The following is a 489155-nucleotide window of genomic DNA, read 5'->3' as shown; positions in this document are numbered from 1 at the left end:
TGTAGTGCCAGATTCAGGCCCTGAGGAATAGAGAGCTTGCAACTAAATATCAATATTGAAAGTGAGTTGCCCTTTTTGACCAAATGCATACAAGCATACATAACAGTTCTGGTAGAAAATAATACATGTACTGTGAATTTGGGCAAGCAGACATAAATTTCATTCTATACTACAATGCTGAGAATCTACCTAATATTGGGCCCAAAATACTCTTCGCAAGCACACTTTCATGGTTATGGTATACCAAAATGAAAAACATTTTGCATGACAATCAAGTTTGTTGCATTCAGAACAACTTTAAACTCTGGTACAGTGTGATTCTCAGTTGTTTAGAATATGATGCTCAGTTTTTTCCCCTCTGTAACTATTCACAAAGTCAATAAGTCTTTGGTGCCTAGTATTAAATTTGTTCAGTTGTGTAGCGTATTCCGGCCATTAGAGTCAACATGTTTAAAGCAAGTGGAATGATAACAACACTATGTCTTTATGATTATGTCATTGGAATGACAAAACATACAACATTTAAAACTGGATTGAATTCAGCGAGAGCCACTGGACCATCATAACCGACTGAAAGCATCAGTCTAAAGGAAAACCCTCTGACACTGTCGCCATGCATGAGGTAAGTTACACGTCACGAGGACAGCACAAACGTGATCATAAAGATCCTAGTACCCTCGCACCCACACACACAGACATACACAAACCTCTGGAATCGCTCTCCTCACCTCAAACAAATACCAACCCAGGGTCAGAGCCAGCGCGACAGAGCGGCGTTTACCCACTCTCAGCGTCATGGTAACCGCGCGAGAACGTTCCGCTACAGAGCGCGCTTGACTGTTTGCTTTTTCGCGGTCTCAGTTTCCCGCCCACTCGCGAGGCAATCCCCCTCAGCAACGATCAAGCGTCAATGGCACAGCTACGCCCACACTACAACTGAACGCAGCGAGATTCTCCGACACGCAACACAGTGGGCTGAACAGTGAACTTGACACAGACACACTGGTCACCTCAGTCTTTACAATAGAGCTGACCATCGCTGCGTCTGATTCACGCAATGCTCAATGTTCCCTAGACACTGAGTAGTGGATAGCCTATGTGTGACCCTGGACCACAAAACCAGTCCTAAGTAGCACAGGTAGCCTATATTATTTGTATAACAATACATTAAATGTTGTCAAAATGTTATGCCAAAAATCATTAGGATATGTAAAGATCATGTTTCATTAAGATATTTTGTAAATTTCCTACTTTAAATAGCCAAACTTAATTTTTGATTAGTGATATGCATTGAACTTCATTTGGACAAATTTAAAGGTAATTTTCTCAATATTTTGATTTTGATTTTGATTTTTTTTTTGAACCCTCAGATTCCAGATTTTCCAACAGTTGTATCTCGGCCAAATATTGTCCTATCCTAACAAGCCATTGGCTATCAATGGAAAGTTATTTATTCCGCTTTAGATGATGTATAAATCTCAGTGTCAAATTATGACTGGTTTTGTGGTCCAGGGTCACATATATTCACTTCAAACATTCGTCATATCAGAATAAACTATAAACTTGTGCAGACTAGGGGTGTCAAATATGATATAATGTATTGAAATATATAGACATTTAATATAAATTAGCTACCACATGTTCACATATAAAAAGGTATGCAGCTGTGATGTCAAAACCCGGAAGAATTCCCTGAGGAATGTTTTTTTTTTTTTTATGTATATGGGGTCTGTGGTAAATATAAATGGACGATACTTGGATACTTGGATACTTATTTTGCTCTACAATGTAAATTTCACACACCCATTGTGAAAACATGAATTTTTGAAAGCAGTTTATTTTTACAAGTGTATGTTTGTAATAAGGATGTTTGGGTGGGAGTGTTTTGTAGTTTATGTTGTAGCCTACAACAGAACGTCAAGTATAGTCAATTTATGTTTACCATAGACCTTGTTTTACTAATGAATTAAAAACCCATTATAAAAACCTTGAGGAGAATGTTATTCATGAGGGAACCCATGGTGAAATAGTCTTCTGGGTTTTGCCATGATGGCTGCAGTACTCTATATCCATCCCTTTTGAAAATAAAACTAAATGAAAAAAATAAAGCCAATTTATCACTCTTGTTATTTGAGAGATGGTTATTGTAACTGCATTAAACAGTTGCATTTAATGGAATTTATACCAACTGTGATATACATCGTGCAACAAAACATCCAAGTGTTGTCAAGTTATCTTTACCACAGACCTTTTTTTATTAATGAACTGAAAAAGCCCATAGGAAATTTTCAAAAGGACCCATGAATTAGTCTTCTGGGTTTTGAAATGATGGCTGCAGCACATCCATGTACATTAAAATAAAAATGAATGAGTACAGACAATTTATGACACTTGCTATTTGACCCATGGTTAGAGTAACTGCATTGAACAATTGCATTTCATATGATTTCAGGTAAAACATTGTTTAAAACTATGCAAACACACAGAGTTCCCTTAAAATCACATAGGAAAAAATATGCTTGTCAGATAATGGGTGAATGACGACAGTTGCTAAGGTAAGAATGAAGGTAAAGTTTTCAAACTGGGGCTAAAAATCCATTAAAGCGTATGAGCAATTGATTAAAGTGTGAATGCATGCATGTGATTACATATGCATCTGAGCATACGTGATGTGCACCTATAGAATATACATATTTGTCTATGGAGAATGCATATTTATGTGTATGTGTCTGTGCAGCTGTAAATAGCTACTGTTATCTCTGCAAGTTTCACTAAACATGCACGACATCAATAATCCTCAAGGAGGGCTGTTGCTATGGTAACCACTCTAGGTTTTGTTCTGTTTTATTGTCAGGGTTACAGTGAGAGTTCAACCTTAGTCTGTTATCACAGTTCAGTCAGCTGTGCCATTAACATGCTGATTAAAGCTCATCTACTACCAATGTGGCAAATCAAAGGAGCTACTTGGCTGAATTGGAGGGCTGAGGCCCATGTGCCAATGAAAACCTAAATGTCCCAGTCATTACAGTGCTCTCTGGTGCAATTTGCATAATTGTCAGTAGTATGACTTTCTGATATAACACTGCAATTAGCCAGGCACCATGGTTCTGCTAGATGCATTTATACGCTGAGATTTTAATAGGATTTAAATGTACAGCTTATCAATAATTTGTCTCTTTGAGCATGTGGAACCCTATTGTACTCCAGAGCAGCTAGATGAATCCTATAAGACCCTTGGGGTAAGGAAGCGTGGAGAGTGGAAGGGGGTGTCATACACCCTCCTATTCCATCTTAAAGCCTGACACACACACAATCAGCCACCTCTCATGAGACCTGCAGTGATGAGGTCAGCAGGCCCGCTCTGATGTCATCACTGCATGTGTGATTGTGTTTGAGTGTTGTTTTATTGTTTGCCTGCAGTGAGTATGACTCACACCTGAGGACACTTGTACTCACAAATGTAAATTTACACAGTAAAATAACAAAAGAATACAGATGAGTTGAAACAAGAGACCCTATGAAGTCCACACAAAAGTGGTGCGCAGTCAATTTTATATAAGATATTTGACAATAACAACAACAGCAACAAAAATGTAGGGTGGGACTTGGGACAGAAAATGGTTGCACAATAAAGCCATGTGGTTGAAGGGGAGGGGCTTACAATTAAGGCTTTGGTGATGTCAACAGAAATGTCAATTTGTTTCAGGGGTGTAGCAAGTTTCGTGGGAACAGAAATCACTTTCAAAGGGGTCATATGATGCTGCTAAAAAGAACATTATTTGGTGTATTTGGTATAATGAAATGTGTTCATGTGGTTTAAGGTTAATAAAAAACACATTATTTTTCACATACTGTACATTATTGTTTCTCCTCTATGCCCCGCCTTCTGAAACGCATCGATTTTTACAAAGCTTATTGCTCTGAAAAGCGAGGTGTTCTCTGATTGGCCAGTTATCCAGTGCGTTGTGATTGGCCAAATACAGTACCTCAAGTGTGTGAGGGAAATGTTACTTCCCTTAACATATTGTGATGCCTTGTCCGGCTGGAGCGACAGGACATAAACATAAAACCCATTATAAACATGATATAAACATGATTTCTAGTCATGTCCTCTTTCGGAAGGTCAAACAATGTAGTTTCTCTTTCTCAACGAAACAGCTCCACACACCGTGGCCTTGAGTGAGCGGAGGCCGGAGGCTTAGAGTGAGCGGAGGCCAGCTTGAGTGAGCAGAGGCAGGCAGCTTGAGAACGGCTCGGCCGGTGGATTCTACAGAGTGTCCGTTGGGCTTGTGGCAACCACATGTGACGACCCCGGACTGGACTCCGCTTCGTCCACCGTGAAAGCCTATTCGGCGATCCACAGTGCAAAGTTGATGTATTTCCTCAGCGACCAGCACGGATCAGCCCACGGCATGATGGAGCAGATATCATCCTCTTTAGCTGCAGTATGTACATAGAAACAGACTGCTGTGCGTTTTTCAAAGGTCATAAATAGGTCATAAAGCACTTCAATTATGGCAGAAAACGCATAATGTTATCTTTGTGTTATGGTATTAAAATTGCCTGAAGAATCTAATCCCTTAAAAAGTATGACTAAAGTGAGCTACTAGTTCACAGGAAGCCATTTCTGCATCATTATGATATAAATATGCAAATGTTAGTCAAATTGAAATGATCACTCAGATGAATTTCAAACATGGGGAAAATAATTGCACATTAAGGCAATACTTCAAAGATAAACTTCATTAATTCCTATGGTGAGTGACGGCCCAAACTGCTCTCTCTCACTGAATCATCACCAACTGCACTCTGAAAAGACGTCACTGAGGGGCAGAAATGTTTCCAATTTAAAGTTCCCAGTTAGCAATAATATAAGTGTGAATCATCAATGATACTGTTCTGCTGAATGCACCTGCTGTGATAAACTGAGTTTACTAATATTGCTGTTACATAGGTCTGAATGATATTTTCCACTCTGATAAATCGCTCTGAAGGAAACAGCCTGGTAGATTAAAAAAAAAAAAAAAAGAAAAGTTGTTTAACTCAGCCAGTAACCTGAACTTTGCTTGGAGGGAAAAAGTGAAAAAATAGAGGGAACAGATGGACGGAAGGAGGGCTGCACTTTCTCTATTAGCCTAAAACCATTATGAGTTGGCAGGTGGTGGGAAAGAGTGAGGGAAAATAACAATTAGAAAGAAAGTGAAAATTACCAGTTAGCCTGCAAGGCAAATACAAGAGATTATCTGTCTGAGTAAATGTCGAAATTTGGCCTCTTTCGCTGCACTTAGCAACCGGTGATAAAAACCTTTAAATTTAAAAGTGCTGCAAACATTCCAGTTGTCAAGTGTTTAGATACACACTGTAGATATAGGACACTGGGTCAGTGGGTTTGTACTGTGAAAACAGGTGCCTGTTTTAGTAAGGCCTATAATTAATTAGTTCCAAAATCAAATACAAAACCTGTGCTACCTGAAGGAAAACAAGTTGATAAAAAGATTGAGTCCAATATTTGGTAAACAACAACAACAACAACAACAGAATAACGAGAAATTTATAATCTTTTATTTATTTATTTATTTATTTATTTATTTATTTATTTATTTATTTATTTATTTATTTTTTTTTGATAGGCTGGTCATTTCAAGGTGGGAAAAAACCTTAAAATGTACAAACATGATCAAAAATATTTTGTGAGATAAAAATAGAGAGAGAAATTGTTTGAGCAGCAAATTTTAGTCCAGAGCTTATGGGTTACATAAACAAATAATAAGGGATGTTTTATTAAAATCATCCAGTTAATTAGCAAATTTCATGAGATTTCATGCACTGAATATGCAGCACTGATAAAATACAAGAAAAATCAGTAAAGTTGAATCTCTCCGTCCTAAATGGAAATTCCCTTTACAATTCTAATGAGTAATGTTGAGACTTTAAAAAGAGTTTTCCAAGATAAAGAAAAGCCCCTGAGCACTGCACAGAATGGGTGTTTTTTTTGTCATCAGGTTCTTTGATGTGTAAGACTGAAAATTCTACGACTCTCAGTTTTTTGAAGGCTGTGATATTCTGTCTCAGCGATGCATTCAGATTTACTCTTGATATGAGATGTTTCAATTGACCGGGCCTCCAAGTTCCTGTAATAATAAAAATGTCATCTCTGATGTTGTGTCAGTGAATGTCAGGGAAAAACAAGGTGCTTAACCAAACCTAACTTCAGTAGCAGGAACCACAGATTAGGCAAACTGAGAACAATTCAGCGTGATTCAAATATTTTAAAGCCATTTCTGGTTTGAATAAGACCTGCATTCTTTCAACAGCATCTGTAGCATGCTGTCACTTACCACAGAAAACAACTATGACTTGCACTGCAGTGCACTTACATTAAAGTCAATGGGTCAAGATGTTCCTGAGGGTGTAAAAGCAATACTGAGGTGTTTGTTTTTTGTGTTTGTATGAAAGCAGTTACATGAATTATTCATTAAAATGTTCTTTGAATTTTCTGTTTGATGTGGAACTACATTTCTAGGCTGAATAATTTCGGTTATGCATTACTGTAATTTATATAAAAAATAATAATAATTATAATTATGCATCTCAATTTTAAAACTGCAATTGTGAGATTAAAAAGTGCAATTATTGCAATTAAATAAAGATTATTTAATTATTAAAAACTGAATTGTGATCTCACATTTTTGATCTTTTTCTTGTACTTTATATCTGACAATGTGACATAATTTCTCCTTTTAAACTCTGGTTTTTATTTTTTACCCTAAGGAAATGGGCATTCATGCAGTTTTCATGACATTGCGTCAAAAGACTGTATACTTTGCAACTAATGCTAACAAAGACTTCATGCCATATATATATTTATATACATTAAAAATCTGTGTGACTGTTTCATATTTTAATATTTACTTTCCAGTGCTCTATATCTGCTGTACACAAATAAAAATCCAGATGTCAAACTGGCCGTCACAGTGTTCTTGTTTATCAGAAACGGAGGGCAATAAGTGAGTGAAAGTGAGAGAAGGGGGAGAGGAGGGGGCTGGTGGTTTTGCAGCATCCTGTACCCGTGTGGGTGCAGAGAAGAGGGCTTTGAATGCAGGGTTTGTGCATGCTAGCGGTGTCGTGTAAGTGTGTCACTCCTGCTGGTGGAGTGAAATCATGGCTGAGTCACCATGGAGACCGCAGCTATGGAGATAAGTGTACAAGCAGATCGGTGAATTGATTCACCTCGCTACTGTACACATACAACCCGCCCACTGACGCCCCTGCTCATACTCACAAACACACGTCTGCCCACACACACACTCTCTCTCTCTCTCTCTCTCTCTCTCTCTCTCTCTCTCTCTCTCTCTCTCTCTCTCAGGGTCTGACCTGTTCTGCAGGTTCAATGCAGTTGAGGTTCACAGTGGAAGAGAACATGCAGTTGAGACAGTGATAAACAAGAAATCAATCATGATAAAATGTCATGTGGTGTAACCATCAAGTCTAAGCATGCCTTTACATGACAACGAGTGTATTAAAAAATAAAATGTTTTTTTCTTTGCATTTTTGAAAAGTTTTTGCATACAGAGGACAATGTTGTCAAAACAATAAATAAAATATATTATGCATGCCAGACCAGTAGTTGGCGATGTCACTTTGTACAGAAAAAAAGTTGTGCCTGCGCACAAACTCATAGCTATAGATTGTGCACAAATTCACATCATTAGGCTATTGTTTCTCAAAAACGTGCGTTTTGAAAATGCTGCTGTTGTGTAAATGAACTGGCAAAATGTATTAAAACGTTTATGTTTTTAGTGTTGTGTAAACGCCCCCTGAAAAGTAATTCTGCAGACCTGTTATTACAGCTTATAAAGTCAAATTATATTATATTTTAAGAGACGTATTGATACAGTGCCCTTTATGATATATATATATATATATATATATATATATATATATATATATATATATATATATGCTTGTTTTTCCTCTGGCACTAATGTTGTAAACAAAACTTAAAATATATATATAAAAATAATAATAATAAAAACAATAATAATTAAATTAAATTAAAAAAAGGTTACGTAAACATACTTTTCTAGGAAATAAAAAAAAAAAAATGATTTAGCCAAACTACTTAATTTTCTTTTCAAGATTTTTAAAATCTATTTTAATAACATATACTGTTTTTGTAACTGTTTCTTTTTTTTTTTGTAAAATTAATCATATTCCATAGAAGACGAATTAATTGCACTTCAATTTATTTTGACCAAAACTTTTGTTTGTTTGTTTTCAAAATTAAAGTCAAGTTCACTAAAAAATTAAAATTCAATCAAATTTAAACTCAATTGATTTATACATCATGTAATTCCAAATTATTTTTTTTTATTTTTTATTATTATTATTATTATTATTTTTTTTACGTAATGGAAGTCAGTGGTCTTCAAAACTGTTTGATTACCAACATTCTTCAAAACATATAATTACGTGATTCATAGTAGCAAAAAACGGCCGGATTGGGTGAGTTTTAATTTTTGGGGTGAACTATCCATCTAATTTAAAAATTCAAAAATAAAGTAATGTCATTATCACATGAGAAATAGTAGTAAAGCTTCTTCCTGAATTGTCCTCCTCAGCTGGCCAGTCAGTTCCCAGGGGCTCCTGATTAAAGGAACTGGCTCCCAGCATCAGACGTTTATTTGAGTGTCATTAGAGCAGATCTCGACCTCTCGCCCCCCTCCGGTCACTCAGCTGCAGGAGTGTGAAGTCTCCTCTAAAACCCGCATTCACACCTCTCCTCTCCCCCAGCAGAAAAACATTTCAAGAACCCCTGCCAAATCATTATCTGACCACAGGAATGTGGAATTGTATTGTAGCAGGAATTGTATTACTACCTATCCAAATTCATTATGTTTTGTATGCAATTAAACATTATTTTCCTGCATTTTTCTCAGTATGATTCTTTCAAATAAAATCTTTCATACATGATTATCAATTTATTCATTATAAATGTTTATTTATTTATTTGGGCTCCAAAACTGTTTGGTTACCAACATTCTTCAAAATATCTTTTCTGAAGAGTTGATTTATGTTGTAGCAGGTTTGTATTTTTTCTCATCTCAGTTCATTATATTTTGTGTATATATAATGAGCATTTTGTGTAATAATAATGCTAAATTGTATTATTGCCCATTGTTACGAACAGACTTTTTCCTACATAAAAATTATCATAATTTTAGCGGTATGAGAATGCTACAGTAAAAACCTGTTAATTGGTTTATATACAGTGAAAAACTAATAAATGTAATGGAACATTTCATAAAATTTTACAATAAAACACTAAAGCATTCCCAAAATTCCTTATGTGGCACTTCACATTTGATGGGTTTTCATTTCATTTTTTTCTAATTAGTTATGTACATTAGGCTTTTATGTTGCATCTTATGTTGTTAAAATAATGTTTATTGCATTGTTTTGTGTTTACGTGCAAGACTTTTTTGCACATTCTACTTCAGTTTGTGGAAAAGCTACTTTTAATTCTCTTTTTGGTTGTTATCAGTGTATTATAAATGTACAAAACAGATTTTAATACTTCAATACGCTAGTGTAGTAACATTATGCCAGTTAATAAAATTACTGCAAATTTTAATTCATTATTTAAATGCAAAATGCTGCAACAATCATTTTCTTTACAGATCTGACAACCACAGTGGCCATACATTTCACAGTTAACATGAATGAGTTAGTTAGTTAGTTAGTTAGTTAGTTAAGATTAATTAATTTATTTGGTAAGTAGCCATGTAAAATGCAGGATGTTTAGTCTTATTGCCAATGAATCTGCATCAAGGTCCTGATAACCCTGTCGAGTGGGATTCAGTGCATTCTGTATCACACTAAATGTGTTGTCAAATTCTGTTTCTTCCCTTTAAGATCCACATGAGGAAAGGAAGAAGGAAATATACTGTTAGCATCTTATTAGAGTGATCAAAACATGAAATACTCACACCTCTAAACTGCATTGATAAAGACTTCAGTCATTGTGATTCCAGGTGAGCTGTCAGTAAAATAATCAGCGGCTTTGCTGTGAATGCTCTCACCTCTGACTCCTGCAAAAGAGAGCCGTCTCTCTCACTTCTTGCATTAAGAGATTAACTGAGAAGGTCAGATGGTGTATATTTCAACACAGCTACACATAGACTGTGGCACATGACACGTCTGCCCATTAAAATTTGCCTCTAGGATGAAATATTGCTCTGAGACACCTGGAATCCACCTGTCAGGGCTGTTCATTTAGTCTCTAAGTGCACGATCTTAAATTTCACTCTACTTGGTTTTTGAATTGTTTAATGTGTGGACTAATGATCAGAGGGTGGCTGGACAGATAAAGAGCATCCAAGTTGTTATGTATGTATATTTTCCATTAAACAGTGTTGAGGAAGAGGTTCTGTTTGCTCTGCGAGAACTGTAAAGCCTTTTTATTACTGTGCTGGTAAAATGCATGTTCAAACTTTCATTTTAGGAAGAATGCATTTGATAAGATAACATTACCATTTAAACCTTTGGAGTTGGTCCGATTTCTTGTTCATCAGAATGCCTAGCAACTGCATAGCAGCACAGTTAAAATCAATCACAACACCCTAAGGTCCTGACCACTGGAAAGCACCACGCTTTCTTTAGAAAATGTAAAATTCTGGTTTACTCTTGGCTCCCAGACAAGAGCTTCGCATTCACTGGGATTGTTCACAAGCCATGCAAATGAGTTTATGTAAGTGTATCCTTATCTAAAAGTTATGCAGCCAAATGTGGGCATTTGAGCTGTTCTGCAACATGTTCCAGTCACTGACCATCTTTGAAATGCTGCACGTCGCCTCAATGAAAAAAAATATTTTTGGTGACTGACTGGAGGAACTCAAGCGGATTTGTAGCAGCTAAGCTAAGGTTAAGAATTCATGTATTCTGGTTTCGTAAACATTTCGCATGTCTGTTTTTGCACTCAGGACACGTCCCTGCAGAAATGTGTGCATGTGTGAGTTACTGGAAGGGGAGATATGTGAAACACACTGTCATTTTGAAACTTGTGCAAGCAGCAACTAAATGATTTCATTCTTGAATAAAACAATGTGAAACTGCAGACACCATTCAAACTGGCCAAATCGTAAGTCATATTAGTAATGTTAGTAAATATACCATAAGTTACTATCATAGATAGAGATGAACTAATAGAGCTGTTCTTTTGTATTAAAAAAAAGATATGGTTTAGGTAAAAGTTCACCTCAAAATAAAAGTGTTTACCAAGGTTATTATAGTTAAAACTAAAACTGAAACTAAAATTAAGAAAAATCTGTTACTTAAATATTAAGTTAAATTACTGTTAAATAAATATTAACGGAAATAAAATAAACATGCAGTATTATATAATATAATATTATAAATGTTATTTTTCAGCTTACTGCCAACTTAACTCGAGGTACTAAAATAACTGAAACTGAAATAAAACTTAATAAAAACTACACATATAAGACATTTTTTAAAAGACTACAAAAACACCAAAATTACTAAAACATTAACTAAAATTAAAACAGATACACTGTTATTTACTCACCTTTATCTCATTCCAAATTCTTGTGCCATTTTTAAAGAGTCGCCACATACTGTACACATTTCTTTCATACAGTGACCTCAGTTAAGCTTCAAAAGTGACAAAAAGCATAAAAGTGGTCCAAAAACTCAGTGTACTATAGTCTTTGTGTTCTAATAGAGAAACTGGTAGGCCTAGTAGTCTTACATATAATTATATAACTTAAATTTCCTAAATTGATATTTAAAAACTTGTACTTCATGGCCAGAAAATGCTCATAGATAACAAAAATAAATTCTAACAAAGTTCCCATTAGGTTTTTAAAAAATTCAGAATGTTCTCTGGACATTCAAAGCTTCCAGTTTTTAATTGTTTTAACATTAAGGAAACATTCCATTGTGTAAATTTGGAAGCGCTACTTTTGAATATTCTCTGAACGTTCTAAAACAAGTAGCAACGTTTAAAAAATTTTCAGAAATAAAAAATCTTATTTGGTGCTAAGGATTTGAGAACATTATTAAAAGCATTATTAAGACTTTTTGCTTAAAGAGCAAATAAGAATGCAATCTGAACGATCTTAACATTAAGTGGGAAGTAGTAGGCTATATGTTTTGTTTCGTTATCTCTCTCCACAGGGATTCTCATCGTTAAGAGGGAGGCTTCAAGTCATTATGGAGTTCGCACCTCAGCTAGCGTGTCTTGTCACTCTTACTGCCAGCCAGGCATCAGATGAAGTGTATTGGTGGGAGCGTGTGTGGAAGGGTGTGAGATCTATCAGTCTGTCTGAGGGGGAAGAAGCCTCCTCACTGGGGGTCCAGATCCTGAGGTGTTGACACCTCCGCTGCAGGTCATGGGAGAGTCTCTGAGAGTTTGATTAATGAAGGTACAAGAGATGTGGACTGAGAAAGTTTCAGTTTCAACTGTTTCTTTCAAAGACAAATCCATTTTTATAACTAGCCCAGCTTTCCACAGAATAGCTCTAAGTTTTGTCAATTATTTTAAATGATTGTTTTAATGTCAATTTTATTAATTAAATTTATTGCTTATTGTTATCACTTTGAATAATATTTTATAGTATTTAAAAATATATATATATTTAAAATATATATTTTAAGGAATGGTTCTCCCAAAAATGAAAATTTGCTAACTTTTTACTCACTCTCAGGCCATCCAAGATGGAGATGAGTTTGTTTCTTCATTGGAACAGATTTGTAGATTTGTAGCATTGCATCACTTGCTCACCAATGGATGCTCAGCTGTGAATGGGTGCCATTATGAGAGTCCAAACAGATGATAAAAACATCACAATAATCCACACAACTCCAGTCAGTCAGTTAATGTCTTGTAAAGCCAAAAGCTGCATGTTTGTAAGAAACAAATCCATCATTAAGAAATTTTAACTTTGAAATGTTGCTGTCGACTCAAATAGGAGTCCTCTATCCATTATATTGCTTTCTCCTGTGATAAAGTCGTCTCATCTGAAACAGGAGAGAAATCTGCACAGATCAAGCATTATGTTTACAAGCGAAAACAGCTCCGAAACAGTTCTAAAAAAATATGTCTGGATTTTGATGTGAGAGACAACAGGGGATGGACGTTTCCACTGGAGGAAGCATTATTATTTATTTTGGGTTTGCATTTTGATCAGAAGCGACACTATAACGTTAAAATGTCTTAATAATAGATTTGCGTATTACAAACATATTACAAACATTCAGCATTCATTTCACAAGACATTAATTGATGGACTGGAGTGGTGTGGGTTACTTGTGGATTATTATGATGCTTTTATCAGCTGTTTGAACTCTCATTCTGACGGCACCCATTCACCGCAGAGGATCCATTGGTGAGCAAGTGATGCAATGCTACATTTTCTAAATCTGTTCCAATGAAGAAACAAACTCATCTACATCTTGGATGGCCTGACAGCCTGATAGTACATTTTTGGCAATATTTAGCTAAATTTCAGGAAAATGTTTACAGACAAAAAAGGTCTGTTTTCTATTGTTGAAACAAAAGTAATAAATCTTTAAAATATATTTAAATAGTATTACTTTAGTGAAGTTTTTTGAGTACTTTTTGATGTTGTGTCAGTATTATACAAAAAAAAAAAAAAAATTCATAGCCATAAAGTACTGAGTAACTGAAACTGAGAGACAGCGGGAGGAAGAGGTTGAGAGTTTGTAGAGGTCACAGAGGCTCAGTGAGAAGTGTGGGAATGTTTGCCCTGACTGTGGCCTGAGAACACACACAGCTGAAACACACTGAGTTTATGAGGCTCTTTCTGCTGTCTGTGATGACCAAACCAGAGCCAGTGACCCGAAGACACCAAATGAGCTTTCTCTGAAAAGAACAAGCGAGAAGCTGGATGGAGGCCTGGGAATTTGTTCTGTTTAGATTTACATATGATTTACATGCCTGCTGTGATGAGATAGAGGAGGCGGAAAATTCTACTAGTCATGACACATATCATTGTTAGTCACTGCAAAGTTTGCAACGGAGTAATATTTTGCAAAACATGAGTTAAACTGACCAATGCTTTAGCTGCCCAAAAGTTTCCACATGACCACTGTATACAAGATACATTTAATCTTTACAAGTGTTTTACCAGTATTTTGAATTTTACACTTCATTGCATTGTGTTTTAGAGGTAAGAGAAATGTCCGTAAAATAATTGATAATATTGTGTGTAATAATGAGCTGGCAGTGCTTTTTCTGTTATTGTACAGATTTAGTTTTTTACAGTGTTGTTAATTAATATTGCTCAGTACGTAAGCATAAAATTATGCATATCTTCTATTGTCAATATAATTTATGAAAAGATCTTTTGTGAAATACACAGAAGGTTTAATGGCATGATGCTACTTTGTCCGGATCCAAAATATTTCAAAATATACTTTATGCCAAAATACAAATAGTTATTCATTTCTTAATTAAAAAAATAAAAAATAAATTAAAAAATAATAATAACAATAATAAATAAATAAATAAATAAATAAATTCGTTTATTCTTTTCTTTATTTGGTGCTTAAATGATAAAAATATATTAATTTACATTTTTATGTCAAATGACTCTGACACAGTCATGGAGGTCTGCAGTAGTATTCAAAATGACATAATTCCCTGTGTTTTATTATTTATTTTCTTTTGAATGTGTCTGATTGTACCACATTACATTATTTTCTAATTCCTGTTCTCTTCACAAATGACATTCACTACTTTTTGTATTAATATAAAATAAGGGTACTTTGTTTGCAATAAAAATAAGCCTACAAATAGACATTAAAAAAAATTATAATAATCATTTTGTTTTTATGCAACAATGCAGAATCCTTCACATCAGCACTGTGCCTTAAACAATATCAATAATATACTGAAACTGAAACTTTTTCACTGGTTATTAATTAAGTTTTCTGCAAAATCATGTGGTACAAACTCATGTGGTCAAATAAACTTGGAGGAAAAAAATGGAAAGTATATCAAGATCAAGACCATATCAAGTTCAGTTGAATTTTTAGAGAAACTATTTTTGAATTATAAATAACTATAGTAGCTGAGATCTGATCCAGTATCAGTTCCAAGTCAACACAAACATTCTTGACTTTTTTATTTCCTTGTTTCTGCTTGTGTCATCATTCACGGGAAGCAGCATTTTTTATGAGAAACAGGAAGGACCGAAGGGTGGACAACCAGATCCAAGCCCAGCCTTTTTTGGTTAGAGTAACTGCGGGGACAGACACACACAAACACAAGGGCAGATGTGAGCGGATCCCACCCAGTGTGCGTGCATGATTGTACAGACAATGTGTCTCAGCAATGTGTCGCTCCCTGTTCTGCTGCTTCATCAGATTGTTACATTCCCAGTCTAGACTGAAATCTTTGCAAAGCCTCTCTGACCCCGATCCTAAAAATGCCAATCTCTCCTAAATTCTATTCATCAAATTTCCAACATTCAGGCCCTGAAACGTGTTGTTCATTCTTTCCATGAATATTTCGCCCAAATATTCTCCTGCTTTCTCTACATTCCTCACATTTCTTTTCAGGGAGGATGCAGCTGCATTCCCAAAATATTAGTCTACATTTTCAAAGCGAACAATAACCAAATATGTCCGCCGGAGGGGGAGAGCAGAGCATAACATGTCGGGAGGTGGGACGGTTTTAGGGAGTGGATAGATCAGAGTGTTCTGTAACTGAAATGTATTATGATGTGGAATGTAATGTGCCTGTACCTTCCTGAGCTGTTGTTTTACATACGCCTCCCTGAATGGACAATATGACATGTCATATGAAGTATGCAAAGCAGCTTCCTGAAACAGATTCACATGTTTGAGAATGAGCTGGACATTACTGGTTGTGCTTGCAAAATGTCTATTAATATACACTACTGCTGGAAAGTTTGAGCTAAGTAAGATTTAAAAAGTGCAATAACAGTACTTTTATTTGGCAAGGATGCATTAAATTGATCAAAAGCAACAGTGAAGGAAGGCATTTATGCTGTTACTATAGATTTCAGTTTCAAATAAATGCTGTTCTTTTGAACTTTTGATTCACCAGAGAACCCTGAAAAATAAAATGTATTACAGTTTTTTACTGAAAATATTAAGCACCACAACAGTTTTCAACACCCTGAGCAGCAAACCAGCATATTAGAATGATTTCTGATGAATCATGTGACATTGAAGACTGGAGTAATTATGCTGAAAATTCAGCTTTGTATCACAGGAATAAATTACATTTTAAAATATATTACAATAGAAAACTATTATTTTAAACTGTAATAATATTTCACAATATTGCTGTTTTACTTGATCAAATAAATACAACCTTGGTGAGCAGAAGATACTTCTGTCAAAAACATTTACACTAAAGAAAGAATTTGAGACAATCTTTAATAATGCATTTGGCAGATATAATGTAATATTCAAAAATTTCAGTGCTCTTTTTTTTTTTTTTTTTTTTTTTTTTTTTTTTTTTTGGAAGCAGAATTTATTGTGCCAATAATTGCACAACTCTGGATTATGATTCTGGCTCTTATTCTAGAGATGCTTATATGACATTTTCATTCTGTTTTCTTGTGATAGTGACCTCATGATAAATATGACTTCTGCAATATAATTTTTATAAGTAAGGGGCGAGATGAAGCAGTCCAAATCCAGCAGATCAGAGCAACTCTAGAGTAACTTATCAAGATGATGATTCACGTGCTGTCAGTAGTGAAAGGTCAAACGAGTAATCTCCCTTTCTTTCCTCACAGAAGCAGAGACCTCACTAAAGGTTAGGCCGCAAAACATCCATCAAACACACACACACACACACGCACGTGGGTCGCAGCGTAGGAGGGGGAGCACATGGGTACGAGACACTGTGATGCAGACGTGAAAATGAAAGTGCGAGGACAGATCACTCCTCCTTCAGATGAGAAAGATGACAAGAAAACTTGCAAAATGAAAAGCACTGTTTCAAGTTAACATGAAATCAAAACGGACAGTTTAGTTTCTTAATACACTTTCTAGGTCTTATTGCGCACAAGTCATCAGAAACCAGAGAATGCAGCATTTAATGCAACAGTTTTTTTTGTCTATTAATTTATTACAAAATACATACATTATTTGTTTTAATTCATTCATTGTTAAATTGTTACTAAAATTTCTTCTGATCTCTTCTGTGATGAGCATGTTTTTCATTTCTACTTATTAAAAATGCTTATGAAAAGTGAAAGTGAAAGTGACGTGACATACAGCCAAGTATGTAACCCATACTCAGAATTTGTGCTCTGTATTTAACCCATCCAAAGTGCACACACACAGCAGTGAACACACACCGTGAACACACACCCGGAGCAGTGGGCAGCCATTTAAAAATGTCATGATGGTACAACTGTCCTGATATCTAAATGAAACCATGTGCCCTAACAAACATGCACAAATAAAACTGAATAAAAATAAAATAATAAAATAAAATAAAATGTAAAATAAAATAGGAAATTATATCACAGCGAAGGGCCCATGTAGACCCCCAAGACTGTGTGTCAAGGTCAGTAAGTCTTTTAAATGATAATATCATTTGATCTTTTCATGACATGGCAAGGATAGTTCCAAAAATGCAATAAAATTAATCAGTTAACATTTTTACTGTGAAAATATTATTTTAATTTTTTTGTGCAAATAATGATAAATATATAAGGAAAATATATTTGCTTTTTGCTGGATGGGTACGCCACATGACATTTTAGAGTAAAATTTTCTTTCCCAAAACATTATATGAATACATTGAATACATTTCTTAGAACTTGGAACTTGTTTTAAACTATATTTTTGGTGTATTTTTTCTTTTCTTCATTATGGTCTCTCTCACATGTCTTTGACCTTAATGTGACAGTTCACCCAAAAATGAAAATTCTGTCATCATTTTCTCACTCTCAGGTTGTTCCAAACCTCTATGATTTTTTTTTCTTCTGGAACATAAAAAAGAATGTGGGTAACCATACAATTGATTGTCCCCATAGACTTTCATAGTTTTTTTCATACTATGGAAGTCAATGGGGACCATCAGTTGTTTGGTTACCAACATTTTTCAACAGAAGAAAGAAACTGAACAATCTTGACTGAGTTGATCCGCAGACTTCATGTCCTCAAAAATGTGTGATATTCACAAGGTACCCAGTTTTCTCCACCAAAAACGTGGAGAAATGTTATCAAATGTCCAGTAGTTTCCCACACACAAATGCAACGCACATTCTACCCTTCATATTTTTCTCCTTGAACATCCTGTTTCAGTAGGAAATGTCACAACAGGCCAGTAAAATACCAACCTCATTCTGGCTTTTTTGACATGTTTGTGTCCTGCTCAGTATTGTGGGAAGGATGCCTACAAAATCATACATATTCAAGCTGCTGTTTATTGTGGCTTGTGGTCTCTGGTCTGGCTGAACTAGAGCAATACACTGCTCTGAGCAGGTGACAGGTGACAGATTGTGAGTTTTTGTGGGGGAAAGCACCACATGAGGCAACCATTCTGCAATCCTCCATGTGCACAGAAAAACATCCCCAACAAAAGATCCCTGGTATTTCTCCAAATTTCATCCCCCCAAACCCAACCCTCCTCTTCTGCCGCCTCCCGACGCCTTACTTTTTATATATCAGAAGCCCACACGTGATGGGGTGGGAGGGGTCTCTCCGTTTGCCCGCTAAAAACAGGAACGACTTCCCAGCTCAGCTGCAACTACATCAAAACAAGTTCAACAGGATCAAAACACGATCTCATTTTGCGTTGCCTTTCGGAGAAGGGGCGAGGGGCGGCAGTGGGGTAACTTGGTTGTTGTTTTAGAGTGTGTTTTTGTCCTTGCACTGTTTCTCAACATGGGCTAGAAAATGCAATGCAGTCCCTGCCTAAGTAAAATTAAACAAGGAATGCTGAGTCACGGAGAAACAGGAGAAACAATGACAATGCAAGAACTCGCTCTCTTCCAGTGTGGAACTAAATGGCTGGAACAGTTTAACATGGCAATCAATGGCTGCAAGTCAAAAATCAACACAGAGTTCAGTGACATATAGGAGTCCTGTTGAATAAAATCTGTTAGATGTTTTTCTTTCGGCATGTGTATTGAATGAGTTAGGTCTACTTGTATGTTTTAATTGCATTTTAGATTTTAAATGCATTTTTGCAATATTTAGGTGATACAGTACAATATCCCATTCAGTCTATATGCAAGTTTGCTCTGCACTGTGACCAAAACAGCCACAGTTGCTTAAACAAACGAGGTCTGTCCCCAGTTATTGTCTGTCTGTAATAAAAATAGCCTCCTGCTAAAACTCATCTACTAACAGTAATGTTTTATCAGATTTGGGGATAGCCAGATACATCAGTATGCTGGGAATCTAGACAGTAGTCAGCTGTCTGGCCGTCCAGGCCCGCCGGTTTCCTGCAGATGCTCCTAGACCAGACCCTGAAAATCTCAGACCGCTTTAATGAGTCAAAGTCTACTGGCGAACTGATGTAACAGCAGAAGAATTTACCTCAGCCACCCCTGGCCGTCTGCCCTGCACAGCAGACTAAACAACAGAGAGAGGACAAAACCTGGTCTTGTATCACCGCCTGCTGTTCGGTAACGGTAATGAATTGTGTAGCTGCATCATCTAGGACAGTGGTTCTCAACCACATTCCTGGAGGACCCCCATCCCTGCACATTTTGCATGTCTCCTTAATCAAACACACCTGATTCAGGTGACCTGCTCATTAATAGAGACTCACAGACTTGAAATGGGTGTGTCAGACAAAGGACACATGCAAAATGTGCAGTGTTGAGGGTCCTCCAGGAATGTGTTTGAGAACCACTGATGTAGGACACATAAGGACTTTTACTCGAGGTGCTCCATCAGGAAATTGTCTAATAAACCAGTTTGTGTAAAAAGAATGTCAAAACATCTTCATTTGATACGACTTAGATCACATTTTAATTTTTTTTAAACAGTTTTTCTGTTTAAACATGCGTAAATTTGTGCTCGCATCTTCCGCATGACACAGCATTCTAAAAAAGCGCCCAAGTTAAAATAAGTTCAAGCCACGGCATTCTAAAATTTAAATTACAAAACAAATAGTTCCAGCCCTTGATTCTGATTGGTTGAGCCGCGTTCGAAGCTGTTGTTAATTTTCTATACAAACATAGCACCTCTTTGTGTTGCTCAGCAACTACTCTTGCAACCACAACGTTTCTGTGGAACTACATTGTTTGGCGGAAGAATAATGTTTTCAGTAATATCATTACATTTTATTTGCTTTATTTTGTGAAACTTTGCAATGTATATGGAATAACTGTTTTATAAAAGCAATAAGCCCTGTGAAAACCGTGGTTTACAGTCAATTTATAACAGCTAAAGGGGTTTTAGGCACAACATGGAACACCCCCTTAGTTGTTATAAATTGTCTGTAAACCTTGGCTTCTTGGGGCTTTTTGATTTATTTCATTTAAATCTTGGCTTCTTGGGGCTTTTTGATTTATTTCATTTAAATCATTATTTTTATATACAACACTGAATTATTGAACACACACATTTTTGAATGATTACAAGTTGTTTTTTATTATCGTAAACTAGTAAAACTACACATTCTGAACAATTATAGTTTTAAGCAGTGTATTAGTCAGTATGCTACACTCTAAGAAAAAAATTAATAGGTTTTTACCCGCATTTTAAATTGCATACTGTATTTTGTGTTTATAGGGTTACAGGGTTAAACGGATAATGGTTAATGTCCTGGAAAATTACCCTTTCCATTTTTCTAGATATTTTTCTTACAGTGTACTAACTGATCAACAATCGCAGGTGCACGCTACTAACAAGGTGTATCATAAATGAACAATTATTAAATCATTATTATTATCACATTGAACAACTGTAAATAGCAATAATTTAATTCACGTGATGTTGTGTACTGCTAGGCATCTTTGGTTACCTCTTTTTTTTTGTGAAATTTAGATGGAAAATGTGTGCTTTTTTATTGTTTGAGTAACTTATCAAAAGTTGCTAAAAGTAGCCAAATAAAATTTAAAAGTAGCTTAATTTGTTGCTAGGTGCTTGTGGTCTGAAAAGTTGCTTAATTTAGCAACAAAATTGCTAAGTTGGCAACACTGCACACTGCAGAGAAAGCTGAGCTGGTGTAGACTGGTACACAGAGTCTTTACAGTAATTCCTGTTTTTTTCTATCCTAAAAACAGTCCGGGAACATGTTTCAGTAACAAAGTGTGGGAGGTGGTACAGAGTACAAACTGTAGGTACACTGTCATTCTGGAACTCTCCTGAGCTTCCCGGCACTCTCGGACAAACACTACAGACCATAAGCAGATCTCTGTGTCTCAGCCAATCACAGTGCCAGAGCAACTGCACACAGCCAATCAGAGGATTTATCTCTCACAGCCAATCCGTTTACTTGACCCCTGATTAGAAGACATGTGTTCTGGAAAAATTTCCAAGGGATGTGAACGCTGTTGTGCTGTACACAGTGTGCTGCTGCATGGTATGTGAATGCAACATAGATCAATTTTAAGTGTGTGTGTGTATGGTTGTGTGTTTATGCAGTGACAGAGATGTCCCTGGATCAAGGCCAAACTTGTGTGCGCAGCTATTTACATCTCAGAGGACAGCTTTTGTTTACATATGTTTGGGACACTTTTTTGGGCCAGTATTTGAGTTTCATGATGCTCTCCCATTTTCAAATAGTACGGCTCGCTAGTTATATACATCATAAAACTAGATTTATACATCTTAAATAAGCTTTCCATTGATGTATGCTTTGTTAGGACAGGACAATATTTGGCTGAGATACAACTATTTGAAAATCTGGAATCTGAGGGTGCAACAACAACAACAACAACAAAAAATTAAAAATCAAAATACTGAGAAAATCACCTTTAAAGTTGTCCAAATGAAGTTCTTAGAAATGCATATTACTAATCAAAAATTAAGTTTTTAAATATTTATGGTAGGAAATTTATAAAATATCTTCATGGAACATGATCTTTTCGTAATATCCCTAAAGATTTTTGGCATAAAAGAAAAATGACCCATACAGTGTATTGTTGGCTATTGCTACAAATATACTCCTGCTACTTATGACCTGTTTTGTGGTCCAGGGTCACATATGTCCTTACTCTGCTCATGTATTTCATGAAAGAGCACAGTTTTATAGAGTATTTACTTTAATTTCTCAGGTAATATCAATGGTATGCCCTATTTTCAGATGCGGCCGAAATTACAACAACAGTGGTTACATGCACATATATTTAATTGTTTGATCAAAATTATTGCTAGGGACAATCTAGAAAGTCACTGGCTATTGGTGGGGACATGTCCCCAGCGCACCTACTAAATTCTACGACCTTGGCTACAGGGAATGTTCTAATATGTTCTATTAAATTTTCAATGCCACTGGAAGCTTTTGCAGTGTCGCATTAATTTTACATGTAAAGGCACTCATTTCTGGAGTGAAATGAGTCAGTGGAATCAGGCTAGTTGCAAAAGCGCTTATTTCCAGGTGGGACTCCCCTGTGGTCACAGCATCTGATGATTGTTTGGCCCCAATCAGTACATGTCTGAGAGGTAGGGAGCACACAGCAGGCACAGAGGGGTTTCCTGCATCCAGACAAGGTTATTGTTGTGTGGAAAAAGAATGGAAGTTCAAAAGATTTTCCAGGCTGGGCTGAACTTTCCAGATTGATTTTTGAGTGCATCGTCAGTTGGACGCAGTCATGTGGCTCTTGTTGTCTGGCCCCTTAGTGAAAACAATTCCGATAATACACAGCTGTTATTGGAAACAGAAGATACAACTGAGACAGAAAAAAAAGCAGCAAAAAATAAAATAAAAACTAAACTAAAATAATAATAATAATAATAAAATAAAATAAAAATAAAACAATGGGACACTACAAAGAACCAAAAAAAACCTCAAATTATTTATGTGCTGTTTATTAATCATGCCATTCTCAGATTCCTGCCAGTGTGACGTCACATAGGCCCAAGCCCCTCCCACAATAGTTGATTGACAATGACGTTTTACCTTAGACCCACCCTGAGTGAGCTGTCATCAGACCGCCATTGTTTGATGCCAGAGCAGATGTAGACAAGACTGTCTCCTAAGCAATTGAGCAGCAACATAGCAGTCGTCATTTACTCCTGACATCTGAGCCGCTGAAGGGAATGTGCCCACGATCTACCTAAATGTGTCTCACTTCACACAAATCATTCGTGATCCAGCTACACCTACAGAAGAAGTGAGTATAACGTTTTTTTATGAATTTTTGCAAATCGCCTTTCCTAATAGCATGCTAATTAACAAGTTCCACAGCTAAAGTAAGCATTCTCAAGAGAACGGCTTGTCATCCCGCAGAAGAGAGGGGCGGGGTCAGCAGAGCTCATTATCATTCAACAAAACGGCTTGCTCTGAAAAGAGCTGTTTTTGGCAAAGTAAAAAGGGTGTTGTTTTACACTACCATTGAGTAATTTTATCCAAAGTATGTTATATACTTTTCATTTAAACCCTAGAGAATCATATCAGCTTTTGGAAAATGGCAATCCGCAGACTCTTTTAATGGTTAAAAAACATTAAATTTGAATTAGATTATCAGTACATCAGTATCTTTTAACAGACAAAGTATTCATTTTAATCAGAAACGTGTGTACTTTAAATGAGTTTACAATTCTATAAAATATTGCTTAATTACATGCATCAGACTTTAATTTTGAACATATATAAACATCAAACAACTTGCATAATCCAGCCCATAAAACATGTTAATTAGCACATGATGCTCTCAGATCGTTCAGACCGTACTGCTGCAAGTTTTTTCAGTGTTATAATAAACCTAACAGAATAATAAAAAAACAAAAACAAGCTTGACTCACATGTACAGTAGGATCATAAAACTGCACATGTTCCTTAACATGTTCTGCACCAGATGCCAAGCATCGCTTGAATACATTTTCCATAGTAAGACTTCACAGGTTGGAAACAGCTATAAATGTATGCAATATCAGCGTGTCTTGTGAGATTTAAATGTGTCAGTAAAAACATGGTTTGTGCTACATGGGCCAAAAGCTATCACTTACTCAAGACAGGAAGTGAAGTTTTATCAGCCGCTCCTGTGACGTCCACAAGCATCTCCAGGGAAAAGGAAAAGCACATGACGAATGACTAGCGGTCAATGCTGCAGACACGTTCCAGTGATACCTTACCCTCTGCAGAACTGATTAAATGGTGTGAAAATATTAGATGGGATGGGTGTTTAAGAGAGTGATTATGGCCTAAATGTGTATTTCACATCAGGATCAGTTATAAAATGCTCAGACAGCGGAGGCACGTTGTGTCTTGATAATCATGTGATCGTATAGGCCTTCATCCCCATGAGAATAGGCCACGGGATTACAGACACATTCTGAACAAACAGGCCACATACGCAGCCAGTGCAACAGTGTTTAAACTGAAAACACTAGACTGTACAAAACCAAGAATGAGGCTATGTTTTGAATGAAAGCCACTACTAGAGCAACAGCATTTACAGGCAACATTAATAAAACATCTGTTTTGCATTGAGCTCTATTTGCACAAATAATTAATAGCTGAAACTTCCACACGCATCACTTTCAAATGCATTTTTTAATAAGAAGGCAAAATATTGTTTGAGATTCAATGTGTAAGTCCACATTATAACTTCATGTCTCTTCATGTAACATTGCACATAGCATCATTAAATGTTTTTATTAAGTGTTTTACTCTCTTTACTTAGCCCCCAAGCCTATAGCCTTGCTCACATGACGTGGTCATTGCGTCAAGGATTGGATCAGCATTGGCTAAACAGACAAGCTGCTGCTCAGTCTTTGGTTTGTCAGCGTCATGCATCTGGACAGCATGTTCTCCAGCCAATGAGTGCAAACAACTTCTTTCCAGATGTTTCCTTATAATCAGTACTGACATGCAAAGTAGTCATGAAACACAGTCCGTTAACTGCTATGTGTAAGTAAACTTTAGAAGGAACAAAGAACGAGCAGTGAGAAGTGAGAATGAAAAACTACAGCTACATTAAAAAGCCATAAAAAAGAGCCAATAGACAACAAAAAATAATAATAAAAAAAATTCAAAAATGCAAAAAGGTAAAATTATAAATATTAATATTATACTTTAAAAATGAAAATCCTTTCATCCTTTACTCACCCTCATTTCATTCTCATAAGACTCATAAGAAAAAAGAACACATTGCACACATTTGAAATAAGTTAAAATGATTTGAATCACTAGTGAAAAAAAAATGACTGTTTTCAAATAAGTTTCCACTCTCATCTGCAACTGGTCAGACAAACAGGCAGCCCCGCCCACAAACTCACACCATTGGTGTTGCTGTGCTGAGCTGGCCAGGCAAACAATACATTTATTCAGGGGAATCATCCTACAAATGGCTTATTTATTGTAGACACCATAAACTGGATTAGAAGAAAGTAATTTAAACCTGAGAAAAAAAAAAAACACATTTAAGCAGAAAAGTGCTGAAAAAATCATTCTTGCCTGCATGAACTTATGTTAAACTTCTATACCAAGATAAACTACTATGTGCTCCAAACTGAGTCATAGAGACCTATTACATAAGTCAGTACAAAGAGGGGAATGTCCTGACTAACCACAACTCTGGTTTACAAAGTGGGTTTAGTCAATAAAACTGTGCAGAGAATAATGGAGTAGGTGGCATCGTGATCATCCAAGGCTGCATGGAGAAAAAAAATGCAATGAGTGTCAGCTGTGTGTGTTTTAGGGGCCTGAAAATGCAAACTTTTGAAAACAAGTTTCAAAGTGCAAGTTTTTGAAAACAAATACCATTATCATCTCTGTGCGAACAACAAAAACTTGACTTTGTGAAAACAGTGACATCATGTGCATGCACATTACATGTTCAGTCTATAGGTAAGTGCACAGGCGTGCAGTGTTTCTTTACACCACCAACTACTGGCCTGGCATGCATAATACAGCATTTTTTTGTTTTTGAGAATCCATGTGAATGGGGATTTTGACAACATTTTTATGTTTATGCAAACCTTTTCAATAATGCAAAGGAAAAACTTTTCCCTTTTCGTCTAAACTTTTTTTTTCCAATTTTTTTTTTTTTTTTTTCAAAATGTAAAAAATAAATAAATAATAATAATAAAAAAAATGTTATAAATAAAATACACAGCTCTCTGGAATTCTTCATTTTATTCAGTCAACAATGGCATTCAGTGGCTGGATATTTCTAAAAGTCATCCATGGCAGTACTGTAGAATAACTGAAACTGGCTCTCTCTCTGTCACCTTATGGACAAGCTCTTATTTCAAACAATCACAGTTGGTGCCATCTTGTGTCTCAATTATCAACTGCAGTAAAAAAGTCCTCAGAGTACTTGTAGTTGCATTGAAAAAAAAAATATATATATATAATATTTTGTTTACTGATCAATTTCAAATTAAATATTTAAGATTTTGGAATGTAACATGCATTACTTGGTTAAAACCAATCCCTGCTGGATGATGGTGTAAACACATCAGTCTGAGGCCAAAAGGTCTGCTTCTGATTCTGCTATTATAAATGAATTTGCTTTTTGATTATTTTTTGAGGGCTCCAAAAAAAAAGGACAAAGTTGCTAGTGATGGGCTTTGTGGACTGTGCACGTTCATCAGCTAGAATCACACTAACCAGCATAAGCCAGACCTGTGCAGCACATGTGTTGAGTGCTGAGCCTGAGGCTGCTCATTCAGACCTGGAGTGAACCGGAGATTTAATCTATTTACAGGCTCAGAGATCTGCTGTGTCACGCTGACACGTAGTCTGTGCACAAGGGATTAAACATGTACATAAACAAGCATTTTCTTCTTGTGTTCCTGTTAGGACGCATGCTACATTGTCACGTCGTCGTCTATAAAATTTTGCCACAGGGTTGACACTGACTCGAGGTCCCTAGAGGCTGTGACACAAAACAACAATCCATACCGTGCACTAATAAGTGTTCTGAAGCTCTTTGATAGCTTTGTATAAGACTGAAAAGAAAGACTGAAAATCAAGTTTTATGTGAGACTTTTTTTTATTCAAGTTGCAAAGTGACTTTAAGTCTTGTTTTCTGAAAACCGTTCAAAATGAATCATTCATAATGAATTGATGCTTTAAAAAAATCTGTTTAAACTCAACTTTATTCAAAGGAAAGAAAACAAGTATATTTTTCTTACCCCACTTTATTTATTTATTTATTTTTGTAGTGACGGTGTTGCAAGGCCTCCCTCACAATGCAGACAGAATAACAGGCTTTAAATCAAGGTCTGGCACCTTTGAACTTTTGTGCAACATGCATTTAAAGAGGTGGAATGACAGGGGCTCATTTAAAAAACAGTCAAACACTGACAGCTTCAGACACAAACACCATCCGTCCTTATCATGAGTGTGTTAAAACACTGTTTTTTGTGAATCAGCATTACTGATAGATATTATTTTTGAGTAAATATTGTTCAGAATAGAGGAACATGTTCTTGATGTTTTAAAGAAAAACGATGTGTAAGCAAAATAAAAGGTTTATTGAACAGCAGCTTGAGTCTATTTCTTCATACATACTCTACAGAAGGCAGCAGTTAGACTTCAACCAATCAGAGGCTTCGTTTACATGTTGATCAGTTGAACATGTATAAAATCATGTTAATTATTTTGCTAAAGATTCACCACAAGTTAATCAAACTTGAAGTGGAGGCCCAACTTCTTAAATGCTTCCAACTGAGTCCTGGCAGTGCAAAGATTTTCTTATTCATTTATCTATTACTTTTGTGACCTTGAGAGAATTGTGAATTATAATATCTTGGTTTGTTCCGATCAGGTACAGGAAGTCATATTCAGGTAAACACTATCTCAAAAAAAAAAAAAAAATTTAGTGCACCGTTACCAAGTGCTCATAAGGTAAATGTGAGTTCAGTCTAAACACAAGCTTGATTATTTTAGAGGAAAGCATGCCATCTTGTGGCGACTGCGAGAATAAACAACTCGAAATGACTACTGTATACTGTATACTTAGATTTTATTTTAAATTAGTCTAAACTAGCTAGATAGTTTTATAAATGATTTAGAGCGAACTATTAAATAAATTCAATCAGTATTATGTTTCATGTCAATAACTAGATCAGATATCCCACATTTATGCCCATTTTTCATCTATGAGTTTACCTAAGCCTATTCAAGTTTGGTTGCATTGAGTTGCAGAGAGAAAAGAAATATTCTTAGTAAAAATCATTTTAAATCTAACCAGAACTTGTAATATGTTATAGTTCTTTGAACAATGAAGGGAGGTTTTAAAAGCTATTCACTCTGGTGGACATTTCATTTGAGTCTAAAATCAGACATGAACAAATATCACAGCATACAAAACTCAACAATGGTTCAACTCAATCTTAGTTTAACATATAATAGATAACCACTGAAAACTATAACACCTCTAAACAAATAACTTAAAGTGACGATAGAGACAACTAGATAGAAGATAAACATTTGATGACAATCAATGATGTTGGGGCTTGACAAAGTCTGACCTGAAAGTATAAAATAGTCTAAAAGCTTGAGGTTTGGAGGTTATATTGTCAGATAGCCAGAAAGACCCTATCAAACCAACTCAGTCCACATTAAACGTAAACCTTTTCAGACCCAGTTAGACCTTACAAGATCAGTAAAAACACACCATGTTTCTATGCATTGCAAGCATGTTTCTAATAAGTCAGTATTTTGTAACATTGGAAGCATATTTTACTTTGCTTGAGCATGATTTAGCATGTTTACTAGATGTCACCAGCATACTGTATTTGAGCATGTTTTCGTTCAAAATATGTTCCTGTTTTAGTACTAGCACTTTTTAGTTCGTCAGCACACTGCAGTCATGTTCCTGATGGTTTTTAGCATGTTGCTACCATGTTTTATCATGTCCCTAACATAGCATGACATCAAACATCTACACTATAGAAAATAGTATATTGCAAATATATGCAAACTATCTTATCACCCAGCTCTAAACAGCAAAATGTGGACAGGCATTGGGTATTATAAACATTATCATCATAAATGTATGTTAAGCTGCTTTAAAATAATGTGTACTGTATGTGCTATACAAATAAAATTAACGTGACTTGACTATACTGTAATAATGACAGTATGGTCACATCCAGGAAAATTCTGTAAATGCAAACATTACCTTGTGTAAATAGCAAGCAGGACTGTTAGCAGATGCAATATTATATTTGATATTTGCAGTATGAAGCTGTCACGATATTTTTCTGACGTAATGGTGGGTTTATATTACCAGTGCAAACAATTCTGAAAGAATAGAGCAATTATTCATTCTGACGTTCGACTGAAACCACTCCTTCTGCCACACGTCCACATCCTGCTGTTCAGGATCTGCTCTGTGTTTGTGCTGGGAGCTCAGCTGTGCTTTAGACCTGTATGCTTTATTTTTATATCATAGCAACACTAAAATGATATTCTCTCTTATTCTTCTACTTATTTGTGTCGCAGCATCACAAGGTAAGACAAAATGCTTGTAATTTTCAAAATTGTGACTTGGAAGCAATAAAATTTATTTTATTTTTTTAAACAATTAAAAATAAAATGTAAGTAGTTTTTTTATTATACAAATGCAATGTTTTGATATGTAAATGTAAGGTTTGTGCAATATTCACATGAATCCTGCATTTGTTTATTATCATATTATCAAAAATCCATTTACTTTTCAAGTCAACCAAAGAATATATACACTGTTCACTCAAAAAATAATGGCATGGTTTAAGAACTTACATCTAGTTTATATTTTTATATTTATATAATATTTTCAATATGTATTTATTAGAAATGTTTAGAGTCAGAATAAATCTTTTACTTGTGAAAAGAATTGCATTTATTCAGTAAACAAATATAAACATGGTTTAAATATGGCTAGCTGTAGAACAAGAAGGACTGGCTTATAAATAATAAATCAAATATATTATAAATATATAAAACATATACAAACCTTGGTTGTGTATTTAAAACACATGCACTTTTTTAGTAATATTACATAAATCTCATTTTTGTTTCATGTATGACTGACAAATATACATCACATTAAGTTAATTAGTTGTGATTATTAATGTCAAAACTGTATAGTATTTATATGCAATTAAAATAAATCCTTATTATGGGCCAACATTTTTTTTTAAATAAGGTCAAGATATAATTATACTGCAAGTCAGTTTTAACTGTGTTATTTACAGAAGTATTTACACAGTTCTCTGCAATACTTGATTCTGATTGGTCAATAGTAGCATTTTGTCAAATATTTTATATTAATGAGGCACTAAAAAAGTGTATTACGGACCATTGTCTGATTTCCATTAGGTGTGCTAGTTTCATTTCTCTCATACATCACTCAGTCCCTTCCTTCTCATATAATAAAAAAAATCATTTTAACTCAAATCAGCGTAATTATTTAATAAGCAGCTGTGTAATAATGTACAGTCAGCTGGTCAAAATGGCAAAACAAGCCCACTTCAGGGTTATACACACACTAGACCTACTGTATATAAGGAATAGTTCACAAAATCATTATATTATACTGACTATTAAAATAACTACATATGACTGGAACGTTACAATTCCGAAGCCAAATGATATCTTTGTGTTACAAACAAACCAAAATTTTACATCCAGATTACAAATTGGCACATTTATAGAGCTTGATAGACATGGTCACTATGAACTGTCACTGTATGTCATTTTATGGATAATAATAATAAAAATAATAATAATAATAATAAAAATCCCCAGTGATCAACATGAGGGTTGTCATTAATTTAGAGTCAACTATTCCTTTCACTGCTCTGAATCTGGCTAATTGATTCATTTATTTACCTGTCTGCAGATGCTTCAGGAAATATATCAGAGACACAACCGCCCAGCGGTTTAACAGTCCAGCCCACTGGCACCACAGACCCTGGAGATGCTTCTGAGTCACAGACTACAACACAGCTAATAACAATCCAACAAACAACACAAATGGATGTCACAAACAACACTGAGACAACCACTTCACAATCTACCTGGCTGCCCCAGACGTCTGAACTGACAGCGTCCGAACTGAAATTCACCTCTGTCGACTCTAGTGAAACATTTCCAGCAGAAGAAAACAACAAAGCCTATGGCACAGGTACAAGATGAAATATATCCTTAGACTGTCACAACTGAAGACCATAATTTACCTGCACAGTTTTAACAGCTGTGATGGATTAGTCTATCAAATCTGTTGATACCAAGGTAGATAGGAAGCTATTTATCAAGCTAGGTCTACGGCTGTCAAAAATAAAGTGAAATTAATAAAAATTGTTGATTGCTGCATTATATAGGCTATATTCCTACAACAGTTCTGCACACATTACATCTGATTTCTTTTTATGCGTGTTTAGTAGTGTTGAGCTTTATAACCAATCACATGCCTTTCTGTTGAGAATGCAACTGAATTGTGAATCTGCATTCGAGAATTCTCTCATTATGATGATAGACAACAGCATGTAGAAAAGATGTAACATACTGTAGCTTAAGTAAGAGAGGTTTTCCAGTTAATTTAATGGGAGTTTTAGCAAAAGTGAACTCACATTAGACGGAAGTCATGGACCACGTCAGTGTTTACTCATTGTCTTTATAGCCTGTTAATTTGGTTCACTTCTGAAGTCTTGATTTTCTAATTTGTAATAATAAATAAATAAATTCATAAACGGTTTTCAGCTTTTTCGACAATGATATTATTAGTTAATGATATTATTAGTTAAAGTGCCCCTATTATGCATTTTTAAAAGTTACCATAACAGACACAGCTCAATTGAATAAAAACATCCTGCAAAATATTTAAATCTGAAAGTGCACCATGTATAAAGTTATTTATTTATTGTCTCTCAAAAGAGTCATTGAAACGAGGTGTTTTTAAAACGAATCCCAAGCCATTTCAAGTTGACGTCAACATGAAATATTAGCATATTGCCCTCCCACTTTTTGGTCTTTTATTGTGGTCTGAATGAAAACGCAAAATCATTCTTTGCCACTAGGTGCCACTTCTGGAGCGGTAAAAATAGCTATTTGTTTACACAAAGCAGCACTGTGCTCACAAACACTGCTTTATTAGGCATTGCAGGCATGAGGAAAAAAAATTAGACCAATTGGAATAATCATCACAGATTAGCATCACGCAAAGGCGGAGTTTGGAAAAATTCATTGTTGAGTGAATCGTTTGTGAGTCCTTGAGCAAGTAAGGTAAAAAAGCATATTATAAGACAATGAAAGTGTTTTTTGACTTTACATGCTTGTCAACCTGTTGTTAGGGACTCCCAAAACCAAAATATGAACATTTCATTACCCATAACAGGGGCACTTTAATGCCATGTCAGATACAGCTTCTGTTCCAAGTGTAAAGATGGCTTTTGTTGATATTGAGAAAACAAACATTGCCCCTTAATTTTTGCCCCTAGTTTGTAAACCTCTGTATTTGTTGATTCATACATTTATGTGAGTGATTTGTCTCTGTCTTGTACAGATCTGGGAGACAGAGGAGGACAAGATGTGGCAACAAATCCAGGGCTGGTTGCAGTAGTGTGTATTTTCAGCATTGTGGTGGCTGTAGTTGTTGTGGTTGTGATAGTGAAGACTGTTCGCTCCAGGAGGCCACAGTTTGAGAGGCTTGATGATGTACCAATGGTGAGTCTTAAATTTACATTAGTGGTTCTGCACTGTAATCATAATTATAGGGCAAGCAGCAAAGTTTACTGCATTTACTTCCAGCTGTGAGTTCTTGGCAACCCATAGAACGTATATGTATATATATATATATATATATATATATATATATATATATATATATATATATATATATATATATATATATATATATATATATATATATATATATATATATATATAATTTATATTGTATAATCATAATCTGGAGTCAGTAAGGTTTTGTAAGAAGTCTCTTATGCTTATCAAGTATGAAATACAAAATTGACATTTCTTATTTGTACTTATGTAATTTTTTTTCTTTTTTTAGGGCAAGGTGAATGAGGATGCACCGTTTGCCCGCTACCCTCCGAAATAAATTCCAGTTTCTTAAACTTGCAGTCTCAGTAAACTACATAGCTATGCCTCTTTTTAACCCCTTAACTGTCACCGGGGGGACGCTTGGCACTCTTTTTTTTGTTGTCCTTTTTCTCTATAAAATCTTAGAAATCATCATAAATTATATATCATTTGAAAGCTTAGAAGCCCAATATTCATCCTGTGAAAACCATTTTGAAATCGGACATTGTGTTACTATGGAAATGGTACTTTAAAATATTATGGCGGTCTCCTCCCCCTTAGTGGGCAGTGTCAAGTGTCATATTATAAAATGCATTACCGTCTTTTAGAATCAAAACTTTTTATAATCTTGGCAACAAACATATCATTGGAAAGGTCTGAGTCTCAGGATTCCATATTTGGTGTTTCTTTTGAGATAAAATTGACAGAGATATCTAGAGAAAAATTCATTAAACAAAATTCAAAGGAGTTTTGATGGCTCCCAGTGGCTGTTTGTGGTACGACGCCCTAAATAAAATCTCACAAGAACCTACATTTTTTTCATATCAACTTCAAATTTGGAACATAACTTATTTAGACACAAGTCTTTAATTTTATACAAATTTTAGAGTAAAACCTGTTATGTAAAATATTTATAATAAATAAAATATAATAAAATTAATATAGCGCATTTTATTTACAGTACATTTAAACTTCTATAACTTTTTGATACTTTATTTTTTTTTTATCCACTTTTGCCAAAATCTGCTAATTTTCTTCTTTAATAAGATACCAACCTTAGGTCTATGTTCCACAGTGTTCATAAATTACAACAATTTAAGTTTGAATAGTGCACTTTAATGCCTATTTTAAAAAATGGGGGGTGACAGTTAAAGGGTTAAATGAAATGTGCCTTTTTAGCATATACTGTAGACTTGATGTGTAATACCTAGTATATTAGTTAGAAAATATGGTTTTCCCACAATAGCACAAACAGTGACAAATCTATAGTCAAATGAGGAATGTAAATGTACATATGGATAAATGAACTGGTGGCCACCTATGTCATGATTTGTACTGTCAATATATGTGAGAGACTATGAAGGGGTGTAGCATTGTCAGCTTGTCCTCCAGATGGCGGCAAAATTATTCACAAGCAGTTCTACTGTATCTATAATGTGGTCATAAAGACCTGCTCTTTTAATTTTGAGAATTTGTATTTGTTTTTGCTCACAATACCAAATACCTTTCAGTGTAAGTATTGGTGAGGGAACTTAAAACAATAACTATAAAACAATTCTACAAATGCACTGTAAACAAACCTAATTACTGTAAAATAGTAATATATTCATTCATTTCTAAATTTTTGTTTTAGGTAAGTTAATTTTATTTTTATTTTTTCACCTTTTGTAATTTTACAAATCATTTATGGTGTTAAAATTGAAAGTATAGTATGTGACACAGCTTGGCATCTCATTTGAAGTAGCCTGCTGTTTAGGACAGCGTGCTCTCATTGTTTACATCAAGACTTTGCTACCATGTGACTGGATCAGTGCGTGCGGTTCAGAGTTTGAAGTCTAAAACCTTTCACCTCAAATATAAGCTGAAGTATGTGAGCACGACTGCAGAACAGACACACCTGTACAACACTCCCCTACTACTCCACAGGATTTCACACGTAAGGCCTTTTCTTCTTTCTTTACGTCTTCTATTTGTACATTTACAGATGTTGTATTCCCAGAAGTTTTCAGTCTATATTTAACATATTATTACCAAGCTCAGGGTCTTAGTGAAATATTTCACCTCAATGGTTCAAGGACACTTTCAGTTTATGATACTATTCAAAACTATTTGTCTAAATTAAGACTCAAGGGTCCACTTGTAAAACAATTTATATGTTTCCCAGGAACTTTTTTTTTACTTTTTTTAGCTCATAATTTAACAAAAAGTGCTTACCTATGGTCTTTGATCTGTGAAGAGTGGTTTAGTCTTTTGAATTAGTACTGTATTCAGAAAACCAAGGTACTGTAAATGGAAAATAATTTTTAAAAATGACATACAATATATATGAAGTTAAAACTTTTAAAAAAATAGTTTTTTTAAAATCGTTTTAAAAACTTTTAGTTTCAGTTCAGTTCTCTTTCAAGAGTCACCGTGTGCAAACACTGATCTAAGTCTAATAAACTCAGAGCGGTCAAACTATGAATTTTTATTGGCCAGTGTTTGTCACCATTGCACTTCTCAGGAGAATTTAATGTTTGGCATGGAAGTTTACTACTTGTTTAGTGAATACTGTGTAGCATACTATCTATACTATTGAAACAGGAGGCTTGACTCCTTGATGAATGTTTCAGTATGATACATTGTTATGGCATGACCTCATCATGTTCCTTCAAGGAGGCCTATAATACCTGGCAACCTGCATTCCCATTCATCTTAATAACAAATGCCATTGCTTTTTCATCCTCATAATAGTAAGTTGGCCAGGGCCCCTGCAAGATGCTCACAGGACCACAAAACATTTTGAGCAACTGATTACACTTTAAAATGAGCCATTATGACTTTGAGTCAAATAGCAACATACAAATGATATATCATATGTTTAACAGTAATTTTCCTTTGCCTCCAAGCCAGTGACACAAAAACTATTTTATTGATTAGCAGGTATTCACATATGAATGGCATACTGTACATAAACAGTAAAAATGGTTTGCACATAAATTATTGTGAATGAAACAAAGATTATTGTATTATGTTTTATTAGAAAATATTATTTCAGTCTTTTTCAAAATGTCACGTCTTTGTAATTATTTGTGAAATTTAATAGCAATTTCTGTGTAAAAAAAAATTAAATCCTACTGTACACTAATTGATTTCAGTGTGTACTGGTAACACTTTAAGATATGGTCCCATTAGCTCTAACATTAATTAATGCATTACCTAACATTAACTTACTATGTGCAATACATTTGTTATATTATTTATTAATAGTAATATTTATACTAACACGCCTTTTCATTGTTAGTTCATCTTCAGCACTAAAATGTTAAGAAGTTATCTTGTAATATCTGTGTTTAATAATAATTTCTATAATTGACTAATGTTAATATCTTAATAATGAAACAATAATCTGAAAATAAAAATGACATATTATACAATTTTAAAGTAAATTTCACAAAAATATTACAAAGAAACCACAAGTAATCCATTTAGCAGAACCTGGTTTTACTAAGTGCGACATGTTCCTGGATCAACATCTTTGATTAACCAATCAGATTTGAAGAACCAGTATATAGTTTTTTTGTGGACAGGAGAGGTGTCAGTGAATAAATGGGAAAACAAAGTAACTTGCGTTACTTATTTGAAAAAAGGAACTTAAATGTTTTCTAAATTTAAAGTAAAGTGTTACTTTACTAGTTCATTGAAAAAGTAATCTGATGACGTAACTTGCGTTAACTGTAATGTGTTACCCCCAACACTGCTTAAAACTCTGTTTTTTCACAGTGCAGTTTCAGGCAGATATATTTTAATAACTATATAATGTCACTACATAATTCATTTGCATAACCACTGTTGCTTGTTGTAGTGTGGTTTTGTCGATTTATTACTCAAATTACGCAATTAATTCCCGTTTGTCATTTAGTAATTAATGCATCAATGACCAGAGTTGGTTGGTGTCAAACTAATGAGGAGGTGATTAAAGACTGAATTATTCACAACAACAACAACAACAATAAAAAAGTTATTATTACTCAAATAAAATAATTTGCAGTAAAGTGAAGATATAATAAAAGTTCAAAATCACTTGCAGTGTATAAACCATGTAATTGTGCTTTGCAGTCCACAATAACACTGTGAAGAGAATCTGCTGGGGGGAACGGTATAATCACTCAGAATGATTGTATTCAGGCAGGAGTGATTTGAAAACAGCACTGAAGAGTCTGACTTTAAATGAAGGTTCAGACACAGCAGGTGCACTTGGGTGCATGTTATAAACAGGCACAAAGTGCATAGAAATATGAGTCATAAGCTTTTGCCAGTGAGAAAGAGTGTATGTTAATGATCAATCAGCAGCAAAATCAGCATGTGCAGAGCAAAATGTTACAATCATCATGACAACTACTATAAGTGCATATATGCTATCCCTCAATAGCATGCTAGCTCAACCTCAAGTCTGTATGATATTCTGCTAGACATGTGTGAGGTTTTATCGACTTGTCATCCCTCCATTTTTGTCAACCATAGCTCTATGTAATACGATCAGCGGCACAATTCATCCTCTCTCATAAGCAAACAGCATCTCCCGCTGTTTGATAACATTTATGGCCCTGCATTATGATCTACTACTACTACTACTAATACATAACTTTGGATTATGATAAATGCTGTATATTATTTGCAATTCATCATTTAATTAAATTTTGGGATATTTGGCTTTTCAGAAAGTATTGTTTCAAAGTATTAGAACAAAAATATCCAAAATACACTTTTAAGCGTAGCTTTTATTACACTTTATCTATTTGCGTCTGTAGATGTCAATCACAACACTTATCTTTAAAGGCTGTTTATTTTGTCCTGCAGAAATCTGAAAACTTCATACACCAAACTTAGTTTTATTCCTATTCTGAAGACTTTTACAAAAGGGTTTTCTTAAAAACTGTATTTTCTGATTCATGGAGTGATAAATCTCCTCTGTAAAAACCTTTGACTCTAATATGTTAACAAAATGAAACTAAAATGTTAAACCTGGCTTAATCCAATGTTCAGATTTCTGTTCTGGAAATGTATGCAAATTAGTGAATGTTTAATTAGATTATGACTGTAAAATATTCCGGAAACCTTGTAATACAAAAAAAATGTTTGTCATTTTTAATGTAATCAATCGGAAGCATGGTGATATCTATTAGATTTATTATTTTATATTTTTTTATTTTTTGGTGTGTCTTGCCTTGAGTAATTGAATATTCAATAGTTAAAATCAGCTGACAGAAAAACAATTAGAAAAAGTTGAAAGAAATTAACAATTTGAAGAGTGTTCAATAGATTTTTTATGGTTTATTCATCCAAAATCCTAAACTTCATCATTCAATTCATCAATCCATTCATGATTTATCACTTGTTGCAAAAACTTTGCAAACCTGAAATGAAAATGACTTCAAATAACGTTATGTACCTGTTTGTACCTGTAACAGATCAGATATGAATTGTGCAAAATTGTCTAAACAGACGTCAGTGAGACGTAAATCTGACTGTGGTCTGCGCACAGGTGCTGATTAAAAAGTGTTGATGTGTCTTGTAAGACCGCTTTTATTATCAATCTGGCTCTAAAACTATTTTATTGCCCTTTGTTCAAAGAAGGGAAGAAAATCATAAAACGTCATGAGGGTGAGTAAATGATGACACAATTTTCATATTCGTAACCGCATGCTCTAACAGCTCAGATCACCTCCCAGTCTCATAAAGTAAAGATATGAATAAGACGTGACTAACATGATGTGACATGAGACGTTTTAGTTGCTTTGCGTGGATGAATGTGACGAATGTTTGATGCTCTCTGTCTTACTCATTTCTCACTTTCAGAGGACCCTTGAAATGTTAGCGCAAGACTAGACAGAGATTTACTGTTTAATGAAAGTGTTTCTTTAATTAAAGTGCTTTATAGTGATCTGCCACAGTACTTATCAAACGTTTTTGTCAGTGCATCCAGCTATGAAGAAACTCATTGCTCAGATGTGATGAAACAGCAGATATGTTTGTCATCTGTCATATTTTAGCAACTGTCTCTCTGAGGCATTCTGCCATTTGAGCGGCTCTCAAAAGCCTCCTGTTGTGCTTGTACACATCTCTCATTGCATTAGCATGCCATTGATTTAGACTAATTCAGATAATCTTCAGCCCTTAAAACAATAAATTTGATCTGGAATTTTGAGCTGCTGTTGAACCTGAGATACTCATTTAACTTCAAGGTGAGAACTGTTACGACCCAACAACTTTTTAATCAGGATGTGTTTTAGTCTGTCTCACTCTGCTTCAAAGGATTTTTTTTACAGTAATTTATGATAGCACAGGCCTGAATGTAGTGAAAAAAATCAAGGTTTAACAATTTAGTTTAAGCAGAATTTAGTTTTTATTCAAGGAGTAATAATGCACATAGGTTGTAGATAACTGACTAAGCTCATCATTACAATTGCACCGACTAATCGACTAGTCGACTTCAATGCTCTGCCATGCTGGTCCTATAGAGGGCGTAACAGGATAAGAAATCTTTGAAGGACTTCCACATTTACGCTCCATTTCCAAACAGTTAAAATGACAAATAAATGCATACTCTGAAAGCGCTCCATAAGACGTGTGATTATATTCCTGGATGCTCAATATTGAATGGGAGAATGCACATTTTAAACAGTTTATTGTACGGTTAAGTTAATCGCTGTTCTATTCTAATGCGCTGTTGCGCTGTAACGCAAACAGGCTACAGACAGTAGCTCATACATCGCGAATTACAGAATTATTCAGCGCGGAAATTTATTGTTTTGAGATTTCTCAATAAAATAGCTTAGAAACTGAAAAGTTCAGGCATATATTTCTTAATAACTAAATCCCACAGCTTCACTACTAGTAGAGAGATGCTGCCATGTAGAATTGGTCGATCAGACACGCAATCGCTTTCACTAATGCATTCATATGAATGTAATCTTTACTGTGCTACTTCATCTGTATCTGATTTAGAACGAGCAGAAATCTGTGAGAACTAATGACTCAAAGAAAAAAGAACTGATAAAAATTAGCTGTTATAGGAGCAATAGCCATGTGGGCAGCGCAGTGTCATATACCATATCTGTGCACAAGGTGTTTGTCAGTTCCGGACTTATTTGTTCATTAATCATCAGTGACTAGTCAACTTCGACTCGACTTTCATCAAATAAAAGTCGACTTTAAAAAATCAGAAGTTGTTCAACCCATATTGTGAAGCAAGAACCAACATAAAGCATCGTCACAGTCCTGCTCATCTGTTTCAGTGAAAATTGAAGGCTTTTTTTTATTACTTTACATATAGTTTCACTTTTGAAAAACAAAGTCCCTTCAGGCTCCTTGCACAGACAAGCTAAACTGAAAAAGAAAAAAATGCTTAATTTATTACATCATCTATTTTAATATTAAGTGTAGATAATTAAGTCTATATAAAAAACAAAAACAAAAGAATCATCCGACGTTTCAACTGTCATTGTGTGTTTAATGTTTTAGTGTCTGTACTGAAAGTGGGTGATCTAAAGCAGGAACACATTCATACATGCTAAATTAGCACAAAAAAAATCACACTGTTTCTAGAGGTGTAAAAAAGAGGATCTGTCGCTGAATAATCACAGAGGTGAGAAACATCAGCTGTTTCGTGTAGATTTTCACAAAACAGAATTATAGGGGAGTGTAAGATGTGTTTTTTTCATATGGTTATTTGTACTCATGCACTCATGCAGTGCAACAGCATGGCTTTACAATTCTGTATTTCATTTATGATTAGTCTTTATTTTTAGGTTTTTATGACAGGAATTAATCATATTTCATCTCAGAAATACAGTAATTTACTATAGTTTGCTTTGCCCCAGTATTGATACATTTCAAACAGATAATAATGTAAGAAGATTTTACTTATAAAAGTATATATTCTCATTAATTGGCCATGCAGGGAAAATAACTCTAAATAAATAACCATTTAAAATACTTGGTAAAACCTATTTGGTATAAACAAACGAGCATTATCAGCTACTATGGGGTTATTGAGGGTATGAGCTAATGAAGAAGAAAGAAAACAAAACTGTGACTTAATTAAGAGTTTGATTTAATGCACAGATATTTTACACTGTCATACTGCTGACTGAACTAATGAATCTACACCTCGTGTGTATTTCTTTGTGATGTGATTCATACAGTCGTGATGCTGTATGGCATTTCATAAAAAGAATTAATGCTAATGACCCTAGGGCATAATACACACATCACACAAACACACAGAATTGACATTTATCTATTCTTCTCTACTAGGACAAAACAAAACAAAACAAAACAAAATAAAATAAAATAAAATAAAATAAAATAAAATAAAATAAAATAAAATAAAATAAAATAAAATAAAAATGAATGATTGACTATTTACAGTATCAGGAAATATCCATCCACTTTTCGCCAGTCATATATACTAGCATCAAGATATCTGATCTGTTCGGCATGTCCAGAGGTGTTTACATCTGCTGATAAAAGTGTCAACACATACTGTATGTCAACACTGTCAGATACAAAAACATGTACTCACTTACATATATGTATTTTTTGTATAAATATTAATATAAATATTGATGAGTCTAGCATTCACTTCAATGAATGAATGAATGTTTCGAATTATTTTCCACTTCAGTGAATTTCCACCACAGTCAGATGGTGTCAAATCATATTTGCGCATCAGACAAGTATTAAATGCAAAAGCTATGTTCATTTTATAGAGCAGGAAAGAGTTTAATATTGCCTTATTTTGTAAATATTTAAAAACTTACATTTTCTAGTTTAATAGATTTTAAAATATAATGTATTCCTCTGATGCAGAGCTAAATTTTCAACATAATTACTCCAGTCTTCAGTGTCACATGATCCTTCAGAAGTCATTCTTATATCCTGTAATAATATTTCACATCACATAAATTCAGCCTTGGTGAACATAAGAGACATTTTTCAAAGCATTAAAAATTCTTAATCATTTCAAACTTTTAGGAGTGCTAATGCAACATATTTTCAGTGCTATATTTCTGTTATCAAGTCAAAATGGTGCTATTGTCAGAATCTAATGGCATGTAAAACGACATCAGAATCTAATGGCACATAAAATTGTGGGACATTTGGCTCCCATTGGATTTAGATTTAGCATGTTAACACACTGAAGCATCTCATGTTCTATGTGTTCTATAAATCATCTCTGTCTGTGGTGTATTTTTGGGCAGATGGGCAGAAGTAGTTGGATGTATGCGTGAGCTGAGAGGGGCAGGATGCTGTAGGGAGGCCAAGCAGCTGACACAAGCGCTCAATACAAACAGCCATCAATCTACATTCACTCTACTGTACATGTTAGCAATCACAGCAGACAGAAATCTGACTGACAGTGAAATAATGACACTATTCTTCAATCGTTGGCTGTGATAAATCAGTGTTGTTAATCAGCTGACCCAGAACCATTCATCACAAAGCCAATCTTTAGATATTGCAGTGTCTGTTTGAGAGATTCCCTACAGTTCAGAGACTGAGTCATTGTAGCTATCACAGATTCACAGCTTACATCAAGCAATTAACACACAAAGCCCACAGTTTGTCAGCCGACGTCCTACGGCGTCCTGCTCTTCATATTAGTCACCACTCCGGTTCCTGACTGTTTGTCCGATTCAAGGAAAAAAATGATTCCAGCTCAACTGGAGCATTAGAGGTCGATATGAGGACCTGTTTGTACTCTTCACAGAGGACTGATCGATGACACCTTGATTCTTGTTAATAGGACGATCCTGATGTCATCTCAGAGAAGATATGGGATGTCATGTTGTTTAACAATGAAAACTGAGCTGTGAGATCAAGTTGGTTTTCACGCTTTTGAAACGTTTTCACATCACACAGTGTGTTATGACTTCATTTATTGGCTCTCTTCTCTTAAATGGATCAACGTATACTTCAGCGAATGTGTATGCGTGTACAGCCTTTGAAAGTATCCACTTTAATTTGTAACATGAAAGCAAACTAGTGTGTTTATGATTATGCTAATAAATGAAAAGAATATGATACCGGTTTGCAATATCAAGCAACATACCAGACATTTCTGTACTTGTAAAATAAATGGAAATGAATGACACAGGAAGCTGATGGTGCATTTAAGTTAATTTTTGTGAGAGCAGAATAGCGATGCACCTTTTCTACATAAAATTCAGCAAGCTTTTTTACTCTACTTCTGAAACAGTTTTTTTTTTAAGAAATACAAGAAGATTCTGTTAATACATTTTTCAGCACGCACACAGAGAGAACGGACACCTGGCAAATCTTCACAAAATAGTTTGGTGTCGAATTCAGTTTTAAACACTGTTTCTCAGAAATCACTTTACTATACCTTTAATTGCCTCACGGAAGCACTCGTCCACGCTGCTGTGGTTGCCTTTTCTTGTAGTTTGTTGTTCCATCTCATCATCGGTGTCTTGTTCGACTGTGAAACTATTGGCCTTGGTGACAAACTAAGGCCCATTTGCACGGATTCTGCATAAAATACAAATTTGAGTGAGTAACTAGGCAGATGGTGAAATTGACTAATATTGACAGCTAGCAGCTGAAAATGGTACTACAGTCCAAATTCAAAATATCAGAGAAAGTTGTCTCAACTTTCTCCTGCCCCCATCTCCTCACGTGGGTTGCCAGATTGAGGACAAGCCTTACACTTTAAGTTGATGAGTTGATTTATCCACTGCAATCTCTGATCCAGGTTGTTTGCTGGCTTCTATGACTGTAAATTGTCAGTGGGCGAAATCACACAGAACAAAACAAAAACAGACATTCTGACACGGAATGCACTTTTCAAATAAGAATAACTGGCTATACAAGGGGGCTGTTTCATAAAACAAGTTTACCAAACAAGCCAGGCTTATTTCAGTTATTCTGACTTATTCTGAACCAAATCAACTGAAAATACTGTAAGTCAGACTAACTGAAATAAACCTGGCTTGTTTGGTAAACTTGTTTTATGAAACAGGCCCCTGCTGACCTTAGCATGTTTCCTAAATATTTGCAAACACATTCATGTATTTTAATGCATTAGTACAATCAAAAAAAAAAAAAAAAAAATTAATAAATAAATACACCTTGGGCTTTAGTTAAACATGATTTTGTGTCATACAGCTAGGTAGTTATATTTCTTTGTATTTTATACTTAATGCGGAACATAAGTGCTTTTTGTTTGTTTGTTTGTTTTGCAGTTCTCTTATGGATAATTAAAATTATCATCAAGATGGTTCTGAAGTAATCACACCGTGAGAGTTGAAGACATGGAAAATATGGTATGTGATTTTATCTTAATGCACTATTTAAAGTCTATAAATTATGACTATTTAAAGTCTAAAAATTCATTTAAAGTTTATAAAATATAAACAGTCTATAAGAAATGAATGAGTGTTATTTGTAGTAGATAAATGACATACATATCCTAGAACATCCTCGAACAGCTTTATTTTTGCACTTTAATCCAGTATTTTGCTTAGCTGACCCTCAGCTATTTTCTTCTACTCAGAGACGAAGGAACTCTCTTGTCTCCAACACACTGGAGCTTCAGCCCAAAACCAGCAGTGCCATTCGCCGCAGGTTCTCTGGGCCACTCCTGCTTCCACCTTTGGCCCGCAGACACCCCATCTTGGATGCCAAGAAGTTAAAAGACCTAGAAGCACTGTATAAATCGGCCCTGGCCTGTGCAGATGCCCAAAAAGAAACAGAGTGAGTCATCTTACACACCATAACGTTCTCTGCCAAGTAGCTTTAGTTGTACAAAATCCCAACTGATGTGGTCAAAGCTATTCTTCAATAGACCTCTGCTGATTGAAGCACATCCTTAGAAATCAAAGACGGACTGCTGCTGTCACGTGCCGAGTGGTTTACAAAATGAACACTGAGTGTGCAGTTACTGACACTGTGAGCAAAATGTGACTCGGTTCAATCATGATGCTTATTGTTTTTATATAAGCTGGCATAGTGTGCATCACAGTGTTGAATGTCACTGAAAAGGTACAACGATCTGATCTGACAGGGCATGAAGAGAGCTAGACACAGTATAGACAGATTTTTTTGGAGTGGAAGTGTTACTTCTGATACCCTTTCCTCATATGTATCTAATAAATTTTAATCACTTGCTAGTTCAAATGACCTGGGAAGCAAATGAAAGAAAGGTCATGGAGATTTGAGCAAAGGGTGGGAACAACTCCCGGGTGCTTCTACTCTATTTACTGTTCTGGTAAAAGGGCACAATGACTCGGAATGAGATCATATGAATACTAAGACAGAAATTCAATACATCCCATATGAACACACTAACGTGCTATATTTAACTTTTTAGTGAGCATAACATTTTTTATTTATTTATTTATTTATTTTGCTAAACGTGCATTGGTGCAACACCTTATAAAAGTTTTGTGCTGCCACAGCTTTTCTTATTAGCTCTGTTCCTGCTGAGGGAAAAAAACATGTCGTATCAGCTTATAAAATGGTCAAGCTTGTTTTCAGAACATAGCAGCTGGTTTGTTACTTGAAGGTGGTCTACCAGCTCTAACCAGATTTATCAAGGTTTGTCAGGTTTGTCACAGTCCCACCAGCTGGTAGTCAATTTTCTAAATCAGACTGAAGCAGTTAATGACCGGAAATGGCCAGCATGGTCCAGCTAAAAGCCATAAAACACCTACTAGGTTACAACATAAAATAAAAAGGCTACCATAAGAGACCCTAATAAATAAATGCAATCACATTATTAGTCTACTTAATTATATACTTTTTTTGTTATTGACCTAACACGTCCTACGGATGAGACGTTAAACCAAGAAAAGCTTTATATAAATGTAACAAATTGTTATCATGATTAAAAAGCAACCGTAAATGTTTTGTGTAGGTGATTTGTATTCTTTATAGAGTCTTATCTCTAAATATTTTATTTATATCCTGATCTACAATCTAATAAATTATTTATTTTTATTCAATTTTAATTTAATTCATTACTCATGATTAGCCTTTGGATTGAAAACAGTTCATTTTTATTCTTATTTGCATTCTATTCAGTGATTGTATTTATGTGTAAACATACAGTTACATTAGTAGCAGCCTACTAGTCTGTAGTAAATACTACTAGGCCTACTACTAATAATAATAATCATATTAATCATAATTTTTATTATTATTGTCAACTTGTATAATCTGTTCTAGCGATGCTTTTCAGGCACTTAAAGCATAGGTATGTAGTTTTTTGTATCTTTACAGCTTTAGAGCCCCCAACAGTTAAAGGTGCACTAAGCGATTTTTGAAAAACGCTTTTGACCACAGAGTCCCAAAACACACTTGTAGCCAATCAGCAGTGAGGTCTTGCAATGATAGAAAAAAGAGAGCGCTCAATTTGAGTGCACAGGATGGATATTAGCAGATTGACTAGATAGAAAGAGATGGCAGAAAAAAGAGGAAGATATCAGAGAAACAAAACATTAAAAAGAAGGGTTGCGATCAGGCAAGAGGTAGGACCCATGTAAAAATAGGAGCAGCTTTCCAGCGGTGGAGAGAACTCAAGGAGTGGGAAGGGCTTGAATTAGATGCTGAGGTTGCATTGTTTCTTCATGATAAGTGACTAACGTTGATTTTGCTTAATTTCACACAACGTATCCATGTTTGAATATGCTTGTGTGTCATCTTCATTTGTTTCTGTGATCATCTTTGCCATGGTTGCGTATGTACGTGTGGGGTGGAGACTTCAAAACAGAGCCGAGGTCCTGTTGGGGTATGGGTGTGTTTGCTTTGGTGCTTTCAAATATCAGCATAGTTTGGCAAAAATCACTTGGTGTACCTTTAAGTGAGTGGAATTCACTGTCGTAAATATCCCTGTCATAACTGAACCTTTGTAGGGAGTTTGATTGGCAGGCAATCTGACAAATCATAAAGCATAATCTGCCATTTTTGTCCAACAAACAAACCAGACAGTAGAGTAGATTAACGTTGATGGACTTGAACTTGAAAAACAGTGTCTATTGACGTCTTTCCGCGGTTGAAACAAGATACCTTCTGATGTTCACTCATGTTTATTTCATCCTATATCTAATGGGCTAAAGAGGAAAAGATCGGTTCAAGTGCCACTTGAACTCAGGCGCTACAGCGATCTGTCACACATTAAAGAGCCACAAAATGATATTTATTGTTTGAATTTCTTACAAAATGAAAAATTTTTAAATATGAGATTTTGTTTCATGCTTAAGTAACATGCTATGTGTTGACAGTTTTCTCTGTGCAGCGCGATGTATTTTTCACTGATGTGTAGTGTGAGGGCGTCATGGTTTGTCAAACATAGCAACAGTAACGAAGGGATTCGCTGCTGCCGTAAAGCAGTCCTGGCTTTTCGAGAAATTCCCTACCTTCTCCCTAAACCAACAGCTTCCATGAAGATAACCTTTCCATGAAACAAAAGTTAAAAGTGTTCAGAGAAGTTATCATAGTTTTAGGTACAATGACATAAATCATAAACTAAGTATGAAAAATGTCCCGAGATTTTTAACAAAAATTTAATTTGTGGGGTACCATGGGTGGGGTAAACTGCAATACCCATGTTGTACTGTACAAAGCAATTTGCTTTATATATTAACAGCAAAATCAGAGTATAGGCAGTATTAGCTTAAAATTAAAAAGAATATAATCAATAATTATGAGTTTGAGTATGAGTGGCGTTTTACCCCACAGATGATGTTTGGCAAAACAAATAATGTCATTATGAAAATATAATTGTATTTTTATTAAAAAAACATGTACTCCCTATCTACAGTTATCTACCTACTGTTGTCATATCACATATAACTTTGATGTTCTACAAAACAACTAGCTTTAAAACACTTTTTTTCTTACTGCTGAAAATTAGATAATTTACTGTGAAATTTATGACCAGTACATAACCAGTGTACGCTTCATAGTGAATACTTCTACAACACTCTAGCCAACGTAGTCCATAGTTCAAATAAAAAATGATCTTGGCTTTATCTTGTGGCTATTTTGGGAAAAACAGTGGGGGGACGGGGGCGTTTCCCCCCACTCTACCCTCCATCATAATGGTTCTGAAACTTATATTTCAAGGCAATATATATATATATATATATATATATATATATATATATATATATATATATATATATATATATATATATATATAAAACACAACTTATAGATGCTTTAAGCCTGTCTGTATCAGTGTTTGGGGGTGTGTAAAGCACCTGGTGATGTAATGCACACTGGGCGTCAATATATAGCAGCGCTCTGCTGGATCTTTATATCCGCCTCGCGCTCTCTCTCTCACTTCAGCCGGATTCAAGCAGCATACTGTATGTGGACGTTTCGCCTTTTTGTTTGCTGTGAGACGGCCATATGTCTCAGACAGTGCTTGAATTCACCCCGTCTCCGTCTGCTCCACCTGAACGATGCGGAGAGTGACTGAGCGAGTGTAACTTTGCTTCTGCAAACACGCCGGTTTTCTGTCTCTCGCCGTGTGTACTTGCGCTGTTTTGTGTTCAGCACCACTGAAGGCTGAACAGCTCTCCTGTCATTATTATACAGGAATTATACGCGTCCGCGAACTTCGACTATTAAATTCTCCAGACTTTGGAAAGCAGACACGGAGCTGAACTTGTGCAGTGATGGAGTGCTCGGCGCTGAGCAGGGAAGGCGCTGGTTTGGCCAAACCGCCCAAGCATCTCTGGAGGCAACCCCGAACCCACATCCGAATCAAGCAGCGGTACCACTCCGACACCGAGCGGTACCTGTGCTGTAACCGAGGCACGGAGAAGTGCCGCCCAGGTCTGAAAAAAACACGAATGTCCTGGCCGTCTTCTTTTAATAAACGGTAAATTGTATGAATCGCTTCTTTTGAAATGCAATAGAGTAGAACTTCCTCATGTGAAAAGACAACTTCCCCATGTGATAGTTGTTTGTATCTCAGTAACTGTGAGGTTTTCTGTGAAACGTCCAATTGTGCAAATGCTTGTTTTGAAAGAGTGGTTTGGTGTTTTGGTGTCAAACATCTAGTTCACAGCCTACTTAAATTGAATATTTTATGTGCGTTATGTCCTCTAAATTGAAATTCTTATATCATCGTATTTTGTAAAAGCTGTTTCAACAGTATAATGGAGGTATATTTCAATTTAATAATAAATAAGGTCAGTCTACCAGTTACCAGTTTAAAATGTCAGGTCGGGGCACAAATTGTCACAAACGTGTTGTATGGTATAATTTTATAAAAAATTATTAACTGAGCTTTTATGAACCAAAACTATATATATATATATATATATATATATATATATATATATATTTGTACAAAAATGTTTTATGATTGTTTTAAATTTAGCTACAAATCTATTAAACATATGCATTACACCTACAGACACAGCTGTGTTTTCTTTTCTTTTCTTTTTTTTTACTTTTTTTTCCAAGTCAAACCCCCCCCCATACAGTGTGACAACATGCCCCGGCAGAACGGTTAGTGTGTTTCTCATGAACTTTTTCATCAACAAAGTAACATTATGAATGTTCTAGAGTGTTTGTTTCTTTATAGACATTGATTTTATAAAATAAACCCACCCTGAGAAATATTTACTGGAGTATGAAAGCAGGATAATAGGCCCCGGTCTTCCCTAAAGAGCAAAGTGAAGTCAGCATGTTATATGCGTTCCTTTCACCTGTTATTATGTTTCCTTCAGTCGAATCTCAGACTCTTTCCTGCTCATTAAATATTGCTACAAAAAATAGCAGGACATTTCATTTAAACCCCTTTTGATTAAGCAACAGATTCATCAGTCACCCACACACTGCTTTCTTAAAATGAAAGCACAAGTTATGCACAACGTGGCAATGAGATGATGTATTAAAAATAGCTGACGGTAAGGCAGCGTATGGTCCATGAACGCTGATTGTTTTGCATTGAGTTTTGAACAGCACTGAATCACAGAGAGTCAGAAGTAGGTGTACTAAAGTGACTCATAGCTGTGTTTTTACTTGTTTATTGAAGCTTTTACTTTTTCTGAATATTAATACTATCAAGCTTTTAAGAGTTCTGCTGCATTCATTTTCTTTCACATTACACTTTCCTGACCGTGTGGATCTGCTTTTTTTGTACATCCCTTTGTCTTACCCAGAGACTCCGATTCTGCATATCCAGACTCCAGTATCAGCTTTTTTATGCTTGTGATAATTCTCTTATAAATGGAATTGTTTAGACTGAAGACTGATAATGCATCATGGTCTTTTAGGCTATTCCCTGGACACTAAAAAGCAATACCCAGGGGAGGTCCATTGAATTATCTTTAGACTTTGCATATACCCAGCGGTACTCTGGGTTAATGCACACACAGCCTTTGAAATGTGCAAGGGCTGTAGCTTCTGGGAATTTGAAGTGAACGAAACAGATTGACCCAAAATTGAAATTTGGTCTGATTTTGTTTTTGCTTAAAAACCATGTGAAAGAAAACATGCTTAGGTTAAACAGCATTGAGCAGAATATCTCAATAGAGATTGTTAAACTCCATCTTACCTGTGCGTGTTTTCAGCTCATCAGTGCTTATTTCTTAATGCAAAGAGAGTGTGTGCTCATGGTTGCCAGGTTGGGAAGAGGAAGTAAACCACTGGGACAAAAACTATGTAGATTTGAAAAAAAAAAAGCTTTGATTGTTGGATTTAAATCCGGCCATTAGCTTGTAGAGGCTTGTTATCAATGCAAGATAATGCAAATTCAAATGTTTTCAGGCTAAATAACCAGACGATTATGCTTTATAAATCAAGAGAAGCACAAATTGTGATCCAGATTAAAATATGATTCATTGTGCAGCCGTAGTTATCATCTTTGGAGTAAACAGGCCTTAATAGTCTTTAAATTTAGCTTTCTGTGGAATCTCTTGTTTGAGTAAGTTGAGTGGGCAAGGTTTATGTGAGTTTATCATTCTCCATCTGTTCTTCCATCATTAGTTATCAACATTCATTAGGTTAAAGGTTCTGTAAACACTTGTCAACACTTTTTTGGCAGGATTTATATCCATAATTCAAACAAAGATGAATAAAATGAAGCAAGCAAACAGCAATTACGGGACCAATTACACCTATATTTTAATGTAAGGATCAGTAGATAAATATGTGAAAATAGTTCAAAGGCTCTGAGTGAGTTAAATTAGACATCTAAAAATTAACCATACTGTTCTGCAAAATGAATGCATGAATAAGCATGACTTAAGACAAGTTATTCCAAAATGCTGATCTGTTTGCACTTTGGAGAATAGGAGGTGCATATGGTTGAAAAGTCATAGCCTAAAATGTACAAGGAAAGTGGTTTGAGTGATAAAATACATAACAGTAGTAGTAGAACATAGTTTTTTATTTTTATTTATTTATTTATTTATTTATTTTTTACTTCCTGATAAGAAACCCATTGTAGCATTAAGAGTTTAGAAAAGTTCACGCAAAAGTGAAAAGTATATTTGATATCCATGATTTTTTTCAAAACTAAAAGTACCCAATAAATCCACCTTTATGTAGAATAAAACAGCCTTTTAAGGGGCCCCAGTATAAACAATATCATATTGTATACAGTATGTGAGTGTTCACAATTGTAAACATTTTTCAAGCTATGTTTTTAAAAAGCTGCATATTATAGTGCATCTTTCAGAACAAGTAGTATTCAGGTTCCCCATGTGCTGAATGAAGTGGCTCCATTTTTACCAGCTGATGGATTTCCTGCACCTCTTGTATCAGAGGTATCACTTTCTGCAGCACAGATGTGCTGGATTATCTGGGGAAAGCACTGCTGTTCTCTAGACATCTTGGCAAACAGCAGTCATTTACACATTTAAAATGACATTATACTGGTGTCAGGGTGGCTATATTGCTGGCTTAAAATGAGTTGGAATTTAGAAATCACACACAGAATTACTAGAGGCAACAGTAATAATCAATTAAAGTGCAGTTTTTAAAGTGCAGATTTTGGAAGAGATATGTTATTGATTTAACTGTGGATTTGTCTGGATCTGGAATCCAAAAGCAAAGGCAAAGAACAGGCTTCTTTAGTTTCTCTAGTTGCCTGTCAAGCTCCATATTTTAATATCTTATCATCATAAAATGAATCCAGCTCCTGACTGCTGCACCCAGTAATCATTATTCTGTTATAATTGACTTATTATATTCCTTTTTCTTGGTGGCTTCATTTCTCTGTGACTGGGCATTTTTATCGCTAAAGGGCTGATGATACTGTAATTGCATTGTATGCAATTATATTAAGCCATACTTAATTTCTGTTCCACCAATATTCCTGTTAATGCTCATCACACTGATGGCTTATTAATGAAGCACTGCATGCAATATCCAAGTCTGCATTATGACATTTGGTAAGGAAATATAATCTCAATTCTGGTCAAAATATTAGACATCCATTTTGCGGTAAAGTCCTTTCCAATTTGTGGTCAGTGCATGCTGAGGTTGCCCTCAGGGGCACAGTGTGGAATATAGGTCAGAGCAGAAAAAATTATACCTCCTGTTCAGGATCAGTCCAGGACATGGTTCATCATGCCATCACGCACTGAATAACTCTATAAAGCCTGTTCTTCACCTTTTGACTTTAGTAGGAATATAGTAGATAAGACAAGCCTAACTGAGAGCTGTTTCTGGACAGAGAGGAACTGAATGTTTCCTTCCACGTCAAAAGAAGGCCACTTTGTTCCCTTAACTGAAGATTTTCAGTGGGATCCTATTTTTTTTATCATTTATAAAAGAACTTTCATTTCGGAGTGTAATCTTTACATACAGTGTTGGAATCACTGGAGATCACTGTCGTTTGCAACTTTTACTAGCTGTGCTTTTTCTGAATGCTTAATTTTCTCTGCTCTGTTCAGCTTGAAGTGTAACTGCAGATATGCACTTATCTGTCAGCGCCTGACCATCAGAAAGAGGATCATTATCTGTCTGGCTGCGAGGACCCATAAGAACCGACCTGACCATGTTCAGTGTGCTTTATTTCTGTCTTGCTGCAGAAAGTGAGAAGCTTTAGATTTCACAGTTTGCTGTGTGATATTTCTCAGACATCCCCCTGAGGATTTAATTTTTTTGTGGTACTTACTAGGACAAGCTTTTACTGTTGTTCATTCTTAGGGCTATAGAATTCTTATTATTATTATTATTATTATTATTTTTTTTTAACAAATCAATTTCAGCACAATCCACTCTCACCGACTCTCACCAACTATTTAATGGAATAACTTTTATGCTGATTATTGAAAAATAACAGGCTATGCATGTAGGCATAACACTCCCTTGTGTACATACTGTACTACCATTCCAAAGTTTGGGGGTCTTTTAATGTTTTTGAAAGTCTCTTATGCTTACCAAGGCTGCATTTATTTGATTTTAAATGAAGTAAGAACAGTAAAAATTTCTATTTGAATATATTTTAGAATGTAATTTATTCCTGTGATTTAAAATGTATTTTATGTCTGTGATGAAAATGTACTATTTATATATTAATATTTTGGTGGAAATGATTTAAAAGTTAGAGATAAGAAAAATATATATATACTTTTATTCAGCAAGGATGCATTAACCTGTTAACTGTCACCGTCCCGTATACGGGACACCTAAATTTACTTCACTATATGACAATTAAATCCTAATCTAATCATGATAAACTATATATCGTTGGAGAGGTCTAAGACTCCTAAATCTATATTTTACCAATGGTTTTTGTTAAAAATTATGTAGGAAAAGTAATAGTTTAATTTATGACAAGAGTGCACCCTCAAAAATCTACACCATAACAGGAGTTCTGACCTTTGTCAAAAAAGTCTTTTTCTTTGCCTTTTTCTCTGTCACACTTTAGAAATAGTCAGAAATTATCAACTGGAAACTTAAAATCTCAAAATTCATCCTTTGAAACCCATTTTTAAAATCAGACATTGCATTACCATGAAAATGGTAAATCAATATCATGTTACAAAATGTTTTCATTCATGAATTATTAAAAATGTAAATTTGGATCGTGCACTTTACAAGTCTATGTTTAAAAATGTGAGTGACAGCTTGGTCAAAAGTGATAGCAAAGACATTTATAATGTTTCAAATAAATTCTGGTCTTTTGAACTGTCTATTCAGCAAAGAATCCCTAAAATAATTGTCATTGTTTCCACAAAGATATAAATCACAAAACTGTTTTCAACATTAATAATAATAAGAACCATTATTAATAATCGATAATCAATAATAACTGAGCAGCAAATCAGCTTATAGAATGATTTCTGAAGGATCGTGTGACACTGAAGACTGGAGTAATGATGCTGAAAATTCAGCTTTGATCACAGAAATAAATTATAAACTTTTCATTTTTAATGTCTTTATATTTTGAAATATATTAAAACAAAAACAGTCACTTAAAATTGTAATACTTTAAACTCTCTCTCTCTCTCTCTCTCTTTATATATATATATATATATATATATATATATATATATATATATATATATATATATATATATATATATATATATATATATATATATGCCCACACTTTGGTGGATGGCTACTTCATAGGTGGCAAATGTACCTTGCAATCACACCACATCCAGTGCAGCCATGAAACTTTAAGCAGCAGAACTGGATCAGGATCATTTTCTTGCATCTCATAAATATTCTATATTGGTCTTCAGACAGCGCTTTCCACTTCTCCATGAGCTCATTTTATTTCTAGGAATCATGGAGGGGAAGGAACATTTAGATTTATTTGGAGTTATAAGCCATGTAAAATCACACACTGCATGTCATGCATCCAGCCTGATTTAAAATAACAGCCTGGTCTTAAACTGAATGAGTGATTTACATGAGTGGAATATGATTGCTGGATTTTGTCAAGAGGGCAGATAATGCCATTGGGTGAAATCCATAATACTCAAATACAAATTACAGTCATTTCAGTTGTTTCAAAGGGTGTTCTAATCGATAACAGATGCTTCCGCTGAGCGTTTGCCTGCCGGCTCTGGAACCCAAACACAGCTTTGGTCTCTGATCTCCCCCTCTGCCCACCACATGGTGCTTCATCTGTGAAATTAAACTCATTTCTCATTTGGGGGAGGTGGAGGGGTTAGAATGGGGAGCTGTTGCCAGACACCTCTCTCCACAGGCCACGAGGAAAATAATGGCCAACTCATGTCACGACTGAATCTCCAAGCAACGTCTGCTCGCTGAGGTTCACCTGAACCGACACCAGCGCAACCGAATCATCGTTATTAGATCATTAATACTGTCCGTATTATTTCCTTCCTCTCTTTGCAGACTCTCACTAGCAGTCTCTCTCCCATCGGTGTCCAGCTGTCTATGTCATTTTTCTCCCTGTGGATTTCTTCAAAGCTTTGATGTTCGTCTCTGCTCCATCTTTTCATAGCGTGTCTGGTGTCATACTGCATTCTAGACGTACATTACCAGTGAAAAGATTGGAAGAATTACAGATTTTTTATAATCTCTCATGCTTACCAAGGCTGCATTTATTTGTTCAAAAATACAGTAAAACCTATAATATTATTACACTTTAATAGAACTGTTGTGTATTTTAAAATATTTTGAAAAGTTTTTTTTTTTATTTCTGTGATGCAAAGCTACATTTTCAGCATCATTACTGCAGTCTTCAGTGTCACATGATCATTCAGAATCATTCTAATATGCTGATTTGCTGCTCAAGATTCAATGTTTAAAACAGTCATCATGCTCCTTAATAATACTGAAATAGTACTAAATACTAATACTTAATAATAAGGATTTTTTAACTAGGACACTTTAAATTTATCAAAAGTGACAATAAAGACATTTCTATCATGACAACACTCGGAAGATTTTAGTATGGTAATGGATTTGACAATGTTAATGTATTTGGTCTTGGCGAAATAGATCTGCTGCACTGCTGCTGCTTTTGTTTATTGCTGATGTTGTAAATTATGGCTGCTGCTGCTGCTGCAAGAAAGTACAGGAATTTGCTACTGCCAATGCATACAGAGATACAGTGTTGTGAGTATTTAAGACATACTGCTGCTGCACAAATAGCATATAAAATAACCCGTAGCAGCAAGCTCATTGGCTGCGTATGCAACATGAACCAGTCAGCTTGTGCCAAGTTGTTTAACACTGTGAATATCATCAGTTACATTAAAAACCCATCAGCCTGCGTCATCTAGAGTTTCATGAAACAACTAAGCATTTATAATGTTATAAAAACATTTCATTTTCAATAAATGCTGTTCTTTTGAACTTTCTGATCATCAATCAATCCTAAAAAATAAAATGCATCACGATTTCCACATAAATATGAAACATCAAAAACTGTTTGCGTCACTAATAATAATAAGAACCATCATTAATAACTGAACACCAGTAATAACTGATAACAGCTGAGAAGCAAATCAGCATATTACAGTAATGATTGGAGTAGTGATACTGAAAATGCAGTTTTGCATGACAGTAATAAATAAAATTTTAAAATACATTCAAAAAGAAAACAGTTCATTTAAATTTCAATATTTCACAATATTACTATTTTTGCTGTATTTTTGATCAAATAAATGCAGACTTGGTGAGCATAAGAGAATTTAAATGCATTAAAAAAATTCAAACTTTCATGTTTCTATTTTCAAGGTTGTCTCATAGTAATATTTTGGTTAATGAACTGTTATTTTTGATTTCGTCTCAAATTCTCTCCTTGAACGAGCGCTTGGCGCCACAGACCACATAATGCCATAATGCTCATTCTGAACGCAACGGTGATGTTTGCTAATGCAGCGTGTGCTCTTGAAGGTCTCGATGGTGTTGTGAGTGTAAGCACAGACTTTGTTTGCCTTAATAATGATTAATGCTCAGTCTTGGGTAAAAGTTGCTGTTGCCAGAGTTTGTGTTTGTTAAGTAAGCCATCATGCCAGATGCCAAACAGACACTTTATCAGTTATTTGTGGTGTTTGATAAGGCAAGCAGTGCCATTACTATTGTTCATGTTTAGGTTTAGTGATTTAAACTTCTTAAACAACTTTGGTGCATAACTTGGCTGATTGTCCTATAAATTTAAATGATACCAAAAATCAAGTGGTAAAAGAATGAATGAATGAATGAATGAATGAATGAATGAATGAATGAATGAATGAACGAACGAACATTGATTAGGGGCTCAAATTATGTCTCGGTCAATCTCACAAAACCTATCTATGTTCAAATCATATTTCACTAAAAACAATCATGCAAATAAACAAATAAAATATTAAATCTGAAAAATATAACATTTTATATATGACAATTATGTTTTAGTAATTTTATAATGTGCATTTTTATTAGTTTTTGCTTTTTAAAATATTGCTATGTGGCTTCCATTTTTTTCAGTTTTAGTCATTTTACTTCTTTAACTTAACATTTTTCAGTTAGTATTTTTTCTATTTTTCCCGTTTTTTTTTTTTTTTTTTTTTTTTTTTATTGATTTAAGACATGCTTTTTTGGGGCGTTAAATAATGGCACAAATACCAGTAATTTGTTAGTAAATCACATTGTGTGATTCATTTTAATACTTTACTCCCATAAATTTTGCATCTGAAAGGGAAACTCCTACAAATACATATTCAGCCTTTTCAGGGCTAATTCTTTACTGAGCGTCTTTAGTAAAACCTGACAGTACTATTTAAATACCAAAAGACTGTTTGCGCTGGCGCAAGCTGTTAGTAAATCTGGCCACAAGTGTACAGAAAATGCCCTGCGGGACAGATTTATGACTGACTTTGGTCCTTCGGGCCACATACAGAACTCAATTAATCAGCCTCCAACATGTGAAACATAATTGCCATATGGTCTGAAGAGTGTGTTTTGCTACTAGAATCATCAAAATTATATTTCTACAGAAACACATTTATATGCCCAGATATATATAGAATGTGCATACAGAAGCCGATCTGTCAAAACATATGAACATGCAATTATACAACTGTATGTAAATATGATTAGTGACAACTGATTTTCCCTATTTACAGTACTCAGTGATTGATCAGAAACCGGTTTCTGGATCACTCATAATAGCAGATGAATCCGCAGTCATTGCATTAGCAGCTCAGATCAAATACATTTCCAAAAATTTAAAATTACAAAAATTATAACTGTAATCAATTTTAATTAGTTCTTTTTAAGGAAATAAACATAGCAGTAATCTATAAAACAGAAAATAAAACCAGATTTATGTGTTTCTCAGTATCCACAGCCGTCTGCTCCCAGAGACGTCAGGAGAGAGAGACAGGTTTTAGGTTAACAATACAGAGAGACAGGTTTTTATCTTTTTCTTTCCTGTCCCAATTATAGAATACGGTCATGTTGTCTGTCTAATGAGTGCACTTTCTATGTATCAGTCCAATGTGCCATATGCTGTGTGGATCTCAGACATGGTGATTTCCGACAGCGTTCTTCTCATTTACACACACATATGGCTCTCATCTTTTTGAACAGAGCTCAGGTGTGCACGTAATGCTAAACCTGCTGTGAAGGTGATTATTTTCCAAATCAATGCCATCAAGAATTGGTACTCATCCTACCTGTCAAAGTCCTGAAAGTCCTGTCACCTAAAAATTACAACTGAAAAATTTTAATTATTTACTCACTGTCATGTTATTTCAAACGTGTATGCTATTTTTCTTTAGAAAATAAAAGGAGAAGTTCTGTTCAGCACAATTCTATGCAGCTATTTTCCATTCAAAGACAGTTTTATAATTTATTATATAAAAAAACTATGTTCTAAAACCATATTATACTGTAACTTTTATGATGGATAGACATTAAAGGGATAGTTCACCCAAAAATGAAAATTTGTTTATCTGCTTACCCCCAGGGCATCCAACATGTAAGTGACTTTGTTTCTTCAGTAGAACACAGAGATTTTTAACTCACACCATTGCAGTTTGTCAGTTGTATAATGTAACTGGATGAGAATCACGGCTTTGAGAGTCATAAAACATACACAAACAAAACCAAACTAAACCCTGCGGCTTTTGACGATACATTGATGTTTAAAGACACAAAACAACCTGTCTGTGCAAAAACTGAACAGAATTTATTTTGTTTTTTACCTCTGATTTTCACCGCAGTGTCTGAACTGTCCTGAGTGTGTACACGTCTTCTTCTTCAGCCTCCGCATGAGGCATTTTCTTCTTGCTTGCTTTACGACGGATCGCAGTCTTAAAAGTGCATTACCGCCACCAATCTCTCAAGTGGACCATTGACACTCAACAATCTCAATTAGGAGTGTCAATGGTACATTTGAGAGATAGGTGGCGGTAATGCGTGTAATTAATCCATATCAAGTAAAAATGTCCAGCGCTTACCATCGTTATGGACATAAATTCTATCGTAATCTCGATAGGATATTGTTTATCGCCCAACCCTATGTCACACTAAATTAAAATTATAGTAAAGACATTTACAATGTTACTAATGACTTTTTTTATCACATTTCAGACATCATTAATTCATTCATGTTTACTAGCCAGTGTATTTTGTCCATTCTGCCCTCTGCTTTGAAAGGCCAAGAGTATCCCAGAGTCTCCTCTTTGCTGAGCCCAATGAGACTGCCATTTCTCAAACTAGAGACTCTGATGTACTTTTGTCCTTTTATTGTTGTGCATCTGAGCTGACCACCTCTCTCTCTTTCATGGTTAGATCCAGTTTGCTTTCTTCTTCAAGACAGTAGTGCACTGAATAGGCTTCATCTCTCAGAAGAAGAACAGAACAATGATTTTCTCCAGATATGTGTTTCTGATTGCCTGAGAAGAATTTACTCAATTACTCAATACTTCATTCACTGAAGAAATAGTATATATTCATGCCTTCAAACTCAATACCTGCAAATTGTTTTGGAAAATCGTGATTTTAAAATAAAACTAGGCCTACATGTTTATTAGGTAGCAGTGTTGTATTGAAACAACACTAATGTTTATTGTAACATTCTATATTGTAAATTAGTGTAAAAAATATATGATTTGAACAACTCAAATAATAAAATTTTTGACTAAATTAAATCCGGTAACACTTAAGCCTAGGGACCAAGTCTTGCTATTAATCAGTTGCTTATTAGCATGCATACTGGCTGTTTAATAGTACTTAATAAGAACATTGTAATTGAGGGAGTCGTGACAATGAAGTGGGGATCCAATTGCAGGCTTTATTTAAAAGAGCGTGGTCAAAACAGGCACAGTCGAAAACACCAGCAAACAACAATGGCAGAGTCAAGGCAAAAGAGTAATCCACAAAGGCAGGCAGCAAACAATCAAAAAACTAGGAAACGGTCCAAGGATCAAAACATCTAGAAAGGCAAAACTAGGAACACTGAAACTAGGAAACACAGAAGGCTAAACATTCAATCACCAGCGAAGACAGAATGTGTGTGCTATTCTTATAGTCCTACTAATATGAGGCAGCAAAATCCCGGGCAAAGGATTATGGGAAATGGAGTCCTGAGTGAATGGCAAGGAACAGGATGGAGTGCCCACTAGAGGAGCTCATGGGCACTTCAGCTGGTGATCGTGACGCACATATTAATGCCTTATTCTGCGTGACTGTATTTTAGATCCCTTAATCCTATACCTCATACCTACTAACTATTAATGAGCAACAAATTAGGAGCTTGAGGCAAAAGTCATTGTTAATAGCACGGTTGGGGAGTAACTAGTTATATGTAATGGAATTACATAAATTAATTACAAAATAAATGTAACTGTAAATAAATGTATCTGTTACAGTTGCTGAGAAGAACTGTATAATTAAATTACAGTTATGAAAATGTTAATGATTACAAAGGGGGTTACATCTGAATAGGACACTTGCTTAACTGTTTTACTTCCTATTTGGGTTTGTGTAAATGCTTTTTTTTAATATTAACAGTTTTTTTCCAAAGCATTGCTAGATGCCAGTGTTTTCTGTCATAGCTATGCAAAGTTTTGATTTTACAAAAAGCATCATAGCTATTGAACGGTTTCTTGGACAGTTTCTCTGTATTTAACCTCTGAGTTAAATCAGTGTTAATCAGTTAAATTGAGTTGGGTACTACTGTAAGGTTAACCCTGCCTGCTTTAAATGTTTCAAAATGATTAACAGTTGAAAATGTTTGTTAGAAATCAAGAAAAGTAATCAAAAATTAATCAAATGTAATCAGTTACATTACTTTAATAAAGTAATTGTAATAGTTACATTACTTATTACATTTTAAAAAGGGTAACTCGTAATCTGTAACTTATTACATTTCCAAAGTAACCTTCCCAACACTGGTTAATGGTTAATAACTGTAATAGCGAGAATTGGTTCCCAAACTAAAGTGTGACTGATAATCCTTACATTTTAGCCAAATAAATGATTATGTATGCTATATTTGCTATGCCATGCCATGCCATTCAAAACAACAAAGCCTCCTTTATCTGTGCTCTGTCACAAATTTGGCAAACACTTCTATTTTTGCATAACTTACCCTATAATAGAGGTCTACACAGAGGACCCGAGACCCGAGGACCTGAGACCCAACCGGGATCCATATGGGTTTGGGCTATATTTTAAATGGTCAGCTGGGTCAGGTCCCAATCTATTACTTCGGGTCCCGGGTCTGTTTAACATTGTGTGTAATACCCGAGTCGATCAGACTCAGAGAACACCCGGCCGTTATCAGAGTCAGTCAGCGCTGTGCGTGTGTTGTTTTGTAACTTTCAACTTGTAAAATTAGGATGAGAAAAGTGTGAGTCGGTAATTTGAAATAAGGTGGGGAAAAGAACATGCATGCAATGACTTTACCTTTGACAATTGGCTTTTTTATTTAAAAGGCGGGACCTATGCCGCCGTACCGCGCTTTGCAGTTTTTCCAATTTTTATAATAATATTATAAATGAACCGCCTTGTTGTTATATCTAAAATTTTTGCTCAGACTCAGCTCAGAGAGCACAGAGATGATAGCAAATAAGTAAAGCTAATGTCAGCAGCCATGGCACTGGATGAGCAATCGTTATTAGACTCCAAATGGGCAAACAGTCAAAATTATTATGCAAGTTGACTCGAGATACAAAAAATGCAAAACTGCAAAGTCACATTTGTCATCCGTCACCGTGACAGCAACTGGACTTTTGAAGCTAATGAGTGGATTAAGCATTTCAGCTGGCAAGAGAAGAATAACATGGATGGAACTTTCTTGGCAAATTACAGTCAGGTACAAGTGAGAATGCTTCTTACATTAGGTAAGACAAAAAGTTTATTTTTTGCAACTTGTTTATCAACTTTTTAATAGCAATTTGCTGTGGAATATGTGCCGATCAGTCCAGTTGGGTCTGTGTCTTCCCGGCTGGGTTTGGGTCCAGCTTTCAAATAACTGACAGTCCGCGCTGGTACCAGGTAGTACATTTTTGACATTTCTCAGTTCTGCATGGGCCGGTGTCCAACTTTCAAAATAATAGACGGGTCCGGGTCAGTTCAGTGCAACATTTATAGGTCTCTTCAGGTTCGGTACAAATTTTACCCTATAATCAGTCTCTCTGCTGTCATTATTGTCCCATATCACAAGAGGGCAGTGTTTTTAAATATCATTTCACATACACTGGCTCTAGGGGGTAAATGGATGGAGCACAATTTCGATTTAATTATTACCAGTCTTCCCTCTTTTAATCTGGTTCTGTGTTATTTTCTTCATTAGAGTTTGGCAGATAAGTTTTTGGCCAGAAACGATTAATAGTAAGTATGTGATGTAATAACGGTAATGCAAGTTGTCACATGACACACATAAACAAGGCCTACACCGGTGCTGGAGATGTGGCTTTTCTTCTCATATCTGGCTACTAATTGAAATGCTGTTGAAAGCTTTTACAGCATTTGCTTGGTTAGGGTCACCATGTCATCAGAACCACACTGGGCCAAAATCCAGATTTATCTGAAGGGGGATGGGAAAAACACAGTGTCTCACGACGATAGCAGATGGCTTGACGGTACAAAACAAATGGTACAGCCGGAGTTCTCCATGACAGAAGCAATGTACACCTGTTCCTCAAAGCACAAATCATCAGCTACTCTTTCCCAACTGAAAATACAGCAGAGTGAGAAAAGTATAAATATCTACACATAAATGTTTACAGGTCTCTTTAGCAGAGGTGAGGCAAGTATGTCTGTGCATGTTTATGTTAGACTGTCTGAATCGAATGCTGGGCAAAACGAGTTTCTCTGGTGATGGCCTTGAACAGAACATTTTCAGGTGCGGTATGATGGGAAAAGTCCTTTGTTTCGTCCTGCCAAGGACTCAGGAGGCTTGTCTGTGACCTAAAGCAGGATTGCAAACTAGAATTTTACATTTTCTGAACCATACGTCACTGCCACAATGCCGAGGTGTTGTGGGTGGTTTCTAGGGGCGTGGCAATGTGGCTGTTAAGTTTTTGCTTAAAAAAGACTGCCCTCAGAGTTTATAGATTTGGCGCTGGCCCTTCAGTTTTAAGGTACATATATTGGGCATGAAATAGGTCCATATATGTATGCAAAGAAAAGGGTGATACAACTTATTATTGGGGGTAAGGCATTACAAGTAACACGATTAACATAAACAGATTACTTTTTCTAACTAAGTAACTAGTAAAGTAATTGTTTTACTTTTACAGTTGCAAGAAAATACAGTTGCAAGACACCTCTCCTGCCCCCATGTTCAGAGAAAGTGGGAGTGAGGTGCAGGGGCACTTACTTCAGCCGGAGGCTTATTCATTTCACTTTTGATATGAAATTCGTTCCTTTTGATATGAAATTCGTTCAAATTTGATATGAAATTAGTTCCTGTGGCTCAGTGGTAGAGCATTGCGTTAGCAGTGCAAAAGGTTGTGGGTTCAATTCCCAGGGAACACACATACTGGTAAAATAAATAAAAAATATAGCCTGAATGCACTGTAAGTTGCTTTGGATAAAAGCGTCTGCTAAATGCATAAATGTAAATTAAATTCAGTTGCCAAAAAGAAAGTCCAGCCCAGGTGACAAAAAGTAACACAATGCATTACTTTCCAATAAAAATTAAAGCAATTAGTTACTTTTTCATGAAGTAATGAAATATTGTAATGCATTACTTTTAAAAGTAACTGTTCCCAACACTGCCTCTTATTTGATATTCTATTCAATGTCAGTATTTTCAAAGGTCAGTATCAGCAATACTGACACCTCTAAACTGAAATGTTTGATTATTTCCAATATTAAAATGGGTAATTTGATACCCACTTAAAGGGATAGTTCCTTAAAATAAAACAAAGATTACTGGAGTACTTTTTACAAGAACATGCTATTTCAGTGTTTCTACTTCAAAAGTTCATGTTTAATTCTTTGTAATTGTTTGTGAAATTTACAAGCAATTTCCTAGTGAAAATTGCTTCATATAATTTGTTTTAGTGTAGTTAAAATATATATTTCCTGTGACTGGCTCTCCTATAATGCACTGCAGTGTAAACAATCACAGGACATACCGTTAATCACTTACTTATCCATCATATTATGATCATTATAAAAGCATTAAAAGTATAAATGCTTATCAATGTTATCATATCTTTATTATATGATATGCTTATTAAACATTTTTTAAACAAAATTTAATAAACTATTATATATATTTATCATAGATTATTATAGATATTTTGCCATCTAGTGAAAAAGTTATTGTGTAAAATGTAAAACAATTATTTTAAAATTGTCCAGTTTTAACATTGCTTTATTGCAAATTATTAGATTCTTTTTGTTTACATATTGTTAAAATATGGTTACTGTAGTGATAACCATGGTAATTTAGTGGTAAGTGCTACAAATACTATAGTAGAACTACAGTCACTGTAATAAAACCATGATTTATTTTCATAAATGACTGCCAGTGACAAGCTGTTGCATCCAAGTGCAAGCTTTATGAAGTGTATGACTTATATTAACAACGATTACAGAACAGAACATAATAAATTTGAACTTTTAACCTTCAATTTTAAAACATTAAGGAAGGAAAGGAAAGGACATGGCGTGTGGCCAAGGAATTTGTGCTCTGTATTTAACCCATCCAAGTCCACACATACAGCAGTGAGTAGTGAACAAACACATACACACACACACACACACCATAAACACAGCATGTGGGGGAAAATTAAATTTTTGTTTGTTTATGGTGAAAAAAAGTCTCGGGTTATGCATGTAACCATGGTTCTCCGAGAGGAAGCGAGACGCTGCCCTAGGGGGCACATTGGGGAATGCCGCCAGCATCACCGGTGTCAGAAGCACGTGTGAAACAACGCCAATCCTATTGGTCCACATGGCCCATGACGTAAAAACAGTCAGGCCGAAGGCATGGCGAAGGGGAGCAGCGTCTCATTCCCTCTTGGAGAACCATGGTTACATGAGAAACCCAAGATGTTCCCCTTCTAGGGAACTCCATGCTGTGCCCCCTAGGGCTATGAATGGAATCCAACCATTCCATGCCGAAGCATGTGCCTGTCCACCTGGTGGGAAAACACCAAGAATGCAACAGACATACGCCAAACCATTCCTCAGAAAGCGGCCAGGCCACTGACACCACGGGCTGCTCAAATAACCTGGCAGAAATGGGGAGACCCGATTAGATCAAGGGGAACACCCCACCCAAGTTAAGAGCAAGTTAAGAGCACAGCTATCCTCAGATAGCTATGCTTTGTGAGCAATACTAGCCTGGATACACAAGACCACTGAAGAGGCTAAACTAGAAAGCCTCTACACTGTAAAAATACATAAATAAAAATGTAAAGTAGTAAACAAAACAAAGATTATTTTACAAGTTAGTTTTACAAGAACATATCATTTTAGTTTTTCTACTTCAAAATTTCACATTTAATTCAATGTGTTATTTCCCATTTCTTTGTACATATTCGTTAAATTTACTATCAATATCTAAGTGAAAATTGTTTAACTAACTGATTTAAATGGCTGATGCTATTTTGTCTAAATTAAAAAGATTTAAAATGCATGATTTGCTAAAGTTTACAATAAACAATGTTAACTGAGTAACAATTGTCACCTTTAGCAAATAGTGCAGTTATAATTATTTGAATTTATTATATTATTTTTTGTATTATATTTTTTTTAAATTATTATTTATATTAACTTCAAATAAGCATTAGATGAGCGTGTACAATTGAATATTCTGTATTGGCAGCTATATATCCAAAATCAATCAATATCAGTGAATAATAATAATAAAACACTCTAAACAAAAATGCTAAAATCATTCAATAACTTATAGTAATCCAGAGTTTCCTGAAACTTTCTCATTCAGTGCTAACTATCATATTTAGCATCTTAACATCTTCTAACATCTTTAATTAACACTTTACTCACCAGAGACTCAGCCGTCTCTGTTGCAGGTATGATATTTTTGTATGCTGATTGTTTGTTTTGATATGCCTCATCCACCTCTGCAGATCATGCGGAGTCCTCCAGACTAAAGAGTTGACTGTTTTCTGTGGGTTAACCAGGGTTTAAATGATAAAATGCCAGAAGAGAAGTTTTGAAGAGAGCAGCTGCACGGAGGCTTTGAAAGGAGGCTTTTGTTGGTTTCAGGTTTAGATCTTCTCTGCCCCCAGGTGCTGTGTCTCGCACCCTATTACTCCTGGCCAGAGCGCTTCTCTGAGGCTCTTTTTTTTTTTTTTTGAAAGACAACATACCAATCTCGTTCTTCTAGCATTTATTTGTTCTGTTTCATTCTTTGTGTTTTTCTTTTACTGGGATCCATATGTGAGACATCCACTGAAAAAGAATTCTGATTATTTCATTAAGCAAATCATGCATGGAAAGAGTCACACACAGTAAAACAACTGTTAGAGTGAGTGAGCTGCGCAAATGTTAGTGACTCTGACTTTCATGTAAACATTTCCGTTGCCCCAGTCCGCTGAAACAGAGTGCACAAATTCTTTCTGGATTCTGACGTCAAGCTATTTTCCACTTAAAGGTCATAACCAGCTGAAGAAAATTTACTTTCAAATTGTGAATGGTGGTTAAAAGGGAGATACGGTAGGCATGTGCATTTCCATGCAACTCCTTCTCTTTCATTGCTTGCATTTTTCGATATGCTGTTCATTCTTAACCACCATTTGGAGGAATGGAAAATTGTTATTTTAGGGCACAGAAGCCAGGTAATTAGCTGATATCAGGACTGAATGAGATTGGTTCACTGAACTAGTTAGGATGTTTTCATGCCAACAATCAGAGAGCCAAAAGGCTCCTGCATCTTCACTGTATGGTTCACCGTATGAAATCCAGGTCAAAGTTATCTTATAGCTTCATTTCAAACCATTCAAAACAATCTGTACATTCCGGTCTCTGTGACAAGGGGGGAAATCTGAAACTTCCAGATCAGAGAAGTAGGCAGATGTAGGCCAGACTGTTAGATGGCTCTGATCCAGGCGGTGGAGTCATGTTCCTACAGGAATCACTGCGTGCTTGATGATACATAACTGTGGTGATAACAAAACTGATTGTAACTGATGAGAAGTGGAGACAAACCAGGCAAAGTAGTGATGGAACATAATACTGGACTGGTTTTGATAGGATACAGTAATAATATAAAGTTCTGATCACTTTGACGCAGTACTAGAATAAGGGTTAGCCACTGAATATTGAATACTGTTCAAACCACTCAATGCACAGCTAGTTTTTGTTGGTTTGATTCTTGTTCTATATTTTTTATATTAATGAAAAGTGAAATTTTCTTACCTTGTTCCTTACCTTGGCTAATGAATACAAACTGTGTTAAAATCAAATGTGAGGAGAGATGAAGACTTTAAAACACAAGGCATTTCTGATGCTTACAAACACATGACACATCCAGTAAAATTTGCTAATAAATGCTTATATAGCCAGAAACAATACAAATACAAATTGACGGGCTCACGCACATCTCTTTCAGCAATTTTTTCCAGTTTAGTTTATAAACTTTTATTTGTTTTGTAGACAAAGCTTTGTGCTCAACACAGACACAAGACTGAACTGAAATTCAGACAAGAGTGCAGCAGACACAATGCCCAAAAAATTCTAATTGAATGCATTTCCGAACTGTAGTTCTGATTAGACACAAACAGAGTTTCAATTTTAAACTGACTTCTGATCAGGTAACTAGGCTCACATTGTGCAAATTTAAATGCATAGTCCACCCAAAAATGAATATTACCCCATGATTTACTCACCCTCAAGCCATCCTAGGTCTATATGACTTTATTCTTTCTGACAAATACAATCAGAGTTATATTAAAAAATGTCCTGGCTCTTCCAAGCTTTATAATGGCAGGGAATGGCTGTTGATATTTAATAGTCCAATAAAGTGTGTCCATCCATCATAAAAAAGTGCTCCACACAGCTCTGGGGAGTTAATAAAGGCCTCCTGAAGCGAATTGATTCATTTTTGTAAGAAAAAATATCTATATCCAGTCAAAAATATCAGAGGATTTTAATATAAGCCAAAGGGAAAATGGTTTTCCTTTGCTGTAAACAAAACTTGGTTCTTGCAAGACAAGCATATTCTCACTGGACCATAAGTTACGCTTACATCCTACGTCATCTGCTGGAACGCCACTCTTTCGTGTATGCACATACAATAGTAAGCGTAAGTTAGAGATTACACTTTATTAAGTTTAAAATATGGATATTTTTCTTACAAAAATACATTCATTCGCTTCAGAAGGCCTTTATTAACCCTCTGGAGCCACGTGGAACACTTTTTATAATGGATGGATGCACTTTATTGGACTACTGAATATCAACACCCATTCACTGCCATTATAAAATTTGGAAGAGCCAGGACATTTTTTCGTCTGAACAAACATATACACCTTGAGACAATTTTTTTATTTTTGAATGAACCATTTCTTTAAGTTCTGGTTGGGCATTTTGACATAGTAATGAAAAAAGTTCAGACATAAGTTCCACAGTAAAAGTTTAGATGGAAGTCATTCTCTTGCCCAATGGAAGAAATAAGTGTGCAAAGAAAATCAAGTATGCAGATAATAACATATGCATGTCAGAATATGCCCGCTGTGAGTGCGTGTGTGTGTGTGTGTGTGTGTGTGTGTGTGTGTGTGTGTGTGTTCACGTCTTACTCTGATGGTGTTGGCAGGCAAACAGGAGCCACCCATGGCAGACTATTCACAACACACATGTATATGAAACGCTGCAGCGTGTGACCGCACACCACCCTCCAGGCTCAGTGCGCTGTACCTCCCCCTCTCTCTTTCTTTTCTCTTCTCTTGCTTCTTCCCGCCTATCCAACATTTACCCACTAATATGGAAACTTAGTGGGACCTTGAACCTCTAAACTGCATCCCTAGGGAGTCCAGTAATAAGTTTACAGGCTGGTGCGGCGATGTTTACTTTTCTTTTTACTGCTCACAGGAGAGAGACATAATAGATTTGTGAGTTTTGTATCTAAAAGGATGAAAGCAAGCTTTGGGAAGTAGATGGAGTTTCGGAAGATACTTATCTGACATGTTGAAGAGGAAACATCAGCTGTGGAGGATAGTCTACACGAGACAGCCTTCACGTTCTTCTTCAGCAGACCCTAAGGATGAGGTCCTAGAAATGTAGCTGAGACATCTTGGAGTAAGGTGTCCGACTTTCGTTCAGGCTCTTGAGGTCTTCGCCTGTCTGCTCACTTGGAATTTTAGAACAGACTGAAAAGCTGAAGATGTTTCATTTTGCAAAGCGCTGGTAAAAGACTTAAAGTTGTTTCCACAGCTTTTTGAAATGACGCACAAGGATTCTCGAATCCACAGGAGGAATTCACTCTTTAATTGTGGTTCAACTCGGAGACGACACTCATGCATTGGGTATGTTTGGTCATCTACTGTGCATTATGACAGAAAACACTGGTTACACTTTAGTTGACGTACTTGCAAAGTAGAATGTCTGTTGAGGGAGCATCAAAATAAAGCATTATTAAGCAATCTACTAATACTTTAATGACTGCTTGTTGAAGTTGAAAGTTACTTATAGTCTAATGTCAACATGTGTTACCATTTTTACTGGCACAAATAAAGTTACGTAGAGGCTGCTTTGTCAAAGTGTGTTATTTTGAAGTCAGACCAGGCAGGTCAACTACACTTGAACTGAATAACTAAGAGTCGTCTGTTGCTGCAGGGCTGCAAAAACTGAGTTCTTCTGTTGTGTGCAGTTCAGATTTATTACTTTGGCACTCTTCACAGGAGATGGACAGTCTCAGCAGCACCTCAAACAGCTGTATAGACTTTCCGCTTTGGATGTCTCTTGTTCAGATCAAACTGTATGTCACCCAAGTTCAGCCAAAACTTACAATTCTGTCACCATTTGCTCACCTTCGAGATGTTCCAAACCTGTATGAGTTTCTGCTGAACACAAAAGAAGATATTTGTGAAGACTGTTGTTGGTAGCCAAACAGTTTCTGTTTCCTGATTGACCTCCATAGTATTTTTTCCATGCTATGGTACTGAATGTGGACCAGCAGCTGTATGGTTACCAACGTTTTTCAAAATATGTTCAATGGAAAAAATCATACAAATTTGGAACCACTTGAGGGTGAATAAATGATGAAAGAATCTTCATTTTTGGGTGATCTCTTTAAGATAATAAAAACAAATAAAATGATATTATTAGGCACGATATTGATGAGGATATAAATTGAATAATGTAAGTATATATTATATTATGTATTGTATATACTATACTATTTGTTCAATTACTGTAATAAATATTATTTTGTGTATTATTACAAAAAAAGAAAAAAGTATATATATTAAATTTGATAAAAGAGGCATTTGAGTTTTACTCAGTTAACTTGGTTCTAAAGCTGTATGTGCAATATAACATGACAATAAATATCAATTTTATTAAAATATTTCTGAAAAGGCTATGCAATAACTTTTTTGCTGGTTATCTCCAACACTGGTCAAAACATGTCACCTGATGTTATTTGCATGTTTTTGAGTAATGTATACCTTGATAAGTGTTTGTGCATGGTTTGGAGTTGGTGATGATGTAAGAACAATTGCATCTTGCTCTTGAGTCGAGTCTGCTGTGCAGTGCAATGCAAAACCAATGCAAATTTGGGCTGCATGTTTCATGTGTGATAGACACATGTAAGCAAAAGCATTAACATTAGCTACTTACTGTAAATATTCTTTATTGTAGTCTTTGTTGATCACATTAACACTCTTTAGCCCAGGCTATTTACATCTGTAATTACATCTGTAAAGCTGTGTAATAGGAGTCAGTATCATGTGACTTTGGCCAGTTAAACTACAGCAGAACACTGAGCTATTTTTAGGCTCGGTGTGATTCTAAACTCCTCTGTGAACTTCAATTTTTTCCAGATGTGCAGTGAACTCAGCCTATGTTTGAGGACACCATGTTTTAATAATGCTGTTGGAACGCTGCTGGTTTAATGAATATTGGAAAGAATTCGGTGAAAGTTATTTGGGGGTTTTCACTCGGTCGGTGAGCTCGCGCTGCGGCTGAACTGATTTGATTATAAAGGATCCAGTCTTTGCTTGGTTTCTTTATATAACCTGTTCATAATTTGAATACAAGTTTTATGTTTCATGCTGCTATGTACACACTGGAGTTTCAGGAGTGACAGTCATATTAAAATGCGAGAGTGAATCTGAAATTGTGATGACCATAGCAAAGGAAAAATACAGTGTGTGCAGAACTATTAGGCACGTTGATATTCTGGTCTTTGCTTGGGTAAAAAATCCTAAAAAATTATCCTGATTGAAGATTGATTTTTCTATCGGCTTTATGGACAGATAAGTTTTGAGTGACCCTTGAAGGAACAGCACCACCTCCTCTTGTACCACTGCTTGAACATGCTAATGTTTTAATGATTTACTTATAATTATTAATAGTAATAATAATTAACTAATTCTATTCTAATTTATTTCAAATAGTTACAATAGTTTTTGGTGTTGTACTGAAATTGGTACCGAGAACTGTGAAATTTTACTGGTATTGGCACCAACTACTGAAATGTTGGTCTTTCAGGTCACGTTTTATGTCATATCTGACGTAATCCATGTTTATTACTTTGAAATGGACAGAAATTCTTCTAATTCTTCTTCTTAAGTCCTTAATCTACTTTTTTTTGTTCTGTTTCCTGTGAAGTTTTGGAACAACAATGCTTTGCAGTTATTTTAATGTATTTTATCCAGCTGTTCTATTTTTTGAGTGAACTAAAAAAATGGGTTTCTCAGTCAGTGAGCTCCTTCCTGTCTAAGAGGGTGGTTCTTGGCCAAAATCGGTTGCAAAAGTGGGCCAGACTTTATACTGCAGTCAGAGGTCTGGCCATGTGAGACTTGTGTTTGAGGAAAACTGTTTTAGTTCTATTTGTGGTGCAGGAATTTGCATACTGCACCAAAAATATTTAATAAGAATACAGTAAGGCAACTGTATGTTGCTTTGGATAATGAGTGTATAAGTATCAAATGATGTGAAGGTGCTGTAACGACTGAACTTGGGTCACTTTGCTAACTTCAACAAAGACTGTGTCTGAAACCTTGGTGCCTCACTGGCTAGTCAGTCACAACTGTATTTTGTTGATGATGGAATTTGTTAGGGAAATGGGTTTTAGACAGGTTGTTGAGTTGCAAAAAATGTTTAGAGACAATGCTTATTTCTAGGGATGTGATGATTCACTCAGCTCACGATGTGTTTATGATACTGATTTCACAAAATTATTTTCTCAATTCTTTTTTAACAAAATAAGATTTAAGATTATTAACGAAAAGCAGTCATTTTATTATTTCTCAAACAAAATCTTGCAGAATATCTCTATAGAGATCGCTAAACTCCATGTTTGCTAGTGTCTTCAGCTCATCAGTGCTTTTTCTATAGAGAGTGCATGTGCATGGTTGCCAGGTTGGGAAGATTAAGTAAACCACTGGACAGAAAATGTATTTATTTATTTAAAAAAAATGTTTGAAAGCTGGAAATTTGGCAGCTGCAACCATGAAAGCTTGTGGAGGCTTGTTACCAATACAAGATAATGCAAATGCCACATAAAAAAAAAAATAATAATAATAATAAAAAAAAAAAAAAATTATATGGAAATGTTACGCCCCTTGTCATACTGTGATGCGTGTTCCGGTCAGAACACTGGCGAGACAAGACAAAAACAATAAAACCCATTACAAACAAGCCATGGACATAATTACTGATTATAATGACTTATACTGTGTTTTGACGCGTTGCGTATACATAAAACCATGTCTGTATTTGGGAATGGAGAAACGACAAACAACAAGCTCTACTCTACACCAGCGGTTCTCAATTCCAGTCCTCGCGCCCCCCTGCTCTGCATATTTTTGAACGTCTCTCCTTGTTAACACACCTGATTCAGATAATCAGCTCATTAGAAGTGCTCCGTGCATTAACTGTGTTCCCACTGACATGGTCCCTACACAGTGTTCATTGCTCCCTACTCCCTGAGCAGGGGAAATCTGTTGAAGTTTACCTCACTTCAGAACATTCATTCACGGAATTGCGCAACGTCTTCACACACGGACAAGTGTTACAGCATATACCTCTGTAAATAAATACAACTTAAATTCATCTCTCGCACACTTCAATGCACTTACATTCAAATAGAACAAATGATTGAAGCCATAAGAGAAACATACAAAATGTGCAGAGCAGGGGGGCGCGAGGACTGTAATTGAGAACCACTGCTCAAAACTTGCGTTTGAATCATTTCAGTGGCAAATCCTTTACATATGTAACCGTACTTACAGACTGTGAGTCAGAACAGCCGGCATTGAAGTCTTCTCTCCCAGGATCAGGAAACAGTCCTCCATAAAATGTGCTGCACACATCTGAATATTTGGGTTGAACAGTTCTGGAACAGTGTTGTAAATACAGCTTAGCCACTGATTTCTAGTTGTGTCCTCTTTTGGAAGACCAAATGAAATATTTTCACTTTCACAACAAAACAGCGACTGGCACCGCTGTGACACAACATGGCACCGGCGGCAACAGCGAAAATCAAAAGTTACGCCTTCTTTCTTTTTTGTGAACATTTGGACGGCGTTATGCAAATCTTCCCACATAGTAACGTAGACATGTAGGGAAAATCTCAAAAGATTCGTTTCAGGGGGGCGTGGACGAGTCTTAACTTTTATAAAGAATATCTCTTTGGGTTTGAGACTTTAGTCTTTGCAACTTTACAGATCTTCTTTATGCACCAAGAGCTTGTAACACTCCAAAGAGAAAGAAAAAAATTGAAATCGCATCATCTGACCCATTTAATGGTTAATAACCAGAGGGCAAATATTACACTTAATAAATTGAGAGCAGAAGAAATTGTGATCCCAAATCGAAATACAACTTATTTGAATACTAAAGACTTCCTTTCAGTGTCTATTATGCCAAAAAAAGCAGGTTTTCTTCTTTCTTTTCATCTTGATTTATTGTCTAACATGCCAGTGAACATATCATTCTTCCTAAAGCTCTGTGTGCAGGTTTCTCAGGTGAACTGGTGGAAATAATTCTCCTAGCAGTTCTCAATGTGTGGCTGCCCCCTTCTGGCTGAATGCTGATTATTTGCTTTGTGTGAATTGTCTGGACATGGTCGTTTGGTTTGAGAGTTTCAGCTATCATTAGTCAATAAATAATAGCAAGCAAAGACTGTAATACACACAGAGAGAGAGAGAGAGAGAGAGAGAGGAGAAAGTGCAGTCTTTTGGGAATTTATTGCATGTGGAAAGATAAACTTTTGTAGGTGTGTGTGTGTGTGTGTGTGTGTGTGTGTGTGTGTGTGTGTGTGTGTGTGTGTGTGTGTGTGTGTGTGTGTGTGTGTTTACATAGCTCTGTGTCTCATAGTAGAGAATACTGTTGATCCTATTCACAGTTTCACACTATTCATACATGAGAATCTCTTGTTCTCAAGATTTGCTTTCCTGGCATCATAAATGTAAGTGTCTGTCTGATCCATTAGGGCTTGATTATTAGATGATTATTAAATTGTGAGGAGAGGTGAGCTATAATTTTTTTATAAGCAAATTTACTTCTTCTTTTTTTAACCCTTGCAATAAATAGGCCTAGTTGATCATTTTAATTAAATAAATAAATAAATAAATAAATTATGCATGTTAAAATGAAATAAAAAATAAGATGAAATTCTTAAACATAAAAACTTAAAATGTAAAATAAAATAAGATGAAATACTAACATTACTAAACATAAACATTAAATATAAATATAAGGCAAAAATCTTGAAATCAAAATAAAAAACTGAAATAAGTCATTTGAAGTACTGAAATTACAAAAACTAGAACTATAAAATTTTTTGTTGAAATTTGTTTTGAAATGAGGCTAAAATAACATAAAATATAAATATAATACAAAGTACTTTAAATTAACAGTTAAAATGTTGACTTGGCAACTATCTGAAATAAAATAAGCTGAAGTACTAAAACAACTAAAATTAACATATAAAATTAAAAGGTAGATAGGTATATCTAAAGAAAACAAAAATTAATAGAAATCATTAATTAATTAATTATTGTAAAATGAAAACTCAAAATAAAATATAAAAAAATGAAAATAAATTATTAATAAATACTATAATTTAAAAAATAATAATATTAAGATAATACTGCTAACAACCAGAATGCGCTAGAAATGTACATAAAACCTAGTAAGAGCACCTTAGCAACCACATACAAAATGCAGAAACCACCCTACAACACCATATCAACTGTCTATCAGTGCCCTAGAAAATACTCAGCAACTGCAAAGCAACGTGTCATATTTTTAATAAACAACAATAAAACTCTAAACAACTCATTCCCACATTAATATTTTAAGTCAGCATCCACTTTATTGTGGCAGACTGGAAGCAATTCTTGTAATAGATTTGGTGACGGTGCAGACAGTGTGTGTGTGTGTGTGTGTATGCATGTGACATTGGCTCTATGTGAAGGGCCTGTGAGAGAGCCGCTCCTCAAACCCCCATGAGCAAATATTTACCCTGATTTGAGCAGAGATCAGATTCAGTCCTGTGGGAAGTCAAATCAGGGAGATGAGGGTCCTCACACTGCCACAGACGACTGAGCTATGAACAAAATTTTCCAGTATAAATACTACAGCAAAATAAACATACATTAGGCTCCAAAAATATGTGGACACTGCAGTAATGCTTAAAATGAATGTAAATACATTACAAACCAAATTTTGTCAAATGTAATCTCCACCTTCTGATGCCTTTTTGCCATTTGAAATGACAAAGGTGCTAAGGAAAAAAAAAATTACATGTCAAAGTTTTATTTTTATTTTTTTTTCTACAAAAGCTGTTGATTGAGCTTAACTTAACCTGGAATATTGCTCTTGTTACTCTAACTTGAAAATCCTTATCACATTTTGTCTTAATAAACTTAATAAACATTTTATCCCATGAGTAAAAGTGTATTTTAAAAAAAAAGTATAATAATAATAAAAAAATAAACATTGAAGCACATGTATAGTATCTGATTTTAATTTTAACTGTTAAAAAAAATAAAACTGTGTTATTCGATTACATTTAAAGTTCATATAATTTAAATGTACTAATCTAGAATTTCATTATTACAAATATATAATTACAGATATTACCGATATATCAAATACATGACGTAATTTCAATAGAAATGTAATATTTCAGTTTATTTATTGTCAGCACATTCAGTAGTGTTTCAAAGACAACAGAATTATGAAATTACATTAATATGACAAGAAATCCTACTTAAGTGGGTCACATAGCATTCAAAAATTCAGCTAATTTCATTTAATATAAATTTAAACTATATAACTTTTTATTTAATTGCAATTAACATGCAGTTAAGTGTCTGAAAGCATTAGATTCAGTTTGCACTGAAGTATATTCTTTCCATAATAAGTACTCTTTTTTTTTTTTAAGTGTCCAAAAGTGTACTTCTTTTTCACAAAAAATGAGTATGTGCTTTTTATGTCACTTTGATATTTTGTAATCTAATGCAGTGGCATTCATACTGTTAGAGTTTGAGACATGTACACAGGGATGTACTGTAAATGCACTTGGCTTATGGCTCGCTCGATCAAATAGTTAATACACATTCACCAATCTGGTGGTTCCGCCTTCTCCATGGGCTGTGACTCACTGTTCAGCTGCCAGTCCCACACACACACACACACACACACCCATATGAGGCCAGCATGCTGGTGTAAACTTATGTATACGAGTTCATCTGTCTGAGCTGCCGGAGGGGAGCGAGAGAGAGAGAGAGAGAGAGACTGGCTCTTGGTGACTTTGGAAGTTTGTTTGTTTGTGAATTATCCTTGTATTTTACAGCAGATTTACAGACTATAAAAAATACATTTTATGAGGACTAAAAGGAGTCAGTGTGATTCTAAACTGAAGGATGACGACTAGGCAAATGCGAGATGTCTGGGGGAACTCGGTCATGTCAGCATGGCTCCATGTGTTCATCGCTCAGTAACTCAGTGGTGGGGAGCATGTGTTTCAGACTACATGAGAGGAACAGCTGATTTCTGGAGGGAAACTGCAAAGGAGCGAGAGACACGAAGGAAATATGAGTTTGCCAACAGGCTGTGTCTTTCTTCCACCCAGCGACCGCACTTTTAAAGTTCGGAATGTCAGTCTTTGCGGCTCGCCGTGTGCTGTCAACTGTCCAATTGACATTGTGCAGAAACGCAGGCGGTAATTGATTTTTTTTATGTTATTTTTTGCTTGTGTTGTGTATAGAAACAGTTATGCAGGGAATGCATTTTGGTATTTAAAAGTTTTTTTCTTTAAAAGTGTTAAAATTAGTTTTTACCAGTTCAACAGGAGCCAAGTAAGCCAATCGTAGGTTGATTTCCACAAAAAGGGCGACATTGAGACTCTGCGGTGCTGTCAAAATATTTGTTTGAGTGGTCTGACATCAACTGCTGGCTCAACCAATAGAACGCAACCTTGAAAACTACACTCATTTTCTCCATAGGGAAATTGATTTTTTAGCAATAACTGATAAACCTTTTAAAGACAGACCTGTTGTGAGGTCAGAGGTTCTTTACTGATTGTTTATGCTTTTGTTGAACCCATCTGTTTGCCTTAATTCAGCATTTTCAAAATAACTGGAGTTTGTAGTAAAAAAAAAAAAAACTCAATTACCCATGATGCTGTACAGAAATTTCTGACGAATATAGAGTCAAAGTGAACAAAGCATGGCAAAAAATCTTTAGCTCCACCCATTCCCTGTAATGACATCATCAAGCCAGTCTCCCTACGTTCTCAAAATACTTAAATAATTGTGTGATATATATATATATATATATATATATATATATATATATATATATATATATATATATATATATATATATATATATATATATGACACACATACATATATATATGTATGTGTGTGTGTGTGTGCATATTTTTGCAGTGCTTCATGGGATTGTAGTTTCTTCCCTTGTTAAATCTGTAAAGTACGCAGTCTTGTACCTTTGTCTTTTTGACTGATTTTCATATACTTTTTGCTTCAAATCATAGTTGGTTGGTTTGGTTCATGGCTTATGACACTTTAAAAAAGTTTTTTTTTTTTTTCCCTATAAAAAAATTAATGGAAAAAATACTTCTGCTGAAAAAGTGGGCGGGCACTAATGCACTCTATAGCAAATGTTAGGGGTGGAGCTACTTGTTTGTCTGACCAATAGCAAATGGGGGCAGGGTTGAAGGGGAGATAGTAATGTTTGGGGAGAAAAGTTTAAAATTGTTTTTGATGATCATAAAATGAAACACTGTCAAGTCTGATTTTTGTTATGATGGCATTTTTGGGTGATACTGTTATGCTTAATAGTGGCACTTATAAGTTGAGGATGTCAACATAGCCTGCATTAGAAAGAAATGGCAACATTTAAATTAACTGGGTTTATTGAAATAAAAAACATTGTTTAATGCCCCTGAATCACCTAAATATATTAATTTATACCCACAAAACTAGTTTTTATTCTGTAGGTTAAATCAGGTAGAAATAGCTCTTACAGTTGGTTACAGTTGCATGATTTCCACTATTTACAGTGTATATAATGCTTCATTCAGTAAGCAGTTTGTTATGCAAATGACAGCACAGTTTTGTTTCTTGCTGCCAATATATGCCAATATATTTCTTATGCTTGCTGCCGGCACCATCATGACATAGAGTAAAAGTTATGTTTAGCATTCAGTTGCTAGTTTGTAGTTAACAGAAGCAGATTCATTTGAGGTCATTTGACATGTCTAATTATGTTGTGATTAACTCAGTTGTTTTAGTAGCATTTTAGTAGATATTTTATGCATATAGATTTTATATATTTTTTTTACCCTGTTTCAAAGATGTTTGAAAAAGCTTTTTCTGCCAAAGACTTACTTTTTAGTTTAGTCCTTCATGGGAACTTGGAATGTGTAATTAGATAAATGTTGTTTACAGCAGTGCCACAACTTGGTGCATTAAATATAAAAACGCATACAGCAATAAAAAGGCCAAACAACACACACAACCAGTGTAGCCTGATTCACGAATAAATTAATCTTATGAAGTTGGTTCTTTTAATGAATTCAAAGTAACAAGTTACCAGTTTAAGGATTAGCTATATAAATCAGTCTTATTTGCATTTGGACATTTGTTCTGTCAGTCTGTGTAGTGCGACTCAAATAAGAGCTAAAAAGTATATCCTTCATTCCCCAGTGAGCCACACATGCTGGATACATCAGAGAAATGAACTTTCACTGGTGTTCATTCAGGATGTTTGTGTTTGTCATTAGCAGGTCCTGAGAGTTTCCTTCATGACAGTGATGGAGTGAACCTCATAAAACCACATACTGGTTCAACCTGAAATCAAATCATAAAATAATCAGTAATAAAAGTAATACACTACACAGAAAATATATTTAAAATTCTAAATTCTCATTTATGTCTAGATATTTCTCTCTCTCTCTCTCTCTCTCTCTCTCTCTCTCTCTCTCTCTCTCTCTCTCTTTCTTCTTCTTCTTCTTCTTATTTTATTTTTTAATTAATTAATTTTTTATTTATTTTAATTTTACCCATTATGGTGTTTAGGGGGAGGAATGTGCTTACCACTTCATCCATTGAATTATTTTATTTGAAATTTTATTATTCTATTGATTTTGGTCTGAAATGACCTGACAAGGTATTATAGGTTTACAATGATGTGTACATATATATATATATATATATATATATATATAAAATTATCTACACTATCATGAATGAACTGTATTCTTTGAAGTTCCTTGGATTGTGTAAATACCATCACTGAGGACAATATATGACATATGATCTCCCAGGGCCCCTGTCACTGCCAAATGCTTTTGTTTGGAAATAGTAGTTATAACCTACACTGATACTGTATGTCATTCTGATATGAGGTCTTTATCGCAAACACATCAAGCACGCTGTCTTTTATCTCCGAGCAAATTCACGTCACTTTCAGGACTGTGCACAGCAACGCAGTCTGCCATGTTCGGTCTCTGTTAGTGACCTGGAAAGAAGTGTGTGTGTGCAGATGGAATATTTCTGAATCTACAATAATAAGTCTTGATTCAACATTACTTTAAAGAGATAGTTCACCCCAAAAAATGTCAGCCTTTTCTCCTCGAAACCCGTTCAAGCTGATTGTCCATACATTGAAAGCATTCAATGACCGCCTCTTATCAGATTGCATTGTCACCATAACCCAACAACTCCAGAGTTCAGTTATCATTAGGTTGAGACCACCTCATTTAGGCCATCTTGAACCAATTATTAAGTATATGCCTAAACAAAACCGAACATAGGATAAAACATGCCAGGTTCCCGAAACAAATGCTCCAAATGAGCCAGGTGTGAAAACTCGCTTAAATTTAGTATTTTAGAGATACTTTTATAGTTTTTATTAACATTGTGAATCAGTTTTAAATTTTATATATTCTGTTTTCATTAAAATAATTTTTGTGATTTTTGGTCGTTTTTGTTTTAATTTACATTTACATTTAGTCATTTAGCAGACACTTTTATCCAAAGCGACTTACAAATGAGGACAATGGAAGCAATCAAAAACAACAAAAGAGCAATGATATATAAGTGCTATAACAAGTCTCAGTTAGCTTAAACGCAATACACGTAGCAAGGGCTTTTAAATAATATAATAAATAAAAAGAAAACAGGGAGAATAGAAAAAGAATAGAGAAAGTTGTTAATTGTATAATAAATGAAGATAAAATAGATAGAATACAAAAAGATAAGAAAGGTAGTAAGAGTTTTTTTTATTTTTTAAGAATAGAATTAGAATAGTGAGTGCTAAAGTTAGAGGGTCAAATAAAAATGGAAGAGATGTGTTTTAAGACGATTCTTGAAGATGGCTAAGGACTCAGCTGCTCGGATTGAGTTGGGCAGGTCATTCCACCAGGAGGGAACATTTAATTTAAAAGATGGCACAATCAAGCGACGTTCACTTGCAGAACGCAAGCTTCTAGAGGGCACATAAGTCTGAAGTAATGAATTTAGCTAAAGGGGTGCAGAGCCAGTGGTGGTTTTGTAGGCAAACATCAATGCCTTGAATTTTATGCGAGCAGCTATTGGTAGCCCGTGCAAATTGATAAACAGAGGTGTGACGTGTATTCTTTATGGCTCATTAAAAATTAATCTTGCTGCCGTGTTCTGGATTAATTGTAAAGGTTTGATAGAACTGGCTGGTAGACCTGCCAAGAAAGCATTGCAATAGTCTAGCCTCGACAGAACAAGAGCTTGAACAAGGAGTTGTGAAGCATGTTCTGAAAGAAAGGGCCGGATCTTCTTGATGTTGAATAAAGCAAATATGCAGGTCTGGACAGTTTTAGCAATGTGGTCTGAGAAAGTTAGCTGATCATCAATCATAACTCCAAGGTTCCTGGCTGTTTTTGAAGGAGTAATTACTGTTAAACAACCTAACTTGATGGTGAAATTGTGATGAAACAATGGGTTTGCTGGAACCACAAGCAGTTCTGTCTTGGCAAGGTTGAGTTGAAGGTGATGGTCCTTCATCCAGAAAGAAATGTCTGTTAGACAAGCTGAGATGCGAGCAGCTACCGTTGGATCATCAGGATGGAATGAGAGGTATAGTTGAGTGTCATCAGCATAGCAATGGTATGAAAAGCCATGTTTCTGAATGACAGAACCTAATGATGCCATGTAGACAGAGAAGAGAAGTGGTCCAAGAACTGAGCCCTGAGGCACCCCATATTTATATTTTTATTTCAATTTATATATGACAAGCATAATCGTCTGTAATATTTGCCTGCTGGTAATTTATTTTGAAAGTTTTTATTTTTAGTTCGTTATTTTTGTGATCTTGCATTGGTAACAAGCTGCCACAAGCTTTCATGGCTCCGGTTGCCAGATTTCAGAGTGTAAATTCCCCAATCAGAGCCTCTTCATAAATTGATACATTTCTGCCAAACCTGGCAACCTGCACATTTCGAAAAAGCACTGATGAGTTGAAAACCTGTAAGTTTTAGCATTTAGCGTTCTCTATTGAGGTATTCTGCTCAAATAAATGTGTAATGAAGCCAGTCTGTTTTCGTTTGCTTGCTAAATCTGCGAGCCAACCATGCGAGTGTTATGTGAAAGTGCAATAATTCCAATAAAAAGTGAAAATTATAAAATGACAATCATTGTGATTGTATTTGTTGCGCAAAATAATCATGATTAACAATTTAACAATCGTCTAATTTTTTAATTACCATTTGTTCATGGTTTTAATTTTGATTAACTATAAAAACCCAGGTTTATATGGGTTTAGAACTACATTCGGGTGAGAAAATTTGGGTGAAATGTTCCTTTATCTGCTTTTGTGGCCCACTTGATACACACATGACAAGTGGCTGCAGTTTTTATGTTATTTTGGGGTGATTATTACCTAATTTGAGCAGGAAGTTGCAGTGGTCATCCTTGAATTATTCATTTATTGGAACATTTAGATTTAAGCCACATCTGCTCCTCTGATCGGGGTTCGTCCATCTCCGCAGAGCTGCTCTAGGCCCATCATGCACTGAGTCTTTATGACTAGCCACTGTGCACTTTAATTGGCTCTGCTCAGTAAGCGATGTGTCCTGTCCTGTCACGATCGAAGCAATGTTCCAAATAAAGACTGATTCCTAATCAGAGACACTAGAGTCAGAGCTCTGGAATACAGCTGATGTTCAGGTGAACGAGGGAGAAGAACTGTCCTTTATTACTGCAGACCTCTCATCGTGCTCTTCACACCAAGAGGTTATTGATCCCACCATCCCAGATCTCTCTCATAACATGAGCTCCTGGTGGGACTGGCTGTCTCCAGTGCCTCGTGTTTGCCTGCTCAGAGTCACACATAAGCAGGCAGAAACACAGTAATGACTTTGAAAGTGTTTAAAATCATCAGCTTGAGAATCATCAGCTTCTTTGTTACTACATTTTACAATGTGCAATGGCATTTATAATGTAGTCTTGAAATTTAGAATCAACTTTGAATATTTATAAAATCATAATTTATAAAATTAGACACATTTCTATAATGTAAATATTCAAAACAATATTTTCATGCACACTCAATGTTAAGCACATAGTTTTTCATACACACATACACACTAATGTAATACAGGCATGAAAAATAATATGAAAATTATTCTCAATTGATCTTATAATTATGGTTCTTATTGTCTGTTGAAAACAATGAATTTTTCAGAATCCATTTTAGAATGAACTTTGAATATTTATAAAATATTTCAAATGTAAATATTCAATACATCATATTTTTATGCAGACACACAAAATGTTAAGCATGTAGTATATAATTAAATTACAAAAAAAAATTTGTTTGAATTTCATTCAGTTAAAAATTAAAATTTGAACTACAATTCCACATTCTGCTTGCTAACTTCAAATTCCCTAAATCTGTTGAACTAAATTAGTTTCTCCCCTGCATTAAGATTCACATTTAATGACATTAACAATGAGTGTTGAATTATGAAACATGTACAGATGGTAGACAACCAAAATGAGTAATACCGCCGCGCGTACCGCCGCCGCAGGGCCGCGGCGTTAACTTCAAGTCAGTCAAGTGTTAAAATCCTTCGCGAAACTACCACCAGGTGGCGCAAAGGGACGGATTGCGAACTGAATGTAATTGTAAAATGAGATAAAAGGAGGAGGTAAAAACAACAATAACATTATGATATAACATTGTACCATCTTTAAAAAACCATTAAAAAATGTACAGTGAGTTAATTTCAAAATGTAGGATAGTCTTAGGCTACAGTCTACTCATCAAAAATTAAAAGAAGACCTTTACACAAAGGATCTTATGCTTGCTATTGTTATTAAACAGTCATTAAATATAAGGCCTATATATACGGATAAAAAGCTAAATGTTTTCATTTCGGTTCATTCTTGGTTTAAAAAAAAAAATCCTTCAGGTTCCATTTGCAGATAGAAATGAGAACGGTCCAGCATTTAGCAATAATTATGATTCATTCTGTTATTATTCTTGATTTTTCAAACTGCTAACACTTTGCATTTTTGAATTATACCTTTACTGTGTGTGACCAAAAATTTTGAATTTTCTGTTTCAGATGTTTGATCGCGCTGGTGCCTCGCGCACATTCATTGGAAACAGTAGCCGTTCACCCGTGCCATTTGGCGCAAGCAGCGGTCCACTTTGGCATATTTTTTGTTAATTATGATTTTTATTTTTTTCCCCGTCGATACTGAAACATGCGTGAACTACAAAGCCTATTTTTCCTAATGAATAATAGTTAAGCTTGAAATAGGCAACATCACGAATATGGAAACGTTTGGATTTCTCCCGAATGAGAGCCCAACCTTACCTTATGGTTCGCTTTATATTATTATTCATTTATATATTTTTTTTGTTTGTTTATAGCTAAGCCTATATTATTATATACTGCAATTTTATTTATCCATTAGAATTATATATTTATAATTATTGTTCTGTTCTGATAAATTTGTTTAAATTTAAAGGATTTGGTTGTAAAGTGAAGAGAACTAAAAATATCCTGTTGGCACATTATAACATTATTAGGCCAGCCGTTATTATTTCTGAATGTAATAAAATGCAACTTATACATGACTTATATATTCTTATATATATACTTATATATTTTTTCCTCTCACAAACTTAATTTATTTTTTAGCCTGTTTTAAAAAATAAATAAATAAATAAATAAATAAAATAACATGCAGCAAACGAAAGTAGGTGATTAATCGGTTAAAATTTGTTACTGTGGGGTAATTATAATTATTATATACTTAGGAACAGAGTCTGGGCCTAATCTAGGCTATCCAGGGTTTTTAATTAAAATTTTTTTTTTTCATTGCATCTGAAAATGACTTTGTGCAGCACATTCACGCTCAACCTGCCTCGCGCGTTGCTCAGCGGACGATTTAAAAATGTTTGATATAAAGGTTGCTGTCCCATTTTATACAGGAATTGTTCATTTAAAAAAAAAAATCGAATTATATTGTTAGTTCTAATTATATTGTTAACACAAGTTAATTTAGGCTATTTAACATGCACTGTGACATTTTACCCTTTATAACTTATAAACTCATTGAGATTTTAAAGTCAGTTTAATAGTATTGAAGTTCAAGTTTTTAAAAAAAGGTTTTAAATGCTTAAATTATTTCTATGAATTAATAATATGTTATCAGGTTTTAATTGCTTAAATTATTTCTATGAATTAATAATATGTTATCATGTTTATTCTTGTAGAAAATAAGTGAAAAAATAAGGGACGATCCAAATATTTGTCTTATTTGTTTTGCTTCACCTATTTATTTAAGCTACAATTATTCTAAAAAAAAAAAAAAAAAAAAAAAAAACAAAAAAAAAACATAATGTAATTAAAAGTGCCATCGGCCTGAGTAAATTTGACCATTATAGAATTGTGACTTTAAAGGTTAGTGATTTAGGAGGTGAAAATACTGTGAAATTACAAATGTTATGGGATCTTAAAGCATAACAACTGAAGGGCTATGAAACGTTAGCCCAGTGGTTCTCAACCTTTTTTTCCAACGGGCCGCACTATGGTGCTAATGCAAGTCTCGCGGCCGCACGCATATCATTTACATATTACGTTATCAATACAAACCAACCTGATTTATAATATTATAGCCTAAATATTATGATATTTAATCGATTACATTCATTGAAATAAATTAATAATTCTACTCCCCATAAATAAAACACCTGATGCTGTCGGGAGCTGACCAATTTTGTGAAATTCGGCTCGAAAGGAGTAACAGCACAATGAAGTTGCGATTGTAAGTTGCAGTCTGTAAGACGCGCACGGGAGCATGACTTGACGCGCGACATTGCAGAAAATGTGCGTTCACAAATGTAGCCTATGTTGATCCAAATATGGAAAGCACTTTCGAATTTAATAATATGAGGTTCTCTCCAGAGATGTTTTGCCACATTTCTGCAATTAAGGATGATTGCTGCGTAGTATGGGTGTTTTCTATTTGCCTGAACTTCTTCAAGTGAGTTACGGCGCAAACCGAAAATCCAGCACTCTCCTTCACTGCTGATACTGTGACTATTCTTGTTTGTATGTGTTCATTTGCTGGCATTTCTACACTTCTTTTTACTCCCTTAAAAACAAATTTGTCAATTCTGATGCTCAATTTTACCGAACTAATGGCTGTTGATGACTATTTGAATTGAATTCTGCCAAAGTGCGCGCTTGTATGTGTTCATAAAATGCGGAACGTAGGTCTGCTCATGTCTGAAAATAATATATGAAAAACAAAAGAATTTTACATATAAACATTAGGCTATAAGCTTATATTTTTTTAGTACATTTTTAAATGAATGTAAAAACTAAAATGAATTGTAAAACTGAAAGTTATTTTTTTAAATTGTGTTCAGCATGGTGGGCCTCATTTGAATTCGTGGCAGGCCGCATGCGGCCCGTGGGCCGCAGGTTGAGAAACCGCTGCGTTAGCCAGTAAAGCATTTTTTTAAACAATGGCACTTAAAGTTTTGAACTAAAAATTATTTCAACCATATAGCCTGTGAATAAATAAAATGCATCCTTTTCAATGAAAGAACACTGAGAGTTTGCTTCTGGTGTTTGGATTTGTACTTCAATAATTAGCTCCAAGTTTAGGAATAGCCAACACGGTTTTTTTCTTTTTTATTTTTCTCTCTCTCTCTCTCTCTCTCTCTCTCTCTCTCTCTCTTTCTTTAACTCTCCATTTAATTAACAGCATTAACTTACAATGAAATACATCTTCCTTCAGGTAGACTGAATGTTTTTCTGTCTTGCTAAATGTTGGGCTCATGATCAGTAAGTTGTATTCGCTCAAACTGATTTAGTTAAATCAAAATTTGCGGACTTTGAAGCTGGGCGCAGTTAGCGCGAGTCACGTGCGCTGTGAAGCGGGAGCAGCTGATGGAGGACTCCGCTTGGTCTTAAAGCCTTCCGCAAACGCTACGTTCACAAATAACAATGATTTTCGTAAAATAATGATTAATTATCAATTGATAATTTGTTATTATTATGGTCTTGTGAAAACAACAATATGGGCTGCGGGAAAATAATGAATAAAAAAAGAGTAAGGCTGCTGTGAGTGCAGGCATGTTTCAGCCCAGTAACATGAGAACACACTGTTCCTCACAGACAAAAAACAGACCGAATTCAGTTCAGCTGGAGGGGGCTGGGGGTAGCTCTGTATAGCTTGTGGGGGTCGAGATAAAAGTGTGAATCTCTTGGTCTTTCATATGCACAGTGTCTTATGAGGGTATCAAACTTGCAGAACAGGTTTAGATAGGACTTGTCATATTGGTTTTAGGGCAACTTTGAAGAAAGGTTTTGATCCACTTCAAATGTTGACTAATGTATAGCAATATAGTTTATTAGTTATTATAACTTCAGAGGAAGTTGCCTTAACTCAATAAAAATAAATAAATAAATTCGCAAAAGACATCCAGACCAGTCCAGACATCAGTATGATCCGTCTATGATGTTTTATAGGCTTTTTTAGATTTGGGAATACACATGCGTTACAGATATGACAAAAAAACCACTTTTTGGAGACATTATTATTATTATTAATTAAATAATTTTTTTTTTTTTTTAGCCTATTTACAATGCACAAACCAGAAGCAACAATATCTGCAGAGAAATTCTCAAAAAAAACAAAAAAAAAAATCAATTTTATTTAAATTTTCGTTTTTGTGTTTCAGAGGAAAAATCAGTGTTAAGGCATCTCTCCATTACAGACCGTTCTGAAAGAAGAATTTATGCAAACGCGTATAAAATGCTTTAAAAACTTTAACAGAGATGTCTAGAGGCTATTTAATAGGTCTGCCTCCCATGTAAGATTTTTCTAGTTACTAGCCGTTCATTTGTCATTATTCAACTAATCGCAGGATTATATTACATTTACATATATAATCCATAATGAGCCTTAATATATTTCGCGCTCAAGCACATGCATTAAGTTTGCCCCAAAGCACAGGCAGAAGTAGCCCAATAATTGTAAAAAAAGGAGACATTTTAATTATTTATTAATAAACAAATGTTTTCTTGTCGGCTGCAAGATGAAATTCACAGTGCTGCCTCTCTCCACATGAACGGCGCCTTTAAAGAGACATACAACCTTCACAGATTACACAATGCTTTCGTTCTGAATTGATTCGTTTAAAAGACATTTCAAGCTTTCTGTAGATATATTTCTCATGTATGTGAGACACCACAATTTTAAGTTAATTCATTATCAGGAAAAAATTCAAGTGATCTTGAGGGCGCCTCCCTGTCCTGCATGCGCATTAATAATTTTCGCACAAACACTTAAATATGAATAGTTATTCACATTTTTGCATATGCATTACAACGTAAATTATTTTTTTACATGCAATTATCCAAAATAAAACCAAACAAGATTTGTAGTGAAGATAAAACAAATAAGAATAAATGCTGCGCATGCACTCAGCATCACTCGCGCCGCGCAAATCTTGCACGCAGACATTTTACACACCTGCATTTAAATGCGGCTGCAATTTTTTTTTTTTTTTTTACTTAAATTCTATGTAAGCAAGTAACGGCGGCTCCCTTTAAAATCACTGAAAGTTGTCTATTAATGAAGCTCTTTTTTTTTTTTTTTTTACATCATTTGCAGTTTGGTGATTATAATGAGAGAACTTGAGTTTAATCGTGAGGACGTTTTTATTAATCCGTCCATTCTTTAGAATTTCAATGATTTAGCTAAATCGTGCAGGTTTAATTTATTCGTTTCTTGTTTTAGTCAGGCCTAAATAATGGGAACGAAATTATACAGTGCCTCACTTTTTACTAAAAGAAAATAATTTATAAAACAAGCAACAATTTCTTACAGACAAATATATTTTCCCAAGAAGTTGTCTGTCAAAATAAAGGACAGTTGACGAATAACAAAAATCCATGTTGTTTTATTAAAGGAATTTTAAAATATAAATTAAAATATAGGCCTAATATATGAGAATATTGACATTTTGCATATAAATCCATGTAGCCTAGCTCACTAAAATAGGCTACCACTTTTAATGCTCTGATGCAAAGTAAACCACAATTTATTTTGAATAATATAACACATAATTCATATTATATAAATAATACTGCACACCTATTAAATGTGTCAAATCTAAAATATGGTGTAATACTGTGTAGCTTAGAGAAAATATAAGCACAGGCTCAGGCACAGGCTTGACATTTATCCTGCTTGAATTCGTTCTAAGAAATGCACATAACTTCATCATAATTACCAACAAATCATCTGTGAATATTAAATATTTTTAACTATAGTGTTTTTCTTTCATTTTCCCTGACTGCAGCCGTCAAATGTAACACATCAGCGAGGCAAAACTGACGTCTATTTGCGAAAATGTGCTTTGATGCGCTTGTTTGAAAACTTGTGATTAAAGCGCCACTCAGCGGTCAAAAGCTGCAAATGCACTTTGCAGACGCCGCGGCGGCGGTACGAGCGGCGGTAGAAGTGACGTTTTGGATGTCTACCTACTGTACTTCACTGGAATAACTTACATTGATGACGACTTGGATAACTGAGAATCATCTCTACATATTGCTTCATTTTCCTTACGTCCACGTACAGTATTTGTACAAGCAGTTTGTTTTATACCTTGAGTAAACAGTGTGTACTAACATTTTACTTGTGACTGTGTACTAATCACCCTCACTAAGCTAATCTAACTCTTTACCCTGGATGATACTCATAATGTATTACCTGTGAATCTGCCTGTTCTTTAAAACCAAAATAAATAATACTAAAAATTAAAACGTGCACCATTTTGCAAAAATGAAGATTCTGTTTTAGAAATATGGCAGTTTATATTATAATTTGTGTGTAATTTTTTTAATGTATAGTTATATTTAGGGAATTTGCATGAAAAATGTGTATGCAATTGTAGTGAAAATAATGTTACAATGAAAAAAAATGTAATACTTTTAAAAATAGGATTTATTTTCTTTTTGCAAAGTGCAGTTTCTTATTTTTTCTGTACTGTAAAGCATGTCTGATCATGAAGCTATCTGACGTGCGTTTCTGAGGTATTCTACAAATCTGTCAGCTTTAGCATGCTGCGACTTGTCTGTTGTGTGTGTGTGTGTGTGTGTGTGTGTGTGTGTGTGTGTGTGTGTGTGTGTGTGTGTGTGTGTGTGTGTGTGTGTGCGGTCAGAATATGAGAGAAAGAGAAAGGACTGGATGTGTTTATGGTAAAAACACTATATTAAGCTAATGCATTTAGTTTTTAGTCTCTGGATTTAAATAATTCAAGGTCTTTAAAAGAAACTGGTTAATCAAATGTAAGAAATACATCTTTTTATTCTTTGGGAAATATTTATATGGTAAGGTTGTTATTGGATTTGTGTCCAGGCTTTTACAAAGTCTTGAGAGTTAGAATGACAGTCTGCTTGCGAACTCAACCAAGATCTGCTGAAAAGCACGTACTTTGGTAAGTTCATTGTTGACATTTGCCACATTATACAAACTCAGGCATTTTGTCAGACTGCTCTTCAGAACTCGTATTTTGTACTTTGCTCTTCCCTCTCTGTGGAAATATATGGATCTTGGTACACAATACTGAATTCTGAGGTAAAAAAAAAAAAGGTTCCGTAATTGTACTATATTCTGACATTGTTCTCTGTATTTTATGCGTTATTATAAATATTCTTTCCCCAAAACCACATAAATAATTTACCTGCTTGACATGAGACTGGCTGTTACTCTGATGATATATGCATGTTGACAAGACATATTTTTGATATCTGTGTGCTTTAGTCTGGAAAACAGAGCATTGACTACATGTCTGAAACATTTCCTTTGATTATTAGCTAATATAAACAAACATTTCAATATATTTATTAGATGTTTATACACAATAATAAATACTATATTATTTCCAGACATCTTGAATTTATCTTGTGCTCAGAGTTTAACAGTTTACCAAGATTTGCACAGTTCTACTGAGTAATGGGTCTAATGAGTCTAATGTAATATCATAAAATAATTGAATTATGGCTTCAGCATATGCAGCATAGAATGCACATGATGATTTTGCTGGTGATAAAATGAAGCAATGACTTCAATATCAAAATTATTTGATGTGAGATAATTTAAATAGCATGGTTTAAACTTATTGAATACAAAAAAATCCAGAATTCCAGAATCAGCTCAAATTGCCACATTCAGTTAATAGATTCATACAGAGTTTGCATCTGATTCAGAGTTTGCATCATATTTATGATTCAAGGGTTTGCATTCAGAGTTTGTGTCATATTTCTGATTCAAGGGTTTGCATCTGATTCAGAGTTGCGTCATATTTCCAATTCAAGGGTTTGCATCTGATTCAGAGTTGCGTCATATTTCCAATTCTAGGGTTTGCGTCTGATTCAGAGATTGCGTCATAATTCTGAATCAAGACTTTGCATATGATTTAGAGATTATAGAGAGTAAGTGTTTCCTTTCTGAAGGGTCATCTGTACAGGCACCACCCAAGCCAGCACTTTATGACTCTTTGTTTTTGTTTTGTTTTTTCCTGTGGCACATTTTTTTCATCTTGGTTCCAGTCTCTAAAGTGCCTAAGTCAGGCTGTGGGATCCACCAGGGCAAAAAAAAAAAAAAAAAAAAAAAAAAACATAAAAGAAAGAATGAGGTCGTGTTTGGCCTTTATTGTCAAAGAAGCTGCCTGTTGTTTCAGGGACAGTGTTCTTTCATGATAACATCTGTGTCTCAGTGACAGTTCACCACTTCTCATAAATGCCTTTGTGAAGCCCAGCTGCATAGAGTCCATCCAAAACATCAAGAGGAACGTTAACTTGAAGAGATAAAATGGATGTTTTTCCTAGAATAATATTCAAACTTTACTTTAAATCTTTTGAAAAAAATGTGTAATTCTGTAAAGACGTGAAGTAAACTAAAAAAGAGAAAGACAAAATTGCACGAACAGTGTGTGAGATACAGCTCATTCATCAATACAGATGCACATGCTTTAAAGTCAATGTGGATTCAGAATTATTAACTCTATCAAAATATAATAAGTCATTCTGCTTTTTCACATCCCAGTCACGTTATGATTTCTGAATGGAGAGAAGCAACATTTTACCTGAGAAACTAAAAATAGACCCTCAACCGCTTAGCCTTCACCACAGATATAAATAAACCAAAAGCAGTCCTGGCTCACTTTCTCTTCAAGTCAGTCCTAATCAGAGCAGAGAGTTCTTGAATTCAGACCTACATACAGTCCTACAAATGAAGGCCTGTTTCTCTTCTTTTTGTGTTAACAGCTTGTGGGCCAGAGGTCTTCATTTACTGGCAATCATGAATGAAACTATGGCTGCACAATGATACAATTTTATTATAAAGATGACGATTTCTGCTCTACTTGATTTATTATGCATTATCATATGCAATATTTGCCCACTGCTTATTTATGTTGAAAAAGTTTCATTTTAATTTTGCATTTACATTATCTTGCATTGGTAACAAGCTTTTTGCAGTTGCCAGATTTATGAATTTAAATCCCCCAGTTTTCTGGTTTACTTAATCATCCCAAGCTGGCAACCACACACATCTATATTAAGGAAAAAGCAATAATGAGCTGAAAACACAGACAAACATTGAAGTTGAACTTCAGCGATTTTACGTTGACATATTCTTTTGAAATAAGTGTAATACAGCAAGTCTGTTTTCTTTCACATGGTCGTCTACACTTTTTGCTGCAACTCAATCGTTGAGGTAACCATGCGAGTTGTGAAAATTCAGTAATTCTGATGACACGTTAAAAACAAATTAAAATGACAATAATCGTGATTAATACTTTTAAAAAGATTAAAACGTTTTTTTTTTTTGTTTTTTTTTTTTGAGTAAAATAATCATGATTACTTTTTTAGCCATTATTGTGGAGTCCTGTATTCATTTAGAATATATTACAAATTAACATAATTCTGTCTTTTTCTCTTGGCAGAATGGCTATGCTTCAATTGTATGTTGCCATTTTCAGTATTCCTTTAATCAAATGTCTGGTATTTTCTTCTTTTTCCCTCACATAATTAACTTCCTGTCACCTCTTTCTGTTGCAGTTTCGATGTGGAAAATGGGTTGTCAATCGGGCGCAGTCCATTGGACCCCAGTCCGAGCTCAGGACTGGTTCTCCAGGCCAACAGCCAGAGACGAGAGTCTTTCCTTTACCGCTCAGACTCGGATTTCGACCTGTCGCCCAAGACGATGTCCAGAAACTCCTCGACAGCCAGCGAGCTGTGAGCTTTCAACATGCACTAAAGCAAAATATGTCATAGTACTTAGTCACTGGACTGTCTCAATGGATTTTCTGGTTTCCCACTTAATTATTATTTTCATCTTTCAGCATGTCACTCTTGAGAGCAGTACATTTATTTATACCTTTATGAAAACTAAAGCGTCACATTTTAATTCATAAGTGATTAATTGACGGAAATTATTTATTCTGTGATTGGAAGAAAGGGGTTAAAAAGTAAGAGGGATTTGGCCACCAAAGTGAAAAGTTGTTTCAGCATAAGAGAGAAATATTACATATGTACCAGTCAATCATTTACAAAAAAAAAATAAAAATTAAATTGCTTTAAGAAAATAAATTCAATATTGCTATCTTGTTAAATTAGTAATTTGATCATGATTGTTGACTTCTCTTTTGCAGTCATGGGGAGGACATGATTGTAACGCCATTTGCTCAGGTCAGTTAGTTATTAATTTGGTAATCTTAAATATTACCCCTTAAATGATAAAGTCATTATTGTGTTAAATGAGCAAATCATTGAATAGACATCTGCATTGCTATTAGAATGGCATATATAATGTTATGAGGTTAATGGGTTTTAAATGGGAATGAATGGGTTGTAATATATATATATATATATATATATATATATATATATATATATATATATATATATAATAAATTGACATATGATATATTGAATTTGTTCAAACTGCTGATTGATTCAGAAACATCTTTATGAATAATATACTGAATCATTGACTTACTTTATTTGATCAAAAATGTGGATTCATACAGAAAAAAAATTAAACCAAATTAAAGCTTTTATATTTGCACTTTCTAAGAGTTCACATAATTGTGCAAGGTACTGTGCACATTGAATTATAATAAGATCTGTGTAAGAAAGTGTTCTGTAGTTCTGTGGCCATTGTATTGTGTAGATACTTGAGTGTGTAATATGTTTGCTTGTTTGTTTGTGTGTGTCTGTGGCTATGTGTGTGTGTGTCTGTGTGTGTATACTGTAGGTTCTTGCCAGTCTGCGAACAGTGAGGGGTAACGTTGCAGCTTTAACCCACGTGCAAGATAGAAGCAACAAGTGAGTCTGTATCCGAAACACCTTCAGACAAGCAGTGAATGGAAGGATTAATAAGAGAAAGATTTATTACAGTTGTCACATGAACTCTCTTTAATATTTTTCCTTCATAATAGGAGACTGTCAGCCTCTAACCCTCAGTCTGCCTGTAAAACAAGCCTGTCCGGTGAGTGTAAGAACATGAGCTGGTCTAGCCAATGATGATGACTTTTCCTTACTGTAGACCTCAGCCACATTTCTAGATGTAAATGTTTGAACATCCGAATACTTAACATTAACGTATTATCGATGTTCTGACATCTGAGGTTATTTGTTTCAGATGAGACATATCAGAAACTCGCTGTCGAGACACTTGAAGAGCTGGATTGGTGTTTGGACCAGCTGGAGACCCTACAAACACGCCACTCTGTCAGCGAAATGGCCTCCAATAAGGTATTTAAAGAAATATTTAAGTCAAAAGTGACATTTTGAATCATTTACTCTTACAAGAAAAAGAGATGATGTATGAGCTGTTCTTATATTTATGCATTTAAAATATAGTTATAATGACAAAAAGCAACATAAACTGGCAGCCTTTACACTATATCTGTGGAGCAGATTTTATGTCATAAAGTCTGTAGTTCATAGTTCAACTTTTCATTGGCTCATTTAAAAGCAATTTGTTAATTATAACTATTAAAAATAATTTTAGTTCATTGAAATAAAATCTGAAATAAAATAAAATAAAAATATAAAATGAAAAACCTAAGTTATAATTAGAAATATTGCATTGGCAGCAAACTGAAACAATAGAGGTTGAAGTATTAAAATTACTAAAAAATAATAGAAATAGAATTAATAATAGAAATTAAAATGACTAAATTTGTAAAACCTGAACTAAAATTAGAATATTAATCAAATAATATATATATATATATATATATATATATATATATACACTGTATAATTCTTAAATTATTATACTGTATATACAGTAAAATTCCTGTTTGATGTTGTGCATGTTCCACACCCAGAGCCATGCATAAAGATAGCAACAATACAAAACAATGGCAGCATATTTCAGTACAATGCTAAAGAGGAACTTAGACGTAAGCAATGTTGGCAGAGTGGTTTCAGTTATTGCAGTGCACAAGGCATACTGTAGTACAGTATGTTTACTACTAGTCAAAGGTGTGGTGTTCCAATGCAGCGCTCCATATTCATTTTTATATCTGTGTTAATCAGGGTTGAAGGTCATTTTGCTGATGCATGATTACATAACCCTGACATGCATTATAGTGTCTGAATGAGTGTTTCCGCACACAGCTTTTGGTATGGACTCAGTTACCATGGTAACCAGTAAAAAGTGTGATGAAAGTGAATATTGTGCTGCAGGGCTGATTACTGGCAGTGTGATACACACTCATTTTCTTCATCTGCTGTTCACAGTTCTATTCATTGTATCAGTTGTTGTTGTTATTATTGCACTGGAATCCATAAGTCCCATAAGTACAATAAATGGAGTATAATAGAGTGCATTGGTGTCCGCCCACTTTCTCTGGTTTCGGAAAGTATTTTTCCCATAGGGATTTTGGCCATGAAGCCATGAACCAAACTAACCAGCTCCAAGGAAAATCACAATCTTACAAACTTTGATTTGAAGCAAAAAAGTATATGAAGATCAGACAAAAATACAGTAATATGAGACTGTGTACTTAACAGCTTTAGTGAGGGAAGAAACTACAATCCCATGAAGCATTGCAAATGACATTGAGCAAATTAAAAGTGACAGAGAAATTTTAAACTATACATTTATCTATGGTTGTATTTATAGAAAATATATATTTTATGTTCATTGCATAAAATGCATGTCTATACAAATATTAAAGTATTTTGAGAGTGTAGGGAGACTTGATAACGTTATTCGCAGTGCTTCATGGGAGTGAGCGGAGCCAAAGATCTCATTTGGTGCTCTTTGCTCACTGCTCTCTGACTGGTGGAATTTTTGGTTACACTTTATTTTAAGGTGTCCTTGTTACAGTGTAATTATACATTTAAGTACTGAGGAATATTAATTAAGTACATGTACTTACTGTATGGTAAGGCTTAGGGTTACTTGCATGTAATTATGCATAATTAATTGTTATTATATAATAGTAAGCACATGTAACGTGTAACAAGGACACCTTAAAATAAAGTGGTATTGAATTTTTGCACAGCATCATGGGTAATGTAGTTCCCTTTCTGTTGTTCACTCTAACGTTGTGTCGAGTGTACGACACTAGGGGTCACTCTTGGGAGCCCAAACTCCTCTTTGACATCTTTGAGAAAAGGCTAATGAAATTGGGGTGCAGAATTTGCATAGCTGGCCACGCCCCGAACATCCAGGTATAAATAGGCCAGCGTGGCATCTGCTCACTCATTCTGTTTTTCGGAGCTGAATGCAGTGTCTCTCACAGAGAAGCTGCAATCATTCAATTCTCGATTCCTTGTTGTTGGATCTAAGGCACAATCAGTGGTCTCTCCCTACCCATACACAGATAAGAGTTATGAGAGTACCCCTGGGTGCTTCAACGGCGATCTCCAGAAGAGCAAATTTCCTCTAAAAGACTACAATTTCTCTGAAAGAGCTACACTGGTGGAATTGTGTGTTTCATCATGCCTTTCTGTCTGACGCTGAGATGGCAGCCGTGCTTGCCCGTGCAGCCAAGGGCATCGGGCTGGAGTGGTCTTCACTGGTAGTGGTCTACCTGGACACTAAGCCACTCTCGGCCCCAGTGACCTTCTTCCCGGAAGTGCACGAGGAGCTGACAAAATCATGGAAGGCCCCTTTTTTGGCCAGAACATGGTACACCGGCTCCTCTGCCTTCACCATCCTCGATGGGGGTCTAGCGAGGGGGTATATGGAGGTTCCCCAGGTGGAGAGAGCAATTGCGGTGCATCTTTGCCCACAAAATGCCACCATCTGGCGAGGCCACCCGAGACTCCCGTCCATGGCCTGTAAGTTCTCTTCGTTCCTAGTGGCAAGGGCTTATGCGGCCCCTGGACAAGCTGCATCTTCTCTGCATGCTAAGGCCATCCTGCAGGTCTACCAGGCCAAAGCGTTGCAAGAGATGCATGAGGGTGGTCCCAACCCAAAGGTACTGCAGGAACTGAAGCAGACTTCAAGCCTGACCAGCGGCCCACCACTCGCAGGATTGTAGCACCGCCAGCTCATCATCAGGGCACCAGGAACCCTCGCAAGGCTTTAAAGCGTTCATGAGATGGGCGACCCAGAGAGGAGGGACCATCTGGCCAGAGTTCTAGAGTTCTGAATGTCAATTCTTTGTGTAGAGCTTGCTACCAGTGCTACTCCCCCCAGGGTAATTATGCGCTTATTTAGTCCAGCTCAGGTTCCTTTCATGAACTCTAGCTTCAAGATTCAAGATTTTTATTCATCGCATATACGATTATATAGAGCATATATAACCAGCAGTGAAATGTGAGTCAGGTCCGCTCCATGGACAGTGCAACACTTAGGGTAGTCCTAGACTACCCTTCCATCACATAAGGACTTTTTCTTAGCAAAGTTCGATGGAAGAACTTGCTATTAGAAGAACTCATTATGAGGTAGGTCCCCCCGAGTGAACTCTTGTATTGGGTTAGTACTCCACATGTAGTGGCTCCTCTTGAGGCCCCATGTGTGTATTCTCCACTGTACTGCCCCTGAGGCCCAGTGTTCCCCAAGACAGACATTCTGTCAATAGGTTCTGGGTCTTGGTAGATCTCCCCTTACGCGGAGCCCATCCCAGTACCTTCCCTATGTGGTACTTCCTCTGTAAGTCCATAGGTGGATCTTCATATTACCTCCCCATTGGGTAGGACATGATCTCTGTAGTGCCTTTTTCCCTAGGGGGAATAGTCACTGTCCCAACGTTACTACCAGGACTTTTCAGATGTTATATTATGGTGAGTATTACTATGGGAAAAGGCTCCTGCTGAGGGGACCTCTGCCTCTATGGCTGCTCTCCCGGATGTTGGAGAATGAGGTCTTAAGTCTTGGGTGCTGGAAGGTTATGAGGAGGAGAGGTGCATTTGGTTGTGACACATTGGTTTCTCAACATATGTGCTCCCATGGACCCATGACGCAGTTCGGCAGTTGTATAGGGACCCCTACTGTCGTATACTCAACACAACCTTGGAGTGGAAGAAAGGGAACGTCTCGGTTATGTGTGATAACCCTCATTCCCTGATGGAGGGAATGAAGACGTTGTGTCTTTCTTGCCACAACTCTGAATTGCCTCTGAGTAGGTTAAGATGCTTCTCGACTCTTCAGAACAGAATGAGTGAGCAGATACAGCTATGCAAATTCTGCAGACTCAATTTCATTGGCCTTTTCTCAAATATGTCATGTTTGGGCTCCCAAGAGCGACCCCTAGTGTTGTACACTCGACAAAACATCTCCGTTCCCACCATCAGGGAACGAGGCTTACCATATGTAACCGAGACGTTTTTCACCACAAATTCAAATTCCTATTCCACATAATTCTTTTAAAAATAAATTGAATTAATGCAAACAGATGGGTCCAACAAAAGCTCATACAATCAATAAACAACCTCGAAGCTGGTCTGTCTTTAAAGTTTTATCAGTTGTTGTTGTTAAAAATAAATTTCCCTATGAAGGTTTTATTTTCCAAACTCAAGAGAATATAGAATATAATAAGTGTGAATATATATGAATATAATTGAAAATATAATTTTTTATTAATTTTATTTTTAGTTTAAAAGAATGCTCAACAGGGAACTTACTCAGCTGTCAGAGACCAGCCGGTCAGGAAACCAAGTGTCGGAGTTCATAGCAAGCACAATTTTACGTGAGTGACTTTGTCATTTAAATGTAATTACAAATTTAGGAACTGGATTTATGATAACATGGTGTATCCAGCATTAATTCAGAGGAATATATGTAGTATTTTTCTTCTGTTTTCCCAAATTCTGTCTTTCCTTTCAATCTGAATTTAGCTCAGGGCTTTTCATGTACTCTGTGTTTGTGTTGCAGAAAAACAGCATGACGTGGAGATTTTGTCAGCAGCATGTAAGGAGGAGAAAAAACGCCGTCCGATGTCTCAGATAAGTGGAGTGAGAAAACTGAGCCCCAGTCCGAGTCTCCCTCCAACATGCATCCCTCGATTTGGTGTCAACACACAACATGAGAGCCTCCTGGCCGAGGTGTCCCTTCATTTCACTCTTTGTCAGTTCTACTGTAGATCAGAATTGCAAGAAATAAACTAAGAATTGCGATCGCCTTTTACCAAATCACAATTTTTTGAATCTCCTTTTAATTTTGGATTCCATGGTGAAAAAAAAAACAGAATTGCAAGAAAACTTCAGAGGGGAAAAGTCAGAATTGCGAGAAAAAAAAAATCTGAATTTTTTGCTCATATCTTACAGGTCTGACTTTTTTTCTCAGAACTGCAAGAAACAAAGTCTAAATTTTTTTTTTTGTTTTTTGTTTTTTTTTAATTCTGTAGCGGAAACAGGCTTCCATAAAAAATACACCAGTGGGTCTCACCCTTTTTGACTCTTAATTGTCCACAGCAATATAAACATATATTAATATATGTATGTATTTGTTCTTTTATTTTATTTTTTTTACTCACAGTTTCTACCTGATAAAATAATATAGAGCTTGTAATAACTAGAAACATGCATAATTATTATAAAAATGCCCATTGAGTTTTAAGTTTTAATTCATTTACACACCTTTCACAAGTCACACTTTTTAAAATTGTGTTCTTTTAAATTTAAGTGCACTTTTAATATTAATCAAAAATCATGGAAATCATGGTTCCTGGTTTGTTCAGTAAACAAGCAAATAACAATTCTCACTGAAAACATATAAATAAAAATGAAAGAAACATATATAATATATATATATATATATATATATATATATATATATATATATATATATATATATATATATATATATATAATTTAGTTATTAAAATTATTTTAAATATTTTTATTAAATATATTTATTGTCAAACATTTTGTGAAATATTTCGATAATGTATTTGTGATATCTTTCTTTAAATTACTCCAATACAGAGATTTATAGTGCTATATTATTATTGTTGTTGTTATTATTATTAGTGCTCTTCAATGGAGTAAAATGACTGTCTTTTTCACTCTAGGAGCTTGACGACATCAATCGATGGGGTATAGATATTTTTAAGATAGCAGAGTATTCTGGGAAGCGTCCTCTGACAGTCATAATGTACACCATTTTTCAGGTAAGATCTTTGTCTAGAAATATCTCTTGACATAAATGTTCCACTGCTTCGCTATTGTATTTCCTACTATTTATAAATACCCTTGAATACTACACAACAGATACATAATAGAACTGCCAGAAGAAAAAGCTCATAATTTTATCATTGTTATGTAGCATTAACTGAAAAAAGATTACTGTACTTATTTATTTTTATGCTGACTTTTACTGTAGATTTACCTGATATTTGATTACTGCATGTTTCTATACTCTGTAATTCTCAGGAACGAGATTTGCTCAAGACCTTTAAGATCCCATCAGACACCTTCTTAACTTTCCTCATGACTTTGGAGGATCACTACCACGCGGACGTGGCCTACCATAACAATATCCACGCAGCAGATGTTGTGCAGTCCACACACGTTCTTCTCTCCACTCCTGCCCTAGAGGTCTGCATGGTTGATCACACACACACATAGTGCTCATGGGAAGTGACCTATAAACAAACCAGCATATATTTGTTTGTTTTGTTTTGTTTTGTTTTGTTATGACTTTCAGGATGTGTTCACAGACCTTGAGATCATGGCTGCTCTGTTTGCGAGTGCTATTCATGATGTTGACCATCCAGGATTCACTAACCAGTTCCTCATTAACACAAGTATGACTCTTTAATGACAAACCATTAAAATAACTCCCAAATCCATTCACTTAGGCTCTGTCCCCATCACAAACAGAGTTATTTAAAACTAGTGATACACCAAAATGAAAATTCTGGAAACACAAGTGAAGCAAATCTTACTGCGCTTTTTGGGTAGTAGGCACGCTACAGATAATGTTTAGTGAAGAGTCCATATCAGTATCGATTCAAAACATGAAATCCATATTGTTAATCCAGGACTAGCATCCACACAACTGACATGTTAACCTGTTGTTTAACCACAGTGACAATGTCAAAACACACCATCAGAGAAACACTAATTAAACGTCACTGATTCAGTCAATAATTTTGGCCCTCCAGAATTGTTAAAAACCCCCTGTTGTCAGTACTAAAAACCCAGCGGGATCTTAGCAGGTTGTTTTTCTCTTCACTCTTTCAGACTCTGAGCTCGCTCTCATGTACAATGACGCATCAGTGTTGGAGAACCATCACTTGGCTGTGGGCTTCAAGCTTCTCCAAGAGGAGAACTGTGATATCTTCTGCAATCTCAGCAAGAAACAACGACAGTCCCTACGACAGATGACCATAGATATGGTGAAGCTTTATTACGCAGCTCTCTGAAATACTTGATTCTGATTGGTCAGCCACAACGTTCCGGGGTGTGCTATTCACCAACAGCTCGGAGTGTTGTGGCAGACCAGGAAAGACATGCTCATCTGGGTATTTCAGACTGTCAGTTCTTTCACATCATATCACATCTCATATCACTCTTATCACATCGCTGCACTCTTGTTCGTTTCATTTAAACACAACTACCATCATCTTGTGCCTCAGTTATTGATTGTATTTACTGTAAAACAAAACCGGACGACTTCAGTATTAACAGTAGGCCTACATTGTAGTGTTAATCTTGTTCAAGTGTTCAACGATTGTTTTGTATACTGTAATGGATTTAAGATAATAAACAGGTAGGAAACAACTTGAGGGCAAGTAAATAATGACAGAATTTTTGGGTAAACTGTGCCTTTAACAGTTAATGGTTTATTTTATAACCATGACCAGATGTCTGGTAGTAATGATGTATGAGCAAATGACTGTTTCTAAATGATTCATTGAGTTAATGAGTGATCTGTGACTCATTTGTGAATCAGAATACTGCGGTGTGTCTTTGTTGTTTTATTTCAAAAGACTGAATGACATGCGGAAAAAAGCCACAAAGTTTTAACCCTGATAAAAACATATGAAATCTCCCATTTCGAAAACTGTTTTTAATGCTTTCCTGTCGTCTCTCTAGGTATTAGCCACTGATATGTCCAAACACATGAACTTCCTGGCTGACCTGAAGACAATGGTGGAAACTAAAAAAGTGACCAGTCTGGGAGTCTTGCTGCTGGACAACTACTCCGACCGGATACAGGTACTGCAGTCTCACTCTAACACATACACTACAGTTCCTTACTAAACAACTCTATTTAGGTCTACTTTTGGATGGCTAGTCAACTATTCATTGGCTTTTCAGCCCTATTTGAACAGCTAAATTGTAAAAAAAAAAAAAAAAAAAAATTCTTTCTTTTCTTGGAAAGGTGCTTCAGAATATGGTTCACTGCGCAGACCTCAGCAATCCCACAAAACCCCTGGAGCTCTACAGACAGTGGACAGATCGCATCAGGGTGGAGCTCTTCAGACAAGGGGACCGTGAGCGTGACAAGGGCATAGAAATCAGCCCCATGTGTGACAAACACACAGCTTCTGTGGAAAAATCTCAGGTATGATTATGTCTATTTTAGGGTTTTGCAAGCTGGGCTTTGGGAAGGTCACAAGGGGGTGATGGGGGTGGGTCTGCAAAAAATTTTGAGAAAAAAATATTTTTTTAAGGCTGTCAAAAGTAATGTGTAATCTCATTGTAATATTATTAAAATATGTTTTAATAAATAAGTAAATATATATGTAAATAAAAATTATTTTCTGATAACTTTTTTAATCATTTGAGAAATTACAAGTCTTTGTAATATCACATTTAATATTTTCTCACACTGTATAAATTCAATTCAAGTTTATTTGTATAGTGCTTTTTACAATACAAATCGTTGCAAAGCAACTTTACAGAAAATGAAGTTTCTACAATATTTAGTAGTAGCTTATCAGTGATGACTCAGTTTATGTGCATATGGCAGAAATGTATGGAAAAATTAATTAAAGACATAATCAAACAGATGACAAACACTATTAACAGCAATTATTATATGATGCAATCAAACTTATAGCAAAATTTGGTAGTTCTGTATGTCGTTTCAGGGTTGGGGTTTTAACTGTAAGAAAAAATGCATTTAGTTTAAAAAAATTAATTAAACAGTAGAATGTATATAAAAATAAGTTGAGATACTGTTTTTAACTAAAAAAATTCACTTAATGTTTTTTCTCACACTGTATGAATATCATTACATGAAAAAAATATGGCTGTATAAAATTGAGAGAGAAAAATTTGAAATATAACAAAATAAATTTTTTTACAATTATCAAAGTTAATATGTACATTTAAGATGTTATTAAAAGATGTTTAATATAATGACTCAACATTCACTAAATTTCATGAAATAATGGCATGAATAGTCCATATTATATTCTATTATTATCAGTAGATTTTATTTGAAAGAAAATTCTGAATTTAGTTTTGTTAATAATTAAATAATCAGTAGACATTAGATGTAACTAAAACAGAATCTATTTTAATAATTCACAAAATGCCAGTATAAAATCCAGTTATTTAAAAAATCTTCACAGTATTACTATTTTTCTTAAACTGTATATAGGTGTTTATAGATTAAAAATATCTAGTTGTAAACTGAAAGAAAAAAGTAAAATTTTACAAAAAATAAATATTTTTCAGGACTGTCAGAGATAATGCATTTAAGATATTAATAAAAGATGTTATGATATTGACATTTAATTAATTTCTTAAATACTAAAATCAAAATTATAAGTTTTTAATTGTTAAAAAATCTTCCTTTGCTATACTGTACTAATGAAGATTGTGTTAATCATTGTCTCTTAAGGTGGGATTCATCGATTACATTGTCCATCCTCTATGGGAGACATGGGCTGATCTGGTCCATCCCGATGCTCAGGACATTCTAGATACATTGGAAGACAATCGTGAATGGTACCAGAGCATGATCCCACGCAGCCCGTCACCCACCCCTGAAGAGCAGGACTCACGGGTCACGCTGGGCATCGCAGGCTCGGCCGGGGAAAAGTTCCAGTTTGAGCTGACTCTGGAGGAAGAGGACGGAGAGCTAGAGGCTGAAGAAGAGCTCACAGATAAAGACCTATCAAGGACTATGATGGACCCCAGGCATGCGCAGACGTCCCCTCATGGAGTCGCTCCTGTTTTAGACAGCAGCGAAAGAGAAACGACCAGCGTATCCATTCTGCAGTTGGAAACTTAACAAGGCCCAGGACTAACAGTGCTGCTTCACTTGTGTTTCTTTAGTTGCACTTAGAAATATTTTGGGGTTGAGTAAAACAACCATACACTAAAAACTAAAAAGACATTGGTTTACCTGACCAAATAGGCCTGTATTTTAAAGCTATATTGTGTCCCAGACACAAACTTTTGCATAAGGAACGAGGCCGAAGGTGTAGATGAATGTTTTCGTGTGAGAGTCGCATAGAGAAACATGAGTCTTCCCTTGAGTGACTGTCCATGCCAACTGCAGAGGAAAGCTGATTTACTCATTATGTGAACTTTTTCACTCGACTCTAGGATATTTATTATCTTGAACCTTTTTAATAACGGATAACTTAATGCTTTTGCTTTTTTTGCCACTGAGAAAGAACTTAGTCGAATGAAACGGTACAGGTGCGAGAAATATTAAGGCAAGACACCACAAGTGAATGGAGGAAAACATATTAACTAATAGATCACCATACTTCTCCAGCTGATTAATCACAGTGCATTAGTAATAATAATAATAATAATAATTTTGTATTACAAGTTTTTAATGTTATGTTAGAAAATGTAAATTAAGCATTATATAATTAAATTATGCACTAATTTGCTTATATTTCCAGAACAGAAATCAGAACATTGATTCAAAGTTCTTAATTCGTTGTAAAAACATTTCTCTGTAAAGACTTAACAGAGTTTTTACAGATGAGATTTTGGTTTTCTCTTTTCATCACTCCATAAATCAGAAAATTCTGTCAACAGACAGAAAAAAATAAATAAAAATAAAAATAAGCTCAACATGTTTTTAGAATTATTTATAAATATAAATAAGGCGATTACAGACTGTAAAGCTTAGTGTTTATAAGTGATACTAAAGTGAACATTTCTGGCTCAGTGTTTAAAAATATCCTTTGTAATGGAAATCTACAGACATAAAAAGATAAAATGTTATAAATAAACACTTAAATCTGTATTTTGGATGTTTTCTTTCCACTAGTCTGAAAAAAATGCATGTTATATAAAAGCAAATTGTAAAAAAAAAAAAAAAAAAAAAAAAAAAAAGTTGCTTGTAGTGTCTTGCCTTAACGGGTTAGCGACAAGATTGTTATGGTTAACAACCTCAGGATAATGTTGATTTCTTTTTAATGTAGCAAGACTCCAAAGTGCAGTCACTAAACTATCTGTTTATAATCTTGTTTTGAACAAAGAAGAAAAAATGTAATCTAAAAGCCAAAACATTGGGCTCATTAGACGACCGTACGGAGAATCCCTTTACAAGCGTCTTTGTACTGAAATACCTTTATACCTCTTGACACATTAGCACTCTGTAGACATAATGATCATATTAATAGAAACAGGGTTGATATTTAAACTGATTTATGAATAAATTTGAATGATGACAGATGTAAGCCCCCTAAACTCGACACTCGTGAGTGAAACAGTGTTTTATAGCTGTGCCCGTGATTGTAAAATTGGAGACTGCCTCCACTGGGTGCTATCAAAAGCTGAAGTGGATCCCACATCTTCCCCAATTTTATTGTTTGATGGATTTAAATGGGAAGTTCTGGTCTAGATCAGCACAAACAACCCTTACTCTGAACCAGACGCATGTCCACCTCACATAAAGGGCTGTGGCTAACTGATCCGTATCTCATAAGATCCTGTTCTCATACTGTCATCATTTTCAGAGATCTTTGCCTCAGTATATTCCATAAATATGAACCTGTTTATATACAGTCAGAAGCATGCTTACATAGGAGGAGAAGTGTGCAATTTAATTATTTTAATTTGAATATAGTGTACTAAACTGGGGTCAGAGAAAATTGGGTACCAAATTGACCAAATTTTAAATGACTATTTCATTATAAATTCTTCTGATGGTTGGAAATTATGAGATTAATCACAATTATTGTTTGGGTAGAGCATATGTAATCATTCTGCTATATATAAAGAATATTTTATTTATTGGGGTTTGACTACCTCTATTTCTGACCAATCACAGATTGGGATGTGTTTGGGAAACCTGTTTGAAAATGATTATTTTTATATACAGTAGCCCAGAAATGAGACACTTCATCTTTTGTTTGTTAAGAATATGGAACCATGATTATTTTATAATGAAAAATATTCCCTACTTAAGAGTAGTCAGCAGTGCTGAAGAGATTCTGTAGCCAGATTGATGCTAAAAGTGCCATTTCATCCAGTAGCCCTGGCCACACTCGTTCTCAGAGATCAGAAAAGCCAGTGTAGAGCCTTAAAGCACATCCCTTTAGCTTCAGTGCCATTAAAGCAGTGACTGTGAAACATTCATGGTGTCTGAAATTAATTTTGCTGTATGATATAAAAAAAAAAAAATATGTCTTCTTCTCTGTACTTATGTGTAGTAAAATTATATGTGTCCTCTGTGTGTTATATTAATGATATTGTTAAAGATATTTGTTCAGTTTGTTTACAGGTCGAGGTCACATGTTTCAGATAAAGTTGGTTTATCACAGTGTTTCTTGTTCTCCACTGTCACAACCAAAAATACTCAATTTTTAATTCAGATTGTTCTGAATTGCCAATAAAAGTAATTAAATAAATAATATGGGGTTTTAAGCAATCATTCATAAAGACCAGAGATGGGTACAAATTTAACCACGTCTCTCCAGTTATTACAGGCCTTTTTGGTGGTAAGAAGATTCTCATTCTAGAAAGCATTTGATTGGCTTAAAAAATTGTCCCATGATGAGTATATTTTTGGTCCATTTTTCTGGAAAAAAAAAATGTAGGTCATTTTAAATACATATCAATTAGGTCAGTTTTGTCGATCTTCAGCGTCACATTAATATAGATACAACCTACAAACTAACAGGTATGAAATAAACGCCACAAAACATTAATTTTTAATTTTTAGGGACGTGTAACAGTGATTAAATTATTGTAATTTGCGTTAATATTAATTTAAACACTAGATTGTTGCATTGTTTTTCACTGAATAATTTATTTAGTTGCAGTATAATAATAATAATAACTTTTATTAGCTTAAATATAATAAATATATGTAATTTAATAGTAAATACAATTTTGAGGATATATGCGTTTGTTAAGATATTAAATTACTGCGTTGTACACTTTTTCAGGCAACTGAGGAAAATTCAATTAATTCTACATATATATATATATATATATATATATATATATATATATATATATATATACTATACTGCATTTGCGTTAATCATTGATGCCCTGGGGATCTGTTATAAGAAACATGACCAACAAAAAAAAGTCAAACATTGGTTACATATCAGTGTGGCGAAAAGGACACTGACCTGCGCCGTTAATGTAAACAAACCCCTGTGTTAGTTGCTCATTTTCTGCGACCATTTTAATTGATTAATTATGGAGAGAGCGAAGCCACGCTTCTAAATAATGAATGAGTCTTGAATATTTTACGCTATGTGGGAGGGACTGCATTGTTAGCGTTAGTTCTCCGAGCCGTCAATCAAAACTCTGACCCCGCCCCCTCTTGGCGTCACACGTCTTTCAAGTGACGTCAAAGTGTCTGCAGGTGTTGGAAGAGGCGCAGTATTGGCGTAAGCGACGCTTAAAACGGCTTTTACGGTAAGTCAAGAGCAGTAATGTGTGTTTGAAATATTTCACGCTAAATAATTAGCCTTCCTTAACGCATGTGTGTGTTTTTCGCTGGGAAAGCGGCGAAAAATGAGCGGAATATAAGAAGAATAACCTTCATTTGACATGGACATCGCGCATCCTATGCTTCTATTTATACTCCCCATGAAACACACATCTGCCACATAGCCTTTGAAGCCTTGGCGGAATCGAAACATTGTTTGACTCTTCGTTTTTTTAAATCTAAATGAGAATAAAAAAAATCGTTGTGTTCTTTAGCATCGTCTCAGAAGATGGAGAATCAGGTGAAAATATCCTCCGCAGCAGCAGCAGCGTTGCATGTACATGTGCTGTTTCCTATTATGTAAGGATGCTCTGCTCTTTTACTGGTTATAATTTTACTTGCATTGTATATAATATGCTAGTATAACAGGTAAGGTCACATAGAACCATTCATAATATTGCACATGCATTTTTTTTTCCGCTAGTCTATGATATTTTCCACCAACATTCAACAAAACTGCTGTTATTAGTCATTATGTCCTGGATGCTTTGGACCATTTTCTCACGTTTGCTACTGTATATATTGGTTTCTTCGTTTAAAAACGCTTGGTAGTCTTCCAAGCTGATCTTTTGGCTTATTTCAAAGTGGTTTTGGGCACTTTCCAGCTTGGCCAGGCTGTGAGACCAGTTAAACCTGCTTAAACCAGCAAACCATCTTAGACTGGTTTAAGGGGTTTTCTTTGATCTGGGTTATCTGACTGGTATTTTGAAGCAAATCAGCTTGACGGTTCTTGGACAGCACAGCTCTAGCCACACAGTGTCCAGTGCTGTAGGTCTTGATTACCCGGACTTTTGCATTATTGAGGATTTGAGTCTAAAGGAAGAGAAAGGTGCTCACTGGAGCAGAGTGTAATTGCTGCTGAAACCAGCTATTTTACAACAATATTTAGCCATAAAGATGTGCTCCGTCCCCCTCCCCAAGTCGTTCCGGCAGTCTGTTTTTGTTAGGCTGAAAGAGCAGCTGGTCTAAAAGTTAGCCTCTATTTTTAGTCTGCTGGAGCCCTCTCTTATCAGGAGAGATGCTGACTTTAGGATGCTTTGGTGCTCTGCGATTCTTTCCGACACACCAGACGCGGTGTGCTGAATCACAGATCAGCTTCCAGGGTCTCCTGAGGAGAAGCCTTTTTGTTGAATTTGTGCCACGTCTGGTGGAAGTCGCTTTGATTGTGATGAACACACATAGAACCAGGCCATAGTGGAAGGGAATAATTAAACATGTTAAAATCTCTAATACAAGTTAGAACAGGCACATTCTGTTTTCGCTTCGAACATCTATGAGTTCTTTCTATCTAAAGATCTTGTTGCCCTTAAACCAGAATTTAAAGCCAATCTCTAATCCAATGAGCCTTTTGCTAGATCCAAATGTCTGTGTTCAGAATGAATTCTGGTTGCTTTATTGAATACTGTGCAGTATATGTGGCCTCCAGTTATCCTGGGGAATCTTTTTTGTAAAAATATTAAAATTTACTCATCGTCATGTTTATACAAACTTATATACACGTTATTGTGTGGATCACTCCAATTTTATTGAAATTGCATGGAGATGAGCAACCTCCACATTCTTCAGAAATTTTCCTTTTGTGTTTTACAGAATTGAAGGAATTTTCGTATTTCATAACATTATGTGGTCCGTCAAAATTATGATTGAAGACATGTTAAATATCACAACTGACTCTGCAGTTGTTACTCTCTAGAAATATAAGGTCAAGCACATTGCATTGTGGGACACGGTATTGAACAGTCTGTTGTGTACTGTGCACAGTATGCATGCTAAATAAAGTAAAAATAGCAAGCATATGGTAGTGTGAACAGACTCCCTATAGAAGTGTGAATACAGACTCATGTGATAGAAGTCTGTCATGCTGTGATGAACAGGAATGTTTAAGGTGAAAGGTCAGCTTTGAATCTCTCTTTCTCTTTAATATTTGTGTATTTGTGTTTGAGTTAGAGAGATTACTAAATACTTTGTGTATGTAAATGTATACTGTACTGTATTAAAAAAAACAGAATGCATTATCTGATAAAGTATTATCTGTATTTTATGATATAGGCCTATTATAGTACAGTATATATACTTGTATAATAAAAATTAGAATTTATTTGTATAGCACTTTTCATACATGGAATGCAACTCGAAGTGCTTCATTTGCAGAAAACAAATATTAAGAATACAACATCAATATAAGATATTTCAATTCAACAAGTATAAACAAATATACATAAAGAGTGTGTTGTGTGGTGTGTGTGTATAATTATTCAAGGATGCATTAATTGATTAAAGGTGACAGGAAAGACATTTATAATGTTACAACAGATTTCTATTTCAAATAAATTATGTTCTTTTGACCTAAACTAATATATCAAAAAATCCTGGTGAAAAAAAAAACAATCATTGTTTCCACAAAAATATTAATCAGCCCAACGTGTCTTGTGCAGCAAAACAGCACATTAGCATGATTTCTGAAGGATCATGTAACACTAAAGACTGGAGTAATGATGTTGAAAATTCAGCTTTGCATCAGAGGAATACATTTAGTTTAAAATGTATAAATATTAGGGTTGGGCAATGTCTACAAAATTGAAGCATCATGATGCAGGCTCAGCATCGTGATGTGTATCAGCCATCGGCGATAGATGATGCCCCCACCCTAATGAATATATATTTTTGCTGTATTTTTTTTGCTGAGTTTGAACTGTAGTATTTGTCTTTGGCGGTCTGATAAAATAATGAATCAAAGTTGAAGGCATAAAATTGAATCTAATATTATCTGTGGTTAATGACACTGAAAATGAAAAGTCAAGTTGAGTGCATTGTATTATGGGATACACATTATATTTCACTGAGTACTGCACATGTTGGTATATATAGAAGGTCATACAAGTATTTCTGTGCATTTAGACAGCAGCGAATTCTATGCAGGCTCAGGCATATGCGTTATGCATACTGCAGAAATAGTATAATAGCATGCTGTTCCTCCATGTATGTTCCAGCAGGGCTCCAGACTGTGACTAAAATGATCGCATTTGAGACAAAAAAATATTTATTTGTGAGTTAAATTTTTTTCTGAGGTCGCCACTAAGGCGCAGGGCCCTATTGATCCCCTAAGGATTTTTTTTCTTTACTATCCAAGATTTTTTGAGGTCCTTAACGTGCTCAAAAACTCGCATGAATTCACACCAAACTTTGTCAACATGATTGCAAAACATTGAGGAAGTTAAATTGTGTGAAATTGTACATACCAGTGTTGCCATGGCAATTTATTAAAATAACAGTAAAAAAGGAAACAGTAATTTTTTTATATGAACTTACATGAAGAAAAGTCGTTTTGAGGAAACATCTAAAGATACATACACATGGACTTAATCTCATTCATGTGAAGAAAGTAACAGTAAAAAAAAGATAGCAGTGCATTATCCAAACTCTTCAGAACTTTTTATATATGGAGAACAAGTCATTCTTAGGAAACATATTAGTTTCATAAATTTAAAATCCTCAGAGGAGTTACAAACATTAACATTACACATTAGACAGAAATTATAAATTAACTATAAATTTTATTTAATAATGTAGTAGTTAATTTTGAACAATATTAACTAAGATTGATAAATGCTATATAAATATTGTTCATGTTAACTAACATAGTTAACAACTAAAACCTTATTGTAAAGAGTTACAAAAGTTGTATATATTGTTCTGTGTGTGTGTGTGTGTGAGAGAGAGAGAGTGAGTCTATTTTACACCCTTGGTTTAAAAGTCTCTTCATTTATATCTGTGATTTTGTCTGTAATACTAAGCTGTAATGCAGGCAAAAAAATTTCACATGCTTATAGATCCTTAAAATCGTAAAAAATAAAAAAAATAAAAATGCTTAGATAATAAAAGGTTTTGGTAACACTTTTCAATAAGGTCTCATTTGTTAACATTAGTTAATGCAGTAACTGACATGGACTAACAATGAAAAATATATTTTAACAAATTTTTTATTTCTTTTTAATATGTGTGTGTTTGTTTTGCAGTCTTTAAGTTATAGAGTAACCCTTTCATTGCTGTATCCCTTAAAACCAGACTGACAGAGGGTTACTGTAAATGCATGTGCCCGCTGTGCACAGTTTTCCTAATGTTTTCCTAATGCCACCGGGGAGGCTTTTGCACTTATGGCTTGGGCCCACCATATATATATATTTTTATTTTTTTTAGGGCACAAGGCACTAAGGCGCAGGGCCCTATTGATCCCCTAAGGATTTTCTTTCAGCCTTCCGGGGGTTTTGAGGGGCCTTAACATATTCAAAAACTCTTAAATTGCCACACACGTTGTAATCTGCGCCATTAGGACACTGCAGAGGGACCCAGGCATGGCACAGGGGCTCTACGGCGCCCCCTGGAACACAGTCAGAAATCTTGATGTATATCTCACATTCTTGCAGGTATTCATATGAAACTCGGTACATATATAGATCTCATTGAGCCGAACAACTTTTGCACTGCATGTCATAGGCCCTGCCCAACAGGAAGTTGGCTTTGAGTCACTTGTCACATTCTGATGGAGGTGTTAAAAAGACAATGTCAGATTAATGCCGTGGCCTGGCAGCTGCTCAGACATTTCAATTTGTTCCGAGTTCCTTGCCTGACTGATTTTCAGTAGCAGGTGACTCTACCGCTGCTGTTTGGTCACAGGTCTCAAGGGATGAGTGATAGATAGTGAAAGGACGAAGATTCACTCAGCCAAAGTCAATCCAAATAAACACTCATTTTGAAGTATAGAGCTTTTGCTTGGTGTGCCATCCTCAGCATGCGCCTAAATGTAGCCTAATAAATCACAGTGGCTGTGTTACAAAACCTAGTTACCTGCCCTGCTTTCTGCTTACTACATAGGCAGCTATGTAAAGCGCTATTCACAGGCAGCAGCTGCATGCGTCATATAAATATAATATGATTTTGGTGCTTTACAGTGCTACAGTACATGCATTTTACTCTCAGCTCTCAGTGTTTGTTATTTTCTGACAGTGTTTATGGTACATTTGGGAACATAACATCTGTGTTAATGGCTATAAACTGATTCCGCTGTATGGCCTAAATGCCCCAAGATGTTAATAAGCAAACATGTACAAACATTCTCTTTTTTTCTGCATCCTCCAGATGGCTTCAGCTACAGATAACCGTTATGGACAAAAGGAGTCTTCCGACCAGAACTTTGATTACATGTTCAAAATCCTGATCATCGGGAACAGCAGCGTTGGAAAGACCAGCTTTCTGTTTCGTTATGCAGACGACTCCTTCACGCCAGCATTTGTGAGCACGGTGGGCATCGACTTCAAGGTGAAGACCATCTACAGGAACGACAAGAGGATAAAGCTGCAGATCTGGGTGAGATCATGGAACACATCTGTGCCAGTTTAAGGGCTTGTTGTGGTCATTGTTTAATGAAGACAAGAAGAAGTTAAAGGTGTTTTTTCAATTTTTGGAATTTGCTTTTGCTTGAATTTTTGGAGCTTATTGCATTCTATCTATTTTCTTACTGGAAGGTCCAGAGTAGGTGACTCCTTGAGAATGATTATACTGGTGTTTAAGTTAAGTCACTGATATTGATTATTGATATTGACTGTCTCGTTTAAGACTTATAAATCTCATTGAGATCTCAGAAACAGAGATTTGGCTTAATGGACAGGAACCATCTGCTGAGTTTAATGTGTAAAATTGCAGAAAATATTTACAATTGTGATAGAAATGCCATAAATCTAAATATTTTAAATCAACTAATGGAGAAAATCAACCAATTAAGCCATTATGGTTTAATGGAGAAATGTTGTGGTCACTCAAAAAAAAGGCCTAAATTTAAGATTTATGTTATTTGAATTGCATATTAAATTTTACATCCATTTAGATTCCAAAGGTTAACATAATCAAACTAATAAACTTAATATAATGCATATTTGTCAATTTAACAAAAATGAAATCTGTAACATTTCTGTAATAGTACTAAAATACTGAATGTGTTTGAAACAAACAATAACCAGGTGTATATATTTGTCATCAATCCAATTTTTCAATCACATACATTTTATAACTGAATAATGCTTGTTTTACATCTAGCCATATTTTAAACAAAATTTGTCATTTTCACAAAGAACATTTCAATGCGGATTCTCAGCTATTTGAATTAATGCATTAAAAAAATCATTCAAATAAAATCAAATAGTCAGTAATAAAATATATTTTTGAGTGCAGAAATCTTACTGGTTTCATTTATGTATGACTGACAAATATGCATAACATTCAGTTTATTATTTTATGTTAACTGTGTGTGTAATTCAAATAATTGGACATGTTATAGGCAATTGAAATACATGCATTTTAAATCCAGGCCTAAATATTTTTTGAGTGTACAGAGATATGGAGAGAAAGAGCAAGATGGTCAGTAACCAATAGGGTTGGGGAGGTTTGTTGATGCACTAGATGAGTAATCAGAATTGTTTGTGATGTATCAGGCAGTGCCTCAAATTTTTCCTCTGGTGGAAGACGACCCTCCCCCACCCCACAGACCCAAGCAGATCCACACACACACACACACACACACACACACTCCCACCATCTTTACCATGGACAAAAAAAATACTGTTGTGCATCATGCAGTGTAGGCCCATTTACTGAATGCTGCAGAAAATGTACTATATATTCCCTACTATATTTCTAAAAATAGTATTAAATGTGTCAGACCTCAAGAGTGATTCATAGAGTGCCGTCCAGTTGTCATCTTGGAAATATAAGAGATTATTTTGCATTTTAACCCTGTAAAGCCTGACATTTTAAATAATAATATTTTTTTTTTTTTTTTTTTTTTTTTTGGAAACTGCTTATTGAGCGTTTAGACAAAATACATTTAAAAATCTAAAATTACAAAGTGTTTTTTGTTCACTATCATATTTGATACATAAGGGCCTTTATGGCTTATACTGTACAGTATGATATATGGAGCTCATACTAGAGGAGGAAAAACATTTAAGTTTTTTTTATGAGAGTTTTTATGGAATTTGGTGTAGTTGCTGATATTTATATGACAAAAAAAGGTAAGATGAAATACTGATAGCTTGTAATGTAACTCAATAAGATCTTTATATATAGTATAACTTACATAAAATGTATATAAATCTTAGTTGACTGTTTCCTAATTATATGTCTTAATAAGATTAATATTTGAATGTTTAGTTTTAATTATAAAAGCTCTAGTTTCAAAACATATAATACAATGCTATAAAATGCAAATTGATAATTTATCAAAAGCTTTATGATCGTATTTGATACTCACATTTTGAGTGATTTTTCTAATAAAGTAAGCCTAAGTTGGTTCAGTCTGCTAAGTGTTCATCTTGAAATATTACTAACAATATAAAAGATATTCTATTTACTTAATAAAAATCATTAAAGATTTCAAAAGACATATGTATCTCAACCTGAACTTGCCCATTTTTAGACACTAAAAGGCCCTCTACTTGCTAAATAAGTATTAGTCAGGTTTTTCATCAAAGTTTTGATCATGTTGATGATTTAGAGGCCTTGCATTTTAAATATGATACATATTAAAGTACATTTTATATGGTTGATCCAATTTTGTTCAAAAATGTCAGATCAAGTGATGTCCCAAGAGATGTTAGGAACTGCAGTTACTATTGCTTACAGTTCATTTGTCACACTAGAAATGGAAAGTCTAGTCAAGCGCATGCAGTGTGCTCTTTTGAAGTCTGCATAGTGCATACTATTTGATTTTTACTTAGCATGGAACCAAAATTAAATTTGAACATAACAGTCATTGTTTCACATAATGCTCTGTATGATTCAGAGACAGTGTAACAGAAAACAGAAACTCTACGCTGGATTGCAGCATTCTTGTGAAAAGATGATTATGTATTACTGTGGTATCAGAGTCAAGAGCCAAACAGGGTTTGCAGTCTCACAGATCTTGGTATATTAATAGAACCATCAGTGCTGCTCAGGAGACATTTTGCTCTTGTGAAGTCTCTATAGGAATTATAGGTTACGTCTGTGAGGATTTCTGTTGATTTATTACAGTAGTACATAGTGGATATGTTATGTATCAGTTCTTCTCTAGACAAACTCATAGTTCTGTCATACTAATGTTTCTCTCAGAAAGTCTTTTGTGGTTGAATCAAGCTGGAGTTGCTCATATGACTTAAATATAACCAAGTAGTGAAAAAGTGCAGGGGAAAAAAAATATACCAAAGGTCAGCAAGATGAGGAGCTTGCACATGTAAAGGTATAAAATTTTTTACAAAAATACTTTATTTAGAGGCCAAAATGTGTGAAGTGCTCATAGTGCAAACTAAAAACGGTTTGTTTTTTCTTTGTTCTTGCAGGATTTGTGAAATAAAGATTATTGAATTTCTTGCTCCTTTTTTTAAAAAGCTGTAGTTTGTTGTCAGTCCCTAGACATGCTTGTTTGGCCTCCTGCATAAGTCTGGCCTGTAATAACTGAATGGGGTGTGTGTTCATATAATTAACAGGCTCATTTCTCTGGTGCAGTGAAGCAGAGATCAGTACCTTAATAGTGGATGCTTATTGTTAGACTTGCTCTCAAGTTTCTTGATAGGAGGAGCTGCATGTAAAAACCGAAACCACATATAAATCCTGTTTTCCTGGTTATGAGAAAAAAAGAGAGAGACTCAATGAAGGAATCTTCAAGGGTTTCGTACAACTTGTAAAGTCGACAGTATGCTGGTGTTTTCCCCTCAGTTTGTAATTTTATTTGAGGTTTTTAAGTCACTGATTTTCGCCAATGCTGCATTTATTTTGTTCAAAAATCAGTAAAAACAACTTTAAAGCACCATCTATTTAATATATTTTACAATGTAATTTATTCCTGTGATGCAAAGCTGAATTTTCAGTCTTCTACTGTAATGCTTCAGTCTTCAGTGTCACATGATCCTTCAGAAATCAATTCTAATATGCTTATTTGCCGCTCAAGAAACATTTCTTATTATTATCTGAAAACAGTTGTGCTGTTTTATATCATTGTGGAAACTGTGATACTCTACCATTTAAAGGTTTGAAGTAAAAAAAGAAGACAGCAATACTTACATTCAGCAAAGCTGCTTTAAATTGATAAAAAGTGTAAAAGAAAAAAAAATCATGGTTACTAAAGATTCTGTTTCAGATAAATGTTATTTTTCAACATAGATAATAAGAAACATTTTAAATAATTGAATACCAATAATAAAAGGTGATGAATGAGTATCAAATCAGCATGTTAGAATGATTTCTGAAGGATCATGTGACACTAAAGACTGGAGTAATGATGCTGAAAATTCAGCTTTGCATCACAGGAATAAATTACATTCTAAAATATATTGAACAGACGTATACTGTATTTTGTAAAACACTGGTTTGCATTTGTTCCTATTTCATCTTGTGCATTACTGGTTTGTTCCTTCACAGGACACAGCAGGACAGGAACGCTACAGAACCATCACCACCGCCTACTACCGTGGAGCAATGGGCTTCATCCTCATGTACGACATCACCAACGAGGAGTCTTTTGCCGCAGTGCAGGACTGGTGAGTTAACTAAACATGCAAAAGAGCATGTTCTGCGTGTGTGGAAGAGTGGCGTAGTTTCGTCTACTACACAAACCTAAAACACATGACACTTGCTGTGTTTTCAGCATCTGCTGTTTCAATATGTGAGAAATAAACACATGAACTTCATCTCCAGAGCTGCCCTAAGACTCACTTCAGCAGCTTTTCACTGTTTTATTCGAGAAAAACTATCGTCAAACACACACTGGATCTCAAAGTTCTTTTACAACAAACTGCCAAAATAAAAAATTATCACATAAATGTATTACTATTGTAAAATTAATAATAATAGTATTATTTTTTAAGGTTTATTATCAAACAAGCTATACATTTTTCCATCCATGTTTTCATTTTTTGTTAGCAGCATATTATATTTGACAAAAAAAATGCAATGTTTTGTTATAAATGGTTCATGTGATTACATTTTAAATCGTTAACAATGTATTAATTCATTTCATGAGACATGAGATAAATTCATATTAAATCAAAAATAAAATGGAACAGAATTTAGAAAATAAGAAAAGAAATGGGGCTTCTAAATTACTACTCTGTGCTACTCCGTTGAGTATAATTGTCAAGTCAAATCACCTTTATTTATATAGCGCTTTACAAATAGTGTCTGTGCAATCAAGCTCACAATATTGCCAGAAATTAAGTGTCCCCAACTAAGCAAGCCAAAGGCATCAGTGCCAAGGAACCAAAATTCCATCAGTATCAACTATGCATTATGCATGTTAGTTTTGTGAACTGGTATGTTTCGTCATGCCATGAAGAAATATAGGGCTGAGTATCTTTAGCATAACAGTGAAAACTATGTTTCCTGATGATATCCCCTAAGGGTAACATGTAAAGCATGAAAAGCAACGGTCCTAGTACTGAGCCTTGTGTTACCCCATACTACACTTGTCATCGATATGATACCTCTTCTTTCACTGCTACGAATTGATGATGTTCAGAGAAGTATGATTTGAACCATGCCAAAGCGATTCCGCTAATGCCAATTTTCTAGTCTATTCAAAAGAATGTTGTGGTCGATAGTGTCAAATGCAATGCTACGATGCAGCAACACTAATAGAGAGATACAACCATGATTGGATGATAACAGCAGGTCATTTGTAACTCTAATGAGAGCAGTCTCAGTATTAGGATACAGTTTAAATCCTGACTGGAAATCCTCACAGATACCATTTTTCTCTAAAAAGAAACATAGTTGTGAGGATACTGCATTTCCAAGTATCTTTGACAGAAAAGATAGATTTGAGATTGTTGAAAATTATGAACAATCAAGTTGTGTATACATTTATTATTAAGTTCTAACAAACATGTGGAAAGCATTTTCTTTCCCATTAATGGTAAATTAATATTGTGATGAATATAGATATCACATGATGTGGAAGAAAAACATTGTGATAAAGTTCAGCCCTAGAAGAAAGTTTAACAAGCAAACATTTAAACAAATCTGACTGTCTCTGGCAGGTCCACACAGATTAAGACGTACTCATGGGATAATGCCCAGGTGCTGCTAGTGGGCAACAAGTGTGACATGGAGGATGAGAGGGTGGTGGCTTCCGAGAGGGGACGACAGCTCTCCGAGCATCTCGGTAAGTCGTGTTTGCCGGTTGGCACAATATAAATGGATATTCACAACAATGGTTTCAAATATACTTTCAAATATGAGCCTCATTTTTAAGGAAATATCCATTTGCTGATAGATACCATATTTTCCAAAATATATGACATTTTTCATCATCTGAAAAGTCCTGGAAATTTTTCTTACACCGTATGGAAAAGTTGGGAATTTGACTTTAATCATTTCTATAGGTCTGGATAAGTATGGAAAGAAGAAAACGAGTATGGAAAACTGTTTGTGTTTCTGGACAGTTGGCCCTATTATTTTTTTTCTAAAATGTGAAATTGAGAAATTCTACAAATAAATTCACCATATAAGCAGAGTGTTTTGTATGCCATTTGGAGCATGCAGCCAAATGTTTAGTGATAGTTTAACATGACTGAATAAATTCAAAACGTATATTATCATAACGCAAAACTGTCTTTATCATAAGCAAGTCTCTTCGCTAAAGCACAACCATTTAAATCAGACTGCACTTTGCTGTTTGGTGATCATGCAACAACAAACCACAATTACAGTATCAAACCGCTATGTCAGAGGTAAATATATTCAGGTTCTAAAGCGTTTTAGGTTTCTTCTCATCATGATATAGCTTTGAGAAAATCAGTGCATATGGTGAACATGTGAGATTGAATCTGCGATGTGCATGAGAAAATGAATATTTATTCAGAGAGAATTTATGTTCTCTATTCTTTTTTTCTATGTATATATTTATTATAAAAATAATAACTTATTTATTTTCTGTCCACTTTTTATTCTTCTAATTACAAAAAAACACCTTGCTATGTGTACTGCGTTAGACATTTGTAAGTTGCTTTGGATAAAAGCATCTGCTAAATTATTAAATGTTAATGGCATAATAGCATGCATAGTCACAAAGTGACATACATGTTAAAAGGTGGATAAAAGATTTTAAATATGGTCTGAAAATTTTTACAAATAAGTTTGACTCTGGAAAAGTATGGACTTTTTTATTAAATTTTGAAATGATAAAATGTGTGAACATGCTGCTATTGTAGGCAGCTCACTGGGTTTTAGAGCCTTGGTCTTGACTTGGTTTCTTCTTTAATCTCCAGGTTTTGAGTTTTTTGAGGCCAGTGCCAAGGACAACATTAATGTTAAGCAAACCTTCGAGCGACTGGTTGACATAATTTGCGAGAAGATGTCAGAGAGCCTGGATGCCGCCGATCCTGCAGTGACGGGAGCCAAACAGGGGCCGCAGCTCACGGAGCAGCCCACCGCTCCGCACCAGGACTGCGCCTGCTGAAAATCCCACGGCTCTAGCTGCACTGCCTTGCACCAACACACAAAAACCACCCATTTAGGTTTTTGAAAAAAAATAGAAACATAAAACCCTCAGTTCCCATACCGCCGTCTCTGGCCACACCCTCTAGCCCCTCCCCCTCCTCTCCAAATAATCATTTTGACATCTCAAACTTTAATGATATTTTTTAACCATTCTGTTTTTAAAGGAAAGCCTTAGCGCATTTTAAAGGGATAGTTTACCTAAAAATTAAAATTCTGTGATTATTTGATCACCTTCATGTTGTTCCAAACCTGTATGAGGATTGAACACAAAGGACATTTGAAAAAATGTGTTTAACCGAACAGTTGCTGGTCCACTTTTACTCACATAGTATGGAAAAAAACAACTGTTTGGTGACCAACATTCTTTAAAATATCTTCTTTTGTGTTGAGCAGACAAAAGAAACTCATAGGGGTTTGGAACAACTTGAGGGACCATAAGTAATGACAGAATTCTCATTTTTAGGTGAACTATCCCTTTAAGGGTTTGATTAGGCCTGAAATTATAATTAAGCCCACATTATGTTTTAAAGACTTTATAATTAAGCCTAAATTGAAATTTTAGGAGTGTGTTATTAGGCCTTAGTTCGGCATAGCACAGAAAATCGGTTATCTGAAATAAGTTTTCGATGCCTTCATTTTACATTATATTTTAACATTTTTCTTCTTCTACTCTTCCATATCCTTAAATTATTTATGAACAAATATAAAAAAGCAAAATGGACAGAGATTTCTGTATATTTATTCCAAAAAGTGTACATAATAAATACAGTTCAGTATTTAAATAATACAGTTAGAAATATATATCTAAAACGTTTTTGTTATTTTTTTGAAATTCTGACAAATATAAAGAAAGTTAGAGAAGTCAATGCTGTTCTCATGGTAAATCTTTGCAGTGCTCGTCACAAACCTTTCTTGCTTATTTGTATCTGTGACATTGTATCTTGTTCACTGCCTTGCCTCATGTAATTTCAGTCCCGGGACTGGAAGCCAGATATCATACACAAACATTCCTTAATGTAAATTTGCATGGAAGGAAATAAAGCCATTTAGGCAAATAGTGGTAGCATTCCTTTCTCAATGCTTCGTTAGGTCTAGTCAAGTGTATTTCTAGTCAAAATCAGAGTTTGATTTGCGGTCATGCTGTTGCTTATTTCATTATAACAGCAGACCTACTTACTATCAACAATGCTCTTATACGCTCTCAAAAATTAGCAAAAGTTACTGAGATTGTGACTGGCATTTCCCATGATGACTTTTTGGACTGGCGTGTCCTGTGAAAGATTTTACGTGGCTACCAGGCCTGCAACAATAATGCAAAAATCAGTTTGAAAAAAAAAAAAAAAAAGAAAAAAAGCCCATGGTAAGTATTAATGTTTACATGTGCAAGATCCTCCCTGATTATTCCTGCATCTTTCCTTTGCTATTCTGTCTTCCTTTAGTGAAAACATACTGTAAATTACATTTGAGTCTTTGGTTTTATGTGTGGACTGTGTTGTATCGATTATGGGCTTTTAAAAAAATCTAAGTGATATTAACAAAAAATATATAAAAAGAGGATTTAAAGGATGTTCTTTACCTGCTGTTGTGTATGCCTGCTTGTGAATGAATGTGTCACTTTATTACAGAGCAATATAGAAGAATATATCTTTTCATGTGTTGCAGATTATTTATCGTTCTGTTCACAGTACGTTTTTGTAGGATGGAATGGAAATGTGATTGTTTGAGTAAGTGGTTTAAATCCTAGTCGCAAAGTACTGTTGTAAACCAAAGCAGGCAGATAGACTGACTGTGACGTCTACTGTGGAGCAGGTTTGCTGAAATTCAAAGGCCTGACTGTATTTGTGGCGAATGCTGTTCGTTATTTCAAACTGGGGAAAAAATAAATAAAATTATATATATATGTATATGTTGATGTCAGCAGAACCATTGCTACATCCATGAGGCCTGGGACGAGTTGTTTGAAGGTGGGTCCCATTTTGGCCTAATAAGCAGAAGATATACAGTAGATAGAGGAGCTTAGTGAGCCCCATGCATATCAGAAATGAGAATATAATGAGTTTGAATCTTTATTAACATCACAGCTCACCATGTAAGGTATCCACTCCACGTTCAGATGTGTTTGTGTGTTTGTTCTCCATTTCCTACATTTTTATCTAGAATTATTTTTATTCATGCTTTCCATTGTGATTTTTATTCTTCTTCTGATAATCGAGTGTAATGTACAAGGAAAAAACACTAATATGCAGTAGTAAATGTACTGTACTTACAAAGTGTCCAGTGGTGAACTTTACCAAATCAACTGTCTATGTTGTGAAAATGACTGAACTTATACAAAAATAAAAGTTTGTGCCGTTTACTTGAGGCTGTTGCATTTTTTGCCTGTTTTTCTGAATTTGTTTAGATGTCATATTGAATTTCATGTGGATGGAAATGAGGCCTTGAGGAAAGGTCCTTGAATACATCATATTAACAACTCACAACTTTTACAACTATTTTATGGAGTTTTTGTTTAGTGTTTTTATTTTTTTATTTCCCGTAATAAGGGCACTAATATCTGGTGCTACCCTGTCTTAGGTCTATTGGTTTATCGAAAATGAATAACTCTCTGTGCAGTTTCATTGACAAAACAACCACAAGAGAACTAAAGACAAACTATTGGCGTTGACCTAAAAATAGCAGCACTCCACTGCTATTTTCCATCATGTTAGGATTAAGGCTGAATCAGCTGTTGTCATGGTAACAGTCAGCGTAAGGTCCATGGAAGAAAATGCCACTGATTGGCTGGAAGAAAAAATGCTGAGGGTAATCATATTTCTGAAGTTATGCTTTATTGGGTTCGAGCCACAGTTAAAATATATATCAAATTGCAGAGAAAAAGAGTTTATAAAACAATTGACGTCTCTTAGAACTTATTTTTTTATCCAGTTTTGCAATTCCACACAATTTTGGAACAACTTGAAGGTGACTAAGGGATGACAATTTTCAGTTCTGAATGAATGAACTATAATGCAGAGATGACTCTCGGCAAGCCATTTTTATGTTGACGTCCCAAAGATAGTTTAAATTTACTTTCAAGACCTTAGTTTTGGAGATCTGTAGATGGGTAAAGACTGCAGTTACCTAAGACTTCACTGAATGTCAATACATGCAACTTGTTTCCATTTCTTTAGATGTAAAAGAGCACTCACACAGAGATTCTCAGCAATTGCAATATTTAACAAAAATGATTTATTCACAAGTGCATTATACACAAGTCAAGTTACACCATGGTTGTATTTTAAAGCACAAAAACAAAAAAACTTAAAACAGCAATGTGAAAACATGCACCAAAATGTGAGACAACAGAAAATAAAAACTATTTGGAGAAAATGGAAGAGCATCTTTACATCAACTTGTCCAAATTAAAATCTTCAAAGAAATTCAGGACGCCCATTTCAAATTAAGCTCACTCTTTCTGGCTGATGATCAAACTGAGAAAGTAGATGAGAAAAAGTATGAGACAGATTGTAAAAATTCACATGTGTTTTTCCATTAAGGGCTTTAACAACAAACTCAGTGCAAAAAGTTGTTGAGTACAGTTTGATACACTAACTGAGGCTTGTAAACGAGTCTCTAAAAGAAAATACTCAACCTTATGATGTTAATGTGTGAATGTCAAGAGACCTGAAAAGGTGCTCGTGTCTAAAGGGAGTAAGTAAGACATGAGGAGATGGTGTGTTTTATATCTAGTGTTGGTTTTTGACACCTTGTGGTTTTCCAGGCTTTTTGTCTTGTTGCTGTCCACGGCCAGTTCCCGTCATGCCTCTGCCACGGCCACCGAAAACACCTCAAAAGAAAAAGAAAGAAGTCTGTCAACTGTGTGTATGCATTTCAAAAACTGTGCCTGCAGCATTTAATATGTTAAACGAAATTATATAGTAAAAGTTATTTATTTACAAAAGCATGACTTTTATTATGAAATCAATATAAATGTGCGATCATGTGAAAAATTGGTAAACCATGATTATTTTTCATGCAAAGTGTTCAAAAGGCAACATTCATTTTTTTTTTTGCTGATTTTACTGAAATGTTGAAAGTATGACTTACAAAGCAACATGTCTCCAACATAAACTTAAAACGTTTGCATGTAACAGTTTATTTAGTTTTTTAGAGGTTAAATTTAAATAAAGTACTGCTCATACTACTTCTAAATTGTGTGAAAATATGAAAAAACTTTGTTCTAGTCCTTATATGGATCACCGATTGACGTTGGCAGACATTTAGTGAAAAAGTTTGGTACTGCGCCCAAACAAAATATTACTAAAAGCTCTTTTTTTTTTTTTTTTTTTTAAAGATATCAACTTCAAATTCGGAACACAGCTTGTGTAGTTTTATAGCTTTGATTTTCTAGAAGTTTTAGAGTCCAGCATATTTTAAAAGATATATTTTATATTAAATATAAAATTTCTGTAACTTTTTTGAAGACTATCGTCAGCTTTCAAACGAGACCATACTTGTCTGCGCTCCAAAGCATTCAAGAGTTACAACTTCCAAGTTGGGAATGTCATTCTGGGGTCTATGCTCCAAAAGTGGGATTGATACTTGACGGTAGCCATTGACTTCTATAGTATTTTCTTCCATACTATGCAAGCCAATGGCTACCGTCAGCTGTTTGGTTACAAACGTCCTTCAAAGTATCTTCTTTTGTGCTCAACAAAAAAAAAGACACTCTTCCAGGTTTAGAACAACTTGAGGGTGAATACAATGAAAATATATGAAACTTCTGTCACACTCTTTCTTTAGCAAGGGCTCTGAAATGTGTCTAACCTCTGCCGGCTCCACCACCTCTTCCAGGTCCGCCTCCTCTGCCCTTTCCCTGTGGTTTGTTCTGCTGCATGCCCCCCCGGCCACGTCCCTTCGACATTACGTCCTCTTTCACCATATCTATGATCTCATCAGGGATTCGTAAGTATTTAATGGTGCTTCCTCTGACGTAGCACTCCGGCATCCTCCAAAATTTATCTCCATCCTGCAAATCAGAGCAGGCAGGCATTACATTCCAGCAAAGACGCAAATTCCATCATGGCTCAAACATGTTTATGCGATCAAAAATGTTTCAGATATTCCAAAGAACACTGCATCTCGAGTAAAAAGGTTTTATTTACCCGTGAAGTGCAAATGACTTCTCTCAAGTTGATGTTCATCCAGTTGTCACAGCTGACCAGATGGCCGTTGTACGTCTCACCATTCTTTAACTCCACCAGCTGAAAACAAAAGCAGACTAACTTACTTGTTATTCTACTTGTGGATTATTGTGATATTTGTATCAGCTGTTTGGACTCTCATTCTGACGGCACCCATTCACTACAGAGGATCCATTGGTGATCCAGTGATAATGCTAAATTTCTCCAGATCTGTTCTGCAAACTATTCCTGCGCGCAGGTGACGTTAGCTGCCTCGTACTCACCATCGGGTGGTTCTGAGCTGTCTTCAGTAAAGATAACGGGAGCTAGGAGAGAAGAAGAAATCAAATGAACCAGTAAAGCTGGTAATGCTTACAGTATTTGACATACAAGCGCATGAAAACTTTCTTCAGTGCTTTGAATGAAGAGTACTCGGTATTACTGAATAAAGATTTTAAAAACACTTACAAAGATTGCACTCAGGAAACACAAGAACAGCAATTAGACTATAATTAACCACATATTATAATAGAATCGTTTTCATTAAATTCTCAAAAAAAAAAAAAAAAAAGTGATGCGAGTAAATATTGTTTAAAATAAAAGTGTTATATTTAGTCCAGAGACTAAGTGCTTCTGTTTGGCTGACAATAAAGTGCACTTTGTTGGTACTGGCCAATGAAAGCCCAAAATCTGTTTACTACATGTGCATGTGTTCGTAGTGATTTGTAACGGGTTTTATGTTTAAATCAAGTAATAATTGGTTTATTTTTAATGCAAAATTCCAAGTCTATGTGCAAAACGCGTTCGTTTTAATACGAAACGTTTACAGAGCTTAAGTAACGTTATATTGTTAAAAATATATTAAATATATTAAAAAGATAGGCAGCACAAACCGAGACATGCTAACGTTACCTAGTAATCTAGTATCAGATTGTGCAACCAAAAATATATTTGCATTGTTTTAAAGGTAAGTTTAGGTTTAGGGTAGGGGTAGGTATGGACATAAAAAAAAAGCTTCAAACCTAATGAAAAAGATGTTGAGTAGCACAATCTGACAGAGCGTGTTTCGGTATCGAATGCTAACGTTAGCCACCGGTAACCCGAGCTACAACTTCTCTACTCGACAGAGCCACTGAGCTTCAGTTTAACTAGCCCGCGAGTTTATAGACTTCGCTTACCATGTCAGCTGAGCGACTGATCAGTCCTTTTAAATCCCTAATAAAGATTTAATCGACTAAATTCTTAAATCACGAAGGTTTCTTCTGGGTCTTCTTCGCAACACAAGGTAGTCTACAAAACGTTTACTGTCGTACTTCCCGGTGAAAGCGGAAGCTATCAAAATAAAAGTCCTACTGTTAAACATTTTCTGCCGTTTCTGCATCGTGATATACATACATAGAGTTTCAGTCTTAAAGAGTTTGAGATTTTTTTAATCTACGCACTAAAATATTCTGTTTAGCATTTTACAAATGCATTCAAGAATGGTTAAATTATACAGTTTTGTATGGGTCTTGGCACACACAGAAATATGGGGAAATGAAAAAGTGGATAAATTAGCAAAACAAGCTTTACAGAGAGAGACAATTTTTGAATATGGGTTTTAATTGAGGTTTTAATATGGAGTAAAGTGATTGAAGAATGGGGAAAAGGGTAGATTTATTTACAGCCTAATTAACAAAGTATATAAAAAATATAAATTTCATAGGTAAATCAAGGAAAGAAGAGGTTATGACAACAATGTTAGGACATTTCTATTTAAATAGCACACTTAAAATAATAGGGAGACATCCAAATGTTAACAATGTCATGTTAAAGATACCTCGTGCATTTTTTGAATATAGAAAGTACGAAATAGAAAAGAGGGGAACAAAATGAAAGAAGAAATAAGGAAAAATGGAATTCAAGAATTAAGGTTTTAATAAAATGGTCTTCTTTGATTTTATTAGAGAGACGGGACTGATAACTAGAATTAGAGCTGTCAAATGATTAATCACGATTAATCGCATCCAAAATAAAAGTTTTTGTTTACATAATATCAGTGTGTGTACTGTGTATATTTGTTATTTATATATAAATATACACACGTGCATGTATATATTTAAGAAACATGTTATTTTTATATATTAAATATATTTATATATAATATATATTATATGAATATAAATATATACATGTAAATATATATTGTATATTTGGAGAGTCCCTGAACCACTAGACAATCCCAAAGGTGAATACATTGGGATACAGGAGGTTAATGCTATTTTAAATAATACATTTTATTCAACATTACAAATATTTACGGATGGATCTAAGGAACCTGTTAGTCAAAAGGTTGGAATAGGTGTATATATTCCAAAATATAAAGTATGAATTAGTTTGAAATTGCCAGATGATTTATCAGTATACACTGCAGAATTAACAGCTATAATAATAGGACTACAGTGGGTTGAAGAAGTCAGACCAAATAAAGTGGTAATATGTTCTGATTCTTCCTCAGCTTTAATCATTATAGCACATGCGAGATCAGACAGAGAGGATTTATTAATGGAAGTGTATCTATCCTTATACAGATTGAAAGAGGCTGGAATGCACATGTTGGGGTATCTGGTAATGAAGTTGCTGATAAACTAGCAAAAAAAGCACTTGATAAGATGGAGGTGGATGTTAAAGTGCCTACAGGGAAAAGGGAGGCAGAGTCTATTTTAAAGAAAAAGTTAATGAATAAATGGCACGGGATAGTAGCAGCACAGGGAGATGGTGTTATAATATCATTCAGACAGTAGGGAGGATAAATTGTCAGGGAAGAAATAGGAAAGAAGAGGTGTGGCTCTCTAGATTAAGACTGGGACATACAGGGTCGAAATCAACACTAGCACTTATGGGCTTAAATGAAAATGGGTTATGCGATGTATCTGAAAATGTATATCATGTACTTTTTGGGTGTGATAAATATAGTGCATATCATGACACATTATTTAGTCAATTTGGGGAGGAAAGAATGACACATGAAGATATTTTAGGAAAGGTTTAATGGATAGACAGGTATAGAGAGCACTAATTATATATATATATATGACTCAGGTTTAGGATCTAGATTATGATATATATGGATGGGAGTATTCTAACTAATCTGGGGCATGACGAGTTAATTGTGAGCATGAACATGTGATCTGAGTGTGCCATAGATTGGGGAGAATATGAACAGTCACCAAATCTTTTATTTATTTATAAAAATAAATACATGTCAGACTCATCACCTAAGTTTACTTGACATTCCGTACAGTAGGTGGCGATAATGCTCCTAAGGAGTTAATCGCCATTAAGCAACAACAACAAGAAGAAGACTGGTGTGCTCGTGAGCGCGCAGCAGCAACCGCGGGGTCGCGCAGAGGGTGAGAGGCGCGCGCAGGTAAGCTCGAGCTGAACTCAGACAGCAGCACCTGGACTGTCCTCGACTACAGGCCGTACAATATTAATGGTCTAGAAATGATCACTTTCCATTCAAATGCTCTCACTGTCTCGTAGCAGTCTATGCACTCGAAACCGTAAGCCTGATGTGGGTTGTTTGTTTATTTGTCACTGCCGCGTCTTGTATTTCGTATTTTATTAAGATTGAGCATGATTAGCGGTAATTTGGGCTTCTACACATGATGACCTTCCTCATCCTCATCCTCGCTGAGCATGGCGGAGTCAGATGGTGTGGAGTTCAGTGCGAGTCGAGCTCAAAGCAGGTAGGAATGCATGTAGCATCAGATTTTGCATGCAGTGCGTTTGATGCATGCATCATAGAGTTGTCAAAATGCAACAGGGTTACGAGATAAAAATAAGAAAGAAAACAAAAAATATTTGTTTAATTCTGCAGTCTTGCTGTCTACTGTATTTCTTTCTATCTATCATGGCCGGCTGTGTAACAATGCCCTTTTATCTGTACCATATTAGAGATTTTTTGCATTTATTGAAAATGGTAACTGTTGGATATGTAGTTGTGCATACTACTTTGCCCTATAATAACACTCATTTAAAATGAATCTTTGAAAAACTAATAATTTATTAACACTGTTTAATGTAGTAGGCTATCTATTATTCATGCTGTACAGCATGATATTGTGAGGTCAAAAATTCATATTAAGTTTATTGATTTCTGTTACAGGGCCGGATTTAACCGTGCAAACCCTCTTTTGGTGTTAAAAACTATACTGCCCGGATTCACTAAAGACACACGGTGAAAAATTAAGCCATGGACAGTGGAAAGCCAGTTATTTTTGCAGCTGTACTTTCCATTTCAGACACAGAACCTATGGGAGGAAAGTATTTAAATAAATTAGATTTACTAAGGTTTACGTTAGTCAGTTTACTAGCATTTGCAGCATTATTTTACCCTACAAAAAGCATTTCTTAATCCATTTTGTCCTTGACATGGCAGAGATAGTTGCACATTTTCACTTCTCTTAGTAGATTTTCTTCATCTTTATGGAAGTGAGAACTTTCCACTCCCATCACAGCTTTATGGGCTCGTAGTCTCATGCTAATTTGCCCTGTTTACTACTTTGTTTTTAATTTTTGACAAAATTATATAGAACTTTAATTATAGCGTTATTGGTCATTATATAGGACCTATATAAGCTGTAGCATAGTCTACAGTGATGGTGTATGCTCACACAGTCGAAACAGAATATGTATGAGGTAAATTAAATAAATGAAATGTTAAAACAAGCAATCCCTCATGGAGCAATGCAACAAACTGCAATGATTGTTCCACGGGTCGAGGATAAATCTAGCACAGAGCAGGAACATACAACAGTCAGTTAGTATAAGCGTCAGCTAAATGTACACAGAAACATACTGACTGCACCTTTCAAAATGTTTATAATAACAACCTTTTTACACTTACATACTTTCTGGTGTCTGGTAGAATTCAGGGCCCCAAAAGCATACTTAACATGAGGGCTTGATGCTTGCTTTTTTCCCAAGGAGGACATGTTCTCCTAGATTGAAAAAATAAGAAGTGCATAAACAAAACTTTAGAGGTGCAATGAGAATTGATGAAATAATATGACATTACACTGTTTGTGAAATGTGTATGCTTTACTATTGCCAGCTGCTCATTCAGAAGGATAAGGGCGATAAAATAAGCACTCTTACGACCATCTACAGTCTATTACAATATAAACACCATAAAGTAAACATTGCTTAGGATCTACTGATGTTTATTTATGACAGTCTGTTTGCATAAATGCTCTGAAACTGTGAGCCCACTGAATGCGCAACAGCACTGCGTTTGGACATTGCTCACTCACATTTATTTATTGAAATTATTGCCTTTTAAAGTTTAATAATCACATTAGGCTGTACTCTGTTTTTTCATCCTGAATTTAAGACCTCTTTAAGAATTAATTTAAGGTTTTTATGACCCCAGATTTAATAGAACTGATGCTCTCGTAAGGACACATCAAAATTTGAAAACATTGTTTAAATGATTTTTAAATAAAAACTGTGTCCCAAATAAGAAACATGAATACATGCAGTAATTTGTGACATGCTAGCAATTTGATTATACTGTATATTTATTTACAAATATACAGTTTTTCTGGGGCCACATTGATCCAAAACAGAAAAAATTGTACTACGATTAGTCACATTTCTGAAAAGTACATGCCTACTTGTTTTTACAAGGTTGAAAATTCTTCATCTACATTAAAGCAGATAATTAATTTGGCTATAAAAGTACCAGAATTTATGTGTGTGTGTGTGTGTATATATATATATATAATGTGTGTATATATATATATATATATATATATATATGTATGTATGTGTGTGTATATAAAAAAGTATATGTGTGTGTGTATATGTGTATAGATAGATAGATAGATTTGGAACACATAGGAACTAGGGCTGCACGATTATGACAAAAATCATAATTGTCGATTATTCCCTTGAAATTGTAATTGCGATTATTAATAACAATTATCACAATTTACATTGATGTTTATACCATTGTTTGATGCAACTGCATGCCATATTTTTATATGACAATAAACATGCTGAAACACTCTAACTGAAAAACGTTTAGTGCTTTTCTATAGTATTAAGGCTCAAATGTCAACTATACATCGGATTGGTTTCTTCTTTAAATTATAAAAAAAGTAAAAATATGAATGGTATTATAATGTTATACTAAAACTAAAACAATGGGGAAAAAAACCCTTAAGATAACATGTAGAAAGAAAAAAACATCTTAAGTGTGCAAAATAACATAAGTGGACTTTGAACGATTAATTGCCATTTTGTACGATTGCGTAATTGTGGCATCCATAATTGTAATCGCGATTAGAAATTCGATTAATTGTGCAGCCCTAATAGGAACCCAAACACTGAAGTATGCAGAGTTTGTCTCAACAGAACATGAAGGTTAGGATCAATGACAAATAAACTTTTTTTGTTTTTTTTTGTTTTTTTTTTGTTTAACTTGTGTTTAACATATATGCACTGTCATCACAAGAACCATTTGACGTTGGTAATTGTTTGGGTCACTTGTTGCTTGATATTTGTGAGGATAAGGTGTTCTGTATCCAAATAGGCTCTTTATCCATTCTGTTTAATAATTTAAAGGTAGGTGCCATTACAGGGATCGAGTTGATGCACCAGTATAGAAACGTAGATCTATTGGTGAAGCGTCAGGATACAGCAGATTCATCAAGCTTCTTGTGAAGTTCCGTTGACTCTGTAGCCAGAGACAATGATCAGGGAGTGGTGAGAGATACAGTTCCTCGTAAACTGATTCTCTCTTTCTTCCAGCATGGCTAACAACAAGAATAGTACGCTCCGTTGTACTTTCTCGGCCCCCAGCCACAGCAACACTCTCCTGAGGGGACTGTCTGCGCTGCGCGATCAAGGTCAGTTGTTGGATGTGGTTCTGGCCATTGACAACGAGCGGTTTGAGGTTCACAAAGCGGTTTTGGCCTCCTGCAGTGACTACTTCAGGTGAGACATTGCACTGTTTGTTAGCACCAGCCAACTGAGCTGCAAACGGCGAGATTATTAAAAATAAGTTACAAGGTTAATGACTAGTCCTAAGTCCTAATGACTAGTTGACTTGACTAATGTGTGTATAGATAGTTCATCCAAAAATGAAAATTTTGACATCTACTTACCCTCCAAACCTGTATGAATATTTCTGTTGAACATAAAAGAGGATATTATAAAGAATTTGGTTTTTAGAGAGGTTAGTTTAGTTTTATTTGAACATGTAAATAAAAAAAATATATATACAGACATGCATACATATATAAAATTAAAATTAAAATAGCAGCTGAATTAAATCATATACTTCTCAGCACAATCTTCCAAAATTATTATAGAAATTCCCATGTTCAAAAAGGAGTAGGAAGAAGTTCATAACAAACTTATCAGGTCCTACCCCATTTCTCTATTTTTATCCTTTAGTTAAATACAAAACAATTTGATGCTTCTCTTATACATACATCTTTACATACACCGTATATCTACCTACCTTATAATCACATAAACCCATGCATTCACATGGATACAGATGCATACATGCATACACACACATTCCCTTTTTTTTTCCTTTTCTTCTTCATTTCCATCTATCTATAGCAAATCAAGTAATAACACCTCCATACTAGACTTAACATGTAAACCAATGAACCTGTATACACTACTATCACCTCGAGTCCTTTTCATATTCATTTAATATATTCAATTTAAATAATCTTTTAAAATTACTCATAGTTGTACATGATTTTATCTCTTCACTGCAGCTGTTCCATACAATAACTCCTTTGGTTGTGATGGAGTGATATTTAGAATTTGTTCTTATAAATTTCTTTTTAAAATACAAATGTTCCTCTTAAGTGATGTTTGCTCTCTCTCATTTGAAACAACCCTTGAATACTATTCGATAGCTGTTGATTATTTATTTTATACATAATTTGTGCAGTTTTGAAGTCAACAATATCTCTAAATTTTAGTGCTTTTAATTTAATAAACAGTGGAGTAGCGGAGTAGTTGGTGCTCTATAGGTGGTTTTATTTACAATTCTTAAGGGTTCTTCACAATATCTTGTTTAAAAAAAAAAAAAAAAAAAAAGTAATTTACAAAGTCTCAAAATGAAAATTAATTCCTCTACAATTAAAATGAATGAATGCTAACATTGTCTTCTCAACATTCATGTACAACACAAACATATTAGGTACTTTAAGCAAGAGCTGCTGATGCATTTTATTAAATAATATGAAATAATTTTCTAAGACTTAATAATAATACTGAATTAAAAAAATACAAGCCAATAAAATAACCACACTTTAATTGAAAGTCAAACAATAAAATTGGACAGAAAATGTATTAATATTGGTATAAAATATCAATATAATATTATTATTGCGCACTGAATACTGCTGAAAGTTGTGGCATGCCATATATTTTCAGCCCCTTTTGAAAAGAAAATGCCATTTTCGGCCAATAATTTCCGTGCATCCCTACCTTCTAGTTTTTTCTTAAATGGTCTTTTTTTGAAACTTTGATAAAAGTTAATAGTTTACTTCCGTTCATCGGCAGCTCTTGCTTAAAGTCCCTATTTCTTAATATCTCAGAAAATGTATCACTTATTAAAAAACAATAAGCACTTAAACAGCCAGAGATTGTAAACACAAATGGACGAACGCATCTTCTGTGAACTCTGACTCCTCTGTGATCTTATTAGTCAAGCTTGTAATGTTGTTTTGGTTCAAGACTCTTTAATAAAGATTTTTTTTAAAATCCCTGTATAGAAAATGAATGGGAAAAATTTCCAGAACCAAGGGTGCTAAAAAGTCAGGGGCCACTGTTTCACTTAAGCTTAAAAGTATGGAGATCCCCTCTTTTTGCCACACATTTGAACAAAGGTGTGAAATCTTTTCTTCTTGATCCATTCAGAGCCATGTTTACTGGAGGAATGAAGGAGTCAAACCAGAACACCATCGAGCTAAAAGGTCTTTCAGCCAGAGGACTGAAGCACATTATTGATTTTGCCTACAGTTCTGAGGTCACTCTGGACTTGGACTGCATTCAGGATGTTCTTGGTGCAGCCGTCTTCCTGCAGATGGTGCCTGTGGTGGAGCTTTGTGAGGAGTTCCTGAAATCGGCCATGAGCGTTGAGACTTGTCTAAACATTGGCCAGATGGCCACTACTTTTAGCCTCTCTTCCCTTAAGCAGTCAGTCGATGCGTTCACGTTTCGTCACTTCCTGCAGATAGCTCAGGAGGACGACTTCCTTCACATTCCAAAGGAACGACTGGTTTTCTTCCTTCAGAGCAACAAGTTGAAGAACTGTAGCGAGATCGACTTGTTCCACGCGGCAATCCGCTGGCTGCAGCAGGACGCGTCCAGACGAGCGGCGGCCAGCGAAGTGCTCTGTCACGTGCGCTTCCCGCTAATGCGTTCGTCTGAACTTGTGGACAGCGTCCAAACTATTGACATCATGGTGGAGGATGTGCAATGTCGACACTTTCTCCTAGAGGCCTTCAATTATCAGATCCTTCCATTCCGACAGCACGAAATGCAATCGCCGCGAACTTCCATTCGCTCGGACGTAACTTCGCTGATTACGTTCGGTGGAACGCCCTACACCGACAACGATCGGACCGTCAGTGGCAAAGTCTACTATTTGCCCGACGTCACGGTGCGACAGTTCAAAGAGTTGACTGAAATGGAGATGGGATGCAGCCATGCGTGTGTGTCGGTTCTTGACAATTTTGTGTACGTCGTGGGTGGGCAGCATTTGCAGTATCGCAGTGGAGAGGGTGCAGTCGACGTCTGCTTCCGCTACGATCCCCATCTGAACCAGTGGCTTCGAATCCAATCCATGCAGGAGAGCCGCATTCAGTTCCAACTCAACGTATTGCATGGACAGCTTTACGCTACCGGAGGACGCAACAGGTCTGGCAGCTTGTCCTCTGTAGAGTGCTATTGTCCGAGGAAAAACGAGTGGACTTATGTGGATTCCCTCAAGAGGCGGATATGGGGTCACGCTGGAGTGACGTGCGGCGAGAAACTCTACGTCTCAGGAGGTTACGGGGTATCTGTGGAGGATAAGAAGACTCTCCATTGCTATGATCCGACCCCGGATCAGTGGGACTTCAAGTGTCCCATGAATGAGCCAAGAGTTTTGCATGCTATGATCAGTGTGAACAACCGTATTTATGCTCTCGGTGGCAGAATGGACCATGTTGACCGCTGCTTTGATGTGCTAGCTGTAGAGTATTATGTTCCAGAGACCGATCAATGGACAACAGTCAGTCCAATGCGAGCTGGTCAATCAGAGGCTGGCTGCTGTCTGCTGGATAAAAAGATCTATATTGTCGGAGGATACAACTGGCACCTGAATAACGTCACTAGTATTGTGCAAGTTTATAATACAGAGACAGATGAGTGGGAAAGAGATCTTCATTTTCCAGAATCTTTTGCGGGAATAGCTTGTACACCTATTGTACTTCCTCAAACAACCACCCAGCGCTAAGCACTTATTGCATTTGCTGTTCATTTAGGCTAAAGTTTCCAGTCCACCCAGACTGAAGTGAAAGTAATGGTATAATTGGCTTTGTCTTACTGAAAAGCCATAAGGTTATGTCTTTATTGTTGAAGCATGCATGATTGAAGGTTTGTTCACACACATGAAAGCACACTTTTTGAGAATGTAAAGCATCTTTCTATACACTTCTCAAGCAGTATTGTCGTCTATGGCCCTTCTTGTAGATTGCCACGTTTCATACTAATGAGGGTTTGTACAAGTCCCTATGGGATTTGCACTGATGGCAGACTTGAATGGACCCACAACATTGGAGCAATGTCATCACGTCTTCATCTTTTTGAATATCTTACACGTATTCACAACACACCATAAACTTCCAGAAGTATAATGCAAGTTTATAACGCAGAGACGGATGAGTGGGAAAGAGATCTTCATTTTTAAGAATCTTTTGAGGGAATAGTTTGTTACACTTATTGTACCTCCCCAAACAACCACCCAGCACTAAGCACATTGTCTTTATATTTGATTTTTGAGAATGTGAAGCATCTTTCTGCACACTTCTCATGCAGTAATGTTGTATTTGGCCCGTCTTGTAGATTGCCCCGTTTCATACTAATGAGGGTTTCGTACAAGTGCCTGTGGGATTTGCATTGATGACAGACTTGAATGGGCCAGCAACACTGGGGCAATGTCATCATGACTTCATGAAGGATTTATGGCCTGTTCTCATGGTGTGACTAAATAAACGAAACTTTATTCCAATTTGTGTCATTTTCTGAAATTTTGGATAGCTCAATGAACTGGTTGACATCTAAACAATTAAAAACAATGAGTTGGCAGAACTTTATACTTGCAGTATGATACTTTGAATTTGGTCCGCCATCTACAATTTGGACAAAATTGTCCGCTTTGCCAGCACTTAATGAAGACGCTCTATGTTTAAAATATTGAACTTTAGCACGCTCTTCTCAAGATGTAAAGCTGGCTCTGGTTCTTCTTGTAGATTACCAGTGTGTGAATCTCTTGTGTACAGATCAGATCTCTGTATAACAGCTTTGGATGCAGATGGTCCCAAGCACAGCATAAGCCCATATTCCTCTAAATTAGACATGATCTTGAGAGTTAATGCAAAACAGTAGACCTGATCTATATGTTGCACTTTTCAGGCAAATTCACGTTTGTTTTGTGATCATTTGTAGAAACACCACTAGCAAGATGTAGTGGCAGGTGTGTTGATATATTTTGTGATGCTTTATTAACCTATTTTGTGACAAGTTCCTGATATCAGTTCTCTTTCATCATAATCCTCATTTTTTAAAAGGTTTTGTATTAAATACTGGCAAATTATTTCAGAGATCTTTGCTACCATGAAGAAGCAGAGCAGCAGTGGAGGTAAAATTCTCATGACTCAGTTTTGTCATTGTTTTAATTTCTAACAATTTAGGGGACATTTAAAATATTAATACCTCATTGTAATATTTTTTACTCTATTCAGTTATTTTTTACTGGATAAAAATGTACCTACCTACCTACAGTTTTTTTTTTTTCCTTTTTTTCTCTCACAAACTAAATGAGCACATTTCATTACGCACTTTAATATTCAACGTGGTAAATCAGTGATTTGAATACTGAACAATTAAGGTGCATTGTTTTCTCTGAACATGTAATTTACACTGTATATACAGTATTACACAGTAGGGACTGGATCAATCACATGGAACTATGGCACAAACTTTTTGTAATGATATTGTGTTGGCATGTTTTCAGAGTATGAATATGTATAAAAAACAAACTACATGCTAGAAAAAACCTAGTGTTTTTTTATGCATTTAATAGTATGATTTGTTCGATTATTATTACATTTATTTGTTAATGTTTTTTAAGGTGTTAAAAACATTTGTTCTTTCCAACAACACAATTACATTTTGTGTATGTATATAGATAGGTAATTTACCATGATTACAGCAGTAAATGACGGTCACCCTTAGCTCAGGACTCATTTACATGCTGATTTAAAATGGCAACATAAATATGGACAATATCTGGTAAGACTTTTGAGTAATCTAGCTGGGTCTTATGAACAAATGGCCTTTAATCTTGTACTTGCGTCACAGATCAGCCTTAATCAACCTGATAAAAGCACCTGCATAATGGCAGGGTGCTGTTTGGTTCTATGTAAACAACAATTTCCTTAATTCTGGAATTTCAACAAGCTTTTACAATTTATTTTTTTCATTGTTGTCAATTTTCAATTTCAAGAAAATTGTTTGTGTAAGTGCATTTATGAACATCTGAAATTTATAGCATGTGGTTACATCCCAAAAATGTATTTTTTTTTTTTGTCCTGTTCTAATTTTGATGTACAAAGTTACGTGTTAAACTTTCAAGTGTGTGGTATAATTAATAAATAACACTGAATGTATTTGTATTGGTAGCATTTTTTGCATTTATCCTTTTACACATTTGTCTTCCATGTGTGAAATTACATTTGTGTTCTTGTTTTATCCATCATGTTGTGTCTGTTACAGTGTGGTCTAAATAAAAATACCCAAAAATGTCATTCTCATTTATTTCATTGATGTACGAAAATTGTTTTTCCTTGCAGCAACATTGTCTTACTAACTATGATGGACTGTTGTTTTTGCTGTGTGCAAACCAGAACTTCATAGATTCAAACTGTATTTTTTACTGTAAGAAATGGAGAGATTAAAAAAAAAAAACATTTTGAGAGACCTATCATTTACAATAGCCATGTATCTCTTGTATATTAATTTATAAACTCTCATATCCCATTGGCAGATAATTGTTATTTTTTTAATCATAAAATAACTTCAGTTTTGCAGAAAACAGGACTTCATAATTCTAAAATAAATGTAGTTTGAAACATTTGCAATTGAAAACAAGACAAAAATACTGATGAAGAGCATCGCTTTTTTTGCAGTGTTAATCGTCGGGCAAAAGCGACAACCTTCCCGCTCTTTCTTGTGAAACCAATATGGAAGTGACTAAAACTGAATTCATCAACTGGCCTCTAGAGGCTGGCTCCAAAAGGGTGTCAGTCCCATAGACTCCCCATGTTAAATTGTCCAGTTTTACAGAAGAAAAAAAAAGTTCACAGCCTGGTACAAAAAGTGGTTTTGGTCTATATACAGTAGCTAATTTTGCCCTTCATGACAACTGTGAGGGGGGTGAATTTTTTTACAACTCATCCGTTTAAATTATATTAAGCCTTAAAGTTCTGCATAATTAAGGGCATGGCCATTTGAGTGACAGGTGGATTGCTGCTGCTGTCACCACCGTTGAGCTCCCGCCTCTTCACCCATTTTCGATTATCCGGGAGAACTTTGCGCTTCAAAAAACGCTCTTCAGAAACCTACGAGTGACGTCACGGACACTACGTCCATGTTTTAATGCAGTCTATGGTTGGGCCCTTAGAATCGTCCTAATTTTACGACCCCTTACGGCACACCTGGTTACACATGCATAACTCATGCAGTGCAATACAACATGACATGATTTGCAGACGCACATTTCATATTATGTCATAGCTTTTTATTTTAAAAATGGATCGGTTCTTTGTGCCGAGTAGGCCAGACCCCGATTAAAGATAGGATCTTCAAATAAATGGTTACATTTTTTTTTTTTTTTTTATCTACTAAAATCTTTACCCCTTTCTCAGATCTAGCCGATATCAGATGCCTGTATTTGTGACATCACACTGGCAGGCCCCTCCCACAATAGTTTGAGTGACAGTAGCGTTTCAGCTAGACTTGTGCCGGTATTCGGTAATGCGATATATCGCGGTAATGAATATGCACGATATTGTTATCGTGGGCACTTCCAAATACCGAGAATAATTATATATTACAAATTATTCAGAATTTGAAATACATTTTAAGAATACTTTTCCCATCAACTGGTCAAAATGCACAACACCGTTGTATGCTGCTTTAAAAACGCATGTGAACCCTGACGTAAACAAGCACGCAAGGGAAGCACATGGAGGAACACGTGAGAGATGCCCTGAATGAAAGCACATTCACTCTCTGCCAGCAGATGGCGCTAAACTGCAGAAAATGCAGCCCTTACCCTGGAAACCCCATAAATAAAAGCAGCTGCTACTTTCTAAACATTTAAATAATATAAAATAATATTTATATATTTCCATATATTTTTTTTTCCATTTTAATCTGGACTACAACATGTCCTAGATATTGTTTGAAAGTGTTTTGATTCTTTATTGTTCATTAACACTTTACATTAGGGCTTCATTAGTTAACAAAATGCCAATGAAAAATTCTTCTGAACATTCATTAATCTTAGGTATTCCAATTTTTAATAACACATTGTTAAAATCGAAAGTTGCAATTTTGTTATTTAATGAGCTAACATGAGCTAAGACTTGTATTTTTTTTTAACAAAGATTAGTAACTTCTGTAGCAAATGTAGCTATTGCTCATTGTGAATGTTAATGCATTAACTAAGGCTAACTAATGAGGTCTTATTGTAAAGTGATACCTATGGGTCTTTAAAGTTCTTTTGCACTTTAATCGGTGTAAAATTTGTAACTTTAAATATATTTTTTGTATTGTTTTATTGTATTTAACTGTTCAGTTATTTTTGTTATAAGAAAAAAGTTATTTAACCTGTTATACTGTATTATGACCACTTTTTTAAAACTTAATTTCAATACCGTGATAATACCGCATACCGTGACAAAACATTATCAATTAATCGCAACAGGAAAATTTGATTCCGGCATATCCCTAGTTTCAGCACAGACTGGACTGGCGTCTTACCTCAGACCCGCCCTGAGTGACTGTCATCAGTCCACCATTGTTTCACCGCCGGATCAGATGTAGACAAGAATGACTCCTAAGTGATTGAGGTGTTCTGTTGTTGGATGTAATAATGAACACAGCAGTCTACATTTAAGCAAATCATTTGAGACGCAGCATACACAGTAGAACACATCAGACATGAAGGGAATGCACCCCCGATCTGCCTAAATGCATCTATGTTCGCGCAAATCATTCCTGATCCAGCTTCACCAACAGAAGAAGTGAGTATAAGGTTTTCAAGTTTCACGGTGAATGCGGCTAAAGTAAACAGTCCCTCAGAGAGCAGCTCGGAAGAGAGGGGCGGGGTCAGCAGAGCTCATTAACATTTAAAGGAAAATGCTACAAAACTGCCTGCTCTGAAAAGAGCTGTTTTTGACAGGGTAAAAAAAAAATTTTCACTACTATTGAGAAATTTTAACCAAACTTTACAGACTTTTCATTAAGACCCTAAAGAATCATTTCAACTTGTGGAAAATGGGCATCCGATGACCCCTTTAATATTTTTTTTTTGTTTTATTTTTTTATTTAAACTGTGCTAATGTGGAACGCTGTCTTATATTAAGTGGTAAATTATTCCAGTTATTAACAATCCTTACAGAAAAAGCTGAACGACCAAAATTAGTAACTCTAAACTTCGCTGCACAGTCACCTCTTGACGAAGCTCTGGTCTTATATTTTTAGTACAAGAGAAAACAAATTCCCTCAAGGGTGAAGGTGCAAGATTGTTAACAATTTTGTACATTAAACAACAATTGTAAAACACAACAAAATTGTCAAAAGTAAAAAAAAAAAAAAAACTTATTGATAATCAAACAATGAAATGACGATATCTGTTAGGTTTCTTGTCAAATACTTTTATACAAGGCACGTTTAGTATAAAGTATAAAGGTCTAGTAGATTTTCTGCTTGTGACCATGAAGTAATTAAAGAAAAATGAGAAAAGATCGAAGAATTCAAAACGTCTCTTGAAGCTTCTAATGAAGGCTGACTCCATACAAATGTTACATTTCTAAATTGAGGTGTCACTGCACAAACAATTTTTCTAACATGCTTTTCAAACGTTAGATGAGAATCAAAGATAACTCCAAGATATTTAAAATCTGGTACAATTTGTCAGTTTTCACCATTAACTAGGCTATATCTGGTTGGACGTCCTCCTTCTATTATTAATATAACAACCTACTAAACCATCTTTTAATGTGCATTTAGGCGTAGGCTATAATAGCCTATATTCCGCACGCATGAAGCTAAGGCAAAAGTAGCCTAATGATTATGAAAGTGTCGGGAAAAAAAGAAATAAGACATGTTAATTATTTGTTACTAAACTAGTGCTTTCTCAGTCAGTGTCGGCTGCAAACACAGGCGCCGTCTCTCCATCTCCACAGTAATGGATGTGCCTTTCATAGATAAATGCACCTTTTCATACGGACTACTGCATAATTAAAGATTTGTTTTTGTTTTTTGAATTGCTTCGTAGTAGACGTTTCAAGCTTTCTATACATTTATTTCTTCTGTGAGCCGGTTGTGACACGCTCCATTCACGGAGACTGAGAGAAGGCACATCCAAAAATGACGGAGAAGGTTATGTTAAGGAAAAAAAAGATTGCGAAGTGTGTGTGTGCGTGCGTGCGTGCGCTTTATCAATGAGGTGGACTCCAATGCCCACAACTCTTCCCGTGATGACGCCGCGCCGCGCACAACGCGTCTCACGCAACGCTCTGTGTTTTGGAGAAGAACGGAAGATGGCGACCTCAAACAATCCTCGAAAATTCAGCGAGAAAATCGCCCTGCACAACCAGAAGCAGGCGGAGGAGACGGCGGCGTTTGAGGAGGTCATGAAAGACCTGAGCATCACGCGAGCAGCGCGGGTACGTGTGTCAGAAACGGCGGCTTAACGCGCGCATAGCGCAGCTGCTATGTAGGATGTAGCCTGTGTTTGATTTAAGAGCTCTCTTGTCGCCTGAGATCCGTGACAAATCGGTGAAGCACGATTGTTATGTTCCCGTGGTTGAGCGTAACGGGAGATGCTGAGGATGCTGCTGCTGCTGGAGAGAGATGCTGGACAGATGTCATGCACATCTGCGCGGAGACCTGCTCCGGCCTTAAATGCATTGTGGTCGCTTTTCGCTCTTTTATTTCTCGTTGTGTGTATCAGAAGCTACTTATTTAATGACAAAATTTCATCGCCCGGGGCAAGTTGTCACACGATATATATCCTAGTAACTATTTTAAATTTAAAGACTAAAGGTTTTATATTTTGATAAAGTCTGTCCAACTAGGATTTTCATGTTTTTGTGAAAGCTGTTGGGTAAAACAAATACATACAAAAACTAAATCCTTTGAAAGCATGTAAAATATATAGTCTATATAGTTGCCAATACTGAAATTTAGAAAATGCTTGTAAATTTCATAAACAATTACAAAAAAACAGAAACACTGAATTATACGTGGAATTTTAACATTTTTAAAAATATATATTTAGTATTTTCTTGAAAAACATACTTGAATACTCGAATTTTGTCTTGAATTTACTTGAATACTTGAATTTTTAAAAGGCAATATTTATTTATTTATTTATTTATTTTTTATTTGAAGTACTATATAAACTAAAAATTAAATGAATTAAAAACATTAAAAATAATAAAAACTTTCATTTAATTAAAATGAAAGTGAACACAAAAAATCTAAAAATAAAATCTAATTCAATATATTAACAAAATCTATAAAAGCATATCAGTGATACAAAAATAAGTCTGGATCCATTTCAAAGTCAGGTCAGGGCAAATTGTCGCATTCATTATAATTTATCCAAAAAATTTAAATTCTGCTTTTACATTATTATTTGGTTTATGTTATTTATTAACTTACACATTTTGTTGAATGTGCTATTTTACTTTCAAGAGTATTGCATGCAGAAAAAAAAAATCTTCTCAAGTCAGTGTCAATAAACATTGGTCAACATATGTTAAGTGAGCTGTATCTTTTTCCTGGGGAAAAATTAACCAATAATCATAAAAATAATAAAATATAGAATAATGAAAAAATCAACTAACCCTTACAAATATTAATTTGAGGACAATGCTTGGGCAGTTTGCTCCAGTCTCTATTTTCACTTTTTTACTACAAGGCTATTAGTCTGTTCGTTGGTGTTGAACATATTATATATGTTAGTGTGCGTCGATACCCATGTTTTGCTACTTTTTATTAACTCTCACTGGTCTGCTTTTCTCATTCTTCACATGATGAAGTGTTTTACGCCAGGGTATCTGGTTTACGTTTCATTCATGCGTTCATTACGTCATTCACTGCTGCTTTTCACGCACTGTTATTTTGCACAGCTGCAGTTACAGAAGACCCAGTATTTGCAACTAGGCCAGAATCGAGCTCAGTGCTATGGAGGGTCACTGCCCAATGTCAATCAGATTGGAAATAGCAACACTGACCTCCCTTTTCAGGTGAGACCTTAGAAACTTCATAAGTTCTGTCGTACACACTATGCTGTCACTTTATGAATGAATTTCCCTTCAGCTGATCTAATCACAGTTTCATAAACATCCTAACTGGATAACACTCAGTGCATTCGATGGGTCATTCCTCATAAGGTGCGGGCACGTTTACCATTGCTCGGTGAATTTTTGCAGGCAAATTCAAAAGGCGAAATAGTTCTCTATGCAGATTTTGCTTATGTTCAAGTTGGTCAAAAATGGTCTATTTACAAAGTGGCCACACTTTTATACAATACCTTTTCAACTTTGTAACTTAATAGAGTTGACTGAAATTGAAAACTGAATTGAAAAGACACTTTAACTCTAAATTATAACTAGTTATTATAACTATATACACAATTGGCAATTACCCATACTGAGCCTAACAGAGTGGACATAAAAGCTAAAGTTCGCTTACGAGAGGGTATGTTTTATGTTTTTTTTCTCTATATTGTCAAGCGAGTTCTGTAATTGGAAAAAAACAGCTTTTAGAGTGGGGCTAATAGTTTTAGTCTGTGCTGTTGTTTCGCCATCAAAATCTTGTCAACTAAAAATTCTTGCAAGATGATTTCGTTAAGACTTTTGTTAATTAAAGGGATGTTACAAAAGTCTAACTGGATGGAAAATTATGTTAAGGACAGAAAAATATGGTATTAGCGATATTATCAAAGCCAAAGGCATGTTTAAAAAAAACAAAAGAACATTTCGATTAGAGAAAGAAAACCTATGAACACACATCTGTAATGTTTCTTAAGAAATTGGCAGTTTAGCATTTTAAAAGTTAGTTCATAGGGACACTCATATTAGTCCAGTATTAGGACCCAAAATGTAATTGACACTTCCGCACTTAAAAATGTCTCAGTGCCATTGCATTAGATACAAAATATCAAATAAGTAATTCTGAAAAACTTCTAAAAACATATTTTTGTGAGTTTTGTTTAAGAAATGTTCTTCTTGATGCTTGCTTTGATATTCTGTTATTCAGTCCAAAAACGTCCAGACATCTTTAAGTGTGGATTAAAGGTCCAAATTATTTTTACACTGTGTAGTAGGAATGGCCCGGATCATCTTTTAAAGCAAAGTTATTAGCCAAAGATTTACATTTTTATGAATTAGTTAAATGTAACAAAGTTGATGGAAACATGCGTCATTTCCTTCTCTATCATTGCTCTTCATTTATGACATAAGGACGTACGGGATGTTCTCATCGCTCTAAGCTTTCATACTGCTAGTCCATCTTCTGCGTGGAGCCGGTTTTGTGCTTTTATTTGCCCAACACTGCAGCAAAAGTCCCGATGCCTTGTGAAAACACATCTGAAGATCACTTAAACAAATCCGATTCTTTTACAGACGACGGTTTTAGACACCAGTCGGACGTCCCGACATCACGGCCTGGTGGACCGCGTGTATCGTGACTGGAATCGCATCGCTTCTCCACATCGTAGACCTCTCTCTGTGGACAAGCATGGACGTCAGATATCCTTCAGCTTTATTAGACACAGCCAAGTTTTACTCAACTTTACACGTGTGTGTGAGACATTGTCCTTAACCCTGATTACATTGACAGCTGTCCCTATGGCTCAGTATATCTGTCACCACCTCCCGACACAAGTTGGAGAAGGTAAAGCAGCTTTTCTCATAACCTAATCAACAAAACATGCTCAGAGGTCATAAATCAGAGTGTTTTTACATGTTCCCACCTCTGCTGGTCTGCTGCAGAACCAACTCTGACTCAGCTCTACACCAGAGCGCTGTGAATCCAGCTCCACAGGACACTTTTGTCGGTGGATCTCAGGAACTGCAGTCGAAAGGAGTAAAAACATGTAAGAATTTGGGATTTATTTCCCCATTTTTGTTTGCTGTTGCTGTGCTGCATGAAATTAAAATTCATTTTCATTTCAAATACATCTTCAGGCCTTTAAGGTGTAGATGAGTTTGTTTCTTCATTAAAACAGTTTTTGAGAAATGCCGCATTGCATCACTTGCTCACCAGAGGATCCTTCTGACGGCACCCATCCAAACAACTGATAAAATTATCCAAAATTATCCGAACAACTGATAAAAACACCACAATAATCCACAAGTAACCCAGACCACTCCAGTTCATCAGTCAAAGTCTTGTGAAACAAAAAGCTCTGTGTTTGTAAGAAGCAAATCTATTAATACGTTTTTAACCAAATCATTTCCGACTAAAATACAAACCCTCTATACACAATATTGCTTTCTCCAGTAAAAAAAAGTAGTCTCACCTGAATCAAGAGAGAAATATGCACAGATCATGCACTTTTTACAAGTAAAAACAGTTCTAAACAAATATGTTGGTGGATTTTGATGTTAGAGAACAATAGTGGACGGATGTTTTTCACTGGAAGGAGTGTTATTAAGGATTTTGGCCAGAAGCGACAGCTTAAAAGTTGAATGACGCCTTAATGGTGAAGCTGTTTCTTACAAACACGAAACTTTTGGCTTCACAAGACATTAATCGATGGACTGGAGTGGTGTGAATTACTTGTTATGTTTTAATGACTCTCATTCCGACGGCACCCATTCACTGCAGAGGATCTACTGGTGAACAAGTGACGGAATGCTACATTTTCCAAAACTGTTACCATGAAGAAACAAACTGGCCTGAGGATAAGAACATTTTCATTTTGGGGGTGAATGGTTCCTTTAACAAAAGCATTTCTCTGCTTATTAATGTTTTAAAAACTTTTGTCCGCCAAAAGTCATGATGTGGTTCAACTAACATGCAGAAACATGCACAAAAAAAAAAGAAAAGGACCCCTAGATCCTCCTCACTGACTGTCGAGGTCATTAAGTCTCTTAAAATATCAGATAATTTGACATTTTTATGTTGTAAAATGTCATATTGGTGCCTCCTCATAAGTACTCTATGAATTAATATTGAAATTATGGTGTAACTTTAATTATTTAATTTAATTATTTAATTTAATTATGGTGTAACTGTACACTTTATTTGTCACTTGTATTTGTGACATGTTTTTTCTCATGTACAGTGACCTGGTAGGAGTTCATCCATATCTCCCTCTCTTTCTGCAGTGCTGTTGCTCACCCCTCCAGATACAGAGGACACTGAATCAGAGATGGAGAAAGATGAGCCCAAAGCATCTCTGCATACAGAGTCATGTGACGTTCCTGGGATTAAGTGAGTTTATCATGAGTAAAAAAAAATTCCGCATGTGCTGGAAATCATGCAACACTTAACCTTTGAATTAGCATGAGTAGAGACAACGAAGAGTGGCTGCAACTTTAGATCCTTTAGATCCTAAATTGACACTCACCATGTGCCAAATTGAGGTAAAAATGTTCTGAAGGAAAATGAAATGATAAAATATAGTTTGGGTAAATAATTGGCCAATGGAACTGCAACATTACACAGCTTTATTTGAACTGTATGAATGAAACTCTGACTTATAACTCTGACAGATTCAGACATACTGTACTGTACATACTGTTTTATTTTGGATTATTCCTCCATAATGAAAAAATAAAAGTTTTAATGCAGTTTCGCAGAGAGGAAAAAAATGTTTCGGAAAACTTTACAATGAGGCTCCATTTGTTAATATTAGTTATTATTTTAATCACATTAGTGAACACAAATTAACAATCAAGAGTTACTTTTCAGAAATTGACTTTTCAACATTTACTAATACATAATAAAAATCTAAAGCTGCATCTGTTGATATCGTTTAATGGACTTGAGTTAACATGAACTAAAAATGTACAGTTGTATTTTTACTAACTAACATTAAAAAAGATTATTAAAAAAGTGTAACACATGCATTGCTCATCGTTATTTAATGGATTTACCAACATTAACTAATAGGACTTTATTATAAATTGCTACTAAAATGTTAATGGCTGGTATTATGACAGAATATAGAAAGTGAATATAGAAATTAAATTTTAATGACTTTTTTTTTTTGCATTGTGAGATGAATTCCAAATTCTTATTACTTAAATATGAAATAAAATTAATAATTTTAGTTCTGAAAGTATATATATATTTTATACTGTCTTAAAGCTAATTTAAATACAATTTTTGAGTTGAAATGATATTCGATTTAAATTTAATTAACATTGTATGTTAAAAAAATGTTTTTATATATTGTTCAAATATTATCATATTATTGTTTTTCAATTTAGTTATATTTGGGTGGGACATTATTGTGTTTTATTGTTATATATCTTAATTTCAAAACAACTATGTTATATTAAGCTAACTTAAACCTTAACCTCTGAATGATAAATATATTACTGAGATTTACTCATTTGCATGTGTCTCTCTCAGAAGTGTTGCATCATATAGCATCTCCCTGCATATTCTGTTTGATATTTCCAGCATATTTCCATCTCCTGATGAAGAAATGAATAGCTCTTTGATGCCAGCTGCTCACAGCACCGGCGGCTCCTTACCTGATCTGACAAACATCCAGTTCCCTCCTCCTCTCCCCACCCCGCTGGACCCAGATGACCCCATTACCTTCCCTACATCCAGCTCCAGCAGCGCCAACAACCTGACCACCAACCTGACACACCTGGGCATCAGTGCTGCCAGTCACATCCCTCCCTCCCCTCCCTCCCCCTCGCCCAATATCAGCCCACAGCCGCCCACTCCCACGCTGCCACCTGCCGTCTCCCCCCAGATACCCATCGCACAGGTAAGCCAGACTCCAGCCTGCCCAGACAGCATGGCTTGTGTTTGAATTCAGAATATGTGTGATTAAAGCATCATCATTTCATTTCTAGCAATCAATGAGGTCCCAAGAACGTCTGCTTCTAATATTTAAATTAGGGATGCACCAATGTATTGGCCAATAATCAGTATGGCTTATAAAAGCAATTATCTTCCCTATCAGCCCTTGTTTAAAAACAAATAATGAGAGTAGATTCTATTCTGTCCAGAACACTGTAGAACCTCAGTTCAAGCAGCAGCTACCACTTATAAGGTATAGCACAAAATATATATGAATGAACATCAGTTCATAGTTGGTTAGTAAGCAATAAAAAAAACACTAAAAAGGAGCCTAATTACTGATAATTATATGTATGTTTGAATAAATCTGTCATGAAGACAAGTAAAGAAAACCTGTACTAATATCTAATTGAATTGTACAAAGATTTCAGTTTCGTTTGAGTGTGATTATTATATCTGAAAATACATATCAGTAGTAGTTTGGGCTGTGTTGTTAATTTTAACCTCTAATATTATAGCAGTGTACCAAATGACAGGCTTCCCTGTATAGTTTACAGCATTAGCTGGAAGAGATTGATTACTTTAAAAAACCAAAGTATTGGTACCTGCAGATTTCAATTCTGAATAACTGGCAGAGAAATTTAATATGGGTGCATCCATTTTATTCCACCCCCCAAAAAAAAACAAAAAAAACAAACAATCAAGTAGTTGAGATTACAAAATCTAAAATTATCATTTGAAAGCAGTTTTTTCGTGAAGTGCTTTATAATTGCATTTCATTAATTTGATTGATTATTCTATTATTATTTTCTACTAATAATTTGAATTTTTTCATTTGAAAGTTTTTGTAAGTTTGTTGTGTGTTTTTGTCATTTTTAGTTAGTTTTGTATGTGTCTAAATAATTTTTATTCATTTTTATTTAAACTTGAGTTTTAGTTATTTTAGTGTTTTAAGTTAAACTAAATGAAATTGAGAAATGTTTCCTTGGCAACAGAGATCTTTTACTTTCTTATTTCAGTTAATGCTTATTTTATTTAAAAAATAACGAAGATGGGTTTTTTATGTTTTTTTTTTTAGTTTCAGTTTTAGTGAACTATAAATAACCCTGGATCATTGACAGTGAATTAGTGTAAATATATGAGTATGAATACTCTGATTTGTTGATGGTCTGTTGTTGTCATAGTCGATCACGATGGACAGCCTGTCTCTTGAGCAGCAGTTGTCTCAGTATTCACTGCTGAGTTTATTGAACGACCTGCAGAAACAGCCACACAGCTTCCCTCAGAACATTCGTCTTATACGCCTCCCGCCTCTCACCGTAAGCTCCTCCCCCAACACCACCAGCCAATCACAGACAGCCACAAGCGGAACTCCCAGCTCGGTATGTTTTTCTTCTGCTGTACACAGTTTGCTTTAGGTTGATATGGTTTATTCAAACATGTATCTCTTTCTCCCAACAGTACCGCAGTCAGACCGGTTCTTCAGCCAATCAGTCACCCACATCTCCAGTGTCCAATCAGGGCTTCTCACCCGGCGGCTCACCACAAGTGAGCATAACACTTCTATGCTTTCATTCTTAATTTGATGATTTTTTATAATTTCTTGGCCTCTCAGTGTGTACTTCTTTCTGCATTGCCGCCTATTTCAGTACACTCACTCACTTTGTAGTCTTTCATACACTACTGGACAAATGTTTGGAAAAAAAAAAGTACAAAAATACAATAATAACAAAAATACTGAATTTAATTGATTAAACAAAACTGATATATGCTTAAAAATGTTAAAATATAATGTATTTCTGTGATGCAAAGCATCATTACTCCAATCTTCAGTGTCACATGATCTTTAGAAATTATTCTAATATGCTGATTTTCTGCTCAAGAAACATATCTTATTATTATTTTTGTGGAAATCATGATAAAGGATTGTTTGATGACTACAAATTGAAAAAGAACAGCATTAATTTGAAATAGACCTCATTTTAACAATATAAATGTATTTACTTTTGATCAATTAAATGTCCTTACCGAATAAAAGTATTAATTTTTCAAAAATCTTTAAAAAAAAATCTTAGACTAAACTTTTGAATAGTGTATCATGGTTTCTACAAAATATTAAGCAGTGCAGCTGTTTTCAACATTGATAATAATGAGAAATGAGCAGCAAATCAGCCTGTTAGAATGAATTCTGAAGAATCATGTGACACTGAAGACCGAAGTAATGATGCTGAAAAATCAGCTTTGCATCACAGGAATAAATTAAATTTTAAAATACATTCAAATAGAAAAATTGTACAATTAAATTGTAATAATATTTCACAATATTGCAGTTTTTACTGTATTTTTTTTTGACTAAATAAAATCAGCCTTGGTGAGCACAAGAGACTTATTTTAAAAACATTAAATTAAATTAATCATAACTGATTCAAACTTTTGATCAGTAGTAGTATTCAGTATGTGGCTAATTTTCTTCAGATGTTTTGCTCATAATGTGTGTCTTTACAGCATATTCAGGTGGTCGGAAGCATCTTTGGAGATTCATTTTATGATCAGCAACTTCCATCCAGACAGACCAATGCCCTATCAAACCAGGTACATGTGCTCCATTTCAAATCATTCTTTACATTTTTTTTAATTAAGATAAAAATACATTTTTATAAAAAAAAAAAACTGTTGCAGAAATTTTACATGAGGTTACCATGTGAAAATCAAGGCTGACTTAGTTCTTACTGACTATACAAATGATCATGTTCAACAATACACACAACACAGCTGGACACATAATGCTGATTTAGATCATAAATGATATTATGCGGTTCAGCTCATATGAGTCATTTAAAAGCGTACATCTTAGAATTAATCATTTAGTTAATTTATTATTATTATAATGCATATGTGTTATGCATATTATGTATATACAGTTTAGTAGTATTATAGTAATATTTCTTTATTAATTTTATTTTTTAGAATTTGGTGAAATTATAAAAATAATAATAAATGCATTAAAAAAATTGCAAATAGATGTGTTTTACCAAGTTGTTCTGCTGTATTTTTAAGAAATAATGCACATACAGTTTCATGGCCTGTATGTATGTATGTATGTATGAATGAATGAATAAATAAAGATGTATGTATGTATGTATGTATGCATGTATAACATGTTACAATTCTATAATATGTTACAATTTTTTTATCTCATTTATTGTTCAAATGACTTTACAACTCTCTCATGCTGATGGTGAACTGGAGCAGTTCAACATGAACATGATGGAGAATCCGGGCGGCTCTAGTCACTGTTCAACGCTGAACTACACACAAGCAGCCATGATGGGTCTAACCGGGAGCCACGGCGGTCAGCAGGACGCACAGCAGCTCGGTTACAGTAGCCATGGCAACATCCCCAACATCATTCTCACAGGTATTGTGTGCCTTTCGCTTCAACATCAACTTCTCTACGCAAATGTCTTTCCAAGAGATGTCAGAGTGGTGCATTTATAATTGCACTGAGGGTCTTTATCTATACCTGTGCCTCTCAACCTTTTTCGGGTCTATCCATTATCCAGGTCCTTTAACGCCCCCACACAGTAATCATTCTTGTTAATTATTCCAACAGGATTTCACTTAAATTTCTAGTTTGTTCAGTGAAATCAGCTTTTGCAAAGTAACATGTCTTGGGGCAACCAATAATTCCAAACACTGAGTATTTCCAGCGCTAAACCCCATTTTTTTGAGTGTTTCCCAAGCACTTTCATTAGTAATGTAACTGACACAGAAGTCTGTTAATATTTCATGTTTATTTTATTATTTTGTTAAAGACCTTTAATTTGAACTGCTTTGTAAAGAACTGTTTTAGTGGAGACTTTTATTATGAAAAGCACAGTGTAACTCAGGAAGTTGTTGTCTACACCGCATGGCAAGTTGAAGCTGTATTCCACGTTTCTAAAGAGCATTTAAGTTCATTTACTCATCTGAAGTTACAGAAAATATTACCAGATGTAAGATTAAGTTCTCCTTTGGTAATAAGCAGCCAATGAAGTAAGTTTGTCATTTATATTGTATGTGATTAATGTGGATTGTGTTGCTGTGTGGAAAAGAGTGATATACAAAGACTATAGTTTGCTGTTAAAGTGAATTTAACTCTGTTTGGAAAGTTTACAAAGACAACATTTATTTATTTGATTTATTTTATGTCCTTTTATATTCTTTATTGTAACTTTTATTTTTGTGTATCTAGTTCTCACGGCATCTTGAGTTGGATGGTTATCCTCATGGTGAACCAATCAATAAATCGCCTGTCATCAGAGAATCAGTGTGCTCGTGAAATTACTGGGGGGAGCTACAGTGAGAATTCATCTGCTCTTCACTGGTAGGAGAAGGAACATTTCCAAACAGCCATCAAGTGAGCATCAAGTTAACTCCAAGTTCCATCATTCTGGATTCTACAAGCATTGTATACACTGGTAACCAAGAATCTAGTGACATGCATATGCACAGAGTTTAAAGGCATTGTCAAGTTAAGGCCAACAAGAAGATAAGCACAACCAAGTTCAAGTTAAGGTGCTTGAAGTGGACTTATTCTTGCCATTTGCTGAAAAGAGACTCTTTAAGTGTTCAGTACAGTGTTTAAAGAAGTGCTGGTGTTATGTACTTATCTTTTCAAGTTTAAGTCATTTTTGAGCACGTTTCAAGCTGCAAGTAAGATAATAATTGTGAAGAAGCCTAAAAAATAACCTGATCTAAGTGTTACTGAATTTGTTACAAGTTTAATTTAAAGGTGATTGAACTGTTAAAATACTACTTTAACCAGAGTTAATAATCTAAGAGAGGAACATCTGTTTACCTAAGTTCAGTACAGTTCACGTTGCATGTACAATTATTAAATTAGAGTAGTCAGTATAACTAAGAGATACAGAAAATGGCAGAAGGTGGTCAGTCTGCTAAGAGTGGCAAAGAAAATATAACAGATACTGTGCAATCACCGCACCAGCTAGAATCCCAAGAATGTGTAGACACACAAGCATTAGTAGCTGTTGATGACACAACAGAGCAAGAACCACGAAGAAGCCAAAGAGCACGCAAATTTACCGAGAAAGGTAAAGAGTTACATGATGAAAGGCTGACTAAACTTAAAAATTGCTTTCAACGCTCTTATGAAAAATGGAAGACTCTTGCTAGAGATGCTAGACAAAGACTAATGGGGCGTCTCTCCAGTGACATGTTGAGCAGCCTCATAGATGCAATTAGTGATTCTTCAAAGGATGTAAATGTTGCTTATGAAGAGTTGCGACAAAATGTTAATCCAGACAGTAATACTCGCCGTAGAGTAGACACTTGTGGAGCAGTCACAAAAATGATAGTTGAGTCTGCGTGGAGTCGTCTAGGTGAGGGAGTTGAGGGTCAAGATCCTATTAGACCAGAAGCATGCTGTATTGATACAGGTTCGGTGTTCTCATCCATAGCCTCAAAATCAAGTTATGGACATTCCAGGTCTTCTCAGTGTATGGACAATTCAAGTTTGAGCTCCAGAGGTTCAAGTTTTTCCTCCGCTAAGAAAAACAAGAGGCTGCTGCAGAAATTGCTGCAACTGAAGCAACATTAGAAATATTACAGCAACAAGAGCATGAACTGGAAGAACTACAAAGACTTGAGGCTGAAGACAAAAGGAGAATAGCAGAACAAGAAGCTGAAGAATTGAAGCGACGACTAGAAAGAGAAGAAGAAGAAGCTAGGCTACGTGTTAAGATTGAAGCTGAAAATGCTGCTAGACGGATTGCATTAGAAGACAAGCGCAGAGAGCTTGAGCGCTTGGAGACAATAAAAAGGTTGAATGCTGCAAGAGCACGAATGCAAGTCTATGAGCAGAATGAAGACTCAAAGGAAGAAACAAGACAGCTACTTCGTGACTGCACATCTGTAAAAAAGAAGCATGTACCAAAGTTAAGCAGCTCTGTGTTACAGAGCATACCTCCACAGGAAAGCTCAACAAAATCATATCAAGAAGCCAGCACTGCAGACCTTGTTAGGGTGTTAACAGAATCCATCAGCTCAAGTCGTCTTCCTATACCCGAACCTGCAACATTTTATGGAGACACTCTCAGATATAGTGATTGGAAAATCTCATTTCAAACTCTGATCGACAGAAAAAACATACCAGTGAATGAGAAGCTTTACTACTTACGCAAGTATGTGGAAGGACCAGCTAAGAAGGCCATTGAAAGTTACTTCCTGCTAGGCACAGAGTCAGCATATCAAGCAGCATGGGGCATACTAGAAGAAAGGTATGGAAACCCATTCGTCATTGCTAAAGCCTTTCGAGACAAGCTTAATTCATGGCCAAAGATTGGTTCCAAGGACAGTGTTGAGCTGAGAGAATTTACTGACTTCCTCAGAGGCTGTGAAGCAGCTATGTCTCAGATTAAGGGTCTTGAAGTCCTTAATGATTGTAATGAGAACCAGAAAATCCTTTCAAAGCTTCCTGATTGGTTAGCCTCAATGTGGAATCGTCAGGTCATAGAAATTGAAGTAGAAACTAAGACATTTCCTACCTTCAGTCGGTTTGTAAAGTTTCTAACACGAGAAGCTAAGATAGCTTGTAACCCAGTGACATCACTACATGCACTGAAGTTTAATGAGAGTGGAAAAGGAAATATATCAAGAAATCAAGACACTAGAGCAAAAGTGTTAACGGTACAATCCAGAGAAAAAGCAGATGCTGTAAAATGTACCTTCTGTGAGAGACCAGGACATGGTATTCACAAATGTCGTAAGTTTATGGAGAAGAATGTTGCAGAGCGAGTCAAGTTTGTCCAAATTAATAAGTTATGCTTTGGATGTTTGAATCCTGGTCATCATTCAAAGAACTGTGAAGACAGGAGTGTCTGTGAGAAGTGTCAGAAGAAGCACCCATCATGTTTACATGAGGATCGTATCAAGGAAGCAAAGAGGACTCCACAGTCAGGTCAGTCAAAGGAGAAGTTGAAGGAAAGAAACCCAGAGTTTGTACAGCATAAAAAACCGCAAGTGAAGCAACATCCAACCGAGTATTACAGGATGTAAATAATACTCATACCTCCACAATTGTTCCAGTATGGGTATCAGCTACCAGTGAACCAAATCATGAAGTTCTGGTATATGCACTTCTTGACACCCAGAGTGATACAACCTTCATCCTGGAAGAGATAGCTCAAGCTCTTGACACAAAGAAGGAATCTGTGCAGCTGAAGCTCTCAACTATGGTATCCAAGAGTACAGTTGTTCCATGCCAAAAGATAATTGGTTTAAAGGTGAGAGGATTTTATTCAGATAAGAAGATCTCTTTTCCAGTAACATATTCTAGAGAGTTCATTCCTGCAAACAGAACCCACATTCCTACACCCAAAACTGCAAGAGTGTGGCCTCATCTAATGCATATAGCTGAGAAGATTGCTCCTCAACACGTTTGTGATATTGGCCTACTGATTGGCTACAACTGCCCTCAAGCTCTCCTTCCTAGAGAAATTGTGTCTGGTAAAGAAAATCAACCATTTGCTCAAAGAACGGATCTAGGCTGGAGCATTGTTGGCTGTGGCAATTTCTCTGTAGACTACGAGGATGCTATTGGAGTGAGTCATCGCATAATAGTGAAACAAGTGCTGCCAAGTCTACAGTCTTCTCTCAATCTTACAAGTGAAGTTCAGTACATCTGTAGAACACAGATCAAGGAAGTAATAACTCCACCAAATGTCATCAAAGTTCTTGAGTCTGACTTCAATGAGAAAGCAGCAGAGGATAATTGTATTTCTCAAGAAGACCTACGTTTTCTGTCAAAAATGGAAACGGGCATCAGACACAAAGAAGATGGTCATTATGAAATGCCTTTGCCTTTCAAAGAAGACAGACCAAATTTGCCCAATAATAAAGGATGTGCTATTCATCGCCTCAAAAGCTTAGAAAAAAGGCTTAAAAGAGACGAGAAATACCATAGAGACTATGTAGACTTCATGAATGAGACAATTGCTCGAGGAGATGCTGAGAAGGTCCCAGCTGAAGAAACAGACAAGAACCCTGCTTGGTACATTCCCCATCATGGGGTTTATCATCCTCAAAAAAACCTGGAAAGATCCGTGTAGTCTTTGATTGCTCAGCAAAGTTCCAAGGTTCATCCCTCAATGACCATTTGCTAACTGGTCCAGAGTTAACAAACACCCTTGTAGGTGTTCTCTGTCGTTTCCGCAAGGGTCCGGTGGCAATCATGTGTGACATAGAGCGCATGTTTCACCAATTTCATGTGAAGGAAGAAGATCAAGACTACTTACGGTTCCTCTGGTGGGAGAAAGGAGATCTAGAATCCAAGCCACAAGTTTATAGGATGAAAGTACACCTTTTCGGTGCAGCCTCATCACCCGGGTGTGCCAATTACGGCCTCAAGCATATTGCTGCTCAAGGTCGTGGTTGCTTCAGTGAAAACTCCATTCGATTCATAGAAAGGAATTTCTATGTCGATGATGGGTTGACAAGTGTCTCAACTGTAGATGAAGCTATCAAACTGATGAAGGAAGCAAGAGAACTTTGTAGCACAGGAAAGCTTCGTTTGCATAAATTTGTGTCAAGCAGTGAAGAAGTAAAAGCGTCAATTCCTCAGGAAGAATGTGCTAAAAGTGTTGTGGAACATGACTTGGCTTTGGGTGAGCTTCACATGGAAAGGGCACTTGGTGTGAAATGGTGCATCAGATCTGACAGCTTCCAGTTCAGAGTATTCGTTAAGAACCACTCACTAGAAGAGGAATCCTGTCAACAGTGGCTTCTGTATATGACCCACTTGGCTTTGTAGACTCTTGTCCAATCTGAAAACTTGTGAAGTCGATCAAGCAATGATCTTTCTTCTTTTGTTTGAGTTTTATCTTGATGAAAGTTGGGAGCTTTTACGATCTGCGAAACTGGGTCATTGTCTATGATCTCTCTCACCTTTAACAAGTCTCTGGGCATGAGCTTCATCTTTCCACAGAAACTAGTGCTGGTCCTGGAGAATGCCAGTTGGAGAGATATGAGCTCTTCTGATGTAAGGCCTCTGGACGCATAATCGGCAGGGTTTGCTCTTACAGACGTTACAACCATACCATTGCTTAGAATCTGTACTTTGTTTGATGCGTTGCTCAGCGGTTGGCTACAAGCCACATGAAAGTCTTTTGGCATCATTATTAATGTACCCAAAAGATTTCATGTCTTTGAGTCAGTCCAGAAGTACTCTTCTAGGTTGGCTTCTCCAGCTCCTTTGTGAGCAAGTCAACCCTGCCGATTATGTACAGCAACTATCTGCCGCTGATAACTCCAGCCTTGGTATGGTTGTAACCTTAGTAACTGAGCAACTCTGGCCTTGCCCATAACCAAGGAGCAAAGAAATCTCCTGATATGCCAAACAGCTCTGAGATATGTGCATTCGACTCCATATCCCGAAGCACTAGCGTCAGAGAAAGCTATGAAGACTCATAACGCTCCAACTTCCTTAAAGGTCGAGTCCAAGGAGAATAAGCACCTCTGAATCTTCACATCAGCCAGGTTTCGCAGATCTGTAAGCCAAGCTTCCCACTTTTGTCAACAAAACTCATCTTTAAGTGGTTCATCCCAGCACACCTTCTGCATCGCCTGAATCCCTTCTTAGATGAGCATGGCTATCCAACAGGAATGGGAGGGCTGCTGCATTACACCCACATGTGAAACACCCAGCAATTCTCCCACGACATAGTCATATATCAACATTACTCATCAGACATTATCATGAGCAAGTGTATCACCAAGGGAGAGGAATGACTATAAATGAACTGCGATCAAACGGTTTCTGGATTTTGGGATGTAGCAAAGCAGTGTCTTCATATATCTACAAATGCACTAGGTGCAGGAAACTGAGAAGATGCACCGAAGAGCAAAGGATGGCAAATCTTCCTCAGGAACGTATGGAGACAACCCCTCCTTTCACATACTGCGGGATGGACTGTTTCGGTCCTTTCTGCGTCAAAGAAGGAAGAAAGGAGTTGAAACGCTATGGGCTTCTACTTACATGTATGTGTTCCAGAGCGGTCCATGTAGAAATGCTGGATGATTTATCCACTGACGCATTCATTAATGCTTTGCGTGCTTTCATTGCCATACGTGGACCTGTGCGTCAACTTAGATCTGACCAGGGCACTAATTTCGTGGGTGCAAGACGAGAATTTGCTGAAGCACTAAAGGGAATTAACCAAGAACGCCTAAAGGAGTTTGGCTGTGAATTCATCATGAACACCCCATCAACCAGTCACATGGGTGGCATTTGGGAGAGGCAGATTCGGACAATAAGAAGTGTTTTGACATCCATTCTGGATCAATCAGCTCAAAGACTTGATAGTGCCTCACTAAGAACATTTCTCTATGAAGTCATGGCTATCGTGAATAGCAGACCTTTAACCACAGAGCATCTGAATGATCCATCTGGTCCGCAGCCTCTTACACCTAACCATATCTTGACTATGAAGACTTCAATAATTTTACCACCACCTGGAGAGTTTGTCAAGGAAGACCTTTATCTTCGTAAAAGATGGCGTAAGGTGCAGTATTTAGCAAATGAGTTCTGGTCACGTTGGAGAAAAGAATATCTTCTAAACCTGCAACACAGGCAGAAATGGCACAAGCATCGTAGAAATGCAAAGGTCAATGACATTGTCATTCTGAAAGATGACACAGCTCCACGCAGTCAGTGGAAGCTAGCGAAGGTAACAGAAGTGCACAGTGGTACAGATGGCTGTGTGAGAACAGTGAAGTTATTGATTAGTGATTCGACACTGGATAAAAAGGGCAAACGTGTTACTAAACCGACTTACCTTGAAAGGCCCATCCAGAAAATAGTTACCCTGATTGAAGCAGATTAAAAGTTTACCTTGTGTCTACCATTCCTTGGGTTAGTCCATAATATTTTTGATTAAAAGTACTGTCAATAAGTTACAAAATCACAAGAAAGTGCTTTGGTGGGAGTGTAACTGACAGAGAAGTCTGTTAATATTTCATGTTTATTTTATTATTTTGTTAAAGACCTTTAATTTGAACTGCTTTGTAAAGAACTGTTTTAGTGGAGACTTTTATTATGAAAAGCACAGTGTAACTCAGGAAGTTGTTGTCTACACCGCATGGCAAGTTGAAGCTGTATTCCACGTTTCTAAAGAGCATTTAAGTTCATTTACTCATCTGAAGTTACAGAAAATATTACCAGATGTAAGATTAAGTTCTCCTTTGGTAATAAGCAGCCAATGAAGTAAGTTTGTCATTTATATTGTATGTGATTAATGTGGATTGTGTTGCTGTGTGGAAAAGAGTGATATACAAAGACTATAGTTTGCTGTTAAAGTGAATTTAACTCTGTTTGGAAAGTTTACAAAGACAACATTTATTTATTTGATTTATTTATGTCCTTTTATATTCTTTATTGTAACTTTTATTTTTGTATATTTAGTTCTCACGGCATCTTGAATTGGATGGTTATCCTCATGGTGAACCAGTCAATAAATCGCCTGTCATCAGAGAATCCTTGTGCTCGTGAAATTACTGGGGGGAGCTACAAGTAATGTAAAGTAATTTTGACATTTTATCACTTAAGCTGAGCTGTCATGCATCTATATAATAATGGTATTTTTATGTAGCCAGCTTTATTAATGTTTATCTGTAACTAGTTACATTCTAATTGCACTTAAATTACATGAGCAACACTTCACTAGCTAGTAGCTATCATAACTAGATGTCACTTTGCTTAAAGGGTTAGTTCACCCAAAAATGAAAATTCTGTCATTAATTACTCACCCTCATTTGGTTCCAAACCCGTAAGACATTCATTTATATTCGGAACACGAATTATGATATTTTTGATGAAATCCGAGAGCTCTCTGACCCTCCATTGACAGCAACACAACTACCACGATCAACGCACAGAAACGTAGAAAGGACATTGGTAAAATAGTCCATGTGATGTCAGTGGTTCAACCGTAAGTGTACAAAGCTACGAGAATATACTTTGTGCGCAAAGAAAACAAAAATAACAGATTTATTCAACAACTCTTCTCCTCCTCATTCCATCTGCAGCGGTGCGCCGCCACCATTGTAGAGAGAGTATCACAACCATAGACTGTATAAAAACATGGACGTAGTGACATCACCAGTAGATTTGTGAAGAGCGTTATTGAAGCTCAAATTGGACGGAGCAGGCCGTCGCCATCTTGGCAGCGCATCATAGCACGTCACTCCCAGATAATTGAAAATGGGCAAAGAGGCTGGAACTGATTGCTGAAAACACGCCCACATAGCACGACAGTGGTGACAGCAGTGGCAATCCACCTGTCACTCAAGTGGCCACGCCCTTAATTATGCAGAACTTTAAGGCTTAATATAATTTAAAAACGGATGAGTTATAAAAAAAATCCACCCACCTCACAGTTTTCATGAAGGGCAAAATTAGCTATATAGACCAAAACCACTTTTTGTACCAGGCTGTAAACACAAGTTTTTCTGCTGTAAAGTCTATGGGACTGACTCCCTTTTGGAGCCAGCCTCTAGTGGCCAGTCGTTGAATTGCAGTTTTAGTCACTTCCTTGTTGGCTTCAGAGAGAGAGCGGGAAGTTGCCGCTCGATCACAATGCATTACAGTACTTTTTTCCAATTACATTACTTGAATTAAGTAATAAAAATAGTTACAATACTTAATCCATTTTAAATAAGGTAACTTGTAATTTGCAAAGTAACCTTCCCAACACTGGTTCCCAGGAATAAGCATTTCAGCTGACAGTTTGATTTGTCTTACATTAGTGACGGGAGAATCTCCGCCGAGTCTCTCCAAAGACCTCACCAGCTCGTTGGCCAGCGTTGGTGACGTCAGCTTTGACGCAGACTCTCAGTTCCCATTGGACGAGTTGAAGATCGACCCCTTGACACTGGACGGACTGCACATGCTCAACGACCCGGACATGGTTCTCGCCGACCCGGCCACGGAGGACACGTTCCGCATGGATCGACTGTGAAGCTGGGAATGCACTTCGAAGCCAGACATTTCTCTGCATGGCCTCTCTGTTCACCATCTGGTCAGTGGCCGTCCACGTCCCCCCAAACACCCACGTAACAGCATGCTGCCAAACCGCTCGTGGCCAGGGGCCGGTGAAGGCGGCGGCAGCCAGGGTTTGGGGGGTGGTGGAGGTGGAAGTGCTGTATCCACACTGGATAGTTTCCAATGCGCAATACCATCCACTCTCTTCACATATTCATGTTTTGGCTAGTCGCCAATGCGCGGTTTCTATTTATCCCTTTTTGGTTGTTCGTCCTTTTGATTTCATGGATCATCCTGTGTTTATTAGTATATTCGTATTTGCCAAATTTCATCTTTTTTTTTAATGTTTACATAACTATGCCATGTGTTTAAAGAAATATCCATCTGTGTGATGATGTGTGTGAAATCGACATATTTATTTAGATTGTATTTATTATAGTTATTTTTTTAATTAAAGATATAAATATATATTATTTAATCATATTTATGTAAGGAGCACTACTCCCCCAGATTGTGTATCAAGGGTTTAAGGGAGCGTTGCTCATTGTACGCCGGAAGGCATTAAGTTTGCTTTTACAAAATGGCTTCCACAACGATTCGTTTTGCTGCATTTTTTGTATCCTCCAAACATCTCAAGATGTCACGATCGGTTTAATTCTTTCGGTAACAATTTTCTTGCAGGAGGACAGCAGTCTCTAAATAGAAATGTGACCCATCTTTTGGTGTTTTTGTGGACTGTCGCGTGACTTTCTGTATGCATACATTATTTATTCGAATTGAAGGTCTGTTATGGCTGAAATGTATGTTTCAATGGTGGTCGGTAAATATGTGACCCTCGAGCTGCTGCAGAAACCTGCTGAACACTTCACTGTGAGAGGACCTGATTTTGCCTTACATGAACAAAATGCTGTTTTTAACTGTTAATGTGTTTTTCTAATCGTCTCCGAAGTGTTCTCCTCTCGATATTCTTGTTTTAACAATGCCATTTTGTTTAATACTGAATGCTGTATAGTTTGTACTTGTACTGCCAAACTTAACTCAAGGTTCTGTTGTGAAGCTGATGTCAGTCATCTGGCTTGGGGAGAGTAATGCTCCTTATTCTGTGCTGTTTACGGGAGTTTGTGTTTGTCATTCCCATGCGTATGTTCAAGCCCTGTCGCACCTTGATCAAGCTAGAGGAAGGAATTAAGGAATCACTCATTTACAATTCAGTGACACAGTTATGATCTCTATATACAGTGGGGTCCAAAAAACACAGCTTTTTGGTTCAAACCTGGAGTTGAAAGTATTAAAAACAATGAAGCAAAGGGGATGATAAGAATGATATATTAGGATTCCAATGTGAATTTTGAGATTTATTTATTTATTTTTTCATCAAACTGGTGCATTGATAATTGTAGAGGCTTGTTTCTGCTATAAAAAATAAAAAAAAGTTAATTTTGACTTAATCTCACAATCTTAATCTCAATCTCACTTTTTTCATGCAGTTATGAGTTTATAACTCATAATTCTGATTTATAATTCAGCAAAAAAAAAAAAAAAACGTTGCAAGATGTCTTACAATTGCAAGATGTAAACATGATCCTGCGAGAAAAAGTCAAAATTGGGAGATAAAAAGTCGAAGAAAAAAAAAAACAGAATTGCAAGACAAACTCAGAATTTAGAGATTAAAAGTCAGAATTATGAGATAAAAAGTCACAATTACCTTTTTTATTTTTTACCCCATGGCGAAAACAAGCTTCCATAGAATATATATCCTATATATATAATTTATTATTATTATTTTATTTATTTATTTATTGGACCCCACTGTACCTAACTTGTCAGTCTAAAAAACGGGGATAAATAGCAAGGTGAAGTTTTTGGCAATTGAACAAGATGTTTCCTGCTAAAGTTTTAGTAATTTTGGTTCAGTCAGATACATTTTGATCATCTGGGTCCTTGAAGGAAATAACTCTTGAAACTGTGCAGATCCAATTTGTGATTCCTATGCAATCTAAAAGCATTAATCAACCAACAATCTGGAATATTTCTGGTTGAATATGAAGAGTATATTTAGGGCTGAGAAATAGGGATTGGCTCAGATGGTGGATACACTGTAGTTTATTTAGACGTAACAAAAACTGCAATACTCGCTTTAGTTTTTCTTCTTCAGACTGTGCCATTCAGTTTTCATGTTTACCATGAGCGCGTTTCTCTCCTGAAAATAGTGTACATAAAGCTTATCACTGGAATATGACGGCTGCATGTCAAAATGAGAAAAACCTTTAGAACGAGGTCTTCGTTAGCTTTTTGGTTTGAAGTCTTCATTAGCTTGGCTGATTCCAGTAAAAAGATCTTTTCACTGCACATAAACCAATGTAGACCCCTGAGACACCGTGCATGTATTAGTTAATGCTAGTGGTGTCATTTTACCACGTCAATGATCATGTTAGGAACAGAATGTATTTATGGGGCTCCGTGTTATGATAGTGCATTACACCAAATGACCTGCTTGACAATGCTTGACCAAAGCACTATTGTTTTTTCTCCTGATCTGTTACGTTGCTGGTTTTTCTGTTCGTTTTCAGTCACGGTAGCATTTTTTTCCGCTTCTCACGATTGTAGCATGTTTGATATCTTCAGCTGGCTCGTTCCCCCACCCTGTCGATTTGCTCGGCCCTTGCATCTTGGGTTGCCATCTGAAATCCTGTCAGAAATCTCAAAGATACGGCAGCTTTCATACTGATGTATGTGCATTTCTTCTAAATCTTTTGGCTGCTGCTTCTGGAAACTTCAGCTGAAACTTGGACTGTTTTACCTTCTGAGAATGCCGACTGTTCGACCCTGTACATGCGTCCCCCCCCCACCCCAGTTTATCGTGAAGGTGTTCTTTGTGAACCGTTTTCTGTATTGCACTGATAATTCAGAGGGAAAACAATTATGGAAGCGCATATATATATATATATATGTGACTTCCCAATGCAAACCGATAAAAGGGCTCAGTCTGTTTGTTGCTTTAACCTGTGAAACATTAGGAGATGTGGGCAGACTGCATGTGTTTATTGGACAAATAATCTGTTGTTGATGCACATGCAGCCAAACTGGAGCAGTTTTAGCTAACAGCACTTACGTACATTTGTGTCCTGATTATTAATGTGAGAGCAAACCCCCTTTAGAGTAAATTCCCCTTTAAGCCTTAATAGAACTGCTGAGCAGTTAGTGACCATGATTACCATGTCCGTACCATTAAGACTAATAAGGACGTAGCTGTCTAGATGGGATGTATTTCTTGATAAACGTACCGATAGAGACCCATAGGATAGAGCTGAGCAGTATGACAATGCTTCCCCTTAAATCATAGCATTAGCATAAACTAAGTGCCATCTACATTCTGTAAAGATTATATATTTTTATTTCACCAACTCTCATCTCATTTGAGGCAGGTTTAATAAGTATTAAAAGACACTGTAAACGAAGCGCTCGTGAGAGTGTAAGGTTACAGAATGTGCATCAAATCTTTGTGATCTCTCATTTCATGAGCATAAACAGTGCTCGCTCTTTATTGGAGTTGACGGTATATTAGGACATATAATTTGTGGTTGTCTAGAGCTTTTATTGGGTTTGATCTATCCAGATGCCCAGTTCTATAGTCGCTGTGCTGGTGTGGTCATCTTTGTCTCCTATTTGTTGTAACTGATTGTAGAAGGAACTGATTTCGTCTTTGTCGTTTTGCTGGTCCTTTTCCTTTCTCAGAAAAAAAAAAAATGCTAAATATGGATGTGCATGATGTCTCAGCTGCATATATCAGAGCCTTCTTGTTATATCATTTATATTTTGTAACCTGTATTTCTGTACGTGTTTTTAAAATACATATATATATTTAAATTCTCAGTGCTAATGCAGTGTCCTCAATTTATTAGGAGGTTATGAGGAAAGCTCTACTACTGTTCACAGAGTATAAAAAGAACTGGAGTATAAAATATGACACACATGACAGAAATATACAACTCACATTCATTAATCTTGTAAAAAAGAACTGCTGAGTTTGGGTTCAAAACAGCTGGATTTGCTGGCTTCTGAATGTCTCAAAGTCCTCAGGGATTGTATCTGGAGAAAAAAAAAAAGAATACAATATACAAATACATCTGATTTATTAATTCTCGCCTCAGATGTGACTGAATTTTGTATGCTCGTAATATATTTAATTTAGATAAAAGACAAAAATGAGCAGGTCCAGATGAGGTGATTCTGTGCTGACTTCAAGAGAAGTTTTCATCTATATGAAGTTCAAAGAAAATCTATTTGGAAGTGGATCGTGAAAAGCGAGGCCACCGGAAGAAGATGGATTGTGAAATGATTACTTTCTGTCATAAATCTGGAATAACATGCTCGAGTGAATCATGCTAAAAGACCTGGAATGTGTATTAATAAAACAGAATATAAATAGAATTTCCATTTCATCATAAGTTGTTTTCAGCAGATCTGGGAGTACTATACTTCTGTTGGCAGCTTGAAGTACATTATATAAACAAAACTACTGGGACACCTGACCATTATGCCAACAAAGAGTTTTGTTTTCTAAATACATATGTTGCATCCAAATTCACCTACTTATACTATGCCCTGAAAGTATGTACTCTTTTTGTAAAGAAGTACACACTTTTGAGTATGTAGCAAAATAGTATAGCTTTGGGAAATATTACTTCTTCATAACTCTGTTTTTAACATGTCTGCATAATGATGCATTTAAAAGCTAATGAACAAACATATCATTATAAAAGATTACAATGTTGCTGCAGATGAAATATAATGTGGATAACAAAATAAATACTTTTTCATCAGGTTAGACACTGATTATTTATCACTCAAACCCCTTTCTCTACCTGTCCATCCTTCTCGCATATACACCGTGTTTGTAGTTTTTTTTTTTAACACTTTTTATGAGTGTTTGTAGTTCTAATCGAATCTTTGTCAAACATGCAATGTGTTGTGGTTAATATTTGCCTGAGATATGACTATTTGAAAATCTGGAATCTGAGGGTGCAAAAAATTTAAATATTGAGAAAATCACCTGTAAAGTTGTCCGAATTAAGTCCTTAGCAATACATATTACTAATCAAAAATTAAGTTTTGATATATTTACGGTAGGAAATTTACAAAATATCCTCATGGAACATGACCTTTACTTAATATCCTAAAGATTTTTGGCATAAAAGAAAAATAGATAATTTTGACCCATACAATGTATTGTTGGCTATTGCTACAAATATACCCCTGCTACTTATGACTGCTTTTGTGCTCCAGGGTCACATATGGAGTTGCAGTGGCAACAGCTTACACTCTTCTGGGAAGCTTTCCACAAGTTTCTGACGAGAAGGCCTGGTTTGTTCTAGTTCATCGCAAAGGTGTTCAGTGGGGTTGAGGTCAGTTGGGTCTGTGTGGGCCAGTCAAGGTCTTCCACACCAACATCATCCAAGCACGTCTTTGTGGTCCTTGCTTTGTGCACGGGGGCATATCATCATCTGAAATGTCTTAGTATGCTACAGAACCAAGATTTCCCTATGGACGTAAGGAGCCTAGTCCAATCCCTAAAAAACAGCCAACAAACTATACCTCTCCACCAAACTTTACAGTCAGCACAATGTAGTCAGGCAGGTGACATTCAGCTGGCATCGGCCAAACCCATCTGACTGCTAAACAGAGAAGTGTAATTCATCACTCATCAGAAAGGTTTCCACTGCTCCAGAATCCAGTGGTGGTGCGTTTTACACCACTCTATCTGATGCTTGGTGATGTGATGCTTGCATGCAGCTGCTCTGCCACTGAAATCCGTTACATTAAGCTCCCACCATACAGTTTTTGTGGTGAGTTTGTAACACTTCAGCTATGGAAGCAGCATATGCACTCTTTGACCCTGCTCTGCAACTTCGCATGGTCTTCTGCTTCATGGCTGAGTTTCTGCCTTTCCTAAATGCTTCTACTTTCCAATAATCCCACTTACAGTTGACCGTGGAATATCTAGCAGGGGTGAAATTTCACAAACTGGCTTATCACAATGGTGGCATACTGAGCTTGAATTTACTGAACTCTTCAGAATGACCCATTTTTTCCACAAATGTTTATAAATACAGACTGCATAGCTAGGTGATTCATTTTATAAATCTGTGGAAACGGGTCTGATTGAAACGGTACGTCTCCCAATAATTTTGTCCATATAGTGTATTTTCAAATGAGCCAAAATAAATGAACACACACGGCCGAGGAAGTGTAGAACTTTGTGAATGTTGGGAGTTCATATTACATGAAAATTTGTAGGCCTGACACTAAGCCCTTTGAGTGAGTGTACACTTGTTTCCATTTTTAATGTATGCAAAAGGTATTTCATTAAAAGAACTGACCGTTGCATCTGTAGCGCAGGTTAGCCCAGATGATGTTCTCCTGGGAGAAGCAAAATACTCCCAGTCTGCCTCCTCTCATGGTTGTGTCGATGATAATTCCTGTGTCTGCTACCATTTGCTGACCTTCATAGAACCGAACCCTGTATGCAAGATATGCAGAGTGTTTACCTAAACATGCATAGAACAATATTGCTATTACAGGATGATTTGCAGATGAAACATCATCCAATCTGATTCTACCTGATGTAACCTTCTTGGGGTCTGTGCTGTAGGAACCAGCGGTAGGAGGTCTTGTCTTTCCAGCCAACATTTCTGGAATCTTTCCACAAGAGTTTCACCTGGTTTGTCGAGTCACCTGTGTGCCAGAGTGAATTCCGCAGGTATTCTCCAGGTCCCGTGTTGGATTTCACTGCCTACCAACAAAATACAGAAACAAGTACCATATTAAACATAAGAAATTAAATAAGTTGTTACTCTGTAATTAAAGAATCCAGATCACACCTTCAGCTGGATGCCAGGCTCAGCTACAGCTCGGAATGGATTGGCTTGCCAATATATCTGCTCCACTTGCTTCCACATCACCACATAGAAGCTGGAGCTGTCCTGATAGCCAAAGATAAAGCCTGCGTAGTCATCATCCGTCTCAGTATTCACATGAAATGTCCCTTCAAAGTCCACACCATTGAATGCCGTGTAGCCTGTTAGAGTAACCAGAAGGAAACATTTTGTTTTAGTTTCCATCACCCTGTTTTATGCGCATTTTGAAGTATCACATCAGAAACAAGTTTCAAATTTCAAATTTCTGAAAAAAATTAATACATTTTGACACTTCAAGTGGTTTTTGGTATGTGTGATAAAGAGTTAATGTGAATAATGAGAGATGGAAGTGTGTTTGCAAAATAAATTCCTCCATGCACATCAAAAAAGTCATGCAACTTTGTTCTTCGGGAAAGCATAACCTGACGAACTAGTACTAAAATACTAAAATAAAAAAATACTAAAGTACTAGTAAAAATACTTGTGTATGATGGCCCCCCAGAACTGTCTTACAGGACTGCGTTCCCAAAAAGCAGGAGGCATCCACCTCCGAAAGAAATGACAGCCTTTCATTGTGTTTCATCTGCTCTGTCTAATTTATTATATATGAAAATTATTATATTCAGTGTTATTATACTCTACTTTTCTTACTGATATTTAGTGCCAGTTTATCAGAAAGTGACAATTTTGTTCTCTTGGATGGAAACAAATGTTTTATGCAATATTTCAATTTTGCACACAAGATAAATTCACAACTTTGGATGGAAACCCAGCTATAGTCTTTTACCTACTGCCAGTCCAGGATCACTGTTCATGGTCTGAACAATCTCTCTTCCCTGTTAAAAAAGATGAGCATTCCTTGGTAAGGTTTATACTGTGAGAACTTTGGGTGCAAAATCTCCATGAGGCAGAAAGAAACGGACAGACCTGATTGAGCACCACCCAGTTTGGATCAATCTGCGCATCTCCTTCTGGATCCAGAACCACAGTCTGATAGGTTCTGAAGTCGGTGAGAGTCACCTCAGAGTTCTCAGGACAAACATCAATGATGTCACTATATGTGTCATTGTCAAAGTCATTCTCACAGACGTTGCCAATCCCATCACCTAAAAACCAAAAGTCAAGAAAATGAAGCGGATGACTGATTTGACAAGTCAACAAGATTAGAAAATGACTAAAGATCAGTTTCCTAGCTAAAAAGATCAAATTAGATCCAAATGAATTTCCATGCTGGTTAGGAGTTGGTCAAGATGGTTGATGGGGACACCAGAATTCCATATTCCAAATCACTGCATGAGCTGGTCTTTTGAACGGGACATTATTTTATTAAGATATTAAGAATAATGAGATTAATATCAACAGTTTGATGTAAAGTGAGGTTTCCTGACCATCTAAGTCCTCCTGCAGTGGGTTTGGAACCAGGCGGCAGTTGTCCGGACCGGGTGGAAGGAGATCGGGAATGCCATCATTGTCATCATCATCATCACATTCATCTCCAATGCCATCCTTGTCCGTGTCCAGCTGGGAGCTGTTGATAACTGCAGGACAGTTGTCTCGAGAGTCCTGATGCCCATCTCCATCACTGATGATAGAAACCAAAGCATCATTACTCATTATGGGGTGTGACCCATGAAAATTACCAATTGGAGTGATGTAATACCTGTCTTTGTTGGTGTCACAAGGATCGCCAATCAAGTCATTATCCACATCCATCTGTGGCAGAAAGAAGGAGAATCATGAATTATGTTATGCCTCAATTTCTAAGTTTGATTCCACCTCCATCACCTTCAGAGTTAGAGAGTGTATAGGGTGTTAATCAGACCTGATCAGGGTTGCGGACGTAGGGACAGCTGTCACACGCATCACCAACATTATCACCGTCTCTATCTTTCTGGTCACGGTTTGGAACCTTTTTGCAATTATCTTTATCGTTTTTGATTCCTGGAAGGCAAACAAAACATCTCAGTTTGACCAATGCAAATCTTCATATCACCATAATGAAGCAAACATCTTAAGTCTTACCATCCCCATCAATGTCATCATCACATTCATCACCCTGACCATCGCTATCGGTGTCCTTCTGGTCATTGTTTTTTACCAGGCGGCAATTATCACAAGCATCTCCATAATCATCCTGATCAATGTTCTTCTGATTGACGTTGGGGACGAGCACACAGTTGTCCTATCAGAGAAGTAATTGGTAAGAATTTCATGAGTAAGAATACCAGTAGACACAATTAACCGTTAGAAATTTTGTACTATCGTCTCTATCGCGGTTACAAGCTCACGTGACGTTGCTGTGCTACGTGGTCACAAAAACATCCCATCTCTGCAAGCATCCTTATAAACATCTGGGCAGCTCTTAAAGTGACAGCAGTCTAATATTGTGGCTGTCTGTCATTCATGTTAATCAAACATTCCATTAGAGAGTCCTTGTCATTATTTTCATTCAAAAAGAATGCAAAAAAATGGCTTGTAGAGAGCCAAACTTGTGGGCACTAATGCTTTTATGTGTATACTTAAATATTATATCATTTTTATATAAATTGTATTTATTAACCATAATGTGTTGTATGCAATTTTTTTTTTTTTTTTTTTTTTTTTTTTGTGATTTTGTACTTGTGATTATTTTTAAAGGTTGCCTTGTTTAAATCTGGCTGGGGGACTACCGATGAAAATTAGCACTTTTGAGCTAACTCGGGTACATTTACATTGTTTTAATGTTTATTAATGTACATTGTCCCCTTTCAAAATAAATAAATAAATAAATAAAATAAATAACAACAAAAGACTGAAAATCTCTCACTGCTCTTGACTAAATCACTTTTGTAACTTTAATAAGAAGAAATATATATTTAATTTACAATGTGAAGAATAGGCAGTGTTTTTATTCATTTGATTACTTTATACAATGTATAAAGCATTTCTTAATTAATTTCTTTACTCTTTCTTTTAATTCCTATTTAATGTAAGTAGTTTCTTACTCTTATGTAATAGCTGACTGTTTACTTGTCTTCAGTGATTTTTTTTAGGCTAGTACCTAGTATTAGTTTTTGTAATATATTGACACTGATGACAAGAATTATGAAATTTCTATGATATCAAAAATGTTGATATCTTAAAGACCTTATTTTAAGCAAAAATAATTATATTGTGATATATATCATTACAGTGAAATAAGTGGTAGGGAGCAACCTTCTAAGATTTCCTTCCAAGACCATTTTTTCCACACATATGGTATATAGAGAAGACAAGGAAAAGGAGTTGAGTCTCCTGTGCACTTCACATTCAGGATTTTGATTACTTATATATGGTGATATTATAACACTGCCTTTAATTAAGGTGATGTTTAGACCTCTGACCTCTGTGTTTAGTATCCCATCTCCATCTGCATCATCATCACATGCATCACCGATGTTATCCTTGTCTGCATCCTCTTGGCCAGAGTTTGGAACGGTGAGGCAATTGTCCTAGAAAACCATTTTATTGAGATCTCACCACTGAGATAATGTTTTAGTACTTTTTAATCTTTAATACTAGTTTTTATGTTTTACCTTTGCACAGTTTCTTTCCAAACATTCCAGTTTTTCATCAGGGAAGCCATCAATATCAGTGTCCGTTCCACATAAGTATCCATTCCCAGCCCATCCAACTCCACACTAAAGCAGATTATATCAGTTTGACCATGTAGACCATGTGTTTCATGTGTGAAATACTGTATGATCATTGACTCACTGCGCATTCAATCTGTCCATCACGGTGAACAATGCATTCTGCACTAGCATGGCAAGGATTGGGCTGACCATTACCACAGGCCCGCTCAGCTTTGCAGCCTTTCACCTGATCCCCAACAAAACCAGTCATGCAGTGGCCACAGCGAAAAGAGCCCTGCCATGGACACACAATGACTCACATAAACAAGGAGAATGGAAAGAATGATGATCCAGCTGACTGATATGAATCCATTTCTCAAATGTCGTAGACCATTTTATTTAGGGGAAGTCGTGGCCTAGTTGTTAGAGAGTTTGACTCCTAATCCTAAGGTTGTGGGTTCGAGTCTCGGGCCGGCAATACCACGACTGAGGTGCCCTTGAAGAAAGGCACTGAACCCCCAACTGCTCCCTGGGCGCCGCAGAATAAATGGCTGCCCACTGCTCCGGGTGTGTGTTATCAGTGTGTGTGTGTGTTCACTGCTGTGTGTGTGCACTTTGGATGGGTTAAATGTAGAGCATGAATTCTGAGTATGGGTCACCATACTTGGCTGTACACACCTTCATGGTGTGTTGATCCAACATAATATCAAATCTGTCTTGGTCCTTTTTTTGTTATCTTACACAGTTATGTTCACAGTTTTAAGGATAAGGGCATATAACACAAGCTAGCATCTAAGGCTGATTTTAAGTTATCTAAATTAACTAGTTTTATTCAAGCCAAAATATTCCTTAATATGACCTCATTCGGTTATAAAAGCCATTTTAGGGTAAGGTAAAAATAGCTCCTTGAGGTAACTAACTACTGGCAGAAGTCCCTTTTTACAGTGTATCAGAACAGAACCATTTTTGGTTTGTGAACCAGAACAGATGGTGCTCTGATTCTGCGACTAACAGACCATAATGCATCACTCACTGGTGTGTTGATACAGTTGGAGTTCTCCACGCAGCCTCCATTTGAGTTCTCACACTCATTAATGTCTTTGCACACCTGCATATAAGAATTTACATTAAATTTCAAAAATTTTATCCATTGATTGCTTGTATTTGAATTAAAAGATTCCCATTTAAAAGTGATACCTGTTTATTGGCAGATGCATAGGCAAGTCCCACCCCCTGCACCTGGGGGCCCATGTACCCAGCAGGACAGGGGCCACATCGAAAACCAGGTGATGTGTTAATGCATCTCACCCCCATGTGACATGGCATTACAGAACACTGTACACAGCAAAGTAACAGTAGAGAACAAAAATCTTAGTCCACAGTAAAGTACAATTTTCCATAGTCCATTTCTACAATAAGTACCTTTGCAACTATCAATACATGTCAATTAACTCTCATTAAACTATTACCAGACTAATAGTTGCCTATAGTTGCATATAGTTAATAGAATGTTTAAAGTGGATTATCAAAATAAAGTGTTAATGTTAGTGCTGATAGCCTTGTGGGCAGCGCGCTGACATACAGTGCCTATGTGCTATGGGTGTCCAGATTTCGAATCCCAAATGGAGGACCTTATTATTTCCCTGCTTCCTTCAAGGGCATAGGTGATGCTCACTTCTGACTGGAGTTCACCCTAATTCATCTCAGACAGCCCACTCACCTCATCAACATCTGTACAGTGAGTTCCATCTCCTGTCATGCCCTCTGGACACGGACCACACTTCGCACCGCTGGGGGTCATTATGCATTCCACACCAAGATGGCAGGGGTTGGGAACACATGACGGCTCAATAGGATCTACTGGTCTCATGCCTAGCGGGACATGAGAGGAAAAAATATGCAACTTGTAGCAGATACACTCTCAGTTATGAATATAATGCAATCATAAGCTTAGAATTCCTCACCGCAGGCTTCACACTCCATAACTGTGTTCTTCAGGAAAACAATTTCCTGTATCTATAAAGCAAAGAGTTCAGTATTATGCAAAAATGTATAAGAACCAAACTGTGCTTTAGGTCTTTAACAGGCTGGAATGTTATGAAAATATATTTATGTGTGAGTGGATAGCAGAAGTTTTATGCAAGGTAATTTCACCCGAGAACATGCAATGACATCCTCTTTCATATTTTTCAGTATTTTAGATGATTTACCTGTTGTTTCAGCAGTTCTTTGATTTCAGCAAGCTCCTGGTTTGTGCCTTTAATCTGTTTGATAATCTCTCCATCTGTAGTAACAATGTAATATCTCAAAGATGATTTATAGCAACATGTTGAGTTCCCCTCACCATTTAATTCAAGTCAAGAATTTCAGCAATAATGTATTCAGATTTGTTCTGTTTACAGCTATCTAATGGCTTAGAATACAGAGCACTGAAGCACTTTTATGATACATTTTTATTATTATTTTTGGATCACTTTTTTTCTTATGCAGTGAATATTCATTTTTGGGTGAACTTTCCCTTTAAGACTGTATGAACTGTAAACTACATACATACAACAGGATGGTTTCATGATTAATGCATATAAACCTAAGCTCAAAATATAATGACTTTTCCTGCAGCCCCTGTGGATGATTTTTTTTTTTTTTTTTTTTTTGCATCTGACATTATATCAGTCAGGAAATGTATTAGAGTAATTTGCCAAGAACTCACTCACTTCGATTGTTTATGCTTTGTGTTTGAATAGCAAAGCCCAGTCCAAGTATGTTGCCGTGGCAACGGCTAATGTTGGATCCTGTTTTCTGTGTTTAGGCATGACCATAACATGTTATCCAAACAGCATGCTTCATTTTGATTAATTTCATGGGTGAACATGTTGTTATGACAGCAGATAAACTGTTGCAGCTGTGATTTATGAAGCTGGTTTCATGAGCCACAGGAGTAGTAACACTAGAATTATCAAATCAACGCCAGTGCATTTCTTTCTTAGCTCCAGAGCTGCGGTTAGGGTCCCAGTAAGGCTCAGGTTTAGCTTTTCCCCACTAATTATTGTGGTCAAATTAAATAAAAAATAAAAATAAAAAAATAAAAAATCCAAGTTCTAAATGTAAGAGGAGGGTCTTCTGTCAGAGGTTCCCCTCCCCAGAGGGCAGTCCAGACAAACAGAAGGGAAGTGTGCTCTTTCCATTAGCGGCATCAGTGTTTTCCTTATGCATTCCATAAGCTCAGTTTATCAGTTATTCATCTTCCCTGGTGGCCCACTTAAAATGTTGGTCTTTATACTGCAACTGCATAGAACGTAAATGTTCTCTTCAGCAGTGTTACGTGTTTTAAAACATACCAAAATCTGCCCACATGACAGGTTCTCATCTTACACGACAAATAGTATCTGTTAAAAGATTCTTAGCTTAAACCTTTCTAAGAGCTTAGTAAAAAAAAAAATTGAATAAAAATCAAGTTGTACATTAAATATAATCCAGAAAATATAAATATGAATATTCTCTCTGGAACAATCTTGCAGTGCACTTTAGAAATGAGTTTTAGTTTGACCAATAATAATCTGTTTGAGTGTGTATGGTATCCTTTCTGTAAAGCACTTTCTAGTGAAGATGTTAATAAACTTAATCAACGAAAGTCCTCCGTTCTAATTTATATTTTTAAAGTCCTGGATATGTACAAGAAGTCAGAAGTCAACTCACCTCTGGATACTCCTTGAGCAGAAACCAGAGCGCCGTGCAGATAAAAGCTGCAGCTGAACAGAAGAGTCCACAGCATGCTGAGTGAGGGGAGAGCTTCTGAGCGTCTGTGTCTCTTCTGCTTTTATACCACGTCACTGACGTCATCTGCAGTCTGGCTGTTCACAGATCACACCTTTCACAAGGTTCACGTGTAACAGTCTTGAATTGTAATCACACACACACACACACACACACACACACACACACACACACAAACACAAAACAACAGACACACAAACATACATGTAAACAATGTAAGTAAATAGAGCCAAACATTAAACACTGTTTCATAAGTATAGCCAGAAGGGGTTTGTTAACATGATCTAAGCGTGAAAATCACTTAAACATTTCTGCATTTTGACAACATAACACATAAAACCCTAAAATGACCAAAAAAAAAAAAAAGACAAGAACAACATTACAACTCGAATATTACACCTTTGAAAACAGGGGAAGAAATGTGATTTTTAAAAAAGTTATAAAAGTGCCTTACACATTTTAGAATAATAGTGGAGTCATAAAAAACATATAATTATGTATAGAAATGTGTATTTCATTTTGGCTTCTTCAAAGTAGCAACTTTTTGTGTAGATTCCAGCTCTGCACAGTCCAGTCACTGTCTCAACCGGCTTCATGAGGTGCATCCTGGGATGCTTTTTAAACAACACTGAGGTTTCCATGCATAATGAACACTTTTTGGCTGCTTGTCCTGCACTATTCAGCCCATTTGTAAAAAAAAAAAAAAAAAAAAAGTTCCTATAGGAATTTATGTATATTTGTCTGCAAAACAGATTTAAAGCATAATCCAACAGGTCGCATTTCTAGGGTCACAAGAAACAAATTCCGTCCATACTTTTGGCTGCTAGTGTATAGTTTGATTCCAGTAGGCCTAATTAAATATTACGTTTTTTATTATAGAAAAGTTTTAGTGCTGCCAAAAATGATTTTGCTTTGTTTATTTCCCCATTAAAAATAAATCATATTTATTTAGGATAATATTACAGCACTATATAATGTCTGATCTTGCAAAACTCTATTTGTATTCAGTCCAGAACTCTTACATCATAGATGTTCTCTACACTTTTGGGTTGGTGTGTTCAATGTAGAGAGTCTTGCTTGCTGATAATTGCATCCACAGACGTGGGTTGAATTCCAGCTTGCAGACCCCAGAGCTAACTCGCCTCTCTCACCATGAGCTCTTCTGGGAAAACAAACACAAAAGTCTCAGTCTGGTGGTTTTCAGCATTTTTGGAAATGACACAGGGACGAAAACTAAACAGCTAAAAGTTTTCCTCAGAAGGTCTTTTGTTTTTTATTTTTTCTATTTATAGGAAAATGCACGTTGATGTTCTGAGAATTAAAAGGATTCTCTGGGGGGTTTTTTAAGTTATTTTTCATGCAAGGGTGTCCATTTAAAATGCATCTTTTTATTTAAAAACCTCATGCACAGGAATGAAGTGGTCATTGTTCCTGGGTCATGAGCTCTTCTGGGGACGAGGTGAAAGGTCAGCAACGGCTCAAAGGCAAGCAAACAAACGTGTGCTCACAAATCATCAGTCTTCATTTACAGAGATCACTAATTACTTTAAAAGATGTTTCAAGTTAAATCTAATTGGCTTAAAATTTAACAGATCTTCATTTGATACTTCAAGAACATACAGTATCAAACACAAATTTAGCATATAGTAAATCAGGTTATGTCCTGATAACTTAAAATTTCAGTGTCATCTTATTTTTTTAATAGCTGCTTGGTTAAAAAATAATAATATTGTCAAACCATACTGTATAGTGAAGGCAGATTAAGTTGAACTTAAGTTGGTTTATGATGGTAAATTTAAGACTTTTTAAAGACCTTTTTAAGACCAAGTCAAGTTTTTAAAGCCTAAATGTAGCTAGTCCACTGGCAGAATCCCACTGTAAAAACACACTCTGTATATTGTGATAACATGCCCCAATAGCCCCAATACTGCATAATATGAACACTTTTGTGTAGAACAAAGATGTAAATCTGAATTTACTGCATAATGCACAATTTAGTTATTTTAGATATTATAATAATTATTGGACATATAATCATTTAACATGCATTTAAACCTCAGATCTTCTTTTGATACTATGCTGCAAATATGTTGGTCACTATATTAATAATTATGTTAAACACACAAAAAGAGGAAAATGTAATGTAGAAAAACATTTTCATATAGTTTTAACTAATGTGTAGTTAATTTTTATTCTTGTATTCTTTAGAATTATACCCTTCTAGTGTTATAGTTTCCTTTTTTATACGAAAATCATTAAAAAGTTCTTAACTGAAGCACCAAACTTGACGCTCCATACGCGAGTGTGTTCACATCAAATAGCCGCCAGGGGGCGCCCGGTTTGTGCGGCAGTGTAGAATCATAGATTAATATTATTGACTTTGATTTTATTTATAAATTGATTTTGCATAGAGAAACATCATTATGACTGGAGATTTAACATAAATGCATTATAAACTAACGTAAACCAGCCTATTTATTGGTTGTTTCTCTACGTAAGTTCACTCTACCTGCGGTTTATAGCCTATAGCGCAGACGCAAATGATTAATACTGACAAGTAATTTAGATTACTGCCTGTGGCAATCATATAAACACAAGCTGTTTACATTTTTGAAACAAAACAAAAAGAATTCTATTGCGAATTCGTTCTAACTGTGACGTCACTGCACTGGTGGCTTTTAGAACTTGTGTCCTGGTCACAGAAACCTCATTTTGACTCGTTGCTTCAGTTATACACGCTTTAGTGTCGGTATACTTGATTGGTGTGCGGTTTTGAAACGGCGTACAGTTTTGAATTAATCCTGGATTCCACATCGGTGTCTGATTGTGAATCTGCATTATCATTCAGTGTACGATCATTGTTCAGTGCAGTTTTAAATCAGATCTCGACAAGCACAAAACAGTTATAGAGTTTTCTGATCTGTGTAATATTTCAGACCGTACTTTTCAGATTGTTGCAGCCTACCCTTTTAAGATCTGAACATGACCTGTAACACATTTCACAAGCTCAGGCTCCAAACATGGGTCAGCGCTCACCAGAACATCATTACTGTGAGCGAAAACACCACAACCTCCAGCCAAATGCAGGCTGTCAAGCTTCCGACCATCCATAGTCCTTCCCTTGCAAGAGGTGAGCTGCTCAGACTATCTGAAATAAGAGCCTTACGAGCCTTAAGAGCCTCATGAGAGCCATACTAACATGAAATAAATGTGATGTTCTGCAGGACTGCGTCCATTCCCACCACCTCAGAAGAAGGTGAACGGATCCAGTCTCAGTGCTGAAGAACAATTTCTGATCTTTGGGCTCCAATGCAGGGAGGACAAAACAGGGGAAGAAGTCAGGTTGTTCATTAGAGAGGGACAACAGGAACGGCCCGCCACAGGAACGCGACCAACAGGGGCCCGAAGCGAAAGCTGTCTTCCACCGCTCAACGTGCGGAGGGCAGTGTTTCAACCCATCTCAGAGTACAAAGCTGAGGTTTTACAAAGCGGTCGCTGTAAAGTAAGCCAATTTTGTATATTTTTCTATCATTCCAGTTCAGATTATTATTTAATTGTGTATGTAATGTGAAATACCTGCTCATGGAAATTGTGTGGATGGGGTTTTTCATCTGTGTGGCATCTGTACTCTTCTCTGTTCCATTCTCAGCTTGATACAATACATAAAATGGAGATCCTGCATACTTGGGCCCAACTCGCTTCTATGGAGGAAAGCGAAATGTCCCAAATAGAGCTCGGAGCAAAACAAGACTGGGCCAATTATGAAGCCTCTTTCCGTGACTCGGATCCCTTGAAGAACGAGCAAAAGTAATTATTTCTTCATCACTGTTAAATCTTGAAGCCATGCTTTTGTGGTCATTGCGTCTGCTAAATGACTAAATGTAAATGTAAATAACACAGTTTCAGTTTATATACTGTAATTCTGATTGCCAGGTTTTTATTATCATGTTGTCATGTTTCAGGGCTCAGGATTCATTTTCAAAGAGGCTAAAATTAGAAGAAAAGGAAAAAGCTCTTCTAAGGTAAGCACTGTCATGTCAGTATGCACAATTATGGCGTTTCCATTCCTGCACATCCCGTGCTGCTTCGGATCCTATTATTCATAACCATCTCTGTTACAGAAAAATCTATCGTGTTCAAGACACAATTGAAATTGAAGAGATGCATCTGAAGGAAGACCGCGAGCGTGAAGAGCGTGAGGAAGAGGGCAGCAAACAAAGCCCAGGGGACATTGAAAAATTAACGTGGGAGTATGTGAATTTCATGTCCATAAATGAGGAAACCAACAAGGTACTCAAGTACTACGAGGATGAAAAGGAAAAGCTGTAAGTTTCTTGTACCCAACCATGGGATTGATTTCTTAATAATCTCTAATCTGAGGAAACCGAAGGCACAGTAACAGCGTTTGTCTTGTGTGTTTTTGTCCAGTAAAAAGAATGCAGACCGCATGGAGGTGGAGATACAGAGCATGGCTCTCTGCATTAAAGAAGAGCAGGTGAAAAAAAACAAGGTCAAAGCAGAAGTGGGGATGATAAATAATATCAAGGACTCGAGGAAAATGAAAGTAAGTGCACAACGTGTCCTGTTTAAAGCGGCCCCACCCTCGCAAGCATCTGAATGTAATAAGAGTAATTTGTTTCTGTCTCACCAGATATGGACAAAGACCGAAAAGTTGTGTGAGGAGCTTGCGAAGGTCCAAGAGAGCTATGGGGAGCAGGCCTTCAGCCCTGCGTATCCATTGATGATTCTGCTCCAGTTGGAGGACTGGATTTCTGACTCTCTGGATTTGATCGAAAACATGCCAGCTGAGAGGCTCTACAAAATACAAAAGCGGATTTGCAAACATCATGAAATCAGGTAAGGTATAGAAATTCATAGCTAACATGATGATCATCAGCTGTTATAACTTTCTTAAAACTGCAGTGCTGTCAGTACAATGACCAACTGAAGGATTGAATGATTCTTTAAAACCTCTTGCCTAAACCCTTGCTTTCTCGCTTTCACAGGGAGCAGGAACAGAAACGCATTAGGCGTGAAACTTTATTAGAAGAACGGAGGCAGAGAAGACAGGAGAGAGCACTTTCTCATTCGGTGAAACTGGTGAGTGGCACACAGAACCAGCAATACATATCCAATACTTTTATCTTGCTTATCAAATATTGTAATGTGGATCAATAGTGTGGTGCTGAGTTATCACGTCTTTACTGCAGACCGGAAAAAAGCTGATGCCACGTAGCCGGCCTCCGAAGAAGATAAGAAAGAAAGAGGAACCAGTGGAAACCAAGAAGACGAAGGAGGATCTATACGCTCACTTTGTGGACTAATTCGCCTCTGAGCTCCTCCACGGCCTTCTCCAGTGCCTGTCTTCCTCCACTGAGAAGAAATACCTCCAGTACCCACTGTGCAAACAAAAAAACAAATAATCCTTAGACAACATAGATATTAGGAAGATATTAGTAGATAATTGACATGTGTCTTATGCCTTCCTGTTGTGGATCACCTTGTGCGGATAATATTAAAGAATTTTACTCTCATCTTCATCTTCATGCAAGTTCATTCTACACAGAACCATGAGACTTAGATATTGGTAAGATAGTAGTAAATAATTGATTTTAGTTGTGGATAGACATCTTAGATATCGGTAGGACATAAGTAGATAATTAATAGTGGTAGATATACAGTACATCTTAGATATTGGTAAGATATTAGCAGATACTTGATAGTAGTAGATAGATATCTTCGATATTAGTAGATATCTAAATAAAATAAATAAAAGCATTTGTGTAGTAATTCCTTTTAATGTGTATTAAAAACCACACACATCAGACATTCTTTTAAAACAATGGAACATAATGTATAAGTTACAACATTTTCTTACACCTTGAGTACATGTCAGTGTATCATTATTAATAACATTTTTGAATTTATTCTTCATGCTTAAAAATATTTATTCATTTTTAAGAATCATAACATCAGTGTGATATTTGCTGTCTGGTGGATATTACTTAATGTGCGTATGTTGCAGTAAAGAAATTATATAATGATCAGGTTCAAGTCAAAACACCTTTATTATTATAGTGCTTTGTACACTAGAGATAGTTTCAAATCAGTGATGCAAACTTCAAAAATGAGGCAAATCCAAAGCTGCTGTATGGAGATTAAAAGGATGATTTTAATTGAGATTAACATTTTTGTATAAATAATAATTTTTGTTATGAAGGACAACACTAGTCAGCCTGAAAGTTATGGAAGGCAAGACCTCCAGGTGAACAAGTTAAAAATGAACAGACCTAACTTGCCCAGCTGACTGATCAGATTTCAGACCATACAGATTTTTCTTTTTTTCATTTTCAGATTTAAAATAGTGTTTAAATATGCAAATGTCGTCCTTAAAAATGACATTATCTAGCTAATTAAACTAATTTGCATATATTTGTACAACAAAAATATGAACATTGGATTAACCAAGTTCAGAATTCTTGTTTCATTTGCTTGACATATTTTGTTGTCATTCATTTGTTTGGCAATGAACCCACAGTCGCACACAAATTTTGGTCAGATTTTTTGTGTTCTCATTTTGTAAGAGATTTTTCTTTGTGTTTTAAAGATGTTTTCTTTGAATTGTTTGAGTACTCAGAATAGAATATAAGAAAATGTAACAATTAATTTGTGTTTCCTGCCAGCTAAATTTCACAACCAAAAATCTGGGTCTAAACCTCTCTTTTCTCTATTCAGAGTTTATCTAGACAAGTACATGGAAACCACAAATTAACCATTCTACACCAATCATAGTTTAACCATTGTTTTTGTAAAATACAATCTTTCTTTTTGTTTTGTTTTTTATAACTGCATTTTGATGTTTTTTTACGGATTAGCGAATAAAAAACAAATAAAAGTGCGGAGAGGACCAGTCACTCCTCTTTGGGACTGGAGACCGGTGAGTGGTCCAGGTGTCGCTCATTAACATTTACTCCAATGGCCTCGCTCCGTCTCGTCACACTTCTGTTCCGGACAACAAAACGCTCGTTCTCCGACAAGAAGTACGCAAAAGGTGCTTCAAAAACAAACACCAAATCAAACAGTGAGACACACTCTTTCACACCCTACACTCTCTTCTTCCAAAGAGAGAAAGAAGAAATAGTGGGCTCAGACTCATTCTGGATCTCAGACGTCTGAACCACTCGTTTATGCACCGGTCATTCAAGATGTTAACTATCAAACAGATCCTCGAGCACATTTGCCCCGAGGACTGGTTTTTGAAAGTGGATCTATAGTTCCCAGAGCTGGTGGAGCTCTCAGCAGCAGCCCCGTGGCCCATTCTGCTGAGGAGGAACCTTCTCTCGCAAGCGAAAGGCATGATTTGACATCCCCAGCCGCATATGTGCATGTATGGTGCCTCGACGGGAGATTAATCAGCTCCCAGCGAGAGTAAGCAATACCATTTTAGAGGCAAGAGCACCGTCTACAAGACAACTTTACAGCCTAAAATAGTCAGTCTTCCTTAACTGGTGTTCTGCACAAGGTTTGGACCCAATATCATGTGACATGTCCCATGTGCTAACCTTTTTGCAAGAGCTGCTGGATAAGGGGAGTGCCCCCTCCATGCTCAAAGTGTATGTAGCAGCTATCGCAGCAAACCATTCTCTTTAAGCTAGCCAACTGATCGGCAGAAACGACCTGATCATTAAGTTCTCGAAGGGTGCACAGAGGCTGAATCCTCCTTGCCCTTAGACTGTGCCACTTTGGGACTTGTCTATAGTCCTGTGGACCCTAAAAGGGGGCCTCCTTCAAGCCGCTCAGTTCGGCCGATTTGCAGCCCTTATCACTTAAAACGGCCCTCCTCCTTGCCTTGGCGTTGGTTATGCGAGTGGGTGACTTGCAAGCGCTGTTAATCAGCACCTCATCCCTTGAATTTGGGCCTAATGACTGTAAGGTCATTCTAAAACCAAGACATGGTTATGTTCCTAAAGTGCTCTAAACTCCATTTAGAGCTCAGGTGATCTCCCTATTGGCCATTAAAGATGGTGAGCAGTGTCCGAACATGCTCTGTCCGATAAGGGTTCTGAGAGTATATCTAGAGCGCTCTAGCCTGTTTAGACAGTCAGAGCAGCTTTCTGTTTGCTTTGGAGGCCGCCATAAAGGACTGCTGGCCTTAAAGCAGCGACTTTCTCACTGGATCGTTGATGCAATAGCCTGGGCTTCCTGTATGCCTCAGAAGGTTTGCAGTGCCCTATACTGTAGGTGTGAGGACCCATTCCACAAGCGGGATGGCCTCCTCCTGGGCATGGTCCAGCAGAATTTCTATTGGTGAGATCTGTGCGGCCGCCGGCTGCTCACCGCTAAAATGCCATTGGTTTGTGCAGCTACACAAACATGAACAAATCAGGCTTCAGTACAGATTAAAACAGGAGTTTTCCCCCTTAGCGTCTCATGCAACGCTTGTTCCCTTATCTCAGGGAATCTCATTATCTCATTAGGCTAATCTACGAAAATCACAGTAATGTTATTTACCATAGCCTTTGTGTATTAAATATCTCGAGGGCCATTTACAGTGCCGTGAAAAGGTTTTGCCCCCTTCCTATTTTTTTTTTTTTTTTTTGCATATTTGTCACATTTAAAAGATTCAGATCATCACACACATTTTAATATTACACAAAGATAATGCAAGTAAATACAAAATGCAGTTTTGAAATAATGATTTCATTTATTAAGGGAGAAAGCTGTCCAAACCTACCTGGCCCTACGTGGAAAATTAATTGCCCCCTTCTGTTAAATCATGAAAGAACTGTGATTAACCACATTATTTTAGAAAGCTGAGCTAAATTTTACTAGCCCCACCCAGGACTGATAACTGCCAGACCTGTTGAATCAAGAAATCACTTAAACAGAACCTGTCTGACAAAGTGAAGCATGCTTAAAAAGCAACACATCATGCCCCGATCTAAAGAAATTCAAGAACAGATAAGAAACAAAATAGTTGACATGTATCAGTCTGGAAAGGGTTATAAAGCCATTTCTAAAGCTTTGGGACTCCAGCGAACCATGGTCAGAGCCATTGTCCACAAATGGATAAAACTTGGTACAGTGGTGAACCTTGCCAGTAGTGGCCGGCCTTTAAATTACTCCAAGAGCACAATGACGACTCATCCAGGAGGTCATAAAAGAACCCAGAACAACATCTGAAGAACTGCAGGCCTCACTTGCCTCAGTTAAGGTCAGTGTTCATGATTCAACAATCATGAACAAGAAAAAGAATGGGCAAAAACGGCTCCATGGGAGAGGTCCAAGGCGAAAGCCATTACTGACCAAAAAGAACACAGAGGCTGGTCTCACATTTGCAAAAAAATATATATCTTGATTATATCCAAGACTTCTGGGCAAATATTCTGTGGACTGATGAGACAAAAGTTGAACTTTTTGGATGGTGTGTGTCCCGTTACATCTGATGTAAATCCAACACCGGATTTCATAAAAAGAACATCATACCAGCAGTCAAACATGATGGTGGTAGTGTGATGGTCTGGGGCTGCGTCTTGCCATAACTGATGGAAGCATGAATTCTGCACTCTATCAGAAAACCCTGAAGGAGAATGTCCAGCCATCAGTTTGTGACCTCAAGCTCAAGCGCACCTGGGTTCTGCAGCAGGACAATGATCCCAAACACACCAGCAAGTCCACCTCTGAATGGCTCAAGAAAAACTAAATTAAGGTTTAGGAGTGACCAAGTCAAAGTCCGGACTTAAATCCAATTGAGATGATGTAGCATGACCTTAAACAGTCCATTCATGCTCGAAAACCCTCCAATGTGGATGAATTAAAACAATTCTGCAAAGAAGAGTGGGCCAAAATTCCTCCACAGCGATGTGAAACCACGCTTGATTGCAGTTGTTGCTACAAAGGGTGTCACAACCAGTTATTAGGTTTGGGGGCAATTACTTTTTCACACAGTGCCAGGCAGGTTTGGACAGCTTTTTTTCCCTTAATAAATGAAATCATTATTTCAAAACTGCATTTTGTATTTACTCGGGTTATCTTTGTGTAATATTAAAGTTTATTTGATGATCTGAATCATTCAAGTGTGACAAATGCAAAAAAAAAAAAAAAAAAAAAAAAGTGGGCAAAAACTTTTTCACACCACTGTATGTGATGAAGCCCCTCAAAATAATTTGTGAGAGTACCCACAAAGGGCTATATTTTGTATTCATTTGTACATTTGAAACATGCATTGTATAGAGCCTCTTTCATAATCTTCCTTCTTCATTCATGCATGTCATTTCATCCAGCTCTGTACACACATACCTATACATAAAAACAACATGCATTAAAATATTTAGATACATTTGCAAAAAAAAAAGAAAAAAAAGAATACAGCTTAATTTCAAACATTTAATGTAATATTTGAAATGATCTTAAATCCATTATGCATCATAAAACAGACTAATGTCCTCACGTTGTTATTCCATTAGACCTATGCCTATTTATTAAATAGAGAAACATAGCCTATATGTTTATTGACACCAAAGTGTTGGTACGGTCTGTAAAAATGCCAAAAATTTTTTTTACATTTGATAGAGATTATATTGAACCGTCATCATACATTTTCTAAAATATTAATAACAACAATAATAATAATGCAGAATTATTAATGTTACGCTGGTTGACATAATAATTATATTCCAATTATTGTAAACTAATAAAAGCATTCACTCAGCAATATCAATATGTCAGCAGCAGCAAAATTGATCATAAACACCACAACAAACCGAACGGTCATTTTTGTGCATTTTTTAAACGTTGTAAAACACGCGCAGAAAGTTTGTCGACGGTGTGCGGAGCTAAAAAAAAAGATGAATTTCAATGCGGAGGATCACTATCGGTCGGTTTTTAAAGAACGACTCTCATCGTAAGTACTAAATTACACCACAAACCCTGTTTTTGTCAGAAGCATTAATGTTTTAGTTAATTTTATGTCCAGTGACTTCAGAGTTTCAGCGAAGTCGTTGAACTGTAACTCTTTGTGCGGACGGAGATGGTTCAGAGTGAACTGCATGTATTCAGAGATTGTTTGATCTGTCAGAGGTATAAAAGATTTGGAGAAGGATTCGGCGAATATGAGGACAAGCGCGATGCTACTTGCGGAGGCGCGCGAGGAGAACGAGAGAGTGAACAGAGCACTGCAAGACCAGGAAAAGGTGCTTGCATTAAAGAAAAAGAAAGAAACAAAGTAGCTGCTCCACTTTAAATGAGTGTAGTGTTTTTGTGCTGTTGTCAGGAGTTGCAGATAAGGCGGGAGCATTTGAGAGAAAGAGCGGAACATGTGAAAAAAGAAAAGGAGAAACTCAGGCAGTACAAACTGGATACGGCTAAGGAGCTGCAAGTAAATAACAAAACATTCTGAAACAAATGCATGGATAATGAGTAAACTGAATATCATTGGTAACCTCTTTTTTTGTCTTTCTCTCTCTTAGAAAATGATGCCAGGCGGTTACGTGCCATACAAAAAACAAAGGAAGAGGAATCTAAAATCAGAGAGAAAGAAGAGAACATTAAGAAACTAATGACACAGTATGAAGCCCTGCAGGCACACAAAGAGCAACTGGACCAGCGTAAAATACTGGCCAAACTCCACCAGGAGAACACTGCAAAGATGCCTGGAAAGGTATAGCTATACTTTTTTGTGTCTGGAAAGGGGAAAAATACTAAAACTATACTCAGAGAAACTGTCAGGCTGTTTTCCTGGACTCACCTGCCTCCTTTAACTGGAGAGTGAGGCTTTGGGCTTTAGATCAGTCTTATTCTGTGTGGTTTGATTTTCAGTTTTCTGAATGATGAGACAGACGGGGTAACAAGAAAGATACTGAGTCATGTTTTAATGTTTAAAGACAAAATGCATGCATTTCTACATACATTACACAGGTTCCACCTGTTTTGATATCTAAAATATACTGTATAGTAATGTTACACTTTTTCTTTTGTTTCCTCCTTTTTCGTGACATTTGAGTTTGAGAACGCTGGTCGACACAGTGACCGTCATGGCGCACGGTCCATCAGAAAGGAAATTGTAGAAAGACAAGCTAATGAGAAAGAGGCAGAGCACAAAAAGCTGGAACTGATGAAGGACATAAAGGAACAGCAAACTCGTCTCCTGCACTACACCAAACAACTGCAGCAGCAACAGACAGATCTAGACAACATACGCTCAGAAACACACGAATGGGTAAAAACATGCACACATTTAGAGGCTTACAGAGGGTTATATGCAAAAAGACAGATGTTACTGTGACATCTCTGTCTTCTGTGCAGTCTCAAGATTACAGACTATTCATGTGTTCTACAGGAACTTAAACGGGAGGAATTACGCTCCACTGCAGAGAGAGAGGAGCTCCAGTATGCTCAGATAAAGGTCAGGATTCGTTCAATTTATCAGCTAATCGCACCTTACTGGAGAGAGTCTGTGGATATTGAGGACCCCTTCAAGCAGCTGCAACTGGTGAATAAAGAGAAATACTTAATGTGTCCTTAAATAAAGCAGTATTTGTTGTTGATATGGTGTTTAAAATGAAATACAGGAAAGTTATTAAATGTTATAAAGGCAATGATGAAATGCAGCTGATGGTGAAAAACTTTTCTTTCTTTTTTTCATCCAGATCCGGAAACATTTTCAGCTTGTGAGAGCTATAGCTGAAGATCGAAATGTGATGAAAACACCTGCAGGTGGAACTGAAGAGGATGTCAGGCAGCAGAGATTAAGATCCAAGCTCTGAAGGTGTATGCAACGAAAACAGCCAGACGTGCCTAAGCTAAATATAAATCATCATCTGGCCTGCCTTATGACAGTATTGTGCACTTTGATGGGAGGCACAGCAGGGATACTGTACTGAGATTAATAGATTATTCATTTACTGATTTTTATTGAAACTAACATTTTTGTCTTAATTTTTATGAAGGATTGTCACATTACTTAACATTGTTTGATCGAGAAGTGCATAATACATACATACATACATATATTAAAATATAATAAATAATTTAAATAATAAGAAAATAAGAAAAAATAAAAAGTGCATATAGTAATTTCTTCCAGTAGGCTATGAATTTAAAAATTCACTTGGTGTAATGTATAAGGTAATAACACTTTCCTCACCTTGAATAAATGTGTGTTCAATCTTAATAATTTTCAGACAAAACTAAAATAATCTTTTTTTTTTTCATGGTAAATTTTTTTTTTTCATTTTTAAGAACCATAACAGTCAAGCAGTTGGCCTGTATCACTTAATGTGCTCATGATGCAATAAGCCTCAGCCTCCCACGATGACAGCACATGAAAGTGCCTGCACACCTCCTCTTTCCCTCCAGCATCTCATTTCCCTCACCAACATTAACGGGCTGATGCTCTGCTGTATTCGTGCTGGATGTTGGGGGTGTACTTTGATGGGAGCGCTGCGAGAACTCAGTTTTCTCTTTTTTTATAATAGCTGACCACTTTGATAATTTCAATGACTGCAGAATTAGCAACGAGGAACTATGAGTTACTAAGATTTCTTCTGTCTGAGTATTACTTTTTAGAGTAACCTATCCACCTTATTCTTCATATAAAAAATGGGTCTTCCTCCTGGTCTCATTTACTTCCAGCTATTTTTAGCTGTACAAAAGCACTCGTTTTGCTGTTTGATACTATTAATTTGTCTTACCATATTATTTTAGTATATTATCTTAATTATGAACATGCAGGTTTGTAGTGTAGACAGTTTTTGTATTTTTTACACTGGCTTTACATTTAATTATATTATTTGATCTTTCTTTAATTTTTTTTTTATAATAAGTTAATTTAAAACGTGTTTTAAAGTGATTTAAAGTGTGAAACAGCGCCTCCGTCTGGTCGAGAAATGCAGACGCTGCATAAAAACAGAAATTTCACATATCTTCCAGAGATACCAATCATTTGACATGACATTTAGTAGTGTCCCTAATGTTAACAAACAAGTGCAACGCTGCAAATGCCTCTCTAATATTTTTTTTTGTTTGTTTGTTTTTTTTTTAATTAAAAAGGTTACAAATTTGAAAGTGAGACTGCCATTATCTGGAGTTGACAAGTTTGAAACGTGGATATCAGCGCTGCTCTCAACCTGCTGCTCACAGCGCCCTCTAGTGCACATAAACACAACACTACACTGACAATAGCTGCTGAGCAGACTCAACTTCATACTGCTTATTAAATATCTTTGGTATATTTTCACAAACAAGTAGTAGCCTACATTTTTAAAAATGTGCTTTTCAAAATGTTTGCACATAATTTTAATCGACTCAAATCACAAAGAACTTTTCTCACCACATCTAACCTTTCTCTAGTCTTTGATCTAACTGACTGCATAAGAACCACTCATCTTTTTGTTGCTAAACTCTGATTCAGTCAATGCATTTTATTGGTTAAAAAAGATCGGTAATAGGGCACGATGTACTGTATTAATATGAAGGAATTTTCTGTGTTGATGTTTTTACAGGTGTTTCACCTGAATATTATTAATTTATTTCCAGTGTAGAATTGTCTTACTGTCATTGACCAGCAGATGACGCTATAGTTAAGGCCTCAAAAAGAAATATCTCATAAACCTCTTCAGTATTTTTGGTCTTTCTCCTTTATTTTAAGCTTTGCTGTGGTTGACAGTAGGCTACATTTCCAATTATATTTAGATAGTATCTACATTTGACTGTCGTCTCTTTGGAAGGTCATTTTTGCACCTCTTTAGCTGAAAGCGGCCCTGCCGATGGGCTCTTTGTAATATCAGCCAGCAGGGTTTTGTCATAAATCCAGGAGATTATGTCTAAGACTCCCAGGCACCTTGCATGTGTCTGTCTTTCACTGTGTGTGAGTGTGTTTTCCGCTGTCTGATTACCACAGACTCGAACAATAAATATAAGAGAGTGTGTCTGTGGTAGGCAATTTACTGTTTCTGATTCTCTCACTCTCATTGCCTTGACAATTTCTTATTATTTCTGTCAGACGTTCGTTTCTTGATCTATATTAATGACAAGTTCACATTTAATAGCATGTACACCTGTCTCTTTCCCTCCCCCCAGACAGCTGAGAGGATCCTGGTGGGACTGAGAAGGTTAGGTGCATGTATGTGCATGAGTGTGTGGATGTACATGTCTCTGCTTGAGTGTGTGTCTGTGTGTGTGTGTGATATGTAGATATGAGATCTATCTTGAACTTTTTCAATCTAAATACCTCCATCACCACCACAGCACCCTGTCAATCAAAACCCACAGGCTGAAACCCACGATGGAAAGAGACTGTCATGGTCAAAGAGCAGATTTTGCTGTTGTATTCCTTAAATAAAACATTTGAAAAGCCAAAGTTCATTGTAAAGCTATTTGTGTTGGATGGCATTTTGAACTAGCCAGATAAGAGATATGTGTGTCTTTGTGGTTTTGTGTAGCTACTGTACTTGGGGGGGAAATAGTGTGCAAAATCTGCATAAAATAAAATAGAAAAATAAAATGACAAATTAAAATGAACAAATTAAAAATAAATAGACTCAAGGAAAAGTCCTTTACTATATTGTATATATAGTAAATAAAATAACTGCAAGCCATTGTATAATTTTATTTTATAATTTATTTTCTTAATCTTTAGTAATAAAACGTCCTCACAAATGTAGTTAAACATCTCAGAAGCTCTCTCTCTCTCTGTGTGTGTGTGTGTGTGTGTGTGTGAAAGAGTATAACCACATAGCTCTCGCTGCCCACATTATTTTCCCTTTGACTTTATATAAAAGAGACACTTTTCCTCAGTGCCTCTCATTCTCTCTCTCTTTTTCTCTGCGTTCCATTCATAGTTCAGTGAGGAAGAATGAGGAGTGAATCTGTGCCATTCATTTCTGGTGAGTGTGACTGCAGCCCTCCAACACACACACATACACGCTTGTTTTTCTAGCACAGTGGGGACTTTCTACTGACTTCAGTTGTTTTATACTGAGCTCAGGACGTTTTCTATATCTTAACCCTCACAGAATGCTTACTGTGTTTTTCAAATTTAATTAAAATGTAATGTAGTATCTTCAGAAAGCCATTTTCTTCTTGGAAACCTTTGGCTGCTTCTCTCAGTGTAGTTGATTTGTCCTTGTCTGGACATTAAATTAAAGAATATTCTGAGTTCAATACAAGCTCAATCAATGGCATACTGTTTATTACCTCAACAAAAATGTTTTCATTTTCAAAAAGTGCCTCAAAGTGTAAAACATTAAGTCACTAAATTCGCTTGTATTTAACATGGAATATTTCTTTAAGGTCCCAGTGTTGGCAAAACCCGAGGCGTGCGCACATACTGGGCATGCTAAGACCTGTTACTAAACTAAAAAAGCACCTGACACTGATGGTGGATTTTACTTACCACAGAATCAGTTTCGCTGTCTGACAGACAACAGAAAAACCCCACTGACCTACATGCTGCGCACACACAAAATCCACAGTCACACAAGCCCATTTGGCCCGTCAGTCTCTCTCTCACTAATGAAGAAGCTTCACGCTGTGTGTGTATGTGTGTGTAGTCCTGCAGTTGCTGCCGTCATTCAGGCAGAAAAGTGTGTGTGTATGTGAGAAAAGGGGGTGAGGAAAGGAGCGAAGGCGTCATGCTCCATAAAGCTGCTGTGATAGTTTGAGCATACTATTGCTTCCGACACACACTTCCAGCCGGACAGACATTCACATACTCCAGTATGTGTCCAGTCCAGTCCCACTTGCTGCTGTGGATTTGGTATTGAGAGAGAGGACAGCATGCTAGCTGCCGAGGCCTCCAGGGGTGAGTTACTCCAATCTGATACAGCCAAAATGTGCTTTGAGCTAGGCATCCTGAGTGTCCGAATCTGATCTGCTGTAATGGGGAAAGGTTAACGTTTATATAGTTTAATAATCGTTTTTATGGCTTTTGAGCAGGTTAAAAAGTTACAGAGTCACACATACAGACAAATTCAAATTTAATATCAAATTTAAGGCTAAATATTTTTTATGCTCAAAGTATGATAGGATAGGATAGGATAGGATAGGATATACCTGTAGGACACAACAGGATAGGACAGGATATGTAGGATGGTATATAGAATAGATTAGGATAGGATATGGTATGATAGGATAAGATAGGATAGGATAGGATATAGCTGTAAAATACATCAGGACAGGACAGGATAGGATAGGATGGGATAGGTAGGATGGGATATAGGTTATGATAGATTAGGATACATATGATTTGATAGGATAAGATAGGATAGGACATACCTGTAGGATACAACAGGACAGGACAGGATAGGATAGGATTAGATAAGATGGGATAGGTAGGATGGGATATAGATTATGATAGATTTGGATAGGATATAGTATGATAGGATAGGATATACCTGTAGGATGCAACAGGATAAGATAGGATTAATAGGATAGGATGGGATGGGATGGGATATAAGATATGATATAATAAGAGAGGACATGGCATTATAGGATAGGGAAGAATAGGATAGGATCGGATCGGATAGGTACCCCTGAAGAATAAAAAAGGATAGGTGCAATAGAATAGTTTGGGATAGGATGGGATATATAATTCTATAATATGATTGGATCTAGTAAGATATGACAGGGAGATATATATGATATAACGGGGTTTGATAGGATGGGATATAGAACAGGACAGGATAGAATAAATATAAAATGGGACAGGATATGATATATATGATATGATGGGGATTGGATAGGATATATGATTGAATAGGGATCTGTCTTATTGTTTCATGTCTCAAATATGCTTCCAGCATCATATTTTCAATTATTAGTTGAAACCAGATGAAAACCGGACTTGAGATGAACTTGAGTCTGAGAGTGGCCTTTTCCGGACTTGAGTATTACAACACTATCATATCTTATTCTACTGTATTCCATCCTATATCCCATCTTAATCTTTTCCAATTCTATCCCGTTCCTCCTGTCCCATTTTATCCTAATCCTATATCCAATCCTACCCTATCCCTATCTTACATTTAAGTTAAATTCCAAAAGCCATTGTTTTAAATGAAAGTGATCAATTAAATCCTTTTATGAATGGCATGTTAGTGAAGGGTATGATGGTCACTGGTCATGAATTTTGCCATTTATGATCATGTGATCCCGAGTGGCACATCCTTGTCCTTTATTTTGAAAGGTGAGGTATTTTTAATAAATTAGTAATTAAATACAAATAAACATACACACTCGATAAAGACTACATAAAATATAAATATAATTAAATACAAATATAAAACAATACAATCTGTCCCAAACAAGATCCTTCTGGGCGAGTAGAGCATAGCGATGCTCACTTTTAAATTAGGAAGTAGATCTGTCTTGTAGCTCTTCCTGTGACAGATACACATTTTAGGAAAGAAAAATGCAGTCTTTGAAAAATTCAGTCATTTCAGTTGTAGAAATTTGATTAAATTCAGTGAAAATGGAGATCTGTGGTTAAATATGGTGCTTCTCAAACTACTCTCCTAAGAGAAAGTCCCCAGTAATCTCACATATGTGTCCAGAGTTTCAGAAGACTTCTCAACAATGTCTCAAAATTGTGCCAAGATACCAAGGAATAGAGAAGAAAGAAGAAACAATGCTGATGCTTTGAAATATAACCAAGTTATGAAAGAGCAACATCGGAGCTACCAGTACAATATTTCCATGCTGACCTTGAATTTCGATTGTAAAAATGAAAACAATTGAATCTATTGTTACAATAACAATAAAATCTATTATGAGGCCTCATCCACTCGTTCACACTAGTGATCGGATTTACAATCGGATGTTAATCATTACATTTGGTCATTCATTTTGAATTATGAAAACAAGGTCCTGTGCTCATTTTGTAGAACTTGACCGGTTAAACATTGACATTGTTTTATCTAAATAAGTCTGTGCTTTCTGTGGTCTCAGACACAGACTGAGGCATGGCTCTTCACAGCCAGGCGTGGCTCACATACACACACACACACACACACACACACACACACACACACACACACACACACACACCTGTTTTCAGCCATATAGAGAGGAATGTGTCACATGCAACCACACTCAGCAAATATTAATATTACTCAAGGCCATGGGGATTCCCACAGGCTTTGTTGAAGAATCAGACCGTTCCCTATGGATATTCGGCAATACATGGATACGACAAGGTCAAAAAGTCACCCGATCAAAATGCACTGAAGAAAACAAGATAGTAACTGAACTGATTCCTAACAAGACATGCTAGTGAATGTCACATATTTTAAAAGTATTTAGGGGTGGGTTTCCTATGTAATCTCTATTATGATTGTTTTTGATATCTATAGCAATGTGCTGATAGAGCATGATTCATCACAGATTCATGGCCCCAAGTTAACCTCTGTGTTTGCTGAAGTCTTGTTTTCTAATTACATTTCACTGAAGAGTGTGGAGACAAATTCTGTATCTCAATGTATCAACTAAACAATGAAAGAAAATATGTTTATGTTTCGTTCACACTGAAAGCTATTGTCAGAAGAAATGTGGTCAGAAATCATTCATTTTTAGAGGTGGCGACATGAGTGGCAGGTGATATTTTATGTGCAAATGTGACGTTATGGGTGACTGCCAATAGCAATTTAAACAGTGAAGCCCTTGTGATGCCTGGCAAGATAGTCAAACAGGAATGCCTAGTTGCAACCAACAGTATAGTGACCTGGGGCCTCCAGTGATTATTCAGTGTCAGTCAGGGTGTGAATTATAGGGCTTAATTCCAACTTAATTAATTAAAGCTCAGTTCCCCCTAAAGCAAATCAACAATACAGTTGGAGGGGCGGGGGCTTGGTATTACATGCATTTGCATTATCATAATTCATTTAAATTCATATATAGCCCTACATTTCAACAGCATAATAAAACGTTTCAGTAACGGTAACAGTTAAGTTACTAGTTAATCAAAATTATATCACAAAAAATAAGTATTTTGTTTAAAAATGCCATTACGATCTGCGGTTATAGATAAGTGTGTGCACTGCAAAATATCAGTGTCACATAAAAAAAACACCAAAAAAAAATTTGGATTGCATTCCAAAAATACTAGAATTAACAAGTCAAGTACACTGGAATGCTGTGAACAAATGCTCTATAAGCCTACATATACACAGTATTTGAATATCATAAAAAATATAGAAATCAAGTTGCTGCATCTTTTTTTTCACAACTATAGCCACATTCATTATTTAAATAGTCCCAGGGTGATTTTTAGTGGATGTAGGAAGTCATTTCCCTTAAAGTTCACACAGAAGTCCAATTGACAAGGTGCTTTAACTAACCTATGACCATTTTAGACTAATATTTGACAACCAGACAGCATCTAAATACATTTCATCTTCATTTTAAACAAGATATATATTGCTCTAGAATTGAAAACCAACCAACTTAGTGTTGTGCTTGCAAAATGCCATAGGCCTATTTGATTTCACGTTACATCGAATACAATGGCATAGACATTTGATTTTCCAATTCGATACCCATTTCCCAGAATTTGAGGTAAAGTGGTTAGTCTCACTCTCAATGTCGCAACTCTATACACATAAACCGTGTTTGCAGAAGTGAGAAAGGCATCTGAGTAGAAAACGCCACACTACCATACAAAGTACCACAGCAACATGTCTGTAATATATTAAACAAACTTGATCATGTCTAGACTACGAAAAAGGTAATGATATCACTTAATAAAATATTGAAATGACCACTAGTACTTCATTTATTTCTTACTCATAAACGTGATGTGTCAAATGCGTTAGAGAGGCTGTTGTGTTGTGACCCATGTATTTGTGTGAGATATGTGCCCTTGTGAGAGAGTGACTTACCTGTTGTGTTCTCACTTGCACGGAAGTGCATATAAAGGTTGGGCAGGTAAGCGCACGCGCTGAGTCTGTCTGTCCAGGTGAGCTCAGACCCGCTCGCGCTTACATACTCGCATCCCGCGTTTGCTTGCTTGAGAAAATGAACCTTATTTTTTCTCCTGTGATCAGAAACCGTGAGGACTAATGGGGATTGTTTCACTCTGCATTGTCCTTCACTTCTGGCTCGGCACTGTCGGAGGTAAGACTGAAGAAATTTTGATCAATCACAGAAATACAGAACATAAGGCTACGTGCAGTTTCGTTCCTCATTCAGCTTTTAATTCCGCCTTTAAAATTATCAATCATTTAGAGCAATATGAAAGCAAAACATCTGCAAGTTATTTACTTAAGTATTTTTTATAAAACTATATTTGTTTTAAAAAAATTAAATCATTTTGAGCATCTGCATTAATAAGATAAACCCTATTTAGATCTGTTGCAAATCTGTCATTTTAAATCTTCTAAGCCTAATAGCTTCTCTTATTTACATTTATATAGTTTAATATGTGTTTTCATGAGAAATGTTGCTATGTAAATAGAGTCAAGTTCTTGTTACTCTCACATAATTATATAAATGCTTATTATGTGAAGATATGAATCACCTTCAGATGTTACATACAGACCTTGAAACTTGGTCCATAAAACACAAAAGAACAAACTCATCCTGAAATCACAAGGCAACAAGTTACTAAACATGACAACAACAAAATTAACATAAAAAAATACATATACAACTTGTAAACAGTCCAAAAAATACTACTATTCACTCCCTTGTGCATGTTGGGAAGACAGAGATTGGGACTGAACCACAAACCCATGTTCTTTTTCTAGTGTAAGCATTTTTGCACTCACAAACGTGTCAGTCCTTCTCATGTGCTGTTTATTGGTTTCACCTAAAAAGACCTAGGCATAAATTGTTGTATTAGAATAGAACCTGTGCAAGTCATGAAAAACAACAACTTGAGTTAAGATTCATTTTTAGTGTAAATTTAGTCTACTTGCTGCTTAGACTACTTTTTGGCAGAGAGCAGATATATCAGCTGACTCTTTATGGTTTTGATGTTGCGTGAGAAACTTTGTTGCCTTGAAAAAAGCGAACCGCATCCACAAACCACTGTGTTGTGTGCAGGGACGTGTTCTCAATTTAACGCTCTCTCCTGTGACGAGTGTCTGCAGCTGGGGCCACAGTGTGCCTGGTGCACACTACAGGTAACAACTGCTTTTGCTTTCAAAATGTTTCAGAATGCAGTGAGCAAAGTCTTCTTGAAGGGATAGTTCACTCCAAAAAAGGAAGTAATATACTAGTACAGTATGATATACTGTAAATAAAGATATACTGAGGTATATTTGATTGTGCTAAAGTGGAACTATTGCAAGTATACTTCAGGTACAATTTAAATATCTTGCATTTAAAGACAGATATTATACAGGGACCATACAATCCTTATTAATGGTGTTATCAAAACACATTTTAGGCATGATATTAAGAAATGTGCACTGTGCAATAAAGAAATACTCCAAATAAAGTTTAATTATAATTTTATATCAGTAAGTCTTAAGTGATATGTCAATAAAAAAGTTTTAAATAAATGTATTTTAAATCATTTATGGCATAGTGTTTTTTTACTAGGGAATACACTGAAAAAATAGCAAAGGATTTGCTTTAGAACTATTTTTAAACTAGTAAAGAATTTTTCACAATGTGAAATTTTAAAGCAGAAAGACTGAAAGAGTATATTCATGTACAACACACTCCAATAATATTTGTTTTATTACCTTATTAATTTAGAAAATTATAATATAATATAATATAAAGTAATATAATATAATATAAAATAATATAATATAATATAATATAATATAATATAATATAATATAATATAATATAATATAATATAATAATATAATATATACATTTTAGTTGAACTGTCTTGGTTAATTATGTCGCTATGCAACAAATGTTTTTTTACCAAAAGTGTTACCAAAAATAATTAAATGATTGTTTATCCAGAATTTCACTGACTCCTTCTCAATCGACGAGAGATGCGACACACCCGAGGTTCTTGTTCAGAAGGGATGCTCCGGCGAATTCGTGGAGTTCCCCGTCACGAACGTCAAAATACTGAAGGATCAAGGCTTAGGAAAGAGCGCCGGCCACACTAACGTTTCGTACATCGCACCACAGAAGATGCACCTCCAGCTTAGACCAGGTAAAAAGATGGGTGACACAGATTTGAAAATCAAAGAAATGTCTCTCTACCCACAGCTGCTTCTCTGCTGAGGTACTTCCCTTGACGCTAACATAAGAAAGATTAAGTCATCCAGAAACAGAAAACCAACTACAGATGAGCTACACAATGTGCACTGGTGCCAAAGATCACTCTGACCTGGAAACATTTGTACCACACTGGAATCTCAGAATGTAAACTTGTGCCATTTTTGAGTTTCGTTTGTCATTTCTCTTCCACAGGAAGTCAGCTGAGCTTTCAGATTCAAGTGCAGCAACCGGAGGACCATCCGGTGGACATTTATTACCTGATGGACCTGTCAGCGTCTATGTTTGATGATCTGAAAATGATCAAAGACTTGGGCTCCACGCTTTCAAAAGAGATGGCTAAGCTTACCAGCAAATTCAGACTAGGATTCGGTTCATTTGTGGAGAAACCAGTTCTGCCTTTCATCAAGATAACACGTGAAGAGTTGGCCAATCCCTGCAGGTGATTCCCATAATACACCAGCTTAGCCACATCTGAGAGGTCTGCCAGTATAAACCCAAGAAGTAAGATGAATGGGACATCACTTGGGGGAAAGTGTGATTTAATCTCAACCGATCATGTTTATGACCACTGAGCTCAGTGAGTTAGGTCACATGACATCATGAGCGATGAACCGTTTCAGACAATAGAAAGCCATGTTTAATCACGCTTCTCTTTTGCAGGAGTGTTGATTTTGAATGTCTCCCCACATTTGGATACCGACACCTTCTGTCGTTAACAAGCAGTACTGACAAGTTCAATGAGATCATCTCAAAGCAGCAGGTATCGGCGAACATCGACGTACCAGAGTGCGGTTTTGACGCCATCATGCAGGCAGCGGTGTGTGGGGTGAGTCGGTTTCCCTTCAAGTGCTCTGCTTTTATGGAGAAAACACAATTTTTGCAACTTCTGGCAATGTCACTGTCGAATCAGGACAGGATTGGCTGGCGGAATGATTCCATGAAGCTGTTGGTGTTCGTGAGCGATGCAGATTCTCATTTTGGGATGGATAGTAAAATGTCCGGCATCGTTGTCCCCAATGATGGAGAGTGTCACTTGGATGACAATAATGAGTATTCCATGACTGCCCATCTGGTAAGGTGAAGTCTGCAACTTCAGCTCCTGAGTATTCAGGAAATTTAGATCAGTTACAGCAGTGGTTCCCAATCCTGGTCCTGGAGAACCCTCAACACTGCATGTTTTTGATGTCTCTCTTATCTGACACACACATTTGAGGTCTTGGAGTCTTCACTAACGAGCTGATGAGTGTGTTTGAATAGGGAGACATCTAAAATGTACAGTGTTGGGGGTTCTTCAGGACCAGGATTGGGAACCACTGACTTAAAGGAATATTCCAGGTTACAATGACTAGAAATTAACCTCTATAGTCATTTTCCATTTGAAACAAATAAGGCTGGGAGGGATAGATCGATGTAGCTTTTGGAAACACATATTTTCAGTATTTCATCGGCTGATCGATTGACACCAAGATAATACAGAGAATAGTACAGTTGAACAGACACATATCACTTAATATCGCCTTGTTTTCATTTGGATCAAATTAAATGTGGTGTAGAGCTGGCAAAGGTGGCATTGATGGCACTAGAAAAAAATAATTGTAATGCTTTTACATGTATGCGTTTACATCAATATACATTTTGGTTGACATGAAATTATTTTGGGTTATTACTGTATTATTACTGTAAATGCTTTCACAATAATATGTGCTTCATTTTCTAAATAACAGTGTCAAGGTCCATAAAAGGTATGAAAGTCATCATCAGAATACTCCATCTGCCATCAGACGTGCAATCTGGGTTGTATGAAGCGACAGGAACAGTTTTTGTAAGCGAAGAAAACAAAAATATCGACTTTATTCAACAAATTCCTTTGTCAACAGTCTCCTCTGTGTCTCTCCATATCACCGTATGCTGCGTATGCTCTTCTGTATCATCTGTGCCACAAGGATGCTCTGTTTACTTTAAAATCAAAGCTAAATACACGTAGAAACAGCGCATCCTTGTGGCGCGGATGATACGGTGATATGGAGAGACAGCAATGAGACTGTTGACAAAGGAATTGTTGAATAAAGTCATTATTTTTGTTTTCTTCGCTTATGAAAAGTGTTCCTGTCGCTTCATATAACCCAGATTGCACGTCTGATGGCAGATGGAGTATTCTGATGACGACTTTCATATCTTTTATGGACCTTGACACTGTTTTTTACTTGGCAGTCTATGGGACAGTCTCAAGCCTCCCGGTTTTCATCCAAAATATCTTAAATTGTGTTCCGAAGACAAACAAAGCTTTTATGGGTTTGGAACGACATGAGGGTAAGTGATTAATGACAAAATTTTCATTTTGGGGTGGAGTATCCCTTTAATACTGTAAAGCTGCTTTGACAACGTGTGTTGTTAAAAGCGCTATGCAAATAAAGATGACTTGACTTGAAAGCATTTACAGTAATAATTCGTAGTATTATTTTCCGATGCTGTCAATGTAACGTGAGTTGCATTTAACCTGGAATACTCCTTTACAACGTATTTATTTTGAGTTCTTGTTTAATTACTATATTTTAAACCTAAATGAATTGAATAACGGTCTATTGAAAACAAGTGAATGTGAGGTATGCCCTGTCTCTTGCAGTATTTTTTGTGAATTTGTCGTCTTGTTTTTGGTACATTTCTCATCTGTATTTAGGAGTACCCAACATTAGGGCAGCTTGTGGACAAACTGGTTGAAAACAATATCCTCCTTATATTCGCTGTGACTGATAATCAGAGGCAGAACTATGAGGTGAGAAAAGAGTAAGGGATTTTTTCTCTCATGTTTATTCATTTTAGGCCACAATGAGGCAAACAAAAAGGCATGTGTTTTTCTGTGTATGTGGAACCTGAGAGGACCTGAAGGAAGACATATCAGTGTGTGAATAGACTGCATACATCACTATTGTATTCGGTTCTCTTTACAACATGTTCAAACACAGTCTTAATCACATCACCCAGACCGACCTCTCATGACACAAATAATTTATGTTTTCTAAATTCTTTCTCCATATCGCTCTGCCACATCTCATATTCTGTGGCTGCTCTCCAGGAGTTTGCAGTAGATGTTTAACCACCTTCTTCTGCCTTTCTGATAGAATTATGCAAGTCTGATTCCTGGTGCTACTGTGGGGGTGTTGGCATCCGATTCAAGGAACATTCTGGAACTCATCATGACCTCATATAAGGTTAGTCAGTTATTCTTCACAAGACTCAGTGTATCAAGGCTAATGTGAGAGTGTTCCTTGATGGTTCATGGAAATAATGGCCCTATTAGGCCAACATTCACACATTTGATGATCATGCACCTGTTTTTTATGCTTTGCAAACTTTAGCGTTTGGATTTCTGTGGCCTTTTGAATGGTTTTGAACGATTTAAGGAAATGTTATTTTGCAGACTGACATAGATGAGGTTTCTTAAAATTGTGAGTGATTTAGTGATTAGTAGATTAGTAGTAGAATAGATAGATAGATAGATAGATAGATAGATAGATAGATAGATAGATAAAATTATATTTTTATTTTTCATTTATTATATTTGTTTGTAAATTATTGAGGAAAATACATTTATTTCATACTAAGTGTAGTTCAGTTTATTTACATATTCACTGACACATCGCTCAAGACTTACTGATATAAAAATTATAATTAAACTTTATTTAGTGTACTGCTTGTGCACAATGCACATTTCTTAATATTAAGCCTAAAATGTGTTTTAATGTCACTGTTGATGAGGATTGTATTATTTTTTTAATAATATTGGTCTTTAAATACAAAATATTTAAAGTCTACCTGAAGTATACTTGTGATAGTTCCACTTAAGCACAATCAGATAAACTTAAGTTAGATCTCAGCACTTCTTTCACATGATTAAAGTGCATTAAGTTCAAAATAAGTTGTTCCAATTTAGAAGACTTTAAGTATACAAATTTAGTATACTAAAAGTACAACTGCAGGGTATTTTTATTAAGTGTAGAGATATGTAAATGTATTTGTAGTATACTTAGCATGAAATAAATGTGGGGTTAGGGTTACCAAATGTGGGAGAGAATGATTTCTTGGGAAGATTTCTTTTTCATGAGAATCGCCGCATTCACGGAGCGTGTCTGCACTAGTTCTATGGCTGTTGTTTATCTCTTCATCTGCGTTCTCCATCCCCCATTTGCTCTTAGCTCTCTGCCTGCACTCTAATTTTAATCACACCCCTCCAGAAATGATCTGAGCACTGCACATCCCACCCTACCTGACACAGCTCCACTATGGTAGCGTATTATGGAAGTGTTAAGTCTATAAATACTTATGCAAATACTTGCATAACATTGTTGAATTTTTGATCCTGATTGGTTGACACAGCTTTATGAATTACTTGATTCTAGGGGTGGGCAATATGACCAAAATTTTATATCATGGTATGAGTATTTTATTTCATGGTAACGTTATATATCACAATATAGTTATTTTTGCATTAACATAAATAACAGACAGCAGAAATATTAGACTGCTGTCACTTTAAGAGCTGCCCGGATCCAGTATACTGTTACACATGCTTGCTTTCTCAGCTGTTTGCTTTCACTTAAGACCTAAATTACTGTGTTTACAGGAATGCTTGCAAAGACAGGCATTTTGACACATACAACTGTGTTTATTTAACCATTAAGGCCTATAAAGCAGCAAAAATAACTTTGTTCAATACTCCTGCTCTATGAGCACCATCTTCACGTGCGGTCGCCTCTCTGACTCAAACAGTGCATGCTTATAGTGAAATGAGTCCTCTTTGCTTCTAATTTATTTATTTTTTAATTCTAGTTATGTAGAAAATGATCAGCCTCTTCAGTGGGGTCCTGATCACCCTGTCAAGGTTTATTTTGTGGTAATGACTGGCTCGAAGGGAAGTTTTTACATTAAAACATTACAGAAATGGTACTCTTCACACATTAACGGACTGTTTGTGTCTGTTGTTTGATTGACAGGAACTGAGGTCAGAGATCGATCTGGAGGTGCTGGGCAACACTGAGGATCTGCAGCTTTCCTTCACAGCACTCTGTCAGGATGGGGCCATCTTCACTGGACATAAAAACTGCTCCAATGTCAAAGCTGGTGATGTGGTCAGTTCTTCATTTAATCTTTCCTTACAGTAATGCTTCCCTAGGTAGATTAAAACACAACTGAATAAAAAAAATGTCACTGGCATACATCTGTTTGATGAAATAACAAACATGTCACATCATGTATGCTTTATAATGCAATGATTAAAATATTGATATAGTTTGTTGGACCATTATGCTGACATGACAGGATTTAAACAAGCATTTAAACAAATCAAATTTCTTGACAGTTACAGTTTACAAACCTTGCCGAACAAGTTATCAAAATATTTGCGCAATATGTTGCGCAATATGTCCTGTGAAAATGATTTGAATCGCACACAATTTCTCAAAGCAATCAAAACAAAAGTGATCTTTTCTCACACAGGTATCTTTTAATGTTACGATCGAGTTAAAAGGCTGTCTTGCCGGTCCACGGCGGTTTTCCTTGCGGCCGGTGGGTTTCCAAGATGCCCTGGAGATCGAACTGGAGTCTCAGTGTGTGTGTGACTGTCATCAAACTCCCGAAGCGAACAGCACCTTCTGTAGCCGAGGGCGTGGGGCGCTGGAGTGTGGCGCCTGTGTGTGCGATCCAGGCTTCGTGGGGCCGAAGTGTGAGTGCACAGAGGGCCAAGAACAAATCAGCAACTGCAGGTGAGAACTGCAGGTCACGGAGAGTTTCCTGCGAGGCATGCAGACATACTTTCATGTAAGATTATGTGTGTGGCAGGGCGCATGAAGGTTCAGAGATGTGCAGCGGCCTGGGCGAGTGTTTCTGTGGACAGTGTGTGTGCCACCCGTCCAGTTTTGGACGCGTGTACGGACCGTACTGCGAGTGCGACGACTTTTCCTGCCTCAGGTTCAGAGGAGAGCTTTGTGGAGGTCAGTACCCAGTGTAACCCTTTGAGTGGAGGGAAAGAAAGCGCTGACACAATGGGAGGGGTATTTGATCTGTGGAATGTTAATGAAAGAATAACACGCTGATAATTGCCAAAACAGTTGCTGTACTCGGGAAGGGTTTAATGTGGGACATCCCATGTTTATATATATTTGCATATCAGTGCAAGTGTGCAATGTGAGCTTTTTATATCTACTTTAGGGCTGTCAATTTAAGGTGATTATCACAATTATTATGTGTGATTAAATTATTTAAACAACAGTTTTGAAAATAATGAATGAAATTAATAATATTCATGTTTGAAGCCTTTGTCTAGCTTAAAAGTGTAATGTTAATGCTGATAAAATTACGGCAAATATTGGACATTGATTATGTTCTTTTGATGAATGAATCAGCATATCATGTAATTATTAACAAACTTATGAACTGATAAAACCGATTTATTATTAATAATGGAATGTTTCATTTTTTAGTTTTTTTATATTTAATATATTTTTTATATTCTCACTTGCTTACCAATGCTGCAATATTTGATCACACATACAGTAAAAACTGTATTATTGTGAAATATTATAAGTTTAAAATAACATAATAATAATAGTTTATTCCTGTGATGCAAAGCCAAATTTTCAGCATCATTATTAAAGTCTTTAGTGTCACATGATCCTTCAGAAATCATTATAATATGCTGATTTGCTGCTCAAGAAACATTTCCTGTTATTATTATTATTATTAATAATGTATATATTTCTGTGGAAACTGTGATAAAAAAGTAAAGGGAAAAAAATGCATTTAATTAAAACTGAAATCTTCTGTGTTATAAATGTCTTTATTGTCACTTTTGATCAATGCAATGCTTCCATACTGATTTAAAGTATTCATTTTTTTATATATATTGTTGTATATATTTCCCTCATGCTTGTTTGTGTAGGTCACGGGGAATGTGACTGTGGCGAGTGTGTGTGTCACAGCGGTTGGATGGGAGAGTCCTGTAACTGCAGCACCAGCAACAGCTCATGTGTGTCTCTGGATGGATCCATCTGCAGCGGACGGGGCAAGTGTGTGTGTGGGAAGTGCGAGTGCACCGTTCCCGGAGCCTCAGGAGAGTGGTGCCAAAGGTGCCCAACCTGTGGAGATATCTGTAGCTTGCCCAGGTAAAGACATGAATGTCTGTCTGTGACTAAAACTGAGTTTCATAATGAAAATGCAGCATTGAAAGCCAGTTGTTTTGGCTACAATCTGGTTTGAATTATTGTGGGCTGTCAGATTTTTTTGTAATAAGCAATTCAAGAAATTGTGAGATGTTAAGAAAAAAAAATCTAAATTATATTTATGTTATTTATTATATTATTTCTTTATTTAAATTGGATAATTAAAATAATATTTGTTTAATTTTTTAAATGTGATTTTATCATTAATACATGTAAGTATATTTGAAAATTTATTTCTTATCGCTTGCTTTAAATGGACCTCCAGCTTTCGGCTTTCAGAGCAATTTTCCTTATGACTATTGTGTTTGTGTGTGTGTGGGCAGCTCTGTGTGTTTTTATGAGTTGTCTTGTCCACTCATTTCCAGAGGGCATATATGAGCACAAAAAGGCATGTGGCAGCTCTGCAGTATTGCATTTCCTTCCCACTAAAGGTCCTGTCACCCTGCGGGTCATTTGACTCCGTGATAGAGCGATAAAGAGAGAATGAGACTGAAAATGAGACAGGGCATCTCTGGGAAAAACACTCACAAAGAACACAAAACAAAGCTTCCTCTAGAGACGAACTCTCCGTGGGGTCGACAGGATTTTTTTTTTATGTTGTCTTTGTGTCCCGCAGGTCTTGTGTGGAGTGTCACCTCAAAGCTAAAGACCCGCTGGACGAGTGTGCTGTGAAGTGCAACTCCCTACATGCCACTGTCAGCAATTCCACAGGTCAGAATCCATTGTTTTGTTCTCTGCAGTGTCTGTTTATCAGCGGTCACGTGGTCAGTAGGGTAGTTGTTTGTTTGGCAAAAATGTTTCATTTAATGTATGCCTTTTTTAAAGACACAGTATAGCTAAAAAAATAATAATAATCATGTCATTCTTAACCTGTATATTCCAAGTCTTCATAGTAAATATTATGATGTTTTATGGCAAGTATTTATGGCAATATTTCAACATTTAATCTATAAAACATACTCATATCTATGTTCCTGTAGTACTTATTTTTTCAGCTACTAAAGTCACTAAAGACACTAGTACTTATTCATAACTATTAAATTAACCCTTGTACTTATTTATTAGAAACTAGTACTTATTAAATATATATTTGTGCTTGTTAATTAGATACTAGTACTTATGTAACTTATATAACTAATAACTATTCTTTCGTTACTAGTAACACAATCACATTTTTGCCATAGTACTTATTCATAGATGCTAGTGCCTAACCATTACATATTAGTACTTATTACATTCTTGTACCTATTAAATAGATACTAGTATGTATTTATTACATATTACTAATTATTCACTATATATTAATTCTTATTATTAGATACTAGTAATAAGATTTAAATTGAACTCTACAGTGCCCATTCTGACTAGTCATAACATAAGAATAATAAAATAGCTGTGACAAGTACAATAAGATATATTGTATACTAGTAAGAATTACAAAAATATACTAGTGTCTACCGAATAAGTACTAGTACCTAATTAATAACTACTAGTATCAATTAAATAGGTACTAGTATCTAATGAAAAGTAATAGTATTTAATAAATAATTACTAGTATCTAATGAATACTTACTAGTACTATTTTAAAAGATACTAGTTACAATTACAATACATACTAGTCAGAACTGAGAAGTTAATATCTTAATGACAGATCCCCATAGAAGTCAATAGTAATAATTTGGAATATTACTAGTAACAGCAGAATAGTTACTAGTCACTATTGAAATAAGTACTAGTATCTAATAAAAAACGAACTAGTATCTTTAAAAAGTTACTAGTACCCAAAGAATAAGTAGTAGTAGTAGTAGCTAAAGAATAAGCACTAGCTGGTGAATAAGTACTTAATAGAATAGATACTAGTAACTAACAAAATAAGTACTGCTAACATGAAAATGAATACTATTAAGTTTTAAGGATTAAATGTTAAAAATGCTTGCCATATACTTTCATGCTGATTTCTTCAAAAACCTCAAATGTGTCATTAATGTACTCCTATCAGCTCACACAAAGCAGATATCCTTTAGAACGGCCCTCTTGACACTTCACAAAGGGAAACATGCTACAAAGCTTGTTGTGTGGAGAGCCTATTGTTGGGGCCCGTTGGGTTTCAAAGCCCTCGAGTGTCTATACAAAATCAACCTATTATATGAACCCTGAGATCACAAGGAGTGGAGTCTGGCTGTATACGCTCTCTGACTGGAAGACAATCAAAAGACACAAAACACTGTCTGTCTTTGATAAAGACACGAGAGGGACACAAGAAAAATATTTAAAGAGACTGAAGGGAATAAAAAAGACTGTTTTTGAGTGGGATAATATCATACATATACGACTTGGTATATATACATATATAGGGGAATTTGGTGAATACTAGAGTGATGAATAATTAATTTTAAGGACAAAATGTAGTAAGGGATTTGATTTTGCCCATCAGGAGTCAACTGGAGTTTGAAAAGTGGTACGTACAGGACGGGTGTTTGGAGAGGCAGAGTATAAAAATTAGAGGTCTTGGTGATGTCATCAGAAAAGAACATTTGTTTTAGAGGCGGACATAATACATATTGATTAAAGATTCAATATTTTCACTTTTTGTTTTTGAACATTCAAGACCATGCACTAAGAAAAATAAAAAGGGTCAAATTTGTTTTCATGTTAAATAAATAAACACACACACACACACACACACACACGTGTCTGTGTGTGTGTGTGTGTGTGTGTGTGTGTGTGCGCGTGCGTGTTAAAAGCATCTGCTAAATGCATAATGTAAATGTAATATATTTTTATTGTCAGATTTTGAGGAGAGTCGGGCGGCATTGTGCACCTTACAGAATGAGGACTACTGTCTTCTGTCATTCAGCTTGGTGGACAGTGATCACGGCAGCATTATTTACAACCCCAAGCTTTACGGTGAGACTAATGACAAATTTTTTTTAATACGTGAACATATACAGTTTAACTTATACATTGTGGCATTATACATTAGAATAAAGTTCCATATTTGTTTTTAATTGTTTGTGCATACCTCTCCTTCAGACTGCCCTGAGCCGCCAAACGCACTGTTGATCGCTCTGGGGGTGTGCATGTCTGTCCTCATTATTGGCATTACTCTCCTTGTGATCTGGAAGTTTCTTATTTCTGTCCATGACCGGAAAGAGGTTGCCAAGTTTGAGGCAGAGAAAGCGAAAGCAAAATGGCAGTCGGTATGATAACATTGTCAAGAGAGCATTACACTGAATTTTCTGTTCATTTGAATGTGTTAAAAGCCTAATATACTTTAAATAATTGTGTTTTGTCCCTCTTTTATCCCCAGGGCACAAATCCTCTTTTCAGGAGCTCGACATCAACATTTAAAAATGTGACCTACAAAAGCGCAGGGCAGCAGAAGAGTGATATTTCTTAGGGCTACTGACCAACTTTGTGTGTTAAAACACAGAATGCAGGCTTCTATTTACCAGAAGCAATTACTTTTTTTCTTTTCTTTTTTTATGATTTATTTTCTTGTACTGTACAAGTGAGTGTGTGAGTGTGTGTGTGTGTAACTGTGTGCTTGTAAGGTGGGGGCAGGACTGTCATACTGGCAGGGAATTTATTTTAAAAACTGTAAATAATTTACAGTGGGGGAAATATTTATTTGATCCCCTGCTGATTTTGTAAGTTTGCCCCCTTACAAAGAAATGAAGCGTCTTTAATTTTTATGGTAGGTTTATTTTAACGGATAGAGACAGAATATCAACCAAAAAATCCAGAAAAAAACACATTATATAAAGGTTAGAAACTGATTTGCATTTCAGTGAGTGAAATGCAAGTGAGTTTTTTTTTTTTTTTCTGGATATTTTGGTTGATATTTTGTCTCTATCTGTTCAAATAAACCCACCAAAAAAATGACAGACCCTTCATTTCTTTGTAAGTGGGGAAATTTACAAAATCAGCAGGGGATCAAATAAATATTTTCCCCACTGTAAACAATGTGCTGCTAAAAGTGCTAAAGGTACTGTTAAATCTTGGCAACACTGGATCTTTTGTTTTACATTTAGCATTTCTTGTGGTTGTTGCAGCAAAATGTAGTTATTTGTGACAGATGTTTGTGATTGGTTAGTTGAGGCTGAGCCTTTTGTAATTAGATATGATTAATTATGGTTTTGCTGGATCAAATGTAAAAAAAAAAAAAAAAAGTCTGTCTACTTGTGTTTTGTAATATATTTGATGGTTTTCCATAAAACATGTTGAGTTGCACATTACTTCTCTCTATATGCATCTTCACACAGTCAAGTTAAAGCTGCATGCACTGTGATCGAAAGTGTTAATGATTTAATATTTAAAACATTAATTTCATAACATTAATTCTGCAAGCTGTGTACAGTAAATGCATATGTGATGCTTTGTGCAGCCTTAAACAGTATAAATCCGCCTTTTCGTGTAATATAAATCACTTCAGATGCAGCTCCTGTGCAGTGCAGTGAGTTAAAACATAATCTGTATTTTTAATGGAATATTTAATATAATTAGCGCCGTATTTTGGTCACTCTCTGGCCAAATGCATGCTTACGCAATAATAGATTTGTCAGACACTGCACAGTCGCGACGCGACCCGCCGGGATTCTAGAACGCATCGTTCTAATTTGGTCGCGTCGCGTTGAGAGAAGACGGGCTGTAAGAGGAATATGTTTTGCCTTTTACTGCCCTAAAGAGAGACCAGTGACGTAGAGAATCCCAAAAACTCGCGGAAAGTGTGGAGAAAAACAGGCTGCAGTCTATGCGGCGCGCTCATCTCCAATGGAAATGCGAGGTCACACTCAAACTCTTCGTATTCGCTTCCATGAAGCGCTTTATGTCCTTTATATGCTGTTTTATGTCAGTCGTTTAGCTTGTGCTGCTGCGGAAGTGTCGGACAAAACTGAAGTTTGGAACAAAACTCAACTTCTCGAACTGTACAGTAAGTGCAATCGGCCTGCGCGACGTATCTTTCTTTATAATGAAACGATAGTTTGCTCGATGGCATGAGCGCCTGGGTTTGGTCAGGATCAAAAGTTTGTCGTGTAGATTAAGAGTGCTGTGATTTGCAGATTGCATTAGTATGTAGAGCGCATAGTCCAGCTGTTCTCTGTGAAAGACTGGCCGTAGCGTGTCATTCCTCATCTGGGATCACCCTGCAAAGACTATTATTTTAGTCTCAAACGGGAGAGTAAGTTAAATGTGGCTGGTAATGTGTTTTAAAGACTTACGTAACTGCTGTCCTTGTCTTAGTGAAAGTCTACTTCTCACAAACAAACCGATAGGCGGCTGCTCATCACATGATACAACAGAGAAGCAGTTTGGACAAAACTTTAAAAAGTAGACTTTAAGCTAAACTTAAGGATATTTTCATTGCAGGTTTGTTTTTTACAGGCCTATACCTCAAAGACCTGGACACAAATAGGTTTTTGAACACATGTTGACCTTTGGGACAACATAACCCAGACAGAATATGTTTGTCACAATGAAATCTGAATTCATCTGGTAAATGTAACTGGTTAAACTATTATGACATGAACCAACTCATGAAAATGCAAAACTGTGACAAGAAACAACAACCTAAGATATCACATTATTGATTTGGCCACCAATTTTATTGATTAATTAATGTTGTGACAACCTGCCCCGGTATAAATGAACATGCACAGTAACCCTTTGTAAATAACACAGTAATACAATTCAAATACAAAACCACTGCTAGAAAAACTTTCTTGAAATAAAAAATACAAAAAGAAAAGGGAGTATAAATTGACATAATCTTTTGTAAATAACACAGTTCAACTTTCTTGTTCAACATCTTTTCTTATTATAGGTAGCCTTGGCTTAATATAGTGTTGTTTTATAATTTATATAACATTTAAAATACAAAACCACTACTAGTAAATACGTTTTTGAAATAAAAATGAAAAAGACATTAAAAAAATCTATCTATCTATCTATCTATCTATCTATCTATCTATCTATCTATCTATCTATCTATCTATCTATCTGTTTTTCTGTCTGTTTGTCCATACACTTTAAATAGACTGAAAGACTGAAGGGTTATATTCCATATCTTTGCTTTACAATCAATGAACGTTCAGTGCATTGTTAATCATGTTTTTGTAAATTGCCATGTTGTCCACATTTCTCTTCAAGCCTAAAACTGAGCAAATCTTGCAGACAATACAGTATACTGCATGACTTCTCCTCTAATAAATGGAATTTCACAAGTATGACCCCTGCTGAAGGACACAGTGGGTTTCTGAAGTTTGTCCAACAGCCTGATTCGTTACAGTCCCACAGCATTTGCATTTACATTCATGCATCTGGCAGATGCTTTAATCCAAAGTGACTAGCATTGCATTCCAGGTATGCATTTATCATAATGTGCGTTACTTGGGAACCAGCATTGTGTGTCACCCCGCTGGTTCTAAACAGGGTCAGCTGAGGTCACCACATACATAAACACACACCTACACCCTCACTCAGACCGATAATAACACGTCCTACATGTTATTTAATTAATAACTGTTAAGGAGTTTATTGAGGCAAAAGTCACACTTAATGGTTAATAGTGAGACTTGGTCCTCAAACTAGAGAGTGTGTTTATATATACACACACATATACAGGCTATATAAAAATAGAAAAAAGGTCAAGAAAACGCTAGGACATGTTTGCCTCATTAAAGTGTTTTAGGATAGGGCTCCAAATTTGAAAGAATAATTCAGGCTTCTGTCTGTGAATCGAATCTTTTCTATTTCAAGATTGTGTGAGGGAGTAAGCTGCTTTAGTAACATATTTGAAAACATTGCAGATCAAAAATGTGCCATAGTATTCACCCTATTCAATATCTTAACTTATTCTTCCCATTCCCAGCATAAGCGAAATAGAAATATCACTACCGGACAAGAAAATCCTATACTTCCAAGTCTTTCAAGCTCTCGGATAATGCATAGCTTCCCTTTGAAGTTTGACGATACCCTGTGTGTTCGACTGTTTGAGAAAATCTTTGTCTTCACCCTGTATCTTCAATTACTCTTTCGTGTCAACGCCCACAAAAGACCCTCAGCCCTGACGGCTCTGAGAACTCTGAAATATTAAGCCCCATTCTGTGGAGGTGAAACTGGAGATACCCGCTGTATCTTTCTATCTGTTCGCTGCATAATCAGACCTGTCTGATACCTCAGTGCCTCTGAATGCCTTCGAATCTCCAATATCACTGGCCTTTATAATCTAACATGGCTGTGCATGTAAATGGCTATATAATACTCCTAAAGAAAGGCTTTTCCCACTGGTCAAAAACCCCAGGGCCTTACATCTCCCAAGTGTATTTGATACGACAAGAAAATATGCCTTAGCTTGACCAATTCAAAAATTGCCATGTATGATGTTGTTGTGCATCTGTGTTTGTGTAACTCAGGTAAAGGCGTTTTCCGGTTGGAGAGCGTATCGCGGAAGCTTTGCCTCTCAGCAGACTCGTCCGGTCTGTCTCTGACCAGCTGTGAGCCCCCGTCTGCCGCCCTGCTTTGGAAATGGGTGTCCCGGCACCGTCTCTACAATCTGGGCACCAATCGATGTCTAGGGATCAACGCGACCAAGTCGCTGCAGCCTGACGTGGGCATCTTTGAGTGTGACGTTTCCCTCCCATCCATGTGGTGGCGCTGTGGGGGCAGCATGTTGTATGGAGCGATGAATAATAAGTTAGCGGTGGTGGACTCTAAAGTGGTGGTGAAGAGGGTCGCTCTGCATCAGTGGAGGATTTACGGGGCGGCCGGTGAAGGGCCATGCGCTTACCCATATGAAGGCAAGATGTCTTCAAACACATTTTTTATAAAATCTAGTATCAGTGACATATACAATAAATCAAAGTAAAAATCGAGTTTAAAAGCCGGTCACATTGAGAACAGATGATAATGTTCTGTTTTTTTGTAAGTGTGCCTGCCGCTTTAAATGTTTGAGTTTTTAAAAATCAGGCAGCTTCTGATTGGCTGTCGGTATTTTTAAAGTTGGGGACACTGGGGGTAGTAGTCACACTTTTTCCCTACAAAAAGGCATATGAACATTTCCAGCATTATTAATGTTGACTTTACATTTAATGGTAATCCATTTGCCATTAACAAGTAGTATTTTAAGGTACATTTTAACAGTAAAAAACCCATAAAAACACAAAACAATTCATAAAAAAAGTGACACATAAAAAATACACTTTTTTGGACAGTAAATGTTTAACAAATGGGTTAACATCTAGCCCCAATAAAATGACTACTTTTCCCAAACTGACATTTATTAAAGATGAGAAATAGTGATATGTAAGTGTGTATCCAGTTATTAAAACACATAATACATTTTAGGACTTACTGACGTTTACCAGGGGTCATCTCTATGATATATCATTTCCTGTTTTGTTTAGTTTTTTCCTGAATTCTTCGGCTTATGTGTCACACCACATTACTTCAAATATAAAGTTGCCTAAACCAAACTGCAGTCAACCTGCTGTCTAAATATTGGTATTGACGACTGAAATCACATTTTGGTTGACTACTATAACCTGTTGCATTGAGTGGATTGTTTGATGAGGTTTATTTGATGTGGCTGCAGTCATACAGCTTCTGTTTGTTTTCTTGATGTTGACAGACATCCACACGTTACAAGGAAACTCCCATGGCATGACCTGCTCCATACCCTTCAAATACAACAATAAATGGTTCTGGGATTGTACCTCTGAGGGCAGAGAGGACCGTCACCTCTGGTGTGCCACTACTAACCACTATGATCAGGATGAGAAATGGGGCTTCTGCCCCAGTCCAGGTAAAATCACAGATTAAGTAAATGAAATATATACTTTTCTATACACTACCATTCTGTTTAGCAAGGTCTGAAGATCAAAAGTGACAGTATTTCTATTTTAAATAAATGGTGTTTTTAAAACTTTCTAATCATCTAAGTATTATGAAAAAATGTTTTACAATTTCCACACAAAAAAAGGCAGCAAAACTCTTTTCAACATTGACAGTAAAAAGAAATGTTTCTTTAGCAAATCATCATATCAGAATGATTTCGGCAGGATCATGTGACACTGAAGACTGCAGTTTTTACTGTATTATTAATCAAATAAATGCAGCCTTGGTGAAACTTCTTTTAAAAACATTTTTTTAAAAATAAAGAAAATTTTGTACAGTAGTGAATACTGAGTATATACAAACTAACTAAAGGAACCAAACAGAGCCTATCCATGTGTGTTATTTCCAGTGTCAGGCTGCAATGAATTCTGGGAGGGCCATCCGGAGCTGAATGCCTGTTATCAGTTTAACTTGTACTCCATCCTCACCTGGAGTCAAGCTCTTACTTCCTGTCAAGCACAGGGTGGGAGTCTTCTGTCCATCACACAGTCCAGCGAACAAAGCTATATTAAAGGTATACACATGCTCAAATGTTTGTGCAAAAAGGTACTTTGAAATCATTTCTTTGTGTTTCTTTGCTGACATGATGCTAACACTGGTTTAGTGCTGGTCTAACTAGATAACCATAACAGCCATTGTTTATATATATATATATATATATATATATATATATATATATATATATATATATATATATATATATATATATATGACCCTGAACCACAAAACTAGTCTTAAGTGTCAATTTTTCGAAATTGAGATTTATACATCATATAAAAGCTTTCCATTGATGTATGGTTTATTAGGATAGGTCAGTATTTGGCCGAGATACAACTATTTGAAAATCTAGAATCTGAGGGTGCAAAAAAAAAAATCAAAATATTGAAAAAATCTCCTTTGAAGTTGTCCAAATAAATCCTTAGCAAAGCGTATTACTAATCAAAAATTACGTTTTTATGTATTTATGGTAGGAAATTTACTAAATATCTTCATGGAACATGATCTTTACTTAATATCCTAATGATTTTTGGCATAAAAGAAAAATCGATAAATTTGACCCATACAATGTTTGTTTTGGCTATTGCTACAAATATACACCAGCGACTTAAGACTTAAGAGGTTTTGTGCTCCAGGGTCACATATGTGTGTGTATCAGTAAGGAGAGTACATTAACATTGGTGGACTTGAAAAACTGTGTGTATTAACATCTTTCCACGGTTGAAATAAGATACCTTCTGATGTTCATTCATGTTTACTTCATGCTATAACTAGTAAAGAGGGAGAGACAATCGATTCATGTGCCAACTGAAATCAGGCGCTACAGCAATCTGTCACACATTAAAAAGCCACAAAACCGTATTTTTAAAAAAAAAATTCCTAAAAAAAATGGCAAAATTAGAAAGCTGAGACTTTGTTCCATAGCAAAAGTAACCTGCTCTGTCTAGTCTGTTGGTGCGTGGTCAGTTCTCTCTTTGCTCTGCGATGTGTTTTTCTCTGTGTGAGAACAGCGTAGTAACAGATGTAGTAACAGTAACTAAGGGGGGGGGGCAGGTCTTTGTGAAGGGTACTGACTAGCTACAGAAAGGACAAAAAAGTAGCCCATGTGACTCTAACACTATATACTCACTCTTCTGAAGCTATAAGATGCATTTAATAGTCATATGGACACCTTTTATGGTGCTTTTGGACCATCCACTATTACTGTATGGAAAAGAGAAGCTCATACTGTACATTCTTCCTAATGTTCCATGTTGTGTTTCATGGAATGTTTCATTGATGTGTCATTGTTGTTACTGTGTTCCACCAGAAAGACTCTCAGATATGGGTGTGATGGTCTGGATTGGATTAAACCATCTCAGTCAACACGGGGGATGGCAGTGGTCTGATGAATCTCCTTTGGCTCTCGTCAGTTACACCGCAGGTACAGTTGGCTTATGATATTAGGTTGAAGAGTTGTTCTTCATGGCTAGTATTACCTATTATATTATAAATAGTTCACCCAAAAATAACAGTTCTGTCATCATTGAGTGAATTTACATGGAGGTAAGCCAACAGTGTGTGTGGTCCTGTAAACGCGTTAAAGCGTTTTCCTTAAGGTAATAAACATCTATTCTAAAAGCATAAATCAATAACTTACTTTCTTCTGTTAAACACACAAAAAATATAAATGTGGGTAACCAAAAAGTTGGTGGTAGCCATTGGTTTGGTTACCAACATTCTTCAAAAGATCTTCTTCAGAAGAAGGAAACGCATACAGGTTTGGAACAACACGAGAAGGAGTAAATGTTGACAGAATTGTCATTTTTAGGTGAACTCTCCCTTTAAATACCCTATTCAGTGTTCATCTTCCTGTCCAGATCTGACCTCCACACCGGTGCAGGAGAACCAGCAGTGTGGGGTGTTTAACTCCACGCAGGGTTCCTGGCAGAGTCTGTCCTGTGAGTCAGCCTTGCCTTACATCTGCAAAAAAGCCACCGAATACAGCCGGAATGCCGAGCCGCTTGGTAAATACATGAGTGATCTGACTGCTCATGCATCTTTCCCATTCATTAATCCAGCTTTTTTGTCCGTCCATTCATCCGTTTCTAATAGCTCTTTGTCTTTTCCTCTAACATGTCTGACTTTTCCCAGACTCTCCATCCACCTTGTTTTCTCAAGTTTGGTCTAGTTTAAGCTTTAGCCCCAGCATGTAACAGCCAGTATCACGTAAAATGTGTTTACATTTTCCAGAGCACATTATTGAAGGAAAGAGTCCGCTGTCTGATACAGAGTAGTGACTATTGTTTCCATGATGGTTAGTGTTGACTGTGAAGAGAAAAATGAGGGCGTGTCCTGAGTTTTGCTCAAAAGCACAACAGCTGTGTCTCATCTAGAGTTTGACCTCCTGGCCCTGGCTGTCAAAAACACACAAACACACAGATTCTCAAAGTGTGTTTGTAAATATGGAAAGGTAGGGGTCATCAGCAACAATATAAAATGACTAGGATTGGCTTGAGATTATAAAGTTGGCTTGATTGAAATCAATACCTCTTTTATATATATATATATATATATATATATATATATATATATATATATATATATATATACACACACACACACACACACACACACACACACACACACACAGTGGTGTGAAAAAGTTTTTGCCCCCGCCCTTTTTTTTCTGCATATTTGTCACACTTGAATGATTCAGATCATCAGTGCTAATTACACAAAGATAACAGATAAAATAAAAAAATAAAAAATGAAATAATTAAATAATTAATTAATTTAAAAAAGCAAAAAATACTGCAAACCTGCCTGGCCGTACGTGAAAAAGTAATTGCCTAATAACTTGTAGTGCCATCCTTTGTAACAACAACTGCAATCAAGCATTTGCGATAATTGGCAATGAGTCTTTCACATCGCTGTGGAAGAATTTTTGCCCATTCTTCTTTGCAGAATTGTTTCAATTCAGCCACATTGGAGGGTTTTCGAGCATGAATGGACTGTTTAAGGTCATACCACAGTATCTCAATCGGATTTAAGTCCGGACTTTGACTTGGTCACTCCAAAACCTTAATTTAGTTTTTCTTGAGCCATTCAGAGGTGGACTTGCTGGTGTGTTTGGGATCATTGTCCTGCTGCAGAACCCAAGTGTGCTTGAGCTTGAGGTCACAAACTGATGGCTGAACATTCTCCTTCAGGGTTTTCTGACAGAGTGCAGAATTCATGCTTCCATCAGTTATGGCAAGACGCAGCCCCAGACCATCACACTACCACCACCATGTTTGACTGCTGGTATGATGTTCTTTTTATGAAATCCAGTGTTGGTTTTACATCAGATGTAATGGGACACACACCTTCCAAAAAGTTCAACTTTTGTCTCATCAGTCCACAGAATATTTGCCCCAAAATCTTGGGGATAATCAAAATATTTTTTAGAAAATGTGAGACGAGCCTCTGTGTTATTTTTGGTCAGTAGTGGCTTTCGTCTTGGACCTCTCCCATGGAGCCGTTTTTGCCCATTCTTTTTCTTATTGTTGAATCATGAACACTGACCTTAACTGAGGCAAGTGAGGCCTGCAGTTCTTTAGATGTTGTTCTGGGTTCTTTTATGACCTCCCTGATGAGTCATCGTTGTGCTCTTGGAGTAATTTAAAGGCTGGCCACTACTGGCAAGGTCACTACTGTTCCAAGTTTTATCCATTTGTGGATAATGGCTCTGACCATGGTTCGCTGGAGTCCCAAAGCTTTATAAATGGCTTTATAACCCTTTCCAGACTGATACATGTCAACTATTTTGTTTCTTATCTGTTCTTGAATTTCTTTAGATCGGGGCATGATGTGTTGCTTTTTAAGCATGCTTCACTTTGTCAGACAGGTTCTGTTTAAGTGATTTCTTGATTCAACAGGTCTGGCAGTTATCAGTCCTGGGTGGGGCTAGTGAAGTTTATCTCCACTTTCTAAAATAATGTGGTTAATTACAGCTCTTTCATGATTTAACTGGAGGGGGCAATTAATTTTTCACGCAGGGCCAGGCATGTTTGGACAGCTTTTTTCCATTAATAAATGAAATCATCATTTAAAATCTGCATTTTGTATTTACTTGAATTATCTTTGTGTAATATTAAAATTAGTTTGATGATCTAAATCTTTTTAGTTAAAAAAGTTTAAAATAAATAAATAAAAAAAGATTAATAAACATTTACAAATTGACTCAGTTTAAATCCAACATCCAATAATATAATATAATATAATATAATATAATATAATATAATATAATATAATATAATATAATATAATATAAAAAAACACCCTCACCACACATATAAGAGAAAGTATAAATATATAGTATAAAAGTATAAAAAGAGAAAAAAAACACTATCAACAAACAACCAAAAATTTGTCACTTCAATTTGTACCTTTCATCTTTCCAGTAGGTGTCATTAGGAGTTATTTATAGCATATCAGCGCTAGTATCAGGAGAACAGAGTCGATCTAACAAAGGTTTCAAGGTCTTATGGAAAGAACAGTAGCCTGTTCCTGTTCTAACTGTAGTATTTATTTTTAAATCTATTGTTAAATCTTCTCTCTGTCTGTTTGTTTACAAGATAACTGGCAGTATAAGGAGACGATTTGTCCTGGTGGTTGGTTGGACCATAATGGGTTTTGTTACCGGTACCTGGATGAGAAGTCGAGCTGGGACGGCTCTTCTAGCGCATGCAAAGCTCTTCAAGCAGAGCTGGTCAGTGTCCACTCCCTCTGCCAGCAAGAACTACTACTGAAACTGCTGTCCAATGGTTGGTACTGGATTGAAATACAATTTTTTTCACTTTATAGTGTCATTTTTTAAGTTATGTGTTGGTTGTGTCAGGATCCGACTCTAAGGTGTGGATCGGCTTGCATAAGGAGGACAAACTTTCATCAGTCCAGTGGTCAGACGGCTCTTCAGTCACATTCACATCCTGGTACTCTCAGGAGCCTTCCCATAACCATGGCGACAAACGAATCTGCGTTACCGCAGACCGGAAGGTGAGATCAGAGGTCAAAGGTCAGATTAATGTCATAGGACGGCAGTCATAAACCGAGCATACAGTTTGTGGTCAGAGAGGACTCACGTGTCCAGAATCAGACAGCAGCTGTGTGCAAGCTGAAATGGCAAGATCTGATTTCAGAGACAGTCACTACATGAAAGCTTTATCCTTTGTAATCAGATGCACAGTCACCAGTTAGTCATAGCAGTAAACCAGCGGTCTAGGCATCCACCGGGTCACATGACAGATCTGACCCTTTCTTCCGTTCTTGATGAAGGACTCTTTGTGTGTGTGTTTTAGGACAGCAGATGGCAGTTTGAGGACTGTGAAGAGCAGCATGCTGCAATCTGTAAGACCTCGGGTCTCGTTCCACAGCATCCTACTGGAGAATGGGATGAAGGATGTCCAGAGGTGAGAGTGTACTTTAACACACATAATCATGAGGTTAAATGAACTTAGAAGCCAGAGGATGGTCTTGTTGAAGGAAAATAGGAAAGTAACAAAAGAAATCAAAGATTAAAATGTCATTTTTGCTTATGTTTTGCTGGCAAATATGACTATTTTTGTAGAAAATCAATTGAAATAAACCTGAAATCAAATAAAATATAAATACATTAGTTGAAAAAAAAAAAAAAATTAAATGCATTGTTAACTAAGTTGAATCATTAAAATCACTCAAATAAAACAGAGATAATATTAAATTAAAGTTATATTTCATTATAAGCAAGAACAAAACATATTAAAAGAACTAATAAAAATCACAAAAGCACATAACAAAATGACAAAAAATTCAAATTAAATATAAAAATAAAGAATACTATAATGATATATAAATAATACTAAAATAAACTTCACATATTAATCATTCTTTTGCTTTGGATCTTTTCAGTGATTCATTCACCACATAGGCTAGCTGAATTGTGGTTTAAATATTTTTATTATTAGAAATGTTAACAGATAGTCACTTGTAATTACACTTTTTTTAAATACAAACATATATAACTTACATTTTAACAAATAAACATCCACCCCCCGCCCCACCCAAAGACTTGACCCATAAGTGCTATCCAGTGGTAGAAGTAGGTACTGAAGGCATAATAAACATATTAATCACAAGTTTGTAAAAAGGAGATAAAAGGGGACCACATTTTTTCAAATAACACAATCTTGTCTATTAGGGTATACCTGATTCTTTCCAAATGTAGTGTACTCGTCAACTCTGTCAGCCACAATTTAAGAGTTAGAACCTCTTTTTCTTCCAAAACAAAAGGATAAGTTTTTTTGGCAGAGATCAGCCCATATGAAACAAACTGTTGTTGTACCCGTGTAAGTCTCAAAAATTCTTCTGAAACTCCAAATATAATTAATATAGGATCTGGTTCAACAGGAATGTCCAATGTATCTGAAAAAACTTGGAATATGTTGTTCCAAAAACTCTGTAATTTGGGACACAAGACATAGCTATGAGACAGGCTGGAATCTAAAAACTGACATTTGTCACACAGTGGAGACAGGCTAGCTGAATTGGTTAGTGACTCACTCTGAATCATTCAAACAGTTCATTCAGTTCACTTTATAAAAGAGAAAAGGCAATGAATAAAGTGGAATACTTACCTAGAATTTATTAGCTTAGTTAATAGAAACTTAATTAGCTACATTTTGGAGTGGGTAGCCCAGCATTATCTGCACCTATCATTATTTTATTTAAAATAAAACCACCACACTAATGTGATTTAAGTTCAATTTTCAAAATAAAAACATAGCAAGAACAAAGAAAAAAAAAAAAGAAAGAAAACAAAATTTGCCAGAAGATGTCGTTCAAAATACATTGCATGATAATGATAAAAAAAAACCCCAGACAAGAAGAAAAGAAATCCAGTACCAAATAGCTTTTTCCCATCTCATTACCAGCATTCTCGTTTCATCTGTTTTCCTGCATTTCTGATTGCTTGTGCTTGAGATGGTCTTTGTGTGGGGTGAGGAGGGTGGACTGAGGATGGAGCGACCGTCAGCGAGGGTGAGAGCGGGTCACGGCCTGAGAACAACAGACTGATTCAGATCTGTTCTGTAGCTCAGTTTCTGCTTTTACTGCCTATGAAAAAGGACGACTGCAAGAAGGATGAATGTGATGAATATGGCCAAACAGAGAAATGGCACTTTTCAGAGATGCACGCGTGCCAGTGCACAGACTTGTACGTGTCCCACCCACTCTTACTCAGCTTGTGGACAACCATTTATCGTATGCTGAAATGGTTTCATCTTCTGCTAAAGGCAATGTGTGTAAAATGGTAAAGACTTTAAATATATAGACTTTCCCTTTAATATTAGTTTTAATCTAAATCTTGATTAAAGTTGAGCATCAGCTACCCAGTTGTGTCTATTTGTAGCTGTTAAAATGCTTGCTTCAGTCTGTGCCAGGTTTTCTGAAGGACGCTGAATTGAGGCCGTTGAACTCAGGGTTACTAGAGGACAGATGTGAAAACACAGCCAGATGTCAATTCCAGCTGATTCTGCCTCCCAAATGTCCTGCATCTACAACAAACCATGCGCTATTTATACTCGAAGTAGTATTAGGGGCCGTTTACACGACAATGTTTTCAGCCAAAAACAGGAAACTTTTTATGTTTTTCCTGTTCATTTACACGACAATGACGTTTTGGGGACTGAAAATGCATATTTTTGAAAACGGGTTTCAAAGCACAAGTTTTTGAAAATGCCACCGTTATCGTGAACAAACATACACATCAGTGGCGGAGTACATGGTACTGTTGTTGCTGCTCAAGAGTTTGCTAACGCTTCTTCAGCAAAGTGTGGATTTACTTCACCAATATTACAACCAACAGCAGAGACACATGATATACAACATATAATCATCACTTCTCTACAGGTACTGTTTACTAACAAGGTGACAGCGCCCACTACTGGCCTGGCATATGTCATACAGCGTTTTTGGCCGTTTTTGTGGATGTGTAAACGCGGATCGCTTTGAAAACATTGTCGTGTATGTGTGAAACTTTTTAAAAACGCAAGGGAAAAAATTTCCGTTTTTGACTACATCGTTGTCGTGTAAACGTAGCCTTAAATTAAAAGTATTTTCTGGAAATCCTACCCTACTATTAGTCAAAATTGCATTTTAGAAAAAGAAAAAAAACAATAAGTTGCATTTATTATTTCATTAAGAAATAATGTAAATAAAAATGAATATTAAATAATATGAAATATTTACAAAAACTATAAACACTGTAAACATGTACTTTAGTTGCCCTCACTCAACAGCAAATCCTTTAAATGTAACTTTATTCAGAACAGAAATTAAAAATAGAGGTAATAAACAAATATAAATTATAGAGGCCATACAAATAAACTAGTGCTTTCAAAACAATTAATCGCGATTAATCACATCCAAAATAAAACTTTGTGTTTACATAATATGTGTGTGCACTGTTTATATTTATATGTATATAAATACACACACATACATGTATTTAATAAATATTTACATGTGATTTGATTTACATAAATTTATTATTTACATAATTTATGTATGATTCAACATAAATATGCATATTTATTACATATATTTCTAAAATATATGCATATGTGTGTGTATTTAAGTATACATATGAATATACACAGTGCGCATAACTATATTATGTAAACACAAACTTTTATTTTGAATGCAGTTAATTGTGATTAATTGTTTTGACAGCACTAAAATGAACTTGGACTCGTGTACTGCTCTCATTCGGCATGAATGCAAATGTGTGCGATTTGATTATGTTTTGCATGCTTGAAGTTAATTACACTAAGTAGCTTTGGAATATAAGTGGCAGCATTTATTAAGTGATTTTTTAAAAATCCAGAATAGTAAGTTATGAAAAATATGGTAGTACACTACACAAGTTCCTGCTTCCTGCACACTGCTTGCTTTCTAGTGACCAAACTTGTGACCTACATATGAAATCCTTTACTACACACTACCAACCATAACCGTTTTTTTTTTTTTGTGTGTATTATTGTGTGTATATGCAGGGCTGGAGAAGGAAGGACACCTGGTGTTATAAAATCACAGATCAGGAGCAGACGTTTGAGGATGCAGTGAAAGGATATTACTGTAAATCTCCTCTTGTTACTATAGAAAGCAGGTATGTCAAAAAGCCAGGGCTAAATTTTCAGCATCATTACTCCAGTCTTCAGTGTCACATGATCCTTCAGAAATCATTCTGATTTCTTGATTTTCTGCTCAAGAAACATTTATTTCTATCAATGTTAAAAACTGTTGTGCTGCTTAATATTTTTGTGGAAACTATGATACATTTGTTTAAGAAAGAGAATAGAAATGTAAAAAAAAATACATTATACATTATGTAACATTATATCTGTCTTTCCTTTCACTTTTGATCAGTTGAGTGTGTCTTTGATGAAAAAAGTACCACTTCCTTTTATTCCTTTGCTTTTGAATGGTAATGTATGTATATGATGGACCTTGAAAGAAGCATTAACCAACCTGGAATAACCAGGAAATGTGTTTCATAGTGTTACCCTGGACAACAAAACCATAAGTAGCAGGGGTATATTTGTAGCAGCAGCCAAAAATACATTGTATGGGTCAAAATTATTGGTTTTTCTTTTATGCCAAAATCATTAGGATATTAAGTAAAGATCATGTCCCATGAAGATATGTTGTATATTTCCTACCGTAAATATATCAAAACTTAATTTTTGATTGGTAATATGCATTGCTAAGGATTTGATTTGGACAACTTTAAAGGTGATTTTCTCAATATTTAGATTTTTTTGCACCCTCAGATTCCAGATTTTCAAATATTGTATCTCTGCCAAATATTGTACTATTCTAACAAACCATACATCAATGGAAAGCTAATTTATGTATAAATCTCAGTTTTGAATAAATTGACCCTTATGACTGGTTTTGTGGTCCAGGGTCACAAGTGAGTAGTCAGGAAATGCTTACTATACAAGAATAATTAAAATTATTACAACATAAAAGAGGCAGGCGCATAGATCACAATCGGACTGCGTGGTCTCTCTGCGGCAGGTTTGAGCAGGCCTTTCTAAACAGCCTGATCAGTGAAAAGGGAGGCTCTGAGACCCAATCCTATTGGACAGCTCTGCAGGACCAGAACAGAACCGGCGAGTACCGCTGGCTGACGCAGAACGGCTCGTCGAGACCCCTCACCTACACCAACTGGAACCGACACCAGCCAGGTAAGTCCTTAAAGGGACACTTCACCCAAAAAGGAACATTCTGTCATCATTTACTCACCCTTAAGTTGCTCTGAACCTGTATGATTTACTTTCTTTACAAAAGAATGTTGGTAAGCAAATGTCAATGGCTACCAGCAACTGTTTGGTTATCAGCATTCTTCAAAATATCTTCTTTTGTGCTCGACAGAAGAAGGAAATTCATACAGGTTTGAATTTAGAATAGTTAGAATTTATTCAGAATTTGCATTTTTGGATGAACTATCCCTATAAAAATCTTACCACCTTGGCTGGCATGCACAAAAAGACTAAAAGCTCTTTATTTAATCAATCATCTTTGTCTGCAGTGAGTGGAGGAGGCTGTGTGCTGATGTCTGGAGGCCAGGCTCTGGGTCACTGGGAGGTGAAAAATTGTGGTGCTTTTAAGGCCCTGGCTGTGTGCAAACAGGAAGTGAGCGGGAATCGTGACACCCTGATGCCTGTGCCACACATAGACCTGAATGCACCATGTCCCACAGGATGGGAGAGCCGCAAAGAGCTGTCTCACTGTTACAAGGTACTACGAAGAGTAAATAATCATATACCCAGTATTGAGAGCCACTGTCTTTTGTTGAATCTTTTATTGAATTGACTTTACCTGTTGATTCATTATAATTCAGGATGTTCCTGCTGTTCATGTTCAGTTGGTTTGTTTATTGTGTAGGTGTATCACAGTGAGAAGATCCTGATGCATCGCACCTGGACCGAGGCTCAGTTCTTCTGCCGGGCTTTGGGTGCTGATCTGGCCAGTTTCCATCACTATGAAGATCAGGCTTTTGTCAAAAAGCTCCTCTCCATGATGTTCCAAAGGTTGGTTTACACAAGTGGGGGTTTATACACTACTGTTCACAAGTTAATCCATCTGTTCTGCTCACCAAGGCTGCATGAGACCAAAAATATATTGTGAACAGTAGAATTATTTCAATTTTAATTTGGGCTTACTATTTTTCCCCCTATCATTCTGTCATTCAACTTTTGTAACATTAAAAATTTATTACTAAATTATAAAACACTTAAACTAAAAAAAAAAACCAAATACTCAAAAAAAATCTTACTGACCCCAGACTTTTGAATGGTGGTGTAGAAAAGTAACTTCTCTTTTGGAATTTTGTACAGTGGTTGAAAAATCTGAGAACACATTGAAAACCCGGAGTTCAAAATGTAAATCAGAAAGAATTTTTCAGAATTTTTAAAAAAGATAATAAAGAAAGTAAATAAATATTTCTGGGTTAAATAAACTAAATAACTAAATAGGTTTGTGACTTTTGGACCCCATATTATATCTGTATATATTCTTCAAATTTGTAAAAACATAAATAATAATATTTTTTAAAAATAAATAAAAAATATTAATTGTGATATTATTATTATTATTATTAATAATAATAATAATCATGTGAATTTAAAAAAAATCAATTTATGTAATTATTTTGTAAGTCTAAATTGATTAATAAAATTATTTTTCTCTCTCCTTTCTTTTCTTTTTTGTCTGTTTTCAGTACAGAGGGTCGCTGGTTTTGGGTGGGCTTTACTAAGAGAAACCCTCGGTCTGACGGAGCCTGGGAGTGGTCTGATGGCACACCGGTAAAAATTCAGAGAAATAGACAAAAAAACAGGAAAAGAGAAAGCAATGAGTCGTGGGCTTTGGATATGTTTGAATACATTATCTCCATGTTAAAAAAAGAGACAGAAAGTCATGGAAGAAGCTGTTCTTCAGCTCGTTAAATAATTGTCATGATGGCATTCCGCAGGTGGTGACATCGTTGATGGAGGATATGAATGAAGTGGACTCTCGCATGTGTGCTGTGTACAGTGACCTCACAAACACTCTCACGCCTCACTCGTGTGACTCCAAATATGAATGGATTTGCAAGGTCCCTAGAGGTTTGTGCTTTGGGTGTATGGATATAACATGTAATGAAAAACTCATTACCAACTCATTGCCATCGAATACCAGCTTAGACTGGTTTCAATGAATATTTGCATTTCACTGTTTTGTATTTTATTGGAAAAAGTGCAAAACAACAACAGCTGTTGAAATGTAGGTGTTTGATTTTCGGTTTGCTCAGGTGTGGAGTTGGTCAAGCCGTACTGGTACAGTGACCGTAAGTACAGTACAGCTAAATACTGTAGATGCTGATCCTCACTGCTGATGTTTATGATGATGACACTCGTTTGTGTTTATGGCGCAGAACATAAGCCGTGGATATTTTCAAGAGGAGCTGAGTATTACTTTGCCAGTAAACCGTTTCCCTGGGAGTCCGTCTCCTTCGCCTGTAAGATGATGGGTGCTGATCTGCTCTCCGTTCACTCTAGTGAGGAACTGGCCTTCATCAAAGAACACATTAATAAGGTATTACATGCATTTCTTTATGTACACAACTGTTCGAAAGTATGCGTTCAGTAAGAGTTTTTTTTTTTAAAACAAATTACTACTTTTATTCAGCAAGGATGCATTAAATTGATCAAAAGAGACAGTAAAGACATGTATAATATTACAAAAGTTAATTAAATCTGTTCTTTTGAATCTTCTGTTTATCAAAGAAAACATTAAGCAACCGATTTCAACATTGATAATAACAAAAAAAAAGTTTCTTGAGCAGCAAATCAGAATATTAGAATAATTTCCAACGGATCATATGACACATTTCAGTTTTTACATCACAACAATACGTTTTAAAATATATTACATTAGAAATACTGTGTATTTTTGATTCAATAAAATCTTCAAATAAAATCAATAAATCTTACTGACCACAAAATTTGGAACAGTATGTGTATTTATATGTATAAATACATATATGCAGAATATAATATTTAGATGTGTTTATATAAAAGAGCATATTTGTTTGTTTCTTTGTTTTTAGGATTCTGAATTTTGGTGGATTGGTTTGTCTGCTCACAGCGCTCACAACGGTCTCAGGTGCCTTTCTTTGACTACCATAATGAGTCTCTTTTACAGTACAATTCAATAAATGAAAAGTCAGATTTTTTATTTATTCATTGTCATGTATTATAAGTGAAAGATAAAGGCAGAAAAATATTTCTTATGATTTTAAGTTCAAAATAAAAACTGTATTTTTTACATTTGGTCAACAAATATTACAGAAGTCACACACTTTACCTTTAAGAAAGGTGAAGGGGCAGTAGAGGAGCATTCAGTGTGAAGCAGGCTTCATGTTGGGGTTTATATGTGTTTGATCTCTGCAGCTGGACTGATGGATCCGCTTTGGACTATGAGAACTGGGAAAATGGTCGATTCTACCGAAAGCCTGGCCAAAACTGCATCCAGATGTCATCTCAATCCGGTAAACAATAAATGCACGCACAATCACTTAAGCACACGCAAGTAGCATTATCTGGTGTACTCAAACACTGCTTATCAATAATGTTGTGCAGGTCAGTGGTCAGCAGGAAGCTGTAAGGATCGACATGGTTACGTGTGCAAGCGCAGAACGGTATCTTTAGTGGAGGACCCACGTGAGCCTCACTATGTCGGCAGCTGCCCAGAGAACTGGTTCTACTACGGACACAAGGTTCACATACACTAGAAGCTGCTTTAGCTGCCTTGTGGGAATGTAAACTAGATAAGTGGTTCTCAAAGTGCATGCTCCTTTCATGTTGTTCTTACAAAGTAGTATCACTTTATTTATTTATTTATGTTTTGTATGTTTTTGTACAAATAAAATTTTTGCATCCACATTATACAGAACATAATTCAGCTGGACATTTTAGGACAGCAGTTTTTTGGTAAAACATATTTTAATTAACTGCTAATATTGTAGGCTCATGCTTTTTCTCATTAATAAATTAGGATGCATTAAATGATGAATTAATATTAAGTGAGTTTTAAATAGAAGTACAATTATTTTATAGCACACTTTAAAAATAAAATGCTAATATTGACTTTTTTAAATATGAATTTTCCTCATTTTCGAACCTAAAATTAGCAATCTTTTATTTTGGCGGGTTGCCAGGTTTAGCCCTGCCCAGTGAAGCGCATTGGTGAATTTGAGGATTTATGCTTCTGTCTGAAATGAAATCTTATACAGTATTTGAGTTAGTCCATATAAAACAGTGATTGTGCATTAATAGCTGTGTCAGCAATGTCAGTACGCAAATGAGTGGTTTGAACTTTGAACGCATTTTTTATTTTGCGCACCAGTTATGTGCATAGAGTATGTTTCTGTCTGATATGATCTTCAGAAATCAGCTTAGTTGTTTACCATTTAAGGTTCTTGGGTTTTATTGTATCATTAAGATTTGCGTGTTTGTGATTGGTTGCCAGTGTCTGTTTCTGCATCTCCCAGCCCATCCGGGAGATGGGAAAACTTGGCAGGATGCTCAGTCCGTCTGCTCATCCTATAAGGGATCTCTGGTGTCCATAGAGGATGAAATTGAACAAGGTAAAGATCATCACATCTTCATTATATTATAGTTTCCGATGTTTCTTTGTATTGACATTTTTGTGGTTTTTATCTTTTGGTTGGCCTACATCGTCATGCTGCTTCACGGCTGCTCAGCGGGGGTTTGGATTGGTGCACAGGGTCGTTTTTCCTCCAAGTGGAGCAATGGGAAGCCAGTCAGCTATAATAACTGGGAGGTATAAAGACTCAGGATTTAATATATTTGAAATGTAAATTGATTTTATTTTTATTTTTTATTTTTAATGTTTTTCTTTGTGTTTGTCTGCAGGTGTCTAATTATAGATCTCCTGGGGAATCTCATTGTACTTACCTGTCCAACAGTCACAACTTCCGTGTGACAGGGCTATGGCAAGACGACGTCTGTACTGAGAGCGTCTATGGTTTTGTCTGCCAGAAGCCGCAAGGTTTTTAATTTTCAAATCATTGGCATTGACCAATATTTAATTGTGGAGACGTGTTTCCTCATATTTTTACATTTATATTGCCTTTGTCATCATTTATCACTCACTTAATTCAATCAAAAAAATGAGAGTTTGCTGGAAATATACTCAAGTCATCCAAGATGTAGATGAGTTTGTATCTCCATCAGAACAGATTTGGAGAAATGTAGCATTCCATCACTTGCTCACCAATTGATCCTCTGAATTGAATGGGTGCCGTCAGAATGAGAGTCCAAACAGCTGATAAAAACATCACAATAATCCACAAGTAATCCATACGACTCCAGTCCATCAGTTAACATCTCGTGAAGTGAAAAAATGGTTGTTTATAAGAAACAAATCCATCATTAAGGCGTATTAACTTTAAACCGTCACTTCTGGCCAAAATACTAAATAGTCCATAATCCATAATAATGCTTTCACCAGTGAAAAAGTCCATCTAATGTTGTCTTTCCAGGTCAAAATCCACATATTTGTGTATAACAGTTTCAGGCTGTTTTCACATATAAACAGTGCTTAATCTGTGGATATTTCTCTCCTGATTTAGGACGAGGCAACTTTTCCTCTGGAGAAATTAATATTATGGACAGAGGACAAATTTTTTAGCCAAAAACAGCAGTTTGAAGTTAAAAACATCGTAATTATAGATGTGTTTCTTATAAACATGCTGCTTTTCACTTCACAAAATGTTAATTGATGGACTGGAGTGGTGTGGATTACTTGTGGATTCTTTTTATTAGCTGTTTGGACTCTCATTCTGAAGGCATCCATTCACTACACAGTAAATGGTGAGCAAGTGATGGAATGCAAAATTCGTCCAGATCTGTTCCGCCATTAAACAAACTCATCTACTTCTTGGATGACCTGAGACCTGAGACCTGAGAGTGAGTTCAGCAATTTTTCATTTTTAGGTAAACCTTTTTTTTTTTCAGGCACTGGTCAATTCTGAGATTTTGTTTCCGTAACATTCACTTGCAGCATTTGAAAATTATTAATTTTAATTTGTAATTTATTTACACAAAATAATATGACATTCTATTGGTTAGTGACCATAACATGAAACTAATTATCAGCTTTTTTATCAGTTTTTAATATTGGTGGATGTCTACTTTATCTCAGACATCACCAAGCGTCCTACACAATCCTATTACACTGCTTCCTCTCTGGACTCGTCTAAATATAAGAACCACAGTTACCGTATCATCCACGGCAATTTGAGCTGGTATCAGGCCCAGAAAGCATGTTTGGAGAAGGGTGCCGCACTTGTGAGCATTACAGACCCGTTTCAGCAGGCCTATCTCACTGTGCTGATCAACAGGCTTGAAGCCCCACACTGGATCGGCTTGTACAGCACAGATGTAAGGAGGCTTTGATATCCCACTGTCATGTTGTTTAATGGCTCATATTTGTGTATTAAACAAGAGCGCCCTCTACCTTCATAGGATGGTCTCTCACACCAGTGGTCTGATGGCAGTGACCTTTCCTTCACTTACTGGGAAGACTCTAATTATTACCCAGAGGGGCCCATGGGAGATGGAGGCTGCGTGTCCATGGACGTTAATGGACGGTGGAAAGACGTTGAATGTGACATGCTTTTATCAGGAGCGATATGTTACAAACCTCCTCCGAGTGAGTCCATTCTTTCTGTCTTTGGATTTATTTTATCAATTGTAAATAGTTGAAAATGGACTGATATCGTTGTTTGTCCTCCCACAGAAAGCATTGCTTTCTCCTATGAAGTGGTTTGTCCTGAGACCTGGGTGAAGTTTTGTGGGAGCTGCTATTATTTTGAAACAGTTCTATTGAAGATGACCCTGGAGGAAGCGAGAAATCACTGTAAAAAGAAGGGTACGGCACTTTGGATCAAGAGCTCCACCTAGCGGTGGCTTTGATTGTCTTTGGGTGTATTTGGTATAACTTGGCAAGATTATTTCCATTTTCAGGAAATTTTTCAGATGTTCTGACAGTTCAAGATGATGAGGAGAGTCGATTCTTCCTTAAAGAGATGTCACGTCATTACCGGAGGCCTCAGAATTTGTGGCTAGGAATTTTATACGACACTGACAGTAAGAGCTGTGATGTTTGATTTTGAGCATTTAATTCTATTATAAATGCATTTGAATTATAAATACTACATAAATATTCTTATAAAATATTAGTAATTTTAATTATATTAATTATTAACTTGTTTATATTAATATTAACACATTATTAAAAAATGTGATATAAAAATTCTCTATGTATAAATTATTTTGTATTTAATTTAATTTTATATCTATCTACGATATAAAATCATGTATGTATACTGTAAATATATGAAATACTATGTACAAATTACTTATTATTTTTATTTTCTATTTAATTATTTATATATACATTATTTACTTTGAACTTGTATTAATATTGTTATATTTAAATTTGAATGTGAAAAATGAAATGTCTTTATGTAAGTCTATAAATGTATATATACTGTAATCATAAACATGTATGAATCTTGATTATATACATTATATTATTTACAGTATATTTATTATTTTATTTATATTATATCTATCTATCTGTCTTTATAGTTAAATAGTTTTCCTTCTGAGGGAACTTTGAACTGCATCCTCTAGAGGTCACTTTGGGGAATGCCTTCAGCGTGACCAGTGTCTGAAGCATACATCTAAACACTACAATAACATTGGACGGCGACAGCCTATGACGTCATCACCTGGCGCGACCATAGTATAAAAGGGCACCGGGAGAACACGTCATCCTCTTCTTCGTCTTTAAGGACTGTTTTGTTTGAAGCTTGCATTTCCAGTAAGATTTTTCTTCTTTACCATGGCAAGCACTAATAAGGCGTTTAAGAAGTGTGTGGATATGTGTCATCGTTATTTGACACCTGATGACACACACGATATTTGCGTCTTTCGTTTGGGCAGTTTGCGTGCACTGTGAGCTTTTTTCTGTGAAAAAGCTCCGCTCTCGATTGTCTCTCTTTTTGAGGAAAAATGGACAGCCATCATCTCCCTATGGTTCAGGAAAATGAACTTGTGGGGATCGCAGATGGACCTGGCTGATGAGTTGAAAAAGGGTCTTTCCCTTTCGTGCTCATCAGTCATGGACGAGAGTGAGCTACCGGATGACGATGCTATCTCTCTTACATCGTCTGATCCAGCGGCTAGTGCTCTGCTGGCTCAAAGTCAGGATGAGCAGGAGATGTCAGATAAGGATGAAGAAGTCGAGACTGAGACCTCCCAATCCTCCTGATGAGCTGTTGAGTATGATGAGCTGCTTGAGGTTATGGATCGCACCAAGTGGAAGCGGGCCAAGAAAGTGACACCTCCATCCATACTCTACTACTAACCACATCCCACAAACACACCTCAACCTCAAATTAACCCCCCATCTCCACACGAACTCCATGAAAAAACCAATAACGTCTCACACCCATATCACAGGCTGCAGCCTTGTTGCATACCATGGCAGTGCTTCAGGCTGATCTGCTGAAAGACCTGGATAAAGATCAGGGTCTATCCCCTGATGAGGTGGCTAAGTTGCGTCGCACCACAGGTCTTGCCCTCCGTGCCACTAAGCAAGCTGCAACTGCCATTGGCAGATCCATGGCAGCCATGGAAGTTATGGAGAGACATCTGTGGGTGAATCGGGTTGAAAGTGAAGGGCTTTCTTCTTGATGTGCCTGTTTCCCCTTCTGAGATTTTCGGCACTTCCATCGAGATGGTGGTCAAGAAGTTTAAGGAGGCCAAGATGTGCTCAGCTGCCTTAAAATCCTTCATTCCATGAAGGTCCAGGTCTGAGCCCGAACAATAAAGGTGTCCTGGCCCATCTCGATCTAAGGATCAAAGACGGGCTCAGAAGACTAGTGTCGTGACTCGCGCTGTGTGCCCACCTGCAGGTAGGTCTCAAAACGGGTGTGGGTCTAAGGGTGACAGGCAAGATTTGAGGGAGGTGATCCAAATTAGGCGTTCTCAGCACTCTCGTCTGGACCAGAGTAAAACCTGAGCCATCTACTCCCCTCCCTCTGAGAGTATTTCATCTGCTCTCATCTTCCTCCCCTTAATTCCCCTAAAAAGCAGCGCTACTCGGACCTGTTCTGTTTTCTGACTTTTTAGGTTACTAGATCCATCGGTACTGGATCCAGGCTGGTGATAGCCCTCATCTTCGGTTGGTACATGCTTCTGTGGAAGCCTTCCAGCATTAGGTCCCCAGTATAATGCTGCAACCTCAGGACCTGCGGGTCCTTTTTGCAGGCTAGAACTCTTCTAAGTACATGCTTCGTGACATGCTCCCTATCCTCTGGCCAAGGTGCGCTACTCATCTCTCACCCTGAGGGGTCTCCTGAGATTTGAGTCTTTCCTTAACCATCATGCAAGTTCTCTGAGCTAGAGCTCCTCTTGCTGAGGCCCACGGGTCCTCCCTGTCACACTGCCCATATGGTTGATCCAGTAATTGCCCCTCTGCGGACTGGGCTTGAGTACACTGAATTACCTGAGGTACGAGGGATTTGTGTTTCTGCAGAAACCCTTCTTGTATACTTATGCTCTGAGGAGCAGTAAGCTCTGTAGGCATGAATGGTTATCGGGTCCCACTATTTCTTCAGATTCTATCGGGTCTGATTATACGGGACCCATGCTCTCTATCGTGATAAAGAGCATGAGACTGTGTCTAGTTGCACCAGTGGACTGTCTCCTTTTTTGCCCTGCTGGGTTACCCCTTCTAATCTAGCATCTCTTTCTGGTTGAGCTGAGAAGTGCTCCCTTCACTGTGAGGGTTAGCTATGAGTCGCTCCCAGTATGTGCTGTAAGGGCATGCCTCAGCTTGAGAGCCAAGAGCGCTGCTTCCGAAAAACCCCATTTGCAACAAACTGAGTGTTAGGCCCGTCTCTGTCGCCTCCTTGGACAGTTGCCTTTATTTTGGTACCCTGTTGTTCCCTGTAGAAATGTGTGATTCCCTTCCAGCAGGATCCCATTTCTGATGTTCCATTTGGGATCTGCTTCCCGGACATGGCTGTGCTCCCCTCACTGTGGGAGTGTCCCTTTGAGCTTGCTGGTCCTGAGCAGACTAGGTGAGTCCTCCTTTCGACTTAGGTCCTCTGACCCTAGGCTATTGATCGCTTCGGTCGAGCTGGGTTCCTCTCTCTCCTCACTAGGGGTTGACCCCTAGTCTTGAGCTCCATGGCAGTGACATCAGGTAGTTGGGCTGCTAACTCCTTCCCTGATAAGCTACCTCTATTTGGGTCAAGCCAGGCAATGCTCCCCTCACCTCGGAGGGTTGTCTTTGAGCCTGTCGCTCCCAATTGAGCATCTGTGGACTTCTCTCATTGAGTCCTCCTCTCATTTTAGCTCCATTGAGTAGCAGCCTCAGGTTGTGAGTCCACCCCTCTTGATCTGAGAGCCGAGTCCCCCTTCTCTTTTTTTAAGGTTGGGCTTCCGCTCTTTTGAGCTCCGGATAGCAATCATGCTAGGTGGCTGGGCCATCTCCTGCCTCCTTGGCGGGTTGCTTGTTAAGTGAGCTAGCTGTGCTCCCTTCACCATGAAGGGCCTTTTGCAAGCGTGCCGCTCCCTTCTGGGCATCTGTGAGCAGATGCTTCAGAGTCTGTTCTGTGAGCGTACCACAGCCATGTAGAGCTCCTAGGTTGGTTTAATACAGCTTCGGTTACCCCTTAAGCAATGGTATTTCTAAATCCATGCTATGGTAAGTGCATACGCTGAGCTTCTGTGCACTTTCTAAAATCCACATTGTGGTAAGTGTGCACACACAGCATTCTGCACAGTTTAGGTTACGCACTGTCAGCCTCATTCCCTTTCTCTGAGTTGCTTTAGGCCCCGGTTCTTGTCTTGGGCTCCACTCAACTTATGTATCTCTGTTGAAACTTTTTGAGCAGGGTGTTGCTACCCAAGATCTGTCGAGTCAGTTCTTTGAGCAGGTTCATTCAGAACCGGCAGTAGCCCCCCTGGGTAGCAGGCCAAGGTCTGGTTTAGTTTATTAGACACCTGGCCGTATCCCCTTAAAAGAACTCTTTCTTCTGATTCCAAGCCTTAAGCTTTGTCCTAGGCTTGGGCTTCCTAGCCCAGCCCTTAACAGGTAAGTTATTTTAAGGTATGCCTCAGCCCTCAGCTCAGGCCCTTGGCCGAAGGGGATAATGTCACTGACAGCCGTCAAGACATCCTTGGGACAACTCCCATGGCTGTGGTAGAGTTAGTACTTAGTACTCGCTGTGGTTTCAGGTGATGACGTCACAGGCTTTCACCGGCCAATGTTATTGTCATGTTTAGATGTGTGTCACACTGAAGGCATTCCCCAAAGTGACCTCTAGAAGACACAGTGTCTCGTTCCTTTACGTAACCTGAGACAATATTGATTATTTTATGTCATGTAATGTTTATTGAAAGTTTTATGTGAAACATGAAATTGTCCTTGACAAGTAATGAAAATGCTTATTGTAGCTGACGCTTTGACTCGACTGGATGGCTCACCGCTTCATTACACAAACTGGCGCTCCAGAGCTCCAGATGCCAGTGACATAAGTGTGGATTCATGCGTGACTCTGCGGGTTGCAGATGCCGTGTGGCAGTTAGCCGACTGCACTGAAAGACTAGGCTTCATCTGCAAAACCTCAACAGGTAAAAGGCATGATTTTCAACCTCATGACCACAAATCACCAGCGGAAGCTCAGTACAGTCCTGATCGTCTGATATTTACTGCAGGAACAGTACCGGGAAATTACTGTTGGCTTTAGAGTGGCAACATTTCTTTGTTGCATTCAATAAATATGTGTTATCATTAGGGATATTTTTCAACTAATTTTGGTCGATACCGATATATTTTCATTTAACACTTGTAGATGGTCTAAAGCAGGGATCTCCAACCCTGCTCCTGGAGAGCTACCGTCCTGAAGATTTCAGTTCCAACCCTGCCCCAACACACCTGCCTATATTTATCAAGACACTCTGAACATCTTGATTAGCTGGTTCAGGTGTGTTTGATTGGGGTTGGACCTAAAATCTGCAGGGCGGTAGCTCTCCAGGAACAGGGTTGGAGACCCCTGGTCTAAAGCAAAAGAGTTTACCTTCTGACCTTTGAATCAAAATATACTCATTATTTTATGACATTAATTACTGCTTTATTTAATCAGAAACACAGTCTATATCATTGGTTCCCAATCCTGGTCCTGGAGAATTTGAGGTGTTGGGGCAGGGGTGTCAAACTCAATTCCTGAAGGGCCGCAGCTCTGCACAGTTTAGTTCCAACCCTGCTCCAAGACGGAAACCATGTAGTTTTCAAATAAGCCTAAATGACTTGATTAGTTGGATCAGGTGTGTTTAATTAGGGTTGCATCTAAACTCTGGAGAGCTCCGGGCCTTCAGGAACTGAGTTTGACACCCCTGAGTTGGAGTCGTCACTAATAAGCTGATGAATTGAATCAGGTGTGTTTGAATAGGGAGACATCTAAAATGTGCAGTGTTGGGGGTTCTCCAGGACCAGGATTGGGAACCACTGATCTATATGTTATTTGTGTAGGCCAGGGGTTCTCAAACCTCTCCATGAAGTACCCCCAGCACTGCACATTTTTTTATGTCTCCCTATATCTGACACACCCACCTCAGGTCTTGCAGTCTCCACTAATGAGCTGATGAGTTTAATCAGGTGTGATAATTGAGGGAGACATACAAAATGTGCAGGGCATGGGGGTACTCCAGGACAGGTTTGAGAACCACTGGTGTAGGCTATTTTACTTTTAATTTAATTAGAACTACGCCAACAGTGCCCCCTACAGATTAAAACTCCTTACTGAATGGGCATTAGGACCTGGGGGAGGCTGCCACTGCACGTGCTATTACTGTTTACTATGTAATACACTGAATGCATCATTCTGTAGGTGCTTTCACAGAATAAATGCTGTGTTTCAAAAGAGTGAATCTAATCATGATTTAGACAAAACTTTGCTTCAAGAATGAGCCACACTGCTGACGTGATCTAATCACTACCACATGTGAGTTAACATATTCCTCTTATCAATGCCGATATTTACATTTAAAGCCATTTTCGTCCGATTCCGATATCAGTCCGATAATATCGTGCATCCCTATGTATCATTCGTGCCCTGACTCACAAATTGCAAAACAAAGTTCACACAGATTTGCGAAGGTAATTGTTTTTGAGAGCCAAGGCCGACAGCGCTGTTTGATTGGTCAATACTACTGCCATGTAGTTACTCAGATCTTAAAGGGGTTAGTGGACTTTTTGGGACAGTCTTTTTTATTTTGTACTGTTCTCTGAGGTCTGCTTAGGTTATCGAGTTTTTAAAATTAATAAACATCATCATTTAGAAGTAATAGGTTATTTTCTGTCCTGTTTTTAACCCCCCTCATCAGAATGCTCTGTTTGAATAGGCGTGACAAATTGTAAATTTGATTTATTTTTTATTGGAATTTTGATTTATTTTCAGTTCATGACCCCTTTAATTTGGATGTTTTGCTTTGCATTACAGGCGCCATCAAAGAGGTAGAAGTGGAGCCACTGAAAGGTTAGAAAGTCATTCACCATACTTTTGAGGAAGTGAAAACCTTTATATGCATCTCCCTTTTCCTCTATCGGCTCTGTTTCACAACACTAACTACTCCCAAAGTTGAGTGTAAAGTACTTCAAAATTTGTCTGCAGTGACTATTTGAGGGTTTCAAACATGGACAGCAGTCAGGCGTCATTTGAAAACATGCAAAATATGAGATGTTTTAAGGGCTGTACTTGAAAGCTTTCATCATGTACTGCAAATCAGTTGTGTGGTTTTCTTTTCAGGTCTGCATCAAGGTGTGATCTCGGCAGCTGTGTTGGTGGCCATTGTGTTGTTTGCTGTGGTTATCGGGTCAACATGGTTCCTTTACAAGAGAAACTCTCTGTGTGTCCGGAGGCTTCTGACGTTTGGCAGCGTCTATTACAGACAGACTAGTTCCCAAGCCAGTGACCAAGATGAAAATGTTTTACTCCCAGACCTAGAGACACAAGCAGGGGACTAGCATGTGTTTATGGGAGTGTAGGTGCATGTTTGTGTTTTGCATGAGAGTGTGTTTGTTCAGTCAGGGAAACTGCATTGGGAATTATGAAGATAGTCGAGTTGTCTGTCCATACTGTAGCTACAGGAGGATATTGTGCACATGCAGGTCTTGTGAAGCTCCACAACAATCCATTTAAAAGCATTATGAAAGGGATATCCTTTAAGAAGTGAGAAATGGGGCTTTTTTTTTTACTGTCTCATTCAGGAGAACAACACAATTCCTCTAGAATGCAATAGCTTAAATGGGCCAAAAGGCTTGGTGGTTAAGTGCGCTTTAATATTGTTAAGGTGTCAGGGCCTGTTCACACTATCACAGATGTTTAGCATTAAAATATCCCATACAGTTTGTCTGTTTAGATTGCTTAAAAAAACACAAAAAAATCAGTTTGAATGACACTACGGTTTTGCTCTCTGACACCATATTGCTCTTATAAATATTGCTTGTCATGGAGAAGAAAAGAAGCTAGTTCTAGGTTGTTGTTGTGAAAATATGCCACCAAGTTGTAGTTTTATGTAACAGCAGTGTATTCGGAGACATGAAACGACGAAAGCGTGACTATTATTGTTTGTCTAGTTTTCTTCGCAATGCAATGGAAAAGAGAGTAGAACTCCTCTATGTATATAATTCCTGTTTATTGGACAAATTTTTGCATCAAACATTCGTCTTTTTGTGAACAGGCCTTTAAACTCAACATGAAATCAAAATGGACCCTATTTACTTTCTTAAAGGTGCACTCAGTATTTTTATCCTCATTAAAAAAAGTTGTATGCATAAAAAATAAATAGTATATTGAAAAGTATGTATAACAAAAACGAAATTACTGAGTAAACTTTCAATGCAAAAAAACTCCACCTCTGAAACGGATTTCCTTTTAGATGACATCACCAAGGCCACTTACATTTTAACCAATGGTTGTGTGCCAGGAGGGGGAGGAGTCATTCATCATCGACTGTAAACTGTTGTGTGGAGCCAAAACTTTTAACAATGGGTAATTTTGAAATATGCATCACATTAGGAAAGTAAAAGGGGTTGTGGGTGTCATTACATGTTGACATTTAAGTGTTACTCTAACTTTTGCAACTATTCAACAATGCAACTTTTGGGTCTCTATGATCCTCCTATCCAGGGTGAACTGCTCTTTTGAAGTGTATTAATAGTTCATCTACAGCAGGATGCTTGTTCTCACAAGTAGTTTGTTCTGATTAAAACAATAAACTACAATCAGAAAGAGTCCACAAATCCAAAATAAGCCACTGCACAACAAAGCAAAGCAGAACAGCCTGGCCATGAATAAATGTTTACCTTGCACCACTGGTGGTGTCATCAGTATTACAACCTTATTTTAGTATTGTTTTCTCTCCTCTGATACCTGAAACTGGTTTGATCTGAAGCGTGTTTGTTAGGATTACATATTTGCTTTATAAGCACCTTACTTTTGCACAGCTCCCAGAGCACCGGGGCCGTTTCAATTCTTATTCTGTGGTTAAAAAAACTATAGTTTAAACCCTTCATCTTCATTTTGGCTGTGGTTGCTTCTCTGTTTTACCGATTTGCTTCTCTGACTTCTTGCATTGTGTAACGGAAACTATTAGTGCTTCATTTATGAATTTATTTTATCACAAAAATGTGAATGAAGAACATTGATTTTAATCATCTATTTTTTTCTCTACAATTTTGGGAATAGGAACACACACAAAGTCTTTTTGCCCTCTGTATTTCCTAATCAGCCATGAATATAAAACCCCCTTGTATATCTGGTAATGTTTTTGTGGTGGTGAAAGTGATTGTGGTAGGGAGAACTATATGGCAAGACAATCAAGGCTTCATTGTTTTGTTTTAATCATCGACACAGATTTCACATGTTGGTATTACACATTTTGATAAGCAGTTATATTCTAATATACAATAGGTTCTTTCCATGTTTAAATTTTTATATTACTGTAAGACTGGGTTTGTGTGTTTTACTGTATGTGTGGTTGTGTTTTAAAGGGTCTGCCTAGTATTATTGTGTGTCACAGTTTACATTTTGTTCTTTTTATTATTCTTTAGCAGTTATGTTTCTGAAGAAGGTCAAATTGTAACTTTCGAGAGTTTTTTGTTTGTTTGTTTGTTTTTGTTTTCTTCTCTAGGTTTCAAGAACACATGATTGGTTTAATGTGACCAAATGTATTTTCAATGTTTCACCTGATCTATGATTTTTTTAATTTTTTTATAAATTTATTAAATACTCTAACTCTTCTTGAATTGATTGTGACTTTTGAGCAGAGAACTAAATAATTATGCAGTGAATCTATAATCAAACACACTTACAATTATGAAAAACAAAGAAGAACAAAAGATTTAGTACTTTGTGTTTTAAAAGGTCATTATATAAGTCACATGCTATGACTAATTTACATTTACATTTAGTCATTTAGCAGATGCTTTTATCCAAAGCTCAATTTAATTTTTATTTAAATTTAAGCTCAAGTTAGAGTAGAGTCATCTAGGTAATGTTGTACTTATGAAATATTGACTCCCAACATTAAATACAACACAATAAAGTGCAACAATCTCATAAAATGTAGTACTGTGCATTTTACTATATGTGACCCTGGACCACAAAACCAGTCATAAGTAGCAGGGGTATATTTGTAGCAATAGCCAACAATATATTGTATGGGTCACAATCATCAATTTTTATTTATGCCAAAAACATTAGGATAGATCATGTTCCATGAGGATATTTTGAAATTTCCTACCATTGCTATATCAAAACGTATTTTTTTCATTAGTAATATGCATTGCTAAGGACAACTTTAAAGGTGATTAGATTTTTTGCACCCTCAGATTCCAGATTCCCAAATAGTTGTATCTCAGCCAAATATCCATCAATGGAAAGCTTATTTATTAATAATATTGATGATACATAAAAAAATACCCGTATGACAGGATTTGTGGTTTTAATTTTTTTTTTACATTGAATATTATATATTATTTTACAAATGATCGAATTGAATATTATTTTAAATCTCTCTTTACTGACTCCCCACACAAAAACAATTAAACAAAAAAGAAACAGTACGAAATGAAAAGAAGCAGCTAAATAAACCAATGCTGTTATAAATACACAAAGGATATGATGAGACGCACTGCATATTAGGGCGTTGCTTTCCGCAATGACGTCACTGACAGCTGACCAACCACAGCTGGCGTTCGGTGTAGCGAAAAACAGAAACAAAATCTCTCAGCAGTGGCGAGGCAAACATCGGCAAAGGGGCTTTTCTGGCGCTTTACAGCGTGAGAGCACAAACCCGGCCTGTGAGCATATGTAGTCTGAAGAGGCGTATGAGTGCAGTCAGGAGAAGTTGTTTACATTTCTGATCATGGATTGGAGCACACAGCAGTTGTTTTACACTGTAATATTTCTGCTTTCGGGAGAAAGCGCAGTTCATTTAGGAAATTGCGTATCAGCTGTAATCAACGGTAAGTCTGCCTCGCTGTTATGTTCATGGTGATATTCTGTAACGTCAGACTGACTGCTATTAATACAATTATTATCGAACCATTCTGAAATGTCAGAAATGTAAAACTTTAAAATAATTATATACCTCAAGCCCTGCCAATCTGATGGGGAAAGTGCTATTACTATTATAGGTGCTATTATTATTTGTCTAGAGGGACATCATGGTGTGTGCTAGGAAACCAATATACTCAATCATACCCTCATCACTGCCTCGGTGGAGATCATGGCTCTTATCCGCCTCCTGCAAAACCTCCTCATATTTCAGTGAGATCTGTGTATGTGTGTGTGTGTGTGTGTGTGTGTGTGTGTGTGAGAGAGAGAGAGAGAGAGAGAGAGAGACTTTCAGCCATTTAGATTACACCATTTTTGCCCATTAGCCTTCACATGATGAAACAAATCCATATCTACTACATATGCCATACATCTGCAATATCTACTGTATTATGTATATATTTCATATATATATATATATATATATATATACATATATATATATTTGTGTGTATGTGTACTGTATACTAAAACAATTTAGTACTTTACATAGTCTCATAAAGTAAATATCTGGAATAAAAAAATCTATTTTGTGAAAATATATTTTTTTTACCATTTGCCGATAAAAAAATATATTTTTTTTTACATCAAACTGTTTTTTATTGCTTTCAAACTGTTTTCCTTTAAGCCCTAAGGTTTGCCATGCATTTTCAGAATTTGCTATATTATATTAAGTTGATATACATAATTTAATGCAGTATTATAATTTAATAAATATCTACGATCAAATATATATTAAAAAGCATTTATTTATATTATTTAACAACTTTTTCTATAGTTTATTTCGTAATTCTTTTATTAATATAATTATTATGATTTTACCTATCTGTAATTGTATTATGTAATTATAAATGTCATTTAATACATTTTATTAAACATAATAATTGAAAAGATTGAAACAAATATTTAAAAATACACATACACACATACATGTATATATTAGATGTACTTATTTACTGAATTTAATATTAATTTGAATTGAGCACACATGCTTTTATAAGTTTAAGCTTACATTAAAAATATTTTAACACACACATGTATATATACATAGAGAGAAAGAGAATATTTATTATTTTTATTTCTATTATTTAATAACATGTTCGTAGTTTATTTATTAAATTTAACTTTAACTATATTAATTTCTAATTTTATTGTGTGTGTGTGTGTGTGTGTGCATGCTTTTGTATGTTTATGCTTACATAAATCATTTGTGTGCAGTTAAAATACACCCTTGTTAAATATGTTTCATAGAAGCAAACAAACAAAAAAAACTTCAGCCGTGTTTTTCAGAGAAATGTTGTTTGTTTCGTTGGGGCTGCAGTGATGGCCCAGCCTCACCAGAGCACAGCGTGACTCAAAGAGCCCTTTGTTTTCTGCCTGTTGTTCTAAACAGCAAAGTCCAAAGGAGCGTACATACACTATTATGAGACAACTCTGACACCGAATCAGACACGTGGAAAATAACTTCACTTTGGAAAGAGAGAAATAGCAGTTAATAATCCGATGTTTATTTAAATGCACTCCAAGGCTGCTTCAACATAAACACCCGAGTGTATAAACAAAGAGTGCTCGAGAAGGTCATCTAAGGACGCTTGGATCTTAATTATCTTTGTTGATTTAGATAAAGCAGTGATGAAAAGCACATGGTAGCTGACTGAATTAGACATAAAGCACTGTTTGGTTTCTCTCGGTTGCTCTCCTCCGTCATCTCTCATACAGGATGTAATTGTGTCAAATAACACAATCTGCTTTATTTATGCAGGAGAGGACACGTTTACTATCCAGCACCATAGCAGTGGGAAGTGCCTCCTGGTCCAGGATGGAGCCTTGAAGTTGGGAGATTGCTCGTCGGTGCCCGCCGTGTCGTGGAAGTGGGGTTCGGCCCACAGACTGTTCCACATGGAGTCCTCTATGTGTCTGGGTCTGGAGGTGCGCTCCAAAACAGTGACCTTGTTCAGCTGCGACTCCACCGAGATTCTGCGCTGGAAGTGCTACGAGGACATCATCTACACGGAATACCAAATGAAACTCAGCGTCGGGACCAACGACTCTGTAACCGCCAAGAGGGACGGACAGGACACTTGGAAAAGAGGAGGGAGCTCGGAAAACATCTGTCAGCAGTCTTATCGAAGTATGACGCATTCATTCACATCACAATCTAAATTAGATGCAGCCTAATGGGTCACACCACACTCAGGGAACTGAACTGAATGAATGGAAGTTCAAACCCTAGAAAGGTGATGTCTGAACTATTGGGCCTTTGAGAAAGCTTGTCTAGGGTTATGGTCCTTGTCATAAGTCATTTCAGATTAAGGCGTCTGCTAAAAGATGGCGCATATCGCTCACAAAAGTATTTTCTTGACCTGGCAAGCTCTAATCGGATTGGCTGACTCTACACAAGTTCTGGGATTGAGGGCACAAAGTGTTGTTGTTGTTTGTTTTTTTTTTGTTTCCTAGAAACAGTTTAACTAGAAACAAAGTAGTGTTTACAAAAAGAGCTTGATGCAATTAGTGAGACAATATAAAAAATAACTAGTGCTGTCGAACGATTAATAGCGATTAATAAATGATAAATGTTTTTGTTTACATAATAAATATACACAGTACATATATATTATGTTATATATAAAAACACACACATGCATGCATATATTTAAGAAAAATTTTGTTTATATATTAAATATATTTATAAATAATATACATTTATAAAGAATGTAAATATATACATGTAAAAACATGTCAATATTTTCAATATATATATTGTACGTGTGTGTATTTATATAAACATGATAAATATACACAGCACACATACATATATTATGTAAACAAAAACGATTATTTTGGATGCAATTAATCTTGATTAATCGTTTGAAAGCACTAAAAATAAAATAATATATTTGTTCAGTTTTTTGCAATATTATAAGATTTCCTGTCACTGCACTTACACATGCAGCACACACATCTGTTTTTGTTGTCATGTGGTTTACTTTGTGTTTGTGCAGCAAGTTCATGGGGGGTGCTGTGCTGTGGTTTAACAGTTGTTCAGATCATCCAGTTCATCTGCTTTCCGTTGCTCTGCCCTGCAGGAAGAGTGTTGAGTGTTGCTCAAACAGATACTGTTGTTTGGTGTGATTGTAGCGATATAATACTGTACAATACAGTTTATTGGAAACTCGGCCTGCTCATACATTTATTGAGCATAACAATTGCTTATTTCTGGCAGTGAATGGCTAGCAAATTTACTTTCTGTTTTTCTTTCGACTAACATAGTTGCTGTACGTTCTCAGATCAGATAGCAAACATTTAAAAAACATTGTTAGGATTTTTTGGTCACATGGGCTTCATTCACACAGCTGCAGAATGTGGTTGTCAGTTATTTTTGTTTTGGCCTTGTTCCTAGTTTTACCTAAAAAATACAATAGTTAAAATGTAAAAGAAATAAAAAAAAAAAATTTAAAAGTAAAATTATAACCAAAACCAAGCATTCATTTATTCATTCATAATTAACTATCTAATTAAAATTTAAATTAAAATAAAAATAAAATGTACTCCAGTCTTCAAAAATCATTCTAATATGCAGATTTGGAGCTTAAAAAAACATTTTCTATTATGATATTATTATTATTATTATTATTATCAAGGTTGAAAACAGTTGTGCTGCTTAATATTTTTCTGGAAATCATGATTTTTTTTAGCATTCTTTGATGATTGGAAGTACAAAAAAACAGTGATATTTGGAATAGAAATCTTTTGTAACATATAGTTTTAGTCACTTTCAATCATTTTAACACATCCTTGGTGAATAAAACTTTGAATTTCTTTTCATTAAAAAAAAAAAAAAAAAACTGCCCAACTTTTTTTTTTTTTTTTTTTTTTACATTAAAAATTATCCAAAATCAATTACTGAGCAAGTACATAACCAATCTTTGTTCCTTCCTTTAGCCTGATTCCCAATGGTAAGCTTGTGATAATGTTTTATCATTTGAGTGGTTCGGGTGGTTCACGTCTGTGTACAAAAATAATAACAACCATCTAGTATACAACACCTCTTTTTATTATTCAGCAGGCAGAACATCATTAGCCTCTTCTTACAGCAGATGGAATAATTAAACAAGCCATAAATAGAGTTATGGTAATGAAACTCATGTAAGTTACTGAAATTACAATATATTACATATTACATTTAAATAGTTTTAAATGTGCATCTGATTACAGACACTTGGGATTACTGTACTTACAAAAGATTTGTATTTCAAATAGAATGAGTTCAAAAGAACAGGTTAAAAGAACAATTTCTTCACAGTAGATGAAATTTGAATGGTATGACAATTAGAGATTAGACTGTACTGAAATTTAAATCCACAGATAATGCCAATACACACTAAATACATAATCATGCAATGTTGTTGACATTAACAGTTTGAGAACAAAGTATAACAATAATAATAATTTAATAATGGTTTGATGTGATCTGAGCAAACTTTGCGATCGTTAGATTGAATCATCATTGATAGTGCAATTTATTGTAAAACTTTTTTTTTTTTAGTTGGTCAGAACAAAACTGGCAGACGTGTTACTTCAGCTGAGATTTTCTGCTGAAACTTCTTATTTTGGACATACTTCCAAGACATAGTGTCTGTAATCACGAAGTACAGTGGATATCCACACTGGTGTATCCGACAGCCGCGCATACACCTCAAAACATTCGATTCATCCGCGCTGAGGAGCTCGACGATACACAATACACCAAAAGAAGATAATTCCGCAAATAACTGCAATTGCAGTTCTGTTATATATACTTTTTTTTATCATGTCATCATTGTATGTTAGAATCGTATAGTAGTAGTACATCAGCATTAAGAAAACTTCCCTTTAAAAACAACTGTAGTGAATGATGATTTAAAGAAGCTCTATGTGATGAGATGAGAGAAATTTTGGCATGTATTTATTAATTTCTGAATCTTCACTCTAACTAAATCAAAACTAAATGTACCCCATGTTTCCACCCCGAGGAACATTTGATTTTATTTATGAGTCATTTGTTCCTCTGAGGATGTGTCAGTGGGGAGATTCTGTCAGTTTTAGCTAAACAACCCCCACAGAGTATGAATTCCTGTTCCCATGTTTCTCAGGGATGCACACAAGCGGGGGGAATTCTAACGGGGCACCCTGTGAGTTCCCCTTTCTCTACAATGGGACCTGGCACCACAGCTGTCTGCCTGGCACCGGAGACAAGACGCTGGACTGGTGCTCCACCACAGCAAACTATGATCTCCAGAAGAAGTGGGGGAATTGCCTGAAGTATGGTAAGGTTTACTTCCCTCAAGCGCTGCTGGGGTTTTCCCAGAGAGCAGCTGGAAAGACAAAGTACAGTACATGTGACTCATTTTACAAAACACTGAGACAAGCTATTGACTACAAGATGCTAATTAGCATATAACAATGCTAATTCATGTATTTAATATAATATAGGGATAGACTTGTTTTCAGATTGAAAGTTTAAGTTGTTTAATTTACAATTACAATTATTTATTTTTATTAAAAGAAAAACACTGTATGCAGAAAACAAATGTATTTATTTATTTTAAGCATACACTTTTTAAATTAAGAAGTTCATAAATTAAATAACAACTTTAAACTTTCAATTAGATTTTTTTTAAATACTGTAAATATATTTATACTTTATTCATTATTTATTTATTTATTTATTTATTTATCTATTTATGGCTTATTAAGAACACATTTTATTATGAAATAAATAAATGAAATAATATCTTAAAGGGGTTGTGAACTGCATTATTTCGTAATGTTTCCTGAGGTGCAATTATCATTTTAATATGATTTTTACATAAAAAATTGTCAAAATTAATAAAAATAAAAGACCATTTTAGAAAACTTAAAGGAGGTTTTTTAAAGTGCAATGCCCTCTTACATGTAAAAAAAAATTAAAACAAAAAAAAGAAAAGAAAATTTGATTTCTCAATGCACACATCTTTTTATATATAAACTCTTCTTATCTAAATAAATAAATACATAAAATATTTATTTTCTGAAAACATTGTCTTTTTATCAACAAACACTTTTTGTTTATTCAGAAACACTGTCAAAAAAATTCAGACCTCTCCAACTCAAATTTTTCTATTGACTGGTCCCGTCTAAATGTTTCAGTTGGCCAAATTGAATAAGTGTGAATTTAATTTTATAAATTCAATTAGGCCAATTGAAAAAAAAAAAAATATTTAAAACTAGAAAATTTTGAGCTGGAGAGGTTTTTATTTTTTACAGTGGATGATTAAAATGTAACACATTTCGATTTAAATAAATACCATAAGAGAAATGGGTTTTATAAAAAGCTTTTTTTCTGTGAAAACCTATGCCACAGATGTGTTCACATTTGAGCAGAACACTTTAATGAACCATTTCCCATCAAACACCATACTGACCTACTTTGACCTGCTAGGTTTTAAGTGGAACTCATGCTGGTTTAAGCTGCCCTTTTTACACTGTTCTCTTCTCGCAAAGCCATTTTAACTGTGTTGCACATTCCTTTAATATGACAGATGGAGGTTTGTATAGTGAAAGAATTGTAACTAACTTCCTACCCGTTTTCTTTTATTTAGTGGAAGGATGCATTAATTTATGGGAGAAAGCCCCAGTGAAAGGACGCTGCTATCAGGTGGTCTCCACAGCGGTGGTGACCTGGCACGAGGCGCGGGATGCCTGTCGTAGTCAAGGCGGAGATCTGCTCAGCATGTCTAGCCCTCAAGAGCTTGAGTTCTGTAAGTCTCATTTCTCATTTTCACTTTTGTGGTTTGATCTTGTTGTGTTATGATCTCTAAAACCGAACCTCCGCTCTGCAGCTGTAGCATTCTGTTATATACAGAGTACTGTTCAAAAGTTTGAGGTTTGTTTGTTTTGAGTCTCTTATGCTCACCAAGTCTGTTTTTTAAGCAAAAAAAATACAATAAGAAATATTATTAAAATGAGACTATTTGTATTATTAGAAGTATTTTAAATATTATTACAATGAATATTTTGTTAAATTAATTTATTTCTGAATTTTCAGCATCATTACTCCAGTCTTCTGTGTCACATGATACTTTAAGAAATAATTCTAAGATGCTGATTTGCTGCTCAGGAAGCATTTCTCATTATTATCAGTGTTAAAAATGACTTTACTGTCTAATATATATATATCTCTAATGTATTTGAATAACTTTCTTAATCATTTTTGTGGAGACCATGATCATTTTTATCATATTTTATGATAAATTGACAGTTATTTACTGATTGAATGCATTTATTTAACATATTTTTTGATAACAGTTTACGTCTGTCAGTTTTGGTGAATTCTCTCTCTGCGTAGTCACATTTTCAGTGTCCAGATATCCATTAGCATTAACCCCAGCTGGAAAATTACCTTATTTACAACTGTGTTTTGTCCTCATAAACTGCTTATGCATCTCCATCCGTATTCTTCAAATGTGGACTGACAACTCTAAGTGGGCCATTAGTAGGTTGGCTTTGTTGAAAATTCCCTGACTTCATACCACTTCCAACCATTGCTCCATGGCTGACTTTGCAACACTGACTCAACCAATAGCATAAGTTCAGGGGCGGGGCTATTTGTTTGTCCGACCAATAGCAGCTGGTGGGAGTGTTAGAGAAACCTGTTTGAAAACACTTATTATTTTTGGTGCCAAATTACACATTTCAGCTTTAATTCACGCAGCTAAGTTTGTATTTTTACTTTGTTTAATATTCATTGTTTATCTCCTTTCCCCCTGCAGTTAAAAATCAGAAAGACTTGCCAAGCAAGCTGTGGATCGGCTTGAACCATCTGGACTGGATGCAGGGTTGGCAGTGGTCAGATGGATCAGCTTTATCTTTTGCCCCTTGGGAAACAGGTGATTTAAACCAAAAAATGTCTTATAAAGAATCTTGTAGTAGATTACTGTTCTTTTATGTTTTAAAGGGATAGTTCAACCGCATGTTGTTCTGGTAAACATATGGAATCTCTGACATAATATTTTCCTTTTGAAAGGTTTTTTCCTTTCCAACCCACTGTGCCACCGTCTGTTGTGCCCTGCATCTACAGTACATTATATTTATGGCGTGACAGTTATTCAGATTCACAGTGATTTAGGTTATCTTATCTTATCTTCTCTTATCTTGGTGCAAGAGTACTGTGCAGCCACTGACAATGACCTTTCTGTCGCTGTTAATGTGGCAGTGTGTGTGGGCATACAAAGAAAGTTGTTTTGCTAGAAGAACAAACTGATGACTTGAACGGCGTGTTTATGCAGTAGACACAGGCAGAATCTGTCTCTGTGATGACAGCATTGTCAGCTGTGATGATGTGGGTGGTTTGTCTCTCCTCACCCCATGTGTGTGCTGTCAATACAATGAACTGTGTCTATAAACACGTCTTATGCAAATGATTTGCATGCAGTCTTGGAGAAGTTACGCCAATAACGTAATCTATTAAAATGTAAATAAAATTCATAATAAAACATAACCACGATGAAAGTGGCGTATGTAAAGGGGTCTTGAACTGAGAAATCTAAATTCTCTTGATCTTTTGACATATAAGAGGTCATTGTGCTATAAAAGCATCCTGTAAGTTTCAGAACTCAAAACTTGAGTCTTAGGCTATGTTTACACGACAATGATGTAGTCAGAAATGGAAAAGTTTTTCCTTTGCGTTTTTAAAAGGTTTCCCGTATACACAACAACGTTTTCAAAAGGATTCACGTTTACACATATCCGCGAAAACGGCCAAAAATGCTGAATTACGTATGCCAGGCCAGGCCATTTATGCAGTTGTGAAATCATGAATTATAGTAAAAATTATAATAAATATATTTTTAATATCCAGTTATATCATCTAATGTGCTTATTCCAGCACATTTACAGTTATGTTTATTTTAATTTATCTATACACTCTCCCTGCTAAATTAATAAATGAAGAAATAACTTTTAATGAAATAAAAAATTAAAAAAAGGATTTGGATGTTAAATTTAGGTTTTATACTAATAATACTTTTGAAAACCTGTATATAACACATATATCCATGAAACAATAAACATAAAGGGGTTTCTGAAAAAGAATGGATGAAAATGTTTTGTATGTGGCACTGTTTGCATAAAGTGTCATGTTTGTGTGTCACACGGCATGTTTGTTAGGCATCCCAATCAGATCCCTTTTATCGGACGAGGACTGTGGAGTCCTGAAGGAGCCACTGCGTTTTGGCGCAGAGACGTGTGAAAATCGGCTTCCCTTCATCTGCATGAAGAATGACAAAGACAGTGAGAGTACAGGTCAGATACTGCCCTCTTGTTCCGCTTTCCTTCTCTTTTCCCTCACTTTTACAGCAAATATCTCTCTCCCTCTCCTTTCAGCAGTCAGGGAGGTATATAAGCCCACGGTGTGTAAAGATGGTTGGACTGGGTGGAAAGGATTCTGTTATAAACTCCACAGTAAAAGAGAGTCAAAACTGTCCCAGCATGAAGCTCTGAGCATGTGTCGGATGGATGGCTCTGATCTTGCCAGCATGCACAGTTTAGAGGATATTGAAATGCTACACACAAATTTTCACTCAGGTAAACACACAGGTATCAACAACACATGTTCTGTGAAAGCATGCTGATTGTGAAGTCATCATTGTCTTTAATGTTAATCTCTAAGCTGTCTTGTTTTTTATGTAGTTAGCATGACAATGCTTGTAAAAAAAGAAATAATTGTAATTCTGCATTTTTTCCCAATTACTATGTAATATACTGTAAGAAAAAATACATGTAAAATCAAAAAACATAAAAAAATAATTTAAAAAAAATTTGATTAAATTACTTTGTAATATACTGATTTTTCTTATTTAAGTATGATTATTTTGACCTGCATTACCTCTCTGTAATATACTGTATGTATGCATGTTTTTATACATACACACATAAAGTATTTATTATTTAGAAAATATTCATTTTATTATTAATTATTATATACATTATATATGTATCAGGGTTTCTGTGGGTCTTAAAAAGTTTTTTTTTTGCCTTTTTATAATTTTAAGGCCTTGAAAGGTCTTGAATCAGAGCATAAAGTCATGACATTAAATATTGCATGCATTGCTAAAAAAATCTATTTTTGTTTTCTGATACAAATATTTTAGCATTCTTATATCACTTGAGATCTTGTTATTGAACAAAATTAAACAAATGTATGCATAAATAACAGTAAGTATCAGTCATTGTTACCCAATATATTAAACATATAATTTATAATTATAACACACACACACACACACATATATATATATATACACTACCGGTCAAAAGTTTGGGATCAGATATATATATATATACACTACCGGTCAAAAGTTTGGGATCAGTAAGACATGTAATGTATTTTTTAAAAAAAAGTATTTTATGCTCATCAATGCTGCATTTATTTGATAAAAAAAAAAAAACAGTAATCTTGCAAAATGTTATAACAATATAAAATAATGGTTTCTATTTTAATATCCTTTAAAATAAAATTTATTTCTGTGATGCAAAGCTGAATTTCCATCAGCCATTACTCCAGTATAAAGTGTCACATGATCCTTCAGAAATCATTCTAATATGCAGATTTATAATTAGAATTATCAATCTTGGAAACAGTTGTGCTGCCAAATATTTTTTTGTAAACTGCAATACTTTTTTCAGGATTCTTTGATGAATTAAAAGTTAAAAAGAACAGCATTTATTCAAAATATAAATCTTTTCTAACAATACAGATCTTTGCTATCACTTCTTAACAATTTAACACGTCCTTGCTGAATAAAAGTTTAAATTTCTTTCAAAAAAATAAAGAATAAAAATTGACTAACCCCAACATTTTTTAACTGTAGTGTATATTGTTAGAAAAGGTTTCTATTTTAAATAAATGCTCTTCTTTTTAACTTTTTATTCATCAAAGAATCCTGAAAAAAGATATCACAGTTTCCAAAAAAATATTAAGCAGCACAACAGTTTCCAGCACTGATAATAAATCAGCATATTAGAATGATTTCTGAAGGATCATGTGACACTGAAGACTGGAGTAATGATGCTGAAAATTCAGCGCTGCATCACAGGAATAAATTAGATTTTAATGTATATTAAAATAGAAAAACGCTATTTTACATAACAATAATATTTCACAATATTAAATTTTTTCCTGTATTTTTGATCTAATAAATGCAGCCTTGATGAGCATAAGAAACTCCTGTAAAAAACATTAAAAATTGTTCTGATCCCAAACTTTTGACTGGTAGTGTATATATATATATATATATATATATATATATATAGATATATATATATATATATATATATATATATATATATATATATATATATATATATTATACAGTGTCATACATTTGTACAGACTTTATATGTTTTATGACTTTATATGTGACAGATCTGAAGACAGAGGTATGGATTGGTCTTTTGGGTCATGGAAACACCTCAGTTTTTGAATGGGTCGATGAAGAACCGGTTTCGTTCACATACTGGGCCAGAGCTCAACCTCCACCACTTCTACCAAATACCATCCACTGTGTTTACTATTCAGGAGAGGTGTGTGTGTGTGTGTTTCGTCTTGTCAGATTATATCACATAAATAAGAGTGCTGTTCTGAATATTAGCTCGGCTCTAATTTCTCTATGTGTGTGTGCAGTATCACACATGGTCTGTGTCTGATTGTGAAAAGCAGAGGGCTTACATGTGTAAATCGAATGGGAGTGTGAATGAGAGCGCCCCAGAGGAAGGCTGCCCTCCAGACGGGGTGAGTGACCATCACTGTGGAACAGTTCACTCTAACTTCATGGATATACATCATGTTTGTGCTTCATGTTGTTTTTATTGCCGCCCATGTGAATCTGATTCATAAATAAGCAGACATCTGTTTTTTCTTCTCTCTAGAATTGGAAGAGACATGGCAATGCTTGCTATAAAGTGGACACTGAGTTGGTGTTCTATAAAAACAGCTGCCACATCACCATTAATAACAGGTAACTGTTAACATATATTTGATATTTACAACTCATAAGATCAGTGTGAAACAAAGAGCTATAATCTTATAGTTAATAATATCACTGAAAACATTGGGTTAGAATGTCACAGTAATATATCAAGATGCAAGATGTAAAATGTATTTATTCTTCAACAGATACATTATTTTTCCTGCAGAAGAACAATAGTTTTATTTTTTTCTCATAGAAAGTAGCCACTTAATTGTTCAATTTTACCAACTAGCTGTTATCCAAGGGGTAACTGACTAACTGCATTTTTAATGACTGCTATGTCAGGCATGATAAATAATAATATTAAGCCATTAATAAAACTAAACTCATTTCTAATTTGAAATTTTCTAGTAACATGAAGATGTATAATCCTCTCTCTAGATTTGAACAGGCCTTCATTAACAGTCTTCTGAAAGAGCACATCAGCACTGAGGTGTTGTATTTCTGGACGGGGCTACAGGACACTAAAGGGTCCAGGGAGTACAATTGGATCGGTCAGGATGGGACAGCAGACCAGGTCACCTACACCAACTGGAAATGGCTAGAACCAGGTAATGCACATCATGGGATCGACTGTGGTTGCTCAATATTGTAAATTAAAGGTATAGTCCCACCCAAAGATGAAAATTGCCCCATGATTTACTCACTTACTCAAGCCTTCCTAGGTGTATACAACTTTCTTCTTTCAGAATACAAATACAAAAAATCCAGTGAGAATATGCTAGTCTCACGAGAACCAAGTTTTGTTTACAGCAAAAGAAAGCCAGTCTCTTGGCTTATATCGATTTTTTTTTTTTTTTTTTTGCTCTCTGCTCTGTGCATCCTATGTCACCTGCTGGAACACCACTCTCTCATGAACGTATGACTAGAGATTACAGTTTAGAAAGTTTTAAATATGGATATTTTTCTTAAAAAAACACATTGATTCGATTCAGGAGGCCTTTATTAATGCCTCTTTTGATTTTCATTTTTTGGTGAACTATACCTTTAAGTTTTTTTTTTTTTTTTTTTTTTTTTTTTTTTCGGGTACTGTGTATCATTTATTGGTAAAGCAATACAGATTTCTGAAAAGGAAAACAGTATCCTAACTTCAGGGTTTCTACAGGTTTTAAAAGGTGTTAAATTTAGTTGTTTCAATTTTAAAGCCATAAAAGTCTTAAATGGTACAAGAAAGTCTTAACTTCAAGAGGTTTTAAATCTGGGGACAGAATTGTGATATAGCTTAAACGGATAGTTCACTCAAAAATGAAAATTCTGTCATTACTCACCTTCATGTCGTTCCAAACCTCTAAGACCTTCAGAATCTATCTATCTATCTATCTTCAGAACACGAATTAAGATATTTTTGATGAAATCCGAGAGCTTTCTGACCCTTCATAGACAGCAAGGGTCCTAACATCAAGGTCCAGAACGTCATTAAAATGATGGGACATCAGTGGTTCAACCGTGATTTTTGGTTCAGTACAAAAATACTTTTTGTGCACAAAAAAAAAAAAAAAAAACTACTTTATTCAACAATTCTTCTCCTCTGCGTCCCTCCTAGCAACATTTTGGAGAGTATGACGATGTTGTTTACGTGCAGATCCATACACACATATGCATTGTGATACTTTCCAAAATGGGGCTGGGGTGATGCGGAGGAGAAGATTTGTTGAATAAAGTTCTTATTTTAGTGTTGATTTCATCAGAAATATCTTAATTTGTGTTCCGAAGATGAACGAAGGGCTGGTGGGTTTGGAATGACATGAGGGTGAGTAATTAATGACAGAATTTACATTTTTCAGTGAACAATCCCTTTAATGTGACGATTAAACATCAAAAGGTTATAATTTGATTGAATAAATATGAGTTTCAAAGTCAGGTGCTGTGCTGCTTGTCGCTATATTTCTGCTCTTCTGAAAGCCCCACCTGCTTACAGAGAATGGATTTGCATTTTCAATAAGCCCATCTGCTGTTTTTGTTCAGAATTTTACACAGCAATCTTACAGTTTGAAAATTGAACCAGTGTTTTGACAAGAAGCTTATGCTTTATAAAAATATAAACAATTAAGATATATTTATTTGTTATTAAATTAATATAATAATTGATACTTTTGACTCGTCCCTTTTTTTTTAAATGGTTTAAAGGCTGAAATGTGAAGTTTAGCATTTTATAAAACTTTTTGTTCTTCTTAAAACCTTTATTTGAACTGTAAATCAAGCTTTTTGCGGTCATTTTACATTTAATACTATCATAGACGTTGCCCTACCCTGCTCATATGGTACTTTTTTATTTTTTTATTTTTTTTGTGCAGGTGTTAAAAAAAGTCTTAAATTTGATTTTAAAAATCCTGCAGATACCCAGCAACTTTTTAAATATCATAATTGAAAATATTTCGCATTGAGTTTGAATGTGAATATGTGTTCCAGCCTTCGCCGGTGGCTGTGTGGTGATGTCTACTGGGAATCCTTTGGGCCAGTGGGCTGTTAAGAACTGCACTCTGTTCAAAGCTGGCAGAATCTGTAAGAAACCCATCAAATCAATGGTCCAACCCACCCCAGATCCAGTTGAGCCCAATCTCAATGCTTCCTGTGCACCAGGATGGGTCTCAAAGGAAGGCCTGAAGCACTGTTACAAGGTGTGTTCAGCTGGTATTCATCTAAAACAGTAGAAGCTGAGTCAAGACAATTAAGCCATTTCTAGTTATATCTAATCAACATCTGTTCGAATGTGTCTGAAGGTGTTTCACGAGGAGCGTTTGACCAGAAAGCGCTCGTGGGAAGAGGCGGAGCGTTTCTGTGAGGCACTAGGGGGGCATTTGCCCAGCTTCACTGAAGCTAAAGATATGCAAGCGTTACATTACTTCCTGAGAGACTCTATCAGGTACAGATAGGACAGTTTTTAACTCCCATTATCATATTCCCCTACACACTAAACCAAGGGCAATGGCATTTATTGACTTTTACTTGTGCTGTCTGTTTCCCTGTACAGTGATAATCGGTTTTTCTGGGTGGGACTTAATCGCAGAAATCCAAATAACAACAATAACTGGGAGTGGAGTGACGGGCGTCCGGTGAGGCATTAGCATATGATGTTTTCGGAACAAAATAAAGACAAAATTTAATTGTGATTGGAGCCTTTATTAGAGTGCTCCTTTATTTTCTTGTTGACTAAAGCTAATGTGCGAACTATGTAAGTGTTGTCATTTGTTTCTGCTGCTTGGTAACAGGTCTCCATGATGATCTTTCCTGAAGAATTCAATGAAGATGATGCCTATAACAGGGATTGCGTTGCCTTTAAGGTGTGGGAAACATGACTCTTATAACATCACGAAACTGCATTATTATGCAATATTATCTTGACAAACAACAGAAGAAATGACACATTATATTCTAGTTCCTCTATAGTACAACACATAATTACAAGTTAAAAAGTTTAATTGGGTAGCTGTTCATATTTCTTGATATTTTAAATCATTTTAATATTTATAAGATTTAATTTTATTTGACAGTAAGCACACAAAACAGACATAGATTCATTTTTTTTCATTGAGCATTGCTATAATACACTAAAACAACACAATAAATGTTATCTAAAAAACCTAAAATGTAGTATTAAACACTATAATGTGCGTGACTGATCACAAAAATAAGAAACATAACTATTTAAATAAAATACATTGAAATGTAATGTCACAGAGACTTATTGTTTCTCACTGTAAATTATAAGATGACTTACTATTTACTTTGACTTTTTACTGTCTAATTTTAACAACATTTTACTGTAAAAGTTACATTTCAGTTAAAAGTTAAAATGTTTTACCATATTTGTTGATATTAATTATATTTACCTTACTAACAGGTTGTTACTGTAGTATTTTATTCTTTTTTTTTTCATTAAAATGACAGACATTATATGCAATTTTAGTATGACATAAAAACAGCATTATAGTTGGTGAATATACACTATTGTGCAAAAGTTTTAGGCCATTAGTAATTTTTATTCACCAACAAAAGTGTTTTTTTGTCTTTTTTTGTCTTTTCTGTCTTTTGTGTATCTGTAGTGGGTCAGTAGGAAATATCAGTTTACATTTCCAAACATTCCTTTTGCGATTAATTGTAATAATTCAGTGAGATTTTTGTCTGACAGCAGCCAGTTCTCCACACAGAGATTTGATCTGATCATCATCAGTCTGTCTGGAATGGCATGAAGAAACAGGAAAAACTTGATGGACTAAACCCAGAAGAACTGTGCCAACATCTCCAAGATGCTTCAAGAAACCTACCTGCAAAGCTCCCAGAAAAACTACTGGGCAAAAAGGGCAAAAGCAGTTTTAAACGCAAAGGATGCTCACATCAAATGTTGATTTGATTTTGTTAATAGAATCTATTAACAAAATAAGATCTATTTATGACATTATTTTTGAAAGCATCTTCACTTTTACTGCATTTTTACCCAAGTGCCTAAAACTTTTAACATTACTGTAGCTTTGCAGGAAGATTTCTCTGTTTCTTCATGTCATTCCAGACAGACTGATGATGATCAGATCAGATCTCTGTGTGGAGCACTGGCTGCCGTCAGACAAAAATCTCACTGGATTATTACATTTAATGGCTAAAGGAATGTTTGGAAATGTAAACTGATATTTCCTACTGACCCACTACACCAAAAGATAGAAATAACTGACTTAAAACCATTTTTGTTGGTGTAAATTCTAATAGCCTAAGACTTTTGCACAGCAGTATTCAGTATGTGTTTGATGTGTGTTTCATTCGGACATGTAAATGTTGGGATGGGGGCAGTATTGAAACAAAACAGCCTATCGCTGTTGGCAGCCAACAGCCAATCAATAATCAGACATCTAGAATGACCTACATACTGCTTTTGCCTTCTTTTTGGGAGTAGAGAGAGATGGGAAATGAATCAGATGGATCGATTGATATCAAACAGATTCAAACACATATCAGAGGCATCAAACAGACAATATTAAGAATTTAGAATAGTAGATGTTACACAGCAGAAATATAAGGCCTGTTTGAATTCAGACAGCTTGTGTTATACGTTACACTTTTTTTTTTTTTTTTTTTGTATCATCAGACTTTGAAAGGAAACTACAAGCCATTTCTCTTCTTCCTGCTTCGTAATGTTTCTCCACGGCCTTTTTATCCCAGCGTCTTTCACTGCAACGCCAAACTGGAATGGGTGTGTCAGATACCAAGAGGTAAACAACACAAGAATTTTTTGTTTGTTTTCAAGCTAATGCATTTGAAAAATTTCTTCCCATTCATTGTAATTGTATGTACTGTAAAAGAGCGACAAGTATGTTAAGAATTCCATTATGTTCCATGAAAAAAAAAAAAAAAAAACAGCATACAGGTTTGGAGCCTTACAAGTATAACTAACATGTTTAATATATATATATATATTCATGGTCTTTGTATCATTCTCTAGGTCAAACACCAAAAACACCAGAGTGGTACAACCCAGGTAGAACTTTCATTTCTAATCAAATGCCTAAATGCATCATGGATTATGTCATTTTTTGGTTTGGAAATCAGTGACATGTTTCGTGTTTCACTACTAACAGATGGGCACCATAACACATCAGTGTTTATAGACGGCCAGGAGTTCTGGTTTGTAACAGAGCCAAAGCTGTCCTTCGAGGAGGCCTTATTGTACTGCAGCAGCAACAACAGCAAACTTGCCGCACCCGACACCCTTAATGCTGCACGCAGCCTACAGGAACGTCTTTTTGAGGTAAGAGGGGGCAGATGTTTTTATAAACCCTGAATTACCGGAGGGTTTGGGGAGGTCTGACTCCTTAAATTAAAGGCTGCATCTCCACAGAACGTCAAAACAGAGAGCTGGTGATGCCTTCAAATGAGGCCTACACATAGTGATAAGAAAATGCATAAAACACAAGTAAACTATAAAAAAAGCACATTTACTTTTTATTATGCATAGACAGAGTGCAAAACATTACTGCCAAAAATAAAGCGCAATTTAAAGCTATTTAAAACGTATTCAACTTTTTAATTCTTTAAAAGAATTTTTGAAAGAAGATGCTCATCAAGGCTGCATTTATTTTTCATCAGATATACAGTAAAAACAGTAATGTGAAACATAATTCAAATTTACAGCAACTCTTTCTATTTCAATGGATTTTAAAATGTAATTTCTTGCTGTGATGTTTTTTTTGAATTTTTTTTATTGTCACTGTTTATCAATAAAATGCTGAATAAATGTATTAATTTTAAATCTTACTGACCCCAAACTCCATTTTGAACAGTAGCAAATACTGTATGAATTATGTTTGAATGATAAAGCTTATCCTTTTGAACTTATGTTCTTTTGGAAGTATTGTAAGAAACAACACCCATGCTCATAAATGGACATGGTTTGATCCACATTAAAGTGTCAGTCTGTTGGGCAATGGATAGTACTAATATGAGTAGGTATATGGTTATTCATATAATCCAGTAATGCATCTATTTTTAATGATCTTTAGCATGCAGAACATGTGAAGTCAAAGTGGTGGGCAGACATTCGTTACCCTGGTCCTCATGTTCCCTTTATGTAAGTTCTGGTTTTCATACCTTATCCAAACCTCATCAAGAGGCACAATTACTGGAATAAACTTCTCTTTTAATTATTATTTATAAGTATGTGTGTGTGTTTGTGTTTCTGCAGGCTCAGCCCCATGCACTACTATTATTCAGCGTTTCTGGGAAGGTGCCCCTCTATTACTCCCTCGACATTTGAACCTGGTATGAGAGTCTCATTGTGATTCCTAAAGTAATTACAGAGTTTGTTTTGGGGCAGCTCGGCATGTTGACGAGATGTTTCATGGCTCATTCAAATGACTTTCCGAAGTTGTTGCACAACGGAAATTCCTGTGAATGTTGAAAGGCCCATGAATCACTTGGGGAGCAGGATGAAACCTTTGGGGGGGTTTTATTTTTTATTTAATTTTTTCAGTAACACTTTATTTTATTGCTAATTAGCATGCATATTACTAGCATATTGGTTGTTTATTAGTACTTACAGTATAAACCACATATTAATGCCTTATTCTGCATGACTATATTTTAGATCCCAACCAATACCTACGCAGCAAATTAGGAGTTAAAATAGTGTCTAAATGTAATTCACTTACAATTAACTACTTGTTTGTTGAATGTTTGAATAAAATCAATATCACATTGTGTTCATATTCAATATACTGCTCAATTATATATGTTATAATATAAAAACGATTTTATACAAGTACTTTTTTGTAATCATATCTAAAAAATTTTCAGGCATTTGGATAAATTTTGGTGAATTTTTGATCAAAATAAATCAGATTAGAAATAAGTTATTGATTGCATTTGAAGTCGTTTTACATCCAGTCACAGTAATGATGTTAAATAATAAATCTTATGATGCACCAGAAATTTAGTGATATCCCTGCAGTTGTGGTCTTTAATGGACTTGAAATAAAATTACGAGTCCTCTTAGTCTGAGACCAAGTACTGAGACAAGACCAAGACCTTCAAAAAATGGTCTCAAGTACTACAGCACAGTATAAACTGTGTCAGTATAAACTTAATAAAACATTAAGGCCTGGTTTCACAGACAGGGTTTAGACAAAGCCAGGATTAGGCCATAGTTCAGTTAGTTCCGACATTTAAGTCATTCATTCCATAGTTCAGACATTTAAGTCATTTTTATAAATGTGCCTTAGAAAAAAACATTACTGGTGTGCCTTTTGAGACTAAATAATGACACTGATATATTTTAAGATCAGTTAGAGCAAGTTTCTTTCAGTTGAAACGGCTCACACTTAGATTTTAGTCTGAGATTAGGCTTAAGTCTTGTCTGTGAAACCGGGGGTAAGACTTTTAGATGGTTTTAATGACGTTGCCTCAAGACAACCATTTTCTTTACTTTGCAAGGACATGATTATGATGATGCTCATACTGTAAGAATTTTTGTTTAATGCCATTACTAACTTGTTTTTTTAATTAATTAATTCAGTTCCATTATTGCACCCAAATGATAAGGTCTGTTTTATATAAGAAACAAGAATAAAGCATTTTTAAGCACTTAAAATAAGAAAGCCAAAGACATAATTTTTTTGTTTATTTCTTTTTTTAAATAACTTTTATAAGACTTTATAATTTGGAAAAATTCCCCTCTAAACTGACAGCAACAATTCTGATTCACGAAACAACTCAGATGATCCTCTTTAATCTTTTTTTTCTCCGTAGGCTTTGGCGGCAAATGTAATGAAAAACAGCCGTTTGTGTGCGAGACACTGAACGTCACTTCTGCGGAGAAAGGAAGCCCAGAACCGCCCCCTGCCAGCACCTCATGTGGGAGCACTTCCATGCACTTCAGAAAGAAGGTCTGACATACACACACAGCCAATCACATCCTTTGAACTGTAAACACCAGTTTTTGGTTAATGATGTCATTGGATACATGTCTTGCAGTGCTATCAGGTTTTAACCGAGTCTAAGTCTAATTTCCAAACCTTCAAAGACGCCAATGAGTTCTGCAAGTCACTGGCAGGCACGATGCTCACCATATCTGACCAAGTTGAACAGGGTGTGTTTGATTAATATACTATGAAAAAATCCACCACGAGAACACATTTAAATATAAAACACATTTTTATACATGCTTTTAGTACTCTTAGTAATGTTGCTTGACTCTCTCTTTCTCTCTCTATCTATCTGTCCCGTGCATCTTTCCTCCATTTAGATTTCATAACTACAATGTTACCGGAGTTACCCGGACAGCCTCAGAAAGTCTGGATTGGCCTAAAGTTCAAGCTTCATGACACTCAGTGGGTGGACAACTCGCCAGTTGCATATCTGAACTTCAATCCTCTTCTGCATGGCCAGTTACGACCCATATTCATCAATGCAAGTGTCCATCTGCTTTGAAAGTTATATAATTGACCACAAACATCTGGAGATCTGATCAAAGCACTTTTGTGCAGCATTTATGGCATGCTTTAGATTGTACTGAGAATAGTTTTGTTCCTCACGTTTACAATAACTTGCAATACAATAACACACACACACTAGTTTACCCAAAAATATAAAGGATCTGCCACTGAGCAAATTGAGCAAAATGTGACAGTAAAGATGTTTGTAACGTTACAAATGATTTCAGTTTCAAATAAATTATGTTCTTTTGAACTTTATAGTCATCAAAGAATCTTAAAAAAAAAATCACAGTTTCCACAAAAATATTAATCATCGCATTTAAAGCAGCATGACCAGATCATGTGACACTAAAGACTGGAGTAATGGCTGCGGAAAATGCAGCTTTGCCCTCATGGAAATAAATTACATTTTAAAATATATTACGATAGAAAACAGTTATTTGAAATGGTAATAATATTTCACCATATTACTGTTTTTTAAATCAGCTATAGTGAAAAATAAATATACTAAAATGTATTTGAAATACGTTTATTTTATGCTAAGTATACTACAAATGCATTAACATGTTTATGTACTTAATAAAACCCTGTAATTGTACTATTAGTATACTAAACTGGTATATTTATAGTCTGCTAAACTGAAACAACTTATTTTGTACTTAATGCACTTTAATTGTGTGCAAGTAGTGCTGAAGTCCACCTAAAGACATACTGAAGTATATCTGATTGTGCTGAAGTGGACTATTGTAAGTATACTTCAGGTACACTTGAAATATATCGCATTTGAAGAGCATACAATCCTCATCATTAGTAATATTAAAACCCATTTTTGACTTAATATTATCCCAGCAGACACACAACGTATTAAGACGTTGATATTTGATTACATTTTGGTTACGACGTCAGGTGACCAAAATTCAATGTCAATTCAACATCTAATTTTACGAACTCGGTTAATTTTATGTCCAATACCAATGTCAACTGACTTTAATATTTTGTTGTTTTTAGGTTGTGTAACCAAAATCCAACATTAAGTAAAAGTCAAACTGACATAAAATACTAACTCAACCTGATTTTCATTCTCAATCAAAATGCAGTCTAACGTTAACCTGATGTTATTTTGACGTCCAGTGCCTGCTGGGAATAAATGTGCATTGTGCACAAGTATTACTCCAAATGATCATTTTTATATCAGTAAGTCTCGAGTGACATGGCAGTAAATATGTTAATACTATACTTAGTATGAAATAAATGTATTTTAAATATATTACTTTGTTACTGGTGAAGGCCATGACTTGTTTTAAAAACATTAAACAATCTCACTAACTCCAGACTTTTGAATGGTGGTGAAAATAGTAAGAGCACCGTAATATTGATGCATCCGACTCAGAATATTCTTCTGAAGTCATGCAGTAACTTAAAAACAAACATAAAAGTGCATTTTTGGAGCTTGACCGCCTCTGCCATCATTCATTTTCATCATGTGGAAAAGAGCATCATGAACATTCCTCAAAACATCTCCTTATTTTCTTGATGAAAGCACAAAAGTCATATGTGTCGTATAAGTTTTCATTTTTAGGTGAACAAAGCTTTTTTTCTTCATTGAGTTTTTATTTCATCTCCCATGTGCCATATGTTCAGATGGCTTTACGTATAATAGCATAAGCTGTACATTACGTACCATTTCTGCTCATGATCCACTTAATCTGAGAGTTTCTCTTTTTCCTCTTGATTTGCACGGCAGACGTTTGAAGAGGACTCCATGGAGCTCTGTGCCTACATGTATAATGATGATCATTCTGACATGATGGGCACCTGGGACTACACCACCTGCTCCGACCGCCAGTATCTCAGCATCTGCCAGCATCCTGCAGGTACGAGCCACCAGCGATTCTTTCAATCATCTCGATGTTATATGAAATAGTGTTCTGTTGATTAACACCCAATGGACAATTTCCCCAGATGAACAAAAGGAACCTGAGCATAAGGATGATTTCACGGTTCATAATCACACATTTAAGGTGGTACAGCAAGACAATTTAACATGGATAGAGGCTCTTCAGTTGTGCCGGAACTACAGTATGGACTTGGCCAGCATACCTGACGCATATGTCCAAGCAGTGCTCACAGTTGAAGTCTCTCGAAGAGGACAGCCCCTCTGGATTGGACTCCTCAGTGAAGATGTGAGTGAAGATCTATTTAAAAGTTGGCGGTCTGTAACATTTTTTTTATATTTTTGAAAGAAGCCACCAAGGATGCCTTTATTTAAGCAAAAATACCATAAAAACAGTAATATTGTGAAATCCAGTCAACATTTAAAAATTTCATTAAAAGCCCTTTAGGATATTAAATATAGTGTGGGAAAATGTGCTAGTCAAACAAAAGAAAAAAAATCCTGTGATCTTTAAATAAACTACAAAATAAAAGTATAAAATATTACATTTTTGGTAAGCTTTTATTTGATTAATAAATCAATTTAGTAAAATATTATTACAATTTAAAATAACTGTTTTCTATTTAAACATATTAAAAAAATTAAATGTAATTTTTCATGATTCTTTGATGATTGGAAAGTTTAATAAAACAATTGTTTTCTATTGTAAATAATATATTTTAAAATATCATTTGTTTCTGTGGTACAAAGTCTGAATTTTCAGTCTCACATGATCATTCAGAAATCATTCTAATATGTTGATTTGATGTACAAGTAAAATATACAGTAGTATTATTATCAATTTTGAAAAAAAGTTGTGCTGCTCATTATATTTGTGGAAACCATGATACATTTTTCCAAGATTCTTTGATCAATAGAATGTTCAAAAGAACAGAATTTATTGATTACATACTGTAACAGTTTAATGTCATGACCATCCCTATTTATTTATTTTTTTTAATCAGATGGGGAGCACTACCACTGGACAGATCACAGCCACAATGAGTTCAGCCGCTGGACCTCTGAAGCCACCGAAGGAGCCTGTGTGTATCTGGACACTGACGGTTTCTGGAAGGCAACCGAGTGTGAGAATGAGCTTTCAGGAGTGATCTGCCACATCCCACACAGTGAGGATTCAATTCATAAAATATTAAGACAACCTGCTTTTCAATTTTTACATGCACATGTTTTGCTTTAAAAATGCATTTTTTCATAACAGATGAGACCGTCACGCCTGAAGTAGATTCGGTCAAATGTCCTCACAAAAGCAATGGACAGAACTGGATCCGCTTTAAGAAGAACTGCTACACGTTACTGCTGGGGGCGTCCAGATGGGGCAACAACGACATCATTGATAAGCAGATCTGCAAGTCTCTTGGTATGAATGGATCATATCTGGGAGTTTTTCTGTGATTAATTATTCTGCACAACATGGTTTTCATGTTTCTTTTTTGTGTGTGTCTTTACAAAGTTTCAATTTCGTGGTCGAAGATGTTGTAAAAATCTCTATTTTAACAAAAGCACTGTCAGCAGAGCAATCAAGTTTTTTTTGTTTTTTTTTTTTTATGTCTGGAAGCATGCTCTTGAAGGGTTGCCATGTCCACTATATTATAAGCGACGCTTATTAAGCATATTTGGACTTGTTTTTTGGCCTATGGCCAATCCATTGTGTAGAGATAATAGTGTAGGCAGGTGCAGATAGCAATACTTTGGTATTGAGCTTATTGCCAAGGTAATATAGGCTTGTTCCTGTTTGCTGTTTTTTATAGCAAGATTTGGCAACACTGAGTCAAGATGCACCTCCTTTCCTGTGATTTCTTAACACCAAAACTCTGCAATGCAATAAAATATGTCACTATCAACTAGATGTTCAGTTTGTTTCTGTGCACACTGCGTACAATTTCTGCAAAGCAGTTGTCACTTTTTGGGAGTTAGTAATTTACTGGAGTACGTGTGCGTACAGAACAAGATTAAGCACTTAAATGTGAACTGACAAATGAATTTAGCTGCAGTGTGCACATGGCCATTGTTTTATGGTAATCTTGTCTGTGTGTTTTAGCCGGGGCTGGAGAAATCCTGACAATCCGTGATGAGGCAGAGAATGATTTCATCAGGCAACAGTTGCAGCCATTCAAAAATTTAGTCATGTTTGTGTGGCTGGGAATGAACAATAACAAGACAGGTAAGATGATCACATCCCAAAGCTCTATCTTCAGGGCTACGTCCAACACACCTGTTCATCATTTTGAAATAGTCCTGAATACTTTGATTAGCATGATCAGGTGTGTTTGATTAGGGCTGGAATTAAACTCTGCAGGTCACCGGCCCTCCAGGAGCCGAGTTGAAAATCCCTGGTCTAAACATTCACAATTTTACACCAAATGTTTCCAGGTTTAGGCTGTAATACACTACATGACTTTTAAAATCTGATGAGAATTTAAAACACTAGGTTATCAAACACTTGTCGACTTTGTAAATGGTTAGAGAGAAAAAAAATGGACATCATACACTAAACGAGAACACACGACCAGAACACAACAGCCCTGATGCATGACAAATGAAATTATGTTCTAAAATCTCTAAATATCAAACATGATTGATTTCTTCCAACTGGAAGGTTTCATAGTCAGAGGCTAAAAGATCAGAGTCAAAGAAAATGTGATTTTCTCCTACTGACCACAATCTGAAGACTGGATCTGACTTTCGGCAACTAGTGTTGACTTCTCAAGATTGTAACCTGGAGCAAAAATTTGGCCGAAAGTCATGTAGTGTTTTCCAGCATTTATGTAGAAAATTGGGTAGGAAAGTATCAACTAGCTGTTCATTTTTGTCCTGTATGATGTGTTTGCTTTAGATGAGCAGCTGAAGTGGCTAGATGGCAGCAATGTGCAGTTCTCTAACTGGAAATACGGTCTAAGACCAAACATCACAGAGTCCTTCATGGTTGGTCTCAACTTAATCGGAGAGTGGGAAATGATAACAAATCAACGTTTTTTCAATACCTTCAAACAGAGGAGTATTGTGGTGTGCAAGATTGAAAATGGTAAAGCAACACCAATGAGTTTCAGTTTCCATATGTTTTTATCAAAAATATATTTTTAGTTAGAATTAAACTGCAAAATAAGTCATTGATATGACATGAAAGAAGTCTTAAAACCTATTTTCTATTTTTATCATTAGTATGCATGTTGTTTTTATGACCTCAACTGAATTAAAAAGCAACTGTTTGTAATAAAGAGGCAACTGTTGTATATCATTTATTTATTATAAAATGTATATTGCATATAAAGATGCGAAGAGTCAATTTTATTTATAGACTTGCAAACATGTCTTTAACAGATTCCAAAGAGGAGTTCATGAAGGGTGTGGTTGACGTTAATACTCCAGATGGCATAAGTTACCGTCGGGTGGCCAAGAGAATGGATTGGTATCAGGCACTGCAAGAGTGTGGACGCAACAGAGGCCATCTTGCCAGCATTTCTGACAAAACCACTAATGACAACATGGCACTGATCGCCAAACGGGATGGCTTTTCACTCTGGATCGGCCTCTCCAAACAAGATGTACACGATTTTTTGTGATAATAGTAATAACTGACAGCAATTAATAGCAGTACGCTCAGTCTTTTGCTCTCGGTTGCTGCCGTCGTCAAGTAATTTGTCTGGCTGTTTCTTTAGGTAAGTGGATGGCCATTTGAGTGGTCAGATGGGAGTGCAGTAAAATTCAAACCAGATGGATTTGTCAACGACGGCCTTGATTATGAGGAAAAGTGTGTGTTTGTGGACTCCAAAGGCACCTGGACGGCCGTCAACTGTCATGCAGCCCAAGAAGGGGCCATCTGTTACAACCACATCAGTGAGAGTAAGACAAGCACGCAATGACATAACACAAACACAGCTGTTGTTCTGAAAAGATCAGTCTCAAACTGGTTGCGTTTTTTTTTTCAGAAACTGTTGCACATCTCTCTTCTGAATCCAGCAGCAGTTGTCCCAAGAGTGATGATCACTTTTCATGGGTCCTGTTCAAAGATCACTGCTATGCTTTCAACATGTACAACTACTCTGTCTTTACCATGGAGAGCGCCAAGAACGTGTGTCAGAATCTGGGTGAGTGTATATACAGTATCCTGTACTGCTGTGTCTTTATCAAATTTGCAGCTTTTTCTGGTCAGGAAGAGATAATACACATGCAGCTAAACTCAATGATAAAACATGCAAATGCTAGTGCAAAAGTTTCACCGTCTCTGCAAAAAACAGCAGATGGTTTCCTTTCTAAGCTGATTAAACTCTAGAACAAATCCAAACCCCTCAAATAATCAATAAAACTGTCATTTTTAAAGAAAACTATGACGAAAAATGTTTGCTGTTCACTTTTTTTCCATGACTAAAACGAGACGATGACGAGACGATAATAAGGTCAATAAACAATAACTGTGACTGTATCAACATGCAATATAGTTGGCGATAAAAGATGTATTTTGAAAAATAAAAACAAAACCAAGATCTCTTCTTATTTTCGGCCAAAAAAGGAGACAAAATATTATTGCACCCTGCTGTACACGCCTCTCCTGCGTGAGCTTTCATGTGTTTGGTTGCCAGTTCAAATCCCCAAATCAGAGATTCGTAGAAAAAAAGAATACGTTTTCTTCCCGGTGCTTTGCTTAATTTTTGCAATCTGGCAACCACACACACACGCTCGCTCTTTAGAAGAAGCATCAACGATGATCTGAAAACACTGAAAAACATGCTGGAGTTTAGCGATCTCCATGTGAGATGTTCAGCTTAAATGAAAGTGTCATTCAGCGGTGACTGTCATGAGATCTCGACTATATTGTTTGCGATTGTGGTTTGCAGATAAATACTCAGCCGCTGTTGTTTTAATAGAGAAACATCACTGCAATTTGGAATTACTATTAGGAATTTCACTGTTATAGTATTTTGTTGTTATTGTTGTTTGTGTGTTTTACTAGTTTTCATAATGTAGACCGAGAGTGCATAAGTCTTTGATATTAATTTATATAATATTTAGCCTATAATAAATCAGTACAATAGATGAGGTAGTCCACATTTTATTGATTTGTGCTTATTGTTAAAAGTGCAAACCTGAAATGTAAAAATAAATTTCTCAAATGACAGCTATTATTGTTATTATAATTTTGAGCCAAAAAATAAATATAAATAAAAAATGTATTCATTTAATTATTATACAGCATGATGAAAAGTGACTAATTTTCCACTGACTAAAACTAGACTAAAATGCTCAGACATTTAATTGACTAAAATTTTACTAAACAAAACCATAAAAATGACAAATAACTAAGACAAAAACAAAAAAGAACACTAAAAACAAAACAAAAACAAAAGACAAAATACCAAATAACATACTGAGTAGATATTAAACACTACTATACACCATCCAAAATCCACCTGAAAGTGTCTAACAACATCTTGTATTTATTCTGTGTAACTGACAGATTCTTCCTCCAAGCTGTTAACCATCAAGAGTAAAGAGGAGAATGATTTTGTCTCTGACTACATGAATAAGAACCCTTCCATCACAAGCCGAGTGTGGCTGGCACTCAACGTTGACGCCAATGGTGAAATAATGACTTCATCCGTCTTCAATCACACTGTTTCCTTTTATAGGAGTTGAAGAATTATGTAATGTAAAATGTAAATCTAAATCTCTGCAACAGGTGAGCCCACAGGTTGGCAAGATGGCAGTGAACTGGACTTCTCTAGCTGGGATGCAAAATCAGGCCCACAGTTATCACGGCAGACGCCGCAGGTCTGCGCAGTCATGTTGTCCAGCAACGGCTTCTGGACCCACACAAGCTGCTTGAACAGCCGCAGCCGAATCGTCTGCAAAGCACCTGCCCGTGAGTCCCCGAAATTTCTCACCTTGAAAATGTCTCATGACATACAGTTGAAAATAATATGCAAAAATTATAAATTATATATATATATATATATATATATATATATATATATATATATATATATATATATATATATATATATATATATATATATATATATATATATATATATATATAATATTTATGTATATATATTATAATATTTATGTATATATATTTTACCGTTATTATATTTTTGATTTTTTGCATATTATTTTCAACTATATATATATATATATATATATATATATATATACACAAAAACACGCTGGAAATGTCTTTGAAAATGTCTTATGACATATAGTTGAAAATAATATGCAAAAAATATAACTACATATAAAATACAAAAATCACACTGGATTATAATAATTAATAGCAAAAGAGAATGTATACTGATATTTCCTACTGCCACACTACAGCAAAAGATAGAAGTAATTGACTTAAAACCATTTTTTGTTGGTGAAAATACTATTGGCCTAAGACTTTTGCACAGTAGTGTGTGTGTGTGTGCATTCAGGCTATACATTTTTTTTTACTATGTGTGTTCCCTGGGAATTGAACCCACAACCTTTTGCGCTGCTAACGCAATGTTCTACCACTGAGACACAGGAACAATATATATAGGGCTTGACATTAACTTTTGCTCACCAGCATTTAAAGGCCATTTTTGCCTTAACCGTATTAAATGCATGCGTCATCTTTCATATCAAATTCTTACATTTTATTAATAATTTCACTTAATATAATAAGACACCATAGGGCTGTTACCAATCAAATGAAATCAGTATTAACAAAACCGATCTTTCCACTGCAGAAGAAACTGAAGCAGGTGAAGTGGTATTTAGATGCATTTACACAGATGTAGCTGAAATTGTAGCTGAAATTAATGCATTAATGTAGAATGAATGCATTTATACTGCAAAATTATAATATAACATAACTAATGTTATGAGCTTGGTGTTTTAAATCAGTTTTATTTTTTTAAATATACAAATATGAAGTGTTGGAAAAAATGCAAAGATAAGCTACTTTTAAATATGAAAATAAACTGCCAGTAGGTGGCAGCAAGTGACTGTCTTAACAAGTGAGTCATTGAGGCATTTATTCAAACAATTCGTTCAGGTGGCTGATTCATTCAAGAATTGAAGAAAAGTGTATTTATGAATGGACCACTGAACCATTGACTAGTATGATTAATTCAAAAACGTGAATCATTCAGTAACAAAACACTGCTGTGTTGCTCAGAGATGCGCGACTGTTTTACTGTGATCTTTTTTTTTAAACAATTTTCCTTAACCAAATCGAGCAAAAACAGTCAACATTGACAATATTGTACTAAAATGTATATTAACTCTTCAAGTATATTAACTCTTCAGTCAAATTTGCAATCGCGGTTTTCAGGTTAAACTTCACTCTCTTAGTCGTGTCATGTTTCTTAACTTGGCTATATGTTATAAATATAAAAACTAAGTTACATTTTTACCACAATATGTTTCCTCTGTGTGCAGTTGCGTTCATTTGTTTTGATTTCACGAGATTGTTTCACAAAGACAGGCTGCGCGAACCTCAGCTGGAGCGACCTTGTTGTTGCTGATGATTATGCACTATCAATTGCCATTTACACAGAATGTAATAAAATCAGAATAAATCTCACCAAAATTTCGGTGCTTCCCTTGTTAGATGTTTTAATCCTGTTTGTTTTCCAGTCAGGCAAGTAAAATTCTCTTTCTTTTGCCCCTTCAAAAAATCCACTTGTCCCAAACAAGCATTAATGCTGAGCTCTGTTATAAAATTCAACCTGTGTTACCGCCACTGCTGAAATCCACCCGTATTTGGTGGGTGTTAATGTCTAGCCCTAGGAAATATACTATTAATATACAATAAAGTGTGTGTGTGTGTGTGTGTGTGTGTATACATATATATATATATATATATATATATATATATATATATATATATATATATATATATATATATATATATATATATATATATATATATATATATATATATATATAATTATTATAATATTAATTATAGTAATTATAATATTATTATTAAAATATTTGATGAATAAACATTATTGAATTTACAGAAAATGTTGTATGATTTTGCAAATAAGTCTTGCACAAATGTAACATTATGGCATAAATATTGCATGTGCAGATCCAGGAAGCCCTGTGGCTTTGATCTTCTTCATCATTGTACTCATCTGCATCTTCGGGGCTGTCCCCTTCATCTTATACCAGAAAAACAAGCATCGCTTCCATTCGACAGTACGTTACCAGCGCAACTTTGATGACGCGGACAGCGCGAGTATGATCAATGATGCAGAATAACGGCTCAGTTGAATGACGGTAGCTATAATGTGCCTTTTACTAGAAACACTCCTCTATGCCATCAACAGAAACACCTGCTTCAGTGGTGCAATTGTTTATTATTTTTCACCCCCGACATCTTGACCGTTTCTGTAAAATAAAATAGGAATGATATTATTCTAAGGGTTTTATTGTTTAAATTCAAATGTCTAAATTGCTTGTGTATATTTTAATTGGAGGACTGCAGGTACTTACCATACTATACAAACTGTGTTTCTTTGGGTTCTTGTGATATTACGTTATCAGTTCAGGGTTTTTTTACTCCTCTTGAGCAGCACTGAATATTAACTCATGCATGGAGCTGGGAAGGTTTGAAGAATGTATGTTTTTCCTCTTTTCTTCTCAAAGATGTGATTTTAACAGATCTGAAACTGTATTATTTCATTTAAAATAATTTATTTTTGTGGTTTTAGGGTTAGGTTTTTTTCTTATTTGATTTTTGAATGCCACTCTTTGAAAATTGTCATTGATTTATTAGTCGGCTGTCAATAGAATATTCCTTTCAAACTTGCCAGAATGGTGTTTTTCCACAGAGTTGATGTATTGTGTACTTCTCCTGGCATTATGCATTGTTTGCATTCATTACAGTAATATATCCAAGTGCTGTATAACAGCTTATGGTAACACAATAAATGCAGTGCGCTGAGTGCTGTATAAGATGCTAATGATAAAATGATAGTTGGCGCAGTCATTGATGATATCTATGCACTCTTACGCTTCATTTGCTCAAACTACTGAAATCTGATGCACTTTAATAAACTGTTTGAATCTAACTTCAAGCACAAATTACACAATTTCAGTAAATGATTTAGTACATACTTTGTAAATATCTGATTACATATTTTTTCTTTTTACTGTTGATTATTTGTTTGTTTGTTTTTCTTTCTTTTTTTCAAACTACACCAAAGATACTTTGGGAATTTAAGGTAATATATTGCAAACCCATAAATGTTCACAAAAGACAACGCTGCTTTTGAAAAAAAAAAGAAAAAAAAGAATCTTTTGTTATCCTTGTCTTTGATTTGATTACATATCAGCTTTCCTCTGTTTTGACCACAGCAGATGCTCAATAAAACAATGTTACGTCTTCTAATATGATATGTCCTTGTTTTATGTTGGTGACTATTAATAGACATGTTTTAAAGTCATACTGTTAAATTACTTTACAGTTTTAGTTGCTTACATGCAGTATTCATTAGTGTGTTGATGCTGACTTAGTATTTATCCAGGGCATTATTTAATGTTAGTTAGTCATTATTTTCCATTACTAAACTATAGTGTTTTATAATGCAAGTACATTGCATTTAGTGTATGGCAAAAAAAAAAAAAAGTAAATGAGTCATTGCCTTTGAGTGTTGGATTGTTATTAATGGTAAAGTCTTGCCAAGTGGAAATATATACTTACCTAGTGCTGTTGCCAATAATATGCATATTACATTTTATTTTATAATTATGCATATTATAATTTATTTTCTATTTCATTTTATTGTTTATATTTTATTTTATTTTTTATGTTATGTTTTATTTTATCCAAGGTTTGCCCAGCTGCTGAAATTGCTGTGCTTTCTATATCTATTTAACAACTAGTAATTAAAATAATAATAATGATAATTTCTCATTCATTCATTTGTTATATTTGTTTATACATTAACATTATTTTCACGCTTATTTTTGTCCCCTGATTTTCCCTGTTCTTGTTCTACATCTACAAGACCTGGTTTGACAGACAGTATTGATTAGTTAATGACTTATACAGCAGTACTGTAACTGCAGGGTGTCTATTACAGTCTCTCTCTCTGTTTTATCTCCTGTTAAAAATAGATGTTGGCAACTGTAGGCAAGGGGAGGCAGAGTAGATTAAAACCCTAAAAAGGGCTCCTAAGACGCCGACTTCGGCATCCTCTTGGAAGTTGCTTCTACTTGTAGAAATAAAAAAAGATGAAAAAGTACATGTCTTAACATCAACCCAAGGAGATATATATATATATATTTATATCTCCTTGGGTTGAGGTTAAGACAAGTATATGTTTTGTATATGTTTACAAACCGAAGCATCTTTCATAATTGTGCCAAGGGCAACAAGAGAACCGTGTTTAAGCTCAAAGTTGCGGTCGTTGTAGAAAATGTGCTTCTATCCTTCAGAAGTAGGTGAGAACGCACACAAGCCTTCAACTTCCCAATGCCGTTCCCGCTGAGGTTGTGCTTCCAGGTAAAGTCTTGTTTTACCCTATTCGTATGTCTCAAGAGTCCAATTAAAAAGCAATAAATGAACATTTGCCCATCTTAAACTAAATCTGTTGTCTTGCTCTCTTTCAGTCGGTAAAATGGTCTGAAAATTGAGGTAAATGCTATATATAGTCTTAAGAGTATCCTTACATGGGGCGGCTGAGTGAAGGCATTCCCTAAGTGAGTGCATTATTTTTGTTCCATCAGCAGGAGCTTTCCAACTGCTCTCAGGCTGCTCTTCCAACACTCAAAGCTCTTCTTTTCTCTTGGGGTAAGTGCAGCTTTATTTTGTTAATCTGTTAACAGATACCTATTGGGAGACATATGCTCACCAGATGATCATATTGGGTGTATTTCCCACGCATGATTTCAACTGAATATTGATATTATTGAATTTTGAAAGTCTCCGGTGCTAGAGCTGAAGTGGACGTGAGGTCATTACAAAATGTTTTGAGCCTTCTTTATCTTCATATTAGATGTAGTTCCAAAAATCTTGTTTTCTAATGTGTTGCTGTCTACTTTTAAGTACTTTTCAGAGTTCGTTTAACGCTGAACTGCACAAATCCTGTAGTTTGTTTGTTTCCACATGAGACCTTATGGCCATAGCAGCCTGTTGCATTATGTGCGGGTCAAAGGTCAAATCTAAGGGCTTTTGTTCAGATTATTTTGCTCCCGCTTAGATTTTTGTAGCTCCAAGATGTTTGTGTCCATAAGTCGTGGCAGTTATTCTGAGGTCAGCTTTTCACTTTCTGCCTGTAATGCGATGCACTTGAGCTCATGGAGCTGCTGATGGGCTGGAATGTGAGGAGAGGTGGTTTTGGTGCTAGTTTACTATAACCAGTAGCTAGAGTAAAAACTGACTCTGGGAATATACAGTATTTGATATTGCACTGATTTATTTTGGACAGGCAATATTCAGTTTTGGAGTGTATGTATTTTTATAAGGTGATTTTTTTTAGAATGTCGGAATCATTTGAATTTTCAAATCATTCTATACTTGTTTGTGTATTACATGTATCATTGCTAACCAAAATTTCTATGTGCCATACTCATATTTAACATTCTTAATTGTATATTTTGCCCAGTATGATGATTTAGACTGCACAGTGAGTCTTGGTGTGGTCTAAAGGTTTTTTTCAGAGTGTTCCCGACATGCCTGCGAAGGGCGTTACACTTTATCGGCAGGAGCAATCGCAACATCAAAGCTCAAAACATGTTGTCCAACACTCAAGGTATGGGATGCGGTTGCACTTGATTTGAATGGCCGAGCATATGGATAGCTTTGGCGTGAATTTGGCTCAGCAGGCCAGAAGATCTGTCCTTAAACACACAGCAGCATCCGCTTGTGCTAATACCGCTCTCTTTGTTGCTTCATAAGAGACCCGAAGGTCAAGTGACCTGATTAGACACTCGGGTGTAAAGATGTATATGCAAAGCTAGTGTGCTCTGTGAACAGACTCAACATTACGTCATACATCAGTGGTGAGAAAGGAGAAAATACTGCTTGGCATACTGTAGGAAAATATGATATAAGGCATGCTGCTCAAGCTTTTTGGCTGTCAAGAAAGAAAGTGGTTTGTATTGACATTTTGGGTGAAGAGTATTGAGGGAATTCAGATTTGCCTCAGTTAGGAGGCTGTTGGATTTAGGTTAACAAGCATGAATTAATTAGCTTTTACCAAACCTTGCTATACGTTAGAGCAGTGGTTCCCAACCCTGTTCCTGGAGGCTACCCCACAACGAATGTTTTGCATGTCTCCTTAATCAAGCACGGCTGATTCAGGTCATCAGCTCATTAGCAGAGACTTCAAGACCTGAAATTGGTGTGTCAGAGAAAGGAGACATGCAAAATGTGCAGTGGTGGGTTGCCCCAAGGACCAGTGTTGGGAACCATTGCGTTAGAAGACTGATTCTGTTGCTCTGATCAACTTGGCCCTCGAAAATCAATGTTTGAGATTTTGCAATAGACTAAAGAATCTGGATCCAGACAGTATACTGTACTTAGCAGAACAGAGAAGATTAATAGTCATTTAAATAACCATTTTTATTATATTTTTAAAAAAATTATTTGTGATCATAATTTGTTTTGTATTGAAGACCCAATCATAGTTGTTGGTCAGGTTTTTGTAAAGCTTTGCTGGCGCTGGTGACAGAAACGTGCTGTTTAACGTTTCCTGTTAGCATCTGTTTATTTAAATTTTTGAAGAGGAGGAACAAAGAACTTATATGTTCACTAATTAATTATGAACTTAACCATCTAAAGTGGTTTAAATACACATTTTAAAACAATAAATAATATACTTATTTCCATAATATGTACTTATTTCTGTTAATATGCAAAAAGAATATACTAACTGTAAATGCAAACTGAATTCTGTTTCCTGACACTTAAATGCATAATAATTAGAATGAAAATTAAAAGAAATTATAAATAAAATAATATTAAAACAATAAGTTAAACTTTTTTTTTTTGACCCACTTAGGTATAAAGGCACTTAGGTATAGGGCATAAAGGCATCTTTATATGTAATTTCATAATGACTTTTTTTAAATGTGGTTCAAGTGAATGTGGTTCAAGTGAATGTGGTTCAAGTGAATGTACTGACAAGCATTTATGGCAAACTAAAATATACTTTATAATCATTTCTATTGAATCTTGTATGTCAAGTATTTAATTATATATCTAATTACATATTTGTAATAATGGTGAAGTTGCAGTTTATTAAATTTATATTTACATTTATATAACTTTAAATGTAATCTCAAATAACACACTACAGTTAAAATAATAAAGTGCTAAAAGTATACTTAAAAAACAATATTAAAACAACGTTTTAAACAGTAAGTTAAACTTTATTACAAAGTACACATTTAATGTGTAAAGTGTATTTCTACACAAGATAATTTTAATTTAATTTGTAGAATTAAACTATTTAAACAGAATGATCCATTAACTATGTGATACACATTATAAAAAGTAATGAGTAATGCTAAAAAAACAAAACAAAAACAGAGCAGGTTGAAGTACTTTGTTAGCTTTTGCCAGCCAAATATGGTTTCCTGATCAGGCTGGTCTTGTTTTGTTGGTTTTAAATTAGTTTATGCACTTGGCATTCCAATTTTAAGCAATAATAACCACTGTATAGTAGGCTAGATCCACAATATACAATGTACTACAATAACCGATGCAACTGATCCTTCAGTAGGTGAAATTCGGACTTTCACAAAACAGCACAAAGTGTGAAATGCAACAAACTGCTGTCACACGATGCAAACATGACTCAAATGCTGTTCTGATGTGTACAGCAGGAAATCAAGCTCTCGGGTAGTGAAGAAGGAGCAGGTCCAGGCCTCTGAGGCTATGGAGGAACAAGCCTACACAGTGCCAACCTTCAGGGAGAGGTGAGATTTTATTGGCTCCTGCATCTATTACAGTTCAGAGGGCTATTTAAAGACAGTGTAAGAGAAACCCTGAAGCCCGCTTCCATATTTACAGATGACAAAAATGATAATGTCACTGTACTCTTAAGACCAAACCTGTGCATTTTGCAATGTAAATGTTCATTTTTGCGTCTGCAGGGCTCCCGAAGGCATGCAGGAGTATCAGAGAATGACGGCTCACTTTGGAAGAGATTTGGTTCAGATGCAGCAGGAGCTGCACAGGATGAAAGTGGCCACAAAGGAGCAAGTGAAAAATATTGAGATTACTAGAGAGGTGAACATCATCTTAAACATCACTCTTTCTCAAAATACCTCAATGTTTTGCCAAAAAGGATCATTCTGTCATCGTTTACTCACCCTCGTGTTGTTATTCCAAACCTGATGGCTTTTTTTCTTCTGTGGAGCACAAAAGAAGATATTTTTAACAGTGTTGTGTATTTTGTCCATACAATGAAGGTCAAAAAGCAGACTTTTCCTGTATTTTAACAGGTGAAGGGAATGATGCCTTTGAGGAAGGATTATCCTGTTGAGCTTCCCAAAGCACCAGACTTCCTGATCAGTCTGAGAGCTCACACTGTGTGGGAAAAGACTCCCGTCAAACTGTTCTGCACCGTGTCCGGCCAACCCAACCCTGTTGTCAAATGGTTTGGATTCAGTTTTATATTCCAAAACCATCCTATAACCTGCTTTAGTAATGATCTGATGGCTTGATTTAAACTCGAGCAGCATAAACTGTGATATTATTTGAATTCATTCGTGAGGTCCTTTATGTGTTTTCTGTCTCTGCTGTGGTTTTACTCTCCTACTAATTTGGTCCAAATTAAGCATAACTGTACAGTATTTCTCTGTATTGGCAGGTATAAGAATAATGTTGCCATTGACCCCTTGAGTGCTCCTGGAAAGTACAAAATTGAGAACAAGTACGGGGCTCACAGTCTGATTATTAGCAGGTAAGAGCTCACACACTCTCAGTTCACAGTTCACAGCCTCTAATAGTTTCCTTGTTCCATTTTCAATTTAGAGTTGCTAACAACACCTCAAGTTTCTCTTTATTACACATTTACTGTACCTAAATAAATCAGAAAGAGAGCTTAGCTTCAATATTTACTCATCCTTATGTCTTTGAAAACCCATCTGATTGTCTTTCTTTCATTGAACACAAAGCGATATATTGCAAAGAAGTCCAAGCTGCTCTCTTCCATATGAAAATGAATGGTGACCTGTAAATTTTTTTTTTAGAATTTTTACAGAAAAAACAAATGCTAAAACTTTAGCATATACGGTGAAATACTGTAAATGGTTTAATGTTGCATGTATATATTTAATACATGTAATATACTGTCATTGTTTTATTTTGCAAGTATTTATAATTTATGGTAATTTATAACAGTAAATCTACATTCCCTGAAGTCTCTATAAGTGACACATCACATTTTTTTTTTTTTTTTTATTTACATAATTGTGTATTAGTAATGTACTTTAGTGTGTTTTGAGTTGCATTTTATGTCATTTAGTTTTTAATGTGATTTAGTGTTTGTCAATCACAGCTGACAGGCTGACTCTTATCTAGCAAGTATCTGACTGTTTTTAACCATAAATTTAACAGGATATTTTTTAGAATGTGAGTGGTGACCACAGCTGTGAAGGACATTCTTCAAGGCCACATTGTCAGTGACTAATTATTTAAATTTCAATCTTGTCCTCTTGCAAAGATGCGATATCATCTGATTTAATGTAGATTACAAAGCATACAGACTACTTTTATGGTGCTTTTGGTCTGTTTTTGAAGTAAATGGACAAAAAGCCTCCTGGCCTCCATTCACTTTCACTCTTTGGAAGAGTTTTCCATCTGTAATGGTCTGCAAAAATGAATGAAGTACTTGTGAGAGCAACACTTTCCAATTTAGTCCCAGTGAGGTTCATCTTGAAGAAGTCTCAGCTGTTGGTTCAGCTCAACTTAGCTATGCGTCATTCGATCCTGGAACGCCTGACGCCCATGAAGACTCACAGTAGCACCTCTCAGAGATCCCAGGCCGTCGCAGTGGCCGCTGTTTGGTCTGACCAGACACTCATTCATTCTCAGAAAAGCTTGTTATATGTTTTCCTACAGCTCTCAGAGAGAAATCAAATAATGTGAAAAAAAAATAAAATAAAATTGGTGTATTGGTCAGGACAAACATCTCTTATGGATTGCAAAGGAAAAGGAGTGGCTCTAAAATAGTCCACAGGGACTGAAGGTCACATTTCGGTGCTCTATTCTCACTCCTTCAAGGACAGCAAGGCATGTCTGAGTCCAACACACTGCTGTCGTGTGAGATCATGTTCCGGATGCAAAGTCTGTCCACTCGTACCAAATAGTTCTTGAAAGAGGAACAGTGTTTCCACTCTGTTAACTATTCAAATGACCACTGGCTCACCTTTAAACCTGAAGTGTGTAATTTTCCCCATTGTGATATTTTCTCATTTCCCAGTTTAATATGCACAGACAGCTGAACCTTTGCTGGAAGTTTGATTGACAGTCGATCTGACCAATCATAACGCAAATCTGCCGTTTTTGTCTGACAAACAAACCAAATTAGAGAGTAGATTAACATCGGTGAGCTTGAACTTGAAAAAGATGTATTGACGTCTTTACGCTGTGGAAAAAAAGATACTTTCTGATGTTCATTCATTTTTATTTCATGCTCTAAATAGTAGTAAATTCACGTTTGATTGAACTGAGGTGCTACAGTGATCTGTCACGACACATTAAAGAGCCACAAAACTGAATTTATTGTTCGAATTTCATAAAAAAATGAAAAAAGCTGTGACTTTGTTTCATACCTAAAGTAACCTGCTCTGTTGCGTTTTCAGTGTCCTATTTGTTCCGCAATGTTTTCTTCGCTGCGTAAAAACATGGTGTGTGGTGTGAGAGTGCCATGGTTGGTCAGACATAGCAACAGTAATGAAGGGGGGCGGATCTTTGCGAAGGGTCAATTGTAAGATAATTTAGCCAAAAAGTGTAAACTCTGTGGATCTCTTGGGCTTTTAAAACATTACTGTTTCTTTGAACATTCCGACCAGACAGAGAAGTGTTCAGGGAAAATCTTTTGACTAGTCATATTTTCCAGTTTTGATCACAATGGACCTTTTTCACAAGGCTTCATAAATCCTCAAAAGTTTTGATATCGTTTGATATCGTTCTGTCTTCTAACTACCATCATCAGTCTCTCTCATTTTTTTTCCTTTCATTAAAAGTCATGAAGACACTATCGTGGAGTTTTTCTTTTGCTATTTGAGGAAATGGGAATGCAAAAAATATATATATGAGGCACTCTTCCATTCAGTGCTCTCGAATTTTACCCAACTATGAAGACTCCCGCTGCTGAGAAACCCATAAATGTGAAAAAGGTTTATAGTGGCACAGAAATCACACACTTCACTTTTATTTTGTAAAGTGATTTGTTATATAAAATCTTGGGTTTTTAATCTCTACTGCTAATTGTGAGTAATCATTTATTCACCCTTATTTTGTTCCAGTAATAGTTAATAGTAGTTTTAAGTCAGTGGTCACTGAAATGATTTGGTTACGAACATTCTTCGAAATATCAACATTTTCTTCTTTTGTGTTTTTGTGTGACAGCATAAATGATAACAGAATTTTAATTTTGGGGTTAACTAATCTGAGTCAATATGGCCTCTATAATCTATAATATGAATTTTGAAAGGCACTAAAGATAATTCTCCTTATATTTCTGGTTGGAACACAGCTGTTTATTTACATTGTGAAATTGTGTTGTTTGATTGCAGATGTGCAGTTACTGATTCTGGAGTTTACAGTGTTGTGGCAACCAATCCGCATGGAAAGGCCACTTCCAAGGCTACTGTCTGCGTCAGGAGTGAGTGTGTCTTGTTTTCTCCTCATCTTTTCTCTTCTCTTTTGGTCTTTCAGTAATTTACCTTGCTTGTCTTTTCATGTCTGGCCACTAGGGGGAGGAGAGCTCTCCCATCTGGCAGGGCAAGGTGAGATGGAGCTTGCATTTGGCTGAAGGACCTTACTTGAGATCATAAGCCATAAATATGTTCTGTTCCAGAAGGAAAGCCTTGAGAAGACATGGAAACAGTGTCACATTTTTCCCAGGGTTCATTTGTGCTTGTAAACAGAAGGCAGTGTGGTAAACACTACCTAGAGCTGTCAATTATACAAGCAACACATGTTCAAAGTTACTGAATCCTTAGTTATTCTCATAGATTCTCAAAAGACTTGAAGAACTGGGTGTTGGAAAAATAATGACCAGAACAAATTGAAGACAACAGGATTTACTGTTTCACAGGGATGAAGTTTATATCTTTGGGATTTAAGCAAATTAAATATGGTTGCTAAATATATAAATAAATGTGTGTATGTGTGTGTGTTGTTATATATATGATTATTGCTACCTTTATTCTGTGTTATATGTATATATATATATATATATATATATATATATATATATATATATGCAATTAAATATATTACAAATAAAGAGTAGTACATTAAAAATAAATAAAATATATTAGGAATTAAAAAATATCTATTTTAAAATAAAAACAAAGTTATCTTAAAGTTATTTAAAATAAGATATCATATTAAAAAAATAGGAAATATCTCTTTTTTGCAGCTTTAAAATATTTCATATAGGTTAGGAATTGGTCATTGTGAGTGCAATCTCTATAATTAAAAGATCCTATAACCACTTTGCAGCTTTAAAATTTAACATAGATTAATAATTTGTCATTGAAAGTACAATCTCTATTATCACTTTTTGGGGGAATGCAAAAACATCCAATAATCACCTCTTTTTTTTTTTTTTTTTTTTTTTTGAAGGAATGCAAAAGTTTTCATGCCAACTCAAAAGCATTGAAATATAATTTTTCCTATCATCTTAAAATAATCTTTAAAAAGTAATCTGTTGTGGATATTTTTGGCAGCTTTAAAATATTTCATATAGATTAGGATTTATTTTTATGCAGTCTCTATAATCACAAAAATAGTCAAAATAAATACAAATATGATGAATTAACTCATAGATTTATATCACACAAAAACATTAGCTAAACATGCTTTGCACAATCAGATGGTTTGGTTTATTGGTATGGTTTCATATCTGACCCATGGACGGTCTTAGGTTAATATTGCGTTTCCTTTAGCTACTCTGTTCGGCATTCATCCCAGCAAGCTTGAGGTGACCCTGCTGGAGTCATTTGGAGTGACGTTTGGTACCGAAGGAGAGTCTGTTAGTCTGGTGGCCAACATGGTTGTGGTGCCTGATCTGCCAAACCTGCCACCCGAGGCCATGTGGTACAGAGATGGTGAGAGGCTGCATTCCTCATTCAGTTTAGAAGCACTGAAAAAAGGTCAACTGATACTAACACTTTGTGTTTGTGTGTGTAGATACTTTGCTAATGCCATCCAGGTGGGCTGAGATGTCAATTGGCGGTGGGGTCGCCAAGCTTACACTTCCTCACCTGAACAAGGATGATGAGGGTCTTTACACACTTCGCATTTGGAGCAAGGATGGAACTGCTGAACACAGCGCTTACCTGTTTGTTAAAGGTACAGTATATGTGAGGAATAAGCTAACCAACACTAAAATAACTGTAAGGGGGACATGGTTGTGGAAAAAAAATATGAGATTGGAGGAATAATTACAATAAAATGTGTCCCCCCAAAAATTTTGTGTTTACCTTTCCCTCCGAGCAAACATATTGAAATATTGGTTTTGGAGAGCGATCACATTTAGTCTAACACTTAAATGAAAAAGCAATATAATTGCTTTTTTGGTGCATCCATTAAATTACATATATATGTATATTTGAATATGTCTGTATTTGATTCACAGATGCCACTCCCACAGTGGCCGGGGCCCCTGGAGCCCCCATGGATGTTAAAGTCTCTGATGTCAACGCAGATTACATCCTGGTCTCCTGGAAACCTCCAAACACCACCCATGAGGCTCCCATCACTGGATACTTTGTGGACAGGTGAAATTACGAGTTAAAGTCAGAATTATCAGATTTAAACTTGCAGTTCTGAGAAACAAGGACAGAATTGAGAGATATGAACTCAAAAATCTGACATTTTTTTGTTCTCAGAATTGTGAGTTTATATCTCACAATTCTTACTTAATAACTTGTGAGTTTATATCTCGCAAATCTGACTTTATATTTAGCAATTCTGAAGTCATTTCTCAGAATCGTGAGTTTCAGTATCATGCAATTATGAGACAAAAAAAAATCTCAGGAGCTTTTTTTATTTTTCATTCAGTTGCAAAAATGGGCATAGGTTTTTATTATTTAGATAAATAATTAAGAGTTAAATGCTCAAAAAAAGACATGTTGTACATATTTTAAAAAATCTTACATGCTGTACATCTTGTGTCTTGCAGACGCAAGTCAGGAACTAAGGACTGGGTCCAGTGCAATGACTCCCCTGTGAAAGTGTGTAAGCTGCCCGTCCACGGCCTGACCGAGGGGGCTTCCTATCACTTCAGAGTGAGAGCTGTGAACAAAGATGGCATCAGTCTGCCTTCCAGGATGTCTTCTGGAGTGACCGCTGCAGAAGTGGAGAGTGATGTGGAAGGTAGGACTAAAAACACAGCAAAAAAACAGATAAAGACATCTTGTGCTAAAACAGGACCAGCATAACCCACATGATTTAAATGAGCTGTTATAATAAACTGAAGCAAAATGCAAGCTTGCATCAGTAGCATAAACAAGCACAAAAAACACTTCTTCAAGCTCCAGACACCTCTGGCTTTAGTCACGGTAAGTGTACAGGAAACAGCATTATGCTTTTCCTCCTTTTTGCTCCAAATTTACAAAGAGAATTTTCTCACTGGTGTGAACCAAGTGCCTTTCTGTGTTTTTTCAAATTTCATTATATGCCTTTAGTGTCACATTTGAAATACACTTTTCAAGTAAGTTGTACACAGAAGTTTAAAGGCATCTGTACTGGTGATCTTAAAAGCAGTCCGGTGTTTAATATTTTTAAATGGAATCACCCAACCTGATGGAAAATTGAAGTATTATGTTTATGTATTGTGAAACAGTGATTAAAATCGAAGGGAAATATGACATTGCGATTGGACAGGAGGAACTGCAAGGAGGTACATTCAGTTTCAGATTTCACTGAGCCATTAATATCATCTTTCTCCATCCTTTCAATCCAAACAAACGCATGCTGTCTCTGTCAAATCTTAACACTTAATCCATTTTTTCATTCATTCATCTAATCTAGTAAAACATCAAGGGTTAAACAAAAACCTTGGTTTTTGAAAATGTACATTTTAAATTTTAAGAAAGACAACTCTTCCTTGTGTATTATATAAAAAATATGTATGCATGTGACCACTGTAACCAAGAATAACGAAAAAACATGGAATATCCATGGACCTTAATGATTTTATGTTAAAATTTATATAAATGGAAGGTGCCCAGTAACTAATCAAATTTTTCTTTATTTTTAATCACCTGTTTGGCTTCATTTTAAATAGTCCTTACTTCAAATTCATTTTTAAAAGTCAGGATATTACGTCATCTCCCAATAAATATGAGGCCATGTAAACCGCAGATAAATTCAAATATAGCATTAGAAAAGAAATAGTAATGACTTCCAAAAGTATTTCAAGTCAGCTAATCATACTGGTCTGATGAAAAGAGCAACAATGAATAAATAGTATCAATAATAATAATTTAGGTTAGATAAGGTTACATATTAAGGGTGAACTGGCTAACCAATAATTCTCCAAGTCTGATTTAATATCATCCCTGCATTTAACCCAAAACATGTGTGTTCCTCGGACTGAATTTAACCAAATAAGCAAATAAATGAGTGAAAAAAATGTTAATCAAATCCACCTAAATTAAATTAATCCAATTAAATAGATCTCAAAGTATTAAAATGTTGTTGTTTTTTCTGCAGTGTGGTCTAAATCCTAAAACGTTATTTACTAGGATATGACTAACTGAATTTTTGGCTGCTATTTGTTTTCTTATACAATTACTTAAAGAATGTTCTGAAGAATGGTGACGTAATCAATACAGTATACTGTATGCCTTTCAGTTCTTTCTCTACCTTAGCTTTGTTTTTCAGTGAGCAGGTCCAATGTTTTTGCCAAAAATTCATGTTGTCTCAACACATTAGTACTAAGTTACTAACACACTGCAAATAAGAGTGTATATGTAAAGTAGATGATGTTAAAAGTGTTATTTTGTATAAATAAACATCTGATTTATTCCTGTTTAGTGTATGTAACAATACCAGGTCCACCCACCAATGTGCATGCTACAGAAATAAACAAAACATACATTGTCCTGAGCTGGACACCACCTAGCCCTCGCGGACGGGCACCTGTGTGGTACCTCATTGAGAAGGTGTGTGTGCACTTTTTGATCCGTAAAAATAAATGTTTTTCTCATATAATGCCTAAAATCTATTAAATATGAATAATGTCAGTTTCTTAATCTTACTAGTTTTCAGAATAAACAATGTTAGATTGAAAATCAAGGAAGTCATGGGATTTATACATAAAAATGCTATAATCTAAAGTCTTTAATTTGTTCTTTAAATGTATTATTTTAATGTAATACATTATTAGTGTAATAACGTAATGTAATTTTACAGTGCCAGTCATCATATTTGGTAAAAAGGTTTTTAAAGGGGAAACTCTCCATGACTTAGTGTGTAGGTGACAGTCACGTCTGGCAGAGAGTCAACACTGCGGTCCAGCTACGATCTCCCCGTTTCCCTGTTTACGATATGGAGGACATGAAATCTTATCGTTTCCGCATAATCACTGTCAACAAGTATGGCTCAAGTGAGCCATCAGAGCCCACAGCACCCATCCAAAAGGTGGACCCTTATGGTAAGAAGGCTCTAAACTGTCAACCTGCTGTTGTGGTTGTTTAACTGTCCGATGCCAAACTATGTGATATAAGATGTCCGGAAGATGTGTAAAAAATCCTACAAATGCTTCTTATACAATGACTTCCATGCTGTATTTTACAGGTGTTGTTTCATATTTTGGTATGTATGTTTATGTAAGCACAGCTTTCTGCTTTGTGAAAAGGAAATCACGAAGCTTGCTAAAAGTCTGAAATATCATGATCTTAAATGCTTTTCCACTCCACAAGAACTTTGACACTTTGTTGTTGTTTGGCTCACATTTATTGGGTTTTAGTCCCACATCAGCCCACATCCATCCACCGTAACATGTTCACTTTCAGCACGGCAGGCTTCCACTCCAAGTTAAACCTGTGAAAATATCTCTAAAAATTGTGTTTTGGTTTGTGCAGGTGTCCCCTCTGCCCCAGGACAGGTGATTGCTTCTAGAAACACTAAAACGTCTGCTTTTGTGCAATGGGAGGCCCCGAAACATACTAACAACCTCATGGGTTACTATGTGGATGCCTCTCTGGTCGGCTCCAAAAAATGGTTCCCTTGTAACCACAGGCCTTACAAACACACCAGGTGAAATACGCACAAAACTTCATCACAATAATCGCTTGAGAAGTCTTGACTGGTTTCTGGAGGTTGGTTAACATTGTGCTTGACCATCTGGATTTACATTCGTCAGGTTTGTGGTCCATGGTCTGGTCCCCGGAGATACTTACGTGTTCCGTGTGCAAGCCGTGAATGCGTACGGGTTGAGCGAAGAATCACAGGAATCTGCTTCTCTCTTCATTGACGCTGCTCTTTGTACGTATGCAACTATGCTGGCTTCTATAGCAATGTTACAAAGGTTATAAAGGAAAGGGAAGTTAGGATAAGACAATTAGTTAACAAAAATGGTGATTTATCGTTGATTTAAAGACACTAAATTTTTTTGCCTGTATACAGCAGTGGTCTTGTTATATTGACACCTACTGGCGTGGATGTATTATCCAAACACTGTCAGTTGCATATGCAAATATATGCAAATGTATCCAATAATAGACATTACAAATAGTAAAACATTCAAGGTGTAAGAATAGTAGGAATATTAAAGTAGCATATTAAAGGTGCACTAAATATGTTTTCTGTTTTACCGGCCTGAATACAAAAGTGGTCTTGTAGTGTATACTGACACCTACTGGCGTGGATGTATTATCATGCACAAACAAACACTGAAAGTTGGAGATGCAAATATAAAAGACATGTACAATTTCTCATGTAACATTTAAATAAAGCTCTGTGTTGTTGTCATATATGCTTGTGTTATCTTATACAGTTGGTGCAGTGGAGTATGGTATGTAATATATTTCCATTTATAAAGCGATTTAGCACTGATATTTACACACAAGCCTAATAAAAATCAGCGTTAAGGTAAAGTCACGTCAGTGTGAGGTACACTTATTGTAGGCACATTTAATTCTTGGTTGTTTGTGAATTTGTGTATGATACTGCATCTATAACCAATCACCGAATCTAATTTCACAGAGTCAATGATTTAATCTTGCACCTGATTTTTATTTGATCCCCAATGGCTCTAGTCACTCATAATGTATGTGATTGTCAGAACTGTTATCCATCTCGCTAAACACTTTCCCCTCTGTCTCACACAATCAGCTACTCCCTCCGCCCCATACGGCATCAGTCTGCTGAACTGTAATGGATCCTCCATGACCCTGGCCTGGAAACGCCCCAAAAACACGGGCGGCTCTAAGATCATATCTTACTACCTGGACAAGCGTGAGGCAGGATCAGTCGACTGGAAGGAGGTTGGACCCCATCCGGCTGTCCACAGGACCTTCACGGTACGCTCTCCATAAATATATTTCTTAATATCTATTCGAGAACTTATTTGAAAACTATCTTTATCTTTGCATTAAAAACATTACTCTTAATGTGTACCGTCGTTGTGTGTTTTCTGGACTGGTCTGTATTTTTAACATCTGGATCCAGGTGGAGAATCTGACCAGTGGGGTTTTCTACGAGTTCAAGGTTCAGGCTGCTAACTTGGCCGGAGTTGGCCTGCCGTCTGAGCCCAGCAAAGCTTTTGCCTGTGAGGCCTGGACAATGGCTGAACCTGGTCAGTACTCTGTTTACTGTCTGTATAAAGCAAATCTTTGCATAGCTATGACCGGAAACACTGGCATCTAACAAATTAATCTTAAAAAATAAAGCATATACATAAACCCAAATGGGAAATAAAACAGTTAAGCGTGTGTCCTATTCTGTGTCCTTAACTCCTGAAAGATTGGTGTTTCATATTTTAAAGAAGTCAATGCAATATGGGAAAGCAATCAATCATATCTGTATGTGTGTGAAAATATTCAGATGTAAACCTGTTTGTAATATTTAACATTTGAACAGATTACAGTTACATTTATTTTGTAAATAATTATGTAACTCAACACTGTTCACATATGGAGGTTGCACAGCAAAAAATACCATCTCGTCTAAATTCTTAATTCCTCTTTTTGTTATCAGGCCCAGCGTATGACATTAGTTTCTGGGAGGTGCGTGACACCTCCGTCCTGGTGCAGTGGAAGCCTCCTGTGTACAGCGGAGACTGTCCCATCACTGGCTTCCTTGTGGACATGGCTAAGAAGGGCTCATCAGATTTTGCTGCTGTGAATGCTGAGCCAATTGGGCATTGCTACTTGAAGGTGATGCTCAAAACCCCTCATTTTGTTACAGAACTCTGTTGATAGGGACATGTGTGTGATATGTGAAATACATATTCAGATGTTTGTACACTGATCTGTAGGTGGCTGGACTAGAGACTGGAGCATCATATGTGTTCAGAGTGCGGGCTATGAATGCTAAAGGTGTTGGAAAAGCCTCAGATGTATCCGATCCTGTATGTGCAAAAGCACTGCCAGGTAACTTCAATACTGTATTATAATCAACTCATTAACAGTAGGACTGCAACAAACAATTTAGATTTTATTGTAAATTGGATTAATTTAACAATTGCTGATCATTTAATGATTAACGATAATCGTTGATTATTTCACAGATTCATCAGTAGACTTTGTTCTATTATTCAGCTTTTACAATTTGTGAAAATATTGAGTTACACATTCTAAGTAATAAATAAAATAAGGCAATCAATTCAGCTTTTGAAAATACAAACAATTATATTACAATTGTAAAAATAGTTATACAATTATTTTTTACAATAAAAATAAATATTTTTGGCACACAAAATGAGATGACAGACAGAGAGACATTCTCATTCAACAGTTCATTAACTGTATGAAAAAGCAACTAATCATTCTGCCTATCAACTCCTTTTGTAAGTCATATGGATATGGAACAAAATAATAGTAATTAATAAGACATTTTATTTTTGGATACAATATTTTATTCAAAACATTAGCTCTCTTAAAACACCTTATAGTGTTATAATAATCAAAACTGTACAAAGCTAGATTAAGCTATAATCTATGCAAACCAAACAAACCATCACTTTAAAGGGATACTCCACCCCAAAATGAAAATTTTGTCATTAATCACTTACCCCCATGTCGTTCCAAACCTGTAAAAGCTTCATTCATCTTCGGAACACAATTTAAGATATTTTGGATGAAAACCGTGAGGCTTGTTACTGTCCCATAGACTGCCAATTAAATAACAGTGTCAAGGTCCATAAAAGATATGAAAGTCATTGTCAGAATACTCCATCTGCCATCAGACGTGCAATCTGGGTTATATGAAGTGACGGGAACACTTTCTGTAAGCGAAGAAAACAAAAATAACCACTTTATTCAACAATTCCTTTGTCAACCGTATGCTGCGTATACTCTTCTGTACCATCTGCGCCACAAGGATGCACTGTTTCTACGTGTATTTAGCTTTGATTTGAAAGAAAACAGCACATCCTTGTGGCACAGATGATACAGAAGCGCATATGCAGCATACTGTGATATGGAGAGACACAGAGGAGACTGTTGACAAAGGAATTGTTGAATAAAGTCGTTATTTTTGTTTTCTTCGCTTACAGAAAGTGTTCCCGTCACTTCATATAACCCAGATTGCACGTCTGATGGCAGATGGTGTATTCTGACGACAACTTTCATACCTTTTATGGACCTTGACACTGTTATTTATTTGGCAGTCTATGGGACAGTCACAGGCCTCCCGGTTTTCATCTAAAATATCTTAAACTGTGTTCCGAAGACGAACAAAGCTTTTATGGGTTTGGAACGACATGGGGGTAAGTGATCAATGACAAAATATTAATTTTGGGGTGGAGTATCCCTTTAATTTAATAATGTTTATTTATTTATTTATTCATTCATTTTTGCATTCACTTATAAAAGATTTTATCTTTAGTTTGGTCCACAATTGATAGCTGCTTTATAACAGAAAATCAAGTTGTAATTCCACCTGAAAGCGTTACTGACATTGTTTTTTTCATACTGTAAATCTGCTTGCTTTTAATCAATCTGTTGTAAGATTTATATAAATAATCGTGATGTAACTTGTGTGCCGATTGCACAGCTCATACAAACAAATACACATCGCTATGATTAGATGCTTTCTTAACTGCTGTTTTTCCACCACTGTAATTTTTGCTGCCAACTCTCATAAGTGCTGTGTTTTTCTTCTTCTCTTGAATTGCATCTGATAGGGCTGAATTACAGTTTTGCGCTATAGCTCCACATTGGTCAAACCGCCTTATTGCAGGTCCTTACATTAGGTCAAATGAGATCAAAATGACTGTTTGACAACAAAAATATTTGTTGATGAATTTTTTTTTTATTTTTTTTTTTTTTATAGTGTTGACTAATCATCTCAGCCCTAATCCAAATCCATTCTTTAACACAGAAGTTTTGTTCCAAACCTGTATTTCTTTATTGCTTGGAACATAAAAGATGTTTAGCAGGATGCCCGAGCTGCTGTTTCCCAGACAGTGAAAGTAAATAGGGTCACCTTTCATTGAATCAAAAACTGGTTTATGATAGATAAAACTCCTTATTTTGATATTATTTTGTATTATTTTTAAGGTACAAAGGAGATTGTATGTGGTGTGGATGAAGAAACCGGAGACATTTTCTTAAACTTTGAAGCTTGTGAAGTTTCCGAGACCTCTAAGTTCACATGGTCAAAGTCCTACAAAGAAATCACTGAATCAAGCAGGGTCTCCATCACATCCTCTGGAAGACAGTATGTCTGATCTGTGTGGATTTTGTCATTTATTCAACCCAATCTCATGAGAATTTTTAAGTATTGTTCAAGTGAATGAGTTTGCACAATCTGACTAGTGTAAAAACGTATGATTTGTTGGTAAAATATCCCCACCAAGGTCAAAAGATTGTACACAAATGTACAAATGAGATTCATATGAAATTGCAATCAGTTTATCAAAGTGTAAAACACTTATGAATTGTCATGAGACTGTTCCATATATTACATCATTACATAATGAAGTTCTGTAGCAAAGTGCTATAAATGAACGAGCTGCCTTTTGTTCTGGCAAGCTCTAAGCTGACATTTGTAAATGCTGAGAAGGAGGATTTGGGCGTCTACTCTGTCGCGGTGACTGACACAGATGGAGTTTCATCCAGTTACTCCGTCAACGAAGAAGGTCAGAGATTGGGTTTAAATATCTCTTTCTTTATTTACTTGTGAAGAAGCTCAGTTAATATGATACCTGTTATCTTTTACAGAGCTCAGAAAAATGCAGGAGCTGAGCTACAACATCAAACATCCCAGTGAGTTGCCTGTGGATTGTTCATGAATGTTTTTGTTCGTCATTTCTTGAAAATCTAAGAATGATTTGGTTTTTAAATGAATTACTTTTTTATCAGTTGTTCCGCTGAAGACAGAGCTGAATTATGAGATTCTGGAGAAGGGTCATGTGCGGTTCTGGGTGCAGGCTCAGAAGTTGTCCTCCTCTGTCAACTACAGGTTCATCGTCAATGATAAAGCCATCACGAGTGCTGAGGTACAAGCCAGCACTTCACTGCTCCAAAATCACTTATATGATATATGACACTGTTTCCCGAAAACCTCTAAACCATTTACTTTTTTAATTTGGGGGGGGGGGGGTGTTATTATTATTATTATTATTATTATTATTATTATTATTATTATTTACACATACAAATTATACATTTACAAATAATAACCAAAATTAGACCCTTATTATTTGTATTTATTCATTTTATTATTATTATTATTATTATTATATAATATATTAAAATCAATTATAATAAATTATAAAAACGACAAATAATTAACACAGACTAGTATTATTAATATTTTTGTTGTTGTTGTTCTTTATAAATGATTATATATTTACCAATAATAACCAAAATTACTTATTATTTATTAGTTTTATTTACTGTTTTTTATTATTTAAAACATAATTGTAATAAATAATATAAATCTAAATTTTACACAAATAACTAATAATAATAGGCAATTGTTGACATTATTATTATTATTATTATTATTATTATTATTATTATTATTATTATTATTATTATTATTATTTACAATTAATAATGAAAAACAGCCGGTTATTATTCTTTTATTTTTATTATTATTTAAAAATCAATTATAATAAAAAAAACTACAGTTAGGTTATTATTATGATTAATATCATTGTTGTTTTTGTTGATCTTTACAAATAATTATATATTTACAAATAATAAACGGAATTAGTTTATTAGTTTTATTTAATATTTTTATTTAATTATTTAAAAGAAATATAATTTTTTTAAACAAATAACAAATAATATTTTATAACAAATAATAATTATTTTAAACAAAAAACAAATAATTATTAATTATTCATTTTATTTACCATTTTTTAATTATAAAAAATAATAAAAATTCAACAAATAATTAATAAAAACAGGCAATTGTTGACATTAGTAGTAGTAGTAGTAGTATCATTAAAGTCACAATTAAAGCCCTTGGTAAAATTATATTTAAAATTATTATACTGTGTGTTTAGGGTTACAAAATCAGCCATGATGTTTCTACTGGAATCATCCAGATGACTATTGAGCACTTCACCAAGGCCAATGAAGGCACTTACACCATTCAGATGCAAGATGGCAAGGCCAAAAGTCAAAGCACACTGGTTCTTGTGGGAGATGGTAAGGGCTTAAGAGTGTCTAAAAGTAAAAGTCCAGTCACAGTGCTGCTGTGGGATAACTACACAACTATAAAAACTCTGAGCAAATGTTCTTTGTATTTTTTTAAACTTAGCATTCAAAGTTGCTCTGAAGGAAGCTGATTTCCAGAGAAAAGAGCACATCAGAAAACAAGGTTTGTGAAGCAATGTAAATACCACAAAAAAACCTTTAACCCCATATTTTCAGTATTGTTTGTAATATGTGGTCAGTTTTCATTTATTAATCTGTTGTATCATTCTGGTTCTCTCAGGCCCTCACTTCTCAGAATACCTGTCTTTCCATGTGACGGATGACTGCACAGTGATGCTTGTGTGCAAGGTAAATGCAACCCAGCATTTTAAGGATTATTTAACATTGATAGCAGAGTCTCATGTCATTATTTTTTACACTGTAGCTGGCCAATGTGAAGAAAGAGACAACATTTACCTGGTTTAAAGAGGATGAAGAAATTACCGTTGATGTTCCACCAAACCCAATGTCTGGATCTTGCTCTCTTCCAATCCCCATGGTACTGATAACCAGCGCTTCAGAGATCAAAGTTTAGAAAGCATTAACATAAATCCATCAGCCTATTAATAAATGCAATATTTAACTTGCTTTGTTTTATTGTATCTATTTTTTGTTCCAACAGTTCTCCAGAAAAGACCAGGGAATTTACAAAGCTGTACTGGGTGATGACCGTGGAAAAGACACTTCTGTCTATGATGTTTCTGGCAAAGGTAACGATATGTATTTCATTACCATATGTGTGTGTTATATATACCCAGCTGTTTAAAGGTTTGTGGTCGCAAAGTTTTTGCAGCAGGGACACATTAAATTGATCAAAAGTGGCATTGTTTTCAAAGAAATATCATGCAGCACAGCTGTTTTCAACATAAGAAGAAATGTTTCTTGATCATCAAATCAGCATATTAGAATGATTTATAATCACTAGGACTGGATTAATGCCTACTGAAAATTCAGCTTTGAAACACAGTAATAAATACATTTTAAAATATATTCAAATATAAAATAGATATTTTAAATTGTGACAGTCTTACTGGATTTTTGGTCAAATAAATGCCACCTTGGTGAGCATAAGATTCCCCAAATTTTTAAGTAGTAGTGTATTTATAGACACACTAAAAAAAAAAAAAAAAACTATATATATATATATATATATATATATATATATATGTGTGTGTGTGTGTGTGTGTGTGTGTGTGTGTGTGTGTGTGTAAACACTATTTGTCATGATTATTTTTTATTCTCTTTTTGTCAGTGTTTGAGGATATCATCAACGCCATCGCCAGTATTGCTGGTATGTTGGTTACTCTCTTCTGATTTTATTAACTGTCTGAAATCATTCGATTCACTTCCATTTTTCAGTATCACTGTTGTAATTTGAATGATTTGTGTGTTTCGTTACAGGTTCCTCTGCCTCTGACTTGGTTCTTCAGTGCACACCAGAGGGTATCAGACTGCAATGCTCAATGAAGTACTACACAGAGGAGATGAAAACTATCTGGTTTCATAGGTACATTCACATAAAGAAAGACCAACCATATGTTCAGAATCAGAATATACAAATTAGATGATAATGAAATTATTTCAGGTGTTATATGATAATATAAGCTTGAGATCAGAATTAAGTTTGACAGGAGTATGTGTCGTGTTTGGTGGGGGAATTGTAGCCAAAGTGACTGACTTTCTTTTGTTGTTCTGGTTTCAGAGAGAGTAAGATCTCCTCCTCAGAGAAGATGAGAATCGGAGGCACATCTGAGATGGCCTGGATGCAGATCTGTGAGCCCACAGATAGGGAAAAGGGACATTATACGATTGAGATTCATGATGGGAAAAAATCACACTCTCGCACCTTTGACCTTTCCGGACAAGGCAAGTGGTAGCTGGACTGCTGAATACTATTGGCTCAGAATTTGACATTAAATAGGTTAAACATGTTATATGCATACAAATACTTAAATAAATATGTTCTGTGATTAAAATTCATTTTAATATTTTTGAGGAGCATGAAGTGAAAAATGGAAGGGTTATAAAACTGATCAAATAATGGAAATAAATAAATAAATAAATAAAAGTTTATCCAAAACCATTTCAAATGAACACTGGCACGTGTGTTTTTATAATTTTGTGGCTTTTTTTTATTCATTTTCTTTGTCATGGACTCTTTTATAATGTGTTACTTGTTCTTTCATTCTAACAGCATACACCGATGCCTATGCAGAGTTCCAGAGACTTAAGTAAGAGAATCTCCATTGCTTTAGTTTATTGTCTTAACACAACTTTTTTTTTTCTTAAAGGGAAAGTTCACCCAAAAATGACCCACCTTCATGTTGTTCCAAACCCGTAAAACCTTTGTCCATCTCACACAAATGAAGACATTTTTGATTAAATCCAAGAGTTTTCTGGACCTCCATAAACAGAAAGGGAACTATTACAGTCAAGTCCTGCGTCACTGACACAAAAGAGAAGAAATTGCTGAATAAAGTCATTGTTTTTGTTTTCTTTGTGCACAAAAAGTATTCTTGTAGCTTGATATAATCACGATTAAACCACTGATGTCATGTGGACTATTTTACAATGTCCTTACTACCTTTCTGGGCCTTGGACGTGGTAGCTGCGTTGCTGTTCATGCAGGGTCAGAAAGCTCTCAGATTTCATCAAAAAGCCTTTCATTTTTGTTTGAATATGAACAAAGTTTTACAGTTTGGAAAGACATGAGGGTGAGCAATTAATGACTGAATTATCATTTGGACCATCCCTTTAAGCATCAGCTCAAAAATAGAGCCAAACACTTATATTTTCTCTCTTTCTCTCTTTATTTCATCAGAGCTGCTGCCTTTGCAGAGAAGAGTGAGTATTTCATAGAACTGCTCAAATGCAACATTATTAGAGCTCTAATCCAGTTAATATTCATGCATACTTGAACTCAGGCAGTATAATAGAGTGTAAAGCTTTGTACAATGAAAATATTGTCATTAAATCAGCTTAGGAATGCCAGAATTATGCCCCAAATTTTCATACAAATGGAAGTAACCAATTTATTATTAAATTAGCTTAAATTTTACCGAAAACTATTAAGTTGGATATAGTGTCCAAATGTGTTACATGAACTATTTGCCTTCTGTAGACCGTGGTAGAGTGGTAGGTGGCCTGCCAGATGTTGTCACCATTATGGAAAAGAAGGTAGTGTATCTCTTACTTTTCCCACATTCACTAGTACATATTTCTTTTTAATGCATTTCTAAGTGAACTGTGTTGTCATGAAGTGTTCATATATGATGGATTGATTCATAAAACATCTGCACATACTTTGTGACCTTTCACCTCTGCAGAGCCTGAGTCTTACTTGCACAGTTTGGGGTGACCCCAACCCAGAAGTCACCTGGTTTAAGAATGAACAGGAGATTGTGTCCGATGACCGCTACAAGATCACCTTCGAGGGCGGCAAGTTCGCCAGCCTCACTATCAAAATTGTGTACGTGGAAGATTCTGGAAAGTACAGCATCAATGTACGGAACAAGTACGGAGGTGAATTTGTGGAGATCACAGTAAGCGTCTACAAGAAAGGCGAAGACATCCCAGAGCCCAAACTGGGACAGTCCAAGCCCGTTGCAACCGCAAAGCCAGGTATACCTGCTCCACAGTCCGCAAAGACCCCGACTCCTACTCCCTCCGTGAAGTCCCCAACCCCTACTCCACCTCCCTCTATTAAATCTCCCACTCCAACTCCAGCTCCTAAATCACCCACCCCACCCAGATCCATGAGATCCCCCACCCCACCAAGATTCATGAGATCCCCCACCCCTACTAAGAAGTAACTAGTAAACTATGGCTTATAGAATCAGAAAAAACAAGAATTAATAAAATAGATGAATAATATTAAGAAGATCATCTTTATTACTCCGCAGCAGTATCCAAAAAATCATCATCCACAGATTAAACATACTAACAGTAAATTATCTAAGGGGAAGAGTCCTTTAAGATCAGCTTCAGACTCCAATGTACCAGTTTTAACCTCTGAAATAGAGTCAAAAAAATAGGGAGATTGTGTTTTATGTATTGCTTTCGCAGCCAAATGAGTGCTGTTGGGCCAGTCAAAATCATCACAAAGGCCACAACTGTCTTATCTGTCTTTGTTCTGTACCCTCCAAATGCTTGTTGGTGCCAATAAAAATCAGCCGTCTCCTCTCTGGAGTGGACCTTCAGTAGTCTGAGTTGAATTTGTCTCAATAGGTCATTCTAGGTTAATTTGATTGAGTGTATTTTGGTTGTTTCTTTTTAATATACCAAAATCCATCATAATTTCTCTGTATTGATGTTTCCAGCATTTGTGAGTAGGCCTATGTTTACATACACAGTTATAATCGTGCTACAGTGGATTTTTTGCGTTGTCAATTTACAGTCTTATACTTGCGTAGCATGTAATCGAATATTTAAAGGAGTTAAGTAAATGTTGGGTGCACAGTGGCAAGTCCAGTTAATGTACTGCTGGACGAAGCTAAACTACAATCTAGGTCTGTTAATTCTATTTTGTACAAACTTGACGGCTGTGAATTTAATCAAACTAAACAGTTTATATGACATTTGAAAAAAAGAGATGTTTTAGTAATCAAACTTCTAAAGTTCATGTAAATGTACTTACTGGGACAGGTTTAAATAAAACACATGTCCAGTGCTGCTCCTGGAGAGTCACTGTCCTGCAGAGTTTAACTAAACATGCGTGAACCATGTTATTCAAATTACTAGAAACTTCCAATTGTGCAATTGTGTTTGGACAAGTTGGAGCTAAACTCTGCAGGACATTGGCCTTCAGGATTAGACAGCCCTGTTAGATCAGATTCACATCATTTAGATAAAGCTATAATACTATTTTATTACTAGCTTAGGGAGCTTCTAGCATGAGCTTAGCAACTTCATGAGTCAACAGATGTCTCATCTTGTTACTCCAGGTCCCAGCTCAACACATTTGGAAAGTGTGAACTTCAAGTAGGTTATCTATTCCTAAAAAACAAGTCACCGTTACTTCTTTAGTTTACGTCGACTTTAAAGTTTAAATATTTAGGCCCATTAATGCTGTGAATGAAATCAATCAGACAGTCTGCAGCAGATATCAGTCAGTTGTGTGGCTTTATTTTGAAATCTTGTTTGAAGGAATGTTTTATTTGTCTTTAATACAAAGTTCTTTGTTTAATACCAAATCAAAGGGACATGAAATTTATTTCCTTGGATTCAAATACACAAAAAGAATCATTCCACAAATTCAGATGTTAAATAAAATACTCAAGTCCCTTGTTCTTGTCGGCATCCTGCTCTTGCGTCTCAATCTCTACATGCTTCATGGCAATAAAATACTGCACAAAGGGCTCTCCCAGCGCACTACGAATCACACTGTCCTCTGCCAGAGCCACTAAAGCATCGTCCAATTTAACAGGGATCGGGAACTGTTTCTGCTGACCTGGAGCTTTGCTTAGAAGCTGTTCGGCATTCAGATTACGTCTAATACCGTCCAGTCCTGCTGCTATCGTGGCAGCCAACACAATGTAAGGATTGGCCATTGCTGACCCCAGCTTGTTATCGATGTGAGTCTCGCGTCCACCGTGAATTTTCACGTTGAAGTCGCAGCTGTTGTCGTTGCAGCCGCATGTGGCGTAAAGATGGTTCTTGGAATTTTTCTTGCCTTTGGAAAGCTGGTCTCGACAGCCGATCCCTGGAGCCAAGAGGCAGCTCAGAGCGGCTGAGTGCTGGAGAAGACCTGAGAGCCACTTTCTGCCGATCTCCGAAAGTTCCCCGTTGCCCGAGTGGAAAAGGCTTCTTCTGCCGCTGGCATCCCAAAGGCTGTGGGAGAGTAAGCCGGAATTGTGGATGTTGCCGTCTGTGAAAAAGGTGGCGATATAGTCAAACTTCCTGGCCATCTCTTTGATTCCTGTGCGGAAGGTGAAGGCGCTGTCTGCGGCATCAATTCCAAACCTTGGTTTGAAGCAAATCTCCATCTGTCCTGGTCCGTTCGCAGATGAGAAGCTCTCGACGTCAACTCCCATGTAGTACATCCCTCCGACTAGCTGCTGCAGGAAGGGAAGATCGTAGTTGCTCAACAGTGTGGTGGCAGGGAAGAACACAGCTTTAGGTCCCACTCGTTCAGGGGACCCAAAGATGCAGCATTCATATGTAAAGGACGAGTGGATAGAGAATCCCATGCTCTGGAGTTGGCCGAGCATCTGCTTGGCTATTAGGCGGGGTGATGTTCGTAGTGGCACACCGGTGATTGTGCAGGGGTCACAGATAAGACGAGCAGTCTGCTCCGCCCAGGGAAGGATTTGGAACGTGGAGAGATCTGCGACCAGGAGGACATCACTGCTGAAGTTGGCTGCGCTCGGATGGTCGACTTCGTTGACTCTAGGGCTTAGGGTTAACTCCAGGTAGCTTCTCGGCATGGGGATGCCATATACTGCTTTTTCCTGTGATGTCAATAATGAGTAATGTTATTGAGTACTGTTTACCACTATTTTCAAAAAGACTAGACTTTACACTAAACAGTCAAATGTATTACTAACATTACAGCTGCCGTAAGCAATGTTAGTTGTTTTGCTAACTTAAACCAGCCGTCAACCACACAACCCTATACACCTTTGCCCTCCAAAGACGTCTCGGTATAAACCTGAAAGACGATTATAACGTCATCGCAGATCGCGTTTAATTTTTCTCCACCACAAACAACTCTATAATATATCAATTATTTTTTCAACATTTATAACAGCCCGAGCATACCTATATACAGTACAATGCTGCATTTGGATGGGAAGAAATGTGAATAATTAATCAACTCTATGGTGGAGTCAAAGTGATCAAGGGCTTAGGACATTCCAATTCAGCCCATTGCAAAGGTTCTGCCAGCAGTGGGCACTCGTGCAACGTAATCAATGACATCCAAATAAACGACACGGAGGGAAGTTAGCGAGTGAAGGGCATTTACATTAAAAAATGAACTGGAACACAGAATATTGTCATAGTGCACTAGCATGTTTTTGTTTTTAGTATAAACTAAAACCAACACAATCTCATGGCAATTCCTACATTTTGCTGAATTGCTGGCTAATTTAAATGAATTTGTACAATCTTAGTGGTATGTTTTTGTATGATCTGCTGATGCTAGAAATAATACATTTTTGTACTAATAACTCTGTACAAATTTATACAAAATCAAAACGTTTTCTCATGAGACTGGGTTGACTAAAACAGTACAAAAATGTGGTAGTGTACAAAAAACACGAGATATAATGAATGAAGACTAGTCTTGATTGCTTATTTAGAGTTGCTTCCCAATAAATATATTTGTTTTATTGCAAAACAATAAATAATTAATCATTTTTAAGTTATGTTGGATTCCAAAACATTGCATACAGCAGCATAAAATTGTACCATTACAATGTATTGACTACATAGAATCAATAAGAGGCATTTAAAAACATTTACATGAAAGAATCGGGCTGGAACTGTCTTTGATCGGGACACGCCATGAAGATCAGTGGCCTCAAAGCGAACAAAGCTTATGTTTTCCCGGGCGATTTCCTGTTTTATGTGCTCTACATCAGAAATGAAGCTTTGAGATGCAAAAGAGAGTGCTTGTGACCTCTCATTGTCTGTTGGGAATATGATATAATAGACAGATAGATGAGCAAGTTTAAGTAAATGTGTTAGATTTAGACAACCGTAAATCATCTTTCTGACCTGAGCGTGATGTGCCAGCTTCTTCCCAATGGGACGTCTCAGCAGTGGGTGAACTCATACCAGAAGACCTGCCTGGAGGTCCATCGGTCATCGAAGACCCGCCAGAATCCCATCTAGAACTTCCTTCTCTGAGTCTGGATGCTCTCCTGGCTTCTGAAAGGGGCTTGAAGGTACTGAAACTCTTAGATGGGACCTGGTCTGGCTTACAGTCCACTCTTTGACCCGGAGGGTAGCTCCTTCCTCCATCTTGCCCTTTTGCACTGAGTAGGGAGCTCTCAAGCAACACGCTTTTAAGTTCGTCCAAGGTTTGTTTGGGGACGCCACCCTCACCAGTTGATGGGTTATATTGCATGTTCTCCTTTCTCCATCCATGCCTGTTGGCGTAGTCATCTTCCCTCGAGAGACCCTGGTACTGGGACTCACTGGAAACAGAAGGACAACGATGTGGAGGGCCGATGGAAATAACGATGGGGTCGTTTGTGGGGCCTGGAATTGGTACGTTTGATGGCACTAAGGGTACAGACGTCCCTTTTCTGTCCCAGTCAGAGGAGGAAAGACGCTTCTCTCTGGAATCTGCACTCTTCTTTCCTGCACTCATATTTCCTCCATCCACCTGGTCTGGAATTTTTTCCTGTAGAAGATTGAAAATAACTCACAATACAATAACATAAAATCATACAGTACTAAATTCAACCAAATGACAATATACAAATAATTTTAATCAACTGTACAAATTGCATTTGATCATCTGTCAGGAAAAAAAAAATAGTAATAATATAAAATAAATAATTTAGATTTTTAGATTTACCATATCTCTGGATTCCTCTGATTCCTGCATAATGCTCAGTTTTGTTTGTTTGTTTTTTATGTGAATGTTTGGAAACTCATAACCATCTGCCCCAATCAAAGTGGCTCCCACAACTGACTAACAGAGACTGAAACAAACCAATCTGCTCCCTTTCACCCCAACAAAATGCATGAAGCTCCCAGTCTGTTCAGTCCCACTCATCCATTGTGAGCTTCTGCACATCAGCTGTTTTCAACAGCCCACAACACATTATTCATCAAATCTCTAGAAAGATGCGGTTGTTTGACTAAAAGGTTATTTAACAGAATACCAAAGCCATTGCTTTGAATGGAAACATAAATGAACACATAATGAGATGCACTGTTGTTGGCAAGCATATTAAACAAATAAAAGGCATACAAAGTTTTTTTTACTTCTGACACACACACAAGATTTTTAAATGTATGATATACAACAAAGATTACCTTATTGTCAATATGAAGACAAGACAGAAATATTTAGCTTGTAATGTATTTTGTGAGCACCAAGCTGTAAACATCCTATCGCAGATGGATCTTTGTGTTTATGTTAAATCAGTTGTAGATTGGTCTGCTCTTAAAATTGAGGCATTGTTAATATTACTAGCATTAAACAGAACACTAACACAATTATTATTATTATTAGTAGTAGTAGTAGTATTAATAATATTTAAAATAGCCGAATGTGAATTTGAAATATGAATATAATTAAATACATACTTTAATTTTTAATGTTTTATTTAATAAAAATTTAGTAAAAGCTTTATTGTTATGTTAAAAAAACAAACAATAATAATTTTATAAAATTTATAGGAAGTTTCAAGTAGGAGTATAGTTAAACATGATAAACTTTATTTTGTAATGTTTTATTTAATTAACTTAAAATATTATTATTAATATTATTATTGTATTTAAACTGTAGAATGTTTAGAATATGAATTGAATTAAAATGAACTCTATTTTTAAATTTTGTAATGTTTTATTAAATACTTGTTTAAGTATTACTGTCATAAAACTTATAGAATGTTTAGAATATGAATATAATGAAACACCTATAAACTTTATTTTGTAACATTTTATATACTATATATATATATATATATATATATATATATATATATATATATATATATATATAATATTATTTTTATATATATTATAGTTTTATATATATATTAATAAAATCTTAAAAAATATTATTGTTAATAATAATAATTATCATAAAAATATAAATAATATAATAAAATACATGATAAGCTGTATTTTGTAACGGTTTATTTAATAAAACTTTCATTAATAATAATATTTAATGTTTTTTTGCTAAAAACTTTAATGTGTTTAGAATAGAATGTAATTAAATTCATGATAAACTTTATTTTGTAACGTTTTATTCAATAAAATAGTAAATAAAATTATTATTTTAATAATAATAAAATAATTATTATTATTCGGAATATAATTATATTATTAATAATAATAATAATATTTATTATTAATAATAAAATAATAAAAATAATTATTATTATTACTAGTAGTAATATTCATAATATTGCTGTTATTAATCAGATGTATGTGTAGTTTAGTGTAGATGTTAAGTGAGGCAGTACACAGTATGCGCTGTAGTAGGGTGCGGTTTCTTGAGTCCAGCTGAAACCGGTTACCGGAGACTCCGTCACATACACGGCAGCGCTGTATGGTCAAACACCACAACACTTATTCTCCGGAGCGGCTTCATGATTAAGCTACAATCTTCAATGAGTAAGCATATTCCAGTAAGTGAAACCTTTCAACATAAAAATATGTATGTTTTGAAGCGAATTCAGGCTTTATTTTTGTGTTAACGTATTTAGTCTCAGTCTGCGAGCTAATTAGCACCGGAGCAAAACAGGTTTTGTTGTCAACCACAGTTTGTGTGTGCCTTAATATTTCGGTTTTATTTTGTTGTAACCATCTACAAAACTGTAAAATTGCGTGTGTGTGTTTATAAAGATTGGATTTTAAAGCTATAATGTCGTTGAAATAATCGCTTGGTGACGCTGTTAGCTTAAGTTAGCCTCGCAGCTAACGTATGGTAAGAGCTGGCCACGACATTTCGCTCTTTTATTCCACTTTAATCAAATACATTAAAAAGTGAATCAAATTAAGAATCTAGAAATTGAACATGAATGTAATCTGTGAGCTTTTTGGCCCATTCCTAGTATTAGCCAAGCGGAAGTCTTTGTGTCAGTCCTGATCAATTAGCATAATCCTAATGTTTTGGATATTTAAATCTCCGTTTTTGTTCAGTATAAAACTTTACATCGGTTGTAGAATTCAGATATTTCACCAACTTTAAAACTGTGACCAAACAGGTCATTTTATTAGCCTCATTTGGGGCCTTTGCAATTGATTTCACGCTGAAAAGTAACTCAACCAGCCATCTGTGCCTTTCATTTGATTTACATGTAACGTTAGATAAAAGTTACTACAACATGATGTTTGTTGCGTCTTTTTAAAGTGATTTGCTAAAGAGGCTTAGCCTGTGGTAATCCCGAAGAGCTGCTAAGACACAAGTGTGTCCTCCTCACGGGACTGACATGAAGACTTCAGCCTCCTCAGAAATCAAGTGTTTCTTCTTGTAATTATTTCATAGCGCCATCTACTGTACAGGCGTGTGTAGAGGGACTTGGCAGATACTTTACTTATTTAGGGAAAAAATAAATAAACTTTAAGTTTTAAATTCTTCTTATTAATCCTGTATTTCTAAGAAAAACAAACAAAGCTTTGATGTTTTGCCATGAATCAGTTTCTTGGTCATGTTTAATGTTTGAAAAATAAAATTGTTACAAGTATATAAAATCATTAGGAATTTGCAGAAACTACTATTTTTTTTTTTATACAAGTAAAAATTCTTGTGTGTGAAAACATAGACTGCGTATATAATTGATTAAAAATAAATATAATATAAAATAAAGTAATATAATAAAATAATATATAATAATAAATGTAAATAGAAAAAGCCCTTTTCATAATATATAGGTCAGGACGGATAGAAATGAAATACTGGCCCAGCTGGAGAAGCAGAAAAATGTCTGCTTTAAATCAGGACGAGAGAGATAAATGAAGTCCTGTGCCCTGACCACGTGTGCTTCTGTTCTTGTGTCCTTGCAGCAGTTCTGTGGTGTTTTGGGTCACACATTTATGGAGTTTCTGAAGGGCAGTGGCGACTACTGCCAGGCTCAGCACGGCGTTTATGCAGAGAAGTGAACGGCCGGCCTCGCTACCTCATCAGGAGAGAGACTTGTGTTACAGTTTTAACATTGGCGGGATCGGGTTTGAAGAGCGGGCGTCCACAGCGGTCAGCGGTTCTGGATGGGGTAAAAAAATCTCTTGAAGTTCACTGCCCTCGTCGGCCCTACGTCTTCACTCTCACCAGAGGACCAGCCTTGTTTTCTAGGGTTTTTCCTTTTTATTTTATTTTTTTGCTATTAATCCCGCTCACCTCTGGGTCACACCTCTTTCTCCTAATCGTTTCTGCCAGATTTTCTTTTGTTATTAGAGAAAGTTTGTTCCATTTTTTTGTTGTGATTTTCAAGCTGTTTTGAAAAGTCAAAAATGGCTCGTATGAATCGACCTGCCCCAGTGGAGATCACTTACAAAAACATGAGATTCCTCATTACCCACAACCCCACTAATGCCACGCTTCACAAATTCATTGAGGTGAGTGTTGGTTTGGATAGACGATTATAAAACCCTCATAATTACAGTAACTGCAAAACATCACTTATAATGATATTTCATTAGGAACTGAAGAAATATGGGGTGACGACGGTAGTACGAGTGTGTGAGGCCACATATGATGCAAACCTGGTTGTTAAAGAAGGTATTCAGGTTCTGGTAAGTCCGCATGAAACAGTTCACCTACATGACATTGAATAGAAATCATCGTCCATTCTAATCTCAGGCCATCTTTTAATGCAGGATTGGCCCTTTGACGATGGAGCTCCTCCCTCTAACCAGATCGTTAATGATTGGCTGAATCTTCTTCGGATGAAGTTTAGGGAGGAGCCAGGGTGCTGTATTGCCGTACATTGCGTTGCAGGCCTTGGAAGGTAATTTTATGGGATTCAAGAGCATTCGAAGTATCATAAGGTGTAAACTAAGGTGTAATCTTAGTTGTTTTTTTTTACTTTCTCCACAGAGCCCCAGTGCTGGTTGCTCTGGCCCTGATTGAGTGTGGCATGAAATATGAGGATGCTGTTCAGTTCATTCGACAGTAAGTTAACTTCATATTTTTGAAAATAATACAATCTTCATTCTTAAAGACTAAGGTTTATTTAATTTTGATCCCAGAAAGCGCCGTGGAGCATTCAACAGCAAGCAGCTCTTCTATCTGGAAAAATACCGTCCCAAAATGCGTCTTCGATTCAAGGATTCCAACGGCCACCGCAACAACTGCTGCATTCAGTAAAAGCTTGAGTATCAGCCTTTCTCAAATGTGTAATGGGAATTTGTAACTAGCATAGGTAGTTTGTTCTCTTAATTGGTAACTGTGAAAATGCCGCCATTACAAAAATGAAGCTTATTTTGTTGCTTATAGTGTCCCCCGCCCTTCTCTTTGCTTTTATGTGTTTCCTGTGGAGAGCCTCTGTCAGCAAGGTAAAGTGCTTTTTTGAACATGAGCTTAGTGTTCTGCGATGAAGTTTATGTTGGTGAAACATGGTCAAATCACAGCTCTGCCAAACAGGTAGTATGCTTTATAGCCTTAATGGTTTAATTAAAAAATAATTTCATGCATTTTTTTTTTGTTGTTGTTGTTGTTGATTATTTCAGTCTATCTATAATAAATGCCTGCCTCCGAAAAGATCTAAAATAAATGCCTTATTACAGCAGAAAGATGCCGTCTGGTGCAGTTCTCGTGGCATTTGGAGAGGTTTCTCAATGTCTTTAGCAGAAAAAATCAGGAAGAGAGATAAAAAAAAAAATTGAGGAAAATAAAATCTGTTTATATAAATTTATTGAAGGGTGGGGTACTACTTTTTGTTGTTTATCCAAACTTTGTTTACCTATTACTGCCATGTCAATAGTGTGATGTTTGTGTTTTGGCTTAAAACTGGACCTCAATGTCTGCAGTATTTTTATGCTTTTTTATTTGATGTGCGTAACTTAATATTTCAATACATACGGTAGTTGATTATGTGTACTGTTAAATCTCATATTTATATCATTGGATATGTGTTTTAGTCTAGCAAGAAACAAGTTTGCCAATTTGAGAGTACAATAAAGACACACTGAAGGAGCATTTTACCTCGTCTGTGCTTGATTTTAACTTTTAAATTAAAAACATGCAGCACTTTATCAAAATTATTTTATTTTCCTCCCTTTTCACAACCGGTGGTGTCACATCAATCTTTTCTACAATAAATAAAGAATATAGAAACTTCCTAGATCGTTTTTAAACATCAAGACCTCTCCCTCACTGCAAAGAATTTTCACAGAAATAGTGAATGTCTCTAAGGTTAAAACAACCCAAAAACCATTTAATAAGATGCTTGCAAATCATTTTTTAGCAATGCAATACTGACAAATTTACAATGTTTAGGACCCCCTCTGATTTAAGCGGATTTAAAGTCCTTTTAATGTGTAAAGTGACCAGGTCATGGTGACATGATTTTGTATGCATCCAGGACCTAAAAAAATATAAAGCATATTCAAATGAGATTGAACTAGAGCATATATTTTTTGCAAGCTATAATTTCATTATTTATGGGGCAATTAAGGTTTATTTTGAATCTTAATAGAATTATTGGAACTATACAAAAGTATGTCCAAAAAAAAAATTCTCTTAGTAAAAGGGGACTGAATGAAACTGGGAACCCTAATATGAATTGATCCAACTTCACGCAGGTGTTTGATGAGTACAGTCACACCTGCATATACCACTGACACAGAAATCTCCTCGTTGAGGGAGTCACTCTTAGTCTCTCAAGTTTCCCTGTCCAGAGACGCTGGGCTCTGATGTGTGGCTCGCTGATAGCTGTCAGCTCATAGACCATCTGGTCCCTTCACATTGTACTCCTTGCCAGATATCGGACTCGCAACTGCTTGAAGCACGCACTGAGATGACTCGCAGTATCCGTTAGGGCCGGGGGGACCTGGTGGCCCGGGCACACCTGGCATTCCAGGAATACCTACTGGTCCTCTCAGACCGTCACGCCCGTTACTGCCATAAGCTGGTTTCCCAGGCTCACCTGAGAGCCGGTGGACGAACAGACAGAGAAACAGGCCAGCAGTCAGGAGCATGATATTCAGAGATTTAAAGATCATTTAACACACAGTGTTGGATTTCAGATAAGATGTAGGCCTTGCTCTTACCTGGGAGCCCTGGTGGTCCAGGTATTCCTTTAGCTCCCACCACTGTGGGCCCTCTATCTCCCCTGTCACCTTGGTCACCTAAATGAAGGAGAACACAAAGATTTTATAGGGAAATATGGGATGTAGACGGTGCTTCGTGTCCTAAAATGTTGTTCTGGGAACAGGGAATAAAATAATAGGGTATAAAACAATGCTAAATGCCAAAAATATATTGCAGTTAACCATATAATCAGTTATGATACACTGCAAAAAATAATTTTCCTTATAAGTACAAACATCTCAACATTCTTGAATCAAGATACATTTACTTGAAATGCAAACTTACAAGATTTTTCTGTCAAAATTAAAATTAATAATATAATATAATAACATCTGCCAGCAGGGTCAGAAAAATAATCTTATTTTCCCTTTGAATCAAGTTTGTTTTTCTTATTCCATTGGCAATTCAATACAATGTTACAACAATACAATACAATATTTAGCCCAGTGTTTGTTCCATGTTTTATGCTGGTAAATCACATTTGTACAATTGTTTATGCATTTATTAAAGAGCCATTTTTTCCCATTCAGCCCGTGTCATGGTAAAATTTTGCAGGTTGTTGAGCCTGTACATTTTATAGGAATAATCCATTTAATGTTTAATTTTAAAGTCGGCATGCAATGGAAAGCAAAAGAAAAATGGTATATATGAAATCATTATTAGCCTAAGGTGGGGTCATATTAGCAAAATTTTGGTCCATTTTCCATCGTCAAGTGTAGCGCCACGTGAAACGTAGCTCACTTTCAAACCAGTCACTTTTCTTTTGGCAAAAAATGTGTGGCTTCGTACCTTTGGGCCCTTTCCTCCCTAAGAGCCCCGGGGGCCCTTTGAGACCCGGCAGTCCTCTGCTTCCAGGATGCCCAGGGAAGCCATTGTCTCCAGCAGGCCCTGGAGGGCCAGAGGGACCAGGAGGACCTGGCAACCCAGAGATGCCCGACTCGGGCCTTGTCAGACTGGCTGCCAACTGCGCGAGCTGTCCTGCGAGGAAAACGGAAATGGCAATCCATTCAAAAAACAAAAATCATTTGAATTTAACAATGAGTCCAGCTTACATTTGTAAATATCTGTTAGGATATCAAAATACTTACCATGCAAAACCCTCATGCAGACCTGCTTGATGTGTTCATCTGTGGGTGCTCGGCCCTGGAGGAAAATCATGTGGATACGGTTAATATTTCCTCATTTAATGCAGGTAGAAAAGACTGTGGTGGAACAAATCACACTGAGGTAGAATTCCTCATTCCAAAGTCTCTATGATAAAAGTGTCACATATTTAAGGCGGCAGTAATAAGATGATTAAAGCAGGCGTACTGGTCGTCCCTGTGCCCCAGACAGTCCAGGTACCCCTCTGTCTCCTTGCATGCCTCTTGGGCCAGGCTCTCCAGCTGGGCCCTCGGATCCAGGTTGGCCACGCCCACCCTCTGGCCCTTTATTTCCTGCCTCTCCTGGTTTTCCTGTCTGAACACAACAAATGCTATACATTGCTACATTTTAAAGGAGGCCAACACTGAATTTTATGCACTTATTGACATTTTATGGATTAATACAATGTTTATGGATTAAATACTAATGTTCTAATAATTTTGGCCACCACTGTACATTATTGAGTCGCCATTAGAGTTTTTATTTATATTCTGAATTAGTTTTTATTTTTATATTTTCTTTTTAATTTCAGTATTTTTTTTTTTTTTTTTTTTAGTTTACATATGTCTAAATATATGTCTAGTTTTTATAATTTTTATTTTATTTTTTTTCAGTTAACATTTATTTCAGTAACAGACGATAGCATCACTTCTCAAAGCAAACTCACTGATCCTTTCTCGCCTGGCTCTCCCTGATCACCCTGTGAAAATAAATGGATATGGAGTTCAGGACCAGCAAGGGGTTCATAACTGAATACATAACCAATACATCCAAAGACATACAAATATCTGTACTTACAACATCTCCTTTGTCTCCAGGTGTTCCCTCTTCACCAGATGGTCCCTAAACAAACATGCAATTGATGTTATATAATGTAAAATTAAAATGACACACACACACACACACACACACACACATATATATATATATATATATATATATATATATATATAATATATATATACTGTAAATGTAAGTATTGGCTTACTTGCTCTCCTTTTGGACCAGTTAGACCAACAGCGCCCTGAAGAATGATAAAATAAGATTGTGCTTTTAATCTTAATTATAACCATCTGATAACTACCTTAAAAATGGCTATGTAAAATATAATATATTTGTAATCAATTTTTAATTTTTTCAAGTGATTTTTAATTTTGGCAACTTGTTTCTGGAAAAAAAATATTGGTACACGGAGAATCTAGTTTTAAAGATCTGCGATAAAGAGAATAATGCTTATAATCCACTTAACTAATAAAAGAGCTTATTTTTCAAATTGTGAAATTTCTAAGTCACATGAACTCACCACATTACATATTTAATTCATTAAGTGAAACATTTAATTTACATTATATTGCATCACATAAAATAAAATACAAGAAGTTAGAGTTTTTAATTTAATTTAGTTTAAAAATGCCTTTAGCACTAAAGACACACATTTATCACACAGGAAACTGTAGGCCAAAATGCATTATGGGATGCAATACCAAGTATGTTAGCTATATACTGCGCGTTTGGCCATTTTGAGAGTTCATTTAAATGTATTTATATGAATGCATAAATTTTCACAGTATGCAGAATAGTATGCACAAATAGTATGCAAATAGAGTGTTATGGTAGCAAGATATTCTGAACATAGACAACTTTTATTAAATGATTTGATTGGCTCTTTTGTATTTTGAATCGATCGGCACTTTCTGCTTTTGAAATCCTACCCGGTCGCCTTTCTGCCCGATGAAGCCAGCAGGTCCTGGAAGACCTGGAAGGCCCGGATCTCCTTTAGCTCCCTGTAAAATACATAAATACACAGACACACAGAAATAAATACAAATTCATGAACACTACATGGCCTGTGTCCGTAGCTGCTGCGCAAACCACATCTGCTCTAAAAAAAACACAGTCGGCATGCACAGGGTGCTGGCGGGACTCGTCTGAGCTGTGTGGATGGATGTGGACTATGATCAAGCCTGATGCCCTTCGCTGGCTGCTCGAAGGAATTCCTGCAAGACAGAGGACTCATTCAGCCCCCCGTCCTGCTCTGAATATCCCCTTACCAAAGAAAATACCCCCAGCTACTAGGCCTCATAACAACAGGCTATTCATGCCCCTACCAGCCGATTACTGTACTAAAGCTCACTAGAGCTTTCTAAGAAGATTGCATTACAGTTTGGTGCACTATTAAGCTCCTCAGCATAGGACAAGAATCTGAGAGCTAAGAGCAAGTCAAACATGTTTCTGATTGTGTTCAATTTGTTGTGGGACATCTAGACGGTGTTGTAGTACAAGTTTACAGGTACAGGTGAGTCACTGAGTCCCAATATTGAACCCTCTTTGTTATTTCTAATGCAAGACACTACAAGCAAAAACTTTATTTTTCTATGCCCTAGTCAATTTTGATATTTTGGCCTACTTTTCATACTGTGTTGTAAAAACGCTTCAAAGTGTTTGTTTTACTGCACTTTATCTATTTGCATCTGTAGATTTCAATTGCAATACATATCTTTAAAGGCCATTTTCAATTTGTTTTCGAGTCTAATATTTCAACAAAATGAAATGAATTTTGAACCTAGCTTTATACAATGTTATGTTATGTGCTGGAAATGTATGTGCATATTTAATCAGATTATGCCTTATTGCATATTTAAACAAAATGTTCTTTAAATACAAAAATGTTTGCAATTCTTTATGTAAACACACACACACACACACTTCTTCTTTCATTTGTCCTTCATCTCTTTCCACATTTTTGCCTGTTCTTGGTAGCTCCAGGCTATTCTCAATTGCCATGGAGCTTCACCTAAGAGAAGGGATGTAACAATGCACACCAAGCCAGTTGAAAATCGATGAAAATATGTGACGATTCAAGTTGGTTGAGATGTTAAACGAATCATGACACAATTGGGTCTGGGGGTTAATATGAATGTATCTCTGAGGGGAAAAATTAAGATGGTGTTATATTTTTCTCATTCCTCTGTATAATGTATATTAATGTGGTGTTCATAAGCGCAGCACTGCTTTGTTTAAAGTGGTATACAAGGAAATGCTGTATCGCTGCTGTCCCATAAGCGCCGCCTGCTGTCAGAGAGTGAATTGCATTCTCATTCATCCGGTCTCCTGTTTTTGTTCAGTGTTTTATATGTAGTTTGCTTTTCATCATTTTGTTTTTGTTTCAAATTTCAAGATTGTAGTCTAATTTAAATCAAAAGCTGCTCACGCTGCATGTATGCAGCATCTTTGTTTGGATTGTGGTTGCCTCTAACTTTAAATGGAAAGAGCACAGGCAAAGCCTTAGTTTGTTTTTTTATGAAGATTTTTTTTTAGTTGTACTATTTATTTATTTGATTTGGGATTTGTTTTAAAAGTTTCAGTTTAGTTTTTTTGTGACATTTCAATTTCACAAAGAAATGCGCAACATTTTGTCAGAGAAATAATAAAAGGACACCTTTTCATTTATAATTGGTCTTAAATCTTTTATGGTGGAATTGTAGTTTCTGTACTCACCCTCGCACCTGGTAGGCCTGCTGACCCATCAGGACCTCTCACTCCTCTCTCACCCTGGAGAAAAAGACAGAACATTATAGAAGCGACACATTTCTTCATATGACACTTTATGATGGAAGAGGAAATATACTCACTGGCCCACCTCTTGGTCCGACTGGTCCCACCTCTCCCTGCTCACCACGTTCACCCTAAAAAAACAAAACATCAGAAGACGTTCATCCATCCACATAGGCCTGCAAGCTGTGGTGAACAAATGGATAACTCACTGTTTTTCCATTATTTCCAATCGGACCTGCCACACCTGGATCAGCAGTATTTCCCTGGAGCAAAGACAAAACAGGTTATCCTGCCTGTTAATTGAAACTAGAGATGCACCGGTTGACCAGCCATCATGTTTTTCTTTAAATCTTGAATTTATATAATCCAACTGAAATACAAAAACTAACTGCTCATGCTATATGTATATAGCATCTTTGTTTGGATTGTGATTACAATGCGGTGGTTACCTCTAATAACAAATGATAATAGAGCAAATAATAGGTACTGGAATCTGCCCATTCGCTGGTAAAAAAAAATAAACAATTGGAAATGCCCATGAAAAAATGTTGGCATCATTATGAAGATTCTTCAGAAATCATGATGATTGGTGCTCAAGATTATTAATGTTAAAAGCTGCTTAATATTGTGCTGCTTTATATTTTTGTGAAAACCATGATTCATTTTTTTGCAGGATTTTTGGATGAAAAATATTTTTGTAACATGTCTTTACTGTTTTATGAAGATACACTCTAACGATTCACACTTGAATTACATACTTTTTCACCCATGTGACCCTTTGCTCCTGGAATGCCTGGCAAACCCTGGAGGAGAAGAACATATCAAAAATGCAAGCCATTCCCAGTCATCTCACAAGTAGATATCACAGCATATTAATTGCATATCGAACAGGGGTCAAAGGTCATACGCACTGGAAATCCCTGAAGTCCAGCCTCACCAGGTGAGCCAACTTTTCCAGGAAGACCCTAAAACAGTATGCAGATAAAAATCGCTTCACCATAGAAAGAGACAAACAGTGATGTAAATGATTTTTCTCTGCAGGCATGAATTAAAGTCATTACCTTCACTGCAGGCAGCCCTGGAATACCGTCACGAGCATCCACCCCAGGTAGACCCTACATCACAAAGAGGCAACTTTATTGTATAATAATTCACTTTAGAATAATACAATATAGAATAGCATTCATAAAACTGCAACACAGGTAACTTACAGTCTCTCCTTTCGGTCCGGGTAAACCCATTAGTCCCTGCAACCCCAGAGGTCCCTAGAAAGAAGAAGCCTTGTTGAGTCTGTTTGAGCTGTTAATATGGCAAGATAAATATAATGCATGTGTTATTTTGTTGTTGGATGATAACTCACCTGAGCTCCTTTTGGTCCAGTCTCACCTACTTTTCCTCTTTGACCCCGATCACCCTTTAAAAATTGAAAAACAATATAAATCTATATGTTTTATTTCACGCATGCATTAACAAAAACAAATCAATCAACAGCTTGTAAACCGTAAAAAAGGGACCTGCATATTGTAATTATAGGTATAAGTACAGATGCATTTTTAAAAATGTGGTTAAAGGCCAAAACTTTGCTGTGATTTGTAAGGTAAAAATGTGTCATTTTGATTTTGCCACTTACAGGAGCGCCCTGAATACCCTGAGGGCCCAGGTCGCCAACATTTCCACGGGATCCCTAATGGAGAAGAAAATACATTTGGTCATTTCAGAAGATATCATTGGTATTGATTTAGATATGAAGATCTAGGGCTGGGTTTTGATGAGTTTCACAGTTTGATTCGATTTTGATTCACGAGCTGGCTCCATATCGGTTATTTTGGATATATCAGGTACAGTACAGGAAAAAAAATCTCTCAAGTAATGCTGTAAAATATACCTGAGAGTCGGTTGGTACTACATACTACTATAATATTGAATGTTAAAATTAACTCATTTGTATACAAACACTTAAATTACATACGTTTTCATAATAATAAAGCAATAATACTAACGTTACAATTACATAATTATATTTCTACTCCGAATCCTTTTTTGAAATGTAAACATTTAAATGGTGGCTATCATAAAAACTTGACAGATTTATTCAAACAAAAATTCATTACTGAGGAACAGTGAAAATTATGATGATGTTATATGGCGCATATACACTATTTAGCAAAAAAATTTAATTTCACTTGAGCTGAGTTTCAGTTGAACTGAACTGTGCTGGACGATGACATCACTTAATCAATGATGAATCAATGAGTGTTTACTTTTGTCGTCTTGCATTATCGACACACTACTTTCCTGTTTACTACTGTAAATCTTCTTTGACACACTGTACACAAACGCTATATAAATAAAGGTGACTTCAGCAAATGGATCTGTCACTCCACATTGAACAGCACCAAAACGGTATTTATTTTTGAATATTGTAATAAAATGGACAGAATTTGAAATCTGAGACTTTGTTTTATATCAAAAGTAATAAAGCACAGACCTTACTGCGATTTATTGGATGGGAGGCGAGCTACAATGTTGCGTTCATTAACCGGAAAAAGGCTAGACTAATCGATTCTTAGGATTTTAAGAAAGCTCTACTTTTGACCCTCACCCTGTCCCCTTTAGGGCCCATTATCCCTGTGATTCCTCTGAGACCCTGTGGACCCTATAAAAACAAAACAAGCACACAAAGAGATGTTGAGTGACAGCACTCTCACACCAGACACAAACAGAGAACAGCAGATCAGTAATGTCTTTTTTTACAGGAAGGCCTTGTGCTCCTGGATCTCCAGGTGCTCCCTGATCTCCTTCTTCACCCTGTAAGATGTAAGAGAAACGCAACAGAATGACACACCTTGTATCTTAGCTAGTTTAATTATTCTAACGATGATGTGCTGTGGATACAATAATTATTTGTCACAAAGGAATCACACTAAAGTTGACCTATGCAACTGTCACCTTATGTCCTTGCCTTCCTGGTTCACCTGATTCACCTTTGACACCTTTGTGGCCCTAAAAAGGAACAAAGCACCAAAATGAGCTATACGTGTTTGAGCATCCAGAAAGTGTGAACTAAACATCATTTCAGACTTACCTTCATGCCTGGAAGACCTGTGTAGCCATTCAGGCCAGAAGTACAGGCATTTGGACACTGAAAACATAACAGAGACAGAACAATTAGCAGAAACATTGATGAAGAAGATTTAGAATACTTATGACTTACTGAAAATATTTCATACTATGTTTCATCTCATTTAAAACATTTACATGCCAACCTGTCATCAAGTGTGATGTTGTGGTGTTTGTTCACTTTTAGTTTTGAAAACATAAGCTAAAGGTCAAATACCTTTGAATTTATATTAAAAATGCACTGTTTCATAGTAATCAACTATAATAGGAATGTTTTTGAAAACATCACTCAATCAAATTGTCTAAAAAGGCTACCAGATATAAGACTTGAGGATACATACCAGCTCCTTACCATCCCAGACTCCAGGAGGGCCCTGGGATTAAAAGGAATATAGTTTAACAGTACTGTTTTAGAGCCATTTATGAATCCAGGATATCAATGAATGATCATTAAGATCTAAACATGACTTACTCTGGGCCCTGCCAGTCCCGGATCACCAGCAGGACCTCTCGGTCCACGACTTCCCTTTACAGCAGAACCAGAGACAGACACTCAATTTTATTATTCATCTATTTGATTTTAATTTGTTTCTGGATCTGTGTATAATGGAATGATGTTACATACAGGAGGTCCAACTTTGCCCAGCTCTCCAGGTAACCCATCTTCCCCATCAGCACCTTCAGCAGAAAAGGAAAACAATTGAACAGCCTACTCTAGAATAACAAAAGAACTACTGTATGTACTAATAATGTCCCCTATTAAAAAAACTAAACAATAATCAGATGCACTCACAGCTTCACCATCCTCTCCAACACCCTGCAAGCAAAGTAACAGATGTGCAATGACACCAAATTAGCAAGAAAAAAAAATCAAACAAGCCTTGCAGCATTACATCACAGAACACACTAGAAGGCCACAGGCCTGAACTTTATCGAATGGGCTAATGCATTTCAACAGCTCAAAGTGCGTACAACCATCTGGTCACTGTTTAAACAGATATATTTTTGCATAATAACAAACATACAGGACAGAAAATATTCCTATTAAGATTAAAAAGACTTAAATTACAAGAGACACATTTGTTGAAGAGAATTCGAAGCATTTACTTACAATGGCTCCCCTTGGTCCCGGCTCACCCGGTTCACCCTGATAAGGAATAAATGTCAAACCACAGGATCTTTTAAGCGCAATTTAATGATTTAGAGTTAATTCTTTAACTTTTTCAAATGAAGCATCACTAATACTACAATACAGCCATTTAAAGACCTTATATATTAAAAACACATTTATGTGCACTTTTACTTATTATTAACTTTAAAAAAAATAATAAGTGGAACTTAATATTAAGTGTGAACTTACTTTTTGTCCAGGAGGGCCAACAGGGCCAGCGGCACCACGGGGCCCAGTCAAACCCTTAGAAAGACACAACCATATATCAGCACGGGCTTCACTTTAACTGCCTGCAGACCAAATGTCTGTTACTTTATTCACTGAACTGATCGCTGAACTAATGTTATTGTGATACAGCTGCAAAATTTCAGAGCTCATTATTTCATTTTAATAATATTGTTGGAAACAGTTAATTAATTGCCTCAAACACAGACACACTGACCAATCATAAATGACCTTTACCAATCCCCTGACTTTGACAAGTAGCAAACCCCGCCCACATTTTCTCTAATATATGTACAGCAGACCACTGCAGATACCTGTATTCAACACTTTAAGGAAAACAGGAAACATATCTTAGTGGATAAGAAGCATATCTATATCTATAAGTGACATTTTTATATAACATTATTCATATAGAATGCTTTAGAATTCATTATTTTTTTTACTTAATTTATTTGCATCAGTAATAATACAATACAGCCATTCATACAAAAAATAAATAATATAAAAGTTTTTAGATTCCAGTTCTCGAGTAAATGTATATGAACACAAGACAAAAACACTGTTAAAGAAATGATTTTTGCTGTGATTAATTATAGCACTAGCTAAATTATAAAGCTCAGGGGAGCCACAAAGCAGTTGGTGTACTCAGCTCCCGTGGCTCCATACTTGTACAAAAAGGCCTCTGTCTTCATCAGGAAGCCAATATGGGGCTCTCTCTGCTTTCGCTTTCCTCTCCTCTCTGGTTCTTTTTTCCATCCAGCAGCTTTTTTTCACTCAGACCCCTCCAATGTAAACTACACTCACAGACTCTGATGCTGCAAGTGCTACTTAGAAAAGAAAAGCTGATTTTATCTTGGTTTCTAGACCTTTACGATAATAAAGAACAAGACTCACATCCGCTCCTGGTTTTCCTGGAAGGCCATTTAATCCATCCTTGCCATTGTCCCCATCAAGGCCCTGACGAATTCATCAGATTAATGGACTGTTGCACATCATTTCAGCTATGCAGAACTCTTTTTTTTTTGTCGCAAAAAAGATAAATACTTACTGGGGGGCCATCTGGGCCAGGGCCAGGTCCCCTATCACCCTGAAATCATATGAAATACTAACTAAATAACTCAAATAGAGTTGTTATTCCAGGCTACAAGAATATACCATACTGTAAACTGAGAAATCAGAGAATCTCTGAGGAATTAGATAGATAGATAGATAGATAGATAGATAGATAGATAGATAGATAGATAGATAGATAGATAGATAGATAGATAGATAGATAGATAGATAGATAGATAGATAGATATGTGACTCACATCAATGCCGTCAACACCAGAAAACCCAGGAAGCCCTGGAGGTCCGGGTGGTCCTCTGGGACCAACTGGCCCCCTCTAAAAAAATACAACAATAATAATAATAACTGAAATGCATTTACAAAAACAAACCTCCGCTTGCTCAATCCCAATATTTTAGCCTTCAGAACAATGAAGTCTTTGTAGGTGTGACTGATGCTGTGGTTAGAGGCATCACACTGGCTCTCTCTTATCCTGGGAAATTGATAACAGCTGTGCACACCTGGACCATTTTACTGAAAATACCTTCCATATGTCAAGAAATGCTCATATGCGCGACAATTCAGATACACTTAATGAAGAAACTTGGCATTAAGAAATATGTGACATACAGTTTATAAATAGTGCGTATGTGTAAAAAACGAAAAAATCTTTGGTGCTTTAGTTGCTTATATCATTTAATAATGTCTCATCAAAACACATACATTTTTCTGTCTACATATTTTTAACGTTTTTGTCTCTATTTTTTATTATTAAGGTATTTAAATAAGAATACATTGACCCCAAACACCCACACGGTCCATCTCTAGTGCAAAAAAAGCCATAGTTTCCTACCTGTGCTGAGATGATCAGGACTAACTGCAGTAAAATCAGTAGCAGGGACGCGCGGAGAGCTCCGGCGTGCGCCATAGTCACCCTGATGACTTGAAGGAGACTAAATAGTTCTTTTTAGGAGATTTGTTGGGGTCCACGGGTTTTCTGTCAATATCCCCCAACTAAACCTCCACACCATCCACCAGTCTCTCGATGTAGTATTAAAAAGTTATGTTTATTCATGAGCCGCGCTTGGAACTGGAAGCTGATTGGACAGGAGTTTAAAGATTTGCGTACAATGGGCGTGGCTCAGGATACCTGCTGTGGGTACCGCACGTAAACAATACGTCCTATAAATCCTATCATATTTAAAGCTGATACAAAAAAAAATAATAATAATAATAATAAATAAATAAATAAAAAAAGCTGATTCAGTTAAATAAATTAATTTTATTGTTCTTACTTTATTATTATTATTATTATTATTATTATTATTATTATTATTATTGTCATGCTGTTAGTATGGTACAGCTTCGTACAAAAATTAAATATGGTAACGAAAATAAATATATGGTAACTATAATAATGTTTTATGCATAGCGAACATGGCGAGCTGTTATTTGAAGAGAAATTAAAATGAGTGAAAATGAAAGCTTCTTAAACTGTTTAAACGAGATCCCATCTGTTATAACAGATTTTATATTTATTTACAAGGGACAGTAAAACAAAGTTTTATGTATATATTATTGATTATTATTCAATCAAGTAAATATTCGGTAGATGGCTCAAAAAAAGAAGAAAAAAAAAAAGAATTGCAGTCTCCCATACGCCAGAGGGCGCTTTAAGCTGCTAATGACGCGGTTTCTTACTCTTGCTTCTTTGTATTTTGAAAACGGAACGCCGTTGTCTTGGTACTGAAGACAACAGTTATCAAAACTGACCCTTTAAAGGTGAGGAAAATCTGGAAAAAAAACATTTTGCTTTAAACTTCCTTAATGTTTTCGTTTTATATGTTACTTACCACAGCAGCCTTCTACACTACGAACGCTGCTTTCAGTGAACAAGAGTTTTTTTTTGTTGAGATTTGTTTACACTTAGCAGATAGACGCTTTCTCTGATATCGTTTATTTTGTCAATAAAAGATGGAGAGTCTAGACTTTTCCGAGGAGGAGATCCAGCAGCAGCTGGCTGCACTTGGATACAGAAATATTCCCAAACAAAGACTGCGGGAATTCAAGAGAGGTGGGATAATATTTTGAACCGTTTCAGCTCCATCGGCGCATTTGTTTAGCATGTTATTTTCATGCTATGTGACATACGTTGCCTTAAAGTAGTGCTGTCCTGTTTTAAATCTCCATCAGATCTAGATCAGCTGATTCGTCATGAAAAGTCAAAGAGTCACAGCTCCACAGACTGGACTTCTCCAACATCTCACAGCAGCTCCAGCAGGAGTCCACCTGCTCTTATTAAAGAAAAGGGTGAGCAGTCACTCCTGCCTCATGCTGTGCACTTTCATATGACGTTTTTAAACATGCTGCAAAATTTGTTTCTTCCTTAGTTCAGTTGAACCACATCGGCCTCTTCAACACCAGCTCAGAAGGGCAACACAGAGAGGTATGAGTTTTTACGCACCTTAAAAACATATCATAATTATGACTATGCACACAATATGTATGTTTTCCATTTCCATACCTAGATTTTCTCCTCCACGTTTAATGAGGACGATCATGGACACTGCTATGATTCATATTCACGGCACACAGTTGCTCACAGACCGGCTCGGCCCTCCACGGCACCCAACAGGCTGGAGACAGAGGCAGGGCCTTCTGAAATATTTCACTCAGTTTTGGATGGTAGCGAGACAACGAGTCCTGACAGAGAACATCAGGTTCATCTGAAGCCTGTGATTAAAAGGAAAGTGCTAAGGTAGGGACACAAATGAATTTCTAATTCATCATCCATGCGATAAACATGCAATGTGCAACAGACATCATTATCTGATATCTCATTATATAGGAAGCGTCAAGGTCGGTCTCAGGTCTGTGATGAGTCCACGCATAGTGAAGATTCTGGTAAGTCCTGTGGTTATGTTTTATGGTAATGTTAAGAATGGAATAGTAATAAACATCTTACTAAATGCTAAATGTTTATACTGGATACTGCTAGCCATTAAAAAATAGAATGTGAAATAGAATGCATAAGTAGCGTGTTGCATCATTTTTATATGATGTCATCATAATGCATCTACAGAACCAATTTTGTATGAAAATTCTATGTATATATTAAAATTGCATGTTGTGCACAATATACGTTACATTTCAAAGACTTTATTAGGATGCATTTTATCTCTTTTTTTAATACAATTCTATAAAAACAGTAATATTGGGATATTATTCGTTTAAAATGACTGTTTGTTTCTATTTTAATATATGTTAAACTTTTTTCCCCCCTGTATTGGCAAAGCTAATTTTTCAGCATCATTACTCTAGTCTTCAGTGTCACATGATCCTTCAGAAATTATTATGTTATGCTAATTTGGTGGTCAAATAACATTTCTTATTATTATCAATGTTAAAAACAATTGTACAGCTTCATAATTTTATGGAAACACTTTAGATTCTCTGAATTAAATATAAAGGATTGATTTATATTAAAAAAAAATGTTTCCGAACATAGCCATGCATTGTCTTTACATGCAGTGAAACCTCCTATACACCAGGTGGCGCAATTAGCTGCATAATCCCAGGAAAGTTCTTGCCAGTAATCTTCTTAGTAACAGTCCCCCTCCCTCTCAGCCATCTGCTTTGGCTCAGAATTTTCTTACTGAGGGCTAAAGAAGAGATCTGTCCATCTACCTCAGGATGTATAAAGCTTTTGACAGCTGTTGGGAAAATGAAAGCAAGGACGATGAAGGATCGCTGTCCTCCTCCTCCTTCTGGACAGATCAGGAAAGTGAAGGGGAAGACAGGGACTGTGTTAAGAAAGAAAACAGAGCGAATGAGAGAAAGCCTGAAGAAGACCATAAGGATGTCAAAGAAAGCTTTTTAATGGGAGGTGATAAAAACAAGAGGGTGAAGGAGATGCTTCAAGGAAATGAGCTGGGGGAGGAGAAATACCCTGAGGAAGAGAGAGAACGTTTCATAGATGAAGAAAATAAAAACAGCATAGAGATAACAAGAACAAGGCAAGAGGAGGAGGAAGAATGTGGAGAGGAGGAGGAAGAAAGTGGAGAGGAGGAAGAAAGTGAAAAGGAGGATAAAGAAAGTGGAGAGGAGGAAGAAGAAAGTGAAGAGGAGGAGGAAGAAAGTAAAAAGGAGGGTAAAGAAAGTGGAGAAGAGGAGGAGGAAAGTGGAGGGGAGGAAGAAGGAAGTGGAGATGAAAAAGAAGAGCTGTGTGAACAACAGAGAGGAAATGAAAAGGAGGAAGAGGAGGATGCAAAAGAAAGTGAAGAGGAGGAAAAAGAAAAAGAGCCTGAAGAAGAAGAAGAATTTGAGCTGTGTGAACAGGGGGAAGGGAATAAAAAGGAAGAGGAAGAGTCAGAAGAAAGTGAGGAGGAAGAGGATATGAGTGAGGATGAAAAGGACAGTGAGGAGGAGAAAGAAAGCTCCGCCAGTGCAGAAAACGAAGAGACAAAAGCCCAAAGTGATGATTCAGAGGGCGAGGAAGATCAGGTGAGTTTGAAGGAGAGTGAAGAAGAGGAGTCTTTTTCAAAAGAAGACTCAAAAAGTGAAGAAAAGTGTCCAGGCGAATTATCAGAGTGTGAGGAAAAGAAAGAGAGCCTCACCAAGCAAGAGAGCACAAGTGGAGGTGGAGAGGAAAATAGCCATTTCTCAGGGGAAGGGGAACAGGAGGAAGATAGTGAAGGCACTGAGGGAAAAATAGATGGTGGTAAATCTTTGGTGAAGGAAGAGAGAACAACAGAGAATAGCAAACAGAGAGCACCTAACAATGAGGAAGAAGAGCAAAAAGATGGTACAGAGGAAAACCCTAAAAACAATGAGGAGAGGAATTGTGGAAATGAATATGATGAAGAGATTGAGACTGGAAAGAGCAGGCCTGGAGCAGATGAGTGTGATGACTGGATGGAAGAAGTGAAACAACACCATTCAGGTGAAGAGGATGATGAAGTACCAAAAGGAGGCAGTGAGGAAGAAGAGGAGAGAGAGTGGTTTTTCAGTGAACCTGTTGAGGAGAAGGAGGCTTGTGACCAGGACAGGAAGTCATGGGCAAGTGATGATGATGACTATGTTACAATAGCCAGTGGCCATTCGCAGAAAGAAGAGGAAGAGAATGATAACATGATGCCTGCTTGGGAACAAGAGCGCGGTGATGTTCAGCAGATGAAGGAAACTAGAGACGTTTACGGTGAGGATTGTCATGAAAGTCTGGGCAGCCCTGCGGCAAGCGTTTTAACTTCCGGTTACGGCACGTGCAGACCAGACTCGCCTAAAGACGGAGACCCAGAGGAAGTGGATTATCGAGACGACTGCACACTGGGTGGATTAGAAGAAGAGAGCCATTCGATCTTAGATGCTCGTGATTATGTGGATGACAGCAGTCCGGTGTGGTTCAGAGACAGTCGAGCAGTAGAAACATCTGATGGACGAGCTCCTGCTGAATCACCGGATGGTAGTCGAGATGTAACCGTCTGCACTGATGAAGATGATGGCCATCGGTCTCCTGATCAGACCGAGCAGCACCAGAGTCCCACAGAGAAGGACACTAGAACTCGAGATGGAGGCTCTGAGAATGTGGCGTATTTCAGTGACGGTTGGGACCGTCTTGACCACCCCTTTAATTTGAGGCACAGGAGAGGCATAGTTCAAAAGAGACTTGAGGGGAAACAGTACGATGATGGATCTAATGACAGCAAGAAGAGAAGGAAGGAGAAAAGAGTCCGAGCTCATACTGGCTGCCTTGGTGTGTTACACTGCTTAAAGGGAATGAATTATTTTGTAGTTTTTAGAGGAATGGCTGTGGAGGAAACAGAAGAAACACATGTATTTATCTTTTATCCATGCATAAGAAATATATATGTGTGTGTGTGTGTGTTTAATAAAAAAAAACAACATCTGTACACTACTGTTAAAAAGTGTGGGGTTGGTAAAATTCACATTTTAAAGTAGTCTTGTTTTGTTGTTTTTGGAAGAAGTCTCTTATATTCACCAACGTTGCATTTATTTGGCCAAAAATACAGAAAAAAAAAAAAACAGGACCATTGTGAAATACTATTACAATTTAAAATGACTTTTAATTTTCTTTTATCATGTATTTTAACATTTTCAGCATCATTACTAAAGTCTTCAGCATCATATGATCATTCAGAAATCATTATAATATACAGATTTTTTTAAACTTAAAAAAAAAAAGTTTTGAAAAAAAAATAAATGGAGTTTATTTATTTTGTGGAAACTATGATATTTTTTTCATGATGTTTAGATGAAAAAAAAAAAAAGTTTAAAGGAACAGCATTTATTTGAAATAGAGATCATTCTAGACATTATTATAGATTTGGTATGTTTAAGATGTAATCATATACTTGTTCTATAGGTACAGTTAGTGAGCTGGAGGAGCGTTTGGACCGAATGCGGATTGGTGCATCTCGTGTGCACTACGACTCAGACAGTGAAGAAATCGGAAGCTATACGGACAGATCCAGCTCTGTGACGGAGGAGGAACCCCCTAGTGCTTTCCAAGAATACATCAAAGGCATGGTCAGTACACAGACACTTTCACACTGACCAGTCTTAAACGGTTTCGAGTTTAAACATACGTTTGTCCATTCCACAGACACGATCACACAGTGAGAGCGATATCCCACCACGGCCAAAGTCATGTAAGTCCCATTTTCAAGTCTAGTTTCAGATCATGCCTGTTTCTTTGGTCTTGGGTTGTCAGTTAACAAGCTTCTCTTCACAGTTATACGGCCAGTTTTTGATCATCCTCACACAAGGAACTTGAAGAAAACTGATCCAGTGGCAAAGTATGGCATACTTCAGTATTAATATATAACCTTCATAAATGAAATAAATGATTCAGGACTCTGATCTTTTTGTTGTTCTGAATGCGTTTGGATCCTTTATCAGGTATTTCCAGTATAAGCAGGACTGGGAGATGTTTAAACCTCCAGGAGAGAAGAGCAGGAAGGAGCTGCACTGGGCCATCAGGGTATCAGAAATCATCTTGCTAACCCAACAGCCAGTGCTCCACACAGAGATCTGATCTGCTCATCATCCAGTCTGTCTGGAATAACATGAAGAAACTGAGACAGACTAAATCCAGAAGAACTCTGGCAATGTCTCAAAGATTCTTCAAGAAGCCTTTCTGCGAAGCTCCCTGAAAACTATGCACAAGTCTTATCTAGGACAAAAACGGTATTAAAAGCAAAGGATGGCCACACCAAATGTTGATTTGATTTAGTTAACAGAAGTTAATTGATAAATAAAATCTATTTATGACATTTATTTTTGAAAACATCCTCACTTTACACAAGTGCCTAAAACTTTACTGTAGCTTTGCAGGTCGGTCTCTTCAAGCATCTTGGAGACATTGCCACATTCTTCTGGATTGAGTCTGTCTCAGTTTGTTCTGTTTCTTCATGTCATTCCAGACAGACTGATGATGATCAGATCAGATCTCTGTGTGGAGCACTGGCTATTGCTCCTTGTGCAAACAAAAATCTTACTGGATTATTGCAATTAATGGCAAAATGAATGTTTGGAAATGTAAACTGATATTTCCTACTGACACACTACAGCTAAAGATAGAAATAACGGACTTAAAACCATTTGTTGGTTGGTGAAAATATTAACGGCCTAAGCCTTTTGCACAGTAGCATATATATATATATATATATATAAAGTTATATAAATACTTTTATTTAAAAATATAAATAATTTTGTTTTTATCCTCAGGAACAACTTATGTATCAGCCTCCACCAGTAAGTTTCATTATATCTAAAACGTTTTTTTTTTTTTTTTAATTATTTCCTAGATTCTCTTATTCTGAGTGCTTTTTCTTGTCTCTATAGCCGAGACCTCAGAAGACGTACATCCCCAACAATTATGTGGTTCCAACAGAGAAGAAGCGATCTGCACTAAGATGGGAGATCCGACATGATTTAGCACATGGCATTATCCCACCAAAAATCTCCTTTCCCTAACTTAGAGAATCTTCCACCTATGCCTTATCTTTTATATATGCTTAATGCTATTATTTATTCATGATGTTGACATTTTTTACTTTATTGTGCATGTGAAATGAGACCTCAAGATCATTGTTTTTATGAAATAAACATTTTAATACTTTGAAGTGTGTGCTGTGTTCATGGCAGGTCACTGTATGGGAGTTTGAAGGGATACAGGGGAGTGTAACACACGTCATGGCACAGAAGCTTCTTTTCAAGAAATTTTACAGCCTCAGAGAGAACCAGACTCTCATGTTTCAAAATGCTGTGGACGTTCAGACCTGGAAAACGAAATGAGACAATATGCATCTATATTAAAATCATAAAGGAGCTTTGATGCAAACGTTTCATTCTCTTATGTTTGGTTAAGGGTGCTTTCACATTACAGCTTTTGGTGCGGTCCGATTGTTTACCTATAGCTGGAATGATATTCACTGTTTTCATATCTTCAGTCGCCTTAAGAATGTTCTGAGGGAATTCATCACCTCTGAAATTGATGCATACAAAAAAAATTAAGATAAACAAGCATGTATATCAGTTTGGTAATGGCATATACATTCACTTTTGCATACTTACACGTCAACGATGAGGACTGAATCCCCCCACTGCCTGAGTTTGACCAGGTCCAGCAGGCAGTGGGGGTCTGGAGCGGGAATCTCCAGTAAGTCCACAATATGAAGATAATCCTGGAGAAAAAATGACTTCCACTTAGTTTGCATTTCATCTAACTGAATATTATGAACCAAACCAATTTGCTGTCCTCACTAACAAGTGCATCAGTGAAAGTGTCAATAAAATATAAATCTTAAGATAAAAAAAATTCACAGAAATTAGAAATGATGCGATGACATCTAACTAAAAATAGAAATATAGAACTACAAAAAAACACAATAAGCAAGCACATAACTAAAACAAGCTAAACATACAAGTTGTTTAAAAATAGGAATACTTTAATAGTACATAATGCAGCATATTCCAAACCAAGCAAGATTTTTACAATGCGCTTCCCCTCACCTGAGCCAGCTTGGCTGTTAAGGCAACTTTCAGCCCTTGAACTTGCACCTTCATGGGCAACATGTAATAATAGCTGCTTGGTCCCCGTGGACCATGAGCTACTCCTCCTGAATGAGAAAGAGGAGCACTTGTTTAGGAATTTAGTCAGCTCACTGGTAATGTCATACACCTGTTTGTTTAAGATAATGCTCAAACAACAGACTTTATCTTACCTCCTCTCCACAGTGGAGAACGAATGCTTCCATGTCGTGCCCGGCCACTTCCTTTTGTTTCCATGGTTTCCTGTCTCCACCGCTGACTTCTGCTCTTGATTTGACTTTTGCATAGCTCTACAGTCATACAATTATATATTATTATCATATGCAATGATTTAATATGACTGAAGTTTCTAGAAAATGACAGGGACGGTATCTTAAATGAATAGTTCATCCAAAAATGAAAATTAGCAGAAAATTCACTCATCTTCATGCCATCAAAATCGCACAAGAGTTTGCTTCTTCATCTCTACATTTGAAGTAACTTAGCATTCCATCACTTCTGTTCACCAATGGATCCTCTGCTGTGAATGGGTGCCGTCAAATTGAGAGTCAAAACATCTGATAAATACATCACAATAATCCACTCCAGTTCGTCAATTAACATCTGGTGAAGCGAAAACCTGGAGGTTTATAAGAAACAAACTCGTTATTAAGGCGTTTTAAATTTAAACCAACACTTCTTGCCATAATTTGAAATAATGCTTCCTCCATTAAAAATGTTTATCCCCCGTTGTCTTCTAATATCAAAATCCACTCTCATATTTGTATAGAACTGTTTTGTTTTTGCTTGTAAATGGTGTTTGATCTGAAGAAAGCAATTTCGTGGATAGAGGACTTGTATTTTAGCCAGAAGCAGTGGCTTTGTTTCTTACAAACACAGCTTTTTGCTTCGCAAAAATGTTACCTGATGGACTGAAGTGGATTATTGTGATGTTTTTATCAACTGTTTGGACTCTCATTCTGACGGCACCCATTCACTGCAGAGGATCCATTGGTGAGCAAGTCATGCTAAATACCCCCAGATCTGTTCAGAAGAAGCAGCGAACTCATCTACATCTTAGATGGCCTAAATATTGAGCAAAATTAAATTTTTGGGTGAACTATACCTGTAATGCACATTACAAGAGCAACATTAACACCACAGAGCATCATGTGCACCTCATAGTTACTTACTATTCGTTTGAAATTACGTTGCCAGACTTCTACAGCATGAAGAATGTCCAGTCTTTTAATAGAAAAACAAAAACAATCACATATTCATTTGTTTGGAACATAACTCCAGACCAAAAATCCTTCACAGAACTAAATAGTTTATCTAAGAGGCACTGAGAAGACATCTGGGTGTAGGTCAACCACACCAAGGGGTTCACTGTCACAACTTCCCAAAGACTCAAGCCACGTCTGAGCAGGTGCCAGGTGAGCTGGGATATCAGCCTCACACCTGCGCAGCACTGGAAGATCAGAGCCGGATGGAGAAGCCCTCTCTAAAACAGTTCAGACCTGTTTAGTTCACCAATATGTCACATGCCTTATAAAATGGCATTGTTGCAGTTCCTTTGGCAACGAACAAAATATGACCATGGGAAGTTCCTGTCAAAATACTTGAGATCCAGTACTTAAGTTGCTATTACTGTAAAGCAATATTATGTCAATATACACTACCGTTCAAAAGTTTGGGATCAGTGAAATAATTAATGTTTTTTAATGAAGCTTCTTATGCTCATCAAGGCTCTGTTTATTTGATCAAAAATTCAGAAAAAAAAATAATTTTGTGAGATAACATTGCAATTTAAAATAACAATTTCTATTTTAATATACTTTAAATTTAATTTATTCCTGTGATGCAAAGCTGGATTTTCAGCATCATAACTCCAGTCTTCAGCGTCACATGATCCTTCAGAAATCATTCTGATTTATTATCAGTGCTGGAAACATAGGTTTTTTTTTTTTTTTTTTTAAGTAATCTATGCTTTTATTCAGCAAGGATGTGCTAAATGGATAAAAAGTGATAGTAAAGACTTATATACTGTTAGAAAATATTTCTATTTTAAATAAACGCTGTTCTTTTTATCTTTTTATTCATTAAAGAATAAAAAGAAGTATACAGGTTACAAAAAAATTATTAAGCAACACTGATAATAAATCAGAATATTAGAATGATTTCTGAAGGATCATGAAACACTGAAGACTGGAGTAATGATGCTGAAAATTCAGCTTTGCATCACAGGAATAAATTAGATTTTAAAGTATATTAAACCAGAAAACCAATATTAGAAATTGAAATAATATTTCACAATGTTACTATTTTTTCTGCATTTTTGATCAAATAAATACAGCCTTGATGAGCAGAAGATACTCCATTATAAAACATTAAAATCCTAAACTTCTGAATGGCAGTCCATCATTTGGTTGAAAAGCTTTATAGATCACAATAGTGGCTAATATAAAGTTCCCACAGTTTTATTGTGGCAGCAGTTCTGCAAATGGCATAATTTGAAGATACTATGGTTACCATGGTATACTTTTGACTCAAGTATGTAGAAAAAGTGGATAAAGCAAAAACCCTAAAAGTAATAATAATGGTGAATAATGCATTACACGATTGATTGATTAATGCAAAGCTTTGCTTACTTTGTGGAGCGACTCCAATGAGATTTGGTGGGAGTTGGAAATTTGATAGAAGTGCGCTTTCTCCAGACAGATGAGATGAACTGATTGGAGAAAAATCTCGATAGTGTGTTCCAGCATGACCATCAATATCATATTCACACGCGTTTGTATTTTTCATTCTTTCTTACATTTATTATTTTTATTTTTATAATTTTAATTTGAAATAGACTGTATAATATATAGAGCAAGAGGAATTAATTTACATTATTGTAAATGCAATACGTAGGCTATCCTCACATTCTAAAACAATTTCAAAATGACATTTAAAAAAAATAAATGTAAATCCCACCTTGTAATTTGCACAATAAAAAACCTAAACACAATTATAAGTAATGCTGGACGCAGAGTACTTTTCAAAAATAAGTGATTAATTTATTTGTATCTTACAACTACAGACGCAGAAGATTCTTTGCTGCTTATTAGTCAACAGACTCTTCTTCACAACAGGCACAGCCATATGACCTTTGTGTGATTGCATAGTGCAGTTTAAAACCTAGAATTCACATCCTCGGGTCAGTAAAAGACAAACAAATGCACCACGCAACCTCCATCAATAAAATTTCAAAAGAGAACTTGTGTTTGACATATCAAGTGCAATCAGTTGTGTTGATATGCCATCTAATTTGACAAACAAATTTATAATTTGCATATTAAAATTTTGGATGAAATCAACATATTCCCTGTAAGGTGGTGATGGTGCAACTCAGAAGATTTTAACAAAACTCCAGGACAAACAAAAAACTGCTAATTTGATCTAATTGAGAAAAAAAAAATGTTTAATTGTGGCAAAGGTGTTATTTTGGCAGCTGGAACATCAAAATCAAAACAAAATTTCAAGTATGATTTTAAGAATCCCAATTAGAATAGTCCACAGGATTGATTCCTCTTCTTCCATCACGTCTGCAGGGCCCTGAGAGTGTTGAGACTGACCCGGAGTCTCATCTGAGGGGTAAGAGTTTTTCTCGATTTCCTCTTCTGTAAGTGCCGTCTGGTCATAAAACACCTTCATCTCAAACTCACTCTCCATGTAGGAGGGATGTCCGTAGATCCCGATTCCAACAGGCCTGACAAAGTCCCCCGGGACGACCACCACGTCCTGGCCACAGGTGGTCGACTGAAGCTTGTAGGTATCAAAGTTTGGCCGTGGCGTCTTGTCAGAGATGTAGAGGTCCGCATCTCCCTTAAGGCTTTGCATGTACAGGATAATGCATCCTTCGTGGTTGAGACGCAGGTAGCTGTAGTTTCCCGCACCGATGTGGCCCTGCACAACGTGGAGAAGGACCCATTCATCCGGCACAGAAGGCTCCTCTGAATGCTGCAGAGAGCCCAGGGCCCGGGACAAGGCCACCAGCACCAACAAACCACCCCAGCACAGCACCATGGTCACAGCTGCCAGACCCCAGCTACATCTGTAACCTCCCTGCAATCACAAAAATACATTATTTCAGTAGCATCGGGAATCAGATATTAAAAAAATAAATAAAATCAGGTTTTGGCATTCGGATTGAATCCAATTTTGACAATGGGTTCTTTAGAAGAAAAAAAGGTTCTGAAAACGAAATAAATCTTCACTACTGTATAGTGTTGCTCAAAACATTTTAAGTAGTATTGGGATACATTAGATAAAAAAAAATTCTGAATTACATTGATTGCATCATAAGGTGGAATAAAATGTAACAAAACTTTAAAACTGGTTAACTAGCATTAGTATTATGTAGTGAATAATATACACAGTTATATTTTGCAATAAACACTGACACTCATGTTGTGTTCCAGTCATTTTGACCTGGAGAGGTCTTTTTCCCCTGAAAATGCTAGTTATGTTATCACATTACGTTAAAACCTACTGATTTTATTCACACAAGGTATTGCAACTTCCCAAAAAATGTTATTATTTTTGTAAAAAAAAAAAAAAAAAAGTAAAACCCCCACGTTCTTACACTTGTGGTTTTCCCAGTCAAAAATGACTGGCCTGGGAAAAAAAATTGCCTGTAAATCTCTCATTATCTCTCACATCACAGAGGATCTCACCTGGACCTCCAACACCATGTCACTCTCCAAGAAGGCACAACAGCGGCTACACTTTCTCTGCCGGCTGAAAAGAGCAAGTCTCCCTCCACCCATCCTCACCACATTCTACAGAGGAACCACAGAGAGCATGCTGACCAGCTGCATCACTGTCTGGTGCGGGAACTGAAGACCCTCCAGCGGACATCGGTGCCCCTCTCCCCTCCATCCTGGACATTTTCCTCACACGATGCTCCAGCAAAACCAACAGTATCGTGAAGGACTCCACCCATCCCTCCCACAGTCTCTTCCAGCTCCTGCCATCAGGAAGACGGTACCGGAGCATCCGAGCCGGCTCCGCCAGACTGCTCAACAGCTTCTTCCCCAGGCTGTGAGAGCCCTGAACTCAAATCACCCCGCTCTCCTCCAAAACCCCACATAAACCCCCTACCTCCTGAAACATGGAACATCTCACCTCCTCCACTCCCCAACCTTACCACATCACAGAAAAACTGTCTAAAACATTCTTTTTTTTGTGCAATTCTCCTCTATGCGCACTAGACACTGCTGTGTGTACATAATCCCACAAAAGACTCAAATATGTGTTTACATGCTCATGCACTACAAATCATCCTGCACTGTCCCCCAGCCAGCTGCTTGACTTACGATGTTTCTCTTTGCACATGTACAGTATTATGTGAAGCATTCGTATAGTCTATATATTTTTCCTTTTCAGTCTATGTATAGGTAAACATTTATATATATAGTATATTCATATTCAAAATCTTTCAGTAGGTCAGTTACAGTGTTTATGTGTAGCATTCGTATTGTCTGTATTTTGTTTATGTATAGGTAAACATTTATATATAATATATTTATAGTCAAAATCTGTCAGTAGGTCAGTTGTGTATAGGTTTATACTGTTTTAATTCCTTGTTGTATGTCTGTATTTATGCAGCACCGTGGTCCTGTGAGGCACGACATTTCGTTCCACTGTATGTCCACACATTAAAGCTCAACTTGACTTATGTTTTTATACATTGAATTTCCAAAACTAGATCATTCCTATTGAGACGGTGCTCTGGACCTGACATGAGACTACACTGAAACAAACTAAACAAACCAAAGATTAATGGAGTACATTTTACCAGAAGATACTGTAGAGTTTTCCTATTCAAAATATATATATATATTTTTTTTTTTCATTCAGTGTATTACTTGCTGTTTCTTTGTGTTATCTTGTTAAATATCCAAGCCAAATTAGTTTTTTTCTCAGTGTAATTGAAGTGCTGGGTTTCCTGTGACATATGTCCAGGAGAGTTTTGCCATAGAGGCATTCTGAATCTAAAAATAATTAAAAGATGACAGTAACAGCGCTTACAAACAAGCACACACCCAGCCAGTTCGCTTCAAAATACTCGTTTTTGAAATATACGATAGCCTATAAAATTATTTAAATATTTAACGTGCGAAATACTATAACACACTTCGTTTCTAAACTAACGTGACTTCTAGTTACTGAAGGTTGCACTAAAGAATACGTGAGCTATTTAGCTAGCTGGCTAACAGACCTGTAGTTTTTATGAAACTGAAACTGAAACAAAAGAAGAATTCGTAATTGACGCAGGTGCTTCGATATGTTGACAAATATGTATTATTTTGAGTTACCGGTGCATTGTCAAAAATACTCCATGGGAAAGGACAGTCGGCGTCGTTTGTTTTGAATTCGCTCTTACAGGTGTTGAGGTGACTACTGGACGCTCTTGCTCTGGGACTCGATGGCGCTATAATGCGCATGCGCGCCCTCTGTTGGTCAGGAGGATAGCAGAACATCACAGCATGTGATGGAAACGTAGTGAAATTGTTTAAAAAAAAAAGCTACAAAAATATCTCAATTGTTCTGCTAATCTTATTTTTCCCCTTTTGATTTATTATTATGTTTATCGCTTGTTTCAATTACATTTTCCTCTGTTTTGTTTAATGACCCCTTTTTTATTGTTTTGTTGTTGTTTTTTTTATTTATCACAAAGAAAAATAATTAATTTGTGCATTATTAACATTATTAATAGACAAGTTAAATTAGGCCTAATGGTGTTATACAGCATACAGTTTAAACAAATATACTAAGTGATTATGAGCGAAGTGTTTTATTCTTTAAAAAGACCAAAAAAGAATTGTAAGTTTTCAAAGCACTTAATAAATATGATTGGTTTTCATACGAAATTACCAAAGCATCAATACATCCAATTAAAAACAAACAAACAAAAAAAAATACACCAACAAAAGAGGTTTTTGTAATTATTTTGCATTGTTTCATTTTTATAGTTTCTGCTTTTATATTTTAAATCTAGTTTTAGTAACTTTGTTGTGTTTTTGACATTAGTTTTAAAACATATCTATAGTTTTTATTCATTTGTATTCCAGTTTGAATTTTAGTATATCAAGTTAAACAATTAAAATGAGAAATTTTGTCTTGGAAACTTGTTGAAATAAAATATGTTTTTATAATACTTTTAATATATATATCTTATTCAGGTTACATGTATTTTATTTCAAGTTTTCGATGATCTCGAATGAATCTAATCAAATAATCTGTTTATCTGCACTAGAGGGGGCAGTGGGCAGCAGGTTGAGAGCAGCGCTGATACTCTTGACCAAACCACTGAATATTATTTTTTTACATTTATTTATGTGTTTTGTCAATTGTTTTGCAAATTCTTGATTTTAAAATGGCAAAATGTAGACTATAACAGCATCACATTGCCAATAGGGGGAGCACTAGACAAGCAGGCAAAGCTAAGAGTGAAATTGTTCATGGATTTTTTTTTTTTTTTAATTTATTTAAATTGTTTACTTATTTGTTTGTATTGTTTAAAATAAATACAACTTTGTAAAATAAATACAACTCTGAAAATAAATACTGGTCCTTATAAAACTGATTTCTGAGTGTGGTCTATGCTCTCGAGAATGTGGTTGCCATGTGTTTTGCACCATTTTAAATTTTAGACCATAGTATTATGCAAAATAATGACACACATAACATATATTTCTTGACAGCCGTTTTATTTTCAGAGACAGGTTTTTCTCACATACAACAACATAACAGTAAGTGTCTTTCGATGTTTAATTAGTAACACATTTCCTTGTTTCTTGTCATGTCACAAACTGTGTATCAACACTCATTTAAAAATAAATGTCTGCATGAGTTTGAATACTGTCTCACAAAGCGGCATGCTGTGACTTTAGTAAATTTGGTGTGAAGTGGTGGTGGTTTGCTTGATTTGGACTGGTCCACCAGTTGTGATGGTGTGAGAACCACCAGAGGATTGAGATCCACCTGAGATCACAATAGTTGATCCTGAAGGACAAGAGGGAAAGAGTTATTAATGTGTAATGTACAACATACACTGGCCGCCATACCAGAAAATACAAAGAGAGACTTCAATTACCTGGAATTTGGGTCCTGGAAGAGTAAGAGGGAGAAAAAATTAATTAGTGAAGCCTGGACAAAATAATATAACATAATCCATGCTCCGCTGATTTTAACTTTAAAAAAAAACTTACTTGATGTCCTGATTTTCCAGGAGGCACCTGTAGGTGGCGATCTCCTGCTCCAGGCGGCTCTTGATGTCCAGCAGCAAGGCGTAATCACGTCCCTGTTGCTCAATGCTTGCCCGCACTTGACAAAGCTCGGCCTCCAGCATGTTGATTTGGTTCTGGTAGCCTGCTAGCATAGCGCTGTACCTAGCCTCTGTTTCTGCCAGTGAGTTCTCCAGTGCCGCTTTCTGTTTGAGAACATGCACAAAAACATAATAAAGCACCGTTGCCCTGCTTGTTTTGAGCCTTGCGTTATATTTTCCTGCCTCTGGTTCAGATTATCGATCTAATCTCGCTTTACATTCCACTTGTGTCTCACCATGCTGAGTTGAGACTGTAGCTCGATCTCCAGACTCTGTAAGGTGTTTCGCAGCTCTGTGATCTGCGATCTGGACGTTTGTATGGTCTCTGTGCTGATGACCACCTCTAGGTTCAACCCTGCCGTCTAAACAAAAGACAAAAACACTATATCACTATCCAGACACTACTACAAGTGACATTCAGGAATATGTGGTTTATTATTCACTGAAATCTTGATAGCAAAGTAGAATTCAGATTTAGACTAAGGGAGAAAGAAGATGTCTTACCTTGTCTTTGAACCATTCTTCCTGTTCCCTGCGGTGTTTCTGTATGATGTTCTCGTAATGAGCACGAATTTCGTCCAGAACCTTGTTCAGGTCTTGCTGAGGAGCCGCATCAACCTCTACGTTCACTGTGCCTGTCAGCTGTGACCTCAGTGCAGCCAGCTCCTGCAATGCCACAGTATAATATAATATAATGTAATACTCCAAATTTAGGATCACTTCTACATAGATGATCTATCAGAAAACCACTACACACGTCCTGGTGGTTGTTCTTCATAAATGCCAGCTCTTCCTCCAGACAATTGATCTGCATCTCCAGGTCGCCTCTTCCCATGTTTGTCTGGTTCAGTAAGTGGCGCAGGTTAGCAACGTCGGCCTCCACAGACTGCCGCATCACCACCTCATGCTCATATCTGATTGACATAGGGAATCATTATTTAAACACAACCAATGTCATAAATACACACATGCACTACTGTTCAAAAGATTGGAACCAGTACGTTTTTTAACATTTTGCAAGAAGTTTCTTATGCTTACCGAAACTGCATTTATTTGACCAAAAATACAGTAAAACTGTCATATTGCAATATGTTTTAAAACGAACGTAGGCCTATTTCTGCAATGTCAACGCTGATTTATTTTAGCAGCCATTACTTCAGTCTTCAGTGTCACATGATCCTTCACAAATCATTCATATATGCTTATTTGCTGCTCAATGCTGAAAACAGTTGTGCTGAATATTTTATGCATCAAACTGGTTGTATCAAAGTTCACAAGATTGGGGTCAACGCTATGTAACTTACTTGATCCTGAAGTCATCAGCAGCCAGTTTAGCGTTGTCGATCTGCAGGATGATGTTGGCATTGTGGATGGTAGCGTTTTTAATCTGAAATGTAGAGTATTTAATACATGAAAACACATATGGAGACTTGCTTTATATGGACATAGGCTATCATCAAACTCTGAGAAAGTAAGTCTCTTTTTTAGCTGCTATATCCAAAAGAACATCTTTGCTCTAGAAAGTGCTAGTAATGTTTCATATTTGTTCAGGCATCACTGACATACCTTGTCCTTCAGGTCCTTGATGGTGTTCCAGTAGCAGCTGTAGTCTCTCTGGCAGATCGGCCCTTTCTTCTCATAGTACTCGCGGATCTGCCTCTCCAGGATGGCATTGGCAGCCTCCAGCGAGCGCACCTTCTCCAGGTAGGACGCCAGACGGTCGTTCAGGTTCTGCATGGTGGCCTTCTCATTCAGCTGGAAGTCATTTACAACGCAGCCTCCAGGCAGTATGCCTGGTGCATATCCTCCGCTATAACCTCCACCGTATCCACCACCATAACCGTATCTTCCACCAAAACCATATCCTCCACCATATCCTCCAGGTCTGTATTGCAGCGAGGAGGAAGAGATGCGGGTGCTTCCACCTAAACCACATCCATACACGCTGTAGGCTTTCTGTGGAAAGACCATGGAACCACACCGACTCTTGGTGATGATGGACTTTGAGGTCACGGTCTTAGGTCCTTTGAAGGACGTAACGCAAACAGAGGCCGACATGGTAGATGGATAAGGAGATGAGATGAACCCAGAGAGGAAACCGTTGAGAGAGTTGTCCAGATGAGGATGGTACCTTTGTGCCCAGCTCTGACCTCTTATAGAGATGCAGATCCAGGGCGGCTCCTGCACTTTGTGGGTGGGTGAGGGAGGGTAGGGTGTGTGTGGGAGAGTGTATGTGTGTCAGTCCCACCTGTCACCACCAGCAGAGATGAATCTTAATGACCAGTGTTCAGGTTCCACCCTGGTGAGGAAGCTAATGAATTTATGTGTTAACCGAATGAACTCATGAGAAGTACTCACCCTCAAGACTACAATGAAGGGAGTAGAGTAAAATAATTAGGCTTGTGACACACACTGTGTGTATGCAAGTTGTGTGCGTGTGTTTATGTGCATGTACCAGTGTGCTGTGCCAATGGAGGAAATCTCTTCGACAGTACGGTGCCGAAAATTTGTCTGAGCTGGTCATGCAAGGTTGTAGATTTTATAAATTCACCATTTTCATCATAATAAAGAAGGATTTGGCAGACAGGTAACTCCCTGAGGTGATGTGAGATCATCTGTGGCAGTTTCACCTCCCTTTTACAGGTCACACGGATCAGCTTGAGTAATTGCATGCACAGTTTGGTTATTTTATTTTATTTTATGTATTGTGTATTTTGCATGTGTGCAATATTTTAATATTTATTTAGCATGTAGACCAGTGTTTCCCAAGCCTGTCCTGGAGGCCTCCCTGCCCTGCACCTTTCGTATGTCTCCCTTATCTAACACATCTGATTCCATTCATCAGCTTATTAGAGACCGCAAGAACTAAATTGGGTGTGTCTGATTAGGGAGACATAAAAAATGTGCAGGGCAGGGGGGCCTCCAGGACAGGTTTGGGAAGGGTCACCGTGATTTTGCCAAGACATGTTCCTGGATCAACATCTTTTGTTGATCCTGGATCAACATTACTGTTCAAAAATATAGACCTAACCCAATCCCTACCCCTAAACCTAATCCTACCCATAATTTATTCCTAAAATCAGAGGGAAATGATAGGTGAATAACAAGGGTGTAGAAGCACCTAATCCTGATTGTAAGCCTAAAACTGACATTTCTTGAAAACTTGTCCCTCAGTTCTGATTGGTTGATTGAAATGTTGTTCAGGGATCAACAAGGATGTTGATCCAGGAACATGATGTACCTGGGGAAATCACGTTCACCATTTGGGAAGCACTGATTTAGACAAAAACATGAGGAAAAAGTACGAAAGATTCCACTTTTGTGGGCAAGTTTGTCACAAAACGTGCATTAAATGTATAAATTAAATGGTTTATTTTAAATTATTTAGAGGAGTAAAACGTCTATTTTCTTAGTGTCCTATCTAAGAAAGTTTCTTTATTCTATATCTGAATCAGAGGCAGAGAGAGTTAGTGTTGTGTTTATGTGCACTAGAGTGCGCTGTGAGCAGCAGGTTGAGAGCAGCGCTGATACTCTTGGCTCGAAGGGTTCAGTGGCGGCGCCTGTAATCCAAGCTACTGGGAGGCTGAGGCTGACGGATTGCTTGAGTTTAGGGCTTCTGGGCTGCAGTGGACTTTGTCGATCAGGTGTCCGCTCTAGGTTCGGTATCGATATTGTGCTCCTGGGAGAGCTCAGGACCACCAGGTCGTCTAAGGAGGGGTGAACCGGCTCAGTTCAGAGCCCCCCTCTCGATCAGTAGTGGGACCCAGTCTGTAAAGAGACACTGCAGCGCAGCCTCAGCGAGACCCAGACATTTTCTTAAATAACTTTTTAATTTCATAAAAACAAATTATGACAAAAATGTTAGTGTTAATAAAAATTTAAGTCTTAATTATTCATCATTTAATCTCCATAACAGCTGCTTTTGGTTTTGACTCATTTTTGAAGTTTGCATAATTGATTCTGTTACGTTTCTGTTTAAAACTGTGAAGCTGCTTTGAAACAATCTGTACTGTATAAAGATCTGTAATAAACACAAAGGTGACTTTAGGATGTGCAGGAAATTGCATCATTACTTTATTGCAACATGAGCACATTAAGTGATACACTTAAAATGGCAAATCTCAACTGCATGACTGTTATGATTCTATTTTTACCATGAAAAAAAAACATTAATTTATTTTTTACATTTTTTAATTATTTAAATTTTACAGATATTTATTCAAGGTGCAGAAACTGATTACCTTATACATTACACAATGTATTTTTTTTTAAATACATACTGAAAGAAATGAAAAATATATATATTTTATTATTTAAATGATTACATTATTGATACACATTTAATAGAAGGTTTAAATGTAACAAGGCTTATGTTTGTTAGAATTATTACATTTCTTTAATTATTCTAGATATTGTTAGATATATTTATTATGCACTTCTCAATCCAATGTTTTAATGCATCCTCCTGTTTTTAGTGTACATCTTTAGAGCTTGGATCTTGATCTCTGCTGCCTGTCATCTACTTCAGTTCCACCTGACATCGATCTTCAACTATAGCTCTCACAAGCTGAAAATGTTTCCGGATCTTGAGGGAAAATTACAGTTTGGCCAGTATTTTACGCTGGTCCAGTTGCTCTTTTTGTGCCTGCAGGGCTTCATACTGTGTCATTAGTTTCTTAATGTTCTCTTCTTTCTCTTTGATTTTAGCTTCCTCTTCCTTTGTTTTTTGTATGGCACGTAACCGCCTGGCATCATTTTCCTTAAGAGAGAGAAAGACAAAAAATGGGGTTACCAATGATATTCAATTTACTCATGATTCATTCATATCCATGTATTTGTTTCAGAATGTTGTCTTGCAGCCATAGCTGGAAATCTGAGGGTTGTCCCCCCTAAAAATATGATTAAAAACCATGCTGTGTATTGCAAATAACAATGTTTTATACTTTAAATAATCCAAGTAATAAAAAAAACAAAAAAAACACAAAAAAAAATTCTTATTAGGTTTAGAAAGATTTTTAGTCTCCCCCTCCCCTGCCTCACAGTGCTTCGGTGCAAATGCCTGCTTTCCTCTTTTACATCACCTCAGTTGCAGAGTCGCGTGATTTTCCCGCGGAACTGGGCTACTACTGTTGCTGTGGGTTGAAGCAACCCCAATAACATGATGTGAATACGAGTTTTGCTGGAGGAACCCCACCAAAAAACGTGTATTTTACCCCCTGGTTTGCGATTTTTACCAGGGAACCCCCCTCTAAACGTGATTGGGCAAATTTTGAGTAGCAATTGGGAGGGTTTTGTTGTGAAGACTGGTGAGCGAGAACAAAGTCAATAGTTTTGGAACTCGACTGTCAAGGCTTTATTCACAAAACATCGGATGAAGTGATTATTTCTCTTTAATACAGATTATGCCAATGTATTTTTTGATGACACCACTATGTTAGCAATAATAACGTTACCTGCATGCATGATGAATGGTATTGTCTACAATGAACACAACCACAACAGCTTGAAGTTGTCTAAGTAGTCTCCCTGCTGCACTAATAGTAGTAGGCTGTGTGTACTTGTCCTTACAAGAACAATTTTAGCTGTATTATTTGTGTCCCCTTCAAAAATGGCTCTTTGTATAATTTTATGTTTATTGTCCCCCCCAACTGTTCGAGGAAATTTAAAACCCACCCCCATACATTATACATATCCAACTTCCAAATTCCATACTCTCTCCTCTTTCACATTCACAATATAAAAAAATCAAACTTTAAACTTTTAAACATTGTTAAACTTTAACAATGCATAGTGCTTAAAGCTACATTAAAATGAAATGTTTACGGCCACAAGGATGGCTAAGATGAACTGTCCTTAACTAAAACTGAGTGTTTACTATTGTCCTTTTGGATTATTGACACAATATTTTCCTATTTAATACTGTAAAGCTGCTTTGACACAATCTGTATTGTTAAAAGCGCTGTATTAATAAAGGTGACTTGACAAGCAGCTGTTAGAAAACATATAGATTGAGGATTTTCTAGAAGCAAGGATAAAAACGATAGCTGAAATGCAGTACTTTATTCACTTAACTAAGTTTAATCTAACCATATCCAAAAACTCGCTCACTCTGCCATTATTTAACAGATTAAATGCACTAGAATTTTATTGAATAGTACATGAAGACACATTTTTAATTGAAATATTAATTTATTCACTTTTAATGCACCTTATTTCAAAATGTACAGAAATCCGTGCTTTTATATGTCCTTTAGTTATGATTATTTCATTTATTCACTATACTATTTACTAATGTCTCATTTTAGTTTTAGTTTAGCTCTAGTTTTGTATTTATTACATAAGCAAGAATGCAATTCCAGAGCGGAAACAAATGTTCAGATTTGATTAAAGATTACCACAACAGTGGAATAACTTGCATGGTTTAATTGCTCACCTCAAGACTAGCAATGTACACTAACAAAGTAATTAATTTAAACTTTAGTCTACAATGGACTGCAATCTACAATATCCATGAATTAGCACGTCTCTTTTTTCACTGCCGTCTCTGCATGAGAATCAACATTCAACATTAAAGTGTGATACGATGTTTCCTGTGATTGTGATCCCAGTATAAATGCATCATGCCACACGAGTCAGTGTGGCAGAAACAAACTGTCAGTGAGTCAGTGAAAACTGTTTCTGGACAGGTCTTTTTAGGTTTTCAAATGGAAGATTTCATTATATTATAAACAATTTAACAATATCACAGAACACATTGAGCATTACAACACTGCACCACCACTGCAAGTTTTTGGTGAAAATGCCGTACCACACCCAGTCGACAACCTCTGATTGCAGCAACTTGTTCTGAAACTGTACCACAATTTTATTTCTGATTGATAGCATTCCCTGAAGTCAACAGGACTGGAACCAATCTAAAAAAGCTTGTCTCATCAGTCCGCATCTGAACAAAAATAATGCCACACCTGTCTGCAAATGAGTCTGCTTTCATGTAGAGACGCAGTTGAGCGTTAGTTTTGTTCTATTTTCACTCTACATTTCACTAAGTATTTTGTTCTTGTCTCTTTTTGAAGATTACTGGTGACCTGTTACATCCTGCAAATCACGTAAACGTAAGCGTAGAACAAATTTGTCCTTAATACATGGAAATACAAGCCAATAACACTTTCATTCATCCAAAAAAAGGGGGGGGGGGTTGTACTGTACGTACATGTCTCCCTTTCTCTTCTGTACATATTGTCCTCTATTTATAGACTAAATTTTCTTTTATCCAGTTTACACAATTGCAATTGTTTATGAGGGTCAAAGATGTTTACTGATAAAGGGGAAGTCAATAGCCAGCCAGCTGTTATGACCTTCCCTTCACCGCTTTTTTGATGGATCTGTTGCCAAGCAACATATACACTATTGTTGTGAGGCTGTTATGGAAGGAACCCATGAATAACACTGGGAAGACTGAGACTCAGTTTATTTCCCTCATAGCCTCTTTTCTAGTGATTACTGTAAATTAGTTTTTCAAGTAATGGCAACACATTACAGTCTAAATATTATATCAGGATGGAATATGAACTTCAAACTTAATTTTGTTTTGCATTGTGAAATAGACACCATTCCCTTTTATACTGTAGTGTTCAAATAAAGAAAAACAATGTAAAAGTAATTCACAACAGTAGCTTTATTTTTTAGAGTTTTATCACACACAAATAAGAGCATCATCTGTTTTTTTTCTCAGTAACGCTTGTTCTCAGTATGCATTCAAAACCAAATGTATGTGTGTGTCCAGATATTGTCTCATAAAGCATTGTGATGTGCATTTAGCATTTAGAAGGTATGCTGTGTCTTCTGGATTGTTGTTGTTGTTGTTGTTGTTCCACCTGTGCTGATGGTGATAGGTCCACCTTAAGCATACAGAGAGAGAGAGTCAGTAATGCAAAAGCACTTTACAGCATTCAATGCATTACCTGCGACAGACAAACCCACCGCAATATGCAAAGAAAGACTTTAATTACCTGGTATCTGAGTCCTGAATAAAGGAAAAGAAAAGATGCATTAGTGAAACCATTCCAGAATAATGTAACATGAACCAAGCGCCACTGCTTTTGACACACAGTAACTCTGATAAATGAAAGAAACCGACTTACTTGATGTCCTGATTTTCCAGGAGGCTCCTGTAGGTGGCGATCTCCTGCTCCAGGCGGCTCTTGATGTCCAGCAGCAAGGCGTAATCACGTCCCTGTTGCTCAATGCTTGCCCGCACTTCACAAAGCTCGGCCTCCAGCATGTTGATTTGGTTCTGGTAGCCTGCTAGCATAGCACTGTACCTAGCCTCTGTGTCTGCCAGTGAGTTCTCCAGTGCTGCTTTCTGTGTGAGTAATGAGAACATGCAGAAAAAGGTCACTACGTATGAAACATATTTATTTTTGTGAAAATCAAATGGATTGGATGAATGATGAGTGAACTGTTATTCTTTACACATAGTGAAAGTCTACAAACAGAGCCTTTAGATCTGAAGACAGTTGTAAATGGCTTTTTCATTCCTTTCATTGTACCTCACCTACTTCCTGGGATTTGGAGGGCTTTATAAAATAAAGCATTCTTGACATATCTCACACTCACACTCTTTTCCATCTGTTTCTTGTACATCTTTCGGTATACTTCCCTGACCTCTTAAGTAATGTATTTTCTGAACCTCGGTTCAGATAATGTAATCTCCGGCTCTCCCCCCTAAACTTCCTGCATTCCACTTGTGTCTCACCATGCTGAGTTGAGACTGTAGCTCGATCTCCAGACCCTGCAAGGTGCGTCGTAGATCTGTGATCTGTGTCTTGGTTGTTTGTATGGTCTCTGTGCTGATGGACACTTCTTTGTTCAAACCTGCCGTCTAAAAGAAACAGAAACGCAGACAATATGAATTCAAGTACTGTATATCATAAGCTAAACTATATTTTTATTTTACTTCAGAGTCACTTGTACTGGAATAGGTTGTTTATTATTCAGTGAAATATGGGATCTCGATAGCAGAGCAAGTCTTACCTTGTTTTTAAACCAGTCTTCCTGTTCCCTGCGGTGTTTCTGTATGATGTTCTCGTAATGAGAACGAATCTCCTCCAGAACCTTGTTCAGGTCTTGCTGAGGAGCAGCATCAACCTCTACATTTACTGTGCCTGTCAGCTGTGACCTCAGTGCAGCCAGCTCCTGTAAACCCACAAGGCTTCAGTATCAGGTCTTTGATTAGCTTCACAAGTTCAAAAAAACACTACATGGAAGTTACTACAAACCTCCTGATGGTTCTTCTTCATAAACGCCAGCTCATCCTGCAGATTCTCGATCTGCATCTCCAGGTCGGCCTTTGTCAGGGTCATCTGGTCCAGCAAGCGGCGCAGGTTAGCGATGTCGGCCTCCACAGTCTGCCGCATTACCAATTCGTGCTCGTATCTGATTGGTGTAGAAGCAGGATGAGGAATAAACCCACCAATCATGTATGAAACGTGATCTTTTAAGATGCTAAAGAGAACTTACTTTATCCTGAAGTCATCGGCAGCCAGTTTAGCATTGTCGATCTGCAGGAGGATGTTGGCGTTGTTGATGGTAGTGTTTTTAATCTGTAATGAAAAGCATTGATATGCAGTTTTTAATGCATGGATTCATTACAGAACTGCATTGTTGCATGCCAAATGTGTCAGACATTGGAATCTTTTATATGAGAATGCAGTATGCATTGGGTTGCAAGAATTCTCTATTATCTGCAACTGGATTAGTGCACTAAAAATTTGTTAGTCATGTGGCATATTCATTCAGGCATCACTGTACCTTGTCTTTCAGGTCCTTGATGGTGTTCCAGTAGTGGCTGTAGTCCCTCTGTGCAATCGGCCCCTTCTTCTCATAGTACTCGCGGATCTGCCTCTCCAAAGTGGCATTGGCAGCCTCCAGCGAGCGCACCTTCTCCAGGTAGGACGCCAGACGGTCATTCAGGTTCTGCATGGTGGCCTTCTCATTCAGCTGGACCAGGTCACTGTCGCCTCCAACCAAGATTCCAGTGCTGAATCCTCCACCATATCCTCCACCGTATCCTCCTCCGTATCCTCCACCAAAACCGTATCCTCCACCATATCCTCCACCACCACCAACTCTGTAAGAAGAGATGCGAGTGGTTCCTCCCAGATTACCTCCATAGACACTGTAGGCTTTCTGTGGAGAGAATACAGAACTACCCCGAGTCTTGGTGATAATGGACTTTGAGGTCATAGTTCTGGGAACTTTGGTGGTTGTCGAGTGAATAGTAACCGACATGGTGGATGGATGCAGAGATAAGATGAATGCAGAGAGGACACTACAGGAAACTGCTAGAGTTGTCCCGAAGAGGAGTGGTGCCTTCAAGCTCAGCCCGGCCCTCTTATAGAGATGAAACTCGAGGGCGGGTCCTGCATTTTGTAAGGAGAGGGGAAGGAGTGTTTGTATGGGCCAGATCATTCTACAACCTCCAGTTGAGATTCAAGGACCAGAGTTCAGTTTCCACCCTAGTGAGGAAACTGCAAAGGAATGTCTCTGTGTCTGTATAAACTACTGCAATGTCCTCACCCTTGAGAATTCAATGAAGGGAGTGCAACAAGGTTACGGACACTTTGACATAGACACACACACACACACACACATGCATACACATGTTTATAAGTGTGCCAGTTTTCCTCTCTTTGTCAGTCTCTTTGAAACAGAACAAAGACACTAAACCAGTATGTGAGGATACAGAATAGTTTTAAATTCATTTATGTCTGATCAAGCGGTAAGTGAACATAAACCTTGTTGACAACCAAACATCCAAGTTTCAAAGAAGTTCAAATGTTTGTTCTCAGTGTGCAGATGTTAGAGGGAAAATCATCATTTAAAACCATGAGAACACTTGTGCTGTGTTTCTGTTTGCACAAAAAGTGCTTCAGTGACAAATAAGAGTGTCCATTATAAAGAAAAAATCTTTAAGAAATCTATTTTAAAACATGTGCCAGGTTAATTGCACTTGTTGGTTTAAAAACACACAAACACACAAAAAAAGTATTTCCCTGCATGTTGTCGCACATGATTCATTTGGTTGCTCTTGACTTTGATTTTGTTGACAAATATATAATAATGATTTTTTTTTTTTTCAAATATTAATTAAGTATATAATGTGTAAATATCTAAATATTAAATCATGCTTTTTTTCTAAGAAATTATGATGAAAATAAGTAACATTTTTATTTGATGCGTCCTGAAAAAATTCATTTTAATATATTCAAACAGGCCAGTCTTAGAAGATATATATTTGTTACTATATGCATAAATTTTATATGTAATGCATTTTTGAATTTTAATACATCCAGAAATTGATCCTCATACCATAATATTCCTATGAATTTCTGACAATTCTTTGCTTAACATTCAATGTTTAGTCTTTTAATAGCAAAATACATGTTTCTTTGAGTAAAGATCAGGTTGAGCTTAATTGTAATGATTGCACAACTTTCTGTCACATTGCTATGATGTTGTGGTTGCCAGGTTGTTGCTATGCAATTGCTAAGGTTTTCCAACTGTTTGTGCGAGCAAGGACCAGTGATAAATGGAGTGGTTTCATAGGTATGAGCAATAATGGGTGAGGAGGAACATGAAAGATTTCTTTGCAAAATTACATCTTGTGCATGTTCTTAAGCTTTGTAATTTTGCAGTTTATGTAAAGATACGCTGTTCAGTCCCTTTCAAGGTGGGTGGTGACATTTGTGAGGTTTTAAGTGTGTAAGCATGTGTTTTGTGTCTGTTGATGCCTGCAGAGGATTTGCCTTGATTGTGGGCTCCCTGGGGGGGATATGACATCATCTGACCATTGCACCACCACCCTCATAACAGGTCACATCTGGAACTTTGCATCAACTTGGATACTTTACTGATCAACAATGGAGAGAGAAGAGGGGTGGGAAGGGGGGGTATAATTTATTTTCTCATGAACAGATATTATGAAACTTCGACTGGCACTGAAATAATTCTATTATTTCAGCATGACTGCAGAGCAATAAAGGAGACAAACCAGCAGTATGAAATCAGTTTTCTGGGACAATTTTTCAATTTGGGGGGCATTATATGAAAATATTTGATTACTGTTGACCAGTTAGAATCAAGTACTGCAGAAATCTGTGTAAAATTTTAGAGATTTTAGCACTAGCATGCATGACTTCAGATCTGCTTGATCAGCTCTGTTTTGTGCTCAAGTCTGTCTCTGTTGTAAAGGCATTAGTCTGGATGACTCTCATTCGTGACTCACTGTATAAACAGAGCTCCACCCCACCTCTCTCTTTCTCTGAGCTGTCCTCAGAGAGCTCATGGGAGAGTTGATAACTATTATTACTCATGAAAATGAATGAAATTGGCTGTTCTGTCCAGGCGAGCACCAGGTAATAACCTGCTGTCACTGCATGTGTAGAGGCAATTATTATCACATATTTTATCTATTCTAATTCTAATTTTGCTTAAGCTATTATTGTTTCATTTACCTGTAATAGTTTACAACATAGTAAAAGTCTAGATAAGTGCTAATTAGAGTAAATTAGAGTGCTAATTCAGGTCAAGAATTTTAAATGCACTGTGATGTCACCCACTTCAGACCAAAGAATTACATATCTATGGGATTTTCAATGATTTATTATGTTTTAATTTAAAAAAGATGAAAAAGAAAATAGATACAAAAGCCACTGTAACACAGGTTTACTAACCAAACCGGAATACTATAAAAAAAAAAAAAAAAAAAAAATAGCTTTTCTGCATAATGGAGCATGGAAATGGCTTTTTCTCACTGTCACAATTCTAGACTCTTTTATTTTAGCTAGTCTAGTTCAATATAGGTTGAGCTATGATTAATAGTTTACATCATAGTGACATAATCTAGATTATTGCCAAATAGATTAGGTCATGAGGAACAGACAGATGTCAGGTGAAGTATTGTCTCATTAACTAATTATCTGTGTGTGTGTGTGTGTGTGTGTGTGTGCGCGCACAAAAGACATGATTCAAGTTTGCAGTTTAAAGCTATCTGAAACCATGTGTATGCAAAAATATACCAGTGTCCCTAGAAACAAAAGTCTCTATTATTACAATAGAACCTCTGATTAGCTGTTGTGTTAAAATAAATAAATAAATCAACATTGCTCAAAAACACATAAATAGCTACCTCTTAAGCTCTGTACACACTGGATCATTTGCCAAACCTATCTGGAGTGGACAATATGCTAGTATTACAGCAACAAATGAGGCTGAACTTGCTTTAGTAAGAGAGTACTTAGCATCCTCTAGCACCCAGTAGAAAAAAGTAGCTTTTAGTGACATTATTCAGATGCAACAACACAAAAAAAAAATCGTTGCTCATATAATGTCTTGTCTCCCTAACCGAACACACCTGATTCAACTAATCACCATTAGTATAGTTCTCCATGACCTGAAATGTGTCAAATAAATGTCAAATAAAATATGCATTGTCACACTAACAAAAAGCAACCTGTAGTTTAATATATTTTTTTGATGTTTTAATAAATAGTATGTTAATATAAACATTTTAAAGTGGAATAAAATTGCAATAAAATAATGATGTGATTGAAAGTGGTGATGTCCAAGTTGGTTGTTTCGTTAATTCTTAATTATTAGTCCACTGTGAACTGCTGATAGACAAATGAACACTCTTAACATGATTTAATTTCATAATACAGTATTTCTGTCGATTATTTTATACTGCTGAGTAAACTTCTTTTTGAGAAGGCACTCCCTCGCCTCTTTGGAAAAAATGCCCCAGTTTAATTGGTAGGTAAGTTTTAGACAGGCAAGCCTTAAATCCATTTTAATAATAGTTTTATATCTACAGCAGATTCCCCTGAATTGGTGCTTTTAGCTATTTATTCTTATTTTGTGTATTTCCTATTCCATTGTAAGTGGTGAAAGGTAAATAAAATTCAGAGAGAAAACACAAGAAATTTAAACACAGTCAGGTACTTACCTCTGCTGATATTTATTTATTATATATATTTATTTATCTGGATTTTTAGGCTCTATTGTTAGTGTTACCTGTATGCACCAAGGGTCTGAGAGCAACGCAATTTCAATTTTCTGTATGTATGTACTGTACATGTGGAAGAATTGACAATAAAGCAGACATGACTTGACTTATTTTTAGTAAAGAACAAAGATCTATAACTGGCCTGAACAATCAACAAATCAAGACGCCAATGTGAAATCATTTTCCTTGAAAGAAAAAGAGGATTTCTGAAGTTTTTTTCACAAATAGGTTTGATGATATATTTAATGTTGTTGATTTTACAGAATGAAAATAGTTTGAATGGCAGAGAATTCAAATAATGTAGAGGTAAGTTAAACCACTCTTGCTAGTACATAAATGTGTGTGCATATATTTTTGATCCAGATATACTTGAATTGACATAATGACACAATTGACACTAATGTATACAGAACACTGACTTCGACATGCAAAAAGGCACATAAAACTTATTTTACTTCCAGTCTCATAAGCAACGGGTATCTGTACAGCTCTTGAAATAGTTGGGGTGACTCAACTCACCCACTGGCTTTTCTACAGTGTAAAATTTTCTCCCTCGATAAACATGATCTCAATGTGCCTGTGCGAGCATCACCTGAATGAATAAGAGTCATGTAGTGAATGTTAACACCCATGAGACCGCGGCTTGAACTTGTCCATGAATCCATGAAATCATCTCCAATTCATGCACTAAAGCCATGACAACAAGGTCAACATTTGCCAGTGGATGTTTTGCTTGGTGTGTACCTGCAGATTTCCTCTCTGATTCTGTCCTCATATGCAACAATAACCCTATTATTGTTATGTTCAGGACGTATCAGATTCCTAGTTTTGCCGGTTTCTATCATAAGTCATATTGCATCAGGAATACCTGGCATGCAGACAGATACTATATACTGTTCTCACAATGTCAAACATCTGATGACGCCTGTGACTATGTTATCATCTGTTGTGAAAGGTGTGACTGCTGATGGGAGTGTGATGTGAAGAGACAAAGGAAGGTCTTGTTCTCTGGCTGGCAGCTCTCACTGTAATAATGTATTGAACTGTAACGAGCACGTGCTGTGTGTACACCTGCAGGGTTTTCTTGAGAGACTTTTGGCTGACAAACTAGGATGACCCTGGGGCAACAGACGGTTGCCTTATAGTGTCTCTCTAATTTGGCTGCCTTTACTGTGGTTGATTTGTGGCTTTTCTGTAGCAGAATTTAGAAATTAACTCCCTGCTGAACAGAATCGATTGTTATGTCACAAAGAAGACTTAAGGAACTCAAGGCATGCAGATGTATACATGTTACATGTATATCATATATATTATGCACTAAACATACATATATTAAATAGATTTATTTTCCTCCACCAACATGAATTATCTCCAAAAGAAGTCAAAACGTGGTTCTTTTATATATAGACCACTGTTCAAAATTTGGGGTCTGTATGATTTTTTTAATGTTTTCGACAAAAAAAAATAAACAAAATTTTAAAATACAATATAAAATAAAAAATACAATAAAATATACTGTATATATGTGTATATACTATGTATAATATCTAAAATGCACAAATATTAGAATTAATATGTAAATTATTCCTGTGATGCAAAGCAAATCATTACTCCAGGCTTCAGTGTCACATAATCCCCCCCCCCCCCCCCCCTTACTTGTACTTTCATTAAGGCCATTCCTATTTTAACTGTGTGTAAAGTCATGCAGCTTTTGCCATTATAAAGGAAATAGTAACCCTTAGGGTGTATGTCTCTCTATATAGCACAATATGTTATATTCAAGACAAACCAATCCAATTGCCTCTGTGTTTTGAGTTGGGTTACACTTTATTTCGATTGTCCACTTTTTTGCAACAACATTTGAACTAACTGTCATTAGAGTATTAGTAGACTGTTAGGTTAGGGTTAGGGTTTGTAAAATAAGTTGACATGTTTTTGCAAAGTTACTCATAGTCTGTAGAATGTGTGTTGGGGGAACATCAAAATAAGCAGACAGTCTACTAATACTCTAATGATGCTAGTTGAATTGTAGTTATAAAGTTACTAGAATGTCTAAAGTGGACTACTAAAATAAAGTGTTACCATAATGGCAGGAACATATGATTTTTGCCCCGATTTACAATCTGGAGAAGTTGACGAAAGTTGCCAAAACTCAGAGCCAGTCTGCAGATTTGAGTTGACAGATTTCAGAGAAAATCAAAGACTCTGATTTTTTAAGCTATCAAGGATATCAAACATGTTTTTAAGGATATCAAACATGTTTGATATTTTGAGCATATTTTAGAACAAGTATTGCTTTAATTTGTCAAAATCAGTAAGTGTATGATTTTTTTTTCTGTTTGTATAGTGTATTCCAGCCTTAACTTGTTTCTAGCTGGTTGATACTTATTCTAACAATATTCCAACAACCAACTTGGCCATCTGAAGCTGAGACCCATTGATGTTGATTGTTTATTAATGCTCTAAAGTAATATACCAATTTGGACAGACCAATTTTGCTTTGCATGTTCCAATTCGCTACAGCTAGTAAAGGCATAACCGCCATAAATACCATCTAAACCCAAAAAGTCTCTCTCTTCATTGATGGCCATGGATTTTCCAGAACTGACATGCTCCATCAGGTCAGTGCTTTGATTTAACCTGCTTAAAAGCACACAAAATGAATGATTGTCACATAGCATCACCTGGTGGCTAAACACCTCTACTGTGGCATCAGGCACACCCATGTACTGTACACTGCCATGAACTCATTCTTATAAGCTTATTTTACACTATATTATTTGTCTACAAGCACCTCCTTCTGTCCTCAGATTTTCAGTGCCTTTCATTTATTTGTTTCTCATCATGCATGTCTGAGCAGTTGTTTGATAGTAGTATACTGAGGAAGCGTTTTTTTTTTTTTTTTTATCCAAACACACCCATTGAGTTGCACCCACCCTAAATCTAATAATGAATCACTGCGACACCTGTTCACACTGGTCTGTGATCAATGACCTGCGTCTGTTCACATTAAACTATGTGCCAGGTTTACTTCTGCTGACACCTATTTGAAGAAATAATTCAGCTAAAAATTGTCATCATTTACACAAACCCATATGACTTAATAATGCGTCACTTACACCAAACACTAGAAATTGTGTAGTGCATATTTACATAATACAAGCTCTTACCAGATATAAAATAAAAGTATGAATAATAGTATAAATAGTAGCCTATTAAAAGATATATAACATAAAGAATTCACAAGAGTAGATATCTTTTCAGTCATCTGAATCTTATCTCTGTATGCTGTCATAGGTATGTACCTGAGCCCTCATAAAGCTACGTCAAGATGAGAAGATGATATACACAAGAATGCTGCTTTATCAGATGTAGAACCCTCCATGTAAATCGATTTTTTTAGAGAATGACAAAAGGGTTTGAATGGCACTAGGTGATACTGATGTGATACTAAGCTATCTGAATGATACTAAATGCTCAGACAGATGCACTTATTTTTAAACTGTGATTCATAAATGTATGATTGTCACATTACGTTTGTACTGAAAACGACATAAATGAGTTGTCTTATATATAAATAACAGAAAAGAAGAGAGAACGATGGATATTTTGTGACTTTTGTGAACAATACATTAGTAAAGAAAGGAGTTTAGAGTGAACCAGTGAACTCAGTTACATGAGAAGAAAATATTTAAGTTGTTATCAGTTTGAACATCACAAACTTCTGGTATGAAACCACACATTCGACACACCCTCCTCATAAAAAAAAACAAAACACACATGCTTGTTTACCTTTTGAACCTACTAGTGATGGTGCACACAATCGGGTGTTCAGATATTTCACATTTGTAACTGAGAAGTGGTTTTTACCTGGGGTAATGAATCATTGGAGCAGGCTTATCAGTGCTTTGGCTTATTAACTCGGTATTGCAGTGTCAGACTAGTACAGTGTGAAATGATGCAGTGATAGAATGTTGGGACTAGATGCTTAGCTACCGACAGCAAAAGGCGTGGCTCATATTCTCTTGCTTTGGACAGTCACGGAGACTGGAAAATGTCAAATAGTGATGGAAAACATGTGAATTGGAGTATAGAAGGGGTTAATTTCATCTTACCTTTTTCCACCTTTTTCTTCAACGTGGAAGTAAGCCTATGGGCAAGACTTCCGGTTCATTAGCTACTATACGGAAATAATGAGAAGAATAACAATTTGCAGTAAACAGTAAAACTGTTTGCACTACAAACCAGTGTGTTCATAGTTAAGATAATACATTAAAATAATATGGTAAGGCAAACTAGTTTTCAATATCAAGCAGCAAAACGAGTTGTTTTGTACAGCTAAAAATAGCTGGACACGGATGAGACTGGAAGCTAGACCCTTAGAAATTACAAATGGTGGATATTTCACTGAAAAGTCCAGTCAGCATGTGCTAGTGCCGTTATAAACATGTTACGTACTTGATTCGTCCAATGACATTGACACAGCTAATATGCAAATAAGTATGTTAACCCAGGGTTTAGCAATGTACAGTGTGAAACGTCAGTGTATGAATATCCAGGATTAACTGTTAACCCTATATGAGCAGTGAGAAACGTGAAATAAGATAACCCAGGCAGGGTGGCCAGGGTTAGCCCAATTGCTATATTATGCCAAAACTAGAAATTCCCCTCCGTCGAAATCATGTTCCTTTGGGAGTGGGAGATTGCTTTAACCTGTGGACTAGAATGACCCAGGGTTAACCATAATCTCAAGTGTAATAAGCCAAAGTCAAAGACAAATGCCACCATAAAAAAAATAAAATAATAAAAATAATAATAATAATAATAATAATTTTAAATTACCTTGCACTTTTTGCACTAGTTGTAAAAATAGCCTGTGAGGATGTTTTATGAGAAGATAAATTTAGGCTTAAATGGCCTGCCTTTTAGTGGTTAAAGAAATGGTGTTTAGTCATCTCAGTCAATGAGCACAGTTATTAAATAATATACAGTACATTATTATTTATTATTCTTTTAATTTCCGCATCATTTCTTGTGCTGATTTAGATACTTTATTACAGTTTGTCTAAAAGTTGGCTTTCAGAAAATTTCTATTGCCCTTCCAGTTCTATAATCTTCAGACATGATAGGGATCTATTGTGTTGACATACAACAAGACCTCTGACCATGTCCCACACCTGGGTGTGTTCATTTTAAAAAAGCATTTAGTTCTCAGATTAATGGAAATGTTATGATAAAAATTCTTGATAATTCAGTCTAGGACAAGAAATGTCACATTCTGACTTTGAACGGCATAAAAAATGTTGACCTTCAGGTGCTCGAGAACAAGGGTTCACACGCATCTGTTCCTAGGAAAGCAAAACATCTACCTCCCCCACCCCATTCTAGGCAACTATTTAAAGATTTTTTGAAACTGACAAAGTCACAGACAAGCATTTGCTTCTGTGTTTCCCACTTCCACGCTTGAGACTTGAACTAGGACGGCACTATGTCTTACCCCTATTCCAGAACCCTCAGTGTATATGGAGGAGCCGGTGGTCGAGGAACCCGGATCTCCTCATCCCCCTCTTCACCAAGGGCCTTCGACCTGGCTGATGGTTTAGACCCGTGCGTTGACGAGAAGGCCACCATGCAGAATTTGAATAACCGCCTAGCCTCCTACCTAGAGAAGGTGCATTCACTGGAGAAGGCCAATGCTGAGCTGGAGCAGAAGATAAGAGAGTGGTATGAAAATCGCCCTGATGTCACATTCGACCACACCATCTTCCAGGACACCATCAAGGACCTGAGGAACAAAGTAAGTTCAGAATGGAGTGAGGAGTTCTGGGTTTTCAGACAAAGAGGATGACCTGACATGCTATTTGAGGCATGATATGCAGACATGACGTTAATGTACTTCTCTGTACTGTGAAACTAAAAACATAGTTTGTTTTTATTGTCAATAATTAAAATAAAGCAAAACTATAAATACAAATCTAACTTAAAAAAAACATTAGTGACACTTTGCCTTGCAAACAAATTAAAATATAAGTTTAAGTACTAAAACTAAAACTAAATAGAAATGTAAAAAAAAGCACATAACAACATTAAACTGAAAATATACAAAATCCAAATATTAATACTATAATATTATATAACTAACACTGACAGCAGAACACTAATTGGCTTGTGGCATTTGTATTTGTTTTGGCTCTCTCTCTATATATATTTTCACTGACTGATTAGTCTGCGATGGCATCTTGACAAATATATGTTAAGAAACAGACTGAACAAGTTTGTTGTCAGATTTGGCTTTTGTTCCACATTCTGTGGCTGTACTAAATTCCACACCAACAGCCACCTCTGAAAATAAAATGACTCCAGGTGCCATGTTTATTGTGCAACAGACTAATCCACTTTTTTCTTCTCATTTGGAATTTAGTGTTCTGAGGGCGTATTTTTGGTAACCTTCTAAAAAAAATCATCATTGGAACCTGCTGTTTGTGTATAACCATCTGTATAATACAACAATTTTTTTCTTTTGTACTGGCAGATTCAATTAGCTTCCCAGGACAATGCCACATTAATCCTGGCTGCAGATAATGCCAAACTGGCTGCTGATGACTTTAAGCTAAAGTGAGAAACTGAGTATTTATGTCTTATGATTGTTTTAATTAGTCATTAAATGGTAATTAATTCTGTGAACCATCGCCGCAGGTATGAGAATGAGCTGGCCATGCGTAGGGCCACTGAAGCGGACACCGCCAATCTGAGGAAACTTCTGGATGAGTTTAGTTTGAGGCGGTCGGATCTGGAGATCCAGATTGAGACTCTGAAAGAGGAGCTCATCATTCTGAAGAGAAACCACGAGGAGGTACGATATATGACACATATTTCCCATCTTTGGCTCGCAGAGCAGTCTTCGGTATGGTTATATGCCTGTTCTGTCTAATTAAAAAATAACCTATTTAAATGAATCAGAATGAACAGAACTCAGCTTGTTGTTTAGTTCCACAGTGTATTATTATCTATACTTAAAGAGCAAATTCTAGCATGTTAACAGCGGTAATATTGCCATGACATGATTTCTATTTAGGGCATTGCCCATGCAACTGATCATTCAGATATTCCACCCACAAACTGATTCTTGCTGTTGCTGTTATATAAGCACAAGTAACCTGGAAATATTTACACTGCACTGTATACAGTAAATATCGCCATGGTGATGTGGTATGGTGATGCGATTAAGATTTAAAGCTGTTCAAATAAACCATTTAGGTAACACTTTAGCTTGGGAACACTATTTATTTTTAACTAGTTGCTTATGCATATTACTAGGTTGTTTTTTAGTATTTACAAAGCACATATTAATGGCTTATTCTACCTAAACAGCACCTAAATAAAACCACACCAACATCTGCTGTACCTTAGTTACTATCAAAAGCAGAGTTTATTGAGGGAAAACTCTTAGTAAATAGCAAGTGAATATGTGTTCCCTAATCTAAAGTGGTATGGTGTGTGCACACCAAAAGTGAATTTAATTATTCACCCGATTAGACACAAAGTAAATGCAAAGTACTTAAATGTAAAAGCAAGTTAAAATGTATTGTGTTTTAAAATTCATTTATAATTAATTTAGTGATTCCTCTGCGTACCACTAGAGGGAGCCTGAGTACTCGTACCACACTTTGAGAACCACTGGACACCATATATTTTTAAGGATAGCTTGCAAGCTAAATGGTTAGTCTATACATGTGCATACTGCCAGCTGATTAGACTGCTAGCTTAGCATATATAAAAGTTCTGTTTGTTTATGCTTTCTAAAAGGCCTATTTAATTCAAAAGTAGACGTGGATCTTCTCTCAGTGTGAGATTCCACCACTCCTCACATTCCAGCCTTTCCACAAACAGACGGGCAAACACCCTGGTGCACACTGAACACAGCACAGCTCTTAAACACCTGTAACTCATATCCAGATACAAGATCACCTTATATTTCACAGTGACACACAAACTTGTAGATATAACACTGATATAAAAGAGTAATAATGTATACGCCGTCATATATGTTATACACAAAATTTATAGGATTTCTTATATAACAAGACTCTCGTTTTCACCAGTGCTGCTTTTTGTCCAAAATACAGTAAAAACAGCAATATTGTATTAGTGTTTTGTGTTTCAATATATTTAACAAAATTTTCCTGTGATTGCAAACCTGATTTTTCAGACATAAATTATTGCAGATGAAAATAATTGCACTGATTAAAGTGTGGCAACCATTATACAGTATAATGTCTTTTTTCAGGACTCTTTGATAAACAGCAAGTTTGAAGAGCGACATTTATTTAAAATATAATTTTGTCTTTACTGCATTTTTAGTAAATTTAATGCATGCTTGCTGAAAAAAAAGTATCACAAAATCATAGTGAAAATAGTCATAGGTTGAACAGTGTGTGTTCTAAACTGAATGTTATTTTTTTTGTAAAACAATCGAAAGACAAATGCGGAAAATAATTCTGGATAGTTCTGGAGCCGAGGTTAGGCCTTTTCAGAGATAACAGTTTCCACACCAAAAAAACAGGGCCATCAAGACCCTTCCTTCCTTCCTTCCTTCAATTTTTCCTTTTTCCTCTTGTTCTGCAGCTGCCTGCTCTGCTGGGGTTTTCCATTCCATTACATCATTTTAAACTAAACAGTAATATCTCTGGGCCTCTTGAGTCTCTGTAAGGTCATCGTTCATGCGTGAATGCACTCAGGCGCACGCTAAAGAAACTTTTTGCAAATTTACAGCTGATAAAAATGTTGTATAATAAACAGAAATCAACAAGGGAAAAGCTCATTTTCTCCTGATCTCGTCCAGACATGTTTGGGATTAAAAGACTTGGCTCATCCCACCACTCCCAATTTTTTATTCCTCTTCAATTTACAAATAGATGATTAATGCCACGTCAGCATTCATAATACAACCCATCTCTGTCTCTGTGCCAGATCACACAATTTCTGATGTGTGTTTTTTCACAGGAGATGTCTCTGGCTAGTGCTGAGGCTGGAGGTCAGGTGAACGTTTGTGTGGATGCAGCGCCCTCTATGGACCTGAACCAGGCCATGACGGAGATCAGACAACACTATGAGGCTGTGACTGAGAAAAACCGGCAAGAGCTGGAGTCCTGGTATGAGACCAAGGTGAGGTTAAAACCACAAATGCATCTGTACTTAAGTGACTTTATTACATTTAAGTATTATTTTTGGTATCTTGAGTACTTTGAAACTGAGTCCCTGCACTTCTTCCCAATTCTTAATTTCTATTTTTTTAAAATGCAAAGTACATATATGGCAGGTTATCATGGCTTTACATTACTTCTTATCAGAAAAAAAGCCAATAATTTTAATCTTTATTTAAGACCAATTAATACTTAAGAATAACTGTAATGTGGGAACATTTAAAGGTTTTCTAGATATTTTGTCTTTCCACTAAGTAAATTTTTGACACAATAACCACTGTTCAACTTAAGTAGCTACACATTAAAAAAAAAATAGCTACATTTAAATAAACAAATTTAGTTGACTAACTATCAACATATATATATATATATATATATATATATATATATATATATATATATATATATATATATTTATGTAACTAAAACAAATTGTTTACAACCACTTACCTTAAAAAAAATTAGTATGATTTTTTTCAGTGTATAAGGACTTACACTTCTGAAAATAACTGATTTGGTGCATTTGAGTTTTCAGTTTTAATCAGATTGATTTAGTCGCTCATCTGTGATTAACAGGACAAAATGTAGTTTTATAGCGGCATGCATGTAATGTTATAGTTGTTTTTGTTGGCTGCAGATTGCCACAGTGCAACAGGAGGTGGTCACACAAAATGAAGATCTTCAGAACAGTAGAACAGAGCTGAAGGAATTGAAAAACACCTCACAAAGACTACAGATTGAACTGCAGACCCATCAGAGCATGGTAAACCTGCACACCCCTACAATAACACATTTATTTGTAATGCAAAACTTGTTTTCTATACTCTCAGCACCTCATAGAGTTGTGGGTTAAAGGGAAGAAGCAATGTATTATAATTTCCAAGTCTGTGGCAACATGTCTTGGCAGAAAGTGTTATGCCAGGCTGTTTTTGCTCCAGCCTCACCCCCTCTAGTTCACCAACCAGCGCTCTGCCAGCTTTAAGTTTCAAGGGGGAATGTGCTGTAATTACCTATGGTTACATGTTTAGAAGAGATAGTGTTTCAAAAGTGTTGATTATTAGCACTGTTTCTATGTAATTCTTCCCTGCTGCACCAAATAACAATTATTATAACAACTATTATTATTATTATATATGTATATATATATATATATATATACACGCACACACATGTGTGTGGGTGTGGGTGGGTGGTTTGTTTTTTATTTATATATATAATGCCTATACACAGAGGTCAGCCCTTGATGGTGAACTGGAGGAAACACAGGCCCGTTATGGGGACCAGTTGGCTAGGCTTCAGGTCACTGTTACCAGCCTGGAGGACCAGCTTAGTCAATTTCATGCTAACATTGGCAACAACAAGCGAGAGTATGAAATGCTGCTGGACATTAAGACCAGACTGGAGCATGAGATTGCAGAGTACAGGAGACTGCTGGATGGAGATGACAGGTGATACTCAAGAAAATAATTTCTTGAAAATAATTTCTTGAATATCTTGTTGAATCTTGTTGAAGTTGAATATCTTGTTATTTAGTGGATGCTGAATTTGAAGTTAAAAAGTGTACTTCTTGCCCTTCTTAAATGCTTTACTGACACCAACTCTCTCTCTCTGTGTCTGTTTTTACAGGAAGTCCCACAGTAAGACTGTTTTACAATAAAATATATATTTTGTATATTAAATACATTACACTACTATGAAGTGATGTAGTGCATTGCTAATTAACCATCTCCCTTCATCTGTTTTAAGAAATTGTCACCAAAACGATCACAGTGGTGGAAACCATCGTGGATGGGAAGATCTTGGAGAGCAGCGAGAGTGTGGATGTTAATGAGCGAGATGACTAATCTGCTCAAAAACACGCTGCAGCTGTGGACACCACATGTTTTACTCATGCCTTCTGTATTGCATACTTACACAGTTAATGAAGCAATTGAAAGTTTACATTTGGTAGATTATGAACATGATTATCTGAATGTGAATTAGTTTTTGTGTGTGTGTGTGTGTGCGTGTGTGTGTGTGTGTGTGTGTGTGTGTGTGTGTGTGTGTGTGTGTGTGTGTGTGTGTGTGTGTGTGTGTGTGTGTAAACCAGTCTGATTTTCAGCTCTCTGTTAAATGACAATAACATGTCTGATGTACTGCAAGCACAAATCTCAAAATGTATCACCAACCTTTCTGAAACAATGCTTTGATATTGACTTTGTAACTTTATATTGAAGCAGTAAACAGATTTAACATGACACAAACCACGGCATCACTGATTTTATTCTCAAAAAGCGGATCACAGTGGAAGGCCTGAAAAGTGGTGTCACAGTTGTGTTTGGTGTTTATTTTGTAGTACTTGACACCACTTTCCCATCAACAATGTCTTCCTCAATGGTCTTCACCATGATGGTTTTGTTAAAGCTCACTCCTCCTCCTCCTCCTCCTCCTATTCCACCAGTAGTGGTGAAGCTGACAAAAGAGAGAAAGTCTTCAGAAATGGCAAAACCCCAACGAGAACACTCATTTTACAGTCTCACTATCAGTTTTCCAACATCTCCTACCTGGTTGCTCCTCCGTCCAGCAGTCTCCTGTATTCCGCGATCTCCATCTCCAGCCGGGTCTTGATGTCCAACAGCATGTTGTACTCCTGAGATTGTCTGTCTATATCACCTTTGAGGTGAACAATCTGCTCCTCCAGACTTGTTACCTGAACCTGTAGTTGAGTCAGCTGCATGGAGTAACGCCCTTCTGTATCTGCAAGAGTTCCCTCAAGACCTGCTTTCTGTAGAATAGAGAGAAGGTGGTATTTATTAGCATAGACTGGAATAATAAGTATATGTTGGGTAAAAAATTGTAGCAGTTCAACCAGCCTGCTGAAAAAAACAACTTAACCCAGCCTAAGATGGAATTGCTTTTCTTAACAGGTTCCAAGCATTGTCAGGATTGTCTAGTTTGCTGGTTTCAGAGGGGTTTGGCAACCTATACAAATATCTACAAGCAGAATACCAGCTTGGAGACCAATTACACCAGCTAAGACCAGCTTAGAATGGTTTAAAATGTTGGTATGGATAGATCCTAAAACACTTACTTTACTGAGTTCAGACTGTAACTCGATCTCCAGGCCTTGAAGGGTGTGTCTAAGTTCATTGATTTCAGTCTTGGACACTTGGAGGGTCTCTGTACTGGCCGCAACCTCCTTAGTCAGTGTCTCTGACTGCAGATAAATAACAATCAGAGTTGAGATTAGTGTCTCCGAAGACCAAAACTTGGCTAGTCATGTGCTCTCTTTTACCTTGGTTTGGAACCAGGCCTCTAGTTCACGCCGGTTTTTGGCAGCGACTCCCTCGTACTGCTCTCGGATCTCAGACATCACACGGTTCAGATCCTCCTGAGGAGCTGCGTCCACCTCCACATTCACTGAGCCAGTCATCTGACTGCGCATGGATGCCAGTTCCTACAAAGAGAAAAATAACTTGAGATGATGTATGACCCCTGAGGCACATTCCCTGAAATTTATAGTGCTCATCAGCATCACATTTGACTGCTTTGTTAGTTCATTTTATGGCAAGGTCAGAGGAACATTTCTGTTTTGGCATGATCAAAAGATCTTGCTTGTCATGTTGATAACAGTCAAACAGCATGATTGAATTTTACAGGTTTTTACCTCCTCGTGGTTCTTCTTGAGGAAGATAAGCTCCTCCTTTAAGCCTTCAATTTGCATCTCCAGGTCGGATCTTGCCAATGTCAACTCATCAAGGAGTCTCTTCAACCCAGCGATATCTGCTTCCACAGACTGACGCATGGCCAACTCGTTCTCATACCTGAATGAATCACACAGAGTGGCTTATTAGCAACTTTTCCCCTAAGTATAAGGGTTGCATACACTGTAGGTTTGCGTTTACTTGGTCTTGAAGTCGTCGGTGGCCAATTTTGCGTTATCGATGGCCAGGTAGACTCCCCCATTGACACGAGTGGCATCTTGGATCTGTCAGAGAAAATAATGATGATTTTGCAAATGCATAGCTTCCAAATATGCATTATTAAGATCTACATGCAAATTTTGTCTATTGCACCCATTTTGGGAGGTAACCCATAACAGTACAAGGCAGAAATGCATGGCTTTGTTTCAATTTGATGTGCAGAAAACTCAATGAGAACATGACCACACCCTTAATCCTGCAGCTATGAAAACAGTATTTTGTACAAGAGATGTTTACAATAGCAGTACCTTATCTTGCAGGTCGCTGATTGTAGCCTGGTAGGCAGAGTAATCTCTTGCAGCAGGTGAGGTTTTGTTCTCCAAAAACTGTCTGATCTTCAGCTCCAGATCTGCGTTGGCCTTCTCCAGCAAGTGCACCTTCTGCAGGTAGTTTCCCAGACGGTCGTTTAGGTTCTGCATGGTTGCTTTCTCACTGACAGCCACGTTGAGGTCCATATCGCCTCCTCCGGCACCACCACCGAAGCTAAACCCTGCTCCGCCGCCAGCGCCACCACCAAAGCTAAAGCCAGATCCACCGCCACCGCCACCGCCACCAGCTGCAAAGGTTCTTGTCCCGGTGGAGATACGGACCCCATGACCTCCTGCACCCCCATATACACTGCCAGAACGCATGGCGCTTATATGGCCACCGCCTCCACCACCAATCGCGGATGACCGAGACATGGCTCCCAGAGAAGCACCCCGCATGGAGCTTCCACCGAAGCCCCCTCCAGAAGACATGAAACTCTGGCGGCTAAAGGATGTCATTGCTGGGGTGCAGAGGAGAGAGTCTTTTTGCTGGAAGGAGAAAGAATGTGGCGCACAGACGAGGCCGATTGATTTTTATATGTTTGCGGGATGAGGTAAGGGGTGGGTGGAGGTAGAGATGGAGGAGGGGGTGAGGGGAGAAAATGAACTCAAAACTTCACTCTCCGCCCAATATGCCTAGAGGCAGAGGATCTGGCAGGTGAAATGACATGAATGGTTGGAATGAGCTCTGAGTGAGAGCTCATAGCCCAGGGATATGTGCAAAAGAGTCATATCCACATCTTATCTTAAAACATGAATGCATATATAAACTGCAACATTTTTCACAGGACGTGATTGTTCTGATGTGTAGAACTTTTTCCCATGCATGTCTGCATAGGGTCTCATGTTACTGTCATAAGGTTTGTGTTACAGGCTTCATAACATGAGCGCTGACAGGATGACCTGCGCCTGCCAGCGGGGTTTCCAAAGCAACAGAGTGCTGGATGTGATAAACACTTATAAACAGCGAGCTAAAACCACACAGTGAAATGGGCTCTTGCGCATGGAATGCTGCCAGCTTCCCCAGAACAGACCTCCCTTTGTCTTTTCAAACACGAACAGAACAAAAAAACAGCGAGGGAGAGAAACATGTTCCAAAGTGAACTTTTAAATTGCACAAGAGCCATCTGGAGACATATGGTGCTATCAGTCTTTTTCTGAGAGCTTAAGCCATGAGATACGCCATTCCATTTACTTTTATCTCCGAAAAGTGTGAAAAATGTATATGAAAGTTTAAACCGAGAGCTGAAGCATTGCTTTGGAAAGCATTACCATGCAATTCAACTGGTTCATTTCTATCAGCAGCTATTTAAGCATCAATGAAAAGGCTGATGCATTAAGATACATCAAGTAGTGTAACTGGTAGTTTGAAAACAGATACAAAGTTACATTGTACCCTTGTATAGCTGTCATTACACAATCAAATGAAAACCACATGCTTAGTGAATTTAGTGAAGGCTATATATCAAGTGATTCATCACGTTCATCACTGAGTAAAAGTGCCTGCAGTTATAAGGTGATGAAAGATGTGAATTTTTATGAGATACTGAATGACCAGATTTATTTGATCCATATGTGCTGATTCCAAACAAGTTCTTTCTTGCTCTATTTTTAATCACAAATTCAGAGAATGTTTTCCTGGATTAAATGATAACCTTGTTAATGCAAGACCATGAGCATATCAATTTAAAGGACATGTTTATCTGCCGGCTTTTGAAAGCATGCCATGCAGGAGTTAATCTATTAATGAGTCTTAATCAGCCTTTTACTTTCGCTGTGAGAATTTTCTACTGATAAAAGAGGCGAACTGCAAATGTGCAATGCACTAAGAGAGATATGGGAGGAAAAAAATTATTTCAATTCATTTGCTTTTACTCATGAAATATCCCTGCTGTAAAAAAAAAAAACAACAACAACAACATAAAATCTAATGGTTTTCACTACAAATACCATTACAAACATTACAAGCCATCAACTTTCAACCATTAGAACCATTAAAAAAAAATTCTGTAGTGTGTTTTGGGACACAACAATTACCAGTAAAAACTAATAGGGTCCATTACAGTTTCCATTCAAACCAGCAGGCTACAAGTCCCATTATAACCAGTAAAAGCATTACAAATTCTGTGATGGTTTCTATTGTTTTGTTTTGTTTTTTCAGCAGGGGTTAACGTTCCCCTGCGACACCTTTCATTCGCACGCAAAAAGTATAGTGACACACTGAGAAACTTTAAGTTTGCTCACAAAAACATTGTAATATAGATTTCCCTCCAACCATAATTTTTTTATGTAACAAATAAAGCAGCATTCATATAAAAAAAAATGATACGTAAAAGAGTTTGCAGGTGAACACATGCAAAATGTTTGGGAGAGAATACAAAAACACTGAAATATTTTTTCCTCCCATCTCATAATTATTCCATCAACATGTCCCTTTAGGGGTTTCATATCAATTTCCATTATCATTTTGTGAAGTTTCTCCGAAGAATACAAAACTTTTGCAAACTGCAGTTTGTCAGGGTAACAAAAACATTCTGTGAATGAATGCAAAAACATATAATATAATTTAAATATATAAAAAATAATAAATAAATTACAAAAAAACATTATTTTTCTATACATTTTTTCAAATTTCTTTCTATCACCATGTCCCTTATTGTCAGTGCAGTGAAGTTTCTCGAGGAATGCAGAACTTTTTCAAATGAACGTAGAAAACATTGAAATGATACATGTACATAAATGCACTGCTGTATGGACCAAAGACTTTAATCAAAAACTGTGATTAAAGCAGCCTACATCTTCTTTTTCTTACATCTTCATTTTTGCCTTTGACTTTATAACGTGATTCTTCTATTCTCTGCTTACTTATGTGTTTCAGAAGCTCAGTGTTGTTTCTTTGTACTGGGTGTGGCACAGTCATAAATCTGCTCCATATTTTAGATAGCAGCATTACTGATATCAGTAATGCAAAATGATCTGATCTGGTAAAATAATACTTTAAATCATCATTGTATTGTATTATCTAAATGAAGGAAAGCAATTACATTCTCTACTGGTCATATATAGGATGCTAAAACTTACATAAACAGTCATTATCTCAGACAATGAAAACACTGTCATTACACATACAGGGATTCATCTGAAACTCAAACTTTAAAGATTGAACTGGTTTTTCTTGTCTTGTAGTAGCAATTCATAGTAGTAAAAAGATATGTGCAGAGGATCTATAAAAGAACAATGTATTGTTTTACAGTGCATCCGGAAAGTATTCACAGCGCTTCATTTTTTCCACATTTTGTTATGTTACAGCCTTATTCCAAAATGGGTTAAATTCATTATTTTTCTCCAAATTTTACAAACAATACCCCATAATGACAATGTGAAAGAAGTTTGTTAGAAATCTTTGCAAATTTATTAAAAATAAAAAATGTTAAATATCATATGTATGTAAGTATTATGAGTAAGCTCAAAATTGAGCTCATGTGCATCCCACTGATCATCCTTGAGATGTTTCTGCAACTTGATTGGAGTCCACCTGTGGTAAATTCAGTTGATTGAACATGATTTGGAAAGGCACACACCTGTCTATATAACGTCTCACAGTTAACAGTGCATGTCAGAGCACAAACAAAGCCATGAAGTCCAAGGAATTGTCTGTAGACCTCCAAGACAGGATTGTATCGCCACTCCTCGGTAAAAAGGCAACTGAAGGACTCTCAGACCATAAGAAACAAAATTCTCTCGTCTGATGAAACAAAGATTGAACTCTTTGGCATCAATGCCAAGCGTCATGTCTGGAGGAAACCAGGCACCACTCATTACTAGCCAATACCATCCTGACAGTGAAGCATGGTGGTGGCAGAATCATAATGTGGTGATGTTTATCAGCGGCAGGAACTGGGAAACTAGTCAGGATCGAGGGAAAGATGAATGCAGCAATGTACAGAGACAGTCCTCAGACTGGAGCGACAGTTCATCTTTCAACAGGACAACGACCCTAAGCACACAGCCAAAATAACAAAGGAGTGGCTATGGGAGAACTCTGTGAATGTCCTTGAGTGGCCCAGCCAGAGCCCCGACTTGAACATCTCTGGAGAGATCTGAAAATAGTTGTGCACTGACGCTCCCCATCGGGCACCGTGATTTTGCCAAGTGCAACATGTTCCTAGATCAACATCTTTTGTTGATGCTGGATCAAAATTATTGTCCAAAAGTATAGACCTAACCCTATCTCTACCCCTAAACCTAACCATACCCATAATTTATCTCTAGAATCAGAGGGAAATGATGGTTGAATAACAAGCAGCACCTAACTCTGGTTGTAAGGCTAAATTAGGCAATTCCTGTAAACTTATCCCTCAAATCTGAATGGATTGGTTGATTGGAATGTTATACCAGGATCAACATGTTGCACTTGGTGAAATCACATTCACCCTCCCCATCCAACCTGATGGAGCTTGAGATCTACTGCAAAGACAAATTGGAGAAACTGCCCAAAAACAGGTGTGCCAAGCTTGCAGCATCATACTCAAAAAGACTTGAGGCTGTAATTGGTGCCAAAAATGCTTCAACAAAGTATTGAGCAAAGGCTGTGAATACTTATGTACATGATATATATATATAAAATATTTTCATTTTTAATAAATTTACATTGTCATTATGGGGTATTGTATATAGAATTTGGAGGAAAATAGTGAATTTAATCAATTTTGGAATAAGGCTGTAACATAAAATGTAGAAAAAGTAAAGCACTGTGAATATTTTTTGGATGCACTGTATGTGCTTTTTACATGGCCTCCGCTATGACCTGTCTTGTTTGCAAAGTCCTCTAAAGTCTATTCTGCTGTTGCTTAAAAGTAGCCAAAACTTACATGCATAATGTATTTAAATGACAAACAGATATGGTTACCATGTAAGATAAACATAATACTGTAAAAAGAATTCACATTTGTTTTTCCTGTTTCACACATAGAATAAATTCAGTGCACACAGACTGAAGTAGTTTAAGTCTTTGGTTCTTTTAATTGTGATGATTTTGGCTCACATTTAACAAAAACCCACCAATTCACTATCTCAACAAATTAGAATACTTAATAAGACCAATAAAAAAAAAAAAAAAAAAAAAAAAAAACATTTTTAGTGAACTGTCGGCCTTCTGGAAAGTATGTTAATTTACTGTACATGTACTCAATACTTAGTAGGGGCTCCTTCTGCTTTAATTACTGCCTCAGTTCAGCGTGGCATGGAGGTGGTCAGTTTGTGGCACTGCTCAGGTGGTATGGAATCCCAGGTTTCTTTGACAGTGACCTTCAGCTCATCTGCATTTTTTGGTCTCTTGTTTCTCATTTTCCTTTGACAATACCCCATAGATTCTCTCTGGGGTTCAGGTCTTGTGAGTTTGCTGGCCAGTCAAGCACACCAACACCATGGTCATTTAACCAACTTTTGGTGCTTTTGGCAGTGTAGGCAGGTGCCAAATCCTGCTGGGAAATGAAATCAGCATCTTCAAAAAGCTGGTCAGCAGAAGGAAGCATGACGTGCTCCAAAATTTCTTGGTAAACGGGTGCAGTGACTTTGGTTTTCAAAAAACACAGTGGACCAACACCAGCAGATGACATTGCATCCCAAATCATCACCGACTGTGGAAACTTAACACTGGACTTCAAGCAACTTGGGCTATGAGCTTCTCCACCCTTCCTCCAGACTCTAGGACCTTGGTTTCCAAATGAAATACAAAACTTGCGCTCATCTGAAAAGAGGACTTTGGACCACTGGGCAACAGTCCAGTTCTTCTTCTCCTTATCCCAGGTAAGACGCCTCTGACATTGTCTGTGGTTCAAGAGTGGCTTAACAAAAGGAATACGACAACTGTAGCCAAATTCCTTGACACGTCTGTGTGTGGTGGCTCTTGATGCCTTGACCCCAGCCTCAGTCCATTCCTTGAGAAGTTCACTCAAATTCTTGAATCGATTTTGCTTGACAATCATCATAAGGCTGCGGTTCTCTTGGTTGGTTGTGCATCTTTTTCTTCCACACTCTTTCCTTCCATTCAACTTTCTGTTAACATGCTTGGATACAGCACTCTCTGAACAGCCAGCTTCTTTGGCAATGAATGTTTGTGGCTTACCCTCCTTGTGAAGGGTGTCAGTGATTGTCTTCTGGACAACTGTCAGATCAGCAGTCTTCCCCATGATTGTGTAGCCTAGTGAACCAAACTGAGAGACCATTTTGAAGACTCAGGGAACCTTTTCAGCTGTTTTGAATTGATTAACTGATTGGCATGTCACCATATTCCAATTTGTTGTGAATTGGTGGGTTTTTGTTAAATGTGAGCCAAAATCATCACAATTAAAAGAACCAAAGACTTGAACCAAAGACCAAAAACTACTTCAGTCTGTGTGCATTGAATTTATTTAATACACAAGTTTCACAATTTGAGTTGAATTGCTGAAATAAATGAACTTTTCCACAACATTCTAATTTATTGAGAAGCACCTGTATGAGATTGGTGTATCTAATATTAAGCCAGTTGGAAATAGCTTGCAAACTGAAAAATATATTTTTGATCATCTGTTGACTGATAATTAATAAGAGTTAATTAATAAGAGTTTCTGAAAATGTGCAGCTTTAGCAGCGATACAAGCATTTGTGTTACTGTAGGTCAGAAAACTGGTTTGAAGATCTTCGAACAGTTCAAATATCTCTTCTAAGAGTGTAACAAGGAATATGAGTCTCTTTCTGCCCTGCCCTGAATGAAGCACCAATGCCTAGAATTACATCTATCTAGGATTCTGTGGTTTGAATGACACCTCTGTCTTTTGTTGAGGTATCCACCCTGTTATCGCCTGCAGGATCCCGGTTCCTGACTCACCGCGGTCTCAGGCTTCCTGGTTTGTTCACCCAACAAACTTCATGCCAATACTCGTTGTTCTCAGCAGCACTGGCAAACATCTGTGCAAATTCATTTCAAATCAAATCTGTGCTCCAAAGACTTAGAGATCTTGAGGGTTGAATTACACACTGTAATTACTGGGAATGGCATGAAATATAATTATCTTGCACCACAAAAATTGCAATAGTACGTTCGTGTCACGCTTTCATGTTGGGATCCTAGCACATTATTATTGTTCATCTGTAAATATCAGACATTACTAATGCAGACACAAATGAGTCACTAAGGGGGCACGGTGATGGAATAAAATTATGAGCTGGAAGGATAACTTAGATTTCAAAATGTTTGCATTCAATGGAGAAACTTTTTCATTCTCTCACAAAAGTGATGCATTCACCCTTTTGCGTTCTCTTAAAAAAGCATTGCGTTCCCCCAAGAAGGTTTCCATTTGCTCGCGAAACATTTTTGTTCTCTTGCTAAAGTATTGTGTTCCCCAGAAAAACTTTGCTTCACTCGTATAACATTTCGTAAAACATCTCATGAAAGTGTTGCATTCTGCTTGCAAAAGCACTGGAATATTTTTCACCCCACCTCAAATTATTTCTATCGCAAAAGTTTTGTGACCGAACACAAACCTTTGAAATATTAATTAATTTTTCCTCCATTTTTTTTTTTTTTTTTTTTTTTACCATCATCATATCTCTTTAAGAGCTCCAATGTAAAGTTTCAATGTAAATGTCCTAGAATCTGCATCAAAGATCTGATTAGAGATACACTACATGGCCAGATGTAAGCAGATACCTGTTCACCACACCCTTATATCTGCAACAGCTTAAGAAAATGCATGCAAATAGAAAAAATTAAGAAAACAACTTCATCAGTTTGACAGCACATGTGCTGCAAATACTCACAACACAACCGAATTCAAAAATGCACTGCAAAAACATAAACGTGCTGCAAATACTCACAACACAACCAAGTTCAGACCACAACGTCCCTTATGAAAATAAATGGTTTGCAGCGCGTTTCTGTAATTACAGCACGTTTGTTATCAAACTGATGAAGATGTCTTCTTAATTTGCTGGTGTTATACTAGTATCTATTGAACAAGTAGCACCCTTGCCATATTTGCTAACATTTGGTCAGGCACTGGTTTTTGTGAGAGTGATTTTGTTGACAGCGCCTGGCTCACAGTCAGTGTTCAGTTTCATCCCAAAGGTGATCAATGGAGTTCAGGTGTGGGCTTTGTGCAGGGGGACAAGCTCTTCTTAACTTGAGGCATATTGCTATGTGAATATTGACAGCTGGAAGCACTGAATGACACTGTATTTACAGGCATTGAGATTTGTTTTCACTTGAATGAAAAGCCTAACCAGAACCGTTAATTAGAAGGGGGTCCACATAATCTTGGTAGGTCAAATGCATGCATAAAGGCATGGTATTATACACCTTCTGCGATAATTGGTCTCAGAATTTAAATTTCTCATAATCTGATCATGTTTGTCAAGGATTTAACCTGTCATGCAGAAGCACAGCTCATGCTAGAATCATGGGTGGATTCTTTAGTCTGTTGTTGAGAGGATTAACCATTCAGAAACATGATTAAAGAGCAGATGATTTATAACAAGTTTACTCAAGATTTTCCAGTTTTCTGGGCCCCCCAAAATGGCTATGATAAATAAATAAATTAATTAATTGGGAAAATATTTAATTAAATAATAAATGAAATATTCAGTGTGATTAAAGAAATGTAATTAAAGACAAAAATTAATTAATAAAGATTTTTATAGTTTTACTGTATTTTCTATTAAATAAATGCAACTTTGGTGAGCATAAGAGACTTCTCTCAACAACATTAAAAAAGTTAAATGTTATTGAAAGTCTGTTAAGATCAGAAAGGCTGCATTTATTTGAAAGTAATATTGGGAATTACTGGGAGTTATCATTAAACCAGTTTTTGCTGCTTAATATTTTTTGTGGATATTGTTTTACACTACCATTAAAAAAGTGGGGTAAGATTAAAACAAACAAAAAAATAATATTTTGATCTTTCTATTCATTAAAGAATCCTAAAAAAAAACTGTAGCATTATTTCTACAAAAATATTAATCAGTAAAAACTTTAATAAGAAATGTTTCTTGATGCCAAATCAGCATATTAAAATTCATTTTAAAGGATTGTGTGACTGGAGTAATGATGGTGAAAATTCATACAAAAAATATATTAAAACAGTTTTCTTAAATAGTAATAATATTTCACCATACTGTTTCGGATCAAATAAATGCAGCCTTGGTCAACGTGAAAATCGTAATTATTCAACTTCTGATCTGAATAGCGCATATGCATCACAAACTACTACTATATGTTGATAAAACTTGAAGTTTCCTCAGAAAATGTCTGAAATTTAATCCAGCAGTGTAATGAAGAATAAGAGAAAAAGAAAAAGTGATCAGAGATAGGACTATCTATGTAAACCGTTGGAATTACTCCTTGTTCTGCGGTATGTATATTCTGTAAATACTGTTTATCTTTTATCTGACCTACACAAACAAGGTTTTACAGAACCAAATTGATTGATTTCCTTTCAGAACAGAGTGATCTTTGAGGACTATGAGAAAATTCAGTGGCTGGATAGATCATGTTGGTTTGTCTGTGAGGCAGAGCAGCTGTGTTGATAGTGGATGTGTCATGGGTGTGGATTCTGAGAGCGTGAATGAGCTTGACTTAACAAGTTTTCACTGCTGACTCATTTATTAATCTGATGCCATCTCAGAGCTTTTCAGCCAGGGGCCTGAAAATAGTGAATTTGTGCTCTTGATTATGTTTAACAAGTAATGTAAATGAATAACTTTTCATAAAGAATAGGTCTTTTCAAAATGTTAACTTCAAAACTTCAGCTCAACGTGATCGGAAGGGACTTTGACATCTGGCCTCTAGTATCTGTCTACACCCAGATTATATAACAAAATAAAGGAGGCCAGCCAAGGTCAAACATTCCCAAAATATGCTTTTAAAGAAACTCAATAATGTTTTTAAATGCATAAATCAGAAAAAAAGCCCCTGAAGCCTCGCACATGACATGCAGAAACATAAAAATTAGGGCAACTGTAACATTTTTACATTTTCCTACTTGAAATACACTAGTCATCTTTTGATACAAGAAACAAATATAGGTGCACTAACTAATAGTACAATTGATATATTTTCACTAATAAGGATGAGAATATAATATTAATTAAATATTTAATTAAAGAAGTCAGAGTGTTAAAATTGCTCCCTTGGTGGAAGCGACTGTAACAGTGTTTATGGGGGCAATTGTAACACTGAAAAATAAGTCATATTAACCCACTGTATCTAAAGTACATGTAAAAGCCTACCTGAAAGTAATCACTTTACTGCTGTAGTATCTAATAATGTTACTTAAGATTTAGTTTTTTTTTGTGGCTCAAATTCTTTTAGATGTCAGGCATCATATGCATTCAAAAAGCAAAAGTCTATTTTTTTCTATTTTTGCAGAAGACTTGACAACTATTCTAGAAGTAACTAGATTTTAATTTTTACTTAACTACATTAATCAGCTGATGAGTCAAGAACAGTCTTGTGAGCACAAAAAGAAACCTGGTTCAGGATCTCACATCTTGAAATATTGTGTAAGTATACTATTTTAACACCAGCTTTAAAAATGATTTGACCATTAACCAAACACATTGTGTGATCCTTTGAGCTTACTTTGGATATGTGTTGTAATTTAAGAAAAAACTATTTAGCAGAAGCATGCATTAGTCAAGCTCAGGAACTTAAGCAATTCTTATTGCTCAGTATGCGATTGCTCAATATGCGATTACCAATAAGCTTACACTAGAAAGTCATTTTAATGGTGATATATTTATCCATCTTTTGAGATTCTGATTGTATAATACAAATTTCGTGAAGGGATAGTTCCAAACCTGTTTGAATTCTTTCTTCTTCTTTTTTTCTGCTGAACACAAAAGAAGATAACCAAGCAGTTTCCGGTCCCCATTTACTTCCATTGTATCTCTTTCCACACTATAAGAGTCAGTGGGGTCCACCAACTGTCTGGTTACCCAAATACTTCAAAATACCTTCTTTTGTGTTCAGCATAAGAAAGAAACTCATACCGGTTTGGCACAAATTGAGGTTGAGAATACAATACAAGAATTTACATTTTGAGTGAAAAATCCTTTTAAATAAGGCTATATATCCAGAAATTTTTATTAGTAAATTTATAATTTTTCATAGCACTCAAAAATGGCAACATCGACTCAAAATAAAGTTGTGATTCTCTTTTAATTCAAAATGATATTCCCTTAAATCTGATACTGTGATTTCCATCTTCACAAATTGTAAATTTAGCATTTGATATATGATAGGTATATGAAAATGTGACGTTCATATGTGATTTCCATTTACAGTAGTATAAAAAAAAAAAAAAACCCTCTCACCTGTTTTGTTTTAATTGACGTACTGCGACACCTAGTGGCTTGCATCCAAAACACACCAAAATTAACACCACAGTTCTAGTAATGACTGGATGACAAAATAACGCTAAAATTATACTATTAATTATAAACACATTTTATTCTTAGTGCAAGAAAAAGATCAATTAAAGCCCCAAAATACCAATTTATTGCCACATAATTAAGACTGATGCTGTATTTAAACTTTGCATTGACTAGGGTGACAATAAGACCTCTTTTTTACCTTAAGTCCAACTTCTAAATTGCATAATTTGTCTTTATTTTCATGTTGACATGCTTTCTACAGCTCTCATTCATTATATGTATGCGTATTTGCATTGCTTTGACCGCTCTCTGCAGATCCCACCTTCTCGCGAGCCATGATTGGTTGATTATGTACAATGTCTGCACACTATTGGCCAAATTACCATTCAGTCATTACCTTCAGCAAGTACAAAAACAACAGAAAATCAAAGCAAAATCCAGGACATTTTAGGCAATTTAGAAATCCCAGTCAGGGTAAAAGAGAACGTATGGTCACCCTAGAGTTAACATTTATCTATATACTCTAGTTTACATGTTAGACATGTTTACACGCTGTTGCTTTATCTTCTCAGCTAATTTCTTGGACTTTCTCCTCAACAGAAGAAGATACGACTCTACCATCCACAAGCTCCTCCACAATGACCTTCACTCGGCGCTGGAGGTGAGGGTTATGCTCTATAAGGGTTTACCAAACAGACGCATATGTACTGTATTACTGCCTGGTTTCATTAATTTCTGCACTGCATTGGCCGAGATTTTCATTTCACTCACCTTCCTCTTCCTGTATCTCCACCATTTTGGTCACAGTTTCTGTCTCTGTCACAGAAGTTTTAGTCTTGGAAGATGCAGATGTGCTTATGAAGGTCCTACAGGACACAACGAGATACTCTGGGTCTCATAACTGATACAGCGCATAAGCTCACCAACTTAACTTACTAAAACAACAAAACAAATCTGTTCTACGTACGTGTGAGCTTCTCCATCCAGCAGCCTCCTGTACTCAGCGATCTCCATCTCCAGCCTCATCTTGATGTCCAGCAGTATCTGGTACTCTGAAGCCTGTTGTTGGATGTTGGTATTGAGTCTCTGTAGCTCCTCCTGCAGCTGGTCTATACGCAACTGGAGCTGACTCAGCTGGGCCGCATAACGCATGCCTACATCAGCCAAACTCTGCTCCAGATTTTGTTTCTGTGCAAAATGAGTATATACATAGTATGTAAATTAAATACCTAAGTGGAAACATTATATTATAACCCATGTTAAGTCCACCAGCTGTTTCAATTATTTAAGTTCAACAGCATGTTTGAGAGTGTGAGCATAATTTGTTTTTGCAACAAATGCATGCATACAGCTATCTATGGAAGCCCACACCACTGAATAAAAAATGAAAATCGTAATTGCAACTTTTTATCTTGCAATTCTGACTTTTTTCGTGCAATTGCAAGTTTATATCTCACAATTCTGACTTCTTTTCATGGAATTGTGAGATATAAGCTTATAACTGCGAGTTATAAAATCCAATTCTGAGGAAAAAACTTGTAGCTGCTTGTTAAAAAATCAGAATTGCAATATATAAAGAATTGCGAGATATAAAGTCGCAATTCTGAGAAAAAAGCCAGATTTGCAAATTAATATCTCACAATTCTGACTTTATAACAAGCAATTGCAAGTTTATATCTTGCAATTCTGACTTTATTTCTCAGAATTGCAACTTTATATCTCTTAAATCTAGAAGAAGTAAACTTGTATTTGTGAGAAAAAGTCAGAACTGTGATATAAAAAGTCACAATTCTAAACAAATTTGTTGAATGAATGATTTGCTGCTCACAGTCACTTCTATCTGGCAATGAATATTTGTTTTTGAGTGAATCGTTTGAATGATTCAGTGACTTGTTAAACAGTAACTTGACTCGATTCCGTGGATTCCTATTGAAATGACTGATGCAAAAGCTTTCTGTCAATGAGATGAATTCACATGACCCACTGATTGCAAAATCTGCTTCACCTCACAAGATATTCCCGAAGGTTTGAATTCCTATTAAGATGACTGGATTTTTACCAAAGCGGAATGGTACAAACATTAAAAAGTCAAGGTGCCTATAATAGGGCTTTTGGAACCCTGCTCAGCCAATCACATTTGAGGACCAGAAATAACTATTGTATAAAGAAAAATAAGCAGAGATCTTCAGATATCTCCTGTGAGAATATACCATTGTGAGAACCCCCTGTAGTTCTATCTCCAGGCTCTGGAAACTTCTCTTCAGATCAGTGAGCTCAGTCTGAGATGTCTTGATTTCAGTGTAGCTGCTGGTCACCTGAGTTTGCAGCACCTCCGCCTAAAGATTAATGACACAGATAAAGGAATGAGGAATACATGATGATAAAAAACACAGTCTGGTCTGGTCAGTCAGAATATTGCCTGCTGCAAGTGTCTACATTTCAGTTCATAAGTGTTGTATTACTGCAGAATGAACTGATGACCCAACACAATCTCATGAAAAACATAACTGTTTTATATTCTGGCATATTGGTGGCCAATATGAATTTGAGTAGTATGAGAATGTATGATTTTTAGAAAATAAATAACCATGAAGGTACACAGCTACATTTTAGATGTCAGCAGATAATGAAAAAATGGATAGGGATGCACCGATCATGATTTTTCATGGCCGATTCCGATACCGATTTCCGATTTATTTATTTTTTTCTTTAAGCAACAAACAAGAAAGAAGGAAAATATACATAAACAAGATGTTTATTTGGTATTTAATAGGCCAAACTGGCTTTTGGCTATTGAAAACAATAACCGTAACCATTTGAAATTAACGGCAGTGACTGCACCGTAAGTAGCCTACATTCAATACAAACATAGACGGTACAGACATCAGCATTTATATTTTGTTTTTGAATTGGGTTGAAACTACATAGAACTGGCCTTAAATGAAAAGATTAACTGTAACCATGTGAAATTAAAGCCAACATCTGCATAATTCTTCAATCCAAACAACACAATCAACACACATTCAATAAGATGTTTCTTAATCAGCATTCAGTATTTGTTTTTGTTTTTAAATTTGGTTTTAAATTAAAAAAAGGTCTTTACCAGTGAGACTAAATAAAAGTATGCTATATATATAAATTATTCCAAAATGTTAAAATCATGATAAAACAAATAAAAAAAATATTCAAATCGTCCAATAATAAAAAAAATAATAAAAAAAAAAACAATAGGGTAATGATTCACATCTGTATTTTTTTACTTGAGCAAATGAAAAAGAAATAACTATTGGCTTAAGTTAAAAAAATATAGATGTGAATCATTACCCTAAAAAATTTTAATTGGATGAATGAAACGCTTTTTTTCAGTGTGATACAGCAGGTGAATTTTAAATCAAATTAAGTCGATGTAATTTTAAGGTAAAATAAAAATAATCATCTTATACAGAACTGACGTTTACTTCTGGCTTTTCAAACGTGTATGCAAGTTCTGCTTTACAAAAAGTCTGTTTCGTTTCTCATCCAACACGCAAGAAGTTGAACTGAACATCCCTTCACTGTCTACGCTTGTGTAGGGCGCGGACAGGTACAGTACGCTCGCGCAGCTTCAGCGAGAGCAGGAAAGGGGCTCTTATTTGTGCGCCAGTACACCAGCGGCTGTTCACTTCCTGCTATCTGTGCCTCACACATGTAACTCTGCACTTCAAGTGCTGAATGACTGCCCGTGTCCTGCACACAGATTTCGAAATACTTCCACACAAACGACATGATAGCGAATGATTACAATGCAGTCTGTGCACGCGGGTGCACTTCCGGAAAAATCTGCCGAAAAAAGACCAAAAACCGGCCGATTGCCGATCGCGTATTTTAAGCAAAAACCGTCCGGTTCCGATTTATGGCCGGTCAACTGGTGCATCCCTAAAAATGGACACATGTAAGGCCCTATGATTTCCGCGTGTTAATCGTGGTAATATCGTTGCTGTCTATGGGAGGGTTACAGAGCTCTCAGATTCCATAAAAATATCTTAATTTGTGTTCCGAAGATAAATGAAGGTCTTACATGTTTGGAACGACATGAAGGTGAGTAATTAATGTTAGTTTTTGCTTCTCTCGTGTTTGGATCCTTGGAGTATTACCTTGTTTTGATTGTTTGCTGCCTGCCCTGATCTATGCCTGTTTGTGGATTACTCTTTTGCCTTTGCCTTGGATATTACCGTTTGCTGTTACTGGACCCTGCCTGTTTTGACCACGCTATTTTAATTTAGCCTGCAAGTAGATCGCCACTCTGTTGTCACACCCCCTTCGATACAGTGACAAAATATATTACTTAATGTAATGATAGTACTACTACTACTGAATAAAAACAAAATATTATATTTAAGTAATATTTACCAGAAAAATTATTTACCATAAATTTAGATGAAAAATGTAAAAAGGCCTACACAGTATTTCTGAAAATAATAATAATAATTATAATACATATTTAAAAAAAAAAAAAAAAAAAAAAAAAAAAAAAAAAAAAACATGAATTAATTGGAGATGCTTTAGATTATTAAAAGTTAATGAAACATTTAAAATGGAATTAAAAAAATGTAATGGAAAAACACAGAATTTGGCAAAAAATAAATAAATTGCTGTTAAATTGTAAGTTTCATGATTTCAGTTAATCAGACAATTTCAATTTATGCATTTGGTGAATAAAATTTAATTTAACCATTAAAGTAGATTATAGAAAAATTAAAACTGGAAAAAAAAAATGGTGTGCAGAAAATTTAAATGGAAAAAATATAATAAAATGGATTTCATAGGGCCCTACAAATGTATTTGTATGAATTCATAAAAACTTGCTTACCAATTCGCCAAAACATAACATAGTCTCATGCCATGAGAGTATATAATGACCTTGGGATGTTCTAATAGACTGAGTTAAAATTATTTTGCTTTAGCAGTTCCTGCCCCTACAGTTGTCTAAGCCAGACAACTGCAAAATATTCGGAAGTTTTGACAGCAGAAAGACTTAACGATTACTTGACTATCGCAATCACATTCCATTTATACAGTCCATTGTTTTGAAGCGTATCATCAGACAGCTGGCATCTCAGTCGTTATTAGAAGATTTACTTGAAAAAAACATTGAGACAATGAATTACATTCCACTCTTTTTATATGTTAAAATCCTGTGAGCTTTCAGAGGAAGTTTCACCCGCCTCTGCTAGGTCTAACATATTGTTTTCTCGAAGGTGAACTTGTCCTACTGGCTCACCTTGCTCTGGAACCATCTTTCAGCCTCTCTGCGGTTTTTCTCAATGAGCATCTCATACTGCGCTCTCATCTCCTGCAGCTCCTTGTCAAGATCTGACTGAGCTGCACAGTCCATCTCCACATTAACAGAGCCGCTTTGCTGCTGCCGCAACAAATGCAGATCCTTTGCAAAAGAAGAGGAGAGAAAGAAGCGTTCACTCTTCCAAAAACTGTTTTTGTGAAATAATTGGTTAAATGTGTGAGGGTGCACTGAAAGGTACCTCTTCATGGTTCTTCTTGATGTACAGCAGCTCCTCTTTCAGTCCAGCAAGCTGGTTCTCTAGATCTCCAATGGAGAGTTTGATCTCCCCCAGAACCCCCCGCAGTCGAGCCGAATCCGCTTCCACGACCAAACGCAGATTCATTTCTGTCTCATACCTGCCAAACCCAAGCAGAAAAATGAGTATATGGTATTTCTTAAAATATAATCCTGAAGATGAAGCAACCAACGCTAAAAATTAAACATTCTGTGTAATTCTATTCAAAATTAATAAGAAATCTGCAGTTTGAAAATGTTGGTTTACACATCACATACTTCAGTTGAAAATCTTCAGCTGCAAGCTTGGTGTTGTCCAGACTCAGACAGAGCTTAGCGTTCTCCACAAAACGACTGTTAATCTTGGAAAAATAGGAATGTGGGTTAATCAATGGATGTTAATATATCTTTTAAATTAGCATAACAACATCATGCCTGCATTAAAAAAAAGAGAAAGTATCACTCTGTGTAACACTGATGCTAAACAGTGTGTGAACAGGATTGCCCTGTGGTATGTGTGCTATTTGAAACACAAAGCATGGCATAATGGCACAAGGTGAGGCAGTGTTTACCACATGCCATTTCAGTCATTTCAAAGGTATGATCCTTGGGATGATTGACAGCAGCTCTACCTGTGCGCGGAGCTCTGAAATGGTTTTGAAATAGGCACTCATGTCTTTGCTCTGCAACGGCCTCTTGTTGTCATAAAACTCCTTAATTTGCAGCTCAAATTTCTTGTTGGCCTGCTCTAAGGTGTGCACCTAAAACACAAAACACATGCGCGGATCTTCTGAAAATCATTAAAGACGAGGCAGAAGTTCAACACACAAACTCAAGGATGAATGTAGCTGAATTGTTATTGTACAATCTTACACCATTTGATTTCAGGAAATGCAGAAATATTAAGACTTGATTTAGAATTACAGAAATAAAGTTATTTGAATTTTTTGATTAGGGCGCCTAAATATTTAGAAGAAAAAAAAACATGAAAATATGAAAATAACTGTATCCACATACAGTAATCCAATGTTACTAAATAATAAAACGAACAACCTTACAAATAATTTTTTTTTTAAATCTTAAAGACAAACAAACAAAAAACCTTAATAAGATTCAATAAAATGTGTTTTATTAAATGCATTGTTCAATCCATAACACAGAATGTAAATATGGCATGCTATAACATTTATTTAAAAATAATTTTAGGGATTCTAATCTGGCTTTTACAAGATAATATTTATTAAGTAAAATAATTTGATAGTTTTATTTTTTAAAGAGTTAATATATTAACTATGTTGTTGTTATTGACTTATACACAAATTATACAAATATTTAAGTATACATATTTTTTAATAATTATGTTTTTAAAATCATTCATCAGTTTACATTAGAAGAAGCTTTTAAGATTTGTAAAATTTAATTTCTGTCACAATTTCAAGTTAACCAGGTGTGTTACCCGCTCCAGGTAAGATGCCAGGCGGTCATTGAGGTTCTGCATTGTCTGCTTCTCATTGCCATGGAACGTGACCTCATAACCAGCCGTCGTCAAAGATGAAGTGGACAAAGATCTGGAGATGCGGCCACCAAAGCCCCCAGCGCTGCCATAGTTTTGTCCACCAAAAGACAAAGAGGCCCCTGAACTCCCCACTCCATTCATGACCAGTGCACCAGAGGAAGATGACCCCAACACACTCCGAGTGGTGAACGTCTTACTGCTGCGACGGACAGACATGGCTGAGTGAGAAGATCTGTGCAAGTTAGGATGTCCTTTAATGTCGAAAACTAAACACCTAAACTAATTTGCACTAAAGATCGTCTTATATAGCCCTGCTGCATCCCACACAGTGTCAGATTTCCAGTTCCAGTGAATAGATGGAATGTGAGTGAGACCCGCCTGTGCCCAGACGCAGAATAAAACCATTGACTTCAAAACCTGCTATCACACCCTTGACCTTCAAAAACCTGTAAAAAGATTTGTGGCTTAGAGTGATTACATCTTTAATTGTTTAACTGAAAAAATAACTTCTTTAATTGTTTAATAAACTAATTGTTTGTATTTGACATGTGCCAGTTCAAAATATTTATAGTGGCTTTTATGGAAAGCTATCACTTTTTCTTCTTTTAAATGCAGCCATTAATTATACACATACATGTGACACATCGTTAACCCATTTTCAGATGTGTATTTATTTTGTGGATTCACCAAAACATTCATCAGGTTTTGCTTTGGCATTTCAGTTATATGACAAAAAAATTTCTTTCTTAAGCTTGGAACAAAAACACACTCGAATCCCATTTATCGGAACAATAACCATCAATCATGATGAGTGGATTCATGTGTCAGAATGAATTAAAAACACATCTCTTAAGTACATTTTTCCCCATCAGTAACCTAATGCCACCATCTCTTGAAACGTACAGATGTAACCCCTGATAAGACGATTAGCTGGTAGAGTTGACAGAGAGGGGATATAGCTGTTGAATGGTAAAATTCATAGGAAATCAATCATGCTTTCAAACTATTTTGACTTCTACTGTCAGAACTTACATGCAAACTCATAAGGCTCGACCCAATTCAAAGAAAATACTTCACTCGGTGGATTTTTACTTGTAAAAGCATGTATCCCCTTGGTAGATTTCCAAAATCTGTCCTTTAAATGCATCTTTCTTTTGAGTAATGAAAATCATGTGTCTAGAGTGTCATTTTAAAAATGCTTTAAATATATTTTTCAAGGTAAAAACCATTTCCTATTTTTATTTTTTTTTTATCTTTCCATGTTGCTTAGACCACATGATTTTGATTTTGCAGACACAAGTTCTTTAAATATAAATAGTGAAAGTGGTTCTGTTCAAATATTTATTCTAAATAAAAACTCTGCCATCATTTACTCTCCCACAAGTCAGTACAAACATGTATGACTTTCTTTCTTCTGTGGAACTTTAATGAAAATGTTTTATACAATGAAATTCATTGGTAACCAAAACGGGTTACTGACATTCTTCAGAACATTTTGTTTTGTCATACATGTTTGGATCCATGTAAGGCTTTCAGGTTGTTCTACATTCTTGTAATGAGGCTTTTACTATCAGAACAGGCATTTCATCCTGACATTTTTTACTTATAGGCTACTCCCCAAAAAATATCAAAATGAAATATGATTCAGAAACTAAAACCATGCTCATACAGAAATGGTTTGCTTCAGTCATTGAATGAGAACTGAAAATTTAATGTGTTTTCTACAAATTAATAGATTGGATGAAATGTGACTGCCATTATATCATCATTAACCAATGCTAAAGATATGGAAAGGGGCAGCATCTGATGTCATATACCTTACAGACCATGCATTCAACGGTGGACTGGCAATTGTTTGTTCACCTCAGACACACGATAGCATAAGATTGAGTTCTTGAGTAAAATCTTTAGGTACATAAAACTAATGGTCCTGAGAGGAAGCAACAGACTCCTCATCGGCAATAAAATCAAAAGTTCTGCGTCACAGTCTTTCTCCACCGGTTCATCTGAATCAATAATGACAGTTTTAAAAAGGTCACATTGATTTCACATCATATAATATTACAAGAGGACAATTGATTAGATGAGAACTCGGACGCTGACATGAATAAAAAATCCACTGCTAATTCCTTTTTACAGGTCAAATTCATTGTAATGCTGTTTCCCATTATTTAACAGCTACAACTTTCCTGACCGTTCGGTATGTAATGCTATAGCTATATGTTAAATTCTCATAAACAATCATTGAATTTCCCATGTTCAGTTTATGGTCATATTTGACTTATTCTGTTTAAACATGCTCCTCCTCCTGAACAATTATCCAACTTTATTGATTCACACTTTTTTTTTTTTTTAATAGCTGAAATTGTAAATATAAAGGGACTGATCTGTAATTTTGGATTACAAGGTTTTATCCCTACACTGTTGAATCCCTTTCTGGCTCAGCACTAATCAGGTAAATCTTTTTTTTTTTTTTTTCCTTAAATATCCATGCTTAAGAAATCATCTTGAAAAATTTAATGTTTATTAGATATTTTAGGTAGTCTAAACTGGTCTTTAGCTGATTCAAAGCTGGCAGACTATCTTGGATCAAGCCAACAAGTGCACATTTTAGCTGGTTTCAGATAACCATTTTTCAAATCTGTTTCATGCCAACATCCTAAATTGGATGTCCAGCAGGAATGTGGGCATTTTTATTTATTTTTGTATTATAATGTAACACTAACACTTATTTAAACCACTTGTTTTTCACAGAAATGATGGCCAAGTGCGTTGTATTGACCGCTATAGCGATGCTGGCGGTAGCATGCGTGGCCTCTCCTCTGTCCAAAGACGCACCTGCGGACACAAAGGCGACGGAACGGCTTCCGGAGAGAACACCTGAGACACCGGAGACACCGCAGTCCCGTGTGAGGCGTTCCGTGCATTTACCGGAGGATCAGCGCGAGCTCATGTCCCGGCAGCTCTTACAGGCGCTGTCAGGTGCGTGTCTCTGGAGGTAACCCTCTAGAACAAACGAAGCCTCACTCTTACTTGCTGTTCTTCGTGTTTTGGGCAGAAATCATCCAGCGGGAGGACTGCGGTACCGATTATCAAGGCTGGGTAGATTTTGGGCGTCGGAGTGCAAACTGAGATTTAACCTTAAAAACTCTGTCTGTACTATGATTTTTTTGTCATTAAATATATTTGCAACTATATGTGTTTTGTGTCATCTGGGGGCGAATAATTTGACTCACGTGTGATAAAGATGAAGACAAAAAAATTAATCAATAATGGCTGACTGCAAAGAACACTTCTACAATAGCATTTTTAACCATAAACTTGCGTTGTGTGATATATATTCACACCACTATGTGTCAGCAGGGGCGTCGGACTGGGGGTAAAACCAGTACTGATTACCAGGGCCCCAAAGGAAGAGAGGGCCCTTGAAAAGTCTGGAATATGTTTTATTTTACCTGTATATTTTTGGGGGCTTTTTCAGGACTGCCTATGCATAGGGCCCGGGATCTTGTGCAACGTCCCTGGGTGTCAGTGTACAACTGTAACAAGATTCACACTGCATTTTCAGCGTTAATAAAACTATCAAACGGGTAGAACATTTTATTTATTGTTGCTTTCTGGCCACAGCTGTATCTATTCTAGCCACAACCATTTTTTATCCACCTTATTTTGCCCGTGTGCACGGCCATTTGTACATTTTATGTGCGAGACTTCCGGTTTCATTGGCTTCCAGCTATTTATTGCCGTTCAAAAAAAGCTCGTTATGCTGCTTGATATTATTTATTGATATATATTATTATATCATGACACTTGGCTTGTTATTCTTCTCGTTATTTACAACGTCTAATAAACCGGAAGTCACAAAAAACCCGGCTTACTACCTCGTAGAAAAATAATAAGGTGGATGCTCTTAGCTGTTAAAGCTGTCAGCGTAAATAGAAACAGTTCACACATAAACACAAATAAAAAACATGTATGCAATGAAATCTTTATTGCTTTACACAATATCAGTGCCTGAAACGGTTACTTGTGACTCGTGGGCTTTCACGTGAAGCGAAGTGTCTTCTGAACATTGTTCTAATGTAAAAATACAATGATTACTCAACTTTTAGCCTCTCATCTTTGTGTAAATTAACAATACTTTACATAATTGTTTACCTTTTTAGACATTTTTTTGTTTTTTTAACAACACTTCACATACAAAAATGGCGAGCAGGCATTGTGTTTTACACAGAGTGGTGTTTCAGGTAGACATTTATTTAAATATATAACTTTTTAAATATCCATTTTGTCTGAGACTTTAGATCAGTAAATACTAGGCTGCACCTTATCATGCCCCCTTGAAAATTTCAAAGGCATACAAGGCTTTTTCCATATACATATTACCATATTTCTGTTGACTTGGTTGACAGACACAAGTGGACACAATGGAAGATGTTGATGGAGAGGAGAAGAAAACAAAGCTGTGTTCAACGAATAAACCCGTGATACAAATTCACCCCTAGACGACTCTGTGTTAGAATTACCCAATTGTGTATTTACTATTTACGGCTCTAGAGCACTTAACTTTATTACTGCATCCCTGATTCTTACAAAACACAATCACAAACATTACGGTGAAAACATGTCCGTGGCATTAAAGTTGCATAACATACGTGTGTGCATGGTGTACCATCACATCAGGTGTTCTTGCATTAAAGCACAGTGAAAATAAAGCACAAGATCACTTCTATTCACTCAACAAGACTGTATAATGTTCCCTAAACTGACCACCAACAGTCATCATAAATACAGCTTCTCATTTTTACAGTGTTTAGACTGCAGGTACAGTACATAACCTCACATAATGTACCCTGCAATCCCTAAGAGAAGGGATTTGAATGCCCTGAAAAGTGCTATTATGAACAAATGTTTTTGTCAGGAAGCAAAACGCACTACTGATACTGATACTGATACCAATGCTTGGTTGGCAGCAAGCAAAAATTGAGGCCACGTACTGCATTTTTCTGTAGTGCTGCTACAACTTCATAACAATAAACAGTGATTTCAAGACTGATAGTGACAGACAAAGTCTCAACAAAAGAGGACATGTTAAAAATTCTACATATGTACAGTTATTCCCTTCTGAAGAATGTTTAAAACACCCTACAACAACAATGATATAAACACAGATGTGTTTGACTTCATAATGAAATCTTTTGAGGTGCAGTCCATACTTAAAAATCCCAGTGCCAATAAGAAGTCACTACAGAAATAAAAACTTGATATGGCTCTCGGAATGTCCCATTACAAATGGGAAAAGTTTAGTTGCATGCCACAATGAGGGTGATGCACAAAATGGCACCTTTAATGGTGAACGTCTTTTTGTGTTTCATGGGGGGCTGGTTTTACTTTTTGACCAAAATCCACAAAGCCTCTGGCAACCACTTTGTTCAGGCCCAGGTTTCTGAGTTTTTCAACAAGATTGACGCTGAAAATGTTTCCCTGCCGTTCCTTTCCTCTTTTTTCTTGTTCACTTTCAGAGCTCCACCGTGTTTCCTCTGAATATGCGGTGGCTCTGTGAATGAGAGGGGAGTTGGGATGAATTGCAGCTGAGATGCCGCGCTCTGATACAAGTTGTAGCAGACCGAGGGAGGAGGTCTGGTGGAGGTGTGATGATGTCCTCACGTGCTCACGGCTCCCACAAGAGGATGCAGTGCGGGGCCGAAGGCTGGGGAGAGGACAAGGAAGATGTGTGTCAGATGGTAGTCAGCCAAACCAGGCCAGAACACAAGTGTTAGTGAAAGCTTTTTCGGTTAGAAACACACAGCATATAGTGAATGAGCATGCTGATGAATAAAAGAATGTAATGATGAGACTTCCACAAGCTGGTTAACACCATTTAAAGAAAGGCTTCAATGTAATATACACAGTCTAGTGTTTGTGATTCATTCTCAAAATATGACATTTCACTCAAGATTTCAAATATTCATGAAACGCTGCATAAGAAGGGCTTTTTCATTCTATAACCTATGACATTTAATGATAATATAAAATTGTTTACATTTACATTTTACAATATAGGTAGACTTTACATATATGTTATATATATACTATTTAATGTCTCTGGTGTTGTCAATAAACAAGTATTCTGAATATATATATACTGTATATATATATATATAGATAGATAGATAGATAGATAGATAGATAGATAGAATTATATATTATTTTTATATTATTATATTTTTTTTTTAAAAAGTACTTTCAAGGTAAATGTAAAAGGAAGGGTAAAATTAATTCAAATTTGTATCATTTTTTTATTGACAATTTTTCACTGGTGATCCAATCCATGTTTCAATCATATAAAAAAATATAAAATAAAATAGTCTAGATTAGTAATTTGAACATGTTAATGAGTACTTAACACCAACTTTTATGAGAATTAAACAATTCATAACCAGCATTTTTTGAGAATGATATATGACTATAAAACATAACCTCAGCAGAAAATTGTTATTTTAAAACAGATGTGTAATGCATGAGACATGCAGCTTTCTCATCTAAACCTAAAACTGTACAGGAGAGAAGACAGAATTAGTAATATAATGTCCTGATGCTGTTATGCTACGATGTTTTGTTTGTTCATGAATGAAACCTAAGGTTAGAGAGAAAGAAAGTTACTAGGATCATCTTAGTAAAGGGTTCAAAGAGACCATGCCTGACATGTCTTACTTTATGGAGGATGTTATTTAAACTGTACAAAGAGCCGGTTCCAGCGCTTCCTGTTACAGATGGAAGGAGGGAAAATGAGCAAGGAAATACTAAATATTAAGATAAAGGTTAGTTGTGAACAGATATAGACATTTCTGATATTCCTCCAAGTGCCTAATTTAAATTGTTTTTAAATGGAAAAATTAGGGCATTAGACGTGTTAAATCAACAACGTCTGAACCGCACTAGAATTCAGTTGTATGCCCCTAAAATTTAAGACATGAGGGGAAAAATTCCCCTGTATTGGTTTTGGTCTTACATTTATATCCTATGATAGTTTATGATAGTTTTGGTCTTATCGCCTAGCCCTAGTAAGAATTGTCTTGTTTTATGCAAATGCCCAATAAAAGAAAAAACAAGAGTATTCTGATGGATGATTGACAGTCTTACAATAAGCACTGTGTGGGCACCAGCGTGATCATGTCTTACCTGGTGGAGAAGGAGGAGAGGAGGACGGAGGGATGGAGGATCTGACAGCTAGTGGTCGGAGGTGTGGGTGAGGTCTGAGGGATGTTAGGTCTGGATGAATGGACTGCGTTCATGTGAGGAAACACAAACACATGCTAAAATTCAACTATGCATGACTGGTACCTACAGCTGAAGGCAGGGTGGATTAAACCATGATAATACCTAAGGAGCAGAGCTGGGTGGTAACATGTAACAGATTACATAATCAGATTCCAAAAATCAAGTACTCGTAATTAGAGTGTATTACTTTTTCTAATCCTCATAATCAGATTAAAGTTACTTTTTTATGCATAACATTAATTTTATGGACTTACATTAAGCCCAGTTTGAGAAACTGTGGTTTAATTTAATGTTTAATCAATTTTATAAGGATGACACAAAAACAAATTTTTCTTTCGCTTTGCTTTTTTATATCAATATAGTAGGTTAAATAGTAAGTTTAAAACAAGCCAGATAAAAAAGTAATCTTAAAAGTAGTCAGAACACATTACCTAAAATGAGTATCTATGATTTCATTATTACACATTTTCATCATGTAATCTCTAATCAGTTACTGACTACAGTTTGTAAATAATCTACATTAGTACGTTAAAGAATATATGTGACCCTGGAGCACAAAAGCAGTCTTAAGTCACTGGGGTATATTTGTAGCAATAGCCAAAAAAACATTGTATGGGTCAAAATTATCGATTTTTCTTTTATGCCAAAAAATCACTAGGATGTTTAAATAAAGATCATGTTCCATGAAGATATTTTGTTAATTTCCTACCATAAATATATCAAAACTTAATTTTTAATTAGTAATATGCATTGCTAAGAATTCATTTGGACAACTTCAAAAGCGATTTTCTCAATATTTAGATTTTTTTTTGCACCCTCAGATTCCAGATTTTCCAATAGTTGTATCTCGGCCAAATACTGTCCTCCTAACAAACTATACATCAATGAAAAGCTTATTTACTCAGCTTTCAGATGATGAAATCGCAATTTAAAAAAATTGACACTTGTGGTCCATGGTCACATATGTGTGTATGAATATATATACTAAAATCTAAAATCTTTTTGGACCTGAAGTGTTTTGACCACTTCAAAAATCAACCAAACTGAAGAATTAAGAAGGAAGTGTGTTGCTGTAGGTGAATGGGCTCTTACCCACAGTGCCGTGCAGGAGGTTGGGGAATTTGGAGAGATCAGGCTCATCCTCCTCGAGGTCATTGAGGCTGTAGACATGTTGGAAATCCACATCCAGCTCTCTGAAGTCTTTGGTGAGGACACCTGGCCGTGGGTGCAGGATGCCCCCCAGATTGGGCTTGGCCAGCTGCTGCCATTGGTGCAGAGTCACTGAGCCTGTGGACAATGGCAAGATGAAGTCAGTCAGTCAGTAAAATTATCTTTTATTATTTCTATTTATATCTATTTAGGCTAAAAAAGTTTAATAAAGATTCTTGGTTTACTTGAAACTGCTTATCCACTCTTTCCTGCTGCATCATATTTGATATGCTCATTTCTAAGGCATCTAAATTATTAGCAAGATCAAAACTTTGCACAATCTGCTATATGCATTCTGTTGCCTGACTAATAGTTTAGACTTTTGGAGTAATTCTAAAAATGTTTTTAAGGTTTTCTTTTTGCTGCAAATCTTTACTGATTTTTCTAATGTAAATGTAAGAATAACTTTCTTATACTCACTTTCTAACTGATATACTTGTTGAAGAGGACAAGGTATTTTTCAGCCACCTAGAAATAACTTTCTTAACTATTCTAATAAATTTTTTAAACTGAAAATTTACTTGACTGCCGAAACTTAGGTTTACTTGATTATCCATACACCATTTTTTATAAGTGTTAAATATCATACATCAGGCTTTTGATGAACATTTATTTGTTCATCTCTCATCTCATAATTGTATTGAATTGAATTATATGTTTCACCCCTACAATAAAAACTACAGAGCGTTGATCATAATAAAACTAAGAATATAAATATCAGGCACATTATTGGGAGATACAGAGGGACAACAGATATTTATATGGATTTTGTGTATATTGTTATAAAGATCTCATGTATTTAAAATACAAGCAATCAGAATTTCATTTAACTTTTTGACCATATAAATATCAGCAACTGCACCAAATTGCCTATTTGTGCTCAGTTTGGGCCAATGAATAAAACTGAGATGTTTTCCTCCTTGAGTCTGAGCTCCATATTCTCCTATATATCATACTATATGAGTCATAAAAGCTTGATGTATGAAATATGAAACTTAACAAAAAACACATACTCAAATCATTTTTTTTTTTAAAGGTTCAATAAACTGTTCCATCTTTAAAATAGATTTTTCTGATCATTATTTCATATATCTGGCTTTACAGGGATAATATTTAAAAAAAAAATTCATCCACCAAAAATTCAGAAACATGATAGGAAAATACATGATAACATGATAGGAAGAAACAGGAAACCGGGAAATGATATCACAGAAAGCATCCTTGCATGTAAAATTGAATTCATTTAATCTTTTTTATGACATGGCAATTTAGGTTGTAAAATTGTGCATGAAAAAAAAACTTCTATTATTTATTCATTATTTTATTTTTAAATTTGTATTTTGTTTTTTGAACTAGTGGTCAACCGATACTGTTTTTTTTTTTTTTTACAGCCGATGCTGATATTTAAAAAAAAAAAATCATATATATTTTAAGAGTTGATCTAAACATCCCTCTTTCATGACTTGTATTAAGCTACGTGTGTGTGTATCTACTGACCCTCCAGCGGCTTGACTATCTGCAGCCGTTCAGGCAGATACGAGCGGGAGGAGCCTGTGCCTGAGGAATGGGTGGAGGTGCCGGAGTAGTTGGTTCCTGTGGATGCGATGCTGCTGTTGGGCGTCAGGAAGCCGCTGGAGCCACCACCACTGCCGCTGCTTCCACTCTGCAGAGCACGCAGTTTCCTTTCTCTCTCCACCTCGAAGAACGGCCGCTCTGACGTGTGGCTCTCCTGACGCTCCGAGAGAGACCGGAGCGCTTCCTCCAAATCCTGCCCACCTGGCGTGCCTGGCTGGCCCAAACGCTTCGACTCCAGTAACCTGTGCAGAAAATATGTTATTATTCAATGTTAATCGATTCATTCTTTATAGTCAGTCATTTTTGTGAAAAGTTGAAAATAAACAGACACTGACCCATGATCCTGTGTGTGCGTCGGAGGGGAGTACTTATCCTCCATGCTGACACTAATATTGTCTGATTCATAATAACTGGTCCTCGGTGTACTGATTCGACTAGAGCGTAATGATGTAGGGCTCGAACCCGGAACCTGCGGAGAGTGAATCTGGGAACGTAGCCGAGCTACCTGATTGGCCACTTTCACCGTCTCAAACACACGCAACGGGTGATTCCTGCACAGAGAATTCAAGACAAGCATGTCATGTTGCAGTCCTGGGTTATACATGTATAGTACATTTAGTTTCACATTTATATACATTATATACAAAACATGTTAATTGGGCTTTGAATAAACTGCAAAAATGTCAAAAGAAATTATGTTTAGGCTACTTGAAATTCAAAATTATGTATAAAAATAATTATTTAAGAATGGAAGATTTTTCAGTAAAATACTATAATATAAATAAATTCAAAATATATTTCTTTCCAAAAGTTTGGGGGCAGTGACATTTTCTGATATTTTTAATAGAAGTTTCTTATGCTCACCAAGGCTACATTTATTTGATAAAACATACAATAATATTGTAAAAAATCATTACAAATTAAAATACCTTATATATATATATATATATATATATATATATATATATATATATATATATATATATATATATATATATATAGTATATTTTAAAAAGTACTTTTTATTTTTGTGATGGAACGCCGCATTCCTGCATCCTTATATGCTGATTTGCTGCTCAAGAAATTTCTTATTATTATCAATATTCAAAACAGTAGTGCTGCTTAATTGTTTTATTAGAAACTGTGATTTTTTTTTTTTTAGAAATTAGAATCCTTTGATCAATAGAAATTTTAAACGAAAATAATTTATTTGAAGTAGAAAACTTTTATAAAATGTTTCATTTCTTTAAAGACAAAAAAAACTAACTCTTTTGAACTTTTGAACAGTTCTATATATCCTTCTGAAAATCTTACACAATATATTTTTAAATGTGTTGTAAATATCTTTTTTACAGATATTTCGATCTCAGTTTTACAGATCTTTAGATATTTTTAATGTAAAACAAAACAAAAATGCTGATTTTTTTTTTTTTTTTGCAGTATATGAACAGGTCTTAAATGTACTAACTTGTATTCAGTGGGTGCTGGACTGTCTAGGCCTCTCCGGAAGGTTCCTTCAATCTCAGCAGCGAGTGAATCCATTGGGACGACCGCTGCCAGGGTGCTATAACGCTGCACAGTGCTGTTGGGCAGACTCTTATTACGCAGGTTCTTAATGTCCTCTCTGGCCTCATGGAGCATGTCTTCACATTCTGAGTACCTCTCCTGCAGTTCCTTCAGCTGCCACCAGAGGGAGACAGAACATCATCAATTGGCACTCCAAGCACAAAGCCACTTACTGAAAAGGATAGGCATATTGTGATATTGTGAGGATTGTACCTCTGTTTTAAGCTGTGACTGGGATTCCCGGGAAGCATTCAGATGTTGCGTTAACTCCTCATTCTCAGCAGTGAGCTGAATTTGAAAGCAAATTTGATGTATTTGTTTATAAAAAATGTACTCTCTGAACGCTGTGAAACAGAATGAGCATGTGTGTGTTTGTGTGTCTAACCCCTTTGCAGCGCTGCTCCAGGTCGACAATCTGTCCCAGGAGGCCACTAATCTCCTCTTGTTGTCTTAGTGAATCCTCCACCTTCCGGGATAATTCTTCTGACAGAGAACAGACCTGTTTATTTGCTGTTGCTGATGAGAGAAAAAAGCAGAGGACACTTTAGTCTGTTATTACGAAAAATTATTTGTGATACTTAAAGAAGGGCATCATGGGTGATTTACTCACAGAGCTCGTCCACACACACCATCATAAGCTGTTGCTCTTGTTCCTCATAATTGTTGGTCTCAAATGTTAACTCATTAGCCTAAAAAAAAGTGATGGGTGAGCACAGCATTTTGCTATTTTTTTGTGAATGCATGCATGCATTTAAACACACCACTGTCCGCAGTTTGCAGTTCTCCTCTTCTAAACCCTTGAGTTTCTGTTGCAGAAAGTCGTAATTGATGTAGTTGCTGAGAGATGAGGACGAATCACTCTGTATAAGTCTGAAGGAGGATAAAAGACTTATCAGTATGGCAGAATTGAGTAGTTGATCGCTGTCTGTGTGTGTGTGTGTGTGTGTGTAACTCACAGTGTTTCTGAGGCATGCTCTATATCTTCAGTGCTGGCATAGAAGTGCAGGAGATCGTCTCTCATGGAGAGCTCATGACGCAGCTGGGCAATCTGTAAGAACAGACCCAGAGTCAGTGTTAGCATCCATATAACACAAGACTCTGAGTGCATCATCATTTATTATAGCATTAAGAAGGACACTGTTAGTAAACTATATATATAGTATATGCATTATATTTTTCAACATTTTCATTCAAATGCTAGACAGACAGACAGACAGACAGACAGACAGACAGAAGATAGACGGACGGACGGACAGACGGAAGATAGATAGATAGATAGATAGATAGACAGACAGACAGACAGACAGACAGAAAGAAAGACAGACAGACAGATAGACAGACAGACAGATAGATAGATAGATAGATAGATAGACAGACAGACAGACAGACAGACAGACAGACGATAGATAAACAGATAGATAGACAGACAGACAGACAGACAAATTGAAGGACAGACAGACAGACAAAATTGAAGGGACAGACAGACAGACAGACAGACGATAGATAGATAGATAGATAGATAGATAGATAGATAGATAGATAGATAGACAGACAGACAGACAGACAGACAGACAGACGATAGATAGACAGATAGATAGACAGACAGACAGACAGACAAATTGAAGGACAGACAGACAGACAAATTGAAGGACAGACAGACAGACACACAGACGATAGATAGATAGATAGATAGATAGATAGATAGATAGATAGATAGATAGATAGATAGATAGACAGACAGACACAGACAGACAGACAGACAAATTGAAGGACAGACAGACAGACAGACGATAGATAGATAGATAGATAGATAGATAGATAGATAGATAGACAGACAGACAGACAGACAGACAGACAGATAAAATGAAGGACAGACAGACAGACAATAGATAAACAGATAGATAGATAGATAGATAGATAGATAGATAGATAGATAGATAGATAGATAGATAGATAGATAGATAGATAGATAGATAGATAGATAGATAGATAGATAATTAAGTATAGACAAGGATTAAACACGCAAAAACATTTTCTTTTAGCAATACTCACCTCTTCCTTGGTGATTTCCAGCTGTTCGTCCAGTAGTTTGTTGCGTTCAGTCAGGGCTTTATTCTGCTTGAGCAGTGATTGGCCGATCCGGGCTGCCAATTCCAGATCGCGCTCTTTCTGCAGAGGAAGACGAGCATGTGCGGGACTTTTATTATGTCCTCACTGAAGCATCAAGGGAAGGACAGTGGCATCATTTACACTAACTAGTTTGTTTGGAATTGTCTCTCACCTCCTCAAGCAGATGTGTAACTGCCTCAATGTCACGATACGTCTTTGTGATTTGACCAACTCTCTCTGAACACAGCACTGCGGAGAGATAAAAGATACTGAAAGGAGGAATGTGACAAAGAGGCTGTTGGCTAATGGGTTCATGAAACAAAATCTAATAAAAATGGAAGTAGATTTCAGAATAATGTCACTGTGTGTGTCCAAAAAACAACTCCTCTGATCAAGCACTGCTTATACAAGTATGATCTGTGCAGAACTACATTACACAGCACTGGAGAGTCAATGTGACCCAACCACCACTGGACAGTTAAACAGAGACCTCTATGCAGTCAAGAACAAGAGCCTCTTAGCAGCCTGATCCTCATTAAGGGTTAATTCTCTCATTTTCATCCCTACTCATAAATACTGCTCAGGCCTGGATTTACAAACACCTTCCAGATCACTGATTGGCACCAGAGAGACCAGGCTGCAGGGGGTACACTTTTCTTTTATGAAAAATTATTACAAATATTATATAGTTAATTTAATATAAATAAAATATAAAATCTATTAAAATAAACATAAATATATATTTTTTTTACACATCATATTCTATAAATGTCATTAAAATCTTTTTCTTCTGTCTTGTTTGACAAATCTAGAGACGTTTATTATAAAATAAAACAAAAGTGCTGATGAAAATTTCTGCAGAATATGAATAGCTTTTTCAGGTTCCAGAGGGTATTTTTAATCATTTTTATTTATTGAAATATTTAAACATAATACTATTAATTATAAATACGTATATAAATAGAACCTGATAAATTTAAGATTTTTTTATTACTATTTTTTATCAGTTCTATTCAAAGGAAAGAAACCAAAAAAATTTAAATTAAAAATAAATGTACTAAATGACATTCAGTCATGGCCTGGCTGTCAAATATGGATAATGCTTTCTGTTTATTCTTTCTTTTTTTCAATATTATGTGCAAAGTACTACCCTCTACATAAGTATATTATATTTTTCTGCTGTTTTCAGCACAGGTATTTTCATTTGGTTGGTTCTTGCCTTTCCTGAGGCATAATCAAATTTCAGCTGGAATGAGACCTGTTTGACTTTGCTAAAATAAGAGCTTGGCAGCTTGACAGCTTAGCTCCGCAGAGACATTAATAAAGCTCTAAACTTCTACACTAGATTCACTCAATGCACTGCATAATGGCCAAACTGAAAAAATTAAATGCAACCGACCATATTATTGTATACAGCCCGGAGAGCAAATCAAATGGACCTATTGACGTTTTGAAAATCTTTTGTTGCTGACTGTGTGTCCAATGAAACTCTATAGTATTTTGAAAACCATCAAGAACATTATAAAAAGCAAATAAGGAAACAGCAAAAACACATCCAAATTTAATTAAATACAGATTCGCTTAGAATGAAGACAATCATGGTTTGCGCAACCCACAGTGTGTTTTGGCTGCCGAGAAAGAAACCACTGAAATTCAAGACATTCAGAAACTGAAACTGTAATTTTTGTTTACTTTCTAACACAATGAACGATTGTATAATTCATATCCAGCATCAAACCTGAATCCTGAAGCAAAACCAAAGTGGTACACAATGATTAGTGTCAGCATGTGTCCTTTCATTCGTTCCTGGCCAGTGACGGAGTCGCAGCTAAATCTGCTCACCTGGCCCGAAAGGAGTTCAGTTCTGCTGTGATTTGCGTCACTGAGAGAATTAAGGACATTAAGGACAGTAAGACAGTAGACTGTACTACGTGAAACTGGACTGAGCTTCTGCAGGCAGGATAAAGTGACTGGACAGATCAAATCATTTAACTCTCGTGGAAAGACGGTCAATGAATCCAATATCCTTCAATGGACCAAACAGGAAAGGAAAGATTTTTTTTTTTTTTATTAATATACAGACTAGATACAGAAATAGTACTTAATTTGTTGAAAAAAAAAACAAACGACCTTGACTAAACACATAATAAATTTATATTTCATGTCAACATATATATATATATATATATATATATATATTATATATATATTTATAAAATTTCATACATAGTTTTATTTATAATTTAATTCCAAATTAATACATTTAATTAAAATCCAGTATTCATACAGACCATGGAATATATATATTTTTATATCTCCATCTATACTCCATATTTTAGAGATGCACTTCAACAAGGTCAAAACCATCATTCCATCATTAGGACAAAAAACAATTGATGCAAGTACAAAGAGACTGTAACCACATGTTGGAGGTGAAACAGTAAAGATAACCTCTTCAGCAGATGATAATGAGGATTTACTGACATGCTGTTCATGCCCAAAAACCTCTTCAGCAATTAAAGACCTCACGATTGACTTCACGTTTTCTCTCCTCCTGCCTCACAGCATTATGAATAACTCCCCTCTTTCACACTGTTAGTCTGCTTATCTTTCTCTGTTACCTTGCACCAGCTCCCTGCACAGTCCCTCAGTGTCGGGTTCCTCTTCATCCTCTGGTTCTTCATCATCTTCATCATGGCTGGTGCTGCTGTCTCTTTCGCTCTCATCCATTCCCGAACTGCTCCACTCCTCCATTTCTGAACTCATGCTCTGCTATGTGTGTCTGCCCTGCAATGCGGACTGTCTCAAGTCTCTCTCTCTCTCTCCACAGACTGTGCCAGGCTGATTTATGACACAAAGCGTCTGTCTGCTGCCAGTCACTGCTGCTGTCCCCTAGGCTTCCTGCTCACTAATGCTCCTGTAAGCTCCCAGACTCTTCTGAGAGTGCGTGTCACTGCAGCTCAAGCCTGATGGCAGCTCAGACTCACCTGGCTGCTCTGAGCCACAGGAGGAGATCAACTCTGAGAAGAGGAGAGGGGACGACGGCTGAGGGAAATTTAGGGAGATAGATGAAAGACCAGGGATTTGCATGTTACTGTAGTCATTTGGGGTTTTAGATCAAGTTTATCTCTGAGTCAGTTCTGCTGATTTGATTGGAAACAGCTTGGGTTATTGTGCAGATGGAACACCCCCCCCAGCACCACATATTTATGTATAATATATGGTACCTTCCAGATTAATGCCATAATACTGCTGCAGCACAACAGACAGACACTTCCACAATCACAGCACCACATATTTATGTATAATATAAAATATAAGAATATAAATATATAAATATTTGTAAAAATATATACTCTATGTGTTTGTATTTATATATATACATAATAAATATAGACAGTACACATACATATATTATGTAAACAAAAACTTTTATTTTGGATGCGATTAATTGCGATTAATCGTTTGACAGCACTATTGTTAACTCAAACAAAAGATGAATCTGCAATGAATCAAATCTATTTAATGGAAAACTTTAAAAAAAAAATTAAATGTTGCCTTGGCAACTAACTGAAATAAGTTTAAAATTAAATTACTAAAATTACTAAAACTGAAATTAAAGCTATATAGAAATATTTTACAGGACAAAATACGAGAAAAACATGAAAACCTAAAATTTAAATACAAACTGAAAAAAAAATAGTTTTATATAATATAAAAAATGTTTTATACAATATAAAATACAACTTTTGAAATATAAAAACTTTAAATATTAGTATATAAATAGCAGTGTTGTCAGTATCAGAAATTGTTTTAAGTAATTGTAATAAAGCTGAATTAAAATAAATTATAAATTTTAGATGAAAAACTTTAACGAAATTTACTTTGCAACTAACTGAAATAAATAAGATTAAGTTAAAGCACTAAAAATATTCAAACTGAAATAAAAATAAACAAGGAAATATATAAAAAGAACTAATATAAAGGACATGAGAAACTAAAATTAAAATGAATGTATATAAAGTATAATGTATATAAAGTTTTATATAATAAAATAACAAAACTTTTAAAAAAATTGAAACATTATTAAACTCTGTAATAGTAAATAAATAGTGCTAAAAATATAACTGCATATATATATATATATATATATATATATATATATATATAAATTAACATGCTTGCTTTAGCAAAATATGGTCTTGATGACATTTTTCTGAATGTAAGATAATGTTAGGATCATGTTTTGCCTGAATTAACCTATTCATAAACAATAACAACATTTGAGGGAATATGTTACCCGACTGTATGTAGATTGTATATAAAATTAAAACCTAGCATTTTTTGAAAATGTTATTTTTAATAGAACTGTAAATCATTTGACTTTTTTTAAATTAATAACATGATATGATGCATCTGTTATATTAATTGGATAAATCAACAATTGCCACCTAAATGAAGATCACTTAAAACTATTTATTTTATAAGTAGATAGATGTTTAAAATAGTGGCTTTAGAAGTCAATATATTGTTTGTTTCATTATAAAATAATTGCACATAATCTGATGACTGACCTACAGTCCAAAAGCAATCCATTTTGCATTCAAATTCATCTGTGCACCCTCAAAATCATACATGGGTTGATACATGATACTGAAATCAAAGCCACGTCTTTAGTCTTTCTTTTTCAGACATGTAAAAGAATTTGGGCCACAAATGCTTTCTAGCCAGATTCTGAAAGGGTCTATCAAATATTGAACAAAACTTTTAAATTGCAGGTCACGTCTAAAATCTGACCTACAAAACACTGAGACTTCTTCCAATGAGAGCTCAAAAAGGCTAGGCAGAGTGAGAAACAAGAAGGACAAAAAATAATATTAAATCTCTGATAGAATACATACTAGAAGTGTACATGTTGAGATATTTAGGCTAGAAATAACAGCTGTGTTTGGGCTACAGCCCACGTAAAGAGATCAGTGCAGGTATGAGAACATGTTTCCTTGCCAAGCGGATTAGAACTAAATTAGCACCACCGTAAGTCAATCAGAGCAGTCACACAGTGATCTCTTTCTTTTTTCCATCACTTCAAAACTGCAAAATAAACACTGGCTGATCACACTGCCGTTCAAATGTTTGGGGGTCAGTCAAATTTTTTACATATGTTTTTGAATTAAGTCTCACCGAGGCTGCATTTATCTGATCAGAAATCCCAGTAATAATATTATAATTTTTTTTTATAAATTTTCTATTTGATATCTTTTTAATGGTAATATATTAATGTGATGAATTTTCAGCATCATTACTCCAGTCTTCAGTGTCACATGATCTTTCAGAAATGTGTCTAATATGCTGATTTGCTGCTCACGAAACATTTATTATTATCAATGTTGAAAACATTTTTGTGGATACCGTGATGGTTTTTTTTTAGGATCCTTAATTAGAAAGTTTAGAAGTTTTCATATTTTGTAACATTATAAATGTCTTGACTGTAACTTTTGATCCGTTTAATGCATCCTTGCCAAATGAAATTAGTAATTTCTACATAAAGTATCAGTTTTATTAATAAAAAAATGACTCAGTCTTTGAACAGTAGTGTATGTCTACTGTAAGTTACTGCCTTTATTTAGTCGTGCAGGTTTTTGTGGTCAATCATTGATAGTTTTATGATACCACAAAATCACAGCCATGAAACAAACTTTAATGAGTGTTTTTTTTTTTTTTTTTAATTCTGTTAAAGGTATGGTAGGCAATTTCTAAGAGGCTACCAATAAGCATAAGATCCCACCCTCTCTGTATAATCATTCTCCAAATCCACGCTTCCTCCAAAACACATAAACACCCATAAACAGACCAGAGGCTAACCAGCAACACTGAATCAAATCCTTCAAAATAACCCCTTTCCCAATCAACCGGGGACAAAACATTACAGTAGGCCACAAAGCCCAAGAATCGATTAGTCTAGCCTGTTTTCAGTTAATGGACAGAACATTGAAGGGCACTTCCCATCCAATATATTACAATGAGCATTGTGCTTTGCTACTTTTAATATTAAACAATGTCTCATATTTCAAATTCTGTCCGTTGTATTGCAGTATTCAAACAATAAATGCAGTTTTGTCGCTGTTTAATGTGGAGTTGCTGTAGTGGCAAAAGCGGCAGCACACATGAACTGATCATCTCCTCCACATTAATACCAGTTTCAGCACAAAATAATTCTAAATAAACATCCGAATGTAAGCTCAATCAGTAAAGTTTCAGACACGCAAAGATGTCAATATAACGGCTTGTAAACAATGTCACGTAACTTCACATTTAGCCCTACCTTAGAAAAAACATATTCAGTGACCAAAAACTCATTAGTCAGATATAAAAATAAACTGTAGAGAGAGGCATTTTGCTAAATAGCCTATATTTACCATATAATAAATTCATTATCATTTTAACTGTTCTTCAATGTTTTTTTTATGACAGCCACCATTTAAATGTCTATATTTAAAAAAATCTAATTGAAGTAGAAATATTATGTCTCTGTAACTTTTATTATAAAAACTTCAATAACTGTAACTTAAACAGTTGTATAGCCTAAAAAATCAGTCAGTTTTAAACTTCAATATTATAGTAATGTAGTACCAACTGATTCTCATGCATATGTTACAGCATTAGTTAAGATCATTTTTTTCCCTTGAGAAAATTTGGCATGTGTACCTGATATATATCCAAAATAATCGATATTGAATCGAATTGAATAGGGAATCGAATCACAAGCTTGTGAACGGGAATCGAATCGAATCGTGAAATTTGTGTCAAAACCCAGCCCTACTTTCAACCAGCATAACAAAAAAATGTTTTTGACCCAAATCACCTTAAATCTCAAGAAACACCTATTAGAGAATCCATAAGCACACTCCCAAACTGCAGTGACCTAAGTTTAGCCAATCTGAGCAACAGACAGATACTGCAGTGCTGGTGTAAACGTCAGAGCGGCTGATTGTCTGCCAGGCCATAGAGAGAAGCCACTGAGAACAGCATTATCCTTCTCTCATTATCCTTAAGCAGCGAGGAGCTAATCCTCTTGATGGCATTTACATCTGTGCTCCAAGAAGAAGAGAAGTGGCTGGGATTACAGCATTGCTCTCTGGCAGGGTCAACAGTGGCACTCGAGCCTGTAACTGGTAAAGCGAGGCTGTACTGCCACATGTTTTCATACAAACTTTTATTTGATATGATACATGTTGCTTCCTAAATTAAATAATCAGTTTTGATCAGGATTGATGCAGGGATGACATATTTTTGTAGACCAAGTTAGCATTTTAGCACGTCAGACTTATTGGTTTTTGGTTAAACGCCTGGTCTGTGGTTATGTTTCAGCTAAAAAACATTTTCACGTTTTATACTACATCATAAAAACACCAGTAAAGCTTTTACTCGCCTTTTAAAGGCAATCACTAACAAGTGGCTAAATGAGGCTACAGAGGTTGCCGGTGACGTTAAACGTCATCATATGAAACAGGTAAACTCATCTACTAACTAGTCCACTTATATACCCTAGTAAAAAAATAATATATTTCAAACACACTAAGTATAGGTAAAATCTATTAACATATTTACTGACAGATAACTCAAGACTTGCTGATATAAAAATTGTAATTAAACTTTATTTGGTGAATTACTTGTGCACAATGCACATTTCTTAATGTTAAGTCTAAAATGTGTTTTAATGTCACTTCTGAAAGAGGATTGTATGATCTTTGAATAATATCGGTCTTTAAATGCAAAATATTTAATGTGTACCTGAAGTGTACTTGCAATAGTACACCTGTCTTTAGTTGGACTTTAGCACTATTTCCACACAATTATATATATATTTCACTACCATGCTTTTGCAAAGTTTTAAACTGGTTGGATTTGACAGAAATGGCAAAGCAGTATATAGTAAAATAGAATGGTGTGGACTCACAGAAGTACTTGAGTGTCTCGTCGATCTGCTCCTGTGTAAGTCCAAGAGAGGCCTCTGGTGGCAGCAGAGGTGTGTGCAGCCAGTCGTCATGCTCGTACCCAAACACATGGTCCGCCCGCAGAGTGTATTTGGGCAATTCTTCTGTGAGCAAGCTGACAATCTCCACCTCTGGCAGATCCACACTGGAGCACAGGTCTGTGTGTGATAAACAGAAAGAGAACCATTCACTGCCCATTCAGCATTCACATGATCTGAAAGTAGCCTATCTAATCATTAAGTTGCATCATTTAGAAGCTCACATTCATTGATGTAATAAAAAATACACATATAATGTCTCTGTGGCCTGACTGATAAAATTAAAATCTCACAGTGTGAACATTAATTCAGCAGCACCTCCAATATGATATACAAGGTGGCTTTCGAGTTAAAAAGCAATATTAATGTTATTAATCAGTCAGTTATTAAATAAAACGGTCAGGTTTAAATTACTGGTAGTTGGGAAAGATGATTTATAATCATATTTGAGAGTTGAATACTATTGATAAACCTACAGCACACACTCTGAGCTTTTAGGATGGAGTATAATTAGAAAGCAGTGCACATATAGGTACTTCCTTAAATAATGGATTGTTCCACTTTTCCTGCCTTTGTCTGCTTTCTGTTCTGTTATGAATGTAACACAACAAAATCATATCAGTGCACTACAGGTGGTAAAGAAATGCGGAAGGCTATGTGAACAATGTAGTACTAACCTCACTTTGCAAATTTGGGCAGTTTAAAATATAAAAACACCTATCAACTGATGTTTGAGAACAAGCATAAAGTACTGTTTAGGTTGTAGAGAGCATTTAATTAAACAAAAACTCTCAATGTAAGAGGAGTTACCAGTATTTTTGGTCCCAGTTAATATACACTGCAGCTTTAAGGGATAGTTCACCAAAAAATAAAAAGTTATATTAGAAAGAGTTATATTAAAAAAAATGTCCTGCCTCTTCCAAGCTTTATAATGGCAGTGAATGGGTGTTCATATTACAATAAAGTGCATCCATCCATCATAAAAAGTGCACGGGGTAATTTTCATTTTTGAGTGAAGTGTTTGAGGTTCCCTAGTAATAAAGTATTTATATACTAAGTAAAACTAAAAACAATTAAAATATATAAACACATATAACTAAATCATCAAGAAACAATGATAAAATAATTAGATTTAAACTTTATTTGCAGTACTACTTGTACACAATGCACATTTCTTAATATTAAGCCTAAAATGTGTTTTAATATCACTACTGTTGAGGATTGTATGATCTTTGAATAATATCAGTCTTCAAAGGCAAGCTATTTATAGTGTACCTGAAGTATACTTGCAATAGTTCCACTTTAGCACAATCAAATATACTTAAGTTTATCTTTAGTTGGACTTCAGCACTACTTCCACACAATTAAAGTACATTAAGCACAATATTACTTTGGCAGATTTGAAGTATACCAGTTGAGTATACTAAAAGTACAATTATTTGTAGTATACTTTTCTAGAAATAAATGTATTTCAAATACATTTTAGTATATTTATTTTTCACTAGGGACTCCAGTCTTCAGTCAGCGTCACATGATCCTTCAGAAATCATTCTTATATGCTGATTTCCTGCTCAAGAATGATTTCTTATCAACAATGGTAAAAAAAAAAAAAAAAAAAAAAAAAACTTCAAAAACAAAAATTTCATAAGAGCAGCATTTATTTGAAATAGAAACCTTTTGTAACATTTTAAATGTCTTTGCTGTCACTTTTAAACAATCTGCTGCATCCTCGCTAATTAAAATGATTAATTTTGTTCAACAAAAATCTTACTGATCCCAAACTTTCGAACAGGAGTGTATCTGCTAAAAGTACATTAGTATATTGACAAGCTCAACAATCGCACACCAACAAAACCATTTTCTGTACCTGTGAGAGTAGAGACATCATGGAAGCCCTGTGCCTGCGGAGGATCCTCCCTCAGGTTCCCAGGAGTGAGGCAGATCTCCTGAGCGAGGGTCCCGCATCCCTCTCCCTGCTCTCCATTGTGGATGAGGGGCCCTGGGGTCTCCAGGAAGGGCTGAGAGAGGCACGCAGGAGAAGAAGAGGCAGGATCAGAGGAGTGGGACAGTGTGAAAATCCTGCTGGGTTTCAGGGTGATGAATGCTTGAGGCCTTCAGCAAACTGATGCTGGATCAGAGAATGGGTCCAGAACAGACAGACACACGTCCTCATGTGACCTAGCCGGGACAGAAAGAAAGAGAGTGATGCACACTAATATTAACAAACTGAATGTAAAAAAAAATAGCTTTTTGTGTACTCCTCTATCAAAAGACGTATGAACACGATGCTCAAGATACAGACTGTTGACTGAAAACAGGCCATTGATTGTATTGTACTACTGATGTGATACTAGACAGGCCCTCACCTAACTACAGCTTAATGACTTCCAGTGAAAATGTCTATCAGATCCAGTATTAAATGTCATGATGCACGTTTCAATAATTCAGCTGGTCGCATATAAAAAATCATGCATGACTTTTGAGCCATGACCTGTTCGGAAGCAAAGACCCTGTGGTGAGAATACATAATGTTTTTATAGGAGATTTGGATACAAGATGTGTTAGGACAATAAAAGGTAATATTATGCTAAAATATGATTATACCTTAACAAATTTTTTTTTGGTTACTGTTGTTTTGTCATAGCTTTACAGAACATTCAATAGAAATGCACTCAAGATTTTTGTAACAAGTGAACAGATTTTTAGCAAAATGTACTTCTAGAAATAAAATAAAATAAAATAAAATAGGAAAAAAATTACTTCTAGAAATAAAATAATGAAATAAAATATAATAAACAAATAAAATGATTCTGATTTAAATTGATTAATTAATTGATTGTCAAATTACCAAGCTGCCATTTTTCTGCAAAGAAATTGTTAAATAACACAAAACTTGACAAAAACTGCTCTAAAAAGAAATCATTAATCAGAACTGGACAAACACAAATTTTCACAATCTCTGGAAAAAGATAAGCCTCATTTGAACATGCTTACAGCTGATAAGATTTATCAGAGATACGAAACAATAATTCAACAATAATTGTTTTATAATAGCTTTAGATTTAGCTTTTTTTACCTCTGGCATTTTTACCTCTAAGCTTGTAAGAAACGTAAACCTTTGTTGGTCACATAGCATATTTTCTTTAAATCCAATGGAAAAATCCAGGGTGATGCTAACTCCCGGGTTGGCTTTCAGAAATACTTCACTCTATACAAACTTTTCATTCCAAAATAAATTTGAGCACTGTATTTGTTGTTGGTTTTAAAATGTTGACCCAGGTCTTAAGTCACTCTTACTTTCAGCCAGAGACTTTGGACTAGCTCAAGGTGACCGGACTCACTGCCAACCAAACTCCTGCTGGAGCTGCCTACGTGTGTCCTTTCACATAGCCTCTATGGCTCTCCTCATCTCAGGGAAAGAGAGAGGCCAATAGAGAGAGAGAGAGAGTGATAAAACAAGAGAAAGTGGGAGAGAGAGACAGGCGGAACAAAGAAAGTCTTTTTTCAGCCTATCAGAACAGACACACTTGAATTACAGCTTAAGTCGGGAGGAGGGGCAAGCACAGTGTTCAGAAAGCATGTGTTTGGCTGAATGCAACATGCACTCTGAACCGGTCGTCTCCTAGGAGACCTGAGGACTATGAACATGCGGCTTGGTCACATGATGTATCCGTCAGTGGGCTTTTATGGGCATGGGCTCATGCAAACAAGTAAACATGGACATCTATATGCATGCATACAATAACTTGTTTTAAAAAGTTTTTAAAGTTTAAAATGTCCTTACAGTGTCAAATGCTCACAGACCACACTTTAATTACAAGCCACAAACCATTTCTTTCCATCAAAATCAAATCACTTTCCTGCAACTGTTCAATGAAAATCAGCCGTTTGAAGAACACGCTATGGGAAAATCATCATATGCACAGTTTTTCCTGATAAAGCATGTCAAGGTTAATGCAGTTGTCCTTTACTCTCTCACCTTCAGTAAATAGATCAGTTGACTGATTTGACTTTTTCCAATGACCAAAGTTGATGCCGATATCTCAACATGGCAGGCAACTAATATCATACTAGTATTTCGATAATGCAATATAACAATCGCAAATAAAACAAAACACCTCCCAATATTTACTCAAAATTAATTAAAATATTTGAATTACAATAATAATAATAAATTGATATCCACTCTGGGTACCTTTTGTTATAGCCTAATTGCCCGGACAATGATGTTCTACCCTATTTTTTAATCATTTGCCCAAAAAAATCTCTTTAAAATTATCCAGATGGCAAAAGTTAAGCTGAGCTTACCAGCTAAGGCAGGTAAAAATAGACCTACTGTATCTGAAAATTGCATGTGTATTATGCAGGCTACTAATAGATTTTGTAACTGGCATATGGCAGAACTAATGCTTTTGGCAATATACTAAGCAAGCATGTGTATCTTCTAATGCCAAAATCAAAACCAACCTGGCATATCAATATCTAAAAAATATGAGTCATTGATCTGCGGAAGGAAACGCATCAAGATAATTCAAGGAACTACAAGCTCAATTTTAGTAAAATACTGGCAGTTACGAGAATGTTTTCCTCAGGTAGGTTGATTACCGGCAATAAACCATGACAGACCAACAAAGGTCTGTTTGGATACAGATATAATGAGAACAATAAGACAGCCTGCCCAATCAAAATCAGATTAAATTACAATTTTGAAAGATACGTCCATCAAGAACTAGACTTAAACCCTCTTTCATCCTGCAGAGATGCAGAAAACTACAAATGCACAAGGAATCATCCATTACCTTCTGCTTGATAATCCACAACCTTTAAAAGAGAACAGCTAATTTCATTTTTCTAATATGTTGCGTAGTCTTAAGTTATGTAATGATGCCGGCTCTCAGCAGCAATATCAGGTGTTTCTAAAGGAGATCTAACGGAGAACCTCTGTCTCTGCCCTTCAGGTGATAGATAAGTTTCTCCTATCACTGCATCTGATCATGTGTGCCGACTATACAAACAATCCCCATTGCCTACGAGCAGTCCTGCACACACTCTCTCTGAATAAGAAGGACAAATAAATCATTGTCATCATAAGATTATGAGCTCAATATACAATAAATAAAACACTGATGATGCAATATGCAGTTAAAAAAAAAATAGCACTTTTGTGGAAACCTGTTGTTCCAAACCAGTATGCTAGTATTTTGTCCATGGAAAATCAGACATAGTTGAACAGAGTCTTTGCAGGTTTAAAGATAAATTTAGGATATTAATGTCAACATGTACAGTAAGTCTTTTTTCAGATAGATATTCGCTACACTTTGGTGTTTGAAAATACAACTTCAAACAGATCTCCATTCATTTTTTAATTTATTTTACAAAAAATAAATAAAAAATAGAATTTGTTCTTGTTTTAAGCATGAATGTCATTTTCTAACTTCATCTTAATTTTACATCTGAGGCAAATGTATCTTTATTTTAGGAAGTTTAGATATTTGTATTGGAAAACAAAATACTGAAGAAGACATTCATTTGTTGCAGTGCATGCAACATTCAGTGCCGTGACTTGAATTTAAGACATTCTGTTCCAATTTAAGGCCTTTTAGAGCCAAATTAAGACTTTTAAAGGCATTTTAAGACCCGCAGAAACTCTGTTAAAGCTTATTTAAAAAGTTCTTGGAACGTAAAAAATTATTATTTGCCAAAGAGGCACAAAATCACTTTCAAGGACTTTTAAAAATGATATTTGATGATCACAATAAGGTTTAATCGATTGAAACCAAACTTTTCACACAGCTCTGAAGTCAAGCTGGCTCAGAGTCATGAATATGACATCACCTCTATCTGCCCAGCCCCTCCCTTTCCCTCCCACACGTGGTTTGTTCAGGTTTTTACTTCAATGTAAATCATAACTCACAAAGAGTGGACTGGGTGCATGTTACACATTAACCCGAGGACATGAATAATAAAAAACTTCCTATGCGTTGATGCACTTTCCTGAACTCTGCAAATAAAAAGTTACAAGCTATGGCTCATCAAAGTTCTACCTCTAAACCTTTTTTTTAATAAAGAGGATGATGATATGAGGCCTGAAATTATACAGTAGCAAGAAAGCGAAAAACATATGTGCTGTAAGCTGGGCAGGGATTCATGTTTAAGAGATCAAAGTTATGCTCATGTATCAAATGACATCAGTATTTATAAAGGAGATCGGCTGATCTGCTTTGCTTTCACTGTTGCCTACAAACAAGAAATAAATATAACATTCCAAATAAATTCTGCTTTTAGTGAATGTGGATAAACAGAGCTATAGTGGATAAAGTTACTGTAGCAACTTCTACAAATAACTTTTTTCTATTGCAATATATTTTAAAATATAATTTATTCCCGCCACATCAGTCAGCTACTCACCCGCATTGCTGTAACACGTGCACATATGATTATATACATGCAATTTATACTTGATTTGACAAAGTCAAATGTTGCAACTGACCCCACAGCAGGGGACAGTTGCAACAGTCCACAGGGGCAGTTGCAACATTCATTCATTAAAATGTAATTAAAACCATTCTTAAATATTATTTAGCAATTTCTTAATTTTATTTGTGCATAGGCATGGTCTTTGATAAGTTAAAATTGGCTGTATAAAAACAAAGAATAGTAGATGAAAAAATAAATTTAAAGTAATAACCATGTCTTGGTTTATTATTACACCACATTTGAACTACAAAATATTAATTTAATCAGAATCAAGACACTGAAATACAACAAACAAAACATTATTATTATAAAATAATTATTATTACTACTAATAAAAAAATCAATAACTATCTTAATTAAAACAAAAAAAAAAACGAAATGTCTAAATGGCCTGTAAACAAACGACAATATATCACATTTCACTGTGGACTGATATCAGTTAAACAGCACACTTACTTCCTGCCTCCTTTCTATTGAGGGCTTCTACAGTGTCTCAAACAATGCTTGGAAACCAAACAGATATGTCATGTTTGTGTCATATCCCATACATCTACAGTAACAGGCTGAAGCTCGACCGAGGTTCCCGTATTAGGACATAAGAACAGCTGTGAGCTACAAATGAGAGTCAGACACATAAAAGAAGTCTAGAGCTACTTACAGAAACTGATAGATGATCTCTGCATTGGGCCAAAGCAGAGCCGCTCTCCCAAGGCCACAGACGATAGGTCACACACAGGAGCCTGGTCCTTCTTCAAACTGTCCTTTACACCCGCTCAAGGTTGTCCTGTCTTTTTCTGCTCACTCTATCGACTATCTTGTGCACCGAGATGACTTTCTGAATGGAGAGATAGGGAGGGTGGAGTAAGAGGAGTGGGTGGGAGCAGGAGAGAGGGAGAATAAAGAAAGGTGATCTGTGAGCCGGCACTTTGCAGCTAATCCAGCTAAAAGCAGTTTCACTGCTGCCAGGTCAATTTAATCAAATGCCTCTGATTACTTTAAGGAATCAATCAGATTTACTGATTAATTGTACCTAATCATTCATTTTACTCTCATGAATGGTTTGTGGACGCTTGTGATGGTTTTGATGCTTATTAAACCCATTATTAAATTGCAATGCTTCATTAATTTGATAATAGTACTCAGTGATGACCAAGTCATTAATTTAAATCTCAATGACTTCCAGACGTGATGTGGCACAGTGTGACACTTGCATAATGTAGCCTAACTGTTTTTTTTTTCTTTATGTCCAAAGTGTTGATTATCTGTTAAACTAACATACCTTTTTTCTTTTTATTATATGACAGCCCTGGTAATTTTTTTAAACGATCTTGGAAACTTTTCCAACTTATTTTTTCTACTTTTCATATTTTTTATGCATATATTTTATTTTATTCTTGTCCCAGACACAGATTTTCACAGTTTTAAATTATACAAATTCATCAAACATTTTTTTTCAAAAAGATATTGTATTGTTTACAAAGGATAATAACAGTAAGAACAGTGATGTGTATGATTATTAGAATTCAGGTAAATATCAGAATATTTTAATGTGTGTAGTTATAATACATACAATACTACCTTTGGAATTAGATTTAGCAAGACAGTTTTTTGTTTTGTTTTTTCTAAAAATGTTTAATATGTCACTTCCAAGACAAAATGTTGATTCAAAAAGGAAATTACATTTTCTTCTGTGATTTTTCTGAAAAAAAGATGGAACTTTTCTGTGATGCATGATGGACATTGACAAGTGAGTTTTGATAAAAATGTAAAACATCTATATGGCCAGAAATTCCAGTTAAACCCTACTATAATAAAGTTCAAGAAATCTATTACAAATTCCATTCATAAATGTTCAATTTAGAACCAAACCTATACTGGTTTATTATAACTATAATAGTTATTAAACGATATGATGCCAGCTCACATATGTCAAAAAAAAAAATTTTTTTTTCTTTTCAAAGTGTCTATTCAAAACAGGAACACAGTTCATATTTATCCTCATAATGTTTTCCTCATGAGCCCAGGATCTCCCTCTGAGTCACCATACTTATTTTAACAACATCCTGGAAACATTGTCTATGTCCCTGTTCCTTCTCTTCCACAACAACAGAAGCAAATGCACAAACCACAGAGTTCTCTGTTTTGCATTTGCTGGCAAAGGCTTTATTGAGGAGAACAGGACTGAGCACACACAGCAGGTGCGGACAGGCTTGGAGAGCTAAATCTCATGCTGTATTTAAATGAATCCATTCAGAGGCCATTCAGAGAACAATGTCCATGTTTTCTAAATAAAGTCCATTTTCTGATTAACCCTTCATTTCCAACAAGTACTGTATGCAACAATAATAATCACGCACAGTAATTTAATCAACTTAATTTTCATTCAGAATTACAAAGTGTAGGTCATGAGACTTCTATGGTGCATGATTTATAATACATTCATTCATCTGTATGCAGAAACTTAGAGAAAGAACAGCTGAGGTGTTTGCAGTGTTTATATTATGTATATATAGTGTCGAATTTGCAGATAACTGGAATATTGGCTTATGGCAATAAGGCGTTTTCCATGACTCAAAAATAATTAGAATATGTCAACATTTTAATTAATATCAGTTTATTATTGTGCATGCAAACCCAGTCAATGAATCTCTTCGGGTGTGTCTACACCTGTCTGTCGCTGTTTTTCATTTCAGTGGGAAAATCCACAGCAGCCTGTCTTAAACTCAGGGTAAAGCCCATTTTTAGCAAAGTACACTGCATAAAAGGATTTAAAAACCATTAGCTTACAAATTAATGGGAGGTTCAAATATTTCACCCACATTCATGTTCATAATTTCCCACTTATTATTTTATTCTAGTTGATAAATAGCTTCATTTAGCAAATAAATTGCACTTTAATTAATTCACAGCTAATAGGGAATGTTCTCAGCTGACAGGGAATTTTCTCAGAACTTTGGTTAGAACGTTCCGACAAGGTTCTCTCAAAGTTATGGAAATTCTGTCATCATGTAGGCTACTCACCATCAAGTTATGAGCCAATGGCTGCTGTCAACTTTTTGGTTGCCAACATTCTTCAAAATATATTCTTGTGTGTTTAACAAAAGAAAGAAAGTCACACAGGTTTGGACCAATTATACAGGACAACAGAATTTCATTTTTGGGTAAACTATCCCAGAATTTCAGCAAAAGCATTATTTATACATTGTTCATAGAATGCTTCTGAAATGTTGTAGTTGGATGTTCATTATTACTTTCTTCGGAAAGTTCAGATATTCAAAAGTAGCATTCCAATAATGTTTGAAAAATGCTCAAATGGAATGTTCCCTTTTAAATCGTTTTTTAAAAACTTGTTTTAAACGTACAATGAATGTTCATAAGTTATGAATCAGCACTCAATGGGACAGGGGCGCCCCCAAGGGGTGGCCAGGGGTGGCCACGGCCACCCCTGTATAAACTCTGGCCACCCCTGTGGCCACCCCTAGGATGATTTGCAGTGGCTACTATTAATTTAAATCTATTTTAAATCTATTAATTTTAGATCTATATAATTTATATATCATTTAATATAGTTACTATCACACGAAGAGTGACGTTTTTCTCCAGAAGTCTGCATAATTGCAAATGTGACATTGATTTCATCCAACAGTTCAATAAACAAGAAATTAATATCAAGAGTTTTACGTTTTAGACAACATTCACTTTTTGCGCTCTATTTCTAAAAACAAAAATCATTCCAAACACAGCCACTGTTTTGCATCTCTGAGCAACATGATAGTGTTTCGTTCCTGAATGAATCAACCGTTTAAATGATTCGGTTCAATCGCAATGACTCACTTATTAACAGTGACTCGCTGACACCTACTGGCTGTTTTAATTTCACATTTAAGGTACCATTTCATTTTTTAAACAATTTCAAACATCAGATTTCAATGTTTTATGTTTAAAATATCAAAACATTATTCATTAATTTGTAACTATTCCATGTCCCTCAGAGCTCCATTAAACAGTGTGTAAAAACATCTAAATGGCACTTCAGATGCAGTTTCTGTTTTCTCTGCATTGCAAAGATCAATTTTGTTGATACTGATTGCATTTGCTTGGTAAAAGCCCAAATGCAAGTGTCTGACTTAAAAGATGGTGCACACTTTTAGAAAAAAATGGCCTCAGCTGTCAGCACACTTAGAAATAAGATATCAGCACAATAACAAACACAGCAAAATATTGTCTAATTTTCGTTATCCATAAAATCCCAGAAATCACAGAGATATCATTTTTTTTGTCAATATTGCAAACCCTTTATTTATTTATTTATTTTTTTATGTGCCACCCCAAGATTTACTGTGGCCTCATCTGGCCACCCCTATTAAAATTTTCTGGGGGCGCCACTGCAATGGGAACTTTAGCTAAACTTTCAAAGAATATATTTTGTCAGCTGGGTTGCCATGTCCTATTCTCTCTAAACAAGACATAACTACTATGAGTGCAATAGTTTATTATCTTAGTCCAACCTGCATAATGACGTCACCGCAAGGAACATTTCTACCTCAGGCATGTCCGGGTGTGTATTATTTTTGTAAGGGCTCAGCACGAGGCTGTAGAAAACGTGTACACCGGCATACATTATATCCGTTTCGGATGGCACCTGACACAAATGCCTAGTGTGTGCATTCAATTCAAAAGCGCAAGGCGGAAACAGAAGACACTTTTCAGTGTCAGAGCTTTCCATTAGTTTCCTAAACCTTATTTGGTAATGAGGAAGTGCAGCAGAAGGGGAAAAAATAAGAGTAAAAAAAAAACTCACATAATTTAGTCTGCATTAAACATCAAATGCACGCTGAACCTTTCTAACCAGTTATAAACAACACAAGCAAGTGAACTGTAGATGTTTGTAATCAAATGCATGAGTAGAGATGAAAAGTCCCACCCTGCCAAACAACGGGAACAGAACAGTCGCCCCTCTGTCCAGCTTACTCGCTTCACGAATCAGCAGCCAGGCAGTTCATTTTGTTGACACTTGATTAAGAACTTACTTTATTTTGTGTGTCCTCCGTTCTCACGTTTTTGCCCCGGTGTGAAGTTTGTCGGCAGTGCCTCGGGCTGTCAGGATCCTCTGGTCAGATCCTCCGTGAACGCGCTGTGATTCAAGAGCTCGAGCTCCATCAGAGGTCGCTCCATCACTGAGGAATGTTCAGCTGTTCATCTAAATACAGTGCCTCAGATGTGCGGTCAGCAGAGGCATTTAAGTGGTTTGAAAACTTTACGCCAGTTTCTGGTTTAAAACTATATTAAGTAGCACAACTGTTTTCAGCATAAAATAAAAAGAAGTAATGTTTTTTGAGCAGCAAATCATTGTATTAGAATGATTTCTAGAGGATCATGTGACAGTGAAGACTGGTTGCTGAAAATTCACCTGCATGGCTACAAAAGGAAAAATATGTTTTAATATATTATTTCAAATTGTGATTACAGTTCACATTTTTACTGTATTAAATATTATTTAATCAAATAATAGCAGCCTTTGTAATCATTATAGACTTTTCAAAAAAAATGTACAGATCACAAATGTTTGAAAGGTAATGTGTATTTAAAAATCTTTTATTATAGTCACAATTAAATGGTATTTTTTTTTTTATTAATAAAACATAAGGTACATGAAAACATGCATAATCATTATAAATCTCTGAAATATTTACATTAACCAGTTCATTCAAGTCACAAAAATGAAAGTGAAAAAAGTGAAAGTGAAGTGAAAGTGAAAAAAGTAAAATGTGTTTAATATGACTAATTCAACCTGATTTCTTTAGAATTTTTGCACAAAATTAATCTGGTAGGAATAACACCTTTACATCACACATTGTTTGCCAGTCCTGGAGGGCCACCACTTTTCCCGTTTGAGATGCTCAATATATTTAAGTATTTATATTTAAGTATTTCCACTCATGTCAACAGAGATGTTTAAACATTTAAGTAAGAAAGGTTAGTCTCTATTACACTGCATTCATGTGGTGTTTGAAGATAAATATATACTCTTTCTAACATCTCAGTATTGTTTGCATACAAAATGTGCATTTTTCGCCATCCATCTGGCTCCACACAGCTTTATGAGTTTCCTGCAAAACAAATCCTTTACCGCTTAATCGATCTGCAAAGATTGCATTTATTACAACACTGCTTGTTTTTATTTACATCAATTACACTGGTTTGGAAGAGCATGTTCCTCAATGCAGCATGTCCATATGTCCATCTGTCTGTTATAAAACAATGAAGCTATTTATCATGCATTGTCTTTCTCACAGAGATCCTCTCTGAAGAGCTCTGGGCTGAATTCAGTAGATGCAGAAACACATGTCTGTGTTTGCTGCACACGCTGCAGCTATTTTGGTTTCCTGAGCTAAGCATGAAAGGCATCTTGGGAATGCTGACCTCTGACCCCCATTCAGACTGTAAGGCTGAAATATTGACCACAAACCTGAGATTTTGTATTTGTTGTATTTGAAGTTTTTTGTATATGTACTTATTTGAGCTATCCAAAATACACATGCTTAATGCACAAAATAAGATCTTACTGTTTTTATATATCCTCTTCAAAATCAACATGAATAGATGATTGCTGGAATGAACCTGCAGTCCTTTGAGCTCTTTGTTTGTAAAACTTTGTTGCTGGTTACACATCAAAAAGCAGAAGCGGTTTTCTAATCTAAAGTGATTTACATGAATCCAACATGAACTTTTAATCTTCTGCTTTGCTAAACTTCCTGATTTTGACCATTTGATTTTGACTTCCATTTTTGTCACTGCTGTCATTCTTTCAGCACAAAGGAGTGGCCCAGCCACACCCCTCTCCCTCCTCCACCCCTTTCTCGCTTTTCACTCGCCCTTCTTTTCCTCTGAACTATGTTTTGAACATTGGTAAACAGTAATCTGAATCACTCACTCCAGAGCAATTAAACCTTTGCCAAATGCTTCAAACGTGACAGATTTGTTTAACTTCAAAAATACAAATATCTTATAAGATCTAATCTAATCTTTAAGATGTTTGGGGACATATAAGAGCTAATAAATATACAATATTATGGATTCATAATAACTCTTACAAATAGATAATAAACTTTTAATAAAAAAAATATATATTATAATATTAAAAATGTCGATTTCACTTTTGGGAAGTGTGTCTAGCATGTGAAATTTGTTAAACCCTAAGAAGTGTAATTGTAGAATAAAAGCTCTTTAAGTAAACTGGATGAGTGTGTAGTTTCAGAGGTGATTAGACAGAGAGATCGTCATATTGCATTGTCTGAGAATTGCATGAGTCATGACGCAGTGCTTTGTATGTCGTAATACCTGCCAAAGGTGTGGCCGCTGACATGGGAATATGCCCTACAGGTAGAAGATCTAACTGCTTTTGAGAAGCATAAGTTTAAAGCAGAATATGATTTGGAAGGATATCTCTATGAATCATCAGAAACAAAAAAGCATAGACGAACCCTTATCAATGATCACAGACAAGAAATGACAGACACACAGAGCACGGCATACACAGCCTCAGTGCTCACTGCGGGGGAAAAAACTTTATATTTTATTTAATTTTAAACTATTATTGTATATTGAATTTAATAGGTTTTATTAACATCACTGACACCATTTCCCAGCAAACACTTTTACTGTGTCTTCATGTTTTGACACTATATTATGTAAAAATAAATAAATAAATAAATAATAATAATAATAATAATCTATATATATATATATAGTGTTCACTTTTATTATTCTTCTATTGCATATTGAAATTGATATATTATGCATGTTTTAAAACTGATTTAAATGATATGCCATGAGCAACTAAAACAATCAGATTTCCCTGTAAGTATTTCTGGTGTGTGTTTATCGGTAAGAGTGTCCGAGAGTGCGGAGGTGTGGGGCTGGGTGTGGTTCGGGACTTGTATAGTATCGGGGGCGGAGCTCTGGAGGAGACTTTGCCCTCTCTCCCCAAAGCACATTGTTCACCCTCATCTGAATGCGAGAGAAAGTGTCGCTCTCTCTGGAACTCTGTGCGCTGGGGAAAACTAAAAGACTCTCGGATCGCTGTCAGCAGCAGTGTTTGGAGACGAGCGTTTAAAGGTAAACTCAAATCTGATGTTACATTTGTATATTAAATAAGGCAGCATTGTGTTTTTGTGCCTTCGTTGTTAGTTAAACGTTATCCGTTTTTTTATTTATTTATTTTTTTATCCAACATCGACCCTATAAAAGCAGCCATTAAAACTGGCGGATAGATCTCTTGGGAAAGTGGCGTATTGTGGTGCTCTGGGTTATCGGTGTTGGTTTACCTACCTGTGCGATACTCGTTCTCACTTCCGTGTGTCGGGTTTCAGCTGATCCAAACTTTAAATGCATTTATTTCGCTACATGATCGTACTTGAGTCGTAGTTTGTATAAACACTCAGCTGTGTATAAGTTAGGGTGTGTTTATACACACCCAACAAAGAAACCCAAGCAATAACCCCCGCTCATTCGCAAATGTCAACTGTTGACATTAAACATACGTAATAGGCCTATAAGTAATAAAAGATGTAAGTACATGCAATGGAATTAAAGGAATAGTTCATACAGTAGTTAAAGTTCTGTTATTATTTACTCACCCTCATGACTGTGTTTCTTATGTGGAATACAAAGGGAGATGACAATCTCAGTAACTAGGCTACTATGGACAAAATATTAAATAAGTACTTTGGCGACGGACGCTGGAAGCATTGTGTAAATTTAAAAGTAATTTTCCAAATAATTTTCTGTTCTCAGTGCCTTCGCGTCTAACGCAAACACTACGTTACATTTTAAGCAAAATACAGACTTTTTTTTTTATGTGTAGGCTAAATATATGATATAAAAAATTACGGTACATACATTTTATCAATGGATGGCAAATACAGACAGCGATAGAGCAGCTGTTGCTGTTTTCTTCATACAAAGACTATTTCTGTCTAACTTTTGTATTTGCTGAAAAGATTTATTAGCATATCGTTAAAACTAATGTGTGCAATGCATTCTGTCCAAAGGATGGAAATAATGGGAGAACTATCTCTTCTCTTAATGGATTTTGTATCTTGATTATTTTATTATACAAAGCATAAAATGTTGATTTTGATGTGTACTGTTGATATATAACCACTGGTTTTGGGGAAAAAAATGAATACTGGTCTGTTGCCACACCTGTAACACCTTGCAGGTTGTTCAGTGAATAGTGAATTTAAACTAAAGTGTGTTATAAAGCCTGGTGTAGTCAAATGTGAAAAAAAAAAAAATATGTAAGCCAAACTAGTTACTTTAACATGTCTAATTCATAAGTTATTCATACCTGTGTCTTGTTAGTCAGGGTCTTACGTGAGTGCATGTGTCTGGGTGGGGCTGTACCATGTTTTATTTACTTCCCAACTGTGAGCACAGCTGAATAGCTGACTTATCTTTAGTGCTTTCAGTCTGAAAAGATACGATACACACAATCAGATTTGTCTCGTAATTAAGTTTCTTCTTTAGTAAGTAATTTTGAGTGTTTACAAAGTGTCAAAGAAATAACGTGCTTAATCTTCCTCAGAGGAAGCAATGTTCCTTACGGTACACCCTTTCCTGTTTGTCTGGTTAGCAAGGAAGCAAAAAGTAATGTCCTCTGAGAGTGGTTTATCTCTTAAAGAAGCAACTAAAGTCCACTAAATTTAATAACATGGATTTAGCGAGCCGTTTTGGCCCAGTTGAATTTCATTTAGATTTTGGATGGCATCAGCATCCCCTACTGGCACGCAGTAAAAGGATGATTGTGAGACAAGAACAAGTTTTTTTTCTCACTTACAGAATCTGAAAGAAATACGGCCAGACGAAGGACCATATGACAGTCTATTTATATATTTTGATGGGTCAGTTGTAATAGATCGTAACAAAGACAGGATGTGGCATTTGCTTTTTGTAGGAGTTCCTGAGTTGTGCACATTAGTAGTTCAGTCAGAGGCCAGCTGGTTGCTTTACTGACTGACTGGCGTTGGTTTTAGGATGAGATTTACAGCATTTGGGCACAAATACCTGATATTGTCCTAAATTAGGACAGCAAGGGGCAGCGTGATCCCCTCTTCATAAATACACTTTCAGAGGGGGTAAAAGAGATTACCCATAAGCACCGGTCGCTCTATTTACTTGTATTTTACAGTATTGTTAGATCAGTTAGCATCTTTATCTCTTTACCTTTCTGTATAATTCATGTCTGTAGCATTTTATGGCTGTAGTCTGAGCACATGCGTCACTGAGTGTTCCTTTACACCCTCTCTCCATATCTATAATCCCTAATGTGCAATGTATCTTTAATGAACGTGGAGTGAGATCTGTAGCTATATGAAATCTGTGGTGAATGACCAGCTGGCTGAGATGGATTAGATGGTCTAATGGTTTCATAATCTGTACAGGGCCAAGCCAATTGTTCTTCAGGACTTTTTGAGGTTAATTGTGTTATAAACCTGAAGCTCGCTGTAGAGGGCCGTTCACACCAAAGATGATAACGATAACTTTAGAGTGCTGCAGTGATGACGTACTTTCGATGACCAACCCAAAATTTAGCATACTGCTTAAAAAAATGCCAAAGGTTTATGATTTGTATACATTTTGTTCGTCATGAAACGAACCACATCAACAGGCCTTTCAGTCTTTAAAAACATTTTCACTGATTCACAAACATATTTTATGTCGTAGAATAACACGTGAAAAATATCTTGAGCTTGTGTTACCACAGACCTTATTTCAGGCATTTAACAAAAAACCCATTGATTTCAGGACAATTAAACCGGACGTGCTAAAATGCGAACTTGCTTCTGGGATTTGGCCAATAAAAATGTCATGCCTGCAGGACTCTTTAAAGTTTTAATAATTGCAATTGTATGAAAATTGGGACGTCCACCACTATAAAAATAATGACATGGAACACTTCCATCCGAATTGAAAGCATTTGAAGTGGGCAAAAGAGGACAAAACTGCGGCCTGTGCTTATGATAAACAGAATATTATCATGTGTAGGTGTAGACACTAATATAGTTATCCTAAGATCCTTACTGGTATAGTTTTTGGTGTGAATCAGTCTTAGTACTCTGCCTTGATCATTGAGTAGCACTGGTATAACTCACTTAATTACCTCTCTAAGATCTTTTTACACACTGCTATCTTTTCCATACGCTGTGCGGTCAGCTCAGCTCTCATGCAATATTAACAAAGCTCTCCTCAGATGTCAGTAAACACTCCGACACCAGCACAGACCTACTGAATTAACACTGAGCAGTCACAAAGGAGCATAATAGACGCTCTATCCCCTCCCCTTTGTTTTTTATAAAGTGGAGAGTGGAATTCGAGGAGTCAAATTCCACTCAATATAAAACTAACCTCAGACCCTCATATCCGGACATACAGAGTGAGTTTAACACTGCATAACATGAATAATTGAATGTTTCTGTGCTAGTCGATAGTAGAAGTTGCAAAGCCTAGAAGGGAAGTTCTAAACGTGCAAATTGAGTGTGATTTTGATCGGCTTAACAAAAGATTTGCATGATGATCTGGGTGTGATATCAAAAATAACATGTTACACTATTCTGTATCAAGACCACTGTTCCTGTAAAGTAGGGAGCAGCTTTGCTCAACATGAGTCAAACGTTGTGGGAGGGTCCGGGCATGTATCAGCAGGACAGAGCATCTCCACTCCTTAAATCAGGGCTAGGGAGGTGTAGCGTGACCAGGGAGAGGTGGAGAAAGGGGCCATTCAGGGAATTTTCGCACACCAGAGACACAATCTCAGGGTGATAAACAATCATTCTAAAAGGGCCTCCGTTTAATTCTGTTTGGTAGTAAAGAACATTCCCATAGCTTTGTAATGGTGCATTTGACCCCTGTAGGTGACCTGAGTGAAAGATGAACAGAACTCTAGAGTTTAGTAGATAACAGTATTGTACCAGCAAGTCACAACACCTAAAGGGTTAAGGATATTATAGTTGTATTATAATAATTAAGGACAAACCGCTATTAAAATTCAGGCTGATACCAAAAAGCTGATTAAGTATCATGTTATAGACAAAACCTAATAAATGGTTGACAATGATTGGTTACAATCTTGATTAAAAGCTATTATATGCACGGTTTTGTCTTAATAAATTGTTTCATGAAAAAATGCTTATTAACTATAATCAATAATTTTAAATGCTGAGTAAATTTGCATCACAACAAAATGGATTTTCATTTAGTAGTGTTAAATATACCATTTATAGTCTTTTTAAACTCGCTTTGTGTGTGTGTGTGTGTGTGTGTGTGTGTGTGTGTGTGTGTGAGTGTGTGTGTGTGTGTGTGTGTGTGTGTGTGTGTGTGTGCAAATTCACTTATTGCCACAAATTCATTTAATCAGCCTGAATATATATATATTCAGGCTGATTAAATGAATTTGTGGCAATAAGTGAATTTGCATCACAACGTATGAGGTTTGATAATAAATATATTAAATGAATAAATTGTTAGCGTTTTATAAAAAATGATCTTTAAGTGTGCATCAAAATTATATAATAAAATAATAAAAAAGCCAGTAACCATTATGGAACAGTTACATTTTGCATCTTTATATATATAGCCTAGTTTCTGTTTCTTTCTAATTTTCTAGTCTCTTCATAAAGCAGTAGCATAATTCATTCTCTTCTCCTGTCAAACATTAACCAGGTTGTCTTCCTGAGTTACTTGTTCTAAAATACTGTGGCATTCCTCCAAAACTTTCCAGATTTATGCACAACCAGCAAGGTTTCCTCCAGGACATCTCCGATCGATGAAATATTCAACAACTGTCACATTGGCTCAGTTGTGCTCTACAAACTCATGTAGCTCTCCTCTTTTCTGGGGAAGGAATGGCACAATAGGCTCAAATGACGACATTTATGAGAACTATAAATACTCTGATGAACTGGCTTTATTCTATTTAAAATTATGTGTTTCAAAAACCAGGAGTGGCAGATGTTGAAACTTTGCCCTCAGAATGCTGGTAAAATGTCAAACGCTGACTCCATCTCAGATAACGCCCCACTTACCATTAAGTGCCTTTGCTAATGACTCAGACGAGAAGCGTCTTACAATAACACGAATTGTTACCGTTGGTCCATCAAGCCACAGGCAGTCACACAGCTGCCCACATTCAGTCAAGCGCACCATTCAGATGGAATGACCTCTTTCATCTCAGCCGGCCTAAAACAGAAGAGGGATTATGGGATAGTGGACGTTAGAATATGTACATGATACTGGAAATTAGACGTACTCACTGCTCCTATGGCGTATCTCTCAGTCCATCACGTCAAACTGAATGGAGATGCGAGGATGCGGCGAGCAGACAGCATTTGCTAATGCCCTGTCTCTTCCTGTCTGTGTTAATCTAAGCACTTATTGCAAGTGACACCCATGACCAAATGCCCCCCATTTAGCTTTTAAACCATGTAAGTGCAACAGTATGGAGCATCTGCAGCTTTGTATCATTAACACAGATTTGCAGATTGTCTAGGGCAAAACTGGATTGTTTAAATGTGCAAATTGTCCTTGAAAGTGCTTCATGCATTTATGCATTAAGAATTGTTTGCATCCAACAGCCAACTAATTTGTCTAGATCTTCATTTTAAAATTTTAGCCACAACACACTGATTAGCATGCTAACCCATTAGACGGGTTGTATGGGAAAATGATTATTTTTGACATTTTTAAGATGACTACAAACTACTTCTAAGGCCCATTCACAGCAAGGATGATAACTCTAACAATATAAAATGTTTTCAGAGCTGGAGCATTTAAAACTGCACACAAAACTGCCGTGCATGCTTGCAATAAACAGAACTTTTATCATCCATTGATGTGGACACTGATAAAGTTATCGCTCATGATCAATTTATGTCACGTTGCTTTGAAGATGTGCATTTAAGCGTATTTCTAATATGCATATTTGTTGTTATAATTTTCCTTCCTATTAGTGCATGTCATTTCATTGTGCTGCTAATGGTTTAGCCTGAAGCTGAAATATTGCAACCTGTTCATACATGCATGGATATGTCACTGTGGTGTTACACATCAACTACTTCAAGAGCAGTATACCTACTGCAGCGAACTAACCGTGGTTATGTATTTATCTCATAGTTACCTTACAAGATGAGTGTTTTACTGCAGTGCTGTGCAACATGAGTTATGTGTTGATTGGCCATAAGATATTCTTGTGCATTCCTTGGTTATGTCACGTCTAGATAATTGTAATTCTTTACTATTTGGTCTCCCTTCAAAATGATTACATAAGCTGCAGTTGGTACAGAATTCATCTGCACGAATTATTACTAGATCCCCTCATGTAGAGCATATTTCATCTGTTCTTTGCCATCTGCATTGGCTTTCGGTCAAATATCGTATCAACTTCAAAATTTTGCTTCTTATCTACAAAGCTCTTAATAATCTTGCTCCTTCTTATCTTTTTGATCTTCTTCAAATTTACACTCCTTGCACGTAACTTGAGATCTTCGTCATCTTTTTTTCCGATTCAACCACGTATTAATCTGAACAGCATGGGGTCAAGGGCCTTTAGGAATATTAAGTGATATGTAATTTAAAAGGCATTTATTTTTATATTTTATGATACATTGCATTAGGGTGGGTGATGTGACCAAAGTCTTGTATCACCACATGAATAATTTTATTTCACGGTAACAATATATATCACAATATAGTTATTTCTGCTTTAAATAAGGTCTTTATGATATCTAAATGTTTGCTCACTGAAGACAAATAAAATGTTAGCAATTTAAATTGGAATGAGAAAATAATTACAAGACAGGACAAAAAAACTACAATAAAACAAATAAATTAGAAATGCTACATACACTGTTTAAAGTAATCAAATATATAAAACTGCATATTCTTTAATGTGTAAATGAAATATATATTTCGTCTTATTAACGTTACAAAAGTTATTTAGTCAAGAGCAGTGAGAGATTTTCTTTCTTTTGTTGTTCGATTAACACGAATGACAGACAGCAGGAATATTAGACTGCTGTCACTTTAAGAGCTGCCCGGATCTAATATACTGTTACACGTTTTTTTATTTTTTTATTTCTCAGCTGTTTGCTTTCACTTAAGACCTAAATTACTGTGTTTTTATGAAGATACTTGCAAAGACGCCTATTTTGATGTATGTACAAGTGTGTGTATTTAACCATTCAAAGCCTATAAAGAGTCAAAAATAACTCCGTTCAATACTCTTGCACTCTATGAGCACGTGCGGCCGCCTCTCTGACAGCACTCAGAAAAAGCCTCTCATATAGCAAAATGAGTTTTGGACATATTTTTCAATTTCATTATAGGCCTTGCAAATAGTCCTCTCTAATAGCTATCCATTATTCCGAGGGTGCAGCTGTAGTCAGATAGGTACATTATAACTCACTGAGTTCATTTGACTTCCTACGATTACTGTATAATTGGATCTGCATTTTGAGAGGCCTGTGTGTGCATTTCATCTGGGGTTAAAGAAAGCTGCGGGCCCAAGCCAGTGCAGACCACCTGCTCGCCCACTTGCTGTCCTCAACGGAAGCAAGCTGAGCGTCTGGGGAGATCTCAGACACAGCAGGCTCTTAGCAGTATGGGCTCAGCTGGTAGCATCCAGGTCACAAAGTCATTAACTGTGTGTGTGTGTGTGTGTGTGTGTGTGTGTGTGTGTGTGTGTGTGTGTGTGTGTGTGTGTGTGTCTTCTACTCTGTGGGTGGCTTTGGATTTCATACTACTGAATTAAAGCTGTGAGGCATAGAAGCTCTATAATCTCTGGAGACTGAGTCTAAAACCAAAATGGCTGCTTTCTGGCATGGCTCATTATGGTCACTGTAAAAATAAAGCCTGACCGCAGCCTGAGTATACGGTGACATTATGATGAACGTTATATTCGTAGAAGATGTTTGTCTTTGTTGTAAAGCAGAATAATAATGTTGGTTTCATATGATTTTGAAAAACTTGAATTCAACTTTGTTAACTCTTTCCCCGCCATTGACAAATTATCTCGTCATTTAGAAGACAATGCTTCCCCGGCATTGACGAGTTTTTACAGCTTTTTGTGTTTTCACTGTAATCTCATGGAGTAAAATGATGATCCAGGAAGTGGTATATGGCTGTGCAAGCTTTGGAGGTGTTGATGGAAGTGATTTACTGGATTTATGCTTTGATAATCGTACTGAATATTATCCAGATGTAGTTTTTAATAAAAAAAAAAAAAAAATTCTCGCCTTTTTGCTCAAAATTATACATTTTTATGACACCTACCTATATTCAAGTGTTGATAAAAAACAATGCTTTAAGCTAGAATAAAACAGATTTTTTTTGTTTAAAAGTAGAGGCTTTGATCTTTATTTTGCATATTCAAATATTCATATAGCAAAATATACTGTAGGCCATCAAATTTTAGTGTAAATCATCAAAATTGCTGGTGGTGGCTGGGAACTTTTTTCAAAAATGCTGGCGGGGAAAGAGTTAAAGAGACGTTTTTATTTAATGGCTCCAAAATGTCAATAAGTCATTTTGATTTGGTGGACAAAACTTAAAAGTTAAATTTTAATAAGCATAGACGCAGTTTTGTTGAACTATTTTTAAAGAAATAATAATAATATTATAATAGTAGTAATAATAGTATTGCTTTAAGGTATAATAGTATAGGAATACTATTATATTATTATTGTGATATGATAATAAAAAAGATTGTCAAAATACATTTACATCACACCCAGACATTTTTTAATTGCAAAAAATATATAAAAATTAATTATATTAAAATATATTACTATAGCACCTTTACAATAAGAAGCATTACAATAAGCACCAACACAAGTAAAAATACCATAATTAATATAACAAAAATATTCAAAATGATCTACAATAAAAGAAGATAAATTCAATATGCATAAAATGCATATATATTTATTAGATTAGTATAGAAATTAATTTCAATTCAGAAATGTAAATCTTTGCATTTTGCATTAATGAATTTTTGAATGCATAAATAGATAGGACATCATATCATTGACGCACACGTTATCCATTCTGACACTATTGAAATCTTTAGATATCATAAAAGAGGTTGTGTCTCGGAGCAGAAGACCGCACACACCTGAGTCATATCAGCGGCACTCCCTGTCTGTCCCGAGGGCAGGGCAGTGAGAGCGAGATCATGGCGACTGCTCTGTCAGTCCTCAGTATTGTTCTGTGAATGAGCACCATCAGCACATCTGATTCTGACATTCTTTAGCTGTCAGGTCATGTGAGAGCGAGACGGGGAAATGTGACTGATCGAGAGAAGCAGTGATTTTGTGTACATAAGCTAAAAAGGATACAGTAGGGTTCTGCAAACAAGTTTAAAGTTTCTAAATTTGGCCAGTTACTGTTTTTTTATTATTCCATAAGAAGACAAAACATCAAGGTTTGTGTCTCCAAACTCATGCACTAAAACTATTTTTGAATGATAAGATAATGGCATAATTTTTACATGAAAATACTATTTCAGTTTTTCTGCTTAAACATTTCACATTTAATCCAATGTGTAACTAGCTAACTTCACTTTTTACTTTTATGTAACCTTTTTTTTCGTAGTGAAGACTGCAACAGTATACTGGCCAGTCAAAATAAAAGAGCAGAATTTACTTTTGCATAATCAGATTCTTTACTTAAAAAATTGAAAATTATGGAATTTAAATCAGTATTGTACTATCATTTCTAATGTGGATACAAGATATATTGATAAAATATTGGCTATTTGTAAGTAATGGAAATGTAATTCAACATTCCCCACACACACATTTTTACATTTAGATTAGTTTTTCATCATCCAATGCTTAATCTTTAAAGCACAATTATTTTGCAAATCTCAAAATTTTATAGTTGTTTTCATGTATTTTCTAGGCAAATGTTGTAATGCCAAATTTACTTTTTACATTTTAAGCTATTTATTTTAGTTTTTACGGTTAGTTTTAAATTTCTAATTTACGGTATAGAATTTTAATATCATTAAATTGGTTTATCACCCACAACATGAAGATAACTATCAACTTATTGTTATTGCACACAGTTTTAAAATTGGTGCATTCCTATGTTCTGATTTAATTATTTGATTTGCAATGCTTCTATTTTAGTACCACATGAGACAAAACTTAAAAATACTTTTTTAAAGAGGTTTGCTCCATTTATATTATATATATATAAAACTCTAATGTATTAATAATATAAAAAGGTTAATGAAGCAGATACACCAGAATCAAGTGGTGACATGGTCATTGTTGGGCACGATTTTGTAAATATATGTCAGTACATGACAGAAAGTCATTGACAGGGTGTGTATAAGAGAAAGTGTTTGGGAGAGTAGCACAGTGAGCACACAGTGGACTATTGTGGAATGTCACACTAGGATTAGAGTTTTAGGAATCAGCTCTGGGATGTGTCATATCCACAACCCGTTCTGATTCCTCACAGCGTGAGTCAAGCACATCCCAGCCTCGTAAGCTGTCAGAGGCGCTGGGTCCGTGAGGCAGGGACAGGTGGAGCAGGGCACGGTGGGGGAGGGTGATTATTCTGAAGGGCGTGTGACATTCGTTGCTTGCTTTTCTCAGTGTGAAATCAAATGCACAGTAATAAACATGTACTCATTAACTACTCATCATCCCAACTGTGTGTGAAGTCCAAAGTAGAGACTACAGTACACACCTCATATCAGCAGTGTATCAGTGGTTCATCAATCATTTCCCAAACATACTGTACACTAGATACTGTGGTATCTTTAAGTATCTTTAAAAGTAACGTACATACATCTGTGTATATGTATGTGTTTGTGTGTTGGGTCCAAGTCATTAACCCTTTCCCTGCCATTGACAGAATTTCCCAGCTTTCCATGTAGGGGGCGCTGCTACACATCTTCTGTAGTAATGAATCCGATCCAAATGTAGTCTTTGACAAAATGGGAAACGTTTTTGAAACGTACCCACATCAAGAGTTAATAAAAAAAGAATGCATGCAGCTATAGACGTTATGTAGCTCTGCCCCTTTTCAAAGCTGCGCTCGTTGTCTTCTGTCTTGCATTTGTATTTCCATAGCGAAAGTAAGGTCGTACAAATTTATGAATGAATGGCTTGTTTTAAAATCTTAATTTCTTACGACATCCACTTTGAACATTACAATGCTCATGATAACGTTCGTTAACTCTATAATAGTAAACCACTTCACTAGCTTATTTCTCTTCTTTAGTGATGCTATAGAGCTACCGAAATAGTGGAAGTTTGAAAACAAAATACTAAAGATGTCTTCGCAATTGATTCTCTGATGCATAAGGTCTATAATAATACTAACTTTTGTTGTTGTTTAAAAGCAGAGGTTCTGTTTGACATATTGCATGTTCAACATATTGCCATGAAAGTTTTGTGAAAGAGCATAAAATTGCTAGCGGTTGCTGCACTCTGAAAAAAATACTGTCCAGTTTCATACATAATTGCAGTCCAAGTGCCGAGTCTGCTGGGTGGTTGCTTACTGCCTCAAGTCAAGAGCCCACTGCTGGTCTTAGATTTATCTCAGGTTCTTTCAGCTGTAAATCTGTCAGATTTTCCATGTAGTGTCATTTGAGTGTGTCACTAATTGTGTGATTGACCTCACCCTTTAAAACAGACCTAGTGTCTGCATGCAAGTATGCACTAGTAAGACCAACTGGAATAGTTTGGTCTGTGACCAAAATGAGTAAGGTGTAAAGCTGATCTCAAATGCTATCTCGCCTAATCTGTCATAATCTGCTATGTTTTATTGACTGTTTTATTAACGTACCCAAGTGGGTGTGTAGATGTGATTCTTTAGTTCACTAGACCGGGAGCTTGAGAAAACACTCACACCCAGCGTTCACACAGACACTTGCTATCGTTCACCTGCAGGGCTGGCAGGAGTCGCTGCGTGTTGCGTTTTACGTGTTTTGACAGGTTTTTGACTTGGTTACACCCAGTTAGGTGTGTCCTGACGTGAAGGGAGTTAAACTCTCAGGACCTTTAGCTATATGCAAAACCTCTTACTATGACCTTGAAGTAAAACTAACTCTAAAGAACCATTTCAGTGATGTGTAGTAACACACGAAAAGACTATTTGTGTCGGCACTAGGCACATTTTGGCAAGAGTAAACCACCACAAGCTTTGCAAACCATCTGACATCTGCTTAGTATCGCTGTTGTGCGGTTTAGAGAAAATGTTTGCTAAAAAACTCTGTTCTTAGTGGCAGCGCAGCCACACGTGTGTGTGTGTTCACACTCTTTTCAGGTGGCAACGTGCAAGGCATTCAAAATATGTGTTCAGGCTGTTCTCGTGATGTTTTGTAAAGTGCGGCACATGTATTTTTCAGAGACAGTATAACATGTAACCTTCATTTCATTACATGATTGTTTGTAGGGCTATGGCCAGGCATTCCTGCTGGTTGGGAAATGTCAAGCCTCTGATTATGTGCATTTTGAAAAGTTTATTGGAATGAATCCATGAAACTACTACACTGTGCATTTAGGTGCTTGGTTAATTCATACTAATGTTTTATAATTCAAAGGTTTTACTGGTGCTCATTGGCTGCTCTAATAAACCATAGAAGCAGAATAAAACAGCTGTCATGATTGCTGGAATGCTCAGGTCAGGTCTTTTTTTGCTTATTTGCAATAAAAATATAGTATGTTTGTGGTTTTGTTTTTATTTATTGTTATTATACTTTCAGTCAGAATTGTTCTGCTGCTTTAAAAATGTTTTATAATTAATATTCATCTATTACAGTTAGTGTTTATACATCTATTATATATATATATATATATATATATATATATATATATATATATATATATATATTATATATATATATATATATATATTTAAATATTGTACAAAGTTAGGCTTTTTATTCACTTAATCAGACAATAAACACTATTATAGATAAAAATAAATATATAATTTATTTTTTTATTTTAAATGCTTAGCATAAAGCCTTTTAATCCATTTAACCAGAAAATAATAAACTTTATTTATTAAAGATAAAATAAACAAATAAAAATATAATAATAATTATATAATAATAATTATATAATTACATATGATTAATTTTTTTTAATTATGAATATGAAGTTAGGCTTTTTTTATTGGCTTAATTGGAAAATCATAAACTATATTTACTATTAACTATATAAAAATACATCATTTTTGTTTTTGTTAAACGCTTATATCTGGTTACTCTGAAATAATATTTTCTGGCAATAATTTATTATCACAATAATTATTGGTTGAACATCAAAAATGTTGATCTGTCCTCTCTGTATTTTTTTATTTACACTTGGTCATAATATGCATTTATAGCTATCCAGTCACGTAAAAAAGAGTGCAAATACCCTTCAAGACGCATTCTAGATCTAATCAAACTACTTCAGAAGGTTGTTTTGAGGTGCATACAAGACCTGACTCGACCAAGAGTAAAGGCATCCATTTTTTTTAACTCCTCCCAAACAGATATTTGCATATAACACAGGATTAGGAATAAATCTGATGATTTATGTCTGTTTTATGGAGGCACATTTATGTGGCCAAGTGTTGATCAAATGTTTATACCAAATCAGATAGCAATTTTAATAAAAATGCAAGAATCTATATTAACCTGTCTGACAAATACTCTTCATCTGTTCTAAACTCAGTCAGAATGTGTATTAAAAGAGCAAGAGAAATGGAGGATGTACTGTAGATTACCTGAAGGAGGGTTGGAGAGAAATAATTGATAACGTATGAGGAGGAGTTCAAGCGAAGCCAAGAGACTACAAGGAGCAGATAAAAGTAAAAGGAGAAAAAGTGATGGCAGCCAAATACACTAAGTCTTGCTTATTTTGAGAACAAGGCTTTATTATTGCCTCGGTTTAACTTATGAATGGATTTTAAGAAACATACTGCTCTGATATTGAGCTTTTGTCTGAAATGGACAATGCAGTTGTGTGTTTAAATGTGTGAGAGCTGGACAAAGAGGAGGGTTTGGTGTGTAGGGGTGTGTAAATGTTGAAACACGCAGAGCCAGTTTTGTGAGGTTGTTGCGCTTGCAATCAAGCATTAACTCAAACGCCTTGTTTGAGAAGCCAAGGGTCAAAAACTACCACTGACAATTCCCGCCCGCCCTCCTCTCCCATGATCCTCTGCACCAGTTTCGATTGCTTGTGTTTGTTTGAACTTCATTTTATAATGCTGTTTTGTCCTGCTGATCAAGAACAGATTGCAGGAGGTCTTAATTACAGTTTTAATGTTTGGAACAATGATTGACACGAGTCAGTTTTAATATTTGTTTAATCTGTGGTTGTTGGTTTTTTTTACAGGTTTTACTTTTGGACTGTTTGGTTTGAGTCCAGGAGGCCAAAATGGAAATGCACTGTAAGTAGATGCTATTGTCACATTATTAAAACTCTTTGTGATGCACATAATCCAATTAATATTTTCATGTTATGACAGATATTTACTAAATGGCCAGGGTTTGAACATATTTTTATTGACCATTTTATGTAAAAGAGAAAATGAAAGAAATAAAACGTTAAAAGCTTAACTTTAATTGTTGTGAGTATGCTGTAAGTGGATGTTAAATTCAATCATTACTTAATGACTTAAAGATGAATTTAAATTGAGCATTAGTTGGTGGCAACAACAAAAAAAGTCTAAAATAAAGAAAAAAGAGCATGCACAACTAAATAACTGATATTTAATATTGACTGATAATTTAAATTGAAAAATCTCTAAAATTGTGTTAATACTTGGGATGTAATGATTCACTCAACTCACGATTTGATTCACAATTTTATTTTATTTTTTAAACAAAATGATATTTAAGACAAATTATGAATTAAATGTGTCCATATTTTATTGCTTGGACAAATTGATGTACACGTCTTTGTGAAATTTAAAAATCATTACGATAATATACTAATATAGCACTTGCATATTATTGCTCTTTTGTTGGTTTTGATATCCACTTCAAAAAATAGAAAAAAGTAAATGTAAATAAAACATTTAAATAGAATGTAAACGTAAATAACAAAACTAAATTTTAAAAGAGGCCCCAAATAAAATAGCACAAAATAAATATCTTCATATAAACAAAATAAGACTTTGTCTGTGTTCTTTCCATTTAAAATTAGAGGCAACCACTGCATTTTAATCATGATCCAAACAAAGATGCTGCTTACATGCAACATGAGCAGTTTTTAATTTAAATTAGATTGTATAATTTCGAAATTTTGAAGCAAAAACAGAAAGGTTTGACTTCAGTTTTGTGAAACTAGTCATAAAAATATCTGCATGAAACAGCAGATGAGCTGAATGAGACGCAGATTCACTCTCTGCCAGCAGGTGGAGCTTAAAGTGTTTCCTTAGTTTCTGCTGTAAACAAAGCAGCGCTGCACTTATGAACTTTAATATGCATTATACAGAGGCAAGATGAAAAGAAAAAATACCATCTAAACTTTTCTAAAGACAGTAAGTTCCCCTCAGACATGCATTCATATAAACTCCTACCCCTAAATGAATCGCGATTTGTTTAGCATCTCAACTGATTTGAATCGTTACATATTTGAATCGATTTTCAACAACCTCGCGGTTAATCGTTACATCCCTAGTTAATACTGATAATACTTATAAAATGCCCAATCAGTTTTAACAGTTCTTTATGAGACTTTATTGGAGTTTTGTGCTTTGTAATCCATGTTTAATAGCTTTGAGGTCATCTGTCCACCATTTTCCATGTTTCAAGTTGTGCTTGATTATAATAGTAGGGTGTTTTGATGAAACAGAGGCAATGGATCAATTCAAACTCCTGTTGTATATGTGTGTATCAGTGGCAGAAGCCCCAGGCTCGGTAAAGGTCACAGAGTGGCAGCAGTCATATTATGGGACAGATTCAGGCATCCAGTCAGGAGCCACTACGGTTCGCTCAGATGAAGATGGAACAGAGTACAGCACCAAGAAATTCACCTACAGCTCCACATTCAAAGAGAACCCTGCAGGTGAAAAACCTATCACAAACTAGGGCTGGTTAAACACTTAATCATGATTATTAAGCATGATTATTGTAATTTAAGATCGTTACATTTCATCAGAACTATTGCACTTTCACATAAGCAAGAGAACAAGATTTGGTCACAGTAAGCAGCGCAAAAGTCACATGAAAGAAAACAGACTGGCTCTATTACACTTTTATTTGAGTAGAATATCTCTAAGATCTCTAAACTTGTCTGGTGGTGTTATCAGCTCATCAGTCATCAGCACTTTTTCCGTAATGCAGTGAGTGTGTGTGCATGGTTTCCTGGTTGGGAAGATTAAGTGAACCACTGGGCTGAAAATGTATCGATTAAAGGGTTAGTTCATCCAAAAATCCAGTCATTAATTACTCACCCTCATGCCGTTCCAAACCCGTAAGACCTTCGTTCATTTTTGGAACACAAATTAAGATATTTTTGATGAAATACGAGAGCTTCTGAGCCTCGGTAGAAAGCAACACAACTACCTCGTTCAAGGGCCTTAAATGTTGTAAGGACATCTTTCAAGTTTGGAATGAGTAATTATTGACAGAATCAGGGCTGCTCGATTATGACAAAAATCATAATCACGATTATTTTGGTCAATATTGTAATCACGATTATTTAAAATGGTTATGAGGGGGCCATATGACCAAAACTTTATATGAGTGATTTATTTAAAGATAGTGATACAAATCAAATATGTATTTCCTGTAAATAAGGTTGCTATGACATCTACATTGTAGAGGCCAGCGGAATTTAAAAAAAAACAAAAACAAAAAGTCCTCAAAGTTTTTCAAAATTATTAAACTGTCCGTAATAAAAAAGCAAAGGACAAATACAATATAATAAAACAAACTGTGTTTTAATGGGTTTTTTTATGCAAGTCTCAAGCGGTTTACAGCCTACTACAGAAATTAATAATCAAATGTAAAATAAAACAGCATAGTTTTCATTGTAAGAACTAAACTTTTTTTGTTTCTTATTAAAGCTACAAAAGTCCTTCACTCGAGCTGTGTGTGATTTTGAATTTGTCTTTTGTTGTTTGATTAATATTAAGCACACAGCAAAACAAATAAAATAAACGACAATGTCAAATAAACATCACTAATTCAAAAACACACTGTTACACATGTATTTTAATTCTCAACTCTTTACGTTCATTTATTACGTGAACAACGAAGGTATACATGAATAATCACTAAGCGCAGCATTTTGACACATTTTTGCTTGTATTTGACCGTTTAGGTGCACACCTTGAGCTAAAAGATGACTTTACATGTCCGTGTTCAGTTACGTCTCTGAGCGCATATCTCTTCCTGAGAAGCAGCTCGAGTTCTCTTTCACGCTTTTAAAAACATGAATAAATATACTTCTATAAATCAAGCACGTCCCATTTTGCAAAAGTCACGTTACATGATTTTACTGATTTTCACATGAAATTGGGCTTTTATGGAGGAATGAAAGGAAAGGGGGGCGGGAAAGGGCGCAATAATCGTTTTATCACGATTATTGTATTTTCATTATCATTGGAGGACAAAATCGAAATTGAAACTGTTTTTGATTAATTGCACAGCCCTAGAAAGAATTTTTATTTTTGGGTGAGCTAACCCTTTAAGAGAAAAGCTCTGATTGGGGGATTTAAACTCTTGACATCTGGCAACCCGCACCAATGAAAGCTTGTGGAGGCTTGTTGCCAGTGCAAGGTAATGCAGATGCCAAATTAAACTTTTTTTTTTTGTTTTTTTTTGTAAATAATCAGCAAATATCACAAGCAATTATGCTTAATAAATCGAGCAGAAATTGTTTAATCACGATTAAAATATGGTTTATTGTATACTGTACATCAAAACTATTATGTAGCAAGTTTTCCCTTATTATTTCTACCACTTGCCTTTGCCGGGATCCACAGTATGTTGATTTATTTCAGATTCTTTTCCACCAAAATAAGCACTAAAAATGTTAGTTTATAGTTCTCTAAACTGTAGTTCACTCTCTCCTATAGATGTGGAGTCTCAGTATAATATGACTCGGGCCCAGCGCATAAGAGCGGCCATGTTTCCTGAGACAGTGATGGAGGGAACGGCCGTCCTTTCCACACAGATGGATCTGTCCCAGCAGACCAATGTACAGAAGCTGGCCGAACCGTCTCAGCAGCTCAAAACCGCCATCATTCATCTCATCAACTACCAGGACGACGCCGAACTCGCCACCCGCGCCATTCCAGAGCTCACCAAACTCCTCAACGATGAAGACCAGGTACCTCGCTGCTTGTGTCGAATATTCAGTCTCTGCTTTTTCTATAGTATCTTCATGTCCTGACCTCTGACCCTTTCTCTTGGCTTCAGGTCGTGGTGAATAAGGCAGCAATGATCGTGAACCAGCTGACCCGCAAGGAGGCGTCCCGCCGGGCTCTGATGCAGTCCCCGCAGATGGTGGCCGCTGTCGTGAGAGCCATGCAGAACACGTCTGATATGGAGACGACCCGCGCCACAGCCAGCATCCTGCACAATCTTTCGCACCAGCGTGAGGGGCTGCTCGCCATCTTCAAATCAGGAGGCATTCCCGCTCTGGTGCGCATGCTGAGGTGAGAGAGTCACACTGATGTGAAGGACTAGTTCACCTGAGAATGAGACTGTTGTTGTCATTTATTCACCCTCATGTCATTTGAACAACAGAGCTATGTCAAAATGTTAATTCTTAGGGTAAACTAAGTGAAAAAAAACCTTACTTATATGTCATATATGTTCACCCTAAACTAAAGCTGTGTTCATTTATGCACTTATTGCACATAACTACACGTTTCTTTCATTTGATTGCATGCCTTTCATTGCAAATGTGTGATTTAGTGTTTTATTTACATTATTTGAAACTTAGATATTCTTAATTATTAGGAAATTATTAATAGCACTTGATTTGAAATTAGACAGTGATTTATGTTTCAAAAAGCTGCAAAAAAATATTATTAAATGATGACTTTTTTTTTTTTTGGATAAGCTATTACTTGAAATAAATTATTTAGAAAGATGATAAAAAATTATATTTTTGATTTATTGCAAATGTGTGCTTCAGTGTTTTTTTTTTTTTTGTTTTTTTTTTTTGGACATTATTAGGATATTCTTAATTTATTAGGAAATTAGCAATAAATCACTTGACCTGCACTTGATCTGAACATCCAACCTATTTCTGTTGTAGTTCTCCGATGGATTCGGTTCTTTTCTATGCCATCACCACCCTGCACAATCTGCTTCTGCATCAGGAGGGAGCCAAGATGGCGGTGCGTCTGGCTGATGGTCTGCAGAGGATGGTTCCCCTGCTGAAGAAAAGCAACCAGAAATTTCTGGCCATCACTACAGACTGCCTACAGCTGCTTTCCTATGGCAACCAGGAGAGCAAGGTGCTTGTTATTATATTTTCAAATGACAAAGAAATGTATTAGTTGTTGATTTCCTGTTTCTTGTGTTCTTTGTTAAAATGTGTAGAGTTTTCATTCAGATTTGATGGTGTGTTGTGTTAACATCAGTGTGATTGTCTCTCAGTTAATTATCCTGGCTAACGGTGGCCCTGAGGGTCTAGTGAACATCATGAGGACCTACAGCTATGAGAAGCTGCTGTGGACCACTAGCCGTGTGCTCAAAGTGCTCTCAGTCTGTCCTAGTAACAAACCCGCTATTGTAGATGCTGGTAAGTCAAACTGGAAAACTGAACTCTTCTTCTAGTTGTGCTTGCTAAGTGTGCTTAATGCACACTTGCTTTTAATTATACTAATCCACTGTGGACATCAATGATAGCTGAAATTTTGTGGCTTTCTATCAAACTTTTTTTTTTTTTTTGCCAAAAAAAAAAGGCTAAATAATTAATTACATAATATATTGTGTTTGACATTTTCATTTTCATTTTAGTTTTCATCAGTCATTAGTTTATTTCAGTTTTGATTTTGTATTTTCAGTACTCCAAATTAAACTAAATTAAAATGAGAAATATTCCTTTGGCAATATAAAGGTTTAAGTTTTTTTTTTTTTTTTAATGTTTAAATAAATATTTTAATATATACATTTAAAATATTTGTTTTTTTAATCTTTATTTCAGTTGACATTTATTTTATTTACTTTCTTATGGTTTTAGTTAACTATAATAACACTGCTAATCACATGTGTATCTAACAATTTCTCTCTCTCAGGTGGAATGCAAGCTCTTGGTAAGCATCTGAATGGCTCTAGTCAGCGTCTGACGCAGAACTGCCTGTGGACCTTGAGAAACTTGTCAGATGCTGCAACCAAACAGGTCAGTTTATACTATATATATATATATACTATATATCTAACACATCTGTCTTTCACGCAGACTATTTTTTTCTTCTTCTTTATTTGTTTTTACTTTATTTTTTGTTGTTACTGTTTGTTTGTTTGTTTTTTGTATTGATGGTTGTATTGTTTTTTTTCTGTACTGTTATTGATTTTTGAGCAATAAAAAAAAACACCGGAAATTCTTTGCATGTATAATATGTGTCAGGCCAACACATGCTCGCTCTCTCGCCCCCTGCAGGACGGTATGGAAAATCTGCTCCAAGTGCTGGTCGGCCTGCTGTCCTCTGATGACATCAACATGCTCACCTGCGCCACAGGTATCCTGTCCAACCTCACCTGCAACAACACACGCAACAAAACACAGGTGACCCAGAGTAACGGCGTGGAGGCTCTGATCCACACCATCCTGAGGGCCGGTTCAAAACAAGACGTGATCGAGCCAGCCGTCTGCGCCCTGCGTCACCTGACCAGCCGGCACCCGGAGGCCGAGACCGCACAGAATGCCGTTCGAATGTATTACGGCATCCCAGCTATTGTCAAATTGCTCAATCAGCCCTACTACTGGCCAGTCATAAAGGTGAGTGAAAGAAAAACAAATTAGTGCCTTAGTGACGATCAGTAGCTTTGTAAACTACCCAAGAAAAAAAATTATCCTTTTTAACAACCTTTTATTAATTTGTAAAAGTTTTTAGGAAAAAAAAATATTTTATCATTAAAGTTAAGATGCACTAATATTTTTTTAAATTTGATTTTACATTTATTTTTATTTTGCTATACGGTGATTTCGGACTATATAATGACACCTATTGGTGTGGATGAAGCATTATGCAAAGTAAAAAATAGTTTCACTTTTTTGGAGACATACGTGAAGTGTCCATATGTAGAGTAAAACCGCTTTTAATAATCCACAGAGTACAAAAACGTAATTTTTAATCAAGGTTTATTTATTTTGTAACAGGGTCACTGCTTAAGTTTGCAAGGCCCAGGATGTTATATCATAGATGGTCTTTGTCTCAGTAAGTAGTTCTCCTGTTGTGCAGTATAACCATTGCTGACCCCGAGTTTGTCTTCTTCACAGGCTGTGGTTGGTCTGATCCGTAACCTGGCGCTGTGTCCAGCCAATCAGACTCCTCTGAGAGATGCCGAAGCCATTCCCAAACTGGTCACTTTGCTTACGAAAGCTCATCAAGATGCACAGAAACACGGTTCATCTGCTCAACAAACATACCAGGTATGAATTCCTCAGCGGTCAAAAACATGTAGAACAAAAACTATACCACAATTCCTAAACGAATGATTTTTCTTTTTGGTGAATCAAAAACATGTAGCTTAACCAGAGAAGTCCATTTCCTGAATGTATTACTCTAACGAGTCGGTTGTTTTCAGTGTATCAATAACATGTAGTGCAGAATGACTCTAATGATTCGGTTCTTTTTAGTGAATCAACAACATATGACAACAGTGTAGTCCAGTTCTCAGCCAAAAGACTCTTTGAGTTGGTTCTTTGTAGTGCAGCTTTCACCAGCCTCTGAATGAGGTTTGAATCAGTATCTATTTATACTGTTATATATTTATATATACTTTGAATCAGTATATATATACTGACTAGTTGTTCATATGATTATATGTAGTTAAAGATGTTTCTTAAATAATACTATTATTCCTTGAAAGTGCTAAACAAATCATTAATAGAATTGTGAAGTAACTAAAACCATTGAGAGGAATTAAAACCAGAATTGTTCAATTCTCTACAATTTCCATTCTTACATTCTTTTGTCACTGAATTAACGAAATGTCCTTTTCTCTCTCTCTCTCTCTCTCTCTCTCTCTCTCTCTCAGGATGGAGTGAAAATGGAGGAGATTGTGGAGGGCAGCACTGGTGCTCTGCAAATCATGGCCAGAGATCCTGTGAACAAAGTCACCATCGCCAGCATGGACACCATTCCTCTGTTTGTTCAGGTAACTCTTACATCTTTCCACTGTGTTGTGGGTGATTTTATGCATATGTATGGGAGCGGGATTGTACAGTCTTTGCCCTCCATCTGACATGGTCAGTGTATAATAGACATCTGTTTTCTGTCGCTGCAGCTGTTGTATTCTCCACTGGATAACGTCAAGCGTGTGGCAGCTGGAGCTCTGTGTGAACTGGCTCTCGACAAACAGTCGGCTGAGATCATTGATTCAGAAGGAGCCTGTGCTCCTCTCATGGAGCTCCTCCACTCCAGCAACGAAGGGATCGGTGAGTGAGAGTGAAGCATCCAAATGTGCCAAAAAGATTTAATTGAATACATCATCATGAGCATAGTATATGAATACTGTACTCGCAGAACCAGATTTTTCTTGGCGTAGACACTGGACAGGCGTAAACTCTCTAGTGTGCATGTGTTCTATCAAATGTATAAAAAAGCTATGCATTCACGTCAACATTGATGTATTATTTGGACTTAAGCGCGTAACAAGGGTGCTTTCTTTCTTCCAGCCACCTATGCTGCTGCTGTTCTCTTCAGAATTTCTGAGGACAAAAACCCAGACTATAAGAAACGAGTGTCAGTGGAGCTCACGCACTCGCTCTTCAAACATGACCCTGCTGCTTGGGAGATGGTGAGTTTGCCCCCTGGTGGTGTGGAGGTTATTTAGTGTGTTATTTGAACACATTGCACATGAAATTGCATTCGCAAACCATTTCATCTCCATAATGTGACAAATTTGAGTGTATTTAACAAGAAAAACTAATTCAGACATTTTATTAGATCTGATCCTAAAAAACTTTACGGTCTTTAAACTGGGGATATTTCTATGGAACCCGTATCCTCCACTGAATAAAAAAAAAAAAAGGTAATTGTGAGTTTTTATCTCGCAATTCTGACTTTTTTTTTCTCACAATTGTGAGATATAAACTTGTGAGAAATGAAGTCAGAATTGCGAGATGTCTTTTTTCTCCTATACATATAGGAATTTATATCTCACAATTCTGACTCTATTTCTCGCAATTGCGAGTTTATATCCCACAATTCTGACTTTATATATCGCAATTCTGTCTTTCTCCCAATTCGGAGAAAAAAAAAGTCAGAATTGCAAAGATGTAAACTCGCAATTGCGAGAAAAAAAGGTAGAATTGTGAGATAAAAAGTCGCAATTACCTTTTTTATTTTTAGTTATGTGTTGGCCAGATACAGTTCTCAGTTCAGAGGTCAAAAATTGTAATCTGTTATTTTCTATGAATTAAAAAATGGGTACAATATATTTTTGCTTGTTTTAGTTTTTTAATTGTTTTTGGTTCGATATACTATTATTGTAAACGTGTGTGTGAAAATGAATCTTTACTGTCCTTAATTAGGCTTGTTATTTTGAATTTGAGGCTCATTTTATTTGGTTTAGGCTCAGTATGTTAGGTGTCTATTATACATTAAAATGTCATTTTTGATTTCTATGTTGACTGTAAAGCTGACATTAAAGTTGGCAGTCTTTAGTACAGTACATTGACATAAATCCCAACAAATGAGCGCAGGTTTCTTGACAGTTTCCTTGTTGCATTTTAGGCACACAACACCATGATGGAACCTGGCCTTCCAGAGGATGGTTAGTATATCGTCTCTCTCTCACCATGATTTGGCAGCTAATTAGTTCCATTACTGGTAGTTATGTCTCTAACGACTATATGCTCTGCAGAGACCATAACATTATGCAGATAGCTAACTTTTTGCAGTGTTGTCTCGTACAGAGCTCGATGGATACGGCCCCGTGGGATATCAAGGATACGATGGCATGCATATGGACAGTATGCAACTAGATCCAGAAATGCAAGAGGATTTTGTGCCAGGCATGGCTTACAACTCCATGCCCAGACCCTACCATGATTACTAACAGGTTAGTACTGCTCGAATACACTAGCGGTTCTTCAAATACTCGTATAGGATTGGACGTGTGTGCTAAAGTGTAAAGTGCTGTGTATTTATTTTACAGCCTGATGATGCCACTGAAAGAGGGTTATGAAAAATACAAGAGACAGACACTCCTGGCAGAGTTTTGTTTCCATCGCTGGATGCCTGTGGTCCATTTCTCAGCAAACCCACACTGACACTGCTGTAATATATGCAATTCTCACTGTGCTGGGAGAGGCAGAATCGAGCACAACTTTAACCTGCCTTTATAAAAGGATGACAGCATGATGCAATTTACACAACTTTTTGTAGAAAATGTTATATTTTAGTGTTTCTTATGGGTGCATTAATACATTGTTTAAAAGAACAGGTTAACTTTCCCAAAAACATTTCAAAAAATATTTTATAATAATAATCAATAATCATATTATAAGTAAAATGCGATCAATGATTTAGACTTGTGATCTCACAATAACTGACCTGAGGTCAGCTCTATAGCTTCGTTCACGGTGGTTTTAGTCAGCTTTTGTGAGCGGAAATGTCTGGCATGTTGATTTCCTACAGCGCTTAGAATTCAATCCAGTGCGTCTCCATGTTTCCTCCCTTGCTGAGACTGTCGAATACTGGAGTTTTTACATATTAACTTTTTCCACTTGTTTTTTTTCACTCCATATATCTGTTTTACTAAAGTTGTCAATGTATAGACAAGGAAATACTGATTTTGTTTGTTTTGCATTGCAATGTGTATGGAGATCTTTTTGTTTGCGTGATAAATGCTATGCTGATTGAAAGGGACTAATGTTTAACCAAACAATTAAACCTTGAGTTATAAAGAATAGCTTCACATTTGTTTGAATACTAACTCCTCTTAGGAGGCAAGCACAACAGACAAAGGGATTCTTTGCAGCGTTTTTACTTCTCACTTTGTCCAAAAAAATGAAATAAAATCATGTTAACAAAAGCTTTGTGATGAGCTTCATTTTCTTCAAGTACTAGGGTGTTGAAATGTGTGAAAGTGTTTAAAGGTCTTCAGAGTAATTGTTCTTAATTTATTTTAATAATAATAATAAAAAAAAATACAGTAAAGAAATAGTTATCCTAAAAGTGAAAATTTACATTGTTGGAACTGATTTGGAAAAAAATGTAGCATTGCGTCACTTGCTCACCAATGGATCCACTGCAGTGAATGGGTGCCGTCAGAATGAGTGCAGATAAAGCTAAGAACACGATAATAATCCACAAGATACAATTAAACGAGTTACACATTCTGCTTTATTAAAAATGTACATCCCCCCAAAACCATTACAAAGCCGATGTACAAAATAAAATAGAAGGCAACATCTTCTGTTTTGAATTAAAGAAGAATTTATGCCCATTTAAGAATACATAAAAAAAGAAAGAAAAAGAACCCTACATTTAAAAGGCAGGCCAAATGTTTGACACAAACATAATGTAGAAATCAACCCTTTTGGATCAAATCATAGCACATCTCATTTTAAACAAGACTTTCACATCAAAGCATTATAAAATACTGACAAATGAGAAAAAGAGTAAAATTAGTTATAAAAAAAAAAAAAAACGGCTTTAAATCTGATGTCATTTATGGCAGACCAGCTGCTAATATGCTTCCAAGGAGAGTTCGATCCTTCAAAGCATTCTCTACATCTCGCTCTTCAATCTTCAGGGAGATCTAGGAAAGAGAAAACAATATTGACATTTTGACCCCTCTTTAAGCTGTAATGAATTAAGATACTGATTCAATAACAATCTTGAGGCTCGAGTATACTACATTTTCTGTTATACTCTTGATAATTCATAACTGCTCGTACTTTAGTCAGACGAGCCTCCTTGGCCTTTTTGAGTGTGAAGATTCCTCTGCTCTCCAGCAGACTGCACAGAGACAAACACTCGGTCTGTCCGACACCTCCCACCTGCCTCTGCTTACACAGCTTACTGTACGCTTCACACAGCTGCAGAAACACAAACAGGGTTAGCAGACCCCGAATGACTTCTCACTTCCTCCCTAACATATTCAAAACACTTACAGGGTTTAGAAACAAGACGATCATGAACATATACATATCCAAAGATTGTAAGATGATATAGCTCATATGGCTGTACGTGCTGTTATGAGATACCAGTACCACTGTGTTGTGTTATTGCAAAAAAAATAAAAATAAATAAATTAAAAAAAATTATATATATATATATATATATATATATATATATATAATATATATATATATATATATATATATATAATATATATATATATATATATATATATATAAAAAATAAATTTGTAAAATAAAAAAAAATAATAAAAAAAATAAAACGATCAAATTTTGCCTCACCTTGCCCAACTGGACCTCTTTGCTCTTGCCATTACGGATGATGAGAAGCAGACAGCAGACCAGAAGCTTCTGCTGCAAAGGAAAGCTCTCACCGTCCCCGCTGCTGGATGCCATACGGTCGCCATACACCTCTGATAAAACCCGCGCCACCTGAGGAACACTCACCCGCGACACTGCAACAAGAAAGTAGAGACATCCCTCGTTTCTTTTTCTCTAAATAATCTTTCATTGGTAATTGTGTAAAATACGGTACAGTAATTCCTACCTTTAGGGCTGGCTGCAGGTTCGGATGCCATTTTAGACCTGTCAGTCGCTTCCACAATCTCCACGGCCCTCCTGATGAACAGACACACAAATGTGTGAGAACCTCACAAAAGCTAAAAAAAAAAAATATATATATATATATATATCACTTGTTTTAGCAGCTGAAACTGGTTCTCTTACCTGCATATGTCGAGCACTTTGCGGGCATCTCCTGACACAGCTGAAACTTTTCTAGCACAGAACTGAACTGCCGCTGCGTCCAAAACACCTTCCCCTGACACCTGAACGCACATGAATACACCAGTCTATTATTATCTCAGAACGTGAGAAGTACTAATAACAGGTAATATGGAAGTAGGCATACTTGTGTGAGCCGGTCTTGAACGATTGCATTAAGCTCCTCACGACTGTAGGGAGGAAAGTTGAGCAGCTTGGGTCGGCAGTGTGGTTTGGCCTGCAGTCTAGGCAGAATACGGTCCGTCAGGTCCAACGCGTTAGCAATACCTAAGGGGTTAAAGTCCACTAGTAAGCAGATGTCCAAAACAATCTTCTTCATACAGAAGATTGTTCACAGAATTTGGGGAGATAAATGAACGACTACCTTACCAATGAGGCAAACGCGAGAGTTGTGCAGGTAAGGCCACTCAAAGATCGTGTAGAGAACCTCCTGAGACTTGCTGTCCAACTGGTCCATCTCGTCAAGAACCAACAGGCTGTCGCACACAAAAACACCATAGTAAGAGCTAATCAAATAAACAAAACACCTCGCTCACGGTACATAACGAGATAAAAACCTGAAATGTTTCATGCAAATTAGAGCGAGCTGACTTACACAGTGGGCCCAGAGCTGGTCAGGAGTTTCTCCAGCCGACCCTCGCTGTTGCCCTTTGGAACCCCCAGTCTCTCTCCCAGCAATGGAAAGATGGCATGTGAGCTACGCAGATTCATACAGTTGATGAGCACAGTCTGAACACCTTTCAACAGAGCCTGGAAACAAGAGAAGACAGATCACCATGAGCACGCTTGTTTATTTATACTTTCATTTTAAGTTCATGTTACAATTTTGCATGCCAGGTTCAGGGATTAAAGTGTTCTGTCGCTATGGTGGATTTCGATCAGTTCATAAAGATTTCCATCAGTCCATAAAGATTCAGTGATAAAATCAGTAACTTGCCACCACCTGCTGGTGGATTTGGTTTAGATTTTAGCGTATAATTTCAGTCAGGAGGACCTGTCCTCCTAATTTCAATAATCAATCAAAAATTCTGATCAAAAATTTGCCTTCCTAATACGAGGTGACATTTGACTCCTTAAACTGACTTACAGGAGTATTTTCTTTTTACCTTTACAATGGCATCATTTTTATCTCTGTCAAATTCAAAAATGTATGTTTATAAGCTTTTTAAAATTTGTATTAATAAATTAATTTATACTACAGAGGTGGCACAGAAGAACACAAAAGTGGCTTGTAGGTACATTTCCAGATGTTTAATGAGGCTCAGAGGTGGCATGAGTGCAATTAAATTCATACATTCATGTGGGGATTAATATTTTAAATAACATTATGAATACAGAAATATTGAATGATTTAAATAACTGAAATTATACACTACAAATGAAACTAAATCGGAAAGGAGGTGGTGGCAAGTCACTGATTTTATCACTGAATCATTCATTCAATTGATTCATTTGAACGGCTGAATCATTCAGATGAACTGACGGAAATCGGAACACTTTAATCCCTGCAGATTTTTAAAAATAAAAGCTGATGCACACTACCATTCAATAGATCTTTTGTTACATTATAAAAAATCAATTTAATGGATCTTTCTAGACTTCAATTTTAAACAGTAGTGCATTTTAAAGTAGTGCTGTTTGATTTTAGATTTTCAGACCCCATATTGCCTCTCAAGCTCACCTTTTGTTCCTGGAGGACGCAGTTCAGACAGGCAGTCTTGCCTGTGCCAGGAGCACCAGAAATATAGAGGCTGGAGGGTTTTCCCGCCACCACATGGTTCTCCAGGAAGGAGACAATGGCGGCTCTCTCTGCCTCTCTGGAGAGAAGACGTTCAGGCACTGCAGTGTGAAGAGCCTGCTTTACACTCTGATAACCCGATTCTGCAAGAAAAAAAAAGACCACATCAGATACAGACAGCTTATTAAATGTCAGCAACTGATCAATGTGTGACACAGATTAATACATCTACGTAAATTAGCTAACAGACAATGAACAATACATACCTTTCACAGGAAAGAGCCGAGTAACAGGGAGCTTTCCCTCTGTACGGGGGATCGGGTTTGAGCAGGGGGTCTCCTGCAGCCGCTTTGGCGATGGACGTGAAATAGGAGAGAGGGGAATTTTGGGTGAGGAGAAGACCGGCGTGTTCTCATTGAAGGAGAGTTTACGAGGAGAGCACAGAGGAGCGCAGCGCTGCTTAGGAGGAGAGCCAAGCATAGAGGCCTGGAGGTTACAGCCATTCTCATCACCTGAAGAACCAAGAGCATCGTCAATAAAAGACTTACACCAGGTCACACTACTATAAGCCCAGAAACCGTGATGGGGGTTTAAAGGTGATGATTTACACTCCACACACCTGTACGTTTGCGGGGGCTCAAGGGCAGCCTCTCAGACAAAGAGGTGTTTTTCAGACAGACGCCGAGCGGATCTCCCACATGTGACTTTCTAGGGGACAGAGGGGTGGATTCTGCATTCTCAGAGGAACTTTTAGGTCGAGAACCCAATCTGGAGGACTTTCTTCGGGGGAACTGAAGGGTGGGCTGATTCTGTGAGCGAGTGCTGGGCATTTTTAGTTTAAAACCAGGAAGCAGATCTGAAAGGAAAAGCACAGTGAAAATTTAGTTTACAGTAAATCAATGACCTCCAAAGCACAATAGTTTGCCATATGTTCTGTGTCAGATCTACTTATGTGATTTAATTACATCTGTAGCATCAAAACTGTAGCTTGAGGAGCAAACCCATCAAGAATTTAGCAAGTAAGTGTAGCTTTTCCTGTAGACTCAGAGGTGCGAGTCATTAACAAAGCCATACTAGCCTAAACCTGTTGGGGGTTGGTTGTTGTATAACATCATCAAGTCTTACAACAAAGACAATCACTTGTGGCCATTTTATTCAGAATCACACAGATCAAAGATTACAAGTTATGTAATTCCTTTCCATGTTGGCCATCTGGACCAACTTTGTGATTGCTTATTTTGTTAATGTTTTCTATCGGTTTTATTTCACGACCGCGCTTCAAAAATAATCCCATTAACAAGAAATGGTTTCATTTGTTGAGAAAAGCTTATGCGTGTCTGACAAATAAGGTTACTGTAAATGAAAAGCGAGCGGTTCCTGCTGTGGGTGATTTGGCGCCAAGTTCACACGCATTAACAACAACACTCAATAAAACTAATCTGACGTAAAAACACTACACAACAATAGAATGAATATATTTAATGTCTTACCTGATTACAGCTGAATTTGTGTTGATGATCGTTGAAATTATCACAAGCTGCAGATCTCTCTGAGTGAACTGTGTGCTGCGCAGTCCTCCTCCGCACAGCTGACTCGCTGGCGTGTGACGTGAGCTCATGACAACGCGTTTCATTGGCTGTCGGAGTTCCTTTTGGTTTTAAGGAACCAATAGGATTCTTAGTCCCTTCCCCCATTGACTTGACTGTAAAGGCGGGTAATTCTTTGTTGGTATTTTGGCGGAAAGTATTTCCCGGGAAATATTAAGAACTAAACGCCTTTTTTTCGTTTCTGTAACAACCGTGCCACCAACTGGGTCGAGGATGGTCATATTTGTATATGAACATACCTGTTTTTATACAGTCCAATAGTGTAATATTTTGAAATTTGATTGTTTTTTAAAAAAACATGCATAATATTATTTTATATTTGCATTACATTCGAGTATTTGAGTTTAAATGTATTCAATGTCTGTGAATTTATGTTGGATAATAACACTTTCTGTATTTGTTAATGGGAGATTTGTAGACTTTTTGGTGAGAAATTATATTGTTTCTTATGGCCCTGTACAGCTGTACCTTATTGATTCATCTGTTATTAAATTATTCAACTAAGCTATCAAAATACATTTACAGGATATCTCGTTTCATATTTTATGTTAAGGTTGTTCATTACGATCAAAATGGTGACAAGAAGGTCCCTTTTAATGATTTAGTTATTTTTATCCACTTGTTTTCTTATAAATGTTGTTTGTCTGATGTGACATTTAAAGCAATCTGAAGTCAAATTTCATCCAAGATTAAACTATATATAGACAATAACCCTGAGTTGTTTTGTGTGTGTGCATCAGCAATATGACAGTGTTATATCTCAGTCTAACTGATTAATCATGGCATGGAGTGACTAAATATTCTAATTATAAAGCAATGTGTATTAACAAAGATCAACACATTTATATGATACCATTATCGTAAAGAAGCACATCATTTCCCATTCCCACCTTTTATTTCAGAATTCTGTTGACACATATTTTAACACATTCAGAAACAGATAAAATCTGATTGGTCACCAAATCCCAATTAATAGCTTCTATATTAATGGCCAGAAGTGCCTTAACATTATTAACATACTTGGTCACTTTATAACATATGATACAATATCACAGAATTAAAATAAGCCCATTAGAAAACTTTATTTCCTGATGATGAAAATTATAAAAAGCAATGTGTGAATGACCCAGAAACATTGGTATCCAGCAGGAGAAAGGGTGCAGATCAGCCAGCAGATGGCACTATCTGATCTCCAACAAGACCAAGTCTTCCATGGCACTTAGTGTATATTTGGGCAGTAAAAATGTAGTTTAAATTCAGCATGGAGCTGATTTGTTTTTTAAAAAATCAGCTCTGTGACCATATTGGCTGTCATAGCTTTTGACTCAGTTGTGAAATGAACAAGAAACAAGGCTGTTTTATGGCCTTTGTAGTAGGGCTGCACGATTAATCGCATGCATTTGTCATGCATGTCTCATCAGTAAAGCCGGTTCCGTGATTAGCGGTAAATGTCTGTCACCTGTTTTCAAACGGCAGTTAATACACAGAGCCGTAGTTCACTGACAAGCTACGCAATATCGTGTTCATAATCGAATGCGATTAATCTCAATTATGAACAGAATATTGCGTAGCTTGTCAGTGAACTACGGCTCTGTCTATTAACTGCCGCTCCCGTTTGAAAACAGGTGACAGACATTTACCGCTAATCACGGAACCGGCTTTACTGATGAGACACGCATGACAAATGCATGCGATTAATCGTGCAGCCCTACTTTGTAGTGTAAGCAAACACTTTCAGAATTGATCTCATTCTTGACTGATTTGGAAAGAAAAAATAAGAATAAAAATACATACAACTACATGATTGTCCAGAGAAACACAGACTTTGTGTCTTATATGCATAGTCATCGTTAATCCACAAGTGCTACACATTTTCTCACTGAATAAAAATCTTTGGTTGCTGTAGGAAACCGGTGGAATGTACACATCTAGCTTCATATGAACTGGAGAACTGTCTGCTCTCGCATTGCTGTGCCGCTGTCATCTGACACGATATTAAAAGGTGCATTTCTAGGCAGCACAGGAATATTGCACAGTATTTTCAGGTCTAGAGGTACAGCATTCTGGAGTGGTTTGGATCAGAGATCATGTAGGTGTTTATAGTGTTGCCCTAAGGAAGATGTCACATTATCCGATGTATTTGTAGGTGCAATTAATGTTTGTGTGGCAGACACACATAAATATCTACTGCATATGCGTATATATGTATCTCTATATCTTGTCTTGGTCCTTCTCTTCCCTGAACAGTGTTCACTTCCCTCCAACAGGAGGCAGTGGAGGAGCACCTCTCACTAAAGCTGGAGAGATAAAGAGGACATGAGGAAATGCATTTATCTCTATGGAGAAATGATAGGTCAAAGTTAACATAAGGTCTTTACCCTTGTTGCTTTGGCTGGGGTAGATCTTCGGGAAGGGTCTGTATTCTTCAGGTGGGGGAAGGTCCTCTATAGGGTGGAAGTCGTACTTGGACTCAAAATCATCTGAGAAGAGACATCAAACATTTCATAAATAGAAAACATTATCTATTTCATGCACTACCTAGTGGACTAGTAGCTTTGCATATGCTAATGTTAAACTGCCATGTCAAGATGTGCACATTCATTTAATTTAGTATGTGGCTGTCGGAAGAATTTTTCATAGTTTTTTTCTAGCTCATCATATGAATCAATTTGAAATTGAATTTGAAAAATAATTATAAGCCATCTATTACAGTCTTTGGCAGATTAAAGCTGCATTAATTCAAAGCAATACATTCAATATTCACAGTGTAAACAAAAAAATAGTCTTGAACTCTACATTTATTTGTTCAAACAAAAAAACAATAATGTAATTATAATTTAAAAAACAGTTCTTTATATAAATAAAATGTCATAATATATTATAAATAAAACTTTATTATTTATAATTATAAATCATCATTTATTATTATTAAAACAGAAAACAGTTGTGATGCAGTTGTAAATTAATTACTTGTATTTAGTTCATCAAAAGTGACAGTAAAGAAATGTAATTTTACAAAAAATGCTGTTCTTTTGAAATTAACAATATAAAGCAGCAAAAACGGTTTTCAATATTAATAATAATAAGAAATGTTTCTTGATCAGCATATTAGAATGATTTCTGAAGGATCATGTGACACTGAAGACTGGTGCAATGATGCTGAAAATTCAGCTTTGCATCACAGGAATAAATTAGTTGTTAAAATTGTTTAGTTTAATAAAACTGATTTTGGTGTTTATAGTGAAATAGTATAGCAAACAAGACTTTTTTTCTGTCTTTTACTTCTTGAATTAAACATTTTAAAACTAACTGGACATAGTAGCTGTTTGATGAAAATTACAATTCTTGTAATTCTTGTAATTTATCAACACATTTGGTGTTCAGGTGTTTCTGATGTTGCTTTATTGTCACATGGATGGCATGTGGGTAAACAAATAAAATAAGTTTATTTTGATGGGTTTTATTTGTTAATTTTTTAATTAATTAATTTTTTTTACAGTAGAGGCCTTTTGAAACACGCAGTGCAACTGACTAAAATACAGCCTTTTGTGACTTCATAATCATATTAAACTATATCAACATTTCAATTTTGCAGCTCTACTTATTTTAATCTGACATTTTTATCATTTTAGTAATGCATGAACCCTCTGCAGTTCCCTCTAAAATTCCCAAGAGTCTGAGAAACCTGTATGAAATACATAAAGAAATAATTTTTTTGTAAATTAATGATCATTAATTTACAAATGAACATTGCCGCCTATCTACCGGATGAGCTTAATAACTTTTATGCTCGTTTCGAAGCTCACAACACCGCCCACACAGAGAGCGCTCCCGCAGCTGCTGCAGAAGATGTGAGAGCACTCTTCATCTCTGTCGCGAATGTAACCCGATCCTTCCGACGGATGAATATCTGCAAGGCTGCGGGTCCTGATGGCATCCCAGGCCGTGTGCTCAGAGCATGCGCATTCCAACTAGCCATTGTTTTCACAGACATTTTCAACCTCTCCCTCTATCTTTCTGTGGTTCCCTCGTGCTTCAAAAAATCCACCATTGTGCCCATACCAAAGAAAAACAAAATCACATGCTTGAACGACTGGAGGCCCGTTGCTCTCACACCCATCTTCAGTAAGTGTTTTGAGAGACTCATCAGAGACTACATCTGCTCTGTGCTGCCTGCCTCATTGGATCAGCTGCAATTTGCATATCGCAGCAACCATTCTACAGACGATGCTATTGCTTTCACCCTACACACTGCTCTCTCCCACCTGGAAAATAAGAACACCTATGTAAGAATGCTGTTTGTGGACTACAGCTCAGCATTTAACACCATAGTGCCTGCCACACTTGTTGCGAAGCTCCAGACTCTGGGACTAAACAGATCTCTGTGCAGCTGGATCCTGGACTTCCTACAGGCAGACAGCCAGGTGGTCAGAATGGGCAACAACACTTCATCCCCGCTGACCCTCAACACTGGTGCTCCTCAGGGCTGTGTCCTCAGCCCGCTCCTGTACTCCCTGTACACACATGATTGTACAGCCATACACAGCTCCAACGTCATCATCAATTCGCTGATGACACAACGGTGATAGGCCTGATCACTGACAACGATGAGACGGCCTACAGAGAGGAGGTGAACACCCTGACTAAATGGTGTCAGGAGAACCATCTCTCTGGCGTTAACATCAGTGAAGATCTCACCTGGTCTACACACACTGACGCAGTGCTGAAAAAAGGCACATCAACGCCTCTTCTTCCTGAGACGGCTGAGGAAGTTTGGAATGAGCCCCAGCATCCTCAGATCATTCTACACCTGCACTATAGAGAGCATCCTGACGGGCTGAATCACTGCCTGGTTTGGAAACAGCACTGCTGGAAACCGCAAAGCTCTGAAAAGGGTCGTGTGAACAGCCAGCCACATTGTTGGAGGTGAGCTTCCCTCCCTCCAGGACATCTACACCAGGCGAAATCCCGGAGGATCATCAGTGACTCCAGCCATCCGTCCCACAGACTGCTCTCTCTGCTGCCCTCAGGAAGACGTCTCCGCAGTATCCGATCCCGCACTAGCCGACTGAGGGATAGCTTTTTTCCCTCAGGCTATCAGACTTATGAACAGTCAGAACTAATACACCCTACATCAAACACACACAACATCTTAATCCAAACAACTCACTTTAACTCTAATAGTTCAACACCGAACTATAAACACCTGCATTTAATACAATAATCTACCTGCTACCACTGGATACCATCCAATGCACATCCATGACATTTCTGTATCCAGTCCACGTACACTCTGTTGCATCTTAGCATATTTTCATGCGTATATATGTCTACATAATGTAGAATGTGTACATACTGTGTATAGTGTATAATGTGTAGTGCTAACTGTATGTATGTCTAATAGTACACTGTGTGTACTGACTAGATGTACAGTACAGGTCAAAAGTTTGGAAACATTACTATTTTTAATGTTTTTGAAAGAAGTTTCTTCTGCTCATCAAGCCTGCATTTATTTGATCAAAAATACAGATTTTTTTTTATATATTTTGATATATTATTACAATTTTAAATAATTGTTTTTAAATTTATTATACTTTATATTATCATTTATTTCTGTGATGCAAAGCTGAATTTTTAGGATCATTATCACATGATCCTTTAGAAATCATTCTAATATGATGATTTATTATCAAAGTTGGAAACAGTTCTGCTGCTTAATATTTTTTCAGAACATGTGATACTTTTTTAGGATACTTTGATGAATAAAAAGTAAAAAAAAAAAAAAAAAAAAACTATGTTTTTAAAAATATAAATATTTTGTAATAACATATACACTACTGGTCAGTAATTTGGGGTCAATAATTTTTTTTTCTTTCTTTTTTTTAAATAAAATCAATATTTTTATTCAGCAAGGATGTGTTAAATTGATAAAAAGTGATAGTAAAGAAAATATATTATTAGAATATATATTAGAATTTTTTTTTTTTTTTTTTTAATAAATGCAGTTCTTTTTAACCTTTTATTCATCAAATATATTAGACAGCAGAACTGTTTCCAACACTCATAATAAATCAGAATATCAGAATGATTTCTAAATGATCATGTGATAGACTGGATGTTACATGTGACACTGAAGGCAGGAGTAATGATGCTGAAAATTCAGCTTTGCATCACAGGAATAAATTATTTTTTTAAAGTATATTCACATAGAAAACTATTATTTTAAGTTGTAATAATATTTCACAACATTACTGTTTTTTCTGTATTTTTGATCAAATAAATGCAGGCTTGATGAGCAGAAGATACTTCTTTCAAAAACATTAAAAATAGTAAAGTTTCCAAACTTTTTACCTGTACTGTATGTGCATAAACTGCATATAGCACATTTTCACCTTTTGAAGTCTGTATGGTTATATGTTAACTGTTTCTGCAATTTCTGGAGCATGCTCTCAAGAATTTCACTTACCAAGGCACATGTGCTGTGGTGATGTGACAATAAAAGTGACTTGATTTGATCACTAACAGGTCATGAGTAAAATGACGATCTTATTTTCCAGAACTACTTCTCTCCGCTTTCTGGGAAGGCTTTGTTAACGGGTGTAATGAGGAAATAAGTGGGCTGCATTTGAATTACTGAGAGCTCATTTGACTCCAGGGTTATTTTCATGTGCTGATGCACAGTAGACTACAGATCCACTTCGGAAATCAAAGTTCTGATCTACGGGAACTTCCCACAGACAAACAAATTAGCAGCTAAGAGAATGAACTGATGTTCCAAAAAAGATTGCGTCATCTGATGGAACTCACCAAGAAAGGACCTGGGGGCAGATGATGTATGTCCATTGCGGAGAGGTGGAGGAGGAGGAGGTGCGTGTCCTGAATGCTGACGTCCAGCAGAGGACAGAGGAGGGGGCTTCCCTCGACTAGGGGGTTCAGAAGACGTCTGTGGCCCTCCGCGATAAGGAGGCGGAGGGGGTGGTGTTTCTCGAACCCCGTTACGAATTGCAGGAGGAGGAACCTGAGGAGCTGAATGAACACTTCATTTTAAATGAGATCTACATTTACTAGAAAACCCTTGATTTCAACAATCAGTTCATTATCAAATTTTCCCTTTAAAACCTAATTGTTAAGTAATTCAATTTTGGTAACTGGGAAATTTAATTCTATATACTGTTCAGGAAGTCATGTTGTCAGGCGATAAATTAAACTGGTCATAGTAAAGTTTGGCCTCTTGATATTTCAGTGCAACAAATTTTAAGTACTGGTACTGAAGCATAATGTTTGGTCATTTTGGTGAGGTTGTAGATTATTATGTTGTGTGCATGAAACAGATGTTGAAAGTCAAAACATGTCAAAAAAGCACTATATATATGTATGTATGCATGTATGTATATACACGTATATGTGTGTGTGTATATATATATATATATATATATATATGTGTGTGTGTAAAATATATTGTTTTTATATAACTAGACATCTTTAAATGTCTTTAAATCAATAGTTTTCAATTTATTGTTTTCATTTTCATTATGCCATTGGCAATGCAACAGCAGTATATCATGTCATTTTCACAACTCACAAATTAATTGTTTTATGAAGATTTTATCTACTGAAAGCTTTTATCAGAAAGACATTTCGTCAGCTAACCAATCGGTACAATCCACTGAACGCACTTTACTTCTAGCCTCACAGCCTTGTTTCATTCCTGTCAGAAACTGACTAAGGTCTGTCTATAGTGAGAGAATTTTCAGTTTGTGTTTTACCTGTGCTGCGCACCACTGGATCTCGTGATGGTGGCGGGGGTCGTCTGTTCTGCTGGGCATGGGGTGGAGGAGGAGCCTGGCTACGGACGTTAGCATTGCCATGGCTTCTCTTGTTCAGCGAGTTTCGCCTCTGTGGCAACTCGGGGGCCGGGTCACCATTTGCAGCATTAGTCGGCTGACGATAAGGAGGAGGAGGTGGAGGTGCGTTTGAGGAAGTGGAGGAGGATGAAGAGGAGCGAGATGAAAGAGGGGGGTGTCTAGGATGCCCATCCCGAGCAGAAGATGGCGGCGGTGGAGGCCCCTTGCTTGCAGGTGGTGGTGGAAGGGGTTTCTCACGGCTGTGTGCCCCAGAACCCTGTTGGGCTGAGGAGGGCCCGCGGTTGCCCCCACGATTGAATGGCGGGGGTGGAGGCGGGGCGGAGCTGGTGGGTTTTGAGCAGCTGCTGGCAACAGACGGTTTGGAGATGTCTGGCACAGAGGGACGTTGATTTCGTGACTGTTCTTGAGGTGAGGGGTGGCCTCCATCACCACGACCGGATCCGTCCGGTTCAGAATGACTCGTGCCACGAGGGACCGCAGGGCGAGAGCCAGGCGGCCGCAGCGCTGACCGTCCTACAGAGCTGTCTGTGTGGACACATTAATCAAACAGTTTGATATAATAATTAGGGCTGTACGATATTGGGAGAAAAGTGACATTGCAATAGTTTTTTCCTGCGCTATATACTGCGATATGAAAAAAATTATTTGACTTCATAATTGGAAAGAATTAATAATTCTAGAGTTAGTATGGTGATTCTGTGTGGTAGTGCAACAAATTAGGGCTTACACTGGAACTAAAATTTTTGATTGCACTTGGCCAAAAACTGACACTGAAAATGTTTTTTTTTTATAATTATGTATTATTTTATAAAATCATTTGGTAAGACTTTTTAATTTGACTCAATTTTAATATTACTGAATTTAAAAATACAAGCCAATAAAATAACTAGAGATCCCATACTTAGTATCGGTATCGGCTCCAAAACTGACATTTTCTGATGAATTGGGTATCGGTCAGACAAGACCGATCCAAATCCGATATTGTGCGTACACTATTCTGTGTTATTGTTAAAGGGTTAGTTTACCCCAAAATGAAAATTAGACCATGTTTTAATCAACCTCAAGGCATCCTAGATGTATCTGACTTTCTTCTTTCAGACGAGTGATATTAAAAATTGTCCTACCTCTTCCAAGCTTTATAATGGCATGGGCGGGTGTTTTTGTTCAACAGTCCAAAAGTAGTCAAATAAAGTGCATCCACCCATATTAAATGAATAAAGGCCTCTCTGCGCTGTGACTCCGTTTTGCTTCAAGTGCATCATTGTGCGCACAGGATGCGCATAAGTGCTTTGTGCCACTTTGTATTGAGCCTTTCATATTATAATACTTTTGCACGATGAAACATTATTAATGTAATTTCTTGTTGTGTCCTATCTATCATATGTTGCTGCCTCCGTTACTATTCTATACATTTAAAAGAAATGTATTTTAATTTTATAGTATTTATTTATATATAACTATATTTACTTGTTTTTCATGAACATATTTTACAACAATTCAAAGAATTAGACAGATTTAGTCCTACAATTATTAAATTTGATTTGTTCCTCACTAAATAACGTTCACTAAATGTTTCGATTTTATACAATTATTGTGCACTCATGATTTTTCTAGAATAACTTCTGCTGCTGAATTATTCATTAGCCTAGTTTATAATAGTAATTTTGGATTGGTTAATTGCAGAGCACAAATTCCAGGTATGGGGTCACTATACTCGTCCACACGTCACTTCACTTTATTTCAAAAGAGTGATGATCAGGTCAACACACAGAAGTATAGAAATTCTACACTGATTTAAAAAAAATTGCGCTGGTATCCGATCAGATGTGTATCGGCCAATACTTTGGGATCGGATTGGATCAGTTCTGAAAAAATGGTATCGTTGCATCCCTTAAAATAAAACACTTTCATTTAAAGTAAAACAATAAAATTGGAGAGAAAATATATTAATATTAAATATCAATAAATTATTTTCATTTTGAGTTCTATGCAACAGAATCAGATTTAACTGAATTTTTAAATAATTTTAACTGAATTTTTTTTGTTTAATTATACAACATATATATTTGACTCATATTTTCGTCCATTTTTCTCTTTCGGGTGAAAACCAAAAATGCCGATAATTTTTTGCAGCCAAAATTTTTGTTCATCCCTAAGTCATTTTTATATTGCGACATTAATAAAAATCATCATTGCACTACTCGGAAACATACCTCCGACTGGTCGCAGTTTAGGCACTCCTCCACTGAACAATCCTCCCATGGCCATTGGCCCAGAACCACCTCCAAATCCTCCTCCTCCTCCTCCTCCTCCACCTCCACCTCCGCCTCCGCCACCACCACCTCCACCACTGCCACCTCGACCTCCAGCCTCTGCCAAAAAAAAAAAAAAACACTGCATGATTAGCTGGGTCATGTCAAACATTTAATTGTATTTTCCGCAGTAGTGCACTACAGATGACGTACTTTCAATGATAGGTGCACTTCTGTCATTGACCCCACTGGCCTTCTTCAGTTTAGTGCCTTTGCAGATGTCTGACAGCAGAGCTCCTCTTCCTTTAGCATTATCTCGACTTAGTTTTGGAGGTGTGTTGTTTGCCTGAAAGTCAACACATTTGTATGTTAAAAAACCTGATTAATTAATTTATTCAAAAATACATAAAAGATGCATTTCATTGATTTTAATTTCGTTTTAAGAAAAAATGTGTCCCAAATTTCAAAATTAAAATTAATTTTGATATTTTTTGTGGGGCATAACGACTGAAAATTATATGAAAAACGTTTTTCAAGAATAAATCATTTTGTTTTGTTTTTAAGACTACATAATGTTTTATAATTATTTATTGGAATAAAAGTAACAAATATTTTAATGCTCAATAATATAAAAAATTGCCCACTAAATGAAAGTTAAATGGTGAAACCAACATGCAGGGGGGGGAAAAAACATACATTAAAAATATAACATACAATTGCAGACCCTCATGGCTCTGTGTCAAAGTCAGTCTCTTAAGTTTTAAGATTTTTTTTTTTTTTATGACAAGTAGTGTCACTTAACTTTTTTTTTTTGTAAAATATATCAAATATCATATGAATGATATTTTAGGAAATAGGCTAAAAAAAGAACATTTCTAAATTAATAATTGACTTTTTTTATAAACAAATTACTTTTAAAAACATATAAAACATAATGATATTTATATATAATTTGATAAAAACAAAGTTCTCAAAGCTATATGAGACCTACTTGAATACCAAAAAAAAATTATAATAAAATCTTGCCATGTTTGGTTTAATCTAGAATGTTTAAATAATTTGTCATTGATCAAAAAAAAAAAAAACATAAAGGGAGTTGAAAACATGAACTAAGGAAGCAACAGGGAGGATAAATCGCTGCAGTGAAGGGAAACACATGCTACCCGCTCTTTGCTTTACACTGACCTGGCTAGAGCTGGGGGGCGGTGGAGGTCCAGGTGGAGGGGGAGGAGGAGGAATAGGCATCTTAGCAAATCCGGAAGACGTCGACAGTCACCTCAATCTTCAGCGCTTGCTCTGAGTTTCTCACAAAAACTCTGCAAGGTGGAAGAATTAAATCCATCAAAATACCACGCGCAGCTTCAGGTAAAACAAAAGATGGTTGTAACTAAAACAATCCTTTAAAAACAGTGACTCATCATAGTGACATATTAGTGATTAACGTCATCAATGTACCTCCCAAACTACCTGACTCTTCCAGGAACTACACAACGGCAGACAGCGAGCTCCACATAGTAATTATAAAAAATTTCAAAAATACTCAAACAAAAAAACCCTATTATAGGTTAAACTTCCTTGCTTCCAAATCGTTTCCCTAACAGTTCAGGCAGAAGTGCTCACTCCCATGTCCACAGATAAAGTGTAGTAATACAAACTTCAGCAGCATTAACTGGAATGCCACTAAGCAGGATCTGCCGCTTCACAACGACTAATGGAATTGAGAGAGCATTAAAATGGGTGAAGCATGGGAAAACGTGTAGAAAACCTGTATGCTTGTGACCTGAATGGCTCATCTTCATTACATTCAAGATATTATATGCTGCTCTGTTTAATCATGGCTTTGTGTATGAACATATCTAATAAAAAAAACTACAAAGGCACCACACAAACCTCTAAAACAAATATGGCATATGATTTGTTTCCTGAAATCTACATGTGATCGTGAGCACTTAAAGAAGAAACCCACCTCTGTCACAGAAACTCATCGACCCACTTTTAAACCTAGTGACCTTTAGAGGCAAACAAATCTCAATGGAAACACAATGGAGGAAAAAAAGACATTTCTGTCATCATTTACTCACCCTCCAGTTTTCCTGGAGGTCTTTGTGAGCTTCTTTCTTATACTGAACATAAAAGAAGATATTTTGAAGAATGTTGGTAACTGAACAGTTGACTTCCACAGTGGTGGAAACAACATTATTCAAAATATCTTCTGTGCTGTTCAGCCAACTTGACAGTGAGAAAAATGCTGACTTTTAACAGTATGGAATGCACCACAAAACATTTTCGATCCAGAAAACAAACCTGGCATTCCTCACATTGTTGCATAACAGGCCAGAACAGGCAAACAACTATCGCTGCTCTAATCAGCTACCAATTCTGACAAGGGCCTTGTTTATTACACCCAACTGTTGCAAGAATCTGTTTGTGGTATGCATTAAAGCACAGGTGAAAAATGTAAGGAAGTAGGAGTTTAGTCTTTAAAGATTCTGCACTTAAACTGACAGCTGGCTACAACTGATCACGAATGCAAGATTCACATCAAGACCACAAAAACAAAAATCATAAGAAATAAAAGTTTCTTATGCTCATCAAGGCTGCATTTATTAGATCAAAAACACAGGAAAAAATGTAATATTGTGAAATATTATTATGTAAAATAGCGTTTTTCTATTTTAATATACATTAAAATCTAATTTATTCCTGTGATGCAGCGCTGAATTTTTAGCATCATTACTCCAGTCTTCAGCGTCACATGATCCTTCAGAAATCATTCTAATATGCTGATTTATTATCAGTGCTGGAAACTGTTGTTCTACTTAATATTTTTTTGGAACCTCTGATACTTTTTCAGGATTCTTTGATGAATAAAAAGTTAAAAAGAAGAGCATTTATTTAAAATAGAAACCTTTTCTAACAATATACACTACAATTCAAAAGTTTGGGGTCAGTACATTTTTATTCTTTATTTTTTTTTTTTTTAATTTAAACTTTTATTCAGCAAGGATGTGTTAAATTGTTAAGAAGTGATAGCAAAGATCTGTATTGTAAGAAAAGATTTGTATTTTGAATAAATGCTGTTCTTTTTAACTTTATATTCATCAAAGAATCCTGAAAAAAGTATCGCAGTTTACAAACAAATATTTGGCAGCACAACTGTTGCCAAGATTGATAATTCTTATTATAAATCTGCATATTAGAATGATTTCTGAAGGATCATGTGACACTTTATACTGGAGTAATGGCTGATGAAAATTCAGCTTTGCATCACAGAAATACATTTTATTTTAACGGATATTAAAATAGAAACCATTATTTTATATTGTAATAACATTTTGCAAGATTAGAAAGTTTTTTTTTTTTTTTTTTTTTATCAAATAAATGCAGCATTGATGAGCATAAAATACTTTTTTTTTTTTTTAAATACATTACATGTCTTACTGATCCCAAACTTTTGACCAGTAGTGTATTTTAACAGTTTATAATCAGGAAAGTTCAGACTTGATGTCGTATGTACATTTTTGCTTTGCGGTTACAAATGTCTTATGACCAGAAATGTTTAATCCTATATAAAACCTACAGTATCATATTTGAAACGTGAATTTCTAAAGCATCTACATTATCCACGTGATCAAAACTGATGTTGCACACAATCTTCAACATGCCTTTTGTTGTCTGACTGATAATTTATACCTTTTTTTTAGCAAGTTAAAGGCTTTTAGTATAGGCTAATTCAAAAAACATCCAATAAAGTAAACATAAGATCCAAAATCAGGTTAAAATATAAGTATCAAATACCATACATCACGCTTTTGGGAAAAGTTTATTTTTACATCTCTAAATCATTATTATATAACATTGCATATGAGATGTTTTGTCCCCCATAATTAAAACTACATAAAAGAAACATTTAAATATCATCTTAACAAGACATGTTATTAGAAGATATGGAGTGACAACTAATATTTATAAGCATTTTATGCTAGTAGTCTACTGTAATAAATAAATATCAATAACTGCACCAAATATTTGCTCAGTATGAGTCTCTAATAAATCAAATTGCTCTATTTTCCTCATCAATCGCCAATATCATAAAATATGCATCATATCTGATGCATCAAGCTTTTATGGTCATGCAAGTTTGATTTATCAGATATTATACTAAACATACTGTAACACACATATGCAATCTTATTTAATATTTTGTCTGAAGCTTCAAAAAAAATTGTCACACTTAAAACAATGATTGTAAGACCTCACAAGGTATACTTTATTGTATAGATTTTTGTCTCTAAAAGCATAAAACAGATACAAATGCCACATTTGGAGCATATAAGATTTATGCTTAATATCATAAATCGCTTCCATGTCAAACCAATGTGTTCATTGAATTAAATCTTGTTTCGCTGAGAGCAATTTTACAGCAAAACGAAGGAAATTAATAATGGAAGAAGCCAAACCAGTTTGTGAAAATGACGTGTTGTCTATATGAGTCAACAAATATTTGAACAGAATAAGTGATTATATCTGTCATGCCATACAACATCCTGAAGAGTCGTCAAATGTAATACAGGTTTAAGCACGTACAGGTATGGATTATGTAAAACCAAACTTTTGAAATAACGATGTTGTAAACAACGCAAATGATGGCGATTCGTAACCGAGTTGTTCTTTTGAGTCGAATCTTTCTAATGAATCGGTTGAACCGGTTTACAAAACCGGTCTAAACGACTCGCTGATTAATAAAAACAACCCCAGTGAGACGGTATATGTGCACAAACTTTGCTTAAAGTCACTTGTGTATTCGTTAAAAACGTAATAAGAATGGTAAATAACAAATAGGTCAACTTGTTAACTCTCCCGGCTGTTTAAAACGTTAGCAAAGCTTACCTGTCGGGTCGATGTGAGATCCTGTCCCAAACAACATTAATGTTAAACAGTAACCGGCTGCAGTTCTTTAGCCGATGATCCGCTGTCGGGCTGACCACCGAAAAACTGGTAACTAAGCAGGCTAACTAGTCGTGTGAAAGCTTACATTGGTCCGCTGTCATACTGAAGGCTGGTTATTGCCAACTCTGTCAACTTATTCCCAACAGTTCACAGCGTTAAACGAAAGCACGCAAGGCAAAGATGCACAAAACCGGATGTCGTGTTGCTATTAACATTGCTGCCCGGTGTCCGAGGGCGATACTCTTCCTGCGGGGGACCACTAGGCTTTAGCGAACCCGGTTCTACGAAATCCCGCAAATCACCGAGTCGGTACAAAATGGAGGCACGAGACCGAAAAAATCCGATCGCATCCGGAAAGCAAGACCTGCAACTACACGGCTAACCTTTTCCCCTTGCGTCACGCTGCAGTGGTGATCAGATTGTAGCATCTGCCAAAACTCAACAGTCGTTTATTGTTAGTTACTAACCTCGTTGTTTTATTATTTATTTATTTAATTGTCGACACTGGTGCCTGCAGGAACTTTATGGTAGCCTATTTCTAATAACTTATAATTGTTTCTAATAATTTCTAAAATTAAATTAAAGTCTAACTAATCATATGTACAACAAGTAATTTTGAATAACAAAAGTTCTCTAAGTCGATTTGGTTCTGAAACTAATTTTAAAACGGTTTCGCTCATTCAGAGTTTTAACGCTTTTTGAATTTCCATGACTTTACCCTACAAATATTTTTGACATCACTTATATAAGTTAGAATTATCCATTGGTATCGCAGGTAAAAGATGTACAGTGAACAGGACTAACACGTGACCCTGGGGTTCCAACCAAGCGGCAACCAAGCGGCAACCTCGCTCCCTCTCTTAAAAAAAAAAAAAGGGCGGAAGTGACTAAACCTGCAATTCATCGACTGGCCGCTGGAGCGCAGCGGCCTTTAAAAGACAGAGCCGTAGATCACTGACAAGAGTACTGACTAGATGCGCATGATTAAATCGTTAGATATATCGCCCAGTCCTACTTTACAGCAGAAAAAAACGTTTACAGCCTGGTACAAAAACTTATTTTGGTCTATATAGCTAATTTTCCCCATCGTGACAACTGTGAGGGGGGTGAATTTTTTTTTTTTTAACTCATCCGTTTAAATTATATTAAGCCTTAAAGTTAAGCATAATTAAGGGTGTGGCCACTTGAGTGACAGGTGGATTGCCGCTGCTGACACTGCCGTCGCGCTAGGTGGGCGTGGTTTCAGCAACCAGGTCCCGCCTTTTTGCCCTTTTTCGATTATCCGGGAGTGATGCGCAGTGACGCGCTGCAAAGATGGCGACGGCCAACTCTGCCCACTTTGCGCTTCAAAAACACTCTTCAGTAATCTATGGTTGACGTCACGGACATTACGTCCATGTTTTTATACAGCCTATGGTTCCAACACATATGCAGGGTTGCCAGGTTTTCACAACAAAACCCGCCCAATTGCTTATCAAAACTAGCCCAATCACGTTTCGAGGGGGATCGCCCGGTAAAAATCAAATTTCGGTGGGGTAAAATACACAGTTTTTGGTGGGGTTCCCCTGGTAAAATTCACATTTTAGGGGCTAAATATCACGTTATTGGGGTCGCGGACATGAAAAACAACCCGTGGCAACAGTGTTGAAGTAGCCCAATTCCGGAGAAGCGTCTCGCTGCAGACCACCTACCATTCTCCGCCCCCTAGATTTGGATCCAACCACGCCCCCTGGATCTTTTGGTCTGGAGCGATCCCTACTTGAAATTCCGTGGGAAAACCGCAGACTTGGCAACACTGCACATATGCCCACAATCACAATAACACCTGACAAAGCTCCACCCTCCAGGCCACACCTCCAAAAACAGACAAGTCAGCAGCAAACAAGAATCTACACAGTACAGTGCTAAATGTGTTCAGCTAAATTCAGTGTGCAAATAGATGACAGACACAAGACCAATCACAATTTAGTATGCAAATAAGTCCATGGGAAATTTTAATCATACAATTCTTTGCTCTAATTTACTATCTTTTAAGTGTGAATCTTTTGAGATTTTCATGTCACACAATAGGCTACTTTTATGGTCAATTCTTAAACACATTGGCTAGAATGTTTATAAAGAATACCAACACTGCATGTCCACTTTCTGTATGCAAAATAGTTTTGCTAGGTTGGCCTTTAAATAATGACTGACTACTCTTACACTCTTAAAAATAAAGGTGCTTAAAAGGTTCTTCACAGCGATGCCATAGAAGAACCATTTTTGGTTCCACAAAGAATTATTCAGTCAAAGGTTCTTTAAAGAACCATCTCTATACCTTTTTATAATCTGAAGAGCCTTCTTTCGCCACAAAGAACCTTTTGTGAAACAGAAAGGTTCTGCAGATGTTAAAGGTTCTTTATGGAACCATTTAGAAAAGAAGAAAAAAAGGTTCTTCTATGGCATCGTGAAGCACCTTTATTTTTAAGAGTGTATATGCAGATTTTGTCATAACGTGCAAAAACTCTTTATATAGTAAGGTTTTTTAAAGTAGCATTTAGGCAAATACTCTTTCAAAAAAACCACTTCAGAATATGGTACACTATTATGTTTATTTCAACTGCATAACATTTGAAGTATTCTACAACAACTTGTATCTTGAATCAACAATGTTAGTAGGAATATTTCACAAATGATTTATATACATCATTCAAAACAAATCCCCCTATGTGTACCTTATTGTATCAATGAGCATAAAACAAAAAATGTGCGAAAAACTAAAAAAAAAAAAAAAAAAAAAGTTGGCAAGAAACAAGACATTATCCAAACAAACCGTTTTCCAGAGTGTATATTTCATCCACATTGTATTTATACATTACTGTAGCATTTTACATCATTTACAAAATATATATGATTTACAATTTTTAATCAGGCAAGATCCACTTAATATTGTCACATATTTTGTCACATATATATAACACGTAAACTCTTTTTAAAACTTATAACCTAATAACTCTATGATACTGTAAGTGCAAGTTTATGCTAACATTTCAAATATAACATCTCCTTTAGGGAAAGGCTTGTTCATCAGTGTTAAGAAGCAGAAAAAAGTTTGCTCAAGCACATTTACAATATCTACTCTTAAGTTTTTATAGATTGTAATATATTAATTCTTATCAGCCCTGTAAAAATGATTGCTAAGGACAAGCTCATTCTTGTCTCCCACATCCCTTTCTTTTAATTATCCTACTACATTAGTTTAAGAACGTTAAATTTGGACCTTTTCAAAGCGCTTTCTGGAACCTCCAGATCCATTGCATGTATTTGCAGATGTCTCATTGTCTGTCTGCGACTATGGTCAATTAGCCCATTGCCCCATCCATCTCTTCTAGGCATCCCTTTATAAGTGTAGCATATATCATCAGTAGTGTAATAACGTCTTGGAACCATCTTCCTATAATAACCTGCACTATCACCTGATCTTTGCATGGTATACATTCCCATATTGGAATTTCTCACAGCTACATTTTCTCTATTTCTTGAACCTTTAAGTTTAGGCAACGATATATTGTTCCAGTTGCCATCAATATCAAAGTTACTTGCTTTTGTTTTATGATGTCCTGACCTGAATGCCCCAGACATATCATTGTAGTAAACATCTGAAGATGTTGGACCTACTCCAGAGATTCTGGTCTGGCCAGAGACATGTTTTTGCATTGTAGGCCACTGAGCTTGTCCTGAAACTTTCATGTCTCTGTTCAAGTCATAATAGGGGTCCTGCATGTTAAATTCTGGGGCACTATATTTCTGATGAGTCGGTATTCTGAAGTCTCTTGAGGGAGCATCAAGATCGTACATTTTGGCTGCCTTTGTTTTACCTCTTGGGACTGCAAAGCTGTCAGCATGCATTTGTCTATAGGTACCAAAATCAACATCAGACCCCAGGCCGTGAAAATCAGGGCTATCAATTCCTCCTTTAATTTGGGGGGTTCTAAGATACATCTTTGGAGAGCTGAATTTAACATCTGTTCCTTCTGGCATGTTTCCTGAGAGTTTCATTTTCCCAGAAGGAGAATCAATGTCAAAGTCTGGTGCGTTCACATCAAAATTAGGTTTCTTGAAATTTGGTCCTATTTTGCCTTTATGGAAATCAACATTCATTTCTGGGGCTGTGATATCTGGCTTATGACCTCTGATACTGAAGTCTGGGGAATCAAATTCTGTATTTATCTTCGGAGCTGAGAGGTCCATTTTAGGTGTCTTTAGATCATAGTCAGGTGTCTTTATTTTGGGTGCTGAGAAACCAATATCAGGCATCTTAAAAGCAGGCATTTTAATTTGTCTAGATGGCATGTCCATGTCTGGAAGTGTAAGGTCTGTACTTGGACCTTTAAGATCAACATTAGGACCATGAAAGTCAAAATCAGGACGATTAATCCCAGCATTTAATTTGGGAGCTGATGCGCTCAGATTAAGTTCAGGCTGATCAATGTCAGCATCCATATTCATATGTGGCCCTTTCAAACCTGACAGGCCAATACTGGGCATCTTTAACTTTGGCATATTCATTTTACCCGAAGGGCCATTGACATCAGTATCAGGTGATTTGATATCTAGGTTTGGGCCTTTCAAATCAGACCGAGGCAGAGTCAGATCCATGTTTGGGGTATCGATTCCTCCCTTTATTTTGGGGCTTTTGAGATTCAGCTTTGGAGATTTGACTTTAAGATCAGGTCCTTCTGGCTTGCTGTCTGAGAAGCCCAGCTTTGGCAGTTTAAATTTACTTGAAGGTGCATCGATGTCAAAGTCTGGAGTGTTCAAATCCAGATTGGGGGTCTTGAAATTTGGTTCTTTAATTTTACCTTTAGGTAAATCAAAATTCAAGTCTGGTGTTGTGATATCCGACTTATGACCTCTGATGTTGAGGTCTGGTGAATCAAAGTCTGCCTTTGGAGCTGACAGATCCATTTTAGGGCTATTCAGATCATAGCCCGATGTTTTGAGTTTGTGTCCTGAGAAACCAACATCAGGCATCTTGAGGGTGGGCATTTTCAGTTTTCCAGAAGGCATGTCCATGTCTGGAAATGCAAGGTTGGTTTTTGCACCCTTGAAATCAGCATTAGGTCCATGAATGTCAAAATCAGGACCATTAATTCCTGCATTTAGTTTGGGAGCTGATGCATTCAAATTAAGGTCGGGCTGATCAATGTCAGCATCCACATTCATATGTGGCCCTTTCAAACCTGACAAGCCAAAACTGGGCATTTTTAACTTTGGCATATTCAATTTACCTGAAGGGCCATTAACATCAATATCAGGTCTATTGATATCTAGGTTTGGGCCTTTCAAATCAGTTTGAGGCAGAGTCAGATCCATGTCTGGGGTATTGATTGCTCTCTTAATTTTGGGGCTTTTGAGATTCAGTTCTGGAGCTTTTGGCTTGCTACCAGAGAAGCCAATTTTTGGCAGCTTAAATTTACCTGAAGGGCGATTAATGTCAAGGTCAGGTGCATTCATGTCAAGATTGGGTGTCTTTAAGTCTGGTGCTGTAAATTTACCTTTAGGGAAATCAACATTCATGTCTGGACCTGTGATATCTGGCTTATGACCTTTAATGTTGAGGTCTGGTGAATCAAAGTCTGCCTTAAACTTTGGAGCTGACAGATCCATCTTAGGGGTATTCAGATCATAGCCCGATGTTTTGAATTTGGGTCCTGAGAAACCAACATCAGGCATCTTGAGGGTGGGCATTTTCAGTTTTCCAGAAGGCATGTCCATGTCTGGAAATGCAAGGTTGGTTTTTGCACCCTTGAAATCAGCATTAGGTCCATGAATGTCAAAATCAGGACCATTAATCCCTGCATTTAGTTTGGGAGTTGATGCATTCAAATTAAGGTCGGGCTGGTCAATGTCAGCATCCACATTCATATGTGGCCCTTTCAAACCTGACAAGCCAAAACTGGGCATTTTTACCTTTGGCATATTCAATTTACCTGAAGGACCATTAACATCAATATCAGGTGTATTGATATCTAGGTTTGGGCCTTTCAAATCAGTTTGAGGCAGATTCAGATCCATGTCTGGGGTATTGATTCCTCCCTTTATTTTGGGGCTTTTGAGATTCAGGTTTGGAGCTTTGCTTAAGATAGGTCCTTCTGGCTTGCTGTCTGAGAAGCCCATTTTTGGCAGTTTAAATTTACCTGAAGTTTATGTCAAGGTCAGGTGCATTCAAATCCAGATTGGGGGTCTTGAAGTCTGGTGCTTTAATTTACCTTTAGGGAAATCAAAATTCAAGTCTGGACCTGTGATATCCGACTTATGACCTTTAATGGAGGTCTGGTGAATCAAAGTCTGCCTTTGGAGCTGACAGATCCATTTTAGGGCTATTCAGATCATAGCCCGATGTTTTTAGTTTTGGCCCTGAGAAACCAAACTTGGGCATCTTGAAATTGGGCATTTTCATTTTTCCAGAAGGCTTGTCCATATCTGGAAATGCAAGGTTGGTTTTTTGCCCCTTGAAATCAACATTAGGTCCATGAAAGTCAATATCAGGACCATTAATCACTGCATTTAGTTTGGGAGCTGATGCATTCAAATTAAGGTCGGGCTGATCAATGTCAGCATCCATGTTCATGTGTGGCCCTTTCAAACCTGACAGACCAAAACTGGGCATCTTTAGCTTTGGCATATTAAATTTACCTGAAGGACCATTAACATCAATATCAGGTGAGTTGATATCTAGGTTTGGGCCTTTCAAATCAGTTTGAGGCAGATTCAGATCCATGTCTGGGGTATTCCTCCCTTCATTGCTCTTTTGAAAACCAGCTTTGGATTTTTGAGATTAAGTCTGGAGCTTTTGGCTTGCTACCAGAGAAGCCGAATTTTGGCAGCTTCAGTTTACCTGAAGGAGCATTGATGTCGAGGTCAGGTGCATTCATGTCAAGTTTGGGTGTCTTTAAGTTTGGTCCTTTAAATTTACCTTTAGGGAAATCAAGATTCACGTCTGGACCTGTGATATCTGGCTTATGACCTTTAATGTTAATGTCTGGGGAATCAAAGTCAGCCTTAAACTTTGGAGCTGACAGATCCATTTCAGGAGTCTTCAAATCATCAGCCCGATGTTTTGAATTTGGGTCCTGAGAAACCAAATCAGGCATCTTTAGGGTGGGCATTTTCAGTTTTCCAGAAGGCATGTCCATGTCTGGAAATGCAAGGTTGGTTTTTGCACCCTTGAAATCAGCATTAGGTCCATGAATGTCAAAATCAGGACCATTAATCCCTGCATTTAGTTTGGGAGTTGATGCATTCAAATTAAGGTCGGGCTGATCAATGTCAGCATCCATGTTCATATGTGGCCCTTTCAAACCTGACATGCCAAAACTGGGCATCTTTAACTTTGGCATATTCAATTTACCTGAAGGGCTATTAACATCAACATCAAGTGAATTGAAATCTAGGTTTGGGCCTTTTAAATCATTTTGAGGCAGAGTCAGATCCATGTCTGGGGTATTGATTCCTCCCTTAATTTTGGGGCTTTTGAGATTCAGTTCTGGAGCTTTTGGCTTGCTACCCGAGAAGCCAATTTTTGGCAGCTTAAATTTACCTGAAGGGGCATTTATGTCAAGGTCAGGTGCATTCATGTCAAGATTGGGTGTCTTTAAGTCTGGTGCTGTAAATTTACCTTTAGGGAAATCAAGATTCATGTCTGGACCTGTGATATCTGGCTTGTGACCTTTAATGTTCAGGTCTGGGGAATCAAAGTCGGCCTTAAACTTTGGAGCTGACAGATCCATTTCAGGTGTCTTCAAATCATAGTCAGGTGTCTTTATTTTTGGCCCTGAGACACCAAACTTGGGCATCTTTAAATTTGGCATTTTCATTTTTCCTGAAGGCTTGTCAATATCTGGAAGAGTAAGGTCTGTTTTTGGGCCTTTGAAATCAACATTGGGTCCATTTAAGTCAATATCAGGATCACTTAACACTGCATTTAGTTTAGGAGCTGATGCATTCAAATTAAGGTCAGGCTTATTAATGTCAGCATCCACATTCATATGTGGCCCTTTCATACCTGACAGGCCAAAACCGGGCATCTTTAACTTTGGCATATTCAATTTACCTGATGGACCATTGATATCAACATCAGGTGATTTGATATCTAGGTTTGGGCCTTTTAAATCAGTTTGAGGCAGAGTCAAGTTCATGTCTGGGGCATCTATTCCTCCCTTCATTTTGGGGTTTTTGAAAACCAGCTTTGGATATTTGATTTTAAAATCTGTGCCTTTTGGCTTACTACCTGATAACCCGAATTTTGGCTTCTTCAGTTTACCTGAAGGGGGATTGATGTCGAGGCCAGATGCATTCATGTCAAGATTAGGTGTCTTTATGTCTGGTGCTTTAAATATACCTTTAGGGAAATCAAGATTCATGTCTGGACCTGTGATATCTGGCTTATGACCTTTAATGTTGAGGTCTGGAGAATCAAAGTCTGCCTTAAACTTTGGAGCTGAAAGATCAATTTCAGGGGTCTTTAGATCATAATCAGGCGTCTTTACTTTTGGCCCTGAGACACCAAATTTAGGCATCTTTAAATTGGGCATTTTCATTTTTCCAGAAGGCTTGTCAATATCTGGAAAAGTAAGGTCTGTTCTCGGACCTTTGAGATCAACATTAGGTCCATGTACATCAATATCAGGACTATTTAATCCTGCATGTAGTTTGGGAGTTGATGCGCTCAGATTGAGGTCTGGTTTATCAATATCAGCATCCATGTTCATATGTGGCCCTTTCAAACCTGACATGCCAAAACTGGGCATCTTTAGCTTTGGCATATTAAATTTACCTGAAGGGCCATTAATATCAATATCAGGTGTTTTGGCATCTGTTTAGGCGTTTCAAATCAGTTTGAGGCAGAGTCAGATTAGGTGTCATGTCTGGCGTTCGATTCCTCCCTTTATTTTTAGGGGTTTTGACATTCAGGTCTGGAGAATCAAAGTCTGCCTTAAACTTTGGAGCTGACAGATCCATTTCAGGGGTCTTCAAATCATAGTCAGGCGTCTTTATTTTTGGTCCTGAGACACCAAACTTGGGCATCTTTAAATTTGGCATTTTCATTTTTCCTGAAGGCTTGTCAATGTCTGGAAGAGTAAGGTCTGTTCTCGGACCTTTGAGATCAACATTAGGTCCATGTACATCAATATCAGGACTGTTTAATCCTGCATGTAGTTTGGGAGTTGATGCACTCAGATTGAGGTCTGGTTTATCAATATCAGCATCCATGTTCATATGTGGCCCTTTCAAACCTGACATGCCAAAACTGGGCATCTTTAGCTTTGGCATATTAAATTTACCTGAAGGGCCATTAATATCAATATCAGGTGTTTTGGCATCTAGGTTTAGGCCTTTCAAATCAGTTTGAGGCAGAGTCAGATCCATGTCTGGCGTATCGATTCCTCCCTTTATTTTAGGGGTTTTGACATTCAGGTCTGGAGAATCAAAGTCTGCCTTAAACTTTGGAGCTGACAGATCCATTTCAGGGGTCTTCAAATCATAGTCAGGCGTCTTTATTTTTGGTCCTGAGACACCAAACTTGGGCATCTTTAAATTTGGCATTTTCATTTTTCCTGAAGGCTTGTCAATGTCTGGAAGAGTAAGGTCTGTTCTCGGACCTTTGAGATCAACATTAGGTCCATGTACATCAATATCAGGACTGTTTAATCCTGCATGTAGTTTGGGAGTTGATGCACTCAGATTGAGGTCTGGTTTATCAATATCAGCATCCATGTTCATATGTGGCCCTTTCAAACCTGACATGCCAAAACTGGGCATCTTTAGCTTTGGCATATTAAATTTACCTGAAGGGCCATTAATATCAATATCAGGTGTTTTGGCATCTAGGTTTAGGCTTTTCAAATCAGTTTGAGGCAGAGTCAGATCCATGTCTGGCGTATCGATTCCTCCCTTTATTTTGGGGCTTTTGAGATTCAAGTCTGGAGATTTGACTTTAAGATCTGGGCCTTTTGGCTTACTACCAGTAAAGCCAAATTTTGGCAATTTCAATTTACCTGAAGGGGCACTGATGTCAAGGTCAGGCGCATTCATATCAAGATTGGGTTTCTTGAAATTGGGTCCTTTAATTTTACCTTTAGGAAAATCTACGTTCATGTCAGGTGCCGTGATATCTGGTGAATCAAAGTCTGCCTTAAACTTTGGAGCTGAAAGATCCATTTCCGGGGTCTTCAGATCATAGTCAGGAGTCTTTATTTGGGTCCTGAGAGACCAAAATCAGGCATCTTGAAAGTTGGCATTTTCATTTTTCCAGATGGCATGTCCATGTCTGGAAATTTAAGATCTGTTTTCGGGCCTTTAAGATCAACATTAGGTCCATGAATGTCAATATCAGGACTATTTATCCCTGCATTTAGTTTGGGAGTTGATGCACTTAGATTAAGGTCAGGCTTGTCAATGTCAGCATCCATGTTCATATGTGGCCCCTTCAAACCTGACAGGCCAAAACTGGGCATCTTTAACTTTGGCATATTAAATTTACCTGAAGGGGCATTGACATCAATATCAGGTGATTTGATATCTATATTTGGGCTATTTAAATCTGTTTTAGGCAGATTCAGATCCATGTCTGGGGTATTGATTCCTCCCTTTGTTTTTGGGCTGGAGAGATTCAGCTTTGGAGATTTGATTTTAAGATCAGGTCCTTTTGGCTTGCTACTTGAGAAGCCAAATTTTGGCAGCTTCAGTTTAGCTGAAGGGGAATTTATGTTTCCCTTCAGATCAGGTGCATTTATGTCAAGATCAGGTTTCTTGAAATTTGGTCCTTTCATTTTTCCTTGGGAAATTAACATTCATGTCAGGTGCTGTGATATCTGGCTTATGACCTCCAATGTTGAGATCTGGGGAATCAAAGTCTGCCTTAAACTTCGGAGCTGACAGATCCATTTCAGGAGTCCTCAGATCACATTCAGGTGTCTTTATTTTTGGTGCTGAGAGGCCAAAATCAGGCATCTTGAATTTACCTGAAGGACCATTAACATCAATATCAGGAGATTTGATATCTAGGTTCGGGCCTTTTAAATCAGTTTGAGGAAGATTCAGATCCATGTCTGGGGTATCAATTCCTCCCTTTATTTTGGGGCTTTTGAGATTCAAGTCTGGAGATTTGACTTTAAGATCTGGGCCTTTTGGCTTACTACCAGAGATACCAAATTTTGGCAGCTTCAGTTTACCTGATGGGGCATTTATGTCAAGGCATCAATATCAGGTGATTTGACTCTATATCAGGCTCTATTAAATCTGTTTTAAGATTCAGGGGTCCAGGTGGTATTGATTCCGACCAAAGTTTGCTTTTTTGGGCTAGAGAGATTCATTTGGATTTGATTTTAGATCAGGTCCTTGTTTGCTACTTTGAGAAACCAAATTTTGGCATCTTCAGTTTAGCTGAAAGGGGAATTTATGTTTCCCTTCAGATGGTGTCCATTTAAGGTCAAGATCAGGTTATTTGAAATTTGGGTCCTGGTTCATTTTTCCTTTTGGGAAATTAACATTCATGTCAGGTGCTGTGATCTGGCTTATGACCTCCACTGTTCAGATCTCTGGGGATCAAAGTCTTTTAAAGGAGCTGACAGATCCATTTCAGGAGTCCTCAGATCACATTCATTTATTTTTGGTGCTTGAGAGGCCAAAAATCAAGGGGATCTTGAATTTACCTGAAGGACTTAACAGTTTCACTTTTGGCTAGGTTCGGGCCTTTTAAGATCAGTTTGAGGAATATTCAGGATCCATGTTGGGGTATCAGGGGGCTTTTGTCTATGATATTTAAGATCTGGGCCTTTTGGCTTACTACCAGAGATACCAAATTTTGGCAGCTTCAGTTTACCTGATGGGGCATTTATGTCAAGGTCAGGTGCATTCACATCAAGATGGGGTTTCTTGAAATTTAGTCCTTTCATTTTCCCTTTAGGGATATCAACATTCAAGTCTGGGGTTGTGATATCTGGCGAATCAAAGTCTGCCTTAAATTTTGGAGCTGACAGATCCATTTCAGGGGTTTTTAGATCATATTCGGGAGTCTTTATTTTGGGTCCTGAGAGACCAAAATCAGGCATTTTGAAAGTGGGAACTTTCATTTTACCAGATGGCATGTTCATGTCAGGAAGCGTAAGATCTGTTTTCGGACCTTTGAGATCAACATTAGGTCCATGAATATCAATATCAGGACTGTTTATCCCTGCATTTAGCTTGGGAGTTGATGCACTCAGATTGAGGTCTGGCTTATCAATGTCAGCATCCATATTCATATGTGGCCCCTTTAAACCTGACACGCCAAAACTGGGCATCTTCAACTCTGGCATATTTAATTTACCTGATGGACCATTAACATCAATATCAGGTGATTTGATATCTAGGTTTGGGCCTTTCACATCAGTTTGAGGCAGAGTCAGATTGGGTTTCTTGAAATTTGGTCCTTTAAATGTACCTGCAGGAATATCAACATCCATGTCAGGTCCTGTGATATCTGGCTTATGACCTCTGATGTTGATGTCTGGTGAATCAAAGTCTGTTTTAAATTTGGGAGTGGACAGATCATAGTCAGGTGTTTTTATTTTGGGTCCTGACAGGTCAAAATTAGGCATGCTGAAGGTGGGCGTTTTCAGTTTTCCAGATGACATTTCCATGTCTGGAAGGTCTGTTTTTAGACCTTTGAAATCAGCCTTTGGTCCATCAATTTGAATATCAGAACCATTAAAACCTGCAGCTACTTCAGGGTATGCCAGTTTTGACCCCTTCATACTTCCATCATAACTGATGTCTGTATTCTTGTTTCCAGAGAGGCTAAACTTTGGCAGTTTAAATTTTGGCTTCTTGGCATTAACCGATGGAACATCCATATCCATATCAGAAGAATTAAGCACTGCTTTCGGGCCTTTAAAATGTCCTTTTGTGAGGTGCATCACAGGAGATCCTTGGGTATTTGACAGTGTAAGATTTGAATCTGGTGCATTAATACCAACATCTATTTTTGGATCTGTATATGTTCCACCATGTATGTTGATTTCCCTTTCAACACTGGTCAGGTTCTTTGTGGAATGATGCAATGGAACATCTCTTGAAATACTGGTTTTGATCTTTGCTGATCTTAGCAGGTCAGATCCTTGTACTAACATTTCGGAGTCATATTCACCTGTAGAATCCTTGGAATCATAATTGACCATGAAAGGCCCCACTTGATTGTCAAATTCTGTTTCATATGGATTGAGACGCATTCGATCTGCATTCTCAAGTAAAGCCGAAACATTTACTTGACAGCTTTTGCGGTCAAGTGTTTGGGTTGTCACTGGCCCATTGTGTATGCCATGTCTGTTTTCCTTAACAGTTTTATTTCCTTTCATGTATTTCTTGACTTTAGCATTGAAGAGCTTGTCATATGAATCTTTCCACACCTGTTGAAACATTTGAATCGTAAATTAATTTATTTGGGGGTTTCATGAGAAAAAAAAATGTGAATGTGATGTGCACAGACCTCATTTGGAGCTTTGATATCCAGGCTTTCCAAGCTCTTGCTGGATTTCAAACCATGCTTCGTTATCCCCTTGTCATTATCAATCAACTTTAAAATGTCCACAGCTTCATTCTTCTTTTGTTCATTCCTCTGTAGTTCAAACCGACCACTGGCACCCACAATTTCATCATCTTAAATGGAAATGTAAAGTAGTGTGAAATGTAATCTATTATAAACAGTTATCCTTAAATTTCCACCATATCAACATTCATGGCAAGCCATTTTCTCCACAGTAAAAGTGAACCAGCAATCTAAAGCTCAATTAATATACAAGGGCATATAAAAAAAATTATATTCAAACAGTCACGAAACTGTACCTTCATGTAAGTGCAGGTCTGTATATTCCAAACCCTCTACAGATACATTGTCATCTTCAAGTAGCAGGCTGTCAGAGAGGCTTCTTCGAAGAGCCTGCAAGTGACAATATAATAATAAAAAAAACACACAAATTAAAGATTTTTTGTGATAAACATAAACCCCTGCCAACTTCGCTACTAATATTTGAATAATAATTTATTTAGCATTTATTCCTATTAATGACAAGCACATGAACTTAAAAATATATTTGATAGATCACACAAAATGCGTACACAAAATATAGTTCAGATACAGATTGGATAAAATAAAGAGATCATACCATGTCACTAGTATATATTTACAGTGAAGAAAAGCCTCCAAATCTCAAACCTGTTGATGCAAAAGAAATGATTCAGCAGCAGCAAGACACCCACGTTTCAGTGCTAATTATTATTGACACATGTAATTGTGAACATCATTGAAGCATCACTGAGCGAACATCACTAACTTCATTTAAATTTACTTTACACTTTGCCAGTTGACACAAGGGCATCTATCTTGGTGTGCAATTCATCCTAAAAGATGGTAATGCTTAACGAAACATCTGCATTTATCCCACTGGCAGACGAAACTGATGTAACTGAGGTATTCAAGGAATTGTTCAGGGATAGTGTAACAAGAGGGCGTTAGGAACAGGTTAGGCTAGACAAAGGAAACTGTGAACAGACCCCACCTTGTTAACCACACCCTCTGTATTAAACATGCGTAATCGTAGAGGTATCAGGTGCTCCCATGATTATCTGTAAGGGCACATATTTTGATAATCTGCTCAACTATTTGTTAAAATGATTTAATTGTCTCATTTCATTTAAACAGGTTTCAAAAACATCTAATTACTAACTATTATCTACAGTATATGATCTATTTAACATGCACAAAACCTATTTATTAACCTGTATATTTACAGTAAACACAAATTACAGGTAGAGGACCTAAAAGTGGGCTTCAGAAACATTCTTTTTGATACAGAGTAATAGACAGTAACGGTATTTAAAAAAAAAGTGGTCCCCATAGAAATGATGTTAATGCACACATTTACAACTTTAAATATCTTACAGCGGTCTCTGTGCAATACTTTAATGCACAACTTAAATGCAGTTTGTAATATTAATACATTAAACCACTCTTAAATGACAAAAAAACACAATTAAATCAGCTTAACCATTGCGAGTGCTGCATAGTCATACATAACAAAAACAGCTGGACACCTATGCTTGCTAAACAACCAAACTTTACTTTAAGTACCATACGGGCTGTTCTACGCAACAGAGTTCAGTCCAAAGTACTGTTGTAAATTTGAACAGCAAAGAAAAGCCTTACCTTGTATCCAGTGTGTTTTTAAATCCTTGTGTCAGCAGTGATAATGTGCCATGCTGAAGACAAGTTTTCACTGGATGACACTGTGCTTACTTCTGTTCTCTTCTCACTGTTTATGGTATTCTCACAAGCGGCAAGTAATACACTTGAAGAGTGGACCGACTGGTTTAACCAGGCCAAATGCATACCTCATAAAGCTTCAGCATCACTGACTGTTCTGCATTGGAGGCAGGGTGACATAACAAAAACAAACCTCTCCCTAATTCTGGATTGATGGGAGGAAATCAAAAGAAATCGTTATAAAATAGGGTTAAACTATGCACACATGTACTCCCATATGACTCATACAAGTTGGAAAACGTCCACCTGTACAAGGCGTAGTCCCTCTCACGCAGGTTGTTCTGGGTGGAGACGAGCATTCACACCTCTAATGAAACCAATTAGGCATTGTGAATTCTCAGAAGAGAGAATGCATTCAAACCACAGAAATAAATATTAGAATACAGTGGGACTCCCACACCTTAGTTTGCAAAAAAAAAAAAAAAAAACCCAAACAAACTTTTTTTTTTTTACCTGTTTGAAGAGGGAAAATACCTTGAGTAGATCCTCTCGAAGACCAATAAATAAAAATAAATACAAATGTGAAAACAGACCAATAACTTAAAAAAAACACTTTTACTTCTAAAACAATTCCATACAAATGAGACTATTTTCACTGAGTTTTACATTGTATAACATGATAAACTGCAGGTATTTGCACATATGCAGTGGCCATGCATAGGACTCCAACTACTCTACATTCTAAGCTGGAAATACAGTATTTTAAATACGTAAGAGTTTCTGGAAAACAGACTCTTCTCTTTGGCACAGAGCAGCAGGGCTGTCAAACTCCACCGCCTTCCCACCATGCATCACCAGCACTCTGTCAGAGTCCATAATTGTATTCAGTCTGTGGGTTAAGAAAGACTGGTTGGGTTTGTATGGCAACAGAATTGTTCTTGAAAGGTGTTTTTAACTTAACATGCTAGGTTAATTCAAAAAGTAGTCACTACCAGGTTTTTTTTATTTTTTTATTTCTATCAACCAAACAACAAGACACCCAAAAACTAAATAAACCCTGAAAACTAAATTAATAATATGAATTTATTAACCTTTCAAAGCAGTGATGAATTCACCATTTTCTTTGGCAGCTTCTCTTAAACCTAATTATGCTCTTAGTAAAATGCTTGCTAGTATGCTTGACTGTTCAGCACAAAAGTTAACAGAGATATTTCTAGTAATTTAAGGGGATAAACAATCATAAAATAGTTGCAAATATACTTTTACAATGTAAAAACTATCCGCTTTGTTTTATTTAAGAAATGCCTCACAGAACTGTGCACTTTGCCGGTAATTGTTTTTTAAAAGTTTTAAATCATTTTTGCATCGCTATAAAGGGGTTTTCCCTCTTTATTTTCATTCCATACTTAAAGTTCAAATAAAAGAAAACTCAAATAGAAATCATATGCAAATATGCAAGAAATTTGATACCCGTGGGTGAGTTTTATCTTTGAATTTTTCTCTGATAGTTTTCTGCAGATGCATGTCAGTCTTGCATAAATGCATAAAATCTGTTGAAACATAAATAACATTAAAGTACAAAGTTAAGATTGTTTGTTTGACTTGGTTTATGTTGTACTTTAATTATGCACTAGTTTTATACATTAGCCTCTGTAAGAAGAGCACGGGAAAGACACAGTAGCTGCCTCTGGCCCACAGACAGAGACTTCCCCTCTTTCCATCCTCCGAATCCAGGCCACCTGTAATGGGAGACACAGACAAAGCAAAAAAAAAAAAAGAACATTAAAGACAGTATTTTCTTTCTGCATTGCTCAAGGGCATCTAGCAACCGGAAGTCTAGATGAAGGCCATGTGGATCAAGGTTCTCTTGCACTGTGCTGGAGAACAAGGGATCCTGAGGGATAATGGCTAGCTTTGATCTATAGAGGGCAACCCAAATATATATCACTCCTCTAAACTGAGTTCTGGCTTCTTGAGGCTCCTGCGGGATGTTGGTGGAATACTCCTCTGTACGCTCTATGCTCACCAACTGCATCTCTATCTGCGCAAAGCTGACAATTAGGCCTGACAGCAGATTGGTGATGGACAGTGCATAGGACAGAGACAGACCCACCAGCCCTGACAGAACTGAGAAGAGATTTTAGCACCAACTGTAAACCATTTTAAAGGTCTTACGGCTGACCTGGACGACAATCTTCTTAAACTAGACAATAGTGCTGCAGCAGAGTAGGGTTCCATAACCGTTCCATTATAGACCAATGAAGTACATATCAATCTGTCTGCACAAGACCTTAACAGACATGTTTTTTAAATGATTTCAGATGAGATGTTGCTTTGAAAATTAGTTAAGATACAGAAATAAGAGCTTTAAATTTTCTAAACTAATTTGAATTTATAATTTGCCCAATAGTTATCATTCTCAATGCTCTGTTGACCGTGGCTGTCTGACATGAAGCTAAAGATTCTGGTAAAGAACGCCTGCTAAATGCCTTAAATGTGAATTTACACTCTAATCTTATTAAGAGGCTAACCCAGGATTTGTGCTGATGCTGGATCACAGCGATCACACTGATGTGGGTTAATACAGTGACACTGATCATCTGCAGCCGAATGTCCAGCCACTGCATGCAGCATCACTGTTAAAGAGACAGCGCTGATTCTGAAAAATAGGAGTGAACCTCACTGTCAGTAAAATACTCAGGTCAGAGTTCACCTCAAAGTCAAATGAGAAAAGACAACATATTACAGAGACAATTTGCTAATTATAGCAATTTTCCTCTAAAAGCAAAAAAAAAAAAAAAAAAAAAAAAACTTTACATTTACGCATTTAGCAGACGCTTTTATGCAAAGTGCATTCAGGCTATACATTTTTTACAAGTACTTTACTGTAATAAAAAAAAAGAATTGTAATACAGAATAGTCCTATATGATAATAACATTATTTTACAAAAAAAGTTAAATTAGTAGCATTTGCTGTAGTGATTTTAATTGATGCTGATCAGAAGAATCATTCCTAAAGCAATAATTAATAATAGTCAGAAAAATAATGTCACAATGCAACAAACAGCTTAATTTTCTTTATGCAAAATAATTTTTGCAAATATCAAACATCAATGCAAATGAAATGATTTGAGTACAATAGTACAGCTAGTTTTCAGACCTGGTAGTGCGTGCACTGGCCCACACTGTAGACAGGCCGCTGAGCGTTTTGGAGAAGTGTGAATAAACTGGAGAAAGCGTGAGGCTACACATGTTTGACTTTGAGCTCACGACACTGAGTTTGGTAGTAGAGCACCCCCAGAGGAAGTAAAGGAAGCAGCACCCAAGGCAGCCCATAGCTCATGACAAGCAGCATCCCGAGCAGCCCAAACACATTGACCAGGAGGATAAGACCCAAGGGTGTAGTGTCAAAAAACGTCATAGTGGCCTAGAAAGGAAGAGGCATATGAATAATGTACTTTCTATACACGATATCAAAAGAAGTGACATCTAAATTTTTTTTTTTTTTTTTCAGTTTATCAATGACTTTTAACCATCTTAGCCGAATGTGATGAAAATAGTGCTGTGGATCATTATCTTTAGCACACTGGACAGCAGTCTCTTATGAACAACCATCACAGCCAATGTGCCCTCTAATTTTTTTTTCTTGCTGAGCAAAACTATTCTCTATTGGGCGGACATTCTGGCCACCTGAGAAATTTTTTTTTTGTACCAGACCTGTACTGCACGCACACAAAAAAGTGTGTAACTTTTAACTTTAATGTGCTATTTGTATTTAATTTGACCCGTGACCAAATTATGTATTTTCTTTCATTACCTGAGAAAACTTTTTTATTTTATTTTTTATTACAGTATAATACACCGCCATTCAAAAGTTTGGGATCAATAATGTCTATTAAAGAAGTTTCTTCTGCTCATCAAGGCTGTATCAATTCGATAAAAATACTGAATAATATTTCACAGAATAATATTGTGAAATATTATTGCAATTTAAAATAAAAGTTTTCTTTTTTAATATACTTTAAAATATAATTTATTCCTATGAATCAAAGCAATTTTCAGCATCATTACTCCAGTCTTCAGTGTCACATGATCTTTCACAAATCATATTAATATGCTGATTTATAATCAATGTTGGAAACAGCTTAATATTTTTTTGGGACCTGTGATATTTTTTCAGGATTCTTTGATAAATAAAAAGTTTAAAAGAATAGTTTTTATTCAAAATTGATATGCTCTGTTGAAATGCACAGATTGCTCCATAAGCAAAGAGAAAGTCTTGAGCAGCTGTAAAGATGGTGTTTGCTGCCTAATAAGAGTCATGGAGTATATGGAGATAATCTAATCAAAACAAGTTAAACGAGCTGCAGCTGTGGCACAAGACAGAAACACAATTTCTACATAATATCTACATAAAAGAGAATATTATAAGGCATTAAATAAGATAGATTCTGGCAGAGATATAAATGAGATATCCAGACTCTAATCTTATTTTCATGTCAAATAAAAGCAGTATTTTGGAAGAAAAAACAAGAAATCTAATGCTATGGAAAATATTTAAAGGTGAAATAATGAGTTTAACTTTATTTTTCTGTTACTTTATACTCATACTAGTTCATAGTTTATATTATACGATTGTTTGAAAGAAATTGACACTTTAATTCAACATGGATGCATTAAATTGCTGAAAAGTGACGGTAAAGAAATTACAATAACGTCTACTTTAAATAAATGCTGTTCTTTTGTACTTTCTATTCATTGAAGAATCCAGAAAAAAAATGTATCGTGGCTTCCATAAAAATATTCAACTGTATTAAACACTGATAATAATCAGAAAAGTTTCTTGTGCAGCTAATCAGCATATTGGAATGATTTCTGAAAGATCATGTGACACTGAGGACTGGAGTAATGATGCAAAATATTCCGCTTTGATCACAGGAATAAATTACAATTTTAAATAAATGAACAGTTCTTTTAAATTGTAATAATATGTCACAAATGTATTCTTTTTATTGTATTATTGATCAACTAAATGCAGCCTTATGCGCTTTAAAAAATCTCACAGACCCCAAACTCTTGAAAGGTAGTGTAATAGAAGAATTAATCATTTAATGAAACATCTACCTCACACAAGTCTCTCAGGAGAGAGGAAGCTGACACTGACACCAGCTCAGTCGTGTTGTCCTTCAAATGGGAAATCCATTGAGAAAGCCACCAGTCAGACACATTTTTGGAGGCTGTGTAGGACAAATCCAAGTAGTTATTGTAGTAATATTTTATAATACATACAGCTGATATTGATACAGTTGTTAATACCTTGCATTAGAAAAAGGGAGAGCAGAACAGCCACAGAGTGACACTGTTCTCTCCAACCTCCGTCTGATCACCACCAGGCAAGATCTGAA

General features: G+C 36.2%; 30 protein-coding genes, 1 long non-coding RNA gene and 1 pseudogene across 51 annotated transcripts; 16 read left to right on the top strand and 16 right to left on the bottom strand.

Annotated features, from left to right (window-relative positions):
* Positions 1–34518: 34518 nt before the first annotated feature.
* LOC109070621 (cAMP-specific 3',5'-cyclic phosphodiesterase 4D-like) lies at positions 34519–107808 on the top strand. Of its 5 annotated transcripts, XM_042734574.1 has the most exons (17): positions 34519–34853; positions 44164–44244; positions 44475–44674; positions 93627–93803; positions 94220–94256; positions 94825–94895; positions 95009–95058; positions 95212–95324; positions 99631–99724; positions 99910–100079; positions 101048–101146; positions 101409–101573; positions 101683–101782; positions 102222–102376; positions 103077–103199; positions 103366–103548; positions 104836–107808. In XM_042734574.1, the coding sequence occupies exons 2-17, from the start codon at positions 44233–44235 to the stop codon at positions 105226–105228; spliced, it is 2142 nt and encodes a 713-aa protein (XP_042590508.1). In that variant the 5' UTR covers positions 34519–34853; positions 44164–44232; the 3' UTR covers positions 105229–107808. The 5 variants fall into 5 exon arrangements, with proteins under 5 accessions (XP_042590508.1, XP_042590509.1, XP_042590512.1 ...); XM_042734575.1 differs by lacking the exons at positions 34519–34853; positions 44164–44244; positions 44475–44674 and adding an exon at positions 48224–48809; XM_042734578.1 differs by lacking the exons at positions 34519–34853; positions 44164–44244; positions 44475–44674 and adding an exon at positions 69203–69816.
* An 872-nt stretch (positions 107809–108680) lies between these two features.
* On the top strand, positions 108681–122946 carry LOC109070624 (ras-related protein Rab-3A). The gene is made up of 5 exons (XM_019087159.2): positions 108681–108836; positions 114046–114273; positions 118357–118475; positions 119973–120097; positions 121203–122946. Exons 2-5 carry the CDS (start codon positions 114046–114048, stop codon positions 121391–121393), a joined length of 663 nt encoding a protein of 220 aa, XP_018942704.1. The 5' UTR covers positions 108681–108836; the 3' UTR covers positions 121394–122946.
* A 1693-nt stretch (positions 122947–124639) lies between these two features.
* Positions 124640–127933, bottom strand: LOC109070622 (U6 snRNA-associated Sm-like protein LSm4). 2 transcript variants are annotated; one of them, XM_019087158.2, is made up of 6 exons: positions 127775–127933; positions 126881–126922; positions 126579–126677; positions 126241–126442; positions 125180–125260; positions 124640–124904 (listed from the first exon to the last, which is right to left on the bottom strand). In XM_019087158.2, the coding sequence occupies exons 1-6, from the start codon at positions 127775–127777 to the stop codon at positions 124900–124902; spliced, it is 432 nt and encodes a 143-aa protein (XP_018942703.1). In that variant the 5' UTR covers positions 127778–127933; the 3' UTR covers positions 124640–124899. The 2 variants fall into 2 exon arrangements, with proteins under 2 accessions (XP_018942703.1, XP_018942702.1); XM_019087157.2 differs by having other exon boundaries at positions 124640–125260.
* A 1971-nt stretch (positions 127934–129904) lies between these two features.
* LOC109070871 (kelch-like protein 26) lies at positions 129905–139687 on the top strand. Of its 4 annotated transcripts, XM_019087377.2 has the most exons (5): positions 129905–130005; positions 130208–130327; positions 130747–130818; positions 133395–133580; positions 135534–139687. In XM_019087377.2, the coding sequence occupies exons 2-5, from the start codon at positions 130278–130280 to the stop codon at positions 137113–137115; spliced, it is 1890 nt and encodes a 629-aa protein (XP_018942922.1). In that variant the 5' UTR covers positions 129905–130005; positions 130208–130277; the 3' UTR covers positions 137116–139687. The 4 variants fall into 4 exon arrangements, with proteins under 4 accessions (XP_018942922.1, XP_042590504.1, XP_042590505.1 ...); XM_042734570.1 differs by lacking the exon at positions 130747–130818; XM_019087376.2 differs by lacking the exon at positions 129905–130005 and having other exon boundaries at positions 130012–130327.
* A 3935-nt stretch (positions 139688–143622) lies between these two features.
* On the top strand, positions 143623–164834 carry LOC109070879 (CREB-regulated transcription coactivator 1-like). The gene is made up of 12 exons (XM_042734568.1): positions 143623–143836; positions 145307–145423; positions 146804–146929; positions 147013–147074; positions 147173–147276; positions 148514–148619; positions 149817–150135; positions 151355–151552; positions 151632–151718; positions 152676–152762; positions 153414–153588; positions 162972–164834. The coding sequence occupies exons 1-12, from the start codon at positions 143627–143629 to the stop codon at positions 163181–163183; spliced, it is 1803 nt and encodes a 600-aa protein (XP_042590502.1). The 5' UTR covers positions 143623–143626; the 3' UTR covers positions 163184–164834.
* LOC122138943 lies at positions 159848–161700 on the top strand. Its single transcript, XM_042734569.1, has 2 exons — positions 159848–161430; positions 161629–161700. Exon 1 carries the CDS (start codon positions 159953–159955, stop codon positions 161048–161050), a length of 1098 nt encoding a protein of 365 aa, XP_042590503.1. The 5' UTR covers positions 159848–159952; the 3' UTR covers positions 161051–161430; positions 161629–161700.
* A 2249-nt stretch (positions 164835–167083) lies between the features above and the next one.
* Positions 167084–177566, bottom strand: LOC109070866 (thrombospondin-4-like). Its single transcript, XM_042734564.1, has 19 exons — positions 177413–177566; positions 175927–176000; positions 175681–175732; positions 175437–175588; positions 174914–175051; positions 174750–174824; positions 173859–174011; positions 173678–173782; positions 173486–173593; positions 172146–172305; positions 171946–172064; positions 171784–171836; positions 171512–171705; positions 171051–171229; positions 170911–170959; positions 170088–170284; positions 169827–169999; positions 169587–169726; positions 167084–167295 (listed from the first exon to the last, which is right to left on the bottom strand). Exons 1-19 carry the CDS (start codon positions 177486–177488, stop codon positions 167240–167242), a joined length of 2253 nt encoding a protein of 750 aa, XP_042590498.1. The 5' UTR covers positions 177489–177566; the 3' UTR covers positions 167084–167239.
* A 2561-nt stretch (positions 177567–180127) lies between these two features.
* LOC109070875 (golgin subfamily A member 6-like protein 6) lies at positions 180128–183024 on the top strand. Of its 2 annotated transcripts, none has more exons than XM_042734566.1 (10): positions 180128–180339; positions 180441–180620; positions 180715–180992; positions 181140–181297; positions 181453–181512; positions 181612–181815; positions 181919–182054; positions 182142–182347; positions 182497–182590; positions 182701–183024. In XM_042734566.1, exons 2-10 carry the CDS (start codon positions 180473–180475, stop codon positions 182812–182814), a joined length of 1398 nt encoding a protein of 465 aa, XP_042590500.1. In that variant the 5' UTR covers positions 180128–180339; positions 180441–180472; the 3' UTR covers positions 182815–183024. The 2 variants fall into 2 exon arrangements, with proteins under 2 accessions (XP_042590500.1, XP_042590499.1); XM_042734565.1 differs by having other exon boundaries at positions 180427–180620.
* Positions 183025–188270: 5246 nt separating this feature from the next.
* On the top strand, positions 188271–190507 carry LOC109070874 (trichohyalin-like). Its single transcript, XM_042734563.1, has 7 exons — positions 188271–188393; positions 188568–188682; positions 188763–188868; positions 188959–189149; positions 189492–189707; positions 189828–189980; positions 190138–190507. The coding sequence occupies exons 1-7, from the start codon at positions 188338–188340 to the stop codon at positions 190252–190254; spliced, it is 954 nt and encodes a 317-aa protein (XP_042590497.1). The 5' UTR covers positions 188271–188337; the 3' UTR covers positions 190255–190507.
* Positions 190508–194077: 3570 nt separating this feature from the next.
* Positions 194078–211579, top strand: itgb6 (integrin, beta 6). Of its 2 annotated transcripts, none has more exons than XM_042734561.1 (17): positions 194078–194291; positions 198529–198598; positions 199529–199608; positions 200411–200609; positions 200870–201116; positions 201338–201503; positions 201588–201749; positions 203355–203450; positions 203797–203886; positions 205669–205803; positions 206171–206436; positions 206513–206664; positions 207612–207834; positions 208508–208602; positions 210682–210798; positions 210925–211091; positions 211202–211579. In XM_042734561.1, exons 2-17 carry the CDS (start codon positions 198544–198546, stop codon positions 211289–211291), a joined length of 2340 nt encoding a protein of 779 aa, XP_042590495.1. In that variant the 5' UTR covers positions 194078–194291; positions 198529–198543; the 3' UTR covers positions 211292–211579. The 2 variants fall into 2 exon arrangements, with proteins under 2 accessions (XP_042590495.1, XP_042590496.1); XM_042734562.1 differs by lacking the exon at positions 194078–194291 and adding an exon at positions 198347–198440.
* An 853-nt stretch (positions 211580–212432) lies between these two features.
* On the top strand, positions 212433–243735 carry pla2r1 (phospholipase A2 receptor 1). The gene is made up of 30 exons (XM_042734560.1): positions 212433–212824; positions 215307–215690; positions 216521–216694; positions 217136–217300; positions 218594–218707; positions 219144–219290; positions 221883–222071; positions 222146–222303; positions 222606–222716; positions 226338–226450; positions 227365–227534; positions 227879–228087; positions 228235–228380; positions 229070–229154; positions 229322–229454; positions 229640–229675; positions 229763–229923; positions 230438–230493; positions 230781–230878; positions 230970–231106; positions 231859–231976; positions 232061–232173; positions 232266–232401; positions 233557–233795; positions 233880–234066; positions 234154–234285; positions 234381–234503; positions 238890–239066; positions 240935–240970; positions 241241–243735. Exons 1-30 carry the CDS (start codon positions 212665–212667, stop codon positions 241456–241458), a joined length of 4425 nt encoding a protein of 1474 aa, XP_042590494.1. The 5' UTR covers positions 212433–212664; the 3' UTR covers positions 241459–243735.
* A 959-nt stretch (positions 243736–244694) lies between these two features.
* Positions 244695–277339, top strand: LOC109046283 (lymphocyte antigen 75-like). 2 transcript variants are annotated; one of them, XM_042734552.1, is made up of 35 exons: positions 244695–244962; positions 246816–247184; positions 250186–250359; positions 251674–251832; positions 252844–252960; positions 254240–254374; positions 254456–254656; positions 256497–256654; positions 256755–256862; positions 257000–257088; positions 257482–257651; positions 259510–259718; positions 259821–259963; positions 260072–260153; positions 260310–260381; positions 262178–262301; positions 262532–262567; positions 262668–262837; positions 263589–263656; positions 263771–263847; positions 265333–265469; positions 265558–265672; positions 265829–265992; positions 267763–267892; positions 267981–268201; positions 268916–269078; positions 269171–269329; positions 270011–270133; positions 270806–270994; positions 271291–271514; positions 271629–271812; positions 271899–272057; positions 273425–273547; positions 273647–273829; positions 276035–277339. In XM_042734552.1, exons 1-35 carry the CDS (start codon positions 244863–244865, stop codon positions 276205–276207), a joined length of 5208 nt encoding a protein of 1735 aa, XP_042590486.1. In that variant the 5' UTR covers positions 244695–244862; the 3' UTR covers positions 276208–277339. The 2 variants fall into 2 exon arrangements, with proteins under 2 accessions (XP_042590486.1, XP_042590487.1); XM_042734553.1 differs by having other exon boundaries at positions 244696–244962; positions 254459–254656.
* A 1280-nt stretch (positions 277340–278619) lies between these two features.
* Positions 278620–301868, top strand: LOC109052031 (myomesin-2-like). 5 transcript variants are annotated; one of them, XM_042734555.1, is made up of 37 exons: positions 278657–278745; positions 279603–279704; positions 281782–281874; positions 282052–282187; positions 282403–282557; positions 282771–282863; positions 285703–285791; positions 285883–285915; positions 287083–287244; positions 287327–287488; positions 287775–287916; positions 288321–288514; positions 288984–289040; positions 290180–290307; positions 290615–290798; positions 291229–291403; positions 291510–291631; positions 292481–292668; positions 292817–292943; positions 293345–293523; positions 293625–293739; positions 295870–296029; positions 296344–296450; positions 296533–296577; positions 296674–296810; positions 297828–297972; positions 298085–298144; positions 298262–298329; positions 298406–298519; positions 298643–298730; positions 299273–299311; positions 299422–299527; positions 299723–299886; positions 300215–300251; positions 300842–300864; positions 301142–301197; positions 301347–301868. In XM_042734555.1, the coding sequence occupies exons 2-37, from the start codon at positions 279625–279627 to the stop codon at positions 301830–301832; spliced, it is 4449 nt and encodes a 1482-aa protein (XP_042590489.1). In that variant the 5' UTR covers positions 278657–278745; positions 279603–279624; the 3' UTR covers positions 301833–301868. The 5 variants fall into 5 exon arrangements, with proteins under 5 accessions (XP_042590492.1, XP_042590490.1, XP_042590489.1 ...); XM_042734554.1 differs by having other exon boundaries at positions 281779–281874; XM_042734556.1 differs by lacking the exon at positions 279603–279704 and having other exon boundaries at positions 278633–278743; positions 281779–281874.
* Positions 301869–303122: 1254 nt separating this feature from the next.
* lgsn (lengsin, lens protein with glutamine synthetase domain) lies at positions 303123–306856 on the bottom strand. The gene is made up of 4 exons (XM_042734551.1): positions 306548–306856; positions 305740–306370; positions 305485–305651; positions 303123–304469 (listed from the first exon to the last, which is right to left on the bottom strand). The coding sequence occupies exons 1-4, from the start codon at positions 306575–306577 to the stop codon at positions 303282–303284; spliced, it is 2016 nt and encodes a 671-aa protein (XP_042590485.1). The 5' UTR covers positions 306578–306856; the 3' UTR covers positions 303123–303281.
* A 1321-nt stretch (positions 306857–308177) lies between these two features.
* LOC109051972 (protein tyrosine phosphatase type IVA 1-like) lies at positions 308178–311845 on the top strand. Its single transcript, XM_042734549.1, has 7 exons — positions 308178–308336; positions 309715–309920; positions 310140–310263; positions 310348–310440; positions 310525–310655; positions 310745–310819; positions 310897–311845. Exons 2-7 carry the CDS (start codon positions 309916–309918, stop codon positions 311012–311014), a joined length of 546 nt encoding a protein of 181 aa, XP_042590483.1. The 5' UTR covers positions 308178–308336; positions 309715–309915; the 3' UTR covers positions 311015–311845.
* A 309-nt stretch (positions 311846–312154) lies between these two features.
* col9a1a (collagen, type IX, alpha 1a) lies at positions 312155–324271 on the bottom strand. The gene is made up of 32 exons (XM_042734548.1): positions 324074–324271; positions 323483–323557; positions 323221–323259; positions 323067–323129; positions 322137–322190; positions 321888–321923; positions 321570–321593; positions 321402–321455; positions 321249–321302; positions 321118–321150; positions 320742–320798; positions 320606–320659; positions 320411–320464; positions 320259–320312; positions 319287–319340; positions 319017–319070; positions 318868–318921; positions 318718–318771; positions 318568–318621; positions 318415–318459; positions 317866–317919; positions 317734–317787; positions 317600–317653; positions 315814–315885; positions 315090–315125; positions 314900–314944; positions 314769–314801; positions 314270–314416; positions 314047–314101; positions 313748–313936; positions 312919–312996; positions 312155–312794 (listed from the first exon to the last, which is right to left on the bottom strand). The coding sequence occupies exons 1-32, from the start codon at positions 324146–324148 to the stop codon at positions 312589–312591; spliced, it is 2064 nt and encodes a 687-aa protein (XP_042590482.1). The 5' UTR covers positions 324149–324271; the 3' UTR covers positions 312155–312588.
* Positions 324272–324946: 675 nt separating this feature from the next.
* hyls1 (HYLS1 centriolar and ciliogenesis associated) lies at positions 324947–331215 on the top strand. The gene is made up of 12 exons (XM_042734547.1): positions 324947–325002; positions 325195–325294; positions 325414–325530; positions 325611–325666; positions 325749–325978; positions 326069–326124; positions 329603–329766; positions 329843–329888; positions 329972–330035; positions 330139–330220; positions 330967–330993; positions 331084–331215. The coding sequence occupies exons 2-12, from the start codon at positions 325195–325197 to the stop codon at positions 331213–331215; spliced, it is 1074 nt and encodes a 357-aa protein (XP_042590481.1). The 5' UTR covers positions 324947–325002.
* LOC122138942 (golgin subfamily A member 6-like protein 22) lies at positions 326514–329333 on the top strand. The gene is made up of 2 exons (XM_042734543.1): positions 326514–328681; positions 328712–329333. The coding sequence occupies exons 1-2, from the start codon at positions 326914–326916 to the stop codon at positions 329176–329178; spliced, it is 2235 nt and encodes a 744-aa protein (XP_042590477.1). The 5' UTR covers positions 326514–326913; the 3' UTR covers positions 329179–329333.
* A 162-nt stretch (positions 331216–331377) lies between the features above and the next one.
* On the bottom strand, positions 331378–335041 carry LOC109051531 (annotated as a pseudogene).
* Positions 335042–335308: 267 nt separating this feature from the next.
* On the bottom strand, positions 335309–338787 carry LOC109051507 (UPF0669 protein C6orf120 homolog). Of its 2 annotated transcripts, none has more exons than XM_019069046.2 (2): positions 338637–338787; positions 335309–336381 (listed from the first exon to the last, which is right to left on the bottom strand). In XM_019069046.2, the coding sequence occupies exons 1-2, from the start codon at positions 338763–338765 to the stop codon at positions 335782–335784; spliced, it is 729 nt and encodes a 242-aa protein (XP_018924591.2). In that variant the 5' UTR covers positions 338766–338787; the 3' UTR covers positions 335309–335781. The 2 variants fall into 2 exon arrangements, with proteins under 2 accessions (XP_018924591.2, XP_018924590.1); XM_019069045.2 differs by lacking the exon at positions 338637–338787 and adding an exon at positions 336993–337049.
* Positions 338788–340020: 1233 nt separating this feature from the next.
* On the bottom strand, positions 340021–342786 carry LOC109051530 (keratin, type I cytoskeletal 19-like). The gene is made up of 8 exons (XM_042734546.1): positions 342215–342786; positions 341953–342035; positions 341406–341562; positions 341153–341314; positions 340885–341010; positions 340533–340753; positions 340418–340431; positions 340021–340326 (listed from the first exon to the last, which is right to left on the bottom strand). The coding sequence occupies exons 1-8, from the start codon at positions 342704–342706 to the stop codon at positions 340211–340213; spliced, it is 1371 nt and encodes a 456-aa protein (XP_042590480.1). The 5' UTR covers positions 342707–342786; the 3' UTR covers positions 340021–340210.
* Positions 342787–348305: 5519 nt separating this feature from the next.
* Positions 348306–351027, bottom strand: LOC109051529 (keratin, type I cytoskeletal 19-like). Its single transcript, XM_042734545.1, has 8 exons — positions 350459–351027; positions 350168–350250; positions 349927–350083; positions 349682–349843; positions 349404–349529; positions 348790–349010; positions 348658–348671; positions 348306–348546 (listed from the first exon to the last, which is right to left on the bottom strand). The coding sequence occupies exons 1-8, from the start codon at positions 350936–350938 to the stop codon at positions 348470–348472; spliced, it is 1320 nt and encodes a 439-aa protein (XP_042590479.1). The 5' UTR covers positions 350939–351027; the 3' UTR covers positions 348306–348469.
* Positions 351028–360127: 9100 nt separating this feature from the next.
* LOC109051508 (keratin, type I cytoskeletal 50 kDa-like) lies at positions 360128–366159 on the top strand. The gene is made up of 8 exons (XM_042734542.1): positions 360128–360510; positions 361246–361328; positions 361410–361566; positions 363717–363878; positions 364554–364679; positions 365147–365364; positions 365543–365553; positions 365663–366159. Exons 1-8 carry the CDS (start codon positions 360202–360204, stop codon positions 365758–365760), a joined length of 1164 nt encoding a protein of 387 aa, XP_042590476.1. The 5' UTR covers positions 360128–360201; the 3' UTR covers positions 365761–366159.
* A 1-nt stretch (position 366160) lies between these two features.
* Positions 366161–368707, bottom strand: LOC109051528 (keratin, type I cytoskeletal 50 kDa). Its single transcript, XM_042734541.1, has 7 exons — positions 368127–368707; positions 367801–367883; positions 367563–367719; positions 367191–367352; positions 366987–367112; positions 366460–366680; positions 366161–366367 (listed from the first exon to the last, which is right to left on the bottom strand). Exons 1-7 carry the CDS (start codon positions 368643–368645, stop codon positions 366241–366243), a joined length of 1395 nt encoding a protein of 464 aa, XP_042590475.1. The 5' UTR covers positions 368646–368707; the 3' UTR covers positions 366161–366240.
* A 10660-nt stretch (positions 368708–379367) lies between these two features.
* Positions 379368–387060, bottom strand: LOC109051506 (keratin, type I cytoskeletal 47 kDa-like). Its single transcript, XM_019069044.2, has 9 exons — positions 386612–387060; positions 385788–385916; positions 385435–385517; positions 385121–385277; positions 384862–385023; positions 381812–381937; positions 380569–380789; positions 380373–380467; positions 379368–380276 (listed from the first exon to the last, which is right to left on the bottom strand). Exons 1-9 carry the CDS (start codon positions 386885–386887, stop codon positions 380170–380172), a joined length of 1356 nt encoding a protein of 451 aa, XP_018924589.1. The 5' UTR covers positions 386888–387060; the 3' UTR covers positions 379368–380169.
* A 3585-nt stretch (positions 387061–390645) lies between these two features.
* Positions 390646–403593, bottom strand: LOC109051504 (trafficking kinesin-binding protein 1-like). Of its 3 annotated transcripts, XM_042734539.1 has the most exons (15): positions 403033–403592; positions 400584–400660; positions 400355–400471; positions 399259–399350; positions 399064–399172; positions 398913–398991; positions 398688–398818; positions 398516–398590; positions 398205–398416; positions 397072–397287; positions 396659–396978; positions 395045–395239; positions 393854–393956; positions 393386–393435; positions 392242–392381 (listed from the first exon to the last, which is right to left on the bottom strand). In XM_042734539.1, the coding sequence occupies exons 1-14, from the start codon at positions 403175–403177 to the stop codon at positions 393399–393401; spliced, it is 1908 nt and encodes a 635-aa protein (XP_042590473.1). In that variant the 5' UTR covers positions 403178–403592; the 3' UTR covers positions 392242–392381; positions 393386–393398. The 3 variants fall into 3 exon arrangements, with proteins under 3 accessions (XP_042590472.1, XP_042590474.1, XP_042590473.1); XM_042734538.1 differs by lacking the exon at positions 393386–393435 and having other exon boundaries at positions 390646–392381; positions 403033–403593; XM_042734540.1 differs by lacking the exons at positions 393386–393435; positions 393854–393956 and having other exon boundaries at positions 392187–392381; positions 403033–403593.
* A 6824-nt stretch (positions 403594–410417) lies between these two features.
* On the bottom strand, positions 410418–420143 carry LOC109051505. Its single transcript, XR_002011387.2, has 3 exons — positions 419951–420143; positions 415579–415755; positions 410418–410621 (listed from the first exon to the last, which is right to left on the bottom strand). It is a non-coding gene; the product is annotated as an uncharacterized LOC109051505 (long non-coding RNA).
* A 2740-nt stretch (positions 420144–422883) lies between these two features.
* On the top strand, positions 422884–448157 carry LOC109051502 (junction plakoglobin-like). 2 transcript variants are annotated; one of them, XM_042734535.1, is made up of 16 exons: positions 422884–423038; positions 437324–437378; positions 438833–439000; positions 441018–441271; positions 441361–441599; positions 442208–442409; positions 442552–442696; positions 443193–443296; positions 443558–443896; positions 444398–444550; positions 445159–445278; positions 445408–445558; positions 445799–445920; positions 446859–446898; positions 447041–447186; positions 447283–448157. In XM_042734535.1, the coding sequence occupies exons 2-15, from the start codon at positions 437366–437368 to the stop codon at positions 447181–447183; spliced, it is 2193 nt and encodes a 730-aa protein (XP_042590469.1). In that variant the 5' UTR covers positions 422884–423038; positions 437324–437365; the 3' UTR covers positions 447184–447186; positions 447283–448157. The 2 variants fall into 2 exon arrangements, with proteins under 2 accessions (XP_042590469.1, XP_042590468.1); XM_042734534.1 differs by having other exon boundaries at positions 447026–447186.
* Positions 448158–448454: 297 nt separating this feature from the next.
* LOC109051960 (cell division control protein 6 homolog) lies at positions 448455–453369 on the bottom strand. Its single transcript, XM_042734536.1, has 12 exons — positions 453284–453369; positions 452413–452649; positions 452060–452305; positions 451737–451936; positions 450651–450805; positions 450425–450531; positions 450183–450322; positions 449999–450099; positions 449820–449890; positions 449555–449727; positions 449030–449170; positions 448455–448890 (listed from the first exon to the last, which is right to left on the bottom strand). Exons 2-12 carry the CDS (start codon positions 452621–452623, stop codon positions 448801–448803), a joined length of 1635 nt encoding a protein of 544 aa, XP_042590470.1. The 5' UTR covers positions 452624–452649; positions 453284–453369; the 3' UTR covers positions 448455–448800.
* Positions 453370–455112: 1743 nt separating this feature from the next.
* Positions 455113–469077, bottom strand: LOC109051953 (WAS/WASL-interacting protein family member 2-like). Of its 2 annotated transcripts, none has more exons than XM_042734532.1 (8): positions 468408–469077; positions 464703–464833; positions 463731–463863; positions 463479–463637; positions 461167–461790; positions 460208–460426; positions 455779–455880; positions 455113–455697 (listed from the first exon to the last, which is right to left on the bottom strand). In XM_042734532.1, the coding sequence occupies exons 2-8, from the start codon at positions 464760–464762 to the stop codon at positions 455651–455653; spliced, it is 1344 nt and encodes a 447-aa protein (XP_042590466.1). In that variant the 5' UTR covers positions 464763–464833; positions 468408–469077; the 3' UTR covers positions 455113–455650. The 2 variants fall into 2 exon arrangements, with proteins under 2 accessions (XP_042590466.1, XP_042590467.1); XM_042734533.1 differs by lacking the exon at positions 468408–469077 and adding an exon at positions 464973–465984.
* A 6172-nt stretch (positions 469078–475249) lies between these two features.
* Positions 475250–478670, bottom strand: LOC122138833 (neuroblast differentiation-associated protein AHNAK-like). Its single transcript, XM_042733453.1, has 2 exons — positions 477833–478670; positions 475250–477324 (listed from the first exon to the last, which is right to left on the bottom strand). The coding sequence occupies exons 1-2, from the start codon at positions 478668–478670 to the stop codon at positions 475250–475252; spliced, it is 2913 nt and encodes a 970-aa protein (XP_042589387.1).
* Positions 478671–480181: 1511 nt separating this feature from the next.
* LOC109046221 (neuroblast differentiation-associated protein AHNAK-like) lies at positions 480182–484200 on the bottom strand. The gene is made up of 5 exons (XM_042733452.1): positions 483694–484200; positions 482654–482703; positions 482334–482427; positions 481978–482147; positions 480182–481897 (listed from the first exon to the last, which is right to left on the bottom strand). The coding sequence occupies exons 2-5, from the start codon at positions 482654–482656 to the stop codon at positions 480182–480184; spliced, it is 1983 nt and encodes a 660-aa protein (XP_042589386.1). The 5' UTR covers positions 482657–482703; positions 483694–484200.
* Between the last annotated feature and the right edge of the window lie 4955 nt (positions 484201–489155).

The sequence above is a fragment of the Cyprinus carpio genome, chromosome B11, assembly GCF_018340385.1.
Source record: "Cyprinus carpio isolate SPL01 chromosome B11, ASM1834038v1, whole genome shotgun sequence".
Lineage (NCBI taxonomy): Eukaryota > Metazoa > Chordata > Actinopteri > Cypriniformes > Cyprinidae > Cyprinus > Cyprinus carpio.
Note: the sequence above shows the minus strand (reverse complement) of the source record. Positions and strands in the feature narration are given on the sequence as shown.

Coding starts and splice junctions, on each gene's coding strand:
- LOC109051528 (XM_042734541.1), bottom strand. CDS start 368,645: ATGACATCCTTTAGCCGCCAGAGTTTCATGTCTTCTGGAGGGGGCTTC. Junction 367,884..368,126: donor TCAGCGACCTGCAAGATAAG/GTACTGCTATTG, acceptor TTTCTCTGACAG/ATCCAAGATGCCACTCGTGT. Junction 367,113..367,190: donor AGGCCTGGTTCCAAACCAAG/GTAAAAGAGAGC, acceptor ATTTATCTGCAG/TCAGAGACACTGACTAAGGA.
- LOC109046283 (XM_042734552.1), top strand. CDS start 244,863: ATGGATTGGAGCACACAGCAGTTGTTTTACACTGTAATATTTCTGCTT. Junction 260,154..260,309: donor AGTGGAGTGACGGGCGTCCG/GTGAGGCATTAG, acceptor GCTTGGTAACAG/GTCTCCATGATGATCTTTCC. Junction 267,893..267,980: donor CATCTGCCAGCATCCTGCAG/GTACGAGCCACC, acceptor CAATTTCCCCAG/ATGAACAAAAGGAACCTGAG.
- LOC109070874 (XM_042734563.1), top strand. CDS start 188,338: ATGAATTTCAATGCGGAGGATCACTATCGGTCGGTTTTTAAAGAACGA. Junction 189,708..189,827: donor GCTCAGAAACACACGAATGG/GTAAAAACATGC, acceptor TGTGTTCTACAG/GAACTTAAACGGGAGGAATT. Junction 189,981..190,137: donor CCTTCAAGCAGCTGCAACTG/GTGAATAAAGAG, acceptor TTTTTCATCCAG/ATCCGGAAACATTTTCAGCT.
- LOC109051530 (XM_042734546.1), bottom strand. CDS start 342,706: ATGTCGGCCTCTGTTTGCGTTACGTCCTTCAAAGGACCTAAGACCGTG. Junction 341,315..341,405: donor TGAAGAACAACCACCAGGAC/GTGTGTAGTGGT, acceptor GTGGCATTGCAG/GAGCTGGCTGCACTGAGGTC. Junction 340,754..340,884: donor TACAGTCTCAACTCAGCATG/GTGAGACACAAG, acceptor GTTCTCAAACAG/AAAGCGGCACTGGAGAACTC.
- LOC109052031 (XM_042734554.1), top strand. CDS start 279,625: ATGCCTGCGAAGGGCGTTACACTTTATCGGCAGGAGCAATCGCAACAT. Junction 296,030..296,343: donor ATCACATCCTCTGGAAGACA/GTATGTCTGATC, acceptor TGTTCTGGCAAG/CTCTAAGCTGACATTTGTAA. Junction 298,731..299,272: donor CTATGATGTTTCTGGCAAAG/GTAACGATATGT, acceptor TCTTTTTGTCAG/TGTTTGAGGATATCATCAAC.
- LOC109051508 (XM_042734542.1), top strand. CDS start 360,202: ATGTCTTACCCCTATTCCAGAACCCTCAGTGTATATGGAGGAGCCGGT. Junction 360,511..361,245: donor TCAAGGACCTGAGGAACAAA/GTAAGTTCAGAA, acceptor TTGTACTGGCAG/ATTCAATTAGCTTCCCAGGA. Junction 363,879..364,553: donor AGTCCTGGTATGAGACCAAG/GTGAGGTTAAAA, acceptor TGTTGGCTGCAG/ATTGCCACAGTGCAACAGGA.
- LOC122138942 (XM_042734543.1), top strand. CDS start 326,914: ATGTATAAAGCTTTTGACAGCTGTTGGGAAAATGAAAGCAAGGACGAT. Junction 328,682..328,711: donor TCCTGCTGAATCACCGGATG/GTAGTCGAGATG, acceptor TCTGCACTGATG/AAGATGATGGCCATCGGTCT.
- LOC109051506 (XM_019069044.2), bottom strand. CDS start 386,887: ATGTCTGTCCGTCGCAGCAGTAAGACGTTCACCACTCGGAGTGTGTTG. Junction 385,278..385,434: donor GCTGAAGATTTTCAACTGAA/GTATGTGATGTG, acceptor TGGGTTTGGCAG/GTATGAGACAGAAATGAATC. Junction 385,024..385,120: donor TCAAGAAGAACCATGAAGAG/GTACCTTTCAGT, acceptor TCTTTTGCAAAG/GATCTGCATTTGTTGCGGCA.
- hyls1 (XM_042734547.1), top strand. CDS start 325,195: ATGGAGAGTCTAGACTTTTCCGAGGAGGAGATCCAGCAGCAGCTGGCT. Junction 325,295..325,413: donor ACTGCGGGAATTCAAGAGAG/GTGGGATAATAT, acceptor AATCTCCATCAG/ATCTAGATCAGCTGATTCGT. Junction 330,036..330,138: donor AAAACTGATCCAGTGGCAAA/GTATGGCATACT, acceptor ATCCTTTATCAG/GTATTTCCAGTATAAGCAGG.
- LOC122138833 (XM_042733453.1), bottom strand. CDS start 478,670: ATGGATCTTTCAGCTCCAAAGTTTAAGGCAGACTTTGATTCACCAGAT. Junction 477,325..477,832: donor TTTGAAAGGCCTAAACCTAG/ATGCCAAAACAC, acceptor ACGCCTAAACAG/ATGCCAAAACACCTGATATT.
- LOC109051502 (XM_042734534.1), top strand. Junction 443,897..444,397: donor ACTACTGGCCAGTCATAAAG/GTGAGTGAAAGA, acceptor TCTTCTTCACAG/GCTGTGGTTGGTCTGATCCG. Junction 445,279..445,407: donor CCATTCCTCTGTTTGTTCAG/GTAACTCTTACA, acceptor CTGTCGCTGCAG/CTGTTGTATTCTCCACTGGA.
- LOC109051529 (XM_042734545.1), bottom strand. CDS start 350,938: ATGTCGGTTACTATTCACTCGACAACCACCAAAGTTCCCAGAACTATG. Junction 350,251..350,458: donor TCAAGGACCTGAAAGACAAG/GTACAGTGATGC, acceptor TTTTCATTACAG/ATTAAAAACACTACCATCAA. Junction 349,530..349,681: donor AAGACTGGTTTAAAAACAAG/GTAAGACTTGCT, acceptor TGTTTCTTTTAG/ACGGCAGGTTTGAACAAAGA.
- LOC109070875 (XM_042734566.1), top strand. CDS start 180,473: ATGACCTGTAACACATTTCACAAGCTCAGGCTCCAAACATGGGTCAGC. Junction 181,298..181,452: donor CCCTTGAAGAACGAGCAAAA/GTAATTATTTCT, acceptor GTCATGTTTCAG/GGCTCAGGATTCATTTTCAA. Junction 181,816..181,918: donor GAGGATGAAAAGGAAAAGCT/GTAAGTTTCTTG, acceptor GTTTTTGTCCAG/TAAAAAGAATGCAGACCGCA.
- LOC109051972 (XM_042734549.1), top strand. Junction 310,441..310,524: donor AAGAAGGTATTCAGGTTCTG/GTAAGTCCGCAT, acceptor CTTTTAATGCAG/GATTGGCCCTTTGACGATGG. Junction 310,820..310,896: donor GCTGTTCAGTTCATTCGACA/GTAAGTTAACTT, acceptor TTTTGATCCCAG/AAAGCGCCGTGGAGCATTCA.
- LOC109070879 (XM_042734568.1), top strand. CDS start 143,627: ATGCCCACAACTCTTCCCGTGATGACGCCGCGCCGCGCACAACGCGTC. Junction 147,277..148,513: donor GTCGAAAGGAGTAAAAACAT/GTAAGAATTTGG, acceptor CTCTTTCTGCAG/TGCTGTTGCTCACCCCTCCA. Junction 151,553..151,631: donor CAAGCGGAACTCCCAGCTCG/GTATGTTTTTCT, acceptor TTCTCCCAACAG/TACCGCAGTCAGACCGGTTC.
- lgsn (XM_042734551.1), bottom strand. CDS start 306,577: ATGCAGGAATCAGAGGAATCCAGAGATATG. Junction 306,371..306,547: donor CAGAGGAATCCAGAGATATG/GTAAATCTAAAA, acceptor AATCTTCTACAG/GAAAAAATTCCAGACCAGGT. Junction 305,652..305,739: donor AGCTGGCACATCACGCTCAG/GTCAGAAAGATG, acceptor TATTCCCAACAG/ACAATGAGAGGTCACAAGCA.
- LOC109070624 (XM_019087159.2), top strand. CDS start 114,046: ATGGCTTCAGCTACAGATAACCGTTATGGACAAAAGGAGTCTTCCGAC. Junction 114,274..118,356: donor GGATAAAGCTGCAGATCTGG/GTGAGATCATGG, acceptor GTTCCTTCACAG/GACACAGCAGGACAGGAACG. Junction 120,098..121,202: donor ACAGCTCTCCGAGCATCTCG/GTAAGTCGTGTT, acceptor TTTAATCTCCAG/GTTTTGAGTTTTTTGAGGCC.
- LOC109051504 (XM_042734538.1), bottom strand. CDS start 403,177: ATGAGTTCAGAAATGGAGGAGTGGAGCAGTTCGGGAATGGATGAGAGC. Junction 396,979..397,071: donor ACGCACACACAGGATCATGG/GTCAGTGTCTGT, acceptor TTTTCTGCACAG/GTTACTGGAGTCGAAGCGTT. Junction 395,240..396,658: donor GATAGTCAAGCCGCTGGAGG/GTCAGTAGATAC, acceptor CATTGTCCACAG/GCTCAGTGACTCTGCACCAA.
- LOC109070622 (XM_019087157.2), bottom strand. Junction 126,678..126,880: donor CAGCTCAGAACCACCCGATG/GTGAGTACGAGG, acceptor TTTTGTTTTCAG/CTGGTGGAGTTAAAGAATGG. Junction 125,261..126,240: donor AGGTGGTGGAGCCGGCAGAG/GTTAGACACATT, acceptor TTTTCTTTTGAG/GTGTTTTCGGTGGCCGTGGC.
- LOC109046221 (XM_042733452.1), bottom strand. Junction 482,148..482,333: donor AGACCTGCACTTACATGAAG/GTACAGTTTCGT, acceptor TTTCCATTTAAG/ATGATGAAATTGTGGGTGCC. Junction 481,898..481,977: donor ATATCAAAGCTCCAAATGAG/GTCTGTGCACAT, acceptor ATGTTTCAACAG/GTGTGGAAAGATTCATATGA.
- col9a1a (XM_042734548.1), bottom strand. CDS start 324,148: ATGGCGCACGCCGGAGCTCTCCGCGCGTCCCTGCTACTGATTTTACTG. Junction 319,071..319,286: donor AGGGTATTCAGGGCGCTCCT/GTAAGTGGCAAA, acceptor CAATTTTTAAAG/GGTGATCGGGGTCAAAGAGG. Junction 318,622..318,717: donor CAGGGCTGCCTGCAGTGAAG/GTAATGACTTTA, acceptor ATACTGTTTTAG/GGTCTTCCTGGAAAAGTTGG.
- itgb6 (XM_042734561.1), top strand. CDS start 198,544: ATGGGGATTGTTTCACTCTGCATTGTCCTTCACTTCTGGCTCGGCACT. Junction 205,804..206,170: donor ATGTCAAAGCTGGTGATGTG/GTCAGTTCTTCA, acceptor TTTCTCACACAG/GTATCTTTTAATGTTACGAT. Junction 211,092..211,201: donor CGAAAGCAAAATGGCAGTCG/GTATGATAACAT, acceptor TTTTATCCCCAG/GGCACAAATCCTCTTTTCAG.
- LOC109070866 (XM_042734564.1), bottom strand. CDS start 177,488: ATGCTGTGGACTCTTCTGTTCAGCTGCAGCTTTTATCTGCACGGCGCT. Junction 175,589..175,680: donor TATGGAGTGTGAAGCCTGCG/GTGAGGAATTCT, acceptor ATGTCCCGCTAG/GCATGAGACCAGTAGATCCT. Junction 173,594..173,677: donor TGGAAAGAAACTGTGCAAAG/GTAAAACATAAA, acceptor ATGGTTTTCTAG/GACAATTGCCTCACCGTTCC.
- LOC109070871 (XM_019087377.2), top strand. CDS start 130,278: ATGGCGGAGTCAGATGGTGTGGAGTTCAGTGCGAGTCGAGCTCAAAGC. Junction 130,328..130,746: donor GCGAGTCGAGCTCAAAGCAG/GTAGGAATGCAT, acceptor TTTCTGTTACAG/GGCCGGATTTAACCGTGCAA. Junction 133,581..135,533: donor TCCTGCAGTGACTACTTCAG/GTGAGACATTGC, acceptor TGATCCATTCAG/AGCCATGTTTACTGGAGGAA.
- LOC109051507 (XM_019069046.2), bottom strand. CDS start 338,765: ATGCGCATTATAGCGCCATCGAGTCCCAGAGCAAGAGCGTCCAGTAGT. Junction 336,382..338,636: donor GTATTTTTGACAATGCACCG/GTAACTCAAAAT, acceptor TTGTGATTGCAG/GGAGGTTACAGATGTAGCTG.
- LOC109070621 (XM_042734574.1), top strand. Junction 93,804..94,219: donor TCCTCGACAGCCAGCGAGCT/GTGAGCTTTCAA, acceptor TCTCTTTTGCAG/TCATGGGGAGGACATGATTG. Junction 94,257..94,824: donor TTGTAACGCCATTTGCTCAG/GTCAGTTAGTTA, acceptor TGTATACTGTAG/GTTCTTGCCAGTCTGCGAAC.
- LOC109051960 (XM_042734536.1), bottom strand. CDS start 452,623: ATGCCCAGCACTCGCTCACAGAATCAGCCCACCCTTCAGTTCCCCCGA. Junction 452,306..452,412: donor GAGCCCCCGCAAACGTACAG/GTGTGTGGAGTG, acceptor TTGGTTCTTCAG/GTGATGAGAATGGCTGTAAC. Junction 449,891..449,998: donor AAAGTGCTCGACATATGCAG/GTAAGAGAACCA, acceptor TCTGTTCATCAG/GAGGGCCGTGGAGATTGTGG.
- pla2r1 (XM_042734560.1), top strand. CDS start 212,665: ATGGAAATGCGAGGTCACACTCAAACTCTTCGTATTCGCTTCCATGAA. Junction 215,691..216,520: donor ATGCGCTTACCCATATGAAG/GCAAGATGTCTT, acceptor TGATGTTGACAG/ACATCCACACGTTACAAGGA. Junction 222,304..222,605: donor GCGTTACCGCAGACCGGAAG/GTGAGATCAGAG, acceptor TGTGTGTTTTAG/GACAGCAGATGGCAGTTTGA.
- LOC122138943 (XM_042734569.1), top strand. CDS start 159,953: ATGACTATAAATGAACTGCGATCAAACGGTTTCTGGATTTTGGGATGT.
- LOC109051953 (XM_042734532.1), bottom strand. CDS start 464,762: ATGCCTATTCCTCCTCCTCCCCCTCCACCTGGACCTCCACCGCCCCCC. Junction 463,638..463,730: donor AAGTGCACCTATCATTGAAA/GTACGTCATCTG, acceptor TTTTTTTGGCAG/AGGCTGGAGGTCGAGGTGGC. Junction 455,698..455,778: donor CCCCAGCCAAAGCAACAAGG/GTAAAGACCTTA, acceptor TTATCTCTCCAG/CTTTAGTGAGAGGTGCTCCT.